We start from the raw sequence: 481,533 nt of genomic DNA, 5'->3' as shown, positions 1-481,533 counted from the left end.
TGTGTCTCTCTCTCTCCCTCTCTTGCTCTCTTTATCTCTCTCTCTTTCGCGCTCTCTCTCTGTACTTCGATGAGCGCATGACACACCGTCTTATCTAGGTTTTTGTCTTGCAGGCTGTGACTTACAGAATGTCCTGAGAAGACTCGCCATGACTCTTCAGAATTGTTGTTTTGGGTTTATTCTGTATTAAGCAAATTATTTGGATATTTTAAGATAAATGTATGATTCTCCTTTTTCTGTCCACACATGTATGTTAGGTGTTGTGATTGTACGACATCAGGCGAATTGTTTTGTTTTGGATTTCATACAGTTGATGTGATATCTCTTTGTCCGGGGGGGGGGGGGGGGGTTCCTGGGGGTGGTGGCGGTGGGTGTTGTTGCCCTATTGGGGCTCCGGGCTGCATGTTCAGTTGCTCCAGGGCATCTGTTGTTCTTCATGTGTGGCTCTGGGCTGTGCTCCCTTGTCTGGTGCCAGTTGTCATCTGACTTTAAACCAGGTAAGAGCAGGTGTTAAAATCCTGCAGCTAACATGCCTTATCGCATGTTTTGTGTTCTTATTGCCAATCTGGCTGGTCGTTGAGAATGTTGAGGTGTGGTATTGTCGCAGCTTTTTGCTCGGGAATGCCTACTCTGAATCTCATTAGCGTTAGTTGCCGGGGTCATCTGTGGCGATGTTTTTTGAGGCTGCTATCGCAGGAAAACTGGTGATATGGGGTGTTAACACCAGCTTGTGAATGGGGCGATTAATTTATCGCGACTTTGGCTGCGCTAAAGTGCCGATAGATCCTTGAGAATATGCCCCTAAGAGTATACACCCGAAGAGATCATCTTCATATCTGAGATGTGGGATGGGAATCCTCCTTCACATGATATGGTCCTATAGCGTAGTGATGGAATATAGGGAAATGGTGGTGGCAAGGCTGCGTACAGCAATGAATAATATTCTGGAGGTCACTATAAAACAATGACTCTTGGAAATAATCCCAAATCCCAGAAAAGATAAGTTGCAACACAGGTGTGCACTTTTGGGATCAGTCTTGGCAAAACATTGAATTGTAGTCCACTGGATGAATCCTAGAGTGCATGGTTAGAAATCTAGGTGGATGACATGACAGAGTACGTCCTGGTACTGGGTTACCACTTGAGAAATACTAGAAAGGATTAAGAGGCTGCTGAAGACCTAGAACCTTGGGCTGACATGGTCCATACGATTCAATGTGCTAGTGACTATTCCTCATAGACCCAAGGGACATGTAATGTTAACTTTGGATAAGAGACAGAAATAAAGGGCTCTGAGCCTTGCCAGCAATGATAAAAAAAAGGATGAGGCTTGCACATTAAGAGAGAAAAATGAATCCTACAGCTAAGTACCAAATGCAGAGTCTGTAGTAAGTGAACAGATACATTTGTAACAGGCTAGGTAAACAATACCAACAGTGTTAATAAACCTACCTTTCTAGAGGGAGGAAGTGACCTGAAGTGCTGTATTTAAAAGTGATCTTTTCTTTGTCTGTTTGTGATATGTAGAAAATGATGAATAAAGATATTAAAAAAAAAAAATACACTTCGGAGTAATCTGGGATTTTTGTATATCTATTGCGCTTCAAGTGAACACAGTTATCAAAAGCATCTTCCCTATCATGCAAAGCCTTTCTGCATTTTCCCACATTTAGGTTCCCCATTGAAGGACCTCCATCTACCTAGTTTGATTGCAACTGGAAAATACATGCAAATTTTATCTGAACGCATCAGTATACCTACTCTGAAGACTACAAAAGAAGCAGCAGGAAGACAAGTACTGCACCAACATGTAGGCTACCACACAACTCCAGTTTTCCAACCACTTGACCAGGAGCTTCTCCTTCATAGGATATTTAGAACAATTAATTTTCAATCAGAGAATAAAATGTGCGTTTGAAAATGTGAGTCACATTTATTTGCGGCAGAATGCACGGAATGAATAAAGCATAAAAGAAGCCATGTTCATTCGTAAAAAACAATGCATGCACATATTCTCCCCTGCACAAGCATGGTAAAGGATACTATTCAGACTGCACAACTTTGTACCGTGCATTACATAACTCTACTTGGGCCCAGATTATAAATGCCCCGGAGTGCAGCATGATATTTATAACAACCTATCAAATCCAACATCACTGTATTGGATTTTTTTGTGCTTGATAACTAGCACAAATTATGATTTTTCCAAACAATTGTGCTTTCCACACTAAAGTCATATCTTGGTATTTACCGGGCCTTTTTTCCCCTGGTAAATTTTGTCAGGTTTGACATGCTGAGATTTACCTGCGGAAATTTGTGGAGATGCAGTTCTAGATGCTAAACGTATAATTCCAATATGTTCTGTACAAGTAGTTACTTTGTATTTTGGAATTAACTTGTAATCAGGGCCATAGTCACTTAAACTCACTGAAAAGTTTTCAACAGGAGTCAAGGGTATAACAGAGTAGACTACAACTCAAACAATATATATAGGACATATTTTGAAATGCACCTAATTCTGAATGACTAGCATTACTCCAAATACACAACCTGGTTATGTGCATCAGTGCAGGAAGATTTACAGTACTTTGAAGGGTTTGAGTAACTTTGTGACTTTTTATAGGTGCTGTGGTATGCAACCCGATGTAACTTTAACTTTTCTTGAAATCTGTTTTGTTTTATCTAAGAAATATACAATTTATCATCTAAAAAGTTATGCCAGCCTACAAATGTTGTGTAGTGTTACCTATTGTATCAATACCAGAATGATGAAAGGCTAAGATAAGCCTGGTGGAAACCAAACTCATGTCATGGGGGCTTTAGAGCCCTGCGGAAGGCGCATATGCCTATCTATACACATAAGCATATTTTGTGCATGTTTTTTAATAGCATTTATGAGAGTTTCTTACTCATGTCAGGATGCTAGATGACATTTCGAGTTATGTAGTGGCATTGCACGTTGGAAGGGGTTTCACTCCTACTAAGAAAATAAAACAAACTGCTTGTAATATTAATGTTTTCACATCCTAAGTAGTTGTACTTTTGTAACAGTAGGCGCAGCTGACTTTGAAACCTTTGGAACTGGTGAACCAGGATTGAGTCTACGCGTCGGCTCAACAGCCCGTGATTTTGGGCAAATCACTTAATCTCCCCGTGCATAAAGAAAAATGTATGTGATTGGCGATCAGGTAAAGCGTTCCAATAACTTCTGGTCGAGTTTGCGCTAAATACATTTAGAAAAAAAGAAACAAAAATAAGCATTTTCTTCACAGGGCAAAATCCTTGCAGCATGTCACTGCCTAAATTGTTCATTTATTGGGGCTCAGTGCCTGGCTTTTATTCCAGTGAGCACGTTGTACAATACCCCTGCTTTGTATTTGTAGCAAGAGTGGACTCTGCTAACAGCAGTGTTTTGTTTGATTTTGTCCTGATTTTGCCTCAGAAACACCATTGCATCGCCCGCTCCTGGGTTTTGCTGGAAATGAGAGAAGAGGGGTATTCGAAACCGTGGCAGCCCTTGGAGTGTGAAAACCCTTTCTCCTGAGCGTTATTCCCACAAGCATTATCTGCCCGATAGGATGAGCGCCAGCCGAGGCAGATAAAGGCTTAATCATTGGACCCCTCTTCTAACCTGTTTCGTCTTACATCCAACCAACTTATGAAAGGTTGCCAACAGTCATGGCTTTTCTTTTTATGATCTGATGTGTCCAAGCGCTGCTGTCTTGACAGCTCCCAATCTTCTTTGAAAGGGAAATGATTAGTCAGGGTGGGGCGGGTGTAGGGGCAACTAAACTGCGGGGGTGGGGTGTGGGGGGGGGGGTAAAAAAACTAAAAAGCTTATGAAGGCTGTTCATGCCTAATGTGTGCATATATGCGTAGGAGCCAAAAGGAACTGTCCGTACTGCTATCCTGGCTGGCTGCCCAACCAGCCCTGCTCACAGAAATTGATGGGTGGGCTGAATCCCGTTCAGCGCTATGGGTGTAGCACCCCTACGTGTATCTCTTTGTGCAGGCATGTGCAATGACACGCGGTATTATGCCACCTGAAATGTGATTACCAAAACGTTGTCTCAGGGCCGGTTCTGGGATTTGAAGGACCCCGGGCCAAAAGGGAATGTGGGAGGCCCCTCTAATTTACATAAGTGACACAGCTCAGGAAGCTGCTTTGTGCAGACTCCTCGTGGGCCACAGCTCCTCCTCCCAATCTCCTACAAGCACCTCTTTTACAGCTCATATCGGGCTGAAGGTGTGAGAATTGCTTGTGGGCAGAAAGTTGAAATTGTGAGGGTGCTAAAATGCTGGACAATTGGCATCCCGCAGTGTCTCTGAAGGGTCTCTTTGCAGTTCGGGCAAGAGGAAGTGTATCCCTCCCCTAGGACTTCCACACCATCCCTGAAAGGGCCCAGGAGGAGCCCCCTTCCATGGGCCCGAATTGTAAGGACACACCTTTCTTTCAGTTGGATCAGCAGGGAAATAACAGGACACACCAGCAGTGCGGGGCCCATGCTGGTGGGCTGAGTGCGAGGCCCTGGGCAGCTGCCTACACTGCCCATGCCTAGCGCCGGCCCTGGGTTGTCTGGCATGTGTTTGCCCATAACAAAAGTACAGAAACAATAAAATAAACAATGTACAGTACTACCACTACCACCAGGGAGGAGTGATACATATAAAATAGACAATATGCTGTATGACCACTGCCACCAGGGATTGATACATAATGAACACCCATGTATCCTTGTCCTGTGTTACCACCTCCACAGGGAATAGACATGTAGAACATGTTATACCAAACTGGGGACAATACCTAAGCTTTGTTCTGTGTCCCTTACTGTAACCAGGGATTGAAGATTTACTTGTTGGGGATTTGGAGATTTACATGCATGGGTCGCCCTTAAGAGGACTAGCGTGAGTGCGGACTGACGAGGGAAAGCATGTTTAAGACCATTAATCTCTCATATTATGTATGAACTGACTGATCAGTATTCTGTGTCGATTTCATGAATTTTTGATCAATTAACCAGCTTTGCTAAAGGACAATTTCTATGTGGTTTTTCTTCTCGTCACTTCACCAGTTTTACATTAATTCCACAAATCCTTAGGTACAATAATTGAAAATAATATTTTTGGCAAATCCTTTATAAAAGTCCAAAGATCCTGTTTGCTCAAAGGGACATGCAAGCAAACTTCTCCAGGTACCTCTCTCAATTGTAATTCTCAATAACAGCTTCACATTCAGAACCATTCATGACTCTTTATTTTACATTTATGTGGCTTTTCAGTCCAGTAATCTTTGTACTTTTCCAAATTCTCTTATTCTTTAACAAAATCTACAATTTTTCTGAAATTTGCTTTTAATTGTACAATCCTTTCTTGTTTTCTAATTCTGATTGTCGTACTCATTTTATAAGATTCTCAAGTTAACTTTTCAACCAGACTCATCAATTTCTTTAGCCAGTCTGTCAAGTTTTCATATGCACAAAAGCTTGTTTCCCAGGTTCCAAATTAAAAAACTAAATTATTCTAGTCAGTTTTTGAATGTGACATTGATAAATATCTGACTCATTAAATTCTTCTAAATCCAGTATGTGCTTGTTAGAAATGGGGGTCTCTAGTTGGCAGAGGTCGGTACCTTTGACCAAATAGGAACCCTTGCTTCTAGTCAGGGCAAGGGGGATACACACTTTAGATAACCCCTACTCACCCCCTTGGTAACTTGGCACGAGCAGACAGGCTTACCCCAAAGGCCATGTGTAAAGTATTTGTTCCAACACTCACAGTGACACAGTGACAACACCACCAATGGACACCACACCAGTTTAGAAAAAGAAAATATCTTTATCTAAACTACACAAGACCAAAACAACAAAAATCCAACATACAGAAACTCAGTAGAATGTCTTTAAAAAGGGTTGTTTCAAAAATAAACCTGTAGATGATAACTTTAGTCTCAAAGTACCTAAGATGCATAAAGCAAAACAAACAAAAGGGGCGCAGAGAAGGCGATACATTGATTCTTCCTGCGCTCCGGTTACGATGGGACAATATGGCACCTCGATGCTTTCCGACGATCCGGTTCGATGCGACAAAGTGGCGTCTTTGTTGCTATGCGACAACGTGGAGGCGATGCGTGCACGCCAGATGGCTGTGAGGCAAACTCAGTGGTTTTCTGAGCCGGGACAGGCCCTGTGACATGCTTCTCCGGTGATGCGACAAAACCCTCGGTGACGGCGACACGCTTCTCTGGAGTTGCGGCTGTGATCAGCAGCGGCGCGCTGCCTCAGTGATGTAATGGCTTTGCGACACACTTCTCCAGTGATGCGACGGTACCCTCCTTGGCGGAGGCACGCTTCCCCGGTGATTTGACAGCGAGCAGCGGCAGCGGCGACACGCTTCCTCGATGATGCGACAGTGGCACGCTTCTCTCTCGTTGCAGCGCGCTTCCAGCTCCCCAAAGCAAAGAGGCCCTCACACACAGTTACAGACCCTGCTGGCAGACTGGAACTTCCAGTAAGGATGTTCAGGGAAGCAAGCGGGGGAGAAGTCCTTTTGTGCCTGGGACTTCGTAACAGGAGGCCAGCTCTTCTCAGGCCCTTGGAGACTTTTCTTCAGATGGACACAGCAAAGTCCTTCTTCAAGCAGGGGACACAGCACACAGCAAAGTCTCTTGGTCCTTTCCTCAGTAGAAACAGCAAACTGCAGGCCAACCCCAGACACACAGCAAGGGCAGTACTTCTCCTCAGTGTCTTCAGCTGATCTTCTTTGGCAGGGATTTCTCTTGATCACAAAGTAGTCTAACTTTCAGGGGTTTCAGCTCTAGTATTTATACCCCAAACGTCTTTGTTCTCTATGTGTGAGGGGTCCTGGAGCCAGTTCAAACCAGTTCTGGGGGCACTTTTCCAGTGCACATCTTCTTCCTTTGTGAGTGTGGACCAGGGCCATCAGACACACCGCAGGAGGTTGAGCCAGCATTGTGGAAGGCAGGCACAGCCCTAATCTGGCCCAGGTGCTACTCCTCCCACCACTCCAAATGCAGATCGGCCCATTCAACCTAGTGCTGACTCACCCAGACTCCTGGAGCCCCCCAGCCCCTGTCACTCTCAAACCAGACAGTCCATCCACAAACAGGCAGAGGCACATAGAAAGGTTGAACAAGAAAATAGCCACTTTCTCAAAGTGCTATTTTCAAACACAGAATTTAAAAACCATCCTTCCTAAAATATGTGTTATTAAATTATGAGTTCAGGGATACCAGACTCCAAAGTTCTACCTTGCCTCTATGGGAAGATATGCAGGTAAACATGTTACACAGCATTCCCCATTCTGTCCTATGGGCAAGTTAGCCTTTCAATAGTGAAAAACGAAATTGGCAGTATTTCACTATCAGGACATGTTAACCACACTAGTACTTGTCCTACCTTTCACATACACTGCACCCTGCCCAGAGGGGTACCTTGGGCCTACCATAAGGGTGTCCAACTTGTAAGAAAAGGGAAGGGTCAGGCCTGGCAAGTGGGTACACTGGCCAGGTCAACATGGCAGTTAACAAACTGCGCACAGGCACTGTGGTGGCAGGCCTGAGACATCCTTTCAGCGCTACTTATGTGGGTGGCACAATCAGTGCTGCAAGCTCACAAGTAGCATTTGAATTACCAGCCCTGGCACACTCAGTGCACTTTACTAGGGACCTACTGGTAAAGCAAATTAGCCAATCATGGATAACCAATCACAATAACAATTTACACAGACAGCATAAGCACGTTAGCACTGATCAGGAGAGGTAAAGTGCCAAGAGTCCTATAGCCAACAACCACCGGTCAGGAAAAACAAAGGAGGAAGAAGCAAAAAGTTTAGGGATACCCCTGCAAAAAGGGCCATTTCCAACAGTGCTTTGAGGCATTTTTCACCCTTTATGATTCACCAGCCTGTGCATCCTCTTCACTTATACTCGATTCACGTAACTCAAGTTCTTGAATATGTCCATAAACTTCTTTGTCAGGAGGTGGCCTTGTCACAATCACTAAATCATCCATAAATTGATTTTCGTCCTCCGAACTCTTTCTCTCACATTTGTTTTTATTCTCAGTTGATTTGTTTTTATTTAAATTACTAGCAATTACAGGAAATGCATGCAGTGTTTCTTATACTTTCTCACACCACACCATTTTCTGCAAACGCAGTCTCGCATCCATCCAATTATGAACAGCTTTACCAATCTGACCTTTCAGCATTTTCTTATGTGCTTTTTTGGTAGCTACATAATCCCATTCATTCAGTGCTTCAAACTTGGCTATGGTTTCATCTCCAACAAAACATGCATTAAATAATCAGGTCTCTTCACTTCAAACACACAATTTTCAGGAAATTGCAGCCTTTTATAATTTGCCGTAGCTTTGGGCCATTTCTTTAGCCGTATACAAGTATGCATGCTGTGATTCAATATCATTTTGTGTATAGCACTTCTAACTTGAGGCGGACTTGCCCTTTTTGAAGGTGACTTCTTAGATTTTGCCAAAATTGCACTCATTGTAGGTTCAAATAAACTTCACAATATACATGCACAATTAATTACCATACAATACCAAACAATGTCTCAAACAAAGTAGTTCAATAAATCCAAAAGCAGCAAATCTGTGTCTGTGTTTTGGGATATGTGTTGGAAGTCAAACTTACCACATAAGGGAAATATTGCTTCAAAGCACTATATGATCACACACACTCATCTTGGCTTTGATCAGCAATAACTTAACTTGGAATCAGTATAATTTACCTTCATGCACAGAATAAATCACCACTATTTCACTTCTCATTAATGCTTACTCACAACTATTCCATTAAGGATCATAAACGTCATCTTGTATTTAAACCTGGCACACTACCTTTGAACCTTCCACAGACACCTTTATCAAACATGCAAGAACCTACTAATACAGACCAAATCAAACTTCTGGAGAACATTTCAAGGTAATCTGGCAATACTGCTAAAATCTCCAGTATTCTCTAACTCATTGACAACCAAACTTTTTCACTAATTAGCCTAATTCATGTTAATTACTGTGATTTAAATAACCTATTCCTCCAACGGACCACCAAAAACTGTTGAAGAAATTGGGATGGTTGTTAGGAACATTACTGAGGTTCTCCTAGACCTTGTCTTAGGCTGTAAATAAAACTTGCACAGGACAATATTTTGAAATTAACAATCTCATGGTTTTATTAAAAAAATGGTATCATTACAGAAGGCAAAAAAATAGTTAGTTAATTAATCTAAATAATTAGCACAATCATAAGTATCTAAATAGACCTGCAAATAGACTGATCTTGAGTCAGTCCCTAAGGAAAAGCCCAAAAGATCTCGCTAGCTTCCAATATAACACGTCTTTTATAATGTTTTGGGGCAGAAGGCACACATATTTCATAGCATGACTTTAAATAGAAAATCTAGATTAAAATATAAAAATTATGTCAACCAATCAATGTATTAGTTGATACAAGACCCCTAATAACCCCTACTTCCTAAGGCATCTTATTGGGTCAATACATTTTGATGAAACACAAGAACACAATAGCTTGTCCATCTCCAGCAGTGCTAGGCTAAGCAACCATGAAACTTGTAACAGAAAGAACATCCTTCCCTCCGGAAGGAACAACAAATATTATACAGTATAGTAAAGGGGATGCATACTCTTTAAGCAGTTTCTTTTAGAAGTTGTGTCCAATTAGATTATGTGTTACTAGAATGTATCAATATACACAAGAGAAGGAAATCATAAAGAGACTGTGGATTTTATGATTTAAACGTTTATTCTTGTTTTTCATGTACCAGAGGATCACAGCCAATACATGTTTCTCCTCATCATAGGACACAGGCCTTGGGCCTTTTCAAGTCTGCAAAGATAGTATTATAATGTTTAAGTATTAAATAACCATGACATGGTACAAGCCGCGGGGTGGACCCAGTCAGTTGACTGGACCAGAAAAGCACAGTAAACTGAGACACTGCACTCGGTTGATCTTAAAATGTGAGATACGAGCACACTGTGAGAGCAAACACGTGTTTGGAGGAAGGTTGTGTTTAGTTATAAGTATTTGTGTATAAACAAATGTATTCATGTATGGGATAATTGCCCCACTGTTCAGTTAGAATGAATGTGTCAGTGGGATTGAACAAGTATCTAAATGTAACATTAAATGACAATACAGGTACCATTATCCTGGATCACTGATCTCAGTCTTTTTGTCTTTTTCCCTCATTGGAAATCTTTCCAATCTTTTTCTAAATTACTTCAGTCAGCGCCTCTGAGAACTAGGAATTTGATACACTTTTCCCTGGCAGTATGTTTTTATTTTTAATGACTGAATGCTTTTACTTTTGTGAAGTGACCTGCTTGTGGCAATTAAGAAGAAGGCCCATTAAGACCAACATGACCTCTGCATTCTGTGCCTCTAGGAAGCTAATCATGCTCAAGATTGCAAACACTGCCAAAAGATGCCTAGAAGAACCCCGAAGAACAGGCAGAAAAATAGCACAACCTTCAGGACAAGATACTGGAGTTTCCTTCAGCAAGGGACGAGTAAAAGGAAATCCTAGTACCACAGCTGTTCTTCACTTTTCAAGTGTACCCAGAGAAGTAAATCAAGAGACACCGCCAACAAAGAAGGCGGCGTTCCCAGTTGACATGGAGGACCACGGTGTTGCAAACAGGAATAGGTGCAATCTGTGTGCTGTCAAGAGCTAGATCTATGTTGAACAGCCACCCTATGTTGATAACCATGAACATTGATGTCGGAATTAGGACCTCCATCAATGCCAATGCCTTATTCATCTCCAGTGTAAAGACCCAGATGTCTATCATCACTCAACCTACTTCAAGTTAATGCCCAGAAACCGTTCTCCTGCACCTTTCTCTGCCTTGTCACCTTCAAGGCGGTAGCCTTTATGAGAATGATTCATATGTACAAACTACCCTCCTTTTCTTCATACAAAAGAGCCAAAGCTTTCACCAACCTACTCAGGTTCAAGAGAAGTTACTCCCGTAGTCAGTCTGTCATCTACTCAGTCACCCCAGAGATCAGGTTTGCCGCTTAGTTCCCCTGTCCCTCCCACTTCACTCCTTTCTTCGGCTTTTTCACATCTCCTAAACTCTCCAGTGGTTCTACAGTCTCCACCTGCATGTTCCACACCTTTGAAATCAAAGTGCCCAAACAAAAGCTCGTTATGTTAGATCAATTTGTATAGCGCAGCTGATCAGCCCAGTCTTCAGTTTCTTGCTGAAGTTGAGTGGGAAGGGGCTGTCCTGATGTGTTGAGGGAACAGGGTGGCCGATTTCCTCTTGGAAACCCCCACCGACACCCCTGTGCTGGCGAAAGAACATATACCTATCCTCATGTTCGTGGACGATACTCTGAAAATTTCCAAGACCCCCAGTGGCTTGCAAAAAGCCCTTAGTAGGTTTGAGGACTTTTGCACAACTCGGGGCCATGTAATCAATACAGAAAAGACAAAATTGATGTCATTTAATGAGCACAAATCCTTCCGGGGCAAGGTATACATGAATAATGTACCTCTTGACAAAGTTGACGCCTTCACTTATTTGGGGGTTACGCTACAGTCAGACATGAGTTGGTCTAACCAAATTAATGTAACTACCCTAAAGCACAAACAACAGGCTGGGATTCTTGTAGTTAATTTTAAAACCTCTTTCTCCAAACCAATTAGCCCATTGATGGAGATCTATGGTATGAAAGTCCTAAGCTCCACTCTGTATGGAGCGGAGCTTTGGGGGTTTGAGAATTTATCTACCATAACTGCTGCTGAAAATTCATTTTTGCGTAAGGTCACCAGCGTCCCAATAAGTACACCCATGTGTCCATTATTGCTTGACTTGGGAAGGAAAGCAGTAAGGGATTTGGCGAAACTTCGCCCTCTTTTATATTGGCGAAGATTGTGGTGCACGGCTGAACTTTCACATTATGCAAGAGGGATCAAATTTGTAATGGACACAGATTGTTTCCATAGGATTAAATGGCTAGGGGAGATAAGGTTGTTGTTGGTGAATCTAGGTCTGAGAGAACTTTGGGATGATCCACAAAATTCTCCTTTTCCATCAAAGAAGATATTGAAGGAGAAGTATTGGGACATGATAATGGCGTCAGCACGAGCGAAGGGTGCAGTAAAACATCTGACAGGCCGGTTCCTTGAATTGAAGATAAAGCCTGTATTAGAACATTATTGGGACTCTATTGAGAAACCTTTAGACAGGAAGTTATACTTCCAATTGAGGGTTAGTACCCTACCTCTTAGGTCATTTACTGGCAACTGGTTTGGGGTTATGATGAAAGCCTGTCCAAAATGCTTAGATAAAGAAGAAACGGTTAGTCACCTGTTGTTCTTCTGCCCACTGTATAAAAAACCTCGGGCTATGTGGGTTATACCTATTTGCAAACTTCTAGGCTTCAGAAAGCATGACGAGGCCCTAAGAATCCTTACAACGGACCCATTGCTGCCAATAGCAATCGCAATGGCTAAGTTTTTAGGCTGGGCCTGGTCCATCCGATCCAGGGTGTTGCTCCAGGCTAATTGACTTAAATGCCCTCAGTTTCAAAGATAGGCTGTATCATAGTATGAACTGCCTGGGATAAATTGAGTATGTATGTATTTTATTTCCAGAATTAATTTACTCGGCAGTATTTCTTGTTTAATTCATTCCTAAATGTTTTAGATTAAGAATATTTATTTTCTTAATATACATGTTGTAACGTATGTGTTTTGCTTTTATGACATATCTGTCGAATAAAGCTATTTTGATGATGAAAGACTTTGTAGAGATGGATGAGCAGCTTGAATTCGCGTAGATTCCGGATGGGTAGCCAGTGTGGGTCAGTGAGGTAGAGAGAGATGTTGGCGCTTCTGGGAGCATCTAGGATGAATGCAGTGATTATGTTTTGGATGGTCTGAAGGCTTTGAGTGAGAAGGGTGGAGATGCCGACTTAAAGCGTGTTGCCATAATCAGATATGAGGGCCTGGGTGACAGTGCGTCTCATGTACCTGGGGAGCCATTTGAGTATTTTTAAGAGCATTCTGAGAGTGAGGAAGAAGGATGATGTTACAGCGTTCACTTGTTCATTCGTTGTGAGTTTGTCACATAGGATAATACCAAGGTTTCTGGCGTGGTGTGGGGGTGTGGGTCCCAGTTGGCTGGCCACCAGAAGTTATCCCATGGGGAGCTCTTTTTTCTGAAGATCAAGATCTCCGTTTTGTCTGTGTTGAGTTTTAGGCAGTTCTCCCTCATACAGTTGGCCACGTTGGTTACAGGAGGTGGCGTTAGTCCTGGAAGTTGTGTTCTCGTCGGTCAGGAATAGGATGAGCTGTGTGTCATTGGCACAGGAGAACATTTTGATGTTGTGGACTCTTATGATGTGGGTGAGGGGTGCCATGTACACATTGAAAAGGGTTGGGCTGAGGGAGGATACTTGGGGGCTCTACACATGAGATTTTTAGGTTCAGAGGTGTAAGGGGAAGTCTGACTCTTTTTGTTTTGCCGTAGAGGAAGGAGGTGAACTATCTGAGGGTGGGACCTTGAATTCCTGAGTTGTGAGTTCTAGAGATGAGAGTGATGTGGGATACATTGTTAAAATCTGCTGATAGGTCAAGGAGGATGAGGGCGTCCATGATGGTCGGGATATCGTATGTTGCTGCCAGGAGGGTGGTTTCTGTGTTGTGGTTGCTGCTGAACCCTGACTGAGTGATGTCCAGGATGTGGTGCTGTCCTAAGTTGAAGGAGAATTGCCTGTTGATCACTTTCTCCATGACGTTGGACAGAAATGGTTAAGAGCAAGATGGGTCTGTAGTTGCTGAGTTCTCACGGTCTATCGAGGGTTTCTTCAGGTTGGCTGTGGCCTCTTCATGTTTCCACTTATCTGAGAAAAGTTCCGCTAAGGATGGAGGTTTATATGATGGTGTAAGAGTTGGCGCTGACTAGTGTTATAGCCAAATTGCTTTTGTGATGAGGGTAGGGGTCAGTCAGGGCTCCAGAGTGGATGGTCTTCATAATTTCGGAGGTGTCTTCTGTGGTTTGGGGGCTGCAGTTCATTTGTTGATGGGCAGTTGAGCAATGAGATCTTATGTGGTGGGTTGGGGTGCGAAGTTACTGTAGATCTTGAGTATTGTGTTATGGAAGAAGTTAGAGGGGCTGTTGCAGAGGTTCTGTGAAAAGGTAATGGTGTTGATGGCTGCATTTGGCTTGTAGAGAATTCTCTGACAATATTGAAAATGTAACATCTCAGTTACAGGGCTGCTTTTCTGGCTTCTTTAATCTGGGTGTGATACCTTCTGATTGCAGATTTTTAAGTGTATTATGAGATGCTGTCTCGGTTGGTTCTCCATCTTTTCTATAGTTGCTTACAGTAACTTCAGAGTTTCCTAGATCTTCGGTCTACCAGCAGGCTTCAACGTTTGATCTTGCTTGCCTCATTTTCCTTTGGGGAGCCTGTGTATTGGTGCAGTCTGAGATCCAGTTGTTGAATGTGTTTAAGCTGTTTTGTAGGTCACCAGTGTGGATAGGCTTGTTGGATCTGAAGGTGTGGGGCCAGTTTGCCTCTACTATTTTGTTTCTTTTGGATCTGAAGGTGCTGGCTTGCTTTGGTTTGCTGGAGTGGATTTGTTGATGTGGAAGTGTACAATGGAGTTTTCCGTCAATGTGAGCGGGGTGAGGTGGCTGAAGGTGATCTTGTGGCTGGCTGAGAAGACTGGGTCGTGGGTGTGTACTGTGTTGTGAGTCGATCCTCAGATGAGTTGTGGGATTTTGATGTTGTTAAGGCTCTCGAGAAGGGCGGTGAAGTTGGGGTTCATTGGGTTGTCGAGATGAAGGTTGAGGTCACTGAGCAGGAAGACGGCGTTAGTTCTGATGGTGATGGGAGTGATTTTGTCGGTGTGGATGTTGCTGAGAGTAGTGCATAGTCCTGGGGGTCAGTAAGCAAGGGTGCCTGAGATGGTTGTGGCATGGCTGACTTGTAGTTGGAAATGTATGTGCTTCATGAACACAGTGGGTTCGTCCATGGAGGTGGGATCTCTGTGGATGATTGTAAGACCCCCTCCGGGTTTGTGGTATCTGTTATCACTGGTCCATGGCCTCATGAATCCTGCAGTATAGTTGTTTCTGTCTCCATCCTCAGTTAAATGTGCTCCATCTAAGCCACAAAATAAATACAAGTCCCCGGACCAAGTTCCTCTGTTCATCAGGGCAGATCCATCCACAGATTCAGTCATCGTATCTGTAACCAGAAAATCCCATGTGGTATTTCTTTCCTCCTCTGTTCCTACTTGCAAGGAGAGAACACATATGGGCTCGGTTGTCTGGAAAATGTGTGCACTTTGACTGAGAGGATGAAAACTGTGAGTACCACAGTGTTGTTGGGTCATTATGATAAATCACTTTGGAAATCCTTACAGATGTTTACAAAACATCTATAACAAGGAAGCAGCATTTTCAGGAAGGGATGATTATCTATAACCAGGTTACCGGCATGTCAGCTGATTCATTAGACCTTGCATACCATAGATACTGCCATCGAATATGCTGGAGATAGAATTTATGGCTGAGATTTACTGATATTAAGCCAGAAGCTCAGCAAAGATTCCTGAACTCCCCCGTTTTTAGTAATTCTTTTATTTGCACATTGATGATGAAATGAAGACAGAGATTGACACTTCAAGGTGGTTGCTTAGGGATAAGGAAGGAGTATAGAAGTTGCCATAGAACTTTTGAGAAGAAGCCCCTTCTTACAGAGGGCTAAAGCCCCACAATAGTCATTGTAGCACCAAAAGAGGTAGACCGACCACCAGAAAAGAGCTTCAAAACAAAGAGGAGGACAGAAACCTTCCATGGCTGAAGGGATGCTAGCTCCTAAACTGCTCTTTTTTCCTTGCCTTTCTCCATTAGTGCAAAAGTGGCAAAATATAACAAAAGACAAATGGGTCTTAAATATCGCCCATAATGGATATTCTATCAAATTCAAATCTCAATCTCCTGTTACATTACCGAAGTAATTCTCTCAGCATCACCAAGAGTTACTCTGAAAAAACGTGTTAAAGAAACATGCAGAGCAAGAGGCTCCTTCTCACCGAAAAGGAACATAACTTTATACGTGCTACTTTCTGCTTTAAATTAAAAGTCAAAATCTAGGGTTCAGATCCATACTCTACCTCAGAATGGCAATGAAATAAATAAAGCAGAAGTGTGGATGTTGGACTTACATCTAGTTTACTCTTAGTTGTCCCAGGGGAACTTGGTGTGTGCCATAGACCTACGTGATGCCTTTTTTCACATAATCATAAAAAAAACATAAACAACTTTTAAGGTTTGAGGTAGGTAACAATCAGTTTCAATTCAAGGTCCTACCTTTTGAACTGGTTTAGGCACCTCAAGCTTTCTCAGAGTGGGTCATTGTTACAGCACACCTCAGGAGACAAAACGTCTTTGCCCTTATCTACATTACTGGCTAATAAACGCAGTCTCAAGAGGAAGTTCTAAGGAATTTCCAGCAAACTATATTTTTTTTGCCTTTGTCTACATGTCAACATGAAGAAATCAACTGCCATTCTGGTGCAATCTTACACACCCACATCTTAAGAATGTATCCTTCAAAGGAGAGACTAACAACTGTCTGTATGAATGTCGCTGTCAGTTAAAAACACCTCCTCCAACCTCATGCCAGATATCGTCTCTGCTAGGATCGATGGACTCATTCATCGTCTTAGTACTTCATGCCATGCTTCACATTAGTCCACTGAAACAGTGAGAGGAGGACCAGCGGTGTTAATTATCTGGCATCTAGAAGAACAAGTTACCATTGTCCAAGTCAGCATTTCAATCATTTCTCTAGTGGTACCAGTCGAATGACTTATTAAAGGGAGTTCCTTTTCATCAATACATCCTGACATAGATGATTGTCATGGATGCTTTCCTTCAACTTTGGGGTGCACACATGGGTCATCTCCTGGTTCAAGGGACATGGTAAAAAAAGGAGAAATCCTATTGCATTACATACTATAACTAAGAGCAGTTAATCTAGCTTTGAAATCGCTCCTTCCCTTTTTTAAGACTATGTCCCTGCTTGTTCAGACAGATAACACAACAAAGTATTGAACAAGCAAGGGGTGGGGCTCGCTCTAGACTGCTGGGTCAGGCAACACGAACAATCTAGAGATGGCTGATAAAAAAAGGTTGGCACACCATAGTGTTTCATCTGCCAGTGATCCAGCACACAGAGGTAGACTCACTCAGTTGATAAGTATAAGAAAACCACAAATGGGTTCACTGACAAAGTGCTGCAAAACGTTCTCAACAGAAGGGAAAATCTACAAATAGACTTGTTTGCAGACACAGGAGATGCCCAGACACCACCTCCAGGATCTACAAGTCAGGGTCGAGCGGTAATGCTCTTCTGATGGACTGGCAAGGAAAGTTTCGGTACGCTTTTCACCAATTCAGTAAATCCCAAATGTGCTGAATAAACTGTAACACTGCAAGGCCAGGATGGTCCTGATGGTCCTAGAATGTCATTGTCAGTGGTGGTTCATGGATCTCCAACATCTATCCACAAGATCACACTGGAAGCTGCCGTGCAAACCAGTCCTTCTATACAAGCTTGGGGACCATATTCTGCACCAAAACCTTCCCTTGTTAATCTTAGCATCCTGGTTTCTGAATTCTTACAGTAATAGCACCTAAGCATTTCACAAGACTGTACGGACATTTTAAAAGAGGCAAAGCATTCTTCCACCAGAGCATCGTGGGCTTTGAAGTACAAGTTCTGTATTTGATATATCCAAAACAAGTGCGATTCCTCCAGATGTCAGGAAGAGTTGGTGATTTCAGTACAAGACCAGAGACTACTATTATGCTAAATAAAGTATTTGACAGGCAATCCCCTGTAGTTGAGGGGCTGCCTGGGCAATGCAGTAAATTAACAGCTGATCTTTTGCAAGCATATCCGACATCAGGAAGTCTTGTAGTTGGACGCTCCCGTGATCAGCTGCTGACTGCGACTGCAAGTACCCAAAAGCTATTTTTACACCAAAAACCTCATTTTACAGTGAAGAAGCATAACATTTAAAAGACCTGATGTAACAAAGCCTTAATTTACATTAGCGACTCTAACAAAGCCTTAATTTACATAAGCTCCTCTGAGCCTTACTAATATGTCAGGTTGCCTGACTTCTAAGCCATCTATATATATTATTAAGTACTGCAACCCATAAAGTAGTATAAAATCTAACATGTCTGATGTAGAATCAGATAATCTCGAGGTACCTATCCCTAACATCAATAACGAAGAAATGAAAAAGATTATTCAACAACAGATGCGCTCCTGCATGCACGAAACACTCAACCAGGTCGTGTAAACCAAAAGACCCTTAATTGAGGAAGAAGATGGTACTATTGAAACCCAGAAAAGCCAAAACGGGGAATACAAGGCAGCAAAAAATGTAAGAAAAACAACAACATTGAAAGAACAAGCCCGATGAGAACCTAATCATATAAAGGAGGTCTAAGCACCTCAAACTATAAGGGAGGTCTACGCACCTCAAAAGTATCAGGTGTCCTAAGCGACACAACTTATCAAAGTGTAGAAAGTAGCACACAATATCCCAAAAATTCAACCACAATGGGACCAAAACAGAGAACCTGTTGGATGAATACATCCGTGACCTAGACCAAGATGATCTAGACTTCGAGGTTCCCCGATCAGAGGAAGAGGTCCCTTCATCCTCTAAAGATATTATAACCAACCCACTGGGTGAGAAGATGTTCTCTCCACATAATATCAGACACCGAGGAGCTCAGAATGGTGGTCCCAAAATCACATAGCCAAATTCATAAAAAGATGGATTAGGAATCCCCTAGAAAGAGAAACACAAAATAACCTAAGGGCAGAATGTCCCAGACCAGTGGTTCAAAAAGGGGAATGGGCCCTCACACACCCCTGGGGGTGTCATGCTTTATTATTAGGCAGCTCCTTGTTGGGCCGGCGTTGCAATGCCCAACGGGCCCCACGGGGGGGCTCTATGCAGGAGGTCTTCTCGGTTTTGGCGCCATGAAGCTAGATGATATTATGTGTGGGCAAACCTGTGAGGAGTGAGAAGATGTGGGAATGTGCAGGTGCAATTTAAAAATGGCTCTAGGATACCCCAGAGGAATTTTATTAGCGGAGTATCTGGGCCAGCGATAAAAATAGACTTAATAAGTCAAGAACTGAGAGGGGGAATTAGACCTGTGTCAGTTCTTGTGAAATGTGCAGAGGGGTCAACATGTTTCTTGCCTTTTTAAAAGTCCAACAGGATCTCGTCAGCAGCAGGCTGGACTACAGAAACGCCCTCTACGCGGGAGCCTCAGACAAACTCCTGAAACGTCTACTACGCATCCAGAACGCCTCTGATCGCCTGATCCTGGTCATCCCACGCTACAGCCACATCACACCGCACCTGAGAGACCTGCACTGGCTTCCTGTCAACAAGAGGATCACCTTCAAGCTCCTCACACAAGGCACTCCACAACACCGCACCAGCATACCTCAACAGAAGCCTCACCTTCTACACCCCGAACCGCCAGCTCTGCTCCGCCAACCTCGCCCTCGCCACCGTTCCCCGCATCCGAAGAGTGACCACCGGCGGCAGATCGTTCTCCCACCTCCCCGCCAAGACCTGGAACACCCTTCCCATCCTCCTATGGCAGACCCAGGACCTACTAACCTTCAGGAGGCTTCTCAAGACCTGGCTATTCAAGCAGTATCAAACCCCCCCAACGCCTTGAGACCCTCACGGGTGAGTAGTGTGCTCTACAAATGTACTGATTGATTGATTGATCCATGCTGGACAATAGTACGGAGACAAAGTAACCACAGACCCTGAGGCCAAATCAGAACTGAACTGGTGATTAGAGAACCTAGATGCCCAGAATGGCAAAGCCATTTTTGGAAACTCTCCAGAATTCATCCTAGAGTCAGATCTGAGACTTCATGGCTGGGGAGCATGCTTACAGAATCAGAACACAAGAGGTCTATGGTCCTATACAGAGAGTTCACACCACATAAATTACCACGAATTAACTGCTGGCCTTTACGCACTGATAAGCTTCAAACAATCCCTACAAGGTAGATCGGTTATTCTAAAACTGGACAACATATCAGCTGTGGCATTCACAATTCGCTTAGTGGGTACAAAATCCTCAGACCTATCAATTCTAGCCCAAAAGCTCTGGATGTTCTGTCTAGAATACAAGATAGTCCTAAAAGCAGAATACTTACCAGGAAAAAGCAACATCAGTGCAGACTGGAATTGGAGATTCTTCCAACTGGAAGCGCAATGTGAAAGCCTTCAGAAATTTAAATCAGTTCTTGGTCCCTTTGGAAGTAGATCTTTTCGCAGGCAGACTGACATTCCAACTGGAGAAATATTTCAGCTGGATGCCAGACCCCGGTCCTCAAGCAGTCAATTCCTTTCTCCAACCATGGAAAGGAATTTGAGCATACACATTTCCCCCATTTTCAGTGATCCAGAGAGTCCTCCAGAAAGTGAGACCAATGCTCCTTATTACTAATAACCCCTTTCTAGCCCTCCCAGGTGGGGTTCTCGACAAGTTTGGAATTAGTCTGCGAAATACCCTTTCTATTTCCAGCCGCGGAAGGCCTTTTAAAAACCATAGATAGAAGGGAACATTCCCTAGTCCAGACAGGGACTTTGAACCTTCTTGCCTGGCAAGTGTCAGGTAATCTAATGAAATCACAGACCTTTCGAGACAAGCTACTATACTCCTCCAAGAGTCCTGAGATCCTGGAAACCACTATTAATACAATAGCTGCTGGAGAACGTGGGTACGCTGGTGCGTTGAGAAGAACCTGGATTCTGTGGAGGCTCCTATTGTACATGAGGCAAACTTTTTAGTTGAACAATATGAGAGATGGCCTACTCACAGATCAATTAATTGCTACAAATCAGCTATTTCAGCAGGCCACGCTCTTATAAATGGCAAGACCATAGGAAAAATGCCATAATATGCAGAGTTATGAAAAGTATCAGACTAAGCAGACCGCCTAATCCTAAATACGAAACCCTATGGGATGTTAAGTTACTACTAGATCCTTTCACTATCTGGCCTGAGAACAGATACCTAGATAAGAAGAGACTCCATAAAACTAGCCTCTCTACCCTCTCTAATCTCCTGCCATAGAGTATCAGCCGTTAAAGCACTAGAAGTACCTAATAGAGTCTATGACACCTTTGCTGTCAATTTTGAGATTATTAGGAGAGCTAAGACTTTGTCAGATACAATTTTCTACCTAAAGTTTAACACATGCAAAAAACTTTGTAGATTGTGTGAAAGAATATGATGTAAGAATGAACGAACATTGTGCGACTGGTGTTAACCAATTACTTATCTCTTTTGTGAAACACTTCAAACCCATTATATCAGCTTCTATGGGTTAAATATGCAAAGCAATCAGCTGGTATTGACCAAAAAAGGTTCCAGGAACACAACAAGGGGCGCTATAATTAGCGAATCATTTTGGAAAGGGGGTAAACTAGATGACATTCTTAAAGCAGCTGATTGTTCAAATTCTAACACTTTTGCTAAACACTATAATAAACCTTTTCAACATGTGTGGGATGTAGTGTTACTAAACTACCAACATGCATAATGGTAGCCTCCGGTCTTGTAATTAAATTGCGATTCTCCTATTAACATGACAAGAGAATCTGGATTTCATCAAAGACAAGGAGACTAACATCATCCCACCCTTCTCCTCCCATGGGTGGATAAATACATTACTGAACAAGAGATGCATCATTTATGATACAATCTTTATTCAATGTATTGTTGAAAGTTTTATACAATCATTTTTTCAGTGGATTATTAAAAATTTCATAAAACTTGCCCGCTTTGATATTACACCTTTCTCAGTTACATGACAACAGAGGACTTATACACTTTCTTATCTCGGATAACTCAACATAACTGATTCATCTAAACTGCTGTTTCCGCAAGGAAGATGTTCAGAAAGAATTAACTCCATGTCCCCTTCATTCAATCTTCATTGTTTCTATCCGTTTGGAATGTACACAAAGAAAAAGAGAAGAAAGAAGAATATGTTATACAGATGAAGACTTATCTTATCACCTCGAAATTAAAGGAGGTACACTATCCTATGTGCATGGCTACTGTACATCTGGAAGATTCTATTCTAGATCTGATTCACTTTATGATGTATTGCTTCTAAGTGGCTGCTTGGAGTTAGCATTAAAAGAAACATAAGGAACTGGCAAATAATTCTAGTTAACTGCCTCCTAATTATATATTATAAAACCCCTATTAATAGGTGAGGTTTAGTTCCTTATAATTCATACACTTATATATTACCAAATACTACAACCCTCAAACGACCCTAGAAACCATCATGTCTTATGTAGAATAAGATGATTTTGAGGTACCTGCATCTACCCCTAATATTAATAACAACCCCAAAAAAAATATTATCCAACAAGAAATGCGCTTCTGCATGCGTGAAACCCTCAACCAGGTTATGGCAAACAAAAGACCTTTAATTCAAGAGGAATATGGCACTACTGAATCCCAGAAAGGTCATCACGGGAATATAATAAAACAAGGGGCAAAAGGTTAAAGAAAAACAACAACTTTGAAAGAACAAGCCCTGTGAGCACATTGGGAGGTCCAAGCACCTAAAATATGTTGTAAGCACCTCAAACTATAAGGGAGGTCTACGCACCTCAAAAGTATCAGATATTATCGCGACAGATCAGCTGTTCATTTACTGAATTGCCCAGGTAGCCCCTCAACTATAGGGTTGCCTGGGAAACGCTTTAACTAGCATAATGTTAGCCTCTGTGTCTTTAATGAAATCCAGATTCTCTTGTCATGTTATGAGGAGAATCGCAATTCCTTAGCATCTTCACCAGCAAGGTCTGACCTACAATTTCCATCACTTATGATACATTTTGTCGCAGCAACAGCCAAAAAGAAATCTCCTTCACAAATATCTTTTTTTGGAATGCCTGTGATAAGATTTCTTAGAAGGATATTAGAAAGGTTTTGTATCTCTCTAGAAACCCATCCTCACTTTGGGAATTAAGAATTGTCCTTTCCAAGTTAATGGGTCCCCATTTTGAGCCAATACACGTGGCCTCATTACAGCAGCAAACTTGAAAAACTCTCTATGGTACCTACTACCACTGCTTGCTGAGTGATATAGATTGAAGCATTGTGTTCCCAGGAATGTTACATTGGTTTCAATAGGAACAGGGTGGGGATGAGAACTCCTCTAAGGTTTCCTCTCAGATTTCCTTGTTAATCTGACAATTTCCTGGCCCACTTTCTTACATAACCCTTCAACTCCAGCAGGTCAAATGTGAACAGAGTTTTAACATTCTACCTTGCGCTTAGTTTGAGTTGCAAGGGAGGGGAATGGGTGGGCAACAGACCTTTCCGACGTTGGGGAAGTGGGTAGTTTGGTTCCTGCTAATAGGAAAAAGTGCAGAGGAGGGTACATTTGTGGATGATGTTTTAAGTTTGTAGGTTAATGATTTCTACATTTGGCAGTGCTAACTCTCTCTCTTTTTTTATTTTTTTATTTAGCCCGAAAGATGCAAAAGGGATATACAGTTACAAAAAATGTAATTTCATAACTAGATAGGTTACATAATTCATCGTGGGGTTTCCTTACTTCATCTATAGTATGGATTGCGATACATTTCACGATGCAACGATGGAGGAGCTGCTCTAGCATGTTATATCTGACTTTCAGTTTCCGTAATTTAAAGCGTACATCTAAGATCACGGCTGAGGCCTGAAGCAAATCGAATAGTTTGTCTTCTATTCTTCAGCAAGCTAGGCTTAAAACCAGCCTCATTACCCTGCCTTGCTACTAAGCCTCATCTTCATATGTGCCCAAATCTTTCAACCCTCCTCCCTTTGCTCTTATATAATACGGTTTCTGAGTCTGCCATGCACCTGGGGGTCAAGATAAGCTCCAATATGGATGCGTTATGGCCCATTAATTTAGATTCAGTGCTCGATGGTATAGGTACGGAATGGAGGATCTTAGATAAGCTGCATCTGACAATTATGGGAAGGGCCAATGTATTAAAAATTAAAATCTTCCCTAAAGGGAGTATCTGTTTCGATCCATGCCCGTGAACTAGCAGATACCACTATGCAAAAAATGAATGCAATGTTTTCCAATTTTATATGGGACTACTAAAAAAACAGATGGACACTGAAAACACTGACACTCCCTAAAAACAGGGGGAGGTGGGCTGTCCCGAATCTGTTGTTTTACTATTGGGCAGCTGCACTGCAACAGAATGGCACTCTATTCGTATCAGATAGTTTGAGAATTTCAGACCCAAATCTGTCCACTATCTACCATTTAGCTATTGGAAAAGAGGTGGAGGGGCTTTTCCTTAGACTGCTAGACCTAGCTATTATAAAAAGACACAATTTAAGTGTATAAATGAAGATCTGAGGTAAAGTCTGTAGATTGTTAAAAATTCCAAAGTACAATAAGGACACACCCCTATGGCATTCCTCCCTCCTCCCAGCTGCGATGTATGATGCAATGGGCTGAAGCTGGGAGCAGGCCAGAGTAGATAGTATAGCTAACCTATATAATAATGTAGACATTATCCTATTTGTAAATTGAGTTAAAAACCTAGGGATGGACAGCAAAACGTAATTTAAATTTCTACAGATTAGGGAATGTTTTAAGAGTATGCCCACTGGGTCCCTTAATCTAACAAAATCCCAATATTGAAAACAATAAATCGAGGGGATGGCAGGAGTAGGGATTATTATACAATCTTAATAGAAATCCTCCCTGATGACCTGGAGGAAACTGAGGTAAAGTGAGCAGCAAAGCTGGTGGATGGGGAGATAGACTTGGATATGTCGATCAAAATGGGGATAAAGATCTTTCTATTGGCAAATCGGAAGGCCCATCACTATAAAACAATTTTTTATCTGTACTACACACTTGCGAAGCCATACATCTGGGGGAAGAGCCCTAGATGCCAAACAGGTCCTGCAGACTGCATACATATGTTCTAGGCATGTGGCAAACTGATGCCCATAAGAAATGGCATAGAGAACTTTGGACAGCAAACAATTAATAAGGTAATTCCCATCAGCCCAGTTTTGATGCTATTAGGGTAGGATGGTCGGATTTATTTAGTGGCAGCACAAAAGGATTTTGCATTTATTCTAGTAGCTGTGGCTCGGCTACTGATTGCTACGGCATGGAAAGATACTGAACCCTCCACCTATAAGGCCTGGCTCCATCGTCTGGTAATCATTCATGTGCCAGTGCCAACTTCCATGTATGTCCAAATAGACCAAATTGAGATCCTGTAGCTGCCCAGGCAAGCCGCATACTCTGCGATGCCTGACATGACAGGTCCATCCACCCTGAGAGTCTTCTCCCGGGAAGTCAATGGCCTGGCCAACAGAATTAAGAGGGAGGTGGTGGCAGCACCTGATCAGGTCCTCCTGTAAGAAACCCATTTGCTGGGTTTGCACTGTAGATGCCTCTAGCAACATCCCTATATCTATATCTCCCTGGCTCATACATGATTTACTACCTGCTCCATGGGTCTGGCGATTAACCAAGAAATGGGAAGACTCACTGGGTTGGTATATGGAGCTCCAGCGAACATTTATGCCCCCTTCCCCTCAAGGCTACAAGAAAGAGTCCTTGAGGAATTAGCCACCGTACTATTGCAATCCACTGTCTAGAGACACATAAAAGGGGGGTACGTTAATAATGTTATGGAAATTAGGAGCGATAGATCCACTCCTCCAGCTGACATGCCACATTCTCGCGGTTTGACTTTGTCCCCACTAATGAGGCCCTGGCTAAAAGACGGCAAAATATTTGGACCAGGGTATCTCTGATGATTCCATCCTCAAAATTGTTCTGGGTTGCTGGGAGGGAGGGATTCAGGACGCCACCCAATGGTGACTGCGCCTAGGAACTACAAAATCTAAAGTTTGTAAAGGGCCTAAGAGAGGCATCCAAATCTTATTTTACTTGACAATTTTGGTATCGTGGACTCACCAGTCACCCCCTGGGAGGTCTACAAGGCACGCCTCAGAAACAGTGTACATAACTTGGTGGTTCAAGGTAAAAGGTGAGGGAAACAAAAAGATTATTAGAACGTGAAATACTGGAAAGGGAAGCCTGCTTCTTGGCCCCTTGAAATCTTGATGAATTGAGAACCCTTTGGGTACAAGAAGACGAATATAAGCAATGACAAATCAGGGCACCAAGGAACACTACCTGGCACAAGTGAGCAGATTATGTGCTTGATAGCCTGGCTGAGTAGAAGAGAGGAGGCTACGAGATGAGTGGGAGAAATTCAGCGAGCGGGTGGACATCTGATTGATATGGACCGTGGATTTGCAGAGGAATTTGCAAGATACTACCGGGAATTGTACTGTGGTAGACGCGCAACAACTGCAAAAGATATAACTGAATTTCTTAAGGAAACACCCTTACCAGTCCTACCTGTTGAGAACAGGAAAGCCCAAGAAGAGGAATTCAGCCTAGCGGATCTTACTGAAGCCCTGGCAGGGCATGCCCAGAAGAAAAGTTCCAGGCCCCAACTGTATAAAAGCAGCTCACCTTGATTATTTGTCCAGACTAACTTAGTATGTTTAAATGGCTTATGGGAAAGGGGCACTGCTCCCGACTAGCAGCACACCATTATATTAGTAATACCCCCTCAGCACAGAGGTTAAGCTGCTAGCAAAAATGATGGTGAATCACCTAGTAAGGGTAATTGACACCTTAATCTACAAAGACCAAACAGGGGCTTCATGCCTCAAAGGGCAACTAGACAGAATTTGAGGAGATAGCACAACTGGGTCAATTTCAAGTCTTTATTGCGATTTTCATCATTAAAGACAGCAAATACAGTAAAACAATTATAAAAGAAAAAAGGAAAATTAAAAAATAGACAATAATGGACCAGGTTTGCAGAGATGACATACACAGCAGTGGTGTTACAATAAATATTGAATTAAAATAGCCAGTAATCAATAAAATAGCAACATAATAAATAAATATTTCATATTTAAAAATTCATCAATAGTAAGATATCCATATTATCAAATGAGGCGTAATTTGTATGCACGTATAATCCAACAACTGGGTCAACATGGTGGGTCTTACCCAACCATCATTGAGTGATAATATCCTTAGATGCTGAAAAAGCATTTGATTCCATAAACTGGACATACCTACATCAGCTGTTGCCTTTGGGTTTGGCTCACATTTTTGGGGATGGGTGGCGATGCTGTATGAGACATCCACTGTGGTGATTAGGGTAAATGGAGTGATGTTAAAAAGGTTTCCTTTGAAAAGGATCTTGTATATATGTACAGCTCCGATACAGCAAGAAGAGTGGGTGATGCCTGCTGCACACCACACAGTCAGCATTGGATGCAAGGGACAAGGCTAAGAGGCACTTACACTGACTGCGTAGGATGACCAAAACGACACATCTGTGGAAAGGGCACATACTGTCAGAAGTTGACCGGATTTCACCGCTGGGATGACATTGGCATCTGCAAAGCAGGCGGGGTTAGTTGTTCTAAATGCTCCAGTCATAATTTGACCTAAGCCCCAAGCAGGAATTCAGGTTCCTACAACTATGCCATGCATTACAAGCAGAAAACATGGAGTTGAAAATGATTCCCTACTTTAGCCTGCTTGAAAGTAGGCTACTGAGTGTGGTGATGGTTCATTAAGTAGTTTCACACACATACCGCTAAATAATTAACAACAAACCTGATACGCTCATGAAAGTTATAGAAGCCTAGTAGAGAGACTTGGACCCCATTGAGGATGTTGACTGGGTGACAAACTTGATTCACCCTAGGGATTTATGTATGAAATCAAGAGTGATACAATTAAAGTTCCCCCCTAAAGTCTACTATCACAGAAGCAGACTGTATCGGATGGGCAGAGCTCAGGATCCTCAGTGTATGAGATGTAGGGTGAGCAAGGGTACTTTCCTACATACACTCTGGGAGTGCCCCAGTATCGTTGGGTACTGAGAGGAAATCGTGGAGGAACTTGAGCCGGTATAGAAATCAACATCCTAGCAACACCTGAATTTATCTTGATACGAATCCCACGTGATTTAAATATTCCACAAGCTCAATTTCTATGCTGTCATCTGGGCTTCATGTTGGCAAAGAGAGAAATTGCAATTTATTGGGGTGGAACTTAATTACCAACCAAGCTTTAATGGCTCTTGGGCATAGATATATGCATGGAGGTGAAGAGAATGAATTATGTTAGTGGAGGATGGCCAAAGAAATTTAATGAAGTGTGAGGAAAATGGAGAGAACATCATAGCTTGTAGTAATGCAGGTGAGGTGTGCCTCCCTTGAGTCTCCGCAAGTGAGATGTTGGAAGTGGCCTAGGTGTTGGCTACTGCAGAAGCCTGTAAACCTAAATTGCGAAAGCTGCCAGGTGGGTTGATCTGAGTAATCTATTTCCTGGTGATTGAAAGGTATTGATCAGTCTCTGTACTTTAACTAAGAAGACAATGAGCTGTATATCATCTGATTGTGGAAATTGTGAATTTTGTTTTGCAAAAACTAAAATAAAAACAAACAAAAAAAGAGTCCTATTTAGTTGACGTTTTTACTAGGTGGAAACCCTTTTCCTGTGCTCCTAGATAGTTCATTCAAATTATTCCCGGAAATTGGCAGTTACTTTGAAAAGGTTACAGTGGCCACCGAAATTACAGCAGAGGGGTTCTTGACCACCCTTCTGGGAGGAGTCGTCGCTAATCAGCCAAGGTACAGACAGATAGAAAGCTGCACTTGAGAATGTGTGTGGATCTGATTTGAAGCAGAACTGAAGTGCTTTGAACAGATAGTGACATTTTCTACTATAAACCTTAGGAATATTATGCGCTTGTTCTCTTTGCTGTGTAGCAGTAAAAGCTCATATGAGTGATTGCACACACAGAGTTTATCAGACAAAATCAAGGATGTTTCGGGGTAAAGCAAACATTTTTTAATTTCTCTTTTCTCACATGTTTGTTAGAAATGAACTGAATGATTCTGTTGGACCTTTCTGTCAAATTGGAAAGTACTTTGAGTAGATTCCCTTGCCCCTGGAAGATCCAGATGCAGTTTGAACAGTTTCTTTGGGGGACTCACTAGTTTCTTGACAAGAATGGTCTAACTATTTTGCATAATATTCAGCACTGATCTGACTCTAGTGACTTATTACCATTTTTTGAGGTAATGTGTGATGCTTCTCTCCACTGGAATGGCGTACAGTGACAAAGTATTGCCTTTTTAGGTCTCGGCTAGCGAAGGCTCCGCTTGCGCAGTCTCGCTTGCGAGATTTAATAACTTCAGTACGGGGCTTGAACCCGCCCCTCTTCTCCATTGGCTGGCTACCTAAACGGAAGCCAGCCATTGGAGGAGAGGGGCGTCTGTCCGTTTAAGCCCCGTCTTTTTCGGATTCGGGGGCGTGTTTTTTACTTTCTTTCTCTCCTCTGGAATGTAAACATTCCAGTCAATGGCAAGAGGAGAGAAAGAAAAACAGGCCCCCGAATCCGAAAACGCCGCTGTGTTTCTCCGAGGCATTTCTGCTTGACCTCGGAGAAAGGTGGTGGTGTTCATGGTGTCCTTTTTCCCCTGCTCTCGGCTCCCTCGGTGCTCCCGTGTCCGGCTACTGCTCTGGTCGCGATGTACTTCTTTGGTAGGTACCTCTTCTCTCTGTCATCATTGGTGTCTCGTTGAATAGACTTGCTCACATGACACGACTTTTAGTCGCAGATCTATCGCTACAATGTAGGTGGGAACTGAGGATGTGACCATTTCCCAGGCAGTGACCACTCTAAACCCACATCTGCAGCGTTCGCACAGCAGGATGTTCACTGCTTCCTCTCGAGTGTCTAGTCTGGCAGTAGTTTAAGAAGCCGCCATTTTAGGAACAGGCAAAATATTGCTCATGTCATGTGCGTCCTAAAGCGTGCAACTTAATCCTGAGCCACGTCGCTCAAGTGTGAGGTCACGAGAAGACACAGTTTACTGAAAGGTCGCGCAGGCGCACACGTTCATCAAAAATGGCATTGGGCTCTACGGTGTATAAGCTGCTCTTCCGCAGGACTTCAACATTCACCTTGACTATTGTGGTGAGCGCCCTGTTCTTTGAACGGGCCTTTGACCAAGGGGCGGACGCTCTCTTTGACCACCTAAACAAAGGGGTAAGTGAGAGACTGGGCCATCTTCAGAGAACGAGGTAGAGTCGGGAGAAAGTCACCTTGAGGGTTAAGGAAGAGGTGCTAGTTGGGTCGGGGGAACCGTGATTTTAGATGGTTAAGGGTAAGCAGCGACTGTTGCGGGTATTTGGGGTCTGTCGATTGGATTAGAGAGGAACTAAAACCTGGAATGTTGGCAGCCTCTTAGAGCGTGCTGGTGAGAGGATGCTCGTCAGTGAGGCTGCGTTGTGTTCTCGCGCACACCGTGCTGAAATTAACACTGATTTCGTAGTTTGGTCTCGAAGATAAATTTTCCTCCAGACGAGGATGTTCTCGAATGTACTCGGCTCAACCCAAATTGGTATTTTTGGATACATACTGTTTTGTGCTCACCCTCCGGGGATACAGATAATATAGAGGTTTCTGTTGTGCCCACTTCAACGCTCCCATACTCAGTTTACCTCACAGTGCTCTGTAAGTTTATATACTTTAAAATGTCATGCGGATATACTGCCACTGTCCGTTCACCATCTTTTTATCACACTCCAAATAGTTCTAGTTAAACTGTTTGCAAAGTCCATCCACTAGTAATGAGGTACATTAAACCAGTCATGTTCAGTAGTTTCATAGTGACCGAAAAATCTGTAAGTGAGTAACACACACCGTCAGGAGCAACAATGACCCTTGCTCAGGCCAAATTCAGCCTCTTTGACTGACTCCTCGAAAAGCAATCCCATGCAGTAATCTGTTAGGTTAAATGCCACAAGAATGGACAGTGAGAACACGCACCCATGAGCAAGACATGGAACTGCAGATTCCCAGACACGACACTGGAGGTTTGCAAGTTGGCAATTCAATGCTTCTATACTACGTTTCTGGTAGAAACACCCTTTGGCCTCTTGGCAAATAAAATAATTATTTGATTTCCCCCTCATTCAACCTGTTGAGTGCGTAAACAAAATTAATACAACTATATATGTTTCTTGATGTTAACTAGACAGATTTCATGATGTTACCCCATGACCACCACTTATGCACTGAGCATGCACTTTAGAGGTCGTATCAAGACCCCTGCTTTCTTTCATTTTCCTGTAAACCAGCAACACGCAAAGTTGTTGGGAAATCTGCATTGTGGTGCATCGTCACAGAAAGGAACACAGAAACCTCTCTGCCGCCTTGTAAGCAGATCCTTTGGGTTAAGAGATGGTAAATGTTACCCTGACTAAAACTATATGTATACAGAGAGATGCTATTTTGTAACATTAAGTAGTTCAAGCCCATTCTAGTATTCAGTCTCCTACCGTGAACGGATTTCATGAGATTTAAATAGTTGTCTAGCCGTTAAGCCGCCTAGACTTTGACATGGTGGCTGAATGAAGGCAAACAGTATGGCTAGTCAGAAATAATCTGCTGTTGCACCCCTTCATTACTAAGAGGTTTGATATCATAGGTCCCAGACAAACGGCAGATCTGGAGTAGTATTGTGCATGGGTTGTCGTCATTGCATCAAAATCTTCTTCAGCATTGGTCCAAGAATGGCTTTATTCTACAAATATGTTTGACTGCAACTCTGCCCTCTCAAAGAACTTAAAATCCCTAGGTTTTATCCTGGACAGTAATTTTACCTTCACAACGTCAGCAATATCTCGGGTAGAAATGCAGACTCCCAAATCCAAACCCGTCACAGAATTACAGATTTCTCTCTCAATCTGACCAGAAATCTGAACCCTAACCACTGTAATGAGTCAAAACCAAAAGCATTCCACTTCGACAAATTCATCCCTATATCCACTGGTGACTTCTAAGTGAGACGGTTTGTTGATGTCTTATTCCATCTGTGTTTGGGCTTGGAAGCATGGTGTACTTAATGGTTCAGCTTCTCGCAACCTTGTGTGCGGATATGTGACTTCTGTTGGATTGTCAATTATTACCTTTTTCCTATTTCACAGTTATGCCCTCCCCCCTCTAATCATCTTATTGTGTTATGATCTTTTTATGTGGTATTATGTAAAGCTCTTTGATTTTGAGTCTAGTACGCGCTATATAAAAAGCTTTAAATATGGACACACACTGTATGCACACCTCTGTGGAGAAAAGAGCTAACCTGCTTTGTGCATCCCCAAAATATGTACATATAGGGTGCATCGATAAGGAAGAGAGTTTTTTACTAAAACACCCCTCTTCCTTATGTACATATTTTGGGGATAGATGGGTGAAACATGCCCCTCACGTTGTCAGCACCCTGTGGGAGAAAGCAAGGGAGCATTACTCTGGTATCATGCACACATATGGGGAGGTTGAACACTTTACACACTTTTTAGGCATAGGAGGGTTGGAGCAATCCCTCATAGAAACTGTAGGCACACCTCTGACGGCTGAAAGCATTGAACAAACCCACCTCCAGCCTCCTCACCCTTCAAAGAAATCTGAAGACTGGATGAAGTATTGCATTGAGAAAACAGAAGTTGAATTGAATTCATGATTGAAGAGGACAAGAAGGGTTAATTATCTTACATGTTTTCCAAACCCGCTCACCCTGCACGCATTTTATATACAGTAGACGGGCAAGCAGAGGAGGAAGTGGTAAGGAGATGTTTGTGTGCCTCTTCATTCGTATGAGTTTCCAGAGTGTGGGCATTGTGTTTGTGTGGGCACTCATCTATGCATATTAGTGTGTTCGTAAGGATGTGTGTATATGCGTGCTTTGCGGCGAATGGCTATACCGGTTGTGTTTGTGTATTTAGAGCAGACGATTGTCACGCCATCATAAACACCTTTTAATAACTCTGTGTGTGTGTGTGTAGGTGGCTCTGTGGGTGGCTCTATTTGTGTGTGGGTTGCTCTATGTGAGTGGCTCTCTGTGGGTGGCTCTGTGTGTGTGGGTGGCTCTGTGTGTGTGTGTGGCTCTGTGTGTGGGTGCAAATGCAATAGGTCTCGCATTTGAGAGTGATTAAGCTATTGACATTGTAAATAACAATGCCGTTTCTTTAAATGTTTTTAAAAAAAAATAAAAAAAATAATAATGCCATGAGCAATGCCAAAAGCTCTAACAATGCCGAGACCATTGCATTGTAAATGCTTGTTTTAACATAGGGCCACTCGATGGTCGTCTTTGCCATCAAAAGTATTACTATTAAGAGGTTTTGATCCTCTGTTTATGATGCTTGTCCCTAGATTTATAATATGACACTAAACTTCTTTCCCACTAAACACCCTCTTTTAGGATCGCAGACTTCATTCTATTCTTGCCATCATTCATGAGCTGTTAAGAATGTAGCAGCAGTAAAAGTTTGGTTCATTATCTTTTGTTCTGCATCTGGTATAACATTGGATAGATACAATCAAGGAGATGGTGGTTGAAACATTTGGCCAATCCCACTCCAGCCTAAAACACATTAAAAAAAGTAATTTTAGCAAGGTTGTGTTATGTATGTGGCCCAATACAGAAAGTAGCTACCCAGATCTAGATATTTCTATGTTTCTTATGAGAGGAAATGAAATATTGTGGGTTTCTTTGAGATCACGATTTGGAAGGGATACACATATTTTATCTATGTTGTGCCCACTTCAACGCTCCCATACTCAGTTTACCTCACAGTGCTCTGTAAGTTTATATACTTTAAAATGTCATGCGGATATACTGCCACTGTCCGTTCACCATCTTTTTATCACACTCCAAATAGTTCTAGTTAAACTGTTTGCAAAGTCCATCCACTAGTAGTGAGGTACATTAAACCAGTCATGTTCAGTAGTTTCATAGTGACCGAAAAATCTGTAAGTGAGTAACACACACCGTCAGGAGCAACAATGACCCTTGCTCAGGCCAAATTCAGCCTCTTTGACTGACTCCTCGAAAAGCAATCCCATGCAGTAATCTGTTAGGTTAAATGCCACAAGAATGGACAGTGAGAACACGCACCCATGAGCAAGACATGGAACTGCAGATTCCCAGACACGACACTGGAGGTTTGCAAGTTGGCAATTCAATGCTTCTATACTACGTTTCTGGTAGAAACACCCTTTGGCCTCTTGGCAAATAAAATAATTATTTGATTTCCCCCTCATTCAACCTGTTGAGTGCGTAAACAAAATTAATACAACTATATATGTTTCTTGATGTTAACTAGACAGATTTCATGATGTTACCCCATGACCACCACTTATGCACTGAGCATGCACTTTAGAGGTCGTATCAAGACCCCTGCTTTCTTTCATTTTCCTGTAAACCAGCAACACGCAAAGTTGTTGGGAAATCTGCATTGTGGTGCATCGTCACAGAAAGGAACACAGAAACCTCTCTGCCGCCTTGTAAGCAGATCCTTTGGGTTAAGAGATGGTAAATGTTACCCTGACTAAAACTATATGTATACAGAGAGATGCTATTTTGTAACATTAAGTAGTTCAAGCCCATTCTAGTATTCAGTCTCCTACCGTGAACGGATTTCATGAGATTTAAATAGTTGTCTAGCCGTTAAGCCGCCTAGACTTTGACATGGTGGCTGAATGAAGGCAAACAGTATGGCTAGTCAGAAATAATCTGCTGTTGCACCCCTTCATTACTAAGAGGTTTGATATCATAGGTCCCAGACAAACGGCAGATCTGGAGTAGTATTGTGCATGGGTTGTCGTCATTGCATCAAAATCTTCTTCAGCATTGGTCCAAGAATGGCTTTATTCTACAAATATGTTTGACTGCAACTCTGCCCTCTCAAAGAACTTAAAATCCCTAGGTTTTATCCTGGACAGTAATTTTACCTTCACAACGTCAGCAATATCTCGGGTAGAAATGCAGACTCCCAAATCCAAACCCGTCACAGAATTACAGATTTCTCTCTCAATCTGACCAGAAATCTGAACCCTAACCACTGTAATGAGTCAAAACCAAAAGCATTCCACTTCGACAAATTCATCCCTATATCCACTGGTGACTTCTAAGTGAGACGGTTTGTTGATGTCTTATTCCATCTGTGTTTGGGCTTGGAAGCATGGTGTACTTAATGGTTCAGCTTCTCGCAACCTTGTGTGCGGATATGTGACTTCTGTTGGATTGTCAATTATTACCTTTTTCCTATTTCACAGTTATGCCCTCCCCCCTCTAATCATCTTATTGTGTTATGATCTTTTTATGTGGTATTATGTAAAGCTCTTTGATTTTGAGTCTAGTACGCGCTATATAAAAAGCTTTAAATATGGACACACACTGTATGCACACCTCTGTGGAGAAAAGAGCTAACCTGCTTTGTGCATCCCCAAAATATGTACATATAGGGTGCATCGATAAGGAAGAGAGTTTTTTACTAAAACACCCCTCTTCCTTATGTACATATTTTGGGGATAGATGGGTGAAACATGCCCCTCACGTTGTCAGCACCCTGTGGGAGAAAGCAAGGGAGCATTACTCTGTTATCATGCACACATATGGGGAGGTTGAACACTTTACACACTTTTTAGGCATAGGAGGGTTGGAGCAATCCCTCATAGAAACTGTAGGCACACCTCTGACGGCTGAAAGCATTGAACAAACCCACCTCCAGCCTCCTCACCCTTCAAAGAAATCTGAAGACTGGATGAAGTATTGCATTGAGAAAACAGAAGTTGAATTGAATTCATGATTGAAGAGGACAAGAAGGGTTAATTATCTTACATGTTTTCCAAACCCGCTCACCCTGCACGCATTTTATATACAGTAGACGGGCAAGCAGAGGAGGAAGTGGTAAGGAGATGTTTGTGTGCCTCTTCATTCGTATGAGTTTCCAGAGTGTGGGCATTGTGTTTGTGTGGGCACTCATCTATGCATATTAGTGTGTTCGTAAGGATGTGTGTATATGCGTGCTTTGCGGCGAATGGCTATACCGGTTGTGTTTGTGTATTTAGAGCAGACGATTGTCACGCCATCATAAACACCTTTTAATAACTCTGTGTGTGTGTGTGTAGGTGGCTCTGTGGGTGGCTCTATTTGTGTGTGGGTTGCTCTATGTGAGTGGCTCTCTGTGGGTGGCTCTGTGTGTGTGGGTGGCTCTGTGTGTGTGTGTGGCTCTGTGTGTGGGTGCAAATGCAATAGGTCTCGCATTTGAGAGTGATTAAGCTATTGACATTGTAAATAACAATGCCGTTTCTTTAAATGTTTTTAAAAAAAAATAAAAAAAATAATAATGCCATGAGCAATGCCAAAAGCTCTAACAATGCCGAGACCATTGCATTGTAAATGCTTGTTTTAACATAGGGCCACTCGATGGTCGTCTTTGCCATCAAAAGTATTACTATTAAGAGGTTTTGATCCTCTGTTTATGATGCTTGTCCCTAGATTTATAATATGACACTAAACTTCTTTCCCACTAAACACCCTCTTTTAGGATCGCAGACTTCATTCTATTCTTGCCATCATTCATGAGCTGTTAAGAATGTAGCAGCAGTAAAAGTTTGGTTCATTATCTTTTGTTCTGCATCTGGTATAACATTGGATAGATACAATCAAGGAGATGGTGGTTGAAACATTTGGCCAATCCCACTCCAGCCTAAAACACATTAAAAAAAGTAATTTTAGCAAGGTTGTGTTATGTATGTGGCCCAATACAGAAAGTAGCTACCCAGATCTAGATATTTCTATGTTTCTTATGAGAGGAAATGAAATATTGTGGGTTTCTTTGAGATCACGATTTGGAAGGGATACACATATTTTATCTATTAAAGTTTACTTTATCCAATTGAGATAAACATGAATGACAATTTTGCTAAAGGAACTGTTCAGACACTCCATTTCAACCTGAGGTTTAATCAAAATGCTTATTTTGTATACGTAATTAAAATTCAATATTGAAAGCCCCCAAGTGTGACAAGGTGGCGCCCGGGAGTGGACTGGTGTGCCCCACAAGAGAAGCCCCTATTTAAAGCCCGGGGATGTCTCTCTAAATACCGCAGGGTATGGGGTAAATGGACGAACCAATTATACTGATTATAACTGATCCCGCTTACGTACATGAATGTATAATTTATACGTCGAGGTTGTGGACTGGAGGCATACCCGTTTCTAATCATTGCAAAGGTGATCTCTGATGCCATATATACAGTCGTAAAATATGTGCTGCTGCTTCTGTATGTTTAAAAATCAATAACATTGTTTATCAAAAAAATATTCAATATTGAGCATGTTTACTTTCATCCAAATATGTTTTACACTTTTAATCAGCCTCCTTTCAATCCATTTGCAAATTAGTTCAGTAAGCAATTCTATCAATACTTTAAAAAAAAAATGTGTCCTCATCTCACCAAGAAGCATCTGCAATTTTTGCCAAAAGGCAATAGAGCCGTCTTGTCGAACTGTGCACCCTATGGCTGCTGCATTCACTTAGGTCCAACCAGACCAGCCCCTTTATCGGTGGCTTGGTGTAATCATAGGACTAGGAGGAGCCTGGGGACATTATACCAATCTCATATCTGACCCCCAGGAAACCAGGGCGTGCCAGATGTTTACACACTCACTTCCACCACCTTGATCTAAATGAGCCATAGCGAAAGCAGCTTTGAGCCAGTCCTGGCACCTTGGGGGTCGTGGATCTTTCCACATCATACAGATCTCTCTGGGGGAATAACAGTATCAGATATAATACCAGGCCTTTATGTATCTGCAGAAGGGACTTCCCTGACTCTCCGACGTCCTCAAATAATACTAGCGAAGCATTAACCTCAATTTTAACTTTGAGAATACCACATGACACCTCCCCCACTCCCTTACAATAGGCTCTAAGATCAGGACAATCATAAAAAATATGAATATCATTAGCTTTCGGAAGATTGCATCTTGGACAATGGGGGCGAGATAGTGGTGCAAACTTAGCAATTTTCTCTGGTGTATAATAGAGTCTATTGACAACAAAAAAATGGTTTCTCTTTAATCTAGCCGGTTTATCAAATTTATAAAGAAGCATCAAAGAGGGTTCATAGAGGTCATCTATATTAGCTTCAAAGGGGGACTGGTTCCAAACTGAATGCTGCGGAAGATAATCCTTACCTTCGGCTTCCAAGAGCTTCCTATACCAGATAGAAACTTTTCTTTTGGGATGCACTGTTTGCAGAGACTGCTCCATTTCCTTTTACCTCTTATGTCCCCCTTGTCCGCTAAGAACCAGGAGGTTAGTTGTAGGTATTTGAATCTGGAAAGGCTACTTCCAACGTTTGCTCTTAACACCTCCCAGGGAAGGGGACCACCTGGGGATATAAGCTCTGACCAGGTCGTAATACCAGCCCTTTTTATTGGGATTGCAAGGCTATCCTTACAAAAAAAGTGGGGTCCCCGGGGAATCCCAGGTCGGGGCGAAATCTGAATAATACCCGATCCCCCATCTACATCTTATCTTATACCATATGGCTAGGGCGGCCCTGAGAACTTTCAGACGTACCCGTTTAAAGAATTTTTGTGCCCCAAATTTATACAAAAAGCGTTCTCCTCCGCCGCCACCTTCCAGCTTAACCATTTGAGCCAATAGCCTCCCCCAGGAAGACTCTTCCAGTTTTATTAGTAGCATCCGGATGTTTTTAAACTGGAAGGCCACAGAATACCAACCAATATCCAGACGAGCCAACCCCCCCTTGATAAGCCTACGTCTCAACTTTTTCCATGACAGTCTGGCTCCCTTATTTCCCCAGATAAAACTTCCGATCTTACTTTGGATTTTTCAGATATCTTTACTGGGAAAAATAAGTGGGATCGCGTTAAAGAGATAAGTAAACTTAGGCAGAATGACTATTTTTACCAGGTTAACCTTGCCAAAGATTGTTAGAGGTAAATTTTTCCATCTGGAAAATAGGCGGTCTATCTCTTTAATGGTCTTATTTAGATTAATCTGGGGGATTTTATCCAAATTCTTAACGATAGAGATGCCCAAATATTTAAACTCTTTACTCTCGATATCTTCCCAGTTGTTAATATTCCAGCATATTACCTCTGTTTTGGAAGTGTTGGTAAGATATCCTGAAATTGAACCAAATTCCTCCAGGAGTGAAAAATGTAGAACCACATCTATGCTTGGTTTTCAAGTTTTTCACACAAAATACATTTATAAATGTGACTAATTGGGAAAGTGCGGGAGTAGGGCTACAGAGTGGAATGCAATGAAGGTGGTTCTAAGAGGAGTGTGCATGGCTACGATGGCGGGCATATGCCAAATATTGGAGAGAGACTTGGTGCAGGGAGAATAGATACTGGGAACCCTAGAGCGAATACGCTCTGATAGCCCCAGAGCCTGAGCAGAATGGCTAGGCAGGGACACCTGGTGTGCACGTTGTGGGATCAAGTAGATAAACATACACGATTAGTAGGCCGTAGGAGACTATACATGGAAGGAGATAGGGCGAGACGTTTACTGGCAAGTTTCATACGGTTGGAGACCTCGACTCAACCTATAATGGCACTGAGCAATCATACAGAGCACATTGCTACCACCCAGCAGGCGATCAATAGGGTCTTTTAGGATCATTTGCGGGAAGTGTATGCAACTTTACATGATACTGATCTCCAAACCCTCCCTAGTTATTTGTGGAGACTCTATATTCCACATCTTGCACCCGAGGACAGCGAGTCTCTGGGTGCAACATTGACCAAACAAGGACTATTGGGGGACTTAAAATCGTTAATAACAGCTAAAGTGCCTGGGGGTGATGGGCTACCAGTGGAGTTCTACAAGGCCTTTTCTGGGTACTTAATAGACAGACTCCTGCTGGTGTACATGGAGGCAAGGGAAAAAGGGATGTTGCCTAACACAATGAGGGAAGCCCTCATTGTACTGATCCCGAAACCTGGAAAAGTTCATATGGAGGCAGGCTAGTACCGCTCACTATCCATGCTGAACGCCCATCAAACAATTCTCAGCCACACACTGGCAGTGCAGTTACTACCCTACCTTCCACAATTGATGCATACAGATCAGTCGGGCTTCATTCCCCACAGTAGTACCTTGTGCAACTTCCGCTGCCTAGTGCTTTTCCTCCATGCGCCCCAGTTAGCGGATGATCTCTATGCCCTTGCCTTCTTAGACACAGAGCAGGCATTCGATTCAGTGAACTGGCACTAATGCCTGGCAGGTGTTGGATACAGTAGGAGTAGATCGCAATTATATAAAATGGGTTTAGGTTCTGTATGTGTGTCCAGTCACGAAAGTGGGCACTGGCCTGTATGTTTCTGTGTAGATTCTACTACGGCGCACAACAGGAGTGTCCTTTGTCGCCCTTGAACTTTGCTTTGGCAATGGAGCCTCTGGCGTGTTGCCTTAGAAAGGTACACCGTGATTGGGGTGTAGGTATTAGCCACATATATCACATTATTTCACTTTACGCCGACTATGCAATTCTATACCTGCGCCAACCTGATATATCAGTCACAATTTTATTAAATGTCCTGCAAGGATTCGGGGAATATTCAAGCCTGGGCATTAATAATACTAAGTCGTCCCTGTTCTCGAAGAGTTTTGAATTGATTGATACTGTCAAATATTTGGGCATGTATATCACGCAAGGGGAGCAGAAGACCCCAAGCTGAATCTGGGGAGAGTTATATGTAATCTTCGAGCTTCAATAGAGTGTTGGAATTAACTGAAGCTGTTGCTCTTGGGTAAAATTACCCTAATCAAAATTATAGTGTTGCCCAGGTGCTTGTATGTTCTGCAGGGAGCCATGTATGAGGTTCTTCACCGGGGCTATAGGGAGCTAAATAGCCTGCTGAAACAACTCTTATGGGTTGGGAAAAGGTGCAGGATTGGGCTGGCTACCCTCAAACTGTAATGGGGTAAGGAAGGTATTTAGGTCCTAGAGCTGTACTTCTTAATGGAACACTTTCAGCATGTCATTCATTGGTTTGATTATGATGTTAACTGGGTGAGGGCTCTCCTAGCAGGCACGCACAAAGACACCAATTGAGTTTTTTTACTGATGAGCGGTAGACATGTCCCTGACTCATTGCCCCATGTGATTCGGCTAGTATGCCGACTTTGCAAACAGACAGTGTGGCGGGTGCTACAACAGGAACCTTACGTCCCAGACTTAGATTTATGGATCATGCAGCTCAGACTGCCCAGACCATGTCAGTGGATAAATGGAAGGGGGTGGATGTCTTATGCTTTCCGACGGCTACCCAGGGTGCTGTTTTATTACTATACCAGATGCCTCGGAGTTCCTTGGGCATGGACAAGGGCAATTTTTTTTATAGTATGCCAAGATAGCAGCAACTGCTATGCCGCAATGGCCATCATTTCGGGAGGCCCCAGAACCTATGCTCGTGCAACGAAAGAGGAAGTGGGACATAAGTGAAGGACTTTGTTTGAGCATAGAGAGTCCGGATTGGCTGTTGCTTGAATTATCTCCCATTGGTTGCTGAACTGTTTTGAACTGTTATGTCCAAGAATCCAGAGGCCTCATGGGAATAGTAGTTTTTTCTTTATGTTGTAAAATGGCTGCTGTTTGATTAAAACGAAGAGAATATGCATAATCCTCACCTCCGACACCTTAATAGAATTGAAACTTTCCGTTACGATAACTAGGACATTTTGCATTCATGACACTAATAAAATAAAATAATTGAAACATTAATTTTTTTTTTTTTTTTTTATAAAAACCTTTATTCATCAAAAAACAGGGACACAGCTATTCAGCCGACAACCCGGAGGTTCGGCAGCTTCAAGAGGGCAGTACAAAGAAGCGTCCACAGTGCATAAAAGGAGAAGCAAAAAGGTTCTATTTTAAATAAACACAAACACACACCAAACCCAAGCAAGGCGAAAAAAAAACTGAGTACAACTGGTGAATGCCCCTCAGGGGAGACCGGACCCCCCTCGTCTATCAGTCACAGTGCTGTGATAAGAGGAAAAAGGGGAAAAGCAGAGACCCAAGAAGTCAATTAACAATCAAATATATGTACAGAGCTGGAAAGAATGCTAAGGAGAGAGCTGCTCCTCGGGGGGATCCAGATCAGGGGCAAGACATATGCCCCCCCTATATTGGTTCCACCGCCCCCAAATGGCATGCCACTTCCGAGGGCGCCCTCTAGCGCAATATCCCGTCTTTTCCCTGAGCATACTCCAGTCCATGTTTTCCTTCCACGCAGCCAATGTGGGGGGTCCCGCGGAGCCCCACAGGCGCGCTATGTCTCGCTTAGCCACCATGTTACCCAGTGTCACCCACTGGGTCTGTGCCTCATCGTGATCAGTAGGCCCCCAAACATTCAGGAGACAACACCGCGCCTCCGGCTGCATAACAATGGCCGTCACCTCCCCCATTACCGCATGGACTCTCCTCCAAAATTCCATGATGACGCCACATTCCCAAATGATATGCAGGAAGGTACCCACCATACCACAGCCCCTCCTACATAAGCCCTCCTCAGAAAATCCCATATGAACCAGCCTTGGCCCCGTAACATAGACTCTGTGGAGTATTTTGAGCTGCACCAGCCGCAGACGCGACGGGATCGCGACCTCCTTAGGAGAGGAAACCGCAGACTGCCAGTCCTCGTCGTCCAGCTCAAGTCCGTCCCTAGTCCATTGGTCCCGCAGCCCCAATAGCAGGTCCGCCCGAACATTAATCAATTTCTTATAGATAAGAGAGACCGTACTCTCTGGCATATGGCCATCGAGGATCCGGTCCTCCAATGGAGAGGACTCGGGCACCTTCTCTCCTTCTATGAGGACTGACCGCAGGGCATGACGCACCTGAACATAGCGGAAAAACTCGGATTTCCCCAACTCATACTCCTTCTGCAGCTCTTCAAAGGACTTCACCCTCCCCTTAATCAGCAAATCTCCAACCCTGGAGATACCGATCAAGTCCCATTTCTCAAAACCTTTCGTATGCCAAAGCTTCCCCAATTTGTCAAACAACGGGGTAGCAAGGGTGAGCCTATCCTTCCAGCCCAGCGAGTCAGTCGCCAACTTCCACACCCGCACCGCCACCCCAGTGGGCCCTGTGAGGGACGAGTCCAGCGACCGCGAGTACAACGCTCTGTGATAATTACCGCCGCGCAACAACCATCGGTCCATGGCGTAGCCGGGGCTTAGAGCCGGACCATAGAAACCATGATTAATCGCGCTCAACTGGGTGGCCCAGTAATAGCGTCGAATGTCCGGAAGCGCAATACCCCCGTTGTACCACGGAAGCGTCAACTTAGCAATCGCTATGCGCGGCCGCCCATCCCACAACAACGATCGTTGGAAGCTTTCGACCTCCCGAAAGTAACTGGCCGGTACCCAATCAAGAGTATTCTGCAAGGCGTAGAGGAACCGGGGAAGAGACATCATTTTGAACAAGGCGGCGCGCCCGAGGAGGGAGAGCGGCATCCTCCGCCAGCCCGCAACCTCCCGCCGCAAACGCGCCAGGGGAGGGAGCAGGTTCTTCTCATACCACAAAGTAGAGTCAGTGGAGATAAAAATCCCCAGGTACACGAAGCCCTGCTGGGCGATCTGGATCGAACAAGTTCGCGGGACAGGTGGAACATCGCCGCTCAGAACATACAGATATGATTTACTTCAATTGATGACGAGACCCGAGTTCTTACCAAAAGATGTCAGAACGTCACAAACCACTATAAGCGAGTTCTTGGGCGAGGCGAGATATAACAGGATGTCATCGGCATAGAGCGAAATACGGTCCTCGTGATCGGGCGACCATCTAAGTCCACGTATATCCGGCTCGAGGGCGAGGGCGAACAACAAAGGCGACAGGGGGCAACCCTGCCGGGTGCCCCTCCCAAGCTGGAACGGAGTCGACGCCCGCCCGTTTACCACAACACTCGCAAGGGGACCCTCATAAAGCAACCTCACCCAGCTCACAAAACCAGGGCCAAAGCCGAACTTGGCAAGCACAGCCCACAGATATGCCCATTCCACCGTATCAAAAGCCATCGTAGCATCAAGAGACGCCACAATAGCTGGTTCTAGCAGCGTGCTCGCCCTGGCAATCACTCCATGAAGACGCCTAAGGTTTAACGCAGTGTTACGGTGCGGGATAAAACCCGATTGATCCGGGTGGATCAAGTCTCCAAGCACCCTGACCAAGCGGCCCGCCAGAATTTTAGCCAGAATTTTCGGCTCCGCATTAAGGAGTGATATTGGCCGATAGGAGGCACACTTGTCCCGGGGTTTACCATCCTTATGCATCACAACAATCGTCGCTGGTCCAACGGAAGGGACCCACTCCCCCGCGCCTCCACGAACATGGCGCGCAGGGGAGGGGCAACCCTATCCGGGAACAGCTTATACAAGTCAATCGGCAAACCATTTGGGCCTGAGGCCTTGCCCGAGTTCAGCGCGCGGATAGCACCCGCCACCTCATCAACCGTTATGTCTCCATCGAGGTCATCTCTATCTACGTCAGAAAGGCAGGGCAGAGCGATGTCACGCAGGAGGTCACGCGAATCCTCAGTTGGCCTATCCGAAACCGAGGCGTAAACCATACGGAAATGATCCGAAAAACACTGTACTATACCCTCGGGATCAACAACCACCTCTCCCCCCTCTCTCGTCAGCTCCGGCACCACTCTATTAACACGTTCTTTTTTGTCCAGCCACGCTAGGAGTTTCCCGGCCTTATCGCCAACATCGTACAAGCGACCCTGCTGTTCCCTACTGAGGGTCTTGGCGGCATTCGCCACCAGGTCCCTATATTCCGCTTGCTTCAAGCTCAGATTATGCAGTGAGGCCGCTGTAACCTCCCCCTCCAGGGCCACCTCTAAAGCCGCGATCTCATCCTCAACCTGTATAACCTCGCCATCTCTCCGTCGCTTGGCGGCCACTACCAAGGAGAGGGCCTCCCCTCTTAACACGGTCTTAAATGCTTCCCACAACGACACAGCCGAATCAACGGAACCCTGATTGTCCTTAAAATAGTGATCAACTGTCTTCAACAGGGCACTGCGCATCTTGGGATCACGAAAGTACCAGGGGTTAATAGGAGCAACCCTGCCCCCTCCCTCGCGGCCGACATCCAGCCGGACCCACACTGGCGAATGATCAGATATGCCCCGCGCCATATGCCTAGCCTCAGATACCAATGAGGCGTGCGCAGCCAGAGTGAGCAGGTAATCAATCCGAGAGAGACTACCATGCGCCCCGGAGTGGAAGGTATATTGGCTCTGTGTGGGGTGCCGGAGCCTCCAGCAGTCTACCAAGCCGAGTGTATCTATAAAGTCTGGAAGCCACTTCTGAGCCCCCCCGGTGTCCCTGGGCGGGTACCTATCCAGCAACCCAGAGCCGACAGCATTAAAGTCTCCCCCCACCACTAGCATACCCTCCGGGAGGTCCAGCAAGGCCCTACCCAGATCTGCAAATGTGGAGGCCTGCAGGGCAGGAGGGACATAAACCGAAACCAAAACCAACGTTCTTCCCTCCCACCTCCCCGTCACCGCCACAAACCTCCCCTATCATCAACAATGGTGGAGTCCACCTCGAAAGGGAGTGAAGCTCTAACAAGGATGCCCACACCCCTGGAGCCTGAGGAGAATCCCGAGTGAGCGATGAATTTGTAACCTTTTCTATTAAGAGCATAGCAAGTATTACCTATAAGGTGTGTCTCCTGCAGTAGGGCCACATCCGGCAAAGACCGTTTCAAGAACTGCAAGACTATCCCCCGCTTAATACGATCTCCCAAGCCATTAACATTCCAGCTAATAATATTTAAGCCCCTACCCCTCATCCCCACACACAAAGAGGCCCACCCCACACCGAAGAGCCACCATTGAACAACCCTGACAACCATTACTACGCCTTGCAAAAACAAACCCCCCAACAACAACCCCAAAATCCCAACTCTCCCCCCCACCCTGCACCCCTGCTGCATCTTACAAAGCCCCCCCAACTTGCCGTGTGCCTGTCGCCCCACCATAACACAAAACTACAAAAAGTACCCTGAGGGAGGAAAGAGCTCCCATCTTCCTCCTGCAACCCTCCGTATTACTGCAATCAGCTCAAGTCAGTGTCCGGAACCAAAGCAAGTCAGTCCGGCTCCAAAGGCATCAACCCTGCCCATCCCGGTCACCCTTCACATCTGTGGCAGCATCCCCGCCAGTCCGTCGTCGGGGCATAGCGTCCAACCAGTCTCCGGCCATAGCAGGCGACTCAAAGAAGAAAGTCCGGTCCTCATACACCACACGTAGTCTGGCAGGGAAAAGCATAGCATACTTCAGGTCCCTCTCCCGAAGACGTCTCTTCACCCCCAGGAAACTCTGCCTTTGCTTTTGCACCAGCTGGGTGAAGTCAGGATAGAAACTCACTGATGCGTTCTGAAAAGGGACCGGGCCCGTCACCCGCGATGCTTGCAGGATAGCGTCCCGATCTCGGAAGTGAAAGAGCCGGACGACAATCGGTCTCGGAGGGGCTCCCGCCCTGGGCCTCCCGCCAGGAACTCTGTGAGCCCGCTCGACTGCAAAAAACTTTCCAAGGCCCTTAGGCTTCAGATGGTTAAGCACCAAGTCCTCCACGAGCAGATCTGCGGAGATCTCATCCGAGGATTCCGGGACCCCAATAATGCGCACGTTGTTGCGCCTGGCCCGGCCCTCAAAGTCCTCCAGCCGGCGGGCGGAGAGGTCGTTCTCGGCCCGCAGCTTACGAACTTCGGTCTGAAGTTCCGAGACATCATCAGCGAGGCCTGTGGTCTTGAAATCAAGGGATTTAACCCGCTCATTAGTTTTGCCCAAATCCGCGCGGATCAGGTTGACATCCACCAAGATAGTATCCCCTTTATGCGCCAGGGCATCAAACTGTCTCCCAATCGAGGCCTGCATCCCCTCGAGCGCACCCATGACATCCTGCAACGAGAGCTCCGAGGTCGGGGATGAGGCAGCCTTCTGTACGTCCAGCGACTGGCCCGATCCACCAGGCGATCCCTTCTGCTGGGCATAGCGATCCATATTATTGGATTGGGTATAGGCTCCCCGCCTGGTAGCCTTGGGTTTCAGCCTATCCACCTCTGCTTTACCCGACATGTCTGGCACCGAGCAATCCGGTGCAAAGAGACGACCCTCTCTCAGTCAGAGGGAACAGGAGAAGCCAGATCTGCAATAACCAGTCAGAGTAGGGCGCAAGGCTTCCAGAGGATAGTAAAGCATCAGAAGGCACTCCCGGGCCAAGGCAAACAAAGGGCGAGAAAGTGAAAGTGAAAGTACGGCGTTCTCCGTCCGCCAGTTCACACCTCGCCAGGCCGCTGTTGTTCAATTAGAGGCCGGGCATCCTGACAACGCCAGCCCCTGGCATCCCTCGGAGATAGGCCTCAATCTTCCGCCGTGCACAACTCCGGTTCCCGGTGGGCGATCCGAGCCCGGGCAGCATCAATCGCCTCAGCAATGAGTCATCTGCAAGATGCCGTGCATATAAAACAGGATTTAAGACAGGATAATCGACGGAGGGCGCGCGGGTCCCGGGAGCTCAAAGCTCACGCGGCCATCTTGGTCAGGCGCTAGGCTCCTCCCAAACATTAATTTTAAAATATTTAAAAGTTTAGTAATATGGTAAACATGTTTTATTTTTAGATAATTTTTAAACAATAAATGTATGTATTTTAAACTATTTTAAATAATGTAATTTAACATTATTTCCTATGGGTATTTAGCTTAGGACCCTAATTCTATTATTTTCCATGGGGTGATGTTTCAGTATCAGTGGGTAGCCATGTGTGGTGTTGGACTTACTGCTGCTTCTTTTTGACAGAAGTAACTTCACACTTGTAAGTTTGACTCAACCATGTTTCATGGGTGGAGACATGTTAAGTCTAAACTTATGAGCAATTTTACACTCCGATTTTGTGAATAGCCCAAAGTAGTATTTAGTGAAAATTTACTACAAGTAAATCTACACATGTTGATTTAACCTTTTGGATAGCCCCCAATGACTGTATGAGGAAATCATTTACACAGTAATTTGCTTGCTTTAAAATCGGATATTAATCTGGCTCCTCTGGACCCACATTCTAATGGGAAACTTCATAAAAGTGCAGCATTTAAAAAAAATCTTGTTTTTCAATAATGTCCAATACAAATAGTCAAAGCGAAGCCAATAGGAAATTGCAGAATAAAGGGGACTGGTGCTTGAAAATAAGGAGACACTAGTTGTGGGCGAAGTAAGGAACTCTAACACATGGTTTCAGGCCTACCAGGTGTAGCCTGACTGCAGCAACCCAAAAACCTGCTCTCAAACCTGTCTAAATAACCCTTTCTGATAGTTGGGAAAGCATGCGGATACATTTTAATGTGTTACCTGTAAGTACAGATTGTTGCCCACAAGCTAAGGAGACTGATATTTAAAATTGGACAATGTACAATGGCAACCAGGCTGCTGAGAAAATGGCTATCCCATTGGTTAGGGAGGAGCCAGGAAGAAACCCCACCTACTGGCTAGTGCCAACCATAAGTGAAGGAACCATTCCTGGAACAATTTTTGGACCTGCGGAAGGTTTGTAGAGGACTGGACACTGTTTGTTTTTGCCTTAGGGGAGCTGTGAAGGACTGGATCTGCCCCCACCTATACCCAGGGCCAGGAAGTGGACTCCAGGGGTCAGTGCTCTGATCTCCAATGTTACTACAAAGACACAACAAGCTGAAAGAATGTTTTCCTGGATTCCCGTTTGCCCAGTCACAAGTGAATCGGCACAGGACCCTACAGGATAAAGTCCTAAAAGCCTCCCCTGAAGTCTCACAGCCTTGGCTGAAGAGCATTTTCTAATTTGCTATTTTTATTGTTGGGTGTCTTTACTTTATTACGGTTTTGTACTATATTATTACTTTAACATAGCCCTAAGTTAAATCTGTCTGTGTCATTGCTACCCGGGGGTTGCGCATGGGTTAATTTAGTGACTTTTGAGGTTCACACAGACAACCTAATTTTAATATTCCTTGAGGTAGGCAACTGCCCACCCCAAATAATTATCCTCTTCTTTAAACCTATAACATTTTAAAACAGATGTCTTTTCTTGGTAGTTATTGCACAGTGAGTTACTTTTCTATGCACTGGAATTATACCCAACCAGAAAATCATCCATCTTAATCCTTTAAAGGGCATGGAATCTTCCACTTAACATTAATATTTTGCTTTGCTTCCCAAACTTTAAGAACCATGACCAAATTTTTAGAAAGACCAAGTTTCGCGACCCACGTAGCTTTAACGGACATCAGGAAGGAGACTTTGAACTGTTGCAAATTACAAAAATAACATACTCATTAGAATTTTTAGTTTACCTCTCTAAAAGCAACCTTGACCATGCCCTCCGACATGTCTTTTATGGGCAGCTTATTCTTGACCACAGTTAGATATAGTGGCAGACGGTAAACTGCACAGGAGCTGACACACCTTTCAGAGTGGGATGCTGGCCTGTGGCATCTGTTCACTAAAATCAGGACTACTGAAAAACGTTGGTTTTGATGCCAGTGGGTTTAGCAAATTTGAAAAACTCCTTCTGCAGCAGAGTATTGGAGAGGGCCTCATGTCCATTTTTGTGTTACAACGAGGCCTAGTCATGCATTTTGGGCTCCAGATCACTGGCCAAGGCATTGGAGCGATTTACATGAGCACAAGGTTACATTACATGTGGACAGATTGATTGACCCAAAGCCAACACAGGACTCGATCCTGGTTTCCCAGGTCTAAAGTCAGCAGCTCTGGACATTAGGCCACATCCATATTTATCAATTTATATGTGAAAGTTGTACACAATTTGGATGATTGTATATGATCACGTATAATGACTACAATCTGTTGAAATGGCATTGCGAAGTAAAAACAAACAGCAACGAATACTGAAAGGTTCACTTTGTCTTGCTTGGGAATACTCACAAGGGTTGGTTTTACAACAGGACTTAGGGACGTACTTAAGCACCTTTGCAACAGTAGCATTGGAACAATTTTCAGAGTAGGTGCGCTGACATCAATGTACGATGAGTGAAGTCATAGGGCTGGTAAAAGTCATAACTTCACACACAGTGTAGCAAATGAATTCAGCAGGAGAGTGTTAAGGGTGTAGTGGATATCTGATGATGCATTTTGGAGCACACTGTTGCAGTTTTATTACTAAAGCATCATGCGGTAGAGCACTGTCATTTACAGAAACCACATTTTCCATTCACATGGCACCTAAATTTGCACACATATACAGTTTTACGGATAACACAATATAGCACACAAATGAAAGGTGGAAATCAGGACTCAGTGAATTTTTAGCAATTGCGCATCACCAAGTAAGTCTCTTGATCCTATTAAAATCTTTGTTTCCCACTTCATTACCCTTAAGAATTATACAAAAAGTGCTTCATTTTTGTTTGTCTAATTGCTGATTTATTCTGAAATGTGTACAGTTCATTTACAGGTATAATTTTGTTGTGTAACAAAAAATTACATCCTACAAACTTTCCTTGCAGACTCCCTATACCCCAGCAAGATTGGCACAAAGTTCACTTTAAAAGCTCCTCATACTTTTCAGTGAGAGAAAGAAAAGTAAACACCAGTCCTCATGATAAAAGAATAAGCAGCAAGTTGTCAGAAGACATAGCCTGACATTTGACCTCTGTCTTTGGAGCTCAGCACACATGACAAGATAAACAAAATGTAAAGGCACTTTTACTGATTGCACTTTCAATACCCACTAGAAATTAGCTGGTGACTCACAGTTTGGAAAACGCTGTATAAGGAATTATGTAATTTTGGATATCAGACATGACTTACAAAGTACAATCACATATCAAGACTTTAAAGCTGTTCCATCAAACTAAAAAGCCATTTTTGATTGAAAATGCAGCCCCAAAGCAGGGTTATACTAGTAGCACTTTATTCGATCAATAAATCATAATTTACAGAAAAAGTCAAAACATCTCACATCGTATATTAAAAGCTTTTAGGAAGAAATATAAGTAGAAGCACATCATATAACCATCATACTTGTAGGCTACGTTAAAAAATAAAACATATAATATTTATCAGAGCTAAAAAATGTAAAAGAATAACCTCAAGCAGAGTCAGGAAAAATCAATATAAAATCCATCAAGAGGAATCAACAGTTATGTTGCAGACAATTACAAAATGATTACAAATGTTTACAAATTTTGGGGGAGGGTTATATATCTATTTCATAAATATATATATGAGAACACTGTGAAGTCAGAACACCGTCAACCCTTATCTGACTAAAAAGCTTCTTAAGGTGGTAATTGAGATTACACTAAGGCACTTTGTGAATAATGCTGCTTAGAAATAAATTCCAAATAGTTACAAAATGTAGTGAATCGTAGTTCCCACCAGGCAAATCGTCAGTTAATCATTAGACAGATCAAGATAAACTTGCAGACTTTGTAGCATTAATGAAAAAAGAAATTAGAAAATTTGATACATTTTAAAAAACACACTGATTCTTTTGAAAACGCAGACAAGTGTAATTGTTATGAAAAGGACTACAAACAGCCATAAGGGCCCTCCTAGTTGCTAGGTTACTTCACAGCGTAACCAATAACATGGGATCGAATAACGCTATATTTAAAAGGGCCTTGTATGTGTCGTAGATTCAGCTCCGAAAATTGTGCATTCTCTATATCCTTCCAGCTTTCTCTGGTTAACTGGCAGCCATCTCCTATATGTACCCATGTAGGTTGTAAGATCCGCTGAATAAAGTGAAGCCAGCTATGTTGTGTTTCGGCAACATGTTCAAAGAAAAAGTAAGCTCCTCCCTAAAAAAAAAAAATCACAGAATGTAAATTTGCAAGTAAAAACCCAAAAAAGTATGTTAGATGGTAATAATGTGACATGCATTTTATTTACTCAAATGATTAATGCTCTGATGCCTACTTTTACTTACTTATTTTTTTATTTCAATTTGCAAGTACCTATGACATTACAGCCTTCAGCAGAGCTTGCTGTTGTAAATAGGAGGCTGACAATCAGAATGTTGAGAGCAAAGTTTATTTCAATCAGGTAACAACGAGGTCAGCAAAGCATGTTAACTGGTATATACACTCTTCCAAAACCGACATTATAAAGCACATACCATTGTTCATGGAAATTGGTTCTCTCTGAGAGCTCACTCTTCCAGGTGAAGCAGATGTACCAACTGACGGTAAGTGTGAAGGTGTAGCTTCTGAAGGAGTCTCTCCTTCAATGGTAAGCGGTAAGGTGCTTTCAACACTGGGTGAATATAAACTATAGTGCTTGTCAGAATGTTTGTACCCAATATCCTAAAGGGAGGACACATTGAAACATTTAGCCAACATCCTAAAACACCAACATTTTCCACCCTGAGTGATTACGCATCCCTTATTGACTTTGACAATTCTGATGGGTCTATAAAACTTGCTGCATCCTTTTTTAACTCTCCTGGGAATACAAATTCTAGCCAAATCTCCCATGTTGAATTTAGAATGTATAACCTTGTGGCATGTGTCATAATAAATCTTCTACCTTTCTTGATGATGCTGCATTTTTTTTTAGAGACCTCACCAATGTCGCTCACAGAATCTCTCATACTTGTGGCGGATACTGGGAAATACCATCAGGGGCAAATGGAGGCTGTGGGTTCCCTTCCCTTCAAAAGGAAAACTTTAGACCGTTGACAACATTGGTTGATATTCTAAACACCCTTGCCTTTTCTTGATGGCTCCTAGAAAGAAGACTCTCTCAATACTTGCTAGATGTATACCGATTTTGAAGAACCTTATGAACTGCTCTACCAGATCATTGCTTTGAGGGTCATATAGAGCTGAGCAGGTATGTTTTTTTCTAAGGGTACTTAAAAAATCTGTCATTACCACTGATGTGCCTCACCCCCTTGTCAGTGACAATATGTTCTGGGTAACCCTGATGGATAAAAACATTCCTGAGAAACTTTAGCGCAATTTCCGTGGAAATGTTCTTAGTGACATGACCTCAGGCCATTTGGAGTAGTAATCTACCAGGACTATGGCATACTGCATATTTTGTGACATACATTTAAAAAGCCAGAGATGTGAAGACCAACTTTCTGCCAAGGCTTAATGTGCCATGAAACGCTGCTCATGGGGGGGGTCTTGGTTTGGCACACTTTGTTTCTTGTGCAACATTCCCTTACCCATCTCTACACTTCAATATCCATCACTGGCCACGAAAAATGGCCTCTCAGCAGATGTTTCAAATATGACATTCCAAAGTGCCCTTGAAGGCACTCTTTGGTGAGAATCTCTCTCATAACTTCTGGGGGAACACACATGTCAGACCGAAACACAAATTCACCTATAACACTGAGTTCACATGCAACTTGTGCAAAAGAATGATGAGGACCTTCCAAATCTGCAAGAAGTGGCCAACCATCACAAGCATATATTTCTTGATTTGGGATAATATCTTCTCTTGCTCACTTTCAGCACACCACTTTTCTTCACCCAGTCCCACATCAAATATAGTACAACTATCTTTGACACTCACAACAACTTCAATAAACACTGGATGATGAGGAGTTTGAACAGCCCTGGCACATGGTAACCTAGACAGGCAGTCTGCAGGTTGATTTACAGAACTAGGAATGTGTGACTCATCAAAGTTATATTCCTGTAATTTGGAACATAATCTGGCCACATGCGCAGTAGTATTCTGCCTTCTATCTGTTGACAGAATTTGAGACAAATGTTTGCAGTCGATATGCAGGAAAAATCTACTTCCTAAAATCAAGTGTCTGAAGTGGTTAACTGCCTATGCACATGCAGGTAAGTCATGTTCAATGACAGAATACAGTCTCTCAGTTTCATTTAATGTTCTAAAAGCACAGGATATAGTCCACTCTTTGTCCAGCTTGTTGGGGCTGCACTGCACCAAGACCATAGGCACTGGTATCCACAGAAAATATGCATTGTATGCAAGTTGCAAAGGGTCAAAGAGTGGATGCATTTATTATCTGTTTTTGTATATTCCGTTATGGCGGAGAAGCATCACTGCTGAGAGGCAGCAGAGGCAAACATGAAAAATAAAATGATCATAAAAACATTTTATTATCATTTTATTTATCCCAGGGAGCCAAAGCCAGCCGAGTCTTAGGGCAGGGGCGGGGCCTTCCTGGGACCGTCACTATGTCAGCAGGAGAGAGGAGGAGTGGTGGGGGCATTGTATGTGCACATATGGGTTTGTTCGGTCATCTTATGCTGGCCAAACCAACATTCACACTTACATTTCTCCATCTTAGCTGTGTTACACAGCCGGGTGGAGAAATGGCACAGGCTCTCTGTGTCGGAGCAAGCGTCAAAATAGCCCACTAAGGCCTATCACAGCACTGCTCTCATGCTGGTAAATAATATTACCAGCATGAGAGCAACATCATAATAGGAGTTTGGAAGCACTGGCAGGGAATCGCTAACCAGGACTGGAGCACAGAGGAAGTGGCTGCAGGTAAGTGCTCTTTTATTTCACCACTTCTAATTACATGCAGCCGTCACTGTCTTGAACGCTTCTTCTTTTTCAGTGTTCCATATGAAGTCAGTGTTTTTCATAAGAGGGTTCCTTAAGGGTTCCATCAACGTAGCATTTCTTAACAAATTTCCCATAGTACTGACATATTTCATTGAAGGATCTCAACTTGTTATTATCAGGGGCAGGTGTTTTTCTTATAGCATCAACTACTAATTCTTTTGGATTCCCATCTTTCACTGATACTGTATGACCTAGATAGTTCACTTGTTTTCTGAACAAATTGTACTTGTCTGCACAAAGTACAAATCCTTTATCAAGAAAGTCTCTTGCATACCTCTTGCAATGTGGGGAAATGACCTACTGTGTTCCTGGTGAAAAATAGAACATTGTCCTGGAAACATATGACATTTGCTTCCATGCCTTTGAATATATGGTACATCACAGGTTGGACAGCTGATGCCACAGATGCCAGGCCAAATGATATTCTTTTACATTGGAACTCTACAAAAGGTGTTACAAACAGTATGAGTGGGCTTAAATCTTTAGGTAATTCCACATAGTGGTAGGTACTTTGTAGATCCAAAGTATATGCTCCATCCAGTATTATCAACAGATCATTGACTCTGGGCACATAAGGAGTATCAGTAGTGAAATTGGCATTGATTGTCCTGAGAAGAACACACAATCTAAGATCTCCACTACTCTTTGTGGCCAATATAATTGGTGAAATCCAATCTGAGGATTCTCTTTCCTTAATAATGTCATTTTTTGGCAAATTCTCCAGGGAAATCCTTGTGAACACTGACAGGCACATTCCTTAAATTGTGCTTTACAGGGATTGCTCCAGTTTTCAGTTTTATGTGGTGAGAAAATCCCTTAGGTGTTCCTATGCCACTGTATAACACCTCCAGATACATTCTTTTAATCTTACTACAAAAGTCTACTTCGTTGATCACCAGTACAGGATCCGCAGCACACTGGTTTAATGTTATTTTAAGGGACTTTCTCCCCAACCTAGTATGTATATTCCTTTCTTAGCTATATAAACTTTTATTTTAGCAGATCTTTCCTTGAACTTAAACTTTGCTACAAAATACCCTCTGACATCTGGTTTAGATAAATGTGCAACAATTCTGAACAACATTTTTTTCATATATGTCCTTAGAAATGATGGTGAATGGTGATCTAGAGCCTGCCAGAGACTTTTTTATTCCCTTCACTGTCAGTTTACACATAGGAGACTTGGATGGCTAACTGGAGGAGTGTTCTCTGGTTTCTTGCACCATCAAAACCATGGTTTGGGGTACTGTAGTATCCTCTTCATCCATTTTTTCAGACATTTATTTAGGATACCTGAAAAAATTGCATTTTCTTGTTTCTGCTTTTGTCTTTGCACATCTTTGCAAAATGGCCCACATGCTGTAAGAGTGCACACCCTTTCGTTACAGCAGCACAGCCCTTATTGTTTGCTGGTTAACAGCCACTATCACACCTATAACAAATGCATTTTGTGTCACTTTTCATCTGTTTTTTTAATGTTTTGTTAACTACCTAGCATATCTCATTATCCTTCTTGCTGTGTTTGTCTTCATTTACTTCTTTAACTCAAGATACAGTCAGTTCAATGTCTTTGACAGACTTTATTACATCATCTAATGTGGGATCACCCATAACCCACAAATGCTCTTGAATCCGCTAACACCTTTTGTTAACCATTAGTTGGTCTCTAATCATTTCACCAAAGTCACTTGAACAGGAGAGACTTCTCAGTGCAGTTAAAAAATCATCAAAAATGCTGTTTCCTTTTTACTGATTGCTATAAAAATTGAATCTCTTAAGTGCTTTGTGTGAGTGTAGGTTTGAATTGTTTTTTCCAATCCTAAAAATGCTTCCTCATACTCATCAGGGTCTTCCTGCCCTAAAGGTGTTTCAGTTTCAGAAAAGACCTTAACACTTCTTGCACTTAAGATCTTAAAGGTGTGATAATATGCATTTCCTTCTTTCAAATGGAAGTCTGTTAGCATCTATGGCAGTAATGTACATGAGAAATTCATCCTTCCATTATTTCCCTTCCAGAGGTGTGAGCTCAAATAGTGCTGACATGAGCAAATGTCATTCAGTGAAGAGTCAATGTATATAGGTTGCATTGAAAGAACAAAATGATATCACCTCACAAGATGCAGCTTCCCAGTTAAATATATAGCATGATACTCAATGACGAAAATAAGAGTATATAAAAGGTATCATTTTGATAACTGTAAATCAGAACAGCGTACATTTGCAGTTATATGAATATAACACTTGCCAAGACAACCTTGCCTACAGTGTATCTGTTTCACACAGATAGGGACTAAGCAGAAAGTTAGACTCTCCAACTCAGATTCATGCAGAGAGGAATCACCCTCCACTCTATTCTGAGTTTTAGTGCATGTGGAAACACTGGTTAAAACCAATAGCTTGCCATGCATATTTTCCTCCTGTTGAAAGCAGGATGAAAAGGGGAGCTTAAACGAGGCCAGAATAGAGAGTTGCAGGTGGGTATTTAATTCCTGGACCTGCATGTTATTGCCCATTACAGGTCCCGAAATTCATGATGGCTCTTAACTGAATCTGTAGCTTCATGCCCCCCTGCCACCAAATTACCAGCCATCTCGCAATAAAACCATTACATTCATTTTCATATTATCCTATAGTGACCCTTATAGTAGCTGTGTTAATGCTTTTTTCTGCCTAAGCACTTTGGAGTCTGGGACTACCACGGTGCTTAATTTGTGCCAGTGGTTTCCGCTGCTCAGCACTGGCTCTTATTTTACAGGGCTGGTGCTGTAGCTTTGTTTCATGCGGGCAGCTGCAGTGCAGATCATTTTTCAAAGATGAATGCGGCGTCAGTGGTGTGCAAAGGTGACTGCAAATGCGTGCATCCTGCTGCCTGGGACAGCCGCTTGGGCACTCTGTTGCTGGGTGCTGAGCTGGACTGGACCGCTGGATTTCAGTGTGAATCTCTTTCTGCCTCCTCCAGAACCTGCCTTGTTGGTCATCAAACAAAGCATTTTTCTTGAATGCTTATTGTTGGAGACCAATAGAGACCCAGGGCTGGTAAAAAGAACATTTGTTTTTCTCTACAAAGGAGAGCCCTTTGAAAAAGGTTCTTTACATTAAAAAGGTGGTGTGTGTTTGTCAACCAGTATGTACTTTTGAATTTTCTATTTTTTAATGTGGTTACAGAAGATATACTTACAAACAAAGTTGTTTTCATTATTGCATTTGAGCACAAACAAAAAACCTTTTTGGGTCTGAGACTTTTCGTTACTCTACCAGGGAGTGTCTAGTGAAAGAACAATAGTCTGATAGAAAACTATTACAATGATGAAATGCTATGTCAAAAGTTTCTATTGGAATGCACCGAGAGGGACAGAGAGTGAGACTCCTGGTCATAGTTGGGTATTTTGCACTTTCCACAAGTATAACGCAATAAAAAGGCCGAAACCATCGCTTTTGTTAATGTTCCTTCAGCTAGTGCACTGGACTGGAGCCTAGAACAATGGAATTTGCATATTATTCAAAATGATAGGGGCCATTTTCAAACTCTCACTATCACAATGTCCATCTGGGCGGGGTACTATACCCTCACGTGTTTTATGACTGTAAGAAAACACGGAAGCACAGAGATGCCATCCAAATGGTGTTCGGCCCTATACTAATGAAATTACCTTTTTAGTTGTGCTCGCAGAGGCCCCGAACCTCTGAGGAAAGCAGCGTGGTGGTGAATGGTGGTAGATAAATCAAATGTCAATCCCACATAAGGGGTGGGCGGAATTTGCGTAGTCGCGCTACACAAAGCTCAGCGAAACGGTAAAAAATCTTCGGAGTCACGCACAAATTCCGCGAACACGCGGAATTGCTTGCTCGTGATGCTTTTTTCCTGTTTGCGAATACTGTTTGCGTGCTTGGGGGGAAATATCTCGCGAACACGCATTTTGAGAGCGCGAACAAGCAAAAAGTTCCACGAAGCTGCGGGACGCAGAATTTTGGGCAATTCCGCGTTCTCCCCGGAACGCAAAATTACCCAAATTCCGCAAGCGGAACGGAATTTACCGCCCAGGCCTACCCCACATTTGGCAGCGCTGGTTACGAGATTCTGTAATAACTTCAAGCCTCGGCACTTATTTGTTTACAAATTAAGTACTCGGGCCACAGCTATCGCATGTTCATCGAAGGGGATGACTTGTAGATCATCCCTAAAGGAAAATGCATGTGAATTCCTGAAATGTATAGCAAGGCCTGTAAGGGATTCAAACTGGGTAAAGGTGCGGTTCTAATATACCACTCCGCAGCTTTCCCACCCCCACGGGCACACAAAAAAGATGCAGGCTTTTGCCATGGGCATGGGCGGGCATGTAAGAAGTGGGGGCACTGGTCAGAGATGGAACATTACTCACCCACACAGACTTCATATGCGAGCAAGTGCTTGCACCGGGCGCTCTTTGTGGTACATGCCAGTCAGGTGCGATACATCAAGTGACATTGGGCACCAGATGGGACTGAACCGGACACAATTGAACTAGTTCATTCACTACACATGATGGGGACTGGCAGACAAGTGATTCACTGGATGTACCGTAGTGTCCTTTCAAAACAACCCTCACCACTCTTACGAGTATGGCACAACTGGGAGAGAGATATTGATAGAACACTCCTAGACAAAGAGTGGACGACTATATTAGAATACCCCAAGCGGGTATCTCGGAAATCCCAACTCAAAATAATTGAATCCATGGTAACACAGCATGAATACCTCACACCGCATAGGTTACACTCCATATTCCCCAAGACTGCAACGGTGTGTCCCAGGTGCCCCAAACAAGATGCTTATTTGCTTCACATGCTCTGAGCCTCTCTGTTCCAATATTGGCGCCAGGTCACATTGGCCCTGGAGGGTGTAGTGGGGAGCACATCATGGAAAATGGTGGAAAGTTGCCTCCTGGGTCTCTACCCACAAAGAAAGGGTTACGGAGTCTAGGTCAAATTTGCAGATCAGAGTGATTATTTTGACCCAACGCAACATCACTAGGTGGTGGAACTCTGCCTCCCCACCCAGGGTATTGGCATGGAAAGAAGAAGTAGACCACTGGGGACTAGCAAAGAGTGGTACTCTTTGCCAGGAAGAGTGCCGGGCCTACAGAAAAGACCTATAAAACACCTTTAACACCCAGGGCCGGACTGCCCATAGCAGGCACCTGGCATTTCCCCAGTGGACCGCCAGGGTGTGTGTGTGTGGGAGGGGGGCGGGGGGGGGCTGGCTCCTGTGGGCTGTTTTTGTTACTGGTGCAAAAAGGACAATTGATGGATGAATGAATTTGTGATCAGTTTGTTCTAAATTGTAGAGAAGACAAAATTCGAGAAGAGATGTGACCTAAGGATGAGCCTCCATTAGAAGAGGTAATTTCCATAGCTAAAAGGGTGGAACACATGTTAAAATGTATTACTGAATTAAAATGTGAAAAAGATAAAACACAACCTACTGTAGAAGAGGTACAAGAAAATGTATGTATTGTAAAAAATGAAAATTCATTCTCAAAAGAGGTGATAAAGGAGGATGTTTCTAAGAATTCATTTGAATGTTTTCATGTGGGAGGTCTGGTCACAAGGCGAATTCTAAAGCCTGTCCTGCTTTGGGCATTGTCTGTCATGGTTGTGGGAAAAAGGGTCATTTGATAAGGTTTTGTAGATCAAAACAGGGAAGATTTCAAAACAAGGCTGTAAAAGAAGTAATTTGTCAAGTCACTGAAACCAAACAAACTGATCATCCCATTGGTAGTGTGAAAATTGATGGGGTTGAACTGGAGATGAAATTTGACTCATGCTCTCACCTTACTATTATTCCTAAAGAAATCTACTGCAGGTGGTTTCAGGAGAAAAACAGCTTACATAAGATGGACGCCCAGGAGGATATGGTGGCCAACCCATTAGTATGTTGGGGTATTTTAATGCATGCATTGAGATGGAAAAGAAGTTGATTGTGGGGAAAATGTATGTGTTCAAACGAGGTGATGGTTTACTAGGCTGGCCATACCAGTGTTTATTGGGGGTCATGCTAAATCCAAATGCTGAACCACAGGTACAAGTTCAGGCAGTTGAAAGTAAATACAATTATTTTGTAGTAGAATTTCCACTTTTATTTAAAGAAGACCTAGAGTGATTAAAGGGGTATATGCACTGTATCAAACTCTAAAGTGGGGCAGTGCCCTCGGTGGCCAAGGTAAGGAGAATTCCTATTGCTTTACAGGAGCAGGTTGAACACGATTTAGAAAAGCTTCTAAAACAAGAAATCATTACTCCTGTGGAAGCATCTGAGTGGTTGGCGCCAGTTGTTGTTGCTAAAAAGCCCAATGGTGACATAAGACTATGTGTGGACCTCAGGTCACTTAACAAGGATGTAGTAGTAGACAAATTTCCTCTAACTAACATAGACGAGATAATGTCAACATTAAATGGTGCATGGTTCTTCACAACTCTAGATCTTACACAGGCTTATCACCAGATAGAACTACCTCAGAATTCACAAGACATATTACGGCATTCATCACTCCCATGGGTGCGTTCAAATATAAGAGAATGTTGTTTGGTCTAGTGTCTGCCGCCTCAGTTTTTCAGAGGGTGATGTCTTTCATACTAAAAGGAGTGAAAGGGGTCAAATGCTACCAGGATGACTTATTAATATTGTGTTCAAATCAGCAAGAGTATGATACCAGAGTGAGAGTAGTTCTGGAAAAACTTGAAAAAGCTGGCCTCACTTTAAAATTTGAGAAATTTAAGTTTTCAATGCAAGAGGTAAATTATTTGGGACATTGTATCACGGCCACAGGAGCTGTACCAAAGAGGGAATTGGTGGATACTATTCTCAAATTAGCTTCACCGAAAACAAAAGAGGAAGTTGTATCCTTCTTAGGCATGGTTGAAAATTATGGGAAGTTCATAAATAATAATAAATAAAGTAAAAACAAAGAGTTTATATGGTCACAAGAATGTCAACGTGAATTCTTAGAATTAAAAGAGAACTTGAATAATGCTCCCAAATTGCAGGCTTTTATCCCAGGTATGGACACCACAGTGGTGACAGATGCTAGCTCAAAGGATGTAGGAGCAATTTTAAAGCAAACTTGGGACAGAAAAGAACACCTCACTGTTTGTGCATCAAGGAGTTTGCGTGGAGCAGAGTTAAACTACTCTGTAATTGAAAAAGAGGCATTGGCCATTTATTGGGCACTAAATAAGTTTCACAATTTTATTTGGGGGACATATTTTAAGGTATGCTCTGATCACAAACCAAACCGCCGAGAGAGATCTTTTCTAAGAAGGGTCTGGATTTCATTTCCTCAAGGATAAGGCATTGGATGATTGGTCTACAAGATTTTAATTTTGAGGTTGAACACCTACCAGGAGTTGACAATGCAACTTCAGATTGTCTGTCCCACTTGGTATGTGATGTGGAAGATGAACTGATAGTGGAAGATGTGCTGGAGGATGAAGTCAGTGTTTGCGAAATAACTTCAGGCATTATTAATGAGGATGAGTGGAAACAAGAAGTACGGAAAGATTGCTAGTTGGTAAAAGGTCATAAGCATGATACAATTGAAAGATGTGTTTGATAAATCCTTGTCAAAAACTTGGCAAATGATTACTGATGAATTAGTTGTTAAGAGAGGAATACTGTTAAGAGGCACTAAGTTAGTTCTCCCATCGTCGTTAAGGAAGAAACTTATGGAAGAGGCACATCAGGGACCCTTAGGTATAGTGAAGACTAAGGAAAGGTTGAGAACTAGTTTCTGGTGGCCTGATATGGATTTGGAGATAGAGCGAGAGGTTAGGCAGTGCATGCAATGTATGATCAGTGATAAGATTCTTACCACTCGAACAATGCCTATGTTTTGTCAAAGGTTACCAAGTAGTCCCTGGGAGGATATCGCAATAGATATTGTTGGGCCACTTACTGGTGATCATGTTACTCCTTTTTTGATAGTCTTAATTGATCTGTACTCTAGATGGGTGGAGGTTGTGTCAGATGTGACTTCTGCATGTGTAATTTGATTTTTCAGGACATGTTCAAAAGGGAAGGTTTTCCTAGAACACTATTATCTGATAATGTTCCCCAATTCTGGTCAAAGCAAATGAATGATTTCTTGCTGACGTGTGGCATTCAACACAAAAGATGTGCAATTTATCATCCCGAGGCCAACGGGACAGTTTAAAGATTTATTAGAGTGATAAAAGAGAACATTCAACTGTCTGAAGTGAATTCCTTAAATTGGAAGGAGGAGTTACAAAAATGTATCTTGGCACATCACTTTACGCCTCACACCTCCACTAGGAAGTCTCCTTTTGAAATGTTCAAAGGAAGAACTTCCAACACAAGATTGTGCCCAAGTTGGATGACTTGGAGTAAAAGGTGTAAAAGATAATAGTGTTGGTGCTTGGAGGCAAAGAGAAGAAAGGTTACAACTAAAAAAATAAAATACATTTTGATGAAAGAAAAAAGGGTTAAGCAAGTTGCTGCAAGGGTAGGTGATTTAGTGCGAGTGAAGGCACCCGTAGGTGCTTTGTCCTGGTCCAAATACACAAAACTAATTTGTGTAACAAAATGTTTTAGAAATGCCGTCAAATTGAAAGATGGAAGAATTTGGAATCTGATTTGTGTGGTCATTCTCAAATCCAATCCTGAAGTGGAAAAGGATGGTAGGGATCGACTTGATGTCTCTGATAAGTTGTCTCGTCCAGATATACGACGAAGTGGACGAAAGACATCCATGCGATCCTAGCTCAAGGATTATGTTAATTAGTACCCTTTTTAGTTTCATGATGTTCCAATATTATCTTTTCTCTGTGAATTGTAACCCTGTGTTTCCTGTACACTTCTTTATTAGAAGGGAGATGTGTGGTGTCTTCCTTCATGGCATCTCTGTGATGTAGGTTCTATGGAACATAGAACTTGGAATGTATTTGGTTCTGTCTCTCATCTGGCAGTTGCTGCCCAGCTGCTGATGGATGAGTTGCTAACCAATGAAACTCCTGTGTAAATCTACTACGTGTCCGTCTCATCTACTTGAATATCCTTTAGTGTCCCCAAACTCTCTCCCCCTTCACTGATTGAACTGTGCCGGTGTTGCTTGTTTTTTGTCCTTTATCTCTGTCTGTTTAGTCACGCCCCAGAACAGCTCCTCTCTCCCTGCTCTCTCCTTTGACCTAGAGCGTCTACGGCCTTCGAGCTTTCACTTCCTGGAAAAAGCATCTGTCAGTCACTCTTTGCCCCCATGAAGCCAGACACATGTTCTCGTTTTAGACCTTGTGCCCTGGTTGCTTGTTTATCTTTGAGACTGCAGTTCTCTCTGCTCAGGCTTTCCTGTCACTGGTAAACTAAGCTGTGTGGGGCAGGGGCGAGTTCATTTTCTTGGTTGTATCCCCTGTCATTCTTGTTATGTGGGCTCGGCTTTTTTCAAAGGCCTTATCCTCCTTTAGTCATCTTGTAAAGGGATGCTGTACTTATTTTAGCATTCAGCCGGCCAACATGAGACTAGAATATTACTCTTCACTCCGCACCGGAGTATTATGTTTAGGCAAAACGTCGTCTATCCGTAGCCTTTCACACAAGAGCCTAAAATGCCGGGTCTAACAGTCTCTTTTGCTTGTAGAGCGTGAGCGATCCCTCTGACTAGTTATAGTCTGGTTATAAAAGTCAGTGCTTGAAGACATAAAGAAGAAGATGTTTTGTTAGCTAGTTCAACACTTCTTTTGTGTATGAAGTGCAAATTTACTCTGTCGTAGTGCAATGTGTTTGTTCTCTGCTTGAAATTTTAAAACAAGCCAATGAAAAATGTCCCTGTGCGGACTGCTGTATTGTGATGGCCATGGAGGCCCTGAAATATATAACGATGCACAGTGGTACGAAAAGTGTGAGTGGAATAAACACTTCAGCTTCATTTGTTAATGCAACAAGAATGCTCCATAATATTACCACTCGAGTGCTGAGAATAACTGTACATACGTCATTGGTGTATTTGTGATCGATGTTTTCATTGTTAGTGCGCGCCGCATCCCGCAGGTTCATGGGTTTAGCTGCACAGCACAGCATAAGTTACAGAATGCACAAATTACATGTGTACACCCATTTATGTAAATGTAATGATTGTTCACGGTTCACACATGGACAGGGCTATCATTAGAGCAACACAACGAGTGATGCCCCGGGATGAGATATTGCATACCAGTTATGGCCGCTTTTAGAAACCCACAGTCAGACCTGTTTTCTTCTGTTGCACTAGGGTACATGGCACAGTTGATCTGCCACTGGACAGCAAGAATATAATTTGTGACAAGTCACACACCTTACTACAGCTAATAATTTACATTTCGTAAACACTTAACAGCATGTAAAAATCAACATTTCGGTTCTGGGTGATTTTTTCATACTTGTTTATAGTTATAGCTGTCTTGTGCCTCTCAATTAAATCTTTTGTTCTAAAAATACTACTTGTGGACTACACTTTATTGAATTCCAGCCTGCCTGTAAATTGCTTTTTTCAGTGTCATGGTCTTGCTTCTGCCTACGGTACAACCTCTTCTGTACAGCGCCCGACGCCCTGGAGTCCTGCTCTGCGCTATATAAAACAATGTAGAATAAGCATTTGTAATGCAATAGCTCTTGCATTTTCAAAACTTTGACTTATTAGTATTGTAAATAACAATTACTTTTATTAGTACAGGTTTTTTAAACACATAAAAAAGCATTGTCATTTACATTGCCAATAGCTAAAAATCTCGCAAATGCGAGACCTATTGCATTGCAAATGCTTGTTTTCCTTTTCACCACCCACCCACCCTCTTTTCATTTCCGTGTTACCCCACCCCGCCTACATTGTCTATGTCGAATGACAAAAAAAACCACTTTGATGCGGACACGTCATAATGCTTTTTTTGTTGTTTCGGGAGTCAACACTAGACCTGTGTGAAAAGAGTGGCAGTCGTCGGGAGCTCTATTGATTTGCTGTGGTGGCTTTGCTAAAGGTGGCCAACGTTTACCTGTTATCGTCAGTCACACTGTTATTTAATTTTTATTACAGAGTCACTGCTGAAGCCTGCACTTTTGACTTGACAAGCAATACTGATTAGGAGAGGAAGCTTTTCATTACAATAATTTTATCTGCCTTTCCTTCCCCCAAAATGTTGCTTTTGCAAGTTGTCATGCAAAGAGTTTGAAACCTTGATGCTTGTTTCTGATGGTCTTGTTGCAGCATACCCAATGAAGAATTAATATTGCTCTATTCCAGACACTTGGGGGCCTATTATCTACAAACTGCGATAAATATCGTAAAACACGCTTAGCGCGTTTTACATTATCGCCCTCTATCGCTGAATTACATCGCCGTGTTAGCGGCGTATTAGCAACGCTTTGCTAACAGGCGAAGTACAATCCAGCAATAGACTGCGATAATCCTCATTAGCGTGTGAAATCCAGCGATGATTTCACAGTGCTAATGAAAAGCTTGGTAATAGGGGAGTGTGTACTTAACCATACAATCCACCTCCTATAGGCAATAATGGTAAGTCAGGTTTTATTCAGGCGTTAGGATCATGCGTTAATGGGGGCTTAGCACACCTTTTCTCATTGCTACGGGGGTCCGGGGCTGCATTGATAATACAGCGAAGTTGTGTTTGAGTCGTTTTTCAATGAAGTAATTGTAAGGAACGCCTACTTTGCATCTCATTAGCGATGTATATCGCTAAGATGCGTGGCGTTAGAAAATTGGCTGCTGACATGCGCTGATGCATGTTAGCGTCGCCTTGTTAATAGGGCGTTAAGAATATCGCCGCTTTAGCGGAAAAAAGTGCCGCTTAAGCTGCGATACTGCCCTTGATAATATGCCCCTTGGTCTTCTATGCATAGAAAGGCCATGCTTTCGGCATAACCCATTAGACCTTCCTGTAGGAAGTCAATCACTCTGATGGACAGACATATAACAAGTTAGGTTACCATACTGGCAGGAGGAAGGAACTATCAATAGCAATAACTTGTTTTATGTAGAGCATAAACTCCAATAGAGGGAGGAAGCACTATAATACCGGATATTAGCGTTACCTACACAACTGTACGAATGCTACTGACTGCGAAAGGATGAGACGCCGAATGAGCCCACAGGGAAGTAAATCTGTGACCTACAGGTCACATACCGAACTCTGTGGGAGGTGCATTATGGTAGGTAGAAGGGGGGGGACTTAAGCAGAAAATAACATGAACGAAAGATGGTTGGATGATGTGTTGGTGTGTTCTGGGGCAGATAGCTGAATGAAAAGTTTGTATATTAAATTTGAAGAGACTGGCACATCTTTTGTAGACGTACAGTTGTGGGGATAAAGAAATGATTGCAACAGTATTATGGTTCAGTAGGATGACTATTCATCTGAATCAGCAGCATACAAGTGTATTTGTTTTAAATATTTCAGTTTTATAACACACCAAACATGTAGACATTTGAGCCCTTTGTGGTAGGCATGTGTCTGCAAGTGTACAGTGGCCTAGTAAGTTTGCATACACGACAAGTGGAATGCTAGCCAAAATCCCCACAAAGCAGCTGCGGCGGCTCAGGGTCAAAGCCTCAGGTACAGGCATGTAACATGGCTGGAAGTGATGGGGTTGAGGAGAAGAGTCTTGGTTTATATAAGGGGGCTAGAAACTAGCACTGGCAAAGTCAATTAGTCACGCATATGTGAGAGCTATTGGCTTTGACAATGTTTTTTCGCCATGTTGTACAGCAGAGTGGCTGCTGTGTAGCATGACTAAATGTTAGGGGGGAAAAAAGCTATGACAAGGTTCGCACTGGTGCCTCACAGTGCTTTTATTTCTAACTTTTAGCCATACTGCACAGCAGCCATGCTATTGTCTATTGTAGCTAAAAGACTTTGGGCCCGATTCACAGAATTAACTTAAGACTAAATCCTAAACTTACTACTTTGTGGTATTCACAGAATGCACTTACTACTTTTGGTAATCACAGACTGCACTTACTACTTTTGGTATTCACAGAATGGATTTACGACTACTAACTTTACGTCCGCACTCGGGCCGGATATTCCGGCCCGGAGGCGGAGCTTCCGGCCTGGAGGCTCCGCCTCCGGCCCGGAGGTGGAGATTTCGGCCATGGCTAAATCTCCGCCACCGGCCGGAATCCCCACCTCCGGGCTGGAAGCTCCGCCTCTGGGCCGGAAGCTCTGCCTCCGGCCTGGAAGCTCCGCCTCCGGGCCGGAATTTCCGGCCCGAGTGCGGACGTAAAGTTAGTAGTCGTAAATCCATTCTGTGAATACCAAAAGAAGTAAGTGCAGTCTGTGAATACCAAAAGTAGTAAGTGCATTCTGTGAATACCACAAAGTAGTAAGTTTAGGATTTAGTCTTAAGTTCATTCTGTGAATCAGGCCCCTTGTCAAAACCAATAGCTCTTGCACCTATTGGCTTTGGTAACGCTTGTTTACATCTTGCTTACCAGACAGATTTTAGTGCTCTAGTTGCAAAATACCTCTTGTGGACATACTAAAAACTTAGAGTAGGCTTATAGCTTGCTCATTGTTTGGCTCTATCATTACTCTTATTTTCTTGCTTCTTATTTGACGGTGTGCCAGCCTCTTCTTGCGCTAACCCCCCCCATAGAAAATGGCCTTTATCACAAATTGTAGCCTTCCACTGATCACATTTGGGGAGCTACTTTTTTATATTTATTTCAGCACTACAAGAGATTGTAGCACTCTCCTTTGTGTGCTGCTCCTACATGGAAACACCCTAGATGTGTCATCATTGTTGCTCTCTCATTTCTCTCCCCAAGCTTGTCCATTACTTTCCCCACCGAAAAGTTTGTTTTCAATTTTTTTTATTTTTATTATTTTAACAACAAATCTGCACATTTGGTACAGACCAAGCATAAAAAACCAGGAACAGTTATGACAATTTACAAGAAAAATAGAGAAGACATGTTGTTGGCAAGCAAAATATATAGATTGACACGACCACACGTACCAAAGACTCAGTCACCCAAACTACCAAGCCAGCCAGACCCACGCAACCATGTGTTTCCATCTATGCACCATGGCATAGCCGGGCAAGAATCTATCACGATTCACTGTATTCGGTGCAATCCTTCCAGATATTATGGTGTGTTTGGAGGTATCCTCTATTCAGATATATGAGGCGCTCCTAACCCATGCAGTGATGCTTCCCTGTGGCAATAACAGGTGGGGCCGCCACATTCTTCCAAACCTTTGCAATGTTTTGCTTATCGATCATCAGGCCTAACCAGAGCAGTGCCCTTTGATATCTGTTCCCTTCCAAATCATCCGTGAGGTGTATGAGGATCAATTTCAAGTCTTGAGGGATTGGCCAACCCATTACCAATTCTAGGGTGCCTAGCATTCCATTTCAATAAAGCGAAAGAGCAGACGGTGACAAAATATGTGCACCAAATTGCCATCAGGGTCATCGTAGCGCAAGCAACTTCTCATTGCGATTAGTCCTATACTAAATAGGCGTGCTCTAGTGTAGTATGCGCGGTGCAATCTAAGTTGAATCAAGCGGAACTGTGAAGCTATTACCGCCTCTCTGGGGTTTGATTATCTCGATACAGTCCTCGTCTTTCAGCGGTCTCAGATCCCGCTCCCACAATGCCCTCACCCACACTATTGGATCAGGTTGGTTACGAAGTAGAGTCTGATAAATGGAGGATAGTTTATGTTCCTTAATGTTAGTAAGAAGACCTTAGCTTCCAAGGGGGAGAATTCAGGTATGGCTGCGACCAACATTAAGTAAGGACTCAACGCCTGCTGGAGTTGAAGCTATCGGAAAAACTGAGTGCAGTGCAACTGATATTCTGCTTGAAAGTCCTGAAGAGAGAAATGTCAGCTTGTCCAGTGAAGCAGGCCGCGGAACCTCAGTCAAATGTAGCGAAGTGTCATGCATGGAATCATGTGGTTTGTGGTCCCCGTTCGAATAACTTGTGTATATTTCACTATTAGACCTGGCTTTTCCAGCGGGTTTATTCCCAGACTTTTGGGACTCCTGCTTTTGACCCTGTTTTTGTTGGTTTTAGGACTCTGGGCACTTAACCAAAGCTGATCAGTGCTAACGTGCATAAGCTCTCTGTGTAAATTCTTGTTATGGATTGGTGTTTCCATGATTGGCTTATTTGATTTACTAATAAGTCCATAGTAGTACTAGACCCTCAGCACTGTGTGTGCTGAGGGCCTGTAAATCAAATGATGCTTGTAGGCATGCAGCACTGATTGTGCCACCCACACATGTGGCCTTGCAAAAGGTTCTCAGACCTGCCACTACAGTGTCTGGGTGCATTCTCTACTGCCATGTCGACCTGGCAAGAGCACCACTTGCCATCCCCTAACCTTCCCTTTTAATACATGTGAGTCACCCCTAAGGTAAGCCCAAGGTGGCCCTGTGGGCAGGTGCAGTAGGTGAAAGGTAGGACATGTCCTGCTGTGTGTGAAATGTCCTGATAGTGAGCTACAGTGTAATTCATGTTTTACTTTGGAAAGGCCATCTGTCCCTTAAGATACCATGGGAGTTTATTTTTAACATGTTATAAGTATAAATTCCCTTTGGGACAAGGTAGGAAGATGGAGTTTAGAATGCCCAAACTCAATTATAAAAATACATTTTTTAGTAAAGATTATTTTTATATTGTGTGAATGAATATACCACTTTTAGGAAGTGGATATTTTCTTGCGTATCCATCCTGGGTGCCTCTGCTGGTTTGTGGATTGGCTGTCCTGCTTTGCAGTGGTAGGGGTTGGGGATGTGCACTCTCTCAGACAGCACTGGGGCGTCAAGTCTACAAGAACGCTGGGGCCGTAGTAAGAAAGGAACGCATCACCTACCCACACAGTATGAACCTGACGCATCACCTCCCCACACAGTAAGAACCTGACTCATCACGTCCCCTGAAGTAAGCAACCAACGCATCACCTTTCCTAGGCTTAAGGAACCGACACATCACCTTCCCTGCAGCTGTTTTTGTTTATAATTGTGACGCATCCAAGGTACTTTGTGTTGAAAGTTTGCTATGGACAGAACTGTTTTTACCTTCTAAGAATCACATTTTGATTATTGTATTTTGGATTATTGACATTTTGGTCTTGTTTGGTTTACATAAAGAATTACTTTTTTTCTAAACTGCTGTGGTGTCCATTTGTAGTGTTTTTAATGTATTACTGTATGTGTGCACAAATGCTTTACACACTGCCTCTGAGATAAGCCTGTCTGTTTGTGCCAAGCTACCAAGGGGTGAGCCGAGGTTATTTTACAAGTATATCCTGCTTAACCTGACTAGGACTAGGAAGAAGGGTCCCTATTTGTACAAAGGTGCACAACATTGCCAACTAGAGACCCCCATTTCTAATAGTTGCTTAGTATAAATGTAATGTACCATCAGTGGGTTAAACCAAAACAAACCCCGCCCACCAACTCTCACCCACAACTACCACCCCATACTCCGCAAACTGGAAGTACCTGTTGTGGTGAAACTAGGAACAGTAGCCAACTGGGCTAGACTATGATGTGACTTACTCCCTAATAAGCAACCACCAAACCGAACTATTCTAAAAACGTGAAAAAGAAAACTAACGAAAACCTACAAAAGAAAGATGTAGCAGGGCTAAGTGTATGCGACGGTGCAGAACATGTTGCAATTCTACTACAAAGGCACCTGTTTGAGTAAAGGTCGAAAATGTTACTCAAGTTCCAGGAAAGTCGCTGAGGTGTCAGCGGATGCAGAATTCACGGGTGCCCCACTTGCCTCAGTCAAGTCCAAGCTCAGACTGGGAGAATCTCTCTGGCCCAAGAAAGGATTCCTTCGGCACTGCTCCTGTCGCAAAGCATTAAGCCAATCACCTGAAGAGCCCCCACTCCCCTCCCCAGATGATGATAAAGGCCCCCCATTCACAAAGTTGGGCGCTACACGATCCAATCCTATGCCACCTCCGATGTATCAAAGAAGAAAGACTTTTCCTGAAAGATGACCTTCAGACATGCTAGGAAAGGGAGCATGTAATTAATGTCCATAGCGCTAAGTTTTCGCTTCACTTCTGTTGTGTTCTGTTAAGCTGCTGTAGAACTTTAAGAGTGTAGTCCAGAAATTCATCACAGGGGAGGATGGGAACGTCAAGGATTCTGTCTTTTACGCTGCTCACAGAACAGCATCCATAACTGCCTAGTTAAGCACTCTGGCAATGAAGGGTCGAGGATGGGCACCCACCGGGGGTCTCGCTGTTAAGTGTGCGGTGTGCCCATTCTACTAGAAAGTAAGTGGAGATCTCCATCATGGGCACCCAGCTCAGCAGCCAGTTAGAGATGGAGTAAGTGGGCTCAGTCCCCTCTGCACGGATCAGGGCCAGGTCTACTTTCAGTTCCATTTTGCCCTCCATCATTTCTTTAAGGTCTTGGATCACCTGCAGGATGGAAGAGGTCTGGAGGCGCTCTGCTGGTGAGTGAGGTGTTGCTCCCTGCTGCTCCAGTGTCACCTGAGGGGATAGTCTGTTTATTATACTTTCCACATTTTTGCTGTGACTAAGCACTTGAAGGGGTCTGGTGCCATGTCAGGCCTGGGGGACCTGGGGGAAGGCAGTCACATACTCCGAATCAGGTTGGGGGCTCGTGATGGGGAAATGTTCTATGCTCCTGAAGTGCAACAACAACACAAAGTCAATCCCACAAAGAGACCTCCCTCTATCCGCACCAAGCCACACACCAGTAGGTGTCCATTATCGTCACACCCAGGAGGACAGCACTTGCAGTATGACCCAGAACAACACTGACCTGAGGAGCCACACAGGATCACAGACTGGCCTAATGTTTGACGAAGCGTCGGCCGATGCAGTTATTCAAGGACAGAGGGGGATGGAGAGAGTCAGGACCACGCGCCTCCGGCGGGTCCTTCAGTAGAGGCCAAGCATCACACTGCCCAGCTACTTAATTGAATGTAGCCAAGCAGTGGGCAGATCCATGAAGGTCACGTTGGTAGTTTACACGGCTGTCTTCTGGGGAAATTCAAGGTGGAGCATCGCTGGCCGGCAGGGGGAAGAGTATGTGATTGGAAAAGAGCTGTCCCTCGAGGCAACAAACAGGAGGGGAGAGCAGGTGCAGTCCACAGAAGCGGGCCAGTAGTTGAGTATAGCTGCTGGGTAAAAGAAAACACCCAGGTTCAGCTTAAGCGATGAGCCTTGGGAAGGGCCAGTGAGCAACTGGGCCCGCTTTCTCACCCCCTTCCGGGCCATCTTTCAAGTGGGCAGGGAGGCACCACCTCTGCATCGCAGTGCAGCCTCTCCACTGCGACCTCACCAAGGGTCTAGGACTGGACAGGGTGGGGTGGGGTCCCAAATGAGTCTGCAGGTGCCCGGTGCTGGTGTATAGTGAAGTGCAGAGGTGGTAAACCTCCCACGTCAGGACTCCGGATCGATCGCTGCTCCTGCTGCAGGATGAATGGGCAGTCGCAATATGGGATAATTTTAACCGGGCCCAGGCTGCTTGGCTAACGGTCCTCCGAGGTGGCAGTGCAGAAGGGTGCGGTCCAAATTGCCCTTGAAGCACCCGGCAGGCAACAGCTCTCTGATGCATCCCAGGGCAGGCTCAAGTTCCAGGGTGTGGTAGGCCTCTCACTCAGCCAGTCACTTCCGAATGCTCCCACAACAGTCCTGCCAAGTATCACGCATCAAGTGTTAGAGTAACGCATTTCAGTGGGGTGCTCTGCATCACAGCACTTAAATGCATTGTCATGCTTATGCAGGCGTCTCAGCTGTCACTAAAAGCGCTGCAAACTAGTGTGCTAGTGTGGCAGCTGGCAGTGCCCCGGCCGTGGTCTGTGCGCACTGCTCCTGCAGGCTTGGGGCACGAGCTGCGCAGCTGAGCTACGACGCTGGCAGTTTCACTACAATGTAGCTCATATTTTGTGTGGCGTCGCGCGGCTCTGAAAGTCACACAGCCTGATGTCATTGGGTAGGAGAGCCAATGGCCGCCAGAGCGGGGAGTTTGTAAGCAAGGTGGGAGGCTACTGGATGGCAGGCTGTGGTGCCGGCTGCAATCATGGCGCTCAGCATTCAGTGCTGCCCGCTGCTCACAGTTGGCCGCCTGTGCCACTGTGGCTGTAATATTATGCTCTTATTATGGCTGGCAAATTCTATAATTGCTGAGCCCACAGAGAGAGTTGTCACGGAGTCACGATACTGACCGTCTGTCACTGTGATCAGTTGATGCTGCTGCCAGGCCAGACGGGACGCATTGAAGACACCCGTCAGCCTGGACTAAAAGCGAGCGGCAAAGCGAAAAGGTTGCCGGTGGGATGTGGCTCCCAGTCTGAGCCTGCTGCCTTGCAGAGTCGCCAACATCAGCAAACCTGCTTGCAATGCGGCAAAACTCAAGACCAGTAAGTAGGTACCAGCCACGGCCACCCACCCGAGTGTGTGTCCTGTCAGTGTGTTAATAATGACACAAATTATTTCTTGCCAATGTTGCAAAACAAACTATTTACATCGGATTCCCTTTCTTTTAGGCCTCATTACGAACGCACTAGAAACAGTGGTTTCTTGCGACTCCAAGCACAAACATTTTTTTTTTGTACGGACTCTGTCCGACATTTTTGTTGATTCACCTCATGCACTTTAGCCATTAACCCTTCAAAATAGTTTGATTGCTTCCCAAAAGCACCACGCAGACAACATCACTTTCTGCATTATAATTTCACGCTGTGCCTTCCACTACATGAAGTAGTAAGACTGTTATATTCAGTTTTTAGCTACCTCCTGTTAGCGCACTTAAGTTCAGTAACTTCTTAGACTTTCTCATTGCTCAATGGAGTGTAATTTTGAAAATTGAAATGTTTCACTTGTCTTTAGTGCTTGATTTTGCTCACAAAAGAGTCACTCCTAGTTGTCGAAAATTTAGAGAACGATCGCACCATGCTGGCCCTGTACAGAAGAGCAGCGAAAGCACAGGTGAAACTACTTTCCAATAAATCGTTACACCGGACGTTGATTTTGCGCACAAGAGAGTGTCACTCCTAGTCGTTGAAATGTCACTCATAATTTCACTGAAATTAGGAAAATGTCACACATACCATTGACAAAACTTGGCAGCTATGCCACAAGGCATGTCCTGAGATCAGGGAGGCCGCTGACTGTATACAGGGCGGCGGGTCCGTCCGATATGAGCAATGACCAAAGCAGGTGCAGCAAAACGCCGGCAATCTGTGGGGAGCTGGCGGCTTCTTCGGATTTCTGGTGCGGGCGATGGAGCTCTAACAAACAGTGAATTCCATGTTCGGCACAGAAGCCTCGCCCCTGATTTTTAGGTCGAGCTTGATCAACCTGTTATATCTCTTCTGTGGGGTTTGGCAAACCCACTGATTGCCATTGGTTACTATGTGTGATATTCAGAAATGCTGGCTTCTTATTGGTGCATTTCTGTAAAAGTCCCTCCTTTGTGTGTTCTGCTCTCTTTCCGGCAATTTCACTCAGAGAGCATTTTGGTAGGCCATCACACAATAAAGCCTGTGATGGCCTCTCTTCCCTCCTCCCATCTGGCTAATGTAGGTCAGGCGTTGTATTTTTTATTTATTTGCAGCCTGCCCTCCATGTTTGCACCCCCTCCCACTCTCCCTTGTTTTTTCTGGGCGGCATCAGGCAGCGCGAAAACCCCTGCTGTTCATTCAAATAGGAATGTCAAATCGCCAAAATAATCTTAGGCACCCCAAAAATCAGCCACGCGCACAGCGCTTAACGTGTGCACTGCTGCTTTTGCCTGTTAAGTAATTTAGCCTGCCATGGGTCTGAGAAACCAGTTGTTACGGAGACTAGGAAAGGGGGATACACTGTTTCCATTTAAAACAAATTGCGTTTTTCTGGTGGCCCCGCCCAGCCTCTCCGACACACAAGGATCCTCATCAAGCACAAATGGGTGGGTGAGTCCAAGAGGGTGGTTCTTCCTGTGCAAGGCGCACATGTATAAATGAAAGGATTGTCGGACATGCAGGGTTCTGATGAGCTGGAGGCGATGTGAGGGAGAAGCGGTGGCATTATGCAATGCATGATAAGTTTGCAGTGGTAAGAGGCTGGCTGCGGCAATTTCGTTGTGCTCGCATCACCGTGTGGTAAATAAACTGTTAAAATCGCTGGACGGACCTGGACCCAACGCCAAGGACCGTGGTGGCTGCTGTGGAGCTCAGTGTTATGTTGTGGGCCCTAGGCCCACCCTGATTATTGACTGACGCGGACACCGTGGCTATCCTTGATCAACTGGCCTCGAGCACGTGCACTCGGGCCCTTTTATTAGGAGGCTCAGATCACTTGTGACGCCTGTGAGGGATGCATGTGGGGTGCCAGTGTGCCCACTCCCATAGGGGAGTGGCTACTAACTCTGTGCCTGTCGAGACACTAAAACGTGTCTCGCAGGACACAACATTCCTCCCAAATTTTAATAAAAACAAAGGTTCCCTAGTCCAACCTGTAGGGAGAAATTACAAGGAAATATACACCACAGGGTCCATCAGCTTCTCGGGTCAGGCATCCAGAAGACAGCAGACCAGTACGGGAGACTCAGACGGTAGCAGAACGATCTCGGCGGGCACTCATCATTTAACCTGTGTGATTCAGGACACGAACGCTTGGTTGGAGATGTCAGTTGCATTCTAGTAGTATGTCGGAAGAATCATGCCCTTTGGTCCCAGATGGCTTCCTTTCGCTGACCTGGAGGATGGTATGTGGTGATTAACACCAGTTCATTAACTGGGTGCGTCAAGATCATGGTTGGAGTCCATGGAGAAAGTTCACTGGATCATTTCTTTATCACCTGAAGTCTCTCTTAGGCTGTCTTGCTGTGTCCGGTGACCTGTTGGTGGGGCAATGTCTCTTCCAGCACTCCTGCCTGGGGAGGTCCTTCGTCTGGCTTGCCACGGGACTGCTGGTAGGCTGCGATGGGGCTGTGTGTGTGCCAGCTGGGGGCAGCTGCAAACCCCCGGTGAGCCAGTAGCCAGTCTCTCGCACAAACCTCAAGGGTGTATGGGTCTTGGTCAGGACACGCACTCTCTGCCGCAGTTCAGGTGCAGACCAGGTTAGCAGGTAGCCTCTGAGTTTTCTTATTGGCTCATTTGGCAATAGCGTAGGACTCCACTCCATATGTGTTCCAGATGGTGTCGATTGACGCACGTGCTGTGGACTGGCGTGGTAGCATTGTCAGCCGTGTGGAGAATCTGGACAACGGCGGGTCACTACTTGCCTTGATGGATGCAGGCGTCTAGTCTGGAGTCGATCACCTGAGGCAGGGAGTGGCCACGTACCTCCATGTTCTCTGGGGAGGCACTTGCATTCATGTACTTGTACTTCTTGGGCTTTTGGGACTTTGATGACGGAGGATTGATCAACGCGTTGAGGAACGTACGACTTGAGACTCGGTTCGCGCAGACTGTGCAGCTTACTTTCGGACTCCCGCTGTACGGTTGCCAGTTCCTTCTCCGGTTATCCCCCTCTTCCTTTGCTGTCGCTGTGTCAGGACTCACTCCTGTTGTAGCTTGAGTTTTCCTCATCTTCTGGCCCTGCCACTCACGACTTCATCTTCTGACCTCAGCTGGTTGTCCTATTCTTGATGTAGACCTTCTGGTTACACTTCCACGTTTCTTGCTGAGTGCGGTGTCATGAACTTGGCACTGTGATGTAGCTGCCATTGAGCCGGGACGACAGGTGGCAAAGACTAAATAGGAAAGGAAGTTTTGGGATGGACATCGCAGCCACGTGACTGCCTCTTCTGAATCTTGTCTTGCACCTCTGGCATTTGCGGTCAGGAGCAGGGATGCCACTCGACTCCAACTGCTGACACTCGGGGCTGGACGGTCTCACTGTGAAGCAATGGGAGCAACGCGGTTTGCGCTTGCTAAGGCTTACGTGTGGTTCTCCCTTGGTGTTGTCGCCAGGGCCGTCGGTCCGATTTGGGGGCTATCTGGTGTCTTTGGAGGTGTTCTTGGCTTGTGGTGCTACGGAGCCCTTGTGCTTCTCCTCTTGTTGTCTTTGACGCACCTGCGTTTGCCCAGCTCTTCTAGGTGACACGATTTCCACTCTTCTTCTTATGGTGCAGTGAAATGCACCATGTTCTAACAAGGCCAAGGGGCCCATTAACTTCAATGGTCTCCGGACCATTCAGGCGAATCTTCAGTCGCTCTTCTCTGCTGCATGGCAAGCAGCCACTCATCTCGGGTACTCCTCCTTCAGGCAGCTTCTCAACGCTCCTACTCTGGGTGTTCCTTCTCCAGGGAATAGCTTCCACGTGCAGTGGTGAGCTGTGGCTGCTTGCCACTCCTACTCCGGGTGTTCCCTCTCCAGGGAATGGCTTCCACGGGCAGGGGTGAACTGTGGTGGTGGCTGGCCATTGGTGGTGTACGACTTCCTCTCATCAGCCTTGGGTCACTGACGACTCCTGCGTGTGGCAGTGTGAGGGAGGACACTGTGTTGCGTTTGGCCCCTTCCGGGCTCAGTTGTTGTTGTGGAGATGTATGGGATCTCCCTGCTGGTTCCAGCAGTGCTTCTTTCCTTTGGAGAGATCTCTTTCCCTCCTGGGCGTTCACCTCTACTGACATTCTTCTGAGTGCACACGTCATGCACTTCGGACTGCGCACGTTTTGCCTTTCCCTCTTCCGGCACTTGCCGTGCCTGCTTTCCTTCTTTGCAGTGGTGCTTGTTGACCGCCAGGGGCATGTGATGCTCTTCTCACGTGGGCTGGCGTTGGGCCGCCGCTGATGGCGCACTCTCTGCACCAGTCTTTTCTTGCACTTTTGGCAGGGAGTAACCTCCCTTGAGCTGTTGCTCGCTCAGTGATCACCTTGCTGAGACTGATTCCTGTCGGCGTGGCTGCTGTGGACTTTTAGCCTCTCTTCTTTGGCTGGACGTTACGTGGTGGCGCCTGGGAAGGCTTTCTGTAGAGTGAGCAGTCTCTCGATGTCAACTTGACATGCAGTCCATGGGGCAGGTGGCACTATTCTGATCCGTCTATTGCTGTGACGTCTTGACCATTGCTCAGTGTCTCCCACTCTGTCCTCTCGTGTTTGGGCTGCGCTGTGACCAGCACAGTGGGTGTGGGCGCTTGTCGTTTTAGGTGCAGTGTTGTGTTACTTCATGCACTCACTGTGTTGCTGCGCACGTGCTTGGCGCTGTGTTCCTGAACTCCTGGCGCCTAGATGTGCATTATCTCTTCATCCTTAAAGCTGTGTAGTGTCTTGGCACCACTCTGGCATGGCGGCTTTCCTGTTCACTCACTTTATGCACTTGTCATTCCTCACTGTGTCCCTGTCCAGTGTTGCCTTTCTTTTCTTTCTGCTAGTGCCTTATTTGTACCTCAATTGTGTTGTGCTGCAAGAACCAGTTCTGTGCTGCTGGTGGCACTGGTTGTGTTCTCTAACTTATTTTATTTTTAACACATGGATAACCTTTTTTTCGGGTACTTATTGCAGGCTCAGCAATGGGTTCCCTTTTCTTGCATGCTTGTCCATATGATTCTTTATTCTAGCCGCGGTAGCGCAAAATGGCCACTAGATGGCAATGCAGGGCAAATTATAGCTGTCTGCAGTCGTTGTCCTTCCTTCTGGAACCACGCTTCGATGGGGCAGAGGAATGGAGGGCTGGCAACTCGTGGTGGGTGCTGCCTTCTTCTTTACAGCCCCGATGCCCACCGAGCCGCAGACACACCTGGATGTTCCTGGGCCTCAGTGCAGTGCACCAGTGGTCCTTGTGGCTCCACGGCCACTCTGCATATTGCGGTAAGGTTTCTCTCTTTTTCTTTGTTTGTATTTTTTTTTGGGTTTTTTGCACATTTGAATTGGGCACCTCAGCTGCAATTATTCCTATGCCCGGCAGCCCTTGTGTGCATCAGCACTTTTCATTGAAGGCCGCCTGGGCAGAGTTTGCACTTGCGGTGCTCTGATCGTCCGTGGCGGGATGCGGTCTCTTCCTTACTCCACCCCAGCGCCGCAGCCTCGCAGTTCACATGCTGAGCAGGGGGTGTGGGGGGTTGGCGCTGCTGCCGGTATGGGACATTGTTTGTCTTCTTCCAGGGGGTTGTGGTAAATATTTCTCCTTTACCGGGACTGAATTTGATACAGAAACATAGTAAAATAGCTCAGTAAAATGAGAGGCAGAATCCGTGATATTAGAGTTTCGGAATGGGCTTTATTCCAATAAGCGATTATAATCGGATGCCTCAAGTTCCATCACCACGGGGGTTCAGGAAGTGAAGTACATACTTTATTGACAAGAAGTAACTTTTATAGTCCATACATTATAATGAAGTGAATATAGTAGGCGTAACAATTGATAAGGACATTGACGTTTGGTTTGCGTAACCGAAAATGGGTGTAATAATGAGTAAAAAGGAACATGATTGGTTGTGATGTCATGTATAGGTGGATCTATAAGATAATACTTGGCATGGATGCGCGCGCAGCAGTATGACGTGTAATTGACGTGTAACTAGGGGGTGACGGGGACTTGACATTTAGCTCTATATGTGGAGACAAGAAGTCTGGGAGGTTAAGTCAACCTAATCCCAAATCATATCTAACATCCTATGTTTAAAGAACTATGTTATCCAAAAAGGAGGACTCTCGGACAGAATCTATTCTATACTGACTGTGCGTGTACAAGCGTCTAAGTGTCTACACTGAATGCGAGGGGGTAGGAATATTCCATGGTAACAAGGCTATGAATTACTTGCATGAGGACAGAGAAGATGGGCCTTTTTGCTTGGTAACTGGAGGAATGTTTACTTAAACTACTAGGCAGGAATGCATCGGCTGAGGGGGAAGCAGATAATTCGAAGGTGAAATACAGTTCTTGGCAGAGAGTAAGCTGATGTCAGGCTTCGTGAGCCGCGCAGAGAATGAGACAAAGTTCATGGTCACAGATGCAGGCTCGGGCTGGAGCTTTTAGAGGCAGAAGGCAAGAAGAGTTTGATGACAGAATCAGGGCCTACTTGCCTGGACTGAAAAATGGAGTAACTGAGCCATATAAAGCCGGTGGCCTTTCATATTTAAGAATGGAATATCCGGCCTATTCATGGCGGATCTGGCAGAGGACATGTTGACGGTGGGCATACATGTATTTGCGTCTTCATAACTGGAACTGGGGGGGACATATATGTGCTTGTGATATACACATGGAACCGTTGGGGTCCAAGATAGGGGACATAACTGACCAGGATAATCCATATTTCCACATTCCCTCCTTGTCCCCTACTTGCCCTTCAAGAGATATCAATCTTCATCAATCCATTGATCTGTTCATATAGCATCATTTGTTCTTCTTTCTTCTTCCGGGATCTTGAATGAAAATCTTGATGTGGGATACACGATGTGGCACACAGACCACAAATCGCTGGTCCACATTGTAGACATAGACAGCAACTGAATAGTATGAGAAGGCCAATACCTAGGAAGGATAGAACTCTCCATCCCCAGGCTGATACCGCATTCCAAAACCAACTGGACCAAGTCCAAGTGCCTGGGTTCTGGTGTATCTGGCTTACAATCTTATGAAGGCGAGTGATGGCTTTATATACAGATGGCGAATTTTCTGGTATGAATACGCAACAGCTTGATCCGATGACCCTACAAGCTCCGCCCCTATCAGCCAGGATGACGTCAAGGACAAGACGATTTTGAAGCACAACAATCCGCATAGCAGACTGCTCTTCCGTTAAATTGCCTAAGGCGGAAATAGTCTCATTCACTACTGCTTCAAGGGTTCTAGTTAATCTACGTATCAGCTTACTATTAGTAACAGTACCTATATAGGGAAAGATGCCTTTATTAAAATCTACATACTTGTCCCATGCCGTCTCAGTGTAATCGACAATGGGGAGATCTCTCCGTTCTCTGTTGTGTACTAAATGAATATTTCTGTAATAATCAGGAGGAGCTAGGAAAACAGGTGGCAAAAGGAATGCAATGTAGCAGGTACCATCCCAATCTAGGGGTAGACGCATATATGCAGTCTGACCACATATAAAGTAGGAGTGGCGAGAAGCTCTGAATGAAGATTTTCCTTGATCACTGAATTCTACTATAGTAGTGCATTTACTATGGCCCATATGTATGGAACCAACCTTTCTTACACACAATTCACCTTTTGCTGGGGATACTGACATGGTGGGTAAGACTAGCTCAACTTCGGATACGACATTTAGAATCATGAGATTAGGTGTAAAATTACCTAATCCATACACTTCATTTTCTAGATCAGTTCCTGTTCTTTTGGGGCGACCCTCCTTGTCAGGGTAGCAGACTTTGAGTAAAACTAGGTTCAGGTTTCCCCATATCCAATGGTCTTGGTAAACTGCTGTGTCTGAGTCTATGGAATTAATTAAACTAAACCATGCTCCACAGGAGCCATTATGTGTGAATGAATGTGGAAAGAAAGGCAGGACTCCTTCATAATTCTGATAGGGAGGGAGTCGGCCACACACCCAACAATTGGTGGCATTACTAGTCTGATGGGAATGATGTAACATACTAATGAAAGTGTTATTGCGCAGCGCAAGTCTATAAGACAATTCATGCGGAGGTAAGTCACTAAAAGAATGTTCAGCAGCAACATTATAAACATGTCTAGAAATAGGGTAATATATGTGCAACAACATACTTGTAATAATTATTAAAAGACTCAATAAAAACAAAATTAATAATGTCACTATGCAGTGGCTACGCAGTGATTTACAATACGCCTGTCGTTTCAACATTTTTCGGGTATTTTCTCTACTCAGGTCCAAGGGATACATGTCAGAGACAATTCAACCGCTTCACCTTGGAGAGGACTTAAACAATCAAATTGCTCGACTGGTTGGGCCTAAGCTTTAGTTTATAATTTTCAGATTTGTTAGGTTCAACAAAAGGGAGTTTTGTATCAGTCTGTGAGGGAGTGCAGGGCACAGTGTCTATATCCGAAGATAGTCCATGAAATTTCTTGATGTGGCTTGAATGAATCCAGCCCTTGCGGCCCTCGATCTTCACGGCTGTTCTTGTGGTCAACAGGACCAACTTGGGTGCTTTCCACCTGGGCTCCAGCTGAGTCTTTCGGTCGAAATTCCTCACAAAGACAAGATTACCCGGAACAACGTCATGGGGTTTCACCTCAGTGTTGTCGGGAAAGGCTGCAGCTACCTGTGAACGAGAAGATTGTAGTGCAGACATCAAGGAAGCCAAGTAATCTGTCAGCATATTACAGTCAATATCAGTTATTTTGCGTGGTATAGGCGTCCCCCACATATTCGGTGGTCTACCGAAGATCACCTCATACGGGGATAGCCCTGTTCTAGAGTGTGCTACCATTCTCATGTAAAAAAGTGCAACTGGTAATGCTACTATCCAGTCGACCCCTTTCTCTCTGCATATTTTGGACAGTCTGATTTTCAGTGTCTGATTATGTCTTTCTACGAGACCTGCTGCCTCGGGATGTCGGACACAGTGGAATTTCCACTGATATCCTAGCAGAAGTGAAACGTGTTTCATTAATTCGGATGAGAACGGCTGGCCGTTATCTGAGTAGACAACACGTGGTAAACCGTATCGTGGGAAGAATTCTCGAACCAACTGTTTGGCAGTAGTCGGGGCAGTGTAATCTGAAACAGGGTACGCCTCTGTCCAACGGGACAGAGCGCAGACAACTACGAGAACATATTTGAATCCTCGACATCGTTCCATCTGGATATAATCCATCTGTAGGACTTCAAAAGGGTGATCAGGAGGATGAAATCCACCCTGTTCTACGGGAACACTTTTTCCTGGGTTGAACTGGCAACAGATCATACAGGTACGGACCTTTTGTTTTGCTGCTGCTCGTAAATGTTTATTGAACCAAATGTGTTGAATGCTGTCTAGCATAGCTTTTTCTCCTAGATGTGCCGGACTATGTATAGTGTTAATTACGACTTGGACCATTGAATCAGGAAGGAACCATACAGACCTTTCCTTCATCATCCATCCTTGGTCCGTTTGGATCCCTCCTAACTCGGTCCATTTCTTTATTTCGTCTGGTGTAGCATGTGTCTGTATGTCAATTACGTCAAGAGTAGGATCTTTAACGGTCATACAATGTGTCGGTGTCGGGACTATTGTCTTTGTCATGTCGGGGGTCTGAGTTTGAGCAGTCAGTTTAGCTGTTCTGTCGGCTAGATCATTGCCTTGGGAAATGATATCAGTAACCTTCGTATGGGCCTTACATTTCATAATTGATATTTCAGTGGGTAGATGTATTGCATCTAATAATGCGTGAATGAGGGGTCCGTGCTGAATGTGGGCACCGTGGGAAGTTAAATAACCTCTCTCTCGCCACAGCACGCCGAAGTCATGTACAACTCCGAATGCATAACGTGAATCAGTGTATATGTTGACTTTTTTTATTCGTGGCTTGAATACAGGCCTGTGTCAGAGCGATGAGCTCTGCGGCTTGAGCTGACAAAGTATTTATACGATTAGTTTCAATGACTTCAGTATCTGTTGTGACTGCATAAGCGGCTACTAACTCTCCTGTACTTGTTCTCATGCATGAACCATCGACATAAAATGTCAAGTCTGGATCTGACAATGGAACATCGGTCAAGTCTTGTCTGGGTTTTGTCGTTACAGTAATAACTTCAATACAGTCATGGGCTAGTGGGTCTGTTCCGGTTACTGGCAAAAGTGTGGCCGGATTCAATGTGTTACAGCGTCTTATTTCTATATGTGGCTGAAACAATGTAAGTTCATATCCTGTAAGTCGCGCTATAGTCAAGTGTTGTGTTTGCGTTCTATTTACAAGAACCTCTACTGCGTGGGGTACTTGAACTGTCAATGGATGTCCTAACACTATGGCATCGCTTTGTCTGATTGCTAAAGCTGTCGCTGCTACTGATTTCAGGCACGCAGGCAAAGCCTGAGCTACGGGATCTAATGTACTAGAGAAATAGGCACATGGTTTGTGTGCTCCTGCTTGATCCTGTGTGAGTACTGACAAAGCAGTACCTTCGCGTTCTGTAACAAAGAGTGTAAACTGTTTTTTGTAACATGGCGTTGCTAAAACGGGTGCTTGACATAAAGCTTTCTTTAGGCTTTCAAAAGCTTGTGTGTGTTCCTGAGTCCAAGGGAGAACAGTCGATGTGGCTGCCTCCTGTGTTGTCAATTGAATGAGTGGTTTTGCTAGAAATGCATACTGCGGGATCCACTGTCTACAATATGAAGTGAGGCCTATGAAAGCCCGCACCTCCTTCTGTGTCTTGGGTATTGGCATGTTAGTTATTAACTGAATGCGGTCGGGTGTAAGCTGCCTTCCCTCCTTGTCCAGCGAGTGTCCAAGATAAACAACTTGCTGGACACAGAATTGCAGCTTAGAAGGGGACACCTTGTGCCCTTTTTCGGCTAGAAATTGTAAAACTGTCAGTGATGCTTTCTCACATTCAGGTTCGCTTCTTGCGGTGATCAACAGATCATCGACATATTGAAGCAAGGCAGTGTTAACTGGCATGTGGATACTGTCGAGTTCTCGTTTCAGTGCTTGGCTATAGATGCTGGGGCTTTCTGTAAATCCTTGAGGTGCGCGTGTGAATTTAAAGCTACGTCCATTTAAACTAAATCCGAACAAATATTGGCTTTCCGGATCTATTGGGACGCTGAAAAAGGCGTTTTTGAGATCAATTACAGTAAAGAATGTTGCTTCGGAATCAATAGCTGTCAATAATGACGAGATATCTGGGACCACAGGGAATTGTGGCACAATGCATTTGTTTAACTCGCGCAGATCAATAACCAATCGATATACTGGCGGCGCTGTAGGATCTGTTCGTTTAAGAATCGGTATTATCGGTGAATTACATATATTGGAGTCTGTTTCCACAACTACTCCTTGGGCAATGAGTTCGTCAATGATTTGTAGTAAAGCCACTACAGCATCTGGTGGTAACTTGTATTGTCGCATTCGTGGTAGCACCACTCCTGCCTTTAATGTGACTCGATATGGTGTAATATTCATGCAACCAACATCAGTAGGGCCTTGTGCCCATAGACGTGTAGGTAAGGCCTGCAGTCGGGGATCCATGTCTCTAGATACATAGTGACCTTTAAAATCACGTAAAAACAATCTTACTCCTTCCGGAGAACAACATATTATAGCTCCTAGAGCTTTTAACGTTTTTATTCCTAATAGATTTTCTGGACATGATTTAGTAAGCAATAAATCTGTAGTTCGGGTCAAAGGTCCTATCGTAAGTGGCAGAGGTTGTGACACTTCATTAACAATAGGTTTTCCTGAAAAACCAAGGGAAATATTCTGTGAGCCTGAGAGGGGTGCCCCTGGAACTTCACTACGTTTTATAGTCGTTCGACTTGCCCCTGTATCGAGTAAAAATTTTCTATCTTGACCTAATAATTTACTATGTACATAAGGTCCTTCTTGATCTACAGGAATCTCGATAAGGGGTAAGTCAACTTCCCTCTCTAGGCTTGTTCATGCGTAACGCTGATACTCGGGATATTCATACTGTGCGGTCTGATACATTTGTCGTGTTGTTGTCTGTGTGGCAGCAGCAGGCAACGGTGGTGCAGCTGGCACAAACTGTATTGGCTGTTGTGCGGCTGGCATGGCCTGGGCATGCTGCATAGCTCCTTGTTCATTCTGATCTTGTCTTAGTGGCCGTGATCTTTCTTGTGTTTTACCTATGGCGATATTATGTTTTAAAACTGGACAATCGTGTACGTAATGGCCTGGCTTTTTACAATAATTGCATGTCCCCTTTACAGGTCCTGCTGAATCGGAATGTGTCATACCCTTTTTATGTCCTTCAGCTGGAACTGTCTGGGAAACTAGCATTTTCATTTTCGTGTCTTTCATGCGTCTGTGTTCATGTTCTTGTTCCTCTTTAATTCTATTGTGGTGGTACTGTAACATTTGTAACATTTGTGTTGGAGTGTTACCTTGCCAGGTACTCTCGAATTTTAATACTCTATTCTTTACTGGGGGCAGAGCATTTTCTACTAATTTTGTTACAAACAGATGTGGGTATGATTCGCTACTTGCTTTTATGCCACTATTTATACCAAAACATTTTTCAAATCGGGCATAGTAATCACTAGTGTCTTCATCTTGCTTCTGCTTACAGGCTGAAATTGTACCCCAATCTTCCTTTTTCGTAGTTAATAAACGTGGCAGTACCTGTACTAGTAGACCTGGTAGTGCTTTAGTTTTGTCCCCAAGCCCCGAACCTGGACCTCGGGCCCTTTCCTCTGCTTCTAATGCTGACCATTCTATCTTTTGATCACCTATCTCCCACTCTTTTTCCTTGAGTTTCTCATAAATGCCAGCAGGCATCAACACCTTTAATATTGTCATAATGTCGGGGTAGGTATACTCTCCCATGAGTAACATGTCTTTAATTTCTCGGTGAAAACCCGCTGGGTCTTTGTCATGACTGGGTACCACTTTCTTCATTTCTAACAATTCTATTTTTGATATGGGCGTATATACAAATACGCGTTTAAACTGATTGTCCTCACCCTTTATTGGGTGCACTTCTCGTAAGGGATTCTGTCTATCTATGTGATACGTAGTTCTTTCCTTGACAGACAATGGAACATGTTCTGAACATACAAAAAGAATATACTGCTTTCTTGATTCTAGAATTTCTTTAATTAATTCAGTACCTGGACCTCTCCATTTATTCATAAGTAATTCAGTCAGTATGTCAGGCAAGGGACCAGGGTCCGAATGCTGACTCCGATATAGTATAATGAGTTGTTGAATCATATAAATCCCAGCTAACCTTTGTTCATCTGGGGTAAGATTCAAAAATGTGCGTACTACTGTATCATCACTATATTTTCCGGGACTGTCCACCCAATGGACAGCTGCCCTGGCTAAATCTTGTTCATCCATAGAATCGAGGAAATGATAACCCCTTCGTTCTCGGAGTAGTTTGTCGGCGGTTTGGAACGAATGCTCGTTAGACCTTATGTTAATTATAGGTATTTGAAAATTTCTGTTATTATCTGGACATATCGGACGTATTGGGTCAGTATGACATCTAGTCTGATTCCTATTACAAGATCTTCCTCTACCTACATAGGCTATGGTGTCTGACTGTCCTGTGGGCAGTCCGGACCCTTCTTCCTCGTTTTGTTCGAACTCGTCTACCTCTAATCGTTCTTCGTGTAGGCGTTCTATTTCTTTACGGATCTTTCGGCACATGGCTATTATACAGTTTTGTTTATCATGTCTCCCTTCCGATATATTCTGGCTCCATCTTGTAAGAATTTTCATTGCTTCCGGGTCTACCCCCGGTCGGTCTTGATTTCTGATCACACAGTTTATGAGGAAACGTAACAGTTCCCCCTGTATCTCTACTTTCTGGTATTCCATAGCTCTGTAAATACATTCTGGATCTCGCCCCGTTTGGACAAAATGATATATATTATCTAGATGCGCAGTCATTCCTGGTAACTTCGCTAAATACACTGCGGCTCGTCTGATACGCAATGATGCTAGGGTCATTTCGTCCTCCTTTCCAGGCACCGGGTCATATCTACAATCTATAAGAAGTTCCTTAAGCGCACGAGCACTAAGGAGTTTGGGTGTACGTGAATGCGCTGACTCTTGAAAAGTAAGTTTATTTATTCTGGGTGGTGTAGAAAAGACATTGGCAGCTCCTCCCGCGGCCCCATCTGGGGCGTCGGGTGTAAAAGGATTCGTCGAACGTGACACAGCAACTGCAGGTGTGGACACAGCCATGGAAGTAGCTGTAGGAGCGGATACAGAAACAGATGTGCTTGCCGGAACTTGTGACTCGATTTGTTGCTGCAGGGATACGGGTACTGGATCTTGGCGTTGAACCTCCCTGGTATGCGGTCTATGTGGGGCGGAATTAGCATACTCGGGAGCTGCGTCATCTAAATATGAGGAAAGAAAAACATCTTCTGCGGTTCTAGGATGCCCCTTAGGATGTACCTTTATTGGGAACAATGGGGTTGGCAAGTCTTTTGGTGTCTCTGGAGTAGCCTTAGGTAATCCTTCGGCCAGGAGGGGATACATACCATTCATAAGGGCATTTCTTTGTCTGTCTACTTGTTCTGATTTTACTCGGATACCTTCCTCAATTAATAGATTCTCTCGAACTTTATTGGAATTCTCTTTACTCTTCTCCTCCTGTCTACGTGCTTTTTCTGTTCGTCTATGTGATTCTTTACGCCATAATTCAACGGCGTCTTTCTGTGACTGTCTGACTTTTCTTCTCCATAACTCTTCCTCGACTTTCATGATGCACTCTGCATCCCAGGTCCCCGCTGTGGGCCACCTCTGACTTTCTGGTAATCCCTTGGTATAGTCTACCCATAAATCAAGAAATAATATAGCGTCTAAGCCATGTTTGTGATACATAAAGTGCCCTGGAGTGTCCCTAGGAGGAATAGGGACTGCTTCTTCGAGAACCCCTTTTCTGGTAGTGATCTGTCTTAATTTCGAAAAGAGCGGCATATTGAGAACTGACCTTATACTTGATTTTGACCTGATACTTGAATTTGAACAGACTTAATACAATAAACACGATAATGAACAGTCATTCATACCACGATATTCAGAACATACTTAAACACTTTAAACATTTAACATTAAACCATTAACTGAAACAACAATGATGATCGTCTGCATAACTAATCACCAAGCTTAATTCTCGACAATAACTAGACAATAACTAGACACTTCGGAATACTTCGGAATACTTGATATACTGCTAAACAGTACAGATACACTGCTAAAACAGTGCAGACCGGATTTGTGTACCCAAACCCGTCTTGACCGGCACAACCTATGTGCACGTCAGAAATGCCTCCCCAGCAATGGTACTCACCGGGTAGCTTCGGAAACGGAAGGCCTCAGTAACTTGAACTTGAACCGGACCGGACTCGACTCGACTCGACTCGTCGGACACTGGGCTTGACTTCGGACTGGTGGGTCTCTATATACCTCGGATCTTGCTCTCTCAGCTAGGCTCTGGTCGGGATACTTCGCACTTCTCACCGCCTCGTCTGGGTGTTGATCGCAGTCTCAGTCGCCCCCGCTTGACCGGAGGGAGATACAGGAAATCCTGCTGGTACGCGTTATTGTCCGTCCAGCTGTGGCAGGAGACCGGGCCTGCAACGCACCGCCGGCGCGTGAGATGAGAAAGTGTCCCTGTTCGGGCGCCATCATGTGGTAAATATTTCTCCTTTACCGGGACTGAATTTGATACAGAAACATAGTAAAATAGCTCAGTAAAATGAGAGGCAGAATCCGTGATATTAGAGTTTCGGAATGGGCTTTATTCCAATAAGCGATTATAATCGGATGCCTCAAGTTCCATCACCACGGGGGTTCAGGAAGTGAAGTACATACTTTATTGACAAGAAGTAACTTTTATAGTCCATACATTATAATGAAGTGAATATAGTAGGCGTAACAATTGATAAGGACATTGACGTTTGGTTTGCGTAACCGAAAATGGGTGTAATAATGAGTAAAAAGGAACATGATTGGTTGTGATGTCATGTATAGGTGGATCTATAAGATAATACTTGGCATGGATGCGCGCGCAGCAGTATGACGTGTAATTGACGTGTAACTAGGGGGTGACGGGGACTTGACATTTAGCTCTATATGTGGAGACAAGAAGTCTGGGAGGTTAAGTCAACCTAATCCCAAATCATATCTAACATCCTATGTTTAAAGAACTATGTTATCCAAAAAGGAGGACTCTCGGACAGAATCTATTCTATACTGACTGTGCGTGTACAAGCGTCTAAGTGTCTACACTGAATGCGAGGGGGTAGGAATATTCCATGGTAACAAGGCTATGAATTACTTGCATGAGGACAGAGAAGATGGGCCTTTTTGCTTGGTAACTGGAGGAATGTTTACTTAAACTACTAGGCAGGAATGCATCGGCTGAGGGGGAAGCAGATAATTCGAAGGTGAAATACAGTTCTTGGCAGAGAGTAAGCTGATGTCAGGCTTCGTGAGCCGCGCAGAGAATGAGACAAAGTTCATGGTCACAGATGCAGGCTCGGGCTGGAGCTTTTAGAGGCAGAAGGCAAGAAGAGTTTGATGACAGAATCAGGGCCTACTTGCCTGGACTGAAAAATGGAGTAACTGAGCCATATAAAGCCGGTGGCCTTTCATATTTAAGAATGGAATATCCGGCCTATTCATGGCGGATCTGGCAGAGGACATGTTGACGGTGGGCATACATGTATTTGCGTCTTCATAACTGGAACTGGGGGGGACATATATGTGCTTGTGATATACACATGGAACCGTTGGGGTCCAAGATAGGGGACATAACTGACCAGGAAAATCCATATTTCCACAGGGTGACGGAGCGGGCCACTGCTCCCCTTTCTAAATCTCCCCTCATTACGCTCTCTTCACTGCCCCCGATGTCCCGCAGCCAGGGCTCACTTTACGCCCGCAGTCTTTGCAGGCGGATCAAATGCGGGATGGGCCCCCGCTCCGCTCGATTGTACTGCGGCCAGTCTTCATCCCTGCAGTCCTCCGGTGTTTCTCTGGTCAGCAACGGGCCGCTTACCCTTACTTTGCGGGGCTCCATGACAGCCCGGCATGTGTCGCCATCCCGGACTCACCTTGACCCGATCGCTGGACAGGCTCACTTCCTCCTCGCGACGGCCGGCCTCTCAGCAGTCTGGCCTCGCCCGCACTCATTCTGCGTTCACGGGTCTTTACCTCATGCCCATGGTAGGAGCTGCAAGCTCGTCATACGCGGGGGGCAGCAGGCTCGTCTTACGCGGGGTGGGCTCCCACCACCTCAACTTCACCGTGGGCCCCTTCACACACCCAGCTGACGCTCTGATAACGTAATCACCTGCTTCAGGGTCTGCTCTCTCCAAAGGCGATGCACATTCCCCCTTCACCCACAGGAATACGGCGGCTGCACATGCGGGATAGACCCGCTCGTCGCCAAATGTTATGTCGTGGGCCCTAGGCCCACATACTGATTATTGACTGATGCGGACACCGTGGCTATCCTTGATCAACTGGCCTCGAGCACGTGCACTCGGGCCCTTTTATTAGCAGGCTCACGTCACTTGTGATGCCTGTGTGGGATGCGTGTGGGGTGCCAGTGTGCCCACTACCATAAGGGAGTGGCTACTAACTCTGTGCCTGTCGAGACACTAAAACGTGTCTGGCAGGACACAACACTCAGAACACCACTGTGTAGCAGCTGATGCTGACAGTGTCTCAAGCAGACTGGCGCCCGGGCAGCCGCAGCATGTTTACTGCGACAATCGCTGCGACCACGAGGCGGCCCGTAGCTGAAATGCCACTCTGCTCGCCTCAAAAAGTAAGTGTGCCAGTGCTCTGGATTGTGTAAATTTTATCACTCTACTCTCTGCGAATGAAAAGGTTTGGTTTTTATAATAATTTATTAAATATAAGTTGTAGCGCGGTCATCAGCTGACCGCCCTACGAGTTACAGCTGAAGTTCACACACTGTCTCAGTCTAGTAGTCTGTGGTGTACAGTTACTTTTTAGGAGCTGCGCGACACAGTTGAAGTCGCACTTACTACCGGTCGGCAGGGAGGGTGGATGGTGACCGACTGCTCAGGGTATAATGATTTTTGCCGTTAGTGAGTCCAGTTGAGGAGTACTTTTTTAAATAATTGCTGCCAGTTATGGTAGTTGAATGTCACTCGTAAGTACACTGAAAACCTGGCAACAATGAGGATTTAATGTCTCATACTTATAGGTTTTCCTCGTCTTCATTGCTTGATTTTGCTTGCGGAAAAAGTGTCAGTCATAGTCGTCGAATGTCACTCATAATTACACTGACATTACAGAAATGTCATACATAAGCACTTTGAGGCCTTGGTAACTATGCACCGAGAGGGTTCATTACTGTAGGCACAAGACTGCAGGCAGCAGGCAGAGGTTTAAAGTGCTTCTATAGAAGAACTATAAAGAAAGGCACTGGAGAAATGCGCTTTTTCACATTTGTTTAGTGAGCAATGGAACTGGCTTTGTAGCACTGGGCAGGGAAGAGCCGAGGTAGTAATCGTTCCAATTGACAACCTTTTTATTTTGATCAATAAACTGTGCTGAAACTGACAGCTTATTAAACGAGGGTTGCTTCTCTGTAGTATTCGATGAATTGAATAACTCATCAAAACAACAGGCCTGTCTAGGGAAGCCCCATGCCCCTATACAAGCACAAGTTTGTTCTGTTGTACAGTTTGTTCCGCAAGTTCAGGCCTAATCGGTTTCTTTCAGTTAAGCAGGGCTATGACGGCTGTGCCAAAACAGAAACTAAAATAATTCTGACTGTGCACAACAAGCACACACGCCTTACGGTGCGTGTTCTACATTCTTACTCTGCATGTTTTTAATGAAGAGAAGGGACTGCCTCGTCGCTGTTTATAGTGTTGTTTTTATGTGTTTCTTTGCATATTTCAGGAAGTTCATGTAGTAATTGGTGTCTGTTTCTAATGTACTTATGTTTTTGTTTGTGTGTGAAGAGCCTCTTTGTGTTTCGTTGTGGAATTGTATTTTGTGTGTCTGTGACTTAATAGTAAATGTCAGTATGTCAGCGGTGCAGTCCGTGTTTTTCTATGTGTTTGTGTGAGTTTCTGGATTTTTTGAGTTGTGTGCGTTAATCTGTTGTTTGTGTGTTTTTTTGAATGCATATTATTCTACGTTTGCATGTTTGTGCTTTTCTGTATTGTGCGTGAAAGTGTTTGCCTCCTTGCGCACAGCTGTCACTTTATTAAATAATACATGCTGGTGCCCAAAATGCTTTCAAAGCCAGCAGATGGCACTCACGAATGTAATTATTGTTGGATACCAAGGATGCATAGTCTGGATTCCACCTTGTGCGTCATTCTTCCACTCCAGGCATTCTGCCCCTTTATTTCAGACCTGTGGGATTTTTTTTAGGTCGAGACTAGCAGCGCGCATGCGCTCCTCTGCAAGGCATAGTGTTTCTCTGGTCCCAGTGGTAATTCCTCTTTCTTAGTTCTGTAGCCAGTGCTGTTAGTTGCCTCTCTGGTCACAGTGGTAATTCCTCATTCTTTGTCCTCTAGACAGTGCTGCAGCTGCTTCTCAAGTCTCAGTGGTAATTCCTCATTCTGATTCCTCTGGACAGTGCTGCAGCTGCTACTCTGGTCCTGTTGGTAATTCCTCATTCTTAGTTCTCTAGGCAGTGCTGCAGCTTTCTCTCTTTTCCCCAGTGGTAATTCCTCATTCTTAGCTCGCTGGACTCCTCCAATAAAAAATATAGTTTACAATGCCAAGAGCTCTCACTTTCACAAATGCGAGAACAAAGAAAAAAAATCTCATCTATCATTACAAATCTATACTGCACATCACTATACTCTATACAACAGCACTTTATCCTAACACTACTCTTTACTACTATTTACACACTAAACTTCACTATACGAGACCTATTGGCATTGCCAATGCTTGTTTTTTTATTTGCCCTCAGCCTCGGGTGTCTTCATTGCTCCCTTGTCTGACGTCACTTCCAATTGCTTCCCACACCTGTTCCTCTGTTGCGCTCCCAACCCACAGCAGTGCTTTAATTTTTTTTTTCTATTTTAAGATTTCGGGAGTTCTGGCAACTGTCATTTATTGCTGGCCTGCTCCACATGTCGTCAAAATGTGCTGTCACACAAGTAAAGTTCAATTTATTCATTTGCCAATCCAAGGGGCGTCTATCATCTTGAATTGGTAAATGAAAGAACAAAAGAAAATGCCGCCCATGTCATTCTGTGGGTGCGCGCAAACGTTGTGACGTGCATGCATACGTCTTCATACATGTAGGCCTACATAATGAATGACACTGCCACCAGTTGCAGCTGCATCATCTCTTTTATTAGATCAAGCATCAGAGCGCATGTGCTGTCTGCAAGACCTGCTGGAATCACTCGTACTGAGTGTAATCCGGCCTGCTGCTTGCAATTGGTTTACTCTTGAGTAGCATGTATTTCCTGGTTCCTTATTAGTTAGTGCTTCGATATATCATTTACGGTTTTACAGTGAGGAGCACCGGTAAATGTAAGTTTCCTTACACACATAAGTGCTGTATGTTGTTTGTGGACTACTTGTTTAGGGACAACAGCTTGTTGAATGAGACATATTACATTTTCTATTTCTTAACTTTTTTGGAGGGGCGGTAAGTGCATTTTAAGGGGGCATGTGCAAAACATTCAAATGAGCTGTCACCAGTTAAATGATGACATGTAACAAAACAAAATAGCATTTGCAGGAAACTTTGAGAAGCTTTGCCTCAGCATTTCAAAGATGAGCGCACACCTTCTCTTCGTTTGAGGACATTTGGGGTGTTAAGTGCATTTTAAGGGGGTGTGTGGAAAACTTTCACATTAGCAGTTACCAGTTAAATGATGACACGTAACAAAACCAAATATTATTTGCAGGAAACTTTGAGAATCTTTGCCTCAGCATTTCAAAGATGAGCGCATGCCTTCTCTTCGTTTAAGGACATACCTTTGGTAAATGGCGGCGCTTAGAAAGTACGGAAACCACATGGAGAGATGGAGAGAGCCAACGTAGTTACTTACCTTATTCGCAGCTTGCAGACCAGCAGGGAATTATGTGCATAATAATCCTCGATGTGTTCTGCTGATATGCATTATCAAATTGCTTATTGATTTTGGTGTTTGAATATGTGCATCTGCAGGGTAAGGGAAAATATGCAATATGAGTTAACTGAAAATGTCATAGCTAGAAAATGAATAAACTGACTGATTTATGAAGGTGGTTTCCCGGAAAAGGTTTTCGTAATTCAGTTTGGCGCAGATAGGCACTCTGTTTTCTGTTTACTTGTTGAAAAAGTGCAATTAAGGCTACGTCGTTTTTTTGACTTGTTTACCATGGAGTGGAGGAATCCAGCTTAAGCATGGCAAAGAAGTAAATTGCTTTTGCTGAAAGGGGAAATTTGGCAGCTGACTTTGTTATGAGGGATTTCAGAGGGAAAAGCAACAACAAGATGGGTAGGAAGTTGTTAAGATGCTTAGGGGCCACTGAATGTTTTTCAAAAGAGGACTTACTTTTTGAACTTCTGTAGTAAGTGATACTGGCTGATCCAAGAAAGGTCGAGCAGGAGCTATGATGTCTAGACGTCTGGTCAGGGCACAAGCAGGATGTGCATGTGCAATTTTATTTTAAGGGCAAGAAAAGTAATAAGACCACTGAGTATAGGCTGAAGTTCGTCCAAAGTCCCTGGGGTGGGTCAAAATCACAATCTTTCATGAAATGTATTATTCTAATGTCAAAGGGAAGTCATGTGTTTTACATTTTTTCAGGGGAAAAAAATCAGAGAGGGAATTGCACAACTCAGCAGAAGACTCAATGAACTTTGTAGTAGACGCTGTTTGGAAGAGATTGTTTTCTCTCAAATTTAATTACACGTTGATTAAATTTGATGAGCTAGGTAGTATGTACTGGCAGTTGTTGTTACGTTTTTTATGTCCCTAATGGCCAGGTGATTGGTGGCTTTAGCAAAGAGGCTGTAGTTTTGGCACCCTATTTTTCAAGAGATTTTCACTGATGTTTTGCCATTTCTTCAGAAACCTATAAGGAAGGTATGCACATTTCAGAAGTATTAAGAGCTCATTACATACACATGTTAATTACGTACTTATGCACTCATATTACCAAAAAGGGATTGGACTGTGATGTTGTAAAAGCACCACAGAATGCAGAAGTAACTTTATTTCAGTTTCTGAAGCAGACAGAACTGGGATGAGTGATAGATACACAGCTTCATCTGACTAGGCAATGTGAGAATCAATGGGAGACCAAAGTGGTCAGCCCATGCTTAAGAGAAGCACCGCAGGTGAAAGAGTGTTGTATGAACTGAAAATAGCTTGATAAGTGGGACATAAACTTCCACATCTTACTCAAACGTTTTGCACACAAAGGCGACGGGCCACAGTTGAACACAGCACAGTTGCTGGAGATTATTTTTTTCAGTTTTTCGGTCGAGCCTGGGTAGCACAGGTGCTGCTCTGCGAGGCACGACATATTCGAGTATGGACTTGAAGACCGCCCACAGTTCGCCGATATTTGTCATTGGCTTTTTTCATTGTCCTTTGGAAATGCCGGCTTCTAATGCGTTAATAGGTTTGTTAGTCCCTCCTTAGTACTGCCTTGTCTTCATTTGTAACCTCCCATGAGGACTGACCCTTTTACTTCTGTTGTTACAAGGCATGTCTTATTTAGTCTGTAAGCACTATTTTCTTTAATGAGTTTCTCCTACTGTAGTGAAGATCGTTATCTATATATGTACAATGCTAAGTTAGCACAACCGTGTTAGATGTTAGAAAGCCATCTTGCCGCTTTTGCTGCTTTTGCACACGACACTGTAGTCACATGTTATTAAATTGAGAAATGCTTACTCGACTTTGCTTCACATGAGAACTGTCTGTTGTTCACATCCCAAACAGTGAGCAGCGACCTTGGTCTGTACACAGTGTAAAGAAACAGTCTGGGTCACTAGAAGTGCATGTTGTTGGGTTCAGGTTGATCGGCCCACTATTTTAGCCATAACACGCACGCAGCTGCAAATGTCTGAAAGTCGGGTGCTTTTAATATTGCCGGAGCCAGAACCGACCCCTCTGCAAAAGAACCCAACCTGGACAAAAGGGGAGCGAGGAAACCTGCCTGTCCGTGTTGGGGGCGTAAATCGAGACAAGGGTGCACAACCTGCCCTGTAGGGAGCCTTTAACCATTACCCACCGCCCGTCCTTATCAGAGGCTACGTCTAGAGGTTGGAATTTCGCTCTGGAATGGAAAAGGAGGGCCACTCCCCGATGTTTGGTCGTCGCCTAGGAGCGATAAATGAGTGGGAACTGTCTATGTTTGAGCCGCAGCTCATCCACCCGCCGTAGGTGGGTCTCCTGTAGAGCAATAATGTCCAAATGGTGGTCCGTCAGGAATTTCCACACCTTTTGGCGTTTATGGGGGGAGTTAAGGCCCTTAACATTCCATGTTCCAATTGTGATAACCATTACATAAATTCAGCCCTGCCGCCCGCTCCAGACCCCCGTGCGCAGCACATCCCCTCCCAGCACTCCATCCCCACCGCACCCATTTTCGTGGTGGTGACCCCCCGACCCGACCCCTGGAAAAGAAGAAAAGGAGAGGAAAGAGAAGAAAGAGTAGAAATACAATACCCAGAGAGCCAAAAACTCTCCATGTGGTAACATTGATTTCGGGCAGAGCGTGGGGATCCCGTCCGCCACCCAACCCGATGTACTAACAGAAAAAAAAAAATGAGACTGCCAACAGTGCTACAAACCAACAAAGAGCTCAAAGATTCAGTAAGGTTCGTTTCAGGGGGGGGGGGGGGGGGGGGGGGGACTCCCCCCGGATCAGGGCACCCCATGAGGTCCCCCTCTAACCCAGTCAGGCCCGGGCCAGGAATAGGACCGCCTCCGTAGAACCAATCACATGGCCATCCCAGTGGAATCTTCATCAGCGCGGTGAGCGACCCGCCGTGACCCAAGAAGAGGAGGCCCCTCCCGCCTGGGCCCCCCCGGGGCCATCGGGGGGCGCCGTGCCCGCTCCAGACGTCGGAAGCCCCAACAGGGCAAGTCCAGCCCAAAGTTCCGTAACATGTCGCAGTTTGTTCTTATATTCAAATGAGAGACCAAATGGGAAGGTCCATCGATAACGGATCTTCTCATCCCTCAGGTGTGCTGTTATGGGGCGAAACTGTTGTCTCCTGGCTAGAGTGGCAGGGGCCAGGTCTTGATAGAGAGCACAGGAATAACCTTGGAAAGAAACCTCAGACATGGCCCTAACGGCCGACAGAACCACCTCCTTAGCTTTATGCGAGTGAAATTTCGCTAGTATGTCGCGAGGGCGTTTCTTCTCTCCGACCTGGAGGTGACCAACCCAGTGGGCCCGATCCAGTTTGATTTTCAGCACCTGGGGCTTCAGAACCTCCGCAAAGAGACCCTCCAGAAAAGCCTCCAAGTCCGGACCCTCTGCCTTTTCCTCCAGAAAGCGGATGCGGATGTTGTCCCACCGGGCCCTATTCTCTAAATCCTCGGCCTTCAGTTGGGTCTAGTGAAGCTGATCTTGCAGGTCGATCAGTTGGCGGGAGCAGGCCGATGCTTTGTGTTCTAAGGCCTGGGATTGAGTCTCTAGGTCAAGCACTCTAGTGCCCACAGAATCGACGTCCCGTTGGATCCCCGCCAGTTGACCCTGCAAGTCCGAACGCAGCTGGCCGATGGCCTCTTGGATGTCCTGGCCCAGTTCCTTGCGGAGGTCGGTCTTAAATACCTGTAGGGAAGCTAGTAGGTCCTCCTTGGTTAGCGCCATGGCGTCGGTGAGCCTGTCCGTCACCACGGCCGGAGCCTTGTCCGTCGTCCCAACGAAGGAGGAAACCGTTGCGGTCGTCTTCGGGATAACCTTCTTGGGAGACATAAAGTCACGCCGCTACTGGGGCCAAACACCTCAAGTTGTGGGCGGTCGTCGAGTCCGTGGTATCAATAAGGGCCGGGTGTGTTTTCCTGAGGTGCCAGGATCAGTGTCGGGACCGCCTGTTGCCGCCAGTTGGCGGGCCCCAGGCAGGTCAGAGGGCCCAAGGGGGGAGGACGTCCACTCGGTGACTGTTTGGTGGCCGTGGTTCCCTCAGGCCTGGGAAGACGGTGTAGCCCCGCGGGGAGGCCCTCCCGCCGTTATGCACAGCCCGACCCACACCCGCTCCTCACTCGCCAAGGTGGGCAGCCCCAGTTCAGGCCTCGCCTCCTTCGGGACCCACATACTCGTGCCTCTGGAGAGGTAGTCCCCTGCTTGTGTCTGGTAATCCGTGCTCTGCTGGACGCGTTAGGCCCCGGCCGCCATGTTTGAGTCAGGCATGCCAGTCCGCTCTCCACTCATCGGTCGGCCCTCGAATCGTGCCGTCTCCCTCCTCCGGCTACATGTCTTGGGGGGATAACCCCCCCCCCCCCGGCCGTATGCACGCCGCAGCCCCCTTCCGCCTCCTTCACAGGGCTCCAGAATGGCGCCGCCGCAGTGACCCAGCCGGGTCGGACAAGCCCACCGCGTACCTCACGGTGGAACCGTTGGACCAGGGGTGGCCGTCCTGTGTTTTCTAGCGCCGGTGGGCGCCTCACCCAGCTGCGGTCCGGACAGCCTCCCGCCGGAGGGATCTTAGAGGTAGAGTCGGCTCGGGATCGCTCCCCACTCTCAACGGAGACTCGGCCCGGGCGCCGCCATGTTGCCGGCTCCCGATCGGAGCCCGGCCTCGCCGGAACCCGGCAGATTGCTGCCCTGTCCGCTCTTCAGAGAGGCATTCGTGGGACCCAAGCAGTTTCTCTCAGCTTCGACGATCGTTGGCAGCCTTGTAGTCGGGTAAACCAGTGTGCGGACCGGGAGCCGAGACGGATCACGTCCGCTCGGCCATCTTTCCCGGCCACGCCCCCCACGTTGCTATTTTTATACATGAGTCGATATAATACGTAACAGGTTCGATAGTATTTTATCTTTTATATTTATGTTGTACATTTGTATTGTGCTTTTATGGTCTAATATTTTTTGACCGAATAAAGACGATGATGATGAATAGAACTGAAATTCCTTAAAATTGGCCATCTATTTTACCACCACTTCGTTCACCCATGTTAAATGTAACCCTTCACCACTCCTCCCAGCTGCACCGCCCTGCAGTGTAAAAGTGTATTGCATTGCAGTGTACTCACAGGTCTGAGGACGCGGATGACTTCTTTTAGGAACACCTCCACACTCTTCACCGAGCACAGCACCAGGGTACACACTACCACGTCAACAGAGCCACTCGCCACTTGGGTCATATGTTCTCCAGAAGCTACCAGGAAGCGCTCAAAACGCACATGCTCATTTTCTGCAACGCTCTTGCTTAGATACTTCTGAAAATTTGGGTTTGGATCAACACAGATGACTTTGCAACCTCGCGGGTAAAACTGGAAGTTTGCACCACTGCCACAGCCAACCTCAAGGACCGTTAGCTCTCCGGAACTGCCAGCAAACTCCGACAGGTTGCTGAAAAGGTCTTTTTTGTGGTCCCCCATCTTTCGGTTGAAAACCACGGTTAGATGTTGCATTATGTAAGGAAAAACCTTCTGAAACAGTGGCTTCCAAAGTCCCAGGAAAGCCAGTACATGAATCGGAAGTACAAGCATCCCCACACAGACTTGTAAAACTTTTACGATTATCTCCATCGTCACAGATGCAATTAAATTTGATGTGCAGAGTTTTGTCCTTGGATTGTACGTGTAACAAAAGTTTCAGCCAACCAGGTCACGTGCTTGACAATAGACAAACTCTTGTATCCAAGTTGGGGTGACGACACGTGGCTTCAAGGAGTGTATGGAAGGCACTGTAAAGGAAAACAACAGCATTATTTTTTATGGAATATGTCAAGATGTTCAAAAGACCAATACATTCGGTTAATTAAACCCTTACAATAATGGCTTTGCTTCCCTTCTGCTCTGAAAGAACGTATTGCTCTTCAGAAGTTCTATTCAGGTAAATATTTTAAAAAACGAACGGTCTGGTGTCCTCCAGATGAGCAAAGAAGACACCAACAAAATACTCCTGCTGCCCCGCAGGTCTGGCCAATTACTTGACACTGTGGGCATAATTAAGAAAGGCTAAGGCTGTTCACATCATTACACACCCAAAGCGTTCTCAGTTTGCATATGACATGAAATACCAACACCCCCAAGCCCCCCCTAAACTTTCCAATTCTACGTCAGATCATTCCCAGCTTTTTACAGCCAAAACTTTTTATGTTTCATACAACACAAAAATAAACCTAAAACCTATAAGCACGAGAACAGTTTGTCCAAGACATTAAGGAAAGGCTAGAGAAAGGCAGTGAAAGACAGGGAGAGAAAGACAGGGGCAGACATAGACAGAAAGGACGATAGAGACAAAACAAGCATCGGAAATGCAATAGGTCTCGCATTTACACAAGTTTGAGCTATTAACATTGCAAATGACAATGCCTTTTATTTTTGTTTTCGTTTTTAAAACATAACTAAAAGGCATTGTCATTTACAATGCCAATAGCTTAAACTCGTATAAATGCGAGACCTATTGCATTGTAAATGCTTGTGCTATATGGTGATGTCATGCGTGTGTCCAGCACTCGACGACACTGAAGTATTTAGTGACATTAATAAGTATCTATTACTACCCAGCGCAAACCATTGTATCACATGTATAATAACGAAACGTTGAGTTAATTCCTACAGGTATACAGACGTTTACATTACTGGTTTACAGGTGTAGTTGGTGCAGACAAGGAGCATTTTATCACGGCTGAACCACACGCCTGCCGTGTGATCTACAAAGATCTCTAATAAACTCACGAGTCCACTGAATGGAAATCTGGGGGTTCACTTTATGGGCAATGCTCTGCAGCAGGCACATTCACCTCCTAAGCTGCTTTACGCTGATTGAAGATAGCGACCTGAGTTTACACAGAGTGCGCTGCTGCAAGTACACTGATTTACTGGTGACCCGGAGAACTTCTGGATACGCGTGATCTTGACAGCAGCAGCTTTTAAGGGATCTTAACCCCTTCGCTGCGGCGGGAATTCTGCCGCAGCGCTGGGGGGTGCGGGGGGGGCAGCGAGGTGGCGCTGTGCTCATGACGGAGCCGCTCCGTCATGAGCCACGGTTGAGCTGTGCTCATGATGGAACGGTTCCGTCATGACTCCGCCCAGTTGCGTTGTCCCCCCGCACAGGCGGGGAAACAGCGCCGCGTGGGCGGAGCGGCCGCCAACGGTCGTGGCATGACGGAACCGCTCCGTCATGAGCACACGCCAACCGTGGCTCATGACGGAGCGGTTCCATCATGAGCGGGGAAGGGGTTAAAATGAATGCTGTTTACCAGGACAACTTCACTACACAGCCTCTTCTTTGGGAGTAGAGTTCCTAAATTGAATGCCTTTCTTATGGCAGGCCATCGGACACATGCACACTTTTCACTGTTCTCTGAGGGAGAGGTTTTCATTCACTGGAGGTTGGAGGGACTAATCTTCTCCGAGGGAGAGGTTTTCATTCACTGGAGGGAGGGAGTTTCTCCAAGGGAGAGGTTTTTCAACACTGGAGACTGGAGGGAGTGAGAGTCTGGCCCGCAGTGGTGGCTGGTGGAATTTGAAACTGGTGATGCGTATGCAGAACGAATCAACGTATGCGAGCGAGTGCAGCACGCGAGTCCGACGGCAATAAGGAGGGTTCGGGGGGGGGGTCTCCCCCGTGAAGACACTTTTAAAAAATTGGCATCTTATTGGTGCGATTTTCAGCACTATTTCTGTGATAAATGGACTAAAAATTCAATTTTTCTAGGCATTCATAAAAGAAAACTCATACATTATTTCAGAGAATTTCTGTGTTGCCAAGCAAGTCTGACTTCTGAAGGGGGCTAGGGTACTAAACAAGACTGCGTAGGCTCTACCCTTTCCAATAGCAAACACTAGTTAGCGATGTGAACAAGTTCAATGGACAAACCTGGGGTCTAGGGAGAGTCCGTCTCCTGAGAAAGAAATGTAAAAAAGATTGCAAATGGTGCATTTTAAAGCAAATGAATGCAGCGATAAAGCAAGGCTTATTAAGCAGTGGGAACGTATAATCTTGCAACATTAAACACATTAAAAACTGCCCTGTATCTTCTTGCATTAATTTGTTCAACAGTTACTGTGAGGCCCTCATGAAGGGTGTGATGGCATGGACAGCAAAAAGATTGTTAAACAAAACATACTGCTTTAAGCGCTTTATAAATGTACTCAAAACGTGTTTTAATGCATCGTATCTGTCCACTGTAAATTTGACAAATGTCTCCTATCTCTCAGAGGCCTTCCATTCATGTCTGCCCCTGATTCAGTCAGGGCACACCCATACACGTTTGCATCAGTGTACCATTTTACCAACCCAGGCGAATAAAAAATGCACACACCTAGCAAGACTATTTGACGGTTGCCACAGAAAGAGTTAACAATGTATTTCTGAATTTGCAGTGCTCAAGCAAGAAGATAATACTAAGAGGCAGGTGTTCTTATCCGTTCACACATGAATTGGCAGCCACAAATTTGTGAAGAAGCTTTCTTTTCTCAGGGCTCAGTTCAAGATGCACACAGACTCGAGACATTCCATGCAAAAATGTTTCACTCTCTCGAGAACTCACAGTGTCAGTGTTTACTGCAATGCCAGCAACCATTCAAATGTACAAAAATGAAGGTTCCGTTTATTACGTTACCGCAGGCGAATATAATAATCTGGTATTCATTATAGTGCCTTAATCTAAAACACTTTACACAGCATATTTTATATATGATTATTATCCAATTGAAATTGGTACTCATTTTAGTGACTTCAGAAAGATGAAAGTCTGAGTCAACCTTACTGACATAAGAACCTGTAGATCACATACAGATCTCCGGAGACAACTGCTACCTGTACCACCCACTGCCTCTGCCAGCACTGCCAAATGCTAGGTCGTTAAAAACTTAAAAAATGTTGAAAAACGGCACATTGTTTCTTAGACACGTGACAAGCAATCTGTTATATGGAACAACAATAAACAATCCACGTCATAAACCCTTGCTTGGTCGATAACCACTATAACCAATGCCTTACCCATGAACGCGGCGTGACAGGGCCATACGTTGCCATGTCGGCCCTATGTCAAAGAAAGACTTCCTCACAGATAGCTGGAGCGCGCAATGGCTTGCCACAACTGCTGCACGCGGCGTAACCCCTTCATCATTCAGTGGCATATATACCCTCCCCCAAAACTCCCTCCTTCCCATGAGCTCCCCCTCCACTCCAGGCAGGCAGAGCGTCATTTTCGAAAAACACCTACTGCACACTTAGTGGCGTGGGCTAGACAACATACTCCCATTGTTCAAACAAACTCTCCGACTTTGTAACTCCTCTGCTACAGAGAGAAACTTGCTGACTTTGAGACAGTATACATATATTTTACATCAGTGAAGAAATGGGCCCCAGCTCTCTGTGTACGTCAACCGCAATACTATCCGATGTTTCATACGAGCTTCAAGCTGTAAAAGGCAAGTAATGCTACCCTTCTCTGAAGAGGAGGGACTTGTGTATGTCTCATAAGCAAAGGGCTCTAGCAGACTGTTCTGCAAATTGCCTTGCTGTAAGAAACGCGAAGCAAGTTTAAGCGCACATAGCTATAACATTTTTCAGATTTTTCAAATACTTTCCAGTGCACAGTGGTAATAAAATCACACATATCAATGACGCATAAAATTAAAAGTGGGCGAGGGGTTCATGCAAGTTCTCAACATCCACAGTGTAAATGGGCAACTGCCAGCACCGATCGCTGATGGGGTCATTTAAAGAGTGGTGTTAAAGAAGCGTGCATCAAAAATTGATGGATGCACTGGTCAATCTCTTTTATGCACAGCTTTATGTAGTGTGCAGGGGGTAGGGGTTCTATTTCTACCTAAGGTGGAGCCCACGCCGCCCTTACCATCGCGAGAATAAACAGAGCAGCGTAATCAACGTCATCCAGAAAAAACTCATAACCTTCCACCATGTCGGGGAATCAGATTTTCTATTTTCTAAAAACAAATCTCTGCTACAGGAGTTATTTGGAAAATAGGAAAATACTGAAAAGTCTTCCCTTCATAACTCCTGAGCGAAGCAGCCCAGTCTGCTCTGGCATTTTTAACTCCCCTTCCACATCCCCCAATCAGTTACCCAGCTACCTGGGCTCCTAAACGAAAATGGTGAAGAATCGACTCAACTTATTTAGTCATTAATTTGATGGCAATGACAGATGGACAATCTTCATAAAATAGTAATAGACGCACCATACATAATTTTACTCCTACCTAAGCATGCAAAGTTGCTCCACTTTGCAACTTTTCAGTAGATGTTACAGCAAGAGACAAAATGTAAAGGCAGTAGGAAACAGTCATGGCCCGTGGGCGACATGATGGGTAGCTGCGGGGGGGGGGGGGGGGGGGGGCGGTCACGAGGGGTGCGCGTGGTGGGGTTAGGGGGGAGGCGGGAGGGGTTTACAAAATATTACAAAGCTCGCAGGGGTGGGGTGTCGCGCGGGGGTGTCGCGCGGGATGGGGGGAGTTTCAAAATAAAATAAAGAAATCCTACCTGATCAGGTCCGCGCCGCTTCGGGTCCATTGGCGCCAACACTCAGGAACAGCCGCACATCACTGCTGGCAAGTGGCAACCCCTCTTAGCCAATCCTGGCGCTGCTGGCAGTGCCAGGATTGGCTGAGGGCATGATTACTCTCCGGCCGTCTGCCCATTAGGAGAACGAGATTTGAGCCTTTACTCAACCCTCACTCTCCTAATGGGCATGCGCAAGCCAGTGCAAACACAAGTGCGCATGACTGGGCACGGTGCGAAAATTCGCCCTCCGTCCCCACTCATGCGCACTTGTGCATTGTGCTGCTGCATGCCCCTGGAGACGGTCTGACTGACAATGCATGTCAGTCAACATGACACCAGACCGCCTACCCCCATCAGACTCTGAAGGGGGTGGGCGGTCTGACATCATGCTGATTAACATGATTGTCAGTTGCTCTCCCTCGGCGTCTCTGAACTTAAGTAAACTGAGAGTTTACTTAAGTTCAGAGATGCCGGGGGAGCTGCGGGCGGGGGGGCAATGCCCCAACGCCCCAATGGACGCACCGTCCCTGCTGACCCGGGCCTCGAGGCGAGCAGGAAAGCCCCTGCCATAAGCCCCTGCAGAGCTCCTCCGTAGCAAGAAGTGCCTTGGAAACCTAGTGCCACACTTCACACTCCAGTGTTTAGTGTCTCGTGTCTCTTTGCCTCGTGTGCCATCTCTCACGCTCCTCTCTTCTCCTCCCCCCTAGATCTCAGCCTCTTTAAGGGCCCCAGGCCCTCACCGGTGACTCACTCAGCAGGCATCCAGCTGCTGGGCTTTACTCCCGTCCCTCAGGTCACATGGTCCGGGTGGGCAGCTGATGAAACTGCTGGAGTTTAAAGCATTCCTACCTGCACCAGACCCCAGTCACGTGACACATGGGGGTGCACCAGCACTCATTCTTGGGGGCCGTTCTGGGACACTTGTTTTTACCCGTTACATATTTCTGAGTGAAAACACTGAACGGGAAGACGGGAGAAGCGTGACAAGTATAACGGGACGAAGCCAGGTGGGGCCCTGGGCGAGTGAAGAGACAGGGGGTGTCTGTAGTGGATGCAGACTCGCAGCTTTGACTTATAGAGCTCTGACGATCTATGGCCCGGCCGCCAGCTTGGAAGCAGGGTTGCTGGCACCCTCACTTACTTTTACAATTAAGCACTGGCTAACTGATCACATCAATGATCATACGTTAACTGGACAGCACGCGGTGCGCTCGCGCTGTACGTGGATAACTGACTGCATCATTACACTTCACTGCACTTGCCGCTATAAGCTTACCACTGATGACAGCATCACACCTTCACTCCTGAGCCGGCGGTGCGCTCAGCGCTGTACATGGATAACTGACTACGTCATCACACTTTCTCTGCACAAGGTGCTATTGGCAGATCACAGATCACACCTTCTGTACCAAGCGCATGGTGCGCTCGGCGCTGTACGCAGATCAGGGATCACACAACGGAGGCCTCCTCTCCAGGGCGTTGCCAGCTATAGGCAGATCACGGATCACACCTTCTGTACCGAGCCCGCGATGTGCTTGGTGCTGTACGCAGATCAGGGATCACACAACGGAAGGCTCCTCTACAGGGCGTTGCCATCGCGCTAATGAAAGAAAAAAGGACTTAGCGGCTACTTAAAAGACACAGTGTCACGCCGCCAGTAAAAGATCCAGTTCGGGTGGACAGGGCTAAAAGAGGACAGGGTAGTAACCAGGAGGGACTAAAAAGCCTCCTTTACAATGAAAAGACACCGTTTAGCCTAACTTATGACGCAAACCAACCAAAATTACGGGCGGAGCCGAAACACCACCTCTGAAACCGTATTGATTCCAAGAAGCCCTTGCAGAGCAAGCAACGCATGCACGCTGCAACACCAGGCGAGACCTGAAAACAGGGATAGCGATAAACAAATACAGCAAGATACAGAGAGACAGACATGGGGAGACGAGACATGGAAAGAGAGAAAAAGCCAGGGACAGACACTGAGAGAAAAGAGAAGGACAAGAGACAGACTGGGATATGGAAAAAAAGAAAGACAGAATTCAAAGACAATGAGAGAAAAAGAGCGAAAGACGAGTATAGACATGAGAGGGAAAAAAAGATACAGAAAGTAAAGAACAGATAGAAATGTAGAAAGATATAGGGAGAGCCAATGAGACAGAGGTAGGGAGTGAGAGTAAGAGAAAAGCATGAGTATAGACAGAGATACAGATGGAGACAGGTGGAGAGAGACATGGTGAGACATTACAAGAGAGAAACAGGAAAAGAGAAACTGCAAGAGAGAGAGCGAGACCCAGAAAGACCAGGAGGAAGAATGAAATAGAGACAGAGAGCCAAATTCAGAGAGAGAAAAAAGACAGAAAGAGAGAGAAATGATCCATGAGACAAATTCAGTTATTTTTTTTCTCCAAAAATGTCCCAATTAGAGTTGCTAACTTTCCATTATCACTTCGTAGGGCATTGTACAAGTGTGTTAATGCACAGTGTCCCCGAAAACATCAGAAGATATTCTTTGGGAGAGCCACTCGCATTATTGCGGTTTATTCAATAACGTTCAAGCTTTTTTTAAAGGTATACCCCTAACAGATATCGATTAGTGAGTCTGATTACTGTGTGTTACTGTATTTATGTTCAACCTCTTAACCACCTCCTGGAGAAAGGTTTAATTGCTCTCTATTTGCCCCTTTGGATTTACAAAAATGGATAGCTCTGACATACACATAGAATGGCACCTAAAACACCCATGGTAAAACAACATTTTCCACCATAGATACTAGCCAGTAACTACCTACAGGCCCAGGACCTAAAGAAAAGATGCACAATATGCATCTTTCTTTTTCCTATCATATAAAAATACTAGATGGACTTTCGAATGACCATACTAGGATTCATAAGATCTATTAAAAAAACAATTGAAAAGACCCCTCACAAGGTGGACAATTCACTGGGTTGGGCAGTCTCAAGCACTAGACTTATCATTTAATCCCAGTTCTACCTAAATATACAGGAATTACACACTGCAGAATAACACTGGGCACACAGTACAGCAACCTTTACCTGGGAAGGAAAGTCCCTTGGCCTTTTCATCAGAATCAGTACCACCCCCGTTATGGTGTAGAGTGCTAGTTGGAAACTGTGGAAGCAGGAAACCTGGCTTTAATACTGGCCCCCTCATTAGGCGAAACTGTGTGCTCTTGTGCAATCACATTTTGAACGTGTTCCTTGTTCATAAAGTCAACATTTTATTATGATTTGGAACTCAAAGAGGTCCACATAAAAATGCACAAAGATCTCCAGAAAGCAGTTCTCACAATTGATAGTGTACAGAATAAAATACACGACAGAATCATTCAATGTACCGACAAAGTCCACTTATATAAAAAATCCTTGGACTAATAAAGTCCAAATGCGCAACTGTATTAGTGAGAAATACAAAACCTATCCAAGCGTAAGGAATATAGCATGAACAATACTGCAACTCTAGTACAGTACTTCAATATAATTCAGTGCAATCAACTTCACAAAGCAATGTAAACACTGTCAATCTAATTAGACTGTGCACATCATATTATACTAAAAGACCAAATCAGGAGCGGCTTGTGAAGGTAAGAACGGTGGGGGGGTGGAGTGGGGTCTTGACAGATGATGATGATGGAAAATTAAATAAATAATTAGTTTTCCCTCGCCGTCGTCTGTCGAGTGCCCCTACTCGCCCTTAACTGCACGGGCTGCTCCTGGGGCAAATTCAATTAATATATTCCTATCTGAAAATATTTAAGAATTATTAAAAAAAGATAAATACATTTGAACAAACTCTTTCAGAGTATGGTGCGAGAAGACATTCCTAATGTCTAATATAATATAATTCCTAATGTGCCAAGAACACAATATTTTGGACTAATCTCGTAGATTGATTTTTAATCATATTTTTAAAATTAGGCTTTGAGAGGGTCCTGCTTCACTTTGCCCAGTTCCAAACATATCCAGTGCTTTCACATAATTTGAGAAAACAGCACTTCCCTCCTACAGTCAGAAATAAAATTAATGTTTTAATGCAGCCCGAAGGGAGCCCTGATCACAATTCAACATGCTATTCCCCACCTAAAGCTTGCTGCCATAGCAAACACATTTGTGGAAAGAAGCCCAAATTCAAGCCGGAGTGCTGATGCAGAAACCGCACAATTCAAGTTACATATTTGGCGCCAAATGCGCCCTTTCAGCTTCTCAAAGAAGGCCCAGTGCCGCTCAGCCATTGATTCACAGGCATAGCTCAATGAAGGTGGAATTTTATTCTTACATACCGCCAGGATATGGGCAAAGCGTTGTTGCCCGCAACGTTTATATAACCTGCTAATAGCAGAAGTCTGGAATATTGCCTCACTTCTACACTGACTAATATGATCGCTATTAGAGCAGTTAATAGAAAAAGTTCTACCTACGTATGGGTATAACTTCACCACCTCTAGCTCGTCTTTCCCTAAAAACCAATGCAAATCTTTTCTAACCCTACTCCCCCGGTCCTAAAGGCCATGACTTTCGCTCTTAGAGATGTTTATTTTTAAGAAATGTTCATCGGCGTAGTTGCCTAACTCGAATAGACACCTCTGTAAATCTATCGGGGTCAAAGCTAGCAAAATGGCATCATCCGAGTAGAGAAGTCAACCAAGATTCATTGTTCCTAGTATTTGTGGGTCCCCCTTACACTGTCCCACTCTGCTAGGCAAGTCATAAGTAGGTATGGAAGATATTTATTGTTTCAAGTTATTAAAAACCATCACAATATAAAAACCACAGTCGAAATAAAACACGTAGTGTGAGCACTCAATAAATACAACAAAACGCTGTTGGATACAGAGTTCCCTAAAGTCCAAGACACAGTAGTAATCACATATAAAAGAAATTGTCAAAAAGTACAAACCATGTCTAAGAGTATTAAAGATATGGACTGCCCCAGGAATCACTATAATCTCTACTAAACCAACTCATGTTACCATGTTGTGACAAACAAGCCAAACAATCTTTATGCAAATGTATCAAATCACAATAGCGTCTCCTGCAAGTTTCCCTCTGCTCCCCCCCCCCCCCCACACACACACAAAAAAAAACCTGGAAAATAACCCCCTACAAGGAATGAGACTTTTTGGCTAAGGTTCACTAAGCAAACTCAGCGCCTGAAGCAGCACATACTCCCCGGCCTTTTCACTAGATAAAAACCCCAATCCTATGGTCATGACGATAATACTTTGTTCCTTTTTACAGATCCATTGACACTTTATATATAAAAGTACTACCTGCATGTGTCAGTCTTTCTCCCAAAATGGAGCCAATGTTCCCAGCCTGTATAAATAAATAAATATGGAAGATGTGATAAAAATTCAGAGTGGCCTGTTTAAAATGTCAAGCCGGAGTCAACATTCTTAGAAGTGCTAATGGTTGAAAGGTTGCTGGTGCTAAAGACAGTAATATGTGCGCTTCTTTAATATATTTCACACATCGGGCCGATAACAGCGGACTTTGACCCGTCAGACATGCAAAGATAGCCTTGTTACATTGCCTTATACCAAGTCTGCAAATCAGGGGTTTCAGCCAAAAAGCATCGAAACATTTTGAACATTAGGCAGATACACATTATGTGGGCGAGACTCTCCTTCTTAAAAGTACATAGACGGCACTGCTGTTCTGTAGGTCTTGCTAGTCTTCCGAGTCTGTAAGCTTTTAAAGGAATTAAGCCGCATCTCAGTCTCAACAGCTCTTTCTTGACAGTCAATTTCATATGGGAGGCTAAATGCACGCCTCTCCCAGGCTCTTGAAACAATGGGTCACATAAACGGGCACAAGCTTTTCTAGAGAGTTTTTGAATGTCCATGGCCCTCAATTGCACCCGCTCCGGTTTTAACAGCAATGTTTCAGAGATCTTCGGGGTTAATTTAAGGGCTGTGATGTTAGACATCTCCAGAGCTTCCATTGCATCCCTTAAGTAAGGTTCCCATGTTAATGCTTTGTTGTTGATACCTCGATATATCAGTTCCTTCAATGACCCTGGAGCTGCCTTGCTAAGTTTCCCATAATATCCCAAAAATCGAGCCTTTAATGAAAAGGCGGAATTCCAACCATAGCTGTGAGGATGGAGCGGCATCGGAAAGGTTAAAAAGCCGTCTGTAACACTTCAGTTGCACTTTATCAAGCCAGTTCGAGATATGGTCCTTAAAATTCAAGTGCCATACGTAAGCGTGGGCATACATTTAGCATTGATTACAATACAGATGCCCGTTAGGTCATGCCCACTCATCTTAAGAGGCCAGTTTATTAAAACTCGAAGACATTGACAGGGCTAAGATTTTTAGATACTCTAAATGAGAGCCAGCATTGCTGAAATAAATTCCCAGATATTTTAGGCTGCTTACTTGTTCCAAAACCACATTATTAATGGCAAAGTGTAATTTAGCCAAACGTTGGTTTCTGAGTCTGCGGGCCATCATTTTGTTTTGTTGTAATTGATTTCAAGTTTGTTTTCTGCACAGTAACCAGCTAGGGTCATCAGGGATCACTGCAGCCCCACCACAGTATGATCGAATAATAGGGTATTATCCGCATACCGGAAACATAGTATATGCAGGCGTGCAAACTTCGAAGGGTCTACCCGTGGAACTCTCAATGCTTTGTTGATGTCGGCCAAATAAAGGTTAAACATTAAAGATGTAGAATGCACCCTTGCTTTACTCCAGTGGGGGTCTTAATTCTGTGGGAGGTAACTCTGTTGGATGTAACTTTCACTTTAACCCAACCGTCCGTATATAGGCTTCTGATGGCTCTACAAAACTTCTGCGATGCCCCAGCTCCACAGCTTCTGCTGCAATCTCCCTCTATCGAATGCGGTTGAAATCAATCGAGGCAACATATAGCGGTGGGGATCATCAAGTTATCTTCAATTCCGTGCCCACGCCTAAAACCTGATTGGATAATGGGAACGAGGGCTTAACTACTGGACCACTCTTCTAACTCCTTATTTAACATGTTTAGGAAGCATTTACTTCCCAGGTCCAGTAAGGTGATGACCTGGAAGTTGGCCAGGTTGTCAGAGGCTCCCTTTCGTGAATTGGGGTTAGTATAGCACCTCGCCAGCTGTCTGGCACTGTATTCACCACTCAACAATTTTTAGAAATAGGATTAAGAAACAGCAAGTCATAGATAAAAAGGGAAAAGAGGAGGGGCACTAGTAAGCACCCTTGCCTCAAGCCATAATAAGTTTCTACTTTACTAGACAAGCCCTGGTTCCTTCCCATAAAAACCTGAGTCCAAGTAGAAGAGTGCAAAGCAAAAACTATCCTAAACAAGTGCGCGGGGATCACCAATACAGTCAATTTCCTGCACAGAGTCCCACAGAAACGTATATGTAAATCTTTAGAACGCAGTTGGAGAACGAAATATGAGGAGCCAGACAGAAGAAGATACAAACAGAGTTTGGCATTATATAAGGGTCTAATTTTCAATGCCAAGAAATGTTTTTTCACAAATAAAATTGTCCAGGCAAAAAACTCGGCGAAAGAAATATTTCAAACAGTATCTGAGCTGATCTCCCCTCGTATAGGTAAAATTGAATCCAGTCAGGAACTCTGCGAGGATATTGCGAGTTTCTTCCTGAACAAGGTGGAGGTTATTTTCTCCGCGTTCAATTGTACTAGTACAGATCATATTCCCTGTCAGGAGGGAGTAGAACTTTTAAAGGATTCCCCCCAGGTTTTTAACACATTTTCTGATATAGCCTCAACTGACACTATTAAACTCCTTTTGGCAGTAAGATCTGGCTCGCCTTTTGACCCATGCCCAGTCGCAGTAGTTAAATCTGCCCCAAACCCGGTAGCTCGCAGTAGTTAAATCTGCCCCAAACCCGGTAGCTCAAGTCCTCACCCCTCTTTTTAACAGCATTTTTGACACAGGACTTTTCCCAAAAATATGGATAATGGCTTCTGTGTTACCATTACTAAAAAAGGCGAATCTTGATTGCAAGGACCCTAATAACTTTCGCCCGATCTCTCGCCTTCCTTACCCAGCCAAAACGCTGGAGAAGGAAATGAATAGGCAACTAAGTACTTTCCTACGGGATAACAAAGTGCTGGACCCTACGCAATATGGTTTTAGAGAGGGTCACAGCACGGAGTCAGCACTTGTAAAATCAACAGAAGAGATAAGGGAGGCCTTAGATGGGGGAGGGAAGGCTGCTTTGGTTTTGCTGGACCTGTTGGCAGCTTTTGATACGGTCCACCATGGCCTATTGATGGACCGTCTGTCAGATTGTGGTATTCAAGGTAAAGCCTGGCTGCTTTTAAAGTCCTTTTATCAGATCGTTCACAGACAGTAGCATTGGCCAATGCTCACTCTAAGCATTTCTCTTTGCTTTGTGGAGTGCCTCAGGGGTCGTCCCTTAGTCCCCTACTTTTTAAAATTTACGTTTCCTCTCTTGGCTCACTGATTAATTCATTTGGTTTTAAACTGACCTCCTATGCCGATGACACACAGATTGTTGTGTCACTACAGCCAGGTCAGGATATGGGAGTTGGAAAACAGTTCCATGATTGCATGGAAGCGGTGGGAATGTGGATGTCTCATAACTGCCTTAAATTGAACTCAGGTAAAACAGAGGTCATCCTGTTTGGGAATGATTTAAATTTCTAGACTCCTAACTTATGGCCTACCACTCTCGGTACTCTTACTACACCGTCAAAAAAGAACATAAAAAACTTAGGAATCCTGATAGATGCCAAGCTTAATTTTGGTGACCAGATTAACTCTATCTCATCGGCTACATTCTTCACCCTTAAGATGATCAAAAAGATCCTCCCTTTTTTACCGCCTGAGAGTCAACGTACAGTGGTTACTTCACTCGTGATGGCTAAGATTGATTACTGCAATGGTCTATATTTGAGCCTACAGGAATGCCATATGAATAGATTTCAAATGCCTCAAAATGCGGCAGCTTGGCTACTGTCAGGTACAGCTAAATTTGCGCCTATTTCCAAAGAAATTAGTAAACTGCATTGGCTTCCTGTTAGGAAGTGGGTCTGTTTTAAAGCCCTTTGTATTGTGTTTAAGGCACTTCAGGGCATTGGCCCGGAGTTCCTCAAACAAAACATCCAATGGTATCGCCCTAAAAGGAGGCTACGGTCAATGGAAGCCAAATTGGTTATAGTACCACGGGCAAGGAAGGCTTCCTGGGGCGCAAGAAGCTTCATTTTGCGAGCCACCAAGGCATGGAACACCCTTCCGCCCTGTCTCAGAAAAAACCTCGCACTAACGCCATGTAAGGAACCGGCCCATGCACGCGTAACTAGTCAACTCGAGATTTTTTAATCCTGACCAGCACGTTGTTCCCCAAGGCACGACTAAGCAGAGCGCTATTACAGAAATCCCTTGCAGGCGCCTAAGAGGTCACGTCCCAGAATTTAAACATCACTCCCAAGGCACGTATAATCAACGCGAGTCACGAATAACAAGTATGAAAGAACACGACTAATCAAAGTGTACCAGTAGCAACATCAAATAAAAAACCACCGCAAGTTAGAAACTCGCCAGCTATAATGTCACAGCATCAGCGTCATTAATAGGGTGGAGATGCCAATCCCTCTGACTTCCTGTTCCCTAGAAAGAAACCAGCAAGATACATACGAGGCAAGTCATTTCCTGTCAGCTGGCACCACACAGAACACGGCAACACATAGAAGACAAGCCACCTTGTCTCGGAGTGAGCGTAAGTTGACACAGGATTCTTCTTTTTATTCACAACCTTCAAATAAGTCATAAACATTAATTAGATATCATTGCGATTGAATTACAGGAACAGAAGTCCGATTCCAACTTTACATCTGCCCTGAAGACGACCTTATAAACATCACACAGGTCCCTAGCTACACAGGTCGAAACGCGTTGGCGAACAAGCAGAGATCGTGAACACCTCTGTAGGAGACAAATCGAGAATCAGCTCCTACACACAAGCAAATGCACAGAAGGACTACAACCTGCATCCTTGTTTAAACTATTTATAGCCACAAGTATCCGACTCTGCTCAGGACCGCAACAATAGCTAGAACTATAGGAAGCCAACCGGCTTAAGTTCCTTAAGTAAAAAAGTATCGGACAAATGACTATGGTTATGCAAAATAGATCTATTTGATTGCTTTCATGTTATTTTTGACATGTTTTGAAGTCACTGTATAAATGTAAATATATATGTCACTGTCTTATGTATATAATAAGTGTATGTCTAACGAGTAGTGTTCATCCAGCCAAAAAGTTGATAAGTAAAAGAAAAAATTGCTTTTCAGATCGCAGTCATTAAACAGACTAGCCGATAAAACAAACGTTGTGATCAATGGTGTCAGAGGCAAAATGTATGTTGTAAAAAGTTAGTCCAGATTCCAGCCTCTGATACACCATATTGAATCTTCCCCCACTTTTATATCCCTGTCTCAGAATGTGCCCTGGTCTTCTGGCCTTGAGGAAGAGCCTGAAGACCTGGTTGTTTAATGGGTAGTGTTAAAGCTTCTGTCCCCTCGTTCAGGAATAATGGGTAAGCGCCAGGACACTCTTGGGTAATCGTGCGCTATATAAATCCCTGTAACATAACATAACATAACACTATCAACCTTGTCGAGCGCTGTGGAGAAGTTTATAAAGGCAGCATATAAAGCCAGGCTCTTACCAAATGGATACTTTTCAATCAAACTTTGGAGGGCGGTGATACTGTCTAGAGGGCCACAGTGCTTATGAAAGCCAGCCAGGTCCACAGGGATCAGAATATTACCAAATACCCAGTCATGAAGTTTAAGAAGAATACTGCTGGCAAATAATTATCCTATCGCATACAATAATGGAATCTGCCTAAAGCGGGCAGGAAAAGTTTTAGGATCCTTTTTATATAAAGGCTCACCATACTTTAATTCCAAGAGGACGGTATGGTCCCACAGGAATAACAATAGTGAAACACTGAATGTAGAAAAAGGGCCCATGAGGAAACATCTTGTTTAAATAGATATTGGAAGATCATCGGGCCCATCGCCTCATTGTACCTAGTAACCTTAATAAAACTCTATCTCCTTACATGAAAGAGGGCCATATACAATCAATGAGGGAGACTCACTAATCGACTTCAACAGAAACCCGCCACTAAAATTAAATGCGTACAGCCACGAGATATATTGAATCCATTCCACACTGTATATTAAAATGGCTTCTGCCTTAACACTACAATCCCAATATTCAGCTATCAGGGACCAATATTTACGCGAATCACCAGAAAATGCAACTTCTCTCAGCTTAATACATTTCTGATCCTCCTCCCTTCTGTGTTCAGACAGCTTCAGTCTTGTTCTCACCCGCTACAACTAATTGATTTCCCTTTGCCTCAGTCATGATAACTGCTTAATTTGTTCCCTTACTTGGAAGTTTTGCTCCTGATGTAATGTTTTTACCTCCCCGGTGGTAGCCAACAAGAGTTTAGACCTAGTAGCTTATTTCTTACTCCCACATGATTGAAATAAAGACAACTGCTTCTCAAACCAGACAATAGGGTTCTCTTGTATAGGACCAGAACTCACTGTTTTAACATATCCTGCTAAGTTTATCATATTTTTGCTCGACCAAAAGGTACTGAATGCAGCGTTTTTCTTGAAAAATAATTTATTTTGTTATAGACAGTCATTTCATTTATGATATTCTTGAGTTCTAAATCGATAACCACCGAAAGAATACTATGGTAGCTCAGATCCATCCTTAATACCTTAAACTGTGTGCAGGCACCAAATATTTGGTAGGAAACCACAATATAATCAATTAGTGATTGCTCTCAGGAAGAATGGTAAGTAAAAGAGGCTAGGTAATCCTCTGCAAATCTGACATTTAGAGCAGCCAAGTCATTGGTTCTCAGAAAATCCAAAAAGATTAAACCCTGCCTGTCTGATCTGATATTACCTGGCAATATTGCCTCCGTGATACTCATTACCTCACCCAACTCCAGGTTTCCAAAGGTCACAGAAGAACAATTTGAGATTTTAGCATTAAAATCTCCCACCATAATTATAAGTGTAAACTCTTCCAAGAAGCTAATATTATGCACAAAAGAGAACATAGACTCAACTAGAGAGTCGTGTGACCTCCCAGGGGGAATATAAACATTTACCAGAAAGGAATATGCTACTTACCAGTATGCATCTGTTCTTGGCATGTAGAGCTGCAGAGCCACACACTAAGGATAAGATCGCCATCTGGTGTTGGGCTCGGATGATTACAGGTTGTTGTTGTCTTCTGAAGAAGTCTTTGTTCACGAGATAGGTGACTCCTCCTCTGGACAACAGTGCGCGTGGGCATCCACTCCATCCTCAGATTGTTTTTCGCCATGATGGGAAATGATGGAGTGTATAAGAAGTAAAGAGAAAGGATGTCCATGTGTAATGTCTAATTAAGACAATGCTGGAACAGATACAGGTCCCGGGGAAGCGGGTGGGCGTGTGTGGCTCTGCAGCTCTACATGCCAAGAACAGATGCATACTGGTAAGTAGCATATTCCGTTCGAGGCATATGAGCTGCAGATCACACACTAAAGATAGACTATATAGCAGTGTCTCCCCTAGCAGTGGTCACCTGTATCCGTTGCAGCAGTTTGGAATAGAGTTTTTAGGACAGCTTGGCCTACTGAAGCTTGTTGTTTGGATTGCACATTAACACAGTAATGCTTAGTGAAGGTGTGTGTAGTAGATCATGTGGCTGCTTTGCAAATGTCTTCTAAGGGGATGTTCCCTAAGAATGCCATAGAAGCCCCTATTTTACGCGTGGAGTGCGCCCTAGGGGGAACGGTAAGAGTACGTTTAGCTTTTTGATAACATATTTGGATACATTTGACTATCCACCTGGCGATACCCGATTTGGAAATAGGGTTGCCTTTATGTGGTGGAGCGAAAGCAACAAACAGTTTGAGGAAATATGAATTTTGTGATCAGTTATGTCCCCTATCGTAGACCCCAACGGCTCCATGTGCATGCTATAAGTACATGTATGTTCCCTCCAGTTCCAGTTTTGAAGACGCAAATACATGTGCGTCCACCGTCAACATGTCCTCTTTCAGATCCGCCAAGAATGGGTCAAATATTCCATTCCTAAGTATGAAAGGCCACCGACTTTATGTGGTTCACTTTCCACATTTTACAGATTCAGGCGAGTAGGCCCAGAATTCTGTCATCAAGTCTTTTCCTGCCTTCTGCCTCTGAAAGCTCCAGTCTGAGCCTACATCTGTATCCATGAACTTTGTCCTACTCCCTGCGCGGCTAACGGTGCCTGATCCAGCCTGTTGCCTGCCAAAAACTGTATTTCACCTTCAAGATTATCTACTCCGCTCCTCATCCGATGCATTCCTGTCTAGTAGTTTAGGTAAACATTCCTCCAAGCTACCGTGCAAAGAGGCCAGGCCTCGCTGTCCTTGTACAAGTAATTCATAGCCCTGTTACCATGGAAGATTCCTGCCCCCTCGCATCTCATACAGACATTTAGACGCTTGTACACGCACTAACCGTCAGAATAGAATAGATTCTATCCTAGAGACCTTTCCTTTTGGATAACACAGTTCTTTAAACATAGGATATTAGATATGATTTGGGATTAGGTTGACATGAACCCCAGACTTCTGTCTCCACATGTAGAGCTAAATGTCAAGTCCCCTTCACCCTCTAGTTGTACGTCAATCACACGTCATGCGGCTGCGCACGCATCTCTGCCAAATATTTCTGCTGACATTGCAGGATTCTCTTATGGATCCACCCATTTGTGACATCATGTTTAATGACGTATTTTAGTTACACCCATGTTTACGCCTTTTTTTGGTCACGTATGCATATTTTATCTCTCTTATCAACTGTTACGCCTCCTGCATCTGTTACACTATAATGTAATTCTTATAAAAGTGATTACCTGTCAATAATGTATTGCCCTTCCTTCCTGAACTCTCGTGGTGATGGAATTTGAAGCCTACAATTCGAATTGTATTCCTTTGTATAGGAATAAAGCCTTTTAAAAACCTCTAATACCACGGATTCTGCCTCTTATATTTACTGAGTTATTCTTACTAGACTTTACCGCATAAAAATAGTACCGGTAATGAAATATTTACCACATAAATTGGCGCCCGAATAGGGACACTTTCTCATCTCACGCGCCGGCGGTGCGTTGCAGGCCCGGTCTCCTGCTACAGCTGAACGGACAAAAACGCGTACCCGCAGGATTTCCTGTATCTCCCTCCGGCCAAGCGGGGGCGACTGAGGCTGCGATCAACACCCAGACGAGGCGGTGAGAAGTGCGAAGTATCCCGACCAGAGCCTAGCTGAGAGAGCAAGATCCGAGGTATACAGAGGCCCACCAGGTCCCGAAGTTCCGAGTCCAGTCGAGTCGAGTCCAGTCCGGTCCAGTTTCAGTTCCGTTCCGAGGCCTTCCGTTCCGAGCTACCCGGTGAGTACCATTGCCGGGGAGGCATTTAACGTGCACATAGTCTGTGCCGGTCAAGACGGGTTTGGGTACACAAATCCGGTCTGCACTGTTTCAGCAGTGTATCTGTACTGTTTAGCAGTATATATAGTATGTCTTGCATATAAACAAGTATTATCTAGTGTCAGTATTATGTCAGTAACTAGTTTTCTATTAGTTATCATCATTCGTTAAACTGTTAAATGTTAAATGTTTTAATACGTTTTATATATATATTGTGGTGTGAATGACTGTTCATTATTGTGTTCCTTGTATAAAGTGTGTTCTAGTAATAAGGTCTAAAAATGCCGCTCTTTTCGAAACTAAGACAGATCAAAACTAGAAAAGGTGTACTCGAAGAAGCTGTTCCCATCCCACCTAGGGACACTCCAGGGTACTTTATGTATCATAAGCATGGCCTAGATGCCGTATTATTTCTTGATTTATGGGTGGACTACACCAAGGATTTGCCAGAAAATCAGAGATGGCCCGCAACGGGGACCTGGGATGCAGATTGCATCATGAGAGTAGAAGAAGAATTATGGAAAAAGAAAGCTAGACAGTTACAGAAAGATGCCATTGAATTATGGCGTAAAGAATCATATAGACATACAGAAAAAGCGCTCAGACAGGAAGAGAAAGGTAGAGAGAATTCAAATAAAACCCGAGAAAATCTATTAATTGAGGAAGGTACCCGAGTAAAATCAGAACAAGTAGATAGACAAAGAAACACTCTTATGAATGGTATGTATCCTCTTCTGGCCGAAGGGTTACCTAAGGCTACCCCGGAAATACCAAAAGACTTAACTCCTCCATTGCTCCCGATAAAAGCACATCCCAAAACGCATCCCAAAACAGCAAAGTACGTTTTCCTTTCCTCCTATTTAGATGACGTAGCTCCCGAGTATGCTAATGCCATACCACACATACCGCTTGCCGATGGTGTTCAACACCAAGAGCATCCGTCTGTATCCCCGCAACTACAACCTCCTACACAAGTTCCCACAGGTCCGTCTGTGTCTACAGTTTTTCCCACATCTACAATCTCTATCCTACGTCCAACGAATCCTTTCGTGCCTAGCACCTCAGATGGTGCTACAGGAGGTACGACAGACATGTTTGCCACCCCGCCGCGAAATAAACAGACCCTTAGAGATTTAGCACTCCAACGTACACCCCAATTAGCGACATCCGACATGTTTAAAGAACAGCTTGTGGATTGTAGATACGATCCAGTGCCAGGTAGACAGGACAAACTGCTCATATCATCACTACGTATACGACGAGCTACATTATATTTAATGACGATACCAGGAATGGTTGAACACCTAGACAATATATATCGCTTTGTCCAAACAGGGCGAGGTTCAGAAAGTATTAACGAAGCTATGGAATACCAGAAAGTGGATGTACAAAGACAACTACTACGTTTTTTCATAAATTGTGTAATTAGGAATCAAGACAGGCCCGGGGCAGATCATGATACCATGCAAAAACTTGCCAAATGGGGTCAGAACATATCAGAAGAGAAACATGATAAACAGGCGTGTATAATCGCCATGTGTCGAAAGATCCGCAAGGAAGTAGAACGAATACATAAGGAAAGACGAGAAACAGACAGAGTAGAATCAGAAGAAGAGGAGGAGCAAGAATCAGAACAATTAGAAACGATAGCTTATGTAGGTAGAGGAAGACCCCATAATAATACTAGAGGCTTTAATGACCCGATACGTCCAATACGTCCAGAATATAATAGGCATTTTCCAAATCCTATGTTAAATACAAGATCCCCTGAACACCTATTCCAAGCCGTTGATAAATTACTCCGAGATCGAAGGGGGTATCATATGCTCGATTCCATGGACGAACAAGAATTAGCCAGGTCAGCAATACAATGGGCTGATAGTCCCAGCAAATACAATGATGATGCACTAGCGCACACGTTTCTGAACCTTGACCCCTACGAACAGCGTTTAGCTAGTATATACATGATTCAACACCTCCTTATATTATATAAAAGCCAACACTCCGATCCAGGACCCTTACCTGACATATTGACAGAACTACTCACGAATAAATGGAGAGGGTCAGGTACTGATTTAATTAATGAAATTCTAGAATTTCGAAACCAGTATATAGCTTTCGTATGCCCAGAACACGTTCCAGTTCCCATCATGGGAAGAAAAATGTATCACATAGATAGACAGAACCCGTTACGCGAAGTGCACCCAATCAGAGGTGACGGTAATAACTTTACACGCGTGTTTGTGTACACGCCTATAACTAAACTGGAATTATTAGAAATGAAGAAAGTAGTACCCAGCCATGACAAGGACCCAGCAGGTTTCCATCGCGAGATAAAAGACATGTTACTCATGGGAGAGTATACCTACCCCGACATTATGAAAATATTAAAAGTCCTATTACCCGCCGGTGTTTACGAGAAACTCAAAGAAAAGGAATGGGAGGTGGGAGACCAAAAGATAGATTGGACAGCATTAGAAAACGAAGAAAGGGCCCGAGCTGCAGGAGCAGGACTTGGGGAAAAGACTACAGCACTAGCAGGACTACTAGTACAGGTACTGCCACGTTTATTAACTACGAAAAAGGAAGACTGGGGTGCAATATCAGCCTGTAAACAAAAGCCAGATGAAGACACTAGTGATTTCTATTCCCGATTTGAAAAATGTTTTGGTATAAATAGTGGCATAAAAGCCAGTAGTGAGTCATATCCACATCTGTTTGTGACAAAATTAGTTGAAAATTCTCTGCTGCAAGTCAAGAATAGAGTATTGAAATTCGAAAGTACCTGGCAAGGTAATACCCCATCACAGATGTTACAGATGTTACAATATCACCACAATAGAATTAGAGAAGAACAAGAACACGAACAAAGACGTATGAAAGATACAAAAATGAAAATGCTTGTTGCTCAGTCAGTCCCAGTTGATGGCCATCAAAAGGGTGATTCCGCAGGTCCTACGAAAGGGACATGCAACTATTGTAAACAACAAGGTCATTATATACACGATTGTCCAGTCCTGAAACATAACATTGCTACAGGTAGAACCCAGGAGAGACCACGTCCACCTAGACAGGATCAGAATCAACAACAAATCCCTCAGCATGCACAACCTAGGTTAGCTCCGCAACAGGCAGCTCCTCAACAGACCGTAGCACCACCACAAATGCAGCCTATTGCTGCAACACAAGCAACAACACAACAGATGTATCAGTATGCACAAGCAGATTATCCCGATTATCAGCGATATACATGAAATAGCCTAGAGAGGGAAGTTGGCTTACCCCTTATTGAGGTTCCTGTAGACCAAGAGGGACCTTATGTACATAGTGAACTATTAGGGGAAGACAGAAAGTTTTTACTTGATACAGGGGCAAGCAGAACGACTATACGATGCAGTGAAGTTCCAGGGGCACCCCTCTCAGGCTCACAGAATATTTCCCTTGGATTCTCAGGAAAACCTATCATTAATGAAGTAACACAACCTCTTCCACTTACGATTGGTCCATTGACGCGTACTACAGATTTATTGCTTACTAAATCATGTCCAGAAAACTTGTTAGGTATAAAAACATTGAAAGCTCTAGGAGCTATAATATGTTGTTCTCCGGAAGGAGTACGACTATTTCTACGTGACTTCAAAGGTCACTACGTGTCAAGAGATATGGATCACCGATTACAGAATTTACCTTCACATTTATGGGCACAAGGCCCCACTGATGTTGGTTGCATGAACATTACACCATATCGAGTTACACTAAAAACAGGAGTAGTACTACCACGAATGCGACAATACAAGTTACCACCAGATGCTGTTGTGGCTTTGCTGCAAATCATTGACGAGCTCATTGCACAAGGAGTGGTTGTCGAAACCGACTCCAATGTATGTAATTCCCCAATAATTCCGATTCTTAAAAGAACGGATCCAAAAGCACCACCAGTATATCGATTAGTTATTGATCTGCGCGAATTAAATAAATGTATTGTACCACAATACCCTGTGGTCCCAGATATCTCTTCATTACTAACAGCTATTGACTCGGAAGCAACGTTCTTCACTGTAATTGATCTCAAGAATGCTTTCTTTAGCGTCCCAATAGATCCGGAAAGTCAATATCTGTTCGGATTCAGTTTAAATGGACGAAGTTTTAAATTCACACGCGCACCTCAAGGATTTACGGAAAGCCCCAGCATCTATAGCCAAGCACTGAAACGAGAACTTGACAGTATCCACATGCCCGTTAACACTGCCCTGCTTCAATATGTCGATGATCTGCTGATCACCGCCCGAAGTGAACATGAATGTGAAAAAGCATCACTGACGGTTTTGAAATTTCTGGCCGACAAGGGGCACAAGGTGTCCCCTTCTAAGCTGCAATTCTGTGTCCAGCGAGTTGTTTATCTTGGGCACTCACTGTCCAAGGAGGGAAGGCAGCTTACACCCGACCGCATCCAGTTAATCGCTAACATGCCACCACCCAAGACACAAAAGGAGGTGCGGGCTTTTATAGGCCTCACTTCATACTGTAGGCAGTGGATCCCTCAATATGCATTTCTAGCAAAACCACTCATCCAGTTGACAACACAGGAGGCAACCACATCGACTGTCCTCCCTTGGACTCAAGAACATACACACGCCTTTGAAAGCTTAAAGAAAGCTTTATGCCAAGCACCTGTCTTAGCAACACCATGTTACAGTAAACAGTTTACACTCTTTGTTACAGAACGCGAAGGTACTGCCTTGTCAGTACTCACTCAGGAACAAGCAGGATCACACAAACCATGTGCTTATTTCTCTAGTACATTAGATCCAGTAGCTCAGGCTCTTCCTGCGTGCCTGAAATCAGTGGCAGCAACAGCTTTAGCAATCAGACAAAGCGATGCCATAGTGTTAGGACACCAATTGACAGTACAAGTACCACACGCAGTAGAGGTTCTCTTGAATCGCACACAAACACAACACTTGACTATAGCGAGACTTACCGGGTACGAATTGACATTATTTCAGCCACACATAGAAATTAGACGTTGTAATACGTTAAATCCTGCCACACTGTTACCAGTGGGCGGAACAGATCCATTGGCACATGATTGTGTCGAAGTCATTACTATCACGACGAAACCCAGACAAGACTTGACAGATATCCCTTTGTCAGATCCAGACTTGACATTGTATGTAGATGGGTCATGTATGAGAACAAGTACAGGAGAGTTAGTGGCCGCTTACGCAGTCACAACAGACACTGAAATCATTGAAACAAATTGTATTAACACTTTGTCAGCTCAAGCAGCAGAGCTCATCGCTCTGACACAAGCCTGTATTCAAGCCAATAATAGGAAAGTCAACATATACACAGATTCACGTTATGCATTCGGAGTCGTTCATGACTTCGGCGTACTGTGGCGAGAGAGAGGATATTTAACTTCTCACGGTGCCCACATCCAACACGGACCCCTCATTCAAGCCCTATTAGACGCGATTCATCTACCTACTGCAATATCGATTATGAAATGCAAGGCCCACACACAAGTTACCGACATCATTTCTCAGGGTAATGACCTAGCTGACAGGACAGCTAAACAGACTGCTCAGAATCAGACTCACACAACTGACATGACAAAGACAATAGTTCCGACACCAACACATTGCATGACAGTTAAGGATCCCGCCCTTGATGTAATTGACATACAGACACATGCTACACCAGAAGAAATAAAGAAATGGACTGAATTAGGAGGGATCCAAACGGATCAAGGATGGATGACGAAGGAAAAATCTATATGGTTTCTTCCCGACTCCATGGTTCAAGTCATCATTAACACAATACATAGCCCAGCGCACCTAGGAGAAAAAGCTATGCTAGACAGCATTCAACACATTTGGTTCAACAAACACTTGCGAGCAGCAGCTAAACAAAAAGTTCGTACCTGTATGATATGTTGTCAGTTTAATCCAGGTAAAAGCATCCCCGTAGAGCAGGGTGGATTTCAACCTCCCGATCATGCTTTTGAAGTCCTCCAGATGGATTATATCCAGATGGAACGATGTTGAGGATTCAAATATGTTCTCGTAGTTGTCTGTGCTCTTTCCCGTTGGACAGAAGCCTACCCGGTTTCAGATTACACTGCCCCGACTACTGCCAAACAGTTAGTTCGAGAATTCTTCCCACGGTACGGTTTACCACGTGTTGTCTACTCAGATAACGGCCAGCCGTTCTCATCCGAACTAATGAAACACGTTTCCCTTTTGTTAGGCTACCAATGGAAATTTCACTGTGTCCGACATCCCGAGGCAGCAGGTCTCGTGGAACGCCATAATCAAACTCTGAAAATTAGATTGTCCAAAGTATGTAGAGAAAAAGGTGTCGATTGGATAGTAGCCTTACCAGTTGCGCTCTTTTACATGAGAATGGTAGCACATTCTCGAACAGGGCTATCCCCGTACGAGGTGATCTTCGGTAGACCACCAAATATGTGGGGGACGCCTATACCTCGCAAAATCACTGATGTTGACTGTAATATGCTGACAGATTACCTGGCTTCCTTGATGTCTGCACTACAATCTTGTCGTTCACAGGTAGCCGCAGCTTTTCCCGATAATACTGAGGGGAAGCCCCATGACGTGGTTCCTGGTGACCTGGTTCTGGTCCGGAATTTCGACCGGAAGACCCAACTGGAGCCTAGGTGGAAGTCGCCGAAGCTAGTTCTACTAACTACAAGGACAGCCGTAAAGATCGAGGGACGAAAAGGGTGGTTGCACTCGAGTCATATCAAGAAATTTTATGGACTACCATCCAGTGTGAATACTCAACCTTGTATTCCCTCACAGACAGACTCAAAGCTCCCCTTGGTTGAGCAGTCAAAACCAGAACTTTACAAACTAAAATTAAGGTCTAGCAAGTCAGACAATTTGATTGTTTAAGTCCTCTCCAAGGTGAATCGGTTGAATTTGTCTCTGACATGTATCCTCTAGACCGGAATAGAGAAAGAAATCAACAGATGCAGCTTAAAAAGCATGCGTATTGTAAATCACTTCGTAGTCACTGCACAGTAACATTATTAATTTTGTTTTTTCTAAGTCTTCTGATCATCCTTTCCAGCATACTATTGCACATGTATTACCCTATTCTTAAGCGTGCTTACAATGTAACTGCAGAACATTCTTTTAGCGAATTACCTCCGCATGAGTTGTCCTATAGATTTGCGCTGCGCAACAACACATTCATTAGTATGTTACATCATTCCCATCAGACCAGCAATGCCACAAATTGTTGGATATGTGGCCGAGTCCCTCCCTATCAGAACTATAAGGGAGTTTTGCCCCTTTTTCCCTATCCGTTCACACACAATGGCTCCTGTGGAGCATGGTTTAGTTTGATTAATTCCCTAGATTCAAATTCCGCAGTTTATCAAGACAACTGGGTATGGGGAAACCTGAACCTAGTTTTGCTTAAAGTCTGCTACCCTAACAAGGAGGGACTTCCCAAGACAACAGGAACTGATCTAGAAAATGAAGTATATGGATTAGGTAATTTTACACTTAATCTCATGATCCTGAACGTTGAATCCGAAGCTACACCAATCTTGCCTGCCATGTCAGTATTCCCAGTAAAAGGGGAATTATGTGTAAGAAAGAATGGTTCCATACACATGGGCCATAGTAAATGCACCACTGTAATAAAATTCAGTGATCAAGGCAAGTCTACATTTAGAGCTTCCCATCATTCCTACTTCATATGTGGCCAGACCGCATATATATGTCTACCTTTAGATTGGGATGGTACCTGTTACATAGCATTCCTTCTACCACCTGTTTTCCTAGCTCCTCCTGATTATCACCGAAATACCCATTTAGTACACAATAGACAGCAGAGAGATCTCCCAATTGTCGATTACACTGAAACAGCATGGGAAAAATACACAGATTTCAATAAAGGGTTCTTTCCCTATATAGGTACAGTCACTAATAGTAAGCTGATACGTAGATTAACCAGAACCCTTGAAGCAGTAGTGAACGAGACTATTTCCGCCTTAGGCAATTTAACCGAAGAACAGTCTGCTATGCGGATTGTTGTGCTTCAAAATCGTCTTGTCCTTGACGTCATCCTGGCCGATAGGGGCGGAGCTTGTAGGGTCATCGGATCAAGTTGTTGCATTTTCATACCAGAAAATTCGCCGTCGGTATATAAAGCCATAACCCGCCTTCATAAGATTATAAGCCAGATACACCAGAGTCCAGGCACCTGGACTTGGTCCGGTTGGTTTTGGAGCGTGTTGTCAGCCTGGGATGGAGAATCCTATCCTTCCTAGGTATTGGCTTTCTCATACTATTCAGTTGCTGCTTATGTCTACAATGTGGGCCAGCGATTTGTGGTCTGTGTGCCACATCGTGTATCCCACATCCAAGTTTTCGTTCAAGATCCCGGAAGAAGAAAGAAGAACAAATGATGCTATATGAACAGATCGATGGATTAATGAAGATCGATATCTCCTGAGGGTCCGTAGGGGACAAGGAGGGAATGAGGAAATATGAATTTTGTGATCAGTTATGTCCCCTATCGTAGACCCCAACGGCTCCATGTGCATGCTATAAGTACATGTATGTTCCCTCCAGTTCCAGTTTTGAAGAGGCAAATACATGTGCGTCCACCGTCAACATGTCCTCTTTCAGATCCGCCATGAATGGGTCAAATATTCCATTCCTAAGTATGAAAGGCCACCGACTTTATGTGGTTCACTTTCCACATTTTACAGATTCAGGCGAGTAGGCCCAGAATTCTGTCATCAAGTCTTTTCCTGCCTTCTGCCTCTGAAAGCTCCAGTCTGAGCCTACATCTGTATCCATGAACTTTGTCCTACTCCCTGCGCGGCTAACGGTGCCTGATCCAGCCTGTTGCCTGCCAAAAACTGTATTTCACCTTCAAGATTATCTACTCCGCTCCTCATCCGATGCATTCCTGTCTAGTAGTTTAGGTAAACATTCCTCCAAGCTACCGTGCAAAGAGGCCAGGCCTCGCTGTCCTTGTACAAGTAATTCATAGCCCTGTTACCATGGAAGATTCCTGCCCCCTCGCATCTCATACAGACATTTAGACGCTTGTACACGCACTAACCGTCAGTATAGAATAGATTCTATCCTAGAGACCTTTCCTTTTGGATAACACAGTTCTTTAAACATAGGATATTAGATATGATTTGGGATTAGGTTGACATGAACCCCAGACTTCTGTCTCCACATGTAGAGCTAAATGTCAAGTCCCCTTCACCCTCTAGTTGTACGTCAATCACACGTCATGCGGCTGCGCACGCATCTCTGCCAAATATTTCTGCTGACATTGCAGGATTCTCTTATGGATCCACCCATTTGTGACATCATGTTTAATGACGTATTTTAGTTACACCCATGTTTACGCCTTTTTTTGGTCACGTATGCATATTTTATCTCTCTTATCAACTGTTACGCCTCCTGCATCTGTTACACTATAACGTAATTCTTATAAAAGTGATTACCTGTCAATAATGTATTGCCCTTCCTTCCTGAACTCTCGTGGTGATGGAATTTGAAGCCTACAATTCGAATTGTATTCCTTTGTATAGGAATAAAGCCTTTTAAAAACCTCTAATACCACGGATTCTGCCTCTTATATTTACTGAGTTATTCTTACTAGACTTTACCGCATAAAAATAGTACCGGTAATGAAATATTTACCACAAGTTGCTTGGTTTTCCGAAAAGGTTTGGTTCTGTCGATGTAATAAAGCAAGGCTCTCTTAACATCTAAGGTATGAAGTGCCCTCTCAGCTACTGAGTCTGGATTAGGGAAGAAGACTGGCAGTTCGACTGACTGGTTTAGATGGAAAGGGGAGATGACTTTAGGGAGGAATTTTAGATTCGTCCTAAGAACCACTTTGTTACGATGTAGTTGTAGGAAGGGTTCTTCGAGAGTTAAGGCTTGTATTTCACTTACTCTTCGCAGGGATGTGATTGCGATGAGGAAAGCCACTTTCCATGTTAGGAACTGTAGTTCGCATTTGTGCATTGGTTCAAATGGGGGACCCATGAGCCTTGTTAGAACAATAATAAGGTTCCACACCGGGGAAGGTGGTAACCTTGGAGAAATAATTCTTTTAAGACCCTCCATAAATGCTTTAATGGCTGGTACCTTAAAGAGGGACAGGTGTTGTCTATTTTGCAAATAGGCTGCTAATGCCGCTAGATGTAGACCTATAGAGGAATACGCTAAATTGCATCTTTGCAAGTGTAGTAAATAGCAAATGATGTTTTGGATGGAAGCATCCAGTGGTTGTATGTCATTGTTAGCGCAGTAAATGGCATATCGTTTCCATTTTGCAGCATAGCATGCCCTAGTAGTAGGTCTTCTGGCTTCTTTAATGATATTCATACAGTCTGGAGGAAGGTTGAGGTACCTGAACTCTAAGACTTCAGGAGCCAGATTGCCAAGTTCAGTGTTTGAGGATCTGGGTGTCTGATTTCTCCATGGTTCTGGGTTAAAAGATCCGGGGAGAGACGTAGTTTTTGATGTGGAACTAGCGATAGTTCCAAAAGTGTGGTGAACCAGGGTTGACGTGCCCAAGTGGGAGCTACTAGGATGAGTGTTAGCGACTGTTGTTTCAGTTTGCGTACCACAAATGGAATGAGTGGGAGAGGCGGAAAAGCGTACGCAAATCTGCCTGACCAGTTCATCCATATTGCATTGCCCTTTGACCGTGGGTGTGGGAACCTGGCGGCGAAGGTTGGGCATTTTGCGTTTTCTTGTGTGGCGAACAGGTCTATGTCTGGTTGTCCCCACTTTTGGAAGAATGGGAGTAAGACTTTGGGGTGTAATTCCCATTCGTGTATCTGCTGTGTGTGGCGACTTAAGAAGTCGGCCACCTGGTTCTGAACCCCTGGGAGGTGTTCTGCTAGCAGGTAGATGTTTTGGGGAATTGCCCATCTCCAGATTTGTTGCGCAAGTTGGGACAGTTGTAGAGAATGTGTCCCTCCTTGTTTCTGTATGTAATACATTGTGGTCATGTTGTCCGTGCGGATGAGGACAGTCTTGTTTTGTAGATGCACTTGGAAGGATTTCAGTGCTAGGAACACCGCTAGAAGTTCTAGGTGATTGATGTGGAGCTGTTTTTGTTGAGTGGTCCACCTGCCCTGAGTGGTGTTTTGAAGGAGGTGAGCTCCCCACCCGGTGAGAGATGCGTCGGTGGTCAGCACAACTTGTGGGAGAGGCTCCAAAACGGCCGCCCTTTGGACAGGTTGATGGTGTTCCACCACTTCAGCGAGCGAAGAGAGCGGCTGTCCACCAACACCAGATCGGTAAGTTGTCCGTGGGCCTGGTTCCACTGTTGTGCTAGACATTCCTGTAAGGGACGCATTTGAAGGCATGCGTGGGGTACTATGGAGATGCATGACGCCATCATGCCTAAGAGTTGCATGAACACTCTTGCGGGGAGAGAGTGTTGTGTTTGAAATTTTTAGATGAGACTCTGTATGTTGGCTATCCTGGCTGTGCTGGGATAAGCTATGGCCTTGGATGTATCTATGGTGGCTCCCAGGTATTGATGTACGTGGGAGGGCTGTAGTTGAGATTTTGGATAGTTGATGGTAAATCCCAAGTTGTGTAGGGTTTGAATAGTGCGGTGAGTGTGGAGAACGTATTTGTCTAGAGTATTGGCTTTTATGAGCCAATCGTCCAGATAGGGGAAGACATGGATTTGTTGTCTTCTGAGATATGCTGCCACAACTGCTAAGCATTTGGTGAATACCCTGGGTGCGGTTGTTACTCCGAATGGGAGAACTGTAAACTGAAAGTGCTGACCGTCTACCACGAATCGTAGATACTTCCTGTGAGCGGGATGCATAGGGATGTGAAAATATGCGTCCTTGAGGTCTAATGTGGCAAGGAAGTCTCCTTGTTGAAGTAATGGAAGGACCTGTTGGAGAGTGATCATGTGGAAATGATCCGATTGTATGTACTGGTTTAGAAGTCTGAGGTCCAGTATGGGTCTTAAGGTCTTGTCCTTTTTGGGGATGATGAAGTATAGGGAATATACTCCTGTGCCCTGATGTTGTAGTGGAACAGGTTCTATTGCGTGTTTTTGAAGCAAAGACTGTATTTCTTGTTTGAGGAGCGTGAGGTGGTGAGACGTCATGGGACGGTGCCTGGGTGGTATGTTTGGGGGTGGGTTTATGAGTTCGAGGCAGTAGCCAGATTGGATAATTTGTCTTACCCATCTGTCTGTTGTGATGGAATTCCAGACAGGTAGGAACTGTTGAAGTCTTCCCCCGACCGGAGTGGAATGGTCTGGGGGGAGTGGTGGCAAGTCACTGTTTGGTGGCTGGAGAGGTGCGGGTGTTGTTGTTGTTGCCCCGTCCTCGGCCTTTAGTATTGTTTCCCCGATAACCTCCTCTAAAATATCCTCGGTTAGGGGATGTTTGACCTGATGCTTTGAAGGTGGAAGAGTTGTCTGTTCCCACATTTTTGGAAGCTCCTCTATAAAAGGAGCGACGAAAGGAGCCTCTGGGTTGAGTAGACTGCAATGCACCCATTGATTTGGCAGTCTCATTATCTTTCTTCATTTTTTCTAGGGCAGTGTCTACTGCAGGTCCGAATAGTTGCTCCTGATTAAAGGGTTGAGCAAGAATGGTGGTTTGTACTTCCGGCTTGAAGCCGGAAATGCGCAGCCATGCGTGGCGTCTAAGCAATACACTTGTATTGACTGCCCTAGAGGCGGTGTCCGCTGCGTCTAATGCACATTTAATGGAGGCATTGGATATTAGTTTGCCCTCTTGGATGAGGTCAGTGGCCTGTGATTTGTATGGATCAGGCAGGTGTTGCAAAAGATCCTCTAGTTGATCATAATGAGCTCTATCATAACGAGCCAATAGGGCTTGTGTATTGGCAATACGCCAGTGGTTAGCAGCTTGTGCGGCAACCCTTTTGCCGGAAGCCTCCAAGAGTTTAGACACTTTATCTGGGGGCGGCGAGTCTCCGGTTGTTTGGGAGTTCGCCCGCTTTCTGGCATTTGATACAACTAGTGAGTCTAGGGGGAGTTGCGCCTTGATGTACGCAGGATCTTGTGGCGCCGGTCTGTATTTTTTTTCTATCGGGGGTTGAGAACCCTGGCCCTGACAGGGTCTTTAAAAACCTCATTGGCGTGCTTTATCACTCCCTTAATCATGGGTAGAATGTGAACTGTCTTCTGCGATTGCTCAAAAGTGTCGAGGAGAAAATCCTCCTCAGGAGTGTCGGTGTGCATGAAACAATGCCGCTCTGTTTATAAGCTGACAGAACCCTAAGTGGTCATCAGGAGGGGAGGGTTTTGAGGGGTATGGAGTGGGGTCAGGCATATCAGGCATAGGGTAAGTCCAGTCATCTACTGGTGCTGTGTCCGGGAGTGTAAAGGGATCAGTAGGAACAGTGGGATCATTAAAGAAATCTGGGTCTCCCCCTCCCCCTAAATCATCATCATCCTGTGGAGGTGGTGTGTGAGAGGGAGATGGTAGAGGTGAAGGCGGTGGGGGTGGGGGGGATGGAATAGGAGGTAATGTAGGAGAGGAAGGACGTATGGGTGAAGTGGCACAGTCCTTCTTCTTTGGAGGTGCTGGAGGAGGTGTTGTGTCCAGCTTCCTTTTCTTGTAGGGCACCGCTGTGACATGTCCAGTTTTCGGATTTATGTAAATCCGTTTTTGCTTTGGATCTGGCCGAAAGAGTTCCTCACTGTCCGAAGGCGGCTTTGGCGCCGACTTTTTTGGTTCTGATTTTTATTCTTTATGGACTTGTTTTGGCACCAAGGATGTTTTCGGTGCCGAAGAACTTTTCGGTTCCGGTGGATTTTTCGGTGCCGAAGAACCTTTCGGTGCCGAAGGACCTTTCGGTGCCGACGAGCCTTTCGGTGTCGGTGGAGACCTTGGCGCCGAAGAACGTTTCGGTGCCGGTGGAGACGTCGGTGCCGAGTGACGTTTCGGGGCCGATGGAGATTTCGGTCTCGGAGCCTGCTTTGGTGCCGAAGGTATTATAGGCACAATAACATGAGGTTTGCTCGAGCCCGAGCCACCTGCAGGCTTACTTTGCTTCGGAGCCGGGCCCGAGGGTGGGGCTTCTGAAGATGTTTTTGGATCGCGACTGGGCCCAGCTGGCAGAGTCTTGACCAATGTCTTTTTGGGTGGCGTTGGGGTAGGGGGGCTGGTACTCACAGGCTGCCCCAGATCAGAATCGTCGGCCTCGGACACGATCTGGAGATCTTCGGAGTCGTCGTCAGGGACATCCTGTGCAAAGATGTCTTCTGGTTACGGAACCGGCTTGGCCATGATATGGCGTCGAGCTCTTCGGTCCCGGATAGTTTTCTTCAAACGGAATGCGGCGCAGGCTGGACAGCTGGATTCGTTGTGATCTGGTGAAAGGCACAAATTACAGACCTCGTGGTGATCACTATGAGGAAACTTTGCTCCACATTGGGGGCATTTTTTAAAAGGTGTCCTTTCCATCAGCCGCGTCCGGATCCGGTCCGATGTGGATTTCGACGTCGAGTTTTCAAATTTTGAGAGTTGGTTTGATTGCTAGAAGTTTTCTGCTGGAGCGGAAAAAAGTTCATCCGAACCCAATGGCGGAAAAAATCAATCTGAGGATGGAGTGGATGCCTATACGCACTGTTGTCCAGAGGAGGAGTCACCTATCTCGTGACCAAAGACTTCTTCCGAAGACAACAACAACCTGCAATCATCCGAGTCCAACACCAGATGGCGATCTTATCCTTAGTGTGTGATCTGCAGCTCATATGCCTCGAACATAAGATTAATATGATCCTCCTATTACATTGCCCGAGCCAATATGAAACACATACAAAGGTGTGAGACATAGACAAAAAACGTGGGATTCCAGTTCATACTAACACTAAGTGAAATAGCTAAACCTCTACTGGCATGACCTTTTACTGTAGGTTTCCCTGCACAAGAATAAAACAAAAGAATTCTCATATTTAAAATCAGAACAAATCCAAGTTTTCGGTAGGCAAATTATTATTGGATATCATTAAAAAGCTTAACTTGGAATTAGACTGTCTTAAGTCCGCCATATTTCAGGAGCGAATTGTCCCCAAACGGCTACTTCTGCAACATTGGAAGTTTTATATTTTCTCTGAAAGCATGCCGTTTACCAGCTACCCAACTCCAGGGAACCAACTCATCTCCCTTACTAGATCCTGACCATCAGGTCCTCCTGTCCATCAATATTTATTACTCTTCTCCCTGTGACTCTACCAATAAAGATGATGATATCCTGCGGATTTACAACCCCTCTGCTGTTGCATACAACTCTGATAGGAACCCGAGTGCTCACCCTATGTTTATCTAGCTGAGCATCAACAGTTTCATCAAACGGAAAGACATCAATGCATTTTTTCCAAAGTGGTCAACATTAGCCAGGATTAGCATTACAACGATCCTAGATCTAAATGTTAGTCTGGAACTTGGAACTCCAGGAACACTCAATCAATATCTCTTCTTGATACCAGGCACAAATCCTTGATATCTGATAAAAGCTGCAGGATGAAGTTCTGTTTAGTGGGCCCAATTTCCTATCAAACAGAGAAACAAAATTCAAGGTATTAGAAAAATGGACAGGCCCCGGGCCATAGACTGGATTATTACTCTGCCTTGGCTTAACCCCTGATTTAGGGATTTGGGTTGAAGGAAAAGAAGGGGGAGCCTCCTCATTGAGAGTCCTCCCATGTTTAAAATTAGTCTGTACAGGGAAAGAATCCACACAAGTGAGGATTAGGGGGAATCCGCTCTGCCTCTTCGGAGCTCCATTAGCCTCAACATTTGTGTTCACTGATTTTATGATCCTATCCCCAGCGTCATGCTTCCCATTTCCCATGCTTAACCCACCACAGTTATTATGGACAGTTAACTGAGTATTCGTGAGCACCTTCTCCTGCCCATGGCAACCTGGAATTGGTACTTCTGATATAATAGAATAAGGGAGCAGATTATTTATTTCTGGGAACTCAATCTCCTGACCTGTAAGGGGAGTGGCCTTCATCAACTTTTTAATTTTTGAGGCTGGATAATGGGATTGGACTGTTCAAGGGCTTTGGAAAACATCAGTGTTTTAGGCTTACACTTCATAATGTGCCGGATCCTTTTCTTTTTCTCATTCTGGGAATTTCCCCATTACAACCTGAGGGACAGTATGCCCTCATAGGAGAGACACAATCTTGTTTAGCCCTTTATGGTTTAACACTAGGAGGGTCATTTTGTGAAACTACGGCCCCATGAGTAAGTGGAACCCCTATAGTAAATATTGGGAAGACCGGCGGAGGATTTTCAAGTATGGATGCATTTACATTTGCCCCTTGGGAAGCCTGTCGTTGCTCCCAGATACATGGTGTGGGAAGGAAGAACAGGCCATAAGGACACTCTCCCTAGTGGCCTAGAAGATATCATTGGATTGCTCAAACGGAGTGGCCCCATGAGCGCCATAATTCCCCACCTGAACTCCCATTTCTAACATCCCATTTTATTGCCACTATATTAGTATGAGTAGTCTAAGATCTGAGTTCAGTGCCCCTTTCTTCCTTCCCCGAATGTAAACCAAAAGACATGAGGTGCTGCACTCCCCTTAAAATGGGTGACAACACATCCAGCACATGATCAGAATAAGCAATTGATTTATCCAACAAGGGCAATATTGAGCAAAGAATCCTCTCTACAGAGAATAAGATATCAAAATGGGCCCTCCCCCCAAACGTTCCATCGATTTTGACTGCACGAGGGCTGGAGCCCCTGTGCATAAGGATAGATCATAATTCAGGGACTCCATTGAACCTGAAAGAGACACGCTCCAAGAAGGCGTACTGCTATATAAAGCTGGTAATCTAGGACAACCAAGAGGACAGTCAAAAGACGGACTTAAGACCATGTCTGAGGCAACTGGTGATTTTAAATTAGCCTCCCTAACTTGGTTTTTCTCCATGAGCAATGTCCGGCAAAGAATAGTCCTCCAATATAACAGGATCACCTCTACATGCTTCGCCACAAAGTTTGCTAGAGACGCCTCTTTAGACGAAGACATTCCTAACACAGGCGCAACATTTTGGTCACCAGATAGGGCCATAGGACTCTTAGGCCCAGACTCAGAGTCCAACTTGATACAGATGATATTTGTCTCAGAAACAGCCTTTGTGTCCTCCATGTCCATCTCTTCCACTGCTTCCCCTGCTTCCCACAACCGACATAGCTCGCTAAGCTTACTTTGGGGAATGGGCTGTGCTGGGTTATGCATAAAGTGGGTAATCTGATACGGTACTGTGCCCTGGGAAAGGACCGTAACTAATCTCAACTCGTCTTCTTTGTTTACACCTGTAGACATCACCAATTCCTTGTTTCCTACCCCTCTCCCCCTCTCTGAGAACAGAGACAACACAGGAAAGACACATAGGCTTGAGACTTCTTTTGCTGAATAGTTTTTAAAAGTTATGGGGAGGTGATGTAATTATAAGGACCAGTTGAGCCTGAGGGGGCGATTAAACGATCAGAATGTAAACACCTAGAAAGCATCATCAAAACACCTTATAAGACCTTATAGAATCTTGTCCTCAGATGCCACAAACACCTGATGCCTACTTTCCCTCTTTCCTTCTCTCTACAACTCTTCTCTGCGACTCCCCAAGATGTTAACACCCTTACCAAAGGTTGGAGCAAGGGCACACAAGGGGGCACAGGAGAGCATAAGAGAGCTAACAAGTGAGGAATAAGTGTACGTAAAGGGAGCAGACCCCACCCGAGGCACAAGCGGCACCAGCCTAATACTGACTGCCTATGCTCCATTGGGGGGCAGTGGGGCAGCCTAAAGCCTTCCCAACACACGATGACTGTAGGACTCAATTCTCCAGTGTCTGGTCCCACTCTTTAGCTTTCTATTGCACTAAAGCAAACTGCCTTAGAGCTACCACAACTCCCCTTGCGCAGAGAAACCAAGGAGAGGAAGAGGTAAAACACACCGCTCCGAAGGATGTTGGAGAAGTCTGAAGTAGCACAGGAGTCCAACTTTAAATAAAGTGTGCTTACTATGCGCTTTGATATCTTTGGCAGAACCGGTTGTGGCGTCCTTGGAGCCGCACAGAAGTGAAGTATAGTGTGATTTTGGCCAGTGGTATCCTGCAGCACAGACCTGGACCATAGAACCACAAAACTACAAGAGTTGTTATGGAAAAGATCGAGGGCTTAAAAAATGGCTTTAAAAAGCTTAAAAAGAAACAAATGCTTAAAGCCTGCAAGCAGAAAAGGTATAATAACTTTTGAGGCTGTGAGGGCCCGAGCGGGAGCACCCCAGGTCGACCACAAGCTTCACCCAAACCTGGCTGGGCCACTTCCGCAGGGGCTAGGGCTCATGCTCTGTGAGCGGTATCTGCTACTGCTGCGCTCAGGCTCCTTACCTTGCCTCCTGCTTGACTCGCTCAGTTCCCATGTTCTGCGGCTGCTTTGCGGGGCCCAGGGACTTCACTTTCTTCCTCTGGCCTGATGTGTTACCACGCCACCGTTGCTGCTGCCTGTCCACCTCCTTATGACGCAGCAGTTCTGCGGATTCAGGCATCAGACGACGCTTCGACTTCCTCCAAACACGTTCCGTGCTAAGAAGAAGATGGCTTCAGTAGAACGCATGCCTTATTTCTCAGTCGACCATTCCTTGTCCAGGATTTGCAATAATTAGAATCATTCTCAAGGCTATTAAAATGCCTGTCGTTTAAAAACAATTGGCTGGATTTGACTACGGGAGGGAATGTAGACGGGGCTCTCTCTCATTGTCTTTTCACCAAAAGTGTAATATGGTGTTAAATAATAGTACTGTGTTAAAGTACCTGGTTTCCAACTTTACCAAACAGTTTGATCTTGGGCAAATTATGTTCTCCTTGTGCCTCTGTCGTCTGATATGACAATGTATGTAGTTATGCTGCATCAGTTTAAAGTTCACCCTACTGTACACTGTCTGCACTCCTTCACACACAGTCGCGGGCGGGTAAGTGGGGGAGCAGACAAGTGAGGGGAAATCACGCTCGGGGGGGGGGGGTGAGTGTTTATTTAAAAAATAAAAATCTTACCTTCCCGGGTCCTGTGTAGTCTCAGCTCCTGACCGAAACCCGTGTTTTCCTGCTCTCCTGCCTCCGAACAGGAGGCAAGCAGCCTCCCTCCTCTCCCCTAAGCCAATCACAACGCTGCAATGGCAGCGCTGTTATTGGTGGGTACGCGGACCAGACAGGCGTTTATGGGGAAGCCATTTTCTCCATGTAGGCTGCATGCATGACTGGTTTGGTTGGCCCCAGAGGGACGACTAAACAGTCAGGGCCTGCAGCATTGGGCAAGCCACCTCTCCCCTGCCCTCGAACAGACCTGCCCACCCCCAACCAAACCCTTCTGCTTTCTTGCAGTGCTAGAAGCAAAAACATAAAATGGTAGTTTTACCATTTTATGTTTCTGCTTCTCGTACTACGAGAACACCGCCCCCCTCAACCACCCCCATCCCCAATCAGGAATGATTTAAATTTGTTTTGGTTAATGTGGAGTCCTGAAATCTTCTAAATTTTTGTGAGGGCCTGCAACAGAATTGGAACAAAGTACATTGGATGCTGCAGGTACACCAGATTGTCATCGGCATACATGGACACTATATGGTATCCGCCACCTGTATTCCCCACAGGTTAAGCACACTTAGTACCCTGCAGGCCAGCGGTTCCATGGTAAGTACAAAGAGCAAAGGGTGACAGAGGGCAGCCCTGTTGTGTCATTCGCTCCATGCCAAATTACTCTGAGACCATGGTGTTCTCTAATTCCAGGTCAGCGACTGGGTGTACACAGCTTAATCCATTTAATATAGGTCAGTCCTATAGCCAGTAGCACTTCTCATAGAGAGTCGAAGGCCTGTTCAGTATTAAGTAAGGCCGGGTGCAACCCTAATCTGAGCAGCCTACACAAAAGTCTGCTGGTATATATTGTGGCGAGTGCTTATGTGTGGTTTAAAACCACATTTGTCCTCATACACGAACCTCAGGAAGGCTTCCAAGAGGTGATTAGCAAGGATTTTGTTTAGTATTTTAATGTCTACATTTAACATGAAGAGTAAGCAATAAGACAAGACGGATCCCTATTAGGGTAGGCAATAAGAACTATATGAGCTTCTCTCATTGAAGCTGGTAGCACCGCTACCTCATAAGCCTCATTATACGAATAGCCTATAATGTTAATGAATATTTAATTGACCCTCCACCAGTTAGAGAGTTTAGCAAGCATTGCCCAGCCAGGTGACATAAGCCTGCACACTAAATGACACATCTATGACATTCATTACTCATTGACTGATCACATTATGGACCTAAGTAGGGGTGTAATGCATTCTATGTAAAAATTAAAAACAGATATGTATGTAACTGTAGTTCATGGGAACCTACTTCACTTGAAACCAGCGGTATAACCAAGCCTTATCAACCGTTGTATTACCAAGATCCTCCTCCCAAAATCTCTTGGAAAGCATATCCTAATTTATAAACTTTTTATTTTTTGATTAACAGTTGGCAAAACCAAATCAGTTAACAATGACACATATGCATTAGCAATGTACATACGATTACAAGGATGATACTGATAGTATAGCTTACCTAAAAACAAGATGCCACATCAGGTAAGAGTCCATGTATAGAGGCTGAAAACAGGAGGCCCACACCCCAGTCTACCAGAGCTGCCAATCGCATTGTGCCCACGTTGCACTGATAGCTGCACGGAAATGCTGGCTAAGCGATCAAATCACAAACCTTTTTTGCAGTGGATTACGGCAGGGTATGTAATTGGGAGCAACTTGTGAAGTCGTGTTATGCTCGTTGTCCATAGTTAGGGTTGTGTCTGTACGAAAAAGGTAGAAGGTGAAAGGCTACTATTTATCCTGGGGTCAGACGTTCGATCCAACAATTCCCAATATGTCGAAAGTTGTTTGCGGCAATAAACTATGTACTTGACCCAATCTTTAAATTTAGGGGACCGCGACCTACCCCAGTGAATGGCAACTTTGCACTTTGCAAGGAGGAGTGTCAAGCCTGACAGCTTACGAAACTCACTAGGCACTTTCTTCACGTAGCCCAACAGACCAGTCAGTAGAGAGAGAGGAATGGCCAAACCCACGATCGCAGCTATTCTGCGAAAGACTTTGGTCCAAAACACTGAGACTGTCGGGCAAAGCCATGCGAAATGCATCAAATCTGAGTAAAGCGCTTGGGCACACAATGCATACAGCTGCAGATCCAGGGCTCCCAGCCCACCTTGTGACTGTGGTGGAGTGAGAGGCGCGGGGATGTCGACCCGTCCATACCAGTGATAACAGCTTTGACGGCAAGCGTCTGGAAAAACTGGAAGACCTCGGGTCTAGGTCAACTCTCTCCCCGCAGCTCCGCTGTGCCGTCTCTCGCCTCCAGACCCCGACCTCCTCCTTGGGAGGTTCGAGGCTGCTGCCCGCTCTTGCGCCTGCTGTCTGCTCCAACCTGCAACCACGTAACCTTTCTCAGCCGTTTATTTTCTTAATTTTTCCCTTTTGTGCCACTGTTATTGTGCCCATCTGTGTCTTTCTCTAATTCCACGACTCTTTTTATTTTCTCGTGCCTGCCTATTTCTTTCACCTTTCACCGCTGCTGCCCCTGCGGCCCCTCCCCCCCGGAAGACCCCCCCAGAATTCCCCCGCTCCCGCCTCCCAGCCTCTCCTCCCCCCACCTCCCCTACTTGATGACAGCCGCTGGATCTGGATCTCCCAGTACCCATCGCTACGTCACCACCACCCTCCTCGCACTCAACCTTGGGAGACTTACAGAATGCCAACAGGCCTCGCAGAACATGACCCACGGCCAGGTCTCCAGCCTCCACTGGCACCAGACCCTCACCGCCACCCCGTCCTCCAACTCCGCTGTCGCCTTCTTCACAGAGACCTGGACCAACGCATCCTCCACCCCGACATCAGCATCGCCATCCCAAACAGATACAAGATGCAGAGGAAAGACCGCTCCAACCACCCAGGAGGGGGCCTCGCCATCGCCCACAAGAGCACCCTCCACCTCACTACCTCCAGCGTAACCTTCCACTCCGCCGAACACCTGCACTTCCAGATCCAGACCACCCCTAAAGCCACACTCCGAGGAACCATCATCTACAGACCCACGGCCCCCGAACACCCTTCACCACCACCATCACCGACTTCATCGCACCCCACGCCATCGCCTCATCAAACTACATACTCATTGGAGACCTGAACTTCCACCTCGACAACCCCAGCGACCCCAACTCCACTATCCTTTGTGACGACCTCGCCAGCATCGGACTTAAACAACTCGTCAACACACCGACCCACAGAGCAGGACACACCCTCGACCCCATCTTCGCGTCAGGAAACAGCATTCAATTGAGCCACACTACGCAGCTGCCATGGACCGACCACCACTGCGTAACTTCGCCATCAACAAACCCAAGGCACCCAAACCAGCCCCACGCCCACCACGAAGGAACTGGAGCAAGATTACCGATGAGCAACTTAACTCCACCCTCACCTGAGACAACCACACCTGGGCACCCGACGCAAACGACGCAGCCAGAGAACTACACACCTGGATCTCTGACTGCGCAGACGAGCTCACCCGCTACGCAAGCCTGACAGACAACACCCAAGGAACGATGCCTGGTTCACCACCGCTCTCCAAGAAGCCAGACGCAACTGCAGACGCCTGGAGAAGAACTGGAGAAACACCAAGACAACCAAAAACCACACCACCTACAAGGACACCATGACGGACTACCACAACCAGATCAGAGCCACCAAGAGGAACTTCATCCACAACAAGGTCCTGGCCAACTCCAGCAATTCCAAGGAACTTTTCAGTGTCATTCAAGAATTCACCAACCCACGCAGTGAAGCCACAGTCATCACCCCATCCCAAGACCTCTGTGACAAGCTTGGAACCTACTTCCACCTCAAGATCAAAAACCTCTACGACAACTTCATCGACCATCCACCAGGTGCCACAGACGGCCTCCCGCCCCCAGAAGCACCAGCCAGCCCACCATCTCCAACTGCACACCAATCATGGCCGAAGACACGGCCTCGACCATGAAAAGTATCCACTCGGGTCCCCCACCGACCCCTGCCCCCCTCACATCTACCACAGAGCCACGGCTTCCATCGCACCCGAAGTACAATGCACCATCAACACCACCTTCAAAACAGGCACCTTCCCAGACGACTTGAATCGTGCAGAAGTCAGACCTCTGCTCAAGAAGCCCACATCTGACCCCACCGACCTCAAGAACTATTGGCCCTTCTCGCTTCTCCCCTTCGCAGGCAAAGTTGCAGAGATAACAGGCATCTCTGTCTAGTGCCTCTCGTGACAGGGAATGGGTCTGAGATTAGCCCATTAAGGCGAACACGTGCGTTGGGTAGGGTGTATAGGAGCTGAATCTGTGTTATGAATTGGCTGCAGAGTCCCAGCCTCCGCAGCAATGGAAAGAGATATGCCCAATCTAGTGTATTGAATGTTTTTGCAGCATCTGATAGGGCAGCAGCGGCAGGAAACAAACTGCGGATGCAGGGAATGTAGCACCGCAAAGAGGGTGAGCAAGTTTGGAATGTAGATCTGCCGGGAATAAAGCCGGATTGGTGCGGGCACACCATAACAAGCTGCAGCAATTGCAGGTGGTTTGCTAACACGTTAGCGTTGATTTTACTGTCCATATTTATTAAGGACAAGGGTCAGTACGCATTGGTTTGCTTGTTTGTCAGGTTTAAGGAGGGATGAGGGGACACGGCCAGATGACAGGGCATCTTGATACATGTCCAGGAGTTTAGTGGCTAAAATATGCGAATACTTCTTGTAGAAGGCTGCGGGCAGCCCATTAAGGCGAGGGGCCTTGTCGAGAGGAAGGTTCTATATTGCCTGAGAAATTTCCTCGATGGTAATGGGGGAATCTAGAAATTCCAGCTGGTTGTCAGATAACCAGACCAGTTGTATCAAATTGAGATATGCCTGCAGACAGGTGGGTTCCGCTATCAGAAATGTAGAACATAGACGGGCAAAAAAAGTAACCATTGTGTTTAGTATGTCAGTCGGAGAGGAGCTTGTGCCGCCATCAAAGTTTAGAAGCTTGGAAATGTGGGATGATGCGTGTGGTTTACAAAGCATTCAAGGCATAGTTCTACCCAGGTGGTCGCCTTCGCCAAAACTGGGAGCAAGGGACTCCTTACCCAGATAACGAGTCTCGTGCAAAGTTTCAACCTGGTACTCAGTTTGCGCCAGATACCAGCCATCGTGACAGGATTCGTGGACTGATAGAAGTCCGATTACAATGCTGAGATTTCAGCCTCTAATCTAGTGAGCCTGCCACGAATATCCCTGAAGATGCCATTCTGTTTCGAAATACATGCGCCCCGAATGAACGCCTTAAATGCGTCTCATAGAACTGAAGGCGAGTCGATGGAGTTGGTGTTCAACTTGAAATACTCCAAAATAGCTGTTTGGATCTCCTCCTTAAACACCGCTTCACGCAGTGCGCTCGGGGGTAGATGCCATGAGAAAGCACGAGTCAGAGAAAGGGGCAATTGAATAGTTAACTACACTGGAGCGTGGTCAGAAAGAGTGTGAGGTAAGTGAGTGACAGACGGTACCCATAGTAGTATGTCTCTGGTTGTTAACCAAAAGTCAATTCTGGACCATGTCCTGTGATACGTCGAAAGGCAAGTGCCCTCTTGCGCCTCCTGATGTGTAAGTTGCCAGATGTCAGAGAGATGGTTGTCAGATATTAGTGTGTGGAGGGTTTGGGCCGTGTTAGGGTGGGTGCGCCGGGAACTGGCAGCTCTGTCAAGTGAGTCATTTAATGGGACATTTAAGTCGCCCACTCAAAGCACTGTCAAGGAGCCCGTGTCTGCAATCAGATGCCAGATCTTGGTAAAGAAGTCAGGGACGGCCGAATTAGGCCCATATATAGCAGCCAGCGTAATGGGATGATTATGTAGTGTACCTGCCGGAATGACGTAACGACCCTCCTTGTCACAGATGCAGCGGGATGTCACCCAAGCGAGATCCTTCCACATAGGAATACTGACCCCCTGGCATAATTAGAGTATGTCGGGGAGTATGTCGCCCCCAACCCCTGGCGAGAGACCCTTGGAGAGGAGATTTGGCCTGAAGAATGCAAATGTCAATTTTGTGTCTATTCAGGTAGGCATGGATCAATCGGGACTTTCGGTTATCATTCAGTCCACGTATGTTCCAAGTTAGGAAAGTGACCATGGACATCTCACTACAGGCTTAGACAAAGACAAAGGAACATGAATCGGGCAGCGACAAAGACACTGAAAGATTGTGTAGCATCAATACCAGATGTGTATGTACAACTCATACCATGAAAGCCATGCACCGTAAAAAGCCAACAACTTTTTAAACAGTCCTATACCCATCCACCCCTAGCCCCAAGTAAGAACTTGCTTACTCTAGCCCACCTCCCTCCCACATCAACCCACCCTCTACCATTAAAGAAATGGGAGATATCCCGTGCGGCAATGTGAACACCAAGCTAACTACCCGCCATAGAGGCTGTGTGGCTGAGTGTAGAGCATCATCCGTGCCTCACATACAAGACGCACCCTCCCAGGAAGCATGCAAATACAAGACTGTACAGTTAGACATTAACAGGGAGAGCACAGCCCAATGACCCAGCAGCCGGGAGAAGCAATCATGCTCCAGGTCCTGCTAAGATCCCGAGAAGGAGCAACAATATGTAACATCTAGATAGAGCCACAAATGAATAACAAGGATTCAGTCATTGTCACTTAGCTGTGCCCCAGCAGACGAGCGAGGAGATGTCACCAGCATGTGAGTAGACTTGACTTTTCGCTTGGCAAATTTCAAGGCCTGTTCCACATCTGTTGAAATACTGTGACCTGCCATCCTGCATGACCCTAAGCTTTGCCGGGTACAAGAGGGCATATTGCGTGTTCATCTGTTGCAGCAGGTGCTTGGTAGGCAGAAATTCACGACGAGCAGCCTGGATGGCTACAGTGAGGTCAGGGTAAAAGGAGATCGAGTTACCCTGATGTTGGAGTTTGTAATTGTTTCGTGCATTCTGAGGATCGATTCTCTATCCGTGTAGTTTAACAGGCAAGCTATAATGGAGCGAGGGGCTTCCCCCACCGGTGGCCTGGGCCCGAGCGACTTGTGAGTCCTTTCAATGAGGTATGCAGAGGATAATTCAGCACCAAAAAGGTCTTTAAGCAAGTTTTCCATGTAGTCCTCCATTTTGGATATCAGTTTGGTCTCGGGCAAGCCCACGATGCGGATATTATTGACCAGCGAGAGAGCTTCGAGGTCTTCATTTTTAGCCTTTATGAGTTCCAGCACTTTGTCCATGTGCAAGAGCTGTTCTCTAGTCTCGACGTGACTATCATCGGTATCGGAGATGCGGGCGTCCAGCTGGTCGAGCCTGATGCCGCGCGTGTCTACTTGTGTTTTTTACATGGTCTAAGTGTGATGTGAGCAAATCTAGTTTGGAATTGATTGCCTTCAGGTTGGATTTGACCTCCAGGAGGATCTCCTTTAGATCTGCATCGTGGCACCAGAGTCCTCCCCCAGCGATGATCCTGCCACTTCATCCTCAGTGCAGTCAGGTTGTCAGGAGGTGCGTCGCCGCTCAATTGAGAGCTTGGATTGCTTGGCCTTGTACTTGCCCATGGTGCGCTGTGATCCGAAGGACAGTAGATCGCAGGGACAGGGTTGAAGTGGGGGGGACTGTTGCGCTAGAAGTTCTCTCTTAGCCGCCGCCTGGGCCCTGGCTGCGTAGGGGGACATCGCTACATGCACATCGGAGGGCTGGGTTATAAAGCGTGTATGTCACTCTCTGCATAATTTGGTGGTGTCAGAAAAATACAGGGGAGGCAGGAGTGTGACTTGGCTATTAAGGAAGATGATGTGCAGGCGAGCAGACCAGACTGTTTGGCAGGGATCACAGGCCAGTGGGGGAAGATCTAGCAGAGCCCCACTCTTGTACAGTCAGGTGCTGGCCAAAGATAGCATAAGGCGCTCCAAATCCAGACCCCAGACATGATAGAAAGGCAGACAGCAACAAGGTATATCCTGGTTAATGGGCTGACCAGTGCCCACTGTGCCGGTGTGGGTCGCCTACCCCTGTGGCAAGCACCAGGCGCCCCCAGCACTGAAAGAATGAGGAGCAGCAGGTTGCGCGCGTCCTGTTTCCAACAATCAGGGGCGCGGCCCAGCCACCAGGCTCGCAGGCCCAAAATCAAAGGGGGGGGGGGGGCTCAGGCCAAAGGGATAGCGCACCAACAACGCTCCTCAATGCGGGGGACAGGCCCAGGGGGTAGCGCCCATCAATGTGCCTAGAATACGCAGGCCTGACTGCCGGCATCACCAGATCGCGCACCGCCGGCACGGCACCTGAACACGCCTGGCACGGCCGCCAGCAGTCGTAACTCCTCACCAGATGCAACACCCAGACCGGGAGATGGCAGAGTGAGGTCCCGGTCGGGCAGCAGCCCTCCGCCTCCCATGTCGTAGCTCAAGAGAGCGGTGGTTGGCCCAGTCAAAAGGATCACCACCACAGCGCGGGCCTCAGCCGCAACTCAGAGAGACCGCAGCATCTCCACTCAGCCGGATCCCGATTGCCACGAAGTCCCGCTATCCACAGGTACCGGGAGGGCAGCAGCAGGATACAGCCTGCACAGTATTGCTCCCATGAGAGGCTCCGGGGGATACGGATGAGTATGGATTGCTGGCTCAGCTAGCAGAGCTTTCCTACAGAGTGGCCATCTTGCTGCTCGGTGAGACCACGCCCCCTCCCCTAATTTATAAACTTTCAAACCCTATCTATTACTATTATTTGAGTCAGAGTTATGAATTCAGGCCATGCTAGAGGAAAAGCGGGAAACGATACCCTGGCTGCCTATCTCATTTGAAAGTAAATATAAACATTTAACGCATTAGGGTCAGCTCTCAATTTATAGTCTTCTAGCAACGGAAACTGGCCTATTGGAACAGCTGCCTAATCTGAGTGATCTCTTCTTGCAAATGAAGAGCATCACCATGGGCTTGACTGCCGGCAGTCGCAAGGTTCTTCTGGCTACTGTCATGGCAGGGGAGTACAACATCTCATGTTCAGCCCTTCTAGCAAGCCCCCACCATACCCAATGCATGCATCGCAGCATATGAATTTCAGAGGAGCATCTAGGTTGTTTGATAGTTAATGTGGTTTGTAAAGAGCCAGAGGTCACTTGATCACTCTTTAGTATAATTTGTGGGGATAAGACAGGGGCCCTCCACTATATAGCATTAGTTGGCTTAGGCCACCCAATGCTATCTTTGAAAGTCTGGAGCACCTAAGTTACGTGAGGGCCTCCATTCATATCCTTATCAGCTTGGCCACCCATATCATTCTAGTAAGAAGGGAATGGGGGTAAAGGAGAACCAGTTCAACAATACTGGTATATTTAAAAAGAGGTACAGAACTTTGGGGAGACTCACCCTTTTTAGGTTGAGTCTATGCAGCGCGCATGCGCAGTCTGCAAGCCCTGCTGTAAACAATACACGGAGTGTAATCCCGCTTGCTGCTTACCACTGGATCACTTCTACAGCGCTCTTCTTTGCTGCCTCCTAAGTTGTTCAGGCAGCCGATACTTTACTTCCGGTTAAAGCTAAGGAGCACCGGCCAAGCACAGTCTCCTCTTGCTTACTTTCTTCATCTGTTCTTTTACAGAATTTCTTTTTTTTAAAAGGTTATGGAAGTCACTGCTCCCTCGCTCCCACTAACTTCCGACACAAACGTGGTGTTTCTAACGGCTCATTTAATTTTAACCTAGTTTCGATGTAATCTGTTTCAACAAAGGCCACTGAATTTATAGTGATACACATTTTCTGCATTGCTTATGAGCTCCATCGTTTCACCAATAACATGCACGTTTGCACCCACAAACATTGGTTTGTGGGCTGCACTTGTTTTGAACTTGTTTTTACATTCATTCCTACTTGTGGACCCCCGGGCACAGGCACAACAACTAGCGGTATGTCACTGAAACTGAACTGCTTGCACAGAGGAGTATTTCCTTGTACATTTACAGTAAATGTGTTTAAATAAAAAATACACTCATAAGTTTTGCATCTTATTAGAAAACAACAGAATGCTTTAAGAACCTGTACAGTGTACAGTCCAGTAAACAATTGAATTTGATCTGTAGATTTGGTTATTTTACAGACTATTGACCGCTTATATCTGGGGGCACGAGTTTGCGTCCCTGCGAGGCCTTCTCTATTATTCTTACAATAACACCCGCATCTTGAGCCTTCGAAATTGTGATATAAATACCTTTTTAAAAACATGCTGTTAAACAAGTGAGCCTGACAGCATGAATCACAGCCACACAAATATTTTATGTGGCATGATATGTAATCTCAAAATATAATTATAAACAGAAACAGTGGGCAATTGTTGCAATTCTCCTATAAAAGCATTTGTGCGGGTAGAAAATACATTTCTTTATTTCTTGAAATAGCTTGATTTGGAAGCACCTCCCCGTACCTGGAGATGTACTTCATTCTAACTGGTTGCAGCCGCCCCTGAGACACATGGTTTGGGTCACTACCTTCTGTCCAGCTCCTGCTAATGTTTCCTGATATATCAACAACATAATTCTGTCACTCAGCAGCCAAGCTGCAAATCTAAAGCCAGGCACTAATGTGTGCCACACAGGAATATTAATCCATTGCTTGTGATTTATTAATAATTCATATTTGAGTTAAATTTGCTAGTGCAAGCAATGCCCGTGGAGTCTAATATGTGTTGATTACATTGGAACAACTAGCATTCTACAGTAGGAAATGCTACAGGAGGTCTGCTTGAACTTTGTGATTTTTGTTGGTGTTCTGTCACTGAGCTCACAACTGGGAGAAGGGTTGCTGTAACACTCCTTTTCTACTGTTATGCACCATGCCCATTCCCACTCTGATTATTGTTGGAGATTGACTTCTGTCAAGGGCAGTAGAACATATATTAAAAGGATAGAAATGAGCTGCAAAACTTGTACAGACAGCACAAATCAATGGCCTTTACCTAAGTGGGCAGAACACATTTGCTTTATCGTCTGCACAACTAATTTCTCTAAACCTCTATAACATAGCATGACAAAAACGTCACATAACGCAACATAACATTAAAATCTTACAAACGAATGAAGGGGTCAATGTAAATTGCAAAAAGCAATGGAGAACATGGACAGCCCTGGCGTGTTCCTCGAGAGATTATTAATTCTTTAGTTAACGTTCCATTTACAAATACCACAGCTCTGGGATTGATATATAATTTTTGAACTGCCTGTATAAAACCTTCCCTGATCCCAACCTTAAGCATAGATCTCCACAAAAATTGCCAGGAGACCCTATCGAACGCCTTCTCAGCATCGAGAAGGATCAGTGCCATAGGGTCTCCTGCAACCTCCGTACCATCAAATAGGGTGATTAAATATGTATGATTAATTCTAAAAAAACTTGTTTAATTTGCTCTAAAAATGTTAAATAGAATTCGGAGGGGATGCCATCCAATCCCGTAGCTTTCCCCTTCGGGAGATTTTTAGTAGTAGTTAAGATTTCATCTAGATTAGGTGTTTCCTCCAAAATGTTCTGGTCTTCCTCTTCAAACTTTTCATAGTTGCCACCGTCTAGGTAACTATCAACCTCGGATAAGCCCCCCCTACCATCTTCAGTATACAGGTCTTGATAAAATCGCCAAAAAGCTTCTCTGATAAGTTCTGGATCTGAAATATTGCCCTTGACGGGATCATGGATATCGCATATCAAATTGGAAGTGGTTTGTTGTCGCATTCGTACGGCTAACTGATGACCCACTTGTTCGTTAACTTCATAGACCAATTCATTTCGTGCAGTTGCTTTTTTAACAGCTTTGTCAATAAAGATATTTGTGATTGCTGCTTTTGCGATTGCGACCTGGTTTTGAATTTTAGTAATTTCTCCTTCTTTTCTAATCCCATTTGTTACATTTATCAGCTCCTCTTCAGCCAACCTAAGATTTTCCTGTAAACCCCGCATACTTTCTCTTTCTAGCTTATTAGCCCTTAATGAATATTGTAGTGTCTCTCCCCGAATCCCTGCCTTCAAAGTGTCCCAAACTACTTCAATTGAGGCGCTACCAATATTATCAGTTAAAAAGTTGGGAATCCATCTTCTAATGTGGGCACAGTAATTAAGATCCAACAGCAGGGAGCGTTCAAAAGTCCAGGGTGTTGGTTCTACATTTTCAGATACTATTTCTAGGGTACAAACTAAGGGGTTATGATCTGATAATATTCGAGGCAGCTTCTCTATTTGACACTTAGATTTGAGTGAGTTTGACGTGAATATATAATCTATTCTAACATGTGTAGAGTGTGGATTAGAAAAAAACGTATACCCTGGGTCGCATAAATTAAATTTTTGCCAGCCATCCACTAATCCATGTATATCGCACATATTCTTCAGAGACCTAAATACTTTGGGTTTGCGGCCTTTATAGATCCAGTCCCTTTTCAAGGACCAATCTGATGGGAGATTAATATTAAAATCTCCACAGACTATTACGGGTAAGGGCCAATGTGCAAGCTCGTTGGAAATTTTATCAAATACGGCAGGGTCATCACTATTAGCCCCATATAAGGCACACAGTGTTAGCTTCTGTCGTTTTGCATATTGGCATTCCGTAATAGCCCATCGGCCGAATTTATCAGTTTTAGAATGATTAAAGACAAACCCACTACCTTTTGCTAAGATTGCAACCCCCCGAACCCGTGCCCCCTGTGATGTTGCACACACCAACCGATACCCCAGTGTATTTAAGATATGGCTCTGGGAACCCTCAATGTGAGTTTCTTGGAGGCACACAATATTTGCCCCCCAGGTTCGTAATCCTATTGCAACTGTCTGTCTTTTTTTAATGTCATTTAATCCACAAATATTTAGGGATAATATTTTTAACATCCCCATAATTTTAGGTAGAGTAAGCTATAAATTACGCCTAGTTTGTCGAGAACCTGCTTATTGTGTTGTCTTTGCCCTTCCATATTGTCTGGTATATTGTCTCTCAATAATCCTAACCACCTGACTAATCTGTCTGACCCAGCCATTCCCCACCACCCTCCCCTTGTCCCCCCCCCCACCCTCCACCATTCATGGAAGTTGCCTGGCCATCTGGGGGCCAGGCGTTTGACGTCCGTCATCCGAACCCTCATGAATCCGCTGAGTGTCCACCCCACAGTGAAAGAGGGGCTATGGTAATTCTCTCTTTTTTTTAAAAATTGTTTTTTTTTTTTTTACCCCCTCATGGCAACTTTAAACAATCCAAATCACCCCCTCCCCGAACATCCATATAACCCATATAACCCTTGACAGAGCTAGCTCAATTACAATTACAATTACAATTAAATTCATTGTTTGCGCCCTACAATATCCTCCAGATAGTTTTTAGCCTGTATCTCTGATATAAAACTTCTAGTAGTCCCTTGATAGACAATTTTGAGTCTGGCTGGGTTCTGGAGGTATACCGTTGCCCCCAGCTTCTGAAAAGGATCAAAGAGCTGTCAAAGTCTCCACCTGCGCTCCACCGTGGCATGTGCAAAATCGGGGCGAATAAAAAAAGTTATTCCTTCGAAGGAGCGTTTATTGGTGGGCCTGGCCAAATCATAAAGAGCTTGTCGAAGCAGAAAATTGCCAAAAAATAGCAGCATAGCTCTTGGATGTTGCTGAGCTGTCGGGGTGCGCTTACTAGGGAATAAAGGAAACCTATGAGCTCTCTGAACTTCCTTATTCCAATCCCAATCTTGTAATTCTGGAAAAGCCCCCTTAAGGAATGAAATCATAAATCTCCTTGAGTCATCCTTTTCAATACCTTCTGGAATCCCCAGAAACCGAAGATTGTTACGCCTCTGCCGATTTTCCTGCTCCTCGGCTTTCCACATCAAGTCTTTGATAATACCATCATGTTCATCGCTCTGAATTTTTAACGTGGTGAAGTCTTTTTCCAACTGTTCAGTTCTTACTTCCACCGAAGCCATACGGTCAGCAATTTCGGCACAAGTCTTTCCTACTTTCCGGACAGCTCCCTGTAATTTTTTTGCCGCCAGGCGAGATCTACGACTATCACTTTTAGCCTCTGCTTGGAAGCTCTTAATGGATTGCAAAATGTCAGTTAATGCTAGCTCTTTGTGCTGTTCACCGTGTTCATCCACTTTGGTGTTCTCCATAAGTGTTTGATTCCCGGAGGTTGAGACGCGTTTTGGGGAGAGAGTAAGAGGGGTGTCTTCATAGTCCCAGTTCAAATCTATTTCATCTTCCTTATCAGTAGAATCACTGTTTTCTTTAAGCTGGACACGATTTTTTTTTCCCCCCCATTTATATTTTTTTGAGGTATGTTTATGCTTTGAAGAGTCAGTAATTGGACTGCTATACCCCTTAGCTCGCTCCTCCCCACTTGACACCGAGATACTTATATCGGATAATTCAGATTCCTCAGTAAGAGAGAAAAATGTATCCTGGTTGTCTGGCGTTTTCAGGATGTGTTCTTGTCGGTCATAGCTACTGGCTTGTCCCGAGATAGATGTATTAAAAAGATCTGCAAGGGGGTTTAAACTGCCATTTATCTTGTTGTTATCGCACCGAGGAGAATCATTATCCTGTATCAAGCACCCTTCTGTCTGTATTGGTAAAGCTTTGGCCACGATGGGCAATGCGCCGCCTTGGGATTGAGTTTGAGAATCGTTTGGATCTTTTGTTAAGGGAAATTGTTGATTTTCTCTTTGCCCATTTTCACTCATCCCTGGTATTGCCTCAGTCCCTTCCTTATTCCCAGCTGGGCATTTTGTAATAGAGTTCTCTGCCCTTGCTGCAATACCAAAACTAGTAGTGATTAAGGGCTGCAAATTGCCATCATCTTTTATCGGACATGCGGGGATTTTTTTTTTAATGGTGGCTGTCTTACTAGATTCACTTTCGTTGCATTTTCTTACAGAGCCATCCATTATCTCTCCTTTCTCCCCTCTCTCTCCCCCACCTTTATTTATGCCTCCCAGGGCATCCGCCTTTTTCTGCCGAGTTGCGGCCTGCCCGGTGCTCACCTGAGAGGTTAAGTTCTTTGTTTTGCCTCCTCGCAGTCCCTTCCCTGTCATGGTCGTCTGTAGGCTACAACCGCAAAGGAAGAGCTGAAGCACAACCAAACCGATCTGCCCAGGATCTTTATTGCACGCTTCGGAGGAAAGGGTCCTTCGATCCCCTGTGTGTGAGCAAGCCGTGCAGCTCCCTCCACGAACAGCGCTGTGTCTCCGCTTGCTCAGAGAGACTGCCGGAGCCGGAGCCAAACGGAACGCGCGCAGGCCAGCGCGAATCCGGGATGCTGGAGCAGCTCGAACGTCCTCGCGGAATGAATGTTGAAGTTCCGATCTCGGAGCGCCGGTAAAATTGTAAAACAACGGATATCTGGAGGCTCTCCTGCGGAGCATTCCCAGCAGCTTCCTCACGTCGGGGGTAGGCTCTTTTTCGTCTTTTTTACCCCATCTCTTGAGCCATGAATAGATTAGTTGCGGGGTAGCACTCAGAGTGGATCACAACGGTGCTGTCAGTCGGCCGCCATCTTCCGTTTCTCCCAACAAGGGAAAAAGCTCCGTTGCTTTTTGCAATTTACATTGACCCCTTCATCCGAAGTTTGGAAAGAAATAGGGAAATAAGACCTATTGTATTGCAATCATTTCCAACCAAAACATTAGCATATGCTGACGATATAGCTATTGTCACCGCCGACCCCATCATGGCTATGTCTGTCATTGAGAGCAAAGCTAGTAAATTTGGCCTAGTTTCTGGCTATACACTCAATCGCGGGAAGACACAGATCGTATTAAATAAAAAAAGCAATATGGTTGATCCTCGGGTGGTGGAAAAAGCTACATACCTGGGAATCACCATCTCCTCTAATCTTGATGATATGGTTGATATAAACCTAAAACCGATTATGGGCTCAATGCAAAAAGATTTACGTTGATTAGATAATCTACACCTGTCTATAATTGGGAGAGTGAATGCAGTGAAGATGGTGTGCTTCCCGAAAATATTGTATTTGTTCAGAGCAATCTGCCTTGAATTCAATAGTTACTGGTTTAAATCTATGGAACGTATGTTCTCTAATTTTATCTGGGCATATTCTCAACCTCGACGTGCTTACAGTTTCCTTACTCTCCCCAAAGACAGAGGAGGTCTAGCTCTCCCTAACTTAAAAGCCTATTATTGGGCATTGGTTCTACTCTATAGTAGTGAGCTATTACAAAATACGGGGGTTGAAGCAATGTATAAAGATAGTACACCGTCTATCTTCCAATTAATTCTTGGCAATAAAAGTAGAGGGTATCTATGGAGATATCTACATGATAATTATCATAAAAAGGTCAAATTTAAAACCATCTACAGCGGGTTTGAGGCTTGGAAGGCGGTGAGGAAAATGTTAGGCTTAGGGCAAGTGTCATACTATACACCCCTGCTGGATAATCCAACTCTTCCGGGGGCTATTTTTAGAGATAATTGTATAGATAGATGGAACAAAGCAGGAATTGTACAATTAGGATGTCTTTCCTGCCCATCTGGGATTAAATCTTTCGAAACCCTGAAGAATGAATATCATTTGGATTGGCGTGATTTTTTTAAATTTCTACAAATCAGGGATTTTCTTACACACAAATTAAGGGGGAAGCCTTTAGGTCAAGAAATATCTGTAGTGGAAATAGCTATACATAATAGGAATCACACTATAGGAGATGTTTACTCTTCTCTTATTTCCATGTTTTCGGATGATTTGGAGAAAATCTCACAGAAGTGGCAGGATAAGCTAGAAATATCTGCAGATGGTTTTAACCATGCCTATCTCCTCTCGCATACTATACTCATTTCAACCAAACTTCAGGCTCAGTTTTACAAAACCTGCTTTTTTCTATACTATACCCCAGATAAAATAGCTAAATGGGGGAGCGGCAAGGGAACCTGCTGCCCCAGATGTATGATGTCCAACGCTGATTCTATTCATATTTTTGCTACCTGCATTGGATTAACAACACTAAAACAAGACATAGAGAAATTTTTGACTATTATATTACATAGAGAGATAACACTAACTAGTGCAATAATGTTATTAGGGGCCGATGACCCTGATAACCTTGGGCCCGGCAATGAGCTTATTTTTATCGCAATGGCGGTTTTAAGACTGTGCATAGCTTCCGCTTGGCTGGACCCTATAGCACCGTCTTTCCAACAGTGGTTAGCCAGGCTTCTAGCTATGTCTAATTTGGAGGTTGCCATATATAAGCGTAAGGGCAAGCTACGGCGCAAGCGGGGTTTGAGTATTTGGACTCCACTTTTGCAATGGAGCTTAGCTCACGATTAACCGCGAAAAATTCTGTTACTTTTTTTTCCTTTGCTCTTTTCTCTCTCCTTAACTGTATGATAAATAAGAATGTGTTGCTGATTCCTTTCTATCTATGTATTTGTGTCTTTACAAACATAAGGAATTTGCCTGTATATCTGTCTGACTCCGGAGGGTGGGAGGGCGGGGTGATAACTGTTGGAAATTTTTGAATAAAGATAATTAAAAAAAAAAAAATCTTACAAACGAGCTGGATGTACAACTTATGATCCATGCTTCTATTTGGAAAATACACAATCTATATCTTAAAAAGCTGCAAGAGAATTGCTTGCCCTTTTCTCTTATTGCTGATGTTTACATTGCGTGATTTCACCATGGGGAGAAAGGTTGTATTACATTTCGTTTAAACTATATTCATGTACTGTGAAACTGAGCTCCACTAACACCAATGATTCAGCTGGGTTGAACTCAACAGGATTCATTGACAGTTCACCTGTGCCTTATCTTCAGTGACATCTGCCAAACACCAATAAGGCGTGGGTGAGCCAACCGGGTGAAAAGGCTCAATAAAGATTTATTGGTACCTGCAAAACAAAGGGTTATACCTATAAAAATGTTCCTTTTACAAAATACCTATCACACACAAAATTACAGACACAAATGCTCCACCTTGCCTTCCCTCTGTAATTCGCTGCAACCTCCATTTTTACATCCACTTCATGAACGTGTGACCGCCCATTGCTTAGCATTTGTTACAAGGGATCAATGCGGCTGACCAAGGTTCAGCACTTCTATTTCAAAGTAAAGAAAAGACCTTTATCTGTGCACGTCCGTCCGGAGCTTGCCGCACTTTTACACCACTGAGAATCAGACAAAATCGTGAGGGTGAGGACGGTGGACCAGAAACAAAGTCAAAAGAAAGCCTCAAGTTTATCAAAAATGTCCTTTATTCTATAAGTTAATTTTTAAGATTCAACCACAGCCAATGCGTTTTGTTACATTGGAACTTTGTCAGGGCTGAAAAACACAAAAATACACATACTAAAAACATGGATGCAACAGACTAATACAAATAAACATATTGCATATATAAAATCACAAATTATAACAAAACATTTAGAATGACAACAAGAGACATATATAACCAAATATAAAATCAACAATGACATTACTCAGTGCATTTCAAACACAAAAAGGGGCAAAAACCACACATATGCACAAATATACCAAAAATTATACAATGGTGAATGATATAATTGAAACAAATAAACTGCTTTGTAGAAGTACCACACTTACATATTGTGACCTACATAGAAAAAACTGAAGAATACGAAACAGGAGAAATAGAAAGGAAATAATGAAAAAATAAATAAACGAATGAATGAATGAATGAAAAAAATAGAGAGAAACAGAGACATACTGCTGTCCGATCAATACCATTTGGTTTTTAACAAACTTTTCTAAGAAGCGATTAATTTGTACATCACTCCACCAAACACCAATAGATCTCACCTCAAAAAAGTCTCACAAGGGCTCAAAACAATCCTGCGCCCATAGAATCAAGATCATAAAACGCCTAATAGTAAATTGCAAAAGAGTATGTTTCACATTTTCATTTACAGAAAGATTACTTTATATATACATACATATACAATTCTTAATTAGATAATATGGCAAGAATCAATAGGTCTCACGGAATAAAAATAATCCCATACCTATAATACAAAACAACAATCCATATCTCACCTCTATAGCGGCAAATAGATGGAATCATGCAGCAAATCCCCGCATAAATGCAAAATATCAAATGGCGTAAAATATCAGCTCACATTCCTATTTAAAAACAACAATCTACTACTATGAGGCAGCTGATAATGATAAAAGGAACACTGTGGATCAATAGATACTACATCAAGATCTTAATCTTATCTCCATCCAATACTGGAGGTTTGCTCAGATCACCCCAACCTATACTTGTGAGTGACTGGACCAATATTGCAGCCTCTTGTCCTAGTAATGGGGGATGAATAGGAATAGGTATATATTCGCCTATATCCCATTTGTAGCTAACAGCACCCTAATCTATGTCAAGGGTTGGTTAACCATCAACGTGTACAACAAGCAATTGGAACATACACCCCACTCATATTTGCGGTCATAATAAAGTGTGCTATATCACGTTAGCTTTACATCAACTCCCACGTGCAATTTCACAGAGCCCAAAATAATAAGAATCTTACCTCCATAAGCATCTGGAGGTTTAATCTTAAAGAAAATAGTAACCCCAAATTGATGTTGGGAGAAAAGTGGGCCAGTGTAGTAGCCTACTGTACTAAAATAAAGAATTAAAAGAGTATATAAGAGATCCCCTAATATCCAACACCAGCCATAATACATTTGATTTTAGATTGCAAAAAATAAGTAAATAAGAGAGGGCATTGGCCTCTCACAGTCCACCCAATGATCACAATCCAAGTCAAAAAACTAAAACCAGACCACAAGATAAGGGTCACAATCGTAACTAGTCTAGAGCCATGTCCGGCATACAGCCCATACACTTAGGAAGTCTGCCCGGTAATAATACCATGCAAACACACCTTAGATAAAAAGTGTAGCCCCCCAAACAAGATTATCCCTGGCCACAGAGTGTGCCACTTTTATAGGCCACAGGTACAAGAAACACTAACCAACACTGCAAGAATCTAATGAAAGAGAGGCCTGATTACATTTTCAGCTGAAGCACGCTCCTCGGTAGTATATTCAAACCAGGCGCCATGTTGCTCTGTGTTTATATATCATACTTTATCTGCTATAAGATTTTAAAGTAATTAGCTTATTCATATAGTAGATAGGGGTTAAATTCCATTCAAAAACAATAACACTAAACCAAGTCAGGCACTATTTTTCTGGTCCAGGATCACTGCCAAAAGTTCACCATAAATCCCATAGGTCAGAGGTTTTAATCATATATCTCAAGGATGTGATCACTGTTTCAGATCCAAAAGTAACACTATAAATGTACATTTAGAAAAAACATAATTAAGAAGAAAGAAGTGATGTTACCTCGGGGAAGAAAATGAGTGCCTATGGCTATTGTATGCGACATCCAATCTCAAATTGCTGTACTAAGAAAGTTGTAAAAATCATCAACCGCAATAGTATGTCAATAGGGTGAAAAGAAAAAAGGAAAAAGGGGGGAAAAGAAGAAATGAGACAGCATAGAAAACAGTAGAATAGGGGGTAAAGAGATACAACAAACATATATATAAAAACACCACTATATTGGCGGCAGAATACAATTAAGGGTTCAAATCAGGTTCAGAAGTCCAATCCAATGGATACCATATTTGTATCGAGAATAGCAGCAATTCGAATTACATATTCAAGTGGTGTGAATTCCATACTTTTCTCAGGCTTAGCATTACCTACAAGACAGATTCTGTATATGTTCATAAAAAATAATGCATCTCTCCATCTGTATTGTGTCCTAGATTAGCATTTGTTGGTTTCACACATTTCAAAATCACACCGCATGATTCAACATCAAACCACATAATTCAACTCAGCAACACAATAACACAACACACCACATACAATCCAATCCAACACAATTAAACAACACACCACATACAACCAATCCATACCACAGAACTCCACATCGTACAACAAAACTCAACAGCACACCACATAATTAAACTCCACAACATAGCACTCCACTATCATTCCATATAATTGCACTCCATAACACACAATCCCACTCCCCATAATTCCAATACACACAATACCACATAATTACTATCCTCAGAATTCCACTGCACAACTTGCAACATAATTCGAAAACAAAAATCCACTCCACATCACACCACACAATTCCACACCACACAATTCCACAACTAACAATTTCAATCCAACTCACATAATTCCAATACACGACACGTACATACACTCCCTAGCACATAGGTAGAAGACATTGTCATTTACAATGCCAATAGCTCTAGCATAATCCAATGCGAGACCTATTGCATTTCTAATGCTTGTTTTAACAGCTATCCATCCGGCCATGCATAGTGGCAGTCAAGTCCAAGTCTCCACTTGAGATATCAGCCTGTCAATCACCGGGGCCATTGTTTTCTCTGACCAAACGTTCTACATCATGTAGTAGTCTAATCCTCAAATAGAAGAGATACCATCACACTGGCTACTCAATATCAGGAGGAACCATGCTGGAAGTAAGAGGGAATATTTAAGCCTTTTCCTAGTAAATAGAGACCCCGACAAATCTACCAAACATTCTGATCTCTCTGACTAGCGGGTCAATTCTCTGGGATTTTTCACAAAAAGTTAAATGTCATCTGCATCAAGTGAAAGTCGCATTCTCCTGGCTGGAAATGAAATACCCCAACTGAAGTGTGTCCCTGTCCCAGCCGGCATGCCAGTGTCATCAGAGACAGTGCAAATATTAATGGGAATCGGTGACACCCCTGCCTCATGCCTCTGCTGATGAGGAAGTACTGCAAAAGAGTTTCACTCACACTCTGCCCCATACAGTAGTCGTACCAGACACCCAAAATGTTGCTCCCACCCCAAACCAATATTCTTCAGCAAAGTCATAAGGAATGGCCACTACAGAGATTCAAAGGCCTTCTCTGCATCCAAAAATGAAGAGACAGACTCGACCCGAGGATGGATTATTTTTTTCAATGCAACAAACGTGCATATGCAAAAAGTATACAAATGTGGGCCCGTCTATAAACATACATTGTTCATGGGGGACCAGTTTGTCAAAAAAAGGGAATAATCTGGCAGCAATTAATTTTGCTGGGCTCTTGTTATCCACATTGAACAATGACAGCAGGAAGTATGATTGGCATTTTGTGTCGTCCCCACCTGGTTTAAGACGGATGGAGTTTATAGTTACCCTAAATTATGCTGGCAGTTGCCCACTCCCCAGTGCTTCGTTACTTACTTTAATGAAATGTTGGCCAAGGATGTTGTTAACATTTGTATAAAACTATGCCGTAAGCAACTGTTTGGTAGTCCTGGATTGCTTGTGGTCCAGTTCAGGGAGGTCCCGCCCTGGAAGTTTAGGATCGACTGTTTCCATTGGAGCTGGGTCAAAGCTGGTTTGCATATGGGTGGGCCAAACTGAGGGGGGGGCGGTGTGCAAGATAAGGATGGAGTGGGATGCAGCTCGATTAATTATCAGTGACTGAGATTATTTCAGGCATTCCAACCATCACTTTTTTGTATACTTCAGGTTAATCAAAAGGCACTCCCTTTCATTTTACCGGTGGGCCACAGCATATTTACCAAGACATTTTACCTCCCTTTATGGCCAGTCTTGTTGCTCCATGAGCCCATTGGTTGTGCTACAAGCATATGAAAACTGGAATTTGCATCAGTTTTTCCAATGCCGTAATTTTGGCCTCTCACTAGTATGTGATGAATATATTTACGACCCGGAGTTTTAGCAACTGCCATCTGATGTATATAAGCCTAAGAGGCCTCCTAAGACAAATTCGGCCCTGGTTATTGTTGATCAATCAAACTCCCTAGTTCTACATTAAATACTCACTCATGCAGGGCAAGTGAAGAAAAGCTGTAATTTGCATCGCTCCGCAAGGTACAATAACACCTGGAAGTGATCTGAGATGGGTTTGTAGTAAATAGTAAATCTCCGACACCCAATGAGCGATCTCAGCACTAATAAACCAGTAATCTAATCTTGAATGGCTGTCGAGCCTGAAATATGGAAGGACTATATTATATTTGCACCTCTTTTCTAAGCTGCCAGGCATTTAAAAGGTGATGTTCTAATAGCAGTGAGAGAGGTCACAAGCATCTGGAGTGACTTGACGTGGTTGGACCCATTCTGCCTAATGACAGATCAATAGCCAGATTAAAATCTAACTGCAGTGCACCTTGGCACTTTCATAATGCTGCAACAAAAGATCAGTGTCCGCAAAATAATGTGGAGCCTCAACATCAGCAGTCGAAGTGCATAAAAAAAACGTAAGAGAACTGTGATGCGTGCACAATCGGGGAGGGGTGAGTAAGCGTGGGGGTGGGGTCAAAGGGGTGGCTAAAAAAACTAAATATTTTGTAACTTTTTTCACTCTGTCACCTTCAGGTATGAACATATAAAATAACACACAGCATTAATGTAAAATAAATGCAAGTTAAGTTAATCAGTGGGGAACGCATTAGCAGTAATTTATGAAACCTCTATTATAGCTCTCTGTCTGTAACCATAGAGCCAAAGAACTGAATCCTGGTTGGAGCACTGGAGAATAGTTAGGGGCTAACGCAGGACCCTGTAGCCACCGTAGCGCCATAGTTGGCAGGGTATGCCCGGATATGGGTCCCTTGCTCACTTTGCCACTGGATTCAAACTAGCCTGGCTGAAGAGGGCTGTCAGCCCGAAACCCGTCCCAGGATGCTTTTTTCCGGTCCAGGGAAGACATGGCTTGGCAGTTTGGGCTGGACTGTTCCCATGAGGCAGAGGGTCAAGACTGATTTGCATATAGCTGTGTCTGAACTGGGGTGGCAAAGTGAGCTAAAGAATGATGATGGATTCAACCCAAACCTGTGACTGGGGGTGAGTGTTTGAAAATGTCAGCACTCCGTCCATCATCTCCTTGTGTTTGCTTTGGTTGCCCACAGTAGGCAGGGTATGCCCAGACGTGGGTCCCTTGCTCACTTTGCCACTGGATTCAAGCTAGCCTGGCTGAAGAGGGCTGTTAGCCCGAAACCCGTCCCAGGATGCTTGTTTCCGGTCCAGGGAAGACATGGCTTGGCAGTTCGGGCTGGACTGTTCCCATGAGCACAGGGTCAAGACTGATTTGCATATAGCTGTGTCTGAACTGGGGTAGCAAAGTGAGCTAACAAATGATAATGGATTCATCCCAGATCTGTGACTGGGGGTGAGTGTTTGAAAGGTTTCAGCACTCCGTCCATCCTCTCCTTGTGTTTGCTTTGGTTGCCCACAGTAGGCAGGGTATGCCCAGACGTGGGTCCCTTGCTCACTTTGCCACTGGATTCAAGCTAGCCTGGCTGAAGAGGGCTGTTAGCCCGAAACCCGTCCCAGGATGCTTGTTTCCAGTCCAGGGAAGACATGGCTTGGCAGTTCGGGCAGGACTGTTCCCATGAGGCACAGGGTCAAGACTGATTTGCATATAGCTGTGTCTGAACTGGGGTGGCAAAGTGAGGTAAATAATGATGATGGACTCAACCCAGATCTGTGACTGGGGGTGAGTGTTTGAAAAGCTTCAGCTCTCCCTCCTTGTGTTTGCCTGTGTTACGGGCCATTAAAAAGCACACACTTCACAGCTTAGCTGGTAACTCCTTTTTAAAACCACTCAAAGCAAGCATTTGCAATGCAATCGGTCTCGCCTTTAGGACCTTATATGCATTTAGCTATGCAGCACGTTAGCCTGGGTGCTGAAACATCTACTGTTCTTTGACATGTAGGGAAAGTAAGCACCAAACTGCGTGACACGCCAGGTATGGGAACATATGGATTGAAATATTGCATTTCAGCGTGAAATGGTATAGTCGAAAGCTCTGTTTTTAATATAAAATCAGGGCCTTAGGTGGTCATATCACTGAAAATACAAGAGTTGAAAAAAATGTATTGTCTTCGGGTGCTCGTGGATAACAATTTCTATGGACTGGAATCTAAAGAATGCTAAAGTGATTCTGGTATTATACTGACCTCTGCTGGTCGTTTTCTATCAAGACAGTTAAATAGAGGTAGTTGAACAGAAAAAAAAGTCCCAAAGTGGAAGCAGACAAGTCCTAGGGATGATCTCCAGAGCCCACAAAGTACATATACATATAAGTATATAATAAGTATAAACTAAAGTATATACAAGAGGTCTCGAATGCTCGACCTAAAAATGAATCTGTCATCAGAAACATATGGAACTCAGCAACTAGCTCTACTTGTACCCCAGGAGAATATACTAAGGCGTATGCCGCCACCAACACCACCGGCATAGTTCTGCAAATAATGAAGACAATGGAGGAAGTAAATATCAAATTGGAGCTTGATATGGAAAATCCCCTAATGCAAAGTGAGCCTCCTATCCTGAGGCTTATGCATAAAAGACACGGAGATAAAAGCATGTATCACGCCTCATTTACCCGGATCACCCACCAAATTATAAGCCCTACACAATCTGAGACCAGAAGAGTCACACTGCATCACTTGTGTACCCGAGGGGTATGTATCTGGGGATCCCCAGGTGTTCCTCCCCTTACAGATTTATTTGCAAAATTTGAACACGTCATCCCATTGTTTGCTTTTCAGATACTACTCTCAGCGTGGCTGGGTATAGCATGGAGTAGGTTAAGCTAGCCTCGCATAGCGCCCTTTGGTGCCCATAAATGATAGTCCAGTCTCCTGTACTGTTGTTCTGAAGTCTTGAATTTTTGTACCCTGAAGCACTACATTACCTTTTCCTCTCCAAAGCACCCCACAAGCAACATTTTTAGGGCTGCTTGTCTAAGGAGCTCAGGGGCATTGACCCGCTATGTGCCAGCAAGCTGTCACATACAGGTCGAGTATTGTTTTCTCTCTGTTCTGCCCGTAACTTTATCCGGGGTAGAGAAGTAGGCTGCTCCCAGGCATGACGATTGGCAGACAACCTGTTTGTCCCTGTGAAATGAAGTACCATGTTAGTTTGGTCGTTTCGTTAATGGCCAGCCAGAATACAAGCACTCTTTAAGAAGAGGGACACGACATCCCAATCAAATGATATTTTCAAGGGAACCAAAATGTGCCAAACCAAAAACCTTACATCAGTAGTTCTTCCTAAAGATCATTTTTAGTTGATTACATAAGATCTGGTGACAGCTGAGCTGTCAAGCTGGACCTATAAATCTAGCAGAACATCAATTACCATTTAAATTACAACACTCAACAAGATGTATCCGGAAGCTGTTTTGAGAAATATAAAAGAAAAAAATATGTAACTATGTAATTAGAATTAGTGTGATTTTTGTTTTAGTATGCATATGCAGCACTACATCACAATGAGTTGACTGACAAAGCATTGTGCTCATTGTGCACAGCGTAACTATATTCTGAATATGAAGTAGGGATTCTCATTCATTAAATCTGGATTGGCAAACTTAGTACATATATTGCATTTCTGTATATGGTGAATTTGCCAGTATGTCAGAGCCACTGGATCCAAAAATATATAGCAAGGGACAGGTTTGCAGGTATTCCTAGATTCAGCTATCTGAAAAAGTAGGTGAAGTGTCACATTCGTAAGCTTGTGGGTATTCGTGTACCTCTAGTAGGCAACTTTCTAGTTGTGGAGCAGACAAAAAAAAAGTTAAAAGTGGCATGCACAATTGCCTTACATTAATTTTACACATTGCGGTAATATATAGGAAATCTATAACTGGTGCAGATATCCTTGTATTTATACTACATACTGTTTATCATGCAGAAGGAAAAATGTCTGTTCTAGTTTGTATTGAAAATTGTTTTTTGATGTAAAGTTCAGCAAAATAACTTTAATTTAATTGACTATATTTAGATCAAAATTAAGTTATTCATTCTGTAAATTCTTAAAATGTAATTCTACATTTAAAATAAATATATTATATTTATTGTCATGAATATTTTTCATCATTTCAATAAGGAGCTCTAGAGGGAAATAATCTGCCAGACCGCCCTCCACTCAACATATATCCATCCAACAAAGGATCTGGCAAATATAGGCACTTTCTTGAATGTATCTATATATCTATAGGATACCAATGAGGAAAGATATTTTTATCTAAAACCTCAGCTGGCTATCATTATAGCATAGTCTGGCCGTATCCTCAGCGCCCATTACTTTTAAAATTGCAGAAAAGAAGAAAGACAAACACAAAGAAGTGGTCAGTCAGTACACTCAAATTGACACTTACCCCCAATTAAAAGTGTATATGTGCTCAGAAAAGTGTAGAGAAAAGAAAAAGATCTCCCTCCCATTCTCGTGGCACGAATTTTGATAGGTGTTAAAAGGAATTTACTACTGGATCTTAGAGTCCTGCATGGATGGGACCAGACGAGTTTCTTTTTCCAGTATCCAGGACGCTTGCCATATAAATGCTTGCGGGCTAGGCAAAGAAATGGGTCAGTTTCCTAACAGGAAGCCAGTGAAGAAATCTCAAGCTAGGAGCTGAAGGGGCTCTCGGAGGGAGGTTCAACACCAATCTGGTGGCAGTATTCTGCAAGACTGCAAGTCCTCAATAAATGAAGATCTTCTTACTAGACTCCAGGTCTTGCAGGGGGGGGGGCATTTGAGGCCATCCTATCTATTTTTCCGCACTATTGTGGTTGTTCATAGTACTGGATGAACAAAGTGACCAGAAGTATTACATATTCCCCAGTGAAATAACACCTACATTGTAAGGTGCAAAAGCCCAGACCTGGGCTAATGACATTGGGGCCGCTTGTGTTTTTTTAGATGGTTACATTTTAAGGGAGAGTACAAGTGACGGTCCCTCATCTTTAAGGTAAATCACCTCCCACTCCATTGGACCAGACATTGGAGGTGTTGTAAGTGGTTAAAAGATGTTTTTAAACATGCATGCACCATTTGCCAGGCCACACATTGCATGGATGTTTGTGGGCACCACATGTGCCCCCCTGGGCACATAGTGGAGGCCCACGGGTGACAGAGGCCCTGCTATGGGCCCCCAAAGTCACTTTCCGACAGTCCTTTCATGGTGGTCGGACCATCATGATAAGACTGTCGGAATCTAACATCCTAATCCCTACGGCAGTGCCTCTGCGGGCACCGCCTTTATTGCAGAGATTAGGCTATTACCGCCTCCCGATAGGCTTCTTGAGCTTGTTAGAGGCGGCGGTCTCTCCCCCCGCCTGATGCACTCTGACCGCTGGCATCATAATCTGGAGGTTGGACCAATGGCCGGTCAGTGGCGGCATGGCTGACATCGGAATTGAGCCCATAGTGTGCTAGGACCCTAGTGGTTCTGGGCTGAATTAGTAGAGGAAGTACATAACTGGCTGGGAGGTGTTATGGTGTGGTTATTAACTGCTATGATGTAGTCAGAAACCAGAGTGTCTGTATGCGTAGGGATAAGGATATATAATCCAAAGCTCCGTATGTGGCATATTAATTTGCATGCACCTGAGCTGAGAAGGACGCTACAGCTGGTGATGAGGGCGGGATTTGTGCCCTGAAGAAATGAGAATGCTCTCCTTGGAAGTTTGCAACGTTACAGCAAAACCTCATGTGTGTCATGTACACCCAATTTCAATGAGAAGCAGTTTAAAGTTGGCATGTGCGAAATCAAAGCCCCACTCCGGCCTTCAAATAAGTTGAAGGCCCTGCAGAGCAGTACACTCTGAAGGCCTGCCAGAAACCCACTGGTAAGGTCAAAAGAAGAGACACTGTGCCACAGCCTAACACAGAGCCATCATCACAAAGCAAAACACTAAAGGCAGTGACAACTAGCTACGATGCAGAAAACTGAAAGCAGTGACGAACAAGTATGAGTGACGAAATCATCACTTACAGTCAAAAAGAAGATGCTGCCTCACGACCTCCGATAGTGCAGTATGAGCCAGGTACAAGTACACCGCCTGTGCTTGCAGAAGTACTGGCCGAGAAGGACAGCTGCTGTCACAAGAACAGCATACATTCTCAACGGCAATAGAAAAGAGTGCAACATATAATGTCGCTGTGTATTTGAAACCACCTTCATTCAACGCAGGCCTTACTCATGCCCACCTGGCCATATATATCAGGGATTGAAAAATCTACTCGCCCACTCGCAGTGTCTAGCAAGATTTATTCAGGCGAATTTAAAATCCTCTAACTTCAGTCACAGAACAAAAATTAAATTTTAGGAACACACACTAAATTTTGACGTCTGTCTGAAAGCAGAGCAAATGTGACAAGATAGCAAGATTTAATGGCATCTTTATTGCTCACAAAGTGAAAGAGCAATAAAAGGCTTTAAATCTTGTTATCTTGTCACATTTGCTGTCTATCAGAGACAGAGGTCTAAAGTCAGTTTGTCTTTCTACATTTATTTGTTTTTCTGTGACTTAAGTTAGATGCTTTTAGGAAATTGAACTGTGTGACCATTGAACTGTGAAAAGCATGTTAAATGACAGGCTGTAAGACGTAAGGCTTTTTTCTAACAACACTGAAATAGCTAAGTAAACTGTTCAAACATTTAAAATATATTTCACTAGTTATGAAGACCCATTTTTGTAATTCTGTGGTGATCAAAATATTTTTTATAGGATCAAAACAAATTAGAACACTTTACTGGGTAATGCACACATTTTAAATATTTTAGCTGAAACCCAATTTCCAAACATTGTTTATGTGCTAGTATCAGTAAAACTACATGCTAGTGGGAAAGATGTGTGGCCAATTCAATGGAAAAAATGCTATCTGTAAATGACAGTGTACTACCACATCACGCTTTGGTGAAATATTTATGAAAAGTGAGTTTTTAAACATGAACTGGGAATTATTACTGCTCTGACCCAGATGACAATGCTATAAGTGAACTAAGAGGCAAGCCACAGATCAGAGCCGGCTTCATAAGACAACGTATTTGCCTAGGATCATGCAATTTGAGACCAGTTCACGGGTCAAGTACATTACAGTAAGGTCGAGTAGATTATTAACGTTACTAGACCTGCATGTCTAGTAACATTTTTATGATTTTTTGAGCTCTGCATATGTAAATTAATGGCAGCTGCCATTTATTTTGTTTTTGGCCACAAACATGTGGGGCTCATGTGAGATTGTAGCAAAAGCCACTGATTTATTTTTCATTTTAGCCATAAGGGGTGCCCTTTGGGTCCCCCCAATAGGGCCTAGGAGAGCAGGGCATCCCTACCCTGTCCCCTTAAATCATTTGTTTATTTTTACTTCTGATGTATGTTTCTGTTTATTATTGTTTAGAGGCATCATACAATATATTGGCTGGATTAAATCAATAATTGTTTTAATGGTTATATTAAAGTGGCTAGCTAGATTATATCAAGGATCTCAGTGGAGCATCATGTGTATGGAGATCTGCAGGCCAAATTACTTTCCCACCTGTTGCATTTTGCTGAGGTGCACAGTTGTCTATCGATCTGAATGGGATTAGGGGTGGGCGTAATTTGCGTAATCGCGTTACGCAAATCTCCGCGAAACGGTAAAAATCTCCGCGAACACGCAGAAATTCCGCGAACACACGGAATTGCTTGTCCGCGATACTTTTTTCCTGTTCGCGATCGCTGTTTGCGTGCTCGGGGTGAAATATCTCGCGAACACGCATATTGAGAACGCGAACAAGCAAAAAATTTCGCGAAATCGCGGGAAGCAGATTTTTGGGCAATTTCGCGTTCTCCGCGGAACGCGAAATTACCCAAATTTCGCAAATTCCGCGAACGGAACCGAATTTACCGCCCAGGCCTAATTGGGATGGCTGTTCAGACAGAAGATATGTTTGCTAAAGTTGCTGCACTGAGACAATGCTATCCACAGGTGTGAGAGTTTCAATTTTATATTAAAACTCCTTCTGGTTTATTGGGAATACAATTGTGATATATATATATATATATATATATCAACATCAGAGTCTCTCACAGTGGTAAACTTGACACCAAGAATATTAACGGAGGCGGAACTAAAAGTTCTACAATATGGATTAAGTTTCTGCCCCTCAAGGAGATCTGAATACACGCAAAATAAAATTGATCTGTTCCGATTTGCGCGAAAAATGAAACTCGCAAAATATTTTCAGGGCAAAAAATCTACAAAACAGAAAGAAACAACATCTATCAGTGAAATTGAAAATCTTACAGCCGGTGATCTAGAAACGTTGGCAGTCATGGAAGATTTGCAACATGAGGGCGATCCTAGACAACTGATTGCAAAGAAAGGTGTGGATCAATCTGAGATTATTCAAATAAATCCAGGTAGCCCATTCAAACCAACGTCCAAATTTGTGCCGATGATGCCGGCTCACTCCATAGATATTTTCACTGAGGCAGTGACTCAGGATTTAATTAAACTCAGAGGAAGCAACATGAACAACAGAAGGAGGGGCAACATCACTGCAGAACAAAAACAGGCAATTAAGAGTTTACAGAATGATAAATCAATTATCTGCAAACCGTCTGACAAAGGGGGGAATGTTGTCTTGATGACCTTTGATTATTATCGAAAAGAAGCACTGAACCAACTGAATGATACATCTAGTTACAAGAAGATAACACGCAAAGAATTTGAAAATAGCGTAACATCTTACAGGAACCTTCTGAATAGGTGGTATCATAAGGGGATGCTGTCCAAAGAAGAATATGGTTTTTTGGAGTGTAGATATCCTAAAATTCCAACATTTTACCACTTACCAAAGTTACATAAAGACCCTACAAACCCCCCCGGACGCCCAATTGTTTCCTCTCTGGGAAGTCTAACTGAGCACATGTCCCAATATGTGGATTTCTTTTTGTCTGAACCAGTCACCAAACTCACCTCCTACATCAAGGATACCAAGGACTTTTTAAAACGAGTAGAAAACATCCACTGGGAGAATGACTATGTAATGATGACTCTAGACATATCTAGTCTATATACGAGTATCAATCATAATCAAGGGATGCAGGCGATTCAACACTTCTTGAATGATCGACCAATTAATTTGGCACAACATAATGAAATGATAACTGAGTTTGTGACATTCTGCCTGCACAATAACATTTTTTTATTTCAGGATGTCCTGTTTAAACAGATACGCGGTACCGCGATGGGAACCTGCTTCGCCCCCAGCTACGTGAACCTGTTCGTGGGCTGGTGGGAGGAGCAGGTGGCCTGGGCGGAGACCAATGCATGTTGGACTCATAGAGTCATTTGTTGGACAAGATACATTGATGATTTGTTCATTGTTTTTAATGGAACTGAACAATTGGCAAATAATTACGTTGAAGTACTTAACAACAATGACCTTAACCTCAGGTTCACAGGGGATATCAGTAACAAACGTGTGAACTACTTGGACTTAGAGGTGTTCCCTGTGGAAGGTAGACTGTGCACTCGCCTGCATAGAAAGCCGACCGCAGGGAATTCCGTATTGCATGCCCGGAGTTGCCATTTTGAGAAGACCATAAGTAGCATACCCTATGGTGAACTTCTTAGAATTAAGCGGAATTGTTCCCTAGATAGTGACTATCAAGCAGCAGCAAGAGAAAGCATGAATAGGTTCAAGTTAAGAGGTTATCATCAGGACATCCTCAATGAAGCTATGAGGAAAGCAGAAACAAAATCTAGACTTGATTTGATTGAAAGCGAGGATCACATTACTAGACCAGCAAGTAAGATTGACAACAAATTCAGGATTATCATAGATTATTCTGAGGATGCTCAGGTCATCAGAAACATACTGAGAAAGAACTGGTACATCCTAAAAACGGATTCAGTTTTAGGAAAAGATATACCAAAGGCACCACCATTAACATTCAGAAGAGCCAGAACGTTAAGAGATGACCTAGTACAAAGCTACTGCAATAAAGAGAGGATAACACCACCCTTCGGGAAAATAACTGGTTTTTATCCGTGCTTAAAGTGCAGGGCCTGTAAAAATAGCAAGAAAACAACACATTACAAAGTCCCAGGTCTTAAGTCTCCCAGAAAGATTAATAAACTGATGAATTGTAATACCAGTTTTACAGTGTACTGCCTGGTTTGCCCCTGTGGTTTATATTACATCGGGAGCACCATTCACCCAACTAAGGTTCGCATTTTGGAACATATGAGGGCGATTCAGAACAAAGATGTGTCATATCCGGTGGCTAGGCACTTTGAATCCTTTCACCAGAGCAATAGGGATCTATTGAGTTTTTTCTGCCTGGATCACGTTCCATTAAATGTTAGAGGGGGTGACAGACAGTTACAACTAAGGAAACTTGAATCCAGGTATATCATTGATGTACAGACCAAAATGCCACTTGGTCTGAACAGTGGGGAGGAGTTGGCTGTACACCTGTAGTTTAAAAGTATCTATATATTGATTCTGATTATGCTGTATATAATTTCAATTATTTTGAATTGTTTTTTCAACATATGACAGGAAAAGTACCCGTTTTGGGTGTGATTTTTTGAATGGCCCATTCAGGGCAGAATTGTACCACAAAAGAGAACTATATTTATGTTCAGTAATGGCCGCCAATGGGGATTGAAAACCCATCCAGGGTGTGATTTTTTGAGTACATTGAGGGCTGAATTGTATTGCAACAAAGAAATGTATTTGTACTTGCATGTTCAGTGATGGCCGCCAAAGTGGACTGAAGCAAGTCCTATGTTGTTATCTATGCAAAGGGAGTATTTATGTCCACTCCAAAGTTGTTGCCTCTAGCAATTGACGAAGGCGATAGCTGAAACGCGTTTTGCTGTGAGCTGTTCCAATAAAGAATAATTGGATAACTGTTCCCGTGAGTGCTGGTGCTTTTGTACCCGGAGCGTTGACTGAGTGCGGTGTCCGTCGCCGCAGAGAAAGCACCCGACCGCGAGTGAAGAGGCGTGACGGAAAACCGAGCCGGATATATATATATATATGTGAAGAAAAAGGTTGCCCCTAGTTGAGCAGCACTCCCAAAAGGCAAGTAGAGATCAGGGGAAGCCAAGTTGTGCTCCTTGCGTCCAACAGTCCTGACGCGTTTCGAGCATGCGCTCTTCATCAGAGGACACCTGCAAAGAACCACCAGCATACGTTATTCCAGAATCTTCCCTTTATTTCAAATTTCAAACAGGCTCAGGTGAGTATTTCGCTAAGCATTTTGGGTCTGGAAGTCCATTTGTACTTATGAAGCTATTGCATAGTAAATACCCATAAATTTAATACAAACAGGGTGACATGTACAACCGGTATAGTACCTGTGTTGACAATAAATCCCCATATCCACTATTTTGGATGAGGGAGTTCACGTATAGTACGTAACACAGGTACTATACCGGTTGTACATGTCACCCTGTTTGTATTAAATTTATGGGTATTTACTATGCAATAGCTTCATAAGTACAAATAACTGTAGTACTATATAAGTAGAAATATATTTCTTTCCTCTGTTTCCTTAAGGTTTCTGTTAATAGGTGACTAATGTTAAAACTGCACTACAATTCCCAGAATTCAATGGGACCAATTGTTTGACAGGAAATGACATAAAAAAACAGCTGATAGTAGTGTCACCTACCGTGAACAAGGCCGTCATGGCCGAAACACGTCGGTTGACAGACTAGGCTTTATTGCTGAATAAAGTTTTGCAAATCTATGGTTCCAGAGTGCGGCGTCTCTTGTGTCAAAAAAAAAAAAATATATATATCGATGTGTGGTTGAGCAGGTATTCCTTTACCTAACTTAAGGGTGTGTTATGCGCATGAAGTTGATGGATGTTGTATATATTATTCACTGTGGATATATTATGATGTCCCCATGGCCAGAAGAGGCGGCTGTGGAGGAACACCAGACACATGAGGCATTTACAGCACAGGAATCTAAAGAGATCATAAAGGTCAATAAAAGGATAAAAACTGACGGTGCCCCAGGCCCCAATGGCCTACCAAATGGCCTGTCTAAACGGGATCCCAAGTAGGGGGTGGGGGGGGGGGGGGGAGATACTATCACCTTTGTATACGGAATAGAGATTTTCAGGGGACGTACCGGATTCCTGGCGCGGCTCGTTACTGCAGCCAATTTACTAGAGGGGAGTCAAAACAGACCCAAAAAAACTACAGGCTTATTGCCTTGTTAGATATCGAAGGCAAAGCGTACGCCCGTGCCTTATTACAAAAGTTAACTGCCTGGATTGAGGACAATGGAATATTTCCTTTTTAACAAAGGCTGTTCCACCATAGAAAACATAATGGCACTCTCATTCCTGGCACTACAGGCAAATTCCAGAAGCAACCTGTCGGTATTTTAATGTTTCATTGACTATTCAGCAGCCTTTGATGGAGTAAACCAAAGCAAGCTATGGCATAAACTGTCCAGCTGGAAGATCCCAGGTAAACTATTGAAGGCAATTAAGTCATTGTACACCTACATCAGGGTGAGAATCAAACTGTCAGTGGACAAGGTCACACACAAACTGCCCACAGACCGATGTCTAAAGAAGGGTTGCGTCTTAGCACCAACACTCTTCAATCTGTACACAGCAGATCTGGGGAAAAACCTACAAGGCGCAACCTTGTTAACCCCAAAAATCGGACAGCAACGTTTTATACATGCTCCAGTATGCTGACAATATGGTTATTCTCGATCACCCCCAGTAGGCTTGCAAAGAGATTTGAATGCACTAAACATCTATAACAAGGCAAACAAGCTTGAGGCTAACCCCTGCAAAACAAAAGTTGTGGTCTTTGGACAATACCCGTAAAAAGTGTGTTTAAAGTGGTGGCTGCTGGGGGCGTGGCCAAGATGGGGGATGAGTAAGTCACAATTTTGGCGTTCCCCGCCACTAGGCCCCACTGCCAAAAGCACCGCTGGGTATTGAATTGCCTCCCTAGCTGCAACGAGAAACCCCCAGAAGCTGTTGGACGAGTCCAGTGACCCTCAGTGCCTCTCCCAATTCTGGAGGAGGAGGTGCGGAGACTAGCCACGGACTGGACAGATTGGGGCCTGGGCTGCCTACGCTGACTGGGCTGCCCGGTACCCCACTCGGAGGGTCCTGCACCAGAGGAGAGGGATCACCCACCTGCACTGGTTCGTCGGCTGGACTGTATCGGGGAGTGGCGGCTCATGACTGAGGGCCTCATGGAGCAAGATGACAGGGCCTGGCGTGGACGCCTCCTAGGGGTTGCCCTTCAGGTGTGGCCTCCCGGGGGCAGGTCGACCTGGAATCGATTTCCTGGACTGGATCTGCGCCCCTTGCCTTCTGCTGGCCCTGCAGCGGAGTGGCGGCGCTCCAGCTAGGCCTCGGTGGGGGACGAGGACAGAGTCGGACTTCCTGCCCCAGGCGACTGGGGCCCTGGTGAGTGTGCACGAGGAACTGCAACGTGCTAGTGCGCTGCCCCGGCAATACTGCAGCGCAGCACGGATTCCCACCGGGATGGTGGGACAGTGGCTGCTAACAACTGTGCCCTGAGTGACACTATTCTTCACTCCTGGCCCGGACAAAGCCCATAAAGGAGACTATGGCAACTTCATGGGGTGACGGACCCCCCCCTCTCCAGTGCCAGACAACTGCTACACTGAAGGTAAGGGGGGAGTGGGACTCTTGGCTGGCCAAAGCGATGTGCAGGCCCCCGCCTCTTGCAATGCTTTGCCCTCACCTAGAAGAAGTAACGGAGCTCCCCCCCCCATAAAAAGCCAAAACCAAACTGCAGACTGGGAGGTTCCAGCCCTACAAGGTCTGAGTGGGCGTCTGGCTTGCCTGGGAGGAGAGAGTGGGTTGTGGACCCAGGACTCAGCCAACACCACAAGAATAAGCGCTCCTGTAGACCCCCTCACCTGACGGTCGCCACGGTGCCTGTCATCTGGTACTGCATTACAGCTAGCTGGTCCGTCCCCTCTTGCCGGATCGCCCTCTAGACTGCTAAGAGGAGTTATTGGTGCTGGGTCCTGATTTTTAAATGACGCCTCCCTGCTGCTCCTGCCGAAGGGGTGGAATCCTGACTTGCAACTGCGAGGAGAGACCTCCCGCTCCTATTACCATGGCCTCGGGTAAAGACAAGAGGGGCAGGAACGTCAAGGATATGCTTCTCAGGCAATCGGGGACCCTGCTGGGCAATGCAGGGGTATCGGGCCCACGGAAGAGCCCACAGACTACGTACGCGGAAGGGCCCGTCACTTCCCCTGCCTCGAGGCGCTTTGCCTCTCTGCGTGAGGACCTTCTGTACACTAAAACCAAACTGACAGGAGAAATTATTGAGGTCCATTGAGAAGTTGACGAGCTGGGTGAACAAGTTTCCACACTGGAAAACCAAGAACAAGGGCCGATGAAGAAATTTAACAGCTTAATGAGGAGATACTCCGCCTCAGGGACCAACACCTGGATCTTCAAGCCCACACAAAGGATTTAGAGAACAGGTCCAGGCGCAACAAGATTTGCATCCAGGAGGTTGCGAATGGGGCGCGGGGAAAGGACATCTCCTCATTTGTGACAGATTTGTTCAGGTCCATCCTAGAGACCCCTCCAAATACAGAGATTAAGATTTATCGCGCCCACAGAGTGGTTCCCAGAAGATCCCAGGGGGGTCCACCATAGGATATCTTGACCTGAATCCACAATTTCACCCTGAAGGAGAAAACTCTGTAGCGCGCCAGAGAGAGGCAGCCCATCCAGTTTCAAGGACCCTCTCCAGTCCTGTACCAGGACCTGGCGCCGTCCACTTCGCAAAAACATAGGGCCTTCTGACCGGTCACATCGTTCCTCTGGGAGAGGGGTGTGCCCTGCTCATGGGGGCATCCCTTTAGAATTGTTTTTCGCTTGGATGGGAAACTGCACCAGCTCCGTTCCTTGGAAGTGGCGAGCCACATCCTTGATCTGAAGGACACCCCCCGCCTTGACGTCCCTGGAGGGGGGAGATCCGGCCGTGAGAGCGAGGAGCCCTCAAACCATGGAGGCGGTTGGTCCTCCCTGACTGGAGGGCCAGAGACCATTGCTAGAGAGCGACAGGCGGTCCTTGTTTTCCTTGCTGGTGACTCAGCTGGGCCAATGACAATATGAGGCGAATACCTACATGCCACCTAGTCATTACTGCATTTTCCCTATATTGCACCAGCAGTGGGCAGGGCAGGAATCAGGGCCATCAACACCCCCCTCTTTACTTAATATCCTATGGAGCTAAACATCCTGGACAATGTCTCCTTCTCTAAGGACATTCAAGAGGAAAGTGAGTCCTAAGCAGGCAGAGATCAAGTATAGACTCTTAGCAGGCTCCCTAACTCTGGGAGACTGCAGCATCACAGTCTTACCATATGCTCCCCAAGTGAAGGGCAGGAACCCTTTCTCCACAAAGTGGTAGCAGAAATTATGGCCACACAAGATAGAGGGTTACTGCTGAGGGGAGATCTTAACCGTATGTTAAATAATGAGCTGGACTGATCAACACAGATCCACGGAAAGAGGCTTGACGTACCTATGGAGACTGTTCCATCCGCAATCCCGAGACTTTGCCTTTTACTCATACGCCCACAAAACCTATGCCAGGCTAGACTTTTTTAGGCAATTCAGAAGTCACTGCTTTGGTCCAATCTACGGAAATTGAGCCCCGCTCCCTATACGACCACTCCACAGTGACAGTGACTCTCACAATCCTGACAATCAGCTCACACTCCAAAACCTGGCACCTCAGAGATGCTTTGCTTTAGCGCCCAGAAGTGGTTGCGCAAATCTCAAAGACAATTGAGGACTACCTGATGCTTAACAACACTCCAGAGGTCTCCGTTTCTGCCCTCTGGGATGCCTTGAAAGGCAGTAGTTGGAGGGAAGTTTTTAGAGATAGCAGCCGCAGATAATAAGCTCTGCCAGGATAAGAGGGAGAAACTGTCTCGCCAAGCCTCAGAACTTGAATGCATACATATGAAAACTAGCCCCAGGGTCTGGAGACAACTGGATGCCGCCCGTTCCCAGTTGTCTGGCCTTGATATTGATATAGCTGAGCATGTGATATTGATATAGCTGAACCGACTCTGCATTCAGCAACAAGAGTCAGGAGTCCAGAGAATCAAACATGCCGAGGGCCAGGAATGGGCCACTGTTGTGCGCATTCTAGACTCCTTCCGTAATTACTATCAGACCCTCTACTCGGCACAGGTCCTCCCTCAAGGCGCAGCTCCAATGTATTTAAAAGAGGCCAACGTCTCCTCCCTGACACCTGACCATGCCTCCGAACTGGACTGACCAGTTCGAATTGAGAAAATTATTTCCGTTATCTCTCCTCAAAAGCTATTTAAGTCACCGGGCCCGGATGGGTTTGCGACCTCTTTCTATTCGTTTTTTTTTGTCAAATAATAGCACCACTCCTCACCAGACTTTTTATTGCAATTGGCGACATGGTCTCTCTTCCCCCCTCTATGCTTCAGGTAGCAATAACGGCAATTCCTAAAACGTGAAAGGATAAAACTCAGTGCTCTTCCTACCGCCCAATTTCGCTCCTAAACACAGACCTAAAACTTTTTACGGGAATCATTGTTGCCAGGCTGAATCCAGTACTTCCGGGACTTGTGGACCCGGACCAGGAGGGTTTTGTGGCACAACGGCAATGCAGTAATAACACCAGACGTGTCCTGCACCTAATCGATAAATCACAGAGGTATGCACAAGAGAGGATACTCTTATTGATCGATGCAGAAAAAGGAATTCAATAGAGTCCACTGGCCATTCCTCACTGCAACTCTGGCTCATTTTTTCATAGGACATCATTTTCAAACATTGATCCTTAGCAGTTATACCCAGTCCGGGTCAATGGATGCTCTTCCAGCCCATTTGGCATTGGTAGGGGAACGAGGCAGGGGTGCCTGCTGTCGTCCCTGCTGTTTGCCCTCTACATGGAGCCAATGGCCCACAAAGCCTGAACCAATCCACAGATAAAGGGTATCCAATTCGGAGGGGAATGGCATCTTATAAGCTTGTACGCGGACAATGTCGTAGTATCCTTGGAAGAGCATCTGGCCTCTTTACCCACGATGATTGCCGAATTAGAAGCATTCGGCTTTGTCAGGATTTAAGATAAACGTCCAACAATCGCAGGCCCGTGACCTTACCCTTCTCTCACGCACTCCAGAAGCTCTACGCAGTATACTCCCTCTGCAATGGGCACCAAAATCTATCCCCTACTTAGACATCCCCCTCTCCCCTGCCATAGCTGAAACTGTAACACTTAATAATCAGACCTTGACCCAACAGATCAAGTTAGATCTTCACAGCTGACACTCCTACTCTATATCCTGGTTAGGGTGCATTTCAACAATTAAGATGACCCTCCCCAAGAGTTTGTTCCTCTTTCAGGTGCTCCCAGTCCCGGCCCCTCCCGGCACTCTATGCCTCCTACAGCAGAAGATAAACATATTTGTGTGGGTCGACAAACGCCCGCCTCTGTCAAGACCTTAGCTAAAAAAAACATGGAAGGGGGCTTAGGCATCCCAGATCTTCAGCACTATTACTAAGCAACTCAGCTCAGGGTTTTTGTCGAATGGTCCCGACATGAATCCGAAAAGCGCTGCTTATTTATGGACAGAGCGCTAGCTGGACAGGCCCTGTGGGGTATCCCTTTTCTTCTTAAACATGCTTGACCCAAATCACTTTACCTCTCCCCTATAACCAGGGCATCGCTGACGGTGTATGATGGCCTAGCGACACAGAGGGACCCAACGTCCTTCCCCTCATCTCTCACGTCCATAGTCAGGAATCCGGACTTCGGGTTACTGAGACCCGGTATTCCTGATATGGAACCAGACAGGCTGCAGATCAGTGGGCCACCTGTTTGACGCGGAGGCCCTTCGAGGCCTTATGCACGGACTTTGCGCTCCCAGATACAGAGCAATGGCACTGCATGCAGATTCGTCACTGGGTAATGCACCCCTCTGTTCGCACTGGAGGGGGCTGCTACTCAAGACGTCGGACAAGCGCATGATCTCAGAACTGTATCGACTAATAGGTTTCTCTACAGAGACTCCTAAGAGTCAGCTCCGATGGGAGACCGAGGTAGGCAGGGCACCAACGGTAAAAGAGTGCGGCGACATTTACTATCGGGCACGCCACGTGGCCCATAACATGGCAGCATAAAAACCGCCACCAAAATCGTTACCTATTGGTATTATACACCCCATAGATTACACAGTTTACTCATCCATCACCAGAGTACTGGCGCCATTGCGGGCAAACTGCATATCCTATGGGACTGCCCGAAATTACAGCAATACTGGGAGCAGGTACTTTCAGATATAGATACGCACTTTGACACGGAACTACCCATATTTCCAGCATACATTATACTTGGACTCACTAACCCTCTCACTTTCCCCCTCAGGTCAAAGTGAGGCAAACAGATCGGCCTGGCCTTAGGGGCAGCTTTACAAAACATCCTATCCCACTGGGGCTCAGAGCTACTACCCACACACTTAGAATGGCTGCATGGTTATAGCATATACTAGGGATGGAACGAATAACTTGTTTCTAGTCCAATCACAAAGCTTTCTTCGCTGAAATATGGGGCCCATTCCTGACTCTTCTGATATCGGAATTCAGGGAGCTTACCTGTCCTAAATACCTGCAACTCTTGAGACTGACCGAGTCTCAGGGCCCCTTGTAGCCTCTTCATAGAAATCACAAAGTGGGACACTTCCCTCTTCCTTTCTTTCATTTCTCCTTTTTCTTTATTTTTTCATTTATAAATATATACAGAAGTCACCAAGTCTGGGGATGGGGGTGAGAGTTGGGGGTGCTGTTTGTTCACAACCTAAAAGCCCTGACAGGAGGGTCCTACTTGTCGATGTATTATTGCTTGTTGTCTTGTCTGTTATTTTTTCTGTTGATGATAAATAAATAAAGAGATATAAACCATAAAGTGGATGCTGGGCAGTAACAACATAGCAACAGCAAGAGTATACCACTATCTAAGAGCGTGGCTAACCGACAAAGGAAAGGCAACCACGCACCTGTCTAAGATACAAGCCATCATCTACGCACTGTGCAAGCTACAGGCCAAATTACACAGCCCAGCACAGGTGCATCGCCAAGGGGCGAACTGTGCTGGGAGGTGAGGCAGTGTGCTCCCATCCCCCATTTGTTTGAAAAGGCTCCCTTGAGGCACTGAGCTGACGAGCTCTTGGCGATGCACCTGTGCGCCAGAGAGAGGTACTGAGACCTGAGTGACTATGGCAGCCTTTCCAGCAACCCCAGAAGGAATTTTCGTTTTTTATCTCTACTGAAGACGGATAATATCCAGAAATACATGTGTCTAGAGATTCACAGCACTAACCTGCACCAACTTTGGTGAACCACTACAGCTAAAATTCAAGTAAGAAATCACTGTGAACTGCATTTACCACAATGCTAAGGGGCGAACTGTGCTGGGAGGTGAGGCAGTGTGCTCCCATCCCCCATTTGTTTGAAAAGACTCCCTTGAGCCACTGAGCTGACGAGCTCTTGGCGATGCACCTGTGCGCCAGAGAGAGGTACTGAGACCTGAGAGACTGTGGCAGCCTTTCCAGCAACCCCAGAAGGAATTTTCGTTTTTTATCTCTACTGAAGACGGATAATATCCAGAAACACATGTGTCTAGAGATTCACAGCACTAACCTGCACCAACTTTGGTGAACCACTACAGCTAAAATTCAAGTAAGAAATCACTGTGAACTGCATTCACCACAATGCTAAGGGGGGGAACTGTGCTGGGAGGTGAGGCAGTGTGCTCCCATCCCCCATTTGTTTGAAAAGGCTCCCTTGAGCCACTGAGCTGACGAGCTCTTGGCGATGCACCTGTGCACCAGAGAGATGTACTGAGACCTGAGAGACTATGGCAGCCTTTCCAGCAACCCCAGAAGGAATTTTCGTTTTTTATCTCTACTGATGACGGATAATATCCAGAAACACATGTGTCTAGAGATTCACAGCACTAACCTGCACCAACTTTGGTGAACCACTACAGCTAAAATTCAAGTAAGAAATCACTGTGAACTGCATTTACCAAAATGCTAAGGGGCGAACTGTGCTGGGAGGTGTGGCAGTGTGCTCCCATCCCCCATTTGTTTGAAAAGGCTCCCTTGAGCCACTGAGCTGACGAGCTCTTGGCGATGCACCTGTGCGCCAGAGAGAGGTACTGAGACCTGAGAGACTGTGGCAGCCTTTCCAGCAACCCCAGAAGGAATTTTCGTTTTTTATCTCTACTGAAGACGGATAATATCCAGAAACACATGTGTCTAGGGATTCACAGCACTAACCTGCACCAGCTAAAATTCAAGTAAGAAATCACTGTGAACTGCATTTACCACAATGCTAAGGGGGGAACTGTGCTGGGAGGTGAGGCAGTGTGCTCACATCCCCCATTTGTTGTTGCAGGGCAGTATGTGGGTATAGCTTGTTCTATAGACGCCATTTAGGTTTCATATGCATAGCCAACTATATGGGTTACAGCTGGGCTGTGCACAATGGCAGCTGGGTAATGTCCAAGTTGTGGTTTTTGAGTGGCTTAAGTAGTCTCAAAACAATCTTCTGGTGAAATATCATCTTTCCCATGCAACAGAAGTATAACAGAGAGTATTGCAAGCTTTACAATTTCCAATACATGTATCCAGTTGCAGTTATTTGGTCAGGTTCAAGATACTAATGAAGAAACTAATCAGTACTGTATACTTGAATATCTTGGCTGTAGTCTGCCTGCCTTTTGACCATGGTACATTGGAAAAAGGAAACAATGCAGTAGAACCATCTTCTCAGGCTGATGTTCCTAAGATAACTGTCTTCCGAGAGGGCAGCTACCGTAGCTCCTTGCTTTCATCTCTGATATTGCATTAGTGAACTTCCAGTTTGGCTTGATGGGGAAAGTATGAACAAACAGTATGAAAACATGCATTTAGTTTGCTTAAGTACTTGGTTCTAGGAACATTCCACAACCTAAATGAGCTAGAGAGGCAGAAGGCTGTTACCCTCTTTTGGTTATAAAGGCATGTATCCCCTTCTAAACCTGCAACAGGAAGCTGGTGTGTGGTACGAATAACACCAATGGTTAGTGGGGCTTCTGGCAGCTTCAAATGATTATGGAAGCAGTTGAGGATAAATAGTATGAGGGAGAAGAGAAAAGGAAGAGCAGAAAGGAGAATAGAGAACAGCAGAGAAAATGGAGCACAGGGTTCAAAGGAGGTAAAATAAGAAGCAGGAGGAATATTGCAATGTGACTGAGGAGGAAAAGGAGGAGAGGATAAACTGAAGTGAAAGGAAGATAGAGGAGTGGTAACAGAAGGGAGGAAAAAAGGGAGGAGTGAGAAGGGAAAACACAAGAGGAGTTATTAGAAAGAACGCAAGAAAGTGGATTTTGGAGAGATATGAATGTGGAAAAGAGAAAAGGGAAGCAGTACAGTGGAGGAAAGAAGTGTCATAAAGAGAATTATTAATTGAGGGTGGATAGCAGAACACCACAAGTAATAAAGTCACAAACATGTAAGGTTCAGTCACAGGATTCAGTGATTTAAACCTGAACTCAGGCAGGTTTCTCTTAAGGAAAATGAGTAAAGCATTTAGAAGTACCAAAACAGTTAAAAAGTCAAAGACATGTCACAGTAAAACGCAACTACAATGAATACAAGATAGAGAACAATTACTAAGCAAAATGAAACAGAATCTGTTGAAAATACAATAAAAGGAACTAGTGATACTAATTTGTAAAGATTTATTTGGAAAAGCGCCAATAAACCTGGAGCTACAGATATAGTCAATGGTCGCGGTAGACCGGGACCAAGGTACAATTTCAAGCTGACCATGATGGAGCACTGGTGAGATTCACCTAGCAAATTGGTCCTGGTGAAAGTTTCAAAGTCAAAAATTCCTGAATAGTCTAAAGGAAAAGTTTCCAAAAGATTTCATACGTTCTTCCTGTGTCAAAAAACACACAGGAATACACCTCTAAGGCCCCCAAGTCCTTGCTGGGCACACTCCATAACCAATGTGGTTAAATATTCCCTACTCACCTTTCCATCAGTTACTTTTTGCCTCATTGTGAACTACCCTAAAATGCTATGTGCCAAGGCATTTTCAAGATGGCGAAAGCCTTCAACATATTAAACTTAGTGTCTGAGTATTGGGGTTATACATGAGTGTCATATGGAAATACCCAGTGTCCTTCACATCTAATACTAAAATCCAGAGCAGGCCCTGTAACCACATCAAACCAGGAGACAAAAGCCTGCCTGGTAGTAAGAAAGCAGCATCCCTCAACCTAAACAGAAGATGCACAAGAATTGTCCTGCCATCCTATTTGCTCCCTTTCAAAGTGTGTAAAAGTTCTACATAAACTCAAAGAGACCTGTCAGGCAGATTTTGACATTATGGTACCAACATGATGGCAGGCCCACACCCTTTTGTTGAGATCAAAGAAGTCATTCCTATTCATTCAGGTTAACCTGTCAATTACAGGTGATATGAAAAGCACCTTTTTGGTCACTCTTGTACACTGGCAAACATTTTTCTATAGGCCCACAGCAAGTACAACACCCTTCCAATCATGCACTACCCAGGGGTAGAATACTACCTGTTAAACCGGTCTGCTTCTGAGAGTCCCCTCACACCATGATTTATTTTGTTCCCCCGTGCCTCCTAAAATTTGTCGCTTTTTATTTGTCTACCAGGACCTTTTTGTGTGTTGTCCCATGGGGTTAGATGCTCCTTGACGCTCAGTTGCTCACCAAGTTCCTGGCACCTATGTACAAGGCGCCTGACGGAACCGGTGGCATTACACACTGAGGTTGTCAACCCTAAAATGGTGGACACCATTGTCCCCTATGAGAGTGACTCCCATTGGAGTCCTTCTGACCTCTGACCCTTTGGAGGTTTTGGCGCACTTTGTGTAACCTGCAAACCTGACAGGAATCCCCTCAGAAGTTACAAGTACACAAAATGGCTGCCTTAGGAAGCCCAGTATGGTGGCTCCTAATGACCAAAAAGACACCTTGGAAGGGCCATGTCATTGACACAGCCAGGGAAGGTTCTAGAACCTTCTGGCTCGTGCTGGCACCCCAGGGCACTGGCTATAAAAGGCCCAGTCCCTGGCGGCCATGATGATAAAAAAGTGGAGAAGAGAAGAAATATAGAAGAGGACTTGACACCAGATTGACACCTGCCCTGTTCCCCCCCCCTGAGGCAGCTGATAGCGCAGGCAGAAGTACAGCCGAGGTTGTTGGCGTGGACCCTGACTGGCGTTCCAGTCAGAAGCGCGAGCAGTCACCTCTCGCCTTCAGCGCCTGGCCAGCGAGTGCCCAATTGCCCCTCAGAGACTTTGGCCATAGTTAGAGCCTCCCTGCCTCCCCCAGTGGTGAGATCGCGACTGCGAGCCTTGACAGGGCCCCTTCAACTTAAGTGCCTCCTGGCGGGCGTTCGGATGTCTCCGAACCCACCGCCGTCGAAGCGCTGATCGTGGACAGAAGGTGAGGTGCTGCGCTGGGGCGGGGAAAGGCTGGCCTTCATTTGGGCGAGAGTACCGTCTCTGCCCTGCCCGAGTGACTTGGGGACTGTTGTTGTGGGCGGGAGCCCCCCGTGAGTGAGATCGGAGGGAGGATCGCGGAGCCCCTGGAACCCCCCTTCGCCCTTGGGAGAAGGGCCATACTGACTGGAGCGCTTACCGGCGCAGCTAAAGTGAGGTGGGACCATCTCTTCCCCTGAAGTTGCCGCATTGTTCCGGGACTGAGGTGCGGCTCCAATTTTGAACTGTGCGCGCAGGTAGTTTGACCCCTCCGGCAGCCCGTTCAACGGTCTGAGGAATCGTGAACTGAAGCCGCCTTCGGAGACCCCGCCTGCGTTGACAGAAGCGCACAGACTCCTCCGGCCGCAGTAGTATTAAACCGGCTGTCCGCGGAGTGTAATTGCCGTAGTCATTGTATGTCTTTATCTTCCAGATACACGCGCAATATGCTTAAGTGCAACTAAAGGATTATCACGAGTATCTTGTGCCCAGAGAGCCCGAACCCGTGAACACTTCAAAAACTGTAAGAGCGCGCATTCCGCATTAAATGGCAATCTAAATGTGTTTACCCTGAAAGTGATTAATTGGTGGCAGCGATACCAGTATGACCCTGAGATATTTATGTGAAACGATCGGTATCTACCTTGCTATGCAACTGTGATGTTTTGCTGATATTTATTCCAGTCATTGCTGATATTTATTCCAAATGTATTGAATCCTGATATTTATCCAGTATATTTATTTATTGGAGTCCAACCATTTATTCCTACGCAACCAGTACACAGCTAATCAAACCCATGTAAGAAAGGTGAATGTGATTAACTAATTGAACTTCTTCCAACCCAGAGAACTTTTACATAAACGAAACGTATTTTTCTATAACAGTGGTGTGGTGTCCTTCTTTTTATGTGGTGTGCAGGGAGTTATTATTTGGTCATAGCCGGCTTAACACAACAGCCTTCTACCGCCTTGTCACTCGAGCCAAGCTACCCCCCTTTGTGCTGGGCTTGCCCATCGCAGGTCCAACATAAAATTGGTGGCAGCGGTTGGGATTACGAGCCGTGCTGTTGTGAACCTCATAATAATTCAGTGTGCATCACAGGTACACACCCGGAGTATTCTCCCAGCGGCCTTCTAATTCTGTGATTTTTTTTTTTTTTTATTCTTTCCTGGAGGTGGGTGGATGTGATCCTCAGAGAAAGTTCCTATCTTCATAACCTACTTCGGGGTGGTGGTCCACACTTTCAACTGACAAAAATGGAATTCAAAATGTCAGAGCTGGAGACCTATACTGTGGCACAGCTCAGGGAGTTCTGTCAGGAAAGGGGAGTGTTCGTTAGGCGAGGAGCCAAGAGAGAGGAGCTCCGTACTAGTCTGCGAGCCTGGGTGGAAGCACACACGGAGGGAACGGTAGAGGAGGAGGAATCAGACAGGGAAACTGTCATGGAGATGATTACAGAATGTCCCCTGGGGGTGGGTGCGATGTCTATCAGCCCCAAGGTAGCCTCACGGGAGGGCAGTAGTGTGTCATCAAGAGGGTTATCAGAAACCGAGTTAGCCGACAGGAGAGAGGAAAGACAGTTAAGGTGGGAGTTGGCCAAGCTGGAGATGGAAGGGAGGAGGATGGAACATGAGTTCAAGTTACGAGAACTCGACCTCAAGACCATTAACAATACTCCGGGGGGTGTCGAGTCCAAGGAAATTGCCAGGGAGCCCAGGCCCCATTTACCAAAGGACGTAGTCGCCAGTTATTCCGCTGGGGACGACATAGCCAAGTGGCTGGCAGCCTATGAGATCTCCTTAAGAGCCCATGGGATCCATGAGAAGCACTGGGGTGGTGGATTATACTGGTACATGCCTCCGACAGGAAGAGATGCCCTATTGGCCCTAGACCGGGAGGAACAGGTAGACTACCCCGCCATGAAGGTGGCGCTCATTAGGAAGTTTGGGTTGACCCCGGAGAAATACCGGCAAAGGTTTAGGGGTAGCCACAAGCTGAGCTCACAAAATTGGGTTGACTTCCTGGATTTTGCCAAGAAAGCCCTGGAAGGGTGGGTCCAAGGTAGTGAGGTGGAGGACTATCAAGGGTTGTATGACTTAATCCTCAAGGAGCATCTACTCGAGAAATGCCTTCCCGAGCTGAGGCAACACCTGGTAGACAGCAAACTTACTTGCCCCCGTAAGCTTGCTGAGGAGGCGGCCATTTGGGCAAGTACCCGAGTGTCCACGAAGGGGACTGGAGGAGATTCTCAGAAGTCCGGACAGGGCTGTGTGAGGTAGTGTTAGCACTCCTCACTGAGGTATAGGTTCCTATATCTCACCATACACACATATATAAACCTATTAGTCAACCCTATGGTAGGCCTTATCAATCCCAAGGGCAGGGTGCTTGGTTTACTATGTGAGGGGGTGCTTCTGCCTGAGCAGGACCCCTCTGCAGCTGGCAGAGTCTATTCTCTGCTGCTGTTTGTGGATGCGGTTAGACCATATACTCTTAAGTGCATTATAACCTCGCGGTAAATGCTAACTTTGGAATGACTGCATCAAAACATGTCGTGTTTGGTGTCAAACAACTTGGAATCCTACCCCCACACCAGTAACTGGTGTGGGAGTAGGATCCCACCCTTCTAGAGGGGACGATATGTACACACTGTACCACACAGTAGAAATCATCTAGAGCCCTGGCATCACAAAATGGATGCCACCAGCACAGACACCGGGCTGCCCTCCTGCTGCTGACCGAAACTCGCAGTGGAGGGAGCCCAACAAAGGGTTTCCTGTCACAGGGAGGTGTCACCACCTTCCAGACAGGATTTAGTGTATTGGAGCTGGGTGGGTGCACTCTTAGAGTGCTTTGAAGTCCTGCACTGGGGGAGCAGTAGGCTCCTCTGTGCATATGCCAGCTCAAACCGGTTCAGGGACTACCTGCCCCTGCTCTGGCGCGAAACTGGACAAAGGGGAGTGGGTGTAACCACCCACTACCCTGACCCTCCTAGAGGAGTGGTCATGGAGCTAGTCCCTCCCATCTTTTCACTATAAGATACCACAGATTGCCAATGCAATTTAGATTACACCTGGACGACGCTCTACGAAGAAGAATCCTGGCCCTTCAACTTTCTACTATCTCTAGAAGACCGAAGGATCTCCCTTGGAGTCAAGGAGTGACTCCCCTGCTTGGCAGGCACCAAAACTACTGAACTACGGTTGCAAACTTTACCGCTCCCGCCGGAGCCCGAAGTCTCTGCGTCCCCTGAAGTGGATTTCCTGACCTCTCGACGGCCATTTTGAGTCCCCAGTGAAGCTGTGGCATCTGGACCCCACGAGTGACGAGGAACGGCAATACCAGGGAACCGTGCACTGATTTCGAGTGCAAGCCCTAAACTACGTCCCACGAAGTTGTGCTTTGGACCACTTGTTGTCCAAGTCCCGAGCAGGTCTAGTACCGAAGAACAGCGGCCTACCTCGTCCCGAGTGACCGTGGGCTGTTGGTGAACTTTTCCTGCAAAGGCGTCTTCGCGGTTGGTTGCCCGTTGGCTAGCGACTCTCCAGAAGACTTCCACATCACCTTCAAGGGCTCGCCTGGTTGCTCTGGGCCTGCCCTCACTTACCCTCGCTGGGTAAGTCCATCAGACCTTGCTGGTCTGCTCCATCGACAATCTTCCATCCACACGAGACTTGCAGTTGCCAAGGCTTGTTGGCTCCAAACCGAGTGCCGACACCGTCAACAGCTGCAGACGTCGTGGGACCCTCCGAATCCAGCTGTTGGTCTTCATCGATTCTTCCTGGTCCTCGTGAGCGAAGAGACAAAACAACATCAGCGAACCGAAGAGACGCGACAGCTGTGGTCATCCATCTTGCTGGCCACCGGTCACTGGCAAGTGACTTTGAACTCTGTCCCCTTAATTTCTAGGTCTTCTGCAACTCCAATCCATCTTCGGATTCCAGCGGACACTTCTCTCGACGACGCAAGCAGCAAGTCTTCAGTGATCTCCATTGAAAACAGCATCGCGACCCGACACCAAAGGACACGTATGCACCCGGCTTCCCTGGGTGAGGTAACTCTTGCATTACGGTGCCCAAGTGTGCATTGGCTCTTAAGTACTTACCCTGTAAGTTGTTTGCTTGTTGTCCACTCCGAAGTGCCCTAGAACTGTAAAATACAAACCGCGACATTTGCCATTGAAACGCATTGAAACCCGCGTGTGTGTTTAGACACTGCACGCGTCTCCTGTGGGCTGATTACTTACCTGCTAACACTGCAGAAGTGAAGCCCCAGCGATTCCCAAGGCCCTAGGCCTCTTCATATTGCAATTAGAGTTTGTTAAACCACTATTTTAGTATATAGTCTGGTACGCCCCTAGAGCTACAGACATATTTGTGCTTAATTTATTGAGAACTGTTGATCTTTTGAATGTTTACCTGGCTCTAATCTCATAAAGAGATTAGTAGAGTATATTTAGAAATAAATACATATATATTTGATATATATACCTGTGTGGTGTCTTTTCATTTGGTAATTCAAGAGATTATAAGGTAAAACAAGCTGCTTTACATTCCTCAGAGACTTAGCCTGAAGGCTGCTCTCCACAGCTACCACTAGGATAGCTTTCTTTAAAAGGTTGTCTTTAAACCTATCTACCAAGAGTCGAATTGGACTGGTGCAAGGTGGCCACTATAACTAGTGACCAGCATATGCCAGGCCAAATTCTCACACTCATGCCTCTGCTGATGAGGAAGTACTGCAAAAGAGTTTCACTCACACTCTGCCCCATACAGTAGTCGTACCAGACACCCAAAATGTTGCTCCCACCCCAAACCAATATTCTTCAGCAAAGTCATAAGGAATGGCCACTACAGAGATTCAAAGGCCTTCTCTGCATCCAAAAATGAAGAGACAGACTCGACCCCAGTATGGATTAGTTTTTCAATGCAACAAACGTGTATATGCAAAAAGTATGCAAATGTGGGCCCGTCTATAAACATACATTGTTCATGGGGGACCAGTTTGTCAAAAAAAGGGAATAATCTGGCAGCAATTAATTTTGCTAGGCTCTTGTTATCCACGTTGAACAATGACAGCAGGAAGTATGATTGGCATTTTGTGTCGTCCCCACCTGGTTTAAGACGTATGGAGTTTATAGTTACCCTAAATTATGCTGGCAGTTGCCCACTCCCCAGTGCTTCGTTACTTACTTTAATGAAATGTTGGCCAAGGATGTTGTTAACATTTGTATAAAACTATGCCGTAAGCAACTGTTTGGTAGTCCTGGGTTGCTTGTGGTCCAGTTCAGGGAGGTCCCGCCCTGGAAGTTTAGGAGCGACTGTTTCCATTGGAGCTGGGTCAAAGCTGATTTGCATATGGGTGGGCCAAACTGAGGGGGGACGGTGTGCAAAACAAGGATGGAGTGGGATGCAGCTCGATTAATTATCAGTGACTGAGATTATTTCAGGCATTCCAACCATCACTTTTTTGTATACTTCAGGTTCATCAAAAGGCACTCCCTTTCATTTTACCGGTGGGCCACAGCATATTCACCAAGACATTTTACCTCCCTTTATGGCCAGTCTTGTTGCTCCATGAGCCCATTGGTTGTGCTACAAGCATATGAAAACTGGAATTTGCATCAGTTTTTCCAATGCCGTAAATTGGGCCTCTCACTTGTATGAGATGAATATATTTACGTCCTGGAGTTTTAGCAACTGCCATCTGATGTATATAAGCCTATAAGGCCTCCTAAGACGAATTCAGCCCTGGTTATTGTTGATCAATCAAACTCCCTAGTTCTACATTAAATACTCACTCATGCAGGGCAAGTGAAGAAAAGCTGTAATTTGCATGGCTCCGCAAGGAAACCTCTATTTCTAGATACAATAACACCTGGAAGTGATCTGAGATGGGTTTGTAGTAAATAGTAAATCTCCGACACCCAATGAGCGATCTCAGCACTAATAAACCAGTAATCCAATCTTGAATGGCTGTCGAGCCTGAAATATGGAAGGACTATATTATATTTGCACCTCTTTTCTAAGCTGCCAGGCATTTAAAAGGTGATGTTCTAATAGCAGTGAGAGAGGTCACAAGCATCTGGAGTGACTTGACGTGGTTGGACCCATTCTGCCTAATGACAGATCAATAGCCAGATTAAAATCTAACTGCAGTGCACCTTGGCACTTTCATAATGCTGCAACAAAAGATCAGTGTCCGCAAAATAAAGTGGAGCCTCAACATCAGCAGTCGAAGCGCATAAAAAAAACGTAAGAGAACTGTGATGCGTGCACAATCGGGGAGGGGTGAGTAAGCGTGGGGGTGGGGTCAAAGGGGTGGCTAAAAAAACTAAATATTTTGTAACTTTTTTCACTCTGTCACCTTCAGGTATGAACATATAAAATAACACACAGCATAAATGTAAAATAAATGCAAGTTAAGTTAATCAGTGGGGAGCGCATTAGCAGTAATTTATGAAACCTCTATTATAGGTCTCTGTCTGAAACCATAGAGCCAAAGAACTGAATCCTGGTTGGAGCACTGGAGAATAGTTAGGGGCTAACGCAGGAACCTGTAGCCACCGTAGCGCCATAGTTGGCAGGGTATGCCCAGATATGGGTCCCTTGCTCACTTTGCCACTGGATTCAAACTAGCCTGGCTAAAGAGGGCTGTCAGCCCGAAACCGGTCCCAGAATGCTTTTTTCCGGTCCAGGGAAGACATGGCTTGGCAGTTCGGGCTGGACTGTTCCCATGAGGCAGAGGGTCAAGACTGATTTGCATATAGCTGTGTCTGAACTGGGGTGGCAAAGTGAGCTAAAGAATGATGATGAATTCAACCCAAACCTGTGACTGGGGGTGAGTGTTTGAAAATGTCAGCACTCCGTCCATCATCTCCTTGTGTTTGCTTTGGTTGCCCACAGTTGGCAGGGTATGCCCAGACGTGGGTCCCTTGCTCACTTTGCCACTGGATTCAAGCTAGCCTGGCTGAAGAGGGCTGTCAGCCCGAAACCCGTCCCAGGATGCTTGTTTCCGGTCCAGGGAAGACATGGCTTGGCAGTTCGGGCTGGACTGTTCCCATGAGCACAGGGTCAAGACTGATTTGCATATAGCTGTGTCTGAACTGGGGTAGCAAAGTGAGCTAACGAATGATGATGGATTCATCCCAGATCTGTGACTGGGGGTGAGTGTTTGAAAGGTTTCAGCACTCTGTCCATCATCTCCTTGTGTTTGCTTTGTTCGCCCTAAGTTGGCAGGGTAAGCCCAGACGTGGGTCCCTTGCTCACTTTGCTACTGGATTCAAGCTAGCCTGGTTGAAGAGGGCTGTTAACCTGAAACCGGTCCCAGAATGCTTTTTTCCAGTCCAGGGAAGACATGGCTTGGCAGTTCGGGCTGGACTGTTCCCATGAGGCAGAGGGTCAAGACTGATTTGCATATAGCTGTGTCTGAACTGGGGTGGGAAAGTGAGCTAAAGAATGATGATGAATTCAACCCAAACCTGTGACTGGGGGTGAGTGTTTGAAAATGTCAGCACTCCGTCCATCATCTCCTTGTGTTTGCTTTGGTTGCCCACAGTTGGCAGGGTATGCCCAGACGTGGGTCCCTTGCTCACTTTGCCACTGGATTCAAGCTAGCCTGGCTGAAGAGGGCTGTCAGCCCGAAACCCGTCCCAGGATGCTTGTTTCCGGTCCAGGGAAGACATGGCTTGGCAGTTCGGGCTGGACTGTTCCCATGAGCACAGGGTCAAGACTGATTTGCATATAGCTGTGTCTGAACTGGGGTAGCAAAGTGAGCTAACGAATTATGATGGATTCTTCCAGATCTGTGACTGGGGGTGAGTGTTTGAAAAGTTTCAGCACTCTGTCCATCATCTCCTTGTGTTTGCTTTGTTCGCCCTAAGTTGGCAGGGTAAGCCCAGACGTGGGTCCCTTGCTCACTTTGCTACTGGATTCAAGCTAGCCTGGTTGAAGAGGGCTGTTAACCTGAAACCAGTCCCAGAATGCTTTTTTCCAGTCCAGGGAAGACATGGCTTGGCAGTTCGGGCTGGACTGTTCCCATGAGCCAGAGGGTCAAGACTGATTTGCATATAGCTGTGTCTGAACTGGGGTGGCAAAGTGAGCTAAAGAATGATGATGCATTCAACCCAAACCTGTGACTGGGGGTGAGTGTTTGAAAATGTCAGCACTCCGTCCATCATCTCCTTGTGTTTGCTTTGGTTGCCCACAGTTGGCAGGGTATGCCCAGACGTGGGTCCCTTGCTCACTTTGCCACTGGATTCAAGCTAGCCTGGCTGAAGAGGGCTGTTAGCCTGAAACCCGTCCCAGGATGCTTGTTTGCGGTCCAGGGAAGACATGGCTTGGCAGTTCGGGCTGGACTGTTCCCATGAGCACAGGGTCAAGACTGATTTGCATATAGCTGTGTCTGAACTGGGGTAGCAAAGTGAGCTAACGAATGATGATGGATTCATCCCAGATCTGTGACTGGGGGTGAGTGTTTGAAAGGTTTCAGCACTCCGTCCATCATCTCCTTGTGTTTGCTTTGTTCGCCCTAAGTTGGCAGGGTATGCCCAGACGTGGGTCCCTTGCTCACTTTGCTACTGGATTCAAGCTAGCCTGGTTGAAGAGGGCTGTTAACCTGAAACCAGTCCCAGGATGCTTGTTTCCAGTCCAGGGAAGACATGGCTTGGCAGTTCGGGCTGGACTGTTCCCATGAGGCACAGGGTCAAGACTGATTTGCATATAGCTGTGTCTGAACTGGGGTGGCAAAGTGAGGTAAAGAATGATGATGACTCAACCCAGATCTGTGACTGGGGGTGAGTGTTTGAAAAGCTTCAGCTCTCCCTCCTTGTGTTTGCCTGTGTTACGGGCCATTAAAAAGCACACACTTCACAGCTTAGCCGGTAACTCCTTTTTAAAACCACTCAAAGCAAGCATTTGCAATGCAATCGGTCTCGCCTTTGGGACCTTATATGCATTTAGCTATGCAGCACATTAGCCTGGGTGCTGAAACATCTACTGTTCTTTGACATGTAGGGAAAGTAAGCACCAAACTGCGTGACACACCAGGTATGGGAACATATGGATTGAAATATTGGATTTCAGCATGAAATGGTATAGTCGAAAGCTCTGTTTTTAATATAAAATCAGGGCCTTCGGTGGTCATATCACTGAAAATACAAGAGTTGAAAAAAATGTATTGTCTTTGGGTGCTCGTGGAAGACAATTTCTATGGACTGGAATCTAGAGAATGCTAAAGTGATTCTGGTATTATACTGACCTCTGCTGGTCGTTTTCTATCAAGACAGTTAAATAGAGGTAGTTGAACAGAAAAAAAAAGTCCCAAAGCGGAAGCAGACAAGTCCTAGGGATGATCTCCAGAGCCCACAAAGTACATATACATATAAGTATATAATAAGTATAAACTAAAGTATATACAAGAGGTCTCGAATGCTCGACCTAAAAATTAATCTGTCATCAGAAACATATGGAACTCAGCAACTAGCTCTACTTGTACCCCAGTAGAATATACTAAGGCGTATGCCGCCACCAACACCACCGGCATAGTTCTGCAAATAATGAAGACAATGGAGGAAGTAAATATCAAATTGGAGCTTGATATGGAAAATCCCCTAATGCAAAGTGAGCCTCCTATCCTGAGGCTTATGCATAAAAGACACGGAGATAAAAGCATGCATCACGCCTCATTTACCCGGATCACCCACCAAATTATAAGACCTACACAATCTGAGACCAGAAGAGTCACACTGCTTCACTTGTGTGCCCGAGGGGTAGGTATCTGGGGATCCCTAGGTGTTCCTCCCCTTACAGATTTATTTGCAAAATTTGAACACGTCATCCAATTGTTTGCTTTTCAGATACTACTCTCAGCGTGGCTCGGTATAGCATGGAGTAGGTTAAGCTAGCCTCGCATAGCGCCTTTTGGTGCCCGTAAATGATAGTCCAGTCTCCTGTACTGTTGTTCTGAAGTCTTGAATTTTTGTACCCTGAAGCACTACATTACCTTTTCCTCTCCAAAGCACCCCACAAGCAACATTTTTAGGGCTGCTTGTCTAAGGAGCGCAGGGGCATTGACCCGCTATGTGCCAGAAAGCTGTCACATACGGGTCGAGTATTGTTGACCTAAAAATCGAGCAGAACATCAATTACCATTTAAATGACAACACTCAACAAGATGTATCAGGAAGATGTTTTGAGAAATATAAAAGAAAAAAATATGAAACTTTGTAATTAGAATTAGTGTGATTTTTGTTTTAGTATGCATATGCAGCACTACATCACAATGAGTTGACTGACAAAGCATTGTGCTCATTGTGCACAGCGTAACTATATTCTGAATATGAAGTAGGGATTCTCATTCATTAAATCTGGATTGGCAAACTTAGTACATATATTGCATTTCTGTATATGGTGATTTTGCCAGTATGTCAGAGCCACTGGATCCAAAAATATATAGCAAGGGACAGGTTTGCAGGTGTTCCTAGATTCAGCTATCTGAAAATGTAGGTGAAGTCTCACATTCGTAAGCTTGTGGGTATTCGTGTACCTCTAGTAGGCAACTTTCTAGTTGTGGAGCAGACAAAAAGAAAGTTAAAAGTAGCATTCACAATTGCCTTACATTCATTTTACACATTGCGGTAATATATAGGAAATCTATAACTGGTGCAGATATCCTTGTATTTATACTACATACTGTTTATCATGCAGAAGGAAAAATGTCTGTTCTAGTTTGTATTGAACATTGTTTTTTGATGTAAAGTTCAGCAAAATAACTTTCATTTAATTGACTATATTTAGATCAAAATTAAGTTATTATTTCTGTAAATTCTTAAATGTAATTCTACATTTAAAATAAATATATTAGATTTATTGTCATGAATATTTTTCATCATTTCAATGCGGAGCGCTAGAGGGAAATAATCTGCCAGACCGCCCTCCACTCAACATATATCCATCCAACAAAGGATCTGGCAAATATAGGCACTTTCTTGAATGTATCTATATATCTATAGGATACCAATGAGGAAAGATATTTTTATCTAAAACCTCAGCCGGCTATCATTATAGCATAGTCTGGCCGTATCCTCAGCACCCATTACTTTTAAAATTGCAGAAAAGAAGAAAGACAAACACAAAGAAGTGGTCAGTCAGTTCACTCAAATTGACACTTACCCCCAATTAAAAGTGTATATGTGCTCAGAAAAGTGTAGAGAAAAGAGAAAGTATCTCACGTGCGCACCACCAGATGGAATATATGATATGTATTCTCTTTCCACAGATAAAGTAACAAGCAACATAAGTGCTGTTTGTAGGGATAAAAGTTGTGTATGATACACATCCCTACGACGAAGTGGGAGCTTGTATGCGGGCCCATAGCTCCTACTAGGTAAATATTTTAATGATGAAGTATGGGCCACTTGTCAATCTAGACGGCCATGGTATACAAGTTCAGTTCATACCTGTACTGAAGAGAGCCTGCTGGGTTTATTAAAATTTCTCTAAATGTTTTTTTCTTTTTTCTCTCTATGTTGTATGTGTCTGTCAGTCACTCTTTTTGATGTCCAGGGAGGTTATTGTTGACCTTGGTTGCCCTGACGAATTTGCCACGATATAATTGGCAATGAAACACGTTGGCCGTCATTAAAGTGGTCCACAACATGCTGTGTTTTTAATTTGGTGCTGACTCACAGTTCGGAATAAAAGTGACCAGTTGTTGTGAGTCTAATCCAATTTTAAGTGAGATATTTTGAGTCTCACTGTTTTCACGGGGTCTTTATCTTTTAGCACTCCTCTCTTTACTGGACACATCACATTTTTTTCTTTGAGAAAGTTATCGAGATGACATAAACGTGGGCAAGCTGGTGAGAACCAACCAGTAGCTCCTCTGGTGGTGCGCACGTGAGATACTTTCTCTTTTCTCTACACTTTTTTGAGCACATATACACTTTTAGTTGGGGGTATGTGTCAATTTGAGTGTACTGACTGACCACTTCTTTGTGTTTGTCTTTCTTCTTTTCTGCAATTTTAAAAGTAATGGGCGCTGAGGATACGGCCAGACTATGCTATAATGATAGCCGGCTGAGGTTTTAGATAAAATTATCTTTCCTCATTGGTATCCTATAGATATATAGATACATTAAAGAAAGTGCCTATATTTGCCAGATCCTTTGTTGGATGGATATATGAATATTTTTCATAACATATCTGTAATAATTGTTTTTGATTCCCGTAGTAAAACTCCACAGTCAGAGCAGAGGTCTCTGCATGGTAACGTCAGGGGAACTTAAGTCACTAACAATTATTTCCTGTGGGAGGGCGTTGCAGTTCCAGTGGTTGACTAAGTATAGTGCTGACCAAATGCTGTTTTTTTCCTTCATTTTAGTATTAACTAATACTTGGATATATAGCTCCACCACGTTATTAAGGGGATGCAGAGGGGTAAGTCTACACTTTGAGTAATTCTACACTGGAAGTTTGCAACTAGCCAAAAGTAGTAATGTTATTCAAAAGTGTAAGAGTACATTACACATGTAGATTTACTCACAAGTGTAAATTACATATGTGAATAGCCCGATTAGGATATATTTGTGAGTCACCTCTATATGCAGCAACTATGACTACATCACGTCGCAACTCAGCTTCCCATAATGGCCAGACCCTGACCTAGCGGCCTGCTGTCACCTCCGTTGAAACCACTGCTACCATGAAGAACATGCACTAAAGGCCCCATCTAACCCTTGCCTCCAGCACACCTTCACCAAAGGACTCCTACTGATCATGTAGTGTTGGCTGCAGGGTCATTCTGTTTTTATCTGTTATTTTAAATTTGCCACTACTTTCTTCTTTATTTGCGCCTATTTGTAATTTTAAATGCTGTTTGAGTAAACTGTTTTACTTCCACTCACCTGTCTCTAAGCGTCTCAGCCATAGTCCCCGGTCCGCCACGGCTTGCGCCGATTGAGCGGAGGGACGACATTTTTTACCTCACTTCGGGTAGCAAATCCAGAAGGGTAGTCAGCGCTCCAGCCTCTGCACCACCTTCTCCTGGGCTACATAAGGCGGTGCAGGGTGCGGTCGCGCAGCGGGCGGCTCATGTAGTGTTGGCTGCAGGGTCATTCTGTTTTTATCTGTTATTTTAAATTTCCCACTACTTTCTTCTTTATTTGCGCCTATTTGTAATTTTGAATGCTGTTTGAGTAAACTGCTTTACTTCCACTCACCTGTCTCTAAGCAGCTCAGCCATAGTCCCCAGTCCGCCACGGCTTGTGCCGATTGAGCGGAGGGACGACAGGCTTTACCTCACTTCTGGTAGCAAATCCGGAAGGGCAGTCAGTGCTCCAACCTCTGCACCACTTTCTCCTGGGCTACATAAGGCGGTGCAGGGCACGGACGTGTGCAGCAGCGGCACGCCAAAAGACAAGCCCGACTGCGCCCATCCGCGCCAGACCGCCGCCAGACCGCTACCGGACTTTTTCTTCACGCCCCATCTACCACATGCTCTGGTGAGCGGTTTCAGAAATGGCAAGAATAAAATATTCTAGCCTAGAGCTTAAACACTTAAACAAACCTTTTATGAAAGAAAAACCAGGGCATAAAGAACCAACACCCCCTAGCATACTTCAAGCTTCAAGTAATCTGACTCACACACAAACCTCTAAAACATTAAAATCATTAAAAGGGATATACTTTAAAGCACGCTCAATCCCAAAGCATACCTTGGAAATTTGGAGCCTTATGGACATGGAGATACCAGACATTTGCTTCATAACTGAATAAAGGCTACTTGAACACTCCTCCACAGATGTGGCAGTCGCTTTTCCACACCAATATAAAATAACTAGGGTAGATAGGAAGGGAAAAAGAGGAGGAGGCCTGCTAATCGCCACAACTCCTGGCATGACCATCACCATTTTAGAATTTACTAGTACAGATCAACTAGAAATATGCATTCTTAAAATAGATAGTCTTTCTCAGATTACATGGAGAGGAGCTCTGGTATATAGACCACCTGGCCTGAAAAAGGATTTTACATATATGTTGTTGGAGAATATTGCCCCACATGTTCTAGCCTCTGATTTTTTTCTCCTGAAAGGAGATTTTAACCATCATGCAGAGATTTTATCTCACCCAGATACCAACCAGCTCATTACTAACAGGAGCTCCCTCGGACTTGTTCAATTGGTGGACAGTCCCACCCACTCTGCATGTCACACACTTAACCTAATATTTACAAACTCCCCAGGTATCACGGTGGAACCTCCAATCCCACTATTATGGCCAGACCATGATCTACTGAAATTTACCATCCCAGTCCATAAAAGTAAAAGCGAGTTAAAAAATAAATTCAAGTGGCGAAGGTCGTGGCAGAAAGTTACTCCCATCTCCTTTTCAGCCCTCTTTAACCCTCCATCTAAATGCCAAACAGACAACATTGAACTGGCAGCAACCTCCCTTGAGGGAATTATAACATCTACACTTAACAAAATTGACCCCCTCACTAAAGTTAAATTTAAACCTAGAACCTCACCTTGGTTTCCGGAACAACTGAAGGAAATAAAGCTCTTCTGTAGGACAGCGGAACGAAAATGGAGAAAAAATAAAAGCCAGTCAGACCATGAAAAATATAGAAGTATTCATCGTAGTTATTTGGAGAACATCAAATTAGCAAAAAAATTGTTTCTTTCAAACCAGAGAGGGAAAGCAGCAAATTCCAACAAGGAGCTATATGACATCCTAAAAGAGTTTACGTCGCCTCCAGCGCAGTCATCTATTTCCGCCTCACAGAATTGGGGGGACTCCCTTTCTGAATACTTTGATGACAAAATTAACGCAATTCATAGCTCCTTTCCACTCCAAGAGAACACTGACATCTTACGAAACCATCTTTCCGTTCTTAGCAGTTCCCCTCCCATCTTGGAAGAGTTCTCTCTATGTAAGGTGGAAGATGTAATGGGAGCTATGGAAAAAATTAAATCAGGATCACCTGTAGATCCCATACCACCGCGCTTCCTTCCAATCATTGCACCGGTAACTGTGGATCATCTCACCGATCTATTTATTCGTTCACTATCACAAGCAGTTGTCCCTAAGATATGGAAGGCTGCCAGAGTGAGGCCCATCCTAAAAAAATCTTCTGCAGATCCTAATCTCCCAATAAACTATCGTCCTATCTCGCTCCTCCCATATTTTGGGAAGATGCTCGAGTTACTGGTCAATAGACAGCTCATCACTCATCTGGAAAGCTAAGATCTACTGGACTCATCTCAGTCTGGTTTTAGTGCTGCCCACAGCACTGAAACTGCGCTGGTCGAAGTTACAGATAACATCAGGCTAGCTTTGGACAGAGGTCAATCATCTATTCTCGTCCTGCTAGACCTATCCGATGCCTTCGACACCATCTCCCACAGCATTTTAGATTTAAGACTCTAGGAGATTGGTGTCCATGGGAAAGCCCTTAAATGGCTGAGGAGCTACCTAACTGACCGAGTCACAGCTATCCAGATCGATGACATTGTCTCCAACAATAGGCCAGGAAAGATGGGAGTGCCACAAGGCTCTATTTTGAGCCCTATGCTTTTCAATCTTTACGTAACACCACTGGCCAAGGTGATCAGATCCTACAGCTTTGACATAGTGTCATATGCAGATGACACTCAGATTCTGGTCACCTTGGGCCCAGATCCAGCTGACACTAAGTTACGTTTTCAAAACTGCATGACCCACATTGACAGATGGATGAATTAAAATCATCTGCAATTAAATGGAGGTAAATCTGAAATAGTCCTTTTTGGCAAAGCACATGAACACTGGTCAAATGACTGGTAGCCTCAAACCTTGGGACTTTGCCCAGTGTCAAAACAATCATTTAGGAATCTAGGCATCCAAATAGACAATCAATTGTCTATGAAAGATCAGGTCAACCATCTAATTGGTTCCTGTTTTGGCATTATGCGTAACCTGCGTAAAGTCTTTAAATGGCTCCCGATAGAGGCCAGGAAACCACTAGTCCAAGGCTTGATCATTAACCGTATGGATTACGGTAACGCTCTGGTGTCCTCAATAAATGAAGATCTTCTTACTAGACTCCAGGTCTTGCAGAATACTGCCACCAGATTGGTGTTGAACCTTCCTCCGAGAGCCCCTTCAGCTCCTAGCTTGAGATTTCTTCACTGGCTTCCTGTTAGGAAACTGACCCATTTCAAGATTCTTTGCCTAGCCCGCAAGCATTTATATGGCAAGGGTCCTGGATACTGGAAAAAGAAACTCGTCTGGTCCCATCCATGCAAAACTCTAAGATCCAGTAGTAAATTCCTTTTAACACCTATCAAAATTCGTGCCCCGAGAATGGGAGGGAGATCTTTTTCTTTTCTTGCACCCGCCCTCTGGAATAAATTACCCTTACGCTTACGTGCCATCTCAGATCACAACTGTTTCCGCAGGGAACTAAAAACCTGGCTGTTCGATTCTTAAACGGCCTCTGTCTAAACCAAACTCCTGAGCCTCTGCAAAGCGCCATGAGACCTTCGGGTGATATGCTGCGCTAAATAAATATCCCTGATTTAATTTGATTTGATAATTCATTTATGTTGTGCCATAGTCAAACCATGCGATTTTTCGCAAATTTCATGCTAATCCCATGCAGTTTTATACACCCAACACATACCTAAAGGTATCTTACGCTGTATATGGAGTTCGAAAAATATGTTTTAGAAGTTGAGCATGCATGCACACGGTGGATAATACTGTGTGCAGTATTCACACAATTGTTAATGGGCGACTACATTTGGAAAAGAAAGCAGCTTTGTACATTAGCTGGATTTACAAACATGCCTTGGTCACTCTTAAAAGAAACTTTAGTGTTAATGTGTAAATGTCTGTATTTGTTATGGGTCTTGTCTTTCATTGAGTTAAACATATGTTTATGTTTTCTAGAGAGTTTCCTCCTAGCACAGAAGGACCCAGATTGGACCAAGTGGCAAGCTGGTTTTGTATGCGAGTATTCACAACGCATGTGATATATAGAGATAGGGAAACGCTTTAGGGACAAACAGTGTTAAACTCAGTCCTGAAAAAAGCCCAAGACCCTGTGGGGGCTGCTGTGGGGCTCAAACATGTCGACCTGATTGATTAATACTGGATAATCAGCACCATAACGGGGATGGTACTGTCCTAGTTTTTTTTTTTACCCATCCCTTCTCCACCAAGGAATAACATTTAGGAAGTTTGGAATTGGCAGGCAGTAGGGATTTAAATTGGACTCTTTTCCATTTTTTTCTTTTTCCCTTAGTTTCCTGCTAATGCTTGAACTACAGCCCTAATATGGGCTTGTTTGCCATTAGAGGTTTCTTTGGCGAACGTGGGATGGCCGAAAATGAAGCATGACACCCGGGGGGTGAAGGTCCCTCATCTTTAAGGTAAACCCCCTCCCACTCCATTGGACCGGACATTGGAGGAGTTGTAAGTGGTTAAAAGATGTTTTTAAACATGCATGCACCATTTGCCAGGCCACATAGTGCATGGATGTTTGGGGGCACCACATGTGCCCCCCTGGGCACATAGTGGAGGCCCACGGGTGACAGAGGTCCTGCTATGGGCCCCCAAAGTCACTTTCCGACAGTCCTTTCATGGTGGACGGACCATCATGATAAGACTGTCGGAATCTAACATCCTAATCCCTACGGCAGTGCCTCTGCGGGCACCGCCTTTATTGCAGAGATTAGGCTATTACCGCCCTTCCGATAGGCTTCTTGAGCTTGTTAGAGGCGGCGGTCTCTCCCCCCGCCTGATGCACTCTGACCGCTGGCATCATAATCTGGAGGTTGGACCAATGGCCTGTCAGTGGCGGCATGGCTGACATCGTAATTGAGCCCATAGTGTGCTAGGACCCTAGTGGTTCTGGGCTGAATTAATAGAGGAAGTACATAACTGGCTGGGAGATGTTATGGTGTGGTTATTAACTGCTATGATGTAGTCAGAAACCAGAGTGTCTGTATGCGTAGGGATAAGGATATATAATCCAAAGCTCCGCATGTGGCATATTCATTTGCATGCACCTGAGCTGAGAAGGATGCTACAGCTGGTGATGAGGGCGGGATTTGTGCCCTGAAGAAATGAGAATGCTCTCCTTGGAAGTTTGCAACGTTACAGCAAAACCTCATGTGTGTCACGTACACCCAATTTCAATGAGAAGCAGTTTAAAGTTGACATGTGCGAAATCAAAGCCCCACTCCGGCCCTCAAATAAGTTGAAGGCCCGCAGAGCAGTACACTCTGAAGGCCTGCCAGAAACCCACTGGTAAGGTCAAAAGAAGAGACACTGTGCCACAGCCTAACACAGAGCCATCATCACAAAGCGAAGCACTAAAGGCAGTGACAACTAGCTACGATGCAGAAAACTGAAAGCAGTGACGAACAAGTATGAGTGACGAAATCATCACTTACAGTCAAAAAGAAGATCCTGCCTCACGACCTCCGATAGTGCAGTATGAGCCAGGTACAAGCACACCGCCTGTGCTTGCAGAAGTACTGGCCGAGAAGGACAGCTGCTGTCACAAGAACAGCATACATTCTCAACGGCAATAGAAAAGAGTGCAACATATAATGCCGCTGTGTTTTTGAAACCACCTTCATTCAACACAGGCCTTACTCATGCCCACCTGGCCATACATATCAGGGATTGAAAAATCTACTCGCCCACTCACAGTGTCTAGCAAGATTTATTCAGGCGAATTAAAAATCCTCTAACTTCAGTCACAGAACAAAAATTAAATTTTAGGAAGACACACTAAATTTTGACCTCTGTCTGAAAGCAGAGCAAATGTGACAAGATAGCAAGATTTAATGGCATCTTTATTGCTCACAAAGTGAAAGAGCAATAAAAGGCTTTAAATCTTGTTATCTTGTCACATTTGCTGTCTATCAGAGACAGAGGTCTAAAGTCAGTTTGTCTTTCTACATTTATTTGTTTTTCTGTGACTTAAGTTAGATGCTTTTAGGAAATTGAACTGTGTGACCATTGAACTGTGAAAAGCATGTTAAATGACAGGCTGTAAGATGTAAGGCTTTTTTCTAGCACTGAAATAGCTAAGTAAACTGTTCAAACATTTTTGTAATTCTGTGGTGATCAAAATATTTTTTATAGGATCAAAACAAATTAGAACACTTTACTGGGTAATGCACACATTTTAAATATTTTAGCTGAAACCCAATTTCCAAACATTGTTTATGTGCTAGTATCAGTAAAACTACATGCTAGTGGGAAAGATGTGTGGCCAATTCAATGGAAAATATGCTATCTGTAAATGACTGTGTACTACCACATCACGCGTTGGTGAAATATTTATGAAAAGTGAGTTTTTAAACATGAACTGGGAATTATTACTGACCTGACCCAGATGACAATGCTATAAGTGAACTAAGAGGCAAGCCACAGATCAGAGCCGGCTTCATAAGACAAAGTATTTGCCTAGGATCATGCAATTTGAGACCAGTTCACGGGTCAAGTACATTACAGTAAGGTCGAGTAGATTATTAACGTTACTAGACCTGCATGTCTAGTAACATTTTTATGATTTTTTGAGCCCTGCATATGTAAATTAATGGCAGCTGCCATTTATTTTGTTTTTGGCCACAAACCTGTGGGGCTCCTGTGGGATTGTAGCAAAACCCACTGATTTATTTTTCATTTTAGCCATAAGGGGTGCCCTTTGGGTCCCCCCAATAGGGCCTAGGAGAGCAGGGCATCCCTACCCTGTCCCCTTAAATCATTTGTTTATTTTTACTTCTGATGTATGTTTCTGTTTATTATTGTTTAGAGGCATCATACGATATATTGACTGGATTAAATCAATAATTGTTTTAATGATTATATTAAAGTGGCTAGCTAGATTATATCAAGGATCTCAGTGGAGCATCATGTGTATGGAGATCTGCAGGCCAAATTACTTTCCCACCTGTTGCATTTTGCTGAGGTGCACAGTTGTCTATCGATCTGCTTGGGATGGCTGTTCAGACAGAAGATATGTTTGCTAAAGTTGCTGCACTGAGACAATGCTATCCACAGGTGTGAGAGTTTCAATTTTATATTAAAACTCCTTCTGGTTTATTGGGAATACAATTTTTATATATATATAAAGATGTGTGGTAGAGCAGGTATTCCTTTACCTAACTTCAGGGTGTGTTATGTGCATGAAGTTGATGGATGTTGTGTATATTATTCACTGTGGATATATTATGATGTCCCCATGGCCAGAAGGGTGCGGCTGTGGAGGAACACCAGACACATGAGGCATTTACAGCACAGGAATCTAAAGAGATCATAAGGTCAATAAAAGGATAAAAACTGACGGAGCCCCAGGCCTCAATGGCCTACCAAGTGGCCTGTCTAAACGGGATCCCAAGTGGGGGGTGGGGGGGAGATACTATCACCTTTGTATACGGAATAGAGATTTTCAGGGGACGTACCGCATTCCTGGCGCGGCTCGTTACTGCAGCCAATTTACTAGAAGGAAGTCAAAACAGACCCAAAAAAACTACAGGCTTATTGCCTTGTTAGATATCGAAGGCAAAGCGTACGCCAGTGCCTTATTACAGAAGTTAACTGCCTGGATTGAGGACAATGGAATATTTCCTTTTTAACAAAGGCTGTTCCACCGTAGAAAACATAATGGCACTCTCGCTCCTGGCACTACAGGCAAATTCCAGAAGCAACCTGTCGGTATTTGAATGTTTCATTGACTATTCAGCAGCCTTTGATGGAGTAAACCAAAGCAAGCTTTGGCATAAACTGTCCAGCTGGAAGATCCCAGGTAAACTATTGAAGGCAATTATGTCATTGTACACCTACATCAGGGTGAGAATCAAACTGTCAGTGGACAAGGTCACACACAAACTGCCCACAGACCGAGGTCTAAAGAAGGGTTGCGTCTTAGCACCAACACTCTTCAATCTGTACACAGCAGATCTGGGGAAAAACCTACAAGGCGCAACCTTGTTAACCCCGAAAATCGGACAGCAACGTTTTACACGTGCTCCAGTATGCTGACAATATGGTTATTCTCGATCACCCCCAGTAGGCTTGCAAAGAGATTTGAATGCACTAAACATCTATAACACGGCAAACAAGCTTGAGGCTAACCCCTGCAAAACTAAAGTTGTGGTCTTTGGACAATACCCGTAAAAAGTGTGTTTAAAGTGGTGGCTGGGGGGGGGGCGTGGCAAACATGGGGGACGAGTAAGTCACACTTTTGGCATTCCCCGCCACTAGGCCCCACTGCCAAAAGCACCGCTGGGTATTGAATTGTCTCCCTGGCTGCAACGAGAAACCCCCAGAGGCTGTTTGTCGAGTCCAGTGACCCTCAGTGCCTCTCCCAATTCTGGAGGAGGAGGTGCGGAGACTAGCCACTGGCTGGACAGATTGGGGCCTGGGCTGCCTGTGCCGACTGGGCTGCCCGGTACCCCACTCGGAGGGTCCTGCACCAGAGGAGAGGGACCACCCACCTGCACTGGTTCGTCGGCTGGACTGTATCGGGTAGTGGCGGTTCATGACTGAGGGCCTCATGGAGCAAGCTGACAGGGCCTGGTGTGGACGCCTCCTAGGGATTGCCCTTCAGGTGTGGCCTCCCGGGGGCAGATCGACCTGGAATCGATTTCCTGGACTGGATCTGCGCCCCTTGCCTTCTGCTGGCCCTGCAGCGGAGTGGCGGCGCTCCCGCTGGGCCTCGGTGGTGGACGAGGACAGAGTCGGACTTCCTGCCCCAGGCGACTGGGGTCCTGGTGAGTGCGCACGAGGAACTGCAACGTGCTAGGGCCAACACCACAAGAATACGCGCTCCTGTAGACCCCCTCACCTGACGGTCGCCACGGTGCCTGTCATCTGGTACTGCATTACAGCTAGCTGGGCCGCCCCCTCTTGTCGGACCGCCCTCTAGACTGCTAAGAGGAGTCTTATTGGTGCTGGGTCCTGATTTTTAAATGACGCCTCCCTGCTGCTCCTGCCGAAGGGTTGGAATCCTGACTTGCAACTGCGAGGAGAGACCTCCCGCTCCTATCACCATGTCCTCGGGTAAAGACAAGAGGGGCAGGAATGTCAAGGATATGCTCCTCAGGCAATCAGGCACCCTGCTGGGCAATGCAGGGGTATTGGGCCCACGGAAGAGCCCACAGACTACGTACGCGGAAGGGCCCGTCACTTGCCCCTGCCTCGAGGCGCTGTGCCTCTCTGCGTGAGGACCTTCTGTCCACTAAAACCAAACTGACAGGAGAAATTATTGAGGTCCATTTAGAAGTTGACGAGCTGGGTGAACACGTTTCCACACTGGAAAACCAAGAACAAGGGCCGATGAAGAAATTTAACAGCTTAATGAGGAGATACTCCGCCTCAGGGACCAACACCTGGATCTTCAAGCCCACACAAAGGATTTAGAGAACAGGTCCATGCGCAACAAGATTTGCATCCAGGAGGTTGCGACGGGCGCGGGGAAAGGACATCTCCGCATTTGTGACAGATTTGTTCAGGTCCATCCTAGAGACCCCTCCAAATACAGAGATTAAGATTGATCGCGCCCACAGAGTGGGTCCCAGAAGATCCCCGGGGGGTCCACCATAGGATATCTTGACCTGAATCCACAATTTCACCCTGAAGGAGCAAACTCTGCAGTGCGTCAGAGAGAGGCAGCCCATCCAGTTTCAAGGACCCTCTCCGGTCCTGTACCAGGACCTGGCGCCGTCCACTTCGCAAAAACAAAGGGCCTTCCGACCTGTCACATCGTTCCTCTGGTAGAGGGGTGTGCCCTGCTCATGGGGGCATCCCTTTAGAATAGTTTTTCGCTTGGAAGGGAAACTGCACCAGCTCCGTTCCTTGGAAGTGGCGAGCCACATCCTTGATCTGAAGGACACCCCCCGCCTTGACGTCCCTGGAGGGGGGAGATCCGGCCGTGAGAGCGAGGAGCCCTCAAACCATGGAGGCGGTTGGTCCTCCCTGACTGGAGGCCCAGAGACCATTGCTAGAGAGCGACAGGCGGTCCTTGTTTTCCTTGCTGGTGACTCAGCTGGGCCAACGACAATATGAGGCGAATACCTACATGCCACCTAGTCCTTACTGCATTTTCCCTATATTGCACCAGCAGTGGCCGGGCAGGAAGCAGGGCCATCAACACCCCCCTCTTTACTTAATATCCTATGGAGCTAAACATCCTGGACAATGCCTCCTTCTCTAAGGACATTCAAGAGGAAACTGAGTCCTAAGCAGGCAGAGATCAAGGATAGACTCTTAGCATGCTTCGTAACTCTGGGAGCCTGCAGCATCACAGTCTTACCATATACTCCCCAAGTGAAGGGCAGGAACCCTTTCTCCACAAAGTGGTAGCAGAAATTATGGCCACACAAGATAGAGGGTTACTGCTGAGGGGAGATCTTAACCGTATGTTCAATAATGAGGTGACTGATCAACACAGATCCACGGAAAGGGGCTTGACGGACCTATGGAGACTGCTCCATCCGCAATCCCGAGACTTTGCCTTTTACTCATACGACCACAAAACCTATGCCAGGCTAGACTTTTTTAGGCAATTCGGAAGTCACTGCTTTGGTCCAATCTACGGAAATTGAGCCCCGCTCCCTAAAAGGCCACTCCACAGTGACAGTGACTCTCACAATCCTGAAAATCAGCTCACACTCCAAAACCTGGCACCTCAGAGATGCTTTGCTTTAGCGCCCAGAAGTGGTTGTGCAAATCTCTAAGACAATTGAGGACAACCTGATGCTTAACAACACTCCAGAGGTCTCCGTTTCTGCCCTCTGGGATGCCTTGAAAGGCAGTAGTTGGAGGGAAGTTTTTAGAGATAGCAGCCGCAGATAATAAGCTCTGCCAGGATAAGAGGGAGAAACTGTCTCGTCAAGTCTTAGAACTTGAATGCATACATAAGAAAACTGTAGCCCCCAGGGTCTGGAGACAACTGGATGCCGCCCGTTCCCAGTTGTCTGGCCTTGATATTGATATAGCTGAGCATGTGATATTGATACAGCTGAACCGACTCTGCATTCAGCAACAAGAGTCTGGAGTCCAGAGAATCAAACATGCCGAGGGCCAGGAATGGGCCACTGATGTGCGCATCCTAGACACCTTCCGTAATTACTATTAGACCCTCTACTCGGCACAGGTCCTCCCTCAAGACGCAGCTCCAATGTATTTAAAAGAGGCCAACGTCTCCTCCCTGACACCTGACCATGCCTCCGAACTGGACTGACCAGTTCGAATTGAGAAAATTATTTCCGTTATCTCTCCTCAAAAGCTATTTAAGTCACCGGGCCCGGACGGGTTTGCGACCTCTTTCTATACGTTTTTTTCGTCAAATAATAGCACCACTCCTCACCAGACTTTTTATTGCAATTGGCGACATGGTCTCTCTTCCCCACTCTATGCTTCAGGTAGCAATAACGGCAATTCCTAAAACGTGAAAGGATAAAACTCAGTGCTCTTCCTACCGCCCAATTTCGCTCCTAAACACGGACCTAAAACGTTTTACGGGAATCATTGTTGCCAGGCTGAATCCAGTACTTCCGGGACTTGTGGACCCGGACCAGGAGGGTTTTGTGGCACAACGGCAATGCAGAAATAACACCAGATGTGTCCTGCACCTAATCGATAAACCACAGAGGTATGCACAAGAGAGGATACTCATGTTGATCGATGCAGAGAAAGCATTCGATAGAGTCCACTGGCCATTCCTCACTGCAACTCTGGCTCATTTTGTCATAGGAGATAGTTTTCAAACATTGATCCTTAGCAGTTATACCCAGTCCGGGTCAATGGATGCTCTTCCAGCCCATTTGGCATTGGTAGGGCAACGAGGCAGGGGTGCCTGCTGTCGTCCCTGCTGTTTGCCCTCTACATGGAGCCAATGGCCCACAAAGCCTGAACCAATCCACAGATAAAGGGTATCCAATTCGGAGGGGAATGGCATCTTATAAGCTTGTACGCGGACAATGTCATAGTATCCTTGGAAGAGCATCTGGCCTCTTTACCCACAATGATTGCCGAATTAGAAGCATTCGGCTTTGTGTCAGCATTTAAGATAAACGTCCAACAATCGCAGGCCCGTGACCTTACCCTTCTCTCACGCACTCCAGAAGCTCTACGCAGTATTCTCCCTCTGCAATGGGCCCCAAAATCTATCCCCTACTTAGACACCCCCCTCTCCCCTGCCATAGCTGAAACTGTAACACTTAATAATCAGACCTTGACCCAACAGATCAAGTTGGATCTTCACAGCTGACACTCCTACTCTATATCCTGGTTAGGGTGCATTTCAACAATTAAGATGATGACCCTCCCCAAGAGTTTGTTCCTCTTTCAGGGGCTCCCTGTCCTGGCCCCTCCCGGCAATCTACGTCTCCTCCAGCAGAAGATAAACATATTCGTGTGGGTCGACAAACGCCCGCCTCTGTCAAGACCTTAGCTAAAAAAAACATGGAAGAGGGCTTAGGCATCCCAGATCTTCAGCACTATTACTAAGCAACTCAGCTCAGGGTTTTTGTCGAATGGTCCCGACATGAATCCGAAAAGCGCTGCTTATTTATGGACAGAGCGCTAGCTGGACAGGCCCTGTGGGGTATCCCTTTTCTTCTTAAACAGGCTTGACCCAAATCACTTTACCTCTCCCCTATAACCAGGGCATCGCTGATGGTGTATGATGGCCTAGCGACACAGAGGGACCCAACGTCCTTCCCCTCATCTCTCACGTCCATAGTCAGGAATCCGGACTTCGGGTTACTGAGACCCGGTATTCCTGATATGGAACCAGACTGGCTGCAGATCAGTGGGCCACCTATTTGACGCGGAGGGCCCCCTCCCCTTCGAGGCCTTCTGCCGGACTTTGCGCCCCCAGATACAGAGCTATGGCACTGCATGCAGATTCGTCACTGGGTAATGCACCCCTCTGTTCGCACTGGAGGTGGCTGCTAGTCAAGACGTCGGACAAGCGCATGATCTCAGAACTGTATCGACTAATAGGTTTCTCTACAGAGACTCCTAAGCCTAAGAGTCAGCTCCGATGGGAGACCGAGATAGGCAGGGCACCAACAGTAAAAGAGTGCGGCGACATTTACTATCGGGCACGCCACGTGGCCCATAACATGGCAGCATAAAAACCGCCACCAAAATCGTTACCTATTGGTATTATACACCCCATAGATTACACAGTTTACTCATCCAAATCACCAGAGTACTGGCGCCATTGCGGGCAAACTGCTACGTTGTTGCATATCCTATGGGACTGCACGAAATTACAGCAATACTGGGAGCAAGTACTTTCAGATATAGATACGCACTTTGACACGGAACTACCCATATTCCCAGCATACATTATACTTGGACTCGCTAACCCTCTCACTTTCCCCCTCAGGTCAAAGTGAGGCAAACAGATCGGCCTGGCCTTAGGGGCAGCTTTACAAAACATCCTATCCCACTGGGGCTCAGAGCTACTACCCACACACTTAGAATGGCTGCATGGTTATAGCATATACTAGGGATGGAACGAATTACTTGTTTCTAGTCCAATCACAGAGCTTCCTTCGCTGAAATATGTGGCCCATTCCTGACTCTTCTGATATCGGAATTCAGGGAGCTTACCTGTCCTAAATACCTGCAACTCTTGAGACTGACCGAGTCTCAGGGCCCCTTGTAGCCTCTTCATAGAAATCACAAAGTGGGACACTAAGGACATAAATTGGGTTTGGATCTCCTCCCTTCCCTCTTCCTTTCTATCATTTCTCCTTTTTCTTTATTTTTTCATTTATAAATATATACAGAAGTCACCAAGTCAGGGGATGGGGGTGAGAGTTGGGGGTGCTGTTTGTTCACAACCTAAAAGCCCTGACAGGAGGGTCCTACTTGTCGATGTATCATTGCTTGTTGTCTTCTGTTATTTTTTCTGTTGATGATAAATAAATAAAGAGATATAAACCATAAAGTGGATGCTGGGCAGTAACAACATAGCAACAGAAAGAGTATACCACTATCTAAGAGCGTGGCTAATCGACAAAGGAAAGGCAACCACGCACCTGTCTAAGATACAAGCCATAATCTACGCACTGTGCAAACTACAGGGCAAATTACACAGCCCAACCATGGACCCTTTAAGGAGAGTGACAAAATCTAAATTGCTCGCAGTTGCTGGGTATGCATCACATGCATTCTCAGGGACGATGGAAAAGATCATTTAAAAAGCCCAGCGCCAGATCGAAAGAAGGCTGTTTGGGCTTCCCCAACACACTAAAAACGCCTTGATCCATTTAGACTTTGGCCTGGTGCAACAAAATATGAATGTAGGAGCACCCTGGTAAAATTCTGGTTTAAGACACTAAAAGCCCAGAAAGGATCCTTTAAGGAGGTACTGAAAACCATATTCTTTTTTTTGTTTTTAATTGAAATTTTGTTCAGGCATATATATAACATAAGCACATGTATATGTTGACACTACCCAATATTGCTTCAAAATGCATCACTATAATAGTTGTTAAATACCAAAATCAAAAAAACATCAGATACATTGCTCCATTGAGTCTTGTACTTTTTGAAGGAAAAGAAAAACCAGAATAAAGACAAGAAGTTAACATCAATATCCTACAACATCTCGTTTCCCATGGTTGTGGTGACTGAAACATAGCTATGTCAGCTGTAGGCTTACCAAAAATATTAAGTTAGGCTTCGTAAATGGGGAATGAAAGGATGGCTATGACTGACCTTTTCTCGTGTTTCAAGTTAAGCGGACGCATGTATGTGAGGAACAGTATTGCAAAGTGGCGAGTGTTGAGGCTGCTATTGGGGCAACCATGATGGGGAGACAACTGGCACTGGCCTAGAACCATCAGGGATGTCTGCATCTTGGCCTCTGAGCCAGACATTGAAGGGCTCTCATATGTCCCTCGGACGAGATGCCGTGGGCATAAGTCCCAGAATGCCGCAAGTTGATCCTGACAGTAAGCAATATCCCTCACCCAATCAGCGATCTGGGGGGCTCTAGGGGCACCCCAACAGAGGGCTATCCTGTACTTCGCAAGTAGTAGCATCATGGCCACTAAACGGCGTTTCTCTCACATAACCCAGCAGTGCCACAATAGGGCTACATTCCAGCAACACTCCCGTAACAGCTTGTATAGTATCGTAGACCCCTTTCCAAAATTCAGCTATTAGTGGGCAACTCCATGCTACATGTAGAAAGGCAGCTGCTTCACGTTTGCATTTCCAGCAGCGCGAATCTGGACCCAACCCCAGTCTGTATAATTGCATGGGGGTGCAATACATCCTATGTATGAATTTGAAGTGGATGAGTCTTAGTTTATAGTTCGGGGATAAGTATCTCAGCTGTGAGCAGCAAAACGACCATTGCTCGTATGTGGGTAGGTCCTCCAGGTCAGTTCTCCACTGCACTAGGGCCTTGGTGGCAACCCAGGATGTGTTTGTTTGCGTCAGATTATATAACCTAGTGATTAATCTACGAGGTGATGGTGTAGCTAATAAGTGCTCTAGCGGCTTCATTATATCTGGGTGGGCCGGGAAAGTAGAGTGCAATTTCTTGCAAAAGGCTCGGAGTTGGAAATGCAAGAATAAATTCAGGATTGGTACCTGAGTGTCTTCCTGTTGTTGTGCTTGCCCTAAAAAGGTATCCTTTGGGTAAAGGTCACCTAATGTAGTAATGCCCCTATTGCGTGCCCATTCTATAGAACCCCTGTCATTAAGAAAGGGTGACGTGCAACTGAGGTAGAGGGGACGTAAAGCAGTCGAGTTTCGTGCACTTCTTTAAACCCTCCCAACCCCAACGTAAGGTTTTGACAGTGTTTATCTCGTTTGCTGATCTTTGATATGGTTTATAGACAGCCGCGTGTAGAGGGGTGGGATCAGCTAAATCTGTTTCGATGGCCACGCGCGGCTGGGATAGGATGGGATGGGATGGGATAGATAAAGAAATGGAGGAATTGGGCCACCGCACAAAGCCTGTAGAGTTCAAAGTCAGGCACACCCTTTCCACCTCCAGACAGTGGGGGTGATAGCAGTTCCCAGCTCACGCGGGGTTGTTTACCAGCCCACACTAAGGCAATGCCACTAGAACGGAGGGACTTAAAATAGGCTTTGGTTAGAGGTATAGGTACATTAACGAAAAGGTATACAAATTTAGCAAGAACTATTATATTAGTGATTGCGATTCTGCCAGCCAGCGACAAAGGCAAGGCAGACCAAAATTTTGACTTTTGTTCCAGCCAAACCAGTAACGTGCCAAAGTTCATTCGCCATATTTCCTGCAAATCTCTGCTCAACGACACCCCCAAGTTATTTAACAGCACCATCAGCCCATTTAAGCGGGAATTCTAAATTGGTGTCTAGCGGAGCATTAGTCACGGGTAAAATGAAGGATTTCAACCAGTTGATCTGTATTCCAGACATCCCTCCGTAACGAAGGACTTCTCTCACCACAGGGTTGAGGTTTTCGTCTGTTTTGCGAATATATGATGTTATGTCGTCTGTTTACATTGATATTATAAGACCTCTATCTGTGAATCCCAACACCCGTGTGGTGTGGTGTGACGGATTCTAGCCGCTAGGGGCTCCATAGCCACTGTGAACAGCAGTGGTGAGAGCGGGCATCCATGCCTTGTTCCACGGGTTATATCAAAAGGTTCCAATATTAGGTTATTTGCTCTGATACAGGCTGCAGGTTTAGTGTAGAGAAGACCTATTAGTTTGATGAATTTGGGACTAAATCCCAATCTGGGTAGGACAGTAAATAAAAAGGGCCACTCCAAGGAGTCAAACGCCTAAGTTGCATCACGAAACACTGCAACTGCAGGCAGGTGGGGGTCAATTTGTTGTACTGTAGCGAAGAAGGTGAATGCAAGCTCCCCGGATAACCACCCTGAATGCCTCCCACAGTGTCGAAAAGGAGTCCACCGAACCTTCATTGGTAGAAAAGTATTGCGTAATATCAGTTCTAACCCTCTTCTCTGAATGCAGAATCAAGGAGTGCTTGTGGTGGCAGATGCCAGCTGAATGTGTGAGGCAATGTTTGTGGTATCTTCCAGCATAGAACCACAGGGGCATGGTCAGATAGCGTGCATGCGAGGTATAGGGTGTCTATGGTTCATGACGCAATATTGCATGTGACTAGCCAGTAGTCTATCCTGGACCATGCATTATGGTGCGAAGTTATACATGTCCCCTCCCTCATGGTTGGGTTCTTGCTACGCCAGATATCTGTAAGATCGTGTTCAAGAACAATATTAATTAGTTGCAGGATGGCCTTGAGGTGTGGGTTGCGAGCTGCACCAACTCTGTCCAGTTCATTGAGAAGAGTTACATTGAAATACCCACCCAAAATGATCGTGTCTCTACCCAGTTCCGCTATCTTAGCCCATACAGTAAGAAGGAATTGTGGCTCATCCACATCTGGGCCATATATTGCCACTAAGGTAACCTTGGTTGTCATAAGGGTGCCCGTCAGAATGATATACCAGGGCTGTCTTTATATGTGTAGTTGACCGGCCAAGGCCCGTCTGATCAATATCAAGACACCCCTGGCATAATTACAATATGGGGCCGAGTGTATTTCCCCCCAATATCTATTCTTTAATTTAGAGTCATTTTTTTTAGATGAGTTTCTTGGAGGAAACATACATCTACGCCTTGTCTACTCAAGTATGTGAGTATCAATCTTGCTTTCCTAAGCCCACGGACGTTCCAAGTGAGGAATTTGGTCTCAGTCATTTCTTAGCAAATTAATTGTGTGATAGCTGTGCATGTAACATAGACTCGCAATAGAACATCGTACATTGAATAACAGACAATATTGCCGTGCTTTACATTCAGTGAAAAGAAAAAGACAAGACGATTGTTATAGGAAATCAAGGGACTTTGCATTTCTAGCATATACTTTGCAGCTAAGGACCATGCGCCTGAATATACCGTGCTTCCCCTCCTTCACCCCCACCCACATCAACCTCCCAATTAGGTTGTGACTTGTGTTCACCCCCACACCCCCGAAGAACACCTATGGACAAAACAAACGCACATGGGAGATCTCCCTGTGGGGCTAGGGACGCCGGCGGGAACCTGCCATGGGCAGGGTGACCAGGCTTTTATATATGATAAGCAATCTGTCAAATAAAGAAACTTTATATAACAATGTGTTATAGACCCAACTCTGCTGTAATCAAGACATCCAACGACATTACAGTAATTGACACGAGCATAAACAAACTTATGGAGCATAGTGTGGAGCTACTTGATTAGTATATTCATCATTGGCACTTAGGTTCTGCTGCGAGGCGGCTGTTGTGATGAAAGCGTGGGCGATTTCCTTGCACCTACGTGTTTAGCCTATTAAAGAGCTGATTTAGTGTCTGTGAAGAATTGCGTCTTTCCGTCATAGGTGATTTTAAGCTTGGCGGGATACAGCATCGAATATGAGACGGAGACATTCTGTAGAATACGTTTCGCTGGCGTGAACTCCCTCCATGCTGTTTGAACAGTAACCCTGTAGTCGGGAAAGAAGCAGAGGGAGTTGCCTTGATGGGTTGTAGGGCTCTTATCCCTGGCTGCTCTGAGAATGGTGTCTCTGTCCCTAGAGTTCAAAAGGCATGCGATTAGTGGATGCGGCGTTGCTCTTGGCGGGGGTCTAGGGCCCAAGGAAAAATAAGCCCGCTCAATAATCATATATGACCCAAAAAAGTCATGCAGTAGGTCTTCTATGTAGGGTTCCATTTTCGGGAACGCAGTTGATTCCGGCAGCCCGATGATTCGTTGGTTGTTGCGCGCTTCTAAGTCTTCATTTTTAACTTTTAAGACAGCCAGTACCTTTTCCATATTAAGGATTTGTCTTCTGGATTACGCATTAGAGTCTTGAGTATCCGACAGCGTGTTTTCCAGAGTATCTAGCTTACCCTCTTGAGTGTCTACACACTTCTTGATTGTGTCCAGCCTTGAGGCAAGAGTGTCTATCTTGATGTCCACTGTTTTGATGTTGGAGCGCACATCCAGCAAAATAGTGCGAATGTCTTCTTCCTGTTGCTCTGCTTGTTCTCTGGAACCATGGGCATTGTCCAGTTCTGGGCCTGTATCGTTTGTCCTGGTTAGGCGTTTATTTTCGTAGGGGAGCTTCACCTGTTTCGGGGTCTGTCTTTCCTATTGGAACGATTGCCGCACACACAGTATGCAGTAATGGAAGGCTTAAATAACGTGGGGCTAATGCATGGCAGAAGCACTATTACAGCATAGTGTCTAATGTTACAGAGCGCAGACCCCTGTATCCGCTGCACTAGCTTGTATCATGCAGGTTTAATGTGAGCCCCAGGAGCGTGTCATAGGACACTATGCCCGCTTCTCCCAACGTGAGAGAGAAACTGTGATCACGTTGGTCTGTGTGTGGAGTCTAGGTTCAAGTGTTTATTTCACCAGATCAGGCTTGGAACGAGTGGCAACTGTGGTCTCAAATCAAGCCTCCACAGGCTTATACCACGTGGGACTGATGCAGGGTAGTAGTGCTATAACACTGCTGTTGTTTAGTATTTTGTGGTGCAGACCGCTATATCCTCTTCACCAGCTTGTATCTTGCTTGGTCTAGTGAGGGCCCCAGATGAGTAACTCAGTGGAGTATACACCGTCCTGTACCACTGGGGAGAAAGCCTGCGCCTACGCGAGTCAGTACAGGGGGGGAGGGGGGGGCAGTGCCTAGTTCAGTCTGCCAGAGCAGGTCAGGAACGAGTGTCACCCGTGGCTCCAAATTGGGCCCTCACGTCCAACATGCGTACGTGGGATGCAGGACAAGGCAGACCAGGGCTCACCCAATTCACTCGCCCACCCAGGTGTTCAAAATCAGCACCCGAGCCCCTCGGTGAGCCAGTGCCAATGGGAGGTACCGTGGCGCGGGCCATATTACGCTACCCACGGCAATGTGACCCCCCCGGTATCAGAACCGTGAGGGGTCCAAGCCTATGCAATCGGAGCGCGCTCAGCCCCGCAACACCCAAAATCCCCGGCCCGCACTCACCGCGCCTCACTATAGTGTATGGTCCCTCCGTCCTTCAGGCCAGCTTGTGCAGTTTGTCCGACAGTCATCGGGTGTCTGACGATCTTCAGCGTTCAGCAACACAATCAGTTCCTCGCTGCCAGGTACACGGCCTAGAGTGTCGCCTGCGCCTCTGCCCTTGGTTCAGGATCTTCACTTCTGGCGTATTGCAGGGCTCGGCATCTTCGTAGGTGCTTGTCTTCGGCTCCTGACTGGTGCACTTAGCTCCACTAATTCGCCACTACAGCCCAGTTCGTTGGAAGCGCCCGGGGTCTCAAGAGCTTGCTGGATCAGTTTCGCTTTCACAGCGGCCATGTTACCCTCCAACAAGGCCGCGTCCAGTCGTGTCGCGTAACTCGGCTTCCACAAAGTGCCCGATTTACAAAATGCACTCAGGCATTGTAGCTTAGCTTTGCAGCATGTTGCATTGTTCTGTGGTGGCAGATTGCGTATTCAGACGGCGATATATAAGGATAATGGAGCCTGGTCTGCGGAGCCCCTTCAGAAGGCGGCCATTCCGTGGCTCGACTTAGCCACGCCCCACTGAAAACTATATTCTAAGGTGGACCGAACCCATGGCAGAGGTACTGCCATGAGACAATGGCAGAGTTGGGTCTATCCACAGTGTGCTGGTCCCAAGAGGAAGTAAACTACTCAGTAATAAAGAAGGCACTAAACAACCAAATCATCCAGTTATCAAGGAAGGACGACACAGTCAGATTCAAGGACATCGGAGTGTTGGCAGGCCCATTGAAGGCACAGGATCAGAAAATGTGCTGATGTAGTTGCCTTATTCTGCAAATTTATGAAGATGGCTCAAAGGGTCTTAATCGAAAATAATATAGACGCAAGCTGTGCGGTTGTGCGGTTGAAACTGCAGACAGTCCTGTTGATATCAAAGGGTACGTACAGTGAGGCCTCCTCCCCAGAAGTTGGAGTACAAGGGGCCCATGAGAGACTGTGAAGCATCAAACCGCCACTTTGCACAGAATCAGTGATTATATAAGGGACCTGGCCAATTTTTTAAGCCAATCTTTTAACAGTAATTTTAACTCACGTATTTTAGGGCAAAACCTTACTTCATAAAAGGTGTGAGACCTGTTTTAATGATTGTTTGCAATGATTTTAAGAAATTATGCAATAAAAAAATCATTCATTCATTCATTCACTCTTGATTTAATGCAAAGTATGAGTATAATTTGCTGGATGTGCCAGAGAGGTATCAAAGTCCTAAGCAACACTATAGCTTGGAGCAGTATTGTGCATTTAGTGTTGTAGGTATAGTCCAATGTGTACCGTTGTTGCAGGGCAGTATGTGGGTATAGCTTGTTCTATAGACGCCATTTAGGTTTCATATGCATAGCCAACTATATGGGTTACAGCTGGGCTGTGCACAATGGCAGCTGGGTAATGTCCACGTTGTGGTTTTTGAGTGGCTTAAGTAGTCTCAAAACAATCTTCTGGTGAAATATCATCTTTCCCATGCAACGGAAGTATAACAGAGGTATTGCAAGCTTTACAATTTCCAATACATGTATCCAGTTGCAGTTATTTGGTTAGGTTCAAGATACTAATGAAGAAACTAATCAGTACTGTATACTTGAATATCTTGGCTGTAGTCTGCCTGCCTTTTGACCATGGTACATTGAAAAAAGGAAACAATGCAGTAGAACCATCTTCTCAGGCTGATGTTCCTAAGATAACTGTCTTCCGGGAGGGCAGCTACCGTAGCTCCTTGCTTTCATCTCTGATATTGCAGTAGTGAACTTCCAGTTTGGCTTGATGGGGAAAGTATGAACAAACAGTATGAAAAGATGCATTTAGTTTGTTTAAGTACTTGGTTCTAGGAACATTCCACAACCTAAATGAGCTAGAGAGGCAGAAGGCTGTTACCCTCTTTTGGTTATAAAGGCATGTATCCCCTTCTAAACCTGCAACAGGAAGCTGGTGTGTGGGATGAATAACACCAATGGTTAGTGGGGCTTCTGGCAGCTTCAAATGATTATGGAAGCAGTTAAGGATAAATAGTATGAGGGAGAAAAGAAAAGGAAGAGCAGAAAGGAGAATAGAGAACAGCAGAGAAAATGAGGCACAGGGATCAAAGGAGGTAAAATAAAAAGCAGGAGGAATATTGCAATGTGACTGAGGAGGAAAAGGAGGAGAGGATAAACTGAAGTGAAAGGAAGATAGAGGAGTGGTAACAGAAGGGAGGAAAAGGGGAGGAGTGAGAAGGGAAAACACAAGAGGAGTTATTAGAAAGAACGCAAGAAAGTGGATTTTGGAGAGATATGAATGTGGAAAAGAGAAAAGGGAAGCAGTACAGTGGAGGAAAGGAGTGTCATAAAGAGAATTATTAATTTAGGGTGGATAGCAGAACACCACAAGTAATAAAGTCACAAACATGTAAGGTCCAGTCACAGGATTCAGTGATTTAAACCTGAACTCAGGCAGGTTTCTCTTAAGGAAAATGAGTAAAGCATTTAGAAGTACCAAAACAGTTAAAAAGTCAAAGACATGTCACAGTAAAACGCAACTACAATGAATACAAGATAGAGAACAATTACTAAGCAAAATGAAACAGAATCTGTTGAAAATACAATAAAAGGAACTAGTGATACTAATTTGTAAAGATTTATTTGGAAAAGCGCCAATAAAACGTGGAGCTTCAGATATAGTCAATGGTAGCGGTAGACCGGGACCAAGGTACAATTTCAAGATGACCATGATGGAGCACTGGTGAGATTCACCTAGCAAATTGGTCCTGGTGAAAGTTTCAAAGTCAAAAATTCCTGAATAGTCTAAAGGAAAAGTTTCCAAAAGATTCCATACGTTCTTCCTGTGTCAAAACACACACAGGAATACACCTCTAAGGCCCCCAAGTCCTTGCTGGGCACACTCCATAACCAATGTGGTTAAATATTCCCTACTCACCTTTTCATCAGTTACTTTTTGCCTCACTGTGAACTACCCTAAAATGCCATGTGCCAAGGCATTTTCAAGATGGCAAAAAGCCTTCAAACATATTAAACTTAGTGTCTGAGTATTGGGGTTGTACATGAGTGTCATATGGAAATACCCAGTGTCCTTCACATCTAATACTAAAATCCAGAGCAGGCCCTGTAACCACATCAAACCAGGAGACAGAAGCGTGCCTGGTAGTAAGAAAACAGCATCCCTCAACCTAAACAGAGGATGCACAAGAATTGTCCTACCATCCTATGTGCTCCCTTTTAAAGTGTGTAAAAGTTCTACATAAACTCAAAGAGACCTGTCAGGCAGATTTTGACATTATGGTACCAACATGATGGCAGGCCCAAACCCTTTTGCTGAGATCAAAGAAGTCATTCCTATTCATTCAGGTTAACCTGTCAATTACAGGTGATATGAAAAGCACCTTTTTGGTCACTCTTGTACACCGGCAAACATTTTTCTACAGGCCCACAGCAAGTACAACACCCTTCCAATCATGCACTATCCAGGGGTAGAATACTACCCATTTGATAATGCATTTCAGGGCCTTGCAATTGGGCGCATTATGCTGTACAACGCAATACAATACAAGGGCCAGGTAATGAAAAAAGAGTAATGTTAGATTGTAACATTGCATGCCCTAAGCAAACAAGTTTGACTAATCCACTTTGCTCCAGCCATAGTACAGAAGATACCACTCAATAGCCATTAAATAAAACACAGCCAAGTCAGAGCTTATTATGTGCACTTTTGATATTACCTTTCCTATCAGTGGGCATGTTGGGGGTACTCTGCTTTGAGCCATGTCAACTTGAAAGATAATGTTTTTTACTGCCAGAAAGTGACTGTTTAATGCAGGAAGACACAGTACACCAGGGTAGCTAAGTCCTCACCAAATCTCCTTCAACAATATTCTAAAATATAAGGCTGTACGTAGTACCAACCAACACCAGAACTGTGCCCAATTTAACCTACGGCTGCCCACAACTGCCACCTAATTTGCAGCCAACACATTCCTTACAGCAGAGCCTACCTGCCATACATAGCATTTCACTCTGCTAAGCTCTCTTCCTATCGTATTGTCACAGTAAGAATTAAAAGAGTTCTGGGACAGGAATCCCATGTAGTCTTCCTCTCAGGTTCTGAGGGTGGCTCTCACGCATGAAATGGAAACACTTCACCCATAGGAAACCAAAAATCTACCACACATGCTGAACAGCATATCCTGCGGCCCAAATGAGCAGGCTACTTAGTTGCCTGACATGGGATAGTAAGCATATATAAATGTTACAATACAATACCATAAGAGTGAGTAGGCTCTAAAGAGCCAAGACATGGTGAATTGAAAATGATCAGAAGAGCCAACAAACTGAAGTTCTAAGAAAAAACGACTGACAAAATCCTGTGGTGCAGAATGACATGCAAGCGCTATTCTCTTAAAATCCTCAGTTCCATTGTGGCTTGCCCCACCAACAAAGAGTGCCTATGAGTGTACCATTGTTTCATATCAGATCTGTGAGGCACTCCTATTCACTCCTAGTCACTGGGCCTGCTGGTCCATAGGATAACTGAACAACTGAAAATGCAGTTAAACTTTATGATCCCTACAGATGGCCTTCTTCCACAGTCCCCACAACTCAACCTGGTTAACCCCACACCTCCATCTCCCAGTTCGATTTCCAACATCTTCCTCCTAAAACACCCAGAGGTACTGAAAAGGCTACAATGCACCAGCTATTATCCTCTAACCTGTGATTTTGCATAAAGAATGTGCTTTGAGCTCTGTGCCACATAATCCCTTCATATCAGAGGACACTGCGACTGAAGACCCACAATCACAGTTGCCACCAAACCATTATTTATCAAACTAGACCAGGCACAAGAATATACAACTGCATTTGGTATGTACTTGAGCTTTACATACACTGCAAGTATGACTGACTGGTCAGCATTATAGTGCATTTTGCCACTGGTTTTATACAGTTGAATCTTTTTGGTTTGATGTACAGTGTAATTCACAGCTGAGCTTTTGAGAAATGCTTTTACTCCTTCCTCCTCTGCATCTTCGCAATGTACACAAATTTTGAAGGGCACATACTGCTCAAAATGTTGAGTGTGTGGGACCTGATGTAGGAAATTTCCATTCGCTAAGGTGGTTGCAAATTGCACACTGACTTTTTGAGAATGTAATGGAATTTTGCAAACCAACCTATGTATTAATGGGTCAGTTCCCCAAATTCCAAATCATAGTGGATCACAATCCAACCAAGTGCATCAACATTTAAGAGGTAGGTTGCAAATTGCCACTCAATATCATTGGATGGCATCACCGTGTGTGATCGCATAATTTTTTTTAAATGGTCAACTTTTTTTTCAATGCAGACCACTTTCCTTCCTTTCTGGTAGTTGGCAATAGTCCCATCGAACACCGCCTACTGCCAATAAAACATTTCTTTAATATTTATAAAAGGAAAGGGTCCTGAAGTGGACCTCTTTCCATTTGTGAATAGGTTGCCACTTCATGTTACTAAAATGTCTGTGTTTTGCAAATGGGTTTCGGTTGCAAAACAGAGATACATACATACATCGTTGCCCCCCACTTTTTGCCTAATGGTGATGTACTTTGACTGAGTGTGCCCCGGCTTCCTGCCAACCAGGTACCCAGGGCCTATGTTCTTTCCCTACACTGTACTGTTGCAAAACCCAATTGGCAACTCTCTGGCCACAGGTCAGTCCCTAGTAAATGGTACCATAGGTACCAAGGGCACTGTGACCAGGGAAGGCCTCTACGGGCTGCAGCACTTATTGTGTCACCCTCAGAGGCCCTATACCTTTACACACACCCACACGCGCATGCATGCTTGCGCACACACACACGTGCACACACACACGTGCACACACACACTGCCATTGCAGCCTGCGTGTTTTGGTGCAGAACAAAGTCAAAGGTCAACATGGCACACATCCTGGTGTGCCACGCCTACAATCCACTGCCCTGGCATAGGTAAGCCACTCCTCTAGCTGGGTGCACCCTACCAGTGGTGAGGGTACAGGTGCATGGGCCCTGGGCCCCTACAGTGTCTAAGTCAATTCTTAGACATTGTAAGTACATTACGAACTCCACAGCACCATAATGGCTTTACTGAAAACTGAGAAGTTTGGTATCAAACTTCTTAGCACATTAAACCCACACCAATGCCAGTGTGGAATTTAATGAAAAATACACTCAGAGGGCATCTTAGATATGCATCCTGAAAAACGACCTAACACTAGTGTCCTGGCTGAGTGGCAGCTCACCAGCTGCCACCACCAGACAGGTTTCTGGACCCCTGGGTCGAGAGGCTGACACTTGGGGTCCTGAAACAATGCACATCCTGGGACGAGGTGCCAAGCCTCCCCAGGATGAGCAGGGTCCACGAAGGTGAAACTTCAAAGGCTTGCTCCCTTTGTAAGTTACCCCAGCCATTTCCTGCTTCAAGCAACTTGTCCCCACCGGTTGTGACCATCACTTTGGGAGGGAGAATCAGCAGGAAAACCAAGTTATGAGGGGAGAGTTGCCTAGCTTTGCCAATCCCACCCCTCAGGTGGGGGCGGTGAGGCACAACTCTCAATCCCCACCATCTTGAAGATGGGGGACTCGACCAACCAGAGTGAGGCTTATGCCCCCTCCCCACTGGAGGGTGGCATAATAGGGGGTGTGCCCACCCCAATGGAGGGACCCATTGGTCCTGAACTGTACCTACCTGAATCGCCCCTAAATTTAGTATGTAGGGCAGGGGTCTTCAACCGGTCGATCGCGAGCTACCAGTAGCTCGCCAAGACCCTGCTTTTAGGCTGTTTTCAGGCTACGTGTCCCGCCCTCACCCAAACCAGCTGCTAAGATTGGCTTAAGCTTAACTGGGGAGGGGCGGAGTGAAGAGGATGACGTTCCTCTCCTTCCTATGTGATCTCATCGAAGTCTCGTGACCATCTCTAAGCGCCCCCTGCCTTTTCCTCCCAGGCACCGCGCTGTTCAGTCACGAGTGCAAAGTGCGGAGCTGCAGCGGGCATGGCAGGGCAGAGCAGCTGGTTCTGCAAGTCGCGCAAGCAGTATAGAACTGCTGGGAACCGTGCCATCTGCCCTTTTCAACAGTACAGCCTGCCGCCTTATCAACCGAGCAGCAGGTAAACCATGGGAGAGGCCTCTCGGAGGTGTTAACACAGATTTGTTACTTTTGATACCAGTTGTCACACTCGAGGCGGCGGTCACGCAGGTTGTATATATATTCCCAGAGATTCCCATTCCAGGACTGACTCACATGTGGGGAAAAGCTTTTTTGTAGTGCTTATGTTGTAGTTCGGAATTCCTTGCATGCACGGGTTTTCGATTTTGTCTTGTCTTTTTTGTAATTTGTTGTAAGTGTGAGGGAGTGTGTGCATACCGTTTGCAGTGTTGTCGTTGTGCTTTCGTTGGATCAGTCTACCGCTCCATGAACCCTTCTCTGGCTCAATCCGTGTCTTCCAGCCAGCGCGTTATGTGTGCTGAGGCGAGGGGCCACAAATCGATACCTGCATGATAACTAATGCTCCGCCCAGTAATTTCCGATTCCTGCACTTAGACATGGCATGTGAGAAAAGCGTGCGAGGTTGAGGACCCTTGCTTCTACTTGTCTTTGCAAGTATTAAGTACGACGTGATCGTTGTTAATATTGGGGCACCAGCTTGGTTATCTAACGAGTCAGCGCCTTCCAGAGAAAACTGGTATCTGCACTTAAGAAATTAAAACTCCTACTTTCATAGGAACCGAACCACCTTTTCAATCTGGGCCCTAGTAGAAGTAATATAAAACGCATAAAACGGTCGAGGGTTCATGAAATTTGGCTTATTCCCGCGTTCAGTCAAAATGTTAGTAATATCCTCTGGGAGAGAAAAGAGGCATTAGTGGCGTAGTTCCGAGAAAAGAGGCAGTAATGGCGTTCACAGAGGTCTAACCCAGGCATACCTGCCAAAACTACTGTCTTTTTTCAGCAACACAACCTACTAATGTTTTCATTCCGCTTGATTTGCAGTATTTGTATGATACCTTGAAGAGTAGCAATGTGTTCTCCAGTATAACTGTCTTGCACACATAAAGTGTTGCTTATCTTTCCAGAACACACCACTGAGCACTTCATTTCAGGGCGCAGTGGATTTCAGCACAAATTTAGATATAGTAGACATCCAATGAAAACTCTTACAAGTTGTAGGCCCGTATGGAAAATGCAGGCAGGAGCAAGTGTTCTCTACGCCACGGCATGTAGATTGTCATGGACTCAATGTTTTCAAACATGGCCCATCCTGTATGAGATACCAAATGCATAATACTTGGTGTAGATGCTGGCCAGTGGCCTCCAGACACATGTAATGTATCTGGGACACCAGTCCTGGTCCTGGTCATACCAAAGGGGTTTGTAGTACTTGTCACTATGATGAAGATTGGAGCCTTTCATTGTTGTGGATTTGGTGATCTCAATGTGAAAATATGCCTTTCATTGTGCATCACATGTATTATTTATTGCTTTATGTGTGCTGCTCAAACGCTGAACGCACATGCTGTTTTGACAACCTCAATTACCCAGTCGGTGTATTGGAGAGAGGGCGTCAGATGAAAAAGGCTGTTATGAATTGTACTTTGAATCACAGAGTGCACTGCTGTGTTAAACTGCTGCTTTAAAATGCTGCGTTAATAAATGTCTGGAAATGAATCGAGCCAAGCATAAAATGTAGGTGGCTTAGTTCATGGCTCTTGACTCGAGACTCCTATGTAGAAATGATATGCTCTATTGGAGATCTGTTCAGCAGGCACGTGTAACCCTTAATTATATAATAAAAAGACTAGCGTTGCCTGGGAATCCTCTGCTTACTGATGGATTGATAATTATTGAGTCAATGCAGACTCGCCCCGTTGGCTTCTGAGTAGCTGCTGGCTTGCCCAGTGATTAAAGCACTGTGTAATAATTAATAGCTGTTATTAGTCATACTTTTATGTTGGTAAGTGAAGTTTCATTTGTGTACAATGCAGCATGGATAGGGCACTACTTCCATATGACTGGGTCAGTAGTTAATTGGACGAGTGTACTCTGTGTGACTGGGCAGTTGTTGGGTTTGCCTTGGTCTCAGGTAAAGGAAGCTACTAAAGAAGGCTTTGCTCCACACTCCGGTTCTTTTCCATGCTGCACGATAGAATAACAAATTAACTGCCGGTTTAGCGTGCTCAACAAGGCGGGACCGACTAATAAAACTATTTGCTGGAGTCTGACATTACCCCCTCGAGGTGATCTGAAACGTGTGGGGTCCAGTCAAAAACAACAACAAAAATACAGTGACTGTGAGAAATGGCCCCCATTTTTAATCATTGATGACAAATGTGTAATCTTTTGCCATGGATGGAATGTAACTGTGTGAGCAAAGTGTGGTGTACGTCTGTACATCTGTGCATACTTGAGATCTGGCTTGGGTGCCGGAGTTCTGGCTTTGTCTTCACATTATTACCTCATGGCAGGCAATACCCCAATCAGGCTCAAAAACTCCTGGAAGTCATTCTGATTATCTTTCTTCCCATCATCCCCACCATCCAAAGAGGCCATCATTTTCTTTTAAGCTCCAGTCATGAAACGTTCAAACTCGTCGAATGACAATTTGCTGCGGTCCCCTTCCTTGCCAGCGTAGCGCTGAAAAGTGGTGATCAGGTATTCCATGCAGCACTCCATTTCTGAAGGCAGATCTGTACACATCTGTGCCATTGTGAAAGTTCAGGAAACACCTGTCCTTTGGTATCTTCAAAAAGTGTGCCTACACTGCTTGTCTGGCCTTGAACAGCAGAGTGATGTTCTTCAGGCTGGGGGAATGTACTTTTCAGGGGAACAGTCAGTTATCTTTAAAATGGCTGCTACACTTGATATCTTGCATTGTCTGGTTCGGGTTATCAATGGTAGGTGTGTGCAAAATGCACATAATTTCCTTTCATGCAATTAGGTGAACTATTTGAAAAACTACTACCAGGTCAAATCATGCAAAATGCAAATATGCCATGTAGCCGTATAGTACCTTATTCTGAGGGGCATATTTAGCAAACTTTCACACAGCGCAGCAAGCCACCTTGCTGCGCAAAGGTAAAGGGCAGGAATGCGCCATATTTATTTTAACATTATATGATGCATTCCTATCCTTTCCCTGCACTGGCACACACACTGCAGCCTAGTGCCAAACCAGGAACCCCTGTGTGATGGTGCAAGGGTGCCTGCATTGCAGACAGAATTTTTCTGCGCAGGAAGGGGCACCATCTTGCACAAAAACAATCCTCTGAGGCATTTTCCTCTTTCTATGGAGCAATAAAGGTATTTCTCCTTGTTACGCCTCACCTGGGGTGGCGAAGCAATGTTGACATATTCCCAGGTCTACCACTAATAGCGAATCTGAGAATGTGCCAATATCTATGGGTGGATGCTTGGTAACACCCATGCTCCACTCATGGAACACCTCCCTGGGACAGAGTAACGCAACACAGCGACTTGCGCTGTCTTGCCTCCATATATCTATGAGGCCATTCAAGGCCAGGCAGGGTGGTTATGTGTGGCCTCATACATTCTGTACAGTGCACACTCAACTTATGCATTTCAAGGTGCTGTCATGTGTGATAATGAAGAAAGGGGAGGCATTGTATTGCAGTATTGTTAGCCGGATGTTGACTTCAACATTTTTACTCTTGCTTACAGCCTTAACAACTAATCATGGATGAAGAGCCAGGTCCCTCCAAAAGGGCAAAGAGTAAGACTTACTACTGCCATCAAGAGTGGGAAAACAAATTTTTATTTACACAGATTAAAGACAACTGTGTAATGTTAATCTGTGGAGCAAAAGTTGCAGTGGGAAAAAAGGGCAACATTGAGAGGCATTTTTCAACTAAGCACATGCATTTTGAGAGGAAGTTCTTTAAAGGAAGCTGTCTGAGGTCACAAAAAGTAAACAAACTGAAATCTGCATTGCAGACACAGCAATCTTTTTTTACTAAGCCAACGAAGAAAGCCACTGTGGCAACTGAAGCATACTTCATAGTTACTCATCACTTGATCAAGCACAAAGCAACATTTTCAGATGGAGCCATTGTGAAGGAAGCAATGCTTCTAATGGCCCAGTCCTTATTCAAAGACTTTAAAAATAGCCCTGAAATTAAGTCTGCTATTTCAGATGTGCAGTTAGGGTCAAACACTATGGCAAGAAGGGTATCTGCATTATCGGCCAACATGATAGAGCAGTTAGAGCGCAATTTAAAGACATGCACATATTGTTCTCTTCAATGTGATGAATCTGTTGATGCAAGCGATATTGCACAGTTGCAAATGTTCGTTAGAATGGTTTTTGAAGATTTTACTGATAAAGAGGAATTTTTAACTTTGTTGCCTCTGAAAACCACAACCAGAGGATCTGATATCCACAATGAGGTGAAAAATTATTTTGTGAAACAAAATGTCCCATTGAAAAAGTTAGTGGCGATAACCACTGATGGTTCACCCGCAATGATAGCGCATCATTCTGGCTTCATTGCCAATTGTAAAGCAGATCCAGATTTCCCTCCGTTAATGAACTACCACTGCATTATACATCAACAGGCAATATGTGCCAAGGTAATGGGGTTTGATCATGTGATGACTCCTGTTGTTAAAATTATTAATTCAATTCGTGCAAAGGCAAAGCAGCACCGAACCTTCATATTGTTCCTTGAAGAACTATCAGCCGAGTATTGTGACCTTTTACTGCACACTGAGATCCGATGGCTTAGCAGGGGAACAATACTGTGAAGATTCCTTTCGCTATTGCCAGAAGTCAAAGCTTTTATGGAGTCTAGAAATGAAGATACCACACTGTTATCAATCACTCAATGGTTGCTCGATTTAGCTTTTTTGACAGATGTGACAGAAAAATTAAATGTGTTGGACTACGAGTTGCAAGGCAAAAACAAGACAATAACCAACATGGTAAGTTCTGTCAAAACATTCAAATCAAAACGTGGCCTTTTCATACAGCATGTACAGAAAAGAAAGGTCCAGCACTTTCCCTCTGTGCTCCAAATCGTTTGAGAAAACAAAGCTGAGGCTGAGCTACTGGACATAGAAAAATATACTAGCCTCCACATGAGGCTTAATCAAGAGTTCAGTGACAGATTTAGTGATTTTGAGCAACTGGAGATCACTTCACTTCAAACCCCTTCATGGAAGTGGATGTTAGTGACATTTCTGAGAAAATTAGTGTGCTTTTGAACCTTGACTCTGCCACAATGGAAATGGAGATTGTCACACTTCAAAATGACATTGAATTGAAATCAAGGCAATCTGACATTAATTTCTGGAGTCTTGTGGATGCTGAAAAGTTTAAGAACATCCACACAGCTGCATTGAAACTTTTTTCCCTATTTGGCTCTACCTATCTTTGTGAATCAGCATTTTCGGATATGAACTTCATAAAATCTAAGTTTCGCACACGTCTAACTGACGAACATTTAATTGACTCTATAAGAGTTGCCCTCTCAAGCTACACCCCAGATTACAAGGGATTTGTGGACACCATGCAGTGTCAAGTCTCTCACTGAAATAATTTGAATGCATTTGCAATCAATACTTGTTCAATGACAGTTCCTGGTGAAATCCCAAATCTAGGTATCTGTTTCATTATTAAAACCAAGATTAAAGTTGATGCAGAGAAGAATCTTCAGCCCCCAGTTATTTTTATCAGTTGAACAAAAACAAAGGAACTTGTACTGCAGGCCTGTTTTACAAACACAAGAAAAAGTAGCTGGAGAGAAGAATCTTCTGCACCTTTCCAAATTTGTATTTGCTGCACAAGAGCAAAGCAGTGTTTGCTGGAGGCCTGGTTTACTGAGATCAAGGAAAAAAGATAGCTATAGAGAAGAATCGTCAGCATCTTTCAAAAGTCCTTTTGTTAGTAATAGTTAGTAGTTGAACAAGAACAATGCAATGTGCAGTTCAGGCATGGGTATCAGACACCAAGAAAAAAGTAGCTGGAGACAAGAATCTTCAGCACCTTTCTAACTGTTTATTTGCTCCACAAGATAAGAAAAAAGCAGTGTTTACTGGAGGCCTGGTGTATTGACATCAAGATAAAAAAAAGAGCTAAAGAGAAGAATTTTCAGCATCTTTCAAAGTTCTTTATAGTTGAATAAGAACAAAGCAATTTGTACTGCAGTCCTGGTTTACTGACACTCCTACAAAGTAAAGGGAGCAATGACAATACGACTGGTGCCATAAAAACCTTAAAGTCAAAACTGAACCTTCTGAAGAATTCAGAGTGGAGGACAAAATCGGTACTTTCAAATCCAAACAGAGCTGAAGTTCAGCTTATCTGGCAACTGAAAAACACGACGATCTTGTCGAAGCTACAGTAGAAGAATCCATCTGCAATTGTGATTCAGCAAAGCTTTGGACAGACTGACTGCCACACACTGTGACTACTTCACTACTATAATGACTTCCTTGGAACTGCCTCCGCCAGGCTATCAGATTACACAGCATTAGAGGATATCATACAGTTCCACATTGAAGGTAAGATTGCTGGTCCTGTTTGTTTGTTAATTGAGCTGAATAACAATGATTATTTCAGTGATAGCTGTTGAAAGGTCCTGATTTTGAAGCTATTATTGAAAGGTCGTAAAGCGATTTGCCAACAGCACAAATCCAAAGTCATTCCTTTCAGTGTTATTGTGTTCCAACCACAGTATGGGCTCTGAAGAAATAAGCTTAACATCAATGAAACTGGGCGTGGGAGGTCTCTCGGAAAAATGCGCAAATTGCTTGGGGCTTAGTAGCTCACGATGATTTTCACTGACCAGAAGTAGCTCTCACTACACAAAAGTTTGGAGAACCCTGATGTAGGGGCACCACCAAACCTTGACTCCTCAAACCAGAGCTGACATGAAGAAACAAGAAAGACCGAACAGCTGAGCTGAGAGAAGAAGAGGAGGACACCAAATGACTTGGCCCCAGCCCTACCAGCCTGTCCCGACCTCAGAATCCTCCAGCAAAACCTCGGTGTGCGCTGCGGCCAGAAGCCCTCAAGAACCTGCCCTACCCTTGCTACCAAAAGACTTTGAGAGTACGATTATAACTATGATTTGGTTCTTGTGATAAAATACAACTAAAATATTAATTTTATACCAACAAATTGGTCTAGGTTCAGTCTTAGAGTGTTTGACGTCATTTCTTGCCTGAGTGTCAACAATAAATGCTTAGCACTACCCTCTGAAAAACCCTTACTGCTCGCCCACACTACCACAAACGGAGAGTAAGGTGTCATCTACTTTTGCATCTGCCTACCTTTGGAGTTCTACTGGACTCTGTGCACACTATACCTTACTTTGGTATGCTATATACAGAGCCAGCTTCCTACACATGCCTTAGCAAATAGCTATTTGGAAGGGATGTCCTAAGCACACCCCTTTCAAATAGCGTTTCTAAACCCACTTTGCAATCTGGAAAGTATGACAGAATCGCAAAATAGGTTCAGCACCTGGCATAAAACCATATTGTGGATGCAAGCCCTGTTATTTTGCAGATCACAGGTTTTCGGACTGCAAAATGGCTTTCTACATCAGGACCATGGTTCTCCAATTCCAGTAATAATTTACCATCATTTCTCTAGATAGTGGCGCTATTTTGTGGCCTCGAATATTTTTCAGACCGCTCAGAAGCGTTCATGTGCATTGCATTCTGTATCTTGGTTTTAGAATTGAAAGTGCCTGATTTTTTTATTTTATTTTATTTATAAAGTTTTATATAGCGCGAACTAGACCCAAGAGGGTATCAGAGAGCTTTACATTTAGGATCTTTGCGTTAAAAGTTACATCAGATACAAGAGCATAGAAAGGTACAGTACACATAAACAATGTTTCAAGAATTCATAGGAGGGAGGGGAGGAAGGAGTAATAGCGGGGAGACGAGGAGGAACTGTGCCCAATGTCCGGCTGGGTAGGTGACGGTCAAGGGGGAAACCAGGGCCAAACTCCTCATTAGCTGTCTAGCGGCTCCACCGGGCATCAGCCATGTTGCTCAGGTCTCAACATTCAGGAAAACCGGTTTTTAGTATATTTGATTTGAGAAGGTTATATAGCGCTGGCTAGATCTGGAGGTGTCAGAGCGCTGAACCAGAGGATTGTTGCATTACAAGGTACATCTAAAAAGGTTTATATAGCGCTGGCTAGACCCGGAGGTATTTTTATCATGTTTGTCGAAATACCTGCCAAATAATAAGAGCCACCGAGCTTGTGTGTCGTGTTTTGATACAGACTATGTGCCACTGCGCTTAAAATCCACAATTTGTGAACTTTGATGCAGTTTTATCCAGTTAAAATAAGCAGTCACTTGACTTGCACGGTGTCCATTCTGTGCTCTGCTATAAATACATTTTAAACAGAGTAGCTCCCCTAAAGTATTTTAGCGCTTTGATTCTTTTCAATTAGAAAGCTTAGACAACGCTTAGCAGGATTTCTAAGAGGAAATATCTGAAAATTAGGCTTTTTTGCAAACATACATTTTCTCTTTTCCGAAGGCTGAAATCAGAAGTCACTCTTTTCTGGATATCATACTTAGGAAAAAGCTATTTTGCAGGTCTTCAGGGACATCCTGGTTGCTGGCATGGTCTACAATTAAAAATTTACGAACAGTTGTGACAAGAATTTTCAATTCTATTCAGGACAACGGAGGCGAGGATTATGCTTCTCATTTTCTTTGCTTTATTATAGCAGCCAATAAAAAACATTCTTTTTTATTACACATAATGCAATGAACCACAAGTCCCATGAACACCTTGAATTCCCTAACCATAGAGACTGAGTCCATATAACACCTAACCGAGGCACACACGTCCTCTTTCTTTGCGAAACTGCAACAGGTAAGTCCCACACTGTTTACTAACACTCTCTTGCATATAGGCCTTGATGAAACCTTTCAATGAACGAACAAGTCCGAAGACCAACAGGAAAAACTTGGGGTGCGACGGAGCAACTCCTGCATGACAACTCTGGTGAGACAACACCACCTTCGCAGAAGAGGATCACTCTCCATGATAGGTCGAAACCAGGGTGAGCGAGCTTCACTTGCCATTGGAATCTGAAACAAAAGAAGAGAAAAAGACCCCGTAATAACGGTTATCCATGACCTATGTGCCCACGGCAAACTCATGCAATAGGGGGGGAAAGAAATCCACATAATATCACCAAGTATAAAACATACATTATTCGTACTTTCATTGCTATGAACCACATAAGTCAAACATAACTGTCGGGTGGGATAATCCTCGCCTCCGTTGTCCTTAATAGAATTGAAAATTCTTGTCACGACTGTTCGCAAATTTTTAATTTTATGTCAGGACTGGAGGCTCCGATTATGCTTGTTCAAAGCCGAGCCACCACCACAGATGCAACATCCACAATAGGTTTGTAATAGAAAGACTTAAAGGTAGATACCGCTGACCAATCAGCCGCATTCATGATGTCAGAAAGGCTCACTTCCAATGCAAACAATTTGGAGGCCATTGCGCCTCGGACGGAATGGCCACCAAATTGAGAGATATCAATGCCCGCTTCATTCATGAGCCAACGCACCCATATAGATAAGGTAGCAGGAGTCACAGGCCTGAAAGGCTTTTGCAATGCAATAAACAATTGACCTTGCATGTCAGAACGGAACTCAGAAGTACTCACCTCGTACGCCTTTAGGCATTGTATCACACACAATTTGGGGTTCTCCAGAAACGCTGGATAGGATACCGAGGTAGAATTACATTTGGTACGTCTAGTAATGGTAAAAGTGACCCCTTCCGGGGAGAAACGACGTCCAGACAGATCTAGAGCTCTGATGTCCGAAACTCTCTTGCAAGAGACTAGACATAAAAGCATAGCCAACTTGGCTGAAAGCTGCTTACGCGACAGATACTTGTTCGCCGGCCAAGCTTCTAGGAACCGAAGAACAACTGACACGTCCCACAGGAATGAATATTTTGAACATGGTGGTTTAGCCATTCTAATACCCTTAAGCAACTTACAAACTAAGGGATGCTCACCCACAGGCTTGCCCTCCAGCTGAGCATGCCCTGCCGAAATCGCTGATCGAAAAGTATTGACTGTCCTGTAAGCAGAGCCCGCGGAAGCCAAAGAGGCTAGGAAATTTAAGACCACGGAGACATCTGCTGAAGTGGGATCGATATCCCGTCGAACACACCAGCTACATCATCTGCCCCATGCAGATGAATACCGCTTATGGGTATTGGACAACCATGCCTGGCTGATGAACTCAGCAGTATCCGCCGAAAGGCCAGGGACGCGCCATCTGTCCCGGATACTCGCCACGCCACTAGTGGTAGCTGGCCCTCTTCCATTAAAGGGAGGAATCTTGTGAGGGCCCAGCAACAGATTCCATCTGTGAGTGAGAAGGACCGGCACAGCACAAGACATTCCCAAGACCATCGGGAACCATGCTTGCGCTCTCCACAAAGGCGTTATTAACACAAGTTCCACCCGTTGTCGCCTGGCCTGTGCCAGGACCCTGGTAATCATGACAAAGGGCGGGAACGCATAACAAAGTAGTTCGGGCCAAGTCTGGAGGAACGCATCCGAGGCCAGAGCCTCCGGATCTGGGCGCCAGCTATAAAACCTCGGTAGCTGTTTGTTCAGCCGCGATGCAAAAAGGTCCAACTGACAAGGACCCCATAGGAGGTTCAGCATCCGGAACACTCGGGGATGGAGCCTCCAGTCGCTGTAGTCCCGTAGGTAACGGGAGTGCCAATCGGCCACCTCGTTCTTGCGCCCCGGGAGATACTCCGCCACCACTGATAGTCTGTGGTGCAGGCAGTAATGCCAAAAGTCCTTGGCAATTTTCGCTAGAATAGGGGACTTTGTACCTCTCAGTTTGTTCACATATCGAACCGCCGATACGTTGTCCATTCGTAAGAGGATGCAACAATCCGTCTTCTGTGGGGAAAGACTGCGGATGGCGAAGGACCCTGCTAGCAACTCCAGGCAGTTGATATGGAGGGAGAGCTCCTCCGAAGACCATCGTCCCCCCGTCGAGATCGGACCGCAGCGGGCTCCCCAGCCCCACCGTCTGGCGTCCGACTCGATCACCAACTTGGGTTTCGAGCCGAAGATGGCTCTCCCATTCCACGACTCCATGTGATCAAACCACCACAAAATCTCCCACCTCGCATCCTCCGAAAGAGGTATCTGTTGGGCATAACCGAGGTCTTTGCGGAGATGCTGAATCATCAAGCGCTGAAGCGCACGGTAGTGAAGGGGGCCTCGGAAGATTGCCTGGATCGAAGAGGCCAGTAACCCCACTACTCGGGCAATGGACCTCAAGGACACAGGCTGCCTGCTCACAATCGATTTCAACTCTCTCTTGATCGCTCTGATCTTGTATGAGGGTAGGAGAAGCTGGCAGCTGCGGGAGTTCACCTGGAACCCCAGGAACTCTATGGATTGCACCAGGATCAGGACTGATTTCTGGGAATTGACCACAAAACCCAAGCTCTGGAGGAGGAGGATGGCCCATTCTAAATGCGTGACTGCCAGTTGAGGGGACTGCGCCATGAGAATGATGTCGTCTAGGTAGACAATCAGACGCACCCCTCGCGCGCGCAGAGATTCTGCTACAGGTCGCAGGAGTTTCGTGAAGCACCAGGGTGCTGACGAAAGACCAAAGGGAAGGACCGTGTATTCGTAACACACGCCTTGCCAGAGAAACTGGAGGAAACGTCGATGCGGGCGTAAATGGGAACGGACAAATACGCGTCCTTTAGATCCAACCGGACCATCCAGTCCCCTTCCTGCAATAGATCGCGTAACAGGTGGATGCCCTCCATTTTGAAGTGATGGTAGACGATCCACCCGTTGAACTCTTTGAGATTGAGGACTAACCTGGACTCGCCCCCTTTCTTTTCGACCAGGAAAACGTTGCTGAGGAATCCCTGAGGATGACAGGGAGTGATCGCAATAGCCCCCTTTTGCAGAAGGGTACTTATCTCCTCGGAGATAAAATTATGATCTAGTTGGGAAAAACATAGGGGAGGGGGCGGAGAGCTTGAGACGGAGTCTCGTACATCTCTAGCTTGTACCCCTGCACCGTCTCCAAGATCCAAGGATCTTGAGAGAGGGCGCGCCATTGTTGCAGAAATAATTGGACACGACCCCCCAAAACCACTTCCGAACATGGAATAATTCTCACCTGTAGATCCTGTCTCTTGGTGGTTTCCGTGGTTGCCCCCAAAATGTCCCCTGCGGAACCGATTCCTGGCTCTCCGAGATGGGTAGAAGTTTGGATTGTTTGAATTGTCGTTGTATCCACCTCTGTGATGCTGCTGGCCACGGTGGGCGCCTTGGTTGTGTCCCCTGCCGAACGAGCGCCCTCGACCTCATCCGGTCCTGCTGAAAACCGGTTTAAAGGCTTTGCGTAGCGACTCCTGGGCCTTGTCCAAACCACTCAAAGTGGCCACAAACTTGGTGAGCTCTTTTAAGAACGGCTGGCCGAAGAGGAGACCCTGAATCACCGGACCTGCCTCTGACGAGGAAAGTTCTGCCAATTTAGGGTCTCGCTTGAGGAGAATAGAGCGTCTCCTCTTGCTGGACATGGCGCAATTAGCGTTGCCTAACAGGCACACTGCTCTTTGTGCCCAACCAATGAGGGCATCCGGACTTATCGGGGACCCTGTTTCCTTGGCCTGATACCCCACCTCTAAGATTTTCGTTAGGGGCCCTGAGAGGTCCAATAACTTATCTTGGCAGGACCGACAAGCACGGCCTATGCCTTTCTTAGGGTCCCGTGCGTACTGTTTAAGGTACGTAAGCATTGTCGGGTCTACTTCAGGAGTGTCCGCAACCCGCGCTGCCAGATCCGGTCTGGGACACTCTGAACGCAGCCGACCCTGACCTCCTTATCGAAAGGCTGGCGGAGATGGGACTGGACATAGTCCGCCACTTCCCGCGGCGGGAGCCACGCCGTGGAGTTGGGGTGGACGATGTCCGACGGTTCAAAGGTCAACACTTTGGGCGGCGAAGGTTCTACATGGTGCTCTTTCCTGAGCTTCTTCTTTGCGGGCTTAGGGCATATCTCCTCACCTGAGTCCGTGTTGGTGTTGGGGGAGGGTGAGGTGTCACCTTGATCGCCAAGTATAGGTTCCGAATTATCCGCTGTGGAAACATAGGCGTGATCATTGGCCAAAGCTTTAGAAAGCCTTGCAAAGTCCTCTGTGTGAGGATTGGCTATCTTGGCCTCTCTAGCCTTCGGTAGCCACCCCTGTTGAATGGCGTATTTATTGAGGTGCCTCTTAAGGGGAGCAATAGCCCGCACCAGGGCAGAATTCAGGGATTGCTGTACACCAGCGTCCAGGGCCTCTACAAGGTCTTGCTCAAAGGAGCCGGACGGCTCTTCATAATACTCGTCCTCCTCAAAGCAGTATTCCGCCATAGTAAACCTGACAAAAAAGGTCGTGAAACTGCTTGAATAATCACTGAGGGGTATGGGGGGAGAGGCACAACCCCAGGCAAGCCAGGCGAAACAGCCAAAAGCATAATTCAGGAGTGGAGGGAGGGCTTGCCTGTATAAAGGAGCTGCTCTAGGCAGTGCCTATGCTTGATAGAGATACAGCCCGTAGGATCAACAACCTAGGGCGTAACTGGGGCACAACTGTACGGGCTGCAACTATTCAAATCTTGAGACTTTCCCGCTCTGACCGTTACCAAACGATCACAGGGAACTTTTAGCCCTCAAAATGGCCGCCGCGCATGCATGGAGTCGGCCGCCTGCCAGCAATGGAAAGGGACTCAGCGCGATACTAACGCGCAGTCGCAGAGCCCCGATACTCCCGCTCCACTGATGCAGAGACGCGGGCGACGCGCGCCCGGTCGGGGAGGCTGACGCGCTCCCTTGGAATCGCGCCTCGAGCGGAGGCGGCACAGCGGGGGAAAAGCCAGCGAGCGGGCTCGGGCTACGGTACCGTCCAGCTCAGATACGCGTCAGCAGCGAGCCCGCCAGAGCGCCGAACAATCAAGCGCAGGCAATGTCAACACAGCATTACTGATACTAAAACCTGTGAATACACATAATTTAACCCACGCATTAATGTCCAAACATATCGCGGTGCCCTTCACCCATACACCACAAGCACACAAGTAGCAAGGGAGAAGGCACTTAACTGGCTGCGGAGCAGCAAAGAAAGAGGACGTGTGTGCCTTGGTTAGGTGTTATATGGACTCAGTCTCTATGGTTAGGGAATACAAGGTGTTCATGGGACTTGTGGTTCATTGCATTATGTTTAATAAAAAAGAACGTTTTGTATTGGCTGCTATAATAAAGCAAAGAAAATGAGAAGCATAATCGGAGCCTCCGGTTCTGACATAGAATCAGGACGTTAAATACTACTGCTCTTAAAGCCAGAGTTCAAAGATGTATTCTTCAAAGAAGGGCCCATCCCCCACTTTGAGAAGGGCGCCAGCTTCAAGAGTTTCCAGTCCCCAATCCTCCTGACATGCTAATGCAGCCTTTGGCATTCATGATTCTGCCTTTGCACTTCTTTGGACGGTTATGCTGTAGCTCAGCCTGGTGTTTTCATTCTTTTAAGAGGAACCGAAGGAGGGAGCAGAATTTCCTGTTTTTTGCAGCAATTTTGTTTTCTTATAACTTGCATTTGCAGTGGCTCAATCTTTTAAACGTGGAGGATTAAATTATTCAATAGACATGATCTGCGTTTTTGGCTTCTCAAGCTCACAATGTCACATTAGTGTCTGTAAGACTCGTGTGGATTGTTTTTTACCGCTCACACCCTTTTAACACACCTAATCCAGCTACTTTACGCACCCACTGTATGTTGCTTTTCATATAATCCTAATGCAAAATAAGTATATAAACTCAAGAGGTTAAGTGTCTGGATGTTCCATTAAAGTTTTAGCGTCATTTTTACACCCATAGCATAACGTGTTTATTGGCTACCTATTCCAATGCTAAAGTAAACAAGCATCTGAATAGTCAATAATTTTGACTTTGGTACAAAGAAAATCATTTTTCTTTATCCATACAATGAAAGACGCACAAAGGTTGAGAAGAAAACAAGAGCAGAAGCAGTAAAGGTCTATGAGAGGTACTGCAGCAAATACAATATTTACAGGTGCTCATGGTGCTTCTGAGCCCAACTTTGACCCTCTGCTGCTCTCCACAGATTTTGTGCAGGCTCACATTATTCAAAATACCACATACATTCATTCAACCTGAAACATAGAACTGCTGCGGTACAGGAAGGCAAGATATTGATGCATACATGTGTGGGACTAAGACCCTTGCAGATTGAACATGACAATAAGAAGTACAAACTTGATGAATAAAAATGAAGGGAAGAGTTTTTGATAAAGAGCTAGTAATGTATTATGGTTTTGATATGCAGCTTCATTTACTCATAATATGTTATGTGCTTGTCTGCATGTGCACCTGTAATGGCCAGTTTGTAAGTGAATGTTACCTTTGTGCTTCAGTAGTAATCAGAATGGGTTAAACTCAGGCATATTTACAAGGATTTTGCACTGCCGCTGCCTATGTTTTATTGACCCAGAGGCAGTGCTTTTTTTGCTCCATATTTCCAAGGTAACTGGCGCGGGTATGCAAATGCACCTCTTTTTGTTAGCCTGCATAGGTTGTTATTTTCGTCGGAATTGGCTGCGTTGCTTTAGTTTTAATATATGCAATGTATACGTTGGCACCTAATAACCCTCATAAAACTGGAGTAGTTGTATTTATGGCAGTTTGCAAAAGTGCTGCATCTTCGAGAAGTGGGCCACTGATCTTGTGACGTGTCAAAATTCCTATGCCTCTAAGACGCATTTACAAGTAGCTTGTGCTGCATTTGTTTTGATGCAGCGGCGTCACTTTCTTTGTATCATATTTACAATGTGACGAATCTAGGCAGATGTATCACTTTTTGTCGACCTGCGTCTGTTTTTACCTCCATCGGAATCTGCTGAGCTCAAGATGCGTCAAAATTCATATGCCTCTAAAACCCAAGTGTAGGAATGACGTGTTGGCTGTGGAATAGGTATCTGACTAGCTGAAGTGACTTGAAACTGTGAAATCTGCAATTAAGTCACATCCCCTCAACAGGTAAGTGCACACATAAAGTAGGTAACATGGTAAATATCAAATCTCACTCCATCACATATTTGTATGCACTAACATTGTACTTTCATATAATAGGTCACACAGACATAGGCCTAGTGGTACACATAAGTGCACTAAACCCACTTGTATGCCTGTCATCCAGGTCCAATGTAATTAACTGGAAAGTGAGTTTTTCACCTTTTCACACTCTATTACATTGTTCCCCACACATGAAGCTACTTGTGTTAGTCAAAACGGATGGATTGCCTCTGATTTCTGATGTATTGCTTTAGTTGTTTAGGTCTTATGCCAAACTACGCCAATGCACCACTTTTGGGCCGGATGCCTTGTAGCATCCTACCCAAGAATGAGTCAGAATTTTTGACGTAACCTTGGAACCTTGCGCCAAGGAGCCCCATATTGTAAATACGGTGCATCCATGGCATCAAAAGGTTTTTTGACTAGTCACAAGAAATTTTAACACCTCGCTGCCTTGGCGTAGCAGTGCGTCATTTCTTGTAAATAAGGCCCCTGAAACCCAGGCGTAGGAATGACGCATTGGCTGTGGCATAGGAATCATCTGACCAACTAAAACCACTTCCAACAATGTAATCTGCAGGGATTTCACGTCCCCACAACAGGTAAGTGTTTATATGAGGTAGATAAAACAGTAAATGTCACATTACACCATTACACAACATTTATTACTTGTATCCACACACATAGGGCCTCATTATGTCTGTTGCGGTCCGCTCGACATCTAGCTATGCAGTCCGACCGCTGAGTCGCAGGCTTCGGTCGGAGCGACTGACTCCTGCTTTTCCACCGGGCTCAAGGAGCCCATCAGGGCAGTGGTCGGAGCCTAATCCCTGTTTGTTCAGGCACCGTCATAGGGATTACGATGTCCCTTTCCAACAGCCTGTCTATGGCATAAAGGCTGTCAGAAATGGACTTTGGGGGCCCCTAGCAGCAGATAAGTGAAACACGGAAATGAATGCTGATGACCAGTTGACTCAAATTCATTAGTAGAACTCTTTGTGAGACTCGGTACCTAAATATCAGTGTCAGTGCATTTCTAATCAAGACTGAACTGGAAAATATGTTAGGTGGTCTAATTACTATGATAGTAGGATGTAATTAAAGGTTTAACTGAACAGTACTGGCTGACCAGCTTGTATTTCTCGACGATAAAATAGAATCTGCTGTAGGTCAGTTTTGCAAAGAAGTAGTAAAGTTGAGGGTGGATCCCAGTCCTGGAGCAGCCCCTACTTGCGCTGTAAATTAGGAGGTATACATGCGTATCTCAATAATGAACAAAATGGAATGGTATACCATTGTTATTATGATGTTTTTGTGTTGATCTCAATAATGCAATATCTTGAGAAAGGGAGCCCATTATGAAATTCAATTAACTAAAATAGTGTGTGGGGGGGGGTGCTTTGGAGCTGGATTGAACTGCTCTAACAATGGCATGCATGTATTATGATCTGTATATATATATATATATATATATATATTCACTTAAAAAACCATAGGTTTCACACATGTCATAGTTAGGTGGACATTTCACTCGTAAAAAAACAATGAAATTCCACCGTTATAGTTAGTTCAGATAACTATAACTCGCGCGCCCGCAATCCAGTGCTCATGACGTCACATATTTCATCACTCATGACATGGTCAGTGGCATCACTCATGACATCACTGATGACATCATCCTTGTGATAGAGTGGCGGTCGCGCGAGTTATAGTTATCTGAACTAACTATAACGGTTGAATTTCATTGGTTTTTTACGAGTGAAATGTCCACCTAACTAGAACATGTGTGAAACCTAGGTTTTTTTAAGTGAATTTGCAAGGTTTTTTAAATGCTAATTCCTAACTATAACGTGCGTGAAACCTATGGTTGTTTAAGTGAATTTGTACGGTTTTTTAAATGCCAATTTTTTTTTTTTTAATGTTTTTCACCTTGCGCGCACCCCGCGATTTTTTTCAAAAAGAAATAAAATGTTTTTTCACCCTTCGGGGTCCTTTAGGGACCCCCTGACAAAGGCTAGGGGGTCAGGAACTCTCTACCCTGCCCCCTTTTCACGTTCGCCACCTCTCTTTTTCACTCTCGCACCCACAACAAACAAAATGGCGGCCGACACTTCCTGATTTCGACCGATTCGAACGTTGACTGACATGTAACCACCAATCAGAATTACGCTCGCGCACGTTAGGGTGCGCGCACCGTGCGCGGCTATAGATATGTATGTGCTTTTAACTGCAATTTTCTCAGGAACTACTGAACAGATTGACTCCATATATGCAAAAGGCACTTCCTTGACCTGAGGACTACCTCTCTGCCAAATTTCAAGTAATTCTGTTCAGCCGTTCGGGCTGTACCTTCGACTAAAGGTCCTATGGGAAAATGCATGGGGAAAACGCGTTTTGGGACCCCGAGACTTTCAGGGTAGGAGCTGAACGGAGTGCCCCATTAGTTTTGAAAATTTCGCGAGGATTCGTCAACCGGCGCCAAAGTTATTCAAAATAGAATTTTCAGATTTCCTATGGAAACACGGTCCTAACTATAACTATCTACTGGCGACCGCCAGTAGATAATTTTTTATATATATATATATATATATATATATATATATATATATATATATATATATATATATATATATATATATTGAACTGTAATATTAATATAGCACGCCATACTTCTGTCAAGGTACAAAATAGCTTTCTGGTAAATATGCTCCAGTTTACTTTCTATGGTTTCTGGAGATTTTAAATTAAGAAATTCAAATGATTTCAGTGTAATTACATATTATGTCTGTATTTGAATATATCTTCAAAGAAATTCATTAATTTTATAGGAACATAACTTTACAGTTAAAAATAAACTTTTCCATAATAGTCACTCATCTAAGCATCACTTAACCTCTTCGACGCCGATGACGGAACGGTTCCGTCATGCACGTCGGTTGGGCTGTGCTTATGACGGAACCGTTCCGTCATGGCCCCGCCCGCGCTCAACCTTCAGCACCGCGCGGGAATCCGCGCAGCGCTGAAGAGGTTAACAGAACATATTACACAGTGGAGCATGTTAACATGTAAACAAAGGCAAAGCAACATAAAGACTGAGTTCTTGGTACAACCATTACAATGTCACAATAAGAACTGATTGCCTTTAGGTTATTTGCAAAAATCTATCAAATCAGTTTATAATCTATTGCAGTGTAGTGCACCATCATTCTTTAATTGTAGATAAGAATCAAACGGCAATAGTAAAGCACTACGGGGTTCAAAACAGACCCAAATTGCTTTTAGCAAAATATTTTCAGACACAAAATATCCTAATTCAATAGCTTCATGTACAACAAAGTTTTATTTTAATTAATAGAGAAAGGGTTCATTTCCATGAAAAATATTTGGATAAACCCAGGGGCAGGCAGCTTTTCCCATTGAGAGGTCTGTCCTTTTTGCTGCTAGTATGGGTTGCAAGTGAGGCCGATTTAATGGGCTTTCGGCTGAAACTGAAAGTGCTCCACCGATCAGATCGGCCGTGTACTTCGCTCTCTAGTGCGAGACATTTGTTTGGCACTCAACACATTCCTTACTCTCTCCCTGAACTATTTATTTGTAAACAACAGGCCAATAATTATAATGTATTTGTAAAACAAATGTAGAGAAACGTGAGTAAGTTAGACTGCACATCTTTAGTAAAAACACCTACTATGTTGAGGTGGTCTGCAAAAGGTCCATTCTCTCTGTCTATTCATCAGTGTATTTGGAATGAGCAAGCCGCATCAGGAGAGAACTGCATTCTCGGCGATAACTGGAAGGCAGAACCATCGCGGCTGTGCAGACCATTGAAGTTAAAATATATGGGGTTTGAGGTCTGCAGTACCCTTTGTTGCCAGAGTAACACCATACCAGTCTCCTCCTAGGAAGGCTGCTTCAGCTGAGAAGGCAGTCTGTGGGCTGTTCTGAGACTGAGGTAAGCTACTGCACTACGTGTGCCCAAGGCGATGTACAGACTCTCCCACACACTTACAAACATCTCTTCTGAGCTAGCAGAAAAAGCTAGATTTTGCTTCAAAGGTTTCTGCTTTAGGCACCAAGGCCAACATTATTGTTGAGTTTCACTCACACTTCCAGGCCGGCCCTCATCCTCCAACCCCCTATGTTGTTTTAAATATTCATACTGCTCAGATCTTACCACTCACTAACAGAATGCAGGATTTCACCTGGCCATATATGCATGACTGGAGGTGTTGTGTGAACAGTTTCTGTGGTTTTGATGGTGTCTGCAATGTGTTTTTAGGGTAGCTGAACGTGGCTGTTGGTGTCAGTGTGCTTGAGGGGTATTTTTATTGTCTAAAGGATACTTTAAGTTTTGAATGACTTGAAGGAATTTGTTGAATGTTTCTAAGGGTTGTTTCCAGTCTGTTGGTGATTTGGCCGTCACATGGCTGTGGGGTTCCCTTTGACATCTGGAGGGAGTCATGTGTTTTGCTGCTTTATTGGTTGAGTCTGGGGCAGTGTGAGAGAGGCTGGGGCAGGGTCCAGGCATGCAGGTTTTTTTTCATGTTGTATGGTTGAAATCTGAGGGTGCCTTGGGGTGATGTGAGGTTGTCTGAGTGGCATTTTGATTAAGGTTGATTAGGGTTTTTATGTGTTGTGAGGTCATGTTAAGGGTGAGTACATTGTGAAGGTCTCAGGTGGTCATGCCTGAGGCAATCTCGGATGTACTGAGTACCTGACATGGGTATTTTGTTATTCAATGTTTCTGTGTCGTGTTGTGTCGGACAATCTAAAGGCATTAATAGCAGTTATTAGCACCCCTGAAGAGTCATAAAGTTGGTAATTTGATAGTGGATTGCCTCACTTTGAGAATACTTACTTGGCATTGTGAGAGTGCCTTAGTTGCATTGTGACACTACTTGTGTGTTATTCAGGAGGGCATCTGGTGGCGTTGTGTAGGCATCTACGGGAGTTAAGAGGGTGTATGGGAATGTTGTGAAGATGGATAGACTCTGTACATTGCAAGATGTCTGTACAAAACATTTATCTTGGAAGTATCAAGCACCTCACTTTCACTGCTTTAGTCCCCTGGCCCAGTAATTTGTGAAGTTTCACCCAGCCCTTCCCTGCTCCTGTCCTCAAACCTTATCTTTCTATAATGACCAACAGTGCTTCAAAACATACTTCCACTGAATATAGCATGCAACATTGCATCTTAGTGACTTGTTCTGTCTGGGGTGGTGAGTGAGAAGAATATAGGGTGTTGGGGGAGTATATTGAGTGTGTTGTGATGGTGCATGAATGTGTGTCTGTTTTAGGTTTGTTTTGATCATTTGGTGACAAAAAGTGATTATGTACCTTATAATTGTGAGTGTGGATGTTGGAGTGAGTTGATGGTGTAAGGGTCTATAAGTAATAGATTTATAGGGCAGCAGCTGTCCACTGAGTGGTAAATACTTACTTATCAAGAGCAGGTGTGTCTGAAGGAGTGTGTCTTGCTGTCTGAAGGTTGTGTGTATATTATCTAAGAGATGTGCTGGAGAGGTGAAATACAAAAATGTTTAAAGTTAAAGTAGATGTTTGAGGTGTGTAATAGTATGAGGTTGCATATGAGAGTGTGCCTATGGAGCCCTGATGGTGTTTAAGTGATGGGATGTTTTATATATGTATACATTTCTGATGGTGTGTCGATGTTCAAGTGGTGAGATTAACTTAATTGTTATCATTAAGTTGCAATTCCTAATAAATTGAATGCTGACAACTATTGCCTACTTTTCAAGTTTTTTGAATGATTGTGTTAAAAAAGAATGAGCAGGATGCATTCCCATATTTTCAAAACTGTGGGGGTTTCTGTGACTTTCAAAAGAGACTGATTGCTGCAAATTATTGGCAAATTTGAGTTGGACTACTGCCCGCTGTAATTGGTGCCCCTCCAGTATGCAGAGCAGCCCTAAACTCAGCAAATCCCTCAAACAGAGCTGCTCAATGTGTGTGAAATGCTGACAGACTATTGTTCACAGATGCTAGATTCATGCTTGAAAGTGAGGGTGCACCTCCCTGCCCACTGGCCCCTCTTTCCCATATTGAAAAACCACTCATGAGGGGACAGCTGACCTGCTAATTTACCTAATTCCATGCATGATGTCCTACACCACTCCAGTTTTTTTCTTAACATTCTGGGACTTGTAGTTTTGTTTGTTCCAAAATAAAACAAGACTGCAGGTCCCTGAATGTATACAAAAAGTGTGGATTGGAATAGCAAATCACACCTGGATCCAGGACCCTGAAGTTCAGGCAGGACCAAGCCGTTCTGACAATCACCCTGGTCAGCCTTTTTTAGACAGAGGTGGGAGGAGAAAAGGCAAAACATGGTACCAATATCCAGGGAAGAGGCAGTCTCGAAACAAATATTGCCAATGGGGCCCCCAACCATACTAGAACAAGACTGCGCTGAGATAGAAACCATCCCCATCTTCAACTTATCCCAACACGTCCTATCTTCTTCAGAGGTCTCCCTATGAGCAAAGGGTTATCAATTGTAATCACCGAACATACAAACGTCTTTAACTTAAAGTCTGAAATGTACCAGTTCTTCCGCAAAGTACGCCTGAAACTGTTCTTTATGGACAGGCAGGATTCCATACAAGACTCCAATACAGGACTTAGACCACCCTCGACTTTCTAACCCAAATAATGGCATGATGCCGCCTGAATTCGAGAAGCTAGTGCTTTCAGGAATTGACACCCTTGAAAATAAGAAACAATACATACCATACAATATCAGCTTGGAAGAACGGAAAGCCCTAGAAAGTCTTAAAACTGACAAATCCATCATACTGATGAAGCCAGCTCATAAAGGGAGAGGTATTGTTGTCCAAGATCGAAAGGACTACGACACGGAGATTATGAAACAAATAAGAGAAAAAAACATTATAAAAAACTGGAATGTAATTCGCTGACAGCGATAACCCAAGAGATCTTGAAAATTACAACAGAAGGTAGAGAACAAGGCTTTCTCAGCAATAAAGAGTTTGCATTTCTGAATACAGAACACCCTAGGAGCCCCGTTCTGTATACTATCCCAAAAATCCATAAGAGCACAACAAATCCCCTTGGACGCCCAATCCTGTCAGGATGTGGGTCAGTCCTAGAACCCATCGGCAAATATATCGACTTTTTTATTAAAGACTATGTCCCATTACAAGACTTATATGTCAGAGACTCTATGCACATGATTAATCTGGTAGAACAAAGACCCTATAACATTGAGACAGACTGGCTAGCCACATTGGATATTTCCTCTCTCTACACGAATATACCGCAAGACGAGGCTATTTCAGTGATAACCAGCCTTCTGGATACAAGAGCAAGACCCACACAAGTTCCTACCAACTTCATCATTTCATTACTGAGTATTGCCTTAACAAGTAACTATTTTGTCTCAGGAGGTACCTTTTATCAACAATGCTCAGGTACCAGCATGGGAGCAATTCTTGCTCCTAATCTGGCAAATATATATATGCATTATGTAGAACACCAATTTGCCCTCACAGACACCAACACGTACCGCTCCAGTATACTATGCTGGAACCGGTACATTGATGATATTTTCTTAATCTGGTCAGGAAGTGAGTCTGCCTTCAATGATTTTGTCATATATTTGAATACAATATAGAGACATCTCACTTTTACCTCCACAATACACAAATCCACTATTGCCTTTCTGGACTTGCATATACAATATGAGGAACGGTCACTGTATAAGTCTCTACATAGGAAACCCACAGAGAGAAACTTGTTACTTGCCTACAGCAGCCATCACCCACGAGCACTCAGAGATGGCTTACCCTTCGGGCAGTTTCTCAGACTGCGCCGTAATTGCAAAAAAAGGAGGACTACATGAGAGAAGCCAACACTTTGAAGAATAAACTGCTAGCCAGAGTTTATCCTAATAGGCTAATAAAAAATTCTCTTAAACGTGCTTGGTTCTGCCCAAGAGAAACACTTTTAGCTCCCAAAGAAAAACCAGACAACAACAAGCTCATTTGTGTCACTACCTTTGGGGTACACACCCAAGCAGTTCGTAAGTTAGTTACTAAAAATTGGCACATTATCAAAAGAATAGATCCCACGATTGAGACCCCCATGTTCGCCTTTAAAAGAGGTAAAAACATTAAAGACCATCTTATCCGGTCTTCACTAGAAGACTCTACTTCTTCCACCAGATCACGCCAATCAGCAAGGGCTTACCAGAGATAAAGGGTCATTTCAAATGTGGGAATTGTGTAGCATGCGCTTTCACCACAAACACCAAGACATTTGAAAATTTAAATGTTAAACACACCCTTGAATTTTTTGCTAACTGCAACACGAGAAATGTTGTATACAGCATAACATGCCCCTGTGAGTTATTATATATCGGCCAAACCCAACAACCGGTCAAAGCATGAATAGGGCAACATCGGAGTCGTATCCGACATTCCGTAGCTAATGCTTCACTAGTAAATCACTTTACCATTAAAAATCACACAGCAGATGATATAAGGTGGCAAGTAATTGATAAAGCATCCACTCCAGAGAGAGGGGGGGATCTTACACATATACTACAACGGCTTGAATGTAGATGGATAGAACGCACAGACTCCATCAACCAGGGGCTCAATTCTGCCGAAGAGTGGCGGGACTTTGTGACGACATTGAGAAGTTAAACTCCCTGTATACTGTCCCAGTTTGTTCACACTAGACCACACCACAGGACCTACCATCTATGCAACCATAGATACGAAATGCCTAACACTATGACTACAGTGAAAACAACTTTCCACTATGTTCTATGACAGACTAGCCCATTACGATGTACACGGCTGTGTACATCGATATATGTTAGGCAAAGAATGTAGAATATCGAGCATTTATTTGTAAATGTCTAGTTGTAATGGTAGAATATTCGCATTTCTTAAGGAATCAATAATGTGTTATTGATTAATATACTTTCAAGAAATGCATGCTTAATTATAAATGTCTAATTTAAGTAGCAGAATGTTCACATTATTGCGGAAATAACATTTTATTTTAACTAATATGGTGGAACACATCCAGTATTTCCAATGTCAATTATGTATGTTTAATTTTCAGCATTGACGATTGTTATGAATTGCAAAGATTGTGTAAATGTCACGGATAAGAGAGATCACGCTTGTTTTTCACCTGTCACCCTTTAGTACCTCTTATATAAGTTTAATACCTCATGGTGCGACATCGTATCATACATATGCAGAACATCTACATGCAACTTTCGGCGGTCCTACTACCCGTTACAGCCTCTGTGCATAGTCTTTTATTCCTCTCTATTGCCATCCCTGATCAGTGATCAGAATCCTGCAGCCTTTCTACTCTACCACTCGGTCATCCGCGGGCGGGAAAACATGACCTTAAATACATCTGAGAGTCCAGTCGGCACTTGTCATTGTACCGAGCAGAGTGATTAACATTCGTCTGCTCCGCATCCACCCGGGAGAAGACAGATTTAAATCCAGGAATTGCAAGGTAAGATACGCACATAGCGCATAAGTATACATTCCGCGATAGCCTTTTACAGAGTATAATTTACACTCTGTCTATTACCATTCTAGATAACATTGAAGATAATTAACGCTACAGAAGCCATCTAACTCCCGGCGACTCGGGGTTCAGACGCACCCTTTTGGGTAAGTGGACACGCATATGCGCTAAAGCGTTCTCCTTCCTGCTTGACAGCATTAAGGTTTTACAGCCCCTTTTTCTGTCACACAGCGCCGTCATCTGAATCAGCCTAAGTACAGATTTACACAAGAAGTGCTATCTACCATAAGTACTGTCGACCTCTACCCCTCCCATGGGGTATGTTTTATCTCAGAACACACTGAAATGTGGCCATATGCTTTACTTTGTTATTGGTCTAATATGCCTTGTTTCTTTCATATCACACAGTGCCCGGCTGGGTCACCCTGTGAGTAATCCTTTCCTTTTTCTTCACTGCAACGCACGGTGACACTTCTTACACATGACAGTGCCTAAATTCCTAAAGGTAATTCATTTCTTAGGCCCCTCCTACCACTACTGCAATACTGTCCTTTAACAGCCCAGTACTTATACTATCCCTTCATTCCCCTAGGTGTCCCTACCATTGTAGGTCCTGAAGAGACCCTTCATTGCACAACAGGGTCGAAACGCCGTCGACTACTTTAAAAACGAATCAACACTCAGCACATTTTATTGTATAAAGTGTTGATTATAAAATGTATATCTGTTAATGGTCGCTTTTGTTTTTTAAGGAAACCATGCACATATGTCACAAAATATGTCACTTTCACTATAGGTTCCTTACACTTTCACTAGGATACCTCTAAAAAGAAAATATTTTTGTTCATTGTTATTCATGTTATTTCAAATTGTTTTATAAACAAAATTGTTTACCGCTTTCCACGTGTGTTTGGCGGCTCTGTCTTAGATATCAAATAATAACTCTTGCCATTGCCATTGCTCAGACTTTCCTATTATTATAAAAACGTTATTAGTCCGCAGGAGCCATTGTTTCCCAGTCAAATCCTCCAGTATGCAGAGCATCCCGAAACTCAGCAAATCCCTCAAACAGAGCTGCTCAATGTGTGTGAAATGATGACAGACTGTTGTTCACAGATGCTAGATTCATGCTTGAAAGTGAGGGTGCACCTCCCTGCCCACTGGCCCCTCTTTCCCATATTGAAAAACCACTCATGAGGGGACAGCTGCCCTGCTAACTTACCTAATTCCATGCATGATGTCCTACACCAGTCCAGTTATCTTTTTCTTAACATTCTGGGACTTGTAGTTTTGTTTGTTCCAAAATAAAACAAGACTGCAGGTCCCTGAATGAGGACAAAAAGTGTGGACTGGAATAGCAAATCACACATGGATCCAGGATTCTTGGCATCCATGGCGACAGACTGGGAAGGACTGAACATACCAGCATTGTAATATGGAGCCTTGTCATGCGGCACCACAGCTCTATGCCAGCCCTGCATCTCCAAGTAACTAACACAGATGCTTGAGGTCTTGGAAGCCAACTGTTTCCTGTGCTGATTGTCTGAAATTGTGAGTGTATCCTATGTGTATTGGGCCTGGTCAGTCTACACTATATGTGAGTAGACTGGGGGGGGGGGGTGGTATTTGAGGAGAAGATACCCATGTTCACAGGGCATTCAGTCCAAACTAAAATGATAAGTTTAGTCTTGGGAGCTCAACAGTGTTCTAGCTTGCGAAAAAAAGAAACATGGAAAGACCCGAAATTCCCACTCTCATAGTTTTGGAGAATATCTGGCAAGCGTACACTAAAATAACTTTCCTGACTGGGTACACATTTTTTCATATGCCATCGCATTTCAAATTCATCTTTGGAAGGTGCACCTTGCATTCTTCTGTCTTTCACAGACAAAAGATTTCAATCTGCTATGGAATAGAATTCTCAGTGTGCATCTGCAGTTTGCATGGGGTCTGCTAATGTATTATTTTGGGGTACTGTGCTAAACTTTACTTGTGAGTTGAGACTTTCATCTCTTACATTATTATTACAGAGGGTGGAGGTGCAGCAGCCTCGTACAGAAAGAAGGAAATTCATTTTCAAAAGTTGGTTTCCACCTCTCAGAATCAGATTCTTTTAGGTGGGACAGATTACTTGACTTGTGGGGTGGCTGGTAGCAGGTAACTGTTGTGGAGCAGGAGAAAGAGAGAGAAAACAAGCTGCAAAAATGTGAGGGGCCAGCGGGATTGCTGCATCACGAACAGTGACAGAGCTGTAAATGAGGTAAAATGAATGAGAGTAGATACAGAGTCCCAGGTACTGGAGAGGTGAGAGGTCGAAAAGAAATGCACTGGTTCAGCAACTGCAGTGGCACTCAGCCCAGTGAAACCTGGCAATGCTGATTTTACTACCCCAACAGTAGTCAATGAGGCCATTTCCTTGCTTGTACCAGGGCCTATGGCATCTTTGCTATGTTAACACTGGACAAATGGGAAAAAGCTTTAGAAAGGGTAAGACAAGTGGTTAATTTGTGCCGGTGCTTTCCGGTGCTTAGCACCGGCACTTAATTATCAGGGCCGGGTCTACATGCATTGCTGCACGTCATTGACTTTCTTTTACCTCACTACTGGTACTGCACTTGGCAGTCACAGTGTTACTGTTATTTTATGGAACTCGTCTGCAGTATCTGCTGCTGAGCTCGTCCGTCTGTCTCACTCCAGTCTCATCAATCCACAGTCCCAGTCAGAGTCAGTGCAATCTATGTTCTGCGAACCGTGGCCGTGCTGCCCTTAGTTCAGTGTTCCTGGCCGGTGGGCGGGGCGGGGGACACTGATTGATTTGGGCTGGATAGGATTTTGGTTCTTCAATCTGCGGGGGCTGGGCGGCAGCAGGCAGCGTGAGCGTGCGCAGATTTCCGTTTGCGCATTGCCATGCCCCAGCAGACCCGCGCACGGGACGGTCGCACCCCACCACCGAGTCATCGTAACTGGTTCACACTTCAACGGCCATTTAACTGAACTCCCAAGCCAGCGCGACTGTGCGCAACGACGACGTTGGTTGAGGATCGCAGGCTCGCAGCAGTAGTAGTGCAGCCAGCCACTAGCCACCACTAGTACAGTAACAGCTCAACAGCTGCAACACCAGGTGAGGCAGGCACTGACAGCTATCAGGCCCGCCTGGCCCAGTGTGCCCTTATTTATCAGTTAATAACGCACGCCTCGCAGTGCACTGTCTGCAGCACTCTGCAGTCAGTGTGTGTCCGCGTTTTGGCTTTGTTGTGGTTTGGTTTCGAACACTGACTGACGATGACCTCTCGCCTGCCACCGCCCCCCCGGACGTTCCCTTGACCCTACACCCCACACTCGTTGATAAAGTAAGTTGCTAGTCTACTGCAAAAAGAGCACGCAGATTATCTGTGTGCGTCTGCGGTAGTAGTTCACCTCTGGCCTTTAAATGTTAGGTTAGCGCAATAACATAAAAAAACAAAAAAACAATTTATTTTATTTCTAACGCAAACACGTACAGATTTTAAGTAAGCCGCCCGGCCCACCACGTCAACGAACAAAGCGCCAAGTTTAAGTAGTAGTAGAAGTAAGCAGAAAGTTAGTTAGCTTAACAAGTAGACAGTGTAGTAGCGAGTGCGATGTAGCGTAGCCGCCAAGCGCCCACCGGCGCCTCCCATGGAATGATACCAGGCAACTTAGAGGAGAATGGAGATTCATGATGATGTGATGAATCTCTTAGTTCTTCTTAATCTGTTCTCAATCTTATATAATATGTTGATGGCGAGATGGTGGCCCTTAGTTAGTACAGTGTTCCCGGCCGGCCCGCGGTGGGGGAGTCGGACTCGGGACACTGATTTGGGCTGGATTTTGGTTCTGCGAGGTTTGGGGCTGGGCGGCAGCAGGCAGCACGCGCAGTTTCATTTTTCCAGATTGCACATTGCTGCAGTGCCATCCCCAGCATACCAGCCGCACCAAAGCCAGGGCGGCCATACCCCACCACTGAACGAGAACTCAGGACTGGCAGCACACAGCAGTACTTACTACTTTGTAGTAGCCACTACACTAGCCACCCCACCACTACTACTACCAGTACGGTACCGCCAGCGCCGCGGCAACAGCCAGGTGAGGCAGGCTGGCAGGCCTAGTGCCCTAATCAGTTAATAAAGCAGAGCTGCCTAACGCACCGCAGGGGCAGTGCACTGTCTGCAGTCAGTGTGTGTCCTAGCCAGGCCGGCCGCCCATCATGTTCTTTTGACATTAAAATAATATTTTTCTCAAAATATTCAGACTCAATGGTCAGATACCAGCCGCCAGGCCATGCATACACTACCACTACCAAATCAGCCGACAAAACTGCAACTATTCCAAAATGAGCATTTGTTTTTTTTTTACCTGGTGAAGTTGGCCAAAGTATTCAACTTTGGTAATTTAGGAAGTTTCTAAACACTTCAGACCATTCTGATTTCTGGAGCATTTTTTTCTGGAGCATTCTTAAGTGAAAACATATTTTGCATGAAATTGTTTTCACAAAAATAGGTTTTGATGAGTTTTCCTCCCGTGTAAAGGTACTTATATAGTTGATTTTTTACTCATTTTTAAATTAATCTTTTAGTTAGTGACAATCAAAAATCTCACTCAGTAAATGTGGGCATTCACTCAGTAAATGTGGGCATAATACTCTAAGCTAAGACATTAGTGTGTTAGGATGCATCCGTTGTAGTCACTGAGGAACTGAGGGGCCCGAGAGGGGATTCCGCTTGGTCCCAAAATACGACCAGTCTGGTGGCCAGGATAAAAAAACATAGGTTTTCTGCTTCTTCGCCACCAAGGGCATGTGTAGGACCCTAGTCCGTGGTTACTGGCTGCTCCCGTGACTTGTCTCCTCCCATCTTTAAGAGTACCGAGAGACACAACATCGCATACACACCCAAGGTGAATGAATATGTGCCCATTCCTAAAACTTTCCAGTGGCCCATTGGTAGCCATGGATTCTTTGCCAGGCATCCTCTAGAACAGTAATGGGCTCAGTCCTCAATGTATGCATGTTATCATTCTGCCCACAGGGCACACACTATTCAACATCCCCTGTTATTAGTTTATTTATAATTGGCCATCAATAAACTTCCCTCACACTTGCTTTAGTGTTAATAAGCCCAAGGTGACCTTCACGGGCCAGAGCAATGAAGTCCTTCCCAGAGCACTTGAAAGAAGACACAGCTCAACTCTCATTACACAGAACCCTGGCAATGAGGGATGATGATTGACCACATGGCATTCACCTCTGCATCCTACCTTTGTTTACCTTAACCTGAAACAAAGCACAACCACTTTCCTTTGCCTTTATCCACTAATTGCATGTTAAATATATATCCATCACCAGGGCAACTGCTCTCTCATGCTGGCCGTTGGCATTCACCACTTCTTTCTTCAGCAGACAGTTCAGTGATCCATCACAAAATTTTTCATATCTTTGTCGCCACTATTGTAATCTGAAAATTGGACTGTAGAAAATAGTTTATTGCTAAAGCAACCCAGAATAGGATAATGTGTGTTAGCAAAAGATGAGCGTGTACCCTCAGGAGTTGGACAGAGAGAGGCAGACACGTGGGTACCTGTCAGAAGAGACAAGAATGAAGTTTTTTAGTAGCATTAAGCTTGGGAGATAAGGTATACAGTATTGCATCTGACTTTTAGCAGTGCCAGTTGAAGAGGTGGGTGGAGCTAATTAAGTGGGTGGAGCCAGTGGAGGAAGTGGGTGGAGCCAGAGAAAAGTAGGTGTGGCCTCTGACAAACATTTGAGCACCTGCACTTCATATTTTACAAATTAAGCACTGGGTAAGACACTTTAAAGTGTTGGAAGAGTATATGTGACTGAGTTGTAGTAGAGTTCAGAAGGTGTAGATAGATGCAAGAAAGGAGAGTCGAGGAGATGCAGGAGATTGCATGAGAGGTGAAAGTGTAGAATGAGTACTAAAAGACAAGGTTGAGGTGCAGGGGAGGTGAACTGGAGGTGAAAGCAAATATGGTGCCTGCTAGAAGAGAATGAATTGAAAGTGGAGTTACAAGTGGAGAGAAGGTCAGGGAAGGAAAACATGTTTGAACAAGATCACATGGAAGAGTGAGCTCCGGTGGACTAGAGTCAATCGATGTTCCATGCTCTGAGTTAGTGCACTCAGCTTGATCTGACCTAAATAAACATGACTCGGGCAAAACTACTTTTTGAGCTTTTTTCTGCAGCGCTCAGAAGATGTGGAAAACCTGAAGCAATTGTGGACACTATATCTACCTTTGCTTGATTCCTATATGAACATGGCTGACAATGTTTGCAACTCGGCTTTGCATGCCATGGGGACGGGTGGCACTGAAGCGACATAGGGATTGTGTTGTACAAACTGCAACACCCGTAATTCACAGAGAAAGACTATTCCTGTCTCAGCCTTAGAAGTCTGTCTCAGGCGATAAGGCAATCTGTGAACTCTTTTTTAAAACTCTTTTTATTAAACAGTTGCAGGAGACATCAATACAATTTGACACAGATACAGAGATGTAGACGATCCATGGTACATATCATTACAAAGTGAGGGGATTTCCCCTGCAGTCCTCCCTTCTGCCGTCCTCACCCACTAGCCCTACAGAGTATTCCAACGGACACCCATCCCCGGCTGTCATTTAGCCCTGCCTATACACCCCCCCACTTCAGTGAACCCAATTCTTTTCCTATTTTGGGGGGCAGCCTCTACTATCATAAACAGCCTTCTACGCCAGCTGGCACCAATCCATATCACTCTCCCAGTCACCCACCCCTGACGTGTAGTAGTATCCTGGAGGCATATGACTTGTGCAAAATGCAGATCTGTACTAAGCAGATGAGCGCCTGAATGGCTATCGCTCAAGGGCACTGCAGTGCCTCCGCCCAGTCTTCGTCCTCTAAAAGTCCCAGGTCTGTCTCCTATGCTTCCCTCAGTGGTCCAGAAGATCCTGCAAGTTATTAAGAAGTTTACGGTAGGTGAAGGAGATAGTTTTCTCTTCCATCAGGTCAAGGAGGAGCCGGTCCTCCAGTGAGGATCTCTCAGGAATCAGTTTGCCCGTAGGTAGACAGCAACTTGTCGTGTGTCGAAGCTGCAGCTACCAAAAGCGCTCGGTGTCAGCCATCTGATATTTGAACTGCAAATCTTCGAACGCAATCATTGCCCCTACCGCCAGATATCTCCCAGGCGATCAATCCAATGAGACTCCATCGGGCAAAGCCCTGTAGACGTCTCACTTCTCTCAATCCATCACTGGACCAAACGGGAGTTTGAGTCATCAGTTTGCTATCCCAGCCCGGCAGTTTAGTCGCTTCCCACCAGGCTCGCACTACTGCTTGAGTATGTGCCGGGAGTTCCCTCTCTTGACTCTTTCGATAAAACACTCCCAGGTAGCCCATTGTTCCCATGGCATCCCGATCCAGCAAGTTCAGTTTGCCAGTTCGAAGAGTCCGAGAACACCCATTTATATTTATAAGTTGGGACACCAGGTAGTAGCACCTGCTATCAGGAACCGCCAAGCCCTCCATCGTACACTCCATGCTGGAGCCGCAATGCTATTTGCAGGGTTCCCACCTCCCACAGCAAGGTTCAGAGTAGAAGCTGATTGTCTGAAAGACGCTAGGCGGAATTCTGTGGAGGGGGCTCTGAAGCACATACAACAGGTGCGGGAGGGCCATAATCATGAACAGGACAGCCTGGCCCAGCAAGGAAATCGGCAATGGCCACCAGTGGGCCACATCCTCTAACAATCTGCAGCTGCGGGAGCAGATTGAGAGATATAAATTCCCCCTCCGAGTGGGTGATGCTAATAGCCAGGTATCAAAACTCGTTCTTCCGCACCAAATCTCTGAACTCCTATGTACCTGAAGCAAACTAATGTACCAAGCATGTCCAGGATAATGTTGAATCTGTCTGCGGAGGGTTTTTGTGGAAATTGTTGCATGTTGCCTGATGGGGGTGTCTTTTGACACCTGGAGGGAGTTGCGTACCCGACTGCTGTATTGGGTGATAATAAACAAATAAGGGGGAGGCCTGAATATCCTTTCTAAAACCTGGGCATTAAACAGTATTGCAAAGAAAGGGTTCTCTGTAGGGATAAATCAAGCAATTCATTTGTCAACAATAATCAACTCATAGATATGTCTAAAGCAGTGTGATCTATGGGTGTCTAAACACATTAGAGTTGGATTGAAGGCATAGGTGAAGGGCGCAACAAAAAGGTGTCAACCTCAATCACACTTTGTGTCATTTTTGGTGGGTTGGGAAAGTCCTAGTAATGAACAAAGATGCCTTTAACTTGTTAAATTTGCCGGTGCTTCAAAAACGGAGGTCAAATGTCTGGCTATGTCTTCTGACAAATTGCTGCAGGCATGGTGTTAGAAATGGGAGTTCTGGTTGGCTAAGGCCTGCGCAAAAGCCAAGCAGAAACCACCACTCTAGTCAGGGCAAAAGGGTGAGCAGGGGTTATCAACAGTGTGTTTCCCCCCTGCCCTGACTAGAGTGGTGGTTTCTGCCTGGCTTTGGCGCAGGCCTTAGCCAACCAGAACTCCCATTTCTAACACATGGTGTTTACTTTCCTTTCTTGAACTGCAAAAGTAAGAGGAGATTTTAAAGCGAATTATGTGAAAAAGCAAAAATTAAGCACATTTTTTTTGTATTTCTGAAGTGTACTGGAAACAGGTTAAATACGATCAAAACAAATTAAGGCACTTGGTGATACAGAAGTGATAAATATTCACAGAGTCCCTATTTCCACCCTGTTAGAAATTGGGGCCTCTAGTTGGCAGATGTATGAACCCTGTCCCAGTAGGGACCGCAATCCTAGACCTGTGCTTACCCTGGTAGCTTGGCACAGATCAGTTAGGCTTAACTTAGGAGGCAATAAGTAAAGTATGGTGCAACATTTGATTATAGTAACACAGTGAAAGGCACCACAAAAAGACTCCACACCAGTTTCTAAAAATGTAGAATTCAAAAGAAATGACAAAAATGCAACGAATAGATTTAGGGATATGCAGGTTTTAAGCTGGAATGTTTTATCATGAAGTAGGCAAGATCCTAACAGGTAATGCTTCTAATCTGAGGTTAATGGCTAGGGCTAAATAGGGATTCAACAATTAAAAACTGCTTTCACAGTCCGTGGCGGACAACGTACATCCGGGCCCTTTAGGTGGTTGAGGCCAAAGCTTTGGTAGGTTATGTAGAGCAGCTTACACAGCCTTGCGCGTGTAAGCGTTGCACAGTACGTCCTGGGTAAAAGAGCAGAGTGCGAGTGGCAGTCTCTCCTCGCCGGGAACCACGGAGGGCTGGTTCTCCTCCTGTGAGCGTGGCTGGAAGAGTTGAGTTGCCAGATGTATTGCAGGCAGCACGGGATGCTTTAGCAGTGTGCAATGAAGGCAACTGCGCCAGATGGAAGTGCACTGCTGCATACAAAGCTCACACGGCAATGGCAGACACAACTGCCCGATCGGCAAACCACAAAGGTAGATGTGCTTGATAAGCCCAAAGCAGCTGTCGCACGCTAATCTCATATAAAGGGCAGGCACAATAGCTTGATTGTTTCAAAAGTAGTCTTTTATGGCCCTGAAACATTGGGAACAAGGGGAAAGCCAACAAGCCCTTGGAGAATGCTGGTTCCCGGATGTAGCAATAGGCTTAATCCTTCTCATTACAGGCAAGGATCAGCAGGAAGCCTGCCAATACAGCGGAGCAAGTAGCAAAGTGGCTATCCCTTCTACAGCACAGCACACTGCAAGAAGTTTGCCATCACAGCAATGCAGTTGCAGATTGGCAGTCCCTCTTGGCAGCACAGCATTCTTTCTTCCTTGCAGAATGTCTTTCGTTCCAGCAGAGCTCTGATTTGGTGGAGTTTGGAGTTCAGTACTTATACTCAAATGTGCATTTGAAGTGGGGGAAACTCCAAAGGGGCCTTTAAAGATCACAAGGTCCCTTCCCTGACTCCAAACACTCTCCAGGGGGTATGCAGGCCTTTGTGTGAGGAGAAGCACAGCTCTACTCAGGTATGTCAGCTCCTCCCACCCATCTAGCACAGGAAGACCCCTCAGCCCAGTGACGGGCTATTCGGATGCAAATATCACACCCAAGACCCTTCTGTGTGTGACTGCCTAGAGACAATGACCAAAGCCCAGCTATCTTCTATGCCAAAAGTTTATTCTTTAAATAACAGTCACAGCAACATCATTGGTAAGCATGGACACAGCCTCTCCAGACAGTATTAATAAATTGCCTGCATTTCTGTGGATAGAGTGTGGTGACCCATACATAGTAGTGATGGAGGCTAGAGACAGGGCTATTCTTAGAATTTGTATGAGGGCCTTAGTAGCCAATGTCTGCTGATTTGTACTTCCTGGGCATTTACATTTGGTGAAAGGGAGCAGTGAGAGGTAGTAATGCAGTTTATTGTTGTTTAAGGGGAAGAAGTTCTTGCCAGAGATGACCTTTAGTCTTTCCCTGATTGAGGAGTCAAAAAGATGCAAGAGTTTGCCACCTCAACAACACATTTAGATATAGCTTTATTTACACGGCTATTGTTGTGAGGAACTGTTGTATAGCTGTTGATTATCTGTGCTTAAAAGTAAAATATGTTTTTATCTTCACATGGTGGAAAATGTACATGTGTCAGTAAGGTAAGTCAGTGACTAAAAGGTATGCCAAATACATGGACCTCCTAGGAAGCCCACAAAAAGCAACTTGGTCTACTTTCCAGGAATCTGGATCAATTCCCTACTCTTTCAACAAGAGTAGCATAGGGTCAGGTTATAGGCATACTTTTTTTTGCAGGCAGACCACTAAACTTGGCAACATGAACACAGAGTAAGTTGAGGGTCTGTTTGTAGGTTTGTGGTTTGCAGGTTGCCTCCTCCAATGTCCTTACTGAGGTGTTTTTGATGGAATACTCCCTAAAGCACCACATTGTAAAGTTTGTTCAAGGCAAAGTCACTCTCATTTTGTTTCTGCTGTCTGTACGAAGAATGTTTAGTTCAGGGACAGGTTGTAGGCACACTCTATCTCTGTTTTTACCTTTCTAGGTGGGCCAGGAACTTCGACAACCATCAACTACACATGTTCAGACTAGGACCAGTTTGTACCGTCATGGTTTACCTTCCTCCAATGCCCTCACTGAGGTGCATTTGCTGGCATGACATTGTGCAGTTGGTTCAAGGCAACCTCGCTCTCATTTTGTTCTGATGTATGCACCAAGAATGTTTAGTTTAGGGACAGGTTTTAGGCACACTCCCTCTCTTTTTCCACTAGGTGTTACACATGTTTAGCCTGGGGACAGTTTCTAGGTTCATGATTTTCAGCTTACCTCGAGCTGATGCCCTTACTGAGGTGCTTTAGCTGGCGTGAGACCCACAGCACCACTTTGCATAGTTGGTTCAAGGCAACCTTGTTCTCGTTTTGTTTCTCCTGGTTATAACAAGAATGTTTAGTACAGGGACAGGTTGTAGGCACACTCTCTCTCTTTTTCCCCTTCTAAGCGGACCAGGAACTTCAACAGCCTTCAACCACAAGTGCTTAGCGCAGGGACAATTTGTAGGCTCGTTATTTTCAGCTTGCTTTGAGCCAAGGGTAACTTACACCATATTGACAGTACAACTAGAAGAAGTGGGGCCTCAGAGATACCCCACAAATAGAACCTATGTAGCCTCGACACGGAGGTGAGTATTATTCCCACCCAGGTTTCCTGAGACCCTGGGTTCCCCAACCCAGGAGAATGTATGGGATTTGAGCCTTGTTTGGCAGCACCATTTTCTGACTTTTGTAAGGCATAAGTATCTTTGGCAGTTTCTTCTTATCAATTGCTGTCATTTGTTCTGCTGTGAGGTTATTCACTATAGAGGTTTATAAGTATCTACCCACTGTGGAAGGCCATTCTGGCCTGGAGGAGTTGTGAAGCACCTCTGCCCTGAGCAGGCTTTGTTTAGAGCCTCTGAGATCGCAGGCTCTCACCCCATGAGGTCAAAAACATGTCTGGTGGTAGCAGACTCGCTATGACTAGTCAGACACCATACCAGTGTTTGGTCGGTTTTCAGAGCATCAGTGAGGATTTCTTAAGACAAGATGTACGGTACCAAACATCTTGGGGTACTGTGAAGCCATCATAGAGCTGGGAAACACATATTTACAAGTATCCAGCCCATGCAATCCTTACGGCTTCCCGGTGCACTCACAATATCCAAGAATGGCTCCGATATTGCAGGGTCATATCTGCTTATGCAGATATGTCCATACATGGGATATAGTGCACCCTATCATAGGGATGTACGGCCTGCAGTAGTGGCGACTTAACTAAATCTCATGCAGTGTGTGAAGGCATGGCACACATGGCTGTGTACATTATAGGTGGTGAGATACACACCATTGTACTCCTTGTTTGCTATGTTTGTCTGCTTCAGGCGTGCAAGCTAGATTCGTGCTTCACCCAATTGCGCTAGCAATATTAACCTAACACAAAGGGACCTCGTCTGATCCCTATACCAGCTGCACAGCTACATCCGTTGCTAGATGAATCCAATAAATCAAGTTTCTGTATATATAACCTTCAGTTTATCCACTTTGTTTACTCCATTGCTTCTTCTCCTTTTTACCACTTTGCATCGATTTATTCAACTCATCCCCATACTGTTCGAAAATATTCATGAAAACACAGGAAGAAGAGATGTTTCCACATGTCACGACTTTATTTAAAATTCACCCGATGCTTTTCGGGATATTCCCTTCGAGGAGTAAAACATTTTGAGCGGGATACATACATATGGTATTCTTGGATATGTAGTATCTATAGTTAAGCACCAGACTCGAGGGTTAGTGCGTTACATATTAAATCCGGTCCGTAGTTTAGTGTTCACACCAAGACATGTGATTGACCACTTGAGGGGAATTCGAGGGGTGATAAATGACCAAGTGGGCCTGAAAATAGTTGACATAGCTTCCAAATGCAAAGACGTGTGTAGGCACATGATGTAAAAAGAACGCAACTTGATGCAATGTTATGGTTCTGCTTAAACAAGTGGGAATCAAACGAGTTTGGGTTCGGACTATGTATTCAGAGTAACACATGTCACAGTAAGCGCGCTCTTGTGGCTAAGAATAGAAATAGAAGGTTCTAGGATTTACAAGGGGTCAAAGGTATTATTTACGTACTGGAGCTTTTATTTAAAGATATGTGATGTTTTTCTAAAAAGTTGGGGTATTCCACAGGGTTCAGTGCATAAATCAACAAACAACTGTTGGAATATAATTATAGCTGAGACAAGAATTATGTTGTTGAACATGCAGCGTTTCAGAAATATAATTCTTTTAAAGTAAAATAGAGGCACTAAGTTTGTTTATTTTAATCAGGGACTTAATAATCATGCTGATGGTCGTGTTTATGGATCTTTTTATAGATACCCCTGACGAAGGGAATATCCCGAAATGCATTGGGTGAATTTTAAATAAAGTTGTGACATGTGGAAACATCTCTTCTTCCTGTGTTTTCATAAATATTTTTTAACAGTATGGGAATGAGTAGAATAAAACAATGCAAAGTGGTAAAAAGGAGAAGAAGCAATAGAGTAAACAAAGTGGATAAACTGAAGATTATATATACAGAAACTTGATTTATTGGATTCATTTAGCAACGGATGTGGCTGTGCAGCTGGTATAGGGATCAGACGAGGTCCCTTTGTGTTTGGTTAACACAGGGCTGTGTGCCATGTTGACTCTTCAGATTTCTCTGCACCAAGACACGCAGCCTACACTGGCAGTGTGCATGGTCTTGGTGAGGGATCCCTGGGTTGGCACAATTTGTGCTGCAGCCCCAGTGGACCCTCTGCTGTACCCATGTCCTAGGTAAAAGGGGTACCATTTACTAGGGACTTACAAGGGCAGCTGAAGTTATGCCTATCATGGTACGATCTTGGGAAAGAGATCTGGCAATGGGAACCTGGTTAGCAGGGACCCAGTGCACTTACATTTAGAAATCACATCAGGCATCAAGCAAAAAGTGGAGGCTATCCATGTCAAAGAGGCACTGTCTTACAAGAGCATAATCCTTACCTCCGTGTCCCTAATAGAATTGAAACTTTCCTATATTTTCATAGGAAATGTTTCATTCTTAAGCATTTATGAGCGACCCCTTAATCATATTATGCCAAACCTTGGACAAATATCTGTGTGTTGATCTCTCAGCTGCAAATTCTTATATTTTGTGGTCACTTCCATCGACTCCACCCACTCCTTTGTTGTAATCTAGAATGATTTGAGGTTTGATAGTTGACTTCCCGGATCTGGTCTGTACAGTCACATCATCTGCTAGGCTAGAGGTGGACATTAGCAGCACAGGCTTGCAATGGCTTTTCTTTTCCCTTTAGACATATGCTAATACCACTTTCATCCTCATATACCTAAACATTTCTGCCTGTGCTGTGTGAAAAGGAAAGAGCAGGAATGCACCGTATTTCACATTATAAGGTGCATTCCTGTCCTTTTGCTTGCACTGGTGCACTGTGTTTAGACTAGTGCCTGCCATCCCTCTGTTGCCTCTCACTTCGGACGCCTGCTTGCCCCCTTCTCCACTCAGGAGCCAGAACTGTCATCGCTGACAGGGAACTACAATTCCCATCAGCCCTCAGGGAGCAGATATAGCCCTTTCTTGTGCCTCCCTGTGCTGATTTATTCCTGCTGTGGCTCCTGCCTCGCAGGACTCCCAAGTGCCTGTCGTCCCTTGGCTGCCTCTCACCTGTGACACCTGCTTTGCTCCCTGCTCCACACGAGAGCCAGCACCGTCATCGCTGATAGGGAACTACAAACCTGGGCCGACAACCAGTCCGTCCGCGCCCATCAGAGCCTGGAGGAGGCTGGGCTGGGCCACCCTTCTTTCGCCTGCAGAACAGATCAGGTACTGTACCCTGCCGCCTTGTGCCTCCCAACACCACGACCAGCACTTCCCCCCCCCTCAGCTCCAACTGCGCCAGGCTCCTAGGAGCTCACCGCCCAGCTGTGGCCCAGCCCTGTCCCTGGCATCCTGGTCCAGCCAAACCTGCCCTGACAGGCAGTTTCTTTCCCTTTTCGCTCTCTCCTTGCCTGGCATGCATGCAGGAGCCCCCCTGACCTGTCCTTTGTCCTGCTCCACTGCTGGGGCCTCCCTCTGTTGCCCGCAGGCCTGCTGCTTCCTCGTACCTCACCTCCCACGTCGCTCCCTGTCACACCTTGTGCCTTTCCCCAAGAAGACCACCACCACACCCCTTGACACTGCCTGCCCTCCATCATGGAAACCACAGCCTACACACGCAGTGGACACACATTGAGTGCACGCCATGCGTGCAGAACTCGCTCTGCCCCAGGACTCCAACCACCACGGACCGCCTTCACTTCACTTGGAGACCTGAACAGCTGTGTCCAGGCCTCCCCCAGGACCACCAAAGGCCCAGTCTCCTGCCTGAACTGCCAGGTTACCTGCATCACAATGGAAACAAATGATGCTATGTCCACAAGCCACACCACGTCAAGTAATGGATGTTCGACCGATAGGGGAACATGCAATTAATATTAGACACCGCCTCGAGAAACTCACGGATGAAGCAGTCTCGCTCTACAAATCCTGACTGATTGATTGATGGATAGATAGTGTCAACGCATGCGCTCTTGCCTGCATTGTAGGAAGGATTGTTTTTGTGCAGGAAGTATCCAACCATAATGGATTAATGACCTTGAAAGACTGAGAAAAGTGTAATTAGAGGTCAAAGGTCAACAGACACCAATTAAAACAATTAACTAATTAAACCAATTAAAATCAAAGTATTTATCAAGGCAATTACAATAATGCAACACTTGTAACAAACAATCCAATAGTAGTGCAATAACAACCTTAAAACACCTAATCATGTATAATAAGAGGTCAAAGGTCAAAAAGCATAACCTTCTTCAACACACTAACTAAACAAGATGTAAGAACTTATCATGACAATTCCAATAATGCCTCACTTGTAACACATTATCTATAAGTAATGGATTTAATGACCTTGAAACACTAGGAACAGTACATTTTAAGGCCAAAGCTCAAACCCAGCTCCAACTGAACCAAGAAAAATGAAAGTTCTTATCATGAAGATTCAAACGCTGCAACACTTGTAAAAAGTCATCTAACCATAATGGAATAATCTCCTTGAAACACTTACAATGTGTGTAGTTAGAAGTCAATGGTCAAATATTATGACCTCTCCAACAATATGAACAATGAAAATTATAGTACTTTTTGTGTCAAGTCCAATAATACCAAACTTGCTGAAATTGATCCAAGGGTAAGAGAATAAAAACTAAAAAAGGTTTACAAATCTATATTTAGGGGTCAAAGGTCACTTTTTTGACGTCTTATAAAATTTGACTACTTGACCTTTGAGATCAGACAATGACCTTTCCAATGATACCTCACTTTGCAAAAACAATCTGACTGTTACAAAGATAAATCCTATGCACACTTCAAGGAGTTACAGTTTGGGACCAAAGGTCAAGGACTGTGACCTTCAAGAGACTGTGCATGAAATCATATGCCACCTATTCACAAAATATGCATCATCACAGTGCATACAAGTCAGGAAATACATTTTGAGATGTTGAACAGAACTCCAAAAACTAGATTGAGATCATTATATGAAAAACATTAACAGACGAAACAGCATGTCGGACATTTTGTAGAACGTAAAGTGCTTTCAAAAGCAGCAAAAATATGTATTTTCATATCTTTGCTCACAGTACTCTCTGAAACATCAATTTTACTACTATGAACCAATCCTGCATGGCTTATAACTTTAGATTATGCACAACAATAGAAACACATGAAACAAATATGTGCCTTATATCGGTGTCATAGAACGACCATTAGCCATAAAAAAACACAAATAAAAGCAAATCAAAATCTTCCTTTTTACCTGGTGAGCAAACAGAATAATAAATATTTCTGCATATGTGCTTTGGAAAAACACCATTTTTTTATTACCCGACCAACGCGTTCATTTATACTTATTTTCACAGTCACCTGTAGACCATCTTGAATTGTCATGTGACTTCCGACGTTTTTATAAATGTATGTTTTGTATATAAATTGATATTACAGAAAGTACTGAAACCAAAAATATATAGTTTCCCAACATTATAATCATAATTACACAAACTAGAGCATGTTAAAGCAAAGCATTCAAAAAGTCATTGAATGGCCTGGCATTGAAGGATAGTCAATGGTGCCCTAATAGGGTTAAATGCAAAGTGTGTTTAAGACTGCAGTACCGCCTCCTATCTACAGGGACAGAGCTGAGCAAAAATATACACACACTTGATGAAACAGGTCCTTGCAGGGCAATTTTTTTTAAAAGTTGTAAAAGTAGACATAGATGTTCCTTTAGTCATTTTTTATAATTTGAAAACAGTGCCTGGAGGGGACCTGAGTTCAGGTCCCCACAGTGCAATCCAGACCCCAGAGCGTGAGTGTGTTATCACACCTAAGTTCCCACCTGGATAGTAACACAAACCCACACACACACCGGCTTGGAGCAGGTGATAAGCGGGACTGGTGATAAATGAAAGTGTTGCACTACCTAGAATCATACAAAACCTGCTCCTTCTAATTTGGTTCTGGTGGGTAAGAAAGGTAGTGGGATCCATTTAGGTCAGACTAACCTGGATTCCTCTGGGTGTCTAGTTTTAAGAATAGTCTTGGTGTAATAGGGTTCCCCCTAGTTACTGGGTGATCTGGGTCTGAAATTGAAGTAACTGAGCATCACAAGTGAGAGAAAATTGGGATTTGTTCCCCAACTACAAAACTTCAAAACCTGTCTCCCACTGGCGAAGGTAGACTATGGGGCCCTTTGGGGATGCGGGTATGACCCGATGGCTGGGTGGGCTCTGTTGGACTTGTCCCTTCCTGCAGGGTCATCCCCCAACTTTTGACTTCACCCTCCTGTTTTCTGATTCTGTTTATGTTGGCTTTCAGAACTCTGCGCGCTTTATCACTGCTAACCAGCCAACCAGTGTTGGTGCTTGTGCTCTCTCCTTTAAACATGGTGAAATTGGCTTACACCCAATTGACACATGAAATGTAAACCCTAGGTAAATGGATACGACATGTGCCCCGGGCCTTTAAATTAAATGCTACCAATGGCCCTGCAGCACTGATTGTGACGCCCATTTAAGTAGCTTTTTAAACATGTTCCAGGGCTGCCATTGCAGCCTCTGTGTGCAGTTTTAACCTGACATTTCAGATGGGCAAAATAAACCTTTTGCCAGGTCTAACCCTCCCTTTTTAATACATGCAAGTCACTCCTAGGTAAGGCCCTAAACAGCTCATAGGGGAGGGTACAGTGTATTTGAAAAGTTGGACAAGTACATTTAAGTTGTACATGTCCCGGTAGTGAAGAACCCAAATTCGTTGTTCACTTCTACAAGGCCACCTCTTCCATAGTATAACACTGGGTTACCTTTTGTACATTTAATAATTGATAAAATGTAATTGGGATCAGGTGGGAACATCAAGTTTGGTGTCTCTAGAATTGTAATTTAAAACGCTCATTAATGGTAAAGTCGTATTTTAAGTCACAGTTCTGAAAATGGCACTTTTAGAAAGTTGGTAACAAGGGGAGTTAGGCCCAATGGATCAGGTTCTGGCTGGGCTGTATATAAATATATAACAGGAAAGTATGCCAGAACCTGTATTGTTTTGGCGTCTTTGAATTAACGCTAGACCAAACTATTTCCATTCATTTGATCTGGTACTATATTTATACCTTTTTTTTCAAAGCTTTTTTTAAAATCTTTGTTATGTATTCGAAACAGAAAGAGACTATAAAGTCTATATACAGAAAATACTTGTGTACATATGATTAACAATACATTAAACAACACAATTGTGTTTTGAATCCACAATGTGAATAAACATTAATGTGAAAAATTATTAGTGAAAAAATCATAAACAAAACATCCTAATAACTTAGAAGTCTTATGTTGTCTTTAGCCTCTAAGTCAAAATCCTATTTCGTATATAAACATTATTTCATAAACACTCTCTAAATGTTGTATGTAACAACGTTTCAATTAAGGAAGAATGGGAAAACACAGGGAAAGCATTGGTGTCAAATACATGGGACTGTTCCTCTATATATAGACAAAAAATGAATTCATAATTCCTCCATGCTCATATCACAAATCATAGTCAAGCCAGCGCGTTTCGAGTCTCTGATATTTAATATGCGGACTCTCATCAGGGCTCTTGATTTTTGGCAGTACTGTGGGTTTCTGAAATTAGGATGAATAAAGAAAAAACATTTTAAAAGACCGAATAGCGATAGCTCCCTTTTTAAAGTTCACTTTCTCTTTAAGTCTGCACTCTAAATATTCTACCTGGACAATAGTGTGTTTTTTTGTCCGTTCAGTTTTCTTTATCTGTAAGGGAGAAGGAACCATATTTTAGAATTATTTCTTACTCCCTTTGGCCTATGTAGAGAGATCAATACAGGGCTACACCATACTTGCACAACAGTTGAGGCACATTATAGGCGTTCGTCTTTTGAACATAACATATGGTACCAGAGTCACAGCAAATTTTCAAAGTCCACAAACAAGTCAAAAAATTATTTAGTTGGTTATCATTTGTTTATTATTCCTTTCTTGGATTGTCCAAATTTCAATATAACACATAACAGCCGACACGTGTTTCGTCCATCCGGACTTTTTCAAGGCTGTAACAAATGGATACAAACATACACTATTACAAAAGTAGATAAAAACATTAACTGTTAACAGTGTTAATGTTAAAAACAAACGAATAATTTTATTTAAAATGCTCCTCTATGTTAAAATACAAATTGACATACATCTATACGATATTGATTCTTCATACCTTGGCACTTGGTACAAACTAAGGGGCTAGTGCCAATCAATATATTAAAAAGAAGAAGGCCATAAGGACACAGTTGGTCAAGAAGATGTAAGCTTGTAGTATAGAGAGAGCCACCACCAGTAGGATCATCAAGGAAATATTGGAGTGTGAGATATATTCTAGTAAGACAACAGATTGGTATCAGCTAAAGGTGAGAAGACATGGAACTGACCTCAATGGAAAGTGGAGTCTCTCTCCATATGTAGAAACAGATATGTGCGACCAATTCTTGTTCACAATGGTCAGTCTTGGCATTAAATGATCAGAATTTTATGTCAGAATTTTCTTTCTAACACCTCGAGTATTCACCACTCGAATGGACACGATCTGGCAGAAATCTCAATATCTAGGTGCTACAATACCTGTGTATTAAACAATATAAAACCTATCAAATGAAGGTCTAGAAATCGTTTTCCAAAGTAATGAAAACATGGCCAAAGAAATGGCCTGAAAACTACTAGTTGACCAAGTGTTCAAAGTTATGGAGGTACTGTGAAATTAATATAGAATGAACATTATGACGATTAAAAATTAAGCCACTTGCCCGTGGATGCCAGTTTATTCATCTAACCATTCTATCTAATGCATAATACAAAATGACTGTTAGTGAAATAAACCGCCCAGAAACAACGTTCTTATCACTAGGTATATTGATAACTACCCATTCTTACCAGAGCTCCTGGTTATCTTGCCGATGGCTTAAGAAGGACCCCTGTCACCAATGGTGATATCGAAAACCAATTGTACTTTTAGAGTTGTCCCATCCTGGTCTTTTTTCGAAAGTAGTCCCCAAAAACGAGGTTTGTCTTTCAAGTCTTGATTTAAAACAAAGGTCGTGATAAACCTACAATAAATATATAGAATCATGGGTAAAACCTGTGGGTCTCACGTAATTTAGACAGAAAATGGACAGGCATATTAAATGGACATATTGTGGCACCAGGGGGTCATAGGAGACAACAATTTTAAGACTGTTTGGCGGTATGGAGCATATAATGCCCACACAGCTATGTTGTGGATGCGGGGTGTGCGACACTCGTCGAGTGGATGCCACATAAAGGCAGTGGATCACTAAAAGGCAGAAAACGCCAAAATCTGTGTCACTTAGTTGATACAGCAAAACTCTAGCCCTCCAATTCGAGCTACGTACACATTGAGACAAACTAGCAGCAAGTATACTGCAAGGTAGAATAACGCCAAAGTGGGTGTCAAGTAGTTAATAATACGATAGACAACCCGCTTGTTGTGGCAGGGTAAACATTGAAAATCCGTGATAGTTGTCAATGTTTAGAAACCTAGCCCCATATTAGTAATCCAATAACACCGAATTATGTAAAAAACTATCCGTATTAAACGTCGGAGACTCTTCTTTTTATATGGATGCAAACCAACATACCTGTTAACGGCATCCGTAGATTCGTCCTGACTTCCGTAGTAGCACCGACCAATGGACTGCCGCCTAGTCCCTTTTTCCCTTTTATCCGAAAAACGGCCCGGCGTATCAGCGTACTATCTAGACACCACACTTTATATAACGGGACAAAAAATTAGATCAAAGATGTTCCGTAAACAGACAGCCTGCAATGCGGTGTTACACGCAACCAGTGCACATCCACCAACACAGATCAAATCAATCCCCTATGGGGAAATGATTAGAACAAGAAGGAATTGCAGTATGGACAATGTTTTCTTGGAGGAACTTGAAAAACTAGAAATGAGGTTTAAGGATCGGGGATATTCAGATATGCTACTGTCTTCAGCCAAAGAAAAGGTAGTTAAAATCCAAAGAACAAAACTCTTACGAAATACACAGCACAATCAAAAAAAGAAAAAAGAGGAACGGGGTAGAAGACCAGCACTAGTAGTACCATATAGTGCGGCCACACCAGACCTTTTTCGTATACTCAACAAACACTGGTACATCCTCAGAATGGACAGTACTATAAAAGAGAACATTTCGCAAAGGGCAACTGTGATTCACAGTAGGGGTAGGACTCTAAAACAGACTCTCTGCCACAGTTACCTCAAACCAGTAACCGCTACCACCTGGTTACCAACACCGCCCAGCGGCTTTCACAGATGTGGACAGTGTAGCATTTGCCACTTAGCCAAAAATAAACTATCCACATTTAGATACAATACGTCAAAAACATATAAGATTCAGGATTTCATCACCTGTAATTCTAAATATGTGGTGTACTGCATAGAATGCTGTTGTGGTAAAATCTATATTGGTAGTACTATACGTCCCTTAAAGGAACGCATACAAGAACATGTCCGGGCCATCAGAAATGCGAACTTTGGCAGCTCATTACAACCAATCACATATGAGTGAGGGGAAAATCAATATTCAATTCCATGGTATTGAAAATTTAAAAACATCTAAACGAGGAGGTAATCTTACCCTAATGTTAAGACGGTTGGAGAGCAAATGGCTAATTAGATTAAGAGCGATCGACCTGGGGTTGAACATTGACAGGGAACTGTACACCTTCTTATAACACAACATAATAAGCTGCTAACAGAAACAACTGTCAAATAAATATGTAAACTACGTCTGAACAGTGTCACAAGGTCGGCATACTGAATAATAACAAGACAGTATACTGCATAAGTGTGTTGTTAAATAGGCCTGTATACGCAATGATATATAATTAATATATGATAACATGCCACAATTTACTGACAATAACTAATTACACGTCTCAGAAGCTTGAGCAAAAATGTTCTAGTTTGATGTATTGTATTAGCAATTATGTGGAACATCTGCACTAGTCATAAATATTGACAGTAGAAGATTATTATTGATTACATTTCTACTGATATTTAATTATACCTTTTTTTCTACACTACCTTCTCTATTACTGTCTGCTCACGGCTCTATTTCTTGGAAAACAATTTTTTCATAGGGTCACCTTGCTATCAAAGTTAGAACAGCCAACTTTTTCTAACTTGTTCTGCTGTCTCCCTATAACGACATTATTTTATATATTATATATTTAATGCATAAAAATATTTTAAAAAAATGTCCATGCTTTACTATGGATTCACATCACGACAAAAATATCGGGATTGTGAACAATTATGGCCCGATTTTGAAACTCAGTATTAGGGTTCACACCCAGTCCGCTTTCTATGCCCACTCGTCGTACGCTGATACGCCGGGCCGTTTTTCGGATAAAAGGGAAAAAGGGACTAGGCGGCAGTCCATTGGTCGGTGCTACTACGGAAGTCAGGACGAATCTACGGATGCCGTTAACAGGTATGTTGGTTTGCATCCATATAAAAAGAAGAGTCTCCGACGTTTAATACGGATAGTTTTTTACATAATTCGGTGTTATTGGATTACTAATATGGGGCTAGGTTTCTAAACATTGACAACTATCACGGATTTTCAATGTTTACCCTGCCACAACAAGCGGGTTGTCTATCGTATTATTAACTACTTGACACCCACTTTGGCGTTTTTCTACCTTGCAGTATACTTGCTGCTAGTTTGTCTCAATGTGTACGTAGCTCGAATTGGAGGGCTAGAGTTTTGCTGTATCAACTAAGTGACACCGATTTTGGCGTTTTCTGCCTTTTAGTGATCCACTGCCTTTATGTGGCATCCACTCGACGAGTGTCGCACACCCCGCATCCACAACATAGCTGTGTGGGCATTATATGCTCCATACCGCCAAACAGTCTTAAAATTGTTGTCTCCTATGACCCCCTGGTGCCACAATATGTCCATTTAATATGCCTGTCCATTTTCTGTCTAAATTACGTGAGACCCACAGGTTTTACCCATGATTCTATATATTTATTGTAGGTTTATCACGACCTTTGTTTTAAATCAAGACTTGAAAGACAAACCTCGTTTTTGGGGACTACTTTCGAAAAAAGACCAGGATGGGACAACTCTAAAAGTACAATTGGTTTTTGATATCACCATTGGTGACAGGGGTCCTTCTTAAGCCATCGGCAAGATAACCAGGAGCTCTGGTAAGAATGGGTAGTTATCAATATACCTAGTGATAAGAACGTTGTTTCTGGGCGGTTTATTTCACTAACAGTCATTTTGTATTATGCATTAGATAGAATGGTTAGATGAATAAACTGGCACCCACGGGCAAGTGGCTTAATTTTTTTTTTTTTTGAAACCGTTTATTGCAATCTCAAAAATATACAGGTATGGGCCTACAACCTTCCGGCCGGCCGCTAGAATGACAGGAACATATGACATACATACAAAAACACTTGGCGTTGCAGAGGAGCAAAATCAGGAGGTATCAGCGTCGTGGGCCACATCACTCTGACCCCACAATACGGTTTCATTTTACACAAACAACACAAAAAACCACACCCGCAAGGCAACCTGCAATCGACAGTAACAGCACGTGCTCCCCGAATGGGGGACCCCAGCCATCCACAGGAGTCTAAAGAGGGGAAGGGGAACAGATCGAGGACTGGGGGAATTCCGTGCTCGGGGCTAAGAAAGGAGTCAACTAAGGGGACGGGGCTGGTGAGGCCGCAGGCAGCAATGGTGGCGCGCAGATACCCCCGCGGTAGGCGTTCCAGGGGCCCCATACCTTCACCCATGCCCCAGGCTTACCCCTCGCCACATACACCACCTTTTCTCGGAACATGCACCAATCCATGTGTTCTTTCCAGGCCGACACCGCCGGGGGCCTCTGGGATCCCCACAGTTGAGCAATGTCACGCTTAGCTATCATATATCCCAGAGTCACCCATCGCGTCTGCGGAACCGAGTAGTCAGTTGGTTCCCACACATTCAGCAGGCATCTCCTCGCTTCAGGCAGCAGCGCAACATGCGTAACCACTCGCAGGACCTCATGCACACCACGCCAGAATCGCTCCACCTTCGGGCATTCCCACAAAATATGCAAAAAAGTCGCCAAAGCACCACACCCACGCTTACACAACCCATCCTCAGCATAGCCCATACGCAGAAGCCTTGGCCCCGTCATGTAAACCCGGTGGAGTATCTTAAGCTGGACGAAGCGAAGGCGAGCCGGTATGGCCACCTCCTTCGGAGAGGCCACCGCGGAAATCCAGTCTTCGTCGTCCAACTCCAGCCCGTCGGCAACCCAAGCCTCGCGGAGGCCAGTCAGCAGGCCCGAGCGGTCATTAATCAATTTTTTGTAAATAAGGGAGATCGTGCTGTCCGGAACGTGGCCATCCAGCACTCTATCCTCCAGGGGGGAAGACTCCGGGATGGAGGCGACGTCTGGGAAGACTGAGCCCAGCGCGTGACGGACCTGCAAGTACCGAAAGTATTCACTGCCCTGCAGCTGAAACTCCGTCTGCAACGTCTCGAATGTTTTAAATCCCCCTCTCGTCCAGAGGTCCCCCACTTTACTGATGCCGATCATGTCCCACTTCTCGAAGCCCTTCGAGGTCCACAGGGAGCCCAATCTCTCAGACGCGTACAACGGTGATGCCCGGGTCAAACGGTCCTTCCACCCCATAGCTGCGTTAGCCGCGTGCCATACTCGTACCATGACACGTGTAGGTCCCGTCAGGCGGGGGCCGGGCGCGCCAGAGTAGAGCGCTCGATTATAATCGCCACCAGGCAGGAGCATCTTGTCCATTTCAAATGCCGGGTTTAAGGCGGGCCCGTAAAGGCCATGATTAATTGCAGCCAGCTGGGAGGCCCAGTAATACCGTTTAATATCCGGGAGGGCAATCCCCCCGTCGTACCATGGGAGCGTCAACTTCGCCAGGGCAATACGCGGCCTCCCGTCCCAGAACAGGCGGCGCTGTAGACTCTCCACCTCACGGAAGTAGCGCGCCGGGACTAAATCCATAGTATTCTGGAGAGCGTACAGGAAGCGTGGCAACGACATCATCTTAAACAATGCCGCCCGGCCGAGCGGCGAAAGCGGCAGGCGCCGCCAGCGCGCGACGTCCTCCTTCAAGCGCTGGAGGGGGGGAAGCAAATTCCGCTCGTAGCGGGCCTCCGGGTCCAGAGTAATGTAAACCCCCAAGTACCGAAACCCCTGTGAGGCAATCTGGATCGGACAGCCTTGCGGGAGGACGGGAGCCTCCCCGGAAAGCACATACACACATGATTTAGCCCAGTTGATGACAAGGCCTGAATTGCGGCCGAATGAGCGCAAAACATCAACCAGGACAATCAATGATTTACGCGGGGAGGCTAGGTACAAAAGGATATCGTCAGCGTATAGGGGCACGCGGTCCTCATATTCGGGGGTCCAACGGAGACCACGGATGGAAGGGTGCCACCGCAGCCACTCCGCCAGGGGTTCCAAGGCCAGCGCGAACAGGAGCGGCGACAAGGGACAGCCCTGTCGTGTGCCCCGTCCCAGCTCGAATGGGACCGATACTCTTCCATTCACCACCACCTGCGCCAATGGGCCCGAATACAACAATTTGACCCAGCTGATGAACCCCGGGCCAAATCCAAACTTCGCCAGCATGGCCCAGATGTATGGCCACTCGAGCGTGTCAAACGCCATGGTGGCGTCTAAGGACGCCAATATGGCCGGCTCCCGCACAAACGGGACACGCGCGAGCACCCCATGCAAGCGCCGCAGATTAAGGGCCGTGTTGCGATGGGGAATAAAGCCGGACTGGTCTTGGTGGACCAGGTCGCCCACCACGCCGACCAGTCGGTTGGCTAGCACCTTGGCGAGGATTTTGGGCTCCGCATTCAAGAGCGAGATAGGCCGGTAGGATGTAACCCGGTCTCGAGGTCTCCCCTCCTTGTGGATCACCACGATTGTAGCCAGACGTTGGTCCGGCGGGAGGGAGCCCAGCGAGCGGGCCGCCAGGAACATCGCACGGAGGTGGGGTGCCAGTACATCCGGTCGCAGCTTATACAACTCGATAGGGATGCCGTTCGGGCCCATGGCCTTGCCGGATGCGACCGAGCGTATGGCGAGGGCAATTTCGTCGGCGGTAGGAGCGGCATCTTACGACACCCTGTCCTCCACCGAAAGGGAAGGCAGCGCGATATCCCTGAGCAGGGCATGGGAATCATCCTCCGAGCAGGGAGAAACCGGGGAATACACCTCGCGAAAAAATATTCCGCGAAACAAGAGACGATGTCTTCTGGCTCGGTGACACGCACACCATCCATCCTCTCGATCAGCGGAACCACACGACTCGCTCTCTCCTTTTTATCCAACCATGCAAGCAGTTTACCAGCCTTATCACCCACATCATACAGTCGCCCCTGTTGCTCTCTATAGAGGCCCCTGGCCGCCTCCGTGACGAGGGCCCTGTAGGCCGCCTGCTTAAGTTGTAGGACATGTAGTGCAGCATCCGTCACCCCACCCTCTAGATCACCCTCCAATTCAGCAATTTCGGCCTCCACCCGGGTCACCTCCTCCTGCTCGCGCCTCCGGGCATGGGAAATAAAGGAGAGGGCCTCGCCTCTAAGAACTGTTTTGAAAGCTTCCCACAGGGAGATAGCCGAAGGGACGGACCCCACATTCTCATCGAAATACCGCTGCAAGGATTTAATCAAATCAGCGCGAATGGTGGGGTCACGCAGGTACCAGGCATTGATTGGAGCTACTCTGCCCTCCCCCCTCGGGAAGACATCAACGTGCAACAGGAGCGGGGAGTGATCTGAAATACCCCGCGCCAAATGGCGCACCTCTCCTACCCTCCCAACATAGGCCGCAGGGACAAGGACATAATCAAGCCGTGAGAGGCTACCATGGGCACCCGAGTGGAAAGTGTACTGCAGCTGCGTGGGATGTTTTAAGCGCCAGCAGTCCACCAATCCCAGTGTGTCTAAGAAGCCGGACAGCCACGCCTGCGCCCGGGGGAGGTCCCTAGGGGGGTGACGATCCACGGTCCCAGAAACCACCGCATTGAAGTCCCCCCCAATCACCAGAAGCCCCCCCGGAAGGTCAAGGAGGAGGCGCCCTAGGTCTGCAAAAGTCGTGGACTGTAACCCTGGTGGGACGTACACTGATACAAAGACAACTACTTTACCCTCCATTCTCCCCACTAAGACAGTGTAGCGTCCCCTCTCATCATGGCGCACCTCGTCTATTTCCAACGGGAGCGAGTTATTCACCATGATGCCCACCCCCCGCGAGCCCGACGTGAAGCCCGAATGGGCCACCAAACGATAGCCACGCCGATTCATGGCACAAAAGGAATTACCAATAAGGTGTGTCTCCTGCAGAAAGACCACATCTGGCGAAAGTCGTTTCAAATACTGCAGGACCACACCTCGCTTAATCCTATCCCCCAGTCCGTTAACGTTCCAGGACAATAAAGTCAGGTCCCTACCCCCCATCAAATACAGAAGCCATCATTCGTCCCCCGGAGAGCACCTTAAAAACACAAATACAATAAAGGGTTTGCCTTGCGGTAAAAACAAACAACACCCCACCCCAACCCACCCATCCCAACAGAACTCCCCCCTCCCTGCACCCCTGCATGAGCCCAAATAGCCCCCCCAAAGTGCAGTGTGCCTGTCGCCCCATGAATGATTAAAACTAACTAGTCCCCCAGAGGAGGAGGGAGAGCCCCCAAGAGACCCCGTACCACCTCCACAGGAGGGAGACTTAACGAACAGTCAAAAATGACGACAATGTTGTCCAGAGCAAGGCCTACTATTAGTCCCTCAGTCGTGATCCGGCGAGCCCTCCCCTCCAACCGCGCCCCCCCCCCACCCCCCCGGCCCCGATCCCCGGGCAAGGAGTCCAACCAGTCCCCGGCTGCCTCGGGACGATCAAAAAAGTGCGTGCGGCCATCCACCTCCACCCGCAATTTAGCTGGAAAAAGCATTGCATACTTGAGGTTCAGGTCCCGTAGACGACGTTTGACTCCGAGAAAGCTCAGTCTCTGCTTCTGGACTGCTGGGGTGAAATCAGGATAGAAGTTCACATCCATATTGTCAAGTCTGACCGGTCCTTGTTGCCTAGAAGTCTGAAGGATAGCGTCTCTGTCCCGAAAGTTGAAAATCCGGGCAATGAGAGGCCGCGGAGGGGCTCCGGCCTTAGGTCTTCCTCCAGGAACCCTGTGGGCACGTTCCACCGCAAAGAGTTTACTCAGCCCCCGGGGCTGGAGATGGGTGAGAATCAGATCCTCCACAAACAGGTCCGCCGCCGCCTCCTCACGTCCCTCCGGCACCCCGACAATGCGGACATTGTTCCTCCGGGCCCGACCCTCGGAATCCTCCAGTCGACGATCCATCAGGGCGCTCGCCTGGCCGAGCCGGCGCACCTCCTTTTGGAGGGCCGCCACGTCCGCCGTAAGGCCCGAAGTGGTGTGGGCCAAAGAATCGACCCGGTCATTGGTCTTGGATAAATCGGCCCTCACCAGGCCAACATCCACGTGGACCGAGTCAATCTTTTGCGCCAGTGTGTCAAAGCGCTGGTCCACCGAGGCCTTCATCTCGGCGATAGCGCCCATAACATCTCGCAGGGTCAGATCCGCGGGCAGCGTAGGAGCATCAGTCGGGCCCTCAGGGGACCGATGCGGCACCTCGGGAGATCCCTTCTGGAGGGTGTAGCGGTCCATGCTGTTGGACTGGTGGGCCGCGCCACGGCGGGTCGATTTCACCTTTGTCCGGTCGCCATCTTGCTTTGTGGACATGGTTTCAGTCCCCAAATCGTGCCAATCACCTCTGGAAAGGCCGACAAACCAGTTCACGGGCTCCGGGAGGGGCCACCACAGGTCCGCAGGACGGATCACAGCCGGCGGGCCAGCAGGGCACCCCAACGAGGCCACACCACCGCACACCGCCCCGCAACCCAACCTCGCCAAAGCAGCAAGGAGGGTGCAAAAGCGAAAGTGAAAGTGCGGGGTACGCGAGTCGCCCAGCCCTGCCCGCCGCTGTTGATCACTTTGTCTCCGGATCGCCCCGCAACTCCAATCCGGGGGGCCGGCGTGGAGAAGGCCGCAAACCTCAATCGGTGCTCCCGCCGGTGTCCGAGGTCCAATTTGGAAACGGAAAACGGGTGACACCTCAGCTCGGGCTCACCAACACAGTCCCCTCATCTAGGACAGGATATTTTCAGGATTTATGTAGGAGGTCACGGAGGTCCTCGGGAGCCTCACACCTACGCGGCCATCTTGGTTGCGCGCTAGGCTCCTCCTCAAGTGGCTTAATTTTTAATCGTCATAATGTTCATTCTATATTAATTTCACAGTACCTCCATAACTTTGAACACTTGGTCAACTAGTAGTTTTCAGGCCATTTCTTTGGCCATGTTCTCATTACTTTGGAAAATGATTTCTAGACCTTCATTTGATAGGTTTTATATTGTTTAATACACAGGTATTGTAGCACCTAGATATTGAGATTTCTGCCAGATCGTGTCCATTCGAGTGGTGAATACTCGAGGTGTTAGAAAGAAAATTCTGACATAAAATTCTGATCATTTAATGCCAAGACTGACCATTGTGAACAAGAATTGGTCGCACATATCTGTTTCTACATATGGAGAGAGACTCCACTTTCCATTGAGGTCAGTTCCATGTCTTCTCACCTTTAGCTGATACCAATCTGTTGTCTTACTAGAATATATCTCACACTCCAATATTTCCTTGATGATCCTACTGGTGGTGGCTCTCTCTATACTACAAGCTTACATCTTCTTGACCAACTGTGTCCTTATGGCCTTCTTCTTTTTATTATATTGATTGGCACTAGCCCCTTAGTTTGTACCAAGTGCCAAGGTATGAAGAATCAATATCGTATAGATGTATGTCAATTTGTATTTTAACATAGAGGAGCATTTTAAATAAAATTATGCGTTTGTTTTTAACATTAACACTGTTAACAGTTAATGTTTTTATCTACTTTTGTAATAGTGTATGTTTGTATCCATTTGTTACAGCCTTGAAAAAGTCCGGATGGACGAAACACGTGTCGGCTGTTATGTGTTATATTGAAATTTGGACAATCCAAGAAAGGAATAATAAACAAATGATAACCAACTAAATAATTTTTTGACTTGTTTGTGGACTTTGAAAATTTGCTGTGACTCTGGTACCATATGTTATGTTCAAAAGACGAACGCCTATAATGTGCCTCAACTGTTGTGCAAGTATTGTGTGACCTTAGTGGGATATCCTTTTGGGCTTTTCTACGGGTTGGTTTGTTCCTTCGACAAGCAGAGGAGGAAGTTAGGTTTGAGAGCACTATAGGTAAAGTAAAAAGAAAATTATAGAGGAAACATACGACCAATCATTGTGAAAGTCAAAAACCGACAAAAAGATTAATTTGGATGTGCATGTAACTTCTGACAGACTGCTGCTTAGGTGTATGTGTGTCAACAGGGCTACACCATGTTGTTTTGAAAAGCCTACCTTTTCTTCCATTCGGGATTGTTTAACTGAGAACTTCACTGCCATTTAATCATTTTGTGTGCCGGCTCTCTGTAGAGGATGACAGGCCATTAGTCAACATGAAAGCTGAAAGCTTTCACTAATGGATGTAATTAAAAAGCTTTTAGCATACCTGAAAGCTGTGGTAAATACTTAGCATGGTGAATCCTTCGTGCTACTTGGGCTCGCGGGGGCTTTTTAATGAGCTGGAATCCGTGTTTGCTACTTAGTGCGATGGATCCTTCGTGCTCTTTAAGCTCACGAGGGCTTTTTAACACGCTGAAATCAAACATAACGCTTAGTTAAACAAAGCGTTTGTCGTACTGTGAAAGCGGTTACTGGCTGTGTTATCTTATTGTTTAAAGTACATGCATACCTTTGATTGTTTTATACACAAGCTCTCGTTTTCGTGATGTGCTCTTTAGTTGTGCAGCGCGTCTTTCTGAAATGCAAAATTTAAGTTCCTGATCAGACTAACTTGCAATATGAATTATGTTTGTCTGAAAACCGGGGCTCGGGTGAAAGTGAATTAACTTGCAGTTATTCTGTTCTCTCTCATCTGATTCTTTCGAGTGAAGTGGCGGCATTTCCCATTGGAAGCATCCCATTAATGGCTTTTGACTTGGAATCATGGGTGTTGTGGTTCTGGGTGGCATTTACATTCATTTTGGGCTAGCAGGGTTTGGTGCAACCATGCAGTGTAGTATGGGCATTGTGGTTTTTGATATTTTTGCCAATTCTGTCATACTGTTTAAACCAAATGTCGCGCTATTGAATTTCAGAATTAAATATGTTTCTTTGCGTAGTAGCAGGTTCTCAATATCCGTCGGAATTTTTGAATGTTTAAAACTGGCCAATACTGTCCATTTAAATTGAGTCTCATTGTGGTATTTGTCTACAAAGTGTTCAACCATTGGTGCGGTCATAACTTTTTTCTTTATTCTAGACCGGTGTTGGGTGATTCTTGTGTTGACCTGTCGGTTGGTTTTCCCTATATAGATTTTTTGACATGGGCAAATTATAGCATAAACTGCACTTTTTGTCTTGCAGTTTGTAAACTCAGTATGTTTCCATCTTGTGCTGCCATGGACAAATTCAGTGCCTTCTATGGTGTTTCCGCAGGCAATGCAGTTTCCACACTTTCGGTGTCCTTCAATGGGCTCTAGATACCATTGGGCCAATAAATCACTTTTGGGTTTAGGTAGAGCGGTGTCTGCTCTAATTATTTGCTGGACAATACTAGGATTTTTCTTCCATGCGAAGTGTGGTTTAAGAAACGGGCACTCTAGGTTTTCTAATAGATGGCAATTCCTCAAGATGGTTTGCCTGAATCTGTTGGTATCTGGGCCATAGGTCGATACGCACACTAATCTTTCCAAGGTCTTTTTTTCTTTTACTTGGAGAAGACATTCTCTGGGCATGAATCTGGCTCTTTTGGTTGAGTGTTTAAGCAGTTTCTTAGAATAACCTCTCTTTTGCATTTCTTTGCAAAATAGCGCAGCATGTTCTTCAAATTCTGACATCATGGAACAATTTCTCCTAATTCTGAGTAGTTGCCCATAAGGGAGGTTCTCCTTTAGACTCCTCGGGTGTGCACTTCTGTAGTGTAAAATTGTGTTCTTATCTGTTTACTTTTTATACAGGGTGGTCCTTAATTCATTTTGTACAGGTTTTACCTCTACGTCCAGAAAAGTCAAGTTGGTAGTGCTGGATTGCACAGAGAGTTTTATGTCTGCATGTCTTGAATTTATTCATTCATGGAAGGACGTCAATTCAGTCTGGCTACCTTGCCACAGGCACCAGACGTCATCAATGTACCGTAACCATTGTGTTATATTCTTTTTGTAGGGCTTGTTGTGTTCAATGAACTTGTCTTCATATTGAGCCATGTAGAGGACCGCCATCTCTGGAGCAAAAGGACATCCCATGGCGGTGCCCTTCACCGGTACATAGAATTGGTACTCAAATTTATTATAGTTTTTCTTCAATGCCAGCTCTGCTAGTTGTACAATTAATGTTGTTGGAACACTGTGGGGTCGCATTCTTTTCTCCAGGTACAGTTGGATAATTTCCAGATCCAACTGTAGCCCTGTACTGATCTCTCTACATAGGCCAAAGGGAGTAAGAAATAATTCTAAAATATGGTTCCTTCTCCCTTACAGATAAAGAAAACTGAACGGACAAAAAAAAACACTATTGTCCAGGTAGAATAATAAGAGCGCAGACTTAAAGAGAAAGTGAACTTTAAAAAGGGAGCTATCGCTATTCGGTCTTTTAAAACGTTTTTTCTTTATTCGTCCTAATTTCAGAAACCCACCGTGCTGCCAAAAATCAAGAGCCCTGATGAGATTCCGCATATTTAATATCAGAGACTCGAAATGCGTTGGCTTCACTATGATTTGTGATATGAACATGGAGGAATTATGAATTCATTTTTTGTCTATATATAGAGGAACAGTCCCATGTATTTGACACCAATGCTTTCCCTGTGTTTTCCCATTCTTCCTTAACTGAAGCGTTTATACATACAACATTTGTAGAATGTTCATGAAATAATGTTTATATATGAAATAGGATTTTGACTTAGAGACTAAAGACAACATAAGACTTCTAAGTTATTAGGATGTTTTGTTTATGATTTTTTCTCTAATAATTTTTCACATTAATTTTTATTCATATTGTGAATTCAAAACACAATTTTGTTATTTAATGTGTTGTTAATCATATGTACACAAGTATTTTTTGTATATTGACTTAGTCTCTTTCTGTTTCGCATACATAACAAAAGATTTTTAAAAAACGTTTGAAAAAAAAGGTATAAATAAAGTACCAGACCAAATGAATGGAAATAGTTTGGTCTAGCGTTAATTCAAAAACGCCAAAACAATACTAGGTCCTGGCATACATTCCTGTTATATACTTTTAGAAAGTTGGCATTTTCTTGTTCTAATTATTTGCGGTCTGCAGCTTGTAGCCTGGATTACATGATGAGCTGTATCTGGCAGTTGTTCTTTTTGTATTGCTACCAGACAGTGAGACAAAGGGAAATCGGTGTGCGCAGGAGGGGCCATCTCTGACTTGTTGGGGGCCGAGCTGTCACCTGCTACACTTGCACATCACAAAGGCTCTGCTTCAGTTAACTCACAAAGGGTTTGACACTAGTCTTTTGTGCCCTAGACAAGCTGGGGCCACGGCAGAAAGTCAACAAATTCCAAACACATCTGGTGGTGGAAACCTCCGGAACCTTCTCCTACTTCAAAGATGGCACCAGGTATAAATATTGGACCTTCAGACTCAACTCTTCAGTACACTTCTGGACATGTGGAAGACTCCGAATAACTGATGTGCTGCTCTGCTGCAAGAAGGACTACAGCTCTGTTGCCCTGTTGCCTGAGTGAAAAGGACTGGACCTGCATCTTAGACTAGCATGACCCCAAGGGCTAGTTGGCTCAGAGCCCCAGGGACAGAAAAGGTTTCAACCACCTTAAACCTAGGACATGGACTCTATCTCCTGTGAGTCCTACCACCCAAGTGGTGCTACGCCAGTCCTGGACCATTGAAAGCAGACTTAAAGGTGCTCTGGCAGCCCAGCTGTGGTCCAAGCAGAACCTACTCAGTGTGACGCACTGCCTCACAGTTCCACCTGGAATCCCAGCTGCATGACACATCGATGCAGGACCTCGCATCGCAGCCCATCAGAACCCCAGCTGTTCAACACATCCTTAATGCGGGACCTTGCATAGCAGACCATCGGGACAGCCGCTGTGCAGCGCATCCTCCACGCGGGATCTTGCAATGCTCCCCAATCAGGATTTAAGGTACTTTGTTTAGGCAGCATACCTTTCTCCATGTATCCCGCCCACTCTCCATAGCAGTCTGCCTGAACTTGATACTTTGTCCCAATCTGGGGTCACCATATAACCACAGTTGGCGCTTTGTACTTTTAGGCACTTTAAATCTTTAAAATTGCATATCTCAGGTTCCACTAATTGGAGTTTTGTCATTTTTGTTTGAAATAATTGATTACATTTGAATCTATTTTTTCTAAATTGATGTGGGATTTTTACACATTCCCTTTAAGATAAGCCTGGCTGCTTGTAGACTCTGGCTGGTGTGACAAGAACAAAATACGATCTGGGTACTGCGATACATAGTGGATTGCTTGAGGGGGGAAATAATGGAATGGAAAAATACTCATTGATGTGTCATTTCGTTTCAAATAGTTACTGTTGTGTAAGGAGCTAACTGTCTCCCCACCCGAGGACATCCATCCTTCAGTGGTGTATTAAGATGCAACAAAAGTAATTTTGATCTGAAGACATAGCCTAGTACACAGATGTCTTAACCATCTTTCATATCAAAATAACTAGCAGTGTCTGTGCTAATCCCTCCAGGTTTAACCCACTCGACCTTCCCATTCAAACTTGGTTGTATAGTTGGGGGAACTTTATACAATTTGGAAATAAGGTGTCTGAATGTTTAAATTAGACATATGAAGCACATCAGAAATTCACCCTTCACTTTCCAGCCGGTGGTGGGTAATGCTCTCTACGCAGGATGCCATAGTTGGGTTTCACCTGTAGGGCTCACTCGAGACTAGCCAAGGTAATTAATTTACAGAAGGATTATAAACTTGGTCAGATGCTTTCATTCAGTAAGTCCCCTTCCACCTCTACCACCATGTACTTAATTCACTGAGTCGCAATGTAGGACATGTGTATCTATCCCGGTAATGCCACCTTTAGCCTTCACCCTTTCTATGTGAAACAATTGGGTATTGATAATGGCAAAATGTCCTCTATAACAGAAATAATGAGCAACAGAACACCATGTATCTCCTCTACAGCACCACCCACAATAACACCCTAAATGTACCAACTTCAAACCATTGCAGAAACAGCCTAGGACCATTTGCACAAAGTCTAGCAAATTATCACACATACATCCCAGCCTTATCATGAGTTTGAGTTGAGAAAGTGAATGGGCAATAAAGATGCCTTTAAATTATGTTTTCAGCTAGTCACAAGTGCTATCTGTTCAAGAATAGAGGACAAATGTCAGGCTGTATCGTCTGACAAATTGCTGCTTATTCCTTTAATATGTTAATTGGTGTTTAAAAAAGTCTATCTTTGCAGTCAAAGATTGAATAGTACAGTGGACTAGTTGACGGTTTTGTTCTGGTAAAGGGCATGTGAAAACAAAGGCTGTAAGTTGTCAGTTTTTTTGTAACACAAAACAACTTTTAAATACCTTTAAATGAACTGTGCAGATATTTCAAAACATATCAGCAGTTAGGAAACCACAGATGGACCACTTGTTTGTAATTCAGAAGTGTAGTGGAAATAGAGTTTTAACAGAATCAGAACAATCAAGACACTTTACTTGGTGATGTTCAAATGATGCATATTTGCTAAAACCACATTCAACACTTTCTTGTTTGTGTGCTATATAGTTTTATCAGTAAAACTGCATGTTGGCATTGTGCTGCCATTTCAATAGAAAAGGTTCTGTATCTAAAAGACAGTGCATCCCTTTGACCTACAATAATGCCTCAACGACGTATACAGTTTCTGGTCTGTACACACTTCTGTGCATCAATGAGAATCTGAAGTTTACAGCTCACAGAAATTAAACAGCCCAATCAGTATACAATTCCACACATACAGGTAAAATCAAGAGGACTGATAAATGGCTAGCCAGGGCATTCTATAGTAATGTCAACTCCTATCTAACCGTTCTGGCTCATAATAATACCATACCACTCGGCAGTCTGCAGCCAAATATAGCTCATGGAGGCTGGTTAATAACTCCCTTTTTCTGATTAACGCTCTTACCCTCACACAAGACCTGTCCACTATGGATCTTATCCATCACTCAGTACTGTATCAGTCCCTAAATCCAGGATTTGTAAAGCGCTGGAGCTCCCCTGTGGGGGGCTCAAAGCACTGAATTGTAGGCACAGGGAGATTGCGTGATTTGCCCAAAATCACAGGATGTTGATGTCAATGACTAGAATTGAACCTGGGTCCCACCAGCTCCGAAGTTGCAGCTCAGGCCGTTATGCCACAACCAGTTATCACCAGCTGAACGGACATGGAATACGTGATGCGATCACACACATAAAGCAGGACCCTCAGAGGACTGCACTCTAGTCCAGCATGGCAGGTCCCAATTACCTACATTTTATGTGTGCTGCTTTACATCTCACAATGGCACTCAGATATGATATGCTAGTAACAACGTCCATCCGAGCGGATCTTCCGGACCACTTCTCTCAGCAAACATGCCTGCTCAGGACCATTAACTGTAAACAAAATATCAGACTGGGCAGTGCTGTAAGTATATAAATAGATTATGATACTATGAAATACCCCAAAAAGACCTGCACAGTTGCTCAAATTTGGACAAATGCCGTAAAAACGTGAAGTGCACCATTGTCTCAACATGATTTAAACTTATTTTGACATGTACTTATGTTGGTTGTCTATTTACTTACTTACATACTATTACATGACCTCCTCTGATGTGTCTGTAAAAACTACCTTTTGTCCTGAATTTTTGTCCCAAATTTTGACCTTCTGCCCTAAAATTTTGTCTTGAATTTCTACACTTACCATCCTGAATTTGCACCCATGCCAGTTGGTCACCCTATCAATGACTGTGTAAATAATCCCCACTTGCATTGGGATAGATTTATTTTAAGAGAATATCCTCAAAATCTGATATGGTCATGGACCTCTTTGCCCTAAGTTGTATGCTCCCGATTTAGATGCTTCAGGTTTCTATCTGCATAGAGAAAGTAGCCCAGCTACACACCGGAAATGGAGAAGGGGCACTGCAGAATAGTTTTCATTTGCTTGGTACGATTTTAGAATGTACTGCGACATTAGGTAAGTTAGGCGACCAACATTAGGAAACAATGAGATATGGTAGATCAAGCCAGTGGTCGAAGTAGGGAAAAAAAGTAGGGGAACTGTGTGCGGAGAATCAGAGGGCGGGAATAACGTGAGGATTGGGTCAGAGGGTGTATCAGAGGTGTGGCCAGAAAGAGCAAAACATACCAATTTTTAGGTCGAGCATTCGAGACCACTTGTATATACTTTAGTATACACTTATTATATACTTATATGTGCATGTACTATGTGGGCTCTGGAGATCAGTCCTAAGACTTGTCTGCTTCCGCCTAGGGACTTTTTTTTCTGATCAACTGCCTCTATTTTACTTTCTTGATAGAAAACTCCAGCAGTGGTCAGTAAAATACCAGAATCGCTTTAGCATTCTCTAGATTCCAGTCCATAGAAATTGTCTTCTACAAGCACCCATAGACAATAATATTTTTTTTCAAATCTTGTATTTTCAGTGATATGACCGCTGAAGGCCCTGATTTTATATTAAAAACAGAGCTTTGGACTATACCATTTTCTGCTGAAAGGCAATATTTCTTTCCATGTGTTCCCAAACCTGGCGTGTCACGCAGTTTGGTGCTTACATTCCATCCATGTTAAATAACAGTAGATGTTTCAGCACCCAGGCCAATGTGCTGCATAGCTAAATACATATAAGGTCCCAAAGGCGAGACCGATTGCATTGCAAATGCTTGTTAGTATTTGTTTGGCATTTCACTGACCAGTTACAGCTTATTACTTTATTTAATTCAACTAATGGATACACATGTTTATTTACAGTTTAGTATGAGTTATTGAAATTTAAATTCATTCACAAAGTGGGATATGTTTCCAATCACCAAATGTCCCAAATATGCTTAAAAGTGGAATCGCAAGCCATTTGTCTCTGAGCCATACAGTTTCTGTCATCACCACTACTCCATTTTTCAAGAGCAGTTCTAACATGAATGGCAAAATATCCTAGTTTGCAAATGTTTTCTATATAATTGTGGCTCTGCAATACTTGCCACACAATGCGTCATCTGCTGCATAATTTGATGATTTTAACTAATAAATTGTTTGTAGCTCAAACGGATCAAAAGTTACTAAACAATGTGACTTGTGTTTCTGCGAAGTGGACAGCCTTTCACAAAGGTTGACTGATCACCTTTCTCACTGCTGCATTTGTATGTTTCTCTGGTAATAATAGGGCAAAATATTTGCAGAGACTGTTAGCATGCGTACAAATGTCAAAATAATAAAGTATCAGAAAATACACCGCATTACGCTGCAGCCTTTTTTTGCTGTATAATTTAGTCTACACTGAAGCATAATTTTGTTCTCCATTGCTGTATAATTCCAGTGGCCCCAAAGCAGGCAGCACATGTTAAACCTTATTGTGCATGAAACAGAGAGATTGTGAAGTTTGTGAACTTAGTTTGGTGGGCGTGCATATCCTGCATTGCCAATCCCAGGTGAGTTTCAGCTACTACTGCTGAAACAAGGCCAATGACGGTACCAATGGGTGAGGCGGACTGGCCTCAAGGGCAGGGCTGGCTTTAGCGTTGTTGGAGCTCTGTACAACAATGATTTTGGTGCCCCCCCCCCCGGAAGTACTCCTTCTGCCATAGATTCCCTCACTACCACCCTTTAGCAGTGCCCCTCAAGTATCCATAACTACACTCTCACTCACATGCATTTAATTTGATTTACAGAACCACGGACACCAGAGTAGGGTGTGATGGCACTTTACATTACACACATTAAACATAGACAATCAATCATACATGTGTAATTCACTGCATAGGAAATGTTACATAAGGTAAAGGACTACTAGTTGTAGGAGTCACATGACAACCATACTAGTAGGCAGTATAGTTCAATAGTTATTGGTCTGGAGAAACACAAACTCTGAATTTAGAATGTAATACCATGGTTGGTGGTTCTCTTTAATAACCAGAATTGATTTCTATCCAAATGAACCACTTTTTCAACATTAGGATAATCAAAGGCTAGGGAATAAACATAACGCTCTAATTTATACCTTGCAGTTTGCATGCAGCTCTTAGATGACAGTTAATAGCTCACTGTTCTCTATTAGGATTTTGACTTATAAACTGCAAGTAACAAATGGATCTCATGGACAAAAGCAGTAACCCACTCACCTATTTACATTATGTGCACTTTGTGATCTGCATGGTACATGTTCTTTGCAGCAGGCACATTAACCCCCTGCGCTACCTTTGCACGAGCCAAAACTTCCACTTCACAAAACTCCATCTCTCTCTAGGAAGAACATTATTCACTGGAGTTATCATGACAATTTTATTGTTGCTGAAATTTGCTAGAGGCCAGGATGGAGGCATAAAGTGCTTTTAAAATCATAATATACTTGCAAACACATGCCTCCGCCCAAAGCACTTATCGCATTGCCCTAGAGCCGCCCAGCTCAAGGTTCCTGTGACCTCAGTGACAGCACTGTTGCTCTCGGGTGTGCTGCTTCATAGGCAAGACTGGAGGGTAACTTCAGCATGCATTGTGGTGGCCAGGCCTTCAAGGTTACCCCACACTTGCCACCGCTGGGGTCCACCTGCTGGTGCTAAGACACCAGGGCTTCTAAGGTCTTGCGGGGCCTTCTAAGGTCTAGCACAGAATGTTCTCCCTCAGGAGAGTGGTGTCATGGACTGGTCATGAAGGCGGAACCTGGTTCCACAGTTCCAAATTCGGCAGATCTGACCATAGTGCCACATCCTCTCCCCCACTGAAGTTACAGTTTGTTACTTTATTTAATTCAACTAATGGATACACATGTTTATTTACAGTTTAGTGTGAGTTATTGAAATTAAAGTTCATTCACAAAGTGAGATATGATTCCAATCACCAAATGTCCGAAATATGCTTAAAAGTGGAATCGCAAGCCATTTGTATCTGAGCCATACAGTTTCTGTCATCAGCACTTCGCCTTTTTTCCACAAGAACAGTTCAAACATGAATGGCAAAATATCCTAGCTTGCAAATGTTTTCCACATAATTATGACTCTGTCATATTTGCCACATAATACATCATCTGCTGCATAATCTGACCATTTTACCGAAAGAATTGTTTGGAGCTCAAACAGAACAGTAGTTACTAAACAATGTGAGTTGCGCTGCTGCAAAGTGGAAGGCCCTTTGCAAAGGCTGACTGGTCCCCTTTCTAACTGCTGTATTTGCATATTACACTGGTACTAATGAGGCACAATCTTTGCAGAGACTCTTAGTATGTGTAAAAATGTCAAAAAAATAAAGTATCAGAAAAAGTGCTGCATTCCTCTGCAGCCTTTTGTTTGCTGCATAATTTAGTCAAATCTACAACATCATTTTGTCCTCCATTGCTGCATAATTCCAGTGGCTCCGAAGCAGGCAGCACATGTTAAAAGTGCTTGTGCATGAAGCAGAGAGACCATGTAGTTTGAAAACTTAGTTTGGTGTGCGTGCGAATGCTGCATTGCCGAACCCTGGTCAGTTGTACTACTACTGCTGAAACTAGGCCAATGGAGGTACCAATGGGTGAGGCAGACTGGCCTCAAGGGTCCTGTGACCTCAGTGACAGTCACTGTTGCACTAAGGAATGGGTACTCACAAACATTTCCCGGGGGCCGCAAAGTACTGTCTGTAGAATGCTCGAGGGCTGCACCGATGCCAACAATGGGAGGGTCGGGATGATGAAAGGTGAGCGTAGGGGGAGGTGAAGCAGATGCACGTGTGGACAACTAACTGAGCCTTCATGTGACTTCTGTCTGCCACTTATGCTCTATTCTCATGCATCAAGAATTAAAATCAAACCATTACTTATAATGTGAAACATGAGAGGTACACAAATACTCACCTGGTGGCTGAATTGCAAAATGTGAAACCAGAAAACCTGGTATCAGTCCTGGCTTCCCCACTTGATGAAATAGTGTGATCCTAGGCAATTTGTTAATTTCACTTTGCTTCTTATTTCTTCATTAACACATATGAGAGCCCCATAAAATACATGGGTTCAGGAATAGGATATTTACAGTACACAACCTTCCTGTGTTTTATTTATTAAACTATATTGAAGTTCCAATTATATTAAAGCCAAGGCTACACACAAGGTACACCTGACAAATGACTTCCCTCTTGGTTCACTAACAGCATTCTTTTCAGAATGGGGGCGGCATGAAAGTTTCCAGGATCATGTTTGAAAACTATCAGTGCTAATAAATGCCTCTTAATGCACTGACAATCTGATCTACTAAGGTAAAACTCTCATTCATGCTAATAAAATACACTTTTTGAAGAGAGTTAAAAACTAAAGGTGTTCCTAAAGATAAATTGTCTAGAGCACTTTCTTTTCTTCCTTATGGTTATTTCAGTTAATGTGTAAAATGTGTTTATAAAAAATGCCAGTTTGTTTTGCAGCTTTCTGAATTTTAATGCTCAGTTAAGTGAACAGCAGCTCAGTGCTGATGTTCACCAGGGGGCAAAATTAAAGGTCAGGAGGGCCGCATGCGCCCCCCGAACCATATTTTAGAGTATCACTGCACTAGGGTGTGCTGCTTCATAGGCCTGCCCGCAAGACTGGAGGTGAACTTCAGTATGTATTGTGGTGGACAGGCCTTCAAAGTTAAACCACACTTGCCACCGCTAGGGTCCATCTGCTGGTGCTAAGATACCAAGGTTTCTAAGGTCTAGCGGGGCATTTTAAGGTCGAGCATGGGAATGTGCCCCCTCAGCAGAATGGTCTGGTGGACTGGTCATAAAGGCTGACCCTGGTTCTCCAGTTCTAAATTCGGCAGCTCTGGCCATAGTGCTACATCTTCTGCCCCAATAATCACCATACTGCCCACTGGGAAAAACTAGCACTGCCTTAATCTACAACCCAATTTTGCCCCGCTATAAACACCTGAATGGGACTCAAATCAAATTATTCACAAGACATGAGTAATAGGCTGCCTGAAAAAAAAACATCCTGAAAAAAGCAAACACTCATAGGGAATGCAAAATTAATTAAAGCATTATTATTATTTTTTATTTATTTATTAGGCGCAAGATAAATCATCCCCATGGGGATCTCTCAGCGCCACAATAAAAGGCAGAGCAGAAGCATGTGAAATGTAAGCAGAACAACATGGTTACCTTAATACTTTTACACTCACTATTCAGAAATCAATGAGTGTTTTTGCATGAAAAGTTAAGGACATGACTCGAAAGGGACCCGTTTCAATGTCCATTCCTTATATCCTTACAAAACGTAAGCAATGTGGTTTAAAAAGACCACATCCCTGAACACAGAGCTGCAGTACACATATTATAAACTAAAGTAGGAAAACAGCTGATAAAAAGTTTTCCATTCCACGCATCAACCACGTAATTCAGTACTTCCAGCAATTGTAACAGTGCACTTCCCCACCCAGAGAAAACAATGTCCTTCAAGGGAAGACGAGAACGAAAGGGGCGCTGCAAGTAGACTGAAAAATTCCAGAACATCATGCCGCCCTGATTAGGTTGTTCTGCAGTGACACATCTATAACGTTACCTTCTCGGTTAGCCACATTTTTATTCCCAATGTATTTCTTTTTATCTGCAACAGCGGTTGAAGCCTTGCTGAAACGTTGCAGGTCATATTTCACTAACATTATGTACTTAAATTCTGAAGAACATGAAGTGTGCTTGTATACAGTTGAATACTAACATCTACTAAATAAAGAACAAAATGATCAACTATGTGTATCAGACATGACGTCTTACCATAAGTTAGCTGGAATCGCGGGTAGTGTTTCAGTAGACTTGAAAGAAAGCTGTCTTTAAATTTCGCGATGCACATTCATCTCCTGCCTGAGGAAAGAAACCAGGAAGTGCCCTTTGGTTTACTATACTGTTTCATGTACGGCGACAGAAAAAACTCGATTAGAGGGGTGGGAATTTAGAGAGCGGTAGCGAATATTACCAGTAAATAGTGCAATCTGTAGTTTGCCATTTGTCTCACCGATTGTGATGCTAGACAGCTTAGGCTGCCTACAAAGTGGCGAGTGCTGCGTTTTTCTGTATTGTCATCTTTTTTTCCGCAGACCTTTTTTAAAGTATCCCCCTCCATGTCTGTGATAATGGACTGTTCCAGACCTTTAAAGCTCCCATTGGAAGTAGTTGACAGCCCCCGTTACAGTGTTGTTGACAGATTGGGCTAGCATAGCTGCCAAGGGTTCGGATTGCTATGTGTGACATTTTTGTAATTTCTGTGTAATTATCAGTGACGTTTCAACGACTACGAGTGACACTTTCTCGGGAGAAAAGTGAAGCAATGAAGACGAGGGAAACATATAAATATCAGAAATGTCATCCATTGGAGCAAAAAGAAACTAAGAAGGTCTTAATATGCTGCAAATCACCCGAAATGGGAGGGAAGTAACCGGAGACAGACTGCAATTTTCAGTAACAGACCGCACATACCTGCATAGATCAGTAGCTGAATGCTGATAATAAAGCATAGAGCGCTTAGAAGCTGCATGCCAGAGGCAGTAAACAATGATTAAATGTGCCATTAGGGATTCTGTTACCCATGTGCTAAACTAATACAAACAAGGACGCATGTTATTTATTGCGTGTCAAAGGTGCAAGCCCCAGGTAGTATACTCAATATATCCATTACATTATGGTTTTACCGGGGCAGGCTATGTACTCATATTCTCGAGTCACTGTTTTGTTAATGTATAAAGTCAAATTAACACCTGCTGTTTTTTTGCAGTGCTTTAAAACAATAAACCAAAAGCAGTAAGCACTGCATTATTTGTAAATGTGCAGATGTACGCATCTGGTGTCACCGTCTGTTGAAGTTGCCAATAGAAATGCCTCCTGTAATTGGCAGGCGCGGTGCGTCCATTAAGGCGTTGCGCCCCCGCCCCCGCACCCGCCCGCGCCCGCAGCTCCCTCCTCGGTGTCTCTGAACTTAGTTTACTTAAGTTCAGAGATGCCGAGGGTGGGGAGAACTGTCAAAGCATGTCAGTCAGCATGACGTCGGACCGTGGGTGGTCCGGCGTAATGTTGACTGACATGCATTGTCAGACAAGCCAGGGAAAGGCAGCACTGCCTTGCGCATGCCCATTAGGAGCCCCTCGGTCTCCTAATGGGCAGGCGGCGGGCGTAGCGTAAGCTGTGCCCTCAGCCAATCCTGGCGCTGCAGCAGCGCCAGGATTGGCTGAGGGGTTGCCGCTCCAGTGCTGACGTGGTGTTCCGGTTTGAAGGGGGCAGAGGCGCCAACGCGAACCAGGAGCAGAGGCGGTCAGGTAAGTTTTTGTTTTAATTTTATTCAGTTCTCCCGCTGCTGGCAGCTGCCTCCCCCCTCCTTTGTTCCCCCTCCGGGATTATGGAAGTGTGAATGATGGCTGTCAGCCCGCATTAATCTCACTCTATGTGTTATTGGCGGCTGTGCATTGTCTACCAGTTTTTGAAGGGATTAGCAATTACAGCGCTTTGTTTTGTCAGCAGCCTTTGGCTGGTAGTAGCCTGGAGTGCTAAATCCAATAAGGTGCTTGTATTTAGCACTCCAGGCTACTACCAGCCAAAGGCTGCTGACAAAACAAAGCGCTGTAATTGCTAATCCCTTCAAAAACTGGTAGACAATGCACAGCTGCTGAAGTAATGTGTGCCCGCTGTGCTGTATTTGCACCACAGAAGGCCGAAGGTGGGACAGCAGCTCAGTGCTCATCTAGTGAAGGTGTCTCATGCGTGTTAATATATTTTAAAGCTTCATTCTTTCTTTGCTACTTTGCTTGCTCGCTCGACACCGACAGGGCACTCCTCCAGCACTTTTACGCCCCGCCATTTTCAAATGTCACCAGCCGCACCTGGTAGTTGGGCTTTGAAGATTGTAGGCGCAGTATGCATGTTATTAGGGTGGCACGTGAAAGGATATGTTCACGCAACCCATCACTACTATGGCACACCTCACAGTCCTCATCTTCATCTGTGAGGGCCCTTGCACTGCCAGAAGTCCAGGCATAGAGTGCATGTAATGTGTTATAAATAACGAAAACACTGAAAGTTAAGTGACTGGGTGCAGTGGTTAGACTACTTACTGGTAAGTTATCCTGATTCATTTTCCGACCCAGCCTGGGGGCCTGTAATTTAATTCGCTGGCGGCCATAGAATATAATTTAGCCCCAGCACAGCTAACTAGCTGCACAGTCAGTGGTGCTGGGGGAGCAGCCTGAGCCGAGCACGGTACACTATTATAGTGCCAGGACAACTCCGGGTATTTGTTGCGCTCTATAAATGTCATTAACATAACATTAACATTAACATTACTGCGGCCTCGGTGTTAACAGGCAGTCACCGTGAGCAGCCACGGTGCTGCCGACCTGTCCGGACAGGACCTGGTCACCATTGCTTCCATCACTTCCCGCGCTCCCTGAAGTGACGTTATGTTCGTTCCCTGCGGCGCCGCAGTAACACACAAGTTAATTGACTGGGGGATACGTCAGGCAGTGTAGTGACACAGCAGCACTGCGGAAATCAATGTATAAGACATTGAAGCAGCACAGCCCTCAGCTGCTGGCCACAGGTGCTCTCTGCCACTGCCTTGCATGCTTGGCTGGCCCTGGGAGCAGGGGGGAGCATTGGGGGGGGGGTGCTTGTAAAAAGCAGCACTCCTGCTTTTGTTACAGGGGGCCGATATTGCAGCAGTGCTGCAAAACCGGCCCACAGTGACAAAACCAGCCCCCACAGCGAAAAGACTCGCCCCCACCCCTCCAGCCCACCGGGGAAACACCGGTGACTCCTACGGCCAGTCCATCCGGGGCTCCGGTGATGCTGAAATCAACAGAATCCAACAATTCCGGCTGACCCCGTCGGTGTGGAACTGCGTTAGTGTCAGCAGACTCGAAAACAGTACCTTTGCTTCTGGCTGACCACGTTGGTGTGGGCCGGTTGTGGCAACCGTGTGCTGTGAAGCGTAGTGATGCGACATGCGGTGCCCTCAAGTTGCGGTGCAGGCACAGGCTCGGTGACGGTCATCTAGCAACATCAGTGAGACCACTCCTGTGGTACGGAGTGGGGCAGTGGTCATTCCACTGCTGACAGGTCATGTTTCAAGGGGCAGCGCCGCTTGACGCGAGCTGGTGTAGATCGGTCCAGACTGCAGTTTGGGATGGGGCAGTGCGTTGTGTGACTTACAAGCGGTGCACCCAAACCACAGAGCGGTCACTGGTGTTGAGGTCAGCGTACAGCGACGTCATTGGTGAGACCAGGTCAGCTGAGTGAAGCGAGGTGTGCGGAATGCTTTGCCCACAGGTCACGGTGCAAGCAGTGGCTCGGTGGCGTCTGTGGTTGACGTCATCAGTGAAACCAGGGTTGCGGTGCGAAGTGCAGCGGTGTCTCAGGACACAGAGCCTGCAGTGGTGTTGGTGATGGTGTCGGCTGCTTTCCTCCTCTGTGGCAACTGAAACCCACAGTTCCAGAGGCGGGACTCATAGGTAGGTGAAGAATTTTCTATCCCTGAGACTTCGTGAACAGGAGGCAAGCTCTATTTCAAGCCCTTGGAGATACTCAGCAATAAGTGAGGAAAGTTCAGTCCTGTCCATTTACTGCCCAAGGCAGAAGCAGCAACTGATATCCAACCCAGTAAAGCAACAGTACAGCAAAGGAGCAGTACTCCTCCTGGCAGTTCTTCCAGCTCTTCTTTTTGACAGGTTCCTTGACCCAAGCGAGTTCTAAAGTCCAGGTGCCTGGGCCACAATATTAATACTCACTTTCTTTTTGTTCTCTTGTGCAGAGAGTGTCTGTGCTCAGTCCAAACCAGTTTGGTCCTCTCTGGCCCACCTTCCCGGCAGGATGTGGAGATAGCATTGTCCAAGGCAGACCAGGCCTATTCAGTTGCAAGGAAATCTCCTCCCACTATGCAAATCTCCTCTAAATGCGGCCCAGCTCTTAGTCAGCCCATCCCTGACTCATCCAGGAAAGGCAGGACACACCTCAATCCCCCTGTGGCTGTCTGAAGAGAATGTACATCCCCAGCCCCTGTCCCTCTAAAACCAGACAGTCAATCCACAACCCAGCAGAGGCACACAGGATGGCTGAGGAAGAAAATACTGACTTTCTGAAAGTGGTATTTTCAAACACAGAGCATAAAAATCATCTTTACTAAAAGATGCATTTCTACATTCTTAGTTCAGTTATACTAAATTCTATTTCTCTATCTTGTCCCAATGGAAAGATTTTCTCTTAAAATGTTACAAAGTATTCCCCATTGTATCCTATGGGACAGATAGCCTTTCAACAGTGAAAGACAAAATAAACTGTATTTCACTATCAGGACATGTCACACACCAGCACATGTACTATCTTTCGAATACTCTGCACCCTGCCCATAGGGGTACTTTGGGCCTACCTTATTGGGTGACTCACATGTAGTAAAAGGGAAGATTAGAGATTGGCAAGTGGGTGCACTTGCCAAGACATGGCAGTAAAACTGCACGCAGACACAATAGTGGCAGGCCTCAGAACCCTTGGAAAGGCTGCTCTTGTGGGTGGCAGACTCAGTGCTGCATGCCCACAAGCAGCATTTGATTTACAGGCCCTGGCACTCTCAGTGCAATGTAATGGACTTACCAGTAAATCAAATATGCCAATCATGGAAACACCAACCCATAATACAACTTACAATAGGAGCACTTGCACTTTAAGACTGAACAGCAGTGATAAACTGCTCAGAGACGCTAAACCAGCAAAAACAGAATCATAAACCAGGAGGTTAGAAAGAAAAAAGACAGGGGAAACACACCAAAAGATGCCAGGTCTAACACATGTCCCCTCCAGCTGAATATAGGGCTAACTACCCAACCTGCTTGGAGTTCTCTTCTCTAAGGTAGAAGAACCTGGACAGGCCATCAGCGTTGGCATGTTCTGTGCCAGGGAGGTGTCCACCGTAAAGTCCATTCCCTGTGGGGAGATGGACCACCTCAACAGCTATGGGTTCCACCCCCTCATCTGTATTAACCAGCCAAGGGGCCTGTGGTCTGTCTGAACTAAGAAGTGAGCCCCAAACAGGTAGGGTCTTAGCTTCTTCAGTGCCCAGACCACAGCAAAAGCTTCTCGCTTTATGGCACTCCACCTTTGTTCTCTGGGGAGTTGTCTCCTGCTAAGGAAGATGACCAGCTGGTCTAGGCCCCCATCATTCAGTTGTGAGGGCACCGCTCCCACACCATGCTCTGAAATGTCAGTCTGCACTACAAATTCTTTGGAGAAGTCGGGTGCCTTGAGCATGGGCGCCATCCACATGGCTGCCTTCAGGGTGTCAAAAGCTTTCTGGCAGGTATCAGTCCAGATCACCTTCCATTGGATGCTTCCTGGAAGTCTGCTCTGTCAAGGAGGCACCAATGGTGCCATTGCCCTTGACAAATATCCTATAGTAGCTGGTGGGACCTAAAGGGGCCCTCACATCTGCCTGGGTCTTGGGGGGCTCCCAAGCCAGAATGGTGTCAATCTTAGGCTGTAGGGGCGCTGCCTGGCTGCTTCCTATCTGGTGCCCTAAGTATACCACAGATCCCTTCCCGATCTGGCACTTATTGGGCTTGACCCTGAGACCTGCCCTTTGCAGAGCCTTCAACACCTCCCAGAGGTGTTGAAGTGTTCTTCCCAGCTGGAACTGAACACGCAATGTTATCTAGGTAGGCAACACTGAAATCCTATAGCCCAGCCAACACACATGGTTAACCAACCTCTGAAAGGTGGCAGGGGCATTCTATAACCCAAAGCACATAATCCGATACTGGTAGTGCCCCTCTGGGGTTGAAACTGCTGACCTCTCCTTGGCCCCTTGGGTTAAGGAAATCTTCCAGTACCCAGACGTCAAATCAAACGTGCTGCGGAACGTGGCAGCTCCCAACCGATCAATGAGCTCTGGGGATGGGGTGCACGTCAGTCCTGGTGACTGTGTTAAACTCACGGTATTCCACGCAGAACCACAGTTCAGGAATGGCACCGGGGCTGCAGCCTTTGGGACCAAGACCACAGGGCTGTCCCAAGTACTGTTGGAGGGCTTTATCACCCCTACCGCCAACATCTTAGAGACCTCCTCTTTGATGCTGGCTCTAACCTGGTCAGTCAACCTGTAAATCATGTGTTTCACAGGAGGGCTGTCACCAGTGTCCACGTCATGGGTACACCAGTGAGTAACACCTGGGGTCAGTGAGAACAGCGTGGCAAACTACCCCAACAATTGGTGACAGCCACTCTGCTGCTTTGGGGTCAGTGTAGGGGAGAGGATTACACCTTTCGCTGACCCATCGTGCTCCTTGGTTGCCAGGAGGTCAGGGAGAGGTTCATTCTCCTTTTCCACCCCATCATCTGTTACCAGGAGCATGCTCACTTAGGACCTCTCAAAGTGAGGCTTGAGGCAGTTCACATGGAGGACCCTCAAAGGGTTCCCAGGAGTCTGCAAATTCACCAGGTAGGTGACATTACTTTTGCACTCCACCACCTCAAAAGGCCCAGTCCACTAGTCCTGCAAGGCACAAGGTTCGACTGGGGCCAAGAACCACACTTTCTGGTCAGGCTGCAACTCTACCAGAGTGGCATTCTGGTCGTACAAGCATTTCATCTCCTCCGGGCTTGCTTCCAGCATCGCCTGAGCGAGTTTCCTGAAGCATGAAGTTTGGTTCCTGAAGGCCAGCATGTAGCTAAATACATCCTGGGGAGTTTACCTGGGAGCTGTTTCCCAGCCTTCCTTGACCCAAATGAGAGGTCCTCTCACAGGATGCACATACAGAAGCTCAAAGGGACTGAACCCTAATGACTTCTGTGGTACCTCCCTGTATGCAAAGAGAAGGCATGGTAAGAGGATGTCCCACTTATGCCGCATGGGTTCTGTTAGACCTTTGATCATGCCCTTTAAGGTTTGGTTGAATCTCTCCACCACACCATTCCGTTATGGGTGGTAAGGGGTGGTGAACTTGTAGGTCAAACCGCACTCCTCACACAGGAAAGTCATATACTCGTATATGAAATTAGGTCTACGGTCATATACCACCTCACTGGGGAAGCCCACACAGGAAAAGATCCCCGTTATTGCCCGGCCCACCACTTGTGCCATTGTTGTCCTGAGAGGGATAGCCTCCGGGTACCGAGGGGCATGGTCCACCAAGACCAGGATGTACCTGTTGCCCATGGCAGTCTTGGGAGCGACTGGCCTGACAATGTCCATCCCAACCTTTTCAAAAGGGGTGCCAACAACTGGTAAAGGTTGGAAAGGAGCCTTACACTTCCTCCCGCTCTTACAGCTTGACTGGCAAGTCTGGCAAGACCTATCAATGCACATCGTACTGCCTTAGCATTTTGGGCCAAAAGAAGTGGATGACAATCCTGTCAAAGGTCTTTTCCTGCCCCAAATGTCCTGCCAAAGGCACATCATGAGCCAAACCCAGTAGGAAGGTCCTGAAGCGCTGGGGTACCACCAGAACACAGGCTGACCTAGGCTCAGCGACCTTAGTCTCGCTGTATAGGAGACCATTCTCCCAGTAGAACCGGTGTGATTCAGACTGAGCACCAGCTGCCTGGGTTGCAACCTGCTGCCACAAACCCTCGAGAGAAGGGCATTCCTTCTGCTCCCTGCAGAATTTGTCCCTGGTAGGACCACCTTCTTGCTGTCAATGGGTCAGCTCATATAGTACCCCAGTTCAGCTACCTGCTCCGCTGTAGGTACTGGGGCGTCCTCCTCAAGGTCAGCCTCCTCCTGGACTTCAGGAACCTCAGGGGCAGTTTTCCCACACCCCATGCCCTTTCTCTTGACAGGAACCTGGGCCACTGTTTCAGGCTCCAGGTCCGTCTGATCACCCTTACCGGCTGCCATAGACTGAGTGGTCATTGAGATGACGAGGCGACCCCCTGAAAATGTATACTTTAAAGGTCAGGGAGAAAGGGGAAAAAGACAACCATAAGTACAAAAACACACTCCCTCAAGACCTATATTTCTTTGTTATTGGCTCTCATAAGCTCAAATACGGGGCATTAAAAATGTTCTCCACACAAAATTATTTACTATTATTTCATATTTTATTTAGTTTTTTCTTTTTTTACTTATATGTCACACTTTACATATAATCATTTCATTTCTTTTTACAACACTCTGCATATACATTGCTGTAAATAGCATAATTGTTCAAAAACTAGTACAATCTATGTGTTACATCTAATCTCAGCACCTGTATAGCAACAGCTAAGATTATGTAGTGAAACCGATAGGCAGTCCCCCACACATTCACACCTCTCTCATCTTCAACCATATCCTTTCGCCCATCGGAGTAGAAGCAGGAATGGTTGGTTAAGGCGGAACACATACACGTTGTACTAGTTTTTAAACAATGATGATATTTACAGCAATGTATGTGCAGAGTGTTGTAAAAAGAAATGAAATGATTATATGCAAAGTGTGATATATAAGTAAAAAAAAAAAAAATATGAAATAATAGTAAATATTTTGTGTGGAGAAGAAACTTTTTAATGCCCCGTATTTGAGCTTATGAGAACCAATAACAAAGAAATATAGGTCTTGAGGTAGTATGTTTTTGTACTTATAGACCGAGTGGTCACGCATGACCACTCTGCCAACCCATGCATCTGCAAGTGAGACCTGAGCTCATCATCATTCCAAAAGGACTGCTCCAGGTCGTTACCCAAAGCAAAAGACACACAATACTAGCAGACAATCTACAGACATGGTAGGGCTCACAACCACCCTCAAGGGACCTGAGACACCCCGCCCATTCAAAGGGAACCTGCGCCACCATAAACTGGTGCTCTGAGTTGTCCACAGCAACTACTCGGTGGAAAGCACCGAGGACTACTTGCTACCCAGAGACCAGGTGACACCGGACTGACAACACACTGGCTCCAGTATCTCTGAGAGCCTCTACCCTTTTCCCATTGATGGTCACCCAGGACATGTATATCTTAGTATTAGCAGTCACCTGGTTTCCTGTGACCATCTCACTGTCCCCTAGTGAGATGAGGGTCATTTCTGCGCCATCCCCACCCTCCTCTGGGTACCCCTCCTCCCCAAGCGCTACACTAGCCAACTCCTTGGACTGCCCACCGGTCGGTGGCTGCACCCTCTTGGGGCCCTTGGGGTCTCCTTTCAAGTGACCTACCTGCTCACAGGCATAGCACTTGCGGGGGCCGGTCTCTGCATGCTTCCCTGAAGAGATCCCTTGTTTCTTATCTCCTCATGGATGGCAACCTTTACCCTGGTTATTCGTTTGGGGTCCTTTAGAGAAATCCTGTGCTTTACCCTTGTCCCCCCACTCTTCTGCTGGGAACGGTGCCCACTTTTGGCAGGGTCTCCCCCATGCACCTCCTTGTGGACCCTGGTACTCACCCAGTGGTCCGCCTCTATTGCAAGCTTCTGTGGTCAGTCAGCTTACTATCAGTCAAGGGTTGGCACAGCTCTGCAAAACATAGAATAGACATGCTCCCATGTAATACAATTGTAGAGCCCCTGAAAATCTGTCACATTACTTCCCTTCAGCCAACCAACCAGTGACCTGCAAAAAGAATCCACACATTCCAACCAAGTGTTGGCATCTGTTTTTCTACTGGATCTAAACTGAGTACAGGGGTTCTTGTCAGGAGTGAGACCATAACTGGTGAGGACGCCCTCCTTCATGTGAGCGTAGATGAGGCTCTGCCCCTTACCCAAAGCCACTAAACTGTCCCTCCCCTCTTCTGGGTAAAGAGGACACAATCCTGCTCCCCAATTCTTTTCAGGGACCCCATTCATGTGTATAGATGCTTCATAACCCTGAAACCACCTTTGTATGTCATCCCCCTTCATGAATTCCTTGCCTACATTCTTGGGGATGTGCACAATTCTGTCTGCCTGCACTGAGGAATTGCTGCCACCATCTCTGCTGGTCCTACTTTTTAGCTCTAGCTTCTTAATATCACACTCATTATCCAAGATCATCTTCCTTTCCTCCATGGCTATTCTTTTGTCTTCCCTCTCATTCTCCAGCCAGAGTTTTTCTAGTTCAAACTTCTTTGCCTCCGGCCTGTCCTCTAGCTCCTCCGGGGACAAGCCACTGGTGCCTGGCCTGGAGGGTTCCCCCCTCCTAAAAGCAAATCCATCCTAGGAATAGGATGCTCCACCTTCACTCTGAAATTTCCAGACTGCCTACTGCCATCTCTGGCTGCTGCCCAGGCCCTAAGCATCTTTTTTTTAGCTCCTCTTTACTGGCGAGGCCCCTGATTTGGACTTTGAGGTTCTTCCAGATAGCCTTCAACTCCTTCACGTTGTAGGTTTCTAACCTCTCCTCCTCAAAAGCCATTTCCAAGGATGCAACCGATGATGCTCTTGATTCAGGCATGATGCAATGGAAAGTTGAAGTTAAACAACATTGTGATCTCAAAAATAGACCAAAAAGAAACAGTATGTGGTACCTAGTGGGCTGCGATTTGGTAGCAGGACACCAATCACTGTAGGTCAAGTGCAAACGCAAGGCCTATCTTCACCACTGACGACCAATGTTAGAAAGGGGGGTCTCTAGTTGGCAATGGTTTGCACCTTTGTCCAAATAGGGACACTTTCTTCTAGTCATGATAAGGGGGATACAAAATTCCCGGGACTGCGACTCTGAGCCTCACGACCACAAAACGACTGGAGCTGAAACCACTTCATGCCGTAAAATGTGATTTCTCACTTGTATGATTTAGCCCAGTTCCCTTTAGTCCAATCTGGACTCTGCATAACTGAACCCTATGGCTGGGCCTTTGTTCTCTGTCTTGCCAGATCAAGGCTGCACTGAATGGGAAAAGGGACCTAAGGGAAAGGGTATTAAATGGATGCTGCAGTGCCTACACAGCTGTAGGGCCACCAGACAAGATAATATATCTACCTCATATAAGCTAATATATCTAACTCATGGGACAGTGATAGGAGAGGCAAATGATCTAACATATCTATCTTAAGAGCTCAAACTCTGTCGCCAAGAAATGTTTACTAATAATGAATGGATAAGCGTCACTTTACTGACGCTGAGGACAACATGGAGTGGCACACCAAATCAAAGAGAGGATGGGATTCATGCCCAAATTGACCGGAAAAAGCGCAACAGCTTGCACTACACCTTCCAGAAGCATTGAACTTGCAACTGCAAATCTTTTTCAAGTTCTACAAAAAGGCCAGGACTGTGACCCTGATCCTCAAGACTCCACAACGACTGGAGTTGAAACCACTCTGTGCACCAAAAAAACAATTGTTCACTTGGATGATTGAGTCCAGTTCCTTTTAGTCCAACCTGGACCCTGCATAAATTGACCTTATGTCTATGCCTTCGTTCTCTAGCTTGTCTGGACCAAGCTGCGCTAAGGAGAAAGGGGACATAAGGGAAAGGGTATTATTGGATGGTACAGTGCCTGCACAGCTGTAGGGCAACCAGACAAGGTTATATTTCTACCTCATATAAACTAATATGTCTACCTCAAGGGACAGCGATAATAGTGGCAACAAGGTAATATATCTATCTTAGGAGCTCGCACGCCGTCTCCAATAAAGGATTACCAACAATTAATGGAGGACCCACTACTTCCTCTACCGACTTCGAGGACAACATGGAATAGCACACAAATTCAAAGAGAGGATGCGACTTGTGCCCAAACTCACCAGACAAAGTTCCAAAGCTTGCCTGTGCGTATTCCAGAAGCATTGAAATTGCAACTGCAAATCTCTTTTAAGTGCTACAAAATGTCAAGGACTACGACGCTGATCCTCAAGACAGCAAGGCAACTGAAGCTGGAACCACTTCATGTCCTAAAAAGTGATTGCTCACTTGGATGATTGAGCCCAGTTCCTTTTAGTCCAATCTGGACCCTGCGCAACTGGAACCTATGGCTGGGCCTTCCTTCTCTGGCTTGTCTGGGAACAAGGCTACGTTGAGGAGAAAGGGGACATAAGGGGAAGGGTTTTACCGGACGTTAGGGTAATTGCACAGCTGTAGCACCACCAGACAAGCTAATATAGCTATCTCATATTAACATATATACACATCAAGGGACAGCGATAGGAGTGACAAACAAAGTTTTACGGGACTTTGCGGTCCCTGCACAGCTTTAGTGCCTCAAGAGAAGCTAATATATCCACCTCAAGTGACAGTGATAGGAGTGGCAAACTTGCTAATATATCTAACTTGAGAGCTCACACTCTAGCTCCAACATCGTAATATCAGCAATAAATGGAGAAGCCAATAGTCACTCTACCGACACTGAGAGCAGCACGGAATACCAAACATAATCAAAAAGAGGACCCTACTTGTGCTCAAACTCCCTGAACAAAGAGCCAAAGGATCCAAAAACATTAAAATTGCAACTGCAAATCGCTTTCAAGTTCAACAAAATGCCCAGGACTGCACCTTTGTTCCTCAAGACCACAAATCAAATGGAGCTGAAACCACTTCTTGCCCTAAAAAAGCAATTGGGATGATTGAGCCCAGTTCCTTTTAGTTCAGCCTGGACCTTCATTCTTTGGCTTGTCCAGAGCAGTGCTGCACTGAGGGTAAAGGGGACATTATGGGAAAGATGTTACCCTATGTTACATTCCCTGCACAGCTTTAGGACCACCAGACAAGCCAATTTATCTGTCTTATATAAGCTAACATATCCACTTCAAGGGACAGCAATAGCAGTGGCAAACTAGCTAACATATCTGTCTTTAGAGCTCACACTCCTGCTGCAACAAAGTATTACCAACAATGAATATAGAAGCAAATACTCACTCTTCTGACACCGAGGACAACATGGAATACCAATCAAAATCAAAGAGAGGGCATAACTTGTGCCGAAACTCACTGAAATAAGAGCCAAAGCTAACCCGTGTACATTCCAGAAGCATTAAAATTGCAACTGCAAATCCCTTTCAAGTTCAACAAATGCCCAGGACTGCGCCTCTGTTCCTCAAGGCCACAAAACAACTGGAGATGAAACCACTTCATTCCCTAAAAAAGCAATTGCTCATTTGGATGATTGAGCCCAAATCCTTTTAGTCCAATCTGGACCCTGCATAACTGGAACCTATGGCTGGGCATTCGTTCTCTGGATGATCAGGAGCAAGGCTGCGCTGAGGAGAAAGGGGGCATAAGGGAAAGGGTATTATGGTATGGTACAGTGCCTATACGGCTGTAGGGTCACCAGACAAGCTAATATATCTACCTCAAGGGATAGTGATAGGATTGGTAACCGAGCAAATATATATATTTGAGGAGCTCACACTCCAGCTCCAACAAAGAATTACCAACAGTGAATAAAGAAGCCAATACTTGCTCTACGGATGCTGAGGACAACATGTAATGGCACACAAAATAAAAGGGTTGACGCGACTTGTGCCTAAACCCACAGGAAAAAGCACCAAAGCTCGCCTGTGCACCTTCCAGAAGCATTGAAATTGGAACTGCAGATCTCTTTTATATTTTACAAAATGCCCAGGATTGCGACGCTGATCCTCAAGACTGCAAAACAACTGCATCAGAAACTACTTCATGCCCTAAAGAGCGAATGCTCACTTGGATGACTGAGCCCAGTTCCTTTAAGTCCAACCTTGACCCTGTGTAACTGGACCCTATGTATGGCTGGGCCTTTGTTCCCTGGCTTGTCCGGAGCAAGGCTGCGCTGATTGGAAACGGTACATAAGGGGAAAGGTTTTACAGGTCTCTACGGTCCCTGCACAGCCCTAGGGCCACTAATATATCTCCCTCATATAAGCTAATATATATACCTAAATGGAAAGCAATAGGAGTGGCAAACAAGCTGATGTAGTTATCTTTAGAGCTCACACTCCAGCTCCAACAAACGGTTACCAACATTGTATGAAGAAGCCAATACTCTATCGACGCTGAGAACAACATCGAATGGCAGACAAAATCAAACAGAGGACGTGACTCGTGCCCAAACACACCGGAAAATATGCTAAAGCTCACTAGTGCTCCTTCCAGAAGCATTGAAATTGCAACTGCAAATCACTTTCTAGCTCTACAAAATGCCCAGGACTGCAAAGCTAATCCTCAAGACCACAGGACGACTGGAGCTGAAACCACTTCCTGCCCTCAAAAGTGATTGCTCACTTGGATAATTGAGCCCAGTTCTTTTTAGTCCAATCTGGACCTTGCGTAACTGTGTGTTTAGACAAAAGTTTGTGTTTCAAATATTGATGTACTAGAATATTAGGTTTAAAATAATGTGACATGGAAATATCGATTTAAAGGTAAGTAATATCAATTTTTAAAATATAGAAGCCATTAATATCGTTTGTACAAATATAGTTGTTTAAAATATTGTTTTTGAATTAGTGTTATGTTTTTTTTTGAATGTATGTAATGTAATTGTTTTGTATGTGTTGTTTATATTTATTAATATATGTGTTAGATTTTTAGTAGTTATCAAAATTAATGTTAATGCATTTTGTGTTTTTTAGTTCCTTAGCGTGTTGTGGGTATATAGGGGAATAGGGTGGGAAGTAATTTAATTATAATAACTTAATGATTATTTTTTATTTAATAATATTTATTTAATTTATATTTAATTGTGTTAATTGTTCTTTGGGTACATTTTATGTGTGGATTGTGGGGTTTATAGGGATAAAGGGGAGAAGTAATACATTTTTAATTAATTAATAATTATTTGTTAATTAATAATCTATTAATTAATTAATTAATTAAATTATTTTAATGCTATAACTGTTTTAGGTGCGGGTTGTGGGGTTATAGGGGTAAAGGGTGGGAAGTAATTTATTTTTAATTAATTAGTTGATCAGTAATATGAATGAATTAATTGATAATTAATCATAGTAATTATGTAATTGCTTTAGGTGCGTGTTGTGGCATTATAGGCGTAAAGAGTGTGAAGTAATTTATTTTTACCAAATTAATAATTAGTTGTTAATTATCATTAATTAATTGTTAATTAATAATGTTAATTGTGTAAAAAAATAGGTGCAGGTTGTGGGGTTATAAGGTAATGGGTGGGAAGTAATTCATTTTTAAATAATTAATAATTAGTTGATGATTAATATTAATTAATTAATTGATAATTAATTATGTTAATTGTTTATTTCCATTTTAGGTGCATGGTTTGGGGTTTATAGGGGTAAAAGATGGGGAGTAAATTATTTTTAATTACTTTATAATTTGTTGATAAATACCATTAGTTATTTATTAGAAAATTCATGTTAATTGTATGAATAATTGATTTTTTAATTAATTTAAGGTATGGTTGTGGGTATTATAGGGGTAAAGGGTAGGAAGTTAATTACGTTTAATGATTATAATTTGGTTTCTAATGAATAATATTTATTAAATTGATTATTAGTTAAGTTAATTGTGCGAATAATCTTTTTTTAGATTTTAGAAGTGGGTTCTGTCTATTGTACAGGTATGGAGTGGGAAGTAAATTAATTTAAAGCAATTAATAATTAATAATTATTTTTTGTGGAAAGTATATCCATTATAATTAATTAATAATTAATATATAATTAATAAAAATTAGGTTGTTAATCAATATTTATATTAATAGTGTAAAGAATTCCTTTGGTGCAGGGTGTGAGTTTTGTGGTGTATTAGGATGTGAGTTAACTAAATTAAATGTTATGTAATAGTTAATGTTTTTGTTAATGAATAATCTAAAAAGTAAAAATATTTATTTGTATGGAGTTTATTTTTATATTTTGTTTATAATAATGATTGTAGGTGTTAGCTATACGTATTTAAAAGTGTGATATGTTTTTATTTTTAATATTACATATATTTTTATTTTATTTTTCTACGTATTTATATATTTTTTATTGATTTTGTTTTTGAAATAATTTTATTTTGTTGAAGATATTTTGTTTGTTTTTAATGTTGAACCGACTGGAGTGAGAATAGTAAATTTTACCCTTCCACTATATAATGCTTTCCCTACTGTTGCACTAATTGGAGTGGGGATTGTACATTTTACATCTCAGCAATCCATCACTTTCCCTACTGCTGTACTGACTGGAGTGGGAATAGTACATTTTATCCCTCCGCTTCTCAACACTTTCCCTACTGTTGCACTTATTGGAGTGGGAATAGTAAATTTTACCCCTCCGCAATCCAACACTTTCCCTACTGTTGTACTGACTGGAGATGGGAATAGTAAATGTTACCCCTCTGCTATCCAACACTTCCCCTACTGTAATTGAGGTGGGAATAATACATTTTACCCTCCCCCGCAATTTATTTATTTATTTATTACACTCATTGGGGTGGGAATAGTACATTTTACCCCTCCGTAATCTAACATTTTCTCTACTGCTGTAGTGATTGGAGTGGGTATAGTAAATGTATACCTTCGCACTCCAACAGTTTTGCTACTGTTGTACTAGCTGGAATAGGTACAGTAAATATTACTTATCCGCAATCAAATGCTTTTACTACTGTTGCATTTATTGGAGGTAGATTTGTAAATTGTAACCAGTTTTATTATTTTTGCGTTGTGTGACATGGGAGTAGTACATTTTCATACATTCATGTTAATAGTTTGCATAGTTTGGCATTAATTATAGTGGGGACAGTATAGGATTTAGGTTTTATATTTTATCATTTATTTTATGCTGTTATTTATATTATTATGTTTTTGTTTGTTTAAAATGATAATATTTTTAATGTGTAAAATACGTTTTGCTACATTTAAAGAATTTTAAGTTAATTTTTATTTAATTTGAATTTTTTTTAAAGATTTTAAGTTAATGGTATATGTACATATATATATATATATATATATCCAAAACGAGGCACCAGACTTGGAGGCCACACACGTTGTGAAATGCTTTATTCCTGCAGGCAGCCCTGCTTCGAATCAGCAGACATACAGAGATTTCTTTGCCAGAGTAAAGTCCTTACGCGTTTCGGGCATCCTCGCCCTTGGTCACAGGTGATCTGGCTCATGTGAGACTCGTAGCATACCATAACTCAAGTCGCAGGTTTATGGTCTCGCCCGCTGGGCGTGTCTGCGCAATGCATCCTGGGACTTCGAGTTTTATCACACAGTAAGTTTTTCAACAGTAACAGTTGCTGGTAGCACATGAAAATAATGTTCCACAGTGGGTTTCTGTAATGTTGCAGGTATGGCAGGACTGTTCTCACCCTATTGCGGAAACCACAACGCTCCTTATTGCGTCGTTTCGTAATGTCGCTGGACACCACTTCTTTCGTGTGGGGGCCTTCCGCGACCCTGGGTCGGCCGCAATTAAATCCAAAACGAGGCACCAGACTTGGAGGCCACACACGTTGTGAAATGCTTTATTCCTGCAGGCAGCCCTGCTTCGAATCAGCAGACATACAGAGGTTTCTTTGCCAGAGTAAAGTCCTTACGCGTTTCGGGCATCCTCGCCCTTGGTCACAGGTGATCTGGCTCATGTGAGACTCGTAGCATACCATAACTCAAGTCGCAGGTTTATGGTCTCGCCCGCTGGGCGTGTCTGCGCAATGCATCCTGGGACTTCGAGTTTTATCACACAGTAAGTTTTTCAACAGTAACAGGTGCTGGTAGCACATGAAAATAATGTTCCACAGTGGGTTTCTGTAATGTTGCAGGTATGGCAGGACTGTTCTCACCCTATTGCGGAAACCACAACGCTCCTTATTGCGTCGTTTCGTAACGTCGCTGGACACCACTTCTTTCGTGTGGGGGCCTTCCGCGACCCTGGGTCGGCCGCAATTAAATCCAAAACGAGGCACCAGACTTGGAGGCCACACACATTGTGAAATGCTTTATTCCTGCAGGCAGCCCTGCTTCGAATCAGCAGACATACAGAGATTTCTTTGCCAGAGTAAAGTCCTTACGCGTTTCGGGCATCCTCGCCCTTGGTCACAGGTGATCTGTCTCATGTGAGACTCGTAGCATACCATAACTCAAGTCGCAGGTTTATGGTCTCGCCCGCTGGGCGTGTCTGCGCAATGCATCCTGGGACTTCGAGTTTCATCACACAGTAAGTTTTTCAACAGTAACAGTTGCTGGTAGCACATGAAAATAATGTTCCACAGTGGGTTTCTGTAATGTTGCAGGTATGGCAGGACTGTTCTCACCCTATTGCGGAAACCACAACGCTCCTTATTGCGTCGTTTCGTAACGTCGCTGGACACCACTTCTTTCGTGTGGGGGCCTTCCGCGACCCTGGGTCGGCCGCAATTAAATCCAAAACGAGGCACCAGACTTGGAGGCCACACACGTTGTGAAATGCTTTATTCCTGCAGGCAGCCCTGCTTCGAATCAGCAGACATACAGAGATTTCTTTGCCAGAGTAAAGTCCTTACGCGTTTCGGGCATCCTCGCCCTTGGTCACAGGTGATCTGGCTCATGTGAGACTCGTAGCATACCATAACTCAAGTCGCAGGTTTATGGTCTCGCCCGCTGGGCGTGTCTGCGCAATGCATCCTGGGCCCCCACACGAAAGAAGTGGTGTCCAGCGACGTTACGAAACGACGCAATAAGGAGCGTTGTGGTTTCCGCAATAGGGTGAGAACAGTCCTGCCATACCTGCAACATTACAGAAACCCACTGTGGAACATTATTTTCATGTGCTACCAGCAACTGTTACTGTTGAAAAACTTACTGTGTGATAAAACTCGAAGTCCCAGGATGCATTGCGCAGACACGCCCAGCGGGCGAGACCATAAACCTGCGACTTGAGTTATGGTATGCTACGAGTCTCACATGAGCCAGATCACCTGTGACCAAGGGCGAGGATGCCCGAAACGCGTAAGGACTTTACTCTGGCAAAGAAATCTCTGTATGTCTGCTGATTCGAAGCAGGGCTGCCTGCAGGAATAAAGCATTTCACAACGTGTGTGGCCTCCAAGTCTGGTGCATCGTTTTGGATTTAATTGCGGCCGACCCAGTTTCGCGGAAGGCCCCCACACGAAAGAAGTGGTGTCCAGCGACGTTACAAAACGACGCAATAAGGAGCGTTGTGGTTTCCGCAATAGGGTGAGAACAGTCCTGCCATACCTGCAACATTACAGAAACCCACTGTGGAACATTATTTTCATGTGCTACCAGCAACTGTTACTGTTGAAAAACTTACTGTGTGATAAAACTCGAAGTCCCAGGATGCATTGCGCAGACACGCCCAGCGGGCGAGACCATAAACCTGCGACTTGAGTTATGGTATGCTACGAGTCTCACATGAGCCAGATCACCTGTGACCAAGGGCGAGGATGCCCGAAACGCGTAAGGACTTTACTCTGGCAAAGAAATCTCTGTATGTCTGCTGATTCGAAGCAGGGCTGCCTGCAGGAATAAAGCATTTCACAACGTGTGTGGCCTCCAAGTCTGGTGCCTCCTTTTGGATTTAATTGCGGCCGACCCAGGGTCGCGGAAGGCCCCCACACGAAAGAAGTGGTGTCCAGCGACGTTACGAAACGACGCAATAAGGAGCGTTGTGGTTTCCGCAATAGGGTGAGAACAGTCCTGCCATACCTGCAACATTACAGAAACCCACTGTGGAACATTATTTTCATGTGCTACCAGCAACTGTTACTGTTGAAAAACTTACTGTGTGATAAAACTCGAAGTCCCAGGATGCATTGCGCAGACACGCCCAGCGGGCGAGACCATAAACCTGCGACTTGAGTTATGGTATGCTACGAGTCTCACATGAGCCAGATCACCTGTGACCAAGGGCGAGGATGCCCGAAACGCGTAAGGACTTTACTCTGGCAAAGAAATCTCTGTATGTCTGCTGATTCGAAGCAGGGCTGCCTGCAGGAATAAAGCATTTCACAACGTGTGTGGCCTCCAAGTCTGGTGCCTCGTTTTGGATTTAATTGCGGCCGACCCAGGGTCGTGGAAGGCCCCCACACGAAAGAAGTGGTGTCCAGCGACGTTACGAAACGACGCAATAAGGAGCGTTGTGGTTTCCGCAATAGGGTGAGAACAGTCCTGCCATACCTGCAACATTACAGAAACCCACTGTGGAACATTATTTTCATGTGCTACCAGCAACTGTTACTGTTGAAAAACTTACTGTGTGATAAAACTCGAAGTCCCAGGATGCATTGCGCAGACACGCCCAGCGGGCGAGACCATAAACCTGCGACTTGAGTTATGGTATGCTACGAGTCTCACATGAGCCAGATCACCTGTGACCAAGGGCAAGGATGCCCGAAACGCGTAAGGACTTTACTCTGGCAAAGAAATCTCTGTATGTCTGCTGATTCGAAGCAGGGCTGCCTGCAGGAATAAAGCATTTCACAACGTGTGTGGCCTCCAAGTCTGGTGCCTCGTTTTGGATTTAATTGCGGCCGACCCAGGGTCGCGGAAGGCCCCCACACGAAAGAAGTGGTGTCCAGCGACGTTACGAAACGACGCAATAAGGAGCGTTGTGGTTTCCGCAATAGGGTGAGAACAGTCCTGCCATACCTGCAACATTACAGAAACCCACTGTGGAACATTATTTTAATGTGCTACCAGCAACTGTTACTGTTGAAAAACTTACTGTGTGATAAAACTCGAAGTCCCAGGATGCATTGCGCAGACACGCCCAGCGGGCGAGACCATAAACCTGCGACTTGAGTTATGGTATGCTACGAGTCTCACATGAGCCAGATCACCTGTGACCAAGGGCGAGGATGCCCGAAACGCGTAAGGACTTTACTCTGGCAAAGAAATCTCTGTATGTCTGCTGATTCGAAGCAGGGCTGCCTGCAGGAATAAAGCATTTCACAACGTGTGTGGCCTCCAAGTCTGGTGCCTCGTTTTGGATTTAATTGCGGCCGACCCAGGGTCGCGGAAGGCCCCCACACGAAAGAAGTGGTGTCCAGCGACGTTACGAAACGACGCAATAAGGAGCGTTGTGGTTTCCGCAATAGGGTGAGAACAGTCCTGCCATACCTGCAACATTACAGAAACCCACTGTAGAACATTATTTTCATGTGCTACCAGCAACTGTTACTGTTGAAAAACTTACTGTGTGATAAAACTCGAAGTCCCAGGATGCATTGCGCAGACACGCCCAGCAGGCGAGACCATAAACCTGCGACTTGAGTTATGGTATGCTACGAGTCTCACATGAGCCAGATCACCTGTGACCAAGGGCAAGGATGCCCGAAACGCGTAAGGACTTTACTCTGGCAAAGAAATCTCTGTATGTCTGCTGATTCGAAGCAGGGCTGCCTGCAGGAATAAAGCATTTCACAACGTGTGTGGCCTCCAAGTCTGGTGCCTCGTTTTGGATTTAATTGCGGCCGACCCAGGGTCGCGGAAGGCCCCCACACGAAAGAAGTGGTGTCCAGCGACGTTACGAAACGACGCAATAAGGAGCGTTGTGGTTTCCGCAATAGGGTGAGAACAGTCCTGCCATACCTGCAACATTACAGAAACCCACTGTGGAACATTATTTTCATGTGCTACCAGCAACTGTTACTGTTGAAAAACTTACTGTGTGATAAAACTCGAAGTCCCAGGATGCATTGCGCAGACACGCCCAGCGGGCGAGACCATAAACCTGCGACTTGAGTTATGGTATGCTACGAGTCTCACATGAGCCAGATCACCTGTGACCAAGGGCGAGGATGCCCGAAACGCGTAAGGACTTTACTCTGGCAAAGAAATCTCTGTATGTCTGCTGATTCGAAGCAGGGCTGCCTGCAGGAATAAAGCATTTCACAACGTGTGTGGCCTCCAAGTCTGGTGCCTCGTTTTGGATTTAATTGCGGCCGACCCAGGGTCGCGGAAGGCCCCCACACGAAAGAAGTGGTGTCCAGCGACGTTACGAAACGACGCAATAAGAAGCATTGTGGTTTCCGCAATAGGGTGAGAACAGTCCTGCCATACCTGCAACATTACAGAAACCCACTGTGGAACATTATTTTCATGTGCTACCAGCAACTGTTACTGTTGAAAAACTTACTGTGTGATAAAACTCGAAGTCCCAGGATGCATTGCGCAGACACGCCTAGCGGGCGAGACTATAAACCTGCGACTTGAGTTATGGTATGCTACGAGTCTCACATGAGCCAGATCACCTGTGACCAAGGGCGAGGATGCCCGAAACGTGTAAGGACTTTACTCTGGCAAAGAAATCTCTGTATGTCTGCTGATTCGAAGCAGGGCTGCCTGCAGGAATAAAGCATTTCACAACGTGTGTGGCCTCCAAGTCTGGTGCCTCGTTTTGGATTTAATTGCGGCCGACCCAGGGTCGCTGAAGGCCCCCACACAAAAGAAGTGGTGTCCAGCGACGTTACGAAACGACGCAATAAGGAGCGTTGTGGTTTCCGCAATAGGGTGAGAACAGTCCTGACATACCTGCAACATTACAGAAACCCACTGTGGAACATTATTTTCATGTGCTACCAGCAACTGTTACTGTTGAAAAACTTACTGTGTGATAAAACTCGAAGTCCCAGGATGCATTGCGCAGACACGCCCAGCGGGCGAGACCATAAACCTGCGACTTGAGTTATGGTATGCTACGAGTCTCACATGAGCCAGATCACCTGTGACCAAGGGCGAGGATGCCCGAAACGCGTAAGGACTTTACTCTGGCAAAGAAATCTCTGTATGTCTGCTGATTCGAAGCAGGGCTGCCTGCAGGAATAAAGCATTTCACAACGTGTGTGGCCTCCAAGTCTGGTGCCTCGTTTTGGATTTAATTGCGGCCGACCCAGGGTCGCGGAAGGCCCCCACACGAAAGAAGTGGTGTCCAGCGACGTTACGAAATTACGCAATAAGGAGCGTTGTGGTTTCCGCAATAGGGTGAGAACAGTCCTGCCATACCTGTGTCAGAAGCTTCAAGTAACACTGGAGTCGACACTGATTCCTATGCCCACTTCCTCTGAAAAAGAACTCAAGGAACACTCTGGATAATTGCTGTGAATTAATTGGAAAATAACAGACGAAGTCTCTTACCCTTAATACAATCTGTACAAGCCCCAGGAGGTGATTGGTGACAGGCAATGTTCTGTTTATCCTCACAAAAGTCCATCGAAGGAACAATGGAGAATGGTCTGACAACACTCTTAAGGAATTGTAATGGAGTAGTCCCGACTCAAGGAATAAACTTTGAAGTAGACACTATGACTTAAAAACCTAGCTATGAGTAAACTAATATTGTCCTATTGAACTGACTGAACTGTGAAGGAGTACTGACCCCAATTCTGGTACCAGAGATAATTAACTAGAATTTCGTGAAGTGGCACCAACTAAATACATACTACGAATTCTTCGAATAAGTCACTTGCCAGAATCCCACGTTGCGCATGCGATAAGAACAACCAAAACAGAAGCGCTGACAGGAATTCCCTCAGAACAAGAACTTCACTCAGAGCCGCGCTGTGACTCCGGTGAAGAGGTCAATTGAAGTGCGCAGATTCCTGAGCAGCTGTGCGCTTCATCTCCACAGCTGCTCGCGCGCTCACGAAGACTAGAGCGCTCACTCCTCGCTGTTTGTAATCCCCTTCGGCGGCCATGTTGGGATACTCGCTTCTTCAGGTTCTGTACACAGCGCCGCAGGAACAACGTGGTGACTCTATGCTGCCTTCGCCAACATGGATATTTGGAGCCCTGCTTTAATGACCGTTGAGTTTTTGCTGGCACTGATCTAATGCTGGCTATGGTTCTGGAAGTCTTGACAGTACCCCCTTTCAAGAATGTCCCTTCCACAGCGGGCTTGTTGGGGTGTGCCTGATGAAAGGCTTCAACTAGTCGTGGGGCATTTACATGGACTGCTGGTTCCCACGACCTTTCCTCAGGTCCGTACCCCTTTCACTCTATCAAGTAATACAGTTTGTTTCTCGCCACCTTGGAATCTAAGATTCTGCTGACTTCGTATTCTTCGCTCGATTCTACCACTATGGCGGGTGGAGAGTTTTTTAACCTGACCTTGTCTGGACTTTTCTTCAGAAGGGAAACATGGAAGGTCGGATGAATTTTCAATGACTTTGGTAATTGTAACTTCGCCACTACAGGATTTATGATCTTCTGAATTTTAAATGGCCCTATGAATCTAGGCTGAAACTTCCGATTACCCTTTAATCTCAAATGCCTTGTGGATAGCCACACCTGGTCACCTTTTTTAAACTGTGGGCCTTGTCTTCTCTTTTTGTCTGCCTGCTTTTTATAGGATTGTTTGGCCTTGATTAAATTGCTCAAAGCTCTTTTGTAAGAGCTCTGTAACTCTTCCATTACTCTAGCCACGGCAGGGACCTCCCCAATCTGTTTCCCCAGTGTGATAGCTGGATGTCTGCCTGTGTTCAAGTAAAATGGAGTGAACCCTGTGGAATCATGAGTTGCGTTATTGTATGCGAATTCTGCAGTCCACAGTAATTCGGACCATTCAACATCCTGCTCTAACAGATAGAGGCGTAAATATTGTTCTAGCTCCTGGTTCAACCTCTCGGTCTGACCGTCTGTCTCGGGGTGATAACTAGTTGAATAACGTGCGTCTATGCCTAAGTTGTGCATAAAGGTCTTCCAAAATTTCGACATGAACTGTGACCCTCTATCTGAAATGATTACTTGTGGAATTCCGTGTGCCCGAATGATGTGTTGGTTGAATGTCTGTACTAATTGCGAAGCTGTGGGTACAGTCTTGAAAGGAATGAAATGTCCCATTTTGGAAAATGAGTCCACCACCACCAAAATCACTGTGTTACCTTGACTAGAGGGCAGATCCACTATTAAATCTAAAGTCACGGTGTGCCAGGGGTAGGGTGCGTTAGGTAAGGGTTGCAATAACCCTTGCGGGGCCTGACGACTGGGCTTCCCTTTGATGCAGATTTCACAGGTCGAAACATATTGTCTTACTTGGGCTGCCAGATCTGGCCACCAAAAGTGTCGCCGGACCAGTTCTTCGGTCTTCTTGACCCCTTTGTGGCCTGCCATCCGATCATCGTGACAACCTCTCAAAGCCTCTTCTTGGAGTGTTCTGGTTGGAAGATATAGCTTGCCTTCGTGATATGGGAGTCCTTCGACAAGGTTTCTTTTACCATCTGCCTCGGCCCACTTACGAAGATCCTCTTCTGAGCAGACTTGCTGAATTTGTTCATCGAATTCTTTCATTTGCATGGCTCCGATTATTTGTTTCAATGGGACTATGGGTTCTTCGGCTGAAGGTTTCTCTTCGGCAGTTGGGTTCATGCGCGAAAGAGCATCGGCCTTCCCGTTTTCCGCACCTGGTTTGTACGTGATCACGAAGTCAAATTCTGAGAAGTACAAGGACCATCTCAATTGACGTGGCGAAAGTGTTTTAGCAGACTTTAGGAATTGGAGGTTGCGATGGTCTGTAAACACAGTGACAGTATGCTTGGCCCCCAGTAAGTAGTGTCGCCAATCTTGGAATGCTTCTCGAACAGCCAGTAATTCCTTGTCGGCGATGGAGTAATTGCGCTCCGTGTCCGACAGCTTCCTGGACCGGTAGGCCACCGGATGCAGTTGTCCCGTCGTTTTGTTCCTCTGTGACAAAATTCCTCCGGTTGCGAAGTCTGATGCATCAGTTTCAACGAAAAAGGCTTGTTCCGGATCAGGGTGCATTAGAATGGGGGCGCTAATGAAGGCCGTCTTCAAGTCCTGGAAGGCTTGTTCTGCAGTTGCAGTCCACACAAATTTTTGTCCCTTCTTTAGCAGGTGAGTGATGGGAGTGACCTTAGACGAGAAATTAGGAATGAACCTCCGGTAAAAATTGGCAAAACCAATAAAACTTTGGATTTCCTTCACACTTCCTGGCGATGACCACTCCTGAATGGCACGGACCTTTGAATTATCCATCTCGACCCCAGCTGCGGACAACATGAATCCCAAGAACTCCACCTTCTCGGCATGAAAAGAACACTTCTCCAATTTCACGTACAAGTGGTTATCCAAAAGCTTCCGGAGTATAGCTCGCACATGCTTGACATGATCCTCCATGTTGTCGGAAAAAATCAATATGTCATCAATATAGACGACAGCCACTCGGTCCAAGAATTCTCTCAGAACATCATTAACGAAGTTTTGAAATGCTGCTGGGGCATTGCTCAACCCATAAGGCATCACTTGATACTCAAACAACCCATACTTGGTTCGAAAGGCTGTTTTCCATTCATCACCCTCGGCCACTCTCACCAAATGGTAAGCTCCACGCAGGTCAAGCTTGGTGTAAATCTTTGCTCCTTTGACTTGATCCAATAGTTGATTGATTAGTGGCAATGGGTACCGATTTTTCACTGTAACTTGGTTCAAGGCTCTGTAATCGATACACATGCGGAGAGTCCCATCCTTCTTTGGCCGGAAGAAAAGCGGAGACGAAACTGGAGACTGTGATGGCCTTATGAATCCCATCCTGGTAAACTCTTCCAAATACTCTTTGAGGTAGATGTTCTCCTTTTCAGTGAGTGCATAAACTCGACTGCAGGGCAGGTTGGCACCGGCTTCCAATTCGATCTTGCAATCATAGCTTCTGTGTGGTGGTAATTTCTCAGCATTCCTTTTGTCGAACACACTCGCCAAATCTTGGTATTCTTTTGGTATTTCCACTGCGCTAACAGTGCAGATGTGGAGCGACAACTTGGCCAACCCCGTAGCCGGCGATCCCTCGCACTCTTCTGAGTTCTTAGTAAAACAATTCCTCTGACAAAATTCCGAGTTCATCTTGACTGTTCTCCTCTCCCAATCAATAATCGGGTTATGCGTGGTCAACCATGGTAACCCTAAAATCAGCTGGAACTGGGGTGCGTCTATGAGGTTAAATCTAATAAATTCTCGATGACCCTGCAATCCTTCCAATTCTAAGGTCTCTGTTTCTTCTACTATGGGTCCTGAAGTCAAATCGGAGCCGTCAACTGCCTTTACGACTTCGAGATTCTTCTTCTTGATCGCCCTTATGCCCATTTCTTGGGCATATTTCAGGTCACAGAAGTTCCCAGTGGCCCCCGAATCAATCATGACTGAGACTTCTTCCAAATTCTGGGTTCCGAATTTGACTGTAAAAAATACTGTAAGATGGGGGGCCGCTGACTGCAATGTGTTAATCAGTTGCTGAGGTTCATGAGTTGACTGTTCGGAACATCCCACCAGGGCAACTCGTGTTACTGGTGGGATCGATCTTTTAACCCCTGGTTACTCTTGTTTCTCTTCGGACACTCCCTCACAAAATGTCCCGAGGTACCACAATACAAACACAACTGATTTGCTCGCCTTTTATCTTTTTCTTCTTGAGAGAGAGGGCCCCTGATGGAACCTATTTGCATTGGTTCCTCTCCGGTACCCATATCAGGTTTTGAGGGTTCGGGTCTCATACGGTCCAGGCGTGGCACAAACGACTTGTAGTCTCGCTTCTTTTCTGACCTTCTTTCAAACAATCGATGCTCGATTTGAAGAACTAAATCAATAAGTTCTGAGATTTCCTGAGGACGTTTCGGGATCTGCGCCAATGCATCTTTTATTTCATCTTTGAGACCACGATAGAATATCGCCGCACGTTTACTGTCGGGCCAATCTGTCTCGACGATTAATTTGTTGAACTGAGCTATATATGTTACCAATTCTCGATTGCCTTGCTTAAGGTCTAGGAGTTCGTTGTCGGTGGCTTGATTGGCCGTTCTTCTGTCGAATATTCGTAGGAATTCCTTCTTAAAACGATTGAAATCGTACAAAGCTGCGTCGTCTCGAGAGACCAACGGCATAGACCAGGCTGCGGCGTCGCCGCTCAAGTAAGACAACATGAATGCGACCTTGGCTTGATCCTCTTTGAACACTACTGATCTGCACAAGAAATGTAGAGAACATTGGGTCAGGAAAATCTGGGCCTTATGGGGGTCCCCGCTAAAGCGTTCTGGGTTGGCTAAGGGGACAATAGGTGCCACTGAATGAATTACTTGCGTGGCCACTTCTGCACCAGAGTTCTGAGAGGAGTTGAAGCTAGGTAAAGGAGTTGTTCCCGCTAAGAGTTCCTCTAATTTCTGTTGAACGTGACGAGTTTCTTGTTGGGACCTTTTTACCTCATCCCTCAGGACTCTATTCTCTTCTGTGGAACGTGTAAGTTGGGTCTGTAACCCTTCTAGGATTCCCGCCAAGGAGTTCATATCAAATCCCTCAGCCATGTCGACTCGAGTGAAAGGTTGGCACTTCAATCTGTCAGAAGCTTCAAGTAACACTGGAGTCGACACTGATTCCTATGCCCACTTCCTCTGAAAAAGAACTCAAGGAACACTCTGGATAATTGCTGTGAATTAATTGGAAAATAACAGACGAAGTCTCTTACCCTTAATACAATCTGTACAAGCCCCAGGAGGTGATTGGTGACAGGCAATGTTCTGTTTATCCTCACAAAAGTCCATCGAAGGAACAATGGAGAATGGTCTGACAACACTCTTAAGGAATTGTAATGGAGTAGTCCCGACTCAAGGAATAAACTTTGAAGTAGACACTATGACTTAAAAACCTAGCTATGAGTAAACTAATATTGTCCTATTGAACTGACTGAACTGTGAAGGAGTACTGACCCCAATTCTGGTACCAGAGATAATTAACTAGAATTTCGTGAAGTGGCACCAACTAAATACATACTACGAATTCTTCGAATAAGTCACTTGCCAGAATCCCACGTTGCGCATGCGATAAGAACAACCAAAACAGAAGCGCTGACAGGAATTCCCTCAGAACAAGAACTTCACTCAGAGCCGCGCTGTGACTCCGGTGAAGAGGTCAGTTGAAGTGCGCAGATTCCTGAGCAGCTGTGCGCTTCATCTCCACAGCTGCTCGCGCGCTCACGAAGACTAGAGCGCTCACTCCTCGCTGTTTGTAATCCCCTTCGGCGGCCATGTTGGGATACTCGCTTCTTCAGGTTCTGTACACAGCGCCGCAGGAACAACGTGGTGACTCTATGCTGCCTTCGCCAACATGGATATTTGGAGCCCTGCTTTAATGACCGTTGAGTTTTTGCTGGCACTGATCTAATGCTGGCTATGGTTCTGGAAGTCTTGACAACCTGCAACATTACAGAAACCCACTGTGGAACATTATTTTCATGTGCTACCAGCAACTGTTACTGTTGAAAAACTTACTGTGTGATAAAACTCGAAGTCCCAGGATGCATTGCGCAGACACGCCCAGCGGGCGAGACCATCAACCTGCGACTTGAGTTATGGTATGCTACGAGTCTCACATGAGCCAGATCACCTGTGACCAAGGGCGAGGATGCCCGAAACGCGTAAGGAGTTTACTCTGGCAAAGAAATCTCTGTATGTCTGCTGATTCGAAGCAGGGCTGCCTGCAGGAATAAAGCATTTCACAACGTGTGTGGCCTCCAAGTCTGGTGCCTCGTTTTGGATTTAATTGCGGCCGACCCAGGGTCGCGGAAGGCCCCCACACGAAAGAAGTGGTGTCCAGCGACGTTACGAAACGACGCAATAAGGAGCGTTGTGGTTTCCGCAATAGGGTGAGAACAGTCCTGCCATACCTGCAACATTACAGAAACCCACTGTGGAACATTATTTTCATGTGCTACCAGCAACTGTTACTGTTGAAAAACTTACTGTGTGATAAAACTCGAAGTCCCAGGATGCATTACGCAGACACGCCCAGCGGGCGAGACCATAAACCTGCGACTTGAGTTATGGTATGCTACGAGTCTCACATGAGCCAGATCACCTGTGACCAAGGGCGAGGATGCCCGAAACGCGTAAGGACTTTACTCTGGCAAAGAAATCTCTGTATGTCTGCTGATTCGAAGCAGGGCTGCCTGCAGGAATAAAGCATTTCACAACGTGTGTGGCCTCCAAGTCTGGTGCCTCGTTTTGGATATATATATATATTCGGATTTCGCTCAGCGAGATCGCGCCCCCAATGTCCTTCCCAGCGTCCGAGTCCAGCCGAGGTAGGCGGGCTGCCAACAGAAAATCACCAAGGCCCTCGGGTTCCTGCACCATTGTACTATCGTATAACCCAGCATAATAGCTGGCAAACCGCATATTAATCCCCACCTGGGAATAAACCAGGACCCCCCCCTCCTCCTCCAGTAGGAGTATAGGGTCACCGCGCGCCGCCGGGTTCGCCAACCACGCCAAAAGGGAACCCACCTTATCCCTTTCCGCATGCGCTCGGACCAGATAATTTCTATGATCGTGACAACGAAGCCGTTCCATGGAGACTGCCACACGTTTCCGCGCCTCCACAACGCCGACCACCTCGCCGTCCCCGTCTTGAAACGCCCGCTCCGCTTCCCGCAGCCGTGTCTCCGCTCCGTCCACCTCTTTCGACAAGGCCCTCCTCACCCCGGTGGTGGAGGAAATGCAAGCCCCCCGGACAACCGCCTTAAACGCATCCCATTCCGTCGCTCGGGTTGTCGCCGTCCCTGTGTTCTGCCCGAAATACTGCGTCATACAATCGCCAATCTCCGCCTGGAACACCGGGTCTTCAAGCAGCAAGGGGTTAAGGCGCCACGTAGGGATCGCCTGCCGCTGCCTAGACCATTGCAGCAGCCCCACGCATGGGTTATGGTCCGACACGGTCCTGGCTAAATATTCACTGTGCCGCATCGAAGGTTGAACATCCGGCGAGCACAATATGCTATCCAATCTGACGTGCAGCTCATGTGGAGCCGAGTAGAAGGAGTAGTCCCTGTCCTGCGGGTGATGGGTACGCCACGTATCTACCAAGCCCCAAGTATCTTGCCAGACCCGCCTGCTTTTGGCCGCCCGGCAAACCGCCGACTGTGCCAGGGGCGGATGAGCCCTGTCCAACTCTACATCCAACACTGAGTTGAAGTCCCCCCCCAATACCACCGCCCCCGTCAAATACTCTGCCAGTTGACCCGACAGTCTGGAATAAAAAGCGGCCTGATCAACATTAGGGGCATACACACTACACAAAGCTATATCCCTGCCATCCAGCCGCCCCTGTACCGCCACAAACCTGCCCTCTGGATCCACTAACATCCTGAGATTCTGAAAAGGGACTCCCGCCCTCACCCAGATCAGGGCACCCCGAGCAAACTTCGAGAATGTCGTGTAATACAGTTGGCCCCTCCAGCGTCTACGCAGCGCCTGCCCCTCTTCTTTGTCCAAATGGGTTTCCTGAAGGAATGCTACCTGTACCCCTCTCCGCACTAAGTACGCATGGACTTTATGCCGCTTCACCATTGAGGTGAGCCCTCTCACATTCCAAGTCATAAATCTCAGTTCAGGGGGGTTCCCCATCCCATCGTCGAACCAACCACCCAGTACGGGACCTCCGAGGCACACTGACAAGCCCCAAAAACCGTATAACTACCCAACTCCCCGAGCTCCCTCCCCTCCCCAGAACAGGCGCTAAACTGTAGGTACCCATCCAAATACTATCCCCAACCATAAACAAATCCTCTGGTAGCCACCAGAGTCTCACTTCGTCCATGAGGTTGAGGTGGTGGCTCACCGCCAGACGGGCTTGACAACAGTCCTCATCCAAGCATCCTTGCCCAGTCAATGCCAGTCGTTCCCCGGCGCTCCCCTCCGTTCAGGCCCCCCCACCCCCCCCATATCACGCTCCCCATGACCAACTACCATGCAGCGTTCCAGAGCAGTCCGCCCCTCAACCCCGCAGGACCCTGCCAGGCCTCTCTCTCATTGTCCAGCAGCTCCCCCCCATCTGTGCACTCCCAGCCGAGGTCCGGCAGCCCCCCAAACCTTCAAGCGTCCAGCAACTCATCAGCAGTCCCAGGGGTGACAGCAGGTAACTCCTCCACCTCCTCCTCAGCACCATCAGAATGGGAGTCCTCAGTGCCCCTCCGGGAGCCCGATGCCTCGCTGAGCTGGGAGACCACCGCCCCGGAGATCTCCGATACCGCCTGCAGAGCAGCCCGCCGTTCCAGCACCGTCTGGGAAGCACCAGGCGACCGGACCCCTGCCTGTCGTGCCTTGTTGCGTCTGCTACGGCGGGGCTTGGCCAGTGCTTCCATCGGCCTCCCTCCATCCGAGTGCGCCGCCGCCCGGGTTCCGGTCGCCTCCAACCAGCTCCAGGCCGCCGCAGGGTCAGTGAAGAACGACGTCGCCCCATCCCGCATCACTCGGAGTCGCGCCGGGAACAGCAAGGAGTACTGCAGCCCCTCGTCCCGCAGCGCCTTCTTCACAGCCTGAAAAGAGGAGCGTCTGCGCTGGACCTCCATGGGGTAATCCGGGTAAATTGAAACCGGGACATTCTGCACCTGGAACGGGCCCTGCGTCCGAGCCCTCTGTAGAATGATGTCTCGGTCTCTGTAGTGCAGCAGGCGGGCCACCACCGGCCGGGGCGGACGGCCCGGGTCCGGGGGCCGAGCAGGCACCCTATGCGCCCTCTCCAAGGTGTAGAACCGCGTGAGCCCCTCCGGTACCACCACCTCCTGCAGCCAGGTCTCCAGGAAGGCCAACATGTCACCTCCTTCAATTTTCTCCGGTAGACCCACCACTCGGATGTTGTTGCGGCGGCTACGCCCTTCAGCGTCCTCGGCCCTCTTTTCCAGGACCACTACCCTCCGCAGGAGGTCCGCCGTCTGGGTCTCTGTCACCTTCTGGGCCGGGGCCAGCGAATCCAGCTTGTCCTCCGCAGTTTTGACCCTATCCACGAGCTTCCGGTGATCCGCCCGCAGCAGCCCCAGATCCGTGGACACCTGGGCAATGTCCGCCCGCAACGCCGACTTCGTGTCCGCTATGGCCAGGAGGATTTGGTCCATCTGTTGCTGCTGGAGGCCCACCGCCGCGTCCGCATTCTGACCGACCTCTCGGCCCGCAGCAGTATCCCCCGCGGGGTCCGTCGGGGCACCTCCCAACCTGGGGCGCGGCTTGCCCATGATCCCGCACCCGGTACCTGCAGGCAGGCGCGAGGCCTCGTTCGCAAGACGGCTGGCAGCTCCCAGGTCCCGCGCTCCCAGCGTCCGCCGCGGGGACCCTCTTCGCTCCGCCACCGGTCAAGCCCCTCACCGGGGCGGCTCTGCCGTCCTCCTCGGGGGCACCACGAGACTTCAAGCCCCCACTGCGCACCAGCAGCTGTGCACTCCGCCAGGGCCGACGCCCGCAATCCTGGGTCCGAGGGCTCTGCGCCTCAACGTCGTCCACAGGGCCAGCCGCTACTCCCGTGGCCCCGTCCGCCTTTCAGCTGCACAGGGTCCGCCGTCCTCCGACTCTGTCTCCGCTCCCGCTCCAGGCCGCCTCACCGGCACCGCAGGTCCAGCTCCTCTCTTTTTGGTCCGCCGTTCCACCTCGGGAGCAACCCCAGCAGCAGCGCACGTTCTCGACCCGCAGCCGCTAGCCTCCCGCCGCGGGCGTCCACCGCCGTGCGCTGTCCTCTACCTGCCGATGATCGGCACTTCCGGCCGCGCCCGCCGGGGCTCCCGCATTTCCGGCCGGCGTCCAACGTACTGTGGGCCGCGGTCGCCCGTCACCGCACAGGCCGCCCAAGATGGCCGTCAGCCACCCGCCTCCGCCGCAGTTGCAGTCTCGGCCCCCGTCTCCGGCGCCGCCAATCCGGCCAGCAGTCCGCTCCAACAGCACAGAGCAGGTGGGGGGAGCCCTCCAGAAGCTCCGGAACGCCGGGGACACCACTGGTCACAGGATTCTTTCCGGGCGGGATGCGGAGCTCTTCACTCACGCGTCCATGCCCGTCGGCTGCTAAGCCACGCCCCATATATATATATATATATATATATATATATATATATATATTTGTTTTCATATTTTTTAAAATTATAATATCAATTAAAATTATTAGTAAGTAGATATATGTAAATATAATTACATTATTATATATGTGTTTTTAACTTTTTTTAATCAAGTTCATTTATCGTATTTGTTAAGATCTATATTAAATGGCTATTTTATTTTTATTAATTTGAATATTTAATATATTTAATATTTACATATATTTCAAAATTTATATTTTAAACAACTATATTAATGACTAATATATTCCCCCCAATGTTTTTGTACTTAGCATTATAAGTATATGTCAATATTTTTTACATCGATATTTTGGTCACGATATTTATATATGTGGATATTTTGAGTGTCCATATTTTGTCAGTGTACTGCATAACTAGACCCTATGACTGGTGCTGAAACCACTTCATGCCCTAAAAAGCGATTGCAGATCCTACCCATTATCTTGAAAAACTTGACCACTCACAGCGATCTTGTGGATCTACTGGAAGAACACTGCACCTCCACATTCATGATCAAGCCCTCGCAGGACCACTCCAAAATCATGCTCACAACACCAGAAGATTACAGGAGTGGGACAAAAGTACTTACTGATCAGAAACTGGGATACCACACTTTGGGCCCCATTACAATGGTGGTAAGTCTGCCACCATCAGGTCGTCGGTGGCAGTCTCACCGCCGTCGGACCCTGCAATGTCCGCCTGCTGCATTATGATGGTGGGCAGATGGAGGGCAGGCGGAGAGACCGACCATCATGATTTTGACGGGCTCAAGGAGACCGTCGGACCGGTGGACGGACTTGAATCCCTACAATGGTGGTGATGCCTGCTCAGGTACTGCCGTAGAGTTTACAATCTCCCTTTCCACCGGCCGTTGGATGGTGGTGAACCCACCATGATAAGACTGGCAAAAAGGGACTTGGGTGTGTAGCAGGCCCCCCTGACCCTCCAATATGGGCCCTGGGTGACATACATTTTGGCTGCTCTAGATCCTGTAGCTGCTGCCTTACTGGATGCCTTAAAGCTGTTGCTGCAACATATGTAAGCTTGGAATAGAATGAGAGCATTGTGATGGGGCATCCGTTGGGAGTGCACGTGCCACAATCTTTCGACATATTGCTTACTCATACTCGAAGGCAACACCTCACTAGTAGCCGCCTCAACAGATTATCTTGGGAGCGGAAAATGTGACTCTGATGTGATGTACGAGTTTGAATCCTGCCTGGTAATGAGATTGTGGTTGATGACCTGACTTCGGGCAGTTGTGGTCACAGTGTGGGTCCATTACATCATCAGGATCCCTCATTCGAAATGGGGAAAGTGTGGGGAAACTTCTGCTTTAATTACAACTACTTGCCCACATTGCTGTGGTTAAGTGTTGTGCCCATCAGCAGGGCAATGATTATGTCACGGTCGGCAACCGCTATGGGGATTAGACTGCACGCTATTGCGCTCTAAAGAGAGAACACTGATGTCACTGATTGTAGGCTGTTGTTGTCAACTGTAGAGTCCTGGGAGGAAGCGAAGGCCTTGCAAGATGAGGCACCGGTCGTAGAGAGACATGGATGGGTAAGAGCAGGTTGTATTAATAGACAAAAATATGAGGCATGTGTATACGCTTTTGCAGATACAATAGGATCACGAGAGGAAGAGCTGACTAGGTGAGTTACTGACCCAAATGAAAGGAACAGTGCATTTGGAATGCGAGAAGTAAGAACAGACAGATTGAGACATATTCTAACTGAAGGCAGAGTACCACGAACAATCACAGAAGTCTCTAGTCAGTTGGAACAAAGTGACAGTGATGGTGAGGGACCGTCAGTGAGAGGGTCCAAAAGAGAAAAGATACCAAGTCAGAAACATGCTGCACCAGAGTGGACTTACTTGGCATTGAATGATTGGAAGTAAGCATATCATGCCTTTTATTTTAACAATTCAGGCTCATATGAACCACCTTGAGAGACTGTGGTGCTCAATTGAACTTTGCAAACAAAAATGTGGTCAATACAAAAGAGACGGAAGTACAAGAATCTATGCAATATATGGACTAAATCTACAAGCTGTGAGTAAATGCAAACTGCGATAAAGAGAAGCTAAAACCAATCTAAACAGGTTCCTAATCTTCAACTGTGCTGCAACACTGCTAACATCTCATCTAAATTTCAACAATGTTGTGAGATACGATTCGAGAGAAATCATGGATCTAACTCTGGCATCATTAAAATGCAAATGTGTAAGTGCATGTATATCTGCTAAATTTTCTATAATTCTTGTCACATTTTTCACAATTCTGAACTTGCATCATCAAGTGTATTTAGAAAAAGCTAAACCTACTTACGTTCCTAAATCTCTATTCGAAAATAATGATAATGGAGTAATCATGTTAGCTTACAAGACTTTACATGGAGATCAGTCTACTAGTGATTTCTTATTGAATTTTTTTACCAAACGTTTGTATGAGTATGTCAAAACTATGGATGTACAAAATTGTTATGTGTGCTTACAGTTATCCACTTCGGTTTCAGAAGGGCTTACGTACCACCATTCGCCTGCTACTTCTGGAATCTCTTGCAGTGTGCCAACTAGTCTGTTTTATTGTAAAGGACAATTTCAGTATTAATATTTTAACTATGACCAAGTCTTTTCTGCAGTGCCTATTAGAAAACACTTAAATCCTGTACCTAAATCAAAACCTGCTAAAATGCTGAAGGAATCTTCAAACCCACTCAAAGCTTAGACATTGCATAGAGTAAGAAAGGAATTTATAGATTCAATTACAGGCAGACTTGGAGATATTTTGGGTAAAGCTGCAACTCACACAAAAACCCCACCATGGTTGCTTAAAGAACCTGATTTTAAACAGACAGGAGCACAAGCTGTAATTGCATTACATTGGCAACATGGAGGAAAGCTGTATATATTACGGCATAGAAGTGAATATAGTTCTAGCAAATGTGACCACACTTTCCAAATTTTAGGTGGTTGGGTATTATATCTGGGATGTGTAGATCCTTTATTTCCATGGATTTACTACATTTGTGTAAAAAAAATGATTACAGGCTGCCTAAAAATTGTATGGATCTTGCTACATGGGAATAGTATTTCCAAAAATGTCTTATGTGGATGAATCTGATGAAACTAATGAAGGGAAACACACCCGTTTCAGAAGGGGTGCTGGTGCTGCTGAAATAATAGGGGACATATTTGGTGCAATAATTCCATCATTTTGGGTGATAGTGAATTCTCGCAAAATTCGGAAACGTTCTACTGTAGTTGACAAACTGTCAGCTGATACTGCAGGTGAGTTCTTAGCCGTAGATACTGAAATGATTGCTATGAGAGCTAATGTTATCTTGATTTAGACTTCCTCCTCGCATAAGGAAGGCGGAGTCTGCTGGATGCTGAATGTGCAACAATGTTGCACGTATATCCCTTACAAAAGTGAAGATTTGAAAGAGTACATAACCTACATTACACAACTGGGAAAATAATTGAGTGGATTAAAAGCTGATGGTGCTTGGGAATCAATGGGGAAAAGATTTTCTGCAATGGGAAGATGGTTTATTAACCAGGAAAGTGTCTTAGTTGGACAGATTTTGAAACCCATACTACCAATTCCTGCTTACATACTAATGCTAATTAATTTGATCAGAATATACAGAAGCATAAAAACAAAGAACGAAACATGAGAGGTGAAGAGAAAGAGAGTTGAGATAAAACTAGAAGATAAACAATGTGGGTATTATGATGAGTTGAAAGCTCTAGAGCAGTATTTCCCAAACTGTGGTCCGCGGACACCCAGGGGTCCGTGACACATTCCTAGGGGGTCCGCAGGAAGCAGTTTTAAAAGCATTGCAAAGTATCTTGTACAATTAGCAGTTTCCAAACAACAATACAAGTGTCAAGATGATGCCAGTAATTAATGTACCTGCTGGAGAGAGATGAGAGTTTTGTCCAGTGACAGCTTTGACTTATCTAATGTAGCACAGAGGGTTAATATGCCTACTGCAAAGAAGGTGTACCATGCATTTTTAAAACAAGTATTTTTTTTTGCATAGTTCAGTGGCTTACTGCTTTTGTCACAGAGATTCTTTTGTTACTGTGCAGTTCATAAGTGACAATCGTAATCTAGCACAGTGACCTATAAACTGTCATTGAAGAGCTGCTTGCAAACTGCAAGGTACAAGTTAGTGACATATGTTTTTTCCCAGTTTGATGCTGCTAAAACTGTGTATTTAGGTGGAAATACATTTTTATTGTTAAAGTCAATGCTAACCACTGTGTTAATGTTCTGAATCCTGACTCTGTGCTTCTCCAGACTAAGAACTCTTTAAAAATGCCTACAAGTATGAATGACATGGGAATTCTACACCTTGTAGTCCCCTTTGCCTTATGTAACATTTTGTATACACTGATTTACATGTATGAGTCACTGTTTCTATATGTGTGTGTGATGTAAAGTACTCTGCCATCCTACAATGGTATGAGAGATGCTATAAAAAATAAAATACATGTGACAGAGGGGCTATGGAGAGAGAGAGGCACTGTTGGAGGGTGATAGTGGGGGAATCATTGAAGAACCCCAAAAAAGATGGTCGTATCATGGTGCATAGTAAGGTCCGCCACTTCAGAAACGCAGGGTTGCACCATATTTACAAGAATATGGTGCAGCCCTGTGTTTCCCCTGCGTTGGCGCTACACTTAATAGTGTAGTGCCAACGCAGGCACCCTTGCACCATAGTGCAAGGGTGTCTGCATGCAGGGGAAGATTGCTTATGTACAGGAAGGGTCCCCTTCCTGCACATAAACAATCTTAAAATGCTGTTTTGTCACTTCTATGTGTGCTACTTAATGCAGCACACATGGAAGTTACAAAATGTAATTTTTTTTAAAGATTGTTTATGTGCAGGAAGGGTCACCTTCCTGAACATAAACAATCCAAGGCGTTTTGCAAAAACGAGGAGAAACAAAGCATTTCTCCATGTTTCACCAAGTTAAGACCGGGTTTTCCCTGGTCTTAATTATGTCTCTGCCTCCCATTTACGCTGCCCTTGTAAATTGGGGGCAGTGTCAAAATCAATGGGTGTTGCGGTGGAAAGCCCACCGCAACGCCCACTGCCCACCCCTTTCACTTGAAGCATTGGGTGAAAGGGGGTCTTATTTACAAGGCACTGTTAAGCCAAGTAATGGGCCAGATGTACGACCTTTTTTGCGGCCGCAAATGGTAGATCCTCCCGTTTGCGGACGCAAAAAAGGGTAAAATGCATGTACGAATTCTATTCTGCGAGTCAGTGACTCGCAAAATAGTATTTGCGACTCTCGCTATTAGGAAGGGGCGTTCCTTCCTAATAGCGACTCAATATGCGATGTACTGATGTTTTTGTGGTTGCATTTGCAGCTGCAAAACACTCACAGTCTACCACCTACTTCAAGTAGGTGGTAAACCACTCTCAAAGAGGAAGGGGTCCCAAGGGGATCCCTTCCCCTTTGTATGTGGGAAAATATTTTTTAAGAGCAGGCAGTGGTCCCAGAGACCACTGCCTGCCCTAAATAGAATGAAACTAAAAAGTTTCATTTTTCTTTTTTTAAATGCATCCCGTTTTCCTTTAAGGAAAACGAGCTCCATTTGAAAAAAAACTGCTTACTTAAAAAAGCAGTCACAGACATGGTGGTCTGCTGACCCCAGCAGGCCTCCATCCCTGTGAATGCTAGCCATTCCTAAAGGGGTCGCAAATTGCGCCTGCCTCATAAATATTAATGAGGCATGCAATTTGCGACCCCATTGGGAATTACAGTGTCTGAGACACTGTTGTGCATTCCAATCAGCGAGTCGCAAATGCACCGCAATTTGTGACTCGCAAATTGACGGGTCGTACATCTGGCCCTAAGTGGCTTAACGCTGCCTTGTAAATAAGTCGAAGCCCCTATCGCCACAGGAATGTTGCAAAAAGTGTTGTTCCTATGGTGATAGGGGCTTGTAAATATGCCCCTAAAATCCTTAGTAATTCGATTATTTGTTTTCTGTGCACACATGTGTTCATTTTTTTCGAATTACTGTTTTAATGTTTGAAATTTAAATCCTACAAATTGCTTGGGGGTCCCCGGATTCCAGTGGTGTCTCAATGGGGGTCCTCTGGAGTCAAAAGTTTGGGAACCACTGCTCTAGAGCTATCTAGACTAATGAGAACAACATAACTATAAAGTGACATCAGATAGGATGAAGATAAGAGTGTGATGGCTTGATTCGCTATCAAAGGGGGAATTGTTGAAGAGGAAACCACATTTAAACATTTAATGACACGAGAAAATGATTATGAGACTTTTTGAGAGAAAAATAATAAAAATGCACCAACAACTAACATGGTGCTAGAAACTTGTAAATGGTGAAGTTTTACGTTATAGAGTTTTCCTCTAATCTTTTTGATATCATTTATATGTGTGAATAACTAATGAGAATCAATCACATATTATGATTAAACCTGCTTATGATAGTGAATTTTATTAAAATGTATGTTTTGTGTGTGTAAACGTGTGCACAGAAAATGGCAAAAGAAAATTAGGTGTTACACATTCCTAATTATTGCTGCATACATGAAACTTTCAGAGATTGTATTTACATATATACTAATGTTAATCACTTAAAACGATATTCTGAATTTGTTTTTAAGTATATTTCCATGTTGGCACTTTTGAAAAATAGCAGCGTACCATACTGACACATGTTATTTGGAACCATGAAAAATTATCTCAAGTGCATCAGAGGCATACTAGAATCAAGATGTCTTTATATTTCCTATATATGTATGCTTGAAAATTCCATATATTTTACGTTTGTTTTAGCCTAAATTAATGTAGGTCTAACTGCATCTGTGAAGTTTTTTGACTTGCTCAATTCACTACTGGTTAGAGAAGTACTCCTTAAGCCAAGAACGTGAAACACAGTTTTCTTTCCTGCGTGCTCATGTATTATATAAGATATATTGCTACATTTTCTGTTACATTCCAGAATATCTGCCTGGGAAACTGTCCTCTAGAACTAGTTTATGTGTTCTTGATAAAGGAGCATTGTTTAAACGTTTCATATACTGGATTGCTTAAGGACTGTATAATTGTCCTACCTTCCCTACAATTTGTGACCTCTTTATGTCGCCTGATACTCATTCTATACGAACTGACCAATGAACTGAGTGGTCTAACCAGATGAGGTGACTCCAGGAGTTGTCACCTGTTAGAATTGGGGATCTCTGGTTGGCACAGGTAGGTACTTGTGACAAGCAGGGACCCTCTCCTCTAGTCAGGGTAAGGGGTTGCACTCCTAAAACAACCCCTGCTCACACTCTAGGTGGCTTGGCGCGAGCAGACAAGGCTTATTTCAGAGCGTTATAGGTTAAGCATTTGTGAACTCATACAGCACTCAGGCGACCCACCACAAATGGACTCCACACTGGGATTATCAAAAATAAGAATTTTATATCAGGCTTAGCACAAGACCAAATAACGATAAAAAGGCCCACAGTACTATTAGCAATAAACAGTTCTTTGTTACAGCGTACTTTAAAAGTTCTGTGCGCTTCGTTCTTCTTGGTTCGGCCTGTACGGGGATGAACTGGCCTACAGAATGAGCCTATAAGCGCTGCGGACGCTCCGGTGCGAAGCGTACACCCTACGGTGCGAAACATACACAGTACCTTAGCTTTGGAGAGTTCGTCACGGACGCTGCGGTGAAAGCAATGCGTTGTACGCTGCGATGTCCTCCTTTCGCGGTGCGAGCTTACAGCTCGTTGGGGCCCTGAGTCGCGTTGCTTGAGGGGACGGGACGTTGTACGGTGCTTTGCTGTTCGTTGCGGCGTACGAGCCGTACTGTGGGAGCGGCTTTCAGTCTTTGGCTACAGTGCGGGGCGTACGTACAGTGAGTACTCCCCCCCCCTTCGATGCGAGCGGCAGCCTTAAACTTCAGCGTCAGGGTGCGGGTCGCACCAACCAAGGTGGCTCGATGAAGCGCAGCGTTGTACTCGGCGACGTCAGCCAGTCACGGTGCGATCTACGGGTCGTAGGACGCGTTGTTCGAGGCGGACAGGCGGGGTACGGTGCGTTGCTGGATACGATATGGCGGTACGAAGCGTACACAGCTCCCGGCCTCGGCAAATGCTAAAAACAGCATTTCTAGCAGCGGATTGCGAGGCGGATGAAGTCCACTGGTCCTGGCACTTCGGTCAGGGGGCAAGCTCACTCACAAGCCCTTGGAGATCTTTGAGCACAAGTTGAACAAAGTCTTTTTGTAGTCTTTCTCCTCTTCTTCAGCAGCAAGGCAACCACTGCAGGCCAGTTCCCCAGGTCAGGGACAGTACTCCTCCTTACAGCTTTCCCAGTTCCTTCTCCTCAGGCAGAGGTTCTTCTTGTCAAGCAGGATCTAGTTTCTTGGGAGCAGGGTCCCAATACTTATAGTGCAATTCTGTTGTTCTTGCAGGCCAGGGGGCCTTTGCCCAGTTCAACCCAGTTCTGGAGTACTTTGTTTACCGGACTCTGGCTTCTCCTTTCAGTGTGCAGGGCAGAGACATCAGACACTCCCCAGGGGGTGGAGCCAGCATTGTGGTGGAAAGGCACATCCCTATTCAGAGTGCAGGTGTACTCCTCCCACCCATCTATATGTAATCTCTCTATTCACTACCTGGCTGCCCAGCCTGTCTCCTGGAATTCCCCAGCCCTGTCACTCACAGAAACCAGACAGCAGATACACATCATAGCAGAGGCGGGCTGAAATGGTTAGCAAGCAAATACCAGCTTTCTAAAAGTGGCATTTGCAAACACAGAATATTAAAATAAACTTTACTAAAAGATGTATTTTATTATTCTGAGTTCAAGCATACTAAACTCGAATTTCTACCATGTTCCCTGGGTCTGGCAGGATCATAGAATGTAACAATTCTAACAGCCCATTCTGGCCTATGGAGAACAGGTAGCCTTACAATAGTGAACAACGAAATTGGCTTTAATTCACTAATAGGACATGCCACACACATCAGGGCTTGTCCTACCTTATGCTTACAATGCACCCTGCCCTTGGGCCTACCATAGGGGTGACTAATATGAAGTTAAGGGAAGGTTTAGGGACTGGCAAGTGGGTGCACTCGCCCAGTCAGCATGACAGTACCAGACTACACTCAGGTTCTGCAATGGCAGACCTTAGACACATTTTACAAGGCTGCTTCTGTGGGTAGCACAACCAGTGCTGCAAGCCCACTAGCAGCATTTGGATTTACAAGCCCTGGGCACTCCTGGTGCACTTTACTGGGGTCTGACAGTAAACCAAATAGCCAATCATGGAATCACTAATTCATCATCAATTTACAATAGGGAGAGCATATGCACTTTAGCACTGGTCAGCAGTGGTAAAGTGCCCAGAGTCATAAAACAGCCAACAGGTCAGAATAAATATAGGAGGAAGGCAAACAAAAAAAAGTTCAGGGATGACCCTGCAAAAAGGGCCAAGTCCAACATCACCCCTAAAACTTGTAAAATAAAATATTGCCTGATTTAACCAACATTGCGGAACTGGGCTGTCTGCTGGCTTCTTACTTTCTTATGGAGTCTTGCATGCATGCTGACACACACGGATCCAGAGACAGAGACACTCAAATTAGTTCAGATTCAGATTCAGATAAACTTTATTCGATTGTGAAAAACAATCATAAAAGTATACATAGACAAACATGAATACAATAAATCATAAAACTTCAATTAAAAATTACATTATACCCAAGGATTTGCATGAAAATACATTATAAAATCATCCTTTTCCTGATGAATATCACTTTTTTCAAATACAGGGTAAGTGTTGCAACACAAAGATGGTTATCCAGGCGTTGAATATCATACATTGCAAGGCGACATTGCCGATGCCCAATCACCCTTAAAACCGACAATAAAATGGTTCGCCTAACTTGATAATAAAATTAACAAAACAATACAACGTGCATAGTACTTTGGGGGGAGATTTCATCACAAGGGCAGGGAGACAATTCATGAGACCAATCATTGATTGTTGGGAAACTGACCAATCTATGGAAAAGTCCAAATCTGAAACGGGATAATAAACATCTATCATAATTACCCAGGACGTGGATCAAGTAAGGTTGAATATTAAAAGATGTTAAAATTAATTGATGTTTTAAAACAGTGGGTTTTAAGACCTCCACAGCACATCTTGTTGATTCTAAAAATACCAAGCCCTCTTTTTTAAGATCTTTCCGTGAAATTGCTGAGATAGTAAGAGGATTTAGAAAATAATCCAACTTGCCCATGTCAGCTAAAAACTTTCGTACATAGCTCAGCCATGGTATCCTCATATGTCCATCTAACTTTAAAACATCTGACATTATATCTCTATTAAGCTTAGGTTCTTCTTTTGACCACACCCTGTGCCATAATAGCACAGGTTCTAGCTTAATAAGGTCCGATATAAAAGGGAGTCCCAATTCTGTATGACAATTGTAGTTAGAGGAACTCTTAGGGACCGCGAGGATAAACTTCAGGAAAGAGTTCTCAACTACCTGGAGCGGGATAGGATCCACAAACCCCCATATCCCGCTACCATACATAGCACCGGATACGCATTTAGCTTTATATATTTTAATTAACTCTGCGGGTGGTCTGGTGCCTAATTTCCCTGAGAAGGACCTAAGGGCAGCGGTCGAGCGAATCATCGCCTGTTTTTTTGCTACCAATGCCTCACCCCATACGTCCTTCTGAGTAAACAGAATGCCAAGGTAGGAGAATTGTTTCGTTAGAACCAACCGCTGGCCTTCAATAAGAATGGGCTTCTTTGTTTTTACATTTCTGCCACAGTGCATGGTGAAAGTTTTTGCAATGTTAACTTTTAAGCCCAAATCTTTCATAAAGAGGGCAAAACTAGCAACCACGCGGTGTAGTCCCATTTGAGTACGGGACATCAATACTGCATCGTCCGCGTACATTAATAACGGAATTGGGCGGCCAGCTACGTGTGGGGGATCAAAACTGTTATTGCACAAGGCTTTCTCCAAACCATTTATATACAAATTAAAAAGGAATGGGGCCAGGACACAACCTTGCCTAACCCCACTCCTAATTGGGATTTTAAAAGTGCATTCCCCCTTATAACCATAGCGTACGGATGCAAATGCTTCACTATAAAAACATTTAAGAAAATAAATAATGTTTTCTTCAACCCCAATTTGTTCCTATAACATCCATAGTTTGGAATGAATCACACAATCAAAAGCGGCTGAGAGGGCAACAAAAGCCACAAACAAATTCTCCCTCTTAGCCCTAGTGTATTTCCCAGTCAGCATCAGAAAGTTTAGGCCTTGTTCCACTGTTCCTAGGCCAGTGCGGAAGCCATATTGTAAGTCGGATAAAATAGAGTTATCCTCAGCCCATAAGAGTAGTCGGTCCAAGATTATTCGTCCAGCTACTTTTGTAAACGAATCTAAAAGGGAAATGGGTCTATAACAGCCCGGGTCATGTCTATCCCCTTTTTTGTATATTGGGACGATTATGGACTCCACCCAAGTGGGCAAGAATTTCGACGCACAACAGGCATTTAGCACCTGGACCAGAAGGGGGGCCCACTGAGGCATAGTTGCCTTAAATACATCTATGGGTACACCGTCTGGGCCGGGGGCCTTCCCACCCTTACTTGCATGTATCGCCTTTTCGACCTCTGGCAAAGAAAACTGCATATTTCTCAGAGATGGATAGTCAGAGGGTTTGCAAGAGGGGGAAGGCGTTCTATCTCCCTCGTACACTTTTGAAAAGTGGTCAATCCACTCGGCCTCAGAAATAGCTATTTCTAGGGTGGGACAGGACTCTTCTCTAAATAGAGGATTTCTGATGATCTTCCAAAAACTTGCACAATCGTTGCATACCGACGCCTGATGCAACGCTTCCCAAGATTCTTTCCTTAACTCATCTTTTCTATCTTTAACAGCGAGTTTGTACTCTTTCCTAGATTTACGTACATCTTCTGCACACCTAGGTTGATTATGCAGTGCTTTCTTTAAAAGAGAATACGCTTTGGTGCATCTGGAATTAAACCAGCCACCCCTCTGTGCTTTGTTGTGTCTACGTTGTCTCATTAAGGAATTTCTAATCTCATTACAAATTGACAGAAAGGATGCAAGTATATTTTCTGGAGTAGCATCCACCGTTAGGCACGTTGAAAAATCAAGAGCACAGTTGGTAAATACCCTATTAAGCGTGTTAATTTGATCCACCTTTTCCCATTTAAGCGTATAGCCATTGATACTACCAATGGCAAGATTTTCCCACAGTCTGTCTCTATCTGTACTATTTTTTTGGGCAGACCTCTTTGGGATAAAAATGGCAAAACTGAGTGGAAAATGATCGCTTAGAGCAATGTCAGATACATTAAAAGTGACAATACTTCGAGCATTCCTATTTGTAATTAGTGCAAAATCAATATTAGAAGTACAACCTCGCCCATTAAAAGTTGGAGGAAGAGGAAGTGGTGTTGGGCAAACCTCATTTATAAAGCCCAAGTCAAGTTGGCCAATTAATTCATTCAATTGTTCTCCCAAAGTGGAATGATTAAAGTGAGACTGACTCAGACCATCTTCTCTTCCTGTACTACATCTATTATCTGCCATCATATTGCATAGAGTGCAATTGAAATCTCCCAGGAGGAGTGTTAGCATGTTAAATCCAAAGATTTTTTCCTGTGAGAGCACTACTTTGGCCAACTTCTTAAAAACAGTAGAAACTTCCCCGGGGGGGATGTTATTATATAAATTGAGTAAGGCAATCGGGGTGGATAAATCCAAAACTATTATCAAAATTTGAAAATAGGAATCTTTAACTGGCTCCATTATCTTTATGAGATGGAATTTATTAGATATATAGGTCGTCAAACCCCCTTTGGCCCTTCCATGAAAGGTATCCACAGCTGGAGTATGGAACGTTTTGAACCCATTTAGATGGACCGGGTCCTTACTCCATGTTTCTTGTAAACAAATAAGATCTTGCATTTGAATAAAGTCTTGCCAGAGTGGATTACCAATTTTGGATTTAATACCAGCAATGTTCCATGAACATACGCTACAAGGTAGAGAACCAAGTGGGGGACAAACAGGAGGAACTAAAGTGGAATCTACCGACAAAGACATTGGTCTACTCTCATTCTTCTCCGCTGGTCCCACTTCCAGTGCCGCCAGCCCCCCGACATTGCCCTCAAACTCTGGTAAACAACAGGCTGCCCCCGTTCCTCCCTTGTTATTATCCAAAGGGTCACCCATAGGCTCTGCAACAAAAGTTAAAGTATTTAGGGGAAAATGAATTTGCTGTCAATCGTTGTTATCTAAGCCACTTAAAATGTCAAAATGATTAAATGTTGATATACTGTATCTTTCTCCTTCAAAATACCCCTGGTTATACAATTGGGAACAATGACCCCACAACCTTTCCCATCGTAAGGGGGCATAAAAGAAATCAAGGGGAACAATGTTGACATAGTCAGTAGCTAAGTGGCCGGTATAGCATTTTTCAAGTATATGGTTAACCAATAAGGGAGACCGGAAAGATACAATCACACAGTCCCCTCTCAGTGATTTAGCTGACGAACCAAGCCAGCGGACTCTTCTAACCATCTTAAAATTTGAAAAGAGAGCAGTATTCGACCCAAATTTGGTAGACAGAAAATGAAGGGCCTTATTCCTCAAAGTTGACCAATGTTCAAAAGCATTTGGAGGGAGAGGTGGGACATTTGCTAGCACCACAGTATAAGGTAGAGCCTCGGGGGGTAAATTCAACGTAGGTAAACTAGATGTAGTAATTACCTCCCTGTTGTCTGCAACAGTTCTTGTGGTAGTTAAAACTATATTGTGAGTGGGATTAGAAGATCCTAAAACATTTATTCCAGCAGGATTAGTACCATTTGAGCCAGTTGGCTCCTGCTGCGCACAACAGTCAAACACCTCTGATACTTTTGTTGGATTGCTATGTGTGTCAGGCAATATTATTTGAGGTACAGCAGGGGGTAGAGTAAGGGGTACATTATCCTGTGAACCTTGTGAATTTTCCACCACTTGTTTTTCCATGTTGTTGACCCTAAATTCAATATTTGTTAATTTAGTAATAATAGGTGTGATAAGAACAGTTAGCATGTCCTCCATTTTCCCCCAAAAACTCTCCCCCAATAACAAGTCACTCGTACAGATGTTAGGAGGGGCAGCTAAAGATTTGTTATTATCCTTTTTCCCTTGTTCCACGATTGATTTACTAGCAGTTTTACAAGGTTTATGGGATCTCTTTCTTTTAACATTTGATAGTTGCGGCCCTTCCTTGTTACTATGTTTTTGCTTACATCTCGCCTTCTGGCCTCTAGTTGTCATTTGCGGTGTATCACTATTGATACTTTGCACTGAACCAGTGATTGAGATTGGACTTAAAGGTGAATCTAGTACCACCTGTACTATGGGGATCTCATGCAGAAGTGGGAACTCAAGCGGTTCATTAGTGGAGAAAATGGCCGGGGACAAAGAGAGCCTAGAATGTATGGGCAAAGAGTCTCCAACTGACTGCTGCTGGGGAATTACAGTATCCCCGATTTCTTGTAGTTTTCTAACCTCTGGGAGACCAATAAAAGATGGTACTATTAGAGAATCCTGAGAATTTGTAGTAAAGATCGATGCGTTATTAACAGGCAAAGGGGGGGGTAAGCCTGCTGGGAGTGAAAGGCGCCTTTCGGTACTTTCAATGGCAGATACAACCACCCCAATTGTTTTTTAAAGCATACGATCAATCGCTGTCAAAGTTGGTAATGAAGTATTGTTTGTCCTCGGGTCGGTATGGCCCTGAACAACCTTATGCTTCCCCATAACTAATATCGGTCAAATACAGCAATATCTACCTTAATAGTAACCATGCACCGAAAATACACAAGTGATAAATACGATGGGCAAAGTCCAAGGGAAATGTTTCATTAAAAGGAATAAGGTGCCAGAACCAAAGGATAGGGCCCTGCCCGGCCTCCTCCGGCCCCGGACGGCCACAGACGGCCTGCCCTTTGCCCGGGCTTAGCCCGGCGCCGCCCGCGCGCGTCCCGCGACACGGAGGAAGCCTCGACCTTATGAGCGCCTCCGGGCGCGAAGACTGCAGGAAGTAGCCGCTAAGCAGCCTGGGAGCTGTAGTCTCCCCCTGTCGCGGCCGCGATGGAGTCAGGCGACATCAGGGGAGACCAACAGCGTCAGGAGCCCAGGAGCGGCAAGATGAATGGACCAACTGGCAACGGGTCGACAGGTCGGCAGGTAAGTACGTAGCAGAACTCCAGGAAAACACCCCCGCTCCACCGAGGGAGCCTCGACCTTATGAGCGCCTCGGGGCGCGAAGACTGCAGGAAGTAGCCGCTAAGCAGCCTGGGAGCTGTAGTCTCCCCCTGTCGCGGCCGCGATGGAGTCAGGCTGTGTCAGGGGAGACCAACAGCGTGAGGAGCCCAGGAGCGGCAAGGTGAACGGACCAACTGGCAACGGGTCGACAGGTCGGCAGGTAAGTATGTAGCCGGACTCCAGGAAAACACCCCCGCTCCACCGAGGGAGCCTCGACCATATGAGCGCCTCCGGGCGCGAAGACTGCAGGAAGTAGCCGCTAAGCAGCCTGGGAGCTGTAGTCTCCCCCTGTCGCGGCCGCGATGGAGTCTGGCTGTGTCAGGGGAGACCAACAGCGTGAGAAGCCCAGGAGCGGCAAGGTGAACGGACCAACTGGCAACGGGTCGACAGGTCGACAGGTAAGTACGTAGCAGGACTCCAGGAAAACACCCCCACTCCACCGAGGGAGCCTCGACCCTATGAGCGCCTCCGGGCGGGAAGACTGCAGGAGGTAGCCGCTAAGCAGCCTGGGAGCTGTAGTCTCCCCCTGTCGCGGCCGTGATGGAGTCAGGCGGCGTCAGGGGAGACCAACAGCGTGAGGAGCCCAGGAGCGTCAAGGTGAACGGACCAACTGGCAACGGGTCGACAGGTCGGCAGGTAAGTACGTAGCAGGACTCCAGGAAAATAAAACTCAAATTAGTTATCTTTGGAACTTTGCGGAACATTCCTGGCAATCTTAACTTGCCTAATGCAGACTTACCTGTCTTCCTTTCCGAACTGACGCATACGCTGTGCACCTGGTGGTCTCTTCTTCCTTGGGAGATGCTTGATTTGGCATGTTTCCTGTCACTTCCTGAACTCCTGAGCTTTTGGTATCTTATTAAACCTAATCTATTTGTTCTACAACCTGGTGCTAATCTACTAATAAACTTGCCTCTCCTAAACTTTGATAAACTAAAAACCATTATAATATCGATTCAGTAATCATGATTTATTCCTATCTAAGTGAATGTGCAGTCTTAATTGGGGTTTATTAATGAATAGAAGAGATCGTATTAGAGGAATCTCAGAGCACCAAATACTAATGCTATTATTTTTTACAGCCTTAACTCAACTCTTAGTTTGTATGATTCTGGCTCACATACATTTCTTCAGGAGATTTAGGCTTGCAGTGATTATCCTTTACCTTTACAGCATTGACTAATTTACATGAATCTGATATCTAGTTTGCAGTCCAGTTTTCCAATCCCTGGTCCTCATTGGATTACTTTTTTGACTCCTTATATCGGACCCCTCTCTGCACAAATCAAGGTCCATCGGAGGACCAAGAGAGTGGTACAAATTAAAGCAAAGAAATTTATGGGCCCAGAAACGCTATGACACTAGCAAACTACTGGGTATACCTCACAGACCGCTTGACTGGAGCTAAGGGCGGAGGAACAGCTGTGACCAGCACAAAAGTGAAGTACCACAAGATTGCACTACCATCAGTGGGGAGAATTGATGCAACTGGTATACAGATCCAGACAGTTGCAGGCCCACTTTGGCCTATTGCCGCCTACTCACCCCCAAAACCAGCTATGCCCAAGGACATGCTCTTCTCCCCTACTCAAGAAAGACAGACTTTGCGGTTGCTGGCCCAACTCATCTAACACACTGACTAGGTGCTGCGTGGCAGAAACCGGACGTCCTGGATATCGTCATCATGAAGAGCCTTTCCTAGTCTATGGCACTGGAGACTTTAACCGCCCTGATGTCTGACCAGGACCCGGTATTGATCACCATTGGGGGTTTAATTGAAAGCCAACAACTGGGCACCAGCTACAACTTCAAGAAGGCAGTCTGGTGCCTCTACAAGAGAAGCCTGGATGAAACACTGGCCCCTGATCACTTATGCTGTATTGAAGATATTGACCAAACGGTTTACCACTTCACAGCTGCCGTCTACACTGCTATTGAATGCAGTTTTTCCCAACAGAAACCCTAACGCTTTTCCACCTATGACCTACCAAACTGCATCAAGCAGTTGGTAGCTGACAACAACAGAGCACAAAGATAGTGGCAGAAGTATTGCACCCCTGATCTGCTGAAGTACAACATACTGACAAAACTATTGAAGACACAAATAAGCCAGCACAGAGCTGAAAAATGGGAAATAGCTACGGCCAATTGGAAGGACTCAAACAACTCTCTCTGGAGAATGACCTGACACTTGACTGGAAATAAGGAACCCAACCCACTGATACAAGGAAAGACTCATCTGGCATGCAGCAACAGAGACAAGGCAGAGGTATTTCCTGACACACTAGAGGCATTCTTCAAGCCTAACCAGGCAACCAAACTGACAGCAGAAGTAGAGCAAGAAGTAACAAAACATCACCTGGAGCACCCACCAGAAACAAAAGCTGGGACTTTTGAGGTATGCTCAATTGATGAAGTACTAGGCCTGATAAAGATACTGAAAAACAGCAAGGATATAGGAAAAGACGGAATAACAAACCAAGTCCTCAAGATGCTCCCAGATTCAGCAGTGAATCATCTCGCTGAGATCTTCAATCCATGTATGTGGCACCAGTACTTCCCTAACAACTAGAAAGAAGCAAGAGTCATCATATTCCCTAAGACTGGGAAACCACTAAGAGATCTTGTAAACTACCGCCTTATAAATCAGCTTTCTGGCCTATTGAGGCTCATTGAAAAGGTTCTTCTTGCCAGTCTCATTAACTTTGCATCAAGTAAAAAAACCTTCTGTCCAAAGAACAGTTTGGGTTCCTGAAAGAATACTCAACAAATCATCACCTGCTCAGAGTTGTAGTCATTATTAGCCATGTATTTAACCTCAACAAGTCTGTTGGAGTAGTCTTCCTGGATGTAGCCAAAGCATTTGACCGAGTATGGTACAGAGGACTGATCTACAAGCTTATCAAGCTCAAGTTTCCAAGCTCCCTGGTATAACTGTTGACTATCTACCTGGCCTTTCATGTGGCGGTGCAAAAGGAATGTTCAACAGTACGTCCTATTCTTCCTGGAGTGCCTCAGGGATCAATTCTTGGACCATTCCGCTTTAATTTATTTACGAAACAATATCCCCATGGACTTCAAGAAAACAGATCTTGCTCTATACACTGATAATGTTGCAGTCATCACCCAATCCTTCAGCGAAAAGGAAGTAGCTAAGAGCCTCAAAACATCGCTCAGCAAACTCTCCGGATAGTAGAGCGACTGGCAAATAACTCTCACCACAAGCAAAACCACAGCAGCATAATTCACCGGAAAGCGGATTAAAAATCATCCACAAATCCTACTAAATAGGGAGGAGGTCAAGTGGGAAACAATAGCTCCTACCTAGGGGTGACACTTGACTCAGCTGGAGAAACCACATAGGGAAGACTTGCCAGAAATCATCAACCAAACAGGCTGCATTGTACCCTCTTCTGTGGACCAAGTTGATGCCTATGTGGAGCAAGGTGCAAGCAATCAGCACAATTTTTCGACCAACAATGACATATGCTTCACAGGTACTGAGTTGTGCCATCCAAAGAATCGCAAAGACCTTCAGAAAATACACAGCAAGGCTCCACGGATAGCAGCAGGTGCTCCTTGCTTCACAAATACAATGCACCTCCACGGAGATCTAGGCATTGGGATGTTGGACGACCAACTCCGCAAACTCAATGAGAAATTCTACAAAGGATTAGATCAAAAGGAAAACCCAATGATCAAGAAACTTGCTGACATTTCTGCAAACCTGTTTGACCGCTTCCCAGGCCCATCACAGCGCTGACGGTGTGAACCAACCTCACCTGCAACAATGTGTCACAGATCAATAAGAAAACCAAAACTGCGAAAAAAAAACTTCAGAATGACTGTGGAGTAATGATACTATTGCCTTGGAATCCAAAACACACCACTGTCAGAAGGAATCTGACAGGCAGAGAAGACGTCTAGTCTACAGCCCTTTCGAAGAATATTCCGCTTTTTCTGAGCTAAAACACAAGTTCACTATAACAAGCATTTGCACTGCAATAGGTATTGCATTTTGTTAGAGATAGAGCTATTGATGTTGTAATGGAGATGTGTTTTACTTATGTGAGAGAGTGCGCAAGTGCAAAAGTGATAGAAAGGGAGAGCAATAGGGTATATAGAAATAGTTACAGTTATTTCCTTATATAAGTGAGAGGTAAAGTGAAGAGAGAAAATGAGATAGAGAGTGAAAGAGAGTCAGAGAAAGGTTGAGAGTTACATGCTGGTGGCGAAGGACACTTTTAAAAAGCATTGTCAGGGTGAAGCTGCTCCCAAAGCTACTGATTGTATTCTGGCACCGCCCTCTGTTGCCATACTTTACAAATATACTATTGGGATGCAAAACAAAATGCAGAATCACATATGTTGGCATGTACCTGCAAAGTCACAAGTGAGTCACAAATGTAATTCATCAATATAGCATGATTTATTGTCAGTAGTTTCAAAGTGACTAAGCTGTGGAGCATGAGTAGAATAACTAACTATATATTTGTACGTACATGTATACTAGAACACACATAACTTGTGTCACACAAAAATAAAACTTAGATACTTGCATTCATTAAGATGCGTAATGGATAATGCACCTGTTGTGTCTCAAACAGCAAAACAAACTAGGGAGGGTAGTGGTGTTCCTAAAAGGAAAAAACCTGCACATCAAAGAACACACAAATATATATAAATCAGTCAAAAAGGCGTATAACGTTTGATAATATGAAAAATAGATTTGGGTGCTTGGCTAGCTATGGGCACTCACTACCCAAAAGTGCCAATAAGGTGGATAGAAAATCAACCTATATAATATGAATAATTATAGCTATTACAGCACAACCATAAATAGTGTAAATGAAGTAAAACTGAATAACCAATAATATACTCATGCGTTACTCAGAAGTTGAAACAGATATACATATATATCTCAGAAAGTTCATATGTAGAAATCATCTGTTGAGAAAAATTAGGATGAAAGGTCCAAGTTCTTTATGATGCAAAACTTGCTTTTATTTGATAGTAGTATTAGAATAAAAACTCCAAAGGCGAAAACAGCCAACACGTGTTTCGTCAGTACAATGTAAGTACCAAAGACTTTCTCAAGGCTATGAAGGAATACAGTATGCAATGAAGTCCAGATGTGATCATAAGGGGTACAAGTTGTAACGCTCGAGTTACGTAGAACGAGAGCGCCAAGAATATCTAGGTAGTATCGGGGGTCGCGTAACTAATCCCAATGTATCTTAAATGCGTAAGTGGAAGGTGAAAAGATAATGTCCTTAAAATACAGTAGTATCAAAAGTATACTGCGGAAGGAGTACCCCCAAGACGTGCTGATACGATGTTCAAACGTCTCAATGCGAGAATGTAAAGAGTCACTGGTAGGTGTCTGACACTGCCTCCGGTGAAGCGTTATCAAGCGCACATATTCGGAGAACTTACTTTGTTTCTTCTACGATGTTTTCGTTTTACTTGGACATCTACCAGTGACTCTTTACATTCTCGCATTGAGACGTTTGAACATCGTATCAGCACGTCTTGGGGGTACTCCTTCCGCAGTATACTTTTGATACTACTGTATTTTAAGGACATTATCTTTTCACCTTCCACTTACGCATTTAAGATACATTGGGATTAGTTACGCGACCCCCGATACTACCTAGATATTCTTGGCGCTCTCGTTCTACGTAACTCGAGCGTTACAACTTGTACCCCTTATGATCACATCTGGACTTCATTGCATACTGTATTCCTTCATAGCCTTGAGAAAGTCTTTGGTACTTACATTGTACTGACGAAACACGTGTTGGCTGTTTTCGCCTTTGGAGTTTTTATTCTAATACTACTATCAAATAAAAGCAAGTTTTGCATCATAAAGAACTTGGACCTTTCATCCTAATTTTTCTCAACAGATGATTTCTACATATGAACTTTCTGAGATATATATGTATATCTGTTTCAACTTCTGAGTAACGCATGAGTATATTATTGGTTATTCAGTTTTACTTCATTTACACTATTTATGGTTGTGCTGTAATAGCTATAAATATTCATATTATATTCGTGTCTCAAACAACAGAAGGAATTTATTTACAGAAAATGTTGACGCAGAAAAATTAATTTATTGCAAACATTTTCTACATTTTACAACCAACGTTGGCGGGAATCAAGAAACTGACCTGTTGGAATAAAGAGCACACCTTCCACTATTAAATGAACTGGGGAGAGCATGCTCTGCCTGGCACGAAGCATCAAGGGAAAACGCCAACAACTGTTACATTGGGTGGGTAAATTGGAGAGCCTGATTCAGGCTAATGGGTTTCACTGCACAAGTCAACAGAACAGTTAACGAGCAAAGAGGCAGGCTAATTAAAAAAAGAGTTCTCACTAGGTATAAATAACCTGAACAGTAAGAACACATGTAAGAGAGGCAGTCCACATGAGAGGATACAAAAGTCCAAAAGGAGGGACTACTAAGTGTATTCACCAATGAAAATCCAGCATTTCTAAAGGATAGCAACAGGAACCAATTAAAAAGATGGGCGTTTTTTCAAGCCCATATCCTAGATACAGCATGTCTCGAAGAGACAGCGCAAGCGCTACCTAGGCAAGACCTAAAAATAGCACGGTACATCCAAAAAATAAATCCTTTGAAGATTTGAAACTGAAACATGGCTCATAAACATTTTTCTTATTTGAGTGCATGTGTCTGCTGAACTGCTTTCCACAGATGAGATGACTCAGGATTAGCACATTTTGTGAACTTTCCTTACCCGCTGAAGTGCTGTATGGCAGTGCAAGAGAAATTATCTCTTGAGAAATAGAGGTGGGCGAGCCGAAAAATGAACAGGGAGAATGGAGTAAGAGCAGGGGCAAGGGTCTGGTTCAGATCTTAGAACCTGTGCATGAGCCGAGCCCTGAAAATTGTTGCCATGTAAATCATACTAAAAGCATAATAAAACATAATAAAGTCTCTTCAAAGCTCAAAGTGTTTTTCTTTAACATGTGCAAGCTTTTACATTTAACATGGCACATTATAGCACTGCACTGACAATTATTAAAATTGAATGTTTGGTACATCTGATAGTTTGAACTAAAATGTTAAAATTTGAAAAGAAAGAGTTTTGGTGAAATAAAATATTTACCTACGATCATACAATTTACACAGAGAAGCCACAATTCATCCAGGTTCTATAATTTAAATTTGGACAGTTCAGCCAGTAAATGGGTATCTATTTGCCTTTCCTTATGTTAAGGCTCTGTTTTTGCGTCTTAGTACATTTTTCTGCAGTTTTTAAAACATAGCGCAAACTCAACCCAAAGGTATTAGAGCGCTTTACATGTGCAACAGTTATATTACACAAGGTCACATGCATTATTTATAGGTACAGGGAGATTAATTAGTTTACATACAATCACAGGATGTTGAGCCACCGCCATAACTTGAATATGGCTCACTAGTTACACAGTGGACAGCTTGGACTGTAACACCACATTGTGGTCCGTGGGCTTAAACTGCCAACTTTGGTACAGGAGACCAGGGTTCGAGCCTCGAGGTCGCGTCCGCATCCTGTGATTCTGGGCAAATCACTTAGGGGCATATGCATCAACATTAGCATTTGCGATTCCTTATTAGCGAAAAATAAGGAATCGCTAATAAGGAATAGCAAAAGGCTATGCATGTAGGAATCGCTATTCAAATAGCGATTCCTTAACATTCCTTATTAACGAATCGGTAATACCGAATCGGTAATAAGGAATACCTACCCATTCATTCCTATGGGCTTGGAAGCCCATAGGAATGAATGTAAAGCCATTCTGTATTAGCGATTCGGTATTACCGAATCGCTAATAGCTGGAGCACTTTCAAGGGTGTCAAAAGGACACCCTGTTGCACCCCTGAAAATGATATGTGCACATATGTTGCACACACACATGCTCTAAGGGCATGTGTGTGCGCAACATGAAACTTTGAAAAATGCACAAAAGTGCATTTTTCAAAGTTTTTGCAAATTACCATGCAGTTCATCTTCATGGTAATTTGCTCCCCTTATTAGCGAAATCGCTAATTTTTTAACTTTGATGCATTGCATTTAAGGAATCTCACTTTGGGATTCCTTAAATGCAATCGCTATTTAAGGAATCGGTATTTAAGGAATCCCTATTTAAAGAATCGCTATTTAAGGATTCCTTAAATACCGATTTCTGCTTTTGGGTTGATGCATTGGGATTGGGTATTTTTTACTTAATACCGGGAGCTAATAAGGAATCGGTATTTTACCGACTGGATTTTGGCTTGATGCATAAGGGTGTTAATCTCCCCGTGCCTGAATGTGTAATGTAAATACGGTGCGCGTGTGAAGCGCTCCAATACCTTCGGGTCGAGTTCGCGCTATATAAATATGCAAAAAACAAAACAAAAAAAGAGGGAGGCAGGCAGAAGCCACATAAAAACTTGGCTCATTATAGGCTTGAGGTTCCAACAGGACCTTGAGCTGAGCCAGAGCCAGACTCCTGGCAGGATTGGAAGTAGCAATTCAAGGCTACATCACACACAGATCAGATCCAGCACAGTAAGAGCAGTGCAAGCTTCCTTCACACAAATCGAGTACATTCCTGCAGCGGCAGTGCAAGCTTCTTGTAAATACATGCATGACTCACTGAGAGCAGCAATGCAAGCTCCCCTATTTATATATTTACTTTGCATTATATCGTAATATTTGTATAGCACTTGCAGCCCTGCTAACTTGTGCAAAATTGTCACTGCAAGGGGAGAGGTGAACTTTGGGCCAACTGTATCCTTAGGCACTTTAACTCATCCCAAGAGTTTCTGATACTGCAGTTTATATCCTGAGGCATTTCACACAACGTAATATGCATCAGCCCCACAGAACCTCCAAACAATTAGGTGGAAACCTGCTTTCTGCGGGGGTTTACCTCCATTTCTGTATCCACCATGTGATATTGTCTAATCTCCGACTGTGAAGGGACCAATATCATGTGATATGGTGGCACCATGTGAGTTTGAAGGTCTGCCCTTATAATTCCTATTTGCTGCACTGATGTACTTGCAAGGTGTGTGGCTCCAAAGGGGTTGGCCTTGTTGTTATCTCAAGTGTTTTCATATCAAGAGTGGGACCACCAAAGTGAGGTTTTCATATTATAGGGTACAGTGCTAAGTGGTCTGATGGTAAAGAGGTGCAATAGGTAGACACAAAATGTATGGTTAGTATTTTGCCAGCAGTCTTATTTGGCTCTGTAGCTCCTTTTATGTTGTTCTTGTATGTTAGAATTACCCTTGACAGTCACCATATAGGGTCATCCAATCTAACTCGAGTAAACATCAATGGGAAGGGAGAGGATCAGATATTATTACTCATTTGTTATCTTTGTGGTTCTTGTAAAGCATTCATTTACTCCAAGGAGCAAGATACATTGAAGCAAAACCTTCCAGACAGAGTAGTAGAAGAGCAGAGGATTCAAAGTTAAAAAAATAAGTTGTTAGGGCCTTCCTAAATGCACAGGAAGTTATTACTTAATTTCATACATAGTTGCTTTAGGTTCTGACCTCCCTCCTGTACCATCTTCAAAGGTGACAGCAGCAGCAGAAAAGAGCTGGAACGCAGGACTACAGGTAAATGTGTTTCTCCCTAAGGCATGAGTGATCTTGTTTGCGATAAACTGTGTATAAGGCACAAGGCTTAAAGGGGCCGTCCGGTAGATTTAAAACCCACAGCTGACATCCTCCATAATCTAGAATGACTGTTGTTGGTGATTGGGATAGTTGCTGGAGTGGGAGACAAAATACAGATTTTTCCACCCCCCTGATGGGAAGTAAAACATTATTTTGTGTTATTAAAGATGCAAAGGTTAATATTATGCAGATCTCGTTTTTTGCCCTCATACACAGCAGCAACAAGGGTAGAACTTTAATATATAGATCACCTGACATTTCAGGATGTGCAAAGAAAGACAGGACCCGCAGCCACCATTCTTTTTTTTCTTGCCGTGAATAAACAGTGACATAACCACAACTGCTACACGTCTACATACATTCCCCCTAAATCCTCTTGTCCCCAATCCTCTACTCTTATGTCTGACTTGCACTGAAACAAAAGCTATACCAATTATAGGGTGGGAAAGAAAGACAGGAGAAATAATATTAGCCTTGATGTCTATAGTATAGTCTAAATTTTCTTCCAAACAGGAATTTGAAAACCTGCATTTTATGGCAAGGCACGGAGGCCAATATTATGCATGTTCAAAGTCTTTCCATAACATTTCCACTCGACTCTATAGGTTTAAAAGTAGAATCTCATGACCTTAATGTCAAGCACACTTTCTGCAATAATCACTGCCTAGCGTGCCATAGCTCAACATACAGAATAAACTCTAAACTGTCGAACATTCACCCCTTGCTTCTTTCATGACTTTTTATTCCACCTCACGAAAGTGGATGAAGATGTTGGCCAATAAGGAGGCTTAAAGGAACACAATACCTGCGATTTTCCAGACTATCTTAGACCCACAGTTCTGGCTCCATACTCTTTCAGACATTTTACCACATAAAATAGTAGTTTAGTTTAGAATAAAAACAATCCCTGTCCTTCTCCTAATATAGAAAGAGAGCTATGTAGAAGCAGACCCATTCCGGTTGATAATACCTCAAAGAAACCTCTAAAGCCCGAACGTCTGCCACATGCCTGTAGGAGGTCAAAATAAAGAAGCATTGCCAACTTCATCAACAGAGTCCGCAAGTCCAATCTACACTCATTCCTTTAGCAACCAAAGAACTCCATTTATATCCCACAGTGACAAACTCAACTCACACCTCTTACAATTCTTTTTACAAGAGAATTCGGTCCAGCTGGTAAACCATCCTCAAAATTATGTCCAGTTGAAATGGCCGATCTGTACAAATTCATTGTGCTGTAAAACCACTCTCTAAGAAATGTCAATTTTAAAACATTTATAATGTTGAATTAAGAAATTAAAAGGGTCATTAGGCGGGAACAGGACTATCTGGGACCAGGGCTATATGTAAAATCTGCACAGGGTAACATTTTAAAGTTATCAATTTTGTGGGTTTATTGAAAAATAATATATTTACAGAAAGCAAAAAGTAGTTAGTTAATCAATCCAAAGAATTAACCGACTCATAAGTATTTAGATAGATCTGCAAATAGACTGCCTAGGAATCTCCTCCAAAATAGCACATCTTTTATATAGTTTTGTAGATTGAAGGCACAAACATTTCACACTGTGACATTAGGTAGAAGGGTTGGATGAAAAATGTTTCATTCATGACAACCTATCAATCTGGTTTTTATTTTTGTTGTTTTGCACCACCCTTAGTAGCTCTTACTTACGAAGGCATCTTATTGATTAAACTGTGCATATTTCATAATGAGATGAAACACAGAAATAACAATAACTTGGTCAAGAACAGCAGAGCTTTGACTAAGTAACCTTAAAATTTGTAAGAGAAAGAACATCCTTCCCTACAGGGAGTATATTGGTAAAGCTGTATTTTTTGTTGATTTTCTGATATAGAAAAGACACATGCACGTGGAACATTTGTACATCTAAAATATAACCTGCACGTTTCTGTAGCATTTCTTGAATGATTGTCAATGCGGTCTGATGCTGTCTAATTATAAGTAAAGCACACCTAAATTAGTACTTATTTTCTACCAGAATAAAACTTGTCTACAGTAACATGAACTTAAGACACCAAAATAGGATCCAGAACCCTCTCAAAATGTCAATGAACCTAAAGTGCCCATGCCAATTAATACACCTTTGTCGTACCAGACAGCCAATATAGCCTAGTTGTGGGCTGAGAATGGAGGGGTAGGGCTGGGGATCAGACAATTAGGGAGGGAATGGGATCTGGGTAAGGGGAGTTGTCCCTGCTCAGCTGGGCAATGGTTAAATAAGGTCCACAAAAGTGAAGAGACTGTGCCTTTAAATACCTCCTGTTGTGGAGGTCCCATGGGTTCCGGGGCTGGGGGCAGATCAGAGATATTGTCTGTAATTGGGGGCTCATTAGGCATCCGAGGGTCAATCAGTCGGAACACAAAGCTTTCCCAAGTGTGGGTAATGTCTCGGCCCCCGCTCACCTGATAAACGTTCACTCCCAAATCTCAGTGGATCGGGCAGTGGGAGTTTCCACCTCGTTGTAATGTATCGCTTGGCTATTATTAGGGCCAGGTCCAGAAAGTGGGTCTCTGTTTTGTGGATCTTGGGGTGTTTAAGGACTCCCAGAGCGCAGACCTCCCACAAGTTGATCCCCTGCAGTCATGTGACTGCCCCAAGATGGTGCAGCAAGCTATCCCAAAATGGGCAGATTTGGAGGCAATCCCATATGATATGTTTTAGCACAGCACCTCGGCCAGTGCATCTGGCACATGTATCCGAGGCCCCCGGAAAGATCCAAGTGATGCATTGGGGAAAGAAGTTAGCTCTATGGAGTAAGCAGAATTGAATCAGCTGGTGGTGAGCGTTCCTGGAGACACTCCTCGAGAAAGTCCATTTCTTCTTGTGTGTGGCTCTGCCAAATTCTTCTTCCCCAGACCCCCTGAGTGTCTGCAGGGAGGTATGGAACTGTTCCGTGAAGGTTCTAGCCCCCCACCTAATCAACTGGCAGCCACCCCTCATAGTATATTGAGTTTGAAGGAGGGGTTGTTTGTCAGGTTCCTCACCCTGAATAACCAAGAGGTCAAGAAGCATGCTAGCCAGCACTGCATATACCAGGAATTGGCCCTTGTGAAGCCCAAACTGGTCCTTCAGTACCCTGAAGGGCACAAGCTGGCCGTTCTGGAACAGATCGTGCAGAGTGTTTAGACTGGCTTGTGCCCAGGGGTGCACTTGTTGATTGGGATTACTGCCGCCTACAGAGGGTGTGTTGTAGCTCTCTTCTAAAGCATGTGAGGGCTCTCTGAAGTAGGCTTGGGTTGTTCACTTGGGCTCCAGCACCAGGAAGTAGTCTTTTAAGGAGTACGACAAGGGTCAGCTGAGTGTCAACCATGCTTGTGTCCTCCAAGTAGCAGCCAACCAACCAAAATGATGGCCATTGCAACTGAGCAGGTAAGAATAGTATACAAAGTTGGGGGCCACAAGACCCACCCGCTTGCTAATGATGTCATATGTGGGTCATAAGTAGTGCATGGCTGGGGCGCTGCTAACTATAACTGGTGAATTTCTTTGTTTAAAACGTTAATGTTGTCAGTCAGGAATTCACCTAACGTTAAAGTAACGTTTGTCTTTTTTCAGTGAAATTCTAAGGGTTTTTATTTTTCTAAACAAACACAAATCTTTGTTTTGTACCTAACCAGACCATCACTTTAACCTTTGTTTTTTTCAGTGAATTTCATTTTTTCTTAAAGTAAATAAATACATATTTTAGGATATCTTTGTTAGAATAAGTGATAAAAACATATCCTGTGTGCGGACAATATATTGAAAGGGAATAGTTTTTGTATTGTAATATTCTGGGAAAGGATGCACAGTTTGCAACATGTTTCTAACGAATAATGTCTGAGTACAAAAAAGAGTGATACAACAATCTTTGTGTTGAGATTGTCCATCTCCTCCGTTCTTGTAACTCTCATATTGAGACATCTTTTCAGCAAGGTCCTTATTATTTTGCTACCATACTTTTCATAGCCTTTATATGGGGTTTTATATTAAAGTTGTAATTATAATTCCGAAAGAGAGTAATCAGTTTTTGCAATAATGTAAAGTATTAGTTTTCACTATGCAAAACTATTTTTAAAGTGTTTTATTACTCTTGCAAGAGTCTCTTGGTCTGCACGCAGGACACTTGCGAGATCCTAAAGTTATACATTTAATTTTAAAGTATTGCAAAGAGAACCTTTTTATGTGCTAAGTTATTGTCTAATGGTAATCTCTAATAAGTAAGTTATTTAGATATGTTTGTTATATTTATTTTCATTTTTAGAAACTGATAACTCTCACAAGGCGCAATTCCTTGCTTGGATTCCGAGGGGGCTGCACTTCGTGAATGGCTCTCGTGAAGCACCCACAAGATCATACATTTGGAATTAAGTCAACAACAGTGTTTTCTTGTTATTCTGAATTAAGGAAGACATTAGAGGTGTTGATTACGTATAAATGGTTTAATTCTATATATAAATCTGTAATGTTTTTACGATTTCATGAGACTTTCATGAGAGCTCTTGGAGAGGTAACACACCCCAAGTAAGAGTTGTGATTGATTCATATAGATATCTTTATTTGTAAAGGGTAGAATCCACCCTTTTGGTTTATTTGCCTATCGGAGCTTGCTGTGGGTAAGCCTTGTAGCTTTTCTCTGTGCGCCTTTTTGGTTTGGCATAGAAAAATGTCTTCCACAGATCCTGATGAGCAGCCTGCTGCTCTGGCACCAGCTCACCCACCTCAGCCTGCCAAAGAGTCTTTGGTATAGCAATATTTGACGTGAAATCAGGTAGCAAAAGAGCCTCTGAAAAGTATGTCATCTGCAAACCTTGCAAGAAGGAGTTCAGCCAGGGAAGGAGAAACACACAGTATGGTATGAGTACTACAGGTATGTGGTGGCACCTCTTATCTATACACCCACAAAGGCTTAACCAGGCAGAGTTAGCATGTGCTGCAGAGCTGGACAATTCTTCAGGGACTTTCTCCTCATTTGGACATGGAGTTACTGTGCCTGCCCGGGCACTATAGGGGTCATTACGATGACGGGCGGACTCGAGCACGCCCGCCACTGTAGCGGTGCCTGGGACCGCCTGCCTGCAATGCAGCGGTCTTGCACATCAGATTACGATGCGACAGCCACTCATCGATCATGATTAACATTGTGGCGGGTGCTGCTGGCTGCAGCACCCGCCGCAATACATGCATGTTGTGCTTTTCGCTGCACTAGGTGGCAGGCACCACATGGTACCTGCCACTTGGTGCAGTGAAATGTAGGGGCGTACCACGGGTACCCCCACAGTTCACCCCCCAACCAAAGGGGGCCCACAATAGGCCCCCGAATGCATTCTTCTCCAGCCTTTCAATGGCGGTTTACCTGCCACAGAAAGGCTGGCTGCGACCAGCATCGTAATCTGGCGGATGCTGCCTGCTAGGAACCGCCGCCATTTTACGCTATCTGGACGGTCCGCCAGGCAATCAGAACAATTGCCTGTGGCAGATCCATGGCTAGCGCCTTTGCGCCCACCACGGTCGCAGACCGATTCCCTCCGCCATCGTAATGTGGCAGGGGAAAATTGCGGTCCAATGGCAGGGGGCTGCCACCACACAGCTGGCAGTGGCGGACCCTCCGCCATCGTAATCCCCCCTGAGTTCTGAAACCCATAACATCCCTTATTATTGTAATAAAGTACTTTTTTGCTGCTCATGTAAAATATAGTTTTTTCATCAGAGACAAGCAGGTCTGCAAAGGACACGCTTGGCCAAGATAACAAATGCCCCTCAGGGAGTACATTTATTTGAACATTTATTTTTTTCATAGTTTTTTTCATTTTGTATTTAAGGAGATTTGTTTTTATCTAAGTTGTATTTTTTAGTTCTACCCTATTATAAATTTTAAAAGCATTTTAAAAAGTTAGAAAATACAAAATAAATTTGTTGTTACAAAATGCTGACAAAAAACAGCTCTTTTCACAACTACCCTATAGTTTAACACCTTTGCTGCCAAGACCCCCCCAACTGAGCCAAGCCTTTTTTTGGCATAGTTCATGCTTAGGCCCATTTGTGTTCCAACATTTTGAGGAATCTAAAGATACCCAGGGTTTAGAGATTCCCCTGGAGGGGATTGAGAAATTTGCCAACATACAGCTACATTTTGTTTTTTTGTTGACAAATGGGAGAAGAGTGCTGCAGAAGAAAGCATCTGTTTTTTCCCTGAATATGGTATCAGCAAAGGGTTTGCGGTACTAAAATCCCCATATTCCCAGCTTTCAGAGCAGGCAGACTTTTGTCAGAAAACCAACATTTTCTACACAGTTTTGTCCCTTTACTGGGACATAGCCTGTTTTTCCTATGTTTGTGCTTTCAACCTCCTTCCAGTTAGTGGCAGAAATGGGTTTGAAACCACCCCCGCCGCCACCAATGACATCAGGACCCTGCTAGACAACGGAGAAACTGCGGCCTTCATCCTCCTGGACCTGTCAGCCGCCTTCGACACAGTCTGCCACTGCACGCTACGAACACGCCTCTACGACGCCAGAATCCAAGAGAAGGCCCTGAACTGGACCTCCTACTTCCTCTCCGGCAGAACACAGAGTGTCCGCCTCCCTCCTTCCACTCCAAAGCCACCGAGATCATCTGCGCCGTACCCCAAGGCTCATCCCTCAGCCCAACGTTGTTCAACGTCTTCATGGCACCACTCGCCCACATCGCATGGCGGCACGACCTCAACATCATCTCCTACGCCGATGACACCCAGCTGATCCTCACACACCGCCAAAACCAACCTCCACGAAGAAATGAAGGCTGTCGCCGACTGGTTGAGGAACAGCCGACTGAAGCTGAACTCGGACAAGACGGAGGTCCTCATCCTCGGATCCACCACCTCGGCCTGGGCCGACTCCTGGTGGCCGACTGCACTAGGAACACCCCCAACACCCACCGACCATGCTCGCAACCTAGGGGTCATCCTCGACTCTACCCTCTCCATGACGAAGCAGGTCAACGCCGTCTCCTCCTCCTTCTTCAACACCCACCGCATGCTTCACAGGATCTTCAAGTGGATCCCCACCGAAACAAGAAGGACGGTCACCCAGGCCCTCGTCAGCAGTAGACTGGACTACGGAAACGCACTCTACTCAGGAGCCCCGGCCAAACTCCTGAAATGGCTTCAACGCCTCCAGAACGCCTCCGCACGCCTGATCCTCGACATCCCTCGCCGCAGCCACATCACACCCCACCTGAGAGACCTGCACTGGCTCCCTGTCAACAAGAGGATAACCTTCAAACTCCTCACCCACGCACACAAGGCACTCCACAACACCGGACCAACGTACCTCAATAGCCGACTCAGCCTCTACACCCCCACCCGCCAGCTCCGCTCTGCAGACCGCGCCCTCGCCACCGTCCCCCGCATACGAAGAGTGACCACCGGCGGCAGATCATTCTCCCACCACGCAGCCAAGACATGGAACACCCTCCCCATCCGCCTACGGCAGACTGAAGACCTTCTGACCTTCAGAAGACTTCTCAACACCTGGCTCTTCCAACAGTAGCAGCTTCCCCCCCTCAGCGCCTTGAGACCCTCGCGGATATGTAGTGCGCTTTACACATGCCATGATTGATTGATTGATTGAATAATGGATTGGGAAAACTATACATTTCTGAAAAGTAGGCACAATTCTGAATTCAGCAAGGGGTCATTTGTGTGGATCCTTCACGTTTTTCCTGTAGAAAGTAACAGTTGAAATAAAAAAAATATTGAAATTGAATTGAGGAAAACAGCCATTTGTGCCTACATTTTCATCTGTAACTTCTTCTAACTATGGCAGATTCTTTAAAGCAATATACCGATACATTTCTGGATCCATCTGGTTGTGGGGATATATAGGGCTTGTAGGTTCACCAAGAACCCGAGGTACCTAGAGTCATTCTAGGGAAACCTAGCAAACCTGTACATTTTTAAAGCTAGTCACCCCGGGGAATCCAGGATGGCGTGACTTGCGTGGCTCTCACCAGGTTCTGTTACCCAGAATACCTTGCAAACTCAAACTTTGTACAAAAAACACATTTACCTCCCATTTCTGTATTGGAAAGTTCTGGAATCTGCAGGTAGCCACACATTTCCACCTACTCAGCGTTTCCCCAAGTCTCCCAATAAAAATGGTACCTCACTTGTGAGGGTAGGCCTAGTGCCCGCAACAGGAAATTACCTAAAATGCAACATGGACACATCGTATTTTCCACTGAAAATGAACTCTATTTTTGCAATGTGCCGATATATGGATTTTGGGCCCAGCTCTGCCGAAATCTAGGGAAACTTAGCAAACCTGTACATTTTTATTTTTGAAAACTAGACACTCAGGGGAATCCAGGATGTTGTGACTTGTGTGGTTTTCCCCAGGTTCTGTTACCGAGAATCCCTTGCAAACCTTAAACTTTGTAAATAAAACCACATTTTCCTCACATTTCTGTCATATAAACTATTGAAATCAGTGGGGAGCCACAAACTTCCACCCATTCAGCATTTCCCCAAGTCTCCCGATACAAACTGTACCTCACTTGTGTGGGTAGACCTAGTGTCCTCAATAGCAACCTACCCAAAACGCAATGTGAACACATCACGTTTTTCCACTGAAAACCAACCCCTTTTTTTGCAGTGTGCCTAGCTGTGGATTTGGTGCCCTAGCTCAACCGGCACCTACGGAAACGTAGCAAATCTGTACATTTTTCTAAACTAGACACACAGGGGAATCCAGGATGACCACGTTCTGTTACCCAGAATCTCTTGCAAACCTCACACACCAAAAACAACAACATTTTCCTCACATTTGTGTGATGGAAAGTTCTGGAATCTGTGGGGAGCACACCCATACAAGTGAGGTATCATTTTTATCGTGAGACCACGGGAAACACTAAGTGGTAAGACATTTGTGGTTTCTTTCTGATTATGGAAGAATATATCATAATAATGCAAGGAACATCTGTGACTTTAGTCACATTTCGAGGTTTGCAGGACACTGGGTAAGAAAACGTGTTGGGATCAACAAGAGGTACACCACCTTGTCCTCCCCTGGGTTTTTAGTTCACAAAAATATTCAGAATTGGTAGATTTTCCCTAGAGACAATCTACACCTTGGCAGAGAAAGACAGAAAAGACACATTACTGCCCATCCATCCATTCCTCAAGTACACACACATACTGGTTGGATTTGGTACAAGGGTTAGTTAAAGGTTTAAAATGTATTTTTATTTACAAGAGATTTCATACAAATTAAATGCACTGTTAATATTTGAAAGGTCAAAAATGTGAACCAAAGCCGTTGCAAAGCACCATCCTCTTTATAGGCCATTCTCAAACCATTCATACGTGACATACACAATACCGTTCATGCCACCAGCCGCAGGCCCAGCACATTACAATACTCACATCACAGACAGTGCCATTCAAGGGTTCATCACTTTTATATGTTCACATGACTGACACAGCAATCATACCAGCTGGCTGTTGACAGAGTGTGGGCAATGGCGTTTGGCTAGCAGTGTGTGTAGTGACCAGCAGCAAGTCACTACTCACACATCACCAGCCAAGCACCAGTCCATGAACTCTGCCAGCGAGCACACATGCGCGCATACTGCCAGCCAAATGCCAGTCAATGCATACCGCCAGCCAAACACCCATCAACACAAATCGCCAGCCAAAAGCCAGTCCACACACACCGCCAACCAACCACCAGTCCATGCACACTGCCATCACATTTTTTGATACAAGAAAGAAAACACAAACCAATTGAAAATAGATACAAAACTATAACTACAAACACTAAAGCTCTAATTAAATACATCACACTGATGCCAACCATGCAATCTGAACAAAAATATAAAACAATATAGACCAGTCAATTTACTTTTAGTCTCATTGTTGTACCGAAAAACTCTGTTGCATGTAGTACAGTTTAAAACATGTGGGCAGACACAGCCCAGGCTTAGAAAGCGAATTTGGCAACACATACAACTATACTTCCAGATAGCTGTTCGGACACAGACTCTACATTTCTTAGTGGGAAAGTTTTTTTTGACCGTGGGAGGAATGTGATCAGAAAAGTTGCAACCTTTCAATCTAGCCACATCCTCCACCACTGCTTCTCTAGGAACGCTTGCCTGTATCACTATAACAAAGCTGCCTATCAGAGACTGCTGAAACTGAACAAATATCATCTTTGACTCTGGAGAACAGTCCTTGTATACTACAAAAGCTTTGAAGGCGGCTAAATGGGATAAATGGATGGCCAACCTCTTATACCAAACAAATGCCTTACGAACAGCACTGTAGGGTTCCAACCTCTGATTTACTCTATCTATAACCCCTATGAGCTTTTGTAGTCTAAAATGCACACATGTTTTCCCACTTCAACAACCAGACCCCAAACGGTTACAAGTGAAGTACTTTAATCATAGCTGGTAGTCAACATGTAGAAATCTCTCATATCAGGAAATTTCACAGATAGAAGTTCATCGCTATGCAAGGCCCTGCACCGGCCCTTTTCAAGTTTTTTACAAACAAGTTCTTTTGGGTAACCTTTACGGTTAGAGAGGATTGTGCCACAAGCAACAGTGTCCACTTTGAACAATTCCCTGAACAATTGCACACCATTATAAACGTTATCTACGTGTAAATGGTGACCTTTGTTGACCTTTTTTGAAAAGTCCTCTACTAAGTTCCCACATAATTTTCTCACTAACTTCAAAATTAGACAGACAACCACAGGGGTTCAATACTTGAATCCATACCGGTGTACACACTGAAATTATAGACATATCCAGTACTACTCACAGACAGCATATACATCTTAATTCCATAAAGTGCCCTCGTAAAAGAAATGCACTACCAAAAATCCAATCACCCCGTGAACAGGAACAAAGACTCATCCACAGCTATTTTTTTCCCTGGAACATAGATCTCTGAAAATGTATTCGACTCATGGTTTCAGGGAATATAGCTGTTGCCATCAAGGGACTAGTAGACCAATATGAACAAAATTGTTATTGTTTTTCTTCAAAACATAACAATATAATCATCAGCAAAATATATAGGCAAGTAGGTGTTCTTGTAATAAAGTCTGGAATCGCTGCGCCTAGTACTAAGCAACATCGTCTGAGCAGACATATACAGTGGCCTACTCTACATTACAATTATATCAGGTGTCAACAGAATCATCGTTAAACAAGTAAAAGGCATTCCTACTTTCGTAAAGGATGACGTAGTAAAATCCCTGTCTTGCAAATAAAAATACTAAACTAAACTCCCACCCTCCCTCTTATCCCTCCCCCCTCCCCGGTGTGTCACACTGAACAATAGCTATATCCACATCGAGGTTCATTACAGGTAAATGCAGTGAAAGTGATCGTAGCAAACATCAGGGAATTACCCCTATGTCAGGAGCAGGGGGATTTGTGACTGCAGGAGGCATATTCTTTAAGCTATAAATTAGGCATTAATCAGGTTGAATCAGCAGATCCAACAGCTGCAGGGCTAGTAGACAAATATGAAGACAGCGACAGCTTCCTCATCATGCCCATCAAAAAGTTAAACCCAAGAACTTCTTCAACTCATCCAGATTTGTGGGAGTCCGCCAGGTAGCTCCAGGGTGGGGCTTAAGTCTGGCACTGTTGTTCCTCAAGAACTGTTCAGCATACAAATTAGTCTGCTCAACAATCCCATCCAAAAATACATTGTCCATAAACAACTGAAAAAATTTATAGGCAAAAGGTTTTCAGTAGTCACTCTACACCCTGCAACAATCCCTGGTTTTTTAGTGGGTTTCGACCACCCAGAAGGCAGATCAGCCAAATATCAACCCTCTAGGTGGGGGTGGGGGGGTGGAATAACTAAACATAATATCCCCAAGGGGAACAACCCTTGCCCAAGAGGTTGCTCTCCAAACAACAACAAAAATTCCCTGAAGGTTTAGTGGGTTTCCACCACCCAAAGCGCTCATTGGCCTAAAAACAGCTGATCTGCCCTCTGGGGGGTGGTGGGGTAGAAATAACAAAATGATATACCCAAAGGGAAGTGACTCTTACACAAGGGGTCACTCCCTGTATAGTATACATCATATTCAATTATTCCCTGGCTCCTAATGGGTTTCTATCCCCCCGGGGGCTGATCATCCCAAAAAAAGGCTGTATTAGCCCCAATGTGGCCCAAACCCCAGATAGAATATGCCCCCCGGGAGGCAACCCTTACCTAAGGGATCGCTGCCCCAACAATCACAAAAAAACATCCCTGGTGTCTAGTGGTGTGGATTCCTGCTCCACGATCGCTGTCTCACCCATGATCAAGTAGCAGGAATCTACCCTCTACAGATGCAGGGGGATAGATCTTTCCCCCTGCATCTGTATTCCTGTAAACCCTCCTCTCTGAGGAAGGATTTACCATTAACATGTCCTCTCCATGGACGCGCTGGAAGCAAATGGCTTCTGGCTATTCCCCAGCTGCATTTGATTACGTCGGCACGCCATAAGCGCACCAACATCATCAGATCGCTAAGGGGTTAGGGGAGCAGGGGGTAGCAGCTGAAGCACTTCTGCTGCCATCCCAGGTGGGGTCCAATTGATTAGTGGCCAATGGGGGGAGCACCAGCGCTACCCTCGGGGTGGGTGCCTGGACATGATGGTTACATCCTCGGCTCAGGAGCTCCACAGCCGAGGACGTAACCATTACATCCAAGACACCCAAGGGGTTAATTATCTATGTTGTTTGCATTTCTTTGTGATCATGGCATTGGCTCTATGTATCATAACAACATCCAGTTTGATATGCCAGGTGTCTTAAGGCGAGATGGAGTGCACTTTACTGCAGAAGGGAACAGGATCCTCCTTAATAACATCAAGGAATGCATCCAGTTCTATTTGTAACTGAACTTTACACACTATAAACAGAAAGGCTCTTGTCAGAGCTACCTATTCAAACATTATGTGATTGATTCATGGTATAAATACATTTTTTTAAGGGATACTGACACCCGTGAGAGTCTCATGAGAGCAGGAGCACCCAAACACATGCCCTCACTCATATATTTATCCAGCTCTTGCGAGAGTCTTATGAGCCCAAATATTTGACACATATTTCATTCATAATAACTCTGTATTGTAGGGTTTGTATATTAGACTGCGCAAACACAGAATCTTCTTCACCAAAACCTCCCTCTTGAGAAAAGATTTTCTCCACCCCCTACTTTTTTTCCCCAATCCCAGAGATACTCGCGAAATCGTAAAAAAAATTTGAAAGGAATTTACACTTTCCTTCATTACAGTACTTATGCCTTAGAGTACCCATTAGTAGGGTGTGGGGAGAAAGTTTCCTGACCTATGAGACCTTTTCATAATATGACAGCAGTGCATAGTAGGATGCGAGAAGAGAGTGGGTTCTCACTCACACTTCTCCTCAGGCCAACAACTGTGTATAGTAGACTCTGTGGAGGGACTGGCCTATCTGCTGAGACCTTACATCAAGGTGACCAGTGTGTGGAGCAGGGTGTCAAGATATACTGCCTCTCCACTCACATCTTTCCCCAGGCCAAGTACTGGCTTCTCCACTGAAAATTCTCCCCAGTACAATAACCATCTGTATTAGGGTGTGGGCATGGATTTGCCCTTCCAATGACACCTGTCCTGAGAATGACACACATATGCAGTAGTGTGTAGGGAAATATTTCCCTTTCCACTAACACCTATCTCCAGGACAACATAAATGTGCTAAGACAACTTAGATGTGCAGTACAGTGTGGGCAAGGAGTAGCCTCTCTGCTGACACCTCTTCCTAGAGCAACAGGGATGCACAGTACTGTCTGTGACGGGAGTGCCCTGTCCACTAACACATCTCCCCAGGGTCAGAGGTAGTAGTCTTTGAGCAAAAGTTATCTCTCTGCTCATGCCTCTTCCCATGCTGACAGGTATACATAGTAGGCTATGGGGACGAACAGCCTTTAATGCTGACACATCTCTCTTGAATGATAAATTTTCATAGTAGAATGTGGAGAAACACTGGCCCGTCTCCTGTGAGCTGTCTCTTGGATGATGGGTGTGCAAAAATTAGTGTGTGAAAGAGGCTGACCTCTCTGGTCACAGCTCTCCCCAGGATGACAGATGTACAAGTAAGGTGTGGGGAGGAAATTACATCTTTGTTGAGAAGTCTATCTTGCATACCAACTATAGAGACCAGGGTATGGAGACACACTGCCCTGTGAAGTCAGACAGCTCCCCAGACTAACACATGTGCAAAGTAGGCTATGAAGAACAACTCCTCTCTCTGCTCTTACCTTTCTTTATGGTGATGAATGCCATAGTAGAGTATAAAATGGAGTAGCCTCTCAGCTGAGAACTGTCTCTTGGACAACTGGTGTGCATACTTGAATGTGAGGATGCACTCATCTCTCCCTCAAACATCTCCCTACAAGGACAGGCATGTGTAGTAGGGTATAGACAGAACTAGACCTTACCACTGAAACAGTTCTCCAGAGTCTCAAGCACATAGGGGAATGTGTTCAAAAGAACTGCCCTCTCCAATACAACAGTGTGGACAAGGACTAATCTCGCTACTGAGACCTCACTATTGCATGACAAGTCAGCTTACTAGGTTATTCAAATAAATTACTTCTCCATTACCAATTATCTGCAGCATAAAAGATGTGCATAGTAACGTATAGCTACATATATGTACTAGAGTACGTCTGCACTCTCTGAAGATGGGGCTGGCAGTTCTAGCCAACATTACAATACTGTAATGATATTTAGATCTATTACAAATATTCAGCAAACAAATCAGTAGTAAATGTAAACGTTTCAACATATTTTCAACATTTAACAACATTCAAAATTGCAACAACTATATTAATAAACTATTTCAACACCTGTAAAACAAACAAAACAATCAACCTCCCTAATTTATAAGGTCTTCATCAGGTTATGATGAGGAGGCTGGTGTAGTTTCAGAACCTCAACCACCTCAGCCTGCTAAAGAATCTTTGGTATGGCAGTTATTTTTTATATAAGCCCAGCTGATGCCTTTCAAGCCAAGTGGCTCACTGATGGGACGAGCTGTGTGTTAGTAAGGGTTTTTAGGTTTGTAGTTAGCAAACATGAATTCCAGTGCCTGCACAGAATTTCCGCTATGCAAATTCTTTGACTAAGAACTCTCTTTCAGCTCCTTCATTAACGCATAGCTAGCACTGAGGAGTACCAGTATTAATGGGAGGCAGCACACACTTGTTGTGTTGCATATGAAAAAATTTCCTAGTTTTCATAATTCAGATTTACTATTGACAACACCACACAGTTGTATTCATTGCTCATAGCACAGTTGGACTCAAGCCGACATAGAAGAAGAACATTCCCCATACAGCACTAATATTGCTTGAGATGCCACTTGATACAACACGTTCCGACTGTTCAATCTCCAACCATGAGGCATGAAATCAGACATTCATTCCGAATCTTACTGAATCACTCACTTCTCCTTTGGTGTAAGCTATCCATGTTGCAACCTGGGGACCGTCGATGTCTATAAACACAAAGTCACCAGGGACCTCTCTGCGATAGACTATGAACCATCCTGAGTACTGTATAATTTGTAGGAGCTGAGAAGGTAATCTATGAGAACACAGCAGCCTTGATAGTTCTTCTCACTCTGTGCCACAACACCTGAGAAAGACACTACATTTTACAGGAGTGTCTGTATTGTCTACTTCTACATTCTGTTTTCAATTATACTTTTAGGGACATTTCATGAATAGAAAGCCTTTAAACAGCTGCGAGGCACAAAAAGGGCGCTCAATCCCCAGCCATTCATCCTTAGATGGAGAGTGGAAGAATATCTGTGCAAATATGACAGAGTGCCACCTACATTGGCGCATGCATGTAGATTGTATTTGCCAGAACCTGTACTCACAGGGAATTTTCATGATAATTGATGGTACAAGATATCCTGCATCTGGTTGACAATCTGTAGTCTTGTGTGTATGCGGTTTTATGCATTTCATGCATGTCTGTTTCTGTTCACATGTCTCTGTATGTGTTTACCTGAATGTCTGTTTGTATAACATATGGCCTTTGTCAATAAGGCGATCTGCTATTCTGCCCTACATTTATAGATACGAGCATCACTGTGAAGGTGCTGCGAATGGAATTGACAGTTTAGGTCTGGTGTACTTTAGTCTGAGGCTTCTGGGCAGCGCAGGTCACAGTGCTGCAGAGCAAGTGGTGTTGTTCCCTACTTTATTAGCGCCCGCCTCCATCAGTCCCTTCATCCTGCATACGTAGTCCAAAGTGTAACATTTTGCAATGGTACCTAGGTACAGCACTGGCCCAATCCTATCAACATGCCCTCTCGCAGTCACATTGGAATTAATAGATACACCCCCAACTGACATATTTATTTTACAATTAGTGTCTGCTTCTTTGGTTTACATTTGCCCAACGACCCTTTAAGAAAGCATTTGATGAGTCCACACCCTCTGCTCCCTCCCTTGGTACAATGCCAATAGCTCTAACTGAAAAAATGAGAGACCTATTGGATTTCCAATGCTTGTTTAATTACTGCTCTCGCATGACACTTGCAAGAATCTCATGAGCGGAATTGTCCAAATATCTATTTTTTTTACCCTTAATACCGCAAAAACGAGTGAATGCCAAATCACAAAAAGCACAATCTACGGACCCAGATCTAGCTTCCTCCCGAATGTTGTGTTATTCGGTTCAGCAGTTTTTGCTGTAGCCCGTCTTAAAGAGGTCTAAGGAAAATGCATAGTGATTTTATGTTTTGGGACCCCCCGTTTTTCTCCCCCTCCCCGCTTAACGGATCTTCCTGAAACTTTCGAGGAAGGAACCGAAGTGGATGAATTTTTTTGGGAAACTTTTATGAAGATTTGTCAAGCGGGCCAAAGTTATTAGCAAACCAAAAAATGCTACGTCTATGGAAAAGCAGACCTAGCTATAACTACCCAGCGGTGACTGCTGCCAGGTACTATATATATATATATCTATCTATATATATATATCTATCTATATATATATATTACCTACTGGCGGTCGCCAGTAGGTAGTTATAGTTAGGACCCTGTTTCCATAGGAAATCCGCAACATTCTATTTTGAATAACTTTGGCGCCGGTCGACGAATCCTCGCGGATTTCTCAAAATAGGTGGGGCGCTCCGCTCCGCTCCGCTCCGCTCCTACCCTGAAAGTCTCGGGGGGATTCGTCAAGCGGGGGCTGAGATAAAAGGGGGGTCCCAAAACGCGTTTTTCCCATGCATTTTTCCATAGGACCTTTAGACAGGGCTACAGCCCGAACGGCTGAACAGAATTACTAGAAATTTGGCAGAGAGGTAGTCCTCAGGTCAAGGAAGTGCCTTTTGTAGGTTTGGTGTAAATCTGTTCAGTAGATTCTGAGAAAATAGCCTTTAAATCAATATATATATCTGAGCCAGCTTACGGTACGCTTACCGTAAGCTTACCGTACGCGTACGGTGGCGTGCGCGAGCGCGATTCTGATTGGCTGTTAGATCTTAGTAAACATTCGAATCGGCCGAAACCAGGAAGCGGCGGCCGCCATTTTGTGTATTTCACTCCGGTAAAAAAGAGTGATATCTTGAAAAGGGGGCAAGGGGGAGAGTTACAGACCCCCTAACATTTGTAAGGGGGTCAAAGAAGGACAGAAAAGTACAAAGAAAACATTTATTGATTTTTAAAAAAATCACGGGGTACGCGTACGGTAAGCTTACGGTAAGCGTACGGTAAAAAAAAAATACAAAAAAGAAATGAAATTCAGATTTAAGTGTTTAGATATTAGGGGGCTCTAAAAAGAGCCGTTGTGTTTATTAAGTGATTTTTTTGTGGTACCTACAAGTAAGTACCGATGCAGAGTCTAAGGTTCAAGAGGAAGACTCTGTTCCCTTCATCATTGAAGTGCACACCATCTCCTCTATAAATGTCTTGCATGTCGTAACGCAAGTTGTTGTGGTAAATGGAACCCATACCATAGTCACGGAGGAAAGCAGAAACAGATTTGTTGACGTGCTTTCTTGCTTTGTCAATCTGCGGACAGAAATGATTGGACCAGTTCCATTTTTGCCTTTGGCATATGTTAGAAAACACAAAGGCAGTTTTAGGGAAAAGTGAAAACAGTTGTGCAAAGGTGTCCTTCATAAGCATTTCCAGACCTACCCCAGTCAAAGTGCCTAGGTCATTGCCACCACAGTGCACTATTATGAGGTCAGGGTGTTGGATTTGCATGAAGGATTTCACCAATGGCATCAATTGGTGCCACTTTAACCCTCTCTGACCAATCCATTTAATGTCTACATTTGGCAAAGCAAGGTCTCTCACCATACCTGTTTTCTCTGCAAACTTTTCACTCCAGAAGACATAGCTGTGCCCTACAATCCACACTGTGAACATCTTCAAAGGAGAACTGGATGCACTCAGGAGGTGTCTTTCTGTAGAATGGCAATATGAAAAGAAAGACAGTTTGGAAATGGAGGCATACATATTTTTTTCAAAACAAAAAGAACTGATTGGCTGTTTCATACCATTCTAGAATAAAAACTAGGCTGTATGTGTAAATTAATAGAAGCATGTTTTGTATTGGTACAGAAAAATGTGTTACCAAAGAACAGTACTATGGATTTGCTGTTAGGTTTGAAAAGTCAAGCACTCTTGCTCTGTGGAATTGAAACATTGTGTGGCGAACTTCTGACCTGACTCCACACAGCAGTGTTCCATGAGCTGTTGCTATGGTAGCAGGCAGAAGTCAAGTTGGGGGAAGGGTACTAGGCAGAAGTCAAGTTGGGGGCAGGGTACTTTTGGAAAAGGGTTGGTTTTCAACCAATAGAAATGTGTGATTACATTTGAAAAAAAGGGGGAAGCACTGAGATTTGAAACTTACATGTATATGTGTGGAAAAATAGAGGGAAACTTTGCCATTATCTGGTTCTGCTGAGAGGAGAGAGGTGTAGAGAACAGAGATCCTGGCTCTGATAATCTGCTGTTTGAGTGCCACATTTCTTTCACAACTAACTAATTTTAAAGGTGAGGTTAGAGTTTGAGAGGGGATGTATATGGTAAATTAAGAAATGAATAATAGAAATGTAATTCTTTTTGTTGAAGTTGCGTTTATTATTTTCTGTTTTGGGAGAAATTTAAATGTGAGGAACATGTAAAATAATATGGACTATGTTTTCACGATAAATTAAGGTGTATTGGTATAAAAAATGAATAGTTTAAGGGTTTGAGGTTGGACTCAGTAATGCAAATACATTCAGCATCACTAAGGCTGGTTGCCCTTGGTGGAATGTAGGCAGTCACCCAGGTTACACATGTTGGGAAATATAGGCAGAGATTTATTGTGTACAACTCTGGTAATTTTATATTTGCATTAGTAGGAAAAAGGGGGAGCGATTTTTTGGTGCAGAAGCAGACTCTTAGCACACACCCAGCTCCTTTCCATGTATAATCATGCACAGTATTTACAAGCGAGTGGGGTTTGAGGTTTCAGTCTGTAATGCAAATACATTCAGCATCACTAAGGCTGGTTGCCCTTGCTGGAGTGTAGGCAGTCACCCAGGATACACATGGTGGTGGTCTGAAAAAGCAGTTTGGACATGTGCATTTAAAAAAATCTGAAAAGTGGATTCATAATGTGTCAGTCTGTAAAAGTGTTTATCACTTGCCAAAAAAAAGAGCAGTAAGTGTGCTTTCAAATTGGCAAAGAAATTTCGTTTTGTGACTAATGTGAAAACATGACTCTGTGTGCAAATAGGAATTACAGGCAGAGATTTATTGCGTTTTGGTCTGGTGATTTCACAGTTGCATTAGTAGGAAAAAGGGGGTGCGATTTTTTGGTGCAGAAGCAGACTCTTAGCACACACCCAGCTCCTTTCCATGTATAATCATGCACAGTATTTACAAGCGAGTGGGGTTTGAGGTTTCAGTCTGTAATGCAAAGACATTCAGCATCACTAAGGCTGGTTGCCCTTGCTGGAGTGTAGGCAGTCACCCAGGATACACATGGTGGTGGTCTGAAAAAGCAGTCTGGACATGGGCATTTAAAAAAATCTGAAAAGTGGATTCATAATGTGTCAGTCTGTAAAAGTGATTATCACTTGCCAAAAAAAAAGAGCAGTAAGTGTGCATTCAAATTGGCAAAGAAATTTCGTTTTGTGACTAATGTGAAAACATGACTCTGTGTGCAAATAGGAATTACAGGCAGAGATTTATTGCGTTTTGCTCTGGTGATTTCACAGTTGCATTAGTAGGAAAAAGGGGGAGCGATTTTTTGGTGCAGAAGCAGACTCTTTGCACACACCCAGCTCCTTTCCATGTATAATCATGCACAGTATTTACAAGAGAGTGGGGTTTGAGGTTTCAGTCTGTAATGCAAAGACATTCAGCATCACTAAGGCTGGTTGCCCTTGCTGGAGTGTAGGCAGTCACCCAGGATACACATGGTGGTGGTCTGAAAAAGCAGTCTGGACATGTGCATTTAAAAAAATCTGAAAAGTGGATTCATAATGTGTCAGTCTGTAAAAGTGATTATCACTTGCCAAAAAAAAAGAGCAGTAAGTGTGCATTCAAATTAGCAAAGAAATTTCGTTTTGTGACTAATGTGAAAACATGACTCTGTGTGCAAATAGGAATTACAGGCAGAGATTTATTGCGTTTTGCTCTGGTGATTTCACAGTTGCATTAGTAGGAAAAAGGGGGAGTGATTTTTTGGTGCAGAAGCAGACTCTTTGCACACACCCAGCTCCTTTCCATGTATAATCATGCACAGTATTTACAAGCGAGTGGGGTTTGAGGTTTTAGTCTGTAATGCAAAGACATTCAGCATCACTAAGGCTGGTTGCCCTTGCTGGAGTGTAGGCAGTCACCCAGGATACACATGGTGGTGGTCTGAAAAAGCAGTCTGGACATGTGCATTTAAAAAAATCTGAAATGTGGATTCATAATGTGTCAGTCTGTAAAAGTGATTATCACTTGCCAAAAAAAAAGAGCAGTAAGTGTGCATTCAAATTGGCAAAGAAATTTCGTTTTGTGACTAATGTGAAAACATGACTCTGTGTGCAAATAGGAATTACAGGCAGAGATTTATTGCGTTTTGCTCTGGTGATTTCACAGTTGCATTAGTAGGAAAAAGGGGGAGCGATTTTTTGGTGCAGAAGCAGACTCTTAGCACATACCCAGCTCCTTTCCATGTATGATCATGCACAGTATTTACAAGCGAGTGGGGTTTGAGGTTTCAGTCTGTAATGCAAAGACATTCAGCATCACTAAGGCTGGTTGCCCTTGCTGGAGTGTAGGCAGTCACCCAGGATACACATGGTGGTGGTCTGAAAAAGCAGTCTGGACATGTGCATTTAAAAAAATCTGAAAAGTGGATTCATAATGTGTCAGTCTGTAAAAGTGATTATCACTTGCCAAAAAAAAAGAGCAGTAAGTGTGCATTCAAATTAGCAAAGAAATTTCGTTTTGTGACTAATGTGAAAACATGACTCTGTGTGCAAATAGGAATTACAGGCAGAGATTTATTGTGTTTTGCTCTGGTGATTTCACAGTTGCATTAGTAGGAAAAAGGGGGAGCGATTTTTTGGTGCAGAAGCAGACTCTTAGCACACACCCAGCTCCTTTCCATGTATAATCATGCACAGTATTTACAAGCGAGTGGGGTTTGAGGTTTTAGTCTGTAATGCAAAGACATTCAGCATCACTAAGGCTGGTTGCCCTTGCTGGAGTGTAGGCAGTCACCCAGGATACACATGGTGGTGGTCTGAAGAAGCAGTCTGGACATGTGCATTTAAAAAAATCTGAAAAGTGGATTCATAATGTGTCAGTCTGTAAAAGTGATTATCACTTGCCAAAAAAAAAGAGCAGTAAGTGTGCATTCAAATTGGCAAAGAAATTTCGTTTTGTGACTAATGTGAAAACATGACTGTGTGCAAATAGGAATTACAGGCAGAGATTTATTGCGTTTTGCTCTGGTGATTTCACAGTTGCATTAGTAGGAAAAAGGGGGAGCGATTTTTTGGTGCAGAAGCAGACTCTTAGCACACACCCAGCTCCTTTCCATGTATAATCATGCACAGTATTTACAAGCGAGTGGGGTTTGAGGTTTCAGTCTGTAATGCAAAGACATTCAGCATCACTAAGGCTGGTTGCCCTTGCTGGAGTGTAGGCAGTCACCCAGGATACACATGGTGGTGGTCTGAAAAAGCAGTCTGGACATGTGCATTTAAAAAAATCTGAAAAGTGGATTCATAATGTGTCAGTCTGTAAAAGTGATTATCACTTGCCAAAAAAAAAGAGCAGTAAGTGTGCATTCAAATTGGCAAAGAAATTTCGTTTTGTGACTAATGTGAAAACATGACTCTGTGTGCAAATAGGAATTACAGGCAGAGATTTATTGCGTTTTGCTCTGGTGATTTCACAGTTGCATTAGTAGGAAAAAGGGGGAGCGATTTTTTGGTGCAGAAGCAGACTCTTAGCACACACCCAGTTCCTTTCCATGTATAATCATGCACAGTATTCACAAGCGAGTGGGGTTTGAGGTTTCAGTCTGTAATGCAAAGACATTCAGCATCAGTAAGGCTGGTTGCCCTTGCTGGAGTGTAGGCAGTCACCCAGGATACACATGGTGGTGGTCTGAAAAAGCAGTCTGGACATGTGCATTTAAAAAAATCTGAAAAGTTGATTTATAATGTGTCAGTCTGTAAAAGTGATTATCACTTGCCAAAAAAAAAGAGCAGTAAGTATGCATTCAAATTGGCAAAGAAATTTCGTTTTGTGACTATTGTGAAAAGAAATGTAGTAATATATTTAAATAAAATAAAGGAATTTTTTTTTAGTTTTTTTCAGGTATTGCTGAAGAGCAGTGAACAAAATTTAAGATGCCTACAAAATCCAGAGTTCAAAAAACTCACAAAAAAACCTATATTTGAAGACAACTGGAGGACCAAAGTTAGTAGAAGATGCTCATGTTGGGAAAAAGAAAAAATCTTCTGGTAAGCAGAAAAAACAATTTCTAAAAAATATATTCAAAAGAATGAAAAATGTACAAAATGTCTGTACTGGAAAGAATGTTTTGAAAAGAAAAGGACAGGAAAAAATTGAGAATTTAGTTAATGCAAATATACCTTCTGCAACTGAAAAGATTTACATAAATAGAAAAACAGCGTTTAAAGAGATACGTAGAAAAATGTTTCAGAGAAGAGTTATGTCCAATTTGATAAAGGATGTGAAGAAATATAAGCAAAAGAGTAAGTTTTATAAAAGAAAAAAAGAAATTGAAGCCATTGCAGCAAAGGCATTAGAATTAAAAAGGAAACTATTCATTTTAATTTTGAATAGGATGCGTACATTAGACAAAATGGTTAATGTACTGAAATCACATAGCAAAAGGAAAAGAGTAGTGAACAGAACAAACTTTTGTAAAGTGTTTTTAGGAAAGTGGATGCATAGTTCAAGTAGTGAACCTTTTTTTAATGAAGAGAGCTATTTTCAAAGTAATAGTTTGCTGCATGCAGTTGACACCAGAGGTCGTGCTTACGAAGTAAAACATGGTTGCATAATGGAGAAGGAGATAATGGTTCCAAGAGATGAGGTACAAGTGATGGCAGATGAGGCTATGGGGAGACGTCCTAAAGCCCCAGTGTACACTTGGAATTGTAGTAGTATTTGCACTGTGCGTCAGGAATCTATTGACAAATTTCGTGAGTTTCTAAGAGAATATAGTAAAAAAAGTGTAAAACAGAAGATTAAGGTGCTTCAAAGTCTGGATCCATGCAGAGTGAGAGAGAATACTGGTTTGCAGGGTCATTCTCTGGCTTGTCTATCTAGAAAAGTGTGTAATAGTGTTTTCCATCATTTTAGGATGCTGGCTGTTCATCATACTCAAATGAGAAAGTTTGTGAGACGGTTGTATTTTGCTAAAAGTCCAGCAATAAAGTTAGATGAATTGAATAGGGCTCTGTTCCGTGGAACGGTATCAGATGTAGAGAAGGTTGTTGATGAAATTCAGTTTTGTTACTTTGGTCCTGAACAAAACAGGGCAGAGAAGAACACAGTAAATGAGGAAGAAGTGGAAGAGAATGTAGAACCCTCTGTAAGTAAGACATTTAATGATCACATAACAAAATTTGCAATAATCTCTAATGAAAGACCAAATATTACTTGTATTTGTTGCGGCAGAACTCATTATAGAAAACAAACCAGGTATGTTGATCTCTACAGAAAGAGTGAAAATGAAGATAATTATAAGTGGAAGGATTTTGCCACATATATATTTCTTGAAAATTGTTTTGAATTGGGTGAAGTACAGCGTATTTGTAAATACTGTTACAACAAGTTAGAGGAAAATAGAATACCGACCAGAGCTGTACATAATAATTTAGAATTGGATGCTATTCCTGCTGAACTTTCTGAATTAAATACATATGAGTCTATACTCATTCAATGTGTTCATCCGTTCCAGACCATAGTACGTATGGAGCCCAAAACTGGTAAATTACCTCCTTCTGATTTACTGAGAGGTTTAAAAGGTAGAGTGGTGTATTTGCCCTTGGATTTGAAAAAAAATATGGAAACTATTGATGCGGATACTTTGGAAACTGAACCATTAATTATTCTGGTTAATGGTGTACCTACAAAGAATAAGAAGATTTGGCAGGAGCTGGTAGATGTACGGAAAGTACAAAGAGCAAATTTGTATTTGAAAAGGAATAACAAATGGTATGAATCAATTTATATAGAAGAAGAAGAAGAAGAAGATTTACAAGAAGACACAGAAACACCAACTGGACAAATTGAAAAAGTGGACAAGTCAAAGGAAGAAGAAATTTATGAACATTTTAGCATACATCCTCTTCATTCAAAAGAAGTTATGGGAGACAATATTGATCTCTTTCAGATGAAGAAAGCAAAAGGAAGTCCCGTGAGTGTATGGGAGGAGAGCTTGGAAGCTCGATGTTTTCCCCAGCTGTTTCCTAAAGGAAAAGGAGGACGATACGATGAACGTCCGGAACAGATTCCAGCTTCTGAGTATCGGACTACAAGATTATATGCTGAAGATCCCAGATTTCGACAAAGTATTCCTTATTTGTTCCATCTTTTATTTGAAAGCGACTTGTCTGCACTGTCTTATGCAGTAAATCACATTTTAAAAAGTGGAGTACATTTACAAAATGTGTCTGCTAAGGATTTTATGGAGAAAGTGCAGCACCGAGATGATCATTTGGAAACACAACTGATCAATCTGATGGCTTGTCAGCGTGGGACAAATGAATATTGGTACCGACGCCATGGTGAATTAAAATGCATGTTACGGAATTTAGGAACACCAACATGGTTCGTTACCCTAAGCTGTGCGGAGTACGCTTGGGATGATTTACTGGATTTTCTACGAGAGGCAAATTCAAACATTAAAAACATCGAATACAAGACAGCAGGAGAACTGTGCTCATTGGATCCGGTTAATGTTTGCAGATATTTCAATCATAGATTTGAGGCTATGATGTCCTTCATCTGCAATAAAAAAAATCCACCTCTTGGAGAAGTAGTAGATTTCTTTTGGAGAAAAGAGTACCAGGCAAGAGGTGCTCCTCATATTCATATGCTGTTGTGGATCAAGGATGCCCCAAAGTTTGGAACAGATACTGATGAAGCAGTGTTATCTTACATTGAAGAATATGCAACATGTGCTATACCAAAAAGCACAGAAGAGAAAAAGTTAAAGGAGCAAGTTTTACGTTTCCAAAGTCATCGGTGTGGAAAATACTGTCGACGGAAATACAAGAGCAAAGATAAATACTACACTAAATGTCGATTTGGATTTCCTAGACCTGTTCTTTCAAATGGAAGAGTTAACAGTTTTATGTCAGCTGTGAGACATACTATCACAAGAAAATCACCTAAGAATACCTACAACCTTAAAAGAAAAGAAGAATCAAAAAATATAAATGACTACAACCCAGTCATTTTATCCATGTGGAACGCTAACATGGATATACAGTATGTAGCTGCCAATTCCATTGCTGTTGCTCGATATGTAACGTCTTACATTACGAAATCAGAAAAAACAGAATTGAAGGAAATGTGGGAAGAGATTTCTCACGAGAAGACTGTCAGTAAGAAGCTGTACAGTTTCAGTTTGAAGATGTTATCGCATCGAGAAATTGGATCCTACGAATGTTCAGATAGGTTATCTTCTGCAAGTCTCTACTCGAAGTCAAGAAGAATAATTTGGGCAAGTTTAGGCCTTGCAGCAATGAGAAATCGGGTACTAAAATCTGTTGGAGAAATTGAATATTTGGCCGAGAATGACCCAGAAAGTACAGATATTTTGAAATCAAACATGTTGGACACATATTATCCCAAGAGAAGTCAACATCTGGAGAACATGTGTCTCTATGAAGTGCTGCAGAACTACATTTATTCACGGAAAGCCGCAGAAGACATCAACAATGGAAAATATAAAGTCATTGGTGAGGAAGGATGTTTGGTGAAGCAAACAAAAGGAAGTTTGATAAATCACAGGAAGCTGAGTTGCGACACTACTGACAAGAAGGAATTTTACTACTTGGCTCTTTTACAGTTGTTTAAACCATGGCGTACAGAGGATGAACTACTGGGAGAATTTCAAAGCTATGAAGATTCTTTTAATGCTTGCAAAGACAGCATACAATGCAGTACATTCTCAAGTTATCTGCAAATGTTAAATGAAGAAATTGAACAGGAAACTACAATTGCAGCAGAAATAGCTAGAGACAGTTCTCAGGACAGCCAAAGTTCAGAAACACTCAGTCAAGATCCCCTAGGACAACCAATCGTTGAAAATGAAGCATCAATAGCCATGAATGAAGTGGAAACGGCTATGAATCAAGCTCAAGAAGAATTTATAGACTTACAAAATTTGGAAAGACAACTGAACGAAGAGCAGCAACAAATTTATGAAGAGATCAGAAACAAAATTGATCACGGATTTCTACATGAAAAAAAAGAGTGCTCATGCACATCATTTCATCCAATCAGGATGTATGTAAGCGGACAAGCTGGAACTGGAAAAAGTTTCCTAATTAAAGTCATCAGAAGCTACCTACAGCAAAACACGGATTCTACTTTGTCTTGTGTGGTTACTGCTCCAACTGGGTTAGTAGCATATAACATAAAAGGAATCACTTTACATCGTTTGCTAATGTTACCAGTGGAGCATGAGAACAAAATACAATACAACAAGCTAACTGGAGAAGCATCCTTGGAAGTTTCAAGAGTCTTGAAGAAGATGCAAGTTCTCATTATTGATGAGGTGAGCATGGTTTCAAACTTAATGCTTGCCTTTGTGCATTTAAGAATGCAGCAAATTCTGAATACAGACTATGACATGTTATTTGGTGGAAAACACGTCATAGTTTTTGGAGATCTTTTGCAACTTACTCCAGTTAAAGGACAACCAGTGTTTAATACTGTGACACATGAAGACACAAAGAAGTCATTGGGAAGCATCGGAAATACAAATATTTGGTCCTTCTTTGAGTACAAGGAACTTACTACTAATATGAGGCAAGCAAGCGATGAAGAATATGGAAGTATTCTGAAAGATATCAGAATTGGACTACTCACTGAAGCTGGCAAAAAAGCATTACAGAGTCGGCTGCTACATAATTTATTTCCAAAGGAAGAAATAGTTGCAGAGAAGATATACAAGAACATTGCAGAAAACAAAAGTGTCATCTGCTTAATGCCAACTCTACGTGAATGCTCAATATTCAATGAGGAGCTTTTGAAATTGGAAAAGGAAGAGATCAGGAAATTAGAAGCAGTGGACAAAATTGAGGATGGAAGAATTACTGTCACAGTAACAGGCACACTGAAAAATAAATTGGATTCACTAGAGAAGAACATTTCCAAAACAGCTGGATTAGAAAAAAATCTATATGTTTGCATGAACTGTAGAGTATTTTTAAGGAGAAATTTGGATGTTGAAAAAGGTTTAGTTAATGGAGCTATGGGAAGAGTTGTGGGTTTTATTAATTTTCAGAAAAAAGATGGAATTGAATGTTTAAAAATAAAATTTGATCAGATAGAAGAAGTTAAAGACATTTGTCGTTGTTCAGTTCGTTTCATGCTTGTGAAAGACTTATATGTACGTAGGAAGCAGTTTCCGTTTTCGCTAGCATATGCTGTAACTATTCACAAGTCTCAAGGATTGACTGTAGATTGTGCATTTGTGAACATTGGTTCAACTGTGTTCAAAGAAGGTATGGCATATGTTGCTTTGTCACGAGTGAAAACATTATCAGGTTTATTCATGATAGACTTTGATGACTCAAAAGTTAGTGCAGATGCAAATTGTGTAAAGGAGTATAATAGATTAAGAAGAAGCTATGCTCCTCATTTAAGTCAGTATCCTGTGTTGGAGAAACGTGTAGTTTCTCGTAAAAGGAGAAATGAGAATATCTGTGATGAAGATGTACAGAGGAGGAAAAAAAAGAGGAGTGATGTAATTGCAAGCAAAAAGAGTAAGGAAAAAGAAGAACAGGTTGTAGGATGTCATTTTGAAAATAGCTCTGGTGTCAACTGCTACGCAAATGTAGTGCTGAATGTTGCATTTTATCTGGAAAGTTTGCAAGAGCAGGTAATAGTAAATCAGGGAAAAAGATTCTGTTCAGAGCTGAGTCTCCTTTTTCAAAAGCTGAGTAATGATAAAACTCAAATAGAAAGTGCTACTGAAATTAGAAAACTTTTAGATGTATGTTCAGGACGAACACAGTTTTCTCAAAATGAACAGCAAGATGCACACGAATTTTTGATGTTTTTTCTTCAGGTACTGGAAGAAGAAGAAGTTGCAATTGATAATTTATTTGGTCTCTCTTATAAATGGGAACATAGTTGTGAAAACTTTTATAATATATGTGGCTCTAATGTTGATAATGAAAGGTTTATTTTTTTGACATTGCCAGAGACTAAAACAGTCACTTTTGCTAAATTAGTTAAAGATGCTAATCATAGCATGCAATGCGGTGAGTGTCAATCTGACATGTTTTCAACATTAATTTTAAAGGAATACGGACAGTATGTAATTTTAATGATGCAACGATGTAGAGCTGATGGTTCAAAATTGGATACTTTAATAAAGAAGTTTACAGGACAGCAATTATCAATTTCAGGAAAAACTTTTGTAACTGTTGCAATAATTTTCCATGAAGGACCTACTGTTACTTCTGGACATTACACAGTTTATCTTAAATGTGAAAAAGGCTGGACACTGTGTAATGATTCCCAATTGGTTTTAAGCAACGTTTGCCTTTTGATTTAGCAAATTCCTATCTAATCTTCCTGAAACCTAAATTTTAGAGAGACTTGGCAAGATCTGGACAAAACAATTTTACCATTTGATTGGATTACCATTGGAATTTTCAAAAATAAAGATTTTTTAAATTATCATTTGGCCTAATGGAAAGATAACCAATTGTAATGTGGACTTTTTCAATTTTTAATGAAACTTTGGAAAACCAAAAATTTAGAGAAAATCGGTAACATCTGCACAATTTAAATTTTGGAATGTTATTGGAGTGCCATTGGAAATTTTTTCAAAAAAGATTTTTTAAATTACTATTTGGCCATGTGGAAAGGTAACCAATTCTATTGTGGACTCAATAAATTATTAATAAATATTTAGGGAACCAATATGTTACAGAGAATCGGTGAGATCTGTACAAATAAAACTTTAGAATTTTATTGGATTACCATTGGAAATTTAATCAAAAAAGAATTTTAAAATTACTATTTGGCCTAAAGGAAATGGAACCAGATGTAATGTGGAGTTATTTGAGATATAATATTGTGATTATACTTTAAACAAACATATCAGACGGTATTTTAAAGAAATAAGTATTGATATTAGATGATATTTTTTTAGAATATTATGCATTTCTATAATGTTAAGTTTAAGTAAAAAGAGATTCTGGGCTTTTTTAATACAATCTTTGAGATTGTTATTTTTTTTTGCCCGCTGTAAAATGATGAATGCAATTGCTTTCACAATTTATAGTGAAATGCAATATATTCTGAAAACAGCAAAAATAAGGCAAAAATATTTTTTGATAAATATGTAAATATGTGTACTGTATTATAAAATGTTTTAAAAATATTAATACTTTTTTCTTTTTTTTCAGATTGATATAGAAAATTTTTGAAAACTAGAACCATTTTTAAAGCAATTTTTAAAAAAAACAAATGAATAAATATTTTTTTGAGTGGGTATGGTAAGTCAATAATAATAACTGTAGTCTCTCAAGGACCTTGTAATGTGATAATTGATTTTTAGTGTTTTTATTTAAAAAAAAAAAAAAATTACGCGCACCGTACGCGTACGGTAAAAAAAAAATTAAAAAAGTTTTTAAAAACATATATAAAAAAAAGATGAAAGATAAGGTTGGCTCTTAAAAGAGCCGTTGTGTTCATGCAGGGACAGAGGAAAGAAAGATTGGGAAAATTAGTCTCTGCGACAAGTGTGCTGATCTATTTTGTTGTTCACTAGGGAAACACTGGTCTCCCTATGACAATTAGATCATGACAAGAGGCGCATCGAATATCAACCCTCAGAAATCGAGGGTTAATTTCCTGAGGGCCAGCAAAAGGAGATGCTCCCCCCACAGATGAAGGGCTCACCTGACCTGCAGAAGAAGGACTCAGCCCTGCAGATGATGGTCCAGGCTGAGCTGCTGTGGATGTGCTTGGTTGACTTTCTGAAGGGTTACCTCCAAAAAGTCGAGCATGTGTCCTTTTGTGTACATCCTTGAGGTGCCTCATCATGGTATGATTCCCAAAGGAATACTTCCTGTCAGGATTACCTCTTGAAAGTACACGCTGACACAGCTTGCAAGTCACTAAGGGTGCATTTACCTTTAGCTGGCCTTCAGGAAAAGTAAAATAATCCCATACATAAGAGGTCTTTTGTTTCCTCGCTCTCTGCCTCAAGGTAGTGCTGCTAGTGCTAGCCTCACTCTCAGAAGGGCTCTGCTGTTCTGCCATCGTATCACAAAGACAACCCAGCTCCTTCTCCTAAGGGATCACAAGCAGAAATGAGGGGAATGGGTGTGGTGTAGGAGAGTTCTAGAACTGAAAGTAGTTTCATCCAATCAAAAGTTGTGTTTCATGATCACATGACCTACCGTACGCTTACGGTGCGCTTACGGCAAAAGTACGCATGCGCATAAAAAAGACACGCGCTTGCGCGCATGCGCATAACAGTCACTACCCGACACTTCCGCGTAACGTGCGCGTGTAGCGTACACGCGTACGCGTCCCACGCGGAGTACGCGCGGCTACGCAAATTGCGTAACTATACGCAAACAGCGTAGATAAATTACGGGCATTGCGTAAACCGTACGCTTACCGTAAGCTTACGGTACGCGTACTAAAAAAAAAAGGAAAAAATGTATTGCTAATAAATTTTACCTGTTTATTTTATAAAATATTTTTAAAAAAACATATTATAGAATTTTAAAAATTTAACCATAGTCTTAAAAAAAGGATAGAAAATTAAAAAAAAATTATGTTTAAAAAATAGAAGAAAATAAAAAAATTAGCATTTAAAAAACCTTGCAAATTCACTGAAAAAACCATGGGTTTCACACACGTTATAGTTAGGAATTAGCATTTAAAAAACCTTAGAAATTCAATGAAAAAACCAAAGGTTTCACACATGTTATAGTTAGCTGGACATTTCACTCGTAAAAAACCAATGAAATTCCCCCGTTATAGTTAGTTCAGCTAACTATAACTCGCGCGCCCGCAATGCACTGCTGATGACGTCACATATTACATCACTCATGACATGGTCAGTGACATCACTCATGACATCACTGATGACATCTCAAATGACATCACTGATGACATCACTGATGACATCATCCTAGTGATAGAGTGGCAGACCACCTCTGCCCCTAATATAACCTTTGATACACACATTCAAAAATAGAAATTAAAATTTTAAAAACAATGGACATACCAATACCAGTTACAACAACCTCTTCAGTAATTCTAAGATCCACATACACATCCACTCATTCACCAACAGTCCTGTACAGTCACTCATACATGTACTCACTCATCATATGTACTCATACACCTATACATCCTGTTACACAATGCCACTCATCCATAGAGTTACTCACCCACATAGTCACTCATGCTAATATAGAATCAAACATACATTTACTTGCATATACAGTTATACACACACCACCACACTTACTTCTACGGAAACTTACACATACTTAGTCTTTTAAACAATCACTTATAGAAACACATACTTATTCATACAGGAACTCTTTCAATATCTCACTCTCACATATACTCACTTATATACACCAATAGTCACATATACTAGTTTAAAACATATGTAGTTACTCAAAAACACACTATTGAGACAGTCATTCACTCACTAACACACCCATACACACACTCATCCACCCATACAGTCCTGCACACATGCTGTGTTCAACACATACAAACAGTGAGTCACTCATTCATGCACCTATGCACTACGTAATACCCCCCACCGAACCATGCAGACACTCAGACTGATACTCAAAAAACCAACTAATAACCTATGTATACACCCATGTAGCTACTCACCAACCCATGCAGCCACTTATACACAAAGTGAGAGACTGATACAGATATTTACATATTTAAACATTACTCACTAAGCCATGTATTCACTATGATACACTTAATCAGTGAGTTACACAATCAATTTTTCAAAAACAAATCATCCATTTAGACACTTATATACCCATTTATTCTTCCATCGACCTTGAGATATACATATATAAAACATATTTAATTTTCAGAAAAACAGCCATTCACTGGATGATGTCATCAGTGATGTCATCAGTGATGTCATTTGAGATGTCATCAGTGATGTCATGAGTGATGTCACTGACCATGTCATGAGTGATGTAATATGTGACGTCATCAGCAGTGCATTGCGGGCGCGCGAGTTATAGTTAGCTGAACTAACTATAACGGGGGAATTTCATTGGTTTTTTACGAGTGAAATGTCCAGCTAACTATAACATGTGTGAAACCTTTGGTTTTTTCATTGAATTTCTAAGGTTTTTTAAATGCTAATTCCTAACTATAACGTGTGTGAAACCCAAGGTTTTTTAAGTGAATATATATATATATATATATATATATATATAGTACCTGGCAGCAGTCACCGCTGGGTAGTTATAGCTAGGTCTGCTTTTCCATAGACGTAGCATTTTTTGGTTTGCTAATAACTTTTCAAAACATAATAGTGACCGACCCCCGGTCACGGACGGCACCACCACAGATTGAGTTTGGGTTCGCCGCCGCCGGAGCACCGAGCGGCATTGTGAAACGGGAATGCCTGGCTGAAATTATGCATTTCCCACATGACTTTCTTTCCTCAAAACGTGATTGTTTTATTGAAAAGAAATTGTGGCACCCAATTTTGAGATGATTGTTGTTAGACTACCAGTCCCAGAATTCCGTGAATGATAATCCAAAAGTAATAAACATAGATGATGGGAATTGCTGGTGGTCGTTTGCCATTTCAATTTCAACACAGCTGCCTAAGGAAGAGCTTATGGCTTGAAACGCGTAGCAGCAACAGATTGTAGAGGCTGTCATTTGGGACCTGTGCTATCCTGGGTGTGCCTCCACCTTGTGGGGTAACTTTTCAAAACATAATAGTGACCGACCCCCGGTCACAGACGGCACCACCACAGATTGAGTTTGGGTTCGCCGCCGCCGGAGCACCGAGCGGCATTGCGAAACGGGAATGCCTGGCTGAAATTATGCATTTCCCACATGACTTTGTTTCCTCAAAACGTGATTGTTTTATTGAAAAGAAATTGTGGCACCCAATTTTGGGATAATTGTTGTTAGACTACCAGTCCCAGAATTCCGTGAATGATAATCCAAAAGTAATAACCATAGATGATGGGAATTGCTGGTGGTCGTTTGCCATTTCAATTTCAACACAGCTGCCTAAGGAAGGGCTTATGGCTTGAAACGCGTAGCAGCAACAGATTGTAGAGGCTGTCATTTGGGACCTGTGCTATCCTGGGTGTGCCTCCACCTTGCGGGGTAACTTTTCAAAACATAATAGTGACCGGCCCCCGGCCCCGGGCGGCACCACCACAGATTGAGTTTGGGTTCGCCGCCGCCGGAGCACCGAGCGGCATTGCGAAACGGGAATGCCTGGCTGAAATTATGCATTTCCCACATGACTTTGTTTCCTCAAAACGTGATTGTTTTATTGAAAAGAAATTGTGGCACCCAATTTTGGGATGATTGTTGTTAGACTACCAGTCCCAGAATTCCGTGAATGATAATCCAAAAGTAATAAACATAGATGATGGGAACTGCTGGTGGTCGTTTGCCATTTCGATTTCAACACAGCTGCCTAAGGAAGGGCTTATGGCTTGAAACGCGTAGCAGCAACAGATTGTAGAGGCTGTCATTTGGGACCTGTGCTATCCTGGGTGTGCCTCCACCTTGCGGGGTAACTTTTCAGAACATAATAGTGACCGACCCCCGGTCACGGACGGCACCACCACAGATTGAGTTTGGGTTCGCCGCCGCCGGAGCACCGAGCGGCATTGCGAAACGGGAATGCCTGGCTGAAATTATGCATTTCCCACATGACTTTGTTTCCTCAATACGTGATTGTTTTATTGAAAAGAAATTGTGGCACCCAATTTTGGGATGATTGTTGTTAGACTACCAGTTCCAGAATTCCGTGAATGATAATCCAAAAGTAATAAACATAGATGATGGGAATTGCTGGTGGTCGTTTGCCATTTCAATTTCAACACAGCTGCCTAAGGAAGGGCTTATGGCATGAAACGCGTAGCAGCAACAGATTGTAGAGGCTGTCATTTGGGACCTGTGCTATCTTGGGTGTGCCTCCACCTTGCGGGGTAACTTTTCAAAACATATTAGTGACCGACCCCCGGTCACGGACGGCACCACCACAGATTGAGTTAGGGTTCGCCGCCGCCGGAGCACCGAGCGGCATTGCGAAACGGGAATGCCTGGCTGAAATTATGCATTTCCCGCATGACTTTGTTTCCTCAAAACGTGATTGTTTTATTGAAAAGAAATTGTGGCACCCAATTTTGGGATGATTGTTGTTAGACTACCAGTCCCAGAATTCCGTGAATGATAATGCAAAAGTAATAAACATAGATGATGGGAATTGCTGGTGGTCGTTTGCCATTTCAATTTCAACACAGCTGCCTAAGGAAGGGCTTATGGCTTGAAACGCGTAGCAGCAACAGATTGTAGAGGCTGTCATTTGGGACCTGTGCTATCCTGGGTGTGCCTCCACCTTGCGGGGTAACTTTTCAAAACATAATAGTGACCGACCCCCGGTCACGGACGGCACCACCACAGATTGAGTTTGGGTTCGCCGCCGCCGGAGCACCGAGCGGCATTGCGAAACGGGAAAGCCTGGCTGAAATTATGCATTTCCCACATGACTTTGTTTCCTCAAAACGTGATTGTTTTATTGAAAAGAAATTGTGGCACCCAATTTTGGGATGATTGTTGTTAGACTACCAGTCCCAGAATTCCGTGAATGATAATCCAAAAGAAATAAACATAGATGATGGGAATTGCTGGTGGTCGTTTGCCATTTCAATTTCAACACAGCTGCCTAAGGAAGGGCTTATGGCTTGAAACGCGTAGCAGCAACAGATTGTAGAGGCTGTCATTTGGGACCTGTGCTATCCTGGGTGTGCCTCCACCTTGCGGGGTAACTTTTCAAAACATAATAGTGACCGACCCCCGGTCACTGACGGCACCACCACAGATTGAGTTTGGGTTCGCCGCCGCCGGAGCACCGAGCGGCATTGCGAAACGGGAATGCCTGGCTGAAATTATGCATTTCCCGCATGACTTTGTTTCCTCAAAACGTGATTGTTTTATTGAAAAGAAATTGTGGCACCCAATTTTGGGATGATTGTTGTTAGACTACCAGTCCCAGAATTGCGTGAATGATAATCCAAAAGTAATAAACATAGATGATGGGAATTGCTGGTGGTCGTTTGCCATTTCAATTTCAACACAGCTGCCTAAGGAAGGGCTTATGGCTTGAAACGCGTAGCAGCAACAGATTGTAGAGGCTGTCATTTGGGACCTGTGCTATCCTGGGTGTGCCTCCACCTTGCGGGGTAACTTTTCAAAACATAATAGTGACCGACCCCCGGTCACGGACGGCACCACCACAGATTGAGTTTGGGTTCGCCGCCGCCGGAGCACCGAGCGGCATTGCGAAACGGGAATGCCTGGCTGAAATTATGCATTTCCCACATGACTTTGTTTCTTCAAAACGTGATTGTTTTATTGAAAAGAAATTGTGGCACCCAATTTTGGGATGATTGTTGTTAGACTACCAGTCCCAGAATTCCGTGAATGATAATCCAAAAGTAATAAACATAGATGATGGGAATTGCTGGTGGTCGTTTGCCATTTCAATTTCAACACAGCTGCCTAAGGAAGGGCTTATGGAATGAAACGCGTAGCAGCAACAGATTGTAGAGGCTGTCATTTGGGACCTGTGCTATCTTGGGTGTGCCTCCACCTTGCGGGGTAACTTTTCAAAACATATTAGTGACCGACCCCCGGTCACGGACGGCACCACCACAGATTGAGTTAGGGTTCGCCGCCGCCGGAGCACCGAGCGGCATTGCGAAACGGGAATGCCTGGCTGAAATTATGCATTTCCCGCATGACTTTGTTTCCTCAAAACGTGATTGTTTTATTGAAAAGAAATTGTGGCACCCAATTTTGGGATGATTGTTGTTAGACTACCAGTCCCAGAATTCCGTGAATGATAATGCAAAAGTAATAAACATAGATGATGGGAATTGCTGGTGGTCGTTTGCCATTTCAATTTCAACACAGCTGCCTAAGGAAGGGCTTATGGCTTGAAACGCGTAGCAGCAACAGATTGTAGAGGCTGTCATTTGGGACCTGTGCTATCCTGGGTGTGCCTCCACCTTGCGGGGTAACTTTTCAAAACATAATAGTGACCGACCCCCGGTCACGGACGGCACCACCACAGATTGAGTTTGGGTTCGCCGCCGCCGGAGCACCGAGCGGCATTGCGAAACGGGAAAACCTGGCTGAAATTATGCATTTCCCACATGACTTTGTTTCCTCAAAACGTGATTGTTTTATTGAAAAGAAATTGTGGCACCCAATTTTGGGATGATTGTTGTTAGACTACCAGTCCCAGAATTCCGTGAATGATAATCCAAAAGAAATAAACATAGATGATGGGAATTGCTGGTGGTCGTTTGCCATTTCAATTTCAACACAGCTGCCTAAGGAAGGGCTTATGGCTTGAAACGCGTAGCAGCAACAGATTGTAGAGGCTGTCATTTGGGACCTGTGCTATCCTGGGTGTGCCTCCACCTTGCGGGGTAACTTTTCAAAACATAATAGTGACCGACCCCCGGTCACGGACGGCACCACCACAGATTGAGTTTGGGTTCGCCGCCGCCGGAGCACCGAGCGGCATTGCGAAACGGGAATGCCTGGCTGAAATTATGCATTTCCCGCATGACTTTGTTTCCTCAAAACGTGATTGTTTTATTGAAAAGAAATTGTGGCACCCAATTTTGGGATGATTGTTGTTAGACTACCAGTCCCAGAATTGCGTGAATGATAATCCAAAAGTAATAAACATAGATGATGGGAATTGCTGGTGGTCGTTTGCCATTTCAATTTCAACACAGCTGCCTAAGGAAGGGCTTATGGCTTGAAACGCGTAGCAGCAACAGATTGTAGAGGCTGTCATTTGGGACCTGTGCTATCCTGGGTGTGCCTCCACCTTGCGGGGTAACTTTTCAAAACATAATAGTGACCGACCCCCGGTCACGGACGGCACCACCACAGATTGAGTTTGGGTTCGCCGCCGCCGGAGCACCGAGCGGCATTGCGAAACGGGAATGCCTGGCTGAAATTATGCATTTCCCACATGACTTTGTTTCTTCAAAACGTGATTGTTTTATTGAAAAGAAATTGTGGCACCCAATTTTGGGATGATTGTTGTTAGACTACCAGTCCCAGAATTCCGTGAATGATAATCCAAAAGTAATAAACATAGATGATGGGAATTGCTGGTGGTCGTTTGCCATTTCAATTTCAACACAGCTGCCTAAGGAAGGGCTTATGGCTTGAAACGCGTAGCAGCAACAGATTGTAGAGGCTGTCATTTGGGACCTGTGCTATCCTGGGTGTGCCTCCACCTTGCGGGGTAACTTTTCAAAACATAATAGTGACCGACCCCCGGTCACGGACGGCACCACCACAGATTGAGTTTGGGTTCGCCGCCGCTGGAGCACCGAGTGGCATTGCGAAACGGGAATGCCTGGCTGAAATTATGCATTTCCCACATGACTTTGTTTCCTCAAAACGTGATTGTTTTATTGAAAAGAAATTGTGGCCCCCAATTTTGGGATGATTGTTGTTAGACTACCAGTCCCAGAATTCCGTGAATGATAATCCAAAAGTAATAAACATAGATGATGGGAATTGCTGGTGGTCGTTTGCCATTTCAATTTCAACACAGCTGCCTAAGGAAGGGCTTATGGCTTGAAACGCGTAGCAGCAACAGATTGTAGAGGCTGTCATTTGGGACCTGTGCTATCCTGGGTTTGCCTCCACCTTGCGGGGTAACTTTTCAAAACATAATAGTGACCGACCCCCGGTCACGGACGGCACCACCACAGATTGAGTTTGGGTTCGCCGCCGCCGGAGCACCGAGCGGCATTGCGAAACGGGAAAGCCTGGCTGAAATTATGCATTTCCCACATGACTTTGTTTCCTCAAAACGTGATTGTTTTATTGAAAAGAAATTGTGGCACCCAATTTTGGGATGATTGTTGTTAGACTACCAGTCCCAGAATTGCGTGAATGATAATCCAAAAGTAATAAACATAGATGATGGGAATTGCTGGTGGTCGTTTGCCATTTCAATTTCAACACAGCTGCATAAGGAAGGGCTTATGGCTTGAAACGCGTAGCAGCAACAGATTGTAGAGGCTGTCATTTGGGACCTGTGCTATCCTGGGTGTGCCTCCACCTTGCGGGGTAACTTTTCAAAACATAATAGTGACCGACCCCCGGTCACGGACGGCACCACCACAGATTGAGTTTGGGTTCGCCGCCGCCGGAGCACCGAGCGGCATTGCGAAACGGGAATGCCTGGCTGAAATTATGCATTTCCCACATGACTTTGTTTCCTCAAAACGTGATTGTTTTATTGAAAAGAAATTGTGGCACCCAATTTTGGGATGATTGTTGTTAGACTACCAGTCCCAGAATTCCGTGAATGATAATCCAAAAGTAATAAACATAGATGATGGGAATTGCTGGTGGTCGTTTGCCATTTCAATTTCAACACAGCTGCCTAAGGAAGGGCTTATGGCTTGAAACGCGTAGCAGCAACAGATTGTAGAGGCTGTCATTTGGGACCTGTGCTGCCCTGGGTGTGTCTCCACCTTGCGGGGTAACTTTTCAAAACATAATAGTGACCGACCCCCGGTCACAGACGGCACCACCACAGATTGAGTTTGGGTTCGCCGCCGCCGGAGCACCGAGCGGCATTGCGAAACGGGAATGCCTGGCTGAAATTATGCATTTCCCACATGACTTTGTTTCCTCAAAACATGATTGTTTTATTGAAAAGAAATTGTGGCACCCAATTTTGGGATGATTGTTGTTAGACTACCAGTCCCAGAATTCCGTGAATGATAATCCAAAAGTAATAAACATAGATGATGGGAATTGCTGGTGGTCGTTTGCCATTTCAATTTCAACACAGCTGCCTAAGGAAGGGCTTATGGCTTGAAACGCGTAGCAGCAACAGATTGTAGAGGCTGTCATTTGGGACCTGTGCTATCCTGGGTGTGCCTCCACCTTGCGGTGTAACTTTTCAAAACATAATAGTGACCGACCCCCGGTCACGGACGGCACCACCACAGATTGAGTTTGGGTTCGCCGCCGCCGGAGCACCGAGCGGCATTGCGAAACGGGAATGCCTGGCTGAAATTATGCATTTCCCACATGACTTTGTTTCCTCAAAACGTGATTGTTTTATTGAAAAGAAATTGTGGCACCCAATTTTGGGATGATTGTTGTTAGACTACCAGTCCCAGAATTCCGTGAATGATAATCCAAAAGTAATAAACATAGATGATGGGAATTTCTGGTGGTCGTTTGCCATTTCAATTTCAACACAGCTGCCTAAGGAAGGGCTTATGGCTTGAAACGCGTAGCAGCAACAGATTGTAGAGGCTGTCATTTGGGACCTGTGCTATCCTGGGTGTGCCTCCACCTTGCGGGGTAACTTTTCAAAACATAATAGTGACCGACCCCCGGTCACGGACGGCACCACCACAGATTGAGTTTGGGTTCGCCGCCGCCGGAGCACCGAGCGGCATTGCGAAACGGGAATGCCTGGCTGAAATTATGCATTTCCCACATGACTTTGTTTCCTCAAAACGTGATTGTTTTATTGAAAAGAAATTGTGGCACCCCATTTTGGGATGATTGTTGTTAGACTACCAGTCCCAGAATTCCGTGAATGATAATCCAAAAGTAATAAACATAGATGATGGGAATTGCTGGTGGTCGTTTGCCATTTCAATTTCAACACAGCTGCCTAAGGAAGGGCTTGTGGCTTGAAACGCGTAGCAGCAACAGATTGTAGAGGCTGTCATTTGGGACCTGTGCTATCCTGGGTGTGCCTCCACCTTGCGGGGTAACTTTTCAAAACATAATAGTGACCGACCCCAGGTCACGGACGGCACCACCACAGATTGAGTTTGGGTTCGCCGCCGCCGGAGCACCGAGCGGCATTGCGAAACGGGAAAGCCTGGCTGAAATTATGCATTTCCCACATGACTTTGTTTCCTCAAAACGTGATTGTTTTATTGAAAAGAAATTGTGGCACCCAATTTTGGGATGATTGTTGTTAGACTACCAGTCCCAGAATTCCGTGAATGATAATCCAAAAGTAATAAACATAGATGATCGTAATTGCTGGTGGTCGTTTGCCATTTCAATTTCAACACAGCTGCCTAAGGAAGGGCTTATGGCTTGAAACGCGTAGCAGCAACAGATTGTAGAGGCTGTCATTTGGGACCTGTGCTATCCTGGGTGTGCCTCCACCTTGCGGGGTAACTTTTCAAAACATAATAGTGACCGACCCCTGGTCACGGACGGCACCACCACAGATTGAGTTTGGGTTCGCCGCCGCCGGAGCACCGAGCGGCATTGCGAAACGGGAATGCCTGGCTGAAATTATGCATTTCCCACATGACTTTGTTTCCTCAAAACGTGATTGTTTTATTGAAAAGAAATTGTGGCACCCAATTTTGGGATGATTGTTGTTAGACTACCAGTCCCAGAATTCCGTGAATGATAATCCAAAAGTAATAAACATAGATGATGGGAATTGCTGGTGGTCGTTTGCCATTTCAATTTCAACACAGCTGCCTAAGGAAGGGCTTATGGCTTGAAACGCGTAGCAGCAACAGATTGTAGAGGCTGTCATTTGGGACCTGTGCTGTCCTGGGTGTGTCTCCACCTTGCGGGGTAACTTTTCAAAACATAATAGTGACCGACCCCCGGTCACGGACGGCACCACCACAGATTGAGTTTGGGTTCGCCGCCGCCGGAGCACCGAGCGGCATTGCGAAACGGGAATGCCTGGCTGAAATTATGCATTTCCCACATGACTTTGTTTCCTCAAAACATGATTGTTTTATTGAAAAGAAATTGTGGCACCCAATTTTGGGATGATTGTTGTTAGACTACCAGTCCCAGAATTCCGTGAATGATAATCCAAAAGTACTAAACATAGATGATGGGAATTGCTGGTGGTCGTTTGCCATTTCAATTTCAACACAGCTGCCTAAGGAAGGGCTTATGGCTTGAAACGCGTAGCAGCAACAGATTGTAGAGGCTATCATTTGGGACCTGTGCTATCCTGGGTGTGCCTCCACCTTGCGGTGTAACTTTTCAAAACATAATAGTGACCGACCCCCGGTCACGGACGGCACCACCACAGATTGAGTTTGGGTTCGCCGGAGCACCGAGCGGCATTGCGAAACGGGAATGCCTGGCTGAAATTATGCATTTCCCACATGACTTTGTTTCCTCAAAACGTGATTGTTTTATTGAAAAGAAATTGTGGCACCCAATTTTGGGATGATTGTTGTTAGACTACCAGTCCCAGAATTCCATGAAAGATAATCCAAAAGTAATAAACATAGATGATGGGAATTGCTGGTGGTCGTTTGCCATTTCAATTTCAACACAGCTGCCTAAGGAAGGGCTTATGGCTTGAAACGCATAGCAGCAACAGATTGTAGAGGCTGTCATTTGGGACCTGTGCTATCCTGGGTGTGCCTCCACCTTGCGGGGTAACTTTTCAAAACATAATAGTGACCGACCCCCGGTCACGGACGGCACCACCACAGATTGAGTTTGGGTTCGCCGCCGCCGGAGCACCGAGCGGCATTGCGAAACGGGAATGCCTGGCTGAAATTATGCATTTCCCACATGACTTTGTTTCCTCAAAACGTGATTGTTTTATTGAAAAGAAATTGTGGCACCCAATTTTGGAATGATTGTTGTTAGACTACCAGTCCCAGAATTCCGTGAATGATAATCCAAAAGTAATAAACATAGATGATGGGAATTGCTGGTGGTCGTTTGCCATTTCAATATCAACACAGCTGCCTAAGGAAGGGCTTATGGCTTGAAACGCGTAGCAGCAACAGATTGTAGAGGCTGTCATTTGGGACCTGTGCTGTCCTGGGTGTGTCTCCACCTTGCGGGGTAACTTTTCAAAACATAATAGTGACCGACCCCCGGTCACGGACGGCACCACCACAGATTGAGTTTGGGTTCGCCGGAGCACCGAGCGGCATTGCGAAACGGGAATGCCTGGCTGAAATTATGCATTTCCCACATGACTTTGTTTCCTCAAAACGTGATTGTTTTATTGAAAAGAAATTGTGGCACCCAATTTTGGGATGATTGTTGTTAGACTACCAGTCCCAGAATTCCATGAAAGATAATCCAAAAGTAATAAACATAGATGATGGGAATTGCTGGTGGTCGTTTGCCATTTCAATTTCAACACAGCTGCCTAAGGAAGGGCTTATGGCTTGAAACGCGTAGCAGCAACAGATTGTAGAGGCTGTCATTTGGGACCTGTGCTATCCTGGGTGTGCCTCCACCTTGCGGGGTAACTTTTCAAAACATAATAGTGACCGACCCCCGGTCACGGACGGCACCACCACAGATTGAGTTTGGGTTCGCCGCCGCCGGAGCACCGAGCGGCATTGCGAAACGGGAATGCCTGGCTGAAATTATGCATTTCCCACATGACTTTGTTTCCTCAAAACGTGATTGTTTTATTGAAAAGAAATTGTGGCACCCAATTTTGGAATGATTGTTGTTAGACTACCAGTCCCAGAATTCCGTGAATGATAATCCAAATGTAATAAACATAGATGATGGGAATTGCTGGTGGTCGTTTGCCATTTCAATTTCAACACAGCTGCCTAAGGAAGGGCTAGTCGCTTGAAACGCAAAGCAGCAACAGATTGTAGAGGCTGTCATTTGGGACCTGTGCTATCCTGGGTGTGCCTCCACCTTGCGGTGTAACTTTTCAAAACATAATAGTGACCGACCCCCGGTCACGGACGGCACCACCACAGATTGAGTTTGGGTTCGCCGCCGCCGGAGCACCGAGCGGCATTGCGAAACGGGAATGCCTGGCTGAAATTATTCATTTCCCACATGACTTTGTTTCCTCAAAACGTGATTGTTTTATTGAAAAGAAATTGTGGCACCCAATTTTGGTATGATTGTTGTTAGACTACCAGTCCCAGAATTCCGTGAAAGATAATCCAAAAGTAATAAACATAGATGATGGGAATTGCTGGTGGTCGTTTGCCATTTCAATTTCAACACAGCTGCCTAAGGAAGGGCTTATGGCTTGAAACGCGTAGCAGCAACAGATTGTAGAGGCTGTCATTTGGGACCTGTGCTATCCTGGGTGTGCCTCCACCTTGCGGGGTAACTTTTCAAAACATAATAGTGACCGACCCCCGGTCACGGACGGCACCACCACAGATTGAGTTTGGGTTCGCCGCCGCCGGAGCACCGAGCGGCATTGCGAAACGGGAATGCCTGGCTGAAATTATGCATTTCCCACATGACTTTGTTTCCTCAAAACGTGATTGTTTTATTGAAAAGAAATTGTGGCACCCAATTTTGGAATGATTGTTGTTAGACTACCAGTCCCAGAATTCCGTGAATGATAATCCAAAAGTAATAAACATAGATGATGGGAATTGCTGGTGGTCGTTTGCCATTTCAATTTCAACACAGCTGCCTAAGGAAGGGCTTATGGCTTGAAACGCGTAGCAGCAACAGATTGTAGAGGCTGTCATTTGGGACCTGTGCTATCCTGGGTGTGCCTCCACCTTGCGGGGTAACTTTTCAAAACATAATAGTGACCGACCCCCGGTCACGGACGGCACCACCACAGATTGAGTTTGGGTTCGCCGCCGCCGGAGCACCGAGCGGCATTGCGAAACGGGAATGCCTGGCTGAAATTATGCATTTCCCACATGACTTTGTTTCCTCAAAACATGATTGTTTTATTGAAAAGAAATTGTGGCACCCAATTTTGGGATGATTGTTGTTAGACTACCAGTCCCAGAATTCCGTGAATGATAATCCAAAAGTAATAAACATAGATGATGGGAATTGCTGGTGGTCGTTTGCCATTTCAATTTCAACACAGCTGCCTAAGGAAGGGCTTGTGGCTTGAAACGCGTAGCAGCAACAGATTGTAGAGGCTGTCATTTGGGACCTGTGGTATCCTGGGTGTGCCTCCACCTTGCGGTGTAACTTTTCAAAACATAATAGTGACCGACCCCCGGTCACGGACGGCACCACCACAGATTGAGTTTGGGTTCGCCGCCGCTGGAGCACCGAGCGGCATTGCGAAACGGGAATGCCTGGCTGAAATTATGCATTTCCCACATGACTTTGTTTCCTCAAAACGTGATTGTTTTATTGAAAAGAAATTGTGGCACCCAATTTTGGGATGATTGTTGTTAGACTACCAGTCCCAGAATTCCGTGAAAGATAATCCAAAAGTAATAAACATAGATGATGGGAATTGCTGGTGGTCGTTTGCCATTTCAATTTCAACACAGCTGCCTAAGGAAGGGCTTATGGCTTGAAACGCGTAGCAGCAACAGATTGTAGAGGCTGTCATTTGGGACCGGTGCTATCCTGGGTGTGCCTCCACCTTGCGGGGTAACTTTTCAAAACATAATAGTGACCGACCCCCGGTCACGGACGGCACCACCACAGATTGAGTTTGGGTTCGCCGCCGCCGGAGCACCGAGCGGCTTTGCGAAACGGGAATGCCTGGCTGAAATTATGCATTTCCCACATGACTTTGTTTCCTCAAAACGTGATTGTTTTATTGAAAAGAAATTGTGGCACCCAATTTTGGGATGATTGTTGTTAGACTACCAGTCCCAGAATTCCGTGAATGATAATCCAAATGTAATAAACATAGATGATGGGAATTGCTGGTGGTCGTTTGCCATTTCAATTTCAACACAGCTGCCTAAGGAAGGGCTAGTGGCTTGAAACGCAAAGCAGCAACAGATTGTAGAGGCTGTCATTTGGGACCTGTGCTATCCTGGGTGTGCCTCCACCTTGCGGTGTAACTTTTCAAAACATAATAGTGACCGACCCCCGGTCACGGACGGCACCACCACAGATTGAGTTTGGGTTCGCCGGAGCACCGAGCGGCATTGCGAAACGGGAATGCCTGGCTGAAATTATGCATTTCCCACATGACTTTGTTTCTTCAAAACGTGATTGTTTTATTGAAAAGAAATTGTGGCACCCAATTTTGGGATGATTGTTGTTAGACTACCAGTCCCAGAATTCCATGAAAGATAATCCAAAAGTAATAAACATAGATGATGGGAATTGCTGGTGGTCGTTTGCCATTTCAATTTCAACACAGCTGCCTAAGGAAGGGCTTATGGCTTGAAACGCGTAGCAGCAACAGATTGTAGAGGCTGTCATTTGGGACCTGTGCTATCCTGGGTGTGCCTCCACCTTGCGGGGTAACTTTTCAAAACATAATAGTGACCGACCCCCGGTCACGGACGGCACCACCACAGATTGAGTTTGGGTTCGCCGCCGCCGGAGCACCGAGCGGCATTGCGAAACGGGAATGCCTGGCTGAAATTATGCATTTCCCACATGACTTTGTTTCCTCAAAACGTGATTGTTTTATTGAAAAGAAATTGTGGCACCCAATTTTGGAATGATTGTTGTTAGACTACCAGTCCCAGAATTCCGTGAATGATAATCCAAAAGTAATAAACATAGATGATGGGAATTGCTGGTGCTCGTTTGCCATTTCAATTTCAACACAGCTGCCTAAGGAAGGGCTTATGGCTTGAAACGCGTAGCAGCAACAGATTGTAGAGGCTGTCATTTGTGACCGGTGCTATCCTGGGTGTGCCTCCACCTTGCGGGGTAACTTTTCAAAACATAATAGTGACCGACCCCCGGTCACGGACGGCACCACCACAGATTGAGTTTGGGTTCGCCGCCGCCGGAGCACCGAGCGGCATTGCGAAACGGGAATGCCTGGCTGAAATTATGCATTTCCCACATGACTTTGTTTCCTCAAAACATGATTGTTTTATTGAAAAGAAATTGTGGCACCCAATTTTGGGATGATTGTTGTCAGACTACCAGTCCCAGAATTCCGTGAATGATAATCCAAAAGTAATAAACATAGATGATGGGAATTGCTGGTGGTCGTTTGCCATTTCAATTTCAACACAGCTGCCTAAGGAAGGGCTTGCGGCTTGAAACGCGTAGCAGCAACAGATTGTAGAGGCTGTCATTTGGGACCTGTGGTATCCTGGGTGTGCCTCCACCTTGCGGTGTAACTTTTCAAAACATAATAGTGACCGACCCCCGGTCACGGACGGCACCACCACAGATTGAGTTTGGGTTCGCCGCCGCTGGAGCACCGAGCGGCATTGCGAAACGGGAATGCCTGGCTGAAATTATGCATTTCCCACATGACTTTGTTTCCTCAAAACGTGATTGTTTTATTGAAAAGAAATTGTGGCACCCAATTTTGGGATGATTGTTGTTAGACTACCAGTCCCAGAATTCCGTGAAAGATAATCCAAAAGTAATAAACATAGATGATGGGAATTGCTGGTGGTCGTTTGCCATTTCAATTTCAACACAGCTGCCTAAGGAAGGGCTTATGGCTTGAAATGCGTAGCAGCAACAGATTGTAGAGGCTGTCATTTGGGACCTGTGCTATCCTGGGTGTGCCTCCACCTTGCGGGGTAACTTTTCAAAACATAATAGTGACCGACCCCCGGTCACGGACGGCACCACCACAGATTGAGTTTGGGTTCGCCGCCGCCAGAGCACCGAGCGGCTTTGCGAAACGGGAATGCCTGGCTGAAATTATGCATTTCCCACATGACTTCGTTTCCTCAAAACGTGATTGTTTTCTTGAAAAGAAATTGTGGCACCCAATTTTGGGATGATTGTTGTGAGACTACCAGTCCCAGAATTCCGTGAATGATAATCCAAAAGTAATAAACATAGATGATGGGAATTGCTGGTGGTCGTTTGCCATTTCAATTTCAACACAGCTGCCTAAGGAAGGGCTTATGGCTTGAAACGCGTAGCAGCAACAGATTGTAGAGGCTGTCATTTGGGACCTGTGCTATCCTGGGTGTGCCTCCACCTTGCGGGGTAACTTTTCAAAACATAATAGTGACCGACCCCCGGTCACGGACGGCACCACCACAGATTGAGTTTGGGTTCGCCGCCGCCGGAGCACCGAGCGGCATTGCGAAACGGGAATGCCTGGCTGAAATTATGCATTTCCCGCATGACTTTGTTTCCTCAAAACGTGATTGTTTTATTGAAAAGAAATTGTGGCACCCAATTTTGGGATGATTGTTGTGAGACTACCAGTCCCAGAATTCCGTGAATGATAATGCAAAAGTAATAAACATAGATGATGGGAATTGCTGGTGGTCGTTTGCCATTTCAATTTCAACACAGCTGCCTAAGGAAGGGCTTATGGCTTGAAACGCGTAGCAGCAACAGATTGTAGAGGCTGTCATTTGGGACCTGTGCTATCCTGGGTGTGCCTCCACCTTGCAGGGTAACTTTTCAAAACATAATAGTGACCGACCCCCGGTGACGGACGGCACCACCACAGATTGAGTTTGGGTTCACCGCCGCCGGAGCACCGAGCGGCATTGCGAAACGGGAAAGCCTGGCTGAAATTATGCATTTCCCACATGACTTTGTTTCCTCAAAACGTGATTGTTTTATTGAAAAGAAATTGTGGCACCCAATTTTGGGATGATTGTTGTTAGACTACCAGTCCCAGAATTCCGTGAATGATAATCCAAAAGTACTAAAAATAGATGATGGGAATTGCTGGTGGTCGTTTGCCATTTCAATTTCAACACAGCTGCCTAAGGAAGGGCTTATGGCTTGAAACGCGTAGCAGCAACAGATTGTAGAGGCTGTCATGTGGGACCTGTGCTATCCTGGGTGTGCCTCCACCTTGCGGGGTAACTTTTCAAAACATAATAGTGACCGACCCCCGGTCACGGACGGCACCACCACAGATTGAGTTTGGGTTCGCCGCCGCCGGAGCACCGAGCGGCATTGCGAAACGGGAATGCCTGGCTGAAATTATGCATTTCCCGCATGACTTTGTTTCCTCAAAACGTGATTGTTTTATTGAAAAGAAATTGTGGCACCCAATTTTGGGATGATTGTTGTTAGACTACCAGTCCCAGAATTGCGTGAATGATAATCCAAAAGTAATAAACATAGATGATGGGAATTGCTGCTGGTCGTTTGCCATTTCAATTTCAACACAGCTGCCTAAGGAAGGGCTTATGGCTTGAAACGCGTAGCAGCAACAGATTGTAGAGGCTGTCATTTGGGACCTGTGCTATCCTGGGTGTGCCTCCACCTTGCGGGGTAACTTTTCAAAACATAATAGTGACTGACCCCCGGTCACGGACGGCACCACCACAGATTGAGTTTGGGTTCGCCGCCGCCGGAGCACCGAGCGGCATTGCGAAACGGGAATGCCTGGCTGAAATTATGCATTTCCCACATGACTTTGGTTCTTCAAAACGTGATTGTTTTATTGAAAAGAAATTGTGGCACCCAATTTTGGGATGATTTTTGTTAGACTACCAGTCCCAGAATTCCGTGAATGATAATCCAAAAGTAATAAACATAGATGATGGGAATTGCTGGTGGTCGTTTGCCATTTCAATTTCAACACAGCTGCCTAAGGAAGGGCTTATGGCTTGAAACGCGTAGCAGCAACAGATTGTAGAGGCTGTCATTTGGGACCTGTGCTATCCTGGGTGTGCCTCCACCTTGCAGGGTAACTTTTCAAAACATAATAGTGACCGACCCCCGGTGACGGACGGCACCACCACAGATTGAGTTTGGGTTCACCGCCGCCGGAGCACCGAGCGGCATTGCGAAACGGGAAAGCCTGGCTGAAATTATGCATTTCCCACATGACTTTGTTTCCTCAAAACGTGATTGTTTTATTGAAAAGAAATTGTGGCACCCAATTTTGGGATGATTGTTGTTAGACTACCAGTCCCAGAATTCCGTGAATGATAATCCAAAAGTAATAAACATAGATGATCGTAATTGCTGGTGGTCGTTTGCCATTTCAATTTCAACACAGCTGCCTAAGGAAGGGCTTATGGCTTGAAACGCGTAGCAGCAACAGATTGTAGAGGCTGTCATTTGGGACCTGTGCTATCCTGGGTGTGCCTCCACCTTGCGGGGTAACTTTTCAAAACATAATAGTGACCGACCCCTGGTCACGGACGGCACCACCACAGATTGAGTTTGGGTTCGCCGCCGCCGGAGCACCGAGCGGCATTGCGAAACGGGAATGCCTGGCTGAAATTATGCATTTCCCACATGACTTTGTTTCCTCAAAACGTGATTGTTTTATTGAAAAGAAATTGTGGCACCCAATTTTGGGATGATTGTTGTTAGACTACCAGTCCCAGAATTCCGTGAATGATAATCCAAAAGTAATAAACATAGATGATGGGAATTGCTGGTGGTCGTTTGCCATTTCAATTTCAACACAGCTGCCTAAGGAAGGGCTTATGGCTTGAAACGCGTAGCAGCAACAGATTGTAGAGGCTGTCATTTGGGACCTGTGCTGTCCTGGGTGTGTCTCCACCTTGCGGGGTAACTTTTCAAAACATAATAGTGACCGACCCCCGGTCACGGACGGCACCACCACAGATTGAGTTTGGGTTCGCCGCCGCCGGAGCACCGAGCGGCATTGCGAAACGGGAATGCCTGGCTGAAATTATGCATTTCCCACATGACTTTGTTTCCTCAAAACATGATTGTTTTATTGAAAAGAAATTGTGGCACCCAATTTTGGGATGATTGTTGTTAGACTACCAGTCCCAGAATTCCGTGAATGATAATCCAAAAGTACTAAACATAGATGATGGGAATTGCTGGTGGTCGTTTGCCATTTCAATTTCAACACAGCTGCCTAAGGAAGGGCTTATGGCTTGAAACGCGTAGCAGCAACAGATTGTAGAGGCTATCATTTGGGACCTGTGCTATCCTGGGTGTGCCTCCACCTTGCGGTGTAACTTTTCAAAACATAATAGTGACCGACCCCCGGTCACGGACGGCACCACCACAGATTGAGTTTGGGTTCGCCGGAGCACCGAGCGGCATTGCGAAACGGGAATGCCTGGCTGAAATTATGCATTTCCCACATGACTTTGTTTCCTCAAAACGTGATTGTTTTATTGAAAAGAAATTGTGGCACCCAATTTTGGGATGATTGTTGTTAGACTACCAGTCCCAGAATTCCATGAAAGATAATCCAAAAGTAATAAACATAGATGATGGGAATTGCTGGTGGTCGTTTGCCATTTCAATTTCAACACAGCTGCCTAAGGAAGGGCTTATGGCTTGAAACGCATAGCAGCAACAGATTGTAGAGGCTGTCATTTGGGACCTGTGCTATCCTGGGTGTGCCTCCACCTTGCGGGGTAACTTTTCAAAACATAATAGTGACCGACCCCCGGTCACGGACGGCACCACCACAGATTGAGTTTGGGTTCGCCGCCGCCGGAGCACCGAGCGGCATTGCGAAACGGGAATGCCTGGCTGAAATTATGCATTTCCCACATGACTTTGTTTCCTCAAAACGTGATTGTTTTATTGAAAAGAAATTGTGGCACCCAATTTTGGAATGATTGTTGTTAGACTACCAGTCCCAGAATTCCGTGAATGATAATCCAAAAGTAATAAACATAGATGATGGGAATTGCTGGTGGTCGTTTGCCATTTCAATATCAACACAGCTGCCTAAGGAAGGGCTTATGGCTTGAAACGCGTAGCAGCAACAGATTGTAGAGGCTGTCATTTGGGACCTGTGCTGTCCTGGGTGTGTCTCCACCTTGCGGGGTAACTTTTCAAAACATAATAGTGACCGACCCCCGGTCACGGACGGCACCACCACAGATTGAGTTTGGGTTCGCCGGAGCACCGAGCGGCATTGCGAAACGGGAATGCCTGGCTGAAATTATGCATTTCCCACATGACTTTGTTTCCTCAAAACGTGATTGTTTTATTGAAAAGAAATTGTGGCACCCAATTTTGGGATGATTGTTGTTAGACTACCAGTCCCAGAATTCCATGAAAGATAATCCAAAAGTAATAAACATAGATGATGGGAATTGCTGGTGGTCGTTTGCCATTTCAATTTCAACACAGCTGCCTAAGGAAGGGCTTATGGCTTGAAACGCGTAGCAGCAACAGATTGTAGAGGCTGTCATTTGGGACCTGTGCTATCCTGGGTGTGCCTCCACCTTGCGGGGTAACTTTTCAAAACATAATAGTGACCGACCCCCGGTCACGGACCGCACCACCACAGATTGAGTTTGGGTTCGCCGCCGCCGGAGCACCGAGCGGCATTGCGAAACGGGAATGCCTGGCTGAAATTATGCATTTCCCACATGACTTTGTTTCCTCAAAACGTGATTGTTTTATTGAAAAGAAATTGTGGCACCCAATTTTGGAATGATTGTTGTTAGACTACCAGTCCCAGAATTCCGTGAATGATAATCCAAATGTAATAAACATAGATGATGGGAATTGCTGGTGGTCGTTTGCCATTTCAATTTCAACACAGCTGCCTAAGGAAGGGCTAGTGGCTTGAAACGCAAAGCAGCAACAGATTGTAGAGGCTGTCATTTGGGACCTGTGCTATCCTGGGTGTGCCTCCACCTTGCGGTGTAACTTTTCAAAACATAATAGTGACCGACCCCCGGTCACGGACGGCACCACCACAGATTGAGTTTGGGTTCGCCGCCGCCGGAGCACCGAGCGGCATTGCGAAACGGGAATGCCTGGCTGAAATTATTCATTTCCCACATGACTTTGTTTCCTCAAAACGTGATTGTTTTATTGAAAAGAAATTGTGGCACCCAATTTTGGTATGATTGTTGTTAGACTACCAGTCCCAGAATTCCGTGAAAGATAATCCAAAAGTAATAAACATAGATGATGGGAATTGCTGGTGGTCGTTTGCCATTTCAATTTCAACACAGCTGCCTAAGGAAGGGCTTATGGCTTGAAACGCGTAGCAGCAACAGATTGTAGAGGCTGTCATTTGGGACCTGTGCTATCCTGGGTGTGCCTCCACCTTGCGGGGTAACTTTTCAAAACATAATAGTGACCGACCCCCGGTCACGGACGGCACCACCACAGATTGAGTTTGGGTTCGCCGCCGCCGGAGCACCGAGCGGCATTGCGAAACGGGAATGCCTGGCTGAAATTATGCATTTCCCACATGACTTTGTTTCCTCAAAACGTGATTGTTTTATTGAAAAGAAATTGTGGCACCCAATTTTGGAATGATTGTTGTTAGACTACCAGTCCCAGAATTCCGTGAATGATAATCCAAAAGTAATAAACATAGATGATGGGAATTGCTGGTGGTCGTTTGCCATTTCAATTTCAACACAGCTGCCTAAGGAAGGGCTTATGGCTTGAAACGCGTAGCAGCAACAGATTGTAGAGGCTGTCATTTGGGACCTGTGCTATCCTGGGTGTGCCTCCACCTTGCGGGGTAACTTTTCAAAACATAATAGTGACCGACCCCCGGTCACGGACGGCACCACCACAGATTGAGTTTGGGTTCGCCGCCGCCGGAGCACCGAGCGGCATTGCGAAACGGGAATGCCTGGCTGAAATTATGCATTTCCCACATGACTTTGTTTCCTCAAAACATGATTGTTTTATTGAAAAGAAATTGTGGCACCCAATTTTGGGATGATTGTTGTTAGACTACCAGTCCCAGAATTCCGTGAATGATAATCCAAAAGTAATAAACATAGATGATGGGAATTGCTGGTGGTCGTTTGCCATTTCAATTTCAACACAGCTGCCTAAGGAAGGGCTTGTGGCTTGAAACGCGTAGCAGCAACAGATTGTAGAGGCTGTCATTTGGGACCTGTGGTATCCTGGGTGTGCCTCCACCTTGCGGTGTAACTTTTCAAAACATAATAGTGACCGACCCCCGGTCACGGACGGCACCACCACAGATTGAGTTTGGGTTCGCCGCCGCTGGAGCACCGAGCGGCATTGCGAAACGGGAATGCCTGGCTGAAATTATGCATTTCCCACATGACTTTGTTTCCTCAAAACGTGATTGTTTTATTGAAAAGAAATTGTGGCACCCAATTTTGGGATGATTGTTGTTAGACTACCAGTCCCAGAATTCCGTGAAAGATAATCCAAAAGTAATAAACATAGATGATGGGAATTGCTGGTGGTCGTTTGCCATTTCAATTTCAACACAGCTGCCTAAGGAAGGGCTTATGGCTTGAAACGCGTAGCAGCAACAGATTGTAGAGGCTGTCATTTGGGACCGGTGCTATCCTGGGTGTGCCTCCACCTTGCGGGGTAACTTTTCAAAACATAATAGTGACCGACCCCCGGTCACGGACGGCACCACCACAGATTGAGTTTGGGTTCGCCGCCGCCGGAGCACCGAGCGGCTTTGCGAAACGGGAATGCCTGGCTGAAATTATGCATTTCCCACATGACTTTGTTTCCTCAAAACGTGATTGTTTTATTGAAAAGAAATTGTGGCACCCAATTTTGGGATGATTGTTGTTAGACTACCAGTCCCAGAATTCCGTGAATGATAATCCAAATGTAATAAACATAGATGATGGGAATTGCTGGTGGTCGTTTGCCATTTCAATTTCAACACAGCTGCCTAAGGAAGGGCTAGTGGCTTGAAACGCAAAGCAGCAACAGATTGTAGAGGCTGTCATTTGGGACCTGTGCTATCCTGGGTGTGCCTCCACCTTGCGGTGTAACTTTTCAAAACATAATAGTGACCGACCCCCGGTCACGGACGGCACCACCACAGATTGAGTTTGGGTTCGCCGGAGCACCGAGCGGCATTGCGAAACGGGAATGCCTGGCTGAAATTATGCATTTCCCACATGACTTTGTTTCTTCAAAACGTGATTGTTTTATTGAAAAGAAATTGTGGCACCCAATTTTGGGATGATTGTTGTTAGACTACCAGTCCCAGAATTCCATGAAAGATAATCCAAAAGTAATAAACATAGATGATGGGAATTGCTGGTGGTCGTTTGCCATTTCAATTTCAACACAGCTGCCTAAGGAAGGGCTTATGGCTTGAAACGCGTAGCAGCAACAGATTGTAGAGGCTGTCATTTGGGACCTGTGCTATCCTGGGTGTGCCTCCACCTTGCGGGGTAACTTTTCAAAACATAATAGTGACCGACCCCCGGTCACGGACGGCACCACCACAGATTGAGTTTGGGTTCGCCGCCGCCGGAGCACCGAGCGGCATTGCGAAACGGGAATGCCTGGCTGAAATTATGCATTTCCCACATGACTTTGTTTCCTCAAAACGTGATTGTTTTATTGAAAAGAAATTGTGGCACCCAATTTTGGAATGATTGTTGTTAGACTACCAGTCCCAGAATTCCGTGAATGATAATCCAAAAGTAATAAACATAGATGATGGGAATTGCTGGTGCTCGTTTGCCATTTCAATTTCAACACAGCTGCCTAAGGAAGGGCTTATGTCTTGAAACGCGTAGCAGCAACAGATTGTAGAGGCTGTCATTTGTGACCGGTGCTATCCTGGGTGTGCCTCCACCTTGCGGGGTAACTTTTCAAAACATAATAGTGACCGACCCCCGGTCACGGACGGCACCACCACAGATTGAGTTTGGGTTCGCCGCCGCCGGAGCACCGAGCGGCATTGCGAAACGGGAATGCCTGGCTGAAATTATGCATTTCCCACATGACTTTGTTTCCTCAAAACATGATTGTTTTATTGAAAAGAAATTGTGGCACCCAATTTTGGGATGATTGTTGTCAGACTACCAGTCCCAGAATTCCGTGAATGATAATCCAAAAGTAATAAACATAGATGATGGGAATTGCTGGTGGTCGTTTGCCATTTCAATTTCAACACAGCTGCCTAAGGAAGGGCTTGCGGCTTGAAACGCGTAGCAGCAACAGATTGTAGAGGCTGTCATTTGGGACCTGTGGTATCCTGGGTGTGCCTCCACCTTGCGGTGTAACTTTTCAAAACATAATAGTGACCGACCCCCGGTCACGGACGGCACCACCACAGATTGAGTTTGGGTTCGCCGCCGCTGGAGCACCGAGCGGCATTGCGAAACGGGAATGCCTGGCTGAAATTATGCATTTCCCACATGACTTTGTTTCCTCAAAACGTGATTGTTTTATTGAAAAGAAATTGTGGCACCCAATTTTGGGATGATTGTTGTTAGACTACCAGTCCCAGAATTCCGTGAAAGATAATCCAAAAGTAATAAACATAGATGATGGGAATTGCTGGTGGTCGTTTGCCATTTCAATTTCAACACAGCTGCCTAAGGAAGGGCTTATGGCTTGAAATGCGTAGCAGCAACAGATTGTAGAGGCTGTCATTTGGGACCTGTGCTATCCTGGGTGTGCCTCCACCTTGCGGGGTAACTTTTCAAAACATAATAGTGACCGACCCCCGGTCACGGACGGCACCACCACAGATTGAGTTTGGGTTCGCCGCCGCCAGAGCACCGAGCGGCTTTGCGAAACGGGAATGCCTGGCTGAAATTATGCATTTCCCACATGACTTCGTTTCCTCAAAACGTGATTGTTTTCTTGAAAAGAAATTGTGGCACCCAATTTTGGGATGATTGTTGTGAGACTACCAGTCCCAGAATTCCGTGAATGATAATCCAAAAGTAATAAACATAGATGATGGGAATTGCTGGTGGTCGTTTGCCATTTCAATTTCAACACAGCTGCCTAAGGAAGGGCTTATGGCTTGAAACGCGTAGCAGCAACAGATTGTAGAGGCTGTCATTTGGGACCTGTGCTATCCTGGGTGTGCCTCCACCTTGCGGGGTAACTTTTCAAAACATAATAGTGACCGACCCCCGGTCACGGACGGCACCACCACAGATTGAGTTTGGGTTCGCCGCCGCCGGAGCACCGAGCGGCATTGCGAAACGGGAATGCCTGGCTGAAATTATGCATTTCCCGCATGACTTTGTTTCCTCAAAACGTGATTGTTTTATTGAAAAGAAATTGTGGCACCCAATTTTGGGATGATTGTTGTGAGACTACCAGTCCCAGAATTCCGTGAATGATAATGCAAAAGTAATAAACATAGATGATGGGAATTGCTGGTGGTCGTTTGCCATTTCAATTTCAACACAGCTGCCTAAGGAAGGGCTTATGGCTTGAAACGCGTAGCAGCAACAGATTGTAGAGGCTGTCATTTGGGACCTGTGCTATCCTGGGTGTGCCTCCACCTTGCAGGGTAACTTTTCAAAACATAATAGTGACCGACCCCCGGTGACGGACGGCACCACCACAGATTGAGTTTGGGTTCACCGCCGCCGGAGCACCGAGCGGCATTGCGAAACGGGAAAGCCTGGCTGAAATTATGCATTTCCCACATGACTTTGTTTCCTCAAAACGTGATTGTTTTATTGAAAAGAAATTGTGGCACCCAATTTTGGGATGATTGTTGTTAGACTACCAGTCCCAGAATTCCGTGAATGATAATCCAAAAGTACTAAAAATAGATGATGGGAATTGCTGGTGGTCGTTTGCCATTTCAATTTCAACACAGCTGCCTAAGGAAGGGCTTATGGCTTGAAACGCGTAGCAGCAACAGATTGTAGAGGCTGTCATGTGGGACCTGTGCTATCCTGGGTGTGCCTCCACCTTGCGGGGTAACTTTTCAAAACATAATAGTGACCGACCCCCGGTCACGGACGGCACCACCACAGATTGAGTTTGGGTTCGCCGCCGCCGGAGCACCGAGCGGCATTGCGAAACGGGAATGCCTGGCTGAAATTATGCATTTCCCGCATGACTTTGTTTCCTCAAAACGTGATTGTTTTATTGAAAAGAAATTGTGGCACCCAATTTTGGGATGATTGTTGTTAGACTACCAGTCCCAGAATTGCGTGAATGATAATCCAAAAGTAATAAACATAGATGATGGGAATTGCTGCTGGTCGTTTGCCATTTCAATTTCAACACAGCTGCCTAAGGAAGGGCTTATGGCTTGAAACGCGTAGCAGCAACAGATTGTAGAGGCTGTCATTTGGGACCTGTGCTATCCTGGGTGTGCCTCCACCTTGCGGGGTAACTTTTCAAAACATAATAGTGACTGACCCCCGGTCACGGACGGCACCACCACAGATTGAGTTTGGGTTCGCCGCCGCCGGAGCACCGAGCGGCATTGCGAAACGGGAATGCCTGGCTGAAATTATGCATTTCCCACATGACTTTGGTTCTTCAAAACGTGATTGTTTTATTGAAAAGAAATTGTGGCACCCAATTTTGGGATGATTTTTGTTAGACTACCAGTCCCAGAATTCCGTGAATGATAATCCAAAAGTAATAAACATAGATGATGGGAATTGCTGGTGGTCGTTTGCCATTTCAATTTCAACACAGCTGCCTAAGGAAGGGCTTATGGCTTGAAACGCGTAGCAGCAACAGATTGTAGAGGCTGTCATTTGGGACCTGTGCTATCCTGGGTGTGCCTCCACCTTGCAGGGTAACTTTTCAAAACATAATAGTGACCGACCCCCGGTGACGGACGGCACCACCACAGATTGAGTTTGGGTTCACCGCCGCCGGAGCACCGAGCGGCATTGCGAAACGGGAAAGCCTGGCTGAAATTATGCATTTCCCACATGACTTTGTTTCCTCAAAACGTGATTGTTTTATTGAAAAGAAATTGTGGCACCCAATTTTGGGATGATTGTTGTTAGACTACCAGTCCCAGAATTCCGTGAATGATAATCCAAAAGTACTAAAAATAGATGATGGGAATTGCTGGTGGTCGTTTGCCATTTCAATTTCAACACAGCTGCCTAAGGAAGGGCTTATGGCTTGAAACGCGTAGCAGCAACAGATTGTAGAGGCTGTCATGTGGGACCTGTGCTATCCTGGGTGTGCCTCCACCTTGCGGGGTAACTTTTCAAAACATAATAGTGACCGACCCCCGGTCACGGACGGCACCACCACAGATTGAGTTTGGGTTCGCCGCCGCCGGAGCACCGAGCGGCATTGCGAAACGGGAATGCCTGGCTGAAATTATGCATTTCCCGCATGACTTTGTTTCCTCAAAACGTGATTGTTTTATTGAAAAGAAATTGTGGCACCCAATTTTGGGATGATTGTTGTTAGACTACCAGTCCCAGAATTGCGTGAATGATAATCCAAAAGTAATAAACATAGATGATGGGAATTGCTGCTGGTCGTTTGCCATTTCAATTTCAACACAGCTGCCTAAGGAAGGGCTTATGGCTTGAAACGCGTAGCAGCAACAGATTGTAGAGGCTGTCATTTGGGACCTGTGCTATCCTGGGTGTGCCTCCACCTTGCGGGGTAACTTTTCAAAACATAATAGTGACTGACCCCCGGTCACGGACGGCACCACCACAGATTGAGTTTGGGTTCGCCGCCGCCGGAGCACCGAGCGGCATTGCGAAACGGGAATGCCTGGCTGAAATTATGCATTTCCCACATGACTTTGGTTCTTCAAAACGTGATTGTTTTATTGAAAAGAAATTGTGGCACCCAATTTTGGGATGATTTTTGTTAGACTACCAGTCCCAGAATTCCGTGAATGATAATCCAAAAGTAATAAACATAGATGATGGGAATTGCTGGTGGTCGTTTGCCATTTCAATTTCAACACAGCTGCCTAAGGAAGGGCTTATGGCTTGAAACGCGTAGCAGCAACAGATTGTAGAGGCTGTCATTTGGGACCTGTGCTATCCTGGGTGTGCCTCCACCTTGCGGGGTAACTTTTCAAAACATAATAGTGACCGACCCCCGGTCACGGACGGCACCACCACAGATTGAGTTTGGGTTCGCCGCCGCCGGAGCACCGAGCGGCATTGCGAAACGGGAATGCCTGGCTGAAATTATGCATTTCCCGCATGACTTTGTTTCCTCAAAACGTGATTGTTTTATTGAAAAGAAATTGTGGCACCCAATTTTGGGATGATTGTTGTTAGACTACCAGTCCCAGAATTCCGTGAATGATAATGCAAAAGTAATAAACATAGATGATGGGAATTGCTGGTGGTCGTTTGCCATTTCAATTTCAACACAGCTGCCTAAGGAAGGGCTTATGGCTTGAAACGCGTAGCAGCAACAGATTGTAGAGGCTGTCATTTGGGACCTGTGCTATCCTGGGTGTGCCTCCACCTTGCGGGGTAACTTTTCAAAACATAATAGTGACCGACCCCCGGTGACGGACGGCACCACCACAGATTGAGTTTGGGTTCGCCGCCGCCGGAGCACCGAGCGGCATTGCGAAACGGGAAAGCCTGGCTGAAATTATGCATTTCCCACATGACTTTGTTTCCTCAAAACGTGATTGTTTTATTGAAAAGAAATTGTGGCACCCAATTTTGGGATGATTGTTGTTAGACTACCAGTCCCAGAATTCCGTGAATGATAATCAAAAAGTACTAAAAATAGATGATGGGAATTGCTGGTGGTCGTTTGCCATTTCAATTTCAACACAGCTGCCTAAGGAAGGGCTTATGGCTTGAAACGCGTAGCAGCAACAGATTGTAGAGGCTGTCATTTGGGACCTGTGCTATCCTGGGTGTGCCTCCACCTTGCGGGGTAACTTTTCAAAACATAATAGTGACCGACCCCCGGTCACGGACGGCACCACCACAGATTGAGTTTGGGTTCGCCGCCGCCGGAGCACCGAGCGGCATTGCGAAACGGGAATGCCTGGCTGAAATTATGCATTTCCCGCATGACTTTGTTTCCTCAAAACGTGATTGTTTTATTGAAAAGAAATTGTGGCACCCAATTTTGGGATGATTGTTGTTAGACTACCAGTCCCAGAATTCCGTGAATGATAATCCTAAAGTACTAAAAATAGATGATGGGAATTGCTGGTGGTCGTTTGCCATTTCAATTTCAACACAGCTGCCTAAGGAAGGGCTTATGGCTTGAAACGCGTAGCAGCAACAGATTGTAGAGGCTGTCATTTGGGACCTGTGCTATCCTGGGTGTGCCTCCACCTTGCGGGGTAACTTTTCAAAACATAATAGTGACCGACCCCCGGTCACGGACGGCACCACCACAGATTGAGTTTGGGTTCGCCGCCGCCGGAGCACCGAGCGGCATTGCGAAACGGGAATGCCTGGCTGAAATTATGCATTTCCCGCATGACTTTGTTTCCTCAAAACGTGATTGTTTTATTGAAAAGAAATTGTGGCACCCAATTTTGGGATGATTGTTGTTAGACTACCAGTCCCAGAATTGCGTGAATGATAATCCAAAAGTAATAAACATAGATGATGGGAATTGCTGCTGGTCGTTTGCCATTTCAATTTCAACACAGCTGCCTAAGGAAGGGCTTATGGCTTGAAACGCGTAGCAGCAACAGATTGTAGAGGCTGTCATTTGGGACCTGTGCTATCCTGGGTGTGCCTCCACCTTGCGGGGTAACTTTTCAAAACATAATAGTGACTGACCCCCGGTCACGGACGGCACCACCACAGATTGAGTTTGGGTTCGCCGCCGCCGGAGCACCGAGTGGCATTGCGAAACGGGAATGCCTGGCTGAAATTATGCATTTCCCACATGACTTTGGTTCTTCAAAACGTGATTGTTTTATTGAAAAGAAATTGTGGCACCCAATTTTGGGATGATTTTTGTTAGACTACCAGTCCCAGAATTCCGTGAATGATAATCCAAAAGTAATAAACATAGATGATGGGAATTGCTGGTGGTCGTTTGCCATTTCAATTTCAACACAGCTGCCTAAGGAAGGGCTTATGGCTTGAAACGCGTAGCAGCAACAGATTGTAGAGGCTGTCATTTGGGACCTGTGCTATCCTGGGTGTGCCTCCACCTTGCGGGGTAACTTTTCAAAACATAATAGTGACCGACCCCCGGTCACGGACGGCACCACCACAGATTGAGTTTGGGTTCGCCGCCGCCGGAGCACCGAGCGGCATTGCGAAACGGGAATGCCTGGCTGAAATTATGCATTTCCCGCATGACTTTGTTTCCTCAAAACGTGATTGTTTTATTGAAAAGAAATTGTGGCACCCAATTTTGGGATGATTGTTGTTAGACTACCAGTCCCAGAATTCCGTGAATGATAATGCAAAAGTAATAAACATAGATGATGGGAATTGCTGGTGGTCGTTTGCCATTTCAATTTCAACACAGCTGCCTAAGGAAGGGCTTATGGCTTGAAACGCGTAGCAGCAACAGATTGTAGAGGCTGTCATTTGGGACCTGTGCTATCCTGGGTGTGCCTCCACCTTGCGGGGTAACTTTTCAAAACATAATAGTGACCGACCCCCGGTGACGGACGGCACCACCACAGATTGAGTTTGGGTTCGCCGCCGCCGGAGCACCGAGCGGCATTGCGAAACGGGAAAGCCTGGCTGAAATTATGCATTTCCCACATGACTTTGTTTCCTCAAAACGTGATTGTTTTATTGAAAAGAAATTGTGGCACCCAATTTTGGGATGATTGTTGTTAGACTACCAGTCCCAGAATTCCGTGAATGATAATCAAAAAGTACTAAAAATAGATGATGGGAATTGCTGGTGGTCGTTTGCCATTTCAATTTCAACACAGCTGCCTAAGGAAGGGCTTATGGCTTGAAACGCGTAGCAGCAACAGATTGTAAAGGCTGTCATTTGGGACCTGTGCTATCCTGGGTGTGCCTCCACCTTGCGGGGTAACTTTTCAAAACATAATAGTGACCGACCCCCGGTCACGGACGGCACCACCACAGATTGAGTTTGGGTTCGCCGCCGCCTGAGCACCGAGCGGCATTGCGAAACGGGAAAGCCTGGCTGAAATTATGCATTTCCCACATGACTTTGTTTCCTCAAAACGTGATTGTTTTATTGAAAAGAAATTGTGGCACCCAATTTTGGGATGATTGTTGTTAGACTACCAGTCCCAGAATTCCGTGAATGATAATCCAAAAGTACTAAAAATAGATGATGGGAATTGCTGGTGGTCGTTTGCCATTTCAATTTCAACACAGCTGCCTAAGGAAGGGCTTATGGCTTGAAACGCGTAGCAGCAACAGATTGTAGAGGCTGTCATTTGGGACCTGTGCTATCCTGGGTGTGCCTCCACCTTGCGGGGTAACTTTTCAAAACATAATAGTGACCGACCCCCGGTCACGGACGGCACCACCCCAGATTGAGTTTGGGTTCGCCGCCGCCGGAGCACCGAGCGGCATTGCGAAACGGGAATGCCTGGCTGAAATTATGCATTTCCCGCATGACTTTGTTTCCTCAAAACGTGATTGTTTTATTGAAAAGAAATTGTGGCACCCAATTTTGGGATGATTGTTGTTAGACTACCAGTCCCAGAATTGCGTGAATGATAATCCAAAAGTAATAAACATAGATGATGGGAATTGCTGCTGGTCGTTTGCCATTTCAATTTCAACACAGCTGCCTAAGGAAGGGCTTATGGCTTGAAACGCGTAGCAGCAACAGATTGTAGAGGCTGTCATTTGGGACCTGTGCTATCCTGGGTGTGCCTCCACCTTGCGGGGTAACTTTTCAAAACATAATAGTGACTGACCCCCGGTCACGGACGGCACCACCACAGATTGAGTTTGGGTTCGCCGCCGCCGGAGCACCGAGCGGCATTGCGAAACGGGAATGCCTGGCTGAAATTATGCATTTCCCAAATGACTTTGTTTCTTCAAAACGTGATTGTTTTATTGAAAAGAAATTGTGGCACCCAATTTTGGGATGATTTTTGTTAGACTACCAGTCCCAGAATTCCGTGAATGATAATCCAAAAGTAATAAACATAGATGATGGGAATTGCTGGTGGTCGTTTGCCATTTCAATTTCAACACAGCTGCCGAAGGAAGGGCTTAAGGCTTGAAACGCGTAGCAGCAACAGATTGTAGAGGCTGTCATTTGGGACCTGTGCTATCCTGGGTGTGCCTCCACCTTGCGGGGTAACTTTTCAAAACATAATAGTGACCGACCCCCGGTCACGGACGGCACCACCACAGATTGAGTTTGGGTTCGCCGCCGCCGGAGCACCGAGCGACATTGCGAAACGGGAATGCCTGGCTGAAATTATGCATTTCCCACATGACTTTGTTTCCTCAAAACGTGATTGTTTTATTGAAAAGAAATTGTGGCATCCAATTTTGGGATGATTGTTGTTAGACTACCAGTCCCAGATTTCCGTGAATGATAATCCAAAAGTAATAAACATAGATGATGGGAATTGCTGGTGGTCGTTTGCCATTTCAATTTCAACACAGCTGCCTAAGGAAGGGCTTATGGCTTGAAACGCGTAGCAGCAACAGATTGTAGAGGCTGTCATTTGGGACCTGTGCTATCCTGGGTGTGCCTCCACCTTGCGGGGTAACTTTTCAAAACATAAAAGTGACCGACCCCCGGTCACGGACGGCACCACCACAGATTGAGTTTGGGTTCACCGCCGCCGGAGCACCGAGCGGCATTGCGAAACGGGAAAGCCTGGCTGAAATTATGCATTTCCCACATGACTTTGTTTCCTCAAAACGTGATTGTTTTATTGAAAAGAAATTGTGGCACCCAATTTTGGGATGATTGTTGTTAGACTACCAGTCCCAGAATTCCGTGAATGATAATCCAAAAGTAATAAACATAGATGATGGGAATTGCTGGTGGTCGTTTGCCATTTCAATTTCAACACAGCTGCCTAAGGAAGGGCTTATGGCTTGAAACGCGTAGCAGCAACAGATTGTAGAGGCTGTCATTCGGGACCTGTGCTATCCTGGGTGTGCCTCCACCTTGTGGTGTAACTTTTCAAAACATAATAGTGACCGACCCCCGGTCACGGACGGCACCACCACAGATTGAGTTTGGGTTCGCCGCCGCCGGAGCACCGAGCGGCATTGCGAAACGGGAATGCCTGGCTGAAATTATGCATTTCCCACATGACTTTGTTTCCTCAAAACGTGATTGTTTTATTGAAAAGAAATTGTGGCACCCAATTTTGGGATGATTGTTGTTAGACTACCAGTCCCAGAATTCCGTGAATGATAATCCAAAAGTAATAAACATAGATGATGGGAATTGCTGGTGGTCGTTTGCCATTTCAATTTCAACACAGCTGCCTAAGGAAGGGCTTATGGCTTGAAACGCGTAGCAGCAACAGATTGTAGAGGCTGTCAATTGGGACCTGTGCTATCCTGGGTGTGCCTCCACCTTGCGGTGTAACTTTTCAAAACATAATAGTGACCGACCCCCGGTCACGGACGGCACCACCACAGATTGAGTTTGGGTTCGCCGCCGCCGGAGCACCGAGCGGCATTGCGAAACGGGAATGCCTGGCTGAAATTATGCATTTCCCACATGACTTTGTTTCCTCAAAACGTGATTGTTTTATTGAAAAGAAATTGTGGCACCCAATTTTGGGATGATTGTTGTTAGACTACCAGTCCCAGAATTCCGTGAATGATAATCCAAAAGTAATAAACATAGATGATGGGAATTGCTGGTGGTCGTTTGCCATTTCAATTTCAACACAGCTGCCTAAGGAAGGGCTTATGGCTTGAAACGCGTAGCAGCAACAGATTGTAGAGGCTGTCATTTGGGACCTGTGCTATCCTGGGTGTGCCTCCACCTTGCGGGGTAACTTTTCAAAACATAATAGTGACCGACCCCCGGTCACGGACGGCACCACCACAGATTGAGTTTGGGTTCGCCGCCGCCGGAGCACCGAGCGGCATTGCGAAACGGGAATGCCTGGCTGAAATTATGCATTTCCCACATGACTTTGTTTCCTCAAAACGTGATTGTTTTATTGAAAAGAAATTGTGGCACCCAATTTTGGGATGATTGTTGTTAGACTACCAGTCCCAGAATTCCGTGAATGATAATCCAAAAGTAATAAATATAGATGATGGGAATTGCTGGTGGTCGTTTGCCATTTCAATTTCAACACAGCTGCCTAAGGAAGGGCTTATGGCTTGAAACGCGTAGCAGCAACAGATTGTAGAGGCTGTCATTTGGGACCTGTGCTATCCTGGGTGTGCCTCCACCTTGCGGGGTAACTTTTCAAAACATAATAGTGACCGACCCCCGGTCACGGACGGCACCACCACAGATTGAGTTTGGGTTCGCCGCCGCCGGAGCACCGAGCGGCATTGCGAAACGGGATAGCCTGGCTGAAATTATGCATTTCCCACATGACTTTGTTTCCTCAAAACGTGATTGTTTTATTGAAAAGAAATTGTGGCACCCAATTTTGGGATGATTGTTGTTAGACTACCAGTCCCAGAATTCCGTGAAAGATAATCCAAAAGTAATAAACATAGATGATGGGAATTGCTGGTGGTCGTTTGCCATTTCAATTTCAACACAGCTGCCTAAGGAAGGGCTTATGGCTTGAAACGCGTAGCAGCAACAGATTGTAGAGGCTGTCATTTGGGACCTGTGCTATCCTGGGTGTGCCTCCACCTTGCGGGGTAACTTTTCAAAACATAATAGTGACCGACCCCCGGTCACGGACGGCACCACCACAGATTGAGTTTGGGTTCGCCGCCGCCGGAGCACCGAGCGGCATTGCGAAACGGGAATGCCTGGCTGAAATTATGCATTTCCCACATGACTTTGTTTCCTCAAAACGTGATTGTTTTATTGAAAAGAAATTGTGGCACCCAATTTTGGAATGATTGTTGTTAGACTACCAGTCCCAGAATTCCGTGAATGATAATCCAAAAGTAATAAACATAGATGATGGGAATTGCTGGTGGTCGTTTGCCATTTCAATTTCAACACAGCTGCCTAAGGAAGGGCTTATGGCTTGAAACGCGTAGCAGCAACAGATTGTAGAGGCTGTCATTTGGGACCTGTGCTATCCTGGGTGTGCCTCCACCTTGCGGGGTAACTTTTCAAAACATAATAGTGACCGACCCCCGGTCACGGACGGCACCACCACAGATTGAGTTTGGGTTCGCCGCCGCCGGAGCACCGAGCGGCATTGCGAAACGGGAATGCCTGGCTGAAATTATGCATTTCCCACATGACTTTGTTTTCTCAAAACATGATTGTTTTATTGAAAAGAAATTGTGGCACCCAATTTTGGGATGATTGTTGTTAGACTACCAGTCCCAGAATTCCGTGAATGATAATCCAAAAGTAATAAACATAGATGATGGGAATTGCTGGTGGTCGTTTGCCATTTCAATTTCAACACAGCTGCCTAAGGAAGGGCTTGTGGCTTGAAACGCGTAGCAGCAACAGATTGTAGAGGCTGTCATTTGGGACCTGTGGTATCCTGGGTGTGCCTCCACCTTGCGGTGTAACTTTTCAAAACATAATAGTGACCGACCCCCGGTCACGGACGGCACCACCACAGATTGAGTTTGGGTTCGCCGCCGCTGGAGCACCGAGCGGCATTGCGAAACGGGAATGCCTGGCTGAAATTATGCATTTCCCACATGACTTTGTTTCCTCAAAACGTGATTGTTTTATTGAAAAGAAATTGTGGCACCCAATTTTGGGATGATTGTTGTTAGACTACCAGTCCCAGAATTCCATGAAAGATAATCCAAAAGTAATAAACATAGATGATGGGAATTGCTGGTGGTCGTTTGCCATTTCAATTTCAACACAGCTGCCTAAGGAAGGGCTTATGGCTTGAAACGCGTAGCAGCAACAGATTGTAGAGGCTGTCATTTGGGACCTGTGCTATCCTGGGTGTGCCTCCACCTTGCGGGGTAACTTTTCAAAACATAATAGTGACCGACCCCCGGTCACGGACGGCACCACCACAGATTGAGTTTGGGTTCGCCGCCGTCGGAGCACCGAGCGGCTTTGCGAAACGGGAATGCCTGGCTGAAATTATGCATTTCCCACATGACTTCGTTTCCTCAAAACGTGATTGTTTTCTTGAAAAGAAATTGTGGCACCCAATTTTGGGATGATTGTTGTTAGACTACCAGTCCCAGAATTCCGTGAATGATAATCCAAAAGTAATAAACATAGATGATGGGAATTGCTGGTGGTCGTTTGCCATTTCAATTTCAACACAGCTGCCTAAGGAAGGGCTTATGGCTTGAAACGCGTAGCAGCAACAGATTGTAGAGGCTGTCATTTGGGACCTGTGCTATCCTGGGTGTGCCTCCACCTTGCGGGGTAACTTTTCAAAACATAATAGTGACCGACCCCCGGTCACGGACGGCACCACCACAGATTGAGTTTGGGTTCGCCGCCGCCGGAGCACCGAGCGGCATTGCGAAACGGGATAGCCTGGCTGAAATTATGCATTTCCCACATGACTTTGTTTCCTCAAAACGTGATTGTTTTATTGAAAAGAAATTGTGGCACCCAATTTTGGGATGATTGTTGTTAGACTACCAGTCCCAGAATTCCGTGAAAGATAATCCAAAAGTAATAAACATAGATGATGGGAATTGCTGGTGGTCGTTTGCCATTTCAATTTCAACACAGCTGCCTAAGGAAGGGCTTATGGCTTGAAACGCGTAGCAGCAACAGATTGTAGAGGCTGTCATTTGGGACCTGTGCTATCCTGGGTGTGCCTCCACCTTGCGGGGTAACTTTTCAAAACATAATAGTGACCGACCCCCGGTCACGGACGGCACCACCACAGATTGAGTTTGGGTTCGCCGCCGCCGGAGCACCGAGCGGCATTGCGAAACGGGAATGCCTGGCTGAAATTATGCATTTCCCACATGACTTTGTTTCCTCAAAACGTGATTGTTTTATTGAAAAGAAATTGTGGCACCCAATTTTGGAATGATTGTTGTTAGACTACCAGTCCCAGAATTCCGTGAATGATAATCCAAAAGTAATAAACATAGATGATGGGAATTGCTGGTGGTCGTTTGCCATTTCAATTTCAACACAGCTGCCTAAGGAAGGGCTTATGGCTTGAAACGCGTAGCAGCAACAGATTGTAGAGGCTGTCATTTGGGACCTGTGCTATCCTGGGTGTGCCTCCACCTTGCGGGGTAACTTTTCAAAACATAATAGTGACCGACCCCCGGTCACGGACGGCACCACCACAGATTGAGTCTGGGTTCGCCGCCGCCGGAGCACCGAGCGGCATTGCGAAACGGGAATGCCTGGCTGAAATTATGCATTTCCCACATGACTTTGTTTCCTCAAAACATGATTGTTTTATTGAAAAGAAATTGTGGCACCCAATTTTGGGATGATTGTTGTTAGACTACCAGTCCCAGAATTCCGTGAATGATAATCCAAAAGTAATAAACATAGATGATGGGAATTGCTGGTGGTCGTTTGCCATTTCAATTTCAACACAGCTGCCTAAGGAAGGGCTTGTGGCTTGAAACGCGTAGCAGCAACAGATTGTAGAGGCTGTCATTTGGGACCTGTGGTATCCTGGGTGTGCCTCCACCTTGCGGTGTAACTTTTCAAAACATAATAGTGACCGACCCCCGGTCACGGACGGCACCACCACAGATTGAGTTTGGGTTCGCCGCCGCTGGAGCACCGAGCGGCATTGCGAAACGGGAATGCCTGGCTGAAATTATGCATTTCCCACATGACTTTGTTTCCTCAAAACGTGATTGTTTTATTGAAAAGAAATTGTGGCACCCAATTTTGGGATGATTGTTGTTAGACTACCAGTCCCAGAATTCCATGAAAGATAATCCAAAAGTAATAAACATAGATGATGGGAATTGCTGGTGGTCGTTTGCCATTTCAATTTCAACACAGCTGCCTAAGGAAGGGCTTATGGCTTGAAACGCGTAGCAGCAACAGATTGTAGAGGCTGTCATTTGGGACCTGTGCTATCCTGGGTGTGCCTCCACCTTGCGGGGTAACTTTTCAAAACATAATAGTGACGGACCCCCGGTCACGGACGGCACCACCACAGATTGAGTTTGGGTTCGCCGCCGCCGGAGCACCGAGCGGCTTTGCGAAACGGGAATGCCTGGCTGAAATTATGCATTTCCCACATGACTTCGTTTCCTCAAAACGTGATTGTTTTCTTGAAAAGAAATTGTGGCACCCAATTTTGGGATGATTGTTGTTAGACTACCAGTCCCAGAATTCCGTGAATGATAATCCAAAAGTAATAAACATAGATGATGGGAATTGCTGGTGGTCGTTTGCCATTTCAATTTCAACACAGCTGCCTAAGGAAGGGCTTATGGCTTGAAACGCGTAGCAGCAACAGATTGTAGAGGCTGTCATTTGGGACCTGTGCTATCCTGGGTGTGCCTCCACCTTGCGGGGTAACTTTTCAAAACATAATAGTGACCGACCCCCGGTCACGGACGGCACCACCACAGATTGAGTTTGGGTTCGCCGCCGCCGGAGCACCGAGCGGCATTGCGAAACGGGAATGCCTGGCTGAAATTATGCATTTCCCACATGACTTTGTTTCCTCAAAATGTGATTGTTTTATTGAAAAGAAATTGTGGCACCCAATTTTGGGATGATTGTTGTTAGACTACCAGTCCCAGAATTCCGTGAATGATAATCCAAATGTAATAAACATAGATGATGGGAATTGCTGGTGGTCGTTTGCCATTTCAATTTCAACACAGCTGCCTAAGGAAGGGCTAGTGGCTTGAAACGCAAAGCAGCAACAGATTGTAGAGGCTGTCATTTGGGACCTGTGCTATCCTGGGTGTGCCTCCACCTTGCGGTGTAACTTTTCAAAACATAATAGTGACCGACCCCCGGTCACGGACGGCACCACCACAGATTGAGTTTGGGTTCGCCGGAGCACCGAGCGGCATTGCGAAACGGGAATGCCTGGCTGAAATTATGCATTTCCCACATGACTTTGTTTCCTCAAAACGTGATTGTTTTATTGAAAAGAAATTGTGGCACCCAATTTTGGGATGATTGTTGTTAGACTACCAGTCCCAGAATTCCGTGAAAGATAATCCAAAAGTAATAAACATAGATGATGGGAATTGCTGGTGGTCGTTTGCCATTTCAATTTCAACACAGCTGCCTAAGGAAGGGCTTATGGCTTGAAACGCGTAGCAGCAACAGATTGTAGAGGCTGTCATTTGGGACCTGTGCTATCCTGGGTGTGCCTCCACCTTGCGGGGTAACTTTTCAAAACATAATAGTGACCGACCCCCGGTCACGGACGGCACCACCACAGATTGAGTTTGGGTTCGCCGCCGCCGGAGCACCGAGCGGCATTGCGAAACGGGAATGCCTGGCTGAAATTATGCATTTGCCACATGACTTTGTTTCCTCAAAACGTGATTGTTTTATTGAAAAGAAATTGTGGCACCCAATTTTGGAATGATTGTTGTTAGACTACCAGTCCCAGAATTCCGTGAATGATAATCCAAAAGTAATAAACATAGATGATGGGAATTGCTGGTGGTCGTTTGCCATTTCAATTTCAACACAGCTGCCTAAGGAAGGGCTTATGGCTTGAAACGCGTAGCAGCAACAGATTGTAGAGGCTGTCATTTGGGACCTGTGCTATCCTGGGTGTGCCTCCACCTTGCGGGGTAACTTTTCAAAACATAATAGTGACCGACCCCCGGTCACGGACGGCACCACCACAGATTGAGTTTGGGTTCGCCGCCGCCGGAGCACCGAGCGGCATTGCGAAACGGGAATGCCTGGCTGAAATTATGCATTTCCCACATGACTTTGTTTCCTCAAAACATGATTGTTTTATTGAAAAGAAATTGTGGCACCCAATTTTGGGATGATTGTTGTTAGACTACCAGTCCCAGAATTCCGTGAATGATAATCCAAAAGTAATAAACATAGATGATGGGAATTGCTGGTGGTCGTTTGCCATTTCAATTTCAACACAGCTGCCTAAGGAAGGGCTTGCGGCTTGAAACGCGTAGCAGCAACAGATTGTAGAGGCTGTCATTTGGGACCTGTGGTATCCTGGGTGTGCCTCCACCTTGCGGTGTAACTTTTCAAAACATAATAGTGACCGACCCCCGGTCACGGACGGCACCACCACAGATTGAGTTTGGGTTCGCCGCCGCTGGAGCACCGAGCGGCATTGCGAAACGGGAATGCCTGGCTGAAATTATGCATTTCCCACATGACTTTGTTTCCTCAAAACGTGATTGTTTTATTGAAAAGAAATTGTGGCACCCAATTTTGGGATGATTGTTGTTAGACTACCAGTCCCAGAATTCCGTGAATGATAATCCAAAAGTAATAAACATAGATGATGGGAATTGCTGGTGGTCGTTTGCCATTTCAATTTCAACACAGCTGCCTAAGGAAGGGCTTATGGCTTGAAACGCGTAGCAGCAACAGATTGTAGAGGCTGTCATTTGGGACCTGTGCTATCCTGGGTGTGCCTCCACCTTGCGGGGTAACTTTTCAAAACATAATAGTGACCGACCCCCGGTCACGGACGGCACCACCACAGATTGAGTTTGGGTTCGCCGCCGCCGGAGCACCGAGCGGCATTGCGAAACGGGAATGCCTGGCTGAAATTATGCATTTGCCACATGACTTTGTTTCCTCAAAACGTGATTGTTTTATTGAAAAGAAATTGTGGCACCCAATTTTGGAATGATTGTTGTTAGACTACCAGTCCCAGAATTCCGTGAATGATAATCCAAAAGTAATAAACATAGATGATGGGAATTGCTGGTGGTCGTTTGCCATTTCAATTTCAACACAGCTGCCTAAGGAAGGGCTTATGGCTTGAAACGCGTAGCAGCAACAGATTGTAGAGGCTGTCATTTGGGACCTGTGCTATCCTGGGTGTGCCTCCACCTTGCGGGGTAACTTTTCAAAACATAATAGTGACCGACCCCCGGTCACGGACGGCACCACCACAGATTGAGTTTGGGTTCGCCGCCGCCGGAGCACCGAGCGGCATTGCGAAACGGGAATGCCTGGCTGAAATTATGCATTTCCCACATGACTTTGTTTCCTCAAAACATGATTGTTTTATTGAAAAGAAATTGTGGCACCCAATTTTGGGATGATTGTTGTTAGACTACCAGTCCCAGAATTCCGTGAATGATAATCCAAAAGTAATAAACATAGATGATGGGAATTGCTGGTGGTCGTTTGCCATTTCAATTTCAACACAGCTGCCTAAGGAAGGGCTTGCGGCTTGAAACGCGTAGCAGCAACAGATTGTAGAGGCTGTCATTTGGGACCTGTGGTATCCTGGGTGTGCCTCCACCTTGCGGTGTAACTTTTCAAAACATAATAGTGACCGACCCCCGGTCACGGACGGCACCACCACAGATTGAGTTTGGGTTCGCCGCCGCTGGAGCACCGAGCGGCATTGCGAAACGGGAATGCCTGGCTGAAATTATGCATTTCCCACATGACTTTGTTTCCTCAAAACGTGATTGTTTTATTGAAAAGAAATTGTGGCACCCAATTTTGGGATGATTGTTGTTAGACTACCAGTCCCAGAATTCCGTGAATGATAATCCAAAAGTAATAAACATAGATGATGGGAATTGCTGGTGGTCGTTTGCCAATTCAATTTCAACACAGCTGCCTAAGGAAGGGCTTATGGCTTGAAACGCGTAGCAGCAACAGATTGTAGAGGCTGTCATTTGGGACCTGTGCTATCCTGGGTGTGCCTCCACCTTGCGGGGTAACTTTTCAAAACATAATAGTGACCGACCCCCGGTCACGGACGGCACCACCACAGATTGAGTTTGGGTTCGCCGCCGCCGGAGCACCGAGCGGCATTGCGAAACGGGAATGCCTGGCTGAAATTATGCATTTCCCGCATGACTTTGTTTCCTCAAAACGTGATTGTTTTATTGAAAAGAAATTGTGGCACCCAATTTTGGGATGATTGTTGTTAGACTACCAGTCCCAGAATTCCGTGAATGATAATGCAAAAGTAATAAACATAGATGATGGGAATTGCTGGTGGTCGTTTGCCATTTCAATTTCAACACAGCTGCCTAAGGAAGGGCTTATGGCTTGAAACGCGTAGCAGCAACAGATTGTAGAGGCTGTCATTTGGGACCTGTGCTATCCTGGGTGTGCCTCCACCTTGCGGGGTAACTTTTCAAAACATAATAGTGACCGACCCCCGGTGACGGACGGCACCACCACAGATTGAGTTTGGGTTCGCCGCCGCCGGAGCACCGAGCGGCATTGCGAAACGGGAAAGCCTGGCTGAAATTATGCATTTCCCACATGACTTTGTTTCCTCAAAACGTGATTGTTTTATTGAAAAGAAATTGAGGCACCCAATTTTGGGATGATTGTTGTTAGACTACCAGTCCCAGAATTCCGTGAATGATAATCCAAAAGTACTAAAAATAGATGATGGGAATTGCTGGTGGTCGTTTGCCATTTCAATTTCAACACAGCTGCCTAAGGAAGGGCTTATGGCTTGAAACGCGTAGCAGCAACAGATTGTAGAGGCTGTCATTTGGGACCTGTGCTATCCTGGGTGTGCCTCCACCTTGCGGGGTAACTTTTCAAAACATAATAGTGACCGACCCCCGGTCACGGACGGCACCACCACAGATTGAGTTTGGGTTCGCCGCCGCCGGAGCACCGAGCGGCTTTGCGAAACGGGAATGCCTGGCTGAAATTATGCATTTCCCACATGACTTCGTTTCCTCAAAACGTGATTGTTTTCTTGAAAAGAAATTGTGGCACCCAATTTTGGGATGATTGTTGTTAGACTACCAGTCCCAGAATTCCGTGAATGATAATCCAAAAGTAATAAACATAGATGATGGGAATTGCTGGTGGTCGTTTGCCATTTCAATTTCAACACAGCTGCCTAAGGAAGGGCTTATGGCTTGAAACGCGTAGCAGCAACAGATTGTAGAGGCTGTCATTTGGGACCTGTGCTATCCTGGGTGTGCCTCCACCTTGCGGGGTAACTTTTCAAAACATAATAGTGACCGACCCCCGGTCACGGACGGCACCACCACAGATTGAGTTTGGGTTCGCCGCCGCCGGAGCACCGAGCGGCATTGCGAAACGGGAATGCCTGGCTGAAATTATGCATTTCCCACATGACTTTGTTTCCTCAAAACGTGATTGTTTTATTGAAAAGAAATTGTGACACCCAATTTTGGGATGATTGTTGTTAGACTACCAGTCCCAGAATTCCGTGAATGATAATCCAAACGTAATAAACATAGATGATGGGAATTGCTGGTGGTCGTTTGCCATTTCAATTTCAACACAGCTGCCTAAGGAAGGGCTAGTGGCTTGAAACGCAAAGCAGCAACAGATTGTAGAGGCTGTCATTTGGGACCTGTGCTATCCTGGGTGTGCCTCCACCTTGCGGTGTAACTTTTCAAAACATAATAGTGACCGACCCCCGGTCACGGACGGCACCACCACAGATTGAGTTTGGGTTCGCCGGAGCACCGAGCGGCATTGCGAAACGGGAATGCCTGGCTGAAATTATGCATTTCCCACATGACTTTGTTTCCTCAAAACGTGATTGTTTTATTGAAAAGAAATTGTGGCACCCAATTTTGGGATGATTGTTGTTAGACTACCAGTCCCAGAATTCCGTGAAAGATAATCCAAAAGTAATAAACATAGATGATGGGAATTGCTGGTGGTCGTTTGCCATTTCAATTTCAACACAGCTGCCTAAGGAAGGGCTTATGGCTTGAAACGCGTAGCAGCAACAGATTGTAGAGGCTGTCATTTGGGACCTGTGCTATCCTGGGTGTGCCTCCACCTTGCGGGGTAACTTTTCAAAACATAATAGTGACCGACCCCCGGTCACGGACGGCACCACCACAGATTGAGTTTGGGTTCGCCGCCGCCGGAGCACCGAGCGGCATTGCGAAATGGGAATGCCTGGCTGAAATTATGCATTTCCCACATGACTTTGTTTCCTCAAAACGTGATTGTTTTATTGAAAATAAATTGTGGCACCCAATTTTGGAATGATTGTTGTTAGACTACCAGTCCCAGAATTCCGTGAATGATAATCCAAAAGTAATAAACATAGATGATGGGAATTGCTGGTGGTCGTTTGCCATTTCAATTTCAACACAGCTGCCTAAGGAAGGGCTTATGGCTTGAAACGCGTAGCAGCAACAGATTGTAGAGGCTGTCATTTGGGACCTGTGCTATCCTGGGTGTGCCTCCACCTTGCGGGGTAACTTTTCAAAACATAATAGTGACCGACCCCCGGTCACGGACGGCACCACCACAGATTGAGTTTGGGTTCGCCGCCGCTGGAGCACCGAGCGGCATTGCGAAACGGGAATGCCTGGCTGAAATTATGCATTTCCCACATGACTTTGTTTCCTCAAAACGTGATTGTTTTATTGAAAAGAAATTGTGGCACCCAATTTTGGGATGATTGTTGTTAGACTACCAGTCCCAGAATTCCGTGAAAGATAATCCAAAAGTAATAAACATAGATGATGGGAATTGCTGGTGGTCGTTTGCCATTTCAATTTCAACACAGCTGCCTAAGGAAGGGCTTATGGCTTGAAACGCGTAGCAGCAACAGATTGTAGAGGCTGTCATTTGGGACCTGTGCTATCCTGGGTGTGCCTCCACCTTGCGGGGTAACTTTTCAAAACATAATAGTGACCGACCCCCGGTCACGGACGGCACCACCACAGATTGAGTTTGGGTTCGCCGCCGCCGGAGCACCGAGCGGCTTTGCGAAACGGGAATGCCTGGCTGAAATTATGCATTTCCCACATGACTTCGTTTCCTCAAAACGTGATTGTTTTCTTGAAAAGAAATTGTGGCACCCAATTTTGGGATGATTGTTGTGAGACTACCAGTCCCAGAATTCCGTGAATGATAATCCAAAAGTAATAAACATAGATGATGGGAATTGCTGGTGGTCGTTTGCCATTTCAATTTCAACACAGCTGCCTAAGGAAGGGCTTATGGCTTGAAACGCGTAGCAGCAACAGATTGTAGAGGCTGTCATTTGGGACCTGTGCTATCCTGAGTGTGCCTCCACCTTGCGGGGTAACTTTTCAAAACATAATAGTGACCGACCCCCGGTCACGGACGGCACCACCACAGATTGAGTTTGGGTTCGCCGCCGCCGGAGCACCGAGCGGCATTGCGAAACGGGAATGCCTGGCTGAAATTATGCATTTCCCGCATGACTTTGTTTCCTCAAAACGTGATTGTTTTATTGAAAAGAAATTGTGGCACCCAATTTTGGGATGATTGTTGTTAGACTACCAGTCCCAGAATTCCGTGAATGATAATGCAAAAGTAATAAACATAGATGATGGGAATTGCTGGTGGTCGTTTGCCATTTCAATTTCAACACACCTGCCTAAGGAAGGGCTTATGGCTTGAAACGCGTAGCAGCAACAGATTGTAGAGGCTGTCATTTGGGACCTGTGCTATCCTGGGTGTGCCTCCACCTTGCGGGGTAACTTTTCAAAACATAATAGTGACCGACCCCCGGTGACGGACGGCACCACCACAGATTGATTTTGGGTTCGCCGCCGCCAGAGCACCGAGCGGCATTGCGAAACGGGAAAGCCTGGCTGAAATTATGCATTTCCCACATGACTTTGTTTCCTCAAAACGTGATTGTTTTATTGAAAAGAAATTGTGGCACCCAATTTTGGGATGATTGTTGTTAGACTACCAGTCCCAGAATTCCGTGAATGATAATCCAAAAGTACTAAAAATAGATGATGGGAATTGCTGGTGGTCGTTTGCCATTTCAATTTCAACACAGCTGCCTAAGGAAGGGCTTATGGCTTGAAACGCGTAGCAGCAACAGATTGTAGAGGCTGTCATTTGGGACCTGTGCTATCCTGGGTGTGCCTCCACCTTGCGGGGTAACTTTTCAAAACATAATAGTGACCGACCCCCGGTCACGGACGGCACCACCACAGATTGAGTTTGGGTTCGCCGCCGCCGGAGCACCGAGCGGCATTGCGAAACGGGAATGCCTGGCTGAAATTATGCATTTCCCGCATGACTTTGTTTCCTCAAAACGTGATTGTTTTATTGAAAAGAAATTGTGGCACCCAATTTTGGGATGATTGTTGTTAGACTACCAGTCCCAGAATTGCGTGAATGATAATCCAAAAGTAATAAACATAGATGATGGGAATTGCTGCTGGTCGTTTGCCATTTCAATTTCAACACAGCTGCCTAAGGAAGGGCTTATGGCTTGAAACGAGTAGCAGCAACAGATTGTAGAGGCTGTCATTTGGGACCTGTGCTATCCTGGGTGTGCCTCCACCTTGCGGGGTAACTTTTCAAAACATAATAGTGACTGACCCCCGGTCACGGACGGCACCACCACAGATTGAGTTTGGGTTCGCCGCCGCCGGAGCACCGAGCGGCATTGCGAAACGGGAATGCCTGGCTGAAATTATGCATTTCCCACATGACTTTGTTTCTTCAAAACGTGATTGTTTTATTGAAAAGAAATTGTGGCACCCAATTTTGGGATGATTTTTGTTAGACTACCAGTCCCAGAATTCCGTGAATGATAATCCAAAAGTAATAAACATAGATGATGGGAATTGCTGGTGGTCGTTTGCCATTTCAATTTCAACACAGCTGCCTAAGGAAGGGCTTATGGCTTGAAACGCGTAGCAGCAACAGATTGTAGAGGCTGTCATTTGGGACCTGTGCTATCCTGGGTGTGCCTCCACCTTGCGGGGTAACTTTTCAAAACATAATAGTGACCGACCCCCGGTCACGGACGGCACCACCACAGATTGAGTTTGGGTTCGCCGCCGCCGGAGCACCGAGCGGCATTGCGAAACGGGAATGCCTGGCTGAAATTATGCATTTCCCGCATGACTTTGTTTCCTCAAAACGTGATTGTTTTATTGAAAAGAAATTGTGGCACCCAATTTTGGGATGATTGTTGTTAGACTACCAGTCCCAGAATTCCGTGAATGATAATGCAAAAGTAATAAACATAGATGATGGGAATTGCTGGTGGTCGTTTGCCATTTCAATTTCAACACAGCTGCCTAAGGAAGGGCTTATGGCTTGAAACGCGTAGCAGCAACAGATTGTAGAGGCTGTCATTTGGGACCTGTGCTATCCTGGGTGTGCCTCCACCTTGCGGGGTAACTTTTCAAAACATAATAGTGACCGACCCCCGGTGACGGACGGCACCACCACAGATTGAGTTTGGGTTCGCCGCCGCCGGAGCACCGAGCGGCATTGCAAAACGGGAAAGCCTGGCTGAAATTATGCATTTCCCACATGACTTTGTTTCCTCAAAACGTGATTGTTTTATTGAAAAGAAATTGTGGCACCCAATTTTGGGATGATTGTTGTTAGACTACCAGTCCCAGAATTCCGTGAATGATAATCCAAAAGTAATAAACATAGATGATGGGAATTGCTGGTGGTCGTTTGCCATTTCAATTTCAACACAGCTGCCTAAGGAAGGGCTTATGGCTTGAAACGCGTAGCAGCAACAGATTGTAGAGGCTGTCATTTGGGACCTGTGCTATCCTGGGTGTGCCTCCACCTTGCGGGGTAACTTTTCAAAACATAATAGTGACCGACCCCCGGTCACGGACGGCACCACCACAGATTGAGTTTGGGTTCGCCGCCGCCGGAGCACCGAGCGGCATTGCGAAACGGGAATGCCTGGCTGAAATTATGCATTTCCCACATGACTTTGTTTCCTCAAAACATGATTGTTTTATTGAAAAGAAATTGTGGCACCCAATTTTGGGATGATTGTTGTTAGACTACCAGTCCCAGAATTCCGTGAATGATAATCCAAAAGTAATAAACATAGATGATGGGAATTGCTGGTGGTCGTTTGCCATTTCAATTTCAACACAGCTGCCTAAGGAAGGGCTTGCGGCTTGAAACGCGTAGCAGCAACAGATTGTAGAGGCTGTCATTTGGGACCTGTGGTATCCTGGGTGTGCCTCCACCTTGCGGTGTAACTTTTCAAAACATAATAGTGACCGACCCCCGGTCACGGACGGCACCACCACAGATTGAGTTTGGGTTCGCCGCCGCTGGAGCACCGAGCGGCATTGCGAAACGGGAATGCCTGGCTGAAATTATGCATTTCCCACATGACTTTGTTTCCTCAAAACGTGATTGTTTTATTGAAAAGAAATTGTGGCACCCAATTTTGGGATGATTGTTGTTAGACTACCAGTCCCAGAATTCCGTGAATGATAATCCAAAAGTAATAAACATAGATGATGGGAATTGCTGGTGGTCGTTTGCCATTTCAATTTCAACACAGCTGCCTAAGGAAGGGCTTATGGCTTGAAACGCGTAGCAGCAACAGATTGTAGAGGCTGTCATTTGGGACCTGTGCTATCCTGGGTGTGCCTCCACCTTGCGGGGTAACTTTTCAAAACATAATAGTGACCGACCCCCGGTCACGGACGGCACCACCACAGATTGAGTTTGGGTTCGCCGCCGCCGGAGCACCGAGCGGCATTGCGAAACGGGAATGCCTGGCTGAAATTATGCATTTCCCGCATGACTTTGTTTCCTCAAAACGTGATTGTTTTATTGAAAAGAAATTGTGGCACCCAATTTTGGGATGATTGTTATTAGACTACCAGTCCCAGAATTCCGTGAATGATAATGCAAAAGTAATAAACATAGATGATGGGAATTGCTGGTGGTCGTTTGCCATTTCAATTTCAACACAGCTGCCTAAGGAAGGGCTTATGGCTTGAAACGCGTAGCAGCAACAGATTGTAGAGGCTGTCATTTGGGACCTGTGCTATCCTGGGTGTGCCTCCACCTTGCGGGGTAACTTTTCAAAACATAATAGTGACCGACCCCCGGTGACGGACGGCACCACCACAGATTGAGTTTGGGTTCGCCGCCGCCGGAGCACCGAGCGGCATTGCGAAACGGGAAAGCCTGGCTGAAATTATGCATTTCCCACATGACTTTGTTTCCTCAAAACGTGATTGTTTTATTGAAAAGAAATTGAGGCACCCAATTTTGGGATGATTGTTGTTAGACTACCAGTCCCAGAATTCCGTGAATGATAATCCAAAAGTACTAAAAATAGATGATGGGAATTGCTGGTGGTCGTTTGCCATTTCAATTTCAACACAGCTGCCTAAGGAAGGGCTTATGGCTTGAAACGCGTAGCAGCAACAGATTGTAGAGGCTGTCATTTGGGACCTGTGCTATCCTGGGTGTGCCTCCACCTTGCGGGGTAACTTTTCAAAACATAATAGTGACCGACCCCCGGTCACGGACGGCACCACCACAGATTGAGTTTGGGTTCGCCGCCGCCGGAGCACCGAGCGGCTTTGCGAAACGGGAATGCCTGGCTGAAATTATGCATTTCCCACATGACTTTGTTTCCTCAAAACGTGATTGTTTTCTTGAAAAGAAATTGTGGCACCCAATTTTGGGATGATTGTTGTTAGACTACCAGTCCCAGAATTCCGTGAATGATAATCCAAAAGTAATAAACATAGATGATGGGAATTGCTGGTGGTCGTTTGCCATTTCAATTTCAACACAGCTGCCTAAGGAAGGGCTTATGGCTTGAAACGCGTAGCAGCAACAGATTGTAGAGGCTGTCATTTGGGACCTGTGCTATCCTGGGTGTGCCTCCACCTTGCGGGGTAACTTTTCAAAACATAATAGTGACCGACCCCCGGTCACGGACGGCACCACCACAGATTGAGTTTGGGTTCGCCGCCGCCGGAGCACCGAGCGGCATTGCGAAACGGGAATGCCTGGCTGAAATTATGCATTTCCCACATGACTTTGTTTCCTCAAAACGTGATTGTTTTATTGAAAAGAAATTGTGGCACCCAATTTTGGGATGATTGTTGTTAGACTACCAGTCCCAGAATTCCGTGAATGATAATCCAAACGTAATAAACATAGATGATGGGAATTGCTGGTGGTCGTTTGCCATTTCAATTTCAACACAGCTGCCTAAGGAAGGGCTAGTGGCTTGAAACGCAAAGCAGCAACAGATTGTAGAGGCTGTCATTTGGGACCTGTGCTATCCTGGGTGTGCCTCCACCTTGCGGTGTAACTTTTCAAAACATAATAGTGACCGACCCCCGGTCACGGACGGCACCACCACAGATTGAGTTTGGGTTCGCCGGAGCACCGAGCGGCATTGCGAAACGGGAATGCCTGGCTGAAATTATGCATTTCCCACATGACTTTGTTTCCTCAAAACGTGATTGTTTTATTGAAAAGAAATTGTGGCACCCAATTTTGGGATGATTGTTGTTAGACTACCAGTCCCAGAATTCCGTGAAAGATAATCCAAAAGTAATAAACATAGATGATGGGAATTGCTGGTGGTCGTTTGCCATTTCAATTTCAACACAGCTGCCTAAGGAAGGGCTTATGGCTTGAAACGCGTAGCAGCAACAGATTGTAGAGGCTGTCATTTGGGACCTGTGCTATCCTGGGTGTGCCTCCACCTTGCGGGGTAACTTTTCAAAACATAATAGTGACCGACCCCCGGTCACGGACGGCACCACCACAGATTGAGTTTGGGTTCGCCGCCGCCGGAGCACCGAGCGGCATTGCGAAATGGGAATGCCTGGCTGAAATTATGCATTTCCCACATGACTTTGTTTCCTCAAAACGTGATTGTTTTATTGAAAATAAATTGTGGCACCCAATTTTGGAATGATTGTTGTTAGACTACCAGTCCCAGAATTCCGTGAATGATAATCCAAAAGTAATAAACATAGATGATGGGAATTGCTGGTGGTCGTTTGCCATTTCAATTTCAACACAGCTGCCTAAGGAAGGGCTTATGGCTTGAAACGCGTAGCAGCAACAGATTGTAGAGGCTGTCATTTGGGACCTGTGCTATCCTGGGTGTGCCTCCACCTTGCGGGGTAACTTTTCAAAACATAATAGTGACCGACCCCCGGTCACGGACGGCACCACCACAGATTGAGTTTGGGTTCGCCGCCGCCGGAGCACCGAGCGGCATTGCGAAACGGGAATGCCTGGCTGAAATTATGCATTTCCCACATGACTTTGTTTCCTCAAAACATGATTGTTTTATTGAAAAGAAATTGTGGCACCCAATTTTGGGATGATTGTTGTTAGACTGCCAGTCCCAGAATTCCGTGAATGATAATCCAAAAGTAATAAACATAGATGATGGGAATTGCTGGTGGTCGTTTGCCATTTCAATTTCAACACAGCTGCCTAAGGAAGGGCTTGCGGCTTGAAACGCGTAGCAGCAACAGATTGTAGAGGCTGTCATTTGGGACCTGTGGTATCCTGGGTGTGCCTCCACCTTGCGGTGTAACTTTTCAAAACATAATAGTGACCGACCCCCGGTCACGGACGGCACCACCACAGATTGAGTTTGGGTTCGCCGCCGCTGGAGCACCGAGCGGCATTGCGAAACGGGAATGCCTGGCTGAAATTATGCATTTCCCACATGACTTTGTTTCCTCAAAACGTGATTGTTTTATTGAAAAGAAATTGTGGCACCCAATTTTGGGATGATTGTTGTTAGACTACCAGTCCCAGAATTCCGTGAAAGATAATCCAAAAGTAATAAACATAGATGATGGGAATTGCTGGTGGTCGTTTGCCATTTCAATTTCAACACAGCTGCCTAAGGAAGGGCTTATGGCTTGAAACGCGTAGCAGCAACAGATTGTAGAGGCTGTCATTTGGGACCTGTGCTATCCTGGGTGTGCCTCCACCTTGCGGGGTAACTTTTCAAAACATAATAGTGACCGACCCCCGGTCACGGACGGCACCACCACAGATTGAGTTTGGGTTCGCCGCCGCCGGAGCACCGAGCGGCTTTGCGAAACGGGAATGCCTGGCTGAAATTATGCATTTCCCACATGACTTCGTTTCCTCAAAACGTGATTGTTTTCTTGAAAAGAAATTGTGGCACCCAATTTTGGGATGATTGTTGTGAGACTACCAGTCCCAGAATTCCGTGAATGATAATCCAAAAGTAATAAACATAGATGATGGGAATTGCTGGTGGTCGTTTGCCATTTCAATTTCAACACAGCTGCCTAAGGAAGGGCTTATGGCTTGAAACGCGTAGCAGCAACAGATTGTAGAGGCTGTCATTTGGGACCTGTGCTATCCTGAGTGTGCCTCCACCTTGCGGGGTAACTTTTCAAAACATAATAGTGACCGACCCCCGGTCACGGACGGCACCACCACAGATTGAGTTTGGGTTCGCCGCCGCCGGAGCACCGAGCGGCATTGCGAAACGGGAATGCCTGGCTGAAATTATGCATTTCCCGCATGACTTTGTTTCCTCAAAACGTGATTGTTTTATTGAAAAGAAATTGTGGCACCCAATTTTGGGATGATTGTTGTTAGACTACCAGTCCCAGAATTCCGTGAATGATAATGCAAAAGTAATAAACATAGATGATGGGAATTGCTGGTGGTCGTTTGCCATTTCAATTTCAACACACCTGCCTAAGGAAGGGCTTATGGCTTGAAACGCGTAGCAGCAACAGATTGTAGAGGCTGTCATTTGGGACCTGTGCTATCCTGGGTGTGCCTCCACCTTGCGGGGTAACTTTTCAAAACATAATAGTGACCGACCCCCGGTGACGGACGGCACCACCACAGATTGATTTTGGGTTCGCCGCCGCCGGAGCACCGAGCGGCATTGCGAAACGGGAAAGCCTGGCTGAAATTATGCATTTCCCACATGACTTTGTTTCCTCAAAACGTGATTGTTTTATTGAAAAGAAATTGTGGCACCCAATTTTGGGATGATTGTTGTTAGACTACCAGTCCCAGAATTCCGTGAATGATAATCCAAAAGTACTAAAAATAGATGATGGGAATTGCTGGTGGTCGTTTGCCATTTCAATTTCAACACAGCTGCCTAAGGAAGGGCTTATGGCTTGAAACGCGTAGCAGCAACAGATTGTAGAGGCTGTCATTTGGGACCTGTGCTATCCTGGGTGTGCCTCCACCTTGCGGGGTAACTTTTCAAAACATAATAGTGACCGACCCCCGGTCACGGACGGCACCACCACAGATTGAGTTTGGGTTCGCCGCCGACGGAGCACCGAGCGGCATTGCGAAACGGGAATGCCTGGCTGAAATTATGCATTTCCCGCATGACTTTGTTTCCTCAAAACGTGATTGTTTTATTGAAAAGAAATTGTGGCACCCAATTTTGGGATGATTGTTGTTAGACTACCAGTCCCAGAATTGCGTGAATGATAATCCAAAAGTAATAAACATAGATGATGGGAATTGCTGCTGGTCGTTTGCCATTTCAATTTCAACACAGCTGCCTAAGGAAGGGCTTATGGCTTGAAACGAGTAGCAGCAACAGATTGTAGAGGCTGTCATTTGGGACCTGTGCTATCCTGGGTGTGCCTCCACCTTGCGGGGTAACTTTTCAAAACATAATAGTGACTGACCCCCGGTCACGGACGGCACCACCACAGATTGAGTTTGGGTTCGCCGCCGCCGGAGCACCGAGCGGCATTGCGAAACGGGAATGCCTGGCTGAAATTATGCATTTCCCACATGACTTTGTTTCTTCAAAACGTGATTGTTTTATTGAAAAGAAATTGTGGCACCCAATTTTGGGATGATTTTTGTTAGACTACCAGTCCCAGAATTCCGTGAATGATAATCCAAAAGTAATAAACATAGATGATGGGAATTGCTGGTGGTCGTTTGCCATTTCAATTTCAACACAGCTGCCTAAGGAAGGGCTTATGGCTTGAAACGCGTAGCAGCAACAGATTGTAGAGGCTGTCATTTGGGACCTGTGCTATCCTGGGTGTGCCTCCACCTTGCGGGGTAACTTTTCAAAACATAATAGTGACCGACCCCCGGTCACGGACGGCACCACCACAGATTGAGTTTGGGTTCGCCGCCGCCGGAGCACCGAGCGGCATTGCGAAACGGGAATGCCTGGCTGAAATTATGCATTTCCCGCATGACTTTGTTTCCTCAAAACGTGATTGTTTTATTGAAAAGAAATTGTGGCACCCAATTTTGGGATGATTGTTGTTAGACTACCAGTCCCAGAATTCCGTGAATGATAATGCAAAAGTAATAAACATAGATGATGGGAATTGCTGGTGGTCGTTTGCCATTTCAATTTCAACACAGCTGCCTAAGGAAGGGCTTATGGCTTGAAACGCGTAGCAGCAACAGATTGTAGAGGCTGTCATTTGGGACCTGTGCTATCCTGGGTGTGCCTCCACCTTGCGGGGTAACTTTTCAAAACATAATAGTGACCGACCCCCGGTGACGGACGGCACCACCACAGATTGAGTTTGGGTTCGCCGCCGCCGGAGCACCGAGCGGCATTGCAAAACGGGAAAGCCTGGCTGAAATTATGCATTTCCCACATGACTTTGTTTCCTCAAAACGTGATTGTTTTATTGAAAAGAAATTGTGGCACCCAATTTTGGGATGATTGTTGTTAGACTACCAGTCCCAGAATTCCGTGAATGATAATCCAAAAGTAATAAACATAGATGATGGGAATTGCTGGTGGTCGTTTGCCATTTCAATTTCAACACAGCTGCCTAAGGAAGGGCTTATGGCTTGAAACGCGTAGCAGCAACAGATTGTAGAGGCTGTCATTTGGGACCTGTGCTATCCTGGGTGTGCCTCCACCTTGCGGGGTAACTTTTCAAAACATAATAGTGACCGACCCCCGGTCACGGACGGCACCACCACAGATTGAGTTTGGGTTCGCCGCCGCCGGAGCACCGAGCGGCATTGCGAAACGGGAATGCCTGGCTGAAATTATGCATTTCCCACATGACTTTGTTTCCTCAAAACGTGATTGTTTTATTGAAAAGAAATTGTGGCACCCAATTTTGGGATGATTGTTGTTAGACTACCAGTCCCAGAATTCCGTGAATGATAATCCAAACGTAATAAACATAGATGATGGGAATTGCTGGTGGTCGTTTGCCATTTCAATTTCAACACAGCTGCCTAAGGAAGGGCTAGTGGCTTGAAACGCAAAGCAGCAACAGATTGTAGAGGCTGTCATTTGGGACCTGTGCTATCCTGGGTGTGCCTCCACCTTGCGGTGTAACTTTTCAAAACATAATAGTGACCGACCCCCGGTCACGGACGGCACCACCACAGATTGAGTTTGGGTTCGCCGGAGCACCGAGCGGCATTGCGAAACGGGAATGCCTGGCTGAAATTATGCATTTCCCACATGACTTTGTTTCCTCAAAACGTGATTGTTTTATTGAAAAGAAATTGTGGCACCCAATTTTGGGATGATTGTTGTTAGACTACCAGTCCCAGAATTCCGTGAATGATAATGCAAAAGTAATAAACATAGATGATGGGAATTGCTGGTGGTCGTTTGCCATTTCAATTTCAACACAGCTGCCTAAGGAAGGGCTTATGGCTTGAAACGCGTAGCAGCAACAGATTGTAGAGGCTGTCATTTGGGACCTGTGCTATCCTGGGTGTGCCTCCACCTTGCGGGGTAACTTTTCAAAACATAATAGTGACCGACCCCCGGTGACGGACGGCACCACCACAGATTGAGTTTGGGTTCGCCGCCGCCGGAGCACCGAGCGGCATTGCAAAACGGGAAAGCCTGGCTGAAATTATGCATTTCCCACATGACTTTGTTTCCTCAAAACGTGATTGTTTTATTGAAAAGAAATTGTGGCACCCAATTTTGGGATGATTGTTGTTAGACTACCAGTCCCAGAATTCCGTGAATGATAATCCAAAAGTAATAAACATAGATGATGGGAATTGCTGGTGGTCGTTTGCCATTTCAATTTCAACACAGCTGCCTAAGGAAGGGCTTATGGCTTGAAACGCGTAGCAGCAACAGATTGTAGAGGCTGTCATTTGGGACCTGTGCTATCCTGGGTGTGCCTCCACCTTGCGGGGTAACTTTTCAAAACATAATAGTGACCGACCCCCGGTCACGGACGGCACCACCACAGATTGAGTTTGGGTTCGCCGCCGCCGGAGCACCGAGCGGCATTGCGAAACGGGAATGCCTGGCTGAAATTATGCATTTCCCACATGACTTTGTTTCCTCAAAACGTGATTGTTTTATTGAAAAGAAATTGTGGCACCCAATTTTGGGATGATTGTTGTTAGACTACCAGTCCCAGAATTCCGTGAATGATAATCCAAACGTAATAAACATAGATGATGGGAATTGCTGGTGGTCGTTTGCCATTTCAATTTCAACACAGCTGCCTAAGGAAGGGCTAGTGGCTTGAAACGCAAAGCAGCAACAGATTGTAGAGGCTGTCATTTGGGACCTGTGCTATCCTGGGTGTGCCTCCACCTTGCGGTGTAACTTTTCAAAACATAATAGTGACCGACCCCCGGTCACGGACGGCACCACCACAGATTGAGTTTGGGTTCGCCGGAGCACCGAGCGGCATTGCGAAACGGGAATGCCTGGCTGAAATTATGCATTTCCCACATGACTTTGTTTCCTCAAAACGTGATTGTTTTATTGAAAAGAAATTGTGGCACCCAATTTTGGGATGATTGTTGTTAGACTACCAGTCCCAGAATTCCGTGAATGATAATCCAAATGTAATAAACATAGATGATGGGAATTGCTGGTGGTCGTTTGCCATTTCAATTTCAACACAGCTGCCTAAGGAAGGGCTTATGGCTTGAAACGCGTAGCAGCAACAGATTGTAGAGGCTGTCATTTGGGACCTGTGCTATCCTGGGTGTGCCTCCACCTTGCGGGGTAACTTTTCAAAACATAATAGTGACCGACCCCCGGTCACGGACGGCACCACCACAGATTGAGTTTGGGTTCGCCGCCGCCGGAGCACCGAGCGGCATTGCGAAATGGGAATGCCTGGCTGAAATTATGCATTTCCCACATGACTTTGTTTCCTCAAAACGTGATTGTTTTATTGAAAATAAATTGTGGCACCCAATTTTGGAATGATTGTTGTTAGACTACCAGTCCCAGAATTCCGTGAATGATAATCCAAAAGTAATAAACATAGATGATGGGAATTGCTGGTGGTCGTTTGCCATTTCAATTTCAACACAGCTGCCTAAGGAAGGGCTTATGGCTTGAAACGCGTAGCAGCAACAGATTGTAGAGGCTGTCATTTGGGACCTGTGCTATCCTGGGTGTGCCTCCACCTTGCGGGGTAACTTTTCAAAACATAATAGTGACCGACCCCCGGTCACGGACGGCACCACCACAGATTGAGTTTGGGTTCGCCGCCGCCGGAGCACCGAGCGGCATTGCGAAACGGGAATGCCTGGCTGAAATTATGCATTTCCCACATGACTTTGTTTCCTCAAAACATGATTGTTTTATTGAAAAGAAATTGTGGCACCCAATTTTGGGATGATTGTTGTTAGACTACCAGTCCCAGAATTCCGTGAATGATAATCCAAAAGTAATAAACATAGATGATGGGAATTGCTGGTGGTCGTTTGCCATTTCAATTTCAACACAGCTGCCTAAGGAAGGGCTTGCGGCTTGAAACGCGTAGCAGCAACAGATTGTAGAGGCTGTCATTTGGGACCTGTGGTATCCTGGGTGTGCCTCCACCTTGCGGTGTAACTTTTCAAAACATAATAGTGACCGACCCCCGGTCACGGACGGCACCACCACAGATTGAGTTTGGGTTCGCCGCCGCTGGAGCACCGAGCGGCATTGCGAAACGGGAATGCCTGGCTGAAATTATGCATTTCCCACATGACTTTGTTTCCTCAAAACGTGATTGTTTTATTGAAAAGAAATTGTGGCACCCAATTTTGGGATGATTGTTGTTAGACTACCAGTCCCAGAATTCCGTGAAAGATAATCCAAAAGTAATAAACATAGATGATGGGAATTGCTGGTGGTCGTTTGCCATTTCAATTTCAACACAGCTGCCTAAGGAAGGGCTTATGGCTTGAAACGCGTAGCAGCAACAGATTGTAGAGGCTGTCATTTGGGACCTGTGCTATCCTGGGTGTGCCTCCACCTTGCGGGGTAACTTTTCAAAACATAATAGTGACCGACCCCCGGTCACGGACGGCACCACCACAGATTGAGTTTGGGTTCGCCGCCGCCGGAGCACCGAGCGGCTTTGCGAAACGGGAATGCCTGGCTGAAATTATGCATTTCCCACATGACTTCGTTTCCTCAAAACGTGATTGTTTTCTTGAAAAGAAATTGTGGCACCCAATTTTGGGATGATTGTTGTGAGACTACCAGTCCCAGAATTCCGTGAATGATAATCCAAAAGTAATAAACATAGATGATGGGAATTGCTGGTGGTCGTTTGCCATTTCAATTTCAACACAGCTGCCTAAGGAAGGGCTTATGGCTTGAAACGCGTAGCAGCAACAGATTGTAGAGGCTGTCATTTGGGACCTGTGCTATCCTGAGTGTGCCTCCACCTTGCGGGGTAACTTTTCAAAACATAATAGTGACCGACCCCCGGTCACGGACGGCACCACCACAGATTGAGTTTGGGTTCGCCGCCGCCGGAGCACCGAGCGGCATTGCGAAACGGGAATGCCTGGCTGAAATTATGCATTTCCCGCATGACTTTGTTTCCTCAAAACGTGATTGTTTTATTGAAAAGAAATTGTGGCACCCAATTTTGGGATGATTGTTGTTAGACTACCAGTCCCAGAATTCCGTGAATGATAATGCAAAAGTAATAAACATAGATGATGGGAATTGCTGGTGGTCGTTTGCCATTTCAATTTCAACACACCTGCCTAAGGAAGGGCTTATGGCTTGAAACGCGTAGCAGCAACAGATTGTAGAGGCTGTCATTTGGGACCTGTGCTATCCTGGGTGTGCCTCCACCTTGCGGGGTAACTTTTCAAAACATAATAGTGACCGACCCCCGGTGACGGACGGCACCACCACAGATTGATTTTGGGTTCGCCGCCGCCGGAGCACCGAGCGGCATTGCGAAACGGGAAAGCCTGGCTGAAATTATGCATTTCCCACATGACTTTGTTTCCTCAAAACGTGATTGTTTTATTGAAAAGAAATTGTGGCACCCAATTTTGTAAAGAAATTTTTATTGTTTTCACAAAAGGTATAACAAAGGACACGAAATCAGACCGTATACACATTAAAGTAGACAAAACACCATACATAATCATCATTTCTCCAATTAGACCTAGATCGGGCCCTCTGAGGACATCATTATCAACCACCCTCCCCTCCTTCCCTTCAGTTTCTCTAGTCATCTGAGTCAGAAGACTCCTCATCAGAAAGAGGCGGTGGATCACATATGTTGCCCCTATATTTGTTCCATGCTCCCCACACTCTGACCCATTTTCGAGGACAACCCCGCCTGATAAATACAAAACGTTCAGCAAACATGGCCCCATCCATGTCCTTTTTCCACATTGACAGTAGCGGTGTTTCCACCGCTCCCCATTTTTGGGCTATGATCCGTTTAGCCATCATGTTCCCTACTGTCACCCAGCCCTGCGCCTGGCGATTAAGATCTGTGGGCTCCCACACATTCAACAGACAGCGTCTGGGTTCTGGCAGCAGTGATACCCCGCACACCTGCGACATCGTTCGCAGCACTCGCCTCCAGAAGAGTTGAAGAACCGGACAGTCCCAGAGCAGGTGATAGAAGGTCCCCTCCTCCCCGCAACCCCGCAGGCAGAAGGGATGTGGTGCTCTGCCCAGTTTGTGCAATAGGCTTCTGGTGAAATATGAGCGATGTAGAATACGAAGTTGCACAAGACGCAGCCGTGAGGGTATACCCGCCTCGCGCGGTGATGCCAGCGCCTCCCGCCAATCTGGGTCATCAAAATCGCCGACCTCGTCAGCCCATTTCTCCCGCAAGACCCCCATAGGGTCCGGCAAATTGTTGATCAGTTTGCGGTATGTGAAAGATGTGGCCCGCTTAGGCATGTATTCGGTCAGCAGCCTGTCTTCCAGTGGAGATGCCTCTGGAACCTGCACACCTGGGGTTAATTGTGTCGTTAGGGCGTGTTTCATCTGCAGGTATCGGAACCATTCTGAGGGAGCCAGCTCATACTGTTGTTGCAAACGAGCGAATTGAACAACCTCCCCTTTGTGCCACACGTCGCCTATCACCGAGATCCCGATAGCGTCCCAAGCGGCAAAGCCCTTGCTGTCCCCGAGCCGTCCCAGTCGCTTCGTGTCCCAGAGAGGCGTAAGTTGCGTCAGGACTCCGCGCCACCCCAGCCTGGCCTGTGCCACGTGCCAGAGAGACACAGTCTGACGCAGAGGGCCAATCAGCTGCGGGGCCAGCCGGGCATCATACAACGGGGCAAGCATACCCCTTTCACCCAGTATATCCCTATCTGCCTTATACGCTGGATCGGACTGCGGCGCATGGAGCCATTGGTTGATCACCTTGAGCTGCGCCGCCCAATAATACAACTGGATATCTGGGAGAGCAATTCCCCCATCATACCACCCACAGACCAGTTTCGCCTGTGCAATGCGTGCTGGTTTGTTGCCCCAGAGTAAATTAGAGACTTGCGCTGCAACCGCTCGGAAATAAGCCGGTGGCACCGGATAAGGAGTATTTTCCAACACATAGAGAAACCTCGGCAGGGCCATCATTTTAAAGAGCGCCGCCCTCCCCACCAGGGTCAAGGGCAACGTTCCCCAGTGCCGCACATCTTGCTTGAGGCGGTCCAGTTGAGGGCGTAAGTTACACCTGAAAAATTCCATCTGATCCAAGGCAACATGTATCCCCAGGTATTTGAACGACCCCTTCGCCACCTGTATCTGGCAGCCCTCCGACAGTCGAGGGGGGGGGCCCCTCAGCACCATGAGGACCGACTTCGACCAATTGATCGTATAGCCGGATGCCCGGCCAAACACCTCGCAAATATTAAGTAATGTAAGGATGGATAGCCTCGGAGATGACAAGTAAAGCAGTATGTCATCCGCGTATAGGGAGACGCGGTCTTCCCAGGTCGCCGACCATCGAAGGCCTCTCATCATAGGTTCCCACCGTATCCATGTCGCGAGGGGCTCGAGTACTAGGGCGAAGAGCAGCGGCGAGAGCGGGCAGCCCTGTCGCGTTCCCCGCCCCAGGGGGAAATCCTCCGACATGTGCCCGTTGGCCGCGACATGGGCCAGCGGTTTGGTATACAGGAGTCGGATCCAGGCCCGGAATTTCGGCCCAAACCCCAGATGAGACAGTACTGCGAAGAGAAAGGGCCATTCCACCATATCGAATGCCATACGGGCATCAAGGGAGAGAATAACAGCGGGTTCTTGAATTCGGTCCACTCGGGCCAGCACGCTATGTAAGCGCCTCAGATTGTGGGAGGTGCTCCTCCCGGGCATAAAGCCCGACTGGTCCGGGTGCACTATGTCAGTCAAGTGTGGCGTGAGTCGGAGGGCCAACAGTTTCGCAAGGATCTTGGCCTCTGCATTAAGCAGAGAGATGGGGCGATAGGAGGCGCATTGGTCCGCCGGCTTACCCGGCTTTGGCAGTACCACGATGGTGGCCGTCCGTTGGTCCGCGGGGAGCTCCCCCATCTCCAGGCCATGTTTGTACATATTCAGCAAGTGTGGGGTCAGCATCTCGGGCAGCCTTTGATACAGCTCAATCGGGATGCCATTAGGACCCAGTGCCTTGCCAGGTTGTAATGCCGCAATAGCCACCTGCAGCTCCTCGACCGTAAGATCGGCCTCCAGGGACTCCCTGGCTTCAGGGGAGAGCTTAGGCATCTGCAGGTCACTAATGTATGTCAGCGCCACCTCCTCCGACATGGAGGAGTTGGAGGAATACACACCACGAAAATGCCCCGCCAGGGTGCGCACTATTTCTCGTGGGTCTGACGTTGTCGACCCCTCGGCCGTAGCTAACTGCGCTATCCATCGGGCTCCGCTGTCTCGCCTGTCCAACCACGCCAGTAGCCTGCCGGTTTTATCGCCGACATCGTAGACCGTATGCCGTGAGGCCTCAAGTCGCTGTTTAACACGGTCTGCCAGGTGCTCCCTGTGTTTTACTTGAGCCACTCGTAGGTCATGGGAGGTTTCACGGGAGGGGGTTTCGGCCTGACGAGCCTCCGCAGCCCGGAGCTCCAGCTCCAGCGTCTGCAACTCAGACGTTTGCAGGCGCTTATGTCCTGTGATGGCCGCCATCGCCTGGCCTCGCAGCACCGTTTTGTACGCTTCCCAAAGAATTGTGGGAGAGTCAACCGAAGCGGCGTTCTCGTGGAAGTAGAGTTTCGACCCCTGTGTGATGGATTTACTAATCTTCGGGAGACGCAGATAGTTGGGGCGTATCGGGTAAACGCGGCGGCGCATCAGGTGGGAACTGTGGTAGTGCAGGAGGACCGGGGAATGGTCAGAGATGCCTCTGGGTCTAATGTCAATACTTTCAACGTTATGGAGGCATCCGGGGGAGCCCAGAAAGTGATCAATGCGGGTTAGACTGTTGTGCACCCCGGAATGGAATGTATAGGAGCGTGTCTCTGGGTGGTGCCAGCGCCAAAGATCTGTGAACCCTAGCGCTGCCACGAAGCCTGCTAGTCGCGTTGCGCCGCTACCCTGTGCCCGAGGCGGAGACCGGTCAATATGATCGTCCATCACCGCATTAAAGTCACCCCCAAGCAGCACCTCTCCCTCCGGTAAGGTGAGGAGAAATTCACTAAGTGCCGGGAACGCCGTGGCATGCAACCCAGGAGGGATATAGACCGACACTACATTATAAAGATGCCCTTCCCATTGTATGTGAGCCGCGGCAAATCGCCCGGCTCCGTCCGTGTGTACATCAAGCACTATTAATTGGGACTGTTTGCGCCGCCAGATGCCTACCCCTCGGGACCCAGAAGTAAACTCAGAGTGGACCACCATCTTATATCCCCATCTGTCCAGCGCTTTAGTAGCTGTGCCGGTGAGATGGGTCTCCTGAAGCAAGACCAGCGCCGGGGCGCACCGTTTAATACTATGCAGGACCAGACCTCGTTTGATTTTGTCTCCTAAACCCCGTACATTCCAGGTCAGTAAGGAGAGGGGCTGCACCGGGGTAAAGTCAGTGTCAGAGGCTATTGGAGTAGCCAAGTCTGACTTCACGGCGGGTGGGAGAGGAGATAAAGCCATAAGCGGGTAGAGCATAGTGTGGCCCAGGTTGTGCGCAGAACATGTGTATGATGTAAGTCAAAGAGCTGTGTCCTATCAAACCAAAACAGAGAAACAAAACCAAAAAAACATACCCCGTCCCCCCACCCCCCTCCCTGCCTCCCTGCCACACGGACTCAGAACTGCCCGCCACCCCAACTTAGCAGAGTGCTCAGTCCCTTGAACCCCGAACAGTACTTGCGCTTTTTAGGGAGCGTGGAGTCCGAGGGGGACCCGGACATCCCCCGTCCCCAGGTCTCATCGTTCATGTCCACCAAATCAGTATGCGGACACTACAACAACATCAGTTCCCAGCGGGTAGTCTTGAACTGCAGTTCGGTCAGGATGCGAGCCGCCGCATCAACCCGTGGGTTCCTCCTCAACCTCCTCAAGGCGCTGTTCATGTCCAGTAGGATCGATCTCACTCCCGGGACGCCTTGTCCCTCGGCTCGAACGCCCTGCGCCACCAGCACGGCGCCACCCCTCCAACCAGTCATGAGCCTCCTCTGGTGTGTCGAAGAAGAAAGTTTTGCCCTCCACCGCCACCCGGAGACGCGCCGGGAAGAGCATTGCATATGGAAGTTCGCGAGCCCGTAGTTTCTTCTTGACCTCCACAAAGCTCCGCCGCTGCGCCGCCACTGCAGCCGTATAGTCCGGAAAGAAGGACACTGTGGAGTTCTGAAGCCGAATCGGCGGTGCCACCCGCGCCGCCTGTAGAATGGCATCCCGGTCTCTAAAATTAAACAGGCGGGCCAGGACAGGCCTCGGAGGCGCCCCCACCTTCGGGCGCCCTCCCGGTACCCTATGTGCGCGCTCCACTGAAAAGAATGTCGAGAGGCCCCGGGGTTGCAACTTGGACTTAATCAATTCTTCCACATAGAGGTCCATGGCCGGGTGCCCCTCACCTTCGGGAATCCCAATAATGCGCACGTTGTTGCGGCGAGAGCGCCCTTTTTGGTCGTCCAGCCTGGCCGCCATGCGTTTGTTCTCCGACTCCAATTGCGACACTCTCTGGAGGAGGCCTTTGGAGTCCTTCGTCAAAGTCTCCGTTGCCTGCTCCACCTCTGCAACCCTGGCGGACATCTTCTGGAAGTCTGCGCGGAGCAGGGATACGTCCGTAGAGATTGACCCCACTGTGGATTGCACCTGCGTTAAGGCCATCATGATGTCCTCCAGTGTCACCTTCGGCGAGTCGGTGGTCGTCGCCATCTTCCCGGTGGGGCCGCCGCGGTCCGACACCTCGGAGTCCCTGGTGTAGGCGAACTTAGCAAGCTTGCCTTGGTGGTGCCCCTTGGTTCCTTTCCCGCTCATGGCGTTAGCGATACCTCCCAAATGTCACTCCCGCAGAGCAACGGGGGAGCGATGCACCAGGGGCCCCCAGGCAGCTTAGGGAGCAATCCCCGTCTCTGGTCGTCCCCGAGAGAGAGGGGGGGGGGGGGTCGGCACGGATCGTCAGGGGCCGGCCTCACGTCTCGGCGGGGCCCGATGCAGGTCCGGAGCGTAGTCTCCTGTGCAGCGCAGGCCCAGGGGCCGGCAGCAGCTCGCTTGAGCGCGGGCAGGCCCACCGGATGGACAGCGGATCCTTGCGCCCCTCGCAGGCCCTTCGTCCCGGGCCGACGGGGGTCGTCCAACGCTCGCCTCACTCCCGCCTCAGCCACTTCAGGTGTCGCCGTCGCCAGTGTTTGCCGCAGGCGTCCAGCCTCCGCCACCGCCGCAGTGTAGATCTGTTCGGGCACGCCTCGCCCAGGGCGCCCCGTCACTCGAGGCCCCGGTCGCGCACGCTGAGGTAGGCCGCAGAGGTTCAGGTCTCGCCGATTCCGTCGTGGGCGTCCGAGGGACCCCGGAGTTGGACCGGGGTGCAACGCTGTGTGTCCGCTGCGCGATTCCAGACCTTAGGGATCGGATCGTTGCCCGGATATGTGACGGATGAGGGGGGGAGTCGATCGTTCCCCCGGAGCCCAACTAGGCTGCGGCCATCTTGCTTGGCTGCAGGCCACGCCCACCGTGGCACCCAATTTTGGGATGATTGTTGTTAGACTACCAGTCCCAGAATTCCGTGAATGATAATCCAAAAGTACTAAAAATAGATGATGGGAATTGCTGGTGGTCGTTTGCCATTTCAATTTCAACACAGCTGCCTAAGGAAGGGCTTATGGCTTGAAACGCGTAGCAGCAACAGATTGTAGAGGCTGTCATTTGGGACCTGTGCTATCCTGGGTGTGCCTCCACCTTGCGGGGTAACTTTTCAAAACATAATAGTGACCGACCCCAGGTCACGGACGGCACCACCACAGATTGAGTTTGGGTTCGCCGCCGCCGGAGCACCGAGCGGCATTGCGAAACGGGAATGCCTGGCTGAAATTATGCATTTCCCGCATGACTTTGTTTCCTCAAAACGTGATTGTTTTATTGAAAAGAAATTGTGGCACCCAATTTTGGGATGATTGTTGTTAGACTACCAGTCCCAGAATTGCGTGAATGATAATCCAAAAGTAATAAACATAGATGATGGGAATTGCTGCTGGTCGTTTGCCATTTCAATTTCAACACAGCTGCCTAAGGAAGGGCTTATGGCTTGAAACGCGTAGCAGCAACAGATTGTAGAGGCTGTCATTTGGGACCTGTGCTATCCTGGGTGTGCCTCCACCTTGCGGGGTAACTTTTCAAAACATAATAGTGACTGACCCCCGGTCACGGACGGCACCACCACAGATTGAGTTTGGGTTCGCCGCCGCCGGAGCACCGAGCGGCATTGCGAAACGGGAATGCCTGGCTGAAATTATGCATTTCCCACATGACTTTGTTTCTTCAAAACGTGATTGTTTTATTGAAAAGAAATTGTGGCACCCAATTTTGGGATGATTTTTGTTAGACTACCAGTCCCAGAATTCCGTGAATGATAATCCAAAAGTAATAAACATAGATGATGGGAATTGCTGGTGGTCGTTTGCCATTTCAATTTCAACACAGCTGCCTAAGGAAGGGCTTATGGCTTGAAACGCGTAGCAGCAACAGATTGTAGAGGCTGTCATTTGGGACCTGTGCTATCCTGGGTGTGCCTCCACCTTGCGGGGTAACTTTTCAAAACATAATAGTGACCGACCCCCGGTCACGGACGGCACCACCACAGATTGAGTTTGGGTTCGCCGCCGCCGGAGCACCGAGCGGCATTGCGAAACGGGAATGCCTGGCTGAAATTATGCATTTCCCGCATGACTTTGTTTCCTCAAAACGTGATTGTTTTATTGAAAAGAAATTGTGGCACCCAATTTTGGGATGATTGTTGTTAGACTACCAGTCCCAGAATTCCGTGAATGATAATGCAAAAGTAATAAACATAGATGATGGGAATTGCTGGTGGTCGTTTGCCATTTCAATTTCAACACAGCTGCCTAAGGAAGGGCTTATGGCTTGAAACGCGTAGCAGCAACAGATTGTAGAGGCTGTCATTTGGGACCTGTGCTATCCTGGGTGTGCCTCCACCTTGCGGGGTAACTTTTCAAAACATAATAGTGACCGACCCCCGGTGACGGACGGCACCACCACAGATTGAGTTTGGGTTCGCCGCCGCCGGAGCACCGAGCGGCATTGCGAAACGGGAAAGCCTGGCTGAAATTATGCATTTCCCACATGACTTTGTTTCCTCAAAACGTGATTGTTTTATTGAAAAGAAATTGTGGCATCCAATTTTGGGATGATTGTTGTTAGACTACCAGTCCCAGAATTCCGTGAAAGATAATCCAAAAGTACTAAAAATAGATGATGGGAATTGCTGGTGGTCGTTTGCCATTTCAATTTCAACACAGCTGCCTAAGGAAGGGCTTATGGCTTGAAACGCGTAGCAGCAACAGATTGTAGAGGCTGTCATTTGGGACCTGTGCTATCCTGGGTGTGCCTCCACCTTGCGGGGTAACTTTTCAAAACATAATAGTGACCGACCCCCGGTCACGGACGGCACCACCACAGATTGAGTTTGGGTTCGCCGCCGCCGGAGCACCGAGCGGCATTGCGAAACGGGAATGCCTGGCTGAAATTATGCATTTCCCGCATGACTTTGTTTCCTCAAAACGTGATTGTTTTATTGAAAAGAAATTGTGGCACCCAATTTTGGGATGATTGTTGTTAGACTACCAGTCCCAGAATTGCGTGAATGATAATCCAAAAGTAATACACATAGATGATGGGAATTGCTGCTGGTCGTTTGCCATTTCAATTTCAACACAGCTGCCTAAGGAAGGGCTTATGGCTTGAAACGCGTAGCAGCAACAGATTGTAGAGGCTGTCATTTGGGACCTGTGCTATCCTGGGTGTGCCTCCACCTTGCGGGGTAACTTTTCAAAACATAATAGTGACTGACCCCCGGTCACGGACGGCAACACCACAGATTGAGTTTGGGTTCGCCGCCGCCGGAGCACCGAGCGGCATTGCGAAACGGGAATGCCTGGCTGAAATTATGCATTTCCCACATGACTTTGTTTCCTCAAAACGTGATTGTTTTATTGAAAAGAAATTGTGGCATCCAATTTTGGGATGATTGTTGTTAGACTACCAGTCCCAGAATTCCGTGAATGATAATCCAAAAGTAATAAACATAGATGATGGGAATTGCTGGTGGTCGTTTGCCATTTCAATTTCAACACAGCTGCCTAAGGAAGGGCTTATGGCTTGAAACGCGTAGCAGCAACAGATTGCAGAGGCTGTCATTTGGGACCTGTGCTATCCTGGGTGTGCCTCCACCTTGCGGGGTAACTTTTCAAAACATAATAGTGACCGACCCCCGGTCACGGACGGCACCACCACAGATTGAGTTTGGGTTCGCCGCCGCCGGAGCACCGAGCGGCATTGCGAAACGGGAAAGCCTGGCTGAAATTATGCATTTCCCACATGACTTTGTTTCCTCAAAACGTGATTGTTTTATTGAAAAGAAATTGTGGCACCCAATTTTGGGATGATTGTTGTTAGACTACCAGTCCCAGAATTCCGTGAATGATAATCCAAAAGTACTAAAAATAGATGATGGGAATTGCTGGTGGTCGTTTGCCATTTCAATTTCAACACAGCTGCCTAAGGAATGGCTTATGGCTTGAAACGCGTAGCAGCAACAGATTGTAGAGGCTGTCATTTGGGACCTGTGCTATCCTGGGTGTGCCTCCACCTTGCGGGGTAACTTTTCAAAACATAATAGTGACCGACCCCCGGTCACGGACGGCACCACCACAGATTGAGTTTGGGTTCGCCGCCGCCGGAGCACCGAGCGGCATTGCGAAACGGGAATGCCTGGCTGAAATTATGCATTTCCCGCATGACTTTGTTTCCTCAAAACGTGATTGTTTTATTGAAAAGAAATTGTGGCACCCAATTTTGGGATGATTGTTGTTAGACTACCAGTCCCAGAATTGCGTGAATGATAATCCAAAAGTAATACACATAGATGATGGGAATTGCTGCTGGTCGTTTGCCATTTCAATTTCAACACAGCTGCCTAAGGAAGGGCTTATGGCTTGAAACGCGTAGCAGCAACAGATTGTAGAGGCTGTCATTTGGGACCTGTGCTATCCTGGGTGTGCCTCCACCTTGCGGGGTAACTTTTCAAAACATAATAGTGACTGACCCCCGGTCACGGACGGCACCACCACAGATTGAGTTTGGGTTCGCCGCCGCCGGAGCACCGAGCGGCATTGCGAAACGGGAATGCCTGGCTGAAATTATGCATTTCCCACATGACTTTGTTTCCTCAAAACGTGATTGTTTTATTGAAAAGAAATTGTGGCATCCAATTTTGGGATGATTGTTGTTAGACTACCAGTCCCAGAATTCCGTGAATGATAATCCAAAAGTAATAAACATAGATGATGGGAATTGCTGGTGGTCGTTTGCCATTTCAATTTCAACACAGCTGCCTAAGGAAGGGCTTATGGCTTGAAACGCGTAGCAGCAACAGATTGTAGAGGCTGTCATTTGGGACCTGTGCTATCCTGGGTGTGCCTCCACCTTGCGGGGTAACTTTTCAAAACATAAAAGTGACCGACCCCCGGTCAAGGACGGCACCACCACAGATTGAGTTTGGGTTCGCCGCCGCCGGAGCACCGAGCGGCATTGCGAAACGGGAAAGCCTGGCTGAAATTATGCATTTCCCACATGACTTTGTTTCCTCAAAACGTGATTGTTTTATTGAAAAGAAATTGTGGCACCCAATTTTGGGATGATTGTTGTTAGACTACCAGTCCCAGAATTCCGTGAATGATAATCCAAAAGTAATAAACATAGATGATCGTAATTGCTGGTGGTCGTTTGCCATTTCAATTTCAACACAGCTGCCTAAGGAAGGGCTTATGGCTTGAAACGCGTAGCAGCAACAGATTGTAGAGGCTGTCAATTGGGACCTGTGCTATCCTGGGTGTGCCTCCACCTTGCGGGGTAACTTTTCAAAACATAATAGTGACCGACCCCGGTCACGGACGGCACCACCACAGATTGAGTTTGGGTTCGCCGCCGCCGGAGCACGGAGCGGCATTGCGAAACGGGAATGCCTGGCTGAAATTATGCATTTCCCACATGACTTTGTTTCCTCAAAACGTGATTGTTTTATTGAAAAGAAATTGTGGCACCCAATTTTGGGATGATTGTTGTTAGACTACCAGTCCCAGAATTCCGTGAATGATAATGCAAAAGTAATAAACATAGATGATGGGAATTGCTGGTGGTCGTTTGCCATTTCAATTTCAACACAGCTGCCTAAGGAAGGGCTTATGGCTTGAAACGCGTAGCAGCAACAGATTGTAGAGGCTGTCATTTGGGACCTGTGCTATCCTGGGTGTGCCTCCACCTTGCGGGGTAACTTTTCAAAACATAATAGTGACCGACCCCCGGTCACGGACGGCACCACCACAGATTGAGTTTGGGTTCGCCGCCGCCTGAGCACCGAGCGGCATTGCGAAACGGGAAAGCCTGGCTGAAATTATGCATTTCCCACATGACTTTGTTTCCTCAAAACGTGATTGTTTTATTGAAAAGAAATTGTGGCACCCAATTTTGGGATGATTGTTGTTAGACTACCAGTCCCAGAATTCCGTGAATGATAATCCAAAAGTACTAAAAATAGATGATGGGAATTGCTGGTGGTCGTTTGCCATTTCAATTTCAACACAGCTGCCTAAGGAAGGGCTTATGGCTTGAAACGCGTAGCAGCAACAGATTGTAGAGGCTGTCATTTGGGACCTGTGCTATCCTGGGTGTGCCTCCACCTTGCGGGGTAACTTTTCAAAACATAATAGTGACTGACCCCCGGTCACGGACGGCACCACCACAGATTGAGTTTGGGTTCGCCGCCGCCGGAGCACCGAGCGGCATTGCGAAACGGGAATGCCTGGCTGAAATTATGCATTTCCCGCATGACTTTGTTTCCTCAAAACGTGATTGTTTTATTGAAAAGAAATTGTGGCACCCAATTTTGGGATGATTGTTGTTAGACTACCAGTCCCAGAATTGCGTGAATGATAATCCAAAAGTAATAAACATAGATGATGGGAATTGCTGCTGGTCGTTTGCCATTTCAATTTCAACACAGCTGCCTAAGGAAGGGCTTATGGCTTGAAACGCGTAGCAGCAACAGATTGTAGAGGCTGTCATTTGGGACCTGTGCTATCCTGGGTGTGCCTCCACCTTGCGGGGTAACTTTTCAAAACATAATAGTGACTGACCCCCGGTCACGGACGGCACCACAACAGATTGAGTTTGGGTTCGCCGCCGCCGGAGCACCGAGCGGCATTGCGAAACGGGAATGCCTGGCTGAAATTATGCATTTCCCAAATGACTTTGTTTCTTCAAAACGTGATTGTTTTATTGAAAAGAAATTGTGGCACCCAATTTTGGGATGATTTTTGTTAGACTACCAGTCCCAGAATTCCGTGAATGATAATCCAAAAGTAATAAACATAGATGATGGGAATTGCTGGTGGTCGTTTGCCATTTCAATTTCAACACAGCTGCCGAAGGAAGGGCTTATGGCTTGAAACGCGTAGCAGCAACAGATTGTAGAGGCTGTCATTTGGGACCTGTGCTATCCTGGGTGTGCCTCCACCTTGCGGGGTAACTTTTCAAAACATAATAGTGACCGACCCCCGGTCACGGACGGCACCACCACAGATTGAGTTTGGGTTCGCCGCCGCCGGAGCACCGAGCGGCATTGCGAAACGGGAATGCCTGGCTGAAATTATGCATTTCCCACATGACTTTGTTTCCTCAAAACGTGATTGTTTTATTGAAAAGAAATTGTGGCATCCAATTTTGGGATGATTGTTGTTAGACTACCAGTCCCAGATTTCCGTGAATGATAATCCAAAAGTAATAAACATAGATGATGGGAATTGCTGGTGGTCGTTTGCCATTTCAATTTCAACACAGCTGCCTAAGGAAGGGCTTATGGCTTGAAACGCGTAGCAGCAACAGATTGTAGAGGCTGTCATTTGGGACCTGTGCTATCCTGGGTGTGCCTCCACCTTGCGGGGTAACTTTTCAAAACATAAAAGTGACCGACCCCCGGTCACGGACGGCACCACCACAGATTGAGTTTGGGTTCGCCGCCGCCGGAGCACCGAGCGGCATTGCGAAACGGGAAAGCCTGGCTGAAATTATGCATTTTCCACATGACTTTGTTTCCTCAAAACGTGATTGTTTTATTGAAAAGAAATTGTGGCACCCAATTTTGGGATGATTGTTGTTAGACTACCAGTCTCAGAATTCCGTGAATGATAATCCAAAAGTAATAAACATAGATGATCGTAATTGCTGGTGGTCGTTTGCCATTTCAATTTCAACACAGCTGCCTAAGGAAGGGCTTATGGCTTGAAACGCGTAGCAGCAACAGATTGTAGAGGCTGTCAATTGGGACCTGTGCTATCCTGGGTGTGCCTCCACCTTGCGGGGTAACTTTTCAAAACATAATAGTGACCGACCCCGGTCACGGACGGCACCACCACAGATTGAGTTTGGGTTCGCCGCCGCCGGAGCACCGAGCGGCATTGCGAAACGGGAATGCCTGGCTGAAATTATGCATTTCCCACATGACTTTGTTTCCTCAAAACGTGATTGTTTTATTGAAAAGAAATTGTGGCACCCAATTTTGGGATGATTGTTGTTAGACTACCAGTCCCAGAATTCCGTGAATGATAATCCAAAAGTAATAAACATAGATGATGGGAATTGCTGGTGGTCGTTTGCCATTTCAATTTCAACACAGCTGCCTAAGGAAGGGCTTATGGCTTGAAACGCGTAGCAGCAACAGATTGTAGAGGCTGTCATTTGGGACCTGTGCTGTCCTGGGTGTGTCTCCACCTTGCGGGGTAACTTTTCAAAACATGATAGTGACCGACCCCCGGTCACGGACGGCACCACCACAGATTGAGTTTGGGTTCGCCGCCGCCGGAGCACCGAGCGGCATTGCGAAACGGGAATGCCTGGCTGAAATTATGCATTTCCCACATGACTTTGTTTCCTCAAAACATGATTGTTTTATTGAAAAGAAATTGTGGCACCCTAATTTGGGATGATTGTTGTTAGACTACCAGTCCCAGAATTCCGTGAATGATAATCCAAAAGTAATAAACATAGATGATGGGAATTGCTGGTGGTCGTTTGCCATTTCAATTTCAACACAGCTGCCTAAGGAAGGGCTTATGGCTTGAAACGCGTAGCAGCAACAGATTGTAGAGGCTGTCATTTGGGACCTGTGCTATCCTGGGTGTGCCTCCACCTTGCGGGGTAACTTTTCAAAACATAATAGTGACCGACCCCCGGTCACGGACGGCACCACCACAGATTGAGTTTGGGTTCGCCGCCGCCGGAGCACCGAGCGGCATTGCGAAACGGGAATGCCTGGCTGAAATTATGCATTTCCCGCATGACTTTGTTTCCTCAAAACGTGATTGTTTTATTGAAAAGAAATTGTGGCACCCAATTTTGGGATGATTGTTGTTAGACTACCAGTCCCAGAATTCCGTGAATGATAATCCAAAAGTAATAAACATAGATGATGGGAATTGCTGGTGGTCGTTTGCCATTTCAATTTCAACACAGCTGCCTAAGGAAGGGCTTATGGCTTGAAACGCGTAGCAGCAACAGATTGTAGAGGCTGTCAATTGGGACCTGTGCTATCCTGGGTGTGCCTCCACCTTGCGGGGTAACTTTTCAAAACATAATAGTGACCGACCCCGGTCACGGACGGCACCACCACAGATTGAGTTTGGGTTCGCCGCCGCCGGAGCACCGAGCGGCATTGCGAAACGGGAATGCCTGGCTGAAATTATGCATTTCCCACATGACTTTGTGTCCTCAAAACGTGATTGTTTTATTGAAAAGAAATTGTGGCATCCAATTTTGGGATGATTGTTGTTAGACTACCAGTCCCAGAATTCTGTGAATGATAATCCAAAAGTAATAAACATAGATGATGGGAATTGCTGGTGGTCGTTTGCCATTTCAATTTCAACACAGCTGCCTAAGGAAGGGCTTATGGCTTGAAACGCGTAGCAGCAACAGATTGTAGAGGCTGTCATTTGGGACCTGTGCTATCCTGGGTGTGCCTCCACCTTGCGGGGTAACTTTTCAAAACATAAAAGTGACCGACCCCCGGTCACGGACGGCACCACCACAGATTGAGTTTGGGTTCGCCGCCGCCGGAGCACCGAGCGGCATTGCGAAACGGGAAAGCCTGGCTGAAATTATGCATTTCCCACATGACTTTGTTTCCTCAAAACGTGATTGTTTTATTGAAAAGAAATTGTGGCACCCAATTTTGGGATGATTGTTGTTAGACTACCAGTCCCAGAATTCCGTGAATGATAATCCAAAAGTAATAAACATAGATGATCGTAATTGCTGGTGGTCGTTTGCCATTTCAATTTCAACACAGCTGCCTAAGGAAGGGCTTATGGCTTGAAACGCGTAGCAGCAACAGATTGTAGAGGCTGTCAATTGGGACCTGTGCTATCTTGGGTGTGCCTCCACCTTGCGGGGTAACTTTTCAAAACATAATAGTGACCGACCCCGGTCACGGACGGCACCACCACAGATTGAGTTTGGGTTCGCCGCCGCCGGAGCACCGAGCGGCATTGCGAAACGGGAATGCCTGGCTGAAATTATGCATTTCCCACATGACTTTGTTTCCTCAAAACGTGATTGTTTTATTGAAAAGAAATTGTGGCACCCAATTTTGGGATGATTGTTGTTAGACTACCAGTCCCAGAATACCGTGAATGATAATGCAAAAGTAATAAACATAGATGATGGGAATTGCTGGTGGTCGTTTGCCATTTCAATTTCAACACAGCTGCCTAAGGAAGGGCTTATGGCTTGAAACGCGTAGCAGCAACAGATTGTAGAGGCTGTCATTTGGGACCTGTGCTATCCTGGGTGTGCCTCCACCTTGCGGGGTAACTTTTCAAAACATAATAGTGACCGACCCCCGGTCACGGACGGCACCACCACAGATTGAGTTTGGGTTCGCCGCCGCCGGAGCACCGAGCGGCATTGCGAAACGGGAAAGCCTGGCTGAAATTATGCATTTCCCACATGACTTTGTTTCCTCAAAACGTGATTGTTTTATTGAAAAGAAATTGTGGCACCCAATTTTGGGATGATTGTTGTTAGACTACCAGTCCCAGAATTCCGTGAATGATAATCCAAAAGTACTAAAAATAGATGATGGGAATTGCTGGTGGTCGTTTGCCATTTCAATTTCAACACAGCTGCCTAAGGAAGGGCTTATGGCTTGAAACGCGTAGCAGCAACAGATTGTAGAGGCTGTCATTTGGGACCTGTGCTATCCTGGGTGTGCCTCCACCTTGCGGGGTAACTTTTCAAAACATAATAGTGACCGACCCCCGGTCACGGACGGCACCACCACAGATTGAGTTTGGGTTCGCCGCCGCCGGAGCACCGAGCGGCATTGCGAAACGGGAATGCCTGGCTGAAATTATGCATTTCCCGCATGACTTTGTTTCCTCAAAACGTGATTGTTTTATTGAAAAGAAATTGTGGCACCCAATTTTGGGAGGATTGTTGTTAGACTACCAGTCCCAGAATTGCGTGAATGATAATCCAAAAGTAATAAACATAGATGATGGGAATTGCTGCTGGTCGTTTGCCATTTCAATTTCAACACAGCTGCCTAAGGAAGGGCTTATGGCTTGAAACGCGTAGCAGCAACAGATTGTAGAGGCTGTCATTTGGGACCTGTGCTATCCTGGGTGTGCCTCCACCTTGCGGGGTAACTTTTCAAAACATAATAGTGACTGACCCCCGGTCACGGACGGCACCACCACAGATTGAGTTTGGGTTCGCCGCCGCCGGAGCACCGAGCGGCATTGCGAAACGGGAATGCCTGGCTGAAATTATGCATTTCCCACATGACTTTGTTTCTTCAAAACGTGATTGTTTTATTGAAAAGAAATTGTGGCACCCAATTTTGGGATGATTTTTGTTAGACTACCAGTCCCAAAATTCCGTGAATGATAATCCAAAAGTAATAAACATAGATGATGGGAATTGCTGGTGGTCGTTTGCCATTTCAATTTCAACACAGCTGCCTAAGGAAGGGCTTATGGCTTGAAACGCGTAGCAGCAACAGATTGTAGAGGCTGTCATTTGGGACCTGTGCTATCCTGGGTGTGCCTCCACCTTGCGGGGTAACTTTTCAAAACATAATAGTGACCGACCCCCGGTCACGGACGGCACCACCACAGATTGAGTTTGGGTTCGCCGCCGCCGGAGCACCGAGCGGCATTGCAAAACGGGAAAGCCTGGCTGAAATTATGCATTTCCCACATGACTTTGTTTCCTCAAAACGTGATTGTTTTATTGAAAAGAAATTGTGGCACCCAATTTTGGGATGATTGTTGTTAGACTACCAGTCCCAGAATTCCGTGAATGATAATCCAAAAGTACTAAAAATAGATGATGGGAATTGCTGGTGGTCGTTTGCCATTTCAATTTCAACACAGCTGCCTAAGGAAGGGCTTATGGCTTGAAACGCGTAGCAGCAACAGATTGTAGAGGCTGTCATTTGGGACCTGTGCTATCCTGGGTGTGCCTCCACCTTGCGGGGTAACTTTTCAAAACATAATAGTGACCGACCCCCGGTCACGGACGGCACCACCACAGATTGAGTTTGGGTTCGCCGCCGCCGGAGCACCGAGCGGCATTCCGAAACGGGAATGCCTGGCTGAAATTATGCATTTCCCGCATGACTTTGTTTCCTCAAAACGTGATTGTTTTATTGAAAAGAAATTGTGGCACCCAATTTTGGGATGATTGTTGTTAGACTACCAGTCCCAGAATTGCGTGAATGATAATCCAAAAGTAATAAACATAGATGATGGGAATTGCTGCTGGTCGTTTGCCATTTCAATTTCAACACAGCTGCCTAAGGAAGGGCTTATGGCTTGAAACGCGTAGCAGCAACAGATTGTAGAGGCTGTCATTTGGGACCTGTGCTATCCTGGGTGTGCCTCCACCTTGCGGGGTAACTTTTCAAAACATAATAGTGACTGACCCCCGGTCACGGACGGCACCACCACAGATTGAGTTTGGGTTCGCCGCCGCCGGAGCACCGAGCGGCATTGCGAAACGGGAATGCCTGGCTGAAATTATGCATTTCCCAAATGACTTTGTTTCTTCAAAACGTGATTGTTTTATTGAAAAGAAATTGTGGCACCCAATTTTGGGATGATTTTTGTTAGACTACCAGTCCCAGAATTCCGTGAATGATAATCCAAAAGTAATAAACATAGATGATGGGAATTGCTGGTGGTCGTTTGCCATTTCAATTTCAACACAGCTGCCGAAGGACGGGCTTATGGCTTGAAACGCGTAGCAGCAACAGATTGTAGAGGCTGTCATTTGGGACCTGTGCTATCCTGGGTGTGCCTCCACCTTGCGGGGTAACTTTTCAAAACATAATAGTGACCGACCCCCGGTCACGGACGGCACCACCACAGATTGAGTTTGGGTTCGCCGCCGCCGGAGCACCGAGCGGCATTGCGAAACGGGAATGCCTGGCTGAAATTATGCATTTCCCACATGACTTTGTTTCCTCAAAACGTGATTGTTTTATTGAAAATAAATTGTGGCATCCAATTTTGGGATGATTGTTGTTAGACTACCAGTCCCAGAATTCCGTGTATGATAATCCAAAAGTAATAAACATAGATGATCGTAATTGCTGGTGGTCGTTTGCCATTTCAATTTCAACACAGCTGCCTAAGGAAGGGCTTATGGCTTGAAACGCGTAGCAGCAACAGATTGTAGAGGCTGTCAATTGGGACCTGTGCTATCCTGGGTGTGCCTCCACCTTGCGGGGTAACTTTTCAAAACATAATAGTGACCGACCCCGGTCACGGACGGCACCACCACAGATTGAGTTTGGGTTCGCCGCCGCCGGAGCACCGAGCGGCATTGCGAAACGGGAATGCCTGGCTGAAATTATGCATTTCCCACATGACTTTGTTTCCTCAAAACGTGATTGTTTTATTGAAAAGAAATTGTGGCACCCAATTTTGGGATGATTGTTGTTAGACTACCAGTCCGAGAATTCCGTGAATGATAATCCAAAAGTAATAAACATAGATGATGGGAATTGCTGGTGGTCGTTTGCCATTTCAATTTCAACACAGCTGCCTAAGGAAGGGCTTATGGCTTGAAACGCGTAGCAGCAACAGATTGTAGAGGCTGTCATTTGGGACCTGTGCTGTCCTGGGTGTGTCTCCACCTTGCGGGGTAACTTTTCAAAACATGATAGTGACCGACCCCCGGTCACGGACGGCACCACCACAGATTGAGTTTGGGTTCGCCGCCGCCGGAGCACCGAGCGGCATTGCGAAACGGGAATGCCTGGCTGAAATTATGCATTTCCCACATGACTTTGTTTCCTCAAAACATGATTGTTTTATTGAAAAGAAATTGTGGCACCCAATTTTGGGATGATTGTTGTTAGACTACCAGTCCCAGAATTCCGTGAATGATAATCCAAAAGTAATAAACATAGATGATGGGAATTGCTGGTGGTCGTTTGCCATTTCAATTTCAACACAGCTGCCTAAGGAAGGGCTTATGGCTTGAAACGCGTAGCAGCAACAGATTGTAGAGGCTGTCATTTGGGACCTGTGCTATCCTGGGTGTGCCTCCACCTTGCGGTGTAACTTTTCAAAACATAATAGTGACCGACCCCCGGTCATGGACGGCACCACCACAGATTGAGTTTGGGTTCGCCGCCGCCGGAGCACCAAGCGGCATTGCGAAACGGGAATGCCTGGCTGAAATTATGCATTTCCCACATGACTTTGTTTCCTCAAAACGTGATTGTTTTATTGAAAAGAAATTGTGGCACCCAATTTTGGGATGATTGTTGTTAGACTACCAGTCCCAGAATTCCGTGAATGATAATCCAAAAGTAATAAACATAGATGATGGGAATTGCTGGTGGTCGTTTGCCATTTCAATTTCAACACAGCTGCCTAAGGAAGGGCTTATGGCTTGAAACGCGTAGCAGCAACAGATTGTAGAGGCTGTCAATTGGGACCTGTGCTATCCTGGGTGTGCCTCCACCTTGCGGGGTAACTTTTCAAAACATAATAGTGACCGACCCCGGTCACGGACGGCACCACCACAGATTGAGTTTGGGTTCGCCGCCGCCGGAGCACCGAGCGGCATTGCGAAACAGGAATGCCTGGCTGAAATTATGCATTTCCCACATGACTTTGTTTCCTCAAAAAGTGATTGTTTTATTGAAAAGAAATTGTGGCATCCAATTTTGGGATGTTTGTTGTTAGACTACCAGTCCCAGAATTCCGTGAATGATAATCCAAAAGTAATAAACATAGATGATGGGAATTGCTGGTGGTCGTTTGCCATTTCAATTTCAACACAGCTGCCTAAGGAAGGGCTTATGGCTTGAAACGCGTAGCAGCAACAGATTGTAGAGGCTGTCATTTGGGACCTGTGCTATCCTGGGTGTGCCTCCACCTTGCGGGGTAACTTTTCAAAACATAAAAGTGACTGACCCCCGGTCACGGACGGCACCACCACAGATTGAGTTTGGGTTCGCCGCCGCCGGAGCACCGAGCGGCATTGCGAAACGGGAAAGCCTGGCTGAAATTATGCATTTCCCACATGACTTTGTTTCCTCAAAACGTGATTGTTTTATTGAAAAGAAATTGTGGCACCCAATTTTGGGATGATTGTTGTTAGACTACCAGTCCCAGAATTCCGTGAATGATAATCCAAAAGTAATAAACATAGATGATCGTATTTGCTGGTGGTCGTTTGCCATTTCAATTTCAACACAGCTGCCTAAGGAAGGGCTTATGGCTTCAAACGCGTAGCAGCAACAGATTGTAGAGGCTGTCAATTGGGACCTGTGCTATCCTGGGTGTGCCTCCACCTTGCGGGGTAACTTTTCAAAACATAATAGTGACCGACCCCGGTCACGGACGGCACCACCACAGATTGAGTTTGGGTTCGCCGCCGCCGGAGCACCGAGCGGCATTGCGAAACGGGAATGCCTGGCTGAAATTATGCATTTCCCACATGACTTTGTTTCCTCAAAACGTGATTGTTTTATTGAAAAGAAATTGTGGCACCCAATTTTGGGATGATTGTTGTTAGACTACCAGTCCCAGTATTCCGTGAATGATAATGCAAAAGTAATAAACATAGATGATGGGAATTGCTGGTGGTCGTTTGCCATTTCAATTTCAACACAGCTGCCTAAGGAAGGGCTTATGGCTTGAAACGCGTAGCAGCAACAGATTGTAGAGGCTGTCATTTGGGACCTGTGCTATCCTGGGTGTGCCTCCACCTTGCGGGGTAACTTTTCAAAACATAATAGTGACCGACCCCCGGTCACGGACGGCACCACCACAGATTGAGTTTGGGTTCGCCGCCGCCGGAGCAGCGAGCGGCATTGCGAAACGGGAATGCCTGGCTGAAATTATGCATTTCCCGCATGACTTTGTTTCCTCAAAACGTGATTGTTTTATTGAAAAGAAATTGTGGCACCCAATTTTGGGATGATTGTTGTTAGACTACCAGTCCCAGAATTGCGTGAATGATAATCCAAAAGTAATAAACATAGATGATGGGAATTGCTGCTGGTCGTTTGCCATTTCAATTTCAACACAGCTGCCTAAGGAAGGGCTTATGGCTTGAAACGCGTAGCAGCAACAGATTGTAGAGGCTGTCATTTGGGACCTGTGCTATCCTGGGTGTGCCTCCACCTTGCGGGGTAACTTTTCAAAACATAATAGTGACTGACCCCCGGTCACGGACGGCACCACCACAGATTGAGTTTGGGTTCGCCGCCTCCGGAGCACCGAGCGGCATTGCGAAACGGGAATGCCTGGCTGAAATTATGCATTTCCCACATGACTTTGTTTCTTCAAAACGTGATTGTTTTATTGAAAAGAAATTGTGGCACCCAATTTTGGGATGATTTTTGTTAGACTACCAGTCCCAGAATTCCGTGAATGATAATCCAAAAGTAATAAACATAGATGATGGGAATTGCTGGTGGTCGTTTGCCATTTCAATTTCAACACAGCTGCCTAAGGAAGGGCTTATGGCTTGAAACGCGTAGCAGCAACAGATTGTAGAGGCTGTCATTTGGGACCTGTGCTATCCTGGGTGTGCCTCCACCTTGCGGGGTAACTTTTCAAAACATAATAGTGACCGACCCCCGGTCACGGACGGCACCACAACAGATTGAGTTTGGGTTCGCCGCCACCGGAGCACCGAGCGGCATTGCGAAACGGGAATGCCTGGCTGAAATTATGCATTTCCCACATGACTTTGTTACCTCAAAACGTGATTGTTTTATTGAAAAGAAATTGTGGCATCCAATTTTGGGATGATTGTTGTTAGACTACCAGTCCCAGAATTCCGTGAATGATAATCCAAAAGTAATAAACATAGATGATGGGAATTGCTGGTGGTCGTTTGCCATTTCAATTTCAACACAGCTGCCTAAGGAAGGGCTTATGGCTTGAAACGCGTAGCAGCAACAGATTGTAGAGGCTGTCATTTGGGACCTGTGCTATCCTGGGTGTGCCTCCACCTTGCAGGGTAACTTTTCAAAACATAAAAGTGACCGACCCCCGGTCACGGACGGCACCACCACAGATTGAGTTTGGGTTCGCCGCCGCCGGAGCACCGAGCGGCATTGCGAAACGGGAAAGCCTGGCTGAAATTATGCATTTCCCACATGACTTTGTTTCCTCAAAACGTGATTGTTTTATTGAAAAGAAATTGTGGCACCCAATTTTGGGATGATTGTTGTTAGACTACCAGTCCCAGAATTCCGTGAATGATAATCCAAAAGTAATAAACATAGATGATCGTAATTGCTGGTGGTCGTTTGCCATTTCAATTTCAACACAGCTGCCTAAGGAAGGGCTTATGGCTTGAAACGCGTAGCAGCAACAGATTGTAGAGGCTGTCAATTGGGACCTGTGCTATCCTGGGTGTGCCTCCACCTTGCGGGGTAACTTTTCAAAACATAATAGTGACCGACCCCGGTCACGGACGGCACCACCACAGATTGAGTTTGGGTTCGCCGCCGCCGGAGCACCGAGCGGAATTGCGAAACGGGAATGCCTGGCTGAAATTATGCATTTCCCACATGACTTTGTTTCCTCAAAACGTGATTGTTTTATTGAAAAGAAATTGTGGCACCCAATTTTGGGATGATTGTTGTTAGACTACCAGTCCCAGAATTCCGTGAATGATAATCCAAAAGTAATAAACATAGATGATGGGAATTGCTGGTGGTCGTTTGCCATTTCAATTTCAACACAGCTGCCTAAGGAAGGGCTTATGGCTTGAAACGCGTAGCAGCAACAGATTGTAGAGGCTGTCATTTGGGACCTGTGCTGTCCTGGGTGTGTCTCCACCTTGCGGGGTAACTTTTCAAAACATAATAGTGACCGACCCCCGGTCACGGACGGCACCACCACAGATTGAGTTTGGGTTCGCCGCCGCCGGAGCACCGAGCGGCATTGCGAAACGGGAATGCCTGGCTGAAATTATGCATTTCCCACATGACTTTGTTTCCTCAAAACATGATTGTTTTATTGAAAAGAAATTGTGGCACCCAATTTTGGGATGATTGTTGTTAGACTACCAGTCCCAGAATTCCGTGAATGATAATCCAAAAGTAATAAACATAGATGATGGGAATTGCTGGTGGTCGTTTGCCATTTCAATTTCAACACAGCTGCCTAAGGAAGGGCTTATGGCTTGAAACGCGTAGCAGCAACAGATTGTAGAGGCTGTCATTTGGGACCTGTGCTATCCTGGGTGTGCCTCCACCTTGCGGTGTAACTTTTCAAAACATAATAGTGACCGACCCCCGGTCACGGACGGCACCACCACAGATTGAGTTTGGGTTCGCCGCCGCCGGAGCACCGAGCGGCATTGCGAAACGGGAATGCCTGGCTGAAATTATGCATTTCCCACATGACTTTGTTTCCTCAAAACGTGATTGTTTTATTGAAAAGAAATTGTGGCACCCAATTTTGGGATGATTGTTGTTAGACTACCAGTCCCAGAATTCTGTGAATGATAATCCAAAAGTAATAAACATAGATGATGGGAATTGCTGGTGGTCGTTTGCCATTTCAATTTCAACACAGCTGCCTAAGGAAGGGCTTATGGCTTGAAACGCGTAGCAGCAACAGATTGTAGAGGCTGTCAATTGGGACCTGTGCTATCCTGGGTGTGCCTCCACCTTGCGGGGTAACTTTTCAAAACATAATAGTGACCGACCCCGGTCACGGACGGCACCACCACAGATTGAGTTTGGGTTCGCCGCCGCCGGAGCACCGAGCGGCATTGCGAAACGGGAATGCCTGGCTGAAATTATGCATTTCCCACATGACTTTGTTTCCTCAAAACGTGATTGTTTTATTGAAAAGAAATTGTGGCACCCAATTTTGGGATGATTGTTGTTAGACTACCAGTCCCAGAATTCCGTGAATGATAATCCAAAAGTAATAAACATAGATGATGGGAATTGCTGGTGGTCGTTTGCCATTTCAATTTCAACACAGCTGCCTAAGGAAGGGCTTATGGCTTGAAACGCGTAGCAGCAACAGATTGTAGAGGCTGTCATTTGGGACCTGTGCTGTCCTGGGTGTGTCTCCACCTTGCGGGGTAACTTTTCAAAACATAATAGTGACCGACCCCCGGTCACGGACGGCACCACCACAGATTGAGTTTGGGTTCGCCGCCGCCGGAGCACCGTGCGGCATTGCGAAACGGGAATGCCTGGCTGAAATTATGCATTTCCCACATGAATTTGTTTCCTCAAAACATGATTGTTTTATTGAAAAGAAATTGTGGCACCCAATTTTGGGATGATTGTTGTTAGACTACCAGTCCCAGAATTCCGTGAATGATAATCCAAAAGTAATAAACATAGATGATGGGAATTGCTGGTGGTCGTTTGCCATTTCAATTTCAACACAGCTGCCTAAGGAAGGGCTTATGGCTTGAAACGCGTAGCAGCAACAGATTGTAGAGGCTGTCATTTGGGACCTGTGCTATCCTGGGTGTGCCTCCACCTTGCGGTGTAACTTTTCAAAACATAATAGTGACCGACCCCCGGTCACGGACGGCACCACCACAGATTGAGTTTGGGTTCGCCGCCGCCGGAGCACCGAGCGGCATTGCGAAACGGGAATGCCTGGCTGAAATTATGCATTTCCCACATGACTTTGTTTCCTCAAAACGTGATTGTTTTATTGAAAAGAAATTGTGGCACCCAATTTTGGGATGATTGTTGTTAGACTACCAGTCCCAGAATTCCGTGAATGATAATCCAAAAGTAATAAACATAGATGATGGGAATTGCTGGTGGTCGTTTGCCATTTCAATTTCAACACAGCTGCCTAAGGAAGGGCTTATGGCTTGAAACGCGTAGCAGCAACAGATTGTAGAGGCTGTCATTTGGGACCTGTGCTATCCTGGGTGTGCATCCACCTTGCGGTGTAACTTTTCAAAACATAATAGTGACCGACCCCCGGTCACGGACGGCACCACCACAGATTGAGTTTGGGTTCGCCGCCACCGGAGCACCGAGCGGCATTGCGAAACGGGAATGCCTGGCTGAAATTATGCATTTCCCACATGACTTTGTTTCCTCAAAACGTGATTGTTTTATTGAAAAGAAATTGTGGCACCCAATTTTGGGATGATTTTTGTTAGACTACCAGTCCCAGAATTCCGTGAATGATAATCCAAAAGTAATAAACATAGATGATGGGAATTGCTGGTGGTCGTTTGCCATTTCAATTTCAACACAGCTGCCTAAGGAAGGGCTTATGGCTTGAAACGCGTAGCAGCAACAGGTTGTAGAGGCTGTCATTTGGGACCTGTGCTATCCTGGGTGTGCCTCCACCTTGCGGGGTAACTTATCAAAACATAATAGTGACGGACCCCCGGTCACGGACGGCACCACCACAGATTGAGTTTGGGTTCGCCGCCGCCGGAGCACCGAGCGGCTTTGCGAAACGGGAATGCCTGGCTGAAATTATGCATTTCCCACATGACTTTGTTTCCTCAAAACGTGATTGTTTTCTTGAAAAGAAATTGTGGCACCCAATTTTGGGATGATTGTTGTTAGACTACCAGTCCCAGAATTCCGTGAATGATAATCCAAAAGTAATAAACATAGATGATGGGAATTGCTGGTGGTCGTTTGCCATTTCAATTTCAACACAGCTGCCTAAGGAAGGGCTTATGGCTTGAAAGGCGTAGCAGCAACAGATTGTAGAGGCTGTCATTTGGGACCTGTGCTATCCTGGGTGTGCCTCCACCTTGCGGGGTAACTTTTCAAAACATAATAGTGACCGACCCCCGGCCACGGACGGCACCACCACAGATTGAGTTTGGGTTCGCCGCCGCCGGAGCACCGAGCGGCATTGCGAAACGGGAATGCCTGGCTGAAATTATGCATTTCCCGCATTACTTTGTTTCCTCAAAACGTGATTGTTTTATTGAAAAGAAATTATGGCACCCAATTTTGGGATGATTGTTGTTAGACTACCAGTCCCAGAATTCCGTGAATGATAATGCAAAAGTAATAAACAAAGATGATGGGAATTGCTGGTGGTCGTTTGCCATTTCAATTTCAACACAGCTGCCTAAGGAAGGGCTTATGGCTTGAAACGCGTAGCAGCAACAGATTGTAGAGGCTGTCATTTGGGACCTGTGCTATCCTGGGTGTGCCTCCACCTTGCGGGGTAACTTTTCAAAACATAATAGTGACCGACCCCCGGTCACGGACGGCACCACCACAGATTGAGTTTGGGTTCGCCGCCGCCGGAGCACCGAGCGGCATTGCGAAACGGGAAAGCCTGGCTGAAATTATGCATTTCCCACATGACTTTGTTTCCTCAAAACGTGATTGTTTTATTGAAAAGAAATTGTGGCACCCAATTTTGGGATGATTGTTGTTAGACTACCAGTCCCAGAATTCCGTGAATGATAATCCAAAAGTAATAAACATAGATGATGGGAATTGCTGGTGGTCGTTTGCCATTTCAATTTCAACACAGCTGCCTAAGGAAGGGCTTATGGCTTGAAACGCGTAGCAGCAACAGATTGTAGAGGCTGTCATTTGGGACCTGTGCTATCCTGGGTGTGCCTCCACCTTGCGGGGTAACTTTTCAAAACATAATAGTGACCGACCCCCGGTCACGGACGGCACCACCACAGATTGAGTTTGGGTTCGCCGCCGCCGGAGCACCGAGCGGCATTGCGAAACGGGAATGCCTGGCTGAAATTATGCATTTCCCACATGACTTTGTTTCTTCAAAACGTGATTGTTTTATTGAAAAGAAATTGTGGCACCCAATTTTGGGATGATTGTTGTTAGACTACCAGTCCCAGAATTCCGTGAATGATAATCCAAAAGTAATAAACATAGATGATCGTAATTGCTGGTGGTCGTTTGCCATTTCAATTTCAACACAGCTGCCTAAGGAAGGGCTTATGGCTTGAAACGCGTAGCAGCAACAGATTGTAGAGGCTGTCATTTGGGACCTGTGCTATCCTGGGTGTGCCTCCACCTTGCGGGGTAACTTTTCAAAACATAATAGTGACCGACCCCCGGTCACGGACGGCACCACCACAGATTGAGTTTGGGTTCGCCGCCGCCGGAGCACCGAGCGGCATTGCGAAACGGGAATGCCTGGCTGAAATTATGCATTTCCCACATGACTTTGTTTCCTCAAAACGTGATTGTTTTATTGAAAAGAAATTGTGGCACCCAATTTTGGGATGATTGTTGTTAGACTACCAGTCCCAGAATTCCGTGAATGATAATCCAAAAGTAATAAACATAGATGATGGGAATTGCTGGTGGTCGTTTGCCATTTCAATTTCAACACAGCTGCCTAAGGAAGGGCTTATGGCTTGAAACGCGTAGCAGCAACAGATTGTAGAGGCTGTCATTTGGGACCTGTGCTGTCCTGGGTGTGTCTCCACCTTGCGGGGTAACTTTTCAAAACATAATAGTGACCGACCCCCGGTCACGGACGGCACCACCACAGATTGAGTTTTGGTTCGCCGCCGCCGGAGCACCTAGCGGCATTGCGAAACGGGAATGCCTGGCTGAAATTATGCATTTCCCCCATGACTTTGTTTCCTCAAAACATGATTGTTTTATTGAAAAGAAATTGTGGCACCCAATTTTGGGATGATTGTTGTTAGACTACCAGTCCCAGAATTCCGTGAATGATAATCCAGAAGTAATAAACATAGATGATGGTAATTGCTGGTGGTCGTTTGCCATTTCAATTTCAACACAGCTGCCTAAGGAAGGGCTTATGGCTTGAAACGCGTAGCAGCAACAGATTGTAGAGGCTGTCATTTGGGACCTGTGCTATCCTGGGTGGGCCTCCACCTTGCGGTGTAACTTTTCAAAACATAATAGTGACCGACCCCCGGTCACGGACGGCACCACCACAGATTGAGTTTGGGTTCGCCGCCGCCGGAGCACCGAGCGGCATTGCGAAACGGGAATGCCTGGCTGAAATTATGCATTTCCCACATGACTTTGTTTCCTCAAAACGTGATTGTTTTATTGAAAAGAAATTGTGGCACCCAATTTTGGGATGATTGTTGTTAGACTACCAGTCCCAGAATTCCGTGAATGATAATCCAAAAGTAATAAACATAGATGATGGGAATTGCTGGTGGTCGTTTGCCATTTCAATTTCAACACAGCTGCCTAAGGAAGGGCTTATGGCTTGAAACGCGTAGCAGCAACAGATTGTAGAGGCTGTCATTTGGGACCTGTGCTATCCTGGGTGTGCCTCCACCTTGCGGGGTAACTTTTCAAAACATAATAGTGACCGACCCCCGGTCACGGACGGCACCACCACAGATTGAGTTTGGGTTCGCCGCCGCCGGAGCACCGAGCGGCATTGCGAAACGGGAATGCCTGGCTGAAATTAGCATTTCCCACATGACTTTGTTTCCTCAAAACATGATTGTTTTTATTGAAAAGAAATGGTGGCACCCAATTTTGGGATGATTGTTGTTAGACTACCAGTCCCAGAATTCCGTGAATGATAATCCAAAAGTAATAAACATAGATGATGGGAATTGCTGGTGGTCGTTTGCCATTTCAATTTCAACACCGCTGCCTAAGGAAGGGCTTCTGGCTTGAAACGTGTAGCAGCAACAGATTGTAGAGGCTGTCATTTGAGACCTGTGCTATCCTGGGTGTGCCTCCACCTTGCGGTGTAACTTTTCAAAACATAATAGTGACCGACCCCCGGTCACGGACGGCACCACCACAGATTGAGTTTGGGTTCGCCGCCGCCGGAGCACCGAGCGGCATTGCGAAACGGGAATGCCTGGCTGAAATTATGCATTTCCCACATGACTTTGTTTCCTCAAAACGTGATTGTTTTATTGAAAAGAAATTGTGGCACCCAATTTTGGGATGATTGTTGTTAGACTACCAGTCCCAGAATTCCGTGAAAGATAATCCAAAAGTAATAAACATAGATGATGGGAATTGCTGGTGGTCGTTTGCCATTTCAATTTCAACACAGCTGCCTAAGGAAGGGCTTATGGCTTGAAACGCGTAGCAGCAACAGATTGTAGAGGCTGTCATTTGGGACCTGTGCTATCCTGGGTGTGCCTCCACCTTGCGGGGTAACTTTTCAAAACATAATAGTGACCGACCCCCAGTCACGGACGGCACCACCACAGATTGAGTTTGGGTTCGCCGTCGCCGGAGCACCGAGCGGCTTTGCGAAACGGGAATGCCTGGCTGAAATTATGCATTTCCCACATGACTTTGTTTCCTCAAAACGTGATTGTTTTATTGAAAAGAAATTGTGGCACCCAATTTTGGGATGATTGTTGTTAGACTACCAGTCCCAGAATTCCGTGAATGATAATCCAAAAGTAATAAACATAGATGATGGGAATTGCTGGTGGTCGTTTGCCATTTCAATTTCAACACAGCTGCCTAAGGAAGGGCTTATGGCTTGAAACGCGTAGCAGCAACAGATTGTAGAGTCTGTCATTTGGGACCTGTGCTATCCTGGGTGTGCCTCCACCTTGCGGGGTAACTTTTCAAAACATAATAGTGACGACCCCCGGTCACGGACGGCACCACCACAGATTGAGTTTGGGTTCGCCGCCGCCGGAGCACCGAGCGGCATTGCGAAACGGGAATGCCTGGCTGAAATTATGCATTTCCCACATGACTTTGTTTCCTCAAAACGTGATTGTTTTATTGAAAAGAAATTGTGGCACCCAATTTTGGGAGGATTGTTTTTCGACTACCAGTCCCAGAATTTCGTGAATGATAATCCAAAAGTAATAAACATAGATGATGGGAATTGCTGGTGGTCGTTTGCCATTTCAATTTCAACACAGCTGCCTAAGGAAGGGCTTATGGCTTGAAACGCGTAGCAGCAACAGATTGTAGAGGCTGTCATTTGGGACCTGTGCTATCCTGGGTGTGCCTCCACCTTGCGGTGTAACTTTTCAAAACATAATAGTGACCGACCCCCGGTCACGGACGGCACCACCACAGATTGAGTTTGGGTTCGCCGCCGCCGGAGCACCGAGCGGCATTGCGAAACGGGAAAGCCTGGCTGAAATTATGCATTTCCCACATGACTTTGTTTCCTCAAAACGTGATTGTTTTATTGAAAAGAAATTGTGGCACCCAATTTTGGGATGATTGTTGTTAGACTACCAGTCCCAGAATTCCGTGAATGATAATCCAAAAGTAATAAACATAGATGATGGGAATTGCTGGTGGTCGTTTGCCATTTCAATTTCAACACAGCTGCCTAAGGAAGGGCTTATGGCTTGAAACGCGTAGCAGCAACAGATTGTAGAGGCTGTCATTTGGGACCTGTGCTATCCTGGGTGTGCCTCCACCTTGCGGGGTAACTTTTCAAAACATAATAGTGACCCCACCCCCGGTCACGGACGGCACCACCACAGATTGAGTTTGGGTTCGCCGCCGCCGGAGCACCGAGCGGCATTGCGAAACGGGAATGCCTGGCTGAAATTATGCATTTCCCACATGACTTTGTTTCCTCAAAACGTGATTGTTTTATTGAAAAGAAATTGTGGCACCCAATTTTGGGATGATTGTTGTTAGACTACCAGTCCCAGAATTCCGTGAATGATAATCCAAAAGTAATAAACATAGATGATGGGAATTGCTGGTGGTCGTTTGCCATTTCAATTTCAACACAGCTGCCTAAGGAAGGGCTTATGGCTTGAAACGCGTAGCAGCAACAGATTGTAGAGGCTGTCATTTGGGACCTGTGCTATCCTGTGTGTGCCTCCACCTTGCGGGGTAACTTTTCAAAACATAATAGTGACCGACCCCCGGTCACGGACGGCACCACCACAGATTGAGTTTGGGTTCGTCGCCGCCGGAGCACCGAGCGGCATTGCGAAACGGGAATGCCTGGCTGAAATTATGCATTTCCCACATGACTTTGTTTCCTCAAAACGTGATTGTTTTATTGAAAAGAAATTGTGGCATCCAATTTTGGGATGATTGTTGTTAGACTACCAGTCCCAGAATTCCGTGAATGATAATCCAAAAGTAATAAACATAGATGATGGGAATTGCTGGTGGTCGTTTGCCATTTCAATTTCAACACAGCTGCCTAAGGAAGGGCTTATGGCTTGAAACGCGTAGCAGCAACAGATTGTAGAGGCTGTCATTTGGGACCTGTGCTATCCTGGGTGTGCCTCCACCTTGCGGGGTAACATTTCAAAACATAATAGTGACCGACCCCCGGTGACGGACGGCACCACCACAGATTGAGTTTGGGTTCGCCGCCGCCGGAGCACCGAGCGGCATTGCGAAACGGGAAAGCCTGGCTGAAATTATGCATTTCCCACATGACTTTGTTTCCTCAAAACGTGATTGTTTTATTGAAAAGAAATTGTGGCACCCAATTTTGGGATGATTGTTGTTAGACTACCAGTCCCAGAATTCCGTGAATGATAATCCAAAAGTACTAAAAATAGATGATGGGAATTGCTGGTGGTCGTTTGCCATTTCAATTTCAACACAGCTGCCTAAGGAAGGGCTTATGGCTTGAAACGCGTAGCAGCAACAGATTGTAGAGGCTGTCATTTGGGACCTGTGCTATCCTGGGTGTGCCTCCACCTTGCGGGGTAACTTTTCAAAACATAATAGTGACCGACCCCCGGTCACGGACGGCACCACCACAGATTGAGTTTGGGTTCGCCGCCGCCGGAGCACCGAGCGGCATTGCGAAACGGGAATGCCTGGCTGAAATTATGCATTTCCCGCATGACTTTGTTTCCTCAAAACGTGATTGTTTTATTGAAAAGAAATTGTGGCACCCAATTTTGGGATGATTGTTGTTAGACTACCAGTCCCAGAATTGCGTGAATGATAATCCAAAAGTAATACACATAGATGATGGGAATTGCTGCTGGTCGTTTGCCATTTCAATTTCAACACAGCTGCCTAAGGAAGGGCTTATGGCTTGAAACGCGTAGCAGCAACAGATTTTAGAGGCTGTCATTTGGGACCTGTGCTATCCTGGGTGTGCCTCCACCTTGCGGGGTAACTTTTCAAAACATAATAGTGACTGACCCCCGGTCACGGACGGCACCACCACAGATTGAGTTTGGGTTCGCCGCCGCCGGAGCACCGAGCGGCATTGCGAAACGGGAATGCCTGGCTGAAATTATGCATTTCCCACATGACTTTGTTTCCTCAAAACGTGATTGTTTTATTGAAAAGAAATTGTGGCATCCAATTTTGGGATGATTGTTGTTAGACTACCAGTCCCAGAATTCCGTGAATGATAATCCAAAAGTAATAAACATAGATGATGGGAATTGCTGGTGGTCGTTTGCCATTTCAATTTCAACACAGCTGCCTAAGGAAGGGCTTATGGCTTGAAACGCGTAGCAGCAACAGATTGTAGAGGCTGTCATTTGGGACCTGTGCTATCCTGGGTGTGCCTCCACCTTGCGGGGTAACTTTTCAAAACATAAAAGTGACCGACCCCCGGTCACGGACGGCACCACCACAGATTGAGTTTGGGTTCGCCGCCGCCGGAGCACCGAGCGGCATTGCGAAACGGGAAAGCCTGGCTGAAATTATGCATTTCCCACAGGACTTTGTTTCCTCAAAACGTGATTGTTTTATTGAAAAGAAATTGTGGCACCCAATTTTGGGATGATTGTTGTTAGACTACCAGTCCCAGAATTCCGTGAATGATAATCCAAAAGTAATAAACATAGATGATCGTAATTGCTGGTGGTCGTTTGCCATTTCAATTTCAACACAGCTGCCTAAGGAAGGGCTTATGGCTTGAAACGCGTAGCAGCAACAGATTGTAGAGGCTGTCAATTGGGACCTGTGCTATCCTGGGTGTGCCTCCACCTTGCGGGGTAACTTTTCAAAACATAATAGTGACCGACCCCGGTCACGGACGGCACCACCACAGATTGAGTTTGGGTTCGCCGCCGCCGGAGCACCGAGCGGCATTGCGAAACGGGAATGCCTGGCTGAAATTATGCATTTCCCACATGACTTTGTTTCCTCAAAACGTGATTGTTTTATTGAAAAGAAATTGTGGCACCCAATTTTGGGATGATTGTTGTTAGACTACCAGTCCCAGAATTCCGTGAATGATAATGCAAAAGTAATAAACATAGATGATGGGAATTGCTGGTGGTCGTTTGCCATTTCAATTTCAACACAGCTGCCTAAGGAAGGGCTTATGGCTTGAAACGCGTAGCAGCAACAGATTGTAAAGGCTGTCATTTGGGACCTGTGCTATCCTGGGTGTGCCTCCACTTTGCGGGGTAACTTTTCAAAACATAATAGTGACCGACCCCCGGTCACGGACGGCACCACCACAGATTGAGTTTGGGTTCGCCGCCGCCTGAGCACCGAGCGGCATTGCGAAACGGGAAAGCCTGGCTGAAATTATGCATTTCCCACATGACTTTGTTTCCTCAAAACGTGATTGTTTTATTGAAAAGAAATTGTGGCACCCAATTTTGGGATGATTGTTGTTAGACTACCAGTCCCAGAATTCCGTGAATGATAATCCAAAAGTACTAAAAATAGATGATGGGAATTGCTGGTGGTCGTTTGCCATTTCAATTTCAACACAGCTGCCTAAGGAAGGGCTTATGGCTTGAAACGCGTAGCAGCAACAGATTGTAAAGGCTGTCATTTGGGACCTGTGCTATCCTGGGTGTGCCTCCACTTTGCGGGGTAACTTTTCAAAACATAATAGTGACCGACCCCCGGTCACGGACGGCACCACCACAGATTGAGTTTGGGTTCGCCGCCGCCTGAGCACCGAGCGGCATTGCGAAACGGGAAAGCCTGGCTGAAATTATGCATTTCCCACATGACTTTGTTTCCTCAAAACGTGATTGTTTTATTGAAAAGAAATTGTGGCACCCAATTTTGGGATGATTGTTGTTAGACTACCAGTCCCAGAATTCCGTGAATGATAATCCAAAAGTACTAAAAATAGATGATGGGAATTGCTGGTGGTCGTTTGCCATTTCAATTTCAACACAGCTGCCTAAGGAAGGGCTTATGGCTTGAAACGCGTAGCAGCAACAGATTGTAGAGGCTGTCATTTGGGACCTGTGCTATCCTGGGTGTGCCTCCACCTTGCGGGGTAACTTTTCAAAACATAATAGTGACCGACCCCCGGTCACGGACGGCACCACCACAGATTGAGTTTGGGTTCGCCGCCGCCGGAGCACCGAGCGGCATTGCGAAACGGGAATGCCTGGCTGAAATTATGCATTTCCCGCATGACTTTGTTTCCTCAAAACGTGATTGTTTTATTGAAAAGAAATTGTGGCACCCAATTTTGGGATGATTGTTGTTAGACTACCAGTCCCAGAATTGCGTGAATGATAATCCAAAAGTAATAAACATAGATGATGGGAATTGCTGCTGGTCGTTTGCCATTTCAATTTCAACACAGCTGCCTAAGGAAGGGCTTATGGCTTGAAACGCGTAGCAGCAACAGATTGTAGAGGCTGTCATTTGGGACCTGTGCTATCCTGGGTGTGCCTCCACCTTGCGGGGTAACTTTTCAAAACATAATAGTGACTGACCCCCGGTCACGGACGGCACCACAACAGATTGAGTTTGGGTTCGCCGCCGCCGGAGCACCGAGCGGCATTGCGAAACGGGAATGCCTGGCTGAAATTATGCATTTCCCAAATGACTTTGTTTCTTCAAAACGTGATTGTTTTATTGAAAAGAAATTGTGGCACCCAATTTTGGGATGATTTTTGTTAGACTACCAGTCCCAGAATTCCGTGAATGATAATCCAAAAGTAATAAACATAGATGATGGGAATTGCTGGTGGTCGTTTGCCATTTCAATTTCAACACAGCTGCCGAAGGAAGGGCTTATGGCTTGAAACGCGTAGCAGCAACAGATTGTAGAGGCTGTCATTTGGGACCTGTGCTATCCTGGGTGTGCCTCCACCTTGCGGGGTAACTTTTCAAAATATAATAGTGACCGACCCCCGGTCACGGACGGCACCACCACAGATTGAGTTTGGGTTCGCCACCGCCGGAGCACCGAGCGGCATTGCGAAACGGGAATGCCTGGCTGAAATTATGCATTTCCCACATGACTTTGTTTCCTCAAAACGTGATTGTTTTATTGAAAAGAAATTGTGGCATCCAATTTTGGGATGATTGTTGTTAGACTACCAGTCCCAGATTTCCGTGAATGATAATCCAAAAGTAATAAACATAGATGATGGGAATTGCTGGTGGTCGTTTGCCATTTCAATTTCAACACAGCTGCCTAAGGAAGGGCTTATGGCTTGAAACGCGTAGCAGCAACAGATTGTAGAGGCTGTCATTTGGGACCTGTGCTATCCTGGGTGTGCCTCCACCTTGCGGGGTAACTTTTCAAAACATAAAAGTGACCGACCCCCGGTCACGGACGGCACCACCACAGATTGAGTTTGGGTTCGCCGCCGCCGGAGCACCGAGCGGCATTGCGAAACGGGAAAGCCTGGCTGAAATTATGCATTTCCCACATGACTTTGTTTCCTCAAAACGTGATTGTTTTATTGAAAAGAAATTGTGGCACCCAATTTTGGGATGATTGTTGTTAGACTACCAGTCTCAGAATTCCGTGAATGATAATCCAAAAGTAATAAACATAGATGATCGTAATTGCTGGTGGTCGTTTGCCATTTCAATTTCAACACAGCTGCCTAAGGAAGGGCTTATGGCTTGAAACGCGTAGCAGCAACAGATTGTAGAGGCTGTCAATTGGGACCTGTGCTATCCTGGGTGTGCCTCCACCTTGCGGGGTAACTTTTCAAAACATAATAGTGACCGACCCCCGGTCACGGACGGCACCACCACAGATTGAGTTTGGGTTCGCCGCCGCCGGAGCACCGAGCGGCAGTGCGAAACGGGAAAGCCTGGCTGAAATTATGCATTTCC

The 481,533-nt window shown here is 45.1% G+C and overlaps 2 protein-coding genes and 1 pseudogene across 2 annotated transcripts; 1 reads left to right on the top strand and 2 right to left on the bottom strand.

Annotated features, from left to right (window-relative positions):
• Nucleotides 1–50,572: 50,572 nt before the first annotated feature.
• LOC146866291 (thiol S-methyltransferase TMT1A-like) lies at nucleotides 50,573–295,894 on the bottom strand. The gene is made up of 3 exons (XM_085635295.1): nucleotides 295,761–295,894; nucleotides 100,491–101,146; nucleotides 50,573–51,977 (listed from the first exon to the last, which is right to left on the bottom strand). The coding sequence occupies exons 2-3, from the start codon at nucleotides 100,986–100,988 to the stop codon at nucleotides 51,741–51,743; spliced, it is 735 nt and encodes a 244-aa protein (XP_085491421.1). The 5' UTR covers nucleotides 100,989–101,146; nucleotides 295,761–295,894; the 3' UTR covers nucleotides 50,573–51,740.
• LOC146866293 (protein S100-A11 pseudogene) lies at nucleotides 228,608–228,870 on the bottom strand (annotated as a pseudogene).
• On the top strand, nucleotides 229,858–230,925 carry LOC146866292 (general transcription factor II-I repeat domain-containing protein 2-like). The gene has a single exon (XM_085640484.1). It carries the CDS (start codon nucleotides 229,858–229,860, stop codon nucleotides 230,923–230,925), a length of 1,068 nt encoding a protein of 355 aa, XP_085496610.1.
• Nucleotides 295,895–481,533: the final 185,639 nt, after the last annotated feature.

This window comes from Triturus cristatus, chromosome 2_1 (assembly GCF_964204655.1).
Source record: "Triturus cristatus chromosome 2_1, aTriCri1.1, whole genome shotgun sequence".
NCBI classification, from domain to species: domain Eukaryota; kingdom Metazoa; phylum Chordata; class Amphibia; order Caudata; family Salamandridae; genus Triturus; species Triturus cristatus.
This window is presented reverse-complemented; position numbering and strand designations above follow the sequence as displayed.

Bases quoted from the DNA above. Each gene is read 5' to 3' on its own strand.
- LOC146866291 (XM_085635295.1), bottom strand. From the start codon at position 100,988: ATGGAGATAATCGTAAAAGTTTTACAAGTCTGTGTGGGGATGCTTGTA. The intron at 51,978-100,490 runs GTGAGTACACTG...TTTTTTTTTTAG, and splicing joins TCATCCGCGTCCTCAGACCT to GGAGGAGCTTACTTTTTCTT.
- LOC146866292 (XM_085640484.1), top strand. From the start codon at position 229,858: ATGGATGAAGAGCCAGGTCCCTCCAAAAGGGCAAAGAGTAAGACTTAC.